This window comes from Paroedura picta, chromosome 9 (assembly GCF_049243985.1).
Source record: "Paroedura picta isolate Pp20150507F chromosome 9, Ppicta_v3.0, whole genome shotgun sequence".
NCBI classification, from domain to species: domain Eukaryota; kingdom Metazoa; phylum Chordata; class Lepidosauria; order Squamata; family Gekkonidae; genus Paroedura; species Paroedura picta.
In genome coordinates, this window is record NC_135377.1 from 67,683,009 (window position 1) to 68,259,724 (window position 576,716).

The 576,716-nt window shown below is 44.8% G+C and overlaps 4 protein-coding genes and 2 long non-coding RNA genes across 22 annotated transcripts in view; 3 read left to right on the forward strand and 3 right to left on the reverse strand.

The window, feature by feature from the left end:
• EDN1 (endothelin 1) overlaps nucleotides 1-2,497 on the forward strand; it is a 7,843-nt gene extending 5,346 nt beyond the window's left edge. The window contains exon 5 of the mRNA XM_077353216.1: nucleotides 736-2,497. Within this exon, the coding sequence (XP_077209331.1) occupies nucleotides 736-877 (142 nt within the window). The 3' untranslated portion in view covers nucleotides 878-2,497. The remainder of the gene's footprint in view (nucleotides 1-735) is intronic.
• Nucleotides 2,498-146,867: 144,370 nt separating this feature from the next.
• LOC143845128 (uncharacterized) lies at nucleotides 146,868-152,377 on the reverse strand. The gene is made up of 4 exons (XR_013234289.1): nucleotides 152,320-152,377; nucleotides 152,038-152,118; nucleotides 149,296-149,436; nucleotides 146,868-147,166 (listed from the first exon to the last, which is right to left on the reverse strand). It is a non-coding gene; the product is annotated as an uncharacterized LOC143845128 (long non-coding RNA).
• On the forward strand, nucleotides 152,201-464,323 carry PHACTR1 (phosphatase and actin regulator 1). 13 transcript variants are annotated; one of them, XM_077353220.1, is made up of 16 exons: nucleotides 152,201-152,474; nucleotides 154,677-154,813; nucleotides 174,928-175,074; nucleotides 357,656-357,820; nucleotides 395,878-395,958; nucleotides 411,816-411,983; nucleotides 413,835-414,041; nucleotides 418,436-418,498; nucleotides 424,885-425,209; nucleotides 430,118-430,326; nucleotides 433,503-433,659; nucleotides 447,738-447,793; nucleotides 449,756-449,817; nucleotides 452,954-453,094; nucleotides 460,137-460,213; nucleotides 462,424-464,323. In XM_077353220.1, exons 2-16 carry the CDS (start codon nucleotides 154,735-154,737, stop codon nucleotides 462,437-462,439), a joined length of 1,953 nt encoding a protein of 650 aa, XP_077209335.1. In that variant the 5' UTR covers nucleotides 152,201-152,474; nucleotides 154,677-154,734; the 3' UTR covers nucleotides 462,440-464,323. The 13 variants fall into 13 exon arrangements, with proteins under 13 accessions (XP_077209335.1, XP_077209334.1, XP_077209337.1 ...); XM_077353219.1 differs by lacking the exon at nucleotides 152,201-152,474 and adding an exon at nucleotides 153,187-153,335; XM_077353221.1 differs by lacking the exon at nucleotides 152,201-152,474 and adding an exon at nucleotides 153,446-153,643.
• Nucleotides 464,324-470,578: 6,255 nt separating this feature from the next.
• LOC143845130 (uncharacterized) lies at nucleotides 470,579-482,352 on the forward strand. 3 transcript variants are annotated; one of them, XR_013234290.1, is made up of 3 exons: nucleotides 470,579-470,876; nucleotides 480,009-480,080; nucleotides 481,743-482,352. It is a non-coding gene; the product is annotated as an uncharacterized LOC143845130 (long non-coding RNA). The 3 variants fall into 3 exon arrangements; XR_013234292.1 differs by having other exon boundaries at nucleotides 470,580-470,876; nucleotides 482,094-482,352; XR_013234291.1 differs by lacking the exon at nucleotides 470,579-470,876 and adding an exon at nucleotides 475,894-476,167.
• Nucleotides 474,288-489,973, reverse strand: TBC1D7 (TBC1 domain family member 7). Of its 3 annotated transcripts, XM_077353232.1 has the most exons (9): nucleotides 489,811-489,899; nucleotides 487,734-487,772; nucleotides 485,900-486,019; nucleotides 484,207-484,287; nucleotides 482,163-482,350; nucleotides 481,230-481,367; nucleotides 479,118-479,263; nucleotides 474,793-474,922; nucleotides 474,288-474,464 (listed from the first exon to the last, which is right to left on the reverse strand). In XM_077353232.1, the coding sequence occupies exons 3-9, from the start codon at nucleotides 486,009-486,011 to the stop codon at nucleotides 474,378-474,380; spliced, it is 882 nt and encodes a 293-aa protein (XP_077209347.1). In that variant the 5' UTR covers nucleotides 486,012-486,019; nucleotides 487,734-487,772; nucleotides 489,811-489,899; the 3' UTR covers nucleotides 474,288-474,377. The 3 variants fall into 3 exon arrangements, with proteins under 3 accessions (XP_077209347.1, XP_077209346.1, XP_077209348.1); XM_077353231.1 differs by lacking the exon at nucleotides 487,734-487,772 and having other exon boundaries at nucleotides 489,811-489,973; XM_077353233.1 differs by lacking the exons at nucleotides 487,734-487,772; nucleotides 489,811-489,899 and adding an exon at nucleotides 488,881-489,739.
• Nucleotides 489,974-496,723: 6,750 nt separating this feature from the next.
• Nucleotides 496,724-555,548, reverse strand: GFOD1 (Gfo/Idh/MocA-like oxidoreductase domain containing 1). The gene is made up of 2 exons (XM_077353235.1): nucleotides 554,479-555,548; nucleotides 496,724-505,847 (listed from the first exon to the last, which is right to left on the reverse strand). The coding sequence occupies exons 1-2, from the start codon at nucleotides 554,729-554,731 to the stop codon at nucleotides 504,928-504,930; spliced, it is 1,173 nt and encodes a 390-aa protein (XP_077209350.1). The 5' UTR covers nucleotides 554,732-555,548; the 3' UTR covers nucleotides 496,724-504,927.
• Between the last annotated feature and the right edge of the window lie 21,168 nt (nucleotides 555,549-576,716).

Genomic DNA, 576,716 nt, shown 5'->3' on the forward strand with positions numbered 1-576,716 from the left:
AGGACACCCACGACATATTCTTATGTACATGGCATTAAGTAGCTTTTAAACAGGTTATGTAAGTTGTGAAACCCCTTTGTGAGAGAGCCCCCCCCCCCATGCACCTGGAATCTGCAGCATCAATTGATGCAGAAGAGTTTAACTTGGAACCAAAGAGAAATGCATCCAGTGTATCAATAACCCCCTTTCTCTAAAAGAACAGGCTATAAGGCTAGGATGGGTTTCAATTCTCTCCTGGTTTTTACTGCTTTATTTTACCTTCTTAAAAAAATTAAAATAAAAGCTCAACTATTACAAGCATCTAATGTAGAGCTGTGTCACGGTATTGAAAGACAACTGCCTTAATTAAAAAGGGGTAAAAATAATTGTTAATTATTTTTTTGCAGAACTGCATGTTTAATGGCATCTTAACACAACCATGTATTATATTTTTTATTACACTTGTCTCCATACCACAAGAAAAACAACAGAATTCACTACAACATTTGCCTAAAGTGATCCATAATGTATAAGCTTCTGAGTGTCACAGAACCTTTTTTGCTGCATTCGGAAAGCAGCCAAATGATACAGATTAATTTGGATTACAAATGACTTAAAATATTCACGTCACTGAAATATCCAGTGAACGAACCGATTACACACGAATTAGCATACCAGAGGGCACATGTTTGATTTAAATGTGTACATACGCACAGATGATCTCTTAATGTATTTGATGATTTCTTGTTTCTGCAGGTTAGAGGCCATCGGCAACCAGATCAAAGCATCCGTCAGTGCCGCCAAACTGGGGAGCCGGCTGCACAAACAGAAACAGCTGAAGCATAACCGAACATATAAAAAGCAAAATGTTTGGGAAAGCCTCAAGGTGACGTCTTAGTGGAAAGATCACCAGCCCTAATCCTTTGAGACATCACCAATTACTGACTAAACACTGCTGAAGTTCTGTTTTGACTTCTTGACATTCCACTCGGGGAGAAGACCGTCAAGGAATGTTGATCCAAATATTAACTCAAAAGGTAAAGGGAGGGCCTAAAGGAATCTCCCATTTGGACAGAAGTCAAGGGGGACTTGGGACCACTGCTCCGGCCCTTCTGGAATTCCTTTGGACAGGTTTGGCAGAAGAATGTCCCTTTAGCAGACTCGTCTCCCATCTCCTCCTGAAACCGCTGGATTCATTTTGAGCCTGGTATTTGAAGAGAAGGGGAAACTGAGGCAGCGTTGTCGTTTGACTTGGGCAGGCTTCAGATACAGAGAAGTCACAGATATGATGCAAACCGTATTGCGATTGGGAGGTCACGGTTTGAAAGAGGGAAGTTTCTGCTTCACAATTCAGTACATTGTATTACGTGGATCAGGTTGCATCTCATACCTAACAGGTCTACCTCACATGCTGTATGTTGCACTCCGGCCAAAATACCGGTTCAACTAATTTTTGGGGGTGGAGAAGGTGCCTTCAAGTATTGCCTGCAACCTCTGGTTTTTATTTTAATAATTCCGAAAAGCCTTTTGCTAATCAGTTAGTTCCTTTTGACTATTCGTGGCTACAGATCACAATTGCCTATACTCCAAATGCTGAAATTGGACTGCCATTGTTGGCCCTGTTCCAAATAGAACAATTTCTTGGAAGGGCTTCCCACAGTTGTGCCATGGATGTCACTTTCAGACACGTGTGTGGATGTCGGGAGGGTGGAAATGTCCACTTGAATACAACAGGGCTGCCAGCCTCCAGGTGGTGGGTGGAGTCTAACTGGGATTACAACTGACCTCCTGATGACAGAGATCAGTTCCCCTGGAGCACATGGCCACTTCGGAACGTGGACTCCAGGGTATTATATCTTATTGAGGTCCTTCCCCTCTCCAAATTCTGCCCTCCTTAAGCTCTACCCCACCCCCCAACCAATAATCTCCAGGTATTTTCCAACCCGGAATGGGCAACCCTAGAACCCATCTCAGTATTTCTCAAGATGTTTCAGGTTTAATAGTACAAGAAGACCTATGGCAGCGGTGGCCAAACTGTGGCTCTTCAGATGTCCATGAACTACAATTCCCATGAGCCCCTGCCAGTACCACGGTCAAAGTCACAGTTTGGCCACCCCTGACCTAGAGCCATTTTGAGTGTTACGTACAGACTTAGCCACTATTTCCATGAGAAAGCATGTTACACGGTCTGATCCTTAAGCAAAAGGGGTGCAGGGAAGGTTTTTTTCTGTTCCTCTGTAGGACAAAGCCAACAGGTGGTTTTCACAATGAGATAACTGACTGTCTGACACCAGCACTGGCTTTATCTGTGTATGGTGTGCTTTTTTTTACCCATGTGTGTTTATTTTTTTATCTATATTTATATTTGCAGAACTATCATTATATTTACTATGTTGAATGCCCATTGAAACAGGCCATATTGGTCGTTGCAGTATGTCTTACGTATTTCTGTATGAAATTGGGGGAATGACTTATGCCTGTTAAGGTAAAACGTATTAGAAATAAATATTCGAAACTACGGGATTGGTCTCTTGATAGTCTTTTCATTGCTGGCAATGGAGTGAGCCAAAGAGGGTTATCCTTGCGAGGGAGGGAAACCATTGCGTACTGAGTGGCACCTTTGTTCTCATTTTCTTCCAATGCCCAAACTTTTGCAATGATGTTTAATCATCTCCCAAGAGAGGCTGCTTACAAGCAAATGCACTATGCGTTGCATTGTTGCTACTGACATGACATTTGGTAGACGTGTAGACAAAGGTCAGATCGAAACTAAATTTTCTGCTAAGGAATGGGATAATTTCCACCAGTTCCCTTTTTCTCCTGCAGACTCCTGATATGCCTCTCATGCTGTTTTTGAGAATTCCTTCCCCCCCACACACCCCGTGAGCAGCATTTTGGGGAGAACAGTGGACTGCATGGGCAAGAGGGAGGCAGGGACATTCTGTTCCACTGACAAAATTGGCTTGCACAAGTGGGAAATTTAATCTGGAAAGGTGGACATTTGGACACCAGTATGTCTCATCCTCAACATGGCCCCATTGGTGGATACTGAAATCCAGAGACTAGAGCCACAAACAGACCAAAGAGATCTTTCTAAAAACCTAAGGAAAGCTCCAGGTTTGCAGAAAAATCTGACATATAAAATACACACACAAAAAAGCTACAGTGGGGGTGGGGGTGGGGTGGGGATGGGGTTAAATCATGCTAAAATACTAGAAGAAAATGCCCTCAGGATTGTCAGCTGCTTCCAGCCTTGGTTTTTGTCAGGGAAAGGCAGAGGGAGAGGGGAAGTCCTATTCCAGGGCTGCTTTGGCTTTTGGAGGAGGGTTTATGGATCCAGGCCAGGCAGCGAACACCAGACTACTTTCTTCTACTTGCCTGACTCCCAAGGTGTGGCTACTTGCTCCTGCATAATGGCAGCCACCCCAAGAAAGCCTGTGTGGTTAGGGCCTGGGAGACCTTGGTTCAAGTCGCACCCTACTATGGAAGCTTACTGGATGACCCTGGACCATCACTCACAGCCAAACCTACCCTACAAGGGTTTTGAGAGATAAGCAGCTTTGGATCCTCACAGTGAAGGTGGGAAATCAATAAAATAAACAATAACTATTATTATGGATGCCTTGGAAGGTGGAATCTTGAGGTTTCCAGTTCCCTTGTCAGGGCTTAGGGATCCCCCAGTTTGGTACCTTCTGGAGTTTTCAGAATCTGGGGGAAATCCCACCCCACCCAAAAGGCAAGAAGACTGAAAAAAAAAACATTTCTACATCACCGGGAAGTGATATCGGGATGGCAGAGATATTGGGGGTGGGGACACTCTTGTTTGGGGGCAAAATTCTCTGGGTAGAAGCTCATTCTACAATGGAGTTTTTGTCCCAAAGCCAGTGTTCCCCCCCCCTCCACATGACATTGCTTCCTGGCGATATCAGCATGTCACGTTAACATGCGGCGTTCCTCCTCCCTCTTGGAATGTCCAAAATCCCCGCCCCCCACCGGCAGCTTTGAGGGACCTGGCAATCCTAGCAAAGCTTCAGTTTACCATGAAGCATTTGAAGGTAGTGCTTTCCAGGAATTTAAGCAGGGCGAGGAAAGGTCAATGAGCAGGAACAGGAGTGACTGGAGCCAAGAGGAAGGCCTGGCGGCAAGCAAACGTAGGATAATGACTAGATGAAGAATAGGCTTGCCGGGACTAAGCAGGCTCCTAGTCCCTTTATCAGATCTGCCAAACAGGCAGTTTAATGTGGTGTGGCATCCCAGTGAAGTAATGGCAGGAGAAGCTGCACCTGGTGACATCTTCCTTCCTGAGCCCATATCTCTTTGGCTTCTTTGCCTGAAAAGGACAAATGCTCTTTCAGGATTCAAACCTGATGCTTACCTTGAAGCCCAAGAATAGGCTCAGATTTAGTTAGAGTACAAGTGAGCACCTGCAAGGGCTTGTGGGAGGTATCTCAGTTCCCCTTCTTCTGGTATTTCCTCTTTCCCCTTCCTAAAGCCCCCACACACTTCCCTTTTCCTGCTTCCTTCTCTCATTCTTGGGTTGCCAACCTCTAGGTGAGGGAGGCACTGGAGATCTCTGAGAATCACAAGGTTTGAAGTGACCTCAGCAGGCTACAATGCCATAAAATCCACCCTCCAAAGTAGCCATTTTTTCTAGGGGAGAGCAGTTGCAATTCCCAAGTCCTCACCTGGAAGTTAGCAACCCCAGTTCCCCTGAAGGAGATGATTGTTTGGAAGACTGAGGGAGTCTGTGGCATTATACCCTTCTGAGGTCCCTCCCCTCCCCAAACCCCACCTTCTCCAGGCTCTCTCCCAAAATTTCAAGGCATTTCCTAACTTTTTTCCTTCCTCTTGGCAATTCCTGCCTCATTCACTCCTTCCCAGCCATTCACCAACTTCACTTTTGTCTGCGCCCCATCTTCACCTATATTTGTTCTTTATTTACATCATTTATACTCCACTTTTTCCACTGTGGAGACCAAAGCAGCTAACATTATTCTCTTTTCTACCTTCTTATCCACATAACAGTCCTTAGGCTGAAAGTTATGTGATGGGTCCAAAACTACCCAGTGAACTTCCACAGCAAGATGGGGATATGAACTTGGGTCTCACAGACCCTATTCTAAAGCTCTAACCAATACACTGACTTTTCATTGGGTGGCTGCTGTTGAACAGTAACAAGCAGCCATAGCTAGACCTTTTCCACACTGAGAACTCACCTAGCTGTCATTTTGCCATGACTCCTGTTTTTTATGTGGAACACATCTTCTGGTGTGCCACCTGGGATGGAAATGAGTACGGATGTGACGTCCATAGTCCCGCCCCAGGAAGTGCACCACAAGAGGTGGGGGCAGCCACAGCATCAGTGTAGGAAGAACCTGGGTTGGCGCTGCCACCATTGGAGGAGGCTGGGGTAGCCATGGTGGTGGTACAAGCGGAGGGCAAACCAGGGAGGAGGTCAAGGAAGCCAGAGGTAAGGGGGGAGAGGGCAGGGAGGAGTGGGGAGGAAGGGTTTTTTGTGTTTGTATGTTTGTGTGTGTATGTGTCAGAGAGAGAGGGAGGGGAGAGGGACATGGGAGGAGGCCATGGAAGCCAGAGGTAAGGGGGGAGAGAGTGGGAGGAGGGAGTTTGTGTCTGCATGTATCTGAGTGAGAAGGAGGGGGCCAGGAACAAGGAGTCACGGAGCAGGTATGTATTCCACATACCCTGTGAGATTATGACTTTTTGGGTGTGGGATCACTCCTCAGACCATTTCTGATTTCCACATTTGAGCTTTCTTCCCCTTGTTGTCCAGGCTGCAATTTGCCATTTGCGTTCCACATTGGGGTTGGAAGCCATAATACTTTCATTCGGGTTTTCATGGCACCCACCATTTTGAGTGTATGGGCACGCCTCTTCCCTTGTCACCATCCTAGTTGAGTCATTCACACTGGCTAATATCAAGTCACCCAGAGATAGTTTCCAGATCTGTGGTTGTCAATCTTCACGGGCAACCTGGAAACATTTCATAATTATAACTGGACTTGAGACAACAGAGATCTTTCTCCCTCAAGATTTTTTAATATAGATTTAACACTTTTCTGTAAGCCTGGCAAGATCCGGCTTGCCCTTTCACAGCTCCAATCACTGGATTTAAATATCCGCAGATACTTGGTGGCTGATCTATAAGATTCAGAATAGTGTTTAAATCAAAAGAATAAATCAAAATGGTGGTGTTGGAGTTAGGTTGTTCAGATGGGCTTAATTTTTTTAGGCACAAATTCTTCTGTCGTATTGTGAGTGGCATGCTAACATGACACATATGTTCTTCTAGCTATTTTGTTTATAGATGGCTCAGTCAGCTTTTTCCCAAACTGGATTTAAGTTTAGTGTCTCAGCACTCTGTTTGTGTATTTACAAGTGTAGTGAATAAGTGTCTCTGGAATGATATCTCGTGTTTAGTTTTCCTGAGGTCAGATAAGTTGCCATTGTGCATATATAAAACCCAAATTAGCTCCCGGTTTGACATCATCGTGACTCGATCGATAATTTTCTCAAGTGGTTTATCTGCTGTTTGACTTTGGAACTGATATCGTGGCCGAATTTAGCCTTCGCTTCCTTCGTGGCTGGAAGAAGGTTTATAAAATAATGCAACCCACATATTTTCCAATGATGAAAAACCTGAGTCATATTTCTGGAAATGCCAAGGTTTATTTCCGTTATTGTTCTTATGATCTGGTTTTTAGAAAATCAGCTTTAATTTTTTTTTAGAAAGATGGCAACTTAAAACCGATTGATATTGCATAGTTAGCAAGTTTGGGATTTATTAGGATGGGAAACTCTAATTTGTTTAGTTGGCAGATCAATCAACATAGTTGATTAAGGCAGCCTTTCTCAACTTTTTTAGTACTGAGAAACTCCTGAAACACTCTTCAGGCTTTGAGAAACTCCAGAAGTGGCCTGATCCTGCAGAATATGGTTGGGAAGCACAGCTGTGCACTGACCCACCTGGGGCCTCTCCCCATCCCACCAGGCTCATCATTGGCCATTTATTATCCAATAAATGTTCAACAAATATTAAAAACTAATTAACTCCCACCCATTTGGAAAATCCTTCCAGGGCTGTCAAGAACGGGATAGTGGCAACTTACACAAAAAGTTAGATTTGGTGGGGGTAGCTCAAATTAGACAAAATGGTGCTGCAAGTTGATCAGGAGTTTTTGCCACATGACGATGATTGACAAGTGACAAAAATGGTGGGAAGTTTTCATTTCCTGTTCCTTGGCTATTGCATGTGGACACATCTCTGGGGGGGGGGGAAGCAGGGAGGGAAGTGGGCCAAGGCTCCCCCATGCAGACATGGGAAAAGATCGGGAGAGCCATCTTGAGGCAAAAAAGCAGGAGATAGTGCACCATGATGGCTGGGCAAGTCCTCTGTGTGGGGACAGTCATGGCCAGTTCTGCAGTGTTAATTTGTAGAGCTGCTTAGTTATCAGATGTGTAAGTACAACTTGTTTGTCAGGGTGTGAGAAATTTTGTAGGCTTTTGGAGGGGTGTAAGGCATCTTGAGCTAGTCTGCGCTATTGTTTCATTTCTGGGATTTTGTTGTTTTCAAATTGTGGGTTGTGTGAGGTTAGAGATTGGACAGCCCTTTCTCTCAGGAAAGGGAGTTATACCAAAACAAACATGACTGGTAAGGCCTAAACTCAATGTTGCAACATAACTATATTGTAAACTTAATCTAGTGTTTCTCAACTTTTTTACCATTGAGAAACCCCTGAAACATTCTTTAGGCTTTGAGAATAATGCAGAATATGGTTGGATAGCATAGCTGTGTGCACACCCACCCAGGGCCCCTCCTCTTCCGAACCCCCCAGGCCCACATTGGCCATTTTGGGAGGGGGTGGTGGATCAATATGACCATATATGGTCATATCACCTGATAAATGCTTAATAAATTTGAAAAATATATAAAGAATTAATTAACTCCCATCCATTCAGGAAACCCTTCCAGGTCCATCAAGAAACCCCCGGATTTTATGGAACTCAGGTTGAGAAAGCCTGACGTAACCTGACAGCTTCTATCCCCTTTCCAAAATACTGTCAAAAGGAGGCAGGGGAAAAAGTGGGGAGGGAGGATAGTTTGCAGTTCTTCCCTCCAGGCTAGGGTTGGTATTCTGGCAATGCTCTGGTATTTAGGGGGAAACTCTATGGTAAATTTGGCATCTATCATAGAGTTTCTGCTCAGATACCAGAGTATTGCCCCAATATCACTGACATGTTGAAATCACTTCTGGTTCACTTCAGAAGTATATGGACACATTGCTGCCACATCAACTGTACCTCGCTCTTTTTCTGGGTAAGTCTCCCCTTCCAGCTAGTTGATTTGTGGCAAGGAGGTGAGGGCTAGTGGTGAGGGGTCCCTCCCTCTACAATGTGTGGGGAGGTCTTCCAGGCTTACTTCTGGCCCACTTGCTTCTGAAATGCCCCCAACCATCCCACTTACTAAAGCATATAAAACTTTATTCGTGTGAGATATTACCACACAAGCACCTGTGTTGACATTTCAGGTTTTGATATCTCAGTGTTTGGATTCCTTACTCTCTCTTAGTGATTTTTTTTAAACATTGCCTTCATTTATATTGGAATTGTTTTTTTTATGGGAGCTCTGTTACAGGCAGATTTGGTTGTAATGAACCCGTCATCCGTGACTGCATTTCAGTGCAGCGTAGCGGTTTCAACAATGAGCGAGTGCAATTTTTAAAATAAAAAGTGTATCTAAATTGGTTGGTAGGATAACCCAAATATTCATGAAGTAGTTTTTCTGTTGATGCATGGCTGAGGTATGATCCACCTGTATGTTGTTTGGTATGTAGGACTGGGCTCTCTGGGCTGAGGAATACCTGGGGATTTTGGGGTGGAGTAAGGGGAGGAGCCTCTTGTGGCACAGAGTGGTAAGGCAGCAGACATGCAGTCTGAAAGCTCTGCCCATGAGGCTGGGAGTTCGATCCCAGCAGCCAGCTCAAGGTTGACTCAGCCTTCCATCCTTCCGAGATCGGTAAAATGAGTACCCAGCTTGCTGGGGGGTAAACGGTAATGACTGGGGAAGGCACTGGCAACCCACCCCGTATTGAGTCTGCCATGAAAATGCTAGAGGGCGTCACCCCAAGGGGATACTTGCACAGGGGATACCTTTACCTTTACCTTTACCTTTACCTTTACCTTTACCTTTACCTTTACCTTTACCTTTACCTTTACCTTTACCTTTACCTTTACCTTTATGGGAGCCAGATCCCCTTGGCCACTGGTGGGGAGTGAAGGGAGTTACGGTTGCCAGATCCAGATTGCAAAACTCCTGGAGATTACGGATGCAGTATGGGGAGGAAACTTATCAGCCTTAATGAAAATCCACTGGGGGACAAACAACTTGCCACGCAAGATTTCTATCCCTCTAATGCAGCCTTTCTCAACTCCAGAAGTGGCATGATGGTTCAGAATATGGTTGGGAAGCCCACCCAGGGCCCCTCCCCTTCCCAGCCTTTCCAGGCCCATCATTGGCCATTGGGGGCAGGGGCAGGTCAACATGACCATATATGGTCATATCACCCGATAAATGTTTAACACATTTTAAAAATATATTAAAACATTAATTAACTCCCACCCAATTGGGAAACCCTTCCAGGGCCGTCAAGAAACCCCGGGGTGACTGAGCCGGATCTGGCACAAACTTCTCTGCTATTTCCAGGTTTGAACAGAAAAGACCCTTCTTATCTTTTAGCATCTCTGGGCGGGAAGATAGACAGTTCACAAACTTAATCTATAATCCACATAGCCCAGCTGTGAAACCTTTTGCTCCCAAAATGTGCAGCTGCCAAGCCAAGAGAGATTTTGTGAGCACCTTTCACCAAGTTTTCATGTTTTCACTCATTCAAAGTCTGAATTCCTAAGGAGGAAATTCTTGATGCCGCTGAACAAACACTTAATTCTTCCCAGTTGCCCCATATTTAACTCTTGTCGTTTCACTTTCAAGAAAATATTTCTGGCATGTTGGGCAATGTGGTAAAATCACCTCCGGCTAACTAAGTTGTCCATCCCTTTAGAAGTATCAGGATCTTTGCTCCTGCCAATTCAGGTGACCAAATGAAAAAGAGGGTTGAGGCATCTGTTGCTCTAACTCCCGGGAACTTTCAGGGGGACAGTTTCTCAGACAGGAATGAAGAACTTCATTCCAAACCCCTGTCTTCCACATAAGAAGAAGAGTTGGTTTTATATGCCGCTTTTCTCTACCTGAAGGAGGCTCAAAGCAGCTCACCAGATTAGAAGTCTGTACTCCTAACCACTCCACCAAACTGTCACAAAACCCTGGCTGAGAAAGCCTATTCTAAACCTATTCCCACTAATAGATTTAGAATGGTTGGGATTGCGCTATTAAAGGGCAGGCTTAAGCAGAAGTAAGCCCCATTTTATTCACTGGAGTTTATTTTGTTGTAATGAATTCCTTAAGGGTAACTACTGCTCAGTCACTCAGTCTGAATGAATTAGTTGTGAGAATCACATAAAGGAGAGGAAAATGAAGAAATCTACTTTGGGTCTCCGCTGGAGAAAAAACTGGGGTATGAATGAAGAACTGGGGTTTTTTTTGTATCTCGTTTTTTACTACCCAAAGGAGTCTCAGTGGCTTATAATTACCTACTCTTCCTCTCCCTACAACAGACACCCTGTGAAGTCGGTGAGGCCGAGAGAGAACTGTGACTGGCCCAAGGTCACCCCGCAGGGCTCATGTGTCTCAAAACAGCTTGAAATTGCCTACCCTTCCTCTTACCACAACAGGCACCCTGCAATGTAGATGAGAGAGCTCTGAGAGAAGTGACTGGCCTAAGGACACCCAGTTGGTTGCATGTGGAGGAGGAACAGGGAATCAAACCGGGTTCTCCAGATCAGAGGCCACCACTCTTAACCATTACGCCAAGCTGAAGTATTTTGCTCAACAAAAGGTAACCCAAAGAATTCGTCTCTTCTCTCCCCCACCCCCACCCCTGGCTGTATTTGTCCCCAGCATTCTTTCCAAAGCCCCTTGTCAACACTAAATCAAACCTCTGGTTGGTCATCCAGCCAGAAGAAGGGCAAGTAGCAAGAAGATATAGGAACTAGGGACTGCCTGTGATATGGTCTGAATCCAGATGAGGCGCTTCTGCAGGGCAAACCTTCCTGCCCTTGGAGTATAGTTTGTCCACCTTTTGTGGGACCCCTGAGATCCTGTTTCTGAGGACCAGGCAAAGGATGTTAGGGGGCGTTTGGGCACCATGATCAGCAGGAAAATGAGACTCTGAGGGCAGAGGTCCAGCCTCCCAGTGGGACCTGGGGATCTCCCAGAATGACTGCTCATCTCCTGTCTCCAGAGATCAGCTTGGGAAGAGTCGCATCTGGGACCTTGCCCCCCACGGAGGCCCCTGACCTCCCCAGGCTCCACCCCCAAATCTCCAGGAGTTTCCTCCCCTGGATCTGGCAACTCTACTCCCCATAACTCATTGGTGGTCAGGGGAGACCTGGCAAACTTTGTGGAAATCCTTGTTCTCTTGGGGGAGGGGAATAAAATAGACCCCAATGGGTCACAAGAGATGGGGGTCCATGTGAGTTGGGCTGGAGTAGCTCTAGAAGTCTCTAATAAACCTTCGGTCTTGAACTGCGAAACCAGGAAATTTGGTGCATGCCCCCTGCAAAATAAAATTGCCAGCTAGGGGGTGGGGTGGGGGCTAGAGATATCTCTGCTGTTCCAACTGACCTCTGGACAATACTGTCCCTCTGGAGGAAATGGCTGCTTTGGAGGGTGGGATCTGTGGCACTGTCCCCCTCTCCCACACCCCAGCCTCCTCAGGATGAGAGCCAGCATGGTGTAGTGGTTAGGCACTGCCACTCCTAATCTGGAGAACTGGGTTTGATACCCTGCCCCTCCTCCATATGCAGCCAGCAATCGTATTGTCACTTTAAGACTGTTACAAGTAGTGAAAAGTGGGGTACAAAACCCCCAGCTCTTCTTCTTCTTCTTCTTCTTCTTCTTCTTCTTCTTCTTCTTCTTCTTCTTCTTCTTCTTCTTCTTCTTCTTCTTCTTCTTCTTCTTCTTCTTCTTCTTCTTCTTCTTCTTCTTCTTCTTTGGTGTCACCCCTATTGTCAGCCCACCAAATGTAGCTTCTGCATCACTTTTATCTTGGTAGTTTGCAGGTTGCAAAGGTATATTTTATATCCAAAAGGCGCTCCCTGCTTTCTGCTACCTTCAGCCATACCAGGGATCACTGCGGATTGAACAAGCAAGACATTGCCAACATTCCTTCCATCATTCCTTATTTATCTGCATGATTCTGAAGGGCAGAAAGCAAAGTCAGCGCAACATCAGGGTTGACAATGCTGATATATCCAGGAATCCGGTTTGCACTCAGGAAAAGTCTCTCTTTTCATAAATCAACAGGCATTTAAGAGCAAGGCTGTCACAATCTGCACATAATTCAGGTCCGAGAAATTTTTTTTTGCAAAGGTTCTATTGAAATATTTATTGGGGCTTGATGGTAAAAACTATTGAGGGCAACACTGGGATTTTGATTTCTATCAATATCTTAGTTGAGAAAAAAAATTAAAATATGATGAAACCTTTTGTGGAAGCTGGTCAATTTACACTAATCTCCCAGTCAGAGTTTGTTCAGTGGAGAAAATTGTATATAAAGTTGTATATAAAAAGCTGCCAGGTGATAACAGCAGGTTCTAAGTTATTTTCTTCTTATTTCAAATAACAAGGTACATCATCTTCTGTAGCAAAACTCACTCACATACTAGAGAAAAGTCAAACACAATCCTTAACAGTAACCTTTTCTTTGAGGTAAAAAAAATCTGGTCTTCAGATATACACTCCCCCCCCCTTGTTCACATAAAGTTAACTATCTAGTTATTACATTGTTTCATTTGATATTCACAATATAGACATAGTAATTGCTTTACATTTTCTGACAGATAAACCTGAACATGAACAGAGAGAGTCTCAGTCAGTTTCTGACTCTCTTTCACTAACAACCAACTGTCAAGGGCAAAGGCTAACTGTCAAATGCATCACTTCAGCCTCAGAGTGTGCCTGCAAGGGGTGCAAAGCGAGAATTCCAACCGTTTTCTTCATCGGCAAATCATGTTTTGTGCTGATTGTTGTTTCCCTCCTGGAATGCCTTGACCAATGCTTGTTTTTTCAGTCCAGAATTCTCCCCTTGGAAAATGAAGCTGAAATACAGACTGCATTTGCACTCTAGGAATCTCTGACCTCTCCTCTCAGGACAAAGACTGGTGCACTATGTCAGTCCACATGTGGGAGAAACCATGGTCTCCACGGAGGCTGAAAATGCTTTTTAAAAACTGTCTGTTGCCACTTTTGATCTCCAGTTCACACCTGTACCTTTGGTTTAGTGGAGTCCATCTCATTTTGGTGATATAAATTGTAGTAGGCCACTGCTTTCTGATGACAACAAATCATATGGCTTTGTAGGAAGGAGTTTGGTTGACTTCAAAGGGTAACAATGTGTGGCTGATGAATTGAGATCTATTAAGAATAGAGATGATTGGGAGAATAAAATATATTGATTTTATATTTAGTTTGGAGGATGGGGGGGGTCATTTGAACCAAAGTCAAAGGCACTTCACAGAGAGAGAGAGACAGAGAGACAGACAGAGACAGAGACAGAGACAGAGACAGAGAGAGCTTTTATAGATTGAAATCTAAGTGCTGAGTCAAAATGTAAGTATCCTGGGTAAAGGAAAAGGATGGGACTTACCCGGGCCGCCCTTTGACGCAGCAGCGGCGGCTGAGGGAGAGCGACGTCCGATTGACTCAGCACGGGCCGCTGCAGCCCATGTCGCGTGCTCGGGGAGTGCGCACGCCTACATAAGGCGGAGCACAGCGTCCAACGGCCTCTTCGCGCCGCAGCCAGGGCAGACAGCCACTCTCCCACCCACCCTTAAGGTTTATGTTAAAATAGTGATAAGTTGTTATGGTTATTATTTGTCACAGCTGCGGTTTTGACCAGGAAGGAGCCTGTTTGTAGGGAGTCCCGTTTGCGTACGGGACTCCCTAGAAAAGGGGTCTCCTTAACGAGGCCGGTCACGATAAGGGTGCGACCTACCCGGCTGGGAGGTCAGGGGCCTGTGACCAGGCGGCCGAGGTAGCCAGTAGAGGTGGACGCCCGCTGGCCCTCAACAAGTCGCCTCCTGGGCAAGTATTTCGTGTCGCGGTGTTACCTGCCCTCCCCGCTGGGAGCGGGACAGGGCCCCCGAGCGACACGAAGTACAATATGCAGGACGGCTGGGGGTAATTTTCAGGCTCACTTACCTGGTCTTGGGTGCCAACCCAAGGGGGCAAATAAAGGCTGCGGCCATTTCACTGCCAGCAGGAGTCGCTTCTTCATTGGTAGCTCGCCGCTTGCTAGTCAAAAGAAATTAGGAATGATGGTGTTAGATCTGTGGGTTCACAGGAAGCACTGGGAGTTCAATCACCTCTTCATTAGGATCTCAGCAAGGTGTTACAAGAGGCAAAACTTAAGTGAGAACTCCCCCACCCCTGAAGGCCCCAACATATTCACAAGCAAACAATGGACCTTCCCACCAGTGCATGCTATTGGTCAGTTCCAGGTTTAAACTGACTGCATCTGGCGTTGGGATCTAGCCATGCATTGGTCATTTCACATTGCCTGCTTTGATCCTGCCTCGAATCTCAAGCTCGATCGTGGGCAGAATCCTGGGATGAGAAACAGTTTAATGAATTCACTGAGAAGGGGTTACAAATGTTCACTCCAAAAGAGAATTCTTAAAAGGGCAGAGAAAATCAGTTAGATCCAAGCCTGTATGTTTTCATTCTCTCACAGTTTCCACCCAAGAATCCCACTGATTGGAAGAGGAAGCAAAGGAAACGCTAATTAGCAGCTCTCATCTCGCAGCCCATGGGCCTCAGGACTATTATACATCCCCTGCCTGATGTCCCTCTGATGGCTCTGAACTCACTTTCCTTGTATGGAATAAATTACCCAGGCAAGGAGAGAGAAAGTGCAGTGGGGTAAGGGTGGCTGAGAGCCCAGCCATGGTGGCTCCAAAGGCTTGGGTGACTTTTTGTTGAAATTAGGAGTGCTTTGGTGGGACCTTGCTTTTTTTGCCCCTTGTTCGAAGCAGGATGAGTCTGGAATCGACTTGTATCTCTAATCAAGAACTTATTGAACACTGTAATTCTTTTCCTCTAAAACTTCATTGAATGAATGAATTAATGAATTTGAATTTGTTGTGAAAAAGAAAAATTGATTTTTATACCCTGCTTTTCACTACCCAAAGGAGTTTCAAAGCGGCTTACAATAGCCTTCCCTTCCTCTCTCCACAACAGACACCTGGACCGTTTCCACACTGGGAACTTTGCTGCCCTGGCTCCTGTGCAGGAGCACAAATCTAGGTGTACCAAGCCAAATGCTCTTCTGCAGGAGCAAGAAGAGGCAGAGCAACCTGTCCTGGCTCAAACTCTAGCCTCCAGCCCAGCACAAAGCCTCTGGTGTAGAAATAATTCTGATAAGGTAGGTGGGGCTGAGAGAGCTCTGTCAGAACTGCTCTGTGAGAATAGCCCTAAGAAAACTGTGACTAAGACAAGTTCACCCAAGAAAGTCTCATAAATTGTTGCAATAAAATGGTGCAGGTGAAACAAGTAAGAAGCCCATGTTTCAATGACGCCAATAGGCCTGTCGTATATTTGTTTCTGAACCTTTTGCTTGCTCAGCTCATAACGTCCTGGCCGTCAGAGCAAAGAATGCTACTCTATTCATTACAAAGGGATCCTCATCAGATAGCAGAAATTAGAGTTTTCCAAGATCTGAGAAAGAGAAGGGGAAAGTTGTCAAAAAATTGGTTCTGGATTCTATGAAAAGAGGGCAGAATAGGACATAATGTTGTATGTCCTCTGAAACTGGGACACCACACAGACAGAGGCATCATTCTTTTGCAAAATCCCACCACTGAGGAAAAACGGGAAAACCGAGCATGAGGTATTTACTGTTTTATTGTCCTTTTATCATATTTTAAACTGAATTTTAATATTTTGTAAACCACCCCAAATCTGTTCACAGAGAGGGGTGTTCTATAAATTTAATTAATTAAATCATCATCATCGTCATCATCTATCACTGAAAGAAAAGCAGCAGAGGGCAGGCAGATTGTTGTGAGTCTTTTTCGCACAAGCCCTATAACCTGGCAATTTTGCAGAGCTGGCCCAGGTTTGGGGGAAAGCCCAGGGAGCTCTTTATCCTGGAGCCGGCCTTGCACAGGTTCCAGCTTGAATCTTTACGGTGCGATTCCTCCTATGACATTTGGGTGTTCTCTGCATGAGCCTGACACCTCGGAGAGACGGAATCCACAAGGAGCAGCCATTCACAATTGTTTGTGTGTGTGTCGTTGTTGCTGTTAGGTGCAAAGTTATGTCCGACCCATCTCGACCCAATGGACAATGATGCATATTCCAACATCTGTGTGTGCTGTTTCCATCCCTCCCTGCCACGGGCTGTGCACAGTAAAGAGAAAGGGCATCTGTAGCTTTTTTCCTGAACGGCTTGGTAAACCTATGTGTCACCATGATGGGAGCACATCTTCTCTATGTGTGTTTTTGGTGTGCTCATTTCCCCTTGTGATTTACATGAGCTCCCTTCTCCCATGCCCTTACTACAACCTAACCTAATGTTGCAGTACTTAGAGCAGATATCATTTTTATTTTGAATTTTGGTAGCCTGTAAAGCTCTGGTTCTGTCTCTTGTTGGTTCAGGTCAGGCTCCCTGAGTGTTCTTTCCTTTAGTGCTTTATCACTGTTTTCTGTACCGGTGGTAAAAGGTTGACAGCTTGGGTTTCTGTAGTTCTCAGTCTGTGGGCTTATTTCTGACATCACATAATATTTTTGTAGTAGGTCAGGAATGAGTAGTAATAGACGTGTGTTTAATGGAATACAGTGGAAATTCCAACCTTCAGTTCTAACCTGGAGAGACCATGGAATTACAGATCATCTCCAGGCTACAGAGATCAGTTCCCCTTGGGAAAATGGATGCTTTGGAAGGGGGGCTCTGTGACCTTGTACCCCTCGATGGTCCCTGTCTTCTCCAGGTTCTATCCCCAGATCTCCAGGAGATTTCCAGCCTGGAACTGGAAACCCTACCCTCACATGCCTGCCAGTGGCTAGGAGGGAACCTGGCCACCCTAGAATGCATACCAAGAAGTGTGTGTTTGTGTGTGGGGGGGAGTATAGCCCAAGAAATCCTGTAAATCTCAGAAGAATTCATATATTTCAACAGGTCAACGTTAAGCAAGAAGAAAAGTATTTTATCTTCAAAATCTTTAATCATCATCATCAAACACAGCCAAGAGTAGTATCCTAAGTCATGTCTAGTTTCATTGTTGGACTTCCTCAGTTGTGTAATAAGAATTTCATGTGGCCAAACAATTCAAGCAGAGCTCAGAGTGTCTCGGGCAACAGAATCCAAGCAGGCTCTAAGAGTGGTCAAAATCAAACAGGGAAAACCAGCCTTTCTAACCCCCGGACCAACATTTCTTTTAGTTTCTGAACATGACCTGAAACAGCCCTTTAATGCCATTTGCCAAGTCAGGAAGCCCGGAATGAAGGGCTGATTCTGATTCGGATCTCGGTTGCAGAACTACTTAGCACTCCTGTCAAATCCCTGGGACACTCGTCAAAATTTTATAAACATAATAAGACAAAGACAGGAACCAAACCGTAGCACACATCAGAGCAGAGAGGCCAAATGTGCCGAAAGTCATGAACGCTTCTTCTGCCTCTGGAAAAGGTTAAGCCAGGGGTAGTAAAACTGCGTCCCTCCAGATGTCCATGGGCTACAATTCCCATGAGCCCCTGCCAGCGAATGCATTTGCTGGCAGGGGCTCATGGGAATTGTAGTCCATGGACATCTGGAGGGCCGCAGTTTGACAACCCTTGGGTTAAGCCATTCACTTCAAGAAGAATATTACATGATCAAGCTAGAGTGTATTTTCTACCCACTGCAGTACTATTGCAGTTATTGGCTTTGGGGGGGGGGGAGTTTAAGATATTGTTTCATTCCATTGAAGCACTTTGGCTGAGATGGGAAGGTCCTCGCTTCAAGGATGAGCTTTGAGCTTTTGATCTCTGTTTTCATCTTGGGCCTGATTAGTTCTCGATTCTTGAAGATGAAACAGCAACTGGTGTTAGGGTTACTGACTCAACTGGCTACTGATTGAAAATGTTGTTACCCGGAGTGGATCCCTTGAGGGGAATTATGGGGAATTTGAATATTTTAGCAAGAGGCAGGACAGCTGCAGGATCTTTTTACCAATGTGTACAGGGTCCTTTTCCCAGGGAGAAACCCTTTTAAAATAAAGATGACAGCTTAGCTTACCCTCAAGAAGATTTATTTTGGGGAAAGATTGGGGGACATTCAAAACACAGACACTCACAAGTCCCTAAGGAATGAAAGAGAGGGAAAAGGTAGAGAAAATGTTGATAAACATTCTTTAGGCTTTGAGAAACCCCAGAAGTGGCAGGATCATGCAGAATCTCTCTCTCTCTCTCTCTCTCTCTCTCTCACACACACACACACACACAGTCTCTCTCTCTCTCTCTCTCACACACACACACACACAGACACACACACACATTTGCATATAGCCCTCCCCTGTGGCTCACAAGGAATATAAAGGAACTAAATATTGAACTTAGTTTTTTTTGTATCAAATAGACCATTTACGCACTGGAGGTTTTATGCTAGGCTGCAGGCTGGAGTTTTAGTTGTGGCAGGTTGCCCCACCTCTTCCTGCACCCACACGGGGGAGCATTTATCCCCATGCACCTTATCTGCTCCCAATTTGTGCTCCTGAATGGGAGCTGGGACAGTAAAGTTCCCAGTGCATAAATGTTCATAGAAATAATAGCAATGGTAATGATAGTACTAATAAAAACAAAATAATAACAAGAATATGGTTGGGAGGCGTAGCTGGGTACATGCCCACCAGGGGCCCCTCCCCTTCCCAACTTCCCATCATTGGTCATTTTGCATGGGTGGGAAGGCTCAACATATATGATCATGTCATCTGATAAATGTGTTAACAATTTTTTAAAAAATATATTTAAAATTAATAAGCTCCCATCCATTTGGGTAACCTTTTCCTGACATACACTTGAATGGCCTGGTGACTGAGAGCAGAGCAAAAGCAGAGAATGGTGGCCTCTGGAAGTGCATATTTTAGAAGGTAGGCTCCAAATCAGATACCTTTACATAAGAAAGACTAGTTGGAGCAGCACCTAACAGATTTTTCTTTGCCACCCAGCAAGCCCTTTGATTTTATACATGAGTGTATTGCTCACTATAATTTGACCACTGAGGAAGGCCCCTCGGAGCTGAAATGCATTTGGTCCATTCTGTGTTGGTTTATTGCAGGGGTAGTCAAACTGCGGCCCTCCAGATGTCCATGGACTACAATTCCCAGGAGCCCCTGCCAGCGAATGCTGGCAGGGGCTCCTGGGAATTGTAGTCCATGGACATCTGGAGGGCCGCAGTTTGACTACCCCTGGTTGCATGTACAGTTAGAAATGTGATGCTTTTAAGTTAAGATGACAATGTTTTTGATATTTATTTATTTAATTTATATTTATATACTGCCACTCTTGAATGTCTCAAAGCAGTTTACAAGATCAATAAAATACACTAATATACCCTAAAATACCCCATTAAAAATATAACACAATAGAATAATAACATAACAAGATGGCAGACAATAAAATACCATTCCCCTGTTGAACTAGTGCACTTCATGCAATAAATATCTGAAAATTTTAAAAATTATTTTTGCAGTTCAGCCTTTGGGTTCCCAGCCTCTCCAGGGCCACCGCAAAACCCCAAGATTTCCCTGGAATTCAGCTGTGGTTTGACAACGCTTTCCTCTTCTTACTAAACTAAATTTATGACATGCTTTGCAGTCATGTCCTCCAAGCCAGAAGATGCTGCATAATTTTTGGAACACTTGAACCCTAATGAACTTATGTAAAAAAAAAAAAAAGGTCTGTCATAATTCTCAGGGATAGCTTCAGGGCTAGTTTAGGACAACCTGACAACTGGGCCATTGGCTGATGTCTCGTTATAAGGATGACTGACAGAACGTTTAGGGAAGAATGCTTTGTGGCTTGAAAATGCTCTCTTAAAAAAACACACATGAATAAAAGATCATTGCTTTCCTAATTATGAGATGATACATTTTGATAGATGAGCAGTCAGATTCTGAATAGATGTCTGGGGCTTTAATCTGGTATGCGGTTAGGTGACCTACATTCCGTTGAAGGCAGTGCAATGTAAGCGGTGTACCCGTACCATGGAGATGAACTTTGAAACCCAACTTTTTTGGGGAAACACCTTAGATTAACAGATCAGGAACGGTTGACAGTATTAGACGGGTGATGTTTTTAGAAAAATGACAGGTGAACGTGGACATCATAAATGCAAATCACAATTGCTTAATATGATAGAATTCTGCCAGCCAAGCTGAGGAGAATGAAGAACATTTGAGTGGATGTAGTGGCTGAAAAGAGAATTTGAACATGCCAAGATAAGTGTGGGAAGACCGAGACTGTTTCCACTATAGGGATAGCGTTTGGATTTGCATTTTTAAAAGGTTGAGTTTTTCATATGTTTCAGTGCTAAAATTCGTCTCTTCAGGTGCAGACCAGAATTGCCTCCTCATGTGCCTCACAGTTAAGGAATCCCCAGAAAACCTATTTTTATTTTTTTTTAAGTGGGATCTAATTTGGGGCTGCCCAATGTGGAAATACATACAATCAGGTTTTCCCCTGAAACTGCCATGCTGAATTGTTTGGGAATGCCCCTTTCTTTGTCCCTGCTGTCCCTCCCCCCTTCTGTTACCAAAAAAGCTACCTTTGTCCTCCAAAAAAGAATGATTGCTTTACAATGCTGTTTCTAAGTTTAAAGAGTCTTGCAGTATTACGCAGCAGTGTTATGATGATAGAATATCAGAATGTTATCATCTAACTTTAAAAAAAATTACATTTGGGACACTTGAAGGGAAGGGGGGGGCGGCAATCAAGGGCTCAGAATGGTGGGAATAAGAGGTGCAATGAAAACAAAGGTGCAAGCAGGCTCTATTTTGCAACCCCCCCCTATTTTGTCATTGTCTGCCTCTGTGTCGTGATCCCTAATGTTCTTTGAAGGAACTACCACCCCAATCCTTGGAGATCTCCCATCCAAATACTAGCTTGGGTCAGCCCTCCTTAGCATCTGAGATCTGATGGAATTGGGATTGTTGGGGCGACCCAAGTCAGGGTTATGAGGGAGAGTTTCACATGCAAGACTTTGAAATTCAGGGCGGAAATTCTCTAGATCTTTCTGCAATAAAATGAGTTTTATCCTGGCTACTTTTGTAAGTGAAAGACAATTCATCCTCCTCCACAGCCAAGTAGAGCCCTGCAAACTCTTAAACTATGATGCTGGGAGTCATGGGTCCCTTGTGGATAGGAAGGTTCAGATACTGGGAGAGTGAAGGTGAAGTTGTGAGATCACCTTCAGCAGAATGCTAGATGGATACAGCCCAACTGTGTTGAGTTCTGCATAGACCATCCTTGAATCAAAATGGGATGGTATATAGATTGTATAGTAGATTGTACAGTATCTAGACAGATTGCAAAACAGTTTCAGTATACTATATTTGGACACCAAGTAAAAGGCATCTTTCATGTAATCCCTTCAGTGGAACTGAGTAATTCTAAAGGAATGTCAATTTAATTGCAGCCACATTATTATCTCATGATGTGGAGTATTTATAATTGGTGTTGCAAACTTTTCATAAATCCAATGAAGATTTTAAGGGAATGTGCATATCGGTAAAGAATTCATATACCTAGAGGAGATTTCTTCCATTTTCTGAGCACAAAGAGAGGTTGGTGAAAATTATACTATTTTTCTTCCTTTTGGAAATCTCTGTTAGCACTGGACTACCTACACCAAGCAAAGTTACTAGCAGCCTGCCTTGACCCACAACAGCTAGCCACAGTCATCCATTCAACAGTCACCTCTAGACTGGACTTCCGTAACTTGCTCTCTGCAGGCCTACTCTTATCCTTGCTCCAAAAACTGTAACTGGCTCAGAATGCAGTGGCCAGGGGTCTAATGGGCACACCCTGAAGGACACATATTCAACCTGTGCTCCAATAGCTGCACTGGCTCCCAGTTGAATTTCAGATCAAGTGTAAGGTTCTGGTACTCACATACAAGGCCATCCATGGCCTGGGTCCTGTGTATCTGAGAAACCGCCTCTCTATCTATACCCCCAAAGAGTGCTTTACTAATATCAACCAGCTGGTGGTCCCTGGCCCAAAAGAGGTATGTCTGGCATCAACCAGGCCCAGGACATTTTCCATCCTGGCCCCTACCTGATGGAATAAGCTCTTGGAACATATCCACAGTTCCACAGGGCTTGTAAGGCAGAGCTTTTCTGCTACACTTTTGGTTGGGGCCAGTGAAGCAGTCCCATATACCAGATCCTCCCTATCAAAAAGAAGCCTCCAGCACACACTCTAGCTCCAGAAGATCAGAAGATAAATTGAGATCTATTTGGTGTTAAGACCAGATGCGGTATTAAATTTTAAATGCATCTGTTTCAGATTTTAAACTAATGTAACGAACTGTTTTATTATGATTGATGTTGATAATGTGATGCACACTGCCCTGAGGCAGCTTTCTGAGTAGGGCAGTGTATAAGTTAAATAAGTTAAGCCAACCTTTGTTGGCACTAAAAAAAAGAACAGTGACATAATATACAATCAACAAGACTGCTACAGAATTCAGAGATAAAAGCATATAATTACAATTTGTCATATCAAATAATTATAGCATCGTGAAGGAACTTTGCTACAATTTTTGTTATTTCTTCATCTGCATTATCAAGAAGAAAAAGAACCTTAAGATAATTGGGAAATTCTGCTAAAAGAATTAAAATAGGGTTTAAACATTGAGAACAAAGCATTTGGTTAAAAAGGGCACTGAAGAAAAGCATGAAAAACAAGTTCATTATGGTCCTTTGCACAAGGAGTAAGATATACCCTTATATCGTCGAGATAATATAGCTGAAGGGAGGACATTGAATCTAACCAAAGAAAAAGCTCTATGCAACTTTGGTACGTGGAGTTGGAAGAAATATGGAGCCATGTGATCCGCTCTTGGTACTAACCCGAGATTCAGCAGGGCTATGTTAAATAGATAGATAGATAGATAGATAGATAGATAGATAGATAGATAGATAGATAGATAGATAGATAGATAGATAGATAGATAGATAGATAGATAGATAGATAGATAGATAGATAGATAGATAGATAGATAGATAGATAGATAAACTAGCAACTCCATTCTACACTTCATCTTGAAAGGGATGAGGATGATGACTAAGCCCTACATTGGCATGGCTGAGTTATGCCAGCACAGACCAGGGCCGCTCCAGGAAAATGGGTAGAGTAGGACTTAGTGAGCTTCCTAAACCCCTCCAGCCACAGCAATGACCCTGGCATAGCCTGAATTGCCCAGCTCCAGCTTGGAAGTTCCTGCACCTTTGTGGAAATATAAAATGTGTGGCTTAAAATAATAATATAGTTTTGTAATGAACAGAAAGAGAGAGGAGGGAGACTTAGCCCTATGAACAGACAATGAGGTCAAAAGAACAGCAACTTGCTCTGTGTGTGTCAGGTCTTTCAATCCAGTTAGTCACGGCCTGCAGGGGAAAGAGTCCAAAACAGGCTTTGATATGACACGTTTCACATTTACGAGAAAGTGGGTGGAACATATTTTCACTGGGTGTGCTACCCTTAGATAAATTAAGATATTAAAAAGACCAAGAGGTATTTTTGTTGAGGGTTTTGTGTGTGTGTTGTATCTGCGTGATAGAACCATCTCCCTTTCTCTTGTGAGTTGTCCTCCAACAATTTTGAGACTGCCCCTTTCCTTACTGATCCTATGACATGTCAAGAATGTGTTGCAAATTAACCTAACATTAGAATTACTGGTTTCTTATTTCTTGTGAAGTCTTTACTCGTTATGAAAACACCTCTTGCATTGGGACAAGACTTCTCATAGCACAGAAAAGCATATCCAATCATGAAATAGATCCATGGGACCCAAACTCTTGAATTTGTGCTTGACTTATAAGAGCTTGTTCTTATGACAATCCGCAAGCTCATTTATGTAGAGACTTGTTCGTACACTGAAAGTTCGCAGAATATGGTATCAGAGCATATGTATTTATGGCGATGTTTCTAGCGATTCTCATAGTTCCTTTTTATTTATGTACTGTGCTCTGTATTTATGTACTGTGCTTTGGTTAGAAGGCTGGTGTTCCAACACATGTATATTCACCACAGGGATACGAGACAGGAAAAAATGTATAAATCTTTTTTTTTTTTTGGTGTGGTTCCATCGTGTTCTTCTCTTACTTGTCATGGCTTACTCAACTGTAACATTAAATAGCCATAAACTCCAATAAAAATATAAGTATAATTCTTCCCACCAAAATAACAATAAATAATGTGACAGCATACTCCAGTAACAAGAAGTGTAGGCCCACAGCATCACCTGGCTATGATAAAGACATAAGGCTGTGTATTGGCCACTGTTTTCAGTTCTTGCAGTTAATGCTTTCCACCAGTTTCTTACAGATTTGCCAGTATCTGGATTTACATTTGCACAGTTTGAATATGCAGAAAGAGCAGAGCACCAGGCTGCTTAAAGAAAAAAAAAACCTGGTTTACGAAGTAGAGAATCAACTATGTATAGAAAGAGAGCCTCTTGTGGCGCAGAGTGGTAAGGCAGCTGCCTAAAAGCTTTGCCCATGAGGCTGGGAGTTCAATCCCAGCAGTCGGCTCAAGGTTGACTCAGCCTTCCATCCTTCTGAGGTCGGTAAAATGAGTACCCAGCTTGCTGGGGAGTAAACGTTAATGACTGGGGAAGGCACTGGCAAACCACCCCGTATTGAGTCTGCCATGAAAACGCTAGAGGGCATCACCCCAAGGGTCAGACATTACTCGGTGCTTGCACAGGGGATACCTTTACCTTTACCTTAGAAAGAGAGAGCTAGAGGCCTAATGATCTAGGGAGCTGCAGTCATTGCTCCGTTGTTCCAACTGCTATTCTGGAGACAAGCAGGGAGGAAAGAAGCAGGAAGCCTCCCATTGAGCCAATCAGGACACTGGAGGAGATTATTTGAAAATCACGAGGAAGTTCCTACTCTAACTATGCTAAAGACATGTCTTCTCTGATGCCCCCTGCAGGACACTCTTTATATGCTGCTTGGTCTTATGCACTGAAGAACTTGCATATTCCAACAATTTAAACCACACAATAGTTGTCAGCCAGAACTGAAGAAGGTGACCTAGGCTAGCCTGGGATGACTGCTAGTAGCGCTCACTTACTATGTATATCTTCTTTGGTAGTTAATGTGATGTGGCTACTACTATATTTGCAGGGATGATATGAGAATAGTGGGGTTTCCACCCTACTCCATGCTCGCTTTCTAATATAGAATAATCCTTAAAAAAAAAACCTTCTGCTGCATCTTCATCAAGGTGGCAGTGGGTGGGAAGAGTCAAATGAAAATGCTTCAGTTTAATGGGCTTAATTGACTTCTGCTGAATTAATGGTTCAATCGTGAGTGATGTTATGGCCTTCCAAGCCCATGGACTTCCATGATCTTAAATAAATCCTTATTTTTTACAGTCCACCCTTCCTGAACATTCAGGAAGAGTAGCAACATGAATTAACAGCCAATAAAAATATAAAATCATATAAAAATTCAATAAAACATTGTATTCTGGTAGCCCCCCCCCCAACTAGTTGAGGTCTGGGGGGGGGGGTCAGATCATTAAAGGGCTGGTCTTCCCACAGTTTGCAGTAGTGAGGCCAGCTCTTTTTGATGGTCCATCAGGACCTTGACCATAGGCCTGGTCAAACAGCTCTGTCTTTCAGGCCCTGTGGAACTGGTCAAGGTCTCAAAGGGCCCTGGTCTCTCTGAAGCACAGCATGCCACCAGGCTGGAGCCAAAGCCAAAAGGGCCACTCTCACTTTCCTTGGTCTGGGGATTTTGAGCATGTTTTGGTCAGATGATCTTAATGACCCTTGGAGGAGTGTAGTGGAAAAAGTAGTCCCGTACGTACTGTTAAATGTTTAGGATTATGAGGGAAGGTTCCCAATGATTCAATTGTACATTTAAAAAACAGAATGAATGAACATAGCACTAATTAGTGCTGAAGTTAAGTCCAGAGTGTGCTGGATTTTTAAAGAAGAGAGTGGAAACGATGGCTTTTCTTTCATTTCAGTGTTTCATAATTTTTGTGGATCTCCCCTGTATTTAATCCCACAATTCCCATTATCCCTTAAAACATTTTGAGTAGGCTCTCTCTCCCTCACCCCTTCCAATTTGTCAGGTTACTATTCCAGAGAGCCAGCCTAGTCTTCCTTGTGAGTTAGCAGGGCAGGAAAATGGAAATCAACTAGAGTATCTGTTCATACTTCCTTGGACATATTGGGGGGACTCTCAATGAAGAACTCATTCTTATGGCCATTGCAACTAGCGGTGGCCGCGGTCATCAGACAGGCTGATTTCTCCTACCTCGGATTATGGCAAGGTTGTCATATGCTTGTCACTTTGACACCTCACAGCTAACTAGCCTTTGGTGTGGCTTACAGGAGTGTGTCAACAGCCATCGATGCGTAGAATAATTGCACAATTGCCTGTCTTATGAGCTGGCATTAGTTAGATCACCATGAAACTAATACCGAGGGACATAGGTCATGTCTGGTTAGGACTCACCCAACACAGTAGCCTACTATGTAAACTAGGAGGAAAATAAAATCAGAGCCCAGTAGCACCTTTAAGAACAACAAAGATTTATTGAAGGCATGAGCTTTCGAGTGCAAGCAACGTTCGTCGAAAGCGCTCAAAAGCTCACGCCTTGACTAAGGGCCTTTTCGCACAGGGATCTTTGTTGCAAATTGTTTGCGGAATGAAAAATCGCCATTTAAAATAGTGGAATTCGTCGTTATGCATACCTGCCTTTGTAGTGGAATCAGTTGCGTTTTTTAGCGTTTCCCACAGGCTTCCGGTCTCGGCAGAAATCGCTAGAAAGGAAGCGCTATTGCCAAGCTCGTCCCGCCCCTGGCCGTCAAGCAGCCAATGGGCAGCCGTTAGCATGCTCCCAAACAGCCCCTTTCCCTTTAAGAAAGGTTTTTTTTTAAAAAAAAACGACCCATAGCAACGAATCTAGGTAGATTCGTTGCTACGGAGAGACCCATCCAGCTGCCTAATGTGAGCTGTCGTTTGATTGTATGATCGTTTGCACGCTGCCTCGAGTGATAAAAAAAAAATCCCCCCCCCCTCTCACGGGCCCGATTTTCGGCTGAATTTATTTGTAAAAAATAAAGGGACTTTATTTCAGCAAACGGGCTTTTCAGTGGTTTGTGCTTAGTGACTAAAGGTGAAGGACTGAAGCCAGGGAAGCCTCTAAACAGAAAGAGGCTCGCCGGTGCGTTTATCCCCGCTCGCTCGGAGAAAAAAAAATGGCGATCGCTTCGCCGGAAGTTTGGAGGAGAGAGCCAGGGGGAGGGACTTTGAAGAACCAGCAACAATGGTAACGCACAGGTCTTTAGCGCTACTGTTGCAGATTGGTTGCAGGAGTGTATCGCTATCCGGAGGGTGAATCCACTTTTCTGGATTCCCCTGAAAGCGCCACAACGAAGCGCTTTTTGCTGATTGGTTTCAGGATTGTTGCAGATTGTCTACGACATCGTGGGTTATGGCAAATTAGTAGCGTTTCCAAATAGCAACCATTCTGCTACTTTGAAGCCGTGCGAAATGGCCCTCAATCTTTGTTGGTCTTAAAGGTGCTACTGGACTCTGATTTTATTGTGCTACTTCAGACCAACACGGCTACCCATTTGAAACTAGGAGGAAAAAACATTCTTTTCTTTTTGTTGGAATACTGATGTGACAAACAAAGTAAGAGGTACAGGCAGGGATGGGTACAAACCAGGGGGGTTCAGTTAGGTCTGTGGTTCATGGCATGCTCTGTTTGTGAACCATGGACCATCATGGATTTTTAGCCACCTCACAAACCGAATCCCTCCCCCCCCCCCCATGAGCTAGAGACACCAAGCTCGCTGTCAAACCATGCTTGTTTTTGCCATTTCACCATATGGCATTCTTCACTGCCAATTTGGTGTAGTGGTTAGGAGTGCGGACTTCTAATCTGGCATGCCGGGTTCGATTCTGCGCTCTCCCACATGCAGCCAGCTGGGTGACCTTGGGCTCACCACGGCACTGTTAAAACTGTTCTGACCGAGCAGTGATATCAGGGCTCTCTCAGCCTCTCCCACCTCACAGGGTGTCTGTGGTGGGGAGAGGAAAGGGAAGGCGACTGTAAGCTGCTTTGAGCCTCCTTCAGGTAGAGAAAAGTGGCATATAAGAACCAACTCTTCTTATTCTATTGTTGGTTCTGTTCTTTGTCATTATAATTGCTTATTAGAAAACCTAGGTGTGATATATCACAGTAACACATTGGTTGCAGGGAAAGGTCTCTGTTTTGCCCAATCTCCATGCCAATGTCATCTCCCACAAGCCCCTGGAAAGTTGTGTCTCCCGGACAATGGAAATTGGCAGTCTGGGACCCTTTGTGCCAAAAAGGGCTAATGGGGGGAGCTGGGGCGTGGGGGTTAAAATGGAGTGGAAGTCTCCCCACCTCAGTCTTAGCAAGAATTGTAGGGTTATTAGCAATATTGTACTTTGCAATAAAGAAACTTTCCTGTGAATAGAGCTTTCTTAGTGAAAGCAATCGGCTGAACCCTCATACTCACAAGGAATCTCCAGCTGACTCTCTATCTGCTTGTCAAGTTTGGTGTCATTTCCCCCAGAAAGCACTTTAATGGGACCTTTTGGGGATCATAACTCAGATGCTGTAAATCCAATCCTCACCAAACTCAGAAGGCAGGGAGAGACAGCCAGAGTTGCCCTGTGAGTTTGATGTCTCTGGCTTGCACAGGGCCCCGAACCTCCTGAACCTGCATCTGTCAAAATGGCAGCTGATATTTCTAGGAAGACCACAACCAAATGTTTCCAGGAAGTGCACAAGTTCGGCATGAAGACAATGGCCCTTCTTTGCTTCCCAACCACCATCAGCAGGTGGCTTGGCTTAAAAGACCAATTTAAATTAATTAAGACTAGGTTATAAAAAGTAAAAATGGAAGTGTGATGTTTAGAATCAGCTGCCTTCTGATTGCTAAATGCAGTAGGCAGCCTTTCTCAACTTTTTTAAAGTTGAGAAACCTCTGACTAAGGATTTGAGAAACTCCAGAAGTGGCACAATTGTGCAGAATATGACAGAGAAGCATAGCTGTGTACATAACCCTCCCCATCACTGGGGGGGGGGGGAGTTTGACATGACCATATATGGTCATATTACCCAACAAATGTTTAACACGTTTTTTTTAAAAAAATATACCCATTCAGGGAACCCTTCCAGGGGTCTCAAGAAATCCCAGGATTTCACAAAACCCTGGCTGAGAAGGCCTGCTGTAGGCAAGCCAAGAAGGGATCTCTATATGATGTGTAGCCTGTGATCTCTCTGCTCAATGTTGTGGGTGACCCCCAATATGTTGGACTAGATGGATGTATGGTTTGATCCATCAAGCTAATTCTTCTGTTTATCTAACCTGTTTGGAAATCCGGCCCTTGTTCATGTTTGACATTTTTCTCTCCCTCTTAAAAAAAAATGGGGGGGATGAAAGCTTAAAAACTGCCCAGACCTCACTGACCTCCTTTCGCTAATCTCTCTCTCTCTCTCTCATCTGTCAGTCGCTTGGTTCTAATGAGCCAAGCAATTACATTGTATATGCAGCACAAGGCAACCAGTGGTGGGTCTCTTTCAGCACAGCTAATGCAGGTCCACTGAACCAGAAATGGACATAAATAGCTGAAAGGTTTTACAGATCCAAACAAACAAACAGGTTTGACAATGGGGAGGCTGAAAGGGGCCTTGCTTGTTAGGAATCCGTAAACGAATTCATTGGACGAATATTCAGCTCGTGTCTAGGCAGACTGGGATTGCTCATCGCCTTAACGCTCTGAACCAACAAAATCATGCTAGCCAGACTGGAGATAATGTGTGATCTATCAATATTTTCTGGGTCAGAACCTCTGTGACTGCGTCCCTGTCACTTTATTTTGAAATAGTTAGATACTACCTTTTTTGGGGGGGGGCAAAGAATGCTTTAAAGGTAGAATCCGCTTGATACACATGCAAATTTTCTTTTGGGTTTATTGCATGAATGAAGGTAGAAGATGACTAGTTTCATTGTTCCAATGACTTGGTGCAGTGCTTAGGAATCTGCCAGGCTGGGTTTGATTCCATGCTCCCCCACATGCAGCCTGCTGGGTGACCTTGGGCTGGCCACAGCCATGATAAAGCTGTTCTGACCGAGCAGTAATATGAGGGCTCTCTCAGCCTCACCTACCAAACAGGGTGTCTTTTGTGGGGAAAGGAAAGGGAAGGTGATTGTAAGCCTACTTTGAGACTCCTTCGGGTAGAGAAAAGTAGCATATAAGAACCAACTCTTCTTCTTCAGTAAAATCAGGGCTCTCTCAGCCTCACCCACCTCACAGGGTGTCTGTTGTGGGAAGAGGAAAGGAAAGGCAAGTGTAAGCCACTTTGAGACTGCTTAGGGTAGAGAAAAGCGGCATATAAGAACCAACTCTTTTTCTTCTTCTTGTACTCTGAACATTTACACTGGTAATCCCGAGTATTGCACCATGACATCCATCAATGGGTTCATTGATGCCTGTTTTTTAATCATTCCCAAAGCACCTCTACCCCACAGCATAGAGTGAGCCCTGACTTTTCTCCACCTGAAGGTACTTCAGGAGCACACAGAGTTAGGTCACATGTTCAGCTCCCAGTGACCAATTGGTAAATACTGTATATATCTGAGTATAAGCCGAGTCTTTCAGCACATTTTTTACACTGAAAAAGCCCCCCTAAGCTTATGCTTAGGGTATGATGTGTAACCTGGGTAATTGAAATAAATTCTTTTAAACCGCCAGCTGAGGCTAGCCAAGCATTGCAATGCATTTACATGTGCAAAATGTATTGCAGTGCTGAGGAAGTTAGCCTAAAGGAAAGCATAAAGGTAAAGGTATCCCCTGTGCAAGCACCGAGTCATGTCTGACCCTTGGGGTGACGCCCTCCAGCGTTTTCATGGCAGACTCAATACGGGGTGGTTTGCCAGTGCCTTCCCCAGTCATTACCGTTTACCCCCCAGCAAGCTGGGTACTCATTTTACCGACCTCGGAAGGATGGAAGGCTGAGTCAACCTTGAGCCGGCTGCTGGGATTGAACTCCCAGCCTCATGGGCAAAGCTTTCAGACGGCTGCCTTACCACTCTGCGCCACAAGAGGCTCTAAAGGAAAGCATATTTGGGGGCAAAAACATTTCCTGGCCAAGCATAGAAGGTTTTTCCTTTTTGAAAATCTTCTGTGTTTGGCCAGGAAAGTACTCCTCTTGCCTTCACTTCCTCCTCTTCTTAATCACTTCTTCCAAACTATTTTTTTGGTTTCTGTGGGTAGAGTGGGGTGGAGTGGGTTTTTGGGGTGCTTTGGGATTCACTGTCTCTTTCTCTTAGTGTTTCTTCTTTTATCTGAAGGGCAGTATTGTATGTCTTTTCTTCTTGGGGTTGTGTTCCTTTTAAAAGTTGTTTTTTACAGTTCTTTCTTTCAGTATTCAGTTTTACTGTTCATTATTTCAATGTTTTCTTCTGGGGGGGCACTGTTGTTCTAGTTAGAGTTGTCCATTCTCCCATTTTGGTAGCTGTTGTATTTGTTGTAGTAGGTTGACAACTTTGGGTACTGTTGTTCTGCTTTGGTTTGCTGGCATGTGGGGCACTGTTTGGTTCTCCTGCCAGAGCTGTTCTCACAGAGAAGTTCTTTCAGAGCTCTTTCAGGGTGTCTGGCATGAGGAGAAGAAGGGAAGGCGATTGTAAGCTGCTTTGAGACTCCTTTGGTTAGTGAAAAGTGGGGTACAAAAACCAGCAGCTAGATAGGGTTTTCAAAATTTAAAAATTGGAGTCTGCTTGGGTCTTTGTGAGAAAAGTGGACTGAACATGACATGCAATAGTTTCCTGCGTTATCTGTAAGCAGTCTGGGAAAGTGCAGGTGAGGAAACAACTGTGGGTTAGAAACTGTCTATAAGCAAGTTCAGAGCAGGTAGCCAGCTGTGAAGAGGTCTTGCACATAATTATAGTCAGGGAGAAAACATAGGAGAAAACACATACAAAACATAGCTTCTGAAAGTGGGTCATGGCCCAGTACCCCCATTGCCCTTCTTGGCTGTTTTAAAGCAAGACCTAACCTTGGGAAAGGTCTCTTCCAAACATTTGCTGGTATATTTTTTCTTCACTGCATATATATGTTGATGCCAAGTATCCCCTTCAGCAGTTTTGGAATACAAAAAACCTCCCCAAAGCAGACAGGCCATTTCCCTGTGGATCAGGGGAGATAGAATCATAGATCTCTATCATTCTGTCTCCCCTATGATTCTATCTCTAGGATTCTGTCTCTTCTATTATTCTAGCTCCCCTAGGATTCTATATGATTCTGACTTTTCTATGGTTCTAGCTCCCCTCTGATTCTGTCTCTTCTATGATTCTATCTCTATGGTTCTATGTCTTTTAGGATTCTATGATTCTATTTCCCGTGATCCACAGGGACACAGCCTGTCTACCTTAGAACCTACGATTCTATGATCAAGTAAAACATGTCCTAATGGTCACTAGGGTGTTTTTCTTAGAATCTGGGATTAGAGTAACAGTGAAGGAGAGGGTGGTCAAAGGCTGGAAGGTATCCACCATATGTAAACGCTGAGTATGTCAGAAGGCCATGTACTTTGGGTTCATAGAGGGGGCAGCTGCATTCTCCATGTGATGCTTGTTGGCTTCTCAAAAACATCTGGCTAGCCACTGTAGATAGTGTAACATTAGGTTAGTGCCAACATCATTTGTCTAGAGCAGGGGTAGTCAAACTGCGGCCCTCCAGATGTCCATGGACTACAATTCCCAGAAGCCCCTGCCAGCATTCGCTGGCAGGGGCTTCTGGGAATTGTAGTCCATGGACATCTGGAGGGCCGCAGTTTGACTACCCCTGGTCTAGAGCCAGCTAAGTGTAGTGGTTAAAAGCAGCAGTCCCAAATCTGGATAAACGGATTTGATTCCCCACTCTACCTCCAGATAAAACCAGTCGGGTAACCTTGGGCCAGTCACAGTTTTCTCAGGGCTCTCTCAGCCTCACCTACTTAACAGGGTATCTGTTGTGGGGAGAGGAAGGAAAGGTGACTATGAGTCACTTGGAGGCACATGAGGCCTGCTGGGTGACCATGGGCCAATCACAGTTCTAGCAGAGCTCTCTCAGCCCCAACTACCTCACATAGTGCCTGCTGTGGAGAGAGGAAGGGTAGGCAATTGTCAGTTGCTTTGAGACTCCACAATATCAGTTCTGCCCCTCTTAATGACTACACCTAAAAGTCTCTCTTGAGCTGCTCTTAACCACTACACCAAACTGAGCAAAACTGCTAGCCATATGCTATTAAAAAACCCTGCAATGTAAAATGTATTCTTCTAGGATGGAAGTCCTACAGAAGTCCATGAAAATCACTTCTGAATAAAATACACAAGTTTGGCTGTTAAAATGTTTTGCCCAGACATCCCTGACCAATGAAAAATGAACAATATCAACCAATCAGGTGCAAAGGGCTTAAATATTCTATACTCTAAAATCTGATTGAACAAAGTTTAAGTCTAGTGGCCCCTTTAAAGCCAACAAAGCTTAATTTCTTGCATACATGCAAAAGCTTATACCTTGATTAAAACTTTGGGGTTCTCAAAGGTGTCACTAGACTTTGATTTGATATGATTCAGACTTTGTTCTGTTGCTTCAGACCAACATGGTTGCCCACCTGAAGCCAAAATTCTGTTGTCGGGAAAACGTCTGTCTGGTTTTTATCCCTCCATGGTCTTTTCTGCATGTTCTCCTCAGTGACCTGTCTTTTGAATCCAGGAGATCTTCCAAAACACAAGCTGGGACTGACGTCAAAAACGGTTTTGGTCACAGGGATAATCACAAGGTACATTCGATTGCTAGCTATCTGAAACTCTCCTGTTAGCGGGGCTAGTTGTTTTATTCCACATTCCCCTTGAAACAAGCCAAGAGAAGATAAAATAAAATGTTTTCCTGTAACATTTTACGCCGCCTATTAATAAAGGTAATGTACTCAGCCAATTGCATAAGGATAAAAGGACAAGGGGAGAAAGAAACGTCTTTGCTGATTTGTTGGCTTAATGTAAACTTTGACCAAAATGTTTATAGTTGGTTAGAAATTAATGTAATTTGCAGCAGGGGGATGCACTAGAGTTTGCCAAGGAAATGTTATAGAACTAATTGAGTTATTGCAGTTTTTTTTCTAACTTTGGGCCTTAAGAGGGCAGGTGTTAGAATGGGCAGGTTCCCCCTGGCCATCAGTTCGGGATAGGTGTAGGGTTGCCAGATTCAGGTGGAGAAATTTTTAGAAATTGGGGGCTGGAGGATGGGGACTTCAGTGGGGTGCAATTAAGGTTATAAAACAAAACAGACCTTTATTTGCTGTGGATAGTTCCAGGTGTGTTGTGTGTGTGGTTCAGCAGAGACCCAGCTGTTCGGTTCTTCAGCTATTCTTAATGCAATCCACAATAAAATACCTCTCTGTTTCTTGGCATTGTGTTGGTATGTTCTAACTTGCAAAGTATCTTAAATCCCTGCCTTTGTAACTAAATTCTTTGACATGTTTCACAAGGGGGTGCTTTTTATTTTCCTTAACCTAATGCAGCTTTTGTGTTCAATTATCCAAGTTAGAATGTCATGTTGTCATACCAATATACATTTTAGGACATGTAATAGCATAAATCACTTTAGCCATGCTGTGATTGAGCAAGGTCTGGTATTATATTTTTGCAGTCACTCACAGGATTCTGAAGAGTTTTAGTTTTCAACCAGCTAATACGAACAGTCCACACAGATAATCATCAGAGATCTCATTTCCACCAGTGGTCCAAAGAACATCCTGTCTTGTTCCCTCTGGTTTACTATGGACTGACAAATCTCTAATGTTCTGTTCCATGTGCATTTGGGGTATCTTCTATTTATCACACTTCTGTGGTGAGCAGTGTATGTATCAAAGAAGAAGTGGGGAGAGGAGAAAGTGAGAGACAGTAATTACTTCTGAGTAATGCGACGGCATGTCCTGGCTGCCAGGGCAACTGAGGTACAATGAGGGATGGAAAATTTATTTTAGGTTATTGATGTGGAAACACATCTACTGCCATGCTTGCTATAAAGGAAATGATAACGGAGGTGATGTCCATTGTCCTGCCCCAGGGAGTGTGCCAGTGCGCCAGTGGTGTGAGCGGCGCTGTTCAAGCCAGCCGGGGAAGACGGCTGGTAGAGGTGGTGATGGTGGCAGCTGGCTGCCAGGACAAAGGAACTGGGGCTGGAACTAGCCTCATAACATGGGCGATGCCTGCCACTGAGCACCATTCGCTGCGCTGCTGCCAGGATAAAAGAGCCAGGGGTGTGGGCAGGGCGGAGGCCACAGTGGTGCCGCTGGCAGAGGCCAAAGTGCCGGTGGTTGTGGAAACTGAAGGGGTGCCAGCAGCAGTGGCATCTATGGCAGAGCTGGCAGAGGCCCAAAGGAGACCAAAAGCAGGTAGCCACGGGGCAGCCAGCTTAGGCAGCAGAGGACCGCAGAAAACAGCTGGCAGTGGAAACACGAGCATTGTTTAGCGTCATGGGATGCCAGCCATCATGATCATTCCCTCTCATAGCCCTCCTGGCACAAGAGGGAAGGAGGGAGAGGGGAGGGGAAGTGGGGGGAGGGAGTATGTGTGTGTGTGCATGTGTGTCTGAGAGGGAGGGAGCGGGGAGTGACCAAGGAGGAGCTCAGACATGAAAGAGGGCAGGAAGGATGCAAGTGCACTAGAGTTTGCCAAGGAAAATTTATAGAACTAATAGACTGCTTATTTTGGGTTTTTAAGGGGTTATATTTAGCAAATCGTATTATACAATAATTACTGTTTCAATTTATATAAAACAGACTAGCAAAAAAGAAATTTCTCTCCAACATCGTCCTTTTCTATAATCTTATTTTAAAAAGCAAGATAAACATTAAGGAAAGAAGGTCTCACCAATTCCTCCTCATCAAACTTTTCTTAACAATAATTAGAAGAAGAGCTAGCTTTTTATCACACGGTTTTATAATTAGAAGAAGAGCTAGCTTTTTATAACACAGTTTTCACTACCCAAAGTGGCTTACAAGGACTGTTCCCCCTCCAGGTGCGCCAACAGGGCTCAAAAGAACTTAAAAGACTGCATTGCATTGCGCTCACTTCTATAGGAGAGAGAGTGTAGAATTTTAGCCAACAAAGGGCATTGCTTTATGCTCCTCCAAGGGGGATCACTTTATGTTCCCTGTTCTCTTGATGCCAACTAGTGCACCAACAAGTCCAAGAGCACTGGTTATCTTGAGCGGTGGGAGGCCCAGAAGCCGAAAGCAGGGCTAGGATTTTCTCCTGCATCTCTGCCAACATGGCTTCCATCCCACGCACAATATGAAGCTTGGCTGTTCCTGCTTGACTCGCGAGATGCATCCCATTGTCTGCTTCCCTTCCATCAGGCGGAGGCGGCTAGATGGTGACATGCAAAGGACAGTCCTCTTCCCCTAGATTTGGCATAGCTGGAAATATTTGTGTCAGCTCCCTGTTCCCTTGGCAACAAGCCTCAGGGTAGGGAGTGGGGGAAACTACCCAGGACCATCTTGCTGAGGCTTGTATCGCTGAAGGGGTCAAGACCTCTTCCAAAGAAAAATCTGAAGATTGTTCTCTTGAGATGGGGGTGGGGGGACCTGGTTTTCTTTGGAAGGAACTAAGCTGCATCCTGCTCATGGAGGGGAAAGCCTTCCCGTTGCCACACAGACCAATTACATCTCATCCAACTTCTATTTCGTACTATACTTTTTTGCCCTGTTAAGTCAAAGCTGACTCCTGGACCTTGTGGAACTTTCAAAGCAAAGGACATCCAGAGGTAATTTGCCATTGCCTGCCTCTATGCAGAGGTCCTGGTCTTCCTCGGTGGTCTCCCATCCAAATACTGACAAGGGCCAACCTGCTTAGCTTGTGAGATCAGGCAACCTGATAAGCCTAACCTGGGCTATTCAGGTCAGGGCTACGACTAGATTTAGCTGCCATTAATTCTGAGTTCTCTTTCAGCTTTTAAACCTGAAGCCGTGCCCTTTTTAGCTCTATGGGTTGTCTTCTGCCTATTCTCTGATGACCTGATAACGGTGTGAGCTATTGGCCCCTCCATTGTAAAGTGCCAGGAACTGAGAAAAGGTTGGAAGGAGAAGCTGCCAAAAATCTGCAAGGGTAGGGGAATTTCTCTGGTGGAGTCAACTGTAGACAATGGCGTCGACAGAATTCTTGCCATGAGGAATGCTGATTCAGACGTTGTGCATGTTTGCTTTACAAACAGCTGATGTTTCACGGCCAGCAAGTCTTGGTAAGGCGGCGGCAGTGGGAGTTGCCCAGACATGTGTCTTGATGATTGTTCTGTTCGGGCTTCAATTGTCTCAGTGACAGTTCTAAAAATGCCGGTGCTTTTCTTGGCTTTTTGTCTCAGGGGAGGTGTGAGAATGAAGTGCATGCCGGACAGTCTCCTTGCTGATCTTGGCCCACTGTGCACGCACATCTATCTGATGGCAGATTTTCAGAGCAGTCAGATACTGTGCCTGACAAACAGAAGAGCTGAGGTTTTGTACCCACCTTTCACTACCCAAAGGAGTCCCAATTGTAAGAGCAGCTTACAATTGCCTTCCCTTCCTCTCCCCACAACAGGCATCCTGTGAGGTAGTTTGGGGTGAGCGAGCTCTAACAGAACTGACCTACAAGAACAGCTCTGTGGCTAACCCAAGGTCACCCAGCTGCCTGCATGTGGATGAGTGTTGAATCGAACCTGATTCTCCGGATCAGAGTCTGCCTCTCTTAACCATTACACCACGCTGGCACCATTCCTTTTCCTGTGGTGTATTTATTCTGCAGCTACAATTATAGATATGGTGCTGCAATTCAGTTTGGCTGGAAGGATTGATTAGACTTGGAAATGACTTTATTTGTGCATTTGAAAGATTGGATTAGAATCAAATATCATAGAATAATAGAGTTGGAAGGGACCTCATGGGCCATCTAATCCAACCTCCTGCACTATGCAGGACACTCACAACCCTATCGCTCATCCACCATAACCTGCCACCCCCTTGAGCCTTCACAGAATCAGCCTCTTTGTCAGATGGCTATCCAGCCTCTGTTTAAAAATGCCCAAAGATGGAGAACCCACCACCTCCCGAGGAAGCCTGTTCCACTGAGAAACCGCTTTAGCTGTCAGGAACTTCTTCTGGATGTTTAAACGGAATTTCTTTTGAATTAATTTCATCCCATTGGTTCTGGTCCGTCCCTCCGGGGCAAGAGGGAACAACTCTGCCCCATCCTTAATATGGCAGCGTTTTAAAAGATGGCTATCAAATCCCCTCTCAGTCGTCTCCTCTCCAGGCTAAACAGACCAAGCTCCCCCAACCTTTCTTCATACGTCTTAATTAATTCAGCATTTAAAGACAGATTTTTTAAATGTGTGTATCCATTTTGGAAATGACCCTGTGCTTTCTGAACACACACTTACAGGATTTAACTTTAAACTGGGTTTGATGTGGGTGTTCCAGTTGGAACAATTATTGTAACGAGATGCAAAATTAGACTCCCACTGGGAAACATTTACTTCTATCAAATGATGCTGTCAGTTGGGTTTGTCAGATGTGATTGATGTTTCTCTCGGTAAAATTATACTATTTGGCATCACTTTAAAAAAAAAAATCTTGATTCTTTCCTGATTTAATTTTTTAATTAGCTATGTCACTTTTAATACATCTTGGACTTCCAAGTCAAGAAAATTTAAAGGGTGCCCCTAAGATTGTAAAGCCCTGATCTGGATAGCACAAGCTAGCGCAAGCTTGTCAGATCTTGGAAGTTATTCAGGATCTGTCATGGTCAGTATTTGGACCACCAAGGATATCAGAGTCATGACCCATGGGGTTGCCATAAGTCGAGCATGACTTGATGGCAATTGGAAATTTTATTTTGTTCCAGGGTAGAAAAGGGACCGATTCTGTAACTGAATCCCCACCCTGTAAATCAGGGGTAGTCAACCTGTGGTCCTCCAGATGTCCATGGACTACAATTCCCATGAGCCCCTGCCAGAGTTTGCTGGCAGGGGCTCATGGGAATTGTAGTCCATGGACATCTGGAGGACCACAGGTTGACTATCCCTGCTGTAAATGATCTCTCACAGTGTAATGACATAGTGAATATGACAAATATCATTAGGAAGTGGAAACAAGTGATTTCAGAAGGATTTTCAGCAAAGCAGGTATTTTAAAGATGGCAGGTATAAGATAACCATAACTAAGCATTTGTTCTGGGGATTTTCTGCATTGATTTTCCTCCCTTCAGTGCTCTGTTCACTTTCCAACCACTTCCCCCCCCCCCCCCGGGATTTTCAGAGTACTTTTGAGCTGATTTCCCCTTATTTCACTTCTGAGCCAAAAGTAATTCAAAAGTATACCGATTAACTCAGCTTCTGCCCCTGCCCCATGCTTGTTTGCTGCCCTTCAAATACCTCTTGCTGCCCATGCTGACGTCACTCCACCCACTCTGTACCTCCCACCCTCCATCAATGTGCAAGCTTCACTGATTACTTTTTCCTCTTGGTTTTAAATGTATTTATTTTTTACAAGTGGCACGAGTCTATCGATGAGTCTATCGCTAGTCTGGGGAAAAGAAATGACAGGGAAAAACATGTTGTATTTGTAGCTGCAGAATAAATATACTGGAGAAAAAAGAAGATTATGTACGGCAGGCCCAGAATCTGAAGCCAAGTATAAAGGCTTGACTGCTCGGATTTCCTGCAGTAAGGTGTGAACGCATAATAGACGTTACTTTAAAAATAAATGAAAGCTGGGAATTCAGAGAACTTGCTAAACTTATCATTACAATGCAGCCATTCTGTTGATAAAAGGATGCACAGAACATTAAAAAGGGGTGATGGTGCACCCTTCCTTGAAATTCCTGATGATTTAAGGCAGGGGTAGTCAAACTGCGTCCCTCCAGATGTCCATGGACTACAATTCCCAGGAGCCCCCTGCCAGCATGGCAGGGGACTCCTGGGAATTGTAGTCCATGGACATCTGGAGGGACGCAGTTTGACTACTCCTGATTTAAGGCATGTGCAAAAAAGAATTAATAAACTGACTCCACAACTGTGAAAATGTAGAAGGAAGACAGATGCGCAGAAGAACTGATCCTAATGCTTGTTAGTCGACTGTCAAGAAAATCAGAAGTAAGTTGAGAATGTGGGAAAACACCTGGTCAAGTATTTCAAGTGACCAGGAAGATTCAGGGATTGTGCTATCCTTTTAAATGAAAACGTCGAGGGAATTAAAAACTGACCAGTCTTACTAGGAGAACATGTATGTGAATTTATTTGAGACATTGCTTGTAGGCACTCATATGCTTGTTGCATATTTTTGTCTAAATAGCTTTCCAGTTTTACAAGGCTCCAACAATTCACTTGATGGTACTCCACTGACCTCATAGCTATCCCTTCTCTGCTCTGGGTTTCCTCTTTCTTTGGAAGACTTGGTAACCGCCAGGGAATCTCTTCCTGAGCTGGGAGGATCCCCTCATAACTCATTTCTCCTTTTACGGTTCTTAAGATCTGCGCGATTTCCTCCCACCTTAAGTTTTTTCATGAACATCTGCCTGACTCATGCAGGACTCAATTTCTCCTAGAGTTCTCCTAGAGCTCTCTCAGCCCCACCGATCTCACAATATGCCTGTTGGGGGAAAGTAAAGGAATGCAATTGTAAGCCACTTTGAGACTTCTTAAGATAGATAAAAGTGGGATATAAAAACCTTCTCATCCCTCTTCCTTTCCTTCTGAGAGTATGCAAGAATGTTTTATATGGTTGGCTTCTGGGTTTATTTAGCCTGAATAATGGGGATACTGTGAAAGGGCACTTTAATCAGCTAGGGGGTTTCCATAAATTGGTTGTGACATGACAGCATATATTATCCTTTGTCATATCCGGAGCCCATCGCTATAAAGTAATAATTTATCTGTATGTCTCTGTAGGCTGAATTACATGGCATGAAATTTATGAGACTCACATCGGCAAGTCATCCTCAGTGCAACCACTAGGAACCAATCCTTATATTTTTGGGGAGAGCAATGAGGTTTTTTAGACATGCACACTTAGCAACATATTGTGTGTAAAAATGTGTATCGTACTGGTGCGCACAAGAGGGAGCCAGCACTGGCTGCTGTTCCCTGTTGACAGTCTACTTGGGTTTGCTGCCACCTAATGTATATCATGACTCTTGGACTGGACAGCAGTTTAGAAGAAACCAGCTGTTATGTCGGCTGTACTTTGCATTTCTCATTTTCAACTGCATTCTGAGGCTATTCACCAAATTGCTTCATTGTGCTGAGGTCATCTTTCGAGAAGACCAGTTAGATTTAAGTGCAATTGCAACAAGAATTTCAGAGTATGATCTTTTGAGAGTCACAGTCCCCTCGGTCAGACTTGAGTAGACTCTCGAAAGCTCATACCCTGAGGCTCGTGTTGGTCTCCAAGGTACTGTTGGATTGGAATCTAACCATTCTACTGCAAGCATGGCCAGCCCTGACACCATCTTCTTAGAGATGTCTGTGTTGCTAGGCAGTTTGACTTCAGCTCATGAAAAAAATGTCTACCCCATCTTATGCTGAAGTGAAATTTTAGTGCAAATCCAAATTCGCCTTTCATACAATATTTCAGGTACTGCTTTTGAAATATTATTTAGAGAGATGTATTAGAAAACATGTAGGCACAGCTCATAACTGGTGGGAAGTTCTAAAACAAATTGTGGACAAATTATGTCTCTGTGGCTCAATAATGAGTTAGAGATTTTAAGGCAACAAACTAGGGACAGAGCTGTGAGAGCACAATAGAGAGTCCAAGTGCTATGAGGAAGCAGTGAAAGGAGGTTATTTAACTGCCTCCATTGTATCCCCTAACTTGCAACCAGCTCTATTATTCAAATTGATTCAACAACTGAAAACAACAACAATTTTGGTGTGTCCTAAAAATGATACTGTGATTCATTTGTGAACATTTTTGCTGATAAAGTCTCTAGGCTTTGGCTGGAGCTGGCCACTAAATCCCAGTAGTGGTAAGGGGGGTCCATTTGCACTGCTTGGTTCTTTTGGGGACTCTTTTGGCCTGCTCATCCTTGCCAATGTTGACAGAATCCTGACAGCTGTGAAACCAACTACCTGCTCCTTGGATCCTTGTGGCTAGTAAAAGCAAGCCTTGAAGGATTAAGAAGGGGCATGCATGGGGGGAAATTGGTATGTTTCAAATTCAAGGTTTCCTGATTTGGTACAACTTGAATCAACTGAATCATTGATTTAGTATATCAACTGGAGTTTGGCCAATTCGAGAACATCTAATCCATTTGGACAAAAGAGCCACCATACATCTGATCTTTGGGATCAGCTGTTTGGCAGCTCTGGAGCTGATTGACTGGGTCTTTTAATGTCTCTCTGCAGACCCCTCCCAGGCTGTGGAGACCAGGCTCTGCACAGCCTGGGAGGGAAAGGAATTTAAAGACCCCACCAAACAGTTGATCCTTGGGATCATCTATTTAGCCTATTTTCTCCCCAACCATTCCCAGGCTATGGAGATCCAGCTCACTGTAATCTGGGAAGGATCTGGGAGGGCCCACGAAACAGCTGAGCCTTAATTTTTTCAACCAGCCAAATCAAGCCTCTCTCCAAAGTTATTAACATCTAGGATCCCCCCCCCCCCCATTACACCCTAGATAAACAATTGTTCAGATCAGGTCAAGAATTATAAGGAAGCCAGCTGCAGTTCTCGGATATTTCAAAACACGTCTATCTTGTTTTATTGTATTATTGGCTTTTAAATTGTTGTACCCTGCCCCAGGACAGATATGCCAAGATGGGCGTTTTTATAAATCTAATAAATCAATCAAGTTGCCTGTTTCCTTATTCCTGTTCCAATGGAAAATGCTGTTGAGTCGTAGCTGTTGAGTCATAGCCAATATATGGCAGCCCATAGGATTTTCAAGGCAGGAGACATTCAGAGGTTGTTTGCCATCACTTAATTTTGCATAGCAACCCATGTTGGTCTCTATCCAAGGACAAGCCAGGGCCAATTTTGCTTTGCTTCTGAGATATATATGATTGGGCTAGCGTAGAGCACCCAGGTCAGGGTTCTTATTCCTATATATATCCCCATTCCTCAAAAGAGTATGGTGATAGAATTGCAAGGAATGTTGTTGGAGAGCCTTGCATGTGAACAGCTCTGTGCCATTGAACACTGAAATGTTACTTGAGTGTTTCCTTTGTTGCTTCTCTATATTCCTAGGTATGATCAATTAACCATTGAGTTTCTTCTTTAACATGTATTAGCACTGTTACTTTTAATTTCAAGATACCATAATAATAATAATAATAAAAGAAATATGGCAAAAAAGTTGAAGAGGCTGAGAGAAGGGAAACTAATACAGAACTGCAGCTGAAAATTTGGTAGTACAGAAGGTGCTTGCCCTCTGTCTCTCTCTCCCTTCCACCAGACCCACCATCTATCCAGCAGATCTTTCTCCCACCTTCGCTTGTGCTACAGCTCACCCAAACACCGCTCAATCCGGGCTAGAACAAAGAACGCAGTGCGATTTCTCATGAACACTGGAAGCATATATAGTTTGTTGCTCCCGTAGGAAAGAATGGGAGGGATCCTATTGGCTGCCACAGATGCTTGTCAAGTAAAAAGAGGAGAGACCGATGTTTCCATGAAGAACACCCACGGAAGAACACCTCAAGCTAACTTCATGATGCCTCAGTGTGTCTGGCGGACGGGAGACACATGTGTTAAAGCAAACTCCACCCCCCACAAACCGCCGAGAGGGAAAAGGACCCATTTGAGCTCATGCACTTGTGGCAGCATGACTGCATGAATGCCGGATTGTGAACAACAATCCAGCAGTTTTTGTGGGTCTTCGAAACTCGTGTTGAGGTCCGTGCCCTCCTCTGCCTATGACTACAGCACTAATGGTGCCAAAACACTCTGCCTTCCAGGAGTATTATACGGAAGATGCCTACTGCAAAGGGTCCAATGAAAGAATTAGTTGAGAAAATGCACACCTGCAAGGTCCATTAGCCATGTGAGTGCCTCTGCATTTGCAATAGCAATGCATGCAACAGAGAACATCCTTGCTGTGTGAAAGAAGGTCTAGTTTCTATGTTTGAGACTACTTGGTTAACTTCCTCACTGCACTGACAATTTTCGCCAGTTGGAACTGAACTGGGAAGAAAAAAAGTCAAAATTCCCCATGAATTACGCAACTCACTGGGGGCCCTTGAGCCAAGCAAAGTGGGGAATCAGACACGGTGTTCTAATTTAACATGATTTCCTCTTGTATTTAAAAATGTCCAAAGATTGGTGTAGTGGTTAAAAGCTGGAAAACCCATTTGGATTTCCCATTCCTCTTTCACATGCAGCCAGCTGGGTGACCTTGAGCCAGTCCCAGTTCTCTCAGAGCTGAACGATGAACACATATTGCCCTGGCCTTGAGTGAAGACGGCTTACAGCCTTTCTCAACTTTTTTACCATTGAGAAACCCCTGAAACATTCTTCAGGCTTTGAGAAGCCCCAGAAGCGGCACAATCATGTAGAATATGGTTGGGAAGCAGAGCTGTGTACATGCCCATATATATATAATATAAAGTAAAGGTATCCCCTGTGCAAGCATCGAGTCATGTCTGACCCTTGGGGTGACGCCCTCTAGCGTTTTCTTGACCATATCAATACGGGGTGGTTTGCCAGTGCCTTCCCCAGTCATTACCGTTTACCCCCCAGCAAGCTGCGTACTCATTTTACCAACCTTGGAAGGATGGAAGGTTGAATCAACCTTGAGCCGGCTGCTGGGATCGAACCCCCAGCCTCATGGGCAGAGCTTCAGACAGCATGTCTGCTGCCTTACCACCCTGTGCCACACATTCAGGAAACCCTTCCAAGGCCATCAAGAAGCCGCTTCATGAAACCTTGGATGAGAAAGCGTGGCTTACAGAAAGGATTTTGTTTAATTGACTGTTTTGTATCTTTAAGCTTATATCGAGTTCTCTCCTGCAAACCAGTTTGCCCAAAGGTGAACTCAGTAGCTTTAGCAACCTTTAACAATCAACACTAAGCACAGTTTTTTTTAAGTAGCTATTGAATGTGTGCATAAGTGGTGATGTGTTCAAAGAAAAACGCTGCGTGCCAAATGAGAAACAATGTTGGTAAGGATTGTGAAGCACAGAAGAGAGACTGCCAGGTCCCGAGTGCCCATGTAGGAAACGGCTGGCAAGAATTTCAAACAAACATTGGCCTCTTCATAAGATGCATGACTCTACGGTTACTGGAAAGATGTGAAACGTGGGGTTTTTTTGTATCTGTTGTGTATTCCCATATTAATTGTTTAGAAACGAAAAGTTGCCCTCCCAGGGAAATGGAGAACATTTCACCATCCTTAAAGCCACTGCAAAAACAGGAAACAAATTTACATCTATGGAACTCACAAGATAAGGAATGGCGTACTGTGTGCTGTTGAGACTAGGGTGAGTGATGAGAATAAATCTGAATTTGCCTGTTCCTTTGCAGAAGGAGACAGAATAAGTAGACCCCACCATGAGATGCTGTGATCATCCAGGATGATCCTGATGGGTTTTAAATAACTATGTATGTCAGGCCCCCCGTTGACTTTGTCAGCACACTTGGCGATAGCCGCAAAAGCAGTTTACTGAGGTGGTGTTATGGAACTCCTGGTTACTTTTTGCTAAAACTAACTCGGTAGGCAACACACTGATCAATATAAACCTCCCCAACTGACAAGAAGCAGTTCTCTCAGAGCTCTCTCAGCCTCCCCTACCTACAGGTTTATTTGTTGCGCTGAGAGGAAGAGAAGGTGGTTGTAAGTTGCTTGGAGACTCCTTCGGGTAATAAAAAATGGGGTACCAAAAACAGCTCTTCTTCTTAAATGGAGGTCCTGAAAGAGAAATGGGCTGAGTCCAAATTCATGCAAACAAAAAAAGTTTGTGGAGGCATGCCCTCTCAGAAGTCCAGAAAGGCCTGGCGCCTCTTCCACCTTTTTGAGTCCCTTTGCCATAATAAAAGTAGAAAATGATGACACACAGAAACAAAATAAGCCACACACATACACAAAGAGCTAAACAAGAAGTAAAACTTACCAAATTCAAAAAGTTAAAATGCGGCTAACTTTGAATTCCCTTTGGAGCTTGGCTCCCAGGGCAAATGTACCTCTGCAGGAATAAGGGAACTGATTCCCCCCCCCCCTCCTCTTTTTTCTGCAGGTCTCTGTGCCTCTTAGCATATTTCTTCAAGACTGGCCTCAGACACAGCAGCAGCTTTGAGTGGGACAAAAAGAGCTGCTTGGGAGGGTGGGAAGTCCATTCCTTTCATTTGTGGGAACCTGGATTCAGCATAATAACTTTAATGGTTTAGATGTTTGGGAGAAGAAGAATATACACTTGAGAATTACTGCTAGCCTTGGTTGCTATCTTTTAAGAGTATGTAGCTTTAACAGTTTTAATAATTTTCAAATGTTAAGTTTAAAGTTCTTCTAGATGTGCAATAATCTGGAGAACCAGGTTCAATTCCCACTCCACATACTGCCAGCTGGGTGACCTTGGGCCTGTCACAGTTCTCTCAGAGCCCTTTCACCCCCCCCCCCCACCTCACACGGGTTCTGTAGTGGGGAGAGGGAGAAAAAAGAGAATATATGATAAAAATAATGAAATGTTGTAGCCTTTATAAATTGCTGTATATTTCAAGCATAATAAAAGTTACATAATACAGAGCCTTTGGGAAGGGCAGTATATAAACAAACAAACAAACAAATAAATAAATATAAAGTTATAACATTCACCCCATAGTTTAAGAGGATAATGGAAAATGGAAATGAATTTTATTTATTTATTTATTTATTTATTTAGTTAGTTAGTTAGTTAGTTAGTTAGTTAGTTAGTTAGTTAGTTAGTTAGTTAGTTAGTTAGTTAGTTAGTTAGTTAGATGTATAGACCAGCACTCCCAGCAAGCTGGGTTGTAGTGGTTCACAGAATTAATATAAAAACAAATCTCCCATAAAAACACCCCAATATTAACATCCTCCATGATCTCCAGCATACAAATGGTGGTATACAATTCAAGATAAGAACTCCTCCCATGCTTCAGCCCTCTGGCATTGGTCCAGATAGTGACCAGTGGTTGATGGTCAAAACCAGGGTGGCAACCGGGTCAGCCATCGACAGTTCTAATGCTGCATCCGAACGCAGGAGGTGGGGATGGGACCAGATCTCATACTCCAGGGTTAAAAAATAGGGCCAAACAACAGAAGCTCCCCACCCCCATCTTATTAATTATGTTATTGTATTTAATCATACACTTCCTAAAACAGAATGAAGAGTGGCAAGTGAGCTGATGTATATCCTTCAGGAAATGTAAAAGAAAGGGGAAGATGCTGGAAAAACAAATGATATATCCTTCTGTAATTTAAATTGAGTCTATGTTACTGCAGAGTCCTAGATTCATTTCGCCCAAAATGGTCTGTGTGTGTTCTGTATATGTGAGATCTTGCCATATATGCAGGTCAATGCCCAAGTGATGCAAATGAGAAGTAATATGCATACTTTGAATACCTGGTAGAACATATGCCAGGGGGGGGCAAGGGGGTTGCCTAAACAGGAAGCTCATAGGCTTGTAAGCTGCCATTTAAATGCCCCCCTCCCCTGTACGTATACACTTGTGACAGCAGAAGTCTCCGCACCTTGATGTTGCACTGGTAATCCAAAAGAACAATATTCGTTTCACTCTTGTCCTCTGCTAATTAGGAAAAATGTTTTACCTAAGTCACAATGTATATAACTCCACCGAAAAGGCCCCGTTGTGTCTTGCGATCCGACGGACTCTCGGACTCTCTGAAAAACCCTGAATAGCATTTTGTTTCTGGATATCAGCTTGACTTTACTGTATCCAAAGAGAGTCCTCCTCCAAAAATTCTTTTCAATTACACGACCGACAAGGTGGTGCCAACACCAACAAACAAGTGCATTTTTGTCATTGCCAAAAGAAAAGTGTTGTTGTAACCGTGATGGAGTAGCTATGCAGAAAATCCTGGTGGGACGGAAGTGTACCGAGCTAGCTTCAGACAACAACAGGTCCCCGGGGAAGGAGAAAATAAGTGCAAATGAGTTGTTTTGAAGGGAAGCATTTAATTTCTCTTCCTGCTTTTAAACATTGGCTGGGTTTTTTTTCGTTAGATGAAAGGACTGAACAGTCACGCTGCTAGTAATGATCCAGGAATGTTTATGGCTTTGATACCACAAGGGCTACTTCCAGGTGTCGCTCTGGTCAGCAGCAGTAACAGCCAAACAGGAAGTGCCTCATTCATAGGAGAAAGACTTCCTGGCCCAGGTGTTTACAGCTGCCATGGCAGGACAGCAGTTCTGCCTTCTGTCCTTGTTTAGGCTAGTGCATCTGGACCAGCAGCAGCTGGTCAAACTCCTCCCCTGACCCAGGGAATGGGTTCTCCCCAAGAGGGAATTGGCCCTCCCCAAGGGCCGGCTGCCCTTGAACCTGTGGTACAGCTGCCATCAGTCACAGTCATGTGTGGATGCAGAGGGCCTCAGCTAGCAATCTGTAGTACTCCTAGGGTTGCCAATCTCCAGGCAGGGGCTGGAAATTTCCTGGGATTACAATTTCCAGACAACAGAGATCAGTTCCCCTGGAGAAAAGGGCTGCTTTGGCAGGTGGACTGTATGGCACCATAGCTTGCTGAGCTCCCCTTTCTAAGTCCTGCCTTCCCTAAGGCTCAACCCTGAAATCTCCAGGAATCTCCTAGCCCAGAGCTAGAAACCAAAAGTACGCCCTTTCTTTGCTCATTAAATGCTTGTTTCTCCTCCCTCCCTTGCTGGGAGCTGCTCCCCAAGTTCAATTTCTGAGATAGTATTCATTCATTCATTCATTCATTCATTCATTCATTCATTCATTCATTCATTCATTCATTCATTCATTATTTGGTTTTTATCCCGCCACTCTCAGGAATGACTCGTGGCAGGTAACAACAATTAATATAAAACTCCCTATTAAAACCCAGATTAAAATTTGTACTTCTGTGTTGGTTGATTCAGTGGTTAAAGAGTGCCAAACTCTCATTGGGAGAGCTGAGTTTGTTTCCCCCCCCCCCCATGCATCCGGCTGGGTGACCTTGAGCCAGTCATAGTTCTTTCAGAGCTCTCTCAGCCCCACCTGCCTCACACGGTGCCTGTTGCTGAAAAACTGCAACCCGCTTTGAGACTCCTTCGGGTAGTGAAAAGCAGGGTATAAAAAACAACTCTTCTTCTTCATCTCTCCTGTTCTGCATAGTTCTTCTTACCCTCAAGTAGTTCTGCAGATGTCTTAAAAAAGAAAACACATAGTTCATTAGCATTTTAACACCACTAAGCAGGAGTGCCAACTCTCAGCTGCCCCATGGTTCCTGGGGCTGCAGAAGAACAATAGAACCTCCCAGTGCCTTAGCCTTCTACACCCGGTTAACGTGGACAGAAGGTCTCACAAAGGGGCACTTGGCAGTGCTTCCATTGCATATCCTTGGGCTTTAGCCATTGCCAGACAGTATTGTCTGCACCAAGCGATACCATTGACGCCAGTCCCACACAAAGGGATACATACAGTAGCCTCTTGCTTCTTCATTTTACTAATGTAGATGTCTCTACTTGGTGTGGAGGGAGGGAGTGAAGTGGACAGAGTTCCCATACTAGTTTTTCATTTTAAAAGGTTAGCCATTCTTTCTCTACTTCTTTGCCCTTGATCCCAAATATGCGTATCTTAATGGACACAAAGTCACGTTGCATTCCCATTTACGCTTAGCATTGCAGTTCTACCTACTCAGAGTTATGTCGGTCTAAGCCTACTGATTTCAAGTAGGCTAAATCAGAGTAACTCTGATCAGGAAGAGACAGTAAAGTCCCACCTCCCTCACAGGGTGTCTATTGTGGGGAGTGAAGGGAGGGCAATCGTGAGCCGTTTTAAGATTCCTTCTGGGACAGAAGGATGTTTCACATGGGTTGCGTCTGTGTCCCCCACTTTCAGTCAGGCGTGAGTTGTGAGTCTCCCTTAGTATGTTTGTATGCAGTCTCCATTTTGGATTGAAACTATGGTGAACGAGGAAGAAGGGGTTTCAGTCTTCTACATGGGGGTCTTTTCCTGATCCACAAGGACCCTGGGAGAGTGCTGTTTATTCCATTGTTGTAATCCAACATGTAATCTATGATGTAATCCACATTTTATTATTAGAAGCAAAATATTTTAAAAGAAGAAAAGTTGGTTTTTATACACCGGTTTTCACTGTCCAAAGGGGTATGAAAGTGGCTCTCAGCCTCACCCACCCCACAGGGTGTCTGTTGTGGGGAGAGGAAAGGGAAGGCGACTGTAAGCCGCTTTGAGCCTCCTTCGGGTAGGGAAAAGTGGCATATAAGAACCAACTCTTCTTCTTCTTCTTCTTACAATTGCCTTCCCTTACTCACCCCATAGCAGGCACCCTGTGAGGTAGGTAAGGCTTGCTGCGTGTTGAGGAAGTGAGGAATCAAACCTGGCTTGCCAGATTAGAGGCCATTGCTTTTATTTATTAGTGTATTGTTTTACCTACCTACCTACCTACCTATCAGCAACCAGGAATGCAATGGGCGCTAGGACCCAGGGGATACCAACAGGCACAGATCTCTCTCTCCCCCGTTGCAGCAGGAGCCATAGGAGGTAATCAGGCCTGATTTGTAGCAGGGAATGAGGGCTCATTTGCAGTTTGCGGTGGCTCTCTCTGTCTCTCTCTCTCTCCCTCCCTCGCAGCAGGAGCCATAGCAGGTAATCAGGGCTCGTTAGCAGTTTGGCAGGGCTCTCTGTGTCTCTGTCTCTCTCTCGCCCTGGCTCCTGCAGTGTCTGAGAGCAAAGTGGCTAGCATTCAGGGAAGAAGGGTGGGAGCTGGAGAGGGAGGGCCAAAACTGGCTGCACCCTGATTGGCTCTATTCCAACTCAGACAACCAGGACACTCTCCTAGGGCTGTTTCACAAATATTAAGAGGAACAATGGATAAGGATAACTAATTTAGTTATATAATTTAGTTTCATAAGAAGAAGAGTTGGTTTTTATACCCCACTTTTCTCTACCAGGAAGAGTGAGAACAGCACTATCAGAGAAGTGATGAACCCATATGCTGACTGCATATGGAGAAGCCGTGGGGAATCAAACCCGGCTCACAGATTAGAAGCCGCCGCTCTTAACCATGACACCACACTGGCCACTAGGCTATAAAGATGCAACTAGGCTATAAGTTGAGGTAGTAGGAAACCTGCATGTTTCAGGGAGGGGCTCACAACATAAAAAGTGCAAAAATATATGGGAAACATCAGGGAGAAAGGTGTTCCATTGCCTTGCTAGTTCCCTGTCTAAAGGGAAATGTAGTTACATAAGTCTCTGCTTGCTTCCTGAAGTGGTAGCATCCAGTCACAGGTCCCATGTCCCATAGAAAAGTAGGTCCAACCAACTTAGGTCCCATTGACTATTTTTAGCTACCTGGTATCTCATGAGTGTAGTTCCATTAAAAAAAAAACTTATTTGGGTACAGTTCAAACCTGGGCCTGTGGCGTGGCATGTGCTAATGTTCTGAAGGCTGTCAGCTAACAAACCAGCATGAAATTTTGTTTAGAGAAGCAGCCAAAGATCAAGAAGCTTCAAAGGATGATAATCTCATTGGTGCTTCTGAATCCATAAATCCGTAAAGAGTCTCAGGAGATGTTACTCATGCTGCCATGATTGGCGTTGTCGGTGCCTGTGAATTCTGAACTCTGCAGTTATAAGAGGGGCCTTGATTCAGTGGAGGAGAGCAATCTGATGCAAGCCTACTCAAAATTCTTACACAGTTCTGCTCAGCAAGATTTCCTCCCAGAAAAGTGCTCTTAACTCTGCACTGAAATCTGACCACTTTGATTTCAGAGGGAGAGTGTTAACTGGGGAGGAGCCCCTGGAATAATATTTCAGGTATCAAAGGGCCCCAGAAGTGTGTCAGCTGGCCACGCATCCCTGTCACGCCCCCAGAAGTGACCTCACCATCTGCATTAAGAGGCAGGCTTGAGGAGGACTGAGTGGGGAGAGACAGGAGGTGATTCGAAGCAGGAGTAGGCATGCAGGCGTCACTCCTCCCAGGCACAGAAACTCACAGAAATGAGGCAGAAATGAGAAAACTCACTCATGCTTGGCAGAAGAGCAATGGGAGCGGCTGGCTTGTGGCCAAGTCCATTAAGGCAGGAGGAGGAATAACGCCATGGACCCCCCTCTGAAGCTCCTGCAGATCCATGAACCCCTGGCTAGCAATCTCTGGGTTCAAAAGTTGAAATCAGTGGGTTTTATTTATTTGTTTACATCATATACACCCCACATCTCTTCGCACTGGGACCTGTGCAATCATATTGGCATATAGGAACTTGATTAACCATAATAGCCTTTTATCAGTTGATAGGTCTACCAGATTCTCCCACAGTATGCTTCACCCTACCGTCTCGAAGACTCCTTTAAAATCCTTAATGGCTACAAAAAGGTCTTCCTGCTAGGACTGGCTGTATATTTTCCTGCTAGAAGAAGAGAATTAAACAGTGATCAATAGACTTCAACATGCATCTAAATGTACCATACTAATAAATTACCATTGTTACTCAAGAGGTCTCCTTAAGGAAGGAAGGAAGGAAGGAGGGAGAGGTTAAATTGTGAGGGGAAAGCTACGTCAAATAGACTGTCACCAAGTAGACACCTGGTATGCAGCTCTGTATCATGTATGTTGACGTCTGAGTTCCATAACAATAAAAAGTGTTTACTTGTAAGTAGGCTGGCCACACTGGGGATACCACTGGGCCTTCTTTGTTCTTCTTTGTTCTCCTTGCCGTTCTCCTCACAACAAACCAGAGTGCCACCCAGCAAGCTTCTACAGTTTTCCTGTTTCTTCTCCAAGCCTCTAGCCACTGCATCTCAGGCTCTTCATATCCTGAACACATTGAATTAGGATTACAGCCTTCAAATTGGCTGGAATGTGCCTAAATTCATTTTCAGACTATTTCACCCGAGGCAGCTCCCTTTGTTTTAAAGGTCTACGTTGCCGCAAATGCATCCCTTTGAACGCACGGCAGCATCTGCTCCAGAGGAAGTGGCAGTCTATTCTTGACCTCTGCCCACATGGTTCCTGCCACATTCTAATGAACGCCGTAGATTTTGTGCCGCTTGTCTGAAGTCTGTGGCCAAATGCTACAGTCCCCTCGGCAGAGTCAGGATGTCACCTTTATGTCTAAGGAGAATGTTTGTCTTGAAAAAGCTTGTTGTAACAGTGCCCACCTTAGCCCCAACAAGAATGCCCTTCCTCAAACATCTCCCAGAACCTTATTGTTCCTTTGTGTTGACCCTTTGTTGTTTATGATTTTTCAAAAGTAGCCACATAATAGTTTTCCTGGTATTAGTCTTTCAGATGAATTTGGTTTACATTAACAGCAGGCATTGATGGAGGAATTTAAACTATTTGCCACAAAAATAGCAACGTCCTGGGGTATAATGAAGACGGCGGGTGTGTTTGGGATTTTAAACAAAACAGTTATTTATAAGAGAGGCAGATGTTGGTAGACTAAAACAGGACTCATGTTGCAGAATAGTATCTGTCATCCAAAAGAGTGGCCGCACACCACCACAACCTGTGGCAATCACACCCATCATTATAAAAAGGCATGAGGGCGGGGAATGTTAAAGTGCAACATTTTACACAGAGACAGAGACCTTTACTGGCATTAAGAAGTAGAGGAACATACAGGATGAAGCCCACAAGAAAACATAGTGGCGAACTAAAAGCAATAATAAATACAATTCAAAAGAGACAACAATACAAGGCCCTCAATAACCATTGATATAAACTCAGCAACCTGCTTGGTGGTTTCCGACATTTTATCTGTTAACAAAAAGCTAATGACCTTGTCATCTGCAACATTAGCAGAAGATAAAAGAGGTCAAATCAAACATTGAGGTAGCTGGTCCTAGTCAATACTTAGTATAATGATACAGTGAATTGATCTAGTTCATTATGACAGTGGCGGCAGGTTCTTTCATTGCGAGGGGGAAAGCTGTATCTGCCCGCAACCTCTGCAGAGGGGAATATATTGAATCTGGCTAACATAAATGCTCTGTGGTAGGATGAAAATTAGAAATGAGAATTAGAAAAGTAGTGTGCCATAAAATTTGGAGAGTAAATGAGGCCAAGAAAGTGTGGAGAGCGTGGCCCATCCGCACCAGCATATATTGACTGAAGTTCAATGTCCCGCATTCTTCTTTGGATTGTCCGAAATATGCATTCTTCTTTGGAGTTAGCCAAAAGGCCCAGATATATCACTGAGATAATGGCTGAATTCAGATGCCTTGAATTTGTTACTGGAGCCATCTGCTTTGGTTTTGTCTAAGAGAGGCCTTCCTTCTCCAGGAAAAGTATTTTAATGCTAAAAGAGATCCGTGGATCACATTTTTGAAATGTACACTTTACTGTCAAAAAAAGTTTGTGGCCAGGAAGTGTTCAAGGGTGCCATCTAATGCTTCTTTTGATACAAGGCACACAAGTGGGCTGGCTTTCTAATCTGGTAGTGGATCTCCCATACCTTGAGCAGAGAACCCTCTGTTTTAGCATGAAAGCCATGAGAGTTCAGATGGAGATGTCAAGAACTGAACCTTTGATTGTCTTCATCAAAGTGAATGCTTTAATTAATTAATTCAATTTCTAACCCACCACTCCCAGCAAAGACGGCTCGTGATGGCTTACAGCAACCTAAAATAACAATATTAAAACCAACATTAAAACCTTAAAATATCCCAGTGCTATAAAATGCATCCCAACAGCATTAATAACAGTCTTCAACCAACTCAATGTTCTCTCTAGCAGCAGAGGGATGTTATAATTAGACATTTCAGATTTCAGATCCTGGAAGAGCTGTGGGCCGTGATGGAGCTATCTGGGTTCCAGCAGGCCTGTAAGATGGAGACAGACGTTTGGTTGAGGCTGGGCAGTAAGATCTGGTCCCTCCTGCAGCCTCCTATAGGTCAGACATCGCCCTGCAGCCTCCTAGGTCAGACATCGCCTGTGACCATCCTCGAGGGCAAAGGTCACTGCTATGGGAGGGTTGAGGAGATGGCACGGGGGATGTCATAGATTGTTGATTGGCCACCACCAATATCAGTTTTGTACTGTGGTCCTATCAGGTTTTTAATGTTTTATGCAAACTGCCATGAGCTGACCGGGCTGTGAGTGGTGGTCAATAAATACAATAATAAGTAAAAATTAAAGTAAATAATGATGCATTAACGGAAAGCTAACCTGGGAAAGCAGCTCTGAGAGACAGTCACTGTGACTAATTTTGAGAGCCTTGTTGAGCTTTTATAGTGGTAGCAATCTAATGCTGTCTCCACTATGGAAATAAACACTCCAAATTATACAGTGCATGTTCGTGCATGTATGTATGAGTGTCTATATCGGTCTCAGACCACCTCCTCCTTCATACCTATGGGACCACCTTTTCTATTATGTCTCCCAAAGAACATTATGTTCTAGTGAACAAAATCTGCTCAGAATCCCTGGCCTTAAGGAAGTAAAATTGGTTTCAACCAGGGGCTGGGCCTTTTGGGTCCCAGTCTGGTGGGACATTCTGCCAAATAAGATTGGAGACCTACAGGACCTCAAACAGGCCTGCAAGAGAGAGCTGTTCTACTGGGCCTATGGGGTATAAATACTGCTATTATCATTATTATTGGTAATGACAATAAAAGTGTATAATTTTATAATAGCACTTTATAGAAAGCTGCGTTGCTTTTCCTGGTCTGATGGCTCTTTGGTGAAGATAATTGCTTTAATAACGGCTGTGTATAAAATATGTACCAGTCCGATAAGATAACATTGTCATTTTTTTGCTGTGTATGTACAGTATGCTGATTCAGTTCCTACACATGGCTTCCATTTGCCCGTAGGGTGGCTGTAAAAATACACTGTCCAGCACTGTGGAATTTAAGTACAAAACTGTGTTATCTCTGTCCAGCAAAACTTAACATTTTAATTTACTTTTCTTATCTGCTCAAGGTCAAACTGGTCTAAATTAAAGACAATGTGCCAGAAGCTATTTATAAAAAGGAAAAAATCCAAAGGGGTAAAAACAATATATCACATTTGTTTCACAGACTGCAGGGAAATCAGTGCCAAATAAATACAAACTGGGCACTGCTAGTAAATTGGGGGTTGAAAGAAAGAAAGAAAGATCAGTTCGTGTACTTAGAATGCTACAATTCTTACAAGAAAAGGGTGATGTAGGCAGAGCAGAGGGACGTATAAAAATGGCTAATAGGTATTGCTCAGTTGTACCATTTTAAAGTATCTAGAAAGCCCCATCCTCATAACTGTACAAGGTATGGGGAGGAGCATAAACCGGTTTATTTGTCTTCAGAGCAATCCATTCGTCAGGTAACACTTCAGAAAATTCTCTGATTTATGTGATAGTATTTATTTATTTATTTATTTATTTAGAATCATAGAATAATAGAGTTGGAAGGGACCTCCTGGGTCATCTAGTCCAACCCCCTGCACTATGCAGGACACTCACAACCCTATCGCTCATCCATTGTAACTTGCCACCACCTTGAATCTTCACAGAATCAGCTTCTGTCAGATGGCTATCCAGCCTCTGTTTAAAAATCTCCATTCATTCATTCATTCATTCATTCATTCATTCATTCATTCATTCATTCATTCATTCATTCAGATCTCACCACTCCCATACAATGGCTCGTGGTGGGTCACAAAGTCCTCATTAAAAACCCATTAAAAACCCTGTTAAAAGGACATACCAATACAATACAGAAAAACCACTGCAAACAAGGCGATAAATAACTCCATCCCTTCACAAAAATGACAGATATATCCACTATCAAGAAGGGAGAGGGGGCCTTGCTGGCAACAACCCAGGTCCTAGCACCAGGCCTAAGGAGGGGGGGTGATCTTCCTCACTGCCCTGGCAAAAGAGCTCTGTTTTGCAGGCCCTGCGGAACATACTAAGCTCTCACAGGGCCCGCAGCTCACCCGGGATCTCATTCTACCAGGTTGGGGCCAGGACCAAGAAGGCCCTGGCCCTGGCCGAGGCCAGGCATACCTCTCTGGGGCTGGGAATCATCAATATGATAGCCAATATGAATTACTCCCCCCCCTCCGAGGTTAAGAGCAGGTACCAAGATTAAAATATCCCAAGTGAATGCTTATCTTTCCTTTACCAATGGCTTGCCATTGCCTGTCTCTGCATGGCAACCTTGTTATTCCTTAGTGATCTCACATCCAAACAGTGATCAAAGCCAATCCTTTAGCTTCTGAGATTTGACGAGGTCAAGCTAGCCTGGGCTATCCAGGTCAGCGTTTACCTATAGAGATAGGCATGAACTGGAAACCTGAGATTTGGTTCATGGCATCACTGGTTCACAAACCATGAACCCATTTAAAATTTCAGTGGCTAAATGAACTGGTTCCATTTGTGAGGTTTGTGACTCTGGCAGGGAATCATGGGAATTGTAGTCCATGGACATCTGGAGGGCCACAGTTTGACTACCTCTGCTTTATAGAATGAATCCTGTGTAAGTTAGAAACACCAAACTCACATGGGATCTCCAGCTAATTCTCCTTTACCTGCCCTCCATGTTTGGTGAGGATTGGATTTATGGCACCTCCCCCCCCCCAAAAAAAAAAAAGAAAAAAAGAAGAAGAAGGTGTTCTCAGGAAAGTGCCTTCTGGGGAAATAACTGCCTGCCAGCTATTCTCTTCTCAGCTAGGATTGCATCCTGATTCAACTCAGTCAAGGCAGAAATCTGACTGAATGTCTCCTCAGGATGCAGTTTAGAAGCTCTCCTCCGTTCAGCTGATGCCATGCAATCAGATTGCCTGGAGCAGCCTGACTGTCATTCAAGGATCACTGTTTCTGTGAAGAATTAACCCTTTAACTCTTTGTTCTAAGCTTTTAAGTCCCTCACACACTTCAAGTTACATCTCCCCCCCCCCCCCCCCGTTGCTTTGAAGCTTCATGAACATTTTGTATGAGTGGAGACAGTCTGTCTGGAAATGTATTCATTCACAAACTGGCATGAACCTCCATGAACAGATTGAAAGTGGGGGAAGTTCATGCCGGTTGACCTGCCATGAACCTCACTTCACGACCAAGAACCAGCCAAAGTTCATCATTAACTTTAGTTCTTGAGCTGGTTTCTGCTCTTCCCTGCTTATTGGCTTAGCCCCAGCTCTTGAACCCAAAGCTGGCAGTTCCAGAAGAGCTTTGGAGAATATGTCCCATCTCTTTTCAGGAGAGAGAACTGATCTGTGTGCTTGAGGAGGTAGGAATTACATAATACTTCATTTTGGAACTGAGATTCATCAGAATGTGGTGATGGGTTGCATATTCACATGCTCTCCTCTGTGGAAATAAAAGCTCCCTGTAGGTGTTCCTGTATGTATTGTTGAAATGAGAGTGTTCTGTAGGAATGCTAAGTTCCTCTTGGCCACTGGTGAGGGTTGCCACTGGTGGAGCTGCCACTTTCGGGTGGATAAACATCTAAACATTGAGGGTTGGAGCCTGGGGATGACAAGGACCTCAATAGGATACAATGCTACAGAGTCCACTCCCCAAAGCATCCATTTTCTCCTGGAAAACTGATCACTGTAGCCTGGAGTTGAGCTGAAATTCCAGGGGAATCATGAGATCCCACCTGGAGGCTGACCTCTCTAGATTCTGGAGCATTACTTTAGTAGGAGAGCTAGAGACATGGCTGTTGTCCCCCCTACAGTAACGGCCATAGTGTGGGTTAAGGGAAAGGGAGAAACATAATTCTGCCGGTCCTCTGTTAGTTCCCTTGCTGACTTTCTCTAAGCTCTCAACTTGTTGTTGCTCTTGAAACCCGTAGGCCCCCCAAAAACATCTCCTATGTACAAGATCCAGAGAACTGATGACAAAACAGTTCCCCCAGCTGTTGTGACAAGCTCCTATAGTTACCTCACTCCTGAAACTTAACACAAAAGACTACAATTTTCCAGATCTCTTCCTTAGAATTTGCATTATCAATAAATTCTTGTGGTATCAGCAAAAGTCGAGACCAAACATCCGGCTCGTATCTTAATTGCAAGAATTCTGTGTCCCAAAGTGCAAATGCAGTGATATTTGTCATACCAGACACCAGCGCTTCCCCCCCTCACACTCTTCCTCACCTTCCAAACCTCCAAGAGCCCGGAAAGTCTTGCAGCATTCCTGCTGAGTTACATAAGACACCAGGAGCAGATAACATTGTATGGTGGGAGCCGAAAATGCAGAGTATTTTGGGCTTCCATGTGGAAAGGCATGAAGGAATGTGGCCTGCGTATCAGCATTACCAAATGGGTCCTCAGGGGTAACACACTCTAGATGTACAGGAGTTTATCATGCAAAAGAGCTTTGGCAGTGCTTCTGTTCTGTTTTCAAAACACAGGGGCTTTATAGCAGGCAGAGAAAACCATAAGTGCGCAGCATTTAATGCAGCTACTGTAGCTAATCTCTTGACCTGGATAGGCCAGGCTAGCCTAATCTTGTGAGATCTCAGAAGTGAAGCAGTGTGGTCCTGGCGAATATTCGGATGGGAGACTTCCCAGGAATATCAGGGTAACAACGCCAAGGCAGACAACGACAAGCCATATCTGAAAATTTCATGCCTTGAAAACCCTATGAGGGTACCATCAGTCAGCTGTGAATTGATGGCAGAGAGAGGGAGACAGAGAAGGAGAGGAGTTAATACAGTGGTTTGTTCATGTCAGCTAAAATGGATTTCTTAGCATCCTTGACTGACTGTAGTCTCAGTGGTCTGTTGTCTGCATTTATACAGTTCTGTCATTTTCTAAACAAAAGTGGACTCAATCCGTTCAAATGTACTGTAATGTGGGTTTTTTTTGGGTGGCCTCAGCTCTCAAGAGGGCAAGTTATATCCAGTGAATTATATCTATGATTGTGATCATGAGGAATGTTGTCTTTAGGCAGCCTATCCCCGGCATAATGTCCAATTGAAGAAGAGGAAGTTTTCATACCCCACTTTTCTGTACCTCTCAAAGCAGCTTACAATCACCTTCCCTTCCCTTCCTCACAACAAAGAGTCCCAAGAGAACAGTGACTTTCCCAAGGTCACCCAGCAGGCCTCATGTGGAGAAGGAATGGGGAATCAAACTTGTTTCCCGAGATTAGAGGCCACTGTTTTTCACTACTATACTATGTTGGGTGACTCGAGGATCCTAAATACCACAACATCTACGCCCAAAGATATTGGCCTGGTGGCAAACCAACCAGGTTGGGGGATGGAGAAAAGAAAATTATATTTAGCTGGATACATTGGAAGCAAGCTGACTCCCAAAGATAGTGCTGGGATCTCAGGTGTTTGCTTCAAACGTGAGGGTGGAAAACTGCCCTTGATTACCAAGTAGAATGTTTTGGAACTTCTTGTGTCAGCAAGAGCTGCCGTGTGCATAACTGAGCAAAATATAAAAGGTGTCCTGCAGGGGGAATCAGAGGAGATGTATATTTAGCACAGATAGGCTAGGAACTTCCTGATGATTTTCAGATCAATGTCCTGATTGGCTCAGCAGAAGACTTCCTGCTTTTTGACCACCCTTCCCCTTGCTTTCCTCCCATATACAGTGGTATATGGGCACAGTAAATGGACACAGACAATAGTTAGCTGGGTCTCTCATCTCCTCTCCTCTTTCTATACAAAGTTTTTTTTTCTGCTTAGTAAAACTATTTATTTTTTAAGTATTCTGCATATTTGAACTCTGCCACCAGAATGGTCAAGGATACCGATGAACATGTACGATGAGCTGCCTACTAGAATAATAAGATAATTTTGTGTGCTGGTGTCAGATGAGGAAGAAACATCCAATAAACCCAGTGATATAACAGCTCTGTGCACAGGGCATGCATGGGGGATGAGGATCTTGGCGACGGGCCTTCCCTACCAATCTCTGTATGTAAATCTCATACTGTTGACTGGACCTTCACACAGACTCTGTCTCAAAACCATAATCTGTACAAAGAAGTCAGGATAGCCCCTGCCCTTGCAATTCTGGTTCACCCATACACACATCTGTCTATCTCAGTTGTGGTTGTTGCAGTGAGAACTTGCACCGCTGTATTGTAACGGATTCTTTTTTCTTACACCGTTATATTGTGAAATTCAGTTTGTGGAGGTGCCTGTGGGAATGGAGAGATGATAGCTGTTACAAATTCAATTCTTCACAGTGTACATTGTTTCCATGGTTATGTGTATCTGCATATGCAGAAAATATAATGTGGATCAGGGTGTGCATCCTCCTCATTGAAATACTCTTTCATGCTGCAGTAAATTTGAGTCTTGTGATAATGAATGCACCCTGAAGTGGATTGCCCAAGCTAGCCTGATCTCATCAGAAGCTAAGTAGGGATGGGAGACCTCCCAGAAATTCCAGGTTTATGATGCAGAGCCAGGCAGTAGCCAATCACCTCCGAACATGACCATTTCTGCACGAGGAATTTGACCCTGCACAGCCTCTCATTGCTTGTGGGTTTTAGTGCTGCTTCCACATGACATCGGTAGCAACCCACAGCTGTGCAGGGGTTGGTGTGAGGTTTCATCTGGTTTGCTCAATGATGAGGGAAATCACGAAAAAAGATTTCCCTTTGTTGTCGTGCTGGAAATCAGGGTGCAAACAGGGGCAAGCCCGTCTGAAGGGAGAAATGTGCAACAGTCTTGGTAGCATGTTGCGTGCTCTTGCAACCGCCATCCCCTCTCCATTTCCGGATCGAAATTTAAGAAACGGTGCAGTCCATGTTGCTATGGGACCACAAAGCGATGTGCCCTCAGTACAAATAAAATGTTCTCTGCATTGTGCATGGTAATATTGGGATTGGGCAGCTAAAACACATTCCTGTTTGTGTTTTCTGGTTTTTCTGGTGGTGGGGTATGAATGGGGAAAGAAGCGGGGGCATGTGATGAAGCAGCTAGCTCCCTATTAGCTAGGCATCCATGCTCTTTGTTTTAAATCTTTATCATTATATTTGTTTATTTGTTTATTTGTTTATTTGTTTGTTTATTTGTTTGTTTATTTGTTTGTTTATTTGTTTATTTGTTTATTTGTTTATTTGTTTATTTGTTTATTTGTTTATTTGTTTATTTGTTTATTTGTTTATTTGTTTATTTGTTTATTTGTTTATTTGTTTATTTGTTTATTTGTTTATTTGTTTATTTGTTCCTTGCCTCTTTCCTGAGGCCTGAGGCGAGTTACAGACATATAAAATCCCAATAAAAACATGCAATAAAACATATAAAACATATCATACATAAATCCCCAAACAGTAGAACAAGATGTGGTAACAACTCAGTTCATATCTACTCTACCCCTTGGTAACCCACTCGAGGGGGAGGGAGGACAGAGGGTGCCAGATGGAGTACGCTACTGCTGCTGTAAGGGGGGGGCAGTTCTTCCATGCGGCCTGGCCTCACCCCACGACCTGGCGGAAGAGCTCAATTTTGCAGGCCCTGCAGAACACTGAGCGCTCCCGCAATCATCAGGGTCCAGTTACCATGGCCAGCCTATCACAAATCTACCCGAACATAAAGAGAGACCATTATTCAAGTATCCCAAAAAGGGATCTAAGGAAATGTTTTATTGTTGTTGTATTATCCCCTAGCAATGTGGAAGTGGGTTTTTTTTAATGGATTTCGGGAAGGGAATTTTGAGTTCCCAAAACAACCGCTGTTGAAGGGATTGGTGGCTTGCGTTGATTAACAACCTGAGGAGTGAGAGAAGTGTGGATTGTCCATGATTCAGGCTTCTCTGCCGCCTCATCGGGAAGGGAAAAGCCGTGACAAGGTGGCAGCATAACGTGGGAGGGATTTCCCATCAGGAAGTGTGAAGACGTGTGGTTTCCTATTGCATGTTTGCAAGCAGGAGATGGGGTGCATTTTATGCCACCATGCGGAAATGCATTCAAAATCCTATGGAGCCACCAAAAATTAGATGTAAATTGAGGACATGCTCCACCAATATGGATGGATGCGGAGAAGAAGAGGCATCACCATTTGAGATCACTGGGGGTATATAGCTAGTTAGAACTCCAGCGGAACTTCATTAGGCCGTCACTGATTTAAATTCCTGCAAATGTCCAAATCTGAACATTTTCATTATCCTAACCTCACGGAGGTGGATTGGACAAACAAAGGGAAGCAGATGAAATGTGCTTACAGAACCACTGAACGCAATTAATTGCTTATGTGGGCCAGCAGCTACAAATGCTGTCTGATGTGCGATGTCAAGTCATGTAATGTCAGAGAAAGGGGATCAAAGAAATCGGGAATAAAAGCAAACAAAGAAGATCTCAAACCAGATCCAAGCCCAAAGATTTTGTCAAAGGATTAGGCAAGATGACTTATTAGTAGCCATTCTCTTATTTGCTCTCCTTTTGAACTCCAGTGTAAAATCAGTTTGGGTGCCATCCTTAGTGCACTTTGAAACATCATTCATCTCAGTAGGAAACTTCTTATCCATTTGGGATATCCTTGGAATGCATTTTTCTACAGGTCCTTTCTTGCAATGGACCACGTGCGTGTGTGGTCCATTCTTCTGACGTCTCTAATTTGGCCGGACAATGAAGCCGGGCAGTGATAGTCCATAAAAGCCATGCTCATTATCTATCCAGCCACCCTTTCTCGCTGACCCTTAACAGGTTTTTTTTGGCTCTAAGAGCTCCATCTTAATCTATCATCAAAGGAGTTAAAGCTGCTCTAGAATGTGGTTGTCTTTTGCTTTCTCTGAATGCTCAAAGCCCTGCCTTGAAAAATGGACAGCTACTCTTTAGTAAATGTTCACATGGTGGTAGCTATGTAAAAACATTGATGGAACAAAATGGGATGTTTGCTATCCCTCAGCATTTGTTTTGGGCTGCCCGGAGAAAATCTGAAGGTTATTGTCAGCAGAAAATCATATTCCATTTCCTTCCAGAATTAAATCATACTGTAATTAAACTGGAGCTAATCCTTGATCTTGGAGTTTTCAAAGATTCTTATCTAGTCACTGAATATGATTGTCATTGTGCCTTTTGAAATATGTTCCTTTACATTGCAATCTCGCTTTGAAGCCACCTTAAACCAAGCCAAGCTGTTTGCAGTTGTCCACAGACAGAGGTGGACATCTTTCCCTACAATGCCAAACGACATCCTCCATTATTTGGGAGGAAACTTCTACATGCAAATCAGCGTCCTGTGGCCCTTCCCTTTGAGGTTTTGCCTTTGCCTGTGTATTTGTGCTTGGGGCAATAATATGGGTAGTCTTCTGAAGCAGGGTCAAAGTTATTTTTGAATTAGAATTTTATGCCCACTTCCCATCCAAGTCAGTTTTCTCCTAGTGTCTGTCTGTCTAGTCCAGGATTTCTCAACTAGGTTTTCATGAGACCTTGGGCTTTCTTGTCAGCTGCGGAAAGGTTGCCCAAATGGGTGGAAGTTAAGTACGTTAATAATATTTTAAAATTTTATCAAGCATTGATTGGGTGATATGACCATATATGTTGACCCCCCATGGCCAATGAGGGGCCTGGAGAGGGTGGGGAGGGGATGGGCCCTGGGTGGGCATGGACACAGCTGTGTTTCCCAACCATATTCTGTGCAATCATGCCACCTCTGGGGCTTCTCAAAGCCTGAAGAATGTTTCAGGGGGTTCTAAACAGTAAAAAGGTTGAGAAAGGCTGATCTAGTCAGTCAGTCAGTAACCTTTAATTAGCATACATATCTACCTGCCTGCTTGCCTGCCTGTCTATATATGTGAAATTTTAACAATTATTTCAAGTTTCAACATGATACAAAAATTATATCAACTCTTGATAGCCTTTCAAGTGATGGTATTCTTCCAAAGACTATCCAGCCAAGACAAGACTTTTTTCTTTCACAAATTTTATCTACGAATGCTCTATGTCAGCCTTTTCAACTTTTTCACTGCTGAGAAAACTTAAAACATTCTTCAGGCTTTTATAATTTAACATTCAACAACTCAACAACTACTAGTAGTAGTAGTTATTATTATTATTCTGAGGTTCAGAACGACTAGGCCTGTTGAACTTCCACCTGCCGTCCTCCAAGTAGTAATATGTACACTCACATAGGCTTGCATTTATCAAACTCCTTGTTTGATAGAACAAAAAAACCCAGAATGCTTGTTACTGTATTTAAATTGTGTGATGAACTGTGTTATTTATCCATTTGGTCACAGTATCTATCTATGCCGGCCTGTTCTCATTGTTTGCAATGAAGCTCATACTATGCAGCCCTGGGAGCAAGTTCTCTTACATCGGAATTAAGAGATGAAAACCTTGGGGGCAATTTATTACAGTAGCTATCCCATGCCTCCAAAATATTATCTATAAGCCAGTTATTGTTCACATAGAATTTCAGCCTCTCTGATCTTCCCAAAATGAGGCAGATCTTAAAACTGAATTATTGCATAGGATGGCTCTATCATGACCATTGTCAGGGGCTACCCGACTGAAATCCTGTCTGGCTTGGAAGAAGAGTCAGATCTATAAGTCTTACCAGGATCAGACATTGCCCACAGTCTCAGAGTCATTAGAGCCTGAACTACAACCAGCATCTTCATCCTTTGGACACCAACCCTGTTGCTGAAGCCTCCGCAACAGCTGGCTCTCTGCCCTCATCTCTTGAACCTAGGGAGCCATGACATAAAAAGTGATGCTTCACTCTGCAGGAAAGGCAGATGAGTGAACTGTTAAGGATGGCAGGACCCCTGCCTCACATGCTGGCACACTGTACTCCATAACCAGTAGTACACCGCAACTGCCTAGGCTTGGGAGCAAGCCAGACACAGGAACTCACTGGACAAGACACACTGCCTCAGCTTGTCCTTTGCTACAGGCTGGAATTTCAGGTGCCTCTGGACTCTGATTAACACCCGCCCCCCCAGTTTTGCTGAAAGCGTGGTCTGGCCAGAACTGGTTTGGCCAGGGGCTCTTGGCCAATTTCTTTGTCTTTGTACATCACTCATTCTTGGCCCTTCTGCTAGGGGAAATCTCTTCCCCAAACTCTACAGCTAGACCCATTGAGATATGATGGCTTTCTTCCTCAGAGCCATTAAAACTTTTGTCCAAACCTATCTAGGCCATCTCCATACTTGGCCAGGCATTGTCCCAGCCTCTGGGGACTCTGGAAACTTCCAGTCTTGTCATGTAGGCCAGCTCCCCCAAACCCAATATAAACAATGGCTTTAGCAAGCCCCCATGTGCATTTCGGATATGGGATTCATCTGAACACCCTGCATGGTCTCCATGCAGCCTGCTTTCTTTTGCCTATCATCTCTACAGGAAATGGTAACTATACTGGACCCTCTTTTTTCCACCCTATTCTTCTCTATCTGACTGCTTGTTAGTGTGTTAGCTATTTTTATGCATTTTATTATTCTTTTCAATAAAGCTTATATTACTATTTACTATTTACTATATTACTATATTACTATTTACTATTACATTTGGCTTGAGTTCCTGCGGGTTCAATAACTCCCGTATACATAGGCAAGATCCAAACACTAGTTACCCACCTCTTGCTATAATTGAGCTATTTTCCCCATGAGCTCTAAGACACGTGTCCATGCAATGTGGGTAACAGATTATGGTGGAGAATGCGGGCAACTGCTGGCTCCTCACCCTCATCTCCTGAACCTAGGGATCAATGACATATAAAGCAATGCTTCACTTTGCAGAGAAGGCTAATTGCTCAAGGAAATTCAGGCTTCCCAGAGTCAGCTGTGGATGATTAGCTGCAAGTCAGGTTTAAAAGTGGTGAGGGAAAAGCCTATTTGTGCTGGCAACATCGTTCCTTCTGGACCTGCACCTCCAGAGCTTGTTCCTGACTTCTTGGACCCTGCTTCCCTGTCTTGACCTTCAGTTTGTGACTTGACTATGGACTTTCTTCTTGCTCTTATTGAACTTGCCATGTGAGTGATGGATTTCTGGCTATTGCCCCTGGTTTCCATTTTGTGACCACATCTTTGCTCACTCCCTTAAATTATCTGCCTGCACATCTCTCCCTGCTGCACTTGGAGACTTCACAACCACATCTTGTTCACTTCCATCAAGCCATGGCACTTGCCAATTTAATATAGTTGCTGCATAATATAATGAGATATTTGGGACCACTAAGCTACCATCATTCCACTATCTCTTGGTACCATGCCAACCCCCCCCCCCTTTTTTTGTCAAATAAAACTGCCAGACAAGTTTTGCCATTCCATTAGCTTTTTGTCTGTTTTGTAAAGAAATTGCTTATTTCCACCTGCAGGATATTTGCTACAAGATGCATCTACAGATTATACCTTTTTCTCTGAAGTTCATCACTGCAGATCTATATGTCATGTGCCACACCTGGTCCATGCCATGCGGGAGTTGAACTGGCCACCCTGAGACCTGTAGCTGCCCATCATCCGAACTCCCAGCTCTCCCTTGTCTTTCACTTCAGAGAGACTTTGTAGTACAAATATCTCAGTTCTTCTTGGTATGCTAAGCAAACTTGTTTCAGTTCTTGCACTTGGATGTGAGAACAACTGGCTATCTCATGTTTCCACACTGCATTGGGGATCAAACACGTTGACTGTGGGAAAGGGAAATTGGCACCCAAATCTGGGTTCAAGGGGTGGAGAGAAAGAGAATATATCTGCCAGTGCTTTCTATTGATCCTTGTCTTCGACAATGCCTATCTGTGATGCTGACTACCTGGAGATGCTGCCTTGCCCTAATAAAGACTACCTTAGGTTTTTCCCAGTCTCCTGCATGTTTGTTGTTGAGTGTCTGATTTGGGACTGCACCCCAGGGTTGTGCCACTATATATGTCTCAAAATCCTTGTTTAGATCAACCATGAAGTCTAGTACAAGCATTACTCAATACTCAAAATCATGCAAGGGCTGCAGTGTAATCAGCATTACCCTATGTGAAATAATGGGTATAGAGGCTGGACAAGAACAGGGATGGCAGCATCCAGGAATCTCCCAGGATTACAGCATGCTGCCCCAGTATGTTTCTGCTTTGCATGTCTTCTAGTTTTGGCCTTGTGGTGCTTCTATATGGAAGTTGCATGGCTGAGCGAACTGATTGGGGCCAACTGAAAGAAGACCCAGCCAGAGAGAGAATGAGGCAGACAGCTAAATGAAAACCCTTCCCAGCACAGCTGATAGATGCTTTCACACACACACTGAATAATATACTTCCAGTGTACTTTGCAAATGGATTTTACTGTGTCAAATGGCAAAACCCACTTGCAAACAGTCACTGAAGTGGATTGGAGCTGCATTATTTAGCATGTGTGAAAGTACCTGTGTCCTGTTGTTTGCTTCCCTCCTGCTTCCCTTACCAGAACTCATGCTGCACAAGGAGGATAATGCACTTCCCATGTGCTTTTGCAGCTGGATTTTCCTGTGCAGAACAGGAAAATCTACTTCTAAGGTGCATTAACCCTTGAGTGCAGAATGGGCCCTGATTTGCTGCAGAATTTTGAAGAAGAAGATTTGGTTCTTATGTGCCGCTTTTTCTCTATCCGAAGGAGTCTCAAAGCAGCTTGCAGTCGCCTTCCCTTCCTCTCCCCACAATAGACACCCTGTGAGGCTGAGAGATCCCTGACATTATTGACGAAGAACAGTTGGTTCTTATATGCTGCTTTTCTTTACCTGAAGGAATCTCAAAGTGGCTTACAGCTGCCTTCCCTTTTGTGAGGTCCACAATTTTCTGCAACACAGTTTTGTTGTCTCAGTTCCTGAAAGATGGAGCTCTTCTGCCAGGCGTATGGTTGAGGCCAGGTGGGGCCAAGAACATCTAGGGGCTCCCTCACAAAGCTGCAGCATCCCCATGGTAAATCAGCTATCTGAGCTATAGAAGTATTGGGTTACTGCTGACTGTTAACAAGTATTATTGTGTATTTTATAATGTTTTAACTGGTTGAATTATATTTTATTGCATTTGTATGAATATTGGAAGCCACCATGAGCCAATAACCCTGGGAGTAGCATCCTATAAATTCAAAGATATAAAATAGGTACAGCTGGCATGTAAGGAGCACCTTTCTAATACTGGGGTCTTCCTGATCAAAGCCCCGCATGCTTCACTTTGGCAATTGGCACTTTTCCTTTCCCTTTAAAACATCCAGCAAAATGTGCCATTCCTGGTGTGAGATGCAAGACCCCATGAAGCATGCTTTTTCTCTACCAATGCAATAGGTAGCCTTTCCAGGAAATATTTCATAACGCTCTGAGGCAGACCACCAGGCATTTCCTAATAGATTGTCTGCTGACGGGATAAATCCCATGTTCATTTAATTAGGTGATTAGTGTCACCTGTCAGATAAAGAAGGGGAGCCTATTAGTAACTCTATTAATTTCTATTGGTGATGGAAATGCCTTGTCAGAAGTATTAGAATGTGGGCTTTGGAAGTGGTCCCTGGTGTAACACACACTACTGGCTACCACTATGTTCTCTATGCTTCTTGCCCTTTTGGCTCTGTGTCCTTTTGATATTAGTTTTAATCAGGAGTTACCAGGTCTACTGGTTCAGGTGGGAGTTCCCCACTTTCCTGCAGTCCCCCCTCCCAAGCTCTTCCTCAAACTCACCCCAACCTGGAAAAATGTCAATTTTTAACACAACATCCTGACATCCCTCACAAATGCTGTTGGCACACCAGGGTCATCTGGTGGGGAGAGTGATGCTCTAGCTTCAGGGCAAAACTCTATGGTATGAAGCAATTTCAACCATAGAGTTTTGCCCTAAAGCCAGAGCATCATCCCTGACATCTTCAATGTGCCTGCATCACTTCTACATAATGCCAGAACTACCCAAATCTCCCAGAAAGTGCCGCACCATACCCCACCGGCAGCACAAACTCCTCTGGCAACCCTAGTCTTAGTAATAGATGATGCCTCCTTTCAATCCCCATTTAAAGTGCTGTGCACATTGACTAATGTGACATAACTACCCAATTAATAATACAGCAAAATATATTGCATATAGGCATGTGTATTTAAAATATGTACAAATGGAATGGAGGGTCAGCAGCAAATCACATTGGGGAAATCTCTTAACAGGGGTAGCATTAAAGGAAGCCCACTGCAGAAAGGATAGGGATTCCCCCCTCCCCCCTTCCAGTTATCAAGGAGAATGTAAGCAAACAAGGACTAAAATTAAGAATGGAAAGAATCTTGGCCAGACATTGGCAGCAGCTGGGGAAGAATTCCTCATCCGTGGAGTGATTAGACTGTGACAGAAGCCCTCAAAGCGGGTCGCCGAGACAATATCTTCCAGGCACAGGAAAAAGATAGAAGAAATAATCGCGGGAAATTGTCGTTGTGCTGTGGAAGAAGGGGCTGTGCCTCATTTCCCTCTTCCCCCCCAGCACGCCATATCTATTAATCCTGTGCATTTGTTTCCTTATTAATGACAATAATTAGGAAAATGGGATGTTTCGTAACCACCATGATTAAGATGAAGATACATTCCCAGGGTAAATGATCTATAAAACACACCCCCTCCTGATTTTCTGTGGTTTTGTTCTGTTCCTTTCATTATGGCATCCCTCCCCACTGTTCCTGGCAACCCCAGCCCTCCCTGGCTCAGCTGGTTTCACTCTTACAGGGCAGCCAGTGTTTTAACTGCATTCCTGAGACTGGGGAGCTTCTGGACATCCTTGGTTTCCAGGTGGAGCCGCTAGGATTATCTAAATTGCAATCCCAAAGGGCATAGAGTGGGACTTGGCAGAAGACCTGGCAGAAGAGCTACATCTTCCAAGCCCTATGGAATTGCACAAGTTCCTTTGGGGCCTTCAGCTGTTCTGGGAACTCCTTCCACCAAGTCAGGTCGAGGACTGAATAGGCCCTGGCCCAGTTTGAGGCCATATGAGCCTCCCTTGGGCCAGGGATCTCCAACAAATTGTACCCACAGAGTGGAATGCTGTGTGGGGGGGGCTTAAGGAGGAAGGTGGTTCCTGTTGCCTTGGCAAAAACCAGGAACCGTGTAACAGCAGATCTTGACAGCTCTCCCCCAGCATCCAAAGGGAGTGCAAGTTGTCATTATCAGCTTCACTCCCTTTAAATGTTCCCCCTACCTTCACAGGCAGCATTACTGCTAGTTTCTTAACCTGAAGGTAGTCTGGCATTATGTGTAAATATATCTCATCCATTTTATTAAGATTTAATAGCCCTAAGCTATCCACGGGGGTGGGGGTGGGGGTGGCCAATGTGTGGCTCTCCAGATGTTCATCGACTACAATCACCATGAGCCCCTTCCATCATAGTGATGACAGGGGCTCATGGTAATTGTAGTCTGTAGTCATCTGGCAAGCCACACTTTGGCCACCCCTGAATTAAAAAAAAAATTAAACTTAAGTCAACTGCCCCAAAACAATTTCGATCTTACAATATCAGAAAAGGCTGAACATTTCAGAATGTGCAAAAAAAAAAAAATTATAGTTGATGTTTATATTGGTGGTTAAAATATAAAAAGAGGATCCCATAATCTAATAGGATATTTGTGACTACAATCTTAATGTACTGCTTTATACATTCGAATGTCAAATACAGATGATCTTTGAAAAGCCCATGCATGTTTTCCCAGTTGATGGGATGGGGGGGGGAGGGGCGGAAGAGATGTTGACATAATGGGTAGGATCCAAAAGGAATTGTCAGCCCCCCCCCCTTCTTGGAAAGGCCTGTGTTTATGGATCCATTTGCAGCAGTACGCGAAACCCACGCCACAAATCCAAAGTCAGTGGTGCTAGAAGCAGTTTTATTAAGCACATCACTCATCCCAGCATTGTTAAGCAAAGCTTATTGCCGAAGACCATGTATTAGTAGCTCCTTCTCCAGCAAGTAAAATAGGAAATAGATGCCTCTTTGACAAAGAGCTAAACGCCTGAAATACATTGGGGCTAGTGGCATACTTAATAAATCTGGTTCCTTCATTCTACTTGCTGTCGACAAGAAAGCTAATTCCTCTGGTTTGGATTTCATGTTTGGAAAACTGTGGACAAAATGGCTGCCCACATGGGGGGGGGGGTCATTTGCTAGGTAGGGGCAGGGAAGCTCCTGTGCTACCATTGCTCAAAGGGGAGGGGGCATCAGGGGGCAGGAATGGCATCCCATGATGCCATGCTGTCTTTTCTGACCATATAACCAAAATTGGTATAACTGCATCAATGGGCACTCTCTCTGCTGCCTCTTCAGAGTTCTGTCTGTGAAGGGCTTTGAATGCCCAGAAATCTCTGCATAAAGGATCAGCATTATTCTGTGCATGATTTATTTCTTTAGTTTATAATTTCCCTTTCTCACTCAGACTCAAGGCAGAATACAAGATTTTGGAAATGCATTTCACCAGTATAATACATGCAATAAATGATTAAATAAACCTGCCCAAAGTGTAAGCTAGCAAAACGACAGTGCTGTTCTATTTATCCAAATGTCCTCTTGAACAATTCCAATTAAAAACAATCTGAGGCCTTATAAGCAGAGTCCTTGATTAGCTTTCTTCTTTTTATACTGTTTTAAAATGTTAACCTAAGCAGTTTTATCTCTGGCCTCCCAGTTGCAAGCATGAAGAGTCTCTCTTGCTCTCGTTTTTTGTTTTTGTTTTGCACAGACTCCGGGCATTTAACCCATAAAGATAACCAAGCCCCTGAGTGCTAACGTCTCTGAGGTTCAAAAATAAAAAAAGGAAGTAGAAATGAATGGGCAGACAATCCACACAATGGCCATATTCTTCGCTCTTTGTCTCAAAGCAATAGCTCATGAGATAAATATGCATGGAATTTGTGGATTTCCCCAAATTCCTTGCGTGGTGCATGACAAACACAGTTGAAAATCTGACCACTTGCTTGGGTATTCATGTGTAGGTAAGCAAGCACTGTCCTTTTATGGACAAACGGTGCTGTTGCAGTATGCAAATAAATGTCAGGCAGCAAGTTTCAGTCTTGGTCTTCGGACAGCAAAAAGTGTAGGTGTGTTTTGCAGCCTGTGGGGCCTCCATTGGTGTAATACATTTTTTTACCTGGTCTCTGGGAGCAATTTATCCCAATATCCCGTTACAAAAAAATTCCTTGATAAAGACATTCACTTTGGTTTGGGAAATAAGTTGCTCTCTTTTTATGACTCATTCTATGGTACATAATTCCAGTTTTATTCTCCACTATACAATTCATTTGTAAAAGGAGCTCATTAAAAATATGCAGACACCGCAAACTTAAATTTCTTGGGGCTTTTTTCCTTAATTAAAAGTAGTAATTCCTCTCTTGGTCACTGGATGGCGGCAACTCGGATTATGAACAAGCTTCTGGGTACCAGCAGGCAGAGTTTTGCAGTGTCCAGAAAGCAGCTCTACTAAATTAAATACTGTTGCGTATCCTTATGATAAATTATGGATTGTACTGTGAGCTGTTTTTATGTCTACTCAAAAAATTCTGCGCATATTTTGTTTTTAAATTTGAATCACTGCTGAAACTAGTTTCAGTCCCTAACATTCTTGGGGAATGTGGGCCATTTACGGTGCTTATAGATTTCACAGAACCAGAGAGAGATAAAAACAAGAAATGCTATTTTTAAAACTATTTAAACATGTTATATGATTTTATTGTGTACGTTTTAATTTGTTAGCCATTTTGGTGGCCCTGGGGAGGGCAGAAAGGCAAGATGCAAAATAAATAAGTCCCAGTGACCTTTTCTGCATGAGGGGAAAAGACCAAGTTGACGCCCACCTGGCAGTGGGGCTAATCCCTGTTTCCAGATAATGTTGGCACAGGCTGAATGGGCTGAATCAGCTGGATCACAGGCTGAATGGGCTGAATCAGCAATGGCCAAATCAGCAGGGCCTAAGAGGGCAGGGGGAGAAAGAGAAGTGCATCAAACAGCTGAAGTGACAACATCAGCTGCTTGGTAGCAGCAGCAGCAACAGAGCTCATTCTCTACCCCAAGAAGTCTCAAACTGGTTTATAATCCTCTTCTTTTCCTATCCCCACAACAGACACCCTGTGAGGTAGGTGAGGTGAGAGCCCTGATTACTGCTCAATCAGAACAGCCTTATCAGTGCTGTGGTGAGCCTAAGGTCACTCAGCTGGCTGCGTGTCGGGGAGCGCAGAATCAGATCGGGCTCATGACACTCCTAACCACTGCAACAAGATGGCAGGCCCTTTAAATGCCTCCCACCCAGCTTTCTGTCTCTAGAGAGGTTCTCTGCTTCCAGAGAAAGAAGCTGGGGAGGCATCTAAAGAGTCCACCAAGCAGCTGATGCTGTCATGTCAGCTGTTTGGTGCACCCTTTAAAAGCCTCTTCCCCCCTGCTTTCTCAGGCAGCGCAGGGGGAATGGGGAGACTGGTACACAAAACAGCTGATTGGGCACACCGCTCTCATCTCAGCTGTTTGACACACCCTTTAAAAATCTCTTCCCTGATTTTTCAGTTGCTGCCTGAAAAACTGGGTGGAGACATTTAAAGGGTGCACCAAACAGCTGATGTGGTAGCATCAGCTGCTAGGCACACTGCTGCCCCCCCCCCCCCGCTTTCAAAGGCAGTGCTAGAAAAGGGGGGGAGAACAGCAGCATGCCAAACAGCTGATGCTATCGCACCCATTGATTGACATGCCCTTTAGTTGCCTCCTCCCCTCCCCACTTTCTCAGGCAGTACCTGAGAAAGCAGGGGAGAGGTATTCAAAAATATGCTAAACAGCTGATGTGACAGCATCTGCTGCTTCAAACACTGTTCTCCCCCCCCCCCCACTTTCTCAGGCTGTGCCCACAAAAGGAAGGAGAGTATCACATCACCTGTTTGGCATACCCTTTGAATGCCTCCCCCCTTTTTCAGGCAAGGAGATATTTAAAGGGCACTACACCAAACAGCTGATAATGACCATTCAGCTGTTTGGCAAATGCTCTTCCACTTCCCAGGCAACGGAGGCACTCTCTGCTGTCTGGAAGGGGGTGCATGTGCACAGCCCCTCAATACTTTTCATATTCAGTTGAGTCATTTCAGCTGAATCTGAAACAATGGAGGGTCATTTGTTTCATTCGAATTTGGTCTGAACCGAAAATGCCACAATTTTGTGTGTGTACATGCTTAGTTGAAACAAAATGAAGAATGTGCAAATACTATTCCTGTGGCCAAAGGAAATAAAAAGCCTCAATGTATGACTGACAAAATTCTTAAAATTGCTAAAGATAGGCTAACAGTAAAAAGAGACAGAAAAGGTAAAAGAAAAAGAAGTCTAAATGTAGTGTCCCAGCAACTTGCAAGTAGAGACAAAAAGAACTATCATAATAGCCAGCGTACAGAAACAGAAGAGAGCAACAAAAAGGAAGAGCAAGGGAAATTTAAAGCATGGATCATCATGCTAAAAGATCAACGTGGAAACACATTAACTGAAGAGGACAGAATAAAGAAAAGACGGGAGCAATCCCCTGAAGAACTTTACAGAGGAAATGAAAGGATAACAGATTTCTTTCAAGAAGGATCTTTTGAAGAACTGGCAGTTTAAGAAAGTGAAGTGAAAGTTGCAACAAATTACTAGGAATAGACAGGAAATCTATGTAGGGTTTTATCTTTTACTGTAACCCACCGCGAGATGAGCTTCAAGAGCAGCGGGTAAGAAATCAAATCAACAACAACAACACCATCAATAGAGCAATTTCAAGCCACAGAAGCAGAGTTCTTAACAAGATGCCAACAAATCTGGAAATAAAATAAATACTGAATCTACATCCCGGTTCCAAAAATCTAGTTCCAAAAAAGTGGCAACTGTCAGGCCATTGCATTAATGTCTCATGCAAGAAAAGTGATGCTCAAAATCTTACAACAGAGACTCACCATATACGGAATAAGAAATGCCAGACTGAGAGCCAGTTTGGTGTAATGGTTAAGAGCGATGGCTTCTAATCTGGTGAGCCAGGCTTGATTCCCTGCTCCCCCACAGGCAGAGCTGGGTGACCTTGTACTCACCACAGCACTGGTAGAGCTATTCTGACCAAGCAGTAATATCAGGGCTCTCTCAGCCTCACCTCCTTCACAGGGTGCCTGTTCTGGGAAGAGGAAGGGAAGGTGAATATAAGCTGCTTTGAGACTCCTTTGGGTAGAGAAAAGCAGTATATAAGAATCAACTCTTCTTCAGTAATATCAGGGCTCTCTCAGCTTCACCTCCCTCACAGGGGAGGCGAATGTAAGCCACTTTGAGGCTCCTTTTGGCAGAGAATAGCGGCATGTAAGAACCAGCTCTTCTTCTTCAGTAATATCAGGGTTCTCATGGTCTCACCTCCTTCACAGGGCATCTGTTGTGGGGAGAGGAAAGGGAAGGTGAGACTCCTCCTAGTAGAGAAAAGTTGCATATAAGAATATTGCATATTTATGTTGGTTGCCAGAGCATATGTGAGAATTTCAGGAGAAAATCTGCTTGTTTCACAGGTTACAGCAAAGCTTTAGACTGTGTTGATCATGAAAAGCTATGGTGAGTTTTAAAAAGAATGGGTGTGCCAGAACATCTGATTTTTTTGATGCACAGCCTGTACTCTGGATTTGAGGCTACTGATTGGACAGAACATGCAGAAATAGAAAGGTTTTCAATGGGCAAAGGCAAGGATGTATCTAAGTTTAAAAGGGATAATCTACTAGAAAGATTATGCAGCATATATATCATATATTGATCTGCTTCAGTCTCCTTAATGAAGCAGTGCACAAAAAACTTAAAGAATATTTACAAAAATAGCACAATGCAAGCCTCTGTGGTTGGGCTGCAAGCAGACTATATACCTATGCAGCAGCAGATGAAGAGAGCTGAGCCTAATGGAGTCTGCTTGCTTCTGCAAAGCACACAGAGCTTCTCTTCCTGAAGGAGGAAGGGAGCAGGAGCACACCATAAACAAAGGAATCACCCAGCCATGTGTTTTGGATTTTTTCCACTGCAAACCCAGAGTGACCATTAGGTGTCACTAGTGAGCACATAGGTACAGTTTAGCAGCCGGACAACTTTACTACAACGTTTTAGAAGTGACTTCACCAAATTATTTGGTGATTGCAATCCCAACAAAGTTGGACAATGGAGAAAACTGACAAAAATTGATTCATTTGAAATGTGGTGGGGGACAAACAGTTTTGCAGATACCATGTACTGCCAAAAAGACAAATAAGTGGATCATATCAAGCCTGAACTTTCCCTAGAAGCCAAAATGGTCAAACTGAAGCTATCATACTTTGGTCACATTATGAGAAGACACTGGAAAAGACAATAATACTAGGAAAAGCTGAAGGAAAAGAGGGAGACCCAGCATGAGATAGGTTGAATCCCTCTAGGAAGCGGAGACCTTCCATTTACAAGACCTGAACATGGCTATTCAGAAAAGACCATTCTAGAGGTCATTAATTTATAAGGTCATCATAAGTGAAAAGCAATTTGACTGTACTCAACACACACACGACATGATGTCACCGTCAACTGGCTCATCAGACAAGGACATTGGTTTCAGTGGTGCTGAATTGATTCGGATTCACCCAAATTGATTTGTTGGAATATGAAAAAAACGGTGTGTGATTTGGATGAATCAGATTTGGCCAGAAGCAATTCGGACTCAATCCAAAATAGTCTGAATTCCCCCCCCCCCCCCACATCTATTCTATTCTATTCAGAATGTGACTGGATGGTGGGGAAAAAGGACAAAAAAAAAAAGCGATCACACTGATCCTTTGCTTAGGAACTTCTCATTTATCTTTAGATGGGCTTTGGGTATGTTTAATTGCAGTTTATTGGCCATAGATATAGAGAACTGGTTGAAAGAGAATCACTAGGGAATGCATGATTCAGTTGAAATGGAAGAAGAGCTGCTTTTTAATGCCCCCTTTCACTAACCAAAGGAGTCTCAAAGTGGCTTACAATCACTTTCCCTTCCTCTCCCACAACAGACACCCTGTGAGGGAGGTGAGGCTGAGTGAGCCCTGACAGAACTGTTCTATGAGAACAGCTCTGAAAGAATTGTGACTGACCTAAGATCCCCCAGTTGTCTGCGTGTGTAGAAATGGGGAATCAAACCTGACTTGCCAGATTAGAGGCTGCCACTCACAACCACAACACCACGCTGGCTAATCAGTTTACTGGGGGGGGGGGGCGGGAGGGGGAGGAGTCCCCGAACAGAGAAAGAGAGACACAGAAGGAGAAGATCCAAGTTGTTACCATCCGGAAAATCCTTGAAAGCTCCGTGCAGGATGGCCTTATCAGAAGTCCCCCCTCTCTTGTTTAGCCAGCACCATGGTAACAAGCCTCGCTGAACGGATGATATTCGCATGCAGGAAACGACGCCAAGAAAACAGGATTCGCATGGCTCCGGCTCTGCTGCCCCAAGAATTCCAGGAAGCGATTATACTTTATGAAACGTCTGTGCTCCGCGAGATTGTCTATAGCTTTTAAGGTCAAGCTGTATCACGCTGCCTTTCAATTGGCCTTTGTGTAACGGAGAATGTTTATGAGCCAGAGTACAGGCTGTATTGTTTTTGCCACAGTTCAGCCCGAAGGTGCTACACCGGAGTCGGTCTTACAGGATGGCAAGAGGAATCTATCATGGGCCTTCTGGCATGAGCTTGGGCCCCTTTCAAAGGAGCCGCGTCCATCATTCCACCGGAGCCGTATCCCTGCATGGAAAAAGTCACGGAGTCGCCCGCTCGATACAAGGCAGGGCTGAGAACGCACATGTTCCCCCCTTGCCCCCCCCCTCCGTTTGTATCTTAAGTATCTTCAGCTTCCTGCTGCAGTTCACATTCAGAGCATGGTGAAGTTTCTACCCCAATGATCTCCATTTCTTTCACCTGGGAAGAAAAAGTATTGAGGGGAGGGAGGGATTTTTAGAAGCAGACTTGGATTTATACCCCACTTTTCCCTAACCAAATGAGTCTCAAAGCCAGTTTGGTGTAGTGGTTAGGAGTGCAGACTTCTAATCTGGCATGCTAGGTTCGATTCTGCACTCCCCCCACATGCACCCAGCTGGGTGACTTTGGGCTCGCCACGGCACTGATAAAACTGTTCTGACCGAGCAGCAATATCAGGGCTCTCTCAGCCTCACCCACGCCACAGGGTGTCTGTTGTGGGGAGAGGAAAGGGAAAGCAACTGTAAGCCACTTTGAGCCTCCTTCGGGTAGGGAAAAGCGGCATATAAGCACCAACTCTTCTTCTTCTTCTTCTTCTTCTTCTTCTTCTTCTTCTTCTTCTTCTTCTTCTTCTTCTTCTTCTTCTTCTTCTTCTTCTTAGCTTACTATTGCTTTCCCTTCCTTTCCCTACAACACACACCCGGTGAGGTAGTGGGGCTGGGAGAGCTCTGAAAGGACTGCTCTTTGAAAACTGCTGTAACAGGACTGTGACCAGCCCATGGTCACCCAGCTGGCTGCATGTGGAGGAGCGAGGAATCAAACCCGGCTCTCCAGATTAGAAAGTGCCGTTCTTAATCATTATGCCAAGCTGGCTGTCTTGTCAGACAGCAACATTCTTGTTATTAAGGAAGAGCTGCAAGGATAGCCGTGCCATCAGGTTGTCCCTGGGCAGAAGCTGAGGTCTTTGAAGAACAGGAAAAGAGGGTGTGGATGCCAACTTGGTCTGTGGAGGTGGAAACTAGCAATGGGTCCCTTTGGAGCTCTAGGTTAATGTGCACAAAACAATTTCTGAACTCTGGTGTGCCTTTCATGATGCACAGTCCAAACAACTAATGCTCATAGATAACTTTATTAAGGGTCACGAGAAAAGAGTCTCACTCATTCTCTTGATGGATTTGATTCCCAACCAAACGAGTGTGATGATGTGTGTTCTTTAAGTTCTTTAAACCGCTTCTCTGCAATGTGCTTCTGACAGCAGACACAAAATTGTCAGACTTTTAAAAAGAGACTCATTAGAAGAAGAGCTGTTGTTTATACCCTGCTTTTCAGTACACGAGGGAGTCCCAAAGAGGACTAAAACACCTTTTCCTTACTTCTTCTCCACCAATAGGCACCCTAGGAGGGAAATTAGAGAGCTCTGACAGAACTGTGACTGCCCCAAGGTCACCCTAGCTGGCTGCATGTGGAGGAGTAAGGAATCCAAGCCGGTTCTCCAGATTAGAGTCCATTGCTCTTTACCTCTACAACACTCTGGCTCTCAAGGACGGCAGAAACAGGAGAGGATCTAATAAAAAGATGCCTCCCCCCTCAGTGTTCATCCATCACTTTTTTAAAACAGTGGTGTGGATGTTAGTTTGGGACCAGGATCTGGGGGGACCCCTGGTTCAAATCCCCTCTCTAAGAGGTAACCTGCTGGGTGGCTCTGGGTGCTCACTGTCTCAGCACAGTGGTCGTATGAAGATAAAATGGATGAGAAGGGGAAACAATGTTGTAATCCATGTGCCTCCCCGTCAGGGCAGAGGAGAGGAGCTGTTCATAGATATCGAGACAAAGAAGCATTGCCACCCTAAGGCAAAGCTAAGAGCAATCTGCAAAACAAGCTATGCTGCAGTATGGGAAATCGAGAAGTTGGAGATGTGATGCTTCTTGTAATCCATCATGTCTGTTCAAATGACTGGCAATCGTGCTGCAAGGTCTGGGATCACGAGGCCAGGATGCTAAGTTGCAAGCCAAGCTAGATAAATCTGTTGATCCCCATTGTTTAATATTTTAAATTTGAAAATTGTATCGAGTTATTGGATTTTATATTGTGTAAACCCGCCCCGAGATGGTGCTACTGGGAGGAGGAGTATAAACATTCCCAAAAATAGAAATAAAGTATGTAGCCAAGTAGGCATGGCAGTTCTGCTGACAGATTGGGCACCCCTCCCCCCAAATATTAGTATCTTTCAATCCACTCAGTCAAAGCTGGGGGGAGAATACATCTCCCTGGCGAGCATGATGCTCACATTCCTCTGACAGGTAGAAAATAATGTGATGGGTTGCCCCACCATCACATTCAGGACTTAAAAAATAGGTCAAGCCAGCTGCCAGAGCCAGGTTCGTATTCTCTGAGCCGTCTTCCATACTTTACAAAGCGAGTCAAGTCCTGTGGGTCTCTTGTCGGTGTTTGATGGACAGGGAGTGAACTGATTTCATCCATGTTTGCAACCATTCGTTTCCTAGATTGAAATGCTGAGATTGCACAATTTGTACCGATCGTATTGCCATTTATACTTTCCACGGAAAAAGAGCTCGTTTTTTATTCCTAACTTTTTACTACCCAAAAGAGTCCCAAAATGACTTACAAATACCCGTCCCTTCCTCTACCCACAACAGGCACCCCTGTGAGGCAGGTGAGACTGGGAGAGCTCTGAGAGAACTGTGACTGGCCTAAGGTCACCCAGTTGGCTTCTCCAGTTTAGAGGTCATCATTCTTAACCACTACACCACACTGACAACTGCGTCCACATTCTTACAATAGCAGATGCAGGAAGGAGACAGCTAATCTGTAAACATCTGTAAACAGCCCGTGGCGCCACGGGCGCCACGGACTGTATAAAGGAGTAAGGGGTAGTGGGGAGGAGTTAGGGCGGGACCGGTCCGGGATAAAAACTTGGAGGGGCCAATCAGGAGCCGCGAAGCGGCTCCTGATTGGCCCCTCCAAGTGTCCATCCCGCCCGAAGAAGGCAATGGGGAGCCGTGCGAAGCGCGGCTTCCCATTCCCTGCTTCACCCGCACAGGCACAGGTGAGCGGTCCGCCGCGCCGCCTTCTCCCGGCCGCCGGAGCGGCTTCGCGGCGTCTATGACGCCACGAGGCCGCTCCGGCGGGCGAGAGAAGGCTTTGGGGAGCTTCGGGGGCGGGTGGGCCTCACCGTCTTCTCTCGCCCGCAGGAGCGGCCGCTCCGGCGGCTGAGAGAAGGCTTGGGGGTGCTTCGGGGGTGGGTGGGCCTCGCCGGGTGGCCCTACATCAAACCGCCGCCTTCGCCTTCGCCTCCGCCGCCGCTCAAGCCTCTCTGCAGAAGATGGACGCCAGCAAGAAGACGCCGCAACAAGTAAGTGATCTTTTACTCTTCCCCAGCCTCCTAGCGCCCATTGTATTCAGGATACAATGGGCTTTTTTACTAGTCAAGTAATAATTCGGCAGAAGGCTAATTTCTATTGGCTGCTCATTGTTGACAGTGAAATTGATGGAGATAGTTGTTCTTTGCGTGAAGGAGTCCAGTAGAGGGGGAGAATATTTTTTGGGAAATACTCGGTTAAGTGGAATGAATGCTCTGGTTGTGCAGTGTGGGCTCTCCCAAGACGACCTGGACTTCTCCAAATCCTTCTGTTGCTACGCCCTTGGTAAAGAGCCCATTAATGGATATTTCTGACCGACAGGATCTAGTCTTTGTTATTCAATCAGCACTTATTTTGCCATCAGTGAAATGCCTTGGAGAATCATTTTAAATAAGAATTATGTAACTCTTCTAATTCATTGTTTGCTGAGTAATGGTTTGTCAGACTTAAAAAAAAATCAGTTATGAACTAAGATTTTGTGTCTGCAGAGCATGATAGACCAGCTTCCTCTGAGGTCAGATGTTCCCTTATATATATCTATCGGTGAACATTGTAAAATGCCAGTGAAAAACAATAAACCCCAGTGCCCATCCCAGTGCATTGCAGTTCCAGAAACAGCAGATGAAGGCATCGGCCTCTGATTCAGGATGCTCCTGTCATAGTAAATGTTTTGAGTACCATCTATAGATTCAACAACAAGTTCTTCTGCGGGTGAAAATGGAAAGAAGGGCTCCCATTGATCTCTACAAAAAGTTAGATTGAAAATCATGGATTGGGGAGGGCCTGCAGCTTGGGTGTTGAGCATCTGCTTGGCCCATAGATGCAACCCAGTTCAATCCTTGGCATCTCCAGGTTAGAAGGAGCAGATAGCAGGTGGTGGGAAATACTTCCACCTGAGACCCTAGAGGGAGGCTGCCAGTCTGAATAGGCAGTGTTGACCTTGATGGACCAACGGTCTAATTCCATATAAGGTTGCTTCGTGGATCCATGTGACTACAGCAGGGAGAGGAACTGAGCAAATGGGACACCTAAGCAGACTGGATCCAACCATTGGTTAGCTGGGCTGCATCAGACGAATGCAAATAACCGTCTGGAATTCATGCACAGAACAAAGTCCTGCTCTGTTTAGAGGAAGCAGGATTTCTTTAGAGGATTTCTTAATCCGTTATGAATGAGAAGTCGTTGCATCTGCAGAGCATGAGATGCCAAAAGGTGTTCCTGGTGCAGCAAACATATTGGCTCTGTGATGTACCACAGGAGGGCTGCACATGCCTCCTATCCCCTCATTCATGCCCACTTCTCAGGGCCAATTCATATGCTACAAAGTCGCAAGCACTTTCAGTTGGGTGTGTGATGGAATTTCCATGCACAGTAACAGTGAGGGAAAACACCCGTGCAGAATAGACCTAAGTTTGAACATGAAAGCATAAGTCTTATTTTTTCACCCGCAAGTGTCCTTCATATATTTTGCATAATGTGCAATTCTGCCTTTCTGGCAGCACTTTATCTATGAATGCTCATGTGTTACAGAAATCTCTCCTGTGTGTAATACAGAGGCCTGCTTCCAGGTGGGACCTGGGGATCACCCAGAATTACAGCTTGTTCAGACTCTGTATCATACTTTAAATATGCCAATAAAGGTACTCTGAATCTACTTTAAATAGCAGTTTATATATTTACCATTGCACATGAGGCTTCGCTTGAAATTGCATATTTTCAAAGTCAGCAAGAACTGTCCCAGATTGGGTGCAAAACTATGACATACCTTGCTATAAGGTATACCTTGTTTTTATCCCATTTCCTGTTACTTTGTCATGGCCTTCGGCTTATGCACTCAACTTGTTTTCCATATCTGTGTCTGTGCACCACATAAGAAGCCTGTCCATGCTTTGTTTGGGTAAACAAGTCATAAATCTATTCATAACTATTTGCTGTCAGTCATTCAGGATGACTGTTCGTGCTCTTATCTCTTGCAAATACATTTTGGTGACGTCATGTGCAGTTGTGACTACTGCCCTCTCTCCCAATAAGTGCAAGAGATGTCTGAGTCATAAACATCGCCCGCAACACAATCATTGTGTAAGTATTTGTTACGGTTGAACCCTGTTGATCAAATGAGCAGTAATGTCATTCCTCCTGAGGCCGAAACCTGAGCTTCCTGCTTTAGGCCAAACCCTGGGCCTCCAAACCAAGGAAGCCTCACCAGATATTTTTGGGCATGTTTGATACTCATTTGCTGCATGGTTCACACGGTTTACTTCATTCCATTGTTTATGCATTGTAACCCATGTCAAGTCTTGGGAAGAATGGTGGACTATCAATACATGAAACAAATAGCTTTAAACCCCCCCAAAGTCAAGGGTCCCCCACCTTTTAGAGCCTGTGGGCACATTTGTAATTCAGACACGGTACGGTGGACAAGGCAACAAAATGGCTGCCATAGGAGGCGGAGCCAGCCACCAAAGGTTTGATGCAGCTTAACTTCAGTGATGTAGCATAGATCAGGGGTGGCCAAACTGTAGCTCTCCAGATGTCCATGGACTTCAATTCCCATGAGCCCCTGGAGCTCATGGGAATTGAAGTCCATGGACATCTGGAGAGCCACAGTTTGGCCATCCCTGCTTTATACTCCGCCTTCCTTCCCAGCTGACTCCATTCTCCCCTCCTCCATAAAAAAAAAGAAACCAGAAGAGCCTAAAATAAAAGGCACAGAGCACTGACTTAACAAAACCAAATGGGTTTTTAAATTATGTAAATGAGTTGAAAACGTGTGTGTGGCGGTGGGTGGAACATGAGCATCCCTTGTGGGGAGTAATATAGTTTTGCATCTAGGCTCCTCTGTGGCAAACAGATCCTGGTAGCAATGTTTTGAAAAGAACAATCACTCCAATGCAGCAGGAGTGAAAGTGGCTTCCTTGACTTTGCATGGAAAGTTTGCATAGCAAGAGAGAGGGGGGGGGGGGTCGGGGAACAAAATGCAAATTGCACCTAAAATAGGCATTTAGATAACATTCTTCTGAGGCCGCACACGCCCAAGGAGGAAGGGCCTTTTTTGTGTGTTTCTGCTCTCTCTGTGTCCCGAGCTAGCATGGAGTGGAATTGGCACTTCAGGTCCCCTCCCAGCCCTCCCCTGCCTTTGCTGGATTAGAGTGAAAAGCCCTAAAGTGTGCCTTGCTGACAGGCCGCCTGTGATGGGAATTACATGGTCTCTTTCCAGGCGTTTCTTCCTGTTCAGAGAATCCTGCCTGCAGACCTCTTGACTGCCCATGAATTCACCACCGCTCTTGCTTGCAGTCGGTCGAGAGTCACAAAAGGCCTGCAGAGCGGCCCATAAAAACAAGCACTGTTTGTTTGGGAGAAGGAAAGAATGTCTTCCCATTTAGATGGCTGCGGGCTCCTTATCGTTCCACATCACTCCACTCGGGGGCCCCTCGATTCCTGTTGTTTCTCCAACCTGCATTCTGGAAGGTGACAGCAGAGCAATTTGTGGCATGTTCTCCCTCCCCCCTAAAAAAAATCCTTTTCTGCTTGCCCTTATCTGCTCTTCTAATGTTTACGTTCACGCAAAGGGAAAGATGGAAAATATTTCATGGGTTAGCGTCGTTGGGAAGCGAAAATGCAAGCGCAGAGACACATCGACTGTGGACAACTATCTGCCACTGGATAAAGGTCTGGGGAATTGCCTGGCCTTCTAACAATGGTTACGCGATCAGGAGCATCTCACTGGCTCATGAGCATGTCACTTAGGGTTGCCAGCCTCCAGGTGGAACCTGGGAAACTCCTGAAATTACAGCTCATCTAAAGACCACAGAGATCAGTTCCCCTTGAGAAAGGGGGTGACTTGGAGGTTGGGCTCTGTGAACTTTTACCCCATTGAGGTCCCTGCCCTCCCCAGGCTCCCTTCCAAATTTCCAGGAGTTTCCCAACCTGGTTCTGGTAACTCTAATGTCACTTCCTCTATTCTCATGCATAACAATTCTCCTGTTCTTCCCTAGAGTTAACCACGTTGTAGTATGTTGCCCATTCTGTTCAAATCCTAGGTTTCCATCCAACCAAGTGTTTCTGTGGGTGGGAGAATCTCTGCTGTGCAGAGCAAGACTTGCTTCCTGGAGATGCTGTTCTGGGGGACGTACCAGCACCGATGGGTGTTTGGGGATGGAGCAGGATTGGGGAAGCCAGAATATCATGGTCCACTGATGCACTGTGATAGTCTCCACTGAATCCAAGCTCTGGTTTCCAAACTGTTTCTCATCAGGATTGCCTAAACATGGTTTGTTGTTGTTGTTAGGTGCGAAGTCGTGTCCGACCCATCGCGACCCCATGGACAATGATCCTCCAGGCCTTCCTGTCCTCTACCATTCCCCGGAGTCCATTTAAGTTTGCACCGACTGCTTCAGTGACTCCATCCAGCCATCTCATTCTCTGTTGTCCCCTTCTTCTTTTGCCCTCAATCGCTCCCAGCCTTAGGCTCTTCTCCAGGGAATCCTTCCTTCCTTTAGCAATCAATAAATGCCTTCAGCAGAGGTAATGCTGTGCTGCGGTTGCCCCCTTCCGAGGCTGAATCACATGCTCAAAAAGTGTAAGTCGTGCTTAGCTAGTAACCTTTTGCCTGTGGGGGATGAGGGTGCACATTCTGAGAGCAGATAAGAGCACTGAAAATTAAGGCAGGGTGCTGGCATCACCCAGAAGTAATGCCACCACATTGATGATGTTGGGGGTGACACTCTGGCTTTTGGGCAAAAACTCTATGATAGAATTAGCTTATTATCATAGAGTTTTGCCCCCAAACCAGAACATCCTGAGCTCCTTGGAGGGAGTATGAGACCAAAAATATGCTAAAATACAAATAAAATATAACATAAACATATAATGCAACCATAGGGACTGGGGGAGGGAGGCACTGTAGTGTTTCTCTGATCCAATAATTCTCATTACTTAAAGATGACAAGGTTCCTTTTGAGCTCTACAAATGACTTCACCAGTGAATCTGGAAAGATAAACCTAGCTATGCAGGGGACGAGGCTGCATTCCAGTTCAAGCACTGTGTGGAAACAGTGATCTCTCTGCAAACGTCAGCCAGGGAAACAGCCGAAAGGAGTCCCAGAAAGACTCCTGGATTTATTATAGCCCAAGCTTTTATGGCCTAAAGAGATGCAATGTGGAGCCTTGGCCAGCAGGGGACAACCACACTCTGTCATGAAGCTGAGTTCTGGCTTCCTTCCCATTTTGTGTGAAGTAGAACCGGCTGCACCATGGTCATGCCTGCTTAGGCTTTGAGGCTTAAATCTCCCATTGTCGTGGCTGCTGTTTTTAAAGATAATGCTGTTCTCATGGGCCCATCCTAAGCCTTGAGGGCCCTGTCTGCAGTCGCCTCGGATCCAGCTGCAACCGGCATTCGGCATTACCAAGCGCCTGGCTGCACCTCTACTATGGCATTGGTTTTCCAGCATCACTAGTTTCAGCAGTGGGTTTTCTGTAGTCCTGCTCACGGGGTCTTCAAAGCACCTGATGCTTCTTATAGCCATAAAATGATTCTTACAGAAGCTAACATTTGACGCTGATGGAGGGAACAGAAGAAAGGGGGAGGAGGAAAAGGTGAGAGTTGTGAGGGATGAATAGGAGTAAAAGCAGTTGCAGGCAGGCCTTGGTTGCATCAGGGGGGAAGAGGAGTAAAGGGTTAAGCCAACAGCTTTAAGAATAGGTGTTTTGAGAAAAGAGATGGAAAACTGACTTAAGCATTAGATCAGGGGTAGTCAACCTGTGGTCTTCCAGATGTCCATGGACTACAATTCCCATGAGCCCCTGACAGCGAATGCTGTCTAATTTTGAGTCCGATGGCACCTCAAAGACCAACAAAGTCTTATGCAAGGCATGAAGCGAGGCTGAGAGAGCCCTGATATCACGGCTCAGTCAGAACAGCTTTATCAGTGCTGTGGCGATTTTGACGTCATGCCTCTGTTGAAACAGCCTAAGACTGCATTTGCCTTTTCCATTGTCGCATCACACTTTCTGCACACATTTAGCTTACAGTCCACAAGTACCCCAAGATCACATTCACACACACTGCTACCCAGAAGTGTATTTCCCATCCAGAATGCATGCTTCTCGTTTTTGTGACCCAGATGTAGAACTCCGCAATTATTGAATTGCATCTTTTTCTCATTTGCCCGCATTTGATGTCCTGTCAAGACTCGTCAGCAACTGTAATGTAAAAGTGTCCGTGATTTATTGTTTGGGGGCCTATTAGGATTGGTCAAATGATGCTTTTCTCTGTGTCCCACATTTCATGATATAAACGAGAGACCCTGACTACAAATATTCTGTGTGTGTGCTGGGAGGGAGACTGAGCTTTGAAATATCGACCCTCACATTCCACAGCTGCAGATTTTAGAATTATGTCAGTGGATATAGAAACACGCATCAGTCATATATTCATCTAGCTGCTGTAGTTTCAACCAAAGAACCCCAGGATGTATATTTTGATGAGGGGACTGGAAATTTTGTGCCAACCAAGCCTTCCGGGGTTCCATGAGACTGCTGAATGAGGATCGCTTTGCAACTTCATAGTCATTAGTGGTGTGCATTCAGTTAATATGAGCCAAACGTTTTATTTCAGCTGGTTATAGATCTTGATATTTTTCAGCTATCCCAAATGGCTGACCCCCCCCCCAAAAAAAAAATCACAAAGATATTCAGGATTTTGGGATTCTGGAATATTGGGAAATACCAGTATTTTCCAGGTTCAATACACCCATACCTGAAACATTCTGGGGTGGAGTGAGGGATTGCACATCCCTTGTAGCCGTTTCCTGTAAATATCCATGATGTGGTTTGTAGTTCAGAAAATTCTCTTCTCTCTGTCTCCTATCCTTGTAGCTTGTTTTAGTCTGTTCCTTCCTTCTTTTATCCTGTCAATCATCCCCTTGCAGTGTCACTCTTAAATTTTAACCCTTACCTGTCCTGCCCCCTCTTTCCCTGTGTGGTTTTAGGAGAGTCTTCAGAAGGAAGTTGCCTTCAAACAAAATGCAATTAGGTAAGAAATATATAATAAAAAACCTGTGTGAATCCCATACTTCCTGAACATCTTGTCCTATAGTGACTTACAAACCCCCTTCCCTTCCTGTCCCCAAAACAGATACCCTGTGAGGTACGAGGGCTGAGAGAGCTCTAAGAGAACAGCTCTGTGAAAACAACTCTAAGAAAACTGTGATTGACCCAAGATCACCCAGCTGGCTGCATGTGGGGGAGTGCGGAATGCCTTGCCACTCTTAACCACTACACCAAGCTGGCTCTCACCATATTTTAGAATTAATAATAAAAAATATATAAAAGGATAAAAATTCCAGGTTATAAAATTACATCCTTTCTAAACTTAGTTTAAGTCTCTGTTAAAGGGACAGGACTCCCCCCCCCCCATTCTGATTGTTAGCAGCCCTACATGTGACACATTAAACGATGACAGATTTATTTTGGCACCAGCTTTCCATGACTTGAGGCTGCTGTGTCGGATGCAGACCCAAAGTGACAAGGATGGAGCCCATGCTCTAGTTCACAAAAGCTTGTGAATTGCTAATCTTTAAGATGTGGCCATAAATCCTGCTGCTTCTCTGAGTTGCAACAGATGAGTTCCTTTTTTCTTCTTTTTCTCCTCTCTTCTTGTTCTTTTGCTTTGACAGTTTTTATTTTATGTAGTTTGGTCAGTGTGCACATTTAAAAATCAGTATTAAATGTATTTTTTTAAAGGTATGGGAGTTAAACTCGTTGAATGCTTGGAGTTATTAATGGTGTAATTGCTTTAAAGTATTTTCATACCTGATATTAAAATTGCCTTAAAGTTTCTCTCATGCTATGTATCAGACTGCATCTGAAGTACTGTTTGCAGTTCTGGGAGCCTCACTTCAAAAAGGATATGGACAAAATGGAGAGGCAATGGAGGAGAGTGACGAGAATGATCTGGGGCCTGGGGACCAAGCCCTAGGAGGAAAGGCTGAGGGACTTGGCAAGCCTGAAGAAGAGACTGAAGAGGGGGACAAGATAAATTCCATCTAAACATCCTGAAGAAGATCCTGACAGTTAGAGCGGTTTCTCAGTGGAACAGGCTTCCTCTGGAGGTGGTGGGTTCTCCATCTTTGGAGATTTTTAAACAGAGGCTGGATAGCCTTCTGACAGAGAGGCTGATTCTGTGAAGGCAAAGGGTTACACTAGATGAGCGATTGGGATGTGAGTGTCCTGCATAGTGCAGGGGGTTGGACTAGATGACCCAGGAGGTCCCTTCCAAATCTATGATTCTAAGATTGCTCTCTTTAAATATTTGAAAGGTTGTCACTTGGAGGAGGGCAGGGAGTGGTTCCTGTCAGCAGCGGAGGATAGGGCATGCAGGAATGGGTTTAAACTAGGTGTTGAACTTTACTGGCTAGATATCAGGGGGGAAATTCCACAATCAGAGTAGTTCAGCAGTGGAATTGGCTGCTTAAGGAGGTGAAGAGCTCCCCCTCACTGCTGGTCTTCAAGCAGCACATGGGCAGATACGTACCCAAGATATTTTAGGTTGATGCTGCACTGAGCAGGGGGTTGGACTGGATGGCCCCTTCCAACTCTATGATTCTGTGATGAAGTCCAAACAGGAAGGAAAACAGAACCCAGACTATTTCGAATTGGATAATCATTCAATGCCCTGTAGGCTTAACATTCTAATTCAAGACTCAGGACAGGAAAAGACATTTTAGAGCCCTGTGTGTGAAATGACCCTTCCCTCCATCCACAAGGTCTTTCTACCACAAGTGTTCTGTTTGTTCAAGAAGTTTATTTTTTTTAAATCTGTCAAAAGGTTGACCTAAATCCTTTTAATGCCTAATAGCCTCCTTCTCTCCCGAACCACGGTCTCTCTCTCTCTCTGAAAGATTTGCCTGTTCTGTTATCAGGGGGAAATAAAGGAATGTTATCCTGGTTCCCTCAACTATTTGTTATGCAACCATTAAGCCGCTCTCCAACTTACCAACCATGTGAAATTACCTGATGTTCCCATCGAGCAAGTCAATAGCTTTAGAATAACAATTTCTTTGGGAGCTGCTGGTACAAAAAGACCACATGATGTTTCAGACATAACAAGACTGAAAAGGCCAAGATGTTACAGCAGCCTCTCAAATTCCATAACCTCTTAGATCTCAGGAGATACTCATAGGAAATACAGAGGAGGAGGGAATATTTTCTGAGAACTTATATACGGGGCTACTGAGAAGTTGCCCAGGACAAAATATAGCCTTGTGGCATTTCTTCTCAAATGTTTACATATATGGAACATCAGCTTCACAGGTTGGATGCAGCACAAAAATTCTGCCTGTGCTAGAACTCTTGCAAGAAAAAGAACATGCCATCTACTTGCAGGTCAAAAAAACTATTGCATTCCTGCTGCAGTAGGAGTTTGGGAGGGGGGGAAGAGACATGGGGTGTCATGGAGCATTAGCATGACGTTGCTTCAGTTCAGGAAAAAACCTGGAAATGATCTAATGCCTGTCTAGGGATTGCTGGGAACTTTGTTCCTAGAGTGGACTGATTCATTTGAGGCTGACTTCTCACTGTGATGTCACTTCCTGATAGTTGGTGGTGGTTGTTGTTGGTTGCGTTCTTCTTCTTCGGGAGCAGTAGAAAGAATGGAGGATCCCAGCCAATGCATGTAGTCTTTTGTTTAGGAAGTAGCATTTAATGGTGATAGAATCAGGTGGGTCGTTGTGTTGCTCTGGAGCAGCATAGCAAAAGCTTGAATCCGGGGCACCTTGAAGACCGATGGAGTTTTATTGGAGGCGTAAGCTTTCCTGTGCAGGCTCACTTCATCGGATACCGAGTAACAGAATTTCCTTAATTCTTACATTTATTATTGTTGTTGTTATCATTACTATTTCTATACTGCCCTCCACAAACCGGATCAGGGTGTTTTAGGTGGAAAGACGTTGTATGGATTGGAGGGGGGGGATTAACTGCCAGGAAGGGCCAGCTGAAGTTAAGATGCATAAGAAACTGGGCAGTTATAACTGAGATTGGATTAAGGCAGTTGTCAGGATCAATGAATGGCTGTGAATCAGCAGGCAAATACAAGAATTAACTAAAAAATATGAGAACCAAGTTTGAGACCAGTGGCAACTGCAAGACTAACAAAGGTCAGCTCTGGGTACAAAAAAGAACGGAGAGGTTTGGTGTCCGCAGATTCACTCTCCTTCGGTTACATTGAAACAGACACACGTAAATGTTCCATAGAGATGAGAAGGGAAAGGGGCTACATGATTTTTCTCCTGCTGCCAAAGGAGAATTCATGAATGGCCATGGAAGTTGATTCCCTAAGTGAGCTAATTCCTATCTGACTTTGTATGTCATGGCTTTGAATGGCTACGATCTTATCTGGTAACTTTTAGGCAATATGAACCAATCTGTCAGAATCCCTTGAACTTGTTAGCAACTGGGGAGTCTTCTTCCCTTGCTTTCTCCTGCTGCATTCTTCCTGTAGATGCACTTTCTCATTCGGCACATGTTGGATAATGCACTTTTAAGGCACTTCAGATGTTGATTTTCCTGTTTTGCACAGGAAAATCTAGATGCAAAAACACATTGAAAGTTCATTATCCAACGTGTGTGGAATGAGCCTAGGTAGAAGAATTTGAAGGACATCTTCTAGACCAGTGGTCCCCAACCTTTTTATCACCGGGGACCACTCAACGCCGGGGACCACTCACTGGGGACCACTCAATGCCTTTTACTGAGGCCCGGTGGGGGGGTAGTTTACTCCTCTACTCTCAACCACTGCCCTAGCGCTCTCTGATTGCTATGGTAATGTTTAAATGTCCCTTCAAAATAAGATACAGACACGCCACAACAATGAAGTGTGTTGTAAAGGGCTGGGGGGGGGGAGAGAAAGCGTCCTTCGGGGCCCACCTCCAATTAGTCGAAGGACCACATGTGGTCCGCAGCCCACAGGTTGGGGATCGCTATTCTAGACACTCTCAGGCTTAGCCCAGAAGAGGCCAGGTAATGCAAGCCAAGAATTCTCTGACTGACTGACTGAGATCATCTCAATGGTTCAGTGAAAGTGAAAATGGAAGCACTCTTGAGGCAGTGGGCCTTGGCTGAAGTGTCAGCAGATTCCCTGGAACTGACCTTTCTAGACCCAAACTATAAACAGAAGGATGCATCAAGGAAAAGAGTCCTTGGCGCATTGAGCAACATCTGCTCCTGGATTTCTCTGCAGCATTTCAGCAGAAAGGCAGATGGTGTAACCAAGTGCAAGGAAACAAAAGGAACCTCCTTGGCACAGTTTTGGTCCATCTTTACATTTCTATCGATTGGCAAGACAGGCTGATGGATCAGCCCCATGTTTGTGTCCCTGATGATCCCTCCACAGGACAATTGGTACTGTCAAGTTCCAGCCAATTTATGATGACCCTGAAGGGTTTTCAAGGGAAGGGATTAACAGAAGGGGCAGGCAAGCAGTGGGGTGTTCTGGTACTAATGGCGGGCCTGCACCGTACCCATGTGTGCCCACACAATGGCAACTCAATGAGCAGCAGTTACAGGTAAATGTAACACTGTTTCCCTCCTCATAATCAAACTTTTCTGCACTTCAGAATAATGAGAATTTTTCCCCCAGCATGAAAGGATGAAAGACATGCTAAAATACTGTTTTGGGGGACTTGGATAAGCACACCATCAACACTATTTCTTAAGTTCCATCTTTTCCCAAAGGAGACATCAGAGATTTGACTTTTCCTAAAATGGACTTTGGGTGGTTACCAAATGTTTTGTTTCTTTCCAGTCTTGTATATTTAACCAGGGCCTTAAATGTTTTACTGCTTTGTGTAACAGTCACTTATTTTAGGTGCGTTAGAAGTTTTAAATATGATCATTACAATGGCTATGAAACACACAAGCCACTTGTAGCGCTGAAGCTCCATGGACCAGAACTGTTCATATCCAAAGCTTTCTTCTGCAGATGTGTCCATAGAGCATGGAACATCACAGAACAAGCTGTCTTCTGTTCATAGAAGGGCCTGTTCATAGTAGCAGCATCAAGTGGCAGAGGTTTGTCCTAGATTATTAATTCATGTTACGCATAGTGAGCTCTCCTATCCAGGAAACAGAAACCAATCTCTGATTTTCCTTTGTGGACTGTTTTCTTCCATGGGCAAGCATTCATTCATGCATTCCCTCCTCCCTGACCTGCTGCTTGTTATATCAGGAGTAGCTTACCCCTCTTGGTCATGCTGATTGCACATAAAATAGGAGCTAGACCATCAGGTATATAAGAAATCATGTTAGCGCTGTGCAAATGCCTAATCTGAGGTCATCAGCATGAAAGGGAGAGTGGAAATATGCATGCAAATCCATCCCTGGCCCCTGCATGAGGCCCAGCTACTGTGCATATTTCTCTTGGGGTAATAGATTGAATAGATTGATCATAGTGGGAAAAGATGTTTGATGTGTAGTGGGGTTGGGGGTGGAATCAGTGGGTCGGAAACTGCCTCCCTCTTTCTCCATAGGATAGCTCCAGGTTAGTTGAGTACACAATACATAATGGAGTAATTACAATGAGGAATGAGGTAAAGAACACTGAATATGTTCCCCTGAGAGCTCTTTGACTGAGCACTGTGAGTCAGCTGAGGATCCCTGGCCCTAAGGAAATCTGCCTGGCCTCAATCACTGCCAGGGCCTTCTCTGCCTTTGCTCCTGCCTGGTGGAATGAGCTCCCAAGGGAGATCGGGGCCCTGTCGGAACTCTTCTGCTGGGCCTATGGTTGAGGCCAGCTGGATACAAATCTTGGACCTCCCTCCTGCCCCCTCCTGCCCTCCTTTTTCCCTTTGATTCCTCCAATTTAATATCTAACTGCCTACGAGTCATTACAGTTTATTGATGCGGCGATGGTAATTATGGTTTTAAAATGTTTTAAACTGGTTTCGTATTTTAATTTTGATTGTTAATTGCATTGGTTTCTGGCATTGTATACCATGTAAACCACCAGAGACAATACCACTGAGAGGGGCGGTATAGAAATCCCTAAATAAAATAAATAAAGAAACTTGGGCAAAACATATTCCCATCTACTCCTATCGGCAAGCGTCCCTCTTTTACCATTCAAGAAAATAAGCACTGATTCTTCTCCTGGCAGCTTCCGTTCCTGTCTGTATCTTGTGTTCTTCCTTGCCCCCCCTTCGCCCCCCCCCAAGTATTTTCCATTCATTGGTTTTCAGTGAACCTGAGCTTTTGCTAATTTACAAGGCTTATGCTATGGTTCGTTTCCCCTTGCAGCTCGGCAGTTATTACTGATATTATAGTAATAAGAACACAGATGCAGATATCTCCCCCTATTACCTCTGAACACGGCTAATCTCGTATTGGAGAAGGAATAATAGAACACGGAATTCTAATTTCCAGACTAAAGTGTTGCCGCCCTCTAGTGGTCATGCACTACTCCCACCTGTACATTCCCTCTCAATTACGGTTCAGGGATTCCTATAGCACCTCCTACCTTTCTGTTACAGAACGACATTTTCTGTGGAATATAGCCAATTCATACTATTAAACTAGCTAAAATAAAAATGTTATAGGTCCCACAGGTAGTGCTTCCATTGCACCCTATGTTGTTGTTATGTGCGAAGTCGTGTCCAACCCATCGCGACCCCATGGACAATGATCCTCCAGGCCTTCCTGTTCTCTACCATTCCCTGGAGTCCATTTAAGTTTGCACCTATAAACTAGTGTTAATAAACTCCCGATAACACTACCGTAAATTTCCACACCGATTCAAATGGAAGCTGATTAGGATGGCCCAAGCAAACTTGTCAGATCTCAGAAGAAAATGGAGACAATGGCCAGTTTGGAAGGTGGATTCTGTGGCATTATATCCTCTCCTGTCCCCAAACCCTGCCCAGGAACTTCCCAACCTGGAGGTGGCCAACCTAGTCAGGCCGAGCTCTGATGAGTCCTCCCTCAAAGGCCAAAATCAGCCTTGAAAGGGTACTTCTCCCTCTGCCTTTTGACTCGCAGAAAGGCCAGCCTGGAATACTGAGGTTGCTTAGCAACAACCACTGAGGGAATCTGTTGCTTAAAGCTACAAGCACTCCTTTTAATAATTTCTGGTGTATTTAAAGCCCCTCGTGTGTTCTGTTTTTTAGAGTTCACATTTTCCTGCAAGCCTGGGGCCCTTTTCAGGTTTGCAAAAAGATCTCTCTTGCCCGTTCACAGCTCCATCAATTAGCCAAAGATCGGCTGACTTTGCTGGTAGAATATAACATAATCTTTTTTAAAAAATGGTTAATTAATTTAACAAAAGAAGCAAAACAGTGATGTAAAATTGACACAAGGATTATGTACTAAAGATAAACATATATATAGGGTAGGTCCAAGCAGGTGCTTGTGGATACAGATCTTCTTCATCTTCCCCTACCCCATCAATTCCCTTTGAGCCCTGACTTGGTTCCAAAGATCATGGGAAGCAAGGGGCAACAGAACACAAGCAAAAGCAGCCAATACAGACAAAATTGCCCCTCCTACCTCATCCCACCACTGCTGGCATCGGTGAACATTCTGTTGGCAGATGAAGAAGAGTTGGTTTTTATACCCCACTTTTCACTACCCAAAGGAGTCTCAAAGGGGCTTACAATACCTTCCTCTCCCCACAACAGAAACTCTGTGAGGTGGGTGGGACTGTGAGAATTCTAAGAGAACTGTGACTGTCCCAAGGTCACCCAGCAGGCCTCATGTGGAGAAGGAATGGGGAATCAAACTTGTTTCCCCAGATTAGAGGCCACTGTTTTTCACTACTATACCATGTTGGCTCTCTAGCTAGGGGTATCAAACCCAGCTCTCCAGATCAGTCTGGTGTTCTTAACTACTATGCTATACTGGCAATGTCACCTAATTCCCCTCCTCACTCCACCCCCCTAAGAAGTTCCCTGAATAATTTCTTGGGTTGCTCAAAGGGGCTGCTGGGGAGAATGAAGCTGGGAGAGATCTGTACCTTTGTCCTTGCCCTTTCAGTTTGTAGGACTCCCCCCAAATAATCCCAATCAGAATGTGAATTGAAGCGGGCATTTGATGCCTAGTTAACCACAGAATTTTAAGCTTCCAGCAGTTTTTTTATATTATAGCTAACCTGGGCCATCTGATACTTAAGAATTTTTAAACTTTCAAATGTCTCATATTCTGATCATACATATTTTCCATTCAGTTTTCCCTTCCAATAAGACAGCAAATTTCGAATAACTTTGTATTTCCCATAAATGATAATGGGTTGAATTGTCTACGAATTTTGATTTAGGGCATTAGATACATATTTAGAAATACTGAGAAAGGAAGCTGGGGGTTTCATACCCATAAGGTAAAGGTAAAGGTATCCCCTGTGCAAGTACCAAGTCATGTCTGACCCTTGGGGTGATGCCCTCTAGCGTTTTCATGGCAGACTCAATATGGGGTGGTTTTCCAGTGTCTTCCCCAGTCATTACCGTTTACCCCCCAGCAAGCTGGGTACTCATTTTACCGACCTCGGAAGGATGGAAGGCTGAGTCAACCTTGAGCAGGCTGCTGGGATTGAACTCCCAGCCTCATGGGCAAAGCTTTCATACGGCTGCCTTACCACTCTGCGCCACAAGAGGCTTCATACCCATAGCATCAACCATAACATTAAACATGTTTAAAAAACATGCTAGCAGCCTTAACTCACTAGCACTATGATCCTAAACAGAGTAACACCCTTCTGGAAGTCAGTGGATTAGAAAGCATAAGCATATTTAGGATTTCACTGTAAATGACCATCTAGATCAGTGGTTCTCAACCTTCTTAATGCCGCGACCCTTTAATGCAGTTCCTCATGTTGTGGTGACCCCCAACCATAAAATGATGCAAGTGATCTTTCACAGAAAATGAGCAATGCATGAAGATCCATTGTTCATGATTGTATATAAATTGTTTTTTTTCTGGGGTTTCTCATATCAGCTCTGCCTCTTGTCCCACCATGCCAATCTCGCTATTTTCTGCTGTTCCACACAGACGAAGGCACTGTCTCGATCTACCCCGGCCAAGCTGCTTGTCCTGCTGTGGCCCCTGTGAAATGATCGTTCGTGTTAGCATAGCAGAGATGTTTCATTGATATGCAGACGCTGTTTAGCTTAGAAAAGAAAGTTTTATTTACAGAAGGACATTCCAGATAGGAAAGGTGAGGCAGAGGATAGAGCTCCTACATCTAGCTGGCTCAAGAGAAGAAGGCAGACTGAGAAGCATCCGGGAAGAAAGAGGAAATTGCCCTAAGAGTAGCAATCTAGGGACAGACAAAAGGCACATTTAAAAGACAGAAAGGTCCTGAACTCTCTGATCTATCTAACAGCCTTCTTGCTGCCCCCTTCAGGGTCTTCCTCTTCCTGGTTAACTTTGTACATCAGACATTGCATACTCCAACAGTTTGACCCCCAAAGGGGTCCCGACCCCCAGGTTGAGAACCACTGATCTACATTAACAGCTCTTAACATATATGTGAAGCAATAGAAGATAGCCATAATTTGTTCCTAAATTAATCTTCCAAGAAGATGTTGATGATACTTTTATCTTTTGAAAGTTGTATCTTTGGAAATAAATATTTTGAATGTTGAATTTTTTTTTGCTGATCCATAAGAGTAATTTTTTTTGAGCCTCTTGTGGCACAGGGGATACCTTTACCTTTACCTTTTAAGAGTAATTTTAATGGCACTCCTGAACTAACTTGTTCTGTAGGTTAAAAAAAAATCCATCTTTCATCTCCAGCCATCGTAACCACCCAAACTGATAAGCGAGCAAGAGCTGAAGAAGGTGAGGCTTACTGGAGAGGGAAACATATGCCAGTTAGAGGTGCCATAGCAACAGAGCCAGTTAAAAATTTGCAGAGACCTAGCAGAGCACAACTGGCACTGTTAGTTGTGCTGCACAAGGGACAGGGGGGCACCCCTCCGAGGGACAGTTGGAACTTTGGAAGCAACTGACATCTTCACTTTGCTGAAAAAATTTCTCAAACCCTGCTGGGACACACAAGTGCAATATCTAGTAGGACCTTCACATGTTTGCAGCTTGTAGAAGAAGAACTGATTCTCATATCCTGCTTTGAGACCCTACCAGAAGGAGTCTCAAAGTGGCTTACAATTGCCTTCCTCTCCTCTCCCTACAACAAAAGCCCTGTGAGGCAGGTGGAGCTGAGAGAGCCCTGATATTATGAAGAAAAAGAAGAGTTGATTCTTATATGACGCTTTTCTCTACCTAAAGGAGCCTCAAAGCGGCTTCCATTCACCTTCCCTTTCCTCTCCCCACAACAGGCGAGGCTGAGAGAGCCCTGATATTACTGCTCTGTGAGAGCAGCACTATTAGGACTGTGATGAGCCCAAGATCACCCAGCTGGTTGCATGCAGGGGAGCGGGGAATCAAACCTGGCTCTCCAGATTAGAAGCCACCTCTCTTAACCACTACACCACACTGTGACCCACACACATGCTCAATGAGTGATGCACATGCTCATTTACTAACAGAGCATGTGTATCATCCTTTTACTGCTCTTGTGATCCACAAGCCGCATAAATATGAAGACCCCTTAACAATCACATTGCAAAGACCCCTAACTGTACAGCACTGTGGGGCCCCTAGAAACATGGGGCCCGTCGCACATGTTACATGTGCTACTAGCATAAACTGCTTCTGGTCAGGGGGGAAGGTGAGAGTCAGAAAATTTGTCTATGAATATCGTGCAGGTTCTCCTGCAACTAATAGCTTAATCCTCCCCACACAACCACATGTTAATTTCAAGTTACCAGACCTGAAACAGCATTTTGAGCACCAACTATGTAAAATAATGACCACTCTGTGCCAAATCTTTCTGCTCAGCAGCCAAGCCAATGGCTATATCATTCTCCAGATTTCCTCTCCTGCTGAGCTCTAATGTTCAGCCGCGGTTCATTAAATTCTGACAGTTGCAAAGACATCGGAAATAATATGCAGGAACACTTCTTCTGATTCAGTCCCACTACTGCTAATAGCGTAGATCAGGACTCCTTTCTGGTAATGAAGTCTCCTTACATAAAAGCCTGATTGATGTGACATAGAGGTGGGCTGGGGGGGGGGGGGAGGGAGGGAGGGAGGACAGACAATGTTTGTCAAAACTTGACATCAGCAGTTAGGAAGTAGTTTTCTTTAAAGCAGTGGGAGGTCATCAAGGCCAGCAAGGAAAATGGAAGAGGTCCCCCTGCAAAAGTCAGAGCTTGAAACCAGATTCTGGGAGAGGGGCGGGTGAGGTATGGGGTGCGCAACTGGAGTTTTTTGGGGGAAATTTGCACTGATGACCTGAAAACTTACCCTTGCCCAAGCCTTGCCCAGAAGTGATGTCACCAGCCCATTGCACACCCCTCTTCCTTTACATGCACCAGGGCTGTCTTAGCGCATAGCGCATAGCCACACTGGGCAGTTACGCAGGGGCCCCACGAGCACAGGGGTCCCATTGCTTATCTAGGTATGCATTGATAGTCTGTGATAATTGTGTGGTGTTGAACACTTGATTAATAATAAAGAATTCACGGTGGTTTCTGTATGATTCGCCAATGGAGTACCATTTATGTGTTGAAATTTATGTTTTTCAAGTTCACGGCTTATGTTCCTTTGTCAAAACATTTGTGCTGATTAATCTTTGCTGTGCAGCATGTTTTTTTTAATGCTTAAAAAAATTTATTGGAGGCATCAATACATAGAAACTTCATTTTATCAAAAAATTATGTTTTTATTCTTGTGAGTGGTTGTGTAGATCGGGCCCCAGGGAGCTGCTTTGCCCAGGAGCCTATAATGCTATTAAGATGGCACAACATGCACCTTCTCCTAGAGCTTCTAAGATTCCCAGGTGCAGGTCTGACAAACCAAGATTGGGGCTGATACAACCATCTAGCTTCCCTTTGCCACTGGGCATTGTTCTCTTCTTGCCCTCTGTGGGTATCCAGCCTATCATACTTCTAGAGGTGCCAGTCTCCAAGTGGGACCTTGGGATCCCCCAGAATCACAGTTCATCTGCACACTACAGAGACAGGAAGCGGATCTGTAATCTGGTCTCTAAATCTTTGTTCAGATTAAACATGGCCTCTTGTTGTTGTTAGTTGCTAAGTCATTTCCAACCCATCACGACCCCATGGACAATGATCCTCCAGGCCTTCCTGTCCTCTACCATTCCCCAGAGTCCATTTAAGTTCTCACCGACTGCTTCAGTGACTCCATCCAGCCACCTCATTCTCTGTTGTCCCCTTCTTCTTTTGCCCTCGATCGCTCCCAGCGTTAGGCTCTTCTCCTCTAGTACATGGCCTCTAGGACAGGCAATACTCAATACTCAAGCTCATGCAAGCTACAGTGTTCTTAACATTACCCTGTGACAGGGGTGGCCATAATGTGGCTCTCCAGAGGTCCATGGACTACAATTGCCAAAAGCCTCTTCCAGCACCATGCTTTATGTGAAAGGATGGTTGAGGAGGGCTGGTCAATCATAGGGAAGTCAGCCTTCAGGTAGGACCTGGGAATCCCCTAGAATTACAGCTGATCTCCAGGCTACAGAGGTCAGTTCCCCTGGAGAGAACAGGGGTTTCGGAAGGTGGATTTCATGGCATTGCACTCCACTGAAGTTCCTGCCGTCCCCAAGCTCCACCCCCAAGTTTTTCAATCTGGAACTGGCAATGCTACCTCCTCCACCCCTGCCAGCAACCAGGGAACACCTGATAAACCTACACATTTTACAAATCCATATAGTCTCTAAAAGCCCTTTCCCAATTTAGGGAAGATTCAAATTGTTCGCCAGAGGAAAATGTGCTTCGTTCTGTTGATTAGGCCGCTCTTAAAAATTCGTTAGGCCCAATCTCCTAAATTCTACTCTAATAGTAAGCTACTTAATCAGACAGCAAATGGTGTGAAAAAAGGATAAGAGGGATAAGCCGATGCATACAAAGTATGCTCTGCAGTGTGAAAAGATCCATGTGTAGATAAAGCTAGGAAAGCTGCATTGTTAACCCTTTAGTGTCCTCATCATGTTGCCTGTCAGTGAGTAAACATGGCTCAGCAAAATGATAATATTTGAGATTTATAGAGAGGACATTTCATTGATTTTCCAAGAAACTTGCCTTCAAATAAACATGTTCAGAATAGCAATTGACTATCCTCCTTCCCTAACCCAAAGGTGTGTGCGTATATAAGAATTTGCTTTCATGTGGCTATATGATTTGATAACTGTAAATCTGTAGTGAAAGTCAGGATAAGAGACTGGTCAAAGAGTACAGTTTGCCATTTGGCCGCTGATAGTAGGCAATTCCTTGCCTTCAATGATTTAAGGCATGGGGAGAAAAACTGGGGGGGAGGGGATTTTATTGATAGTGAAGCTATAGTAATGTATCCTAGTCTCTATGATCTTTACCACAGAGTTGGGGGGAAATTCCTAGAGCGATAACATGTCCTCCTGAGACACTGCCTCCAAAAATCTCTCAGTATTTGCTGATTCAGGGATGGAAATCCTGATGCAAAGACAAAAGCCTGTTCCCTTCAAAGGAGACAGGGAGTGCTATAGCCCGACAAGAGTGAGGAAGCGCACAAGTTTCAAGTTTCAATGCTTTCATTGTTTAAACCAGGGGTAGTCAAACTGCGGCCCTCCAGATGTCCATGGACTACAATTCCCATGAGCCCCTGCCAGCAAATGCTGGCAGGGGCTCATGGGAATTGTAGTTCATGGACATCTGGGGGGGGGCGCAGTTTGACTACCCCTGGGCCATTCACTTAGCTTGAGTGCTAGCTGTGCGTTCTTGCAAAAGTGGCAGAGCAGTTTCTAACTGAAGATGGGCCTTAACAGTGGCAAGCCTGAGGAAAATCAGTCTTTGTGTGGGAGGATGTTGAAAAACAGTTCTTCACACGGCAGTTTCTGGGTGTTTCCCCCAGCCCCCCAACATTGGAACAGAATAAAGATTTGGTGGGAAGTTTGTTGTAATGGCCCTGCTAAGAATTGTAACACTAGAAGGCCGAAAGAGGCCCAAAATGTACTGGAACCAGCTTGTCATGCCTTGAAAATGTTTTCTTCCACATGGCTACAAGTGCTGGGGGGGGGGGGAGGCAGGGTTGCCATCCCCCCCCAGGGTGTCATGGAGAGCTTTCAGAATTAGAACTAGCCCCCAGGAGGGAGATCAGTTCCCCTGGGTAAAATGGCTGCTTTGGATGATGGGCTTTCTGGAGTTATGCCCCACTGAGGTCCTGTCTCATCAAATCTGTACATGAGGCTTGGGAATTTCTAATTCTCTCTTCAGCTGTTGTTCATTCCTGCCTTTCTTAGTACTTCCTGCTCCATTACTCAGTTGGTAGCTTTAAGGAGCGCCACAATAGCTCTGCTCACACCTTTGTGTGTTGTTTGTTGAATCCTCCCTTCCTCTGTTCAGAAGCAAATCCTCCAGCACTGCCTTCTGAATCTCAAACCTTCCCACTGTCAGCAGGAGGTGGGCACAAGGCTCTATGCATTGTAAATATACAGATAAACTCTAAGCATGCATACAATGCGAGGGGGAAGCTGGCCTGTCTCAGTGCTCCTGGTGGTGTGGAAAAGCCTCCACGGGTATTGTGGAATGCACATAGGATGTTGTTTGTGCCTCCTGCTGAACATGGGAGGAGCTGGTCATGGGCAGTGGGCACAAATCCATGTGAAGGAGGGGAACAATTAATTGAACACTGTTGGAAGGAACAGCAGAGAGAGCTAAGGTTTGTCTTTTGTAATGGCAGGCATCCTACTGCCGTCCAGTTGTAGTTTACAAAAACACAAGGAGAAACTACAACTACAACTGAATTCCAGGGGATTGATTGGCTATTTTGACAAAACATTGTCATTGGCTCTATTTGGTTGTGTGACACAGTCTACTGATGTAACAGAATTAATTTTTGCTACATATTCCCTGTCATGTATGGAGTTCATAGTCTGACAAAGAGTGCTTGCACTCAAAAGCTCACGCCTTGAATAAATCTTTGTTGGTCTTAAAGGTGCTACTGGACTCTGGTTTTATTGTGCTACTTCAGACCAACACGGCTACCCATTTGAATCTCTGAGTTATTTTCCAGTTTTAGATTCTTTGTTAAAGGCTTTTTAGATGTTCATAGGCTTTTCTTTCAGATTTTAAGATTTCTTTTAAACTGGGAGGTTTCGTTACTGTGTTTATCCATTTTTCTTTCTTTTATCTTTGTTTGTTTTTTCATTTCCTAGAACTCCCCTGGCTCTTAGAAAGCAGGTACTCTTAGCTACTACCACCACTTTTCCTTTCCTAGATGAGCCAGTATCCCAGTGTCTACTGAGGAGTCTGGAGCCCTTTCTCTCATACACAAGTCTGAGGAAATACCCACTGCAAGCACCCCTTTCTGACTAGGCAGTGTTCAGAAGGATTCCAATTTCCTAATTGTAGTTAATATCTCACTGCCCAAAAGCCTCTTGTGGCGCAAGGTGGTAAAGCAGCCAACATGATATCTGAAGCTGTGACCATGAGGCTGGGAGTTTGATCCCAGCAGCCAGCTCAAGGTTGACTCAGCCTTCCATCCTTCCGAGGTCGGTAAAATGACTACCCAGCTTGCTGGGGGGTAAACGGTAATGATTGGGGAAGGGAATGACAAACCACCCTGCATTGAGTCTGCCAAGAAAATGCTAGAGGGCGTCACCCCAAGGGTCAGACCTGACTTAGTGCTTACGCAGGATATCTTTACCTTTATCTCACTGCCCAAAATCTGCCCTAGTTGTCCAGACATTGTGTGAATTAGCTGTCAGCAGAAACTTCAGTTCTCCAAGTAGAGTTTCTGCTTGGTGTGGGTGATCAGCTAAAATTTTGTCAGACTCAGACTAGAATCAGAATGAATCTCTGTCTCTTATATCAGTTCCCTCTCAGCTGCCACTGGTCAAACATAGCCCTCAGAGCAGCCTGTCACTCTAGCTCTATCTGCCTAGTGAAGATTTTTAACCCTTCATTCTCTTGATATTTTTACATCAGCACTTAGAACTTTATAATTTTTAGTACTGTCTGCCACAGTGGGAGATCTCCAGATGCCCTTTGCAGGTTGACAACCCCAGCTGGAAGGAGGCCTTAGAAGCTGATCAGGAATTTCCACTCAGAAGGCCAATAATAGTTGAGAGCCTTCCCAGACCTTGTCCTCTATAGCACAGCCCTTTGAGAAATGCAAGGTTTCAGCGATTCAGGACATGTGAGTGGTGTGGCCTGGCCCATTTGACCTGCATACTGTGAATGAGCACCCTTCCCAGGAACTGATGGGAATGCCAGAACAAATGACTATGGAGATGAGGCTCTGAAGATAGAGAATCTGAAAATCACTGGCAGGTAATGAATATAGCAAAATTCAATCATTTCAGAAGAGGCTATGAGCATGGTAGTTGCTTAGGGTAGGGATCTCATATTATATACCTGCAGACCCACCTCTCAAAGCCAAATACAGGAGTAACCCTATGAATATTAAACATTCATTTTCATGCTTCCTGATCCATTTCAGAAATGCACTACATTCCACAGGGTGCCAGATTATGGATGTGGGGGGGGGGTTATATCAGGCATCTCACTGGCCCCGGGTCTTCATCATCCCTGCCAGTTATAATTCTACAGCGCACCTTAATCTCTCAGATATTTATTACGTGGCAAAGGATGGAGCTGGGGCAGTGCGACCTTATTCAAAAGCATAAATGGTTTCTCTGGCAACCAGCAACAAATTGCCTAGCATTCCACACATGGCAACTAAAGTGTAAAAGAGGCTATATTTAGATTGCTGTGTGGCTGTTGCTGTATAATGCACTGCAGTCAGTTCTCACAAGGTAACTCGAGGATATCTCAGCTGGCCCTAGGTGCAGTGAGGTGCTTAAGTTGGGACCCAAGCTCTATACCCCCACTCCTCTGCTCATGATCGGCACAGAAGAAAGAGAGGGAACAAGGAGATCGTTTTTAGAAACCGCACAGCATTGGCTTTCCCAAGGGCCAATGATCATACCAGCATTTCCAATTTATGGCTAACCTATGAATTTATTACTTCCAAAGCATCCGATTGAGAACTTGGCCAGGGCTTTCGAACCAAGGCTTCCTTGACTGAGGCTTCCTTGACTGAGGGTATATTCAAACTGTCTTTATATTCTGTTTTAGTAACTAGTTAATAATGGATTTTTTCTGCCATTTCAGACAGACTAATTTCAATAACCGACTGCAAGTGGAATTTATTGACCAGTTATTTACCGTTTTCATCAGGTTAGCTAAGTGTGGTTGAGCCACTATTGAGCAAAACAATTTTCTTCCATGTTCTACCCCTTTGTTCTGCTTCTGAATCATTGTGTTTTGGTGTTTAAAATGTCCATAGCTGTTCCTACAATGCCACTTCCTCCCACACTCTTTTTTGCTATGCAATCTTTTGTGGACATTTTTTTTTAAAGTTCTAAGTTGAGGGCTATAGCGCTAAACTCATGTAGCATTTAAGTGCTATGCCAGTTTTAGCTCTATAGCGCTCAATTTAGAATGTTTTAAAAAAAGCACAGGAAGATCGCACAGCATAAAAGGGCAGGGGATACTGATCATACTACCCCACTGATCATACTACTTCAGAGACAGCCTGTTAATGGAAGGAAATTCAATATGTGAAACCCCTGCCTCTGTATTGCTTTACTTGAATTTGGGCCAACAACAAACCAGAAGTCTTCTCACCAACCTCCAGGTGGGGTCTGTAACTCTTTCAGAGCAAAAACTGATCTCAAGACTAAAGAAATCAATTCCCTTAGAGAAAACGGAGATCTTGAAGGGTGGACCCTATGGGATGTCATCTCAGCTGGGCTCTTCCCCTTCCTCAAATTCTGTCCCCTCTACCTTCCACCCCCCAAATCTCCAGGAATTTCTCAATCTGGAGTTTGCAACCTTACTTCTAATCAAATGCAGTTTCGTAAATAACATACAGCATTATTGCCAGTTCTCCCTGGGAATATTCTAGATTGCTGCAGTTACCTGACGAGTGTTGGAGGTGATTAGAGAATAGGTTCAGCTCCCCTTCCCCCATCTCAACCCCTGGTATTCAAAAACTGCTTTATAGTCTGTGGTAGCAATTATTGTTCCTCCTCCTTCCCTCAAACATGAAAGGCTTTTCTTCCTCCACTTACTTGGTGTTAATTAGTTTAATTATTGCAATTCTGAAAACTACTACTGTTTGCCTTTTGTGTGCATGTACAAGAACTTGAGAGAAAAACTGATCGCTTATCAAGGGAGTGGGCATGAAAGTTTTTCAGTCTGGAGGGTGAGAAGTGATTTCCTGACATTCCCCAGGGATTGAGGTTAGGGATGTCCCCCCCCCCAGTTTTACAGCTCATCTCCTCCCTATTGGGATGCTGACAGGGGGGCCCCCAAACCATCCAGCATGGCTGAGGGTGAGTGAGCCAAACTTCATTTGGCATTCTGGAACCCACTCGATTTAGACAGATTCTCCTGTTGTTCTTGATTATCCACCTTGGCTTTCACCATTTCTATATGTCAGGTCTGCTTTGCAATAGCCTTATAGAAATCTTATAGGTGTATCTTTTGCTCTCACTTTGAGGAGAGGACTGGGTGCATGTTCAGTTAAACCCAGATTTTGATGCATGACAATTGAGCTGGGATTTTCTAAAGTTAAGAGCCTTTTTCGGGAGCAGGGGGTAGAGTTCAGTAAACTTCTGGGACAGTGGACCACTATGTAGCACCTGAATGGTGTGAATCGTCATATGTGCGTCAGCAGCTGAGATGTTCCGTGTTAGTCCCGTAATGTTTTACCTGCGTCGAGTGCTGAAGCGGAAGCTCATCTATTCTTGTTTTCCATCTGTTTACTAAAATAAAAATTAGATAACTGATAAATGTGAATTGTCATTTGTCATTGGGATCAACATGCCTGGGGGGGGAACCACTAGATTTTGTCACCTTGCCATTCCTATTGTTATCCAAGCAGCGCCTCATCCTTGCTGTCGGGCATGTGTTGCTAATAAAAAGCCAAGCTGACGCTATGCTGTTACAATGCACGCCAAACTGCAATTTGGAAAGCCATTGAACAAATCTATAGCAAACTCAACGCTAAAAATAAATCTGCATTCATAACTCCAAATTAATGTCATCTGCTTCCTTCCCCACTCCCTCTCAGAACCTCTGATTTTCTCATAAAATCTTAGACTAAGATAAATTAGTAAATAGAGGAACAGATGGCTGGGGGACTGGTGACAGTAATACAACACACAAGTTGCTATGTTCCTTCAAAAATGATGGCCCGGCTAGGTCCTGATTGTGGCCAGTAGTAGAAGAAGAAGAGGTAGGGTTTTTATACCCCCCTTTTCACTACCCGTAGGAGTCCCAAAGTGGTTTACAAACATGTTTTCCTTCCACTCCCCACAACAGGCACCTTGCGACATAGGTGGGGCGGAGAGACCCCTAAGAGAACCGCTCTGCAAGAACAGCTCTAAGAGAATTGTGACTAGCCCAAGGTCACCCAGCTGGCTGCATGTAGAAGAGTAGGGAATCAACCCCATTTCTCCAGATTAGAGTCTGCCACTTTTTAAATACTACACCACACTTGGCAGATGCTTTAGAGAAAAGTGCAAGATTCTAACAGATGTAGGTTAAGGAGGAAAACTTGCAAAGGTATTGTCAGAAACTCCATGTATTTCTGCCACGATTATAATTTGCTGCATGTTAGAATATTTATCTAGCCAGGCCTTTGTGCCATGATGTAACCCAGATGCCTTAGCTTGACACCCAAGATTGATTTTCTGCCACTATATTTTATGCTTACCATCCTCCCCGGACATCCCTCATTTCCCCCTCCAAAGTGCCCTGTAGTTTCCCACACCTTCCCATCCCTTGAAGGCCAAATGGTTATCTCTTTCTTTTGACTCCTTTGAACTGTACCTGGCTCAAGTTCCCCAGGGAGGGGGAAGTTCCTATATTGCTTACTCTATGCTTTGTGAATCAGTTCTAACTATGTCTCCAATGTGTTAGGTACTTGCAATTCTCTAATAAAGAAACTTTCTTCAAAAGGTTTACTTATTTAGAATTTGAATACTCTCACAAATATTGAATTAATATCCAGCTTCCATCTTAGATAGGAATAGTACCAGGGAAGGGATGGAGCTTGTGGACACTTGTGAAATTTTGAGACTGGGGAATGGCCACCCTGACAAAATGGCTAGCATGAGGACAATATGTCTGCCTTTGTGTGCTGGGGCCAATCAAAAAATATTGGGACATTTCAGTCCTAACAGGTGCCAGGAAACCCATTGGCGGGCACCATGATGTCCAAGTGGGGATCTGGTATATGAATGCATTCAACTGTTACAGGGACAGGGCTTCAGAGGTCACATTCTATAGACCTGGAATTTAGCCCTGTGAACTGTTTGGATCATGGGCCTCTCTTCAGACATGGAAGGGAATTTGATTAGGCCTCGCTGTGTTCAGTTTTGGGCACCACAATTGAAGAAGGTTGCAGACAAACTGAAACATGTCCAGAGGAGGACAACAAAAATGGTGAGGGATCTGGATACCAAGATGTATGAAGGGAGCTTGGTCTGTTTAGCCTAGAGAGAATCACAGAATCACAGAATCATAAAGTTGGGAGGGGCCATACAGGCCATCTAGTCCAACCCCCTGCTCAACGCAGGATCAGCCCAAAGCATCCTAAAGCATCCAGAAGATGACTAAGAGGTGATATGCTAGCTATCTTCAAATACTTGATGGGCTGTCACAGAGAGAATGGAACACAGTTCTTTTCAGTTATCCCAGAGGGTTGGATCAGAACAAAGAAGCTAATTCAAAACAATTTTCACCTAAACTTCCGGAAGAAGTTCCTGACATTGTGGTTCCTCAGTGGAACAGGTTTCCTTGGTAGGTGGTGGGTTCTCCCTTGGAAGCTTTTAGGCAGAGGCGAGATAGCCATCTGAGAGAAATGCTGATTCTGTAAACTTAGGCAGATTGTGAATAGGTGGCAGAAGGGATGGTGTTGGTGCTTGGCTCTTGTGGCCCTTTCTTGCATGGCCAGGATATCCAAGGATTGTCTGGCAGCCAGGCATGGGACGTTCGAAGGTGGTTAGCCATTTCTTGTTTCAGTGTCATTACCCTTAGTGTTTCTTGCAGGAAGCACCATCCAAATCCTTGGAAGTCTTCCATAGTTGGCCCTGCTTAATACTATCCATGGTTGGCCCTGCTTAACCTCTGAGTTCTGTCAGGAGTGGGCTTGCCTGAGCTGTCCAGTTCAAGGCTTCTGCCCCTGTGATTAGCAGTTACTAGGATACATCTATATTTGCTAGAACTTGTATACGTTTGAGGCATTTGCCTTTAACTGGCAGGTCTGTGTAGAGAATTGATTAGGTGGACAAAGTTTTGGGGGTCTTGGTCATTGTGGTAGCTCTAGAAACTATCCAGATCATAAAATTGTCTTTTGTATAATACTTAGAACTGGTTTAGATAGTATGAAGGAGGCCCAAAGAGAATTTTTATCTGGAGGCCCGTGGTGGCCCTCATCAGCCCTGCTTTTGGTTGTTAGAAATACCACCATACATAATGTAACTGAGGGATCTGTGGAAGAGTAGAAACAAGGCACCACTTAGGTTTAATCATGTTCTTCCTTCTGTGTCTCTTCCTCTCCCCCTGCATGCCAATTCTTATATTGAAGAGGTTATTTATTTATCATATGGCATGTATAATGCAACCAAAAGATCTGAAGATTGTCTAGCAGCCAGGCAAGGGATATTTGAAGGTAGTTTACCTTTCCTTTCCTTTCTTTTTAAGTTTTATTAGACACATAAACAAGAATCACACCAGAAAAACACCACAGGACAAAACTATCTGATTACACATATGGAAATAAGCAATCATAACACATTTTTCTTCTGACCAATGGAAGACACAAGTGGTATAAATATATATATATATAAGACAAAACCAGAAACTAAACCAAAAACAAAAGGATTGTGGGGGGGGGGGGAAGCTTCGTTCCTAATTGGCATTCCTTCTACATAAAATTATTTAATCCAATTCGAAACAATATTATATATATCAACTTAATTCAATATAAAGACCAACAACAGCAACAGGCCTCCATCCGATTGAAGAATATTCTTAAATGAGATGTATTTGAGAAATTCCATCAGATATTTTACAAAACCATTCCAAATGATCGTGGTCATCTTTCTTTGTTCTCCCCTGAAATAATCTAGTTTTTATTTATGAGTTTCTCAAGTGCTTCTATATTCCTATATTCTTTATTTCCTCCATGTTATGACCCCTCGTGTTCCTTGGAGGCACTACCACATCAGTTCTTGGAGGTCTCCCCTCCAAAGACTAGCTAGAGTCAGGCTCTATTTAGATTCTGAGATCTGACAGGATAGGGCTTGTCTGGGTTATCCAGGTCAGGACATTGAAGAGATGCCTGTAGTCCACCTGGCTGAAAACAAGCAGTGGTGCAAATAACTGGAGCCAGCAACAACTGGGAAAGTGTCTGCCATTAATTAATAACATGGACAGTTTTATTTCTCCAATGTTTTTGTGAACTGCAGCTGAACTCATTGGCTGATTGATTGGCTGTTTTGGCAAAGAATTATCATATGGTATCTTATGGCTGACTTTGGATATTGTGACACAGTTTACTAATTTGCCATAATTTGCTTTTGCCTTATATCTCCACAGTTATGATGTTTGTTCATTTAGTCTGAGAGAGCATGCATGCACTCGAAAGCTCATGCCTTGAATACATTTTTGTTGGTCTTCAAGGTGCTATTGGACTCTATTTTTGTTGTGCTACTTCAGACCAATGTAGCTACCCACTTGAATCTGGAACTGTCCAAGGTACTGACGCTACCAAAGATATTCCCTTGAGCGTGATGGGTCTTTGAAAGGGTAGAGCCATTTCTTGGCTGTTTGTTGAACTAGATATGTTAAACTAGAGTCCTATGGTTGCTGATATCTATACATACTTGATTGCCCCTCACATAAATGTACCTAGTTTGTTCTGCAGAAAAAGCTGATGAATCATTCCACCCAGGTCCGTCTGCCCAATTCAGCTTAAACATATCTGAATGAAATTTGAAAAACAAATTGTATGGCGATATTATGTAATCCTTTGGGAACATTGAAATGTAGTGGCTGGTATACAAATGTTCTACAAGGTTAACCATTGAGATCCGTGCATCTTATCACATAAAGCTAGCAATACTGTGATCATAACAGGGGGCTGAAATGATTCCATTTTACATTTCATTGTTTTGAGGTATTTAAAGTATCCTACTCATAACCTTCATTCTCCATTGAATAGAAGTTCTTTTCTTTAAATGTAGTGGTTGATAAGCGTAACCATCCTGACTATCAACTCTGACAAGGTAGATTTAAATGTTGCCATGGGTCTCTGTAGTCTTGATGCATTGCCAGGAAGGGCCAAAAGGATGAGTCACTTTTCTTTCCTTTGCCTTGGTAATATACAAAAAAGTCTGCATATCTCCCATGCCTGTGAGGCTGATGCAGAAAATAGTTCACATTCCTCCTGTAGCAGAGATGTGCCAGTTCTCTTCATCCTTCTTGCAGCCATGGGAATGAGCCGCCCTGACTAGAATCATTGCCACATATGCCACATATGCCACATATGACTAACAGCGTGTGACAGACCAGGGATTCTGGGTTTTTAAGGGGGGTATCATCTAGGCATGGAATTGAGGGGCTCTGTGGTGGGCATTCTGCAGGGGGTTGGACTAGATGACCCCGGAGGTCCCTTCCAACTCTATGATTCTATGATTCTAATCTGTATCTTTGGCGATGCTTACATAGTCCCATCTTCAGCAGCATTTACGCAGTCCAGTGCTTTTGCCCCAGGCACTTTATTTCAAGAGCATTTCCCAGTGAAACTGGTACTCTTTTTTGGGTGGCATCTTGCTTCTGCTTTCAACAGAAAGCCTTATGGCCACTATACAGGGTTTTGTGTGTATGTGTGTGTATGTTGTTTTTGTTTCACAGAATAATGGAGGATGTGGGCACCTTCTTTGAGAGCCCATAGAATTAGACTCCTTGGTCTAAACTTTTTGAAATTGAGGGAGGGGGGGAATAAAGGAGAGGCACTATCAGATATTCTGCCTCTACCTCAAAAAACAGCCCTCCCCAGAAACCCCCAGACTGATTCTCCATTATATGCTATAGGGACTATTGATTATCATGATCGCCAAAGGGCCTACAAGATGCAGCTCTTCCATCAGGCTTATTGTTGAGGTAAGACTGGACAAGTCAATTTTGAGAACATCAATGGGTCTCTCCTGCTACAACATACCCAGTTCCCCACTCTCACTTGCCTCCTCCAAAGGAGAATGATAATAAACACTCCAAAACATCTCTATAGTTTTGATACTACTAATAATAATGCATTGCTGATTTTAAACTATTTTAATTGTATTTTATGGTAGTCATAAATCACCTTGAGATGACAGGTTTGATAGGGGTGGTCTAGAGAGAGAGAGAGAGAGAGAATGAAGCCCTCAAAGCTTGGGTTTCCCAAATATTTACCAAATTTTGGGTTGCTTCTATGCAGTGGTGACCAAACTGTAGCTCTCCAGATATCCATGGACTACAATTCCCATAAGCCCCTTCTAGCTTATGGAAATTGTAGTCCATGGATATCTAGAGAGCCAAAGTTTAGTCAACCCTCCTCTATAGCATTTTATTCCACAAAGGTCTCTTCCTTCTCTAAATCCCATCTTCCCCAGGATTTACAACCAAAATGTCCAGGTCTTTCCCAACCCAGAGCTGGCAACCCTAAGGACAAGTGAAGGGTTTGCTATTTTAAAATAATTTCCAATGTATACAATAAAAGAAATGGGGAAATACAGTCAATATAGAGTAATTTCTGCCAAATTTCTGCCGAATAAGACTTCTTTGCTGACTGTTTCCTAAGGGGAAAACAAAGAATTTCCATCGCTGAAGCTTCTGGTTAGAAATAAAATGTGTTGGGCACAAGTAGAACATGTTGAGCTGAGCTTTTCTAATGAATAAATATTTCCAAATATTAGTAAGGGAGCTGTGAGTTTGTTTGGTTGTCACCACCCACCATCCAGCTGACACGCTGCCTCATTAGCCATTCCATGACACTGTTTCCAAAGAAGTCTTCCACTTGTGAAGGATCAAAAAGCGTTGGCCTAAGTTCTCTGCCAGGTTCTTAGGACAGGATTCTAGCTTTTTTGTCTTTGAGCAAGCCCATTAACATCAGCAGGGAATGGGAGTAGGATTGCCAGATCTGGTTGAAGAACTCCTAGAAATTTGTGGATAGAGCCTGAGGAGGACAAGGTCATCAGGGGAGTACCATGCTACAGAGTCTATCCTCCAAAGCAGGGGTAGTCAACCTGTGGTCCTCCAGATGTCCATAGACTACAATTCCAATGAGCCCCTGCCAGTATTTGCGGGCAGGGGCTCATGGGAATTGTAGTCCATAGACATCTGGAGGACCACAGGTTGACTACCCCCGCTCCAAAGCACCCATTTTCTCCAGGGGAACTGACTTCTGTAGTTTAGAGATGAGCTGTAATTCTGAGGGATCCTCAAGTCCCACCTGAAAGCTGACATCCCTACAAGTACCCCAATACTGCCACATTCTTACTGCATGATCTCACTCCACTGTGGATATAATTTTCATATAATGATTTCTACCATGTCGGTGTCTACTAGAATTACTCCCAAAAATGCAACGGTTGAGGTACATTTCTATATGAAGGACTGTCTCCCAAACAGTATTGCTGCCACCATGACACAGGTGAGCCAACAATCATTTTACCTTTTGTTTCTTTAGAAATGTTACATTACATCTTTGCACCAAACCATCTCAATGTGATCCCTATATTCATAAATGAAGGCTGCATAGATATGGCAGATATTGATTTAAAATAAATCAATAAATAGCCTACAGCAGAGGTGCATAGAAAAGAGCAAGAGCCCAGTATCACCTTAAAGACTAACCAAATTTGTGGCAGGGCAGGAGCTGCTTGCTAGATGTGAGAGACAAATGCGGCCACCCATCTTGATCTATCTCCAAAGAAGTGTAGAAAGAGAATTTGTGAGTTGCATGGCACGCCTTCCTCTTTTGACCCTGAGCTCTTTTCCTTAATCATAAGTGATGTACAAGCCAACTCTGTATCCAGAGCACATATCTTGTTCCATAAAGAAATTATATACATTATTCCACTTCGGGCATGTCTAAACTTGTTGCTCACCAAGTCTTAGGATATCAGGGCAAAATCATAACAGAAAGATGTCGTCACCAGCATCAAATCAGCTACATGTTCTTATTAACACTATTTGCCCATCAAGCTTAGGCCACGGGGAAAGATGGTTTTAATGGCTGCTGTTTATTTAGAGGAGCTTATTTCTGTAAGGTGCTCCCAAACAAATAAATAACCGAATGAGCTATTTGAAGCCAGATTGCCTTTCAGTTTATTTCCCACACTTTAGGGATGGCTGAGAAAATCCAAATAGACTAATTTCTCCATCCACTCCTTGGCAGCGGTAGAAAGTGTCATCGAGTCACAGCCTATTTATGGGGACCCCATTGGGTTTTCAAGGCCAGAGATGTTCAGAGGTGGTTTGCCATTGCCTGCCTCTGAGTCTTCTTTGTTTGCCATTGCCTGCCTCTGAGTCTTCTTTGTTTGCCATTGCCTGCCCTTGTCTTCTTTGGTGGTCTCCTATCCAAATACTAGCTAGGAAGGTCCCTGCGTAGCTTCCAAGATCTGATGGAGAAGGAAAAAATGGATGCTTTGGAGGGTGGGCTCTCTGGCACTGTACCCCACTGGGGTCCCTGTCCTCCCCAGGCTCCACCCCAAATCTCCAGGGGTATCCCAACCTGGATCTGGCAGCCCTACCCCCATCCCCTACCAGTGACTAGAGGGGACCTGCCAACCCTAGGCAGATCCATGGGTGGCCACCTTGGTCCTATGAGGAGGAGAAGGAAACGTCACACAGGGTTGCTTATTGCCGGTTGCTGTCATCAAAGTGGTAAGCAGAAGCCTTTGCCAGTTATTGCATCATCAGTCTTGCTCATCCTTCATACTGTGAAAAGTGACTGGTTTGCTTCCACTTTTGGTTCCCACCTGACTTCATTCCATGATTAATTTCCCTATAATTGTGCAGACAGGCACAATCTGCCAGCACACACCTTTCAGTGGTCCTAAATTCTGTTTGGACAATGATGAAAGCCAATGGGAAGAAAGATGATTCATTTGAAATTCCAGCACAACCCTGTGTATGTTCTCCTGCTGCTCTGGGGATTCGATTAAATCGAGGGGAAATTGTTAATTATTTTTATAATCTTACTAGTCCAGCCCTTTGTAGAGTTTTCATGCTGGCCAGAATGAGTTGTCTTCCCTCAAGCGTCCTTGCAGGAAGATACCAGCATGTCCCAAGGAGGGAAAGATTGTGCCCATGTTCTGCGAACTGTCCCGATTCAACCTCACATACTATTTTAGATTGAGAATTTCATGTGAGTCTTCGCAGAAAACTTCTGGATCTTCTACTTCGTCCCAGAGGTCTAGTAAATGATGAAGCTACACTCCAGTTTCTGCTTAATGATCTTTCTGCAGAGACCACATTGTGTGTAGCTGAATTTTTAATGGCTGTTTATCGAGCTAGAATTAAGATGTTTTAATCAGCTGATTTTACGGTATTTTAGTCTATAATATTAGCTTATTTTACTCATAATAGAGTAAAATAATAATTTTATCCTGCTTGGCTGTACTTGCCTCTTATTGTTATGCCAATAAAGGTTTATATATATATATATTCATTTGAAAACTTGATGTTGGAGGGGCGAGTATTACAGATTTGCATACCACCCAAGAGAAAAATAAGTGGGTTCTCGATCAAATCGAGCCTGAACTCTCCCTAGAAGCTAAAATGACTAAACTAGGGATATTGTACTTTGGCCACATTATGAGAAGACAGGAGCCACTGGAAATAACAATAATGCTAGGAAAAGTTGAAGGTAGCAGGGAAAGAGAAAGAGCCAACATGAGATGGATGGATTCTATCAAGGAAGCCGTGGTCCTCAGTTTGCAAGACCCAAGTAAGGTGGTTAATGATAGGACATTTTGGAGGACATTAATTCAGGGGTAGAAGAGACTTGATGGCACTTAACACACACACACACACACACACACACACAAACTCTTCTGGTACAGAGCTACAAATACAAATGAAGGCACAATTTGACTTTCTGCACTCTCCCCTTGAATGCATAAATATACACAGCAGCATCACCTACTAATAGATACTTGTGTACTTTCAACAGATAGCAGTTTTAAAAAATAAATTGTTTAGCTGGTTGGTATATATTGGATGATACATGGCTGATATGCTTTAGTAAAACACTCTTTAGAGGAATGATGAAGGGAGGGAAAGAGACTAGTTTTATTTGGGGGGGGCAGGGTCAATAGTTGGCATGGGGTCCAGGTTACGAATGCTATTACCCTAAAAAAAAGCCCTCCAATCAGAAGCCTGTGGGCCAATCTTGAATGAATTTTATTTTCCATGAAAATAGAAGGAAGCCTGGGTCTGCAATTTGCTATTATTGGTTGTTGTAGCCCAGGAACATTTTCAACAGGCATCTATCTGAAATCTAATAGACATCATAAAGTAAGTGAACATTTACTAATATATTTTAAATATACAAAAAAACCCCACGTTTTAAAATATTTAATAATCATATACAGACCTCCCCTGGGTGGAAGTAGATTGTGTGTCTCTTTGTGTGCAAGATCAGGAGTTAGATGTTGAAACTTTCACCCACCCTTGGGCTATTAAGGAGGGGGGGGGGAAGCTGGTTTCCAAGATAATCCCATTTTGGGCCTGCTAGGCTGTGATATTCGGCAACTGGAAGGAGAGAGTTTCATTTCAACATTTGTGTTGGTAGTTATTTTAGCAATATTTGTACTCTGCTAATATGCTTAACAGCCGGAGGATGGAGATAAATAGCTTCTGAGAAAGATTAGCCACTGAGATCCTAAGCTAGCTTTCCCCAAAATCTCCTGGGTTTTGATTAGGTTTATGGAAGACGTTCCTTATAAAAAAGCCTAAGGAGCTAAATCATCAAATGTGAAAGTGTGCCACAAGGTAGAAGTTATGTTGCAGAAATCACAGGGATAAATACATAATATATTTATTTATCTTAGTTATTTCTATACTATAAAACATTCCTGAAAATATGGCTGAGCATAGGTGAGAATCATAATAAAAATACTGTCTCAAACCAGGGCCCATTCTGTACACATTAGTTAATGTACTTTCAATGCACTTTAGATGTTGATTTTCCTGTTCTGCACAGGAAAATCCAGCTGCAAAAGTACACTGAAAGTGCATTATCCTACACATGTGGAATGGGCTGTGGATGAATTTAAAACATACATACTCATTCTTCTTGCCTGTAAGTCTTATGATTTGCTTGTGCACTTGGTGTAGCCAGCGTGGTGTTGTGGTTAAGAGCAGCAGCCTCTCATCTGGAGAACTGGCTTTGATTCCTCAGTCCTCCAAAGGCAGCCAGCAGGGTGATCTTGGGCCGCTCACAGTCCTGTTGGAGCTGTTCTCCTAGAGCAGTCCTGTGAGAGCTCTCTCAGCCCCATCTACCTCACAGGAACTCTGTTATGGGGAAAGAAAGGGAAGGCAATGGCAACCTGCTTGGAGACTTCTTTGGGAAGTGAGAAGTCTTTTATTTCACTGGTGTCTTAAGGGAAACCACATCTCAGGGTAGCTAGTTTCAACTGACCAAACTGTATCAGAGGTTGAAAGAATAATAATAACTAATAACAATAACTATTTTTTTTATCCTGCCCTTCCCTGTGGTCTCAGGGCAGGTAACAACAAACTTTGAAACAATCCTACAATATCTGATTATTAAAACATTCTAAAACATTTAAAACCACCTACTCTTTACATAGGAGTCAATCAGAGCTTAGAGGGTTCCCTCTGCCCCGTCCCGGGCAGATGGGCTCTTGGGTGGGGGGGGGGGGGTCTGTTGGCAGTGTTCCCTGGCCTCAGCCCCAGGCCTTGCAGAACAGCTATGGCTTGCAGGATCTCTGGAACTTCTCTCATATGAAACAATTACTGTGCAATCCTACGTGTTGGATATCGCGCTGCTAGAAAAACAGGACAGGTGCTATAAAAAGACAAAGGCTGCAATATCATGCCTACTTATCTTCAGGTAAGCCTCTTGAAAAACTGTTTTCCAACAAACTTAATGGTGCTTCCGTCTTCTGGTTAGGACCAAGGCTCATATTTCCTTCTCCATCTGTAGCTTGTGAGTCATCCTTGTTTGCTGCCTCAGGATGAAGCCTTGGCTTGTAATTGAGTCATTCTTGTCACCTGAGGCCCACACAGTCGCACTCCATTCATCATGTCTTGAGTTTCCATCTCTATGTACAACATTTTTTCCCTTTTCTTTGCCATAATTAGTACCTTTCTGACCCTCTCTCCGAAAGAAACTACAAGGCTCAGATACAATACCTCTCTGCTGTATTGATTTCTAGCCTGCATCTTTCCACTTCCTGTCAAGCAGTGGACTAACAAATACAGCTCTGGATTTTACTGGCCTCCATGCATATCTCAGCTGTTAAATCCGTGGGTTCAGCAACAGGGACGCTGCCAGCTCATCTCAGCTCTTTATTGACCCCAGCTCAGAGGTGCGAGTAAACTTCAACTGATCTGAGAAAAACTCCCTGAAACATCAAAATATATATAACCCAGAACAACAGGAAGTTCCCACCATTGTGGTCTATATGTCACTTCCACTTTAATCTGATTGGATCCCACAGTTGGGATCTGGCTGCACACCAGCCAATTGTAGTTATGGAATTATGATCCTGCCTTGGACCTCAAGACCGGTGCTTGGCAGATCCACATACAAAACATCATCAGTCCTCCTGTCCCTAGCTTCACTGTTGGACAATGACAGATTCATCACAGAAGTGATGAACTCTTACTATGCAACCACAAGTACACATGAGAAGTGTTTGAATGGGCCCTGCTTCTGAGACACATGTTGACATCCATCAAATGAAATTCATCTGGGAAATGGAAGCTAGATATCGCACCATGACAAATTTTACATACATGGCAGTGGCCACACAGGTCTGCTTGCAGCAAAGCAGCATGCCCCACCTCTTCCCATGTATTCCCCGGCCCACATAGTCCACCCCAGATTTGTGCATGCACACCCACGACTCTGGGGCTGGAGCGGCCTGCCAAACCTCATGGCGGCAGCGGCAGCAGAAGGGGGAGGGGCATGGGAGCCCCACCACAGGATGGTAGGATAGTGTCATGCCGCTATGCTGCTATCCTGCTATCTTGGGGGGTCTAGAAATGCCCCGGTCGGCTCCACAACACCACAAAGTCAAAAAGGGTTTTTTGTGTCCCTACATGGACACCGTATGCAAGGGCTTGGCCCAGATGGGCCTCTGATGGCCACCACGGAAAGGAAGGGAATGCAGAAGTACCTGTGCTCCCTTGCTGTGGGCCATCAGGGTCGGGAGGGAGACCAGACATCATGCATAAGTGAGGATTAGTTCTGTTGTTATGCAGGTGCCAGCCTGCCCTTCCCTGTCCATCCTTTGTTCATAAGCTCCCCTAGATATAAAATCTATGGATCATAATGGATTAGATGTATTCATTAGATAAAGATTAAATTTAAGTATAGATATTAGGAGTCTGTATGGCTAAGCATTCACTTTTTCAAAGAACAATGCTGGGAAAATCCTGTCCCTCTGCACTTTCTCCCTCCAATATAAAATCTGCCCACCACTGTTATTGGATTGCAGTAGGAAAATGTAGGTATGCTGATTGACCACTTAATATGTTTATTAGTCCCTTTTCCCTTTGCGTGCATCGTGCCGGTATTTTACCCCTACAGAGTTAATTGCAGCTTAGGTATATCACAGGGAGGGGAAGGCTGGGAGGGCATCTTTGTCAGTTATGTAACTTCTGAGCTGGTCTTTGGCTTCCAGTGAAACTTTTCTGTTTCTAGAGGCACATGTCCAAGGGTTTCCCAACTGTGGCTCTGGCTATGGCCTTGGGTGCACAGTCCCACCAGATCAAAGTATGGCCCAAGATATAGTTGTGTGTGTGTGTGTGTGGGGGGTTATTACATTGTATTTTTGTCCTGGTGACAGCTGCTTTTGGGTATGGAGTGGTGTATGGTGGACCAGCCTTTTTCAGTCTTTTGGCCATGGAGGTACCACTGAAATATTTTTCAGGCTTTGGGGTACCAGGAAGTGACATCAGCTGGCCACACCTCCCTGCCATGCCCTCTGGAAGTAAGAGGAGTCATGAGCAGCAAAGGCTTCCCACCCCCTCTAGGTCCATCATTGACCACGTTGGGAGGTGATGGATCAACCTGGCCAAGTAAGGGTAGAATTTTAAAATCTTTGCTCAGAGCCAGAAACAGCAGGCACAGGTGGGAGTGCTCTTCCCAACTGCCATTTTGAAACACCCCATATAAACACCAGGGTACCATTGAGGGGCCTTTGTGGTACTGCACAGCACCTCAGTACTGTGGTTGGGAAACCCTGCTGTAGACTAATCTCATCAGATCTCAGAAGCTCAGTGTGGCCAGTACTTGGATGGGAGACCGTTAAGGATGACTTGAGACAGGCAGTGGCCTCTTTGGGGTTGCCATAAGTGGACTTGATAGCACTTTACACCCACCAGCTGCTTTAGGAAGAGGGTAGGAAAGTACAAATAAGCAAAAGAATAAGGTAAAGGGAGACTGACTGTATCTAAGAAAACAGCATGGATTAAAAGGTTCTACAGCCTCAGGACTGCCACTCTGATCAAACTGCAATCCTCTGTGCCTGCTTTAAACCTAAATTGGGACCTCAGATCTGTGCTGTAATAACAAGGGGGCACGGAATCCAAGGTGTTCCTCTGACGTTGCCTCCTGGCTCAAGGTTTTAGTGCCTCTGAATGCGGAGGTTCCTCCCAGTCACCATGACAAGGAACCATTGATAGGCCTCCAAGTACTGGAGTGCTGAATGCTGTAATGTGAGGTGTGGAGGACAAGCTGGTGTGTCAATCGTCCACCATATGTAGCAGCAGTACAATGCCACAGCTAAGAGTGGCATACCTAGGACTATTTCTGCACTAGAGATGTAGTTCAGATTTGCATTTTTGAAGGGTCGGGTTTTTTGTCCATTTCCACACTGAAATTCACCTCTTTGTGTGCAGACCCAAATTGCTCCCTCACTTGCCCCACAGCAAAGGAATCCCCAGAAAACTGGTTTTCATTTTTTTAAAAGCAGGGATTACCGGATCGAATTCAGGACTGTCATATGCAGAAATGCATGAAATCAGGTTTTTTCTTGTACCTGCTATTCTGAGTAGTTTGGAAACACCTCTTTCCTCATCATTCTGCACCATTATAATGCTATAACTCGGGGGAGGGTTATTACATTCAGGATACTTTTGGGGGAAACAGGGGAGGTGACCAGTGGTGCAGAATGGAGGGATTGAGGGGAAAAAAGAAAACAAAGGTGCAAGCAGTTTTGCAAAAAAAAAAAAATACATTTTTGGAAAAGGGGAGGGAGCAAAGCATGATGGGAAGCTGTTTCCATCGGACTCAGTGTGGAAAGCATGTCATGAATTTTAGCCTGGATAATGAGGGGAGGAAAACCGAAATGCGGAAACACTGTAGTCATCTCAGAGTATCCAAAGGAAATCCAGAGTAAGGCTAAAACAAGGTATTTCTCCTAATGCAGAAATGGTCTAGGTTCAAATCTCCCCCTTTCCCCCCAAAAAAGGAAAGAAGCGGAGTGTGACCTTGGCTTAGTCGATCTCTCTCAGTCTAATCTACCTTAGGGGTCCTGTGAGGACAAAATGGCACAGGGGAGACAGAAATAAGCTGCATTCTCTCCCCACTGGGAGGTGGGAATCTAGGTTTGAATATCTAAATACATGTCTCATGTCACACACGCACACATACACATGAACAAACTTGTTCCTTGGCTGACTATTCGATGTGTTCGGGAACTGAGCATCATTTAAGATTGACACCCACGAGATGGAGCAATGCGTGGGAGCAGAGCATGGAACCAAACTAAAGAGCAGTCTACAACTGCTAAGTAATGATGGGATTCGTGCTTTTTCTTTTCCCTCACCTTCTCCCTCCCCCCCTCCCCACCATGGAACCTCAGATTTCAACAGGATGTCAAAGAAAAGTTTGCCTAAAGTAAGATGACAATAACTCTGATGTAACACCTGAGGGATTCAAGCTAGTCAAGGCTGCATCTTTCAGGTTCTTACTAGGGTAGTTGCAAACATTTATAATCTCTACAATATGAAAGTGAATATAAGGAGGTTTATTGTGGAATCCCATACCAACCAAATAAATTAAAACACTGAAATCCACATCGCGCTGAGTGACAAGTTACCAAAGGCAAACAATACATGGCAAAAAATAAAGTAAAATCAGTAAACAAGTTACAAAACATAGCTTAAAAATCACTGTCACAAAGTGACAAATGAAATAAAATAAAAGGAATTAAGGATTATGAATAAGCAACAATGAGGATTCCCCAACCATACTAGAGACAAACCTTTTACTGATAATTATTGATGAGGAGATGAACATGGCAACCATCAACGTGACGGGATGGAATACATCTGCCAAAAGAAATTATTTTATCTTCATCCGAACCGGAAGCTGTAGTCAATATTGTGTTCCATTTCCAATATGCATTTTTAAAGGGAGGAGTCCATGCCTATGTAGAGATTATGTTGTTGAATCTGAATCTGATGTATACCCCGCTATGATTCTCTGTGAGGATTTCCCAGGACTGGCACATCAGCAGAGCTGCCCATTAAGGGGAGGTCCAACTCCTTTCTTGATGAACAGCATACTGCAGTGACTTGGGGTGAGAGCAATTCACACTCAAATTTGCCTTGTCTGCAATGCTCAGTCAAAAACCTTACATGTACACCTCAGCACAAACAACTTTTCCAAGTATTTTTTCCATCTGTGCGCTTCCATTCAGAGTTACTGGCTTGCTTAGATTACATAGCCCCCTGGTTCATCATTTTACAGGCCCTGCAGAACTGTTGAAGTTCTGACAGGACCTGATGTCACTTGGGAGTTCATTCCACCAAGTTGGGGCCAGGACCAAAAATGCCCTGGCACTGGGTGAAGGTGTGGTTATGTGCTGCTAGCATTTATTTGCTGCTTTCCTGCATGTATGGTTGGTAGCATTCGTTATCCACATCATATATTATTATTATTTATCATATGGTGTGTGTGTTGAATAGCCAGGAGATCCTAAGATTGACTGGCAGCCAGGCAAGAGACGTTCAGAGATAGTTTGTCCCCATGTCATGATCCTGGTATTCCTTGCAGGTCGCCCTTCCAAGTGTTAGCCAGGGCCAACCGTGTTTAGCTTCCAGGATCTGAAAACAAGAGGACCCGTCAGTCGCAAAAGCCAGTCGAGAAAAAAACATCTCATGCTGACGATGGCAAATGTATTAAATATCCACAGGTGTTAAAAGTAGCTCCAAGATTTATATCCATTTTCACAAACTTCTTCAGTGACACTGTGTCAATTTTCTATGTACTTGTTTTTCAATATCCAATTAGTTTTGAAACAATAACCATCTTATAAAAATAAAGTATGCTCTCTCTTCTATGGTTTCTGTCTTACAAAACATATTTTCCAAATATTCTCTCTCTACTAGGTCTACCAATATCCAGTTCACTGTAGTGTAATCCAGTTTAAATTTGATTACACTATGATGTAAATTTGATTGCACTACGGTGAACTAGATATTAGTAGATGTAGTAGAGAGAGGATATTAGGAAAATATATGTTTTGTAAGAAGGAAACCATAGACTAGAATCATAGAGTCGGAAGGGGCCATACAGGCCATCTAGTCCAACCCCCTGCTCAATGGAGTAATAATCCTCTCTTCCAAGCCCCTAATCCTTTCCTCCAAAAGTCTTACCAGCTTACACTTGGGGCAGATGTAGTCCATCTTATCTTCAGGGAGGAAGGCAATTATATCACACTCACTGCAGATGATGGGATGAGTGTCCTGGAGGTCCATTGTAATTTCTAGGCAGAGCAACTATTAGGGTAATATAATCCACTGATTCTAATTGCTAGGCCAAGAACCCCAAACTAAGAGCCACAGGCCAAGAGCCCTTTGTCTCTCACGCCTCTGGCGAGGAGCAGCCCTTTTTAATCCTCCCAGCAATCACCTCACTCAGCACCACAATAGCCTCACCTGGTCAGCAGCAGCAGTAGCACTCCCCAGCAGCTCTCTCCACGTGCTCTCAGTTGTCTGAGCATATAGAGAGTATACTTCATTGGGCTGCCCAAAGGCTTATAGGAGTGATTCCTGGTGAAACAGTTAAGAGAAGGGTGTATAGGTTTGTACATACGTATGTATGGGGACACCCATAATTGCCTGGTTGTACCCATGCTGGCTTCAACCAAAGACGTGGTGGAAGAGTTCCATTTTACAGGCCCTGCAGAACTGTTGAAGTTCTGACAGGACCTGATGTCACTTGGGAGTTCGTTCCACCAAGTTGGGGCCAGGACCAAAATTGCCCTGGTGCTGAGTGAAGCCAGAAACATTTCTTTGGGGACCACCAGCCTGTTGGGATTGACTGAGCATTAAGCCCCTCAGGGGACATACTCAGATAGGCGCCCCCTAAGATACGATGGACAAGCATCTCATATGGCCTTAAAAGTTAATACAAGCACCTTAAACTTGATCTGGAATTCAACTGGGGGCCAGTGCAGTTGCCGAAGAACCTGTGTTTTATGGGTCCTCCATGGTGTTTGAGTGAAGACCCGGGCAGCCTCATTCTGGACCATTTGCAGTTTCCAGAGCAGGGACAAGGGAAGGCCTGCATAGAGCAAGTTACAGTAGTCCCTCCTAGAGTTGACCATTGCATGGATCACAGTGGAAAGGTGATCTGGGGCCAGATAGGGCACTAGCAGCTTAGCTTGGCAAAGATGGTAAAATGCCATCTGAGCTACTTTTGTGACTTGGGCCTCCATAGCCAAGAGGCATCCAGGGTCAATCCCAAACTCCTGGATGACTGAGCTGTTGAAAGCTGTGTACTGCTCAGGTTGGGAAGATGTGCTTCCTGGTCTGGTCGTTTCTCACCCAACCAGAGGACCTCCAAGGGTCTTGTGACTCCACAGAAGCCATTCCACCATGGCCTCCACTGTCAGTCTGGGAAACTACTTAAGGAGAGAAGCTCTTCTGACTAGCAGCTCTGTAACAAAAACAAAATAATAATTAGGATTAAACTCCACGCATCCTCCTTGTTCCTGCACAGGATTCAGGGTTGCTGCAGTGGGATCTGAACAATACGGGCTTTGGGGGTGAGGTGGCAGAATGGACCCTGGCATGGGAGGATTAAATCAGTTACAAGAAGCCAGCGCAGATTAAGCAAATGACGATAATGCGCTTTCCCAGGAGAAAGGCAATCCAGTTAAGAGGCTGCGGCATAAAGGAGATTCTTGTCAATTTGATTCATATACCGGACAGCTGTCTCCCAACTAGGAACGATGCTCCCACCCCCACCCCCCTTACTTGTGTTTTTCCCCTGCTTGCATGGTAACTCCGAACATGAAAACATCCAGTGCTGGTGTAAGAGTTCATGGATATGTCAACTCCCCCCCCCCTCAAAAAAAAGAAAAATGGTTACAGGACTGAAGAGGCAAGCCTTGTGAGGGCCACAGCCTCATTACACAGGCACTAGGCAATCAGTTGCTCCAGTCAGTAGCTTATTTTGGAAGGAGGCCTTCTCAGCACTGAGAGGCTGCTCATGAGTAAAGTCCTGCTCAAGACTAAGGGCCAAGCTAAGCCATAGCATAATTGGGTGTGGTTAGAAAGATGTAGAAGACAAAGAGGAAGGGGTTTCTGCGGGTTTTCTCTCGTCAAACAAACAAACAAGCAAACAATAACTACCTGCAAGGAAAAAGAAGAAAAGGTGAGCAGCTCCTTTGTATTTGATTGTGGCTAAAGGGCCTGAAGATCATCTCATCTTCTTTCACTCAAAAGTTCTGGGCTTGAGTGACGTATGATGTGCTGTGGCAGGTGTTAATTACTTTTAGGATATTTATTGCTTCTGTTATCATTAGGGCTGCCTATCTGCTAAAGGTAGTCGGCCTTTTCCTGGAATCACAACTGATTTTCATGGAGCACGGATGAGTTCCCCTGGATAAAATGGCTGCTTTGGAAGGTGGATTCTGCAGCATCACACCCCACAAGATCCTTCCCTTCCCCAAACCCTGCCCTGCCCAGCCTCCATCCCCGAAATGTCCAGATATTTCCCAGCCCAGAGCTGGTAACCCTAGTGATAATGTCAATAAGCTTTTTTACAGCTTAAATTCCATGTTAAAATAAGGCCGAGACTCACCTGGGCCGCCTATTGACGGGCGGTGAAGCGGGCATCAGGAGGACGCAGGGGAATGACGTGCAACTGCACGTCGTGGACGGCAAGCCGCAGAGCGTGCGGCGCGTGGCTGATGAGGCGGGCTATAAGTAGCGCCACGTGCGCCAGCCCGCCTCATTAGCCCCTGGGAGCAGCAAGAGACGGACGGTTCCTCCGTCTCTCGCAGCGGATCAGCGGCTGAGGCGTGGGGAGCGGTGCTTGCAGCGGGTCCTTCACGCCTCACTTCACCTGCGTTGTGCCCTCGCGGATCAGGTCGGCGGGGGCCTGCGCGGGGGCGTCGGCGGCCTCCATCGTTTTCGCGCGGGCTTGGGCCTTCCAAGCCAAGCCGCGCAAGGCAGCGCAGGCCAGGGCAGTGGGGACGGGCTGTGAGCCCCTGCGGTGAGCCCGGGTCGGCTGGGTGGTGCGCTATGGCACCGAAGAAGAGGTCCAGGGTGGAGGGAGGCCGGGGAGCCGTGCCGGGGGCAGGAACACGGGAGGCGGCGCAGGCGACGAGCGCCGGCGCGGGGGAGGCGGAGCCCAGGCCCGGGCCCTCTCGACGGGCGAGCGCGTTGCGCGCCAGGGAGGCCTGGGCGACGGCGGTACCGGCAAGGAGGCCAAGCGGGACGCCCGGGGCTGCGGCTGGGGCGAGGGGCGGGGCCCCTCGGCGGGAACGAGGCCGCAGAGCGGACCGGGGCAATGGCTCGGCTAGGAGGGGAGGAGAAGGGGAGTCCAGGGCGGCTAGCCCCGCATCCCCCAGGCGACAACCTAGAGCCTCAGGCTCGCGGGCTAGTGGCTGCTCGGCCCAATCCTCCACGCCCGATGGGGCACGGGGACGAGCCCCACAGGGAAGGGGCGAGGAGCGCAGCCCGGGGGAGGGGCCCTCTGCCAGGGGGGCATCTGGGGGGACCCCCTCCCGTGGGCATCGACCGAGGCCGCACAGCAGGGGTGCCAGAGCGCCGATGAGGGGTTCCAGCACCCGGTCATCCAGCCAGGGGAGCAGTGCGGGACAGGGACCGGGACCTGGGGGTGACCCTGCTGCATATTGGCAAGGGTACGCCAGGGCCATGGCGCAGCAGCCGGGTGCAAAACGTGGCAGGGCTTCACAGCCACTGACCAGCTCCACAGAAGGGAGCGGCAGGGACGCCAGCTCTGGGAGGAGGAGCGCCAGCACGTCTGCCACTCAAGCTCGAGCGAGGCACCGGCCAAGACGGGCACGATGTTGCCATGGGCGGGAGTGCTCAGGGCATGGCACATCTTCCTCTGGTGAGTTTTCATCTGAGGAGTCTGGCCATGAATCTCATAAGGAGGGCTGGTTCTGGCTGGAGGGGGCGTTCGCCCCAGGCCTTCCCTCTTGGCTGCACAAACGCAGGGCGGCCGCCAGTCGGCTGCTTGACGCCAAGGGGATCCACGGGGCTGCCAGGGAGCCTCCTAGGTATTATCCAGACGTAGAAGCACCCCCGGGCATACATCTGCCGCGCAAGCTGCGAGAGCGTGCACTGGGTGGGTATTTCGTGGACATCTTTGCCTTCATCAGGCAACCGAACAAAAAAGGTGACACGGGAAGACGCAGGGATGCCAGGAAGAGGGATGGGCCACGGTGTGAGCGGTCTTTTTCCAACTGGCTGAGGGGGTTCACCGAATACTTTTCCCTGATTTGTGCTGCGTATCCGGAGCGCGGTTGGCACCTGGGCAGGTACCTGGCACACGTGCTTGAGGCTCGGGAGCTGGGTGGCGATGAGGCAGCCCTGGAGTACGATAGGTGCTTCAGGGAAATGGCCTCTCACAACCCTCGTGCCAGGTGGGACCTGAAGCATCAAGACACATGGCTGGTGCGGGTGGGTCCCAACATGCGCCCACAGCGCGAGAGGGAGTGGAGAGCTGGCCCCACACGGCGGGACAGGGGCTTGGTGTGCTGGGATTTTAATCGCACCTCGTGCACCCGCAAGCCATGTCGCTATGCACACGCGTGTGAGAAGTGTGGAGGGCCCCACGCAGGTCTCGGTTGCTCCAGGGACGGTGGCGCCAGCCAGCCCTTTCGAGGGGCCCGATCCTCCGCGAGGAAGGAGGGAGGGTCGGGAGCCCCTGGACCTTCGTCCCAAGCCAAGACTGCTTGATCCTGCTGCAGCGGATAGTTTTGCTATGGCCCCCACCCCAGTGAGGAGAGAGGCTTTGCGGCCCTGGTTGCTGCAGTACCCAGACCGGGAAGCGGCGGGATACCTGCTGACGGGATTTGAGGTAGGTTTCCGCATCCCCTTCACAGGTGAAAGGGTGGCACGTGACAGCGGAAATCTGAAGTCGGCTACCACCATGTCGCATAGAGTAGCAGACAAGTTAAGGAAGGAATGCGAAGCGGGCCGGATCGCGGGCCCCTTTGCTGCTCCTCCGTTGGGTAACCTCAGGGTCTCCCCCATAGGGGTGGTACCCAAGAAAGCGGTGGGCCAATACCGGCTCATACACCACTTGTCGTATCCCTAGGGGGGACTCAGTCAATGATCACATTGATCCGGGGCTCTGTACAGTACGGTACGCCACCTTTGACCATGCAGTGGAGATGGTGCGATCCTGCGGGAAGGGAGCCTTGATGGCGAAGTGCGACGTGCAGTCGGCCTTCCGCCTCTTACCCGTGCATCCGGAGGATTTCTGCCTGTTGGGCATGAAGTTTCAGGGTGCGTGGTACGTGGACAAGGCCATGCCGATGGGTTGTGCCATCGCATGCGCCGCCTTTGAGTCTTTCAGCACCTTCCTGGAGTGGGCGGTCACGGTACGGGGGGGCTTTACTGAAGTGACCCACTACCTCGATGACTTCCTCTTTGCAGGGCCGCGGGACTCCATGGCATGTGCGGAGCGGCTGCAGGCTTTCCAGGCGCTGGCGGGGGAGCTGGGGGTGCCACTGGCCGCAGAAAAAACGGAAGGGCCGGCCACGCGCCTCACCTTCCTGGGCATCTTGCTAGATTCGGAACGGGGGACATCTTGTCTGCCGCAAGACAAGTTGGCCACCCTATCCCGTCTGCTGGGAGAGATGGCTGGGCGCCGCAAGTGCACACTAAGGGACATGCAGGTGTTACTGGGACACCTGAACTTCGCGTGCAAGGTGGTGGCGCCGGGCAGGGCCTTCTGTGCGCGCATGGCCAGGTCCATGGCGGGTGTACAGGCCAGGCATCATTATATTCGGATCACCTCTGGGATCAGAGCTGATCTGCAGGTCTGGAGAGAGTTCTTGGAGCGCTTCAATGGTGTGGCCATATGGCAAACCCCTCTACCACTGGGTGATGGGTTGCAGGTACAATCAGATGCGGCGGGGAGCATAGGCTTTGGGGTTCTCCATGGGCGACGGTGGTGCGCAGGTAAGTGGCCAGGGGCTTGGGGGGAGGAGGTGAGGCGTGACCTCACCGTCCTGGAGATGTTCCCGATCCTTGTGGCGGTGACTCTGTGGCGGGAGCTCTTCGCAAATCACAAGGTGACATTTTGGTGCGACAACCTGGCGGTGGTGCGCATCGTCAATAAGCAAACCTCTAAATCTGAACGTGTCATGAGGCTGGTGAGGAGGTTGGTGCTCACTTGCCTCGAGGCAAACATCACGTTTGTAGCTAAGCACGTAGCAGGGGTTCGGAATGACGCCACAGACGCTTTATCTCGTTCACAGATCTCCCGATTTCGGCAGGTAGCCCCCTGGGCGGACCCGGAGCCGGAAGAGTTTCCCACAGGGCTCTGGAACCTTGGCAGCGAATGATTCTGCAGGGGGTCCTTGGCTCGCTGGCAGAGACGACCCGACGGGCCTACTTGGGGGCGGGCGAGTCCTTTTTGCTATTCGCCAGCCACAACGGGGCGAGGTCCCCTTGGCCAATGGAGGAGCGGATGGTCCTGCGCTACCTGGCTAGCCAGAGGGCGAGAGGCCTGGCGCCCAGGACACTGAGGGCGCAGCTGGCCGGCCTGTCATTCATTAGCAAAACCCTAGGCGGGTGGGATCCGGGGACCTCTTTCCTGGCCCATCGGGCGATCAGGGGTTGGCTGAGGGGGAACCCACCACCCCAGGACGCAAGGCGTCCCATCACCAGGCGGCTGCTGGGGCGTCTGGTGGGGGCATTGGGGGAGGTTTGCAATTCCCCCTACGAAGAATGCATGGCCAAGGCGGCGTTTACACTGGCTTATCACGGGGCTTTCCGATGTGGGGAACTCCTGGCCCCTTCAAAAGCCGGGTCAGGGGGCACGGCTCTCAGGCGTGCAGATGTCAGGCTACGGGGGGATTACGCGCAGATAAAACTGCGGCGGTCCAAGATGGACCGGATGGGGAAGGGGACCTGGGTCATGGTGCGGTCGGTCCTCCCAGGGGGGATATGTCCAGTCGCCAACGTGGCAGCATACATGGCTCTGCGGCCAGAGGTCCCAGGGGTATTTTTCATACACGAGAATGGGACGTGCCTCTCTAGGTATCAGTTCGCCGCCATTCTTAAGTTGTGCCTCCGGCGGCTGGGCCTGCGGCCAGAGTGCTATGGGACACACTCCTTCCGCATTGGGGCAGCAACACAGGCCCACCAAGATGGGGCGGCACCGGAGGACATCATGGGGCTGGGGCGATGGAAATCCACGGCTTATCGTTTGTATATCCGTCCCTCCTTGCGGAGCTAACATGTGCATTGTTCCAGGGTACTTGCCACCGGTGGCAGAAGTCCTCTTCGTGGGCCACAGCTATGTCTACCGGGCCGGACTGTATGCTGCAGGTTCAGGCTGGGGACCACATCTGGGCTTGGAGGACCGCATCCGCCTTCGCTGGACCGGCTGTCGGGGGATGAAGTGGAGAGCGCTTCTGGAGGTGGTAGCTGCACAGGTTTACCAGTTCGGGGCACCGGCGGCACTAATAATTCATCTCGGGGGGAATGATATCCCTAGGTTTAAAAGTTTGCAGTTAATCAACGTTATAACGGCGGACCTGACGGTACTGCGGCAACGTATGCCCGGTACGAAGATATTTTGGTCAGCCATGGTTGAGCGCCGCAGCTGGCGGCGTGCGTTGGCACTCAACAGAGTGAATTTGTCAGTTCGGAAGGTCAACAAGTTGGTTTCCAGGTTCGTGGAAAGTTGGGGCGGTACAGTCATCTGGCACACGGACCTGGATCGGAGCCTGGCTGCTCTATATCACCGGGACGGAGTGCACCTGTCAAATTGGGGCACAGATCTCTGGCTGCAGGGCATTCGAGCGGCCCTCAGTGAATGGTTGAGGTGTGGGAGTGTTGGGCGAGTACAAGGCCTGGGTAGACCTTGTGCTAGTGGCGGGGTGGCATAGGGAGAGCCAGAGTTTTTGGGGGAGTACGGAGTGTGCCCGTCTCCCAGGTGGGGCCTCTTAAGAGGTGGCTGGGCGTGAACACCCGACCCTGGGGTTAAAGGGCTGGTGGTTCATGCGGCCGGGTGGCCCGAGGTTGGACCAAAGGAGGTGTGCGCCCCCTGCGGTACCTCGGGTGGGTAACACTTCCCAGATAAGGAACCTAGTGGCGTGGAATCCTCGCTCCCGGCTGGGAGAAGGGGATGGATTCCTGGATGCCACTAGGAGGACTGGGGATGGGGTGTGGTCGGCTGACCACAGGAAAGGCTCTACCCTATGCCCCACCAACACTCCAGGTTAATAAAGCTGTGGCCGGTTATGCCAATAAACGTGGTGTGCGCGTCATTACTGGTGCCCAAATGCCCACCTGCCTGTCAAAATAAGGCCGAGACTCACCTGGGCCGCCTATTGACGGGCGGTGAAGCGGGCATCAGGAGGACGCAGGGGAATGACGTGCAACTGCACGTCGTGGACGGCAAGCCGCAGAGCGTGCGGCGCGTGGCTGATGAGGCGGGCTATAAGTAGCGCCACGTGCGCCAGCCCGCCTCATTAGCCCCTGGGAGCAGCAAGAGACGGACGGTTTCCCTCCCACCCTCCCTTTGCGAAAGTAATAATAATAATAACAAAAAGTTATCCATGTTTGGTTGGTTGCCTGTTATATATACTGGGTTTGGGAATTATCACAATGTCACAGCTGGCGGGGTGGCATAGGGAGAGCCAGAGTTTTTGGGGGAGTACGGAGTGTGCCCGTCTCCCAGGTGGGGCCTCTTAAGAGGTGGCTGGGCGTGAACACCCGACCCTGGGGTTAAAGGGCTGGTGGTTCACGCGGCCGGGTGGCCCGAGGTTGGACCAAAGGAGGTGTGCGCCCCCTGCGGTACCTCGGGTGGGTAACACTTCCCAGATAAGGACCCTAGTGGCGTGGAATCCTCGCTCCCGGCTGGGAGAAGGGGATGGATTCCTGGATGCCACTAGGAGGACTGGGGATGGGGTGTGGTCGGCTGACCACAGGAAAGGCTCTACCCTATGCCCCACCAACACTCCAGGTTAATAAAGCTGTGGCCGGTTATGCCAATAAACGTGGTGTGCGCGTCATTACTGGTGCCCAAATGCCCACCTGCCTGTCAATATTTACAGAATACATTATATCTAAAGCACGAGAAACTTGGAGACCAAATTGCCATTTAGCCACATCTTGTATGTCACAGCATTGAACATGGTGTGCTGGTGTGTGGGTGGTTGGGGGGGGGGGCGGGGGGAGGTGTGTGTATCAGAAGAAGAAGAGTTGGTTTTTATACCCCACTTTTCACTACCCAAAGGGTAGTGATTGTAGGAGGCCACAACAGGCACCCTGTGAGGTGGGTGAGACAGAAAGAGCTCTGAGGGAACTGCTATGTGAGAAGAGCTCTAATAGGACTGGGACTAGCCCAAGGTCACCCAGCTGGCTGCATTAGGAGGAGTGGGGAAGCAAACTTAGAATCATAGAGTTGGATGGGAGTACAGGGTCATTTAGTCCAACCCCCTGCACAATGCAGGAACTTACAACTACCTACCCACCCACTCACAATCTGCCTAAATTCAACCTGGCTCTCCAGATTAGAGTCTGCCACTCTTGAGAGCCCAGTTTGTTGTAGTAGTTAGGAGTGTGGACTTCTAATCTGGTGAACCGGGTTTGAATCTGTGCTCCCCCACATGCAGCCAACTGGGTGACCTTGGGCTTGGACTGATAAAACTGTTCCAACCAAGCAGGAATATCAGGGCTCTCTCAGCCTCACCCACCTCACAGGGTGTCTGTTGTGGGGAGAGGAATGGAAAGGTGACTGTAAGCCGCTTTGAGCCTCCTTTGGGTAGATAAAAGGGGCATATAAGAACCAACTCTTCTTCTTCTTCTTCTTCTTCTTCTTCTTCTTCTTCTTCTTCTTCTTCTTCTTCTTCTTCTTCTTCTATGGCAGTGCACCAAGGACTGCTCCCCTTTCTTGAAATGAGTGAAAGCTGATGCCATAGGTCTGCCAGGGCTTATAAATAGTGAAGACTCAGAGGAAGGGGGGCCCTGCATAGCCAGCTCAGAGTCAACAGACATGACCCAGGAGGAAAATGAGATACAGGCCATTTCACTTGCATATGGATTGTCTGTAGAAAGGAGGAGAGGGGGGAAATGAACGGGCCTGTCTTGGTGTAGTGTTTAAGAGTGACAACCTCTAATCTGGAGAGCTGAGCTTGATTCCTCATGCCTCTAAATGCAGCCAGCTGGGTGACCATGGGCTCATCACAGTCCTTTTAGAGCTGTTCTCACATAGCAGTTCTGTCAGAGCTCTCACAGCCTCACCTCTCTCACAAGATGTCTGTTGGGGAAAAAAGAAGGGAAGGTTATTGTACACCACTTTAAGACTCCTTGGGGTTGTGAAAAGCGGGGTATAACAACCAACTCCTCCTCTTCCTCCTCTTTCTTCTTCTTCTACTTCTTCTTCTTCTTCCTGCTGCTGCTGAATTTATTTATTCTCCGATGCTTCTGAATCTTGCCATTGCCTCAAGTATTTTAAAATAGAACTTGCATGAATAATGCTGAGTTAATAATGGGATAGAGGAGCCTGGTGCTTGTTGGGAGAACGCTTCTGTGCTTTCAGGAAGGTGACACAGTTCATCCCAGACTGTTGAAGTTTGACAGTGTAGGCTGTGGAAGCAACGGAGAGTCCAGAAATAATGTGACATCCCAAAAACAGTGCAGCAGAGTCTGAAACCTGAAACTGGTATTTCAGATTACTTGTCTTGGAGGCTATTTAATTGCATTGATTTTGACCATACAGAAGTATGGTCAAACAGTACAGCAGAGTCGGAATTGGTGTGGAGACCATGAATATTTGGCTTAACTGGGTTGTCAATGAGGCCATTAACGAGATGAGTGCGGGGGGTGGGGGGGCAACAGAATCCCTGCCTGGCCTCCTTTATAGTAATTTCACCTCTTTTGTGTTTTGTTTAAGCAAGATCAATTTACAAGGCACCTTCCTTTGTCTCTTATTTAGTAAACCATTTTTATACCACCCCTTCCTGGAACCTGCCTGTGGCCGCATAGAAACCAAAACATTAATAGATATTAATTAGAATCTACAAAACATAGTCCAGCATAAAGCATGGATCATGAAAACAGACTATAGGCCACTTATAATAATAGTTTACAGACAAATGTTGTGTGAAAAATCAAACTCAGCAACCTGTTTCTTGCCCCTCGTTCTGAAGAAGCTTTCCTGGCTCCCACATCAGCAACTAAGCCATTGCCTGTGGCAAATTCTACTGCTCCTGTGGGACCCTTGTCACCCCTTGCCTCTGCTGCTGGCCCTGGGGACTGGCTGCTGTCCAGCGCTTGGCCTCCCTAGCACCTCTATGTGTCTCAGCATGCTGGACAGTTCCCTTGGCATGGTCTGGAGGCCTCTGTCTCCTTTGAGGTAAGTGAAGGGAGGGGCAGGAGGTCTGACCCTGGGCATTAAGGTAGGCCCCAAGATAGCCCAATATGAGGAAGGATGGTGGCTCAGTAGGTAGAGTGCCTGCATTGCATGCAGAAGGTCCCAAGTTCAACCCCCAGCACCTCTGTCTAAAAGGCTCAGGTAATAATAGGAGATGTGAATGACCCTGGTCGAAGTACCTGGAGAGCTGCTACCAGTCAGTGTGGACAATACTCACCTGGATATACCAAGAGTCTGACATGGTATAAGGCAGCTTCATGTGTGATCCGTGCTGCTGTTACACAGCCCTCATAGTCCAGGCAAGCCCGATCCTATCAGATCTCAGAAGCTAAGCAGGGCTCATCTGGGCTAGTTCTTGGATGGGAGACCAAGAAGGATGTGGATGAAGTTCCTTCATGGAGCACTAGGGGTCATGATTAGAGTTGGGCACTTCAGCATCTGAAGCAGCCAGCACTGCGACGTGAGCAGGGAGGGGAGGCGTGGGTGTCGGTGCACCAGTGGGCGCACACCTGTGCCCCCCCTTCCCCTCCTGCAACGCAGCGCTGGCTGCTTCAGGCACGAATGGCTGCTTCAGACGCCAAAGCACCCGACCCTAGTCATGATGCAGAGGCAGGCAATGACAAGCCATCTCTGAATGTCCCTTGCCTGGCTGCTAGACAGTCCTCAGATCTCTCCGGTACACAAAAATAACCAAAAAGGGAAACAAAAACCCAACCTGACAATCTGTGTTTTTTCCTGCTTAACACATGAGCATGCCCTGTCAGTGAGAGTCAAGCAACACTGAGAGTGATGGACTTTGAACCATCTTCCAAAATGTGAGCTCCATATTAGACAATCTTATACACAGCCCATATTAGGTGAAGGCTTACTATCACCTAGTGAGTCTTAATGTTATATTTTTATACTGTTCATAAGGGCATTTTTACTTACTTGACCACTGAGGAAGACCCTTAGGGGTCAAAACACATCTGGCCTTTGTTCCTCCTATGTTTCATGTGTTATTGACAATTGTATTACACAGTATGTTTAAATGAAATTTTATTGTTTTTAACTTATTATGCGCATGTAATTATACTAAGTATTTGTATATTAAGGCAAAAAATTGCAGCTCTCCCACCTACTCATGACATATGCCATGCCAAATGATAAATAATACTGCTACCCAGAGAACAGAGCTTGGCAGCAAAGGCTGCAACTAAGAAGAAGAAGAGGAGGAGGAGGAGGAGGAATTTATATCCTGCTTTTCACCTTCTGAAGGAGTCTCAAAGACGCTTACAATCACCTTCTCTTCCTCTCCCCACAACAGGCGTCCTGTGAGGTAGGTGAGGCTGACAGGACTGATTGGTCAAAACAGCATCATCAGGACTGTGACCAATCCAAGGCCATCCAGCTGGCTGCATGTGGAGGAGCGGGGAATCAAACCCGGCTTGCTAGATTAGAAGCCGCCAACTCTTAACCACTACATCACGTTGAGTTCACGGGGCACTCACATCCTTACAGCTGCTTGCTTTGTGCTAACCCTTTGCATTGTAACCCCCCTCCTCATCCCCAAGTTTCAAGTCCCTGAATTCACCACCAGACAGACATGCGTTTGAGCTCCACTACCAATACCTTGAACCTTATTTGCAAAGCCACTCTAGATCAAATTCCACTCTGCAGTTATGGCACAAACACCTGAGGTCTCTTGAGGTTACTGCAAAGCGTCTGATTTCCAGTTCCGTCCTTAGACTAGAAATATGCTGAGCTTTGGACTTTGAAGAAGACTTTGTCACATATATGGAGAAAAAGATTTTTTTAATGACCAGTGAATATGAACTCTGATCTAGCCCAATCTCAATTTAGTGGATGTACCTGTTACTGTCTCAATGCACAGTTATCAGAGTGTATTACCAATCGTGGGCAGAAATCTTTTATTCGTTAATCGTTTGAATAATTTATGGTTTACTCTTTCAAAATAATATTAACCTTTCATCTGTGTTCATAAGGGAAAAGGCAGAAGACTAAAGAAAGATATTTTCCATTAAGGGAGCAAAAAAAGCCCCTCAAATGTGCCAAATGATATGCACAGAGTTTGCTGCATGGTTAATATGAAATCCTCTTTAGGAGTCTTTACGAACCAAATTCAATATGATCTCCTTTAGGCCAGTGGTCCCCAACCTTTTTATCGCCGGGGACTGGGCAACGCTTGACAATTTTACTGAGGCCCGGGAGTGGGTAGTCTTTTGCTGAGGAACGCCAACCATCACCGCCTGAGCCCCTGCTCCGCTTGCTTTCCCGCTGGCGCCCCTGACTTCCCGCCACCCGCTGGGGGGCGCTGCCAGCAGCAGCTGCACAGTGCCATGCCGAGGGGGAGCCCCTGCAATGGCGGCCGCTGGAGAGCACCAAAGGTAGCAGAGTGGCAGGGCAGCCCCCGAGGCAGCAGCTGGGGAGAAGGGCGAGGAGGAGCTGCGGTCTGGTACCGACTGATCCACAGACCAGTCCCGGTCCCTGGACCGGGGGTTGGTGACCACTACTTTAAGCTACTCCTTCCTGATGTTACATTTGTCCACTCTGTTTCTGATAATGTGTGCATGGAAGCTGCCAGTGAGACATTAGGCAATAATGTATGTCTTCTTTATGCCGACACAGGTAAACCAGGGAGTCTTGTATATTCACTGGCTACAAAGTTCCAGGGACATTTATTAAGAAAATGTATGTGCCAATTATTCAAAGACCCACTTCACTTTTAATATTCCTTATGCAAACACTTAACTGCATAATCATGCAAAACAAGAGTCAGAACATTTAACTACAATCCTTTTCTAGCTGTTTTTTAACTACATATCCTGGGGTTCCAGAAACCATGTGTGCTGGAAGTACATGCTAGCCCATAAGTCCCCTCTCCACGGTGTCCAGACAGAGAGACTGTGCATATTACTATTGGAAGTGAAGAACATTGCGCTGTCTCACCTGTGGTCCCACCTGAAGGCTGCCATCCCTGCTTCCCAGACAGAATCTGGGGATCAGTTCACACATGCAAGTACATGATGACTTTCCAACGACAACAGGTACGCATGAGTCACACTGTAGTTTTCAAATGACAACTTGGATGCATGAATCATGCCACAGAGCCCTTGTTATCTGCCTTATGTCAACTCGAGCCCTATGCTTTTCGATTCACACATGATGATGCCCATCTGTTGCACAACATAAAGAAATCAAGAGCATTTGTGAACTAGCTTTTGGTTCCTGGCAGCTGCCTATGTGATGGCTCCAGCTAACAGTGCAATGCTGGGAGGATATATAGGTGTAGCGGTCCTCAGAGATGAACGAACCATATGAGAATGAGAATGAGAATGAGAAAGCTTTGCCTTCATGAAATTGGTCTTTTTAAACGAGTTTTGATTCATTCGCCAAATGACAAATTGGCATGGCACCTCCTCTTCACATACCTCTGTGATGGACATCACAGTTCGTTGGTAAAAATGCCCCAGTGCCATTTTGACCAAGCATTTTTCTTAAAGAAAGGATGGTTCTACATGCTCCAGAAAGGTTCCAGGGCTGAATAAAGCCAAGAAGGTCTAACAGGGTGGGTGAATTTCTACTTCGTTAAGAAAACCACAATAAAAAGCCAGCTCAGATTCTAAGGGAACATCATCACTTGTTGACTTATAACATTAAAATATAGACACAATATTTGGTTTTGGCTCAATTTTTTTCTCTATGTGTATGAATGTATGGTTCCCTTAGCTGTCCCTTAGCAAAAAATAAATTGATATACATTCTGTTGCTAGTGGACTACTGTCTTCCCAAATAACTGACTCCTTCTTCTTCTTCTTCTTCTTCTTCTTCTTCTTCTTCTTCTTCTTCTTGTCAGTGGTTTTGAAGCTGTTCATATTATCTTTTTGCAAAAAACCAGTTGCTATGCATTATCAGTCTTCTTAAGGTTGATTGGTATTTGCTACACAAATGTAGGCTGTTTATTTCACTACACAAGGTTAAGAATTTGAGGTCTGCTTTCCTGTGGCATTTCATTGTATTGATTGTATCTTAGCAAGATGCCACTCATGCCATACCATGCAAAATTCAGGTAGCCTTTAAAGACTGCTTTCCACTGATCACAAAGGGGGCTGTGGCAACCAATGGAGATCCTCTAAATTTGAGTTTCCTGTGCTGATCAGGAGGACTTAGATGGTCCCTTTCTACTGCCATCTTCCACCAGCATATGATAGAGTTGTCCCAGCCACTAACAAGGGATGGGGGCAATTAGTTGGGGGCAATTAGATCTAGATTAATATATATATATATTTTTAAAGATGTATGTTTTTATGAATCTTGTTACCCATCCTGAGTAATTTGGAAGGGAGGGCAAAAAATAACGTTTATTACTATTAGTATTCAGTGACCAAAAGAATTGGATCCACTGGTGCAGTTCCTTGGAGACCTGAGGTTCTTTAGTGCAGGGGTAGTCAACCTGTGGTCCTCCAGCTGTTCATGGACTACAATTCCCATGGTCTCATGGAAATTGTAGTCCATGAACAACTGGAGGACCAAGGCTGACTACCCCTGCTTTTGTGGACAGGCAGCACTACTTCTGCTGCAATTTTGGTGTCTTTGAGTTGAAAAACAGATACTCAAGCCCCCTATTCAAAAGTCCCTCATATGGAATAATGGCAAAGTTGAGCTTGTTGCTCACTGCTTCTTCCCTCCCTCCTTCCTTTGTTGGGTGGAACCCCTTTTTCTTTGCAAGTGGAATAGCTGAGAAGTACCTTGTTCAGGGGCATATAGAATTGGACCCCTTGGTCCAATTCCCTTGAAACTTGGAGAGTATTTATATTAGAGAGAGGACTATGTTCTGTGCCAATTTGGTGATGTTAACTTTACAAACAGCTACCCCAGATCCTCCAATGGATTGCCATTGAAATTAATTGTCTTGAAGACCATAACCCAAAAAATCATTTGGATTTGAATCCTGAAATGGTAATGTCTTACATAAACATAAGCAATTATGGGGGGAGATTTCCCCCAAACCCCAGATACCAGGGGGGGGGGGCTTGGTGCACACCTTTTACATATAATGTTTTGTATCCTTAATTTTAAATGTTGTTCATTAATTATAAAATTTCTTGTTGTTGTTCGTTGCGAAGTTGTGTCCGACCCATCGCGACCCCATGGACAATGATCCTCCAGGCCTTCCTGTCCTCTACCATTCCTCAGAGTCCATTTAAGTTCGCACCCACTGCTTCAGTGACTCCATCCAGCCACCTCATTCTCTGTCATCCCCTTCTTCTTTTGCCCTCAATCACTCCCAGCATTAGGCTCCTCTCCAAGGAGTCCTTCCTTCTCATGAGGTGGCCAAAGTATTTGAGTTTCACCTTCAGGATCTGGCCTTCTAAGGAGCAGTCAGGGCTGATCTCCTCTAGGACTGACCAGTTTGTTCGCCTTGCAGTCCAAGGGACTCGCAAGAGTCTTCTCCAGCACCAGAGTTCAAAAGCCTCAATTCTTTGACACTCAGCCTTCCTTATGGTCCGACTTTCACAACCATGCATTGCAACTGGGAAGACCATAGTCTTGACTAGATGCACTTTTGTTAGCAGGGTGATGTTTCTGCTTTTTAGGATGCTGTCTAGATTTGCCATAGCTTTCCTCCCCAGGAGCAAGCGTCTTTTAATTTCTTTGCTGCAGTCCCCCTCTGCAGTGATCTTGGAGCCCAGGAAAATAAAATCTGTCACTACCTCCATTTCTTCTTCTGTAGCTATTTATGTGCAATTAATTTTAATAAAATTAATTGCACATAAATAGCTACATATCTGAAGATACCTACTTCTTTCATGATCCTAAATCCCAGGACTTCAGTGGACAACCAAGCAAAAACTCTTTAGCCAGGTGCTTGATAGATCAAATGGCTTTGCTGCTTGGCTGGGAGGGATTATAAAACAGGAGAGATCAGAGGTGTCAAGGACCCAGAAGTCCATTATAGGTGGCTGTTGCATTGCATTGGACGTGTCGATTTGCAACTCACACGGACATGGGATATGCATAAGGCAGGAAACTGTATTCCGTGGTTAAGGCATCATTTTGTGATGTCAACGCACCTCTTGATGTATTTCAGCTTTGTTGCAATCTCACAATTGCGTAGGTGGCACTGAGGGATTTTAGCATAAAACGAAAAGTGCAGCGGGGGAGCACATTACATTTTTTTTCGGTGTATATATAGACAGCATTAAATGTTTCCATTAGTTGCCATAGGGATGGGCTGAAGTTCAGCTTGGAATGACAGCTTTTTGATGCTTTCCGATAGCGGGCGGGCGGGGGGGGGGGGGTTGCTGTTCTTGAAGACATTTTAAATTATGAGAAGGGTAGCTGCTAATGCATGTTACTCTTGAAAAGTCTTCCGACCCCTCAATCAAAAACATATAAACACGTATCTGTTCACTGGTATCCCATGTTACCATTTCTGCTCCCATTTTCTCTACTCTCTGATTTCTTTATTTTGGGGGGAGGGGTTGCCTTTGCCTCTGACTTCTCTTGCCTCTCTTCCTCCATTGTGTCCCCTCCCCAATTTATATTTAGACTGTAGGCTTTTTCAAACAGAGATCCTTCCTTGTCCAATGATGCTACTCTTCATGTACAATGATGCTGTTATATAAGTAAATAATATCAGTACAAGAACAGCCATCACCTTTGTAATGCCTGGGAGGCAATGAGCTTTTCCAGTCACTTCTCTCTGACAGTCTGAAAGCTCCCAATACAACATGTTTACTCTGCATTTTGCCACCTCCAAATTCCATTTTCGGTGTGTTGTTGCCTGCAGCACTCTCACAGGATGCACAGGTGGGGTGAATTCCTTTTTAGACAGCCTTTCTCAACTTTTTTACCATTGAGAAACCCCAGAAACATTCTTCAGGCTGCAAGAAATCCCAGAAGTGACACAATTATGCAGAATAGGATTGGGAAGCAGAGCTGTGTACCTGCCCACCCAGGGCCCATCCCCTTCACCCCCCTCCAGGCCCATCATTGGCCATTGGTGGTGGTGGGGGGTTGACATGACCATATATGGTCATATCACCCACCTGGGGGCCCTCCCCTTTTCACCCCTTCCAGGCTCATCATTAGCCATTTTGGGAGGTGGGTCAACGTGACCATGTCATGTCACCCGATTAAATGTTTAAGATTAAATAACTCCTACCCATTGAGGAAACCTTTCCAAGGCTGCCAAGAAACCCCAAGGTTTCACAAAACCCTGGTTGAGAAGGCCTGTTTGAAGACCTCTGAAGTCACATATATGTTTAGTATCTCTTTGAAAAATAGCCCTCCATCCTGAAGTCACATATATGCTTGTATCTATGGTATATCCTTGTCATGCATCTGATAAAATGGGCTCTAGCCCTTGAAATATAGCCCTTAAGGCAGCTGTCCCCAATCCCCAGTCCGGGGACCGGGACCGGTCCTTGGATCAGTCGGTACCGGGCCGCGACTCCTTCTTGTCCTCCTTCCCAATTGCTGCCTTGGGGGGCTGCCCTGCCACTCTGCCACCAGCTTACCTTTGGTGCTCCCCAGTGGCTGCCATGGCTGGTTCTCCCCCTTGGCGTGGCACTGCATAGCTGCTGCTGGCAGCGCCCCCCAGCGGGCAGCGGGAAGTCAAGGGTGCTGGCAGGAAACCAAGTGGAGCAGGTGCTCAAGCAGCGGCAGTGACGTCCCTCGGCAAAAGACTCCCCCCCCCCCCCGGGCCTCAGTAAAATTGTCAAGCATTGACAGGTCCCTGGTGATAAAAAGGTTGGGGACCACTGCTTTAAGGTACCAAAAAGATCCTTTTTGTCACTGCTGCAGCAGACTAACATGGCTAATGTACTAACTATTCCATCAGCATCATCTCCACCCATACGCACACCCATCCATTCCGAGCTTCCTCTTCGACTTCCTTTTGAAATCTGAAGTCTAACTTAAAATTAGCAAGTTGCTTGCAGCTATCCCACTGCATGGATGATTAATCATACTTGAATTAGCAAATTAGAACATATATGCCTGGCATTTTCAGGAGAGAACTTGGTGTTTTGTTTTTCAATAAATCCTGTTAGCAAAAATATCAAATCAACGTAAAATGGGTGTATGTCTCACCATCGCTTCAGCCAAGACAATTATCGAAAGAACATTTCAAAAGCTCTAAGCATTTAGCCCAGGAGATATTCTGCACGGAGCCAAATAAAACAGTTTAAAAAACAACCAGTTTAGAACGCTTTATTATATTACAATAATTGATCTGCATTCAATATAGTCTGTTGAAAAACTAAGTTGCAATGCTCTCTGCATGAAACAATTCAAAGCCCTGCCCCCTGTAGGTTTGCCAACTCCGCTTTGTTCTCTAATGCAGTCACTAATCTGCATAACTAAGGAGCTTCTCTGTATGACTAATAGACCATCTTAGGCAGGCAGGAGAGAAATGAATCGTTGAAAAGCGTCTTTAAAAAACAACGCTTAAAAGACACTTAAAGCACCTAAGAGGCAGTTCACCATGCAGAGCAAAATCAGTTTTGTGGAGTAAATTCATTCTTCTGTGCAGAGATCAGAAAAACAACAATGTATTTAGTGAGTTTTCACCAGCTTATCCATCATACAGAAGAGGTGAGGATCTTTATGTCTGTTATGCAGATAAAAACGAAAGGAAACAGCAACTTTGGCTTGGAAAGACTGGCATTTTGGACCACTTGACGATTCTCCTATTTAAAAAAATATATATCCTGTTGATGAATGATGACCACTCTATATACAAATTAGGAAAATAATTTTGAGTTATGACTGTGTTTTCTCATTGCATTAAAGTGTAGCAGGAATGTCTAGTAGAAGCTCTTCAGGTCTGATGCAATACTTTTTTATCAGCAAAAGAATCATGCCCATTGCAGTAGACTAGAGATCAATTATTTCATCAAAACCATTTAAAATGATGATTCAAATGAATGTTTTGCATTTTTATCCTTCTTTTCTTCCAAGGAGGTTGGCGGTTGCCCCTACTGCATTTTATCCTTGCAGCAACTATGCAAGGGAGGATACACTGGGTGTGCTTGACTGGCCCAGGATCACCAAGTAAGATTTGGGGCAGGAGGATATATGTCTACTTTCAAACTGCCTTTGTATTCCATGTTAATGACTCTTTGCTAATGGATTTTTCTGTCATTTCAAAAGGACTCATTTTAGTAACTGGCTGCTAGCAGAATTTATTTACCTGTTCATGCAAACCTGCTTGCATAGGGCTATCAAAGTGTGGCTGAGATGCATGTGGAGGAAATTGCTTTCCTCCATTTTCTATCCCTTTGTTGCAATTCTGGCTTGTTGTAGTGTGCTGTTCAAATTGTCCATAGTGTATCCTAGATTGCCACTATCCCCCTGTGCAATCTTCTACAGACTTTTAAAAACTGTTCTAAGTTGAGTGCTATAGCACTAAACCGATATAGTACTGAAGTGTTATAGCAGTCTTTCTCGACTTTTTTACCATTGAGTAACATACCATTGAGAAACATTCTGTACATTCCCATCCAGGACCCCTACCTGTCCCACTTCATCCAGGTTCATCATTGACCAGTTTGCGGGGTGAGGTGGGCAGTTCAACATGACTGCATGTGATCAAAGCACCTGATAAATGTTTAACACATTTTAAAATAGATTAAAATTAATTAACTCCCACCCATTCAGGACATCCTTCTGAGGCCCAGGGTTTCTAGAGCAACACCTTTGAGATTTCAATGATGCCACTATAGCACTGAAGTGCTACATTAGTTTAGTGCTATAGCACTCATCTTAGAATGTTTAAAAAAAACCCCCAACTTCCAAGGAAGATTGTGCAGCAAAAAAAGGATGGAGAGCAGTGGGAAGCAGCACTGTTTGAAAGGACCATAGCAATTCAGAAATGGTTCACTAATGGAGGAAATTTGCTGTATGGAACTCCCATCCCTGAATTGCTTTATTCACAATTGGCCCAACGACAAACAACACCCAGTTCAGAATGGTAGTGTGAAAGCTGCAAGCTGACAGGTTGTGAGCCGCACCCCATAAGTATAATAATTAAGAATAATTAATTAATTAATTAAATCTTCTATGGAACCTGAGTCTCCCCAGATTTACAGTGCAAACCCATGCAGAGTCGTTCCAGTCTAAGCCCACTGATTTCTATGGGCTGGAGCAATTCTGCATAGGATGGCATCATCAGTATTCCATCTATGTATCTGAGCCTTCGGAGAGGGTGGTATATAAATGTGAAAAATAAATAAATAAATCCCCTACCCACACCAAAGATATCAAGACAAGGTAGTGTGAACCATCAAAAGATCTATTGTTATGCTTTTATAAACCACAAATAGATGGTGGCAGATACTTGGCTGGATTTTTTTTCTTCCTCCAGTTGTTATGCCAAAAATCTCCAGCTGATTTATTTAATCATCAAATCATCTGTTTATGTTCAATAGCTGCCTTGTTAGTGACCCTCTGTATTTGAGACGTTTTGTCACAATCCAGTCTTCAGATGCCACCTGTGAACATAATTATTAGCCTTAAACATGCATTGTTCACACAGACTTACTTACCATGTTTATACCTCCTCAGTTCTCATGGAAAGGAATATGTCCAATGAGCTCATGTAAGGTTACTCTCTGCTTTATTTTCTGGTGAGAATAGTGAGGTTTGGAGTTGAGTTCAAAAATAAATAAATAAATAATTCTCAGATTGAAAGAAGCCATCATCTATCCAATGTAATTCACTGATGCCAAGGAGATCAATGTTCAACCTGACCATTTCTCTTTTAACAATTTCCAGTTTTCCTTGAGTCATTCCTGTAGCATTCCAAGTTGCTATTTTGTGCATCTTCATAAAGTGTAGACCCTTGCTTTCACCACTGGCAGCATCAGCACCTGGGGTTCCCGCTGGATTTTCCCCAGGCTCATCAGAAAATCCAGGGCTACTTGCTGCAGGTCCTTGCCCCCTACCCAGTCACTTGTGGGGTACCTTCTGGCCTGAGGGGCTCACCACTGGGTGCCAAATAGTCTCCTCCTATGTCCTGGTTGGCTCAGTTGGAAACTTCCTCCTCCTTTGAGCACACTTTCTCCCTGCTTACCTCCAAGACAACAGACAGAGTGAACTACAGAACAGGGCAGTTAGACAGTTAGGAATCTCTCTCTCTCTCTCTCTCTCTCTCTCTCTCTCTCTCTCTCTCTCTGTGTGTGTGTGTGTGTGTCTGTCTCTGTCTCTTTCTTTGCAAAGTTGTTGCTCTTTTAAATAAAACTATTTTCTTTAAGCAGTCTGGTGCTTTGCATCTCTTGCATATTTAAGCTCTGCCAGAAACAGCATCCCAGTCAAATAGAGAGGATGACTAGCCCAAGGGCACCTAGCAAGCTCCATGCAGAATGGGAATCTGAACCCACACTGTAGTCTGCGACTCTAACTAGTACACCACATTGACCTGATTGAGGTCCCTGAACTCCAAACTGTGCTCTGTTTGTGGTTTCCAATAGTGATTTGTGGGTAAACTGTTTTGGGTGCAATCACAATCTGATTGCTGCAAACCCGAAAGTATGAAAGGGAATTGAAAGGAAAGGGAATCATCCCAAACCAGGATTCATTCATGTAATGCCGGGCAAGAGTTTCACTTTGCATTTGGACATGTCAATTATGTATACAATATAATACAATATTATGTATACCATATTATGTATGCTATACATAATAGTATTAAACTGATAATATAATGTATAAAATGCATACAATGTATAATGTCATATGTTTTTAGTTTGGTTTGTTGACCACCCCTCTCTAGAAATAGGCTTGGAGTGATTAAAAAATATCTCTGGTCAGGATAGCCCAGGTTAACCTGAGCTCTTCAGATCCAGAAGCTAAGCAGGGTCGGCCCTGGCTAGTATTTGGATGAGAGACTTCCAAGGAGCACCAGGATCATGAGGCAGAGACAAGCAATGGAAACTATGTCTGAATGTCTCTTGCCTTAGAAACAAGATGGGGTTGCCATAATTCCACCATTGTGTATTAAATACATCACCAGGAGACAATCTGACTTGGACAACATATGTACAATAAAGATTGGCAAGGGAATCCGTGACTTCTGTGGTCAAGGTGTATGAAGAAGAAGAAGAAGAAGAGTTGGTTCTTATATGCCACTTTTCTCTACCCCAAGGAGTCTCAAAGCAGCTTACAGTCGCCTTTCCTTTCCTCTCCCCACAACTGACACCCTGTGAGGGAGATAAGGCTGAGAGAGCCCTGATATCACTGCTTGATCAGAACAGCTTCATCAGGTCACCCAGCTGGCTGCACGGGTGGAGCGCAGAATTGAACCCGACTCACCGGATTATAAGTCCGCAATCCTAACCACTATACCAAACTGGCACTACTCCATATGACTCTTTTTTGTTTGACACAGCCAGACCAGAGACAGAGACGAGAAAATATACATCCCCCCTAGAGCGTATGTATTCTGGCCTACATTCCCTGAGATGGGAAGTATAGTTTATCAAATCATACAGCTTTGATAAACAGGAGAGGACCGAAGGTCAGGCTAGTCAAAGGCTGCATGGAAGTGAGACTGCACCCCTATTCTGTGCCAGAAGAACGATCTTGAAGCCTGAATACACACATGTTAGCTCTTGGAACTCACCTCAGGCGCATGATAACCATAACCTTCGGTTCAAGTTTGAGACCATGAGATGCAGGTGTGTCTTCTTCACACTGTTGTGCTTGTCAGTCTTTGTTCAAGCTATTGTCTGGCTGTATTTGCGTCATTTTAATTGTACGAGTTCTGAAACGTTTCAGGTGTGAGGGGATCAAACAAATACAGAACAAGTCTTTTACCTTTCATCCCTTAAGCATGAGAGTAATAATTACTACTGCCTATAAGGCTATTCTTGACATCTAAGTGGCTTAAAACTTTGATTCCCCCCCCCCTCTCTTTTCCCTTTCTTTTGAACATGTCCCTAAGGAAAAATCTCTTCATAATGATCACCTTGCCTCCCCTTTTCTTTAGCCACCCAATCCGCGCTCTCTCTCACACACACACACACAAACACTTTCTTTTGAGCTAATATTAGTGTTTGTCAGCAGTAAGTTTCTTTCCCTTTTCTTTCTAGCCTCTGAGTCATTAGTGTCACTGTTTTGTTCGCAATAAAGAATTCAGAATAAGGAAGGGGGGGGGAGAGAGATTCAGTTGCCAATATCTAAGCGTGTGCTAAAAAACCACAAGGCCATTCTCTTGGAAATGCCAGGTGACCAATTATTGTCCTTCCGGAATCGCTACAAAACAAATCAAACAAGGGATTATTAAATTTAACATTTCGCATCCGGGATCTCTTCGCGTGTATTTTATGCATCTAAATCAAAGCGTTTCCTTGATAGACAGTTCTATGTGAGGTGAAAGAAAGCTGGATTCAAATATGGAACCCGTAGAACTCATCCAGAAATTTAAGACTTTTGTTTTTAACCCGCCGCTACATTCCATCCCAACACTACATGTTCACCTGACTTAAACAGAGATTTGCATTTTCTCACTCACTACAATTTCTAGTAGACCCACTTTCTAGACATTTCAAGTAGTTGTTCTTAGTGGAGGGGGCGGGCGTGTTTCAGACTACAGCCTTGAAGTTATTGGTTAGTTTGCATTCAAAGAATGCAATCTACTTCATCACTTTGCTTATCTGTTCATATTTAGGGCCTCTCTCAAAATCCATTATGTGCAATGGCATACCCAGGGTGGAGGGGGGGGGTGCACTCTGCCCGGGATGCAGCTTGAACAAGGCCCCTGAAGCCCGACGTTGTGCTGCGTCCAGATAAATGTTTTCCCTTTTATTTTATAAAAATGCAGTTCGGGCGGCAGTCACAGGGTCACAGGGAAGTCTGAACATTGGGAAAAAGCACTCTCGGACTAGCAAGACTTCCCTTTCTCCAAAAAGGAGTAAACATGCATAAATTGGTACAACCAAGCCAGCCCATTGGTAGCTACTGCAGTAATGCCCAGCCTGCAGGTCATTTTCTCCAAGAGTCTAGCCTTTCTCTCCTCCTTTCCTTGCATACAGCCCAGCGGTCTGCCCAGAACTTGGGGGAGAGACCAATAGTTAATTAGAGAACCACAGAATTTGAAGATGCCTGCAAGATGCAGCTCTTCTGCCAGGCTTATGGCTGGGGCCAGTGAAATGCCAACATCTACTGGACCTCCCCTCCCCCCCAATACTAAAGATGCTCCCTGACCATAGTCTAGCTCTGAGAGATCTGATCACATCCCAGCCCAGGACTGTTGATGCTGGTGCTGACACTAGCTTCAATTGTCACTTCACTTTCATTTTAAATGTTCAGTTATTCAAAATGTTAATTCATTGCTAAATATTTTATGTTGTTATTATGGTGTTTTAATATGATGTACATTGCCCTGAGCCAGCCTGCTAGGTGGGTAATATAGAAATGTAATAAAATTAAATTAAATTAAATTTTTAAAAGGAAATCAAAAGAAACAGGGTAGGATATGGACTGAGAAATGAGGAATTAAATGGAAGGTTGCTTAGGTCATAGGCATCAAGGTAAGGAGTTGGTGGAAGAAAGCGAGGCCACAGCGCAGTGGAAGCTCTGCTTTGCATGCAGAGGGTCCCAGGTTCAGTCCCTGGCATCTCCAGTCAAAAGGGCCAGGCAGTCGGTGATGGGAAAGACACACACCTGAGACCCTGGCCTCTGCCAGTCTGGTAGAATATACTGACCCTGATGGACAGTAAAAGCTTAGTCCAGTAGCACCTCTAAGACCAACAAAAATTTATTCAGGGCATGAGCTTTCGAGTGCAAGTACTCGAAAGCTCACGCCCTGAATAAATCTTTGTTGGCGTTAAATGTGCTACTAGACTAGGCTTTTATTGTGCTACTTCAGACCAACACGGCTACCCATTTGAATCTATCCTTGATGGACAGATTCAGTGTAAGGCAGCTTCATGGGTGTGTTCAAGAAGGAGGCCAATGGGTAAAAACCTCACATCAGACCAGGTATCAGGAAGGGCTGTCTACTGTGCTGGCAAGACAGTGGTGGGCTGTTAGCCAAAGAAGAACTTGGACAAAAAGCTGGGGATGGTTTCTAACCAGACAAGTGATTGGTTAGATTCCCTCAGAGTGTAAATGATGGTAACAAGGTGATCAGAAACAGCACCATTGGTTTGGATTCTCCCACCGCCCCCTCCCTGTACTACCACCACCACCGCACACACCCTCTACTTTGCCTGGGCAGTTGGGTTGCCATGCATTTCCAAACGGAGGGGAATTAAATCAGAAACTGCATGAGAGAGAGAGAGAGAGAGAGAGAGAGAGAGAGAGAGAGAGAGAGAACTCTGCCTTTCATTCTAGAAAATAACTACCAATTATAATTACTCACCATGTTTCCTGGCTCAGAAGAGAAGTTGGGTTGTTTCAAGCCACCCAACGCATTTTGTCGTGATTAGAAAATGTTCCACACCTTTAAAAAAAAAACCCACAGCAGTGAAAAGACATAAGAATAATTTCAAATGCAAATGAAATTGAGGAGGTAGCAGGAAAGGAACAGATAAGCCAGTTAAATAAAGCTTCTTCCGTGTTCTTAATGCAGGAGGCTTATGTTTTTTTTTGGGGGGGGAGCAGTTCCCCTCTCATCTCTGCCAAGGGGGAGGGGTCAGTTCACCTTCGTGTGTAAGAACAACTACTTTTTTCTTCACAGTTCTTTATTTTGAGCTTTGAAACGACAATTAGAAGCGGCTTGCTGGGATTTAGAGGCTTTAAAAAAAAAACACCCTGCTTTGCTTCACTGTGTACAAGGGGCAGAAGGCCGTCAAACTGGTAAGTACCTTTCCTCTTTAAATACAGCCCCCTCCCCATCTTAAAAAAAAATCTGTATTAGATTGCTCTAATCCTTGTTTGAATGCCTCTACTTGCACAGCGGCATGCTACATATTCCGTCCCGGAGAGATTCTGTTGTAAATACTCTGAACCTCTTAATGGCTTTATTTCTAAATTCTAGAAGGAGGATTTTGTGATGTGAAGAACTTAACCTTTGTGTTCACCGGGTACGACTTAAAACACTCCACATTTTTTTTCTGTGATAAGAACAAACTTGAGCACTGAAGCATCTCATTGTATTATTCATGACATTGCATTTACTGAAAGATAACTTTATAGCCCCATTACTCTTGTGGTAAAGAGTCAAGGGTGGGAGGGGGATACAGGCTGGTAAAAGTAAATTATTAGACAAGACGAAGTGGATTAAGTTAATCATTGCAGCATGGTTTCAGCAACTCTTGAGTACCAACAAAGGCAACGAAAAAGAAAAAACAAGGGAGAGATCAGGCTAGGAGCAGATGGAGTACATTCGTAAAGCAATTGTATATATTTGTATTCCTCAGGAAAGTTTGATGATTGGGGGGTCTGTCAATCCAGAGGAGAGGGTGGGTGGGCGTGCGGAAGAGGGTAGTGTCACCTTCTGTTGCTTAGTAACAACTCCTGGCCATTCGGGTATCAGATAAAAGAAATCCACCCGGTGTTGTACATTATTCATCCGAGTTCCAATCAAACAATCAAAATTATTTGCTTCCACTGGTGGCGGCGTGGGGAGGGGGGAGACGTTGAGTCATTGCCAAAGCCTTCTCCCTGGAAACGGCCGGACTCTCTGCCACTGAGGAGCAAACGCCTGCTGCCTTTGCAGTAAGTATCGCTGGGTGCTCTGTGGGTTCTTAGGAAACCAGCCCTGAAAGCCTGCAGGAAGTTTTTTGATAAGCTTGTTAATATCGATATAGTTTGATGACCGATAGGGAGCGGATTATACGCTTTTTTAGGAAGCGGTAATGAATAAAGCAAGGCAGGGACTTCGTGGAGGAGACTCTGAAGGGAATCTAAAAAGTGGGGAAACCGTCCCTTTAAAAATCAAGACTGTTTAGAGGGGAGTTATTAGCTTGTTCCCTCCTCGGTGCTATGGAACATGCTGTGAAATGTAAGGATGCCTATAATGTGGGGTGAGTGTTGAATTCTACATATACAGCTTAACTGTCTGAGGGGAAGGAAATTTGGGAAACCGTGGAGGGTAAGCTAGATCGCCACCACTGGTAACGCACATTACAAATGTATGCATTGTATTGGATATCTGTGTGTGTGTGTTCGTGTGAGTGTGTGTTTGTGTGATCCTTGCATTTTATGAATTTGGGAGAATGCTGGCACAAAAAGCTGGCACCATAGAGCGTCAACTTTTGGCATCTTGCTGCTGGTGCTAACCTTCTTCGCAGAGAGAACTTGTGTCCATGGCCCCATCAAATAGTCCTTTTCTTTGACAGCCAGCTGACTCACCTCTAGCACAATGTGATCTAATACTGCCTCTCCATGAAAAAGAAATCATTGTATTTTCCCATACAACTGTCATTTATTAGCATTTGTGTCTAGGGATTGCCAGACTGCTTACAAATCGGGTGTGATATGCGTACCCAAGCCGAAATATGAAAAGGAAAGTAGGGTGCAACAGTTGTCTAAAGGTCTGTTGAGAGGGGCAAAAAGCAAGATCTTCCATATTCAAAGGGTTTAGTGAGTGGGAAAATACTAAACCAGGGGAAAGAGCCAGCTTGGTGTAGTGGTTAGGAGTGTGGACTTCAACCTGGCTCTCCAGATTAGAGTCTGCCACTCTTGAGAGCCCAGTTTGTTGTAGTAGTTAGGAGTGTGGACTTCTAATCTGGTGAGCCGGGTTTGAATCTATGCTCCCCCACATGCAGCCAGCTGGGTGACCTTGGGCTTGGACTGATAAAACTGTTCTAACCAAGCAGGAATATCAGGGCTCTCTCAGCCTCACCCACCTCACAGGATGTCTATTGTGGGGAGAGGAAAGGGAAGGCGACCGTAAGTCTCTTTCAGCCTCCTTCGGGTAGAGAAAAGCAGCATATAAGAACCAACTCTTCTTCTTTATAAGAGTTACATACAAGATTTCTGCACAATTAGGATGTCTTAGTACTATGTGTAAATTTTAAGCCATTTAATATGTAGGTTTTCTCTCCTTTTTCTCAGGGAATTGACTGCACCAACTTGAGGAAAACAGAGGTGTTAGCAACAAAATTCCTCCAAGATGGACAGTCCTTTCAAGATGGACTACCTGTTAGATGTCGACTCTGCATATCGACTGTTTTACAGTCAAGGAGCTCAAGGTAATGACGATAGCAACTGGGGGAGAGCATCTTGACCCATGCAAGGGGAAGTGAAGGAAAGATAAATGGAAACTTCTTTCTGTCATCAGAGCTATAGGCTGTTAGGTGATATGCAGCATTATAAATCATTTTCCCCCTCAAAGCAATGGAATGTGGTGACATGTTACATGGGCATAGAAGAGTAATTGCTCTTCATATGAATTCCAAACATGAAAGTCAATTTTGCAGGGGCTGTGATGCAGCAGCAGAGCATTGCTGTGTATTCAGGAGGTCCCACATTCAACCCCCAGCATTTCTAGTTAAAAGGTCCAGGCAGTAGGTGATGTGAAAGACCTCTCTGCTGGAGATCCTTGACCACTAATGCCAACTTGAGTTGCAGCAAGAGAACGTGGATGCTTCTGCATTCCCTTCCTTGCCACGGGCATCACTGGGGCCTATGTTAGCCAGGTCCATCTCCTCCCCACCTGCAGTAGAGTATAGCATCCCAGAAGGGACAAAAAATGCCCAGGGGACTTTGCTGCACTGTACAGTGCAGCGGAGCTACTGGCATTGGAACACAATCACACTTTCTTAAAAATAAAAATAAATGTCCCCGGCAGCTCTGCCATGTGGCGGAACCTTGCCACCCCAGCTGCCTCTTCCAGAGGGACAAATCCAGGGCAGACCGGGTGCAGTGGGGGAAATGCTCCCTCATACAAACCCATGAAGAGGTAGGGCAACCTGCCCCAGCCCAAACACCCGGCAGCAGCCCGGTGCATTGGCCCAGGTGTAGAAAGGGTACTGGAGACCCACAGTTCCCGGCCATACACCATAATTTAAGAATTAAAAATAAAACCAAAGCTAAAGTTAGCCACCATGACAGTAAATGTTTTGCCGTGACCTCTCAGAAGTAATCTTAGCTTATGTGTCAACTATGAATCTTCAAACAGAGGAGAACTAAGATAGCTTCAGCTGCTGAGTAGCCACCCTCATCCTGTCCGGGATGAGGAAGGGTGCCGATAGGCCCCTTCCCAAGGACTGACCAGCGGAGGGCCCAATCGGGAGGCGCGAAGCACCTCCTGATTGGCCCCTCCACTGGTCAGTCCACCCCCAAGCTGCCAATCAGCAGCCGCGCGCATTGGATCATTGTCCATGGGGTCGCGATGGGTCGAACACGACTTCACACCCAACAACAACAATAACAATGTGAACCAAGGACGAGGATAGATAAGGGAGAGCTCTTCCCGGGGGGGGGGGATGGAGGAGGGGAGGAATGGTTCAGAAAAACAACAGGAATGTGGGATGGGTGAAGGACCTGCAGGCCCGCTGAACCTCTGCGTTAACACTCCCGAGGAGATTGGGAGAACGTTTATAACAGAGAGAGAATGTGAAAGAGTATGTCACCTGTAATAACACTGATAATTTGTATGTCAAAAATGGCAGGTTTATCACTAGAGATAGAACGAACATAAGATTTTCTTCAGGAGAACTGAATCTTTATAGGAGGGGAAAGATTTCAGACATGCTGGGCTGTTGGCCGTTGTTGTAGAAAGATCCTTTGTATGGATGTTCTTGTACTTCAGGCAGAAAAACAAACAAACAACAAAGCCACAGCCTCTCCTTGGACACCTTGTTTTATTGTTCAGTAGCTTAAAACATTTATTTCCTCCCCTCATTAGTAAAACTCCCAAGGCAGCTTCTAGGATCAATCTTACATTATCTATCAAATGGTTTCTCACAGCTAATAATCTACTCCGTGCTCCTCTAGCCACTCTATGAGCACTTCCCAGATATCGGGAGTTACAGATTCAAAGGGCAGCCTTCATTGCCAAAGGAATTATCTTGCAGCGCTAAAAATGGTTGGGCCAGTATTCTATCAGATCTCTGTACATCAGAGATAATGGTGTACAACAGATAGGAAGCTCCCGAGACCTTCACCTCCATCTGGCAAGATTTCTTGTATCTCCTTGGGCACCAATGCCTCGCATTCTCCACTTCTTGTTTAGCTAGATCCATATTGGTATCTTCCACACATCCTTGCCCCATTCTCACCCCCCCTTTTCTCTTGCATTTTTAAAATTTCTATTCTGAACTGCATCTATGCGCAGCTCTTACTTTCTTCTTGTGCTGAGGGGCTATATTGAGGATAAGAGCAGGGAAGAATGGATGGCAGTGGTTTGTTTATCATTGTATTTACTATCCTTTGTAGAAAACAAAAAAAAAACTCTTAATGGGGGAAAAACTAACAAAAAAGCCTTCATAAAAATCCAATTAAAAGACTGCAAGGCCAGAAACCTAACCAATATACAAGCCAATTGTTGAAACGATATTTGAGAACCAGTATCATAGCAACACTCAAAATGACAACAAATAAGAAAACCCTCCAAACCACCGCAGGGCATAGAGTTGCCAACTAGTGAGGGAACTAGTGAGAGACTGACCTCTGGGGAGGGGGAGCTTGCTAGCAATGTAATGACATCACTTCCACGGCAATCAGAAGTGATGTCACCATGCTGTTGACAAGTTGGCAGCAATTCATCATTCAGCCCAAACTTTGTGGTTTTGACTCAATGCTACAGCATTGAAAGTGACATCATGATATCACTTCCAGTCATGGTGGAAGTGACATCATTGCATCAGGACACTGGCAATTACCTTCCCCCTCATTTTTGTCCCACTCCCCACTAGAGACAGTAAGTGCCAGCCAGGGACAAGAAATGCACTGGCCAAATTGGAAAACTGGCAATCCTAAATAGCCGTCGGAATTTTAAGTGGACCAAATATCAAAGAGCTGCCCAACTGTAGAAACATTTTGGGGTGCAATGACATCTGGATTTGAGAGGGATAGTGAATGTGCTGGGTATAACAGAATTGTATCACTTTATTGAAAGGTTATTCTTAATAAATGGTTTCTACTGAAAAGAAAATCAGATTACACATTTAAAACATCCCTGTAGAACCCGATGTCCATTTGGTGCAGTTGTGAGCTGGCTGAATTTTAAGATAAGGAGATGAAAGGAAAGATTTTTTTCCCTCAAGACTTCATGACCCCCAGAGTCTTGCCTCACCATGTGCTCCTCATCTTCCATTATTTCCTATCCCGCCACCCCACCCCCACTATTTGCTCCAAAGTCCTTTTGAAAAATGGGCCAATACCAACCTGTGTGGATACGAAAGAGGTGGAGGAAAGAATAGCTACCTGGGCTTATGTCACTGAAATCTCTTCTAGTTGCGTTTTTTCTTAAGCTTCAGAGGAAACTATGTGGTTCTTTCCCAGTTGTGCAAAATCATAGAATCATAGAATCATAGAGTTGGAAGGGGCCATACAGGCCATCTAGTCCAACCCCCTGCTCAACGCAGGATTAGCCCTAAGCATCCTAAAGCAAAATGATATTGGGGATTCCATTTTAGAGCTTAGGAAGGGAAGAGGACCATTCACTCATGGAGGCTGCAGTTTATGTTTATTTGGTCTATCAGATTATATTTTAGGCTTTTATTATTATGGTGAAGCATTTTGTTGTAATATTGATCCATTTCAAAGAAGAAACTGCAATGTGACATTCTTCCCCCAAATTTGAATAATCTGCATTATTTCTTTCTTTATTAATTGATTTATTACTCACTGCTCCCAGAGAGCTGGCTCCTGGTAAGTTACAATAATAAGATCCCACAATAAAATAGTAAAACAAGAACCCCCTGAAAACCGTTTCTTCCCAAGGGGTGAAAAACTAAACCTCATTCCTCCCCCCCCCCAGCTCAACAGCTTCCCACAGTGCCTCAGAGGAGATGTTCATGAGGGAGCCTGCTGTCATGGCTAAGCTGAGAAGGGGCCTCTGATCTCAACTATCCTGGCCTGAACCAAATGCCTGGTGGCAGAGCTCTATCTTGCAGGTCCTGCAGAACTGTGAAAGCTCCATCAGGGCCCTCAGCTCTTCCAGGAACTCATTCCACCAGGTTGAGGCCAGGCCTGAAAAAACCCTGGCCCTGGTCGAGGCCAGGCATATCTCATGTGGGCTGGGGACCACAAATAGATTTGCTTACCATTCAAACTCCAAGCCTGAGAAAAAAATTAATTTGTACATAAAGCAAGTTAAAATGTAAAAAAAAAAAAAACTTGCATTACTATACAGATAGCTATGTTGATCTTGTGAAGCAACTCCTGGTCTTTTTGACAGATATATTTAGAAAGGAATGAGTTGATCCCGGTAGCCTCAGCTCTTTGCCTGACCCTTTCAATCTTTCCTTTATCATTATGCGCCCCTGAAGGTCACAGTGAAAGTCAATACCAACACAATATAAAAAACAAAATGCTAAACATTAAAACCACAAGACAATGTGTTAGCTAATACAGGAGTATGGAATCCCATTTTTTTTGCAGATAAGGAATTATATTGCTCCCATAAAGATTAAACAATAGATTTTAACATGTTGTATGAGAGAGAGAGATGACCAGAGAGCTTGCCTGTCTGACCAACCATGGATCTGTGCAGTTGAATTCTGATACAGTTTATAAACTAACCAAAGAAGTCTTCTGCCAAAAGAAGTCCTTTATCCAAAACTGTTTTAGCTATTTTTGCCCAGAAGCATTCTTGTGGGACTTAATCAAATATGGCATGAAAGTCCATAAATGCTGCGTGAAGATGGCCATTAGGGGGAGAAGAATATTTGTCTAGTAGATTATACAAGATAATGGTCAGGACTGACACCCCTAAATATCGATTGTACAGGATATAGTATAGATTCTGATTCTATCCAGTTCAAAACTTGAGATAGAGGAAAGTGGCATATACTTTACCTATTGTTAAGATTAAGCTTATGGGCCAGTCATTTGCAGGACTAGTCTTGGCCCCTTGTTATGTATTTGTTGCATGTATCCAAATTGCCAAAATTATCCCTGAAGCAGTGATTTGTGTGACAAGGGGACCCAACTACTTTCTCCACTGTGAAAGATTAACCTTCAGAAAATCAACTGATATTTGGTCTGGCCCAGATGTCTTACCTGAATATGTCTCTTTGATTAAGAAACCTATTGCTTCCAGAGAAATCAGGGACCATAGATTAGTTTCCAGAGGTTCTAGAATTCCCTCTGCACATCTAATCCATACGTTTCCCCCCCCAAAAAATAGTAAGAGATCATTCCCAAATTGCTGTTATCCAAGGTCATGCACAAGGAGGAGGGGGTTAACCTCTGCAAAAAAGATTAAATAAAACAAATCATACAAAAATTACTCATTGCATCAATTGTATGCACCTGCTAACAATTGTATGAGATAGAAAAATTAATAGAAGAGTTTAAAAATTCAAGAACAAGTGAGAATGAACTAATTAAGGAGTTTTGAAAATCCTACGTACAGGCCTGGCAGGAGCAATATATGATGGGACAATAGAACGCCATTCTTAACCAGATTCCAGAATGTATGCATCTCATCGTTATTAATAGCAGAGAAAAGAAGCATCCATCCCTGACATAGAACATACCACATTTTATCAGAAGCCTGAAAATACATTTCAATGAAATATAGTCTGCCAAGTGAGTACATTAATTGGTAATTTTAAAAGGGCACAGTTTAGCTCTAATTTTCCTAGCATACTCGCTCTGCTTTTGTCCTGGACAACTTTGCTGGTACAAACTGGCTTAAAGACCTCTAATCTATGAGATAGTATTTCTCTCAGAGGTACATCACCTTGCCAACCTGAAAATTCCACAAGCAGGCCTCTAAAGTCCTCTGACTGCATAACATTTATTGAGGTTGAGATCAGCATGGGGACCATCTAAGTGGTTTCATGTTTTTCTCTCCTTGCAAGAGATTGGGTGAACACCCAGGTGGCAGCATGGTACAGAGGTTAAAAGCAGCAGACTCTAATCTGGAGAACTAGGTTTGATTCCCCACTCATTCTCCCCGTGAACCCTGCTGGGTAACCTTGGACCAGTCACAGTTCTCCCAGAACTCCTCCCTCACAAGATGCCTGTTGGGGAGAGAGGAAGGGAAGCTGATTGTAAGCTTCTTTGAGAGACATGAGGCCTGCTGGGTGATGTGGGGCCAGTCACAGTTCTCTATGAGCTCTCTCAGCCTCACCTGCCTCACAAGGTGTTGCTGTGGGGAAAGGAAGGGAAGGGGATTGTAAACCACTTTGAGGCTCCTTACAGGAGATAAATGCGGGATATAAAAACTTACCCTTCCTCTTCATACAGTCTGATAGGAATTAAATGATCAGCTCCATAATAATTGCCTATCGTAAGCTGTTGATTTCAGGTAGTAAACCAGGACTCATTATGCATGTGTAGGATAATGCACTTTCAGTCTACTTTTGCAGCTGGATTTTTCTGTGCAGAACAGGAAAATCTTCTAAAGTGCACTGAAATTGCATAAACCAATTTGTGCGGAATGGGCCCTGGAAAACTAGTACATAGTTGGTTAGACTACTAGTACCTTTGTATGTAGCACTAGTCCTCAGCAAGATCCACTTCTCTATAAATGTTAAAAATCATCCCCTTTTACTGCAAAATTGTACAGCTGTTTGCTGGCAAATTTTATCTCAGCATCTTTAGCAGTCCTATCCTATTAGATCTAGCACCTAACTCAAAGCTCACACAGTCCTGAAGATAAGTGCTTCCCCAGAAGACCCGATATGAGCATTTGAGGCTCCAACTAGAAGTATCGATGTCCTAGGATGCTGTCCCATAAATGCCTGCTGTTCAGTCCAGTGAACCCAAATAGCCCTACAGGATGTTGACAGAGGCAAAATAAACTCCTAGCTCCTTCTGGCAGATACATTTAGAAAGGAAGGAGCTGACCCATACATTCTTAGCTTCTGGACTGACCATCCTAGTCAAAAAGCTCAAGCATAATATCATTTCGATTTTATTCCTCCTCTGCAGTCCAAATAGGAACCAGGATTTTTCCACTTGGTTCATTATTTTTTTAGATCGGTGTTGGTTGCAAGAGGGATGGATTTAAGGAAGGCATGTCACTCTATTTTACTTAATTTCATTTCTCACGGAGTCTTTGGTGAACTACAAAAATTATAAAAGTGTAATAAATCTCAACATAATACATATAAACAGTGCAATAAAACTGGATTATATAGTTAAACAGCAAAGAAATAGAAGCTCTCTAATGTATCAAATATATGCCATTACATACAGTTCAGTTTGCAAAAGTTTGGTTTTTCAGGAGATGCTTCAGAAAATGCTGAATCCAAAGACAATTTGGCACTGCTGCATTCATATTCAATAAACAGTCAGTATGCCCCTTTGTCAACTGACAAATATCTCGGTGACTCCAGATTCAAAGCCAACGTCGTGCTCATTTCTCATTTCCCTGACTTTTCTCCCTGGTATATTGGGTCAGTTAAATTTCCCTTTGCACCAGCAGGGGGCACAGCGAATAGAACGCTTTCAGTCTGTATAAATATGGACTAACCTGAGGATTAAAGTGATTTTAATCAATTTAACATCAAGTGTTAAATTCAGTCAGTTGATTCAAATGGATAATTTGAGGATGTTTGCCCCAATTAAAATGAGAGTCTGCCACTTGCATTATACAGACGTCACTTATTTTCATATGAATGCCACAGCTCGGCTATTATTGGGAGCTAGATGGAGCAAGCATATTACTCCCATTCTGCAGCTACTCCATTGGTTGCTTGTCAGTTACTGGGCTCAATTTAAGGCATCATTGATCACATACAAAAACCTTCTCAACCTTGGACCCTCATGGGTGAGAGACCGTGGCCCACCTCCAATGTTCCACCACAAGAGATTCCCTCATCTGTATACAGCCTTCTGCAGGTACCAACCTGCAAATGGGCAAAACCAACAACTCCCAGTACATGTGCCTTCTCCCTCGTGGACCCCACCTTGTGGAACTGCCTGCCTGAGGAGGCCAGGATCCCAATCTCCTGGCTTTCAGGAAACTATACAATTTACTGCCCACACTCTACCTATATGTATGGACTGGTAACTCCCATTTCATTGTATCTGAGGAAGTGTGTGTGCAAATATCTCGGTGACTCCAGATTCAAAGCCAATGTGTTGGCATATACCTTGACTAAAATTAGGCTGGTCATAAAGGTGCACTGAACTCTAAATTTGTCTTGCTGCTTCAGACCAACACGGCAACCCACTAGGATCTATACAAAACTGAATGCTTCAAAAGGACTTCTCTATGCAGGCTACAGGATAGTGCTGTACAATGCGATTCACAGTTACCTGACCAAATTATTAGGGACTGTGTTCTGTACTACTGTTTTGTTGCAAATTGGATCCCACTAAGTAATGTTGCATCACTGCAGGTATCATGTTAACACTTATGCTTTGCTTCAGTTCTGTTTTTTAGATTGCTGGTTGGTTCTACAACCCATTTTCTGTTTCATTGTTTACTGAATTCCCATCCTGTTGATTGTATTGACTTGCTTTGTAATCCGCCTCGAGTCCCAGTGAGAAAGGCAATAGAGAACAAAAATGAAAGAATCACTCCATGTAGAACAATAAACACAAGAGCAGAAAACAACACTGTCTTGGGCAAATGCAAATGCTTCTGTGTGAGGAGCTGTCATGCCACATAATAATATGCTAGAGTTGTAAAACATTCCCCAAATTGCATTTGACATGATTGCAATGAGACAATTGACTCCTCAGAGTTCCACTGACAAAATACTGGGTTGCTGCATAAATAGATAAGGAATGGCATCCAAATAACAAGAGTTCAAAACAACAGCATTCTGCATAAAAGTGTGTTTCAATTATTCTTCTTCAGTCTGCCAAATCTGCCAATTGTTTTTCCCACTTACCTTCTTTGAAGGAAGTAATCCAAGCATCGTTATCTGTTCCACTTAATATTTCTGGTAAGGCCTAGGAGGAGGAGCTGGTCTCATGGCTTAAGTGCCACTCAGCGCTTAACACACACTCAGGGCAGCTGTCCCACCCCTGAGTGCCTCCTCCTCCAATCAGCTTGCCTGTCTGTCTAGTAGGCAGCCAATCACCTTCCATCCCCCACCCCTGACCACCCCCTCCTCCTTCCACTTCCCTCCGAGGCTCAGAGGCTGCAGATCCCTGCTGCATGAGAATTGCCCCTGCCAGTGAGTTCCCTGCCCGGGAGCCTCCAGCCTGCAGCCTTTCCAGGTCCTGGGGAGAGGGAGAGGCCAGCTGCAGAATTCTTCCACCCCACCCCACCCCAATCTAGTGCTTGTTGTATTCCTGAATGCAACAGGCTTTGTCCCTAGTCTACTAGAATATGAAAAAAACACCAGTAATGACAACCTAGGCACAATGCTGTGAACAATCAGCTTCACACTAACAAAATAAGTTTTTGCCTAATATAGATGTATTTGTATTTGCCCAACACACTGTTTTCTGCTTTTGTATTTGACATTTTTTACATGTTGTACCTTTCTTGTTGCTTTCCCCATGTAGAATAATGGCAATGTTTTTGGGTGTGTCATTGCACAACAGAAAGCCAGAAGGTTCTACTCCAATAGCCGTGCGTGGAAGGGTCTGGAAGGGAATCCAAAGATGAAGGAAACTTGCATGCTGTTATGTATTCCAAGATTACAAATAAAAAGAAAACAATTGAAGTCACGCCCTCTTGGCACATGCTTGGCACAGAAACTGTGGGCTCACTGAAGATGCCATTCAATGGCAGGCTGAACTTTTAATGATGTTCTTCTCTTGCCATGTTTGCCACCGGAATCAGTTTTTCTTTCTAAACATATAACCCTTTAGTAAGTGGGCAAACCACTGGGCTACCCATGCCGGTTATTGATTGATCCACAGTGAACAGTCTCGGTTGGGTGGCTGCAACACCAGCCCTCTCCTGCAGCTTCATTTCACAATTATCGTGTCATACCTTTTTTTGTGGAACATAAATGGAGCTAATCTGTCTCTGTGCCTAATGATGTTTCTCTCAAGTCATTTGAATGTAGCCCTTCATTCAAGGGACCCCTTTTTCATAGAATCATAGAACCATAGAGTTGGAAGGGGCCATACAGGCCATCTAGTCCAACCCCCTGCTCAACGCAGGATCAGCCCTAAGCATCCTAAAGCATCCAAGAAAAGTGTGTCTCCAACCTTTGCTTGAAGACTGCCAGTGAGGGGGAGCTCACCACCTCCTTAGGCAGCCTATTCCACTGCTGAACTACTCTGACTGTGAAAATATTTTTCCTGATATCTAGCCTATATCGTTGTACTTGTAGTTTAAACCCATTACTGTGCATAATTTGGCCCATAATTTGGCCCTTTCTGAGGTGATATTTTTTTATTGGTGCCACCTTAGCAATGTCATGTTCATGCAAGACCTACAGAAATCCAGCAGACCCCCATCACAATGATCACACTTGCTGGTCCCACCCGGACACTTGAAGAGAGTCCTGTGAGTGGCAAACAATGAAAAGGAATGGAAATGAAATAGTTTGTTCTGGTCAAAAATCTTAACAGAAAAGCTTCAAGTATGTTCAGATTAATGGATCCTTCCCAAATAATGCTTTGAATAGCTATCGATTAGAGCTATTTTCAGGAAATTATTCCTTTCCTTGGAAATATTTCATCGTGCTTGAAGAGTTGAATTAGAGTCAATGCTTTTCCTCCCTCTAAGAGGAGAACATACCTGAAGCTTTTCTGTTAAGACTTTTTGGTCAGAATAAACTATTTCATGTACATTCCTTTTCATTGTTTGCTTCTCATGGGACTCTCTTCAAGCCTCATTACCATGTGGCCATTCCCCTTGTACCCACCTGGAGACTGACATTCCTACATAGGATACAAAGCAACAGAAATAAAACCAGTAGGAAAATAGCACCGTGAACTATTTACAGCAACAGGGATTTTAAAAAACAACAACACTAAATCAGCACATAAAATGGGAGAAAATCATAAAAGTGCAGAATCTAAAATAATCAATAAAATAACAGCACTGTTCAATTTATTTATTTAGTATATTTATATACTACCCTCCCTGGAGGCTCAGGGCACTTTACATAGAATGTAGAAAACGTAGAAATCCATAGGTTCAGAAGTGGGACACCCATAGTGATTTGAGCTCTTGATTAGGACTCCAGCATGGTACAAGAAGTACTGAACTGAACCAAAACTGAACAAGAAAACCCCGATTTATATACACAAGCAAACAATGGATCTCCCCACCAGCATGCATTGTAGGTCAGTTTCAATTTAAACTGATTGGATCTGGCAGACAGGCTCTAGCTGCACATCGGTCAATTACATAGTAAGCAACAATCCTGCCAAGGACCTCAAGTTCGGTCCTCAGCAGATCCACAGACACAACATGCACAGTAGAAATACACCACAATTGCAAGACCGAAAGCACAAGAACCTAATGGTCTGGGAAACTGTTTTCTGTGGGCCAAAAAAGCAAAAAAACAAAACAAAAGAGGTTTAGATTCAGGCAAATTGGTGTGGAGACAATGTTTCAGAGCATCTTGGAAGCCCAACCAGATAAGGCCCTGTCCTTATTGCACACCCATCTTGCTTCTGTAAGTAAACATGGTGGCACCGCTGAGGATGACCTTAACCAATTGTATGGGAGGAGTGGCAAGGTCTCAGGCCTTAAAGTGGCAAGGTCTCAGGCCATCAAGAGCTTCATAGGGAGCAACCAGTTCTTTGAATAGTGCCCAGGAGCAAATCAGCAGCCAATTAAATTCTTTCAGAACTGGCAAAATATGAAGCACACCTGCAACCGCTCTTGGTGCTTCATTTTAAACCAATTGAAGCTTCTGGGCAGCCTTCAGGTCTACAGGATATTCTTCTCCATTCACAGCATATTGCAGTAGGCCTACTTGGATGCAGTGCATAGATAACTGTAGCCAGATCAGAGTTTGGTGCCTCCATCCAAGGCCTGTCAATGACAGCCCAATCCCAAATAAGCTTATGGGTACCAGTCACCGGGTGGGACCTGGGAACCCCCTGGAATTACAAGTCATCTCCAGACTAAAGAGACCAGTTCTCCTGAAGAAAATGGCTGCTTTGGAGGGTGGACTCCATAAACTTACACTGCACTGAGACCCCGCATCTTAGTAAGCCTTGCTGAAATAACTTGAACTAAAGATTGTCCCATTGTTAGTAACAGTTCCTTTGTACAGACTGATAAATCTCAGATGACCTTAGAAATCTCAAATGTTTCTATGGCAGATTTTGAGAATAAGTTGCTTCTGAGTCTAAATGTCTACGGGCCCTGCTGTATGTTGTCAATATATTGACAGTGTTTTGACAATAGTGGTGGCAAATGAAGAGGAGATGGAATCCACGTCTGGGTCAATTCTAAACATGCTATTCTTTGGATTCTGTAAAAAGAAAATGTTCCATAAACTTGTTTGTGTGCATTTCTGCTTGTAGACCCTTTTCGTTTTGTATTTCTGTGTGTGGTAGCCATTCCTGTTTATATTATTTACATCCATCCATTTTCGTTCCATACACAGGTCATTGTCTCAGCTGAGCTCTTAATGGCTTGGCTCCAGTGAGGCACAACAAGAAAGAAAAAGAGACTTAGGGCGGTTCCGTTTGTACGGGATTTGCAGCAACGCTTAGTACGTCAACACAATTTTAATAAAATGATTATATGCATCTCGTACAATGGAACATGCAGCAGACAGTCACATGATGATGTTTTGTTTGGATCTGTGATTTGTAACAGAAGGGAGGTTTTTTTTTTTTTTTTGCCATCAAGCCACAGCCTATTTATGACAACCAAAGAAGGGCTGCAACGCAAGAGACATTCAGAAGTGATATTTCATTGCTTGTGGCCCTGTGGAGCCACCCTGGTATTCCGTGGTGACCTCACATCAAATAGTGATGAGGGCAGACCCTGCTTAGCTTCTGAGACCTGGTCTATTTATTTATTTATTAGATTTGTAGGCTGCTGCTCTCTGACAGCAGCCTCGGAGTGTCTAACAACATTTAAATCTCATATATAAAATCTAACACCATTCACAATTAAAGCTACGCTCCTATTTAGAGGAATGCTCCTGCTGCTACCGCCAAGAAACCTGGGATTGGTGTAAGCCTGGTTTAATTTATTTCCCAGGTTCAGATGTAGAGGTGGTGAGGGGGAGTGGGGGGGGCCCATTCTGATGATGCTAAGTGCTGGCCTTGGTCTCAACCATATCCCTGGCGGGAGAGCGTAGTTTTACAGGCCCTTTGGAACTCTGGCAGTTCCAAAAAGGCCCTGGCTCTGGTTGAGGCCAAATGAACTTCTTTGGGGCCAGAGACCACCAAAAGGTTGGAATTTGCTGAGCGTAATGCTCTTCTCTAGTCTGGGATATCTACATTAGGACATCCAAAGTAATAAGAAGAAAAAGAGTTGGTTCTTATATGCTGCTTTTCTCTACCAGGAGTCTCAAAGTGGCTTATATTTGCTTCCCTTTCCTCTCCCCACAACAGACACCCTGTGAGGGAGGTGAGTTTGAGAGAGCCCTGGTATTACTGAAGAAGAGTTGGTTCTAATATGCTGCTTTTCTCTACCAGAAGGAGCCTCAAAGCAGCTTACGATCACCTTTCCTTTCCTGAGGGAGCTCTGATAGGACTGAACGGTCAGAACAGCTTTATCAGTGTCATGGCAAGCCCAAGGTGACCCAGCTGGCTGCATGTGGAAGAGATCAAACCTATCTTGCCAGATTAGAAGTCGGCACTCCTAACTACTACACCAAGCTGGCTCTCTTACATTATATCCTGTGCCGATCAACCAGATAGTAGAGATGCAGCTGCTTTTCACTTAGACAATTGTAATTACTCTTAGCGATTGCACAAGAATTATTTGGCACACAAAACTTTTTCATGGGATCCAATGAGAGCTGCTAGCTCTGGGTTGGGAACTACCTGGAGATTTTGAGGGTGGAACCTGAGGAAGGCAGTGTTTGGGGAGGGGAGGGGCTTCAATGGGGTCTAATGCCTTAGAGTCCCCCTTCCACAGCAGCTTTTTCTCCAGGGGAACTGACCTCTGCCAAGACGACCCAAAAGGGGACAGTGTAACAGAAAACAGCAAGTAGTTAGGACCAAAAGGTTGGGCGTCCGTATAATATAAACATTCAATTTATATTAATATTTATTGTGTACAACTTATGAAGTTAAAAAGATAGACACAGCCTGTAGGGGAATCATTGAAATCACAAAATATGCACCGTACAATGCTAGACCTACAATGCGCCTTTCAACCCCCAAATGGAGTCCCGGACACACATATGATGCAGTAGAGAATGCAGCCAGAGATATTTTAAAAATTCAGTTTATTCTCTATATAAATAACAAGATCAATAATAAGGGAACTGATAGAAGATGCCCATTGGTCAAATGCAAGTCTCCTTCTCCATGGCTGCTAAAAAGTTCTAGGGTGTGTCAGTAGCTTATGTGCTTGAATGTTCCGGTTTTACAGAAGTAGTTTCTTAAACTGAGAGTGAGAACATTTTGCCGAAGACCACCAAGGGGCTATAGGGCTGAGCATTTATTTTCTGCTCAATGGGCTTGATCACAGCAGCTTTGCCAAACAAGCATAAGGTTCTTTCCACTCCACGTATTTATTTATTCCCGAAGAACACCACAAAACATTATGCAAAAAAAGAAGATCCTCCCCTCCCCCATAATATTCATATAAGCATTTTTCTCCCCTCCTTCTCCATTTTATGAGTTCCATTTAATTTCATCTCTCTAATACCCTGTTTATATATTCCTTGTAATTTGAATGATATAGTGCATACACCATAAATGCAAAATAAGAAAAAAGAATTTACCAGCTTGATTTTTTTTTTTTTGACAATATAAACAGCAGCATCTAATGAACCCACAATTTACAAATATGAACACTGGAGAGTAGTGATTTAAACTTGAATTGGGGGGGATGGTCTATGAATGTGCACAGATATCTGATCTTTAATAAAGACTCTCCTACAAAACAAATGGTGATTTATTCACCTGCATTTAGAAAATTGAAAACGAGAGAAAGAGGAGCTGGAAACAGATTCATGGTGCGAATGTGGACAGTTACTTTTTGAGCCCTTTTTCTGACATCATGAAAATAAAAAGGTAGAGGATGAAAAGAAATGGCTTTTTAATTAGCATCATTGGTGCACCAATTAAAATTCATCCACCAGCGTGCCCCAGAGAATAGCTTGTTCAAAATATGCCCGAAGAAATCTGTCTTCTCTGAAACTCAGAGGGTATTTTTAACACAAAAGAGATGCACACTTCTTTATGGGTGTTGCCAGGTGGCTCCAGTTTCTATCATCGAGAGACATCTAAAGCAGCTTCTTCTAGGTATCCTCCCAGTTCAAGGTTTTGGTTTGTGGATTCACAACACAAGAAATCCTGCCAGTAGGAAATGGAAGGAGCTGCCACATTTTGCAAACCCAATGTTTTGTTGGGCTTGAAATCCATGTTATAATTTCAATACTGCAATTTGGGAAGGAGGAGCACTTCCACAAATGACCCCAAAGCTTAATTTATATCTCCCCACCCCCACCCCCACTGAAGTGATCAGAGAAGGCATACCCTGGTCAGCTATACTGAGCTATCTGTATTGTAATGCACTGAGGGACCTGGTGGCATCTATTTTTTTTTTCTGCCTGGATTGGTTCTTTGCTTTACGAAAGAAACACTCTAAGGAAGAAGCAAGGGGGATGCCAGGAAATACACTGCCGGGCTGTGGAATCACTGGTTTAAAACATATCAATGGGGGGGAAAAGGCAGATGAAGAGTAGGGGGTCAGTTCGGTCACCTGCTTGCCTCCAGTTTTTAGTTTCTTTAGGTTCTTTGTTTTATACGTGAACAGAAGGACACTTCGATAATAGTATGGGAGTGGGGATTCAAACCCGGGTCTCCAGATTAGAAGTCACCACTCTTAACCACTACACTAAACCAGTTCTCTGGATCTGGCAACCCAATCCCCCAATCCCCTGCCGGTGGCCAGAGGCATCCTGGCAACCCTAGGCCCTCCCCTAAGACCTTGCTGGGGAAGAAAGGAACCCCGGAAGGTGCTATAACTTTGGTCTTTGCCCCTGCACAGTGTACTGGGCATTTTTGTTTTCCAAGAAAGCAAACACAATAGCACAACAACAACAAAGAATCAAAATAAAATCACTGTTGCAAAACTTTGTAAAATTTGAATAAAGCGGATAAAATTATAACATTCATACAGGTCAAAACAGGCAGGGAAACTTGACTCTTGTTCTTTTCTAATCTTATAAGAAAGACAAGTCAGTATTTGGACTTTCTCCCGCCAGTCTTCATCCTGTTAGCTGAAGAAGCTCTCTGGTTTGTGTCATCCATAAATATGCCATCTTTGGACATTTGCTTCTTTTTCTCAACAGCACAGTTCAGAGAGGTGTAGCCTGCCTGGAAGTTTTGCATCTGCTCAAGGTCATTCAGCACCTTACCAGAAAGGGGCTAGTCACAGATGCTGCCTCCAAATGTGGAATCTCCCAGGGCTAGATTGAGCACTGTGCTGCACATTTAATAAATTGCCCTGTGCAGTTAATAACAGACCAGTGTCTTACTCATTAAATGATAGGAGAGCAATGGTTCATATTCACAAACACAGGGAATTATGGCGATACAAGTTTGGGGAAAATATTTGGTGGCAGGTATGGATACATTTCTGTAATGGATTAATATAAGCTTACCCAGTTATAAATCCCATTCCTTTTTTCACCCAAAGCAGCTATTCACAACATTACCTGCATTGTCCTTTATTTTGCACAGAAATACATTTACATCCAGAAAGTTTGTCAACAGATTAATTCTGACGCTGGTCATTCTTTGCCTGAATTTTAATATTTGCGAAAGCTGGGTTCTAAACGCTGTAGAAATAGACACATATATGGGGGTAAGTCAAAAAGTATTGCTACAGAATCTTAGAAAAAAAATCTCAAAATGTGATACTATTGTTTCTTATTTCTATATGCCTCTGAAGGCAGTGTTTCCATCTCTCTTAGCCCTTCCCCAAAAAATTCTGCGTGCTTCAATTTACACCATATCAAAATGGCATTTTTGGCATATTCTGGAGATGCAAATCGTGTTCCTTTAAAGTTTTATTTGAGTTTTAGGAACAAGAAGAAGCCTGAAGGGGCAAGATCAGGGCTGTAGGGGGATGAGGGAAGGTTTCCCAAAGAAATTACCACAGAACAGCCCTTGCTAAGCACAAAGAATGAGCAGGTTCATTTTGTGATGGGAAAAAATCCTCAGTGTAACTTGTGGGGGGGAGAGATTTCAATGAGATGAAATGCCACCTTCCCAAGGAGCCATTTTCTCCAGCTGAACTGATCTCTGTCACCTGGAGATCAGCCGTAGTAGCATCCCCAGCTACCATCTGGGGGTTGGCATCCTTATGTATATGTATTTATGAGAGCCTGTGTGATGTACTGTTTAAGAGCAGCATCTGGGAGACCGAGGTTCCATCTCCATGGGCCAGTCACACACTCACAGACTAATCTACCTTTCAGAGTGGTTGTGAGGATAAAAGAAAGACTTTGGATCCCCACTGGGGACAGAAGCAGGGTACCAATGAATACAATAAAATAAATAAAACAATACGGAGCACCATCATCATTTATAATTTGCCCTTCCTGCCAGGCCCCAAGGTATCTTTTCATTTTAAAAGTTTTCAGTCTATTAGTAGACCAGACTTTCTCGACTATTTCACCATTGAGAAAGCCCTGAAACATTCTTCAGGCTTCGAGAAACCCCAGAAGTGGTGCGATTGTGCAGAATAGGGTTGGGAAACATGGCTGTGGACACACCCACCCGGGGCCCCTCCCCTTCTCAGGTCCATCATGGGCCATTTTGGGAAGGGGGCCAACATGACCAAATATGGTCATATCATCTGATAAATGTTTAACAATTTTAAAAATATATATTTAAAAATTAATTAATTCCCATCCATTCAGGAAACCCTTCCAGAGCTATGAAGAAACCCCAGGGTTTCACGAAACCCTGATTGAGAAAGTCTGTAGTAGGCAAATGAAATGAAAGTAAGTCAAGTGTCATGAACAGGTTAGAAGACTGCAGTGTCCCCTGGAAGTTCCACTTTCGTTTAGTTTCCATCTTCTCTCACCCACTTTTCAAGATGGGAAATTTGCTGGCTTTGCAGAGTTTGCTAAAAGGAATTCCAAGAACAACTGAATGGTTTGAATGGTTTAAAACTCTGCAATAACATTCTAAGGCTTTGATAGCTATCCTGAACTCCTTGAGTAGGATGCAAATGTGACAAATGAGTATCTGGATAGGCCAGGCTAGCCCGATCCCCTCGGATCTCAGGAGCTAAGCAGGGTTGCCCCTGGCTAGCACTTGGAAAGGCCACCTCTGGGGAATAGCAGGGTCATGACACAGGGGCAGGCAGGGGTAAACCACCTTCAAACATCTCTTGCTTGGCAGCCGGACAATCTTAGGCTCTCCTGGCTATGCACTATGCACTACGCACATGAGGAATGAATAAACAATGGTAATGCCCAACATTAGGACAAAATGTCCAAGCATTAGTTATTCGTTATATTAGTTATATTGTCAGATTCAAATGAGTAGGCGTGTTGGTCTGAAGTAGTACAATAAAAGCAGAGTCTAGTAGCGCGTTTAAGACCAACAAAGATTTATTCAAGGTGTGAGTTTTCGAGTGCTTGCAATCAAAAGCTCATGCCTTGAATAAATCTTTGTTGGTCTTAAATGTGCTACTGGACTCTGATTTTATTGTTAATGTATTGTCAGGCATGCTTTATTTTTAAGCACTATTCTCAGCTGCTCATATTTTAAACAGAGAAGTTTGGCTCAAACTAGAGAGGCCTGGATTCAAACAATAATTTCTTTTCTTCTTGTCTTTTGCCCTCAAGTCACAGCCGTTTAAAGATGATTCCACGGGGTTTTCAAGGAAAGAGACGTTCAGAAGTGGCTTGCCTATTGCTTGACGCCACGACCCTAGCCTGGACTTCCCTGTGGGTCTCCTCTCCAAACACTGAAAGGGCCAACCCTGCTTTGCTTCAAGATCTGACCAGTTCAAGAAGGCTTCCACACACACTAAATAACGCAAATTCCATGTGCTTCAGCGTCCCTTTGCAGGTGGATTTTGCCACTTTGCACAGTGAAATCCAGTTGCAAAGTGGACTGAAAGTGTGTTATTGTGTGAGTGTGAATTTCCCTAGGTTAGCTTGGTATTTGGTATCCTCCTGCCATTGGCCCAGTCAACCAGTAAGCTTCCCCAAGCAGAGGAAGAATCTGCTCTTCCAGAGCCCAGCTCCATACTTTAGCCAAGAAGAAGAGTTGGTTTTTATACCCACCCTTTTTTTCTCTACCTGAAGGAGTCTCAAAGCAGGGCACAGTCACCGCCCTTTCCTCTCCCCACACCCTTTGAGATAGGTGGGGTAGAGACCCCTAAGAGAACTGCTGTGCAAGAACCGCCCAAGATCACCCATCCGGTTGCATGTGGTGGAGTGGGAAATCCAACCTGATTCTTCAAGGAGAGTCTGCCGCTCTTAACCACTACACCACCCTACCCTAAACAAGAACCATATCTCCAGAAAAGGGGGGGGGGGCAGAGAGCCTAGCAAGTTCACTTTCCCTGAATAGCCAGTCATTCCCTTGCTTCCTCCGTTTGGAAATGTGCTTTTTAGGAAGCAGAATAGCCCACTCTCGAATGGTCAACCTTGGAGTAAAACGAAGCTTTGTGAGTGCCTTGGGCTGGAGGGGTCCAGTCCTCTTATTCCGGCTCCAGGGATGATGAAGGTGTTTTAAAATAATAATAATAATAATAATAATAATAATAATAATAATAATAATAATAATAATAATAATAATAATAATAATAATAATAATAATTCCTTGTTCTTCTCCGCAGGATCTCACGAGGGCACCCTCCTGGGCTGCAGGGAGGGAGGGAGGGAGGGAGGGAGGGAGGGAGAGTTTCCAGAGCGGCTCTGCTCCAGTCCACAGATCCTTAACGGGTTTTCCTTTTCTCCCCCCTCTTTCCTCCCTCCCCCCCCTCGCCCGGTCTCTCTGTCTGATTCCTCCTCTCTCCCCTTCCCCTCCCCTCCCCTCCTCTCCTCTCCTCTCCCCCTCCCTCCTGCGACGCGTGTGCGCCCTCTCCTCTGCTCCGCTCTCCCCGGCCCCCCTGCCCTGCCTGTGCCTGTGCCTCCCTCTCCCTCCGCAGCTCGCCGGGCGACCCTGCTCACCGTCCCCACCTTAATGGCGGCCTCTTCCGAGGAGGACATCGACCGGAGACCCATCCGGCGAGTGCGCTCCAAGAGCGACACCCCCTACCTCGCCGAGGCCAGGATCTCCTTCAACCTCGAGGCAGGTGAGTGGCGCCCGCCCCGCCCGCCCCGCCCGCCCCGCCCGGGAGCCCCCGGCTGCCTCTGGCCGCATCCCCCCCACGCCCCCCCCCCGTCTTTGTGTCTGCCGGCCGCGGGGGGCTCCTGCCGCAGGAATGCCAAGCCCGGACCGGTCCTGCGGGGCTCTACAAAGCCGCTGCCGAGGGGGCGGGGGGGGCGGGGCGCCTGCAGAGCGGAGGGAGGGGAGGGGAGGGGTGTGTGCATATGGGGGAGGGGGGTGCAAAGTTGGCCAGGGGAGAAGACGTCCCCCGCCCCGCATGCCAAGTCTGCGTGCGCCCTGGCACCTGGAGGCCGGACAGGTGTGCGTGGTGGGCTTCTTCTCCTGGCACTGGCACAGGCCACCTCCCCCTGGCATCTCCCCTCTGCTCCCATGGGAAAGGGGCGTGTGTGGCAATTCTGCGCCCTGCTGGCTGGGAGGGAAAGACACGCTCCACTCCCCCTTGGGGGACCTGGCATGCCTTGACACCCTGGCGGGGCTGGGAGGACTCCGAGCTGGCAGCCCACCCCGGTTCCCCTGTGCTTCAAGGAGGGGCCCCCTTTTGAGGGGACTTCCTCCCCTCTCATATCCCAGTCCCTTATCCCCCCCAGGGGTAGCCAACGCTGGCAGGGGCTGATGGGAATTGTAGTCCATGCACATCTGGAGGACCACAGGTTGACTACCCCTGCCCTACACCTTGCCAGGAGTGGTTGAAGGATTCGTGGGGCCATAACACCAGAGCCCATTTGAGGAGTCACAGGGCCCTAGCAGAGGACAAATGTGGCAGGAGGAGCCAGACTTGGGGGGCAGAGGGGGCTCCCGCAGTGGAAAGGGTTGTGGCTCTGAGTGTCTCAAAGAGCGAAATGGGGAGAGGAGAGAGGGGAGTACAGTAGGGGAGGCACCGTGTGGGGACCCTGAAAGAACAGGGCTCACCCGCGCTACATAGGTTCTGTGGATAAATAGAGCCTCTTTCTGCCTCTTCCCCAAGAAGAAATGTCAGAAACCTTCCTTCCTTCCAAGGGGTCATTTCCTCAGCCTCAACCTCTCCTCCAAAGAGCTGCTTTCTAGTGCTGCCTCCTGCTCCTGGGCCTTTGAGCACTGCCTGAACACAGAGAACTGAAGCTTTTTGCAGCAGGGAGAGGAGAGTAGGCGGGAAAGTTTCACCGGTTCTCTTTCAGGCTGCTGTTCAGAGCCTAAGCTCAGAGCCAGGAAGGAGGGGGCCGTGGCTTTGTCCAGTGACCACTTTCTGATCAGGCTAACCCCCCCACACACACACACACCCCTTTGCTTCCCCACTTCTTCCTCTCTCTCTCATCCAGCTGGCCTTGTGGTGATGATGTAATTAGTGCATCACCTGAACCTCTAGTGCATTTCCCTTTAGTGTGTTCATCAGGATCCCATCTGCATGCTCAGGGGTTTCCTCCAGCTATTCTCACATGCAGTTTGGTATGGAATTCCCTGTACAATTCATCAATTTCAGTTCTGTTTATCTCAATATTTACCTGTCCTGGCCGGATGCAACTGACCACCATGCCTTAGGCCAGGAATATGGGAGTGACCTTGGATGCCTCGCTATGGAGCACAGGTCAGAAAAATAGCCCACCAGGCATTTTTTAATCTCCACCAGGCGAGGCTACCTGTCCTCTGAGTACCTAGCCATGGTGATCCATGCGACAGTCACGTCCAGACTAGACTTCTGTAACTTGCTCTATGCAAGTTGCCCTTGTCCCTGACCCAGAAATTGCAAGTGGTGCAAAATGCTGCTGTTAGAGTCCTCAAGGCACATCGTGGAGGGCTCATATCCAGCCTGTGCTGAGGCAGCTGCATTGGATGCCAGTTGCAGCCAGGATCAAGTTCAAGGTTCTGTTTTTGACCTTTAAGGCCCTTCGCGGTCTGGGACCCACATATCTGAGGGAATGCCTGTCGCCCTATGTCCCCCGTAGGGCCTTACACTCTGGGGGTTCCAACTTGCTGGTCATTCCCAGCCCCAGGGAAGCTCACCTGGCCTCGACCAGGGCCAGGGCCTTTTCAGTCCTGGCCCCTACCTGATGGAACGAGCTCCCGGAAGACCTGCGAGCGGGAGCTGTCAGCTTTCCACAGGGCCTGTAAGATGGAGCTCCTCCGCCAGGTCTATGGGTGAGGCCAGTGCAGGAAGATCTGGTGCCCCCCCTTTAGGACATGCCATCTCTCAGGATCTGTGGGGGGGTTTTTACTGACAGAGCCCGCTTTACCCCAGAAGCAGATGTGCTGATATGGGGAGCAAGTGATTTTGCCGCCATGTGATGTGATGTTTTTGTAATGTTTTTATTGGGATTTTATTGTTGTGAGTTTTTATGTTGTTACCCGCCATGAGCCGGGTCACCAGGAGTGGCGGGATATAAATTTAATAAATAATGATAATAATAATATAAAACCCACTTTAGAATGTTGCCACGAGCAATACTAAGAGAAAATCGGCCTGAAGGTGTCATTAGAGTCCAGCGTTGTGTAAGGACAATCATCTGTTTACGCGTGCTTTGTACCCTCATACAAAATTTTGCAATGTTGCGAGTTGTTTCTGAAGAAAGATCAGAGGGTAGCAGGAAGGGGGTAGAACTGCTTTGATCTTTCTAGGGAGTTTGCTAGCATTGGTGTGATATACTGTGGGCGAATGCCATTATAGTCGGAGCAGTGCAGTAGCACACGCTATGTCCTCTCAACCTTTCCCATTTGGCAAGAGGCACACCCATTGTGAATGATAAATACCAAGGTATTGGCCCTCCGGAAAGGCTGAGGGCGGGGCATTGAAGCATGCCAAAGTAGGTATTCTTGTGTTTAGGGATTTCTAGTGTTTGAAAGAATCTGCTGTCAAGAAAGGCGTTTTGGAGAGGAATGTTACAGTGGGCTGCAGCTGCAGCCAGGCCCTATCTGACAGAAGGGCTAGGCCTCAAATCCATTGCTTAAGTATTTCTTTGACTTTCTGAACGTCTAGCTGTAACAAGGCTCAAAGGGAGAAGCTGTGCTCTTGCAGTTTTCCTTCAACAGTTCTCAGCCAATTTAGGCAATGATTGTCTTGAAGAATGATTCCTTGATTTCTGCTTTTTCGTTCTGTGATTTCTATATCCCATCCCTGCAACTTTCTTCTCGCCTGCTCCTAAAGGATGATGGGAGGAAGGGAAGGCTGTGGTTTACATCTGTGTGCCAGTTCCAAGCCAGAATTCCAGTGGTGGCCATGATCTTATGCCAATAAGGGGACTGAGTCTGGTGGTGATGAGGAAAATCTGGGGGGTTTTATGTATTATTTATTATTATAGAACTAGTCCAAATTTCTTTCATCATGGAAGTCAGAAGTGGAGCACCAAAAGGGTGTGGAGTTCCCAGAATTCTCCTGTCCAGGCATTGACCACATATGAGTCTGCTTAGCTTCAAGATTACTGTTTCGTGTAGCCTCCCACCATTCCATGCAATCGAGATTAAACAAACAAAACCTCAGCTGCATGTTATATGTGTTCAAGAGGTCCTATATAAGTATCCCCAAATCTGGTATCCTATAGGATTGTGTGGCTCATGTTTCTCTGTCAAAGGCTCCCATTAACTGACTATATTGGAAGTTTACAGAGAAGTGGATGTGTTTCAAAACTGTTGCTCCTTTTGATGGAGTTCCTGTTTCGACACAAGAGCTTGGATCCTATGGATAGAAGGGACTTTCTGACCTGCCTCCCCCCATGCATCTCAAAATACTACTCTTGGGGAATGGGGGACCACAGAAACAACATAATGCAGTATTGGATACCTGCGACAGCAGGGAGAATTGCCCAAAATTCCATGCCCTCTTCCAAGAGCAGAAATGTTCTACTGAATCTAACCCATTAAATGAGTGTTTGGGATGAAGTCAGAGATTTTTCTGGCCCCTCCCCCATTCCTGAAACATGGCTGGCACTTCCATCTTTGCTCACTTAGACCTAGCCATCTCTTTGCACCCAGAGGAATTATCCAGTGTTGCATGTGTGACGTCTGTTGATGATATGGCAGTAATTTTGAGCGATATGTCATGACATCCTACATAAATCATGATGAAGGTGTTTCTTAATGAAGGTGGTTGCAACTGTGGTAGACTTGATGCTGTACCAAAGAGCCAGAGAATGTAGAGCATGTCTATACCATAGGAGGGTGAAGAGTATGAGATATAAATGAAAGAGATCATGCCGCTTTCTGAAGTGGTGAAGTTCCCAATGCGTATTGTCGCAGGTAATGCTCATCAGTCATGCTTCTCAGCTAGCACGGTTGGCTTCCTTCATCTTTTGACCTTGCAGTGGCTTCTCTGAAGAGTTCAAACGGGAGGCTCACAGCCTTCAGCAAACATAGCCAAGGAGTGTAATTGTCCTTTCTTTTCCTTGCTTTTTGACGTGTGTAATAAAGGGGTGTCTCTTCTCCGCTCAATAGTGAGCTTTCCCTTGCTGGGAATCATTGAAAAACAGCTCTTCGTGGAAGTGTAAATAGTCTGCAGAGTGCCGGAGAACGTTTTCTTTAATCCATATGCCATTGGATGGCTTTGGATTTTTTTTTTAAATGGCGAAAATCGGTTGCTAAGCAATGTTTACAAAAATGAGTACTTTTTACTCATCGTGGCACGTGACAAATATTTGGCTACACAAGCTTATTCTAACAAAACGTATTGTACAGCAGAGGATTTCTTTGACTACAATTGATCTAAGAAATCCACCGATGTCATTTACTTTAACCTGTTGTTCTCATTGTCCTTAACAATTGCAAAAATTAAGGGGGCTTTTAAAGAAAAAAAAATACTGACAGATCAGACAAGTGCAGGTCTTTTTGATACCCCTATAGCTTTTCTTAAAAGTCAGTGCAGATGCTGAATGTTATTTCTACATGTACATTGACTCAATAGGCAAACAGAGACCAAGCTTGCTCGGTGCCCTTTCTCGTCTATTTGTCATTACATACCAGTTCTCTACCACACTTTCTCCCATGCAAAGTTTGGTAATTGCCACCGTGTGTCCCTGTAAATAGGAAGGCCGACCACTTAAGCCTGTATGAGTATCAGGTGCTGTTCACCGTGGGGTGGTGCTGAACAGCCATGCCTGTAAGCAGGAAAAAGCAGATCATGTTTTAAGAAACGGCATATATGTTCTACAGGTTAACCTGGGTTAGCCTGTGTGTCTAGGAAGGGCTCTGGAAGGAGCACACAATGACAGCTCTTCAATTCAGCAGTACTAGGGGCACCGGAAAGATCTACCTTGCTGCTCACTTAATGCATTTACAATTACAACTCCTGCTGCTCAGCAGCTGCTTGCATTGCTGTTTTGCCTGCCAGCTGCTTCTTCTGGGCCTCTTTGATCTGGTCATTGTTTTTTCCTAAGACAGCAGCTTGGAGGAGCTGCATCAAGGTAACGGTTTTGCTTCCACGGGCAACTGGGATGGCCGGCTCCATGCAGATGCTCACAACTGTTCTTTGTAAAACAAATGGCTGAGAGCCAGTAGTTTTGTTTACCTCTTTAGCTGTAAATTATAATTATACTATTGCTGCTATCTTTGTTGTCGAAGAGTCAACAGGCTGCATACGCCTAGCCAATTATTCAGTTTGGAAACAGCTTTTCCCCCCATCCCTTTTACTCTGAAGCAATTAAGTAGGACAATCTTTAGTTGCCCTTTTAATCAAATTAAATTAATAATTTGCCCGCCCCCCTCCATTTTGAATTGTGTTGTCTTGTTAGATTTCCACCCAATATTTATTTTATTATCTCAGTGTGTAAATAATCTGCTTGCTGTTGACACTTTGGTGTCCCATGAGCTCAGAATTCTTTTAATTGCCACAGCCTCTGTGCAATAGAGAGTCCCCGTTTACCACTTGAAAGCATTTTTATCACATGGTTTCTTGGTTGTCTTCTGTATTACTAAAATATGATTTAATTTCCCCAAGCATTCTTGCATATAGGTCTTGCAGTGGGATCTTTCCCAATGAGGAGAATTCCTCCTGTTTGTTATATGGATGGTCATCTAGCTAAGAAATCCATGGTTTGTGATGCTGTTTTCCCCCATGATTCCCCAGTCCTCCACATGCAGCCAGCTGGGTGACCTTGGGCTACTCATAGTCCTGCTAGAGTTGATCTTACAGAGCTGTTCTCTCAGAGCTCTCTCAGCTTCACCCGCTTCACAGAGTTTCTGTTGTGAGCAGTGGAAGGTTAGGTGATTGTAATCTGTTTCCAGACTCCTTTGGGTAGTGAAAGGTGTGTTATAAAAACCAAATCTTCTTCTTGCTTTAAGCCATTCCTAATTCTGGTAATTTTTTTCCTGCAATGAGCCATTGTGGTGTAGTGGTTAGGAGCAGCGGCTTCTAATCTGGCAAGGTTTGATTCCCCGCTCCTCCACATGCAGCCAGCTGGGTGATCTTGGGCTTGTCACAGCCCTGATAGTGCTGTTCTCACAGTCCCACCTACCTCACAGGATGCCTCACAATGGCCCATTATGCACGGAGGGGAAGGTCCGCATTCGGGGTGGAATGGCGTCGCCTAAGATCACCGATAACGCATGGAGCCGGCTGCAACCGGCCACAGATTCGGTGCAGGCCACCGAAAAAGCTGCGTTAGCGAAATGCGGAAGAAAGCAGAATTTCTGGGCGACCAGGGTGCAACCAGAAGCAGTGCTGGAGTTGCAGCGTGCATAATCGGTTACTCTGGGTTTTGCCGCTGTTGCGTCCCGTCCCGTGCGTAAGCGGTTTGCTTCACTTCTTCCCCCTCCGCGTTTTCCATGTGACCCGAAATCGCCGTTTCTGTGGCCATGCATAATGGGCCAATGGGAGAGGAACGGAAGGTGATTGTAAACTGCTTTGATACTCTGTCTGGCAGTGAAAAGCAAGGTATAAAAACCAACTCTTCTTCTTTACTTTAAGAGTGAAAAAGTAGTTTTGGTGAGATTAGTGGTTAGTAGATTGATGTTTTAATGGGAATTTTAATGGGGTTAGTTGTTGTGACCCACCTTGAGCCTGTCGGGAGAGGCGGGAAATAAATAAATATTATTATTATTATTATTATTATTATTATTATTATTATTAATAATAATAATAATAATAATAATAATAATAATAATAATAATAATAATAAATATGGTTTTCATCTGTTTTAAAAATGGTTTAAAAGCTTTAATTTTCTTTACCAAGAAACTGCATTGTAAGGTCACCGAATTGATGTGTGCTTTAACGCTCTTTGATTAGAGGGTTGAATTTGAATATGTAGAATGATTCATTTGCAGAGATGGAACACTCATGCTTATAGTTTGTCATGAAACTCATGTCGTAGTTGCCCCAGCCCTAGGGGGGGGAGGGTCGTGAGCTCTAGGTTGGGAAACTCCTGGAGTTTTCAGGGTGATGCCTGGGGAGGAAAAGGATCTTCAGTGGACATGGCATGCCTATGGTGTTGCCAAGAATATCCTGGAAAATTGGGTGTGGAGTCTAGGGACGGGAGGGACCTTAGCAAGGTACAATGTACGGCTGCCAGGTCCTTCAACACCGCTGGTGGGGTATGCAGGAGCTTTCTGGGAGTGACACAAGTCGACATCATCCGGAAGTGACATCAGAGACATCAAGGGGAGATGCTCTGACTTTGGGGCAAAAGTCTATGGTAGAATCTATCAAAAACTAGAGAATCAACTCCCTGATGTCAGCACACTGCATTAAAATGGGGTGTTTTTATGGGTTGGAATAAGTTTGAGATGTAGTTTGGGGGGGATTGAGGTGCATCTGGAAAGTGGGGGACCCCCACCCAAATGGGTGGACTGGGCAATCAGGGGATCCCCAGGTCCTAACTCGAGTCTGGCATCCGTATGTGCATAATGGAGATCCCATTAAAACACTAAAACAAAAACTTGAGTCAATAATGGACGGGTAAACCACAACAGGAGCTCATTTTAACCTCTTTGGGTTTGCTACTTCTGTGAACCAAGAACGAGGAAGCAGTCGCAAAATGTTGCTGCAATATATATAAATGGCTCAGTAGCGCTCCTGTCTGCATCCCATAGCAATCTGCAGCAATTCGGAAGCTTGGGGTCGAATTGCATCTGCCCCAGTGTTGCCCCACTAGCCATACGCAACCGTATTGCTGTCCTTTGGCACCCGTTTGGGAAGCAAGCCAACCTCTGCCCCTTTCCTCCCTGCAAATGCGGATTTCATGGGGGAAAGAGGAATTCTCCTATTGAAACGAGACCGTCTTTCCTAGCAAATCATGTCTATGTGCTGTTAAGTTTATTTCTGCCATAAACCAAACAGCTGTGCATCTCCCCAGGTGAAATCACAATACATAACTATGGGCATATTCAGCATGATGCTTCTTTTTTATTGTTTCATGACTTTATGGCATATGGTAACGGCAAGAGGAACATGTTCCAATGGCAAATTGGCCGGCATAAGCCACACCGGGGTAGGTGGGAGGTACATCGGAACATATCCAAAGAGCTGCCTGGTGAATTGTACCCTTCATGAAAAAGGCTTTCCTTATTAATCACACAGCCTGTTATTACCAAGTAAACTCCATAAACTTCAGTGGGGGATGTCCAAGTGTGTCTATGATTGCAGCCGATACAGAAATATTCTGACATGAGAGGCTGTTTAAAGGTATCCCCTGCGCAAGCACCGGGTCATGTCTGACTCTTGGGGTGACGCCCTCTAGCGTTTTCATGGCAGACTCACTACGGGGTGGTTTGCCAGTGCCTTCCCTAGTCATTACCGTTTACCCCCCAGCAAGCTGGGTACTCATTTTACCGACCTCGGAAGGATGGAAGGCTGAGTCAACCTTGAGCCGGCTGCTGGGATTGAATTCCCAGCCTCATGGGCAGAGCTTTCAGACGGCTGCCTTACCACTTCACACCACAAGAGGCTCTAAACAATGGAGAGGCTGTTTAAACAATGCTAAAGGGTAACATGAACCTCTTGTGGTGCAGAGTGGTAAGGCAGCAGTCATGCTGTCTGAAGCTGTCTGCTCATGAGGCTGGGAGTTCAATCCCAGTAGCTGGCTCAAGGTTGACTCAGCCTTCCATCCTTCTGAGGTCGGTAAAATGAGTACCCAGCTTGCTGGGGGGTAAATGGTAATGACTGGGGAAGGCACTGGCAAACCACCCTGTATTGAGTCTGCCATGAAAATGCTGGAGGGCGTCACCCCAAGGGTCAGACATGACTCGGTGCTTGCACAGAGAATACCTTTAAAGGGTAACCCACTATTGTGAAACACCCTAAAAGCTTCATTTTACATTATGTTCTTCTAATTTGTACGGACCCTTTAAACATCCACATTGAGAGGTGTCAAGCGCCAGTAAATCAGTAGGCCAAGTGTAGCTACATAGGGTGTTTGTGGGCCATGAGTACGGCTCTAGTGGGGAGTTGGATCCAAATGCTGTGGTTAAATGCAAAACTATCCTTCCATGACCAGAAGGATTCATTTGGATTTAATCTGTTTGCAGCTGGGCGCCAGGGGAAAATAAGATCTTATGCAAGATTTTGAAAGTCAGAACGCACCCGACATAATAGCAGGACCTGAAGGAGGCTGTTCTGCAGTCTGCTTAGTCGCATCTAGAGTTGCCAAGTGCCACCAGCAGGGGTTGAGGGGGAGTGTTACCCAAACCAGGATGGGAAACTCCTGGAGATCTGGGGATGGAACCTGGGAGGAGAGAGACCTCAGTGGATCATAATGCTATAGAGCAGGAGTGTCAAACATAAGGTCCAGGGGCCATCCAAGCTCTTATCCAGCCGTGAACAACTGGTGTGAGGGAGGGAACAGGAGACTGCTGAAGGGAGTGGGAGGAGCCACTCTGGATGTGGCTTCAGCGTGGTAGAACAACCTTGTCTGCAGCTATCAAGTAGAACCCTTTCACATCCATGGCAGCCTCATTGGTAAACTGAGAGTCACTGCAGCTGCATTCATGCTAACTCAGGCTTCCAAGGCAAGGTGTCATGCCTATCTGCTTGGCCTGCAGCTCCAGGGATGATGTCCTGGATAGCCACAGGGATCAATGTTTGCATGTAGGGGTGGTACACATGATCCTCTGCTGGGGTATGCTGATGTCCAGCACTGTCACCACGTTCATGCCCTCCGATTGATGTCTGTGATTTGGCTCATTCCAGGGTACTCTTCAGGAGTTCCTTCCACATGTCAGGGGCCTAGTTCTGCCACTGAGCACCCAATTGGACCACCCAGCAGCCATAGGTGGCTGCTGCACCCTGGAGTGGGGTGGTGCCAGTGATCTCCAGTTATACTGGTCGCTGAGTGGTCATCCTGGGGTCCTAGCCACTTGCACAGCCTTGTGCACGGGCTGCCCCATCAGATTATCCGAAGGCCTGTGGCTTGGGGCGGCTGCTGTTGCAGGTGGGTGATGCAGCCTGCTGAAGATCACTGGCTTGAACTTTTACCATGGATCATCTGGTGGTGTTGGTTGTTGGTGGCTGCTGCCACACAGGTGTCTCCAGCATTGCCAATATCCATGTCCTTGGATCTTCCCTCCCTTTCATGATGGTTTGGGTGAGAGGGTTGCAACACCCAGCTACTTCATAGGTTCATAGGATTGGGAGCAAGAGGAGGCTGGGGGAAGGGTTTGCCCCTCTGCAGGCCATGGAGACACATCTGCCAAGTGGTGCACCGCTGGCCCTCGGGGTCACTGAAGTGGGTTTTCCTCTGCACCCACCCCCAGCCCATGGGGCCTTGCAGTGAGAAGAGACCAACTTGAAGCTCACCAGATGCTGTCCTTTATAAAGTTTATTTCTCTAGTGCAACATATATGTCCCTGTGTAACAAAATCACATTTATGTCATATCTAGCCCTCATAACAAATGAGATTGACACTTCTGCCTTAGCATCCACCCTCCAAAGCATCCATTTTCTCCAAAATAACTGAGCTCTTTAGTCCGGGGGTGAACTGTAATTCGAGGGGATCCCCAGTTCCCACCTGGAGGCTGCCATGCCTACTGCCATCTTCTGACACAGTCATTTCGTATCAAAACACAGCATGTCCAGTTGCATCCATCTGAAACTTCCCTGCCATTTCAGCACAATCAAGATTTCACTCTGCAGTTAGGGAAGGAAATAAGAGCAACCAGCTCTCCGTCAAAGTCATTTTCACTTGCTGATAATGCAAGTGGAAGGGACACACGTAAGTGCTTGCTCCACAAATAAAAAGGAAGCCTTAAAGCTGGGTATCAGTACAAATGCTGCAGTGAAATCTAATGGTCCTTTCCCCTGTATCCAAAAACTGTGTATTGCTATGGTGTCTCCTATGGAGCTAGCAAAGAGAGATGAATCAGGCAAGTGTTTTCCAATGTGGATGACAGTTTCCCAGAGCAGGAACAGCAACCGGGAAAGGATGGTTCTTATGGCTCTACTCTGCCATAGCTCAGGAAACCTGGACATCCAGTGTTAGACCTGTCCTTTGCAAGGCTATCAGAGACGTAAGACCATGCGGAAGGGCTAAGAGGCACCATGGAAGAGATATCCCGCCATTATAAACCTAGAGCTTGCTTTTAACTACTGGCAAAGACATTTATTTTCCCTCTTTCATAAAGATATAATGGTGGTTCTGTGGTAACACAACTGGGATGCCATTTGGCTGTGTAACCTTTTGTACTAGGCCAACAGAGGACAAGGGATGTTGCATAGAGACCTACTTCTATGGCATGGCTACTGCAGCTGGAGCCAAATTCCTGGAATAAATGTTGGGTTTCAGCCACCCGGCCTATTATCTACGAGCCAGCTGGACTCTGACAAGTTGAAGAAGCAGTCTCTGTGCCAGGATGTGCCTAAGGTTTTTGTTTTTTTTTCAAGTTAGAAAAAGATGTCCTTTTGAGCTACGTTGTCAAGTTGTTACTGCAAATAATGCAAAAATGCCCATAATTAGACCTGGTGGGAAACACTGTCCAGTTTAATGAGTGCCAGGACCACCTCAAGACAGAATATTTACCCTTTATAGCAATTATATGGCTGGAAAAAATATAGCTAGTTATCACTTAAATTAAACTGCTAATTTGAGTTTTAGCTGGAGCAAATCTGATGGACACAGAATAATACACAGCTGTGCAGATTTGTAATGGAGTCACACTTTAAGAGTGGAGCAAGCCGTTAGTGTGTCTGTGCTACTCAGATTGGAGGCAAGTACTTAAGGCATTTCAGGGTTGCAAAACTCTTTGCAACCCTGGTGGGTCCCAGTAACTGTGCTACATTCAGGTATACGGAATATGAGCACTAATGGAGGAACAAACCCCAAAGGGTAGGGGGTGGGGAGCTTGCAAATAGTAATTGGTATCCGCAAACCCTTTTAGTGCTCACCGGTCAATGAATAAGAGTTCACTGGTTCCAGGCCCTTCTTCCCAGGGCTTGCCTAACACCATCCAACAACAATCTTTCTACCTGTTCCAGTCCTTAATTCCCTTTCTCGAGTTTTCCATCTGCTTGTGTTGCTGCTTGTTGGAAACAAATGGACCCGCCAGTTGCATGAAGATAAACCTAGGGAAAAAAAAAAAAAAACAGGCATAGCCTAAATACTTTTTTCTTCTTTTATTCCAATTGAGTCAGAACAGAGTTTGAATACACAAGCCGTTTTCAAACTAAAAGATTCATCAGTGGCTCACAAATGAATTCTTAACATATATTCAAATGTTATTTTCTGGAAGTATCTCTGGTGTGTGTGTTATTTTAGCTTTGTTAAACTTCCAAATATCAAAGAGGCCCTGGCCCACAGTCAAACAATGGGGGAAGCACTGTCTGTCAATTTCATAGACTGAGCAGAAATTGACACTTTCCCCATTGCTTGACTGTGAAAGCCCAGGGCCACTTTGATATTTGGAAGTTTAATAAACAAAGCTCCTGCCTGAGGAGGCCACCAGCCCCCTCCCTTCTCCCCCATGGAAAGAGGAAGGCCAGGCTCTACAGAGCCAGGACTGCTGGGAGAGATAGTTCCCCTGAAATTCTACTACAGTTTGTTGCAGTGGTTAGGAGAGTCAGTTTGGTGTAGTAGTTAGGAGTGCAGACTTCTAATCTGGCATGCTGGGTTCGATTCTGCGCTCCCCCACATGCAGCCAGCTGGGTGACCTTGGGCTCGCCACAACACTGATAAAACTGTTCTGACTGAGCAGCAATATCAGGGCTCTCTCAGCCTCACCCACCCCACAGGGTGTCTGTTGTGGGGAGAGGAAAGGGAAGGCGACTGTAAGCCGCTTTGAGACTCCTTTGGTTAGAGAAAAGCGACATATAAGAACCAACTCTTCTTCTTCAGTAATCTCAGGGCTCTCTCAGCCTCACCTCCCTCACAGGGAGTCTGTTGTGGGGAGAGGAAAGGGAAGGCGACTGTAAGCCGCTTTGAGACTCCTTTGGTTAGAGAAAAGCGACATATAAGAACCAACTCTTCTTCTTCTTCTACGCTGCTCCCCCTCTTTAAAAAAAGGAAGCCTTGCATTCAAATGACTCAAAGTGGTAGTCATTATGCCAGCAGGGAAGGCTTTGATCTTTTGTGATCTTCTGGGTTCATTTGCCTCAACCGCTTAATTTCCTGGACCACCAGGTTCTTGTCTTCTCTTCTTTCCTCAGATGAAACAGAATCTCCCACCAGTGGAACATATACCCCTGGCTCATTGGCCACATGCAGTGTCATTTTGTCTTTAGAATCAGTTTTCTCTGTAATCAGTTTCCTCTGTTCTTGTATATGAATGTCTACCACCCCAACTCCTGATGCACTCTGAGTCTTGAATTTGTTGACCTAGCACAGAAACAGAGAGCTTTGAGTGACTGGCTGCTCCAAGCAATCTGATTGGTTAGCATCAACTGAATAGAGAAAGACTTCTGAATTGGGTAGAGTGGAGAATGGGGTGCGACAGTGAAAGTTCTTCAGGGAAGAAGAAAGCAGACCACTAGGGTCGCTTAGTCAGCAAGGGAAAGAAAAACTGAGGGAAAGTCTGGTCTCTGAGGAAGAGAAGTAGACAAGGGCTGTCATTGCTCCATTAAGCAGTTCCACTTGAAAGCTGATCTTTCCATCAAACATTATCATATATGGGTCAATCTTGTGGACTGTATCTGCACACTGTATCTGTAGGCCATCATAACATACCGAAGTAAATTCTGAGTTTCCACAAAGGATAACAAGTGAGTTGTCAGCATGCCGTTCAAGTGCGCTGTGAGCCCATTAGACTGTGTGTGGTAGGGTGCAGTACGGGTCTTATTTATTTCAAGTAAATTACAGATCTTGTGAAAGATTTGTGACTCCAACTTTTTGCCCTTAATCAGTGTGAAAGGAACGGATGTGCTATACCAGCAAACAAACTTTTCTACAAATACCTGAGCAACTGTTTGTGCTTCTCGGTCCACAACTGGATATGCTTCTGCCCCCTTGGGGAAATAATCTGCTATCTCAAGGATATATTTATTACCCTTTTCTGTCAGAGGTAGCGGCCCCACAATATCCATAGCTATGGGTAACTTGTTTGTGTTGTCACCCTAGAAGCCCAGAGCTTAGCAGAGGCTGCTTTGTGAGTCTCACAGGTATAGCCTGACTTTACCCAGTTCTTACCAGATATCGATCACCCTGGCTTTCAACTTTTTGAGGCAACGTCTTTATTCCCATTGTCAGAATGGCACTGAGGCATTTTTTTTCAAACAAACGAGGTAAAGGTGTTATTTACAAAGAGGACTCACACTTCTTTTTACAAATCAGCTAATTTTTAGTTTCCAGTTCTTAATTGTAGGCTTTGTAGACGTTCATAGACTTATCTTTCAGATGTTAATGAATTCTTTTTAGCAGTTTTGCCCCTGTGTTTGTCCCAAAACATGTTAGTTTTTCATTAACCTTGGTCGCTTGGAGTTCCCCTGAACACTCTCAGCTTGTGCCACAGCTTTCTACCTTCCTGGATGAACCAGAAGTCCAGTACCTTCTGAGGGGACTAGGACTCTGCCTCACACAAACATGTATCTTAGGAAATACACTCCTGATTTCCCCTAACACCTAGTCACGGTCCTCCCTCTCTTCCTTGGAAGGATTCTCCTGCCAATTTGGCTTAATTTGGGAGTAAGCAACTGCCGGCCCAGACTCTCTCTGCCAAATCACTGCCCTGGTTGACCAATGTCTGGATGAGCTGTCAGTTGAAAATTATTCTCTCACTGGAGTTTCTCCTCAGAGGAGTTTATCAGCTAAGGATCTGTCAGGCCTGTCTCTGACTCAGACACTGAATGAACTCAACAGTCCTGCCTTTTGTTGCAGCACACAGCCAGGAATCTCCACTCTCAGCAGCTGCTGGGTCAGTCTCAGGACTCAGAGCAGGTTATAGTCCTTGCTGTGCCTGGCTAGTGAGGATTTTACCCACTCACTCATGAATGCTGCTGTTACGGCACTCAGAACTTCCTTTTCCCAGGTGCCACCCACCACAGTCCCTTTTTAAGGTTGTTGGTTCATCTTCTTGTATTGCAATGTTCCTTCGGTTTGGGAAGATACAAGCAGCTTGTTGTCCCACAGTCTCAAAGTCCTTGTGAACACCACCTGTAGGTGGTCCAACCCATAGGTGGTCTCTGGGACAGAACATCAGCATTTTGGTGCTGTTTTCCTGGGAAATTGATAGTATGTTGCCCCTATGGCTCATGGAAGCTTCATACCTATCAGAGGGAATTATGATCTTCCTTTAACAGGACTTCTTTGCCCAGAAGAAAATGACAAAATTGCTTTCTTTGTTGTGAGGTTATTCCTTTCTGATTTGTTCTGGGCTCTGCTAACATAGACAACCACTGTTTCTTTGGTGGCACGTTGTGGTGCTTGGACTGCTCCAGTACTGCTATATCTCTAGCATCAGCATCCAGGATGGAGGTCAGCTGGGGATCCAGGTAGGCAAGTAGAGGTGCAGATCTTAGCCTTCACTTTAGCTCTAGAAATGCTTCTAGGCAGACTGCAGTCCACTGGAATCTTTGTCCCTTTCCAATTAATTGATGTAACAGTTGAGCAATTGCATTAAAATTAGGAATTCAAGTCCTGTAATATGAAGCCAGGTTTACAAGAGTGCCTCCCCAACTCACAGTATTCTGCTTGGCTTCTACGGCCCTTGCATCTAAAAAAAACAAAGACCCTGGTTGGATTACCTTGTGTGAGATTAGTTGGTTCTGTGTGTTGGGTCATTGCACTGGTGCCCCATTGCAATGGGTTGTTCTGCTGGTGGCCTGGGTGGGCACCGGGCACTACTGCGTTGGTGGTTCTGCCATCCTCTCTAGCCCCCTCCCCTTTCTGGTATTATGATTCTGTGCTGCAGCCCTATGTCGAACTGGCATTTGCCCTGATGACGCACTGGGTTTTGCTGATGGGCACTGCACCAGTCCATTGACATTGAGCTCTAGTAAATTGTACTGATTCTGCTGTCCTCGCTAATAGTCCCTCCCCCTCTCTGGATTTGTGTTTCCGTATTGCAGCCCTGTGCTGGACTGGCATTCACCATGATGGGGCAATATATCGGTCCGCTTCAGTTGTTTGGTGGACACTAGCAGGTTGGATTGGTTCTGGGTTCTGCTGCCGAACTGGGCACTCTTAGGGTGGCACAGGGCTCTGCTGCAAAAAACATCCCCCACTCCTTTCAATTTTACTACAGAGATTCTCTGTGCTTGTGTTGCCTAACCCTTCTTTCTCACCCCATGAAAAAATGGAGGTCAGATGGGGTCACCTTCGTTGGGTGCCTGTAGAATTAGAACCTCTGGTCCAATCTTTTTGAAACTGGGGGGTTCTATTGAGGAGAGGCTCCAGCAGACATGCAAACTTTCCCGTTGACTTTAATAGGCCCATAGGTTGTAATAAGCTTTTTAAAAAGCATTTCTCCTCAGCTTGGTTCTCATTATATGGATTGGATGGGCCTTGTTCCAGATTATTAATATTTTATGAATTCATATATGAAAGTGAAGTTTGTTTTCATGAGATATTGGGAGATGGCTATGTTTTTTTGATTTCCAACTATAGGAAGTATTTTTCATATTTATTTCTCAGAAGACTTAATCTTGTGCAAATTTACTGGAGAATAAGCCCTTTCAGAGACAGCAGGCCTTGCCTTGGGGTGAGGTGGGGAGAAAGGCTGCATAAGATCAGGCGGAGAAAGGCAGTAAGTCTTTATAACATTTACGCTGATGTCGATCCTCAAACTAGTTACTTTAGAACTGGGTGGCCAAACTGTGGTTCTCCAGATGTCCATGGACTACAATTCCCATGAGCCCCAGGGCTCATGAGAATTGTAGTCCATGGACATCTGGAGAACCAGTTTGGCCACCCCTGCTTTAGAATCATGCTATGACGCTCACATGGGTATCTGAGGGCAATAAATGCGGGAGGGGAAGGGTGTCAAGTGATTGAATCCAGAAATTATTTTGAGGTGAGTAGTTTGAAGATGACAGCTGTCGTTACTCCTCAGTAGCATCACAAGACAGCAGCTTATTGAGAATTTTTATGATGTCCCTCTGGAGGATTGCCTGAGGGAGCTCGCAAGTAGAAATAATACTATAAAATCATAAAAATCAACCGTATAAATCATCTCTATTAAAAACAAGCTAGGAACATAAACGGCAGCATAAATGTGATTTTTAGATGGTGGGGTGTTGCAGCTGAAAGGCTAGATAAGAGGAACGCAGATAGGATCAGCAATGCAGTCCTAAGTAGTGTTACACCCTTCTAAAGTCGTTGATTTCAGTTGACTTAGAATGGTGGACATCTGCTTAGAAATGCACTAACATTTTTCTGATGAATAAATTGTGCTGGGGTGGATTCATAGGTAGTAATTCTGTTATGGGACAGAAAAAGGTGCAAGTGATCCTTCTGATTAAAGTGCATGGAGTTGCTCTGTCATGGTTTGCCTCGTGAAAGGATTGGCACACGTGCTTCCAGGACAAGAACAAAAAGCATAACTGAAAAACATTTAGAGCCCTAATGGTTGGATAACTGTACAATATATATGATTAATAAAATTATATAACTAATAACATGATAAAATTAAAAATATACACAAAGTCCATACGGCATTCTTAGAAAAACAATATGCACTATACCAGAGGTGGCCAAACTGTAGCTTTCCAGACATCCATGGACTACATTTCCCATGAGGCCCTGCCAGCACGTGCTGGCAGGGGCCCATGGGAACTGTAGTCCATGGATGTCTGGAAAGCTACAGTTTGGTCACCCATGCACTATACAATAGTAAACTTTAGACCTATCATGTTTCTACTCAGATTTGGGTCTTCTTCAGATGGCCAGTTATGGACACACATAATGATTCAGTGGTAAGTACATAAAGCAGACTACTGCAGAGTTTTAAAACTAATTTTTTTTGGATCACAAAATCAATGGAGATGGAGCTGATAGAAAATGCCCTATTCTCAAGCTACTTTAAAGTTCTAGTGAGTTCCCATGAAGCCAGTGCGTTTGTGAAGGTGATTTTTTTTGCATTTTCTTTGTTGGTAGATGGTATCTTAAAATAAGATTATAAATCCAATTTGTGATCAGATCTCAGGCAGCATTTACTATGTTAATTTTTTTTTGATATTTGGGTGCATTGATTCCCCGGGCGCAGTTACTTTCACATGCTGCACATCAGTCCCATGTTTTAAATCTGTATGCACAGGATTCTTCCAATCCATTTTTGGCATACGGAACTTATGACTCAGCAAGGTGCAATGAACCGTGTATTAGCAGCCTGGCTAAAGTTTCTGACAGCCAGAGAGAGTAATAAAAAAATGTCCTGTCCCTTTAAAGAGGATTAAAGCAATGTTTTTAATTTATTTTTATTCATTTAGTCATTAATATACCGCCCCTCACTGTGATGTCTTGGGGCGGTGTGCATAGAACAGAGAGAACAAGAAAATACATTGAACATTTGTAACCATTCGAAACAAAGAAATATAACAGCCCTAAATAACTGATGAATATCCTATATAACAATGAACAGCATATAACAGATGAATAGGGACAGATAGAGCATCGGTGTTAAAGTTTCCTGGCTATTGGGTCAGTTATGGGGGAGTGGGCAGGATTGGAGCTTGGGAGTGGGCAGGATTTAGGGCCAGGAGGGACCTCAGTGGTGCATAATGCTGTGGAGTCCATCCTCCCAAGCAGCCGTTCTCTCCAGGGGAACTGACCTCTGTTGCCTGGAGAGGAGCTATAATTCCGGGGGATCTCCAAGTCCCACTTGGAGCCTTGGCATCCTTAGGATGGCGCCTGGAGATGGTGTGGTTTGGAGAGAGAGGGAGTTCCATTAGGGTACAATGCCATAGAGTCCTTTTCTTCAGGGGAACTGATGTCTCTTGCTTATGGGATATCTCCAAGCTCCACACTCTGAGTTATGTACAACCTGCCACATCTCCCTGGGAAGAGCTACCTAATCCTTTCTTGACAACAGTGTAAAATTATAAACTATGAAGTATAAAATGGCCTAATCTTTAGGATTCTAGTAACACAAATAATAAATCAGGGGAACAAACCCTATTTAAGCTGCCATCTCTGAAAGAGGAAGTTATTTGAATTTCTGTTATTGGCTACAGTGTAAGATGACAAGCCAAAGATCAGAGGCACTTGTGGCTCTAAACCGTGGCCTTGATGTACACTATCAAAGAGCAGACCAGCGAGAATTGTTGTAACATTTACAACTTGGACACAGGAGGCTAGTCACTGAAGAAGATATTTCCTTCAAACAAGGCCAAACCATCCTTTTCGGAGGTGCGCCTCTGCAATAAAGTCTAGGCAAGCTTGATTTCAACATTTGTTTTGTAATGAATATGCATGACTGAAAATGTATTTGGGCATAAATGGCAAAACCTAGAACAAATGTACCTCTCCTTTGTTAATAGCATTGGTTCTAAGTACATTGCTCACCCTTTTAGAAGCATTTAAATATGCTCATAAGCATATTCATAATTTATAAGCGTTTAAGTCATTTTACCTTAGTTAACCCCATATTCTCCATACTTTTATCGCAGAGAAGAAGCTGTAGATACCTGATGAATTAGGAAATGAGTCCGTAAATACAGATCTGCATTGCACTAGATTTACTTCAGCCCCATAGCCACAATAATCAGTAAAGAAAACAGCAAAAGAAAAGCCATTTTATTTGCCTAAAATAACATTTTGCCGTTTGAAATCACATTGTCATTCATTTGGAATGAAATAATGGAATAATTCCATTATACAGCTTTATCAGATGACAGGCAAGTTTAATGAGTAGTTGAGAAAGCCCATTTGATATCTAAATTGACTTCAGGTTGAACGGTGTTGCTTGTCCTAACCACAGTAATTTTTTAATTATTTGCTGGGGATGCAGTGTCACTGTGGCTGTCAATTGTGTCCTATTGCAGGGTGGCCAAACTGTGGCTCTCCAGATGTCCATGGACTATAATTCCCATGAGCCCCTGCCAGCACATGCATGGGAACTGTAGTCCGTAGACATCCAGAGAGCCACAGTTTGGCCATCCCTGTCATACTAGTTGACTAAAGAGACATACACTATCATACACATGTATGTTAGATGGCAAGCATGATGGATGGATGTCAATGTGGTTGGCAAGTTTAAATATGAAAGAGAAGCAGAGCACAAGAATGCTTATAAGAATAAAATTCTTTTATTAAGAAAGGAAACAACTTTGTATGGAAAGAAGAGAGAGTCCTGTCTAATTGTCTGTTGCCTTAATTTAGTCAGTTGCAGAGGCAAGCGGGGAGGAAGTGTGCACAGAGGAGCAGCAAGTCTCCTGTTGAGCCAATCAGGATTCTGGAGGGAAAATAGTAGGAACTATGCTAAATATACATCTCCTCCGATGCCCTCTATGGCAGTGGTCCCCAACCTTTTTATCACCGGGGACCACTCAACACCTTTTACTGAGGCCCGGCGGGGGGGGGGGGGTAGTTTACTCTTCTACTCTCAACCACTGCCCTAACGCTCTCTGATCGCTATGGTAATGTTTAAACATCCCTTCAAAATAAGATACAGACACGCCACAACAATGAAGTGTGTTGTAAAGGGCCGGGGGGGGGGAGAAGGCGTCCTCCGGGGCCCATCTCCAATTAGTCGAAGGACCACATGTGGTCCGCGGCCCACAGGTTGGGGATCGCTACTCTATGGGACATTCTTCATATCTTTCTGAAACCTGCACTCTGCAGATCTTGCATATTCTGGCAGATGTAGCGCACAAATGGTAAGTACATTAATTTTGGACCTTCTGGGAGGCATAATTACAATATGTTCTGTATGACAGTGTTAATAAAGTTAAACATTAAGACATCTTACAGTTGGGATTTTGATGTTTGCTTGCCTTTGAAAAGACTTGCCTTTGGAAAACTAGGCAGGGAAGGTTGCGCAAGCAGTTCTTTTAGCCACTGGGGATGTGATCTGACTACTTTTGTAAAGACCGTTGTGCATTGCTACATTTTTGTGGGCTTATTTTCAAAACCGTATAAGAGCCCGATAAGCATTAAGTACCTGTTAAAGTATTAAGATCGCTCCTGGCAAAGTCTGGTTGCATTTCAAGCAGCTTGCCCATTTCTTTGATAGCAAAAGACGTGCCCAATACATCTTAGCAAAGCTAAAAATAAAGGCTACGTTTGTCTTAATAGAGCCTGGAAGCCATCGATTGATTTAGAAACAAACAGTATTCATCATTTAAGGCCCAATGCTGTGAAGTGAGCAGAGCCTTTCAACTCGCTTTGACTGCCACGGCCCAGGATATTTGGCATCTTGTTCCACTAGGCCCTTGCTGAAAAATGTTTACAGCAGGGGTAGTCAAACTGCGGCCCTCCAGATGTCCATGGACTACAATTCCCAGGAGCCCCTGCCAGCGAATGCTGGCAGGGGCTCCTGGGAATTGTAGTCCATGGACATCTGGAGGGCCGCAGTTTGACTACCCCTGGTTTACAGTAAATAAGTCAGAGTTTCACGACAGCAATGGCATCTGCATAGAAATATGCCTATTTTTTCTTAATTGAAAAGCCATTCCAGTTCTCTTTGCAACCACCCCAAATCTTGGCTCCCTGAATGCCTTTAATTATAATTAAATAGGGGAGATTCTGCTTCAGACATATATAAATGCAGAAGGACTTGCACCGGTTCGGTTGGAGATGATACAGTCAGGGAAGTGGGGGTGGCTGATCTCCTGATCAGGCACACCAATCAATACCCTCTTGTACAATTAGGCAGCCTGAACTAGCGGCTGGAATTCTGCCCGTCAGCCCTTGGAGAAGACAAAAAGAGGGCATGGCCACTGGTGGGGAGGGGTGGATCGGGAGACAAAGTGACCAGGGTTCTGTCCCTCTGGTATTGTTTGGAGCCAGCTTGGTGCAGTGGTTAAGAGCGGCGGCCTCTAATCTGGAAAGCCGAGATTGATTCCCCACTCCTTCACGTACAGCCATCTGGCTGAGCTTGGGTTAGTCACAGTCCCGGTAGTGCTGTTCTCACAGAATTCTGTTAGAGCTCTTCCAGCCCCACCTACTTCACAGGGTGTCTGTTGTGGGGAGAGAAAGGGAAGATTAGAAACTGCTTTGAGACTCCTTTGGGGAATGAAAAACAGAGTATAAAAACCAACTACTACTCCTCTTCTTTTCCTTGGAGCTGGGCAAGCCATGTGGTTTGTTTTGTGGGAAGTTTGGTTTTGGTTTTAGGAGAAGTGCAGAAACCAGAAGAAATCTCTTTTGCAGCTCTTGGTAGCTCTGGGGGAGGTGCTGCATTCAAACCACAAAAAAAAATGATTGGCAGGGGGGAGAAACACTTGTTCATTGATACATTCTGAGCCGCTATATCTTATCTCTGGCTCGTTTTGAGTGAGATTCAGGTGGGTGGCCGTGTTGGTCTGAAGCAACAGAACAAAGTCGGAGTCCAGTGGCACCTTTAAGACCAGCTAAGTTTTATTCAAGAAGTAAGCTTTCATGTGCACAGCACACTTCATCAGAAATGGGAGTTACAAGACCAGCATGGTGTAATGGTTAGGAGCACGACTTAGATTCCCCAGTCCTCCTCCACATGCAGCAAGAACTATTGTTTGGGTGGATGAAAATGGACTGCAGTGACAGGCTCTCTTTTAATTACTCTTAGGTTCCACAATTGAGAATGTGTCTGTCCATTCATTTTTAACCTTGGCATTTTTATTTCCTTTACTGTGTTTTCCCCAAGACTTGAACCCAAACACATCATGACCTAATCAACTTAGCTTGTTATTTTTGTAATACCCTTGAATCTGGTAAACATCTTCATTATGCTGACCCATGACCCACTTCCTAATTATATATGTAGAAGAAGAGTTGGTTTTTCTACCCTGCTTTTCCCTGCCCAAAGGAGTCTCAAAGCAGCTTACAATTGCTTTCCCTTCCTCTCCTCACAACAGACACCCTGTGAGGTAGGTGGGGCTGAGAGAGTTCTGACAGAGCTGGTCGGTCAGAACAGCACCATCAGGACTGTGATGAGCCCAAGGTCACCCAGTAGGCTGCATGTGGAGGAGTGGGGAATCAAGTCCATCTTGCCAGATTAGAGACTACTGCTCTTAACCACTAAGCCATGCTGGGCCCCTCAGTGAGCTCCAACAGTGAGCCCTGATGTTTTGGGGAGTTCATTCCACCAGGTAGGAGCCACTGCCAAAAAGGCCCTGGCCCTGTTCGAGGCCAGTTAAATTTCTCTGTGGAGAGCATTTTATTATCTTGATCTTGCTTGGCTGATGTAGTAATTCAGCCAGTCAGCCGTTTATTACGGTCCTCAACCAATACCAAAACAATGTGCAGTAACAATCGTGGTTCAAAGTATAAAATATACAGTCCAAATTTCAAACACGTGCATATAAACCGTTTAAAAATTAATAAAAGTTTATATAAGAGAATTAAAAAATCCAGATTATAAAATTTCATCTATCTTGTCCTCAATTGCCATGGGTAGAGTTTCTGATCTTACAAACCTGAGCGCAGAACTAGATACCTGGCATGTCCTCTGATGGTTCCTGTCTAAGAGGAGATAATTTAGCTCAATTGTGTTTGACTGCCCAGGAAACCCATCTAATAAGGGCTAATAATTTCCTTGTGTATTTTACTGTAAAATAGACAGTTGAAAAAAATATGTTTGATTGATTCAGTCTCCTCTTGCAATCACTTACAAAGCCTCTGTTCATAGGGTATTTTCTTGTATTTCCCTTCCAAGGCATGGCAGAAGGCTAGGCCTTATTTCTCAATAAGGTGAGTGTCCTTCTTGACCTATTGGAATGAATGGAGTATAGATAAGCAGCAGGTACAGCAAGGTATTTTGTGTGGTCAGAAGAAATAAAACTCTGGTGATCTCAGCAGGCCTGTTTGTCTTTCTGAATCTATTATTCTCTGCTTCACAGCTAATTTTGCCCCTTCCATCCCCAAATTTAAATGTTCATGTGGAGAGAAGCCCAGTTTTTGAAGAGCGTTTAGGACCATCTTTTGCCAGCTAGATTGGAATTGGTCATGCAATATTAAGGGAAACAGACCTTGAAGCTTTAAACAACCTGACAGCCACTTAAAAATTGACAGCATACAGATTCTGGCCTTTACCCTTAACATGCCACTTGGCTGATGTATTTTCTTAGGAATGCATGCAGCGTGTAGAAGAAGAAGAAGAGTTGGTTCTTATATGCTGCTTTTCTCTGTCTGAAGGAGTCTCAAGGCTTACAATCGCCTTCCCTTTCCTCTCCCCACAACAGACACCCTGTGAGGTGGGTGAGGCTGAGAGATCCCTGATATTACTGCTTGGTCAGAACAGCCTTATTAGTACTGTGGCGAGCCGAAGGTCACCCAGCTGACTGAATGCGGGGGAGTGTAGATTCAAACCCGGCTCTCCAGATTAGAAGTCCACACTCCTAACCACTACACCAAGCTGGCACCAAGTAGTCTGCTATGGGTGCGAAGTTACTTATCCCGGATGCTTTAGGCTGATTCTGCATTGAGCACGGGGTTGACCTAGATCAGCGGTTCTCAACCACCCTAATACCGCAACCTATACAGCAGGGGCGGCAGTGCATGCGCACATGTGCGCATGCGCGCACACTGCTGCCACTCCTACAGCACTGGTGAGCTGCAAGGCAGCGATGTGGAGGTCAGCGCCATGCCACCTCCATGACCCCTGGGAAAGGGCTGAAGGTCCCCTTGAGGGGTCATGACCCCCACCTTGAGAACCACTGGACTAGATGGTCTGTATGGCCCCTTCAAACTCTATGATTCTATGATTCTAAGACCAATCTAGGAAATATAAATGCGGGTAAGTCAAAAAGTATTGCTACTAGGGTATTAGGGTATTGTAAACCTCTACGAGCCGGACTGGGAGTGGTGGAGGATAAATCCAATTAATAATAACAACAACAACAACAACAACAAGAATAATAATTTTTAAAGACCAGTTCTTCCATGCAGAGGTTTATTCCAAACAGAATGTTCTTTAAATATGTATCTGCAATCAGTGAATGGCTGAAGACAAGTTCTCTCTGTAATACACTTCTCTTAGTCTTGTTAAGGTGCCTAAAGCTGCATTGGTGAGAAAAAGGCCAGAAGAAGGTTGTGCCAAGGAAATTCACCCAGGCTCATTCTTTGAGGGTAGCAAGGGCTGTACTATGAGAATTTCATTGAGAAACCTTCCCCCATCCACCCAGAGCCCGAATCTTGCCCCTTCAGACGTCTTTTTGTTCCCAAAACTCAAAGGAACATGATTTGAGTCCCTCAAGAATGCCAAAGCTGCCGTTCTGATATAATGAAAATTGAAGAGCACAGAATTCTTCTGGGAAAGATTTGAGAGATGGAAGCACTACCTTCAGAAATGTTCAGACCTAGATGGGGGATATGTCAGGAAACAATAGTTTCATATATTGATAGTTTTGTTTAATAGAAGTTTCTATGATTTTATAGCAGTACTTTTTGACTGACCCCTCATACATAATAAGCTTTCTAAGTCATACTCTGGTTTTATTCTGGGATAATACCCTGCTGACCCCAAAAACAGTGGATCAAGTTTAAAGTTCTGCTTTTCAGAGAACAGAGGGCTGCTCTTGCCTTATTATATCATTGTTGTATAATTGCTTGCAGTTCGTATTTCATTGTACCACGAATCTAAGAAAACTGAAAGAGCTTTGAGCAGACTTTAGAGCAAGAAAGCCCAGAGAAATGCTATAATTAAAAGGCACATGTAGAAATATTCATGTTTATTGGCGTCTAAAAGTTGAGAGTGTTGCCACAAATGAAATTCCAGACTCCAGCAGAGAATGCTGAATACTAAATATCAGTCCTATGTTTCTGCTTAAGATTTATACTCCATCCTTTCAGCCTTGCATTGTGTAAAGCCACTGAGTCATACCCTCTGAACCAGGAAAAATGTTACAATGAGAGTTTGTGTTTAGGAATGGTCCACCCATAGAACCCTCTCCTTTTTTACCGTTTGTCAAAGGGCAGTGTAATCTGTTGACAAAGTTTGAATATGCCAAGAGAGAGGGGCACGAGGCTGTTTAAAGAATAAAATAGTTTTTATTCAGAAGAGAAACAACTATGCATTGAGAGAGAGCAATAGATAACTATAGTCACTGTGGTCTACAGTCACTTACATTGCTCAATACATGTTATGTTGGCAAGTAGGGAAGAAGTGTTCTCAAAAAGGCAGGATGTCTCGTGTTGAGCCAGCCACAGCACTGGTGATAATTTGAAAAAACATCAGGAAGTTCCTATCCTATCTATGCTAAAGGTACATTTCCTCCTGCAGGACACCCTTTATATTCTGCTCAATTATGCACACTACGTATCTTGCATATTCCAACATAATCAGTCCTAGGCAGAGTTACACCATTTTGAGCCAGACTGCAAAGGACTTAGATCAAAGTTTGGGTCCAACAAAGTTTAATTCTGGGTAAAAGCTTTTTTGTGGGCATGCACATTTTCTTCAGAAAAGCTTATGATCCAAAGTAAACTTTGTTGGTCTTAAAGTTGCCACTGGACTCACAAGTTGTCCTGTTGCTTCAAGCCAACACCTCTACTCCCCTCTGTAATTCTACTTAGGATTAGTCCAGGGGTGGCAAACTGTGGCTCTCTAGATGTCCTTGCTGGAAGGGCCCCACAGAGGAAAGCAATGGCAGCCCACCTCTACTTGTCACTTGCCTTGGAAGTCAGTTGCAACTTCAAACATACCAATGTTTGCAGAGGACCTAGGATTGGCTGCGACCAGTGTAGATAGATGGCAACCTTGGTCTTGTGAATGGAAGAGTCTTAAGAGGCTTAGGAAGAGTCTTAAGAGGCTTAGGAAAAACTGAGCTTTATTTAAGGGTGGAGACATCAGAATTAAGCTGCTCTTAGCAAGTGGGATTTCATGCTAGTATGAAATAGTTCAGAACCAGCATGGTGGTTTAAAACAGTGTTCTCCAATGGCTCATAGCTGTCCTCTCCCAGCTGTGCTAGCTCTGGATTGAAGACTGGATTGAGTTCAAGGTTTTAATGCTCAACACCCTAAACGGTCTTGGACCATCGTATCTATAGGAATACCTTTCTCACTATGTCCCCCAAAGAGCATTAAGATCTAGTCAACAGGGCCTGCTCAGGATACCCAGCCCTAAAGAGATCAAATTGGTCTCAACCAGAGCCAAGGATTTTTCAGCCCCAACCTCGGCCTGGTAGAATGCTCTGCCAACTGAAATCAGAGCCCTGCAGGTTCCACAAGGCCCTGCAGTAACCGCGGACAGTTCCACAAGGCCATGCAGGACCTAGAACAGTTTCACAAGGCCCTTCAGGACCTTGGACAGCTCCACGAGGGCTGGAGCACCTTGGACAGTTCCACAAGGCCCTGCAGGACCAGGAACAGTTCCACGAGGCCCTGCAGGACCTAGAACAGTTTCACAAGGCCCTTCAGGACCTCGGACAGCTCCACAAGGGACTGGAGCACCTCGGACAGTTCCACAAGGTCCTGCAGGACCAAGAACAGTTCCACAAGGCCCTGCAGGACCTCGGACAGCTCCACAAGGCCATATTTTGCCAGGCTATGGTTGAGGCCTAAAACCAACAAATCACCTGACTGGCCTCCTTTGTCAGAATCCACCAACCAACTCAAATGACCCCCTCTGCGATCACCCCCCCCCTTCCCAATGATAGAAAGAGTGGGCAATTAGTTCTAATAATTTGCTTTAACGTTTATTTACCTTGAATCTCTATTTTTGTTTTACATTTTTATATGTATTTATCTGTACTGTAATCCACTCTCAGTGTCACATAACAGGGCAGAAATTAGTCATCATGATCTGAAGAACTGGGTTTGATTCCCCTGCTCCTTCCCATTGGCTAGTCACAGCTCTCTCTTCAATCCAGAGCTCTCTCATCCTCTCCTACCTCACAGGGTGTCTGTTGTCTGGAGAGGAAGATTGTAAGAATCTTTGAGACTTCTCAAGATAGAGAAACTCTTCTGCTGTTGCTATACAGGCAGGTGGGTGTGTCCCTGCTTTAGATGAGCAGAATTATCCTCATATCTACATGGGCTTGGAAGGGTCATCTTGGTTGTGAAGGGCAAAGTCATATTTGGAAGCTGTGTGGTTCATTATTCTAGTTGCAAGTAGGTGTTGAGTTACCTCCTTGCAACTAGCATGACTTCCATGGGCTTTGTATAATGATCTTCTCTAAAGCCCGTTGCTTTCCATGGCTCTTCCAGGGATGAATGTGCTTAGCTGTCTGTGAAAGGGGGTGGGTGGTTGTACAGAACATTATAGGATGACTGAGTGAAGGCACTCACGAAAGGTGCTAATAAAAGCAGAAAGGGAGAAATGGTGGGTTCAGCAATAGCTGGAGAGATCAGATAACCTAAACCCCTGAATGGGATGTGTTATGGCCCATCTTAGATTTATGGTTGGTTGATGCTGGTTGCTGATGTGGATACCCTTATGTTTTGCCAAAGCCTGCTAGTTTGGACCATACACTTTTCTTTCTTGTGGCTACCTTCAAATAGATTAGTTATGAATTATGAGTCTTTCCCTTGTGCCCAGGGCCAAATGACATTTAGCACCGGAGTTCTTGATAGAAATGTCAAAGTAAGTTGCCCAGAACCAAGCAGCTGTGAGAATGGGGGGATCTGAATGGGGGCCATAAAACTGGGGTGGGAGAAGTGTACTATTTCCCCCACCTAGGCTGCTACCCCTGAGCAAGAAGTAAAAATGGATTCACACCTTGAAGCATTCAGAAAGTAATTTATGTATATGAGAATAGTGCTGGGAGAAGAGATAAACTTCAGGTTACAGCAGAACAGGGGAGACTGAGGTTCAAATCTCTGTTGGACCATAATGCTTCCCATGTACCCTTAAGCCAGTCATGCACTCTTAGCCTAACCTTCCTCACTGAGTTATTGTAAGGATAAAATGGGGAAGACACAATCATGCATACTGCTCAGAGCTCCTCTGAAGATCCAAAGGTGGGCCATCAACCCTTCCAGCCATGAAGCAGATTTCAGACTCTCCCAGAGACAGTTTTAAAGAGTAGAGTTCTAGTCACAGAACTTCAGCATTGTATTTAGTTTCACCCTCAGTTCCACGCACAAAAAGAGTGGGCAGACAAATGAATAGCTGCATGGTCATGTTCCTCTCCTCTCCCTGCTTCAGCCTGTTCCAGCACACTTGGGTGGCAGATTGAACTGTTTGTGTTTCAGATGGACATTTGGGCATGGAAATATGGGTGGGTCACAGTTTTGGCTATTTTTTAGTTTTTATTCATTTTGTTTTATTGTGTGGCATGTGTGTAACATAGGAACCAAAGAAGCTGAGGAGTGTAAACATTCTTATCACAAAAACATATTAAAGACACATTTTATTGTACAGTGCTGGAGGTCAATTTAGAACAGAAAATATACTATGAGTGACACAAAACATGCCCAGATAACAAAATGACCTGTAACAAAATGACCTAATGTGTTTCAATCCAAAATGGATCTTCTTCAGAGGTCAATTACAGATCAACACGTACGTAAATATCCCTAAACAAAACCCCCCACTTTTTTCCAGTCAGAAAGGTTGAATAAAAGTAAACAACAGAAATAATGGAATATTACCAAAAGTATTACAGTTAAATGAAGAAATGGATTCCGTATCATAATAATAATCCTTACAATACTATTTATTTGTTTGTTTGTTTGTTTGTTTGGATTTTTATACCGCCCTTCCATATGGCTCTGGGCGGTTTACATAGAACATTGTAAAAATAGTTACATAGAACATTATAACAACCTGTCAGATAACAATCATGAGATATATAGAGGTGCCAATAAATGTCTTGGGTCTATATTGTGATGGACAGAATTCACGATTACCAGATAGACACCTTTCTGTAAATCTAATAAATAGCACATTTTAGGTAGACACAATTCCCCTCACCCGAAATTAACTTTTATTATATTTTTAGGATATTAATGTTTATCCTTCTCAATCTCTTTGATTCCTGGTTCGTTTTACAGGCTGGGTTTGTCTCCTTTCCCTTCCCTCTTCTGTTTTCCTGTGTGTTGTGTAGCCAGGAGATCCTAGGATTGTCTGGCAGCCAGGCAAGAGACATTCTTTGCCATTGCCTGCCTCCTTGACATCACCCCTAGTGTCCCTTGCAGGCCTCCATCCACATACTAGCCAGAGTTGACTCTGCTTAGCTTCTGAGATCTGACAAGATTATGCTTGCCTGGACTCTCGGGTCAGGGATACAATTCTGACATACTGTATGGAAAGGCCTATCCAGAGCCCTCGGTATAAGATCTTGCCTGACCTATTTGTTGTGGATTTGCATTCCATTTCCTCCATCTTAAAAAAATAATGGCCTGCTGCTTGACAGGTTGCTGATCAGCATCCTTCTTGCCCCGACCTAGATAGACCAGGCTGGACGAATCTCATCAGATATCAGAATTTGGCCCTAACTAGTATTTCAATAGGAGGCCTCCAAGGAATACCAGGGTCATGGTTCAGAGGTAAGCATCGGCAAACTATCTCTGAACATCTCTTGCCTTGGAAACCCTTTTTCAACCTTTTGACTATGGAGGAGCACCTGAAATATTTTTCACGCTTTGAGGAACCCCAGTAGTGGCAACATCCCCCTTTGGAGAAGTGGACAATGCGGGAGCCAGCCAATTAATTGATTGATCATTTACCATTTCCATTGTGGAGAAAGAGACTCGGCCTGTAGAGCAACATGGGAAAAGGGCTACAGTGAAGACCTAGTAATGTCAGTGGCCATCTGAACTTCTGGGAAAGGCCACGTAACCCCTGGGGAGCTCTCATGGAACCCCAGGGTTCTCCAGAACCCTCGTTGAGGATCCCTGCCCTATGGGGTTCCCATAAATCAGCTGTGACGTGATTTCACAAAATAAAGCAAAAGCAAAGTAATTGTCAGCAGGGCTTTTAGGGGCAATTTGTTGCCGTCGTTGTTTTTCCGTACCTTGTTAACCTGCCCGCTGCATATTCCAGGAAAGTAACTCCTGCTATGAATCTGTGACCCACCTACCCCACTGTTTTAAGTCATCATTTTTTATTTTTGATATTTTGTCCGTTCTTTCAGAGCAACTGTGTGGAGATTTATATGCATCCATAAAGACAGTTATTTCCATCTCTAAACTGAAACTACCCTGTTATCGGGGAATAACTGTTTTCCTCTGAGCTGTGCTCCTTTTACAGCTCACTGGGAGCTGTCTTTTCTGCTGTGATCTGTTTCTGCAGCAGATCCATTTCTTCCCGATGGGTGCCTGGAAATTCAGCCTTCGCTTCTTTCACCGTAGCAGGATAGAGACTAGCTCAGCTCACAAGTTACAGAGAACCCACAAACACTCCGTTTACAGGGTATGCTTGGTTTTCCTGCATACATTCATTGAATCATTCTCATGCTGATATACACTGAGGGTTGGCAACCTCGAGGGGGTGGGGCTTGGGAAGAGGATCCCTCAGCAGGATATAATAATGCCACACCTTCCCACACAGCCATTTTCACCAGGGGGAACTTATTTTGGGTGTCTGGAGAGCAATTATAATAGCGGGAGATCTCCAGGTACCCCCTGGAGATTGGCAAGCCTACTAATCACTGGCAGTCTTCAAGCAAAGGTTGGATACACACTTTTCTTGGATGCTTTAGGATGCTTAGGGCTGATCCTGCGTTGAGCAGGGGGTTGGACTAGATGGCCTGTATGGCCCCTTCCAACTCTATGATTCTATGATTCTATGATTCTATGATTCTAATAAACAGAGGACAGAGCTGAAATTTTACAATATTTTACGACTCTTGCCAGTTTCAAAGTTTCTAACGATACTATGGAACTTCTAATAGTTCCCGGCCCCAGGGAGATTCGCCTGGCCTTGACTAGAGCCAGGGCCTTTTCAGTACTGGCCCCAATCTGGTGTTACATACATGGCCCTTGTTTCTATTAAAGATACAGAAGTAAGATGTGGAGTTGGAGCATGGAGGAAGCATCTAGGCAAGAAAATCTCTGCATGATTTGCGCTGTCCCTGTAAGTGCTATCCTGCAAAATTACTGTGTGGCAAGGAACCATGTGGGGAATCGTACCTGGCAAGAGAATGACAGTATGTGATGGGGAACCAAGGCTTCAACTCAGATAATAACAGCATTCTCCACAGTTTGGAGGAGGCCAGAGCTTTAACGTGAAGTAACTCTACTTAGCTGGCCGGTCTGGAGGCTTCATACCCCTTCCCTTCAACCGTGTTTGATGCATCTCTGTCTCGCCTCTGTGCTTGAACAGGGCTCTGAAGTCTGGCTACACAGAGTTTCTCTCTATCTTGGTTCCAGCCTTAGATTACAGTGTTCCTACTGTAAGCCCCAGATCCCTTGTCAGGTCAAGTACAACAGTATGGAGCTGACATGTGGTAATAACCTTTGGAATTGCAACTGAGAGCAAATCTGCTTGCCAGAGGTATGGCGTTTCAGAGGCACCATGGCACATGATTCTCTCCTCTTGCTGCTGTTCATTGTAATGTTGTTTCTTTGCTCCCGTGGATCCGTGCTTTAAGTGTCAATAAATCTAAGTGTGAATAAATCTAGTACTCTGCTTTAGCACAACAGTAGGTCTTGCAATCACAGCATTAATCTTGTTTTGCCAATGCTAATTTGTGTTTTGGATAAACAACTCTGATTTTTAGGATTCCAGCCATGAAACTGAGGTTTGTCTTGGAGATCTTGAGTTCTGGGCAGGATCAAGAAACAAACCTTTCTTTACTATGTACGTATCAATTAGAAGTAATGTGCGCTTAGAGCCAGCATTGCTCTGTAAGCAATTTTAGTCTCACCATCTGTTGGAAATGAGGCAAACACAGTTTTAATGAAAACACATTCCACAATTCAGTTAACTAATGAATCTGATGTAATGGATATAATGTTATATATGCGTTAAGCCGCATGTCAGCCTTTAAGTGTTTTGATTGATTGATTGATTCCTGAAATGACAATTCTAATAAATAGCATAATAATATTAGAAGAAGAAGAAGAAGAAGAAGAAGAAGAAGAAGAAGAAGAAGAAGAAGAAGAAGAAGAAGAAGAAGAAGAAGAAGCAACAGTTAGTTAGTTCTTATATGCTACTTTTCTCTACCAGGAGCTTCAAAGCGGCTTACAATTGCCTTCCCTTTCCTCTCCCCAAAACAGACATCCTTTGAGGGAGGTGAGGCTGCATTGATTCCCTCCTCTCCACACTGCGGTGCTGGCTGCCTCAGGCTTCGGTGATCGCTGAGGCGGCTAAACCAAGCCAAAGCGCACAACCCTACACAGAATACATACATACACACATTATTGATGTTTATTTGTTTACTGGAACTACTGGCATAATATTTAGCCATGCTACTAAATATGACCGAAAGAGGGGATAGTGGAAATACAGAGCTGAATATGACCTATGGGAGTCATGACGTATGGGTATTTATTTATTTATTTATTTATTTATTTATTTATTTGTCATATTTCTATACCGCCCTCCCCAGAGGTATCATATGAGATCTGGGGGTGGGCCCATTCAGGTTTCTGCAAGTGAAGGAGGGGTCTGGAGGGATTAACTCCCTTCTTTCCCAGCTGCCCTGTGCCCCAGCCACCCCAGCTACCCCTTCACAGGCAGCTATCTGGCACCAAGCATTAGCTCTTGTGGCCTTGGGAGATTTTGGTGTACTTCCTGCAGGATATACTAAAATGGACGACAGGATTGGCTACTGGGAGCAATGGGAGAGGCTTGAAGGCCCATATGGAACCAGGAATGCCCCTTCGCCCCATACTGCAGAAATTTCCCAAGCTGGAGTTGGCAGCCTTGAAATCTAGCAGCAGAGCATGTTAAGAGGATTACTGTTCAGTTAACTGCTTGGCATGCTCCTTCTAAAAGGCATGTCTCTAAATCATTTGACCTGTATATTTTTTGCAAATTGTTGATTGACGAAAGGAGATGTGGGAACTGGAATAGAAGTCTTTACCAGATTCAGAAATGTTTATTTTTTGATGTAGTGGCTTGATGAATCTACATCCTATCTGGATTGCTCAATACATTCCCCCACCCTCAAGAATTCTTTTTTTGGGAATCACTATACAGATCTCTCTCTCTCTCTCTCTCTCTCTCTCTCTCTCTCTCTCTCTCTCTCTCTCTCTCTCTCTGTATGTATGTATGTATGTATGTATGTATGTATGTATGTATGTATGTATGTATGTATGTGTAAACACACAGGCTCTTATTATACCTTTAATAACATAGGAAATGTTTCAGTGTAGTTCAATTTTAAAAGAGATAAGATACTGCTTTAAGAATTTTGTCTTTCAATTTTTCCTTAGCTGTTGTTCCTTGATCCTCACATGTTAATTTTTTTTTTAAAAAAGCAATGCAGATGTATACCTTTCCCATGGAACTGCTAATGATCAAATGCTCATTAACATTCCCGGGAGTTTCCATTGTTCAGTCACTGCAAATTACACAGAAATTACAGTGCATTAATCTGTCTCGTGCCTCTTCTAATAATAAACACACATACGCACAATATTTCAAATACGGGGTTTGCTTCAGATCTGTATGTTTTAACCCTCAACAAATCAGATGTGTTCCCTCAAGGGGATTGTCTTTCAGTTGTCAAATGCGTTTATTTTTTCCTTGGAGCAATACTGTAGAAAACATGAATAATTTCAGAAAGAATATCTTGCCTCACTTAGTGGCCAGTAGAAATTAGATTCGCTTTCTCTTTCTTTTCAAAGGACTTGTAAGTCTTCTCCATTTTGAAAAAAATATCCCAGCTTTCCTATTCATCTTGGTTTTGTTGATGTATTTCTGTCTTTCTGTCATAGAAAAGGATGGCTATCATCCAAGGATGCTTGAAAAGAAACCTCAAAGTAGCTTTCAGCGCAACAGACAAAAAGGATCTAGCAGATTTCCTGGTGGCTTCACATGTTACATGATAAGCCAACACTGATGGCTACTTAATTTTTTCTTCTATCAAATGACAGCTAACTTCAAGTGACCTCAGAGGGTCTTAAAGGCAAGAAACATTCAGAGGCAGTTCTCCCTTGCCTGGCTCTGTTTATGACTGTGGTATTTCTTGGTGACTTCTCTTTCCAATACTGACCAGGGCTGACCTGTTTGGCTTGAGATCAGGATAGCCAGGTCAAGACAACTACTTAATACAGTATGAGTCCAGTGGTACCTTTAAGACCAACAAAGTATTATTCTGGGTATAAGCACACTTCTTCAGAAACACTGAACCATTACATATTGGTAGAGGGTGTTACCAGAAAGAGACAATTAGAACCAAGTTGCCTAAGTAATTGAGCAGTAAATATAGCTAAGACTAGATGAAGGTGATTGGTAAGACCTATGAATAACAGCAAATTAGTATACTGCATAATAAAGGAGTTTACAGCAGATGCGAGAATTGAATGATGTTAGCATGTGCAGTTAGATAACCAATATCTCTGTTAAGTCCTGGAGGTTCCATTGTCCTGAGTGCTGTAATAACTTGTAACAGTAGTCTCCTTTGAGATCCTGTAAGTTTGAAATATTCTCAGAAAACAAAAATACTCTGTTTTCTGATTCTTAATGTCAGATTTATGTCCATTTATCTATCGGTGTAGGGTTTGAACTGTTTGTCTTATGTAGAGAACTGAAGTGCATTGTTGGCATTTAATGGTATATATCATGTTAGAAGATGTGCAAGTGAATGAACCTGAAATGATGTAGTTGATTTAGTTAGGTCCAGTGATTGTGCTGTCAGGGTGTAAATGGTAGCAAAAGTGGCACCTGGGTTTAATGTAAACTCTGGTAAGTGTCCACATTCAAATTTGGTGTTGTATTATTGTTTGAGATTGTTTAAGATAGAGGACTGTCTGTGGGCAAGAAAAGGTTTGCTCCCCCCAGTACTTGTGAAAGAGAACTGTGATTTTCCAGAAGAGGCTGTAAATTGCTGCTGATGCATTGAAACTGTTTTAAGTTGATAGTCGTATGTGACCACTAGTGGAATCTCCAGGGCTTAACAAAGATATCGGTTTCTTATCTCACCACACATGCTAACGTAATTCAGTTCTCATGTCTGTTGTAGTTTCCTTTACTATAGTATATGCTAAGGCTAATTTGCTGTTATTAACAGGTCTTACCAATTGCCTTCGTCCAGTCTTAGCTGCATTTTTTGCTCCTTACTTCTGAAGATTGAGCCTAATTAGCTCTTCCTGGCAGCACCTTCTTCACCCTCTACCTATATGTAACTACCTATATGGTGACTTCTGTTTCAGTTAATCTGAAGAAGTGTGCATGCACAGGAAAGCTTAGACCCAGAATTAAACTCTGTTGGTCTTAAAGGTGCCAAAACTTTGTTTGCTGCCACCCACCTGAATACTTACTACAGCATACTTGAAAACTCATATATCATACAGATAGCCACTTTTGACTGAAGCCAGGATCATCAAACGTACCTCCAGTGTGATCCTAGACAGAGTTACGCTATTAAAAATTAGTGGGCTTTAAAAGGGTGTAGGTATGTTTAGGATTTCACGATAAGAGGCTCAGTTTGGATTTCTGCAACATAATGCATGATGGCACCTAGGAGGGAGTAGCCAATCACCCTTGTTATATCCATAAGTTTATTTTGTATGTAAAAATTCTGGCCTTTATTTTGGAGAGGAAGGAACAAGTTGTCAGACTATGCTGTGATTTATCAGGCATAAGTATTCAGAGCTCCACACACACACACACACACACAAGCTTACTGATTTTGTTCGTATCTTATCTGTCTCCATGCTGGTTGCTCCAGAAAAATCCATATTAATTGAATCACAGACTGATTAGCATAGCTGTGACTCATGACGCAAGTGTCTTTTTTAGGAACCGTAAAGCGAGAAAACAAATGTAGCCAAACTAATGTAATAATTATTGAATTAAGATGAGTTTACTCCGTCACTGGCTCATTTTCATCAGCTGGTGCTTTGGGTTTGGGTTCAGACGGCTGTCTAAAGGGACCACAATACAAACAAACAAAGAGCTCACTTCTCATGCAGTCCCTCTCTGACCGCTTGGATGTATTTTAAAATGCTCTGGTATAATGCTTGTAATTTATGGCCAGGTTTCAATAGACCACAAGTGAACAATAAAGCATTAGGAAATATGAAAGTAGGGAGATCCCTCCGAAGCAGAAGATGTTTCTTTAGAACATGGGTTCCCAGCTAGGACTCCTTGGCCTTTCTTCTATATTCTGCCTTAATGAACTTGGCCACAAGCTATTTCCAGCTTTGCTGTAAAAGCAGGGAACTGGACGCTTCCATTGACTTGGGATTGGCATTCGTGCATGGTTTACCACACCTGGGAAAGGGGGGTGAAACCTACTTCCAAATGCCTATTTTCTCTCCACCCTCAGTCCTCCTCATGTGTGGCAGGGAGGCATGGCCAGCTGACGTCACTTCTGGCCCGGTTGCAGGGATCCTTGAAGCCTGAAAAATATTTTTCCATGGTCAAAAACTTGCAGATGACAACTCTAGAGCAGGGGTAGTCAACCTGTGGTCCTCCAGATGTCCATGGACTACAATTCCCATGAGCCTCTGGGGCTCATGGGAATTGTAGCCCATGGACATCTGGAGGACCACAGGTTGACTACCCCTGCTCTAGAGCATCAGAATTACAATCAGAAAGGAAAACAGCTGGTTCATAAGTACATGTTAGTCTCTTATTGTTGGCAGCACAGAAAAATTCCATTTACTTAAAATATTTATAACCTGACTTACCTCCTTGGACTCAAAGTAGCTTTCACATTAGTTCACACTAGAGCTTCTGGCCCATAGCATGATGTCACTTCCGGCAGATGCCCGGAAGTGATATCATCATGCTGGTGCGACACTCTAGGATTCACCCAAACCCTGTGATAGCTAAAGTGTTTGGGGTGAATACTAGAATATCATGCTGGTGTGGCGATGACACTCCCAGGTGTTTGCCAGAAGTGACATGGCACCATCAGCACAATGCTGCTTTTCCTGGACATTTTTATCTCACTACCCAGTGGAAGAAGAAAAAGAGCTGTTTTTTGAACCCTGCTTTTCACTACCAGGAGGAGTCTCAAAGTAGCTTACAATCACCTATTCTTCTACTCCCCACAACAGGCAACCTGTGAGGTAGTTGGGGCTGAGAGAGTTCTGAGAGACCTGTGTGACCCAAGGTCACCCAGCTGGCTGCATGTGGAGTAGGACTGAGGAATCAAACTCAGTTCTCCAGATGAGAGTTCGCTGTTCTTAACCACTGCACCATACAGGCTCTCAGTTGCAGAGCAGGCAGAGCCCTGGTCTCATTTGTAAAGAAATTAGCACAACCTTTCAGCAGCCTTTCCTCAAATACAGGAATTTCCAGTCAGGGGTCCATGGCCCCTGGGGGTCCACGGGAGCTCCAGAGGATGTCTGCGGCCTTTCTCTTCCTACCTTAATGCACTTGGCCACAAACTATAGAACTGGCTGCCACTACCCAGAGGGCTCGGTGGGTAGGCCGTGGGTGTAAAAATCAAGGAGGGTGGAGTTGGTTGTGGCGTGGTATGGGGGGGGGGATCTGGGCTATCTTAGCTTCTGCCCTTCTTTGCAACCTACATGAGGCGGAGCTGCCATAGCAGTAGTCAAGGCAGGAGGAGGTAGTGACAGGAGGATGAAGGGTGCAGGTGGTGATATCACTTCAGGTGCATGTCCGGGGCCATGGCAGGGAGGCGTGGCCAGCTGACATCCCTTCCAGGGGTCCTTGAAGCCTGAAAATTTATTTCAGGGGCTCTTCCACGGTAGAAAGATTGAAAAGGGCTGATCAAATATGTAGCAAAGACAAACAGACAAGGCACATGGGATGCACACACAGGAGTGACTCTGCCCACCAGATGCATGACCATGGTCTTTTGGGTCTTTGCTTGCAGCTTGCAAGGACAATTAAGGGAAAATAATTTTAAAAGATGTGACCAAAAGTCTGAACTTTCCCTAGAAGCTAAAGCAACTAAGCTGAGGCTAAACAACTAAACTTGGGCTGTATGTCTCTAGGTATTAATTTTAAGTAATTCCAGTTCCGTTCCCCTCCCCCCCCCCTATAAAAGAGCATCGTCAACAGGAAGATTAAAATCTTTTTTTTTTTCTGCGCAAAGCTGGACTCTGGGAAGAAGAAATCCGATAACACCTTGGGGAAATCAGTCGGTGAACAGATCCTATTTGTAGCCTTCATCATGTCATTAGGCATGCTTAAAAGATACTTGGTGAAGGCATCGGGATCCTCTGTTCTTTCTTCACACCTATCGATCCCCTCCTCCCTTCGCCCCCTCTGGCACTTTTGCGTGTTGTTGTTATTTTGCTTCTTCCGCTTTTAATATCCAGTGGCATTTGGGTGTAATTAGCCCGCCTCCTTTCACTAGATAAAACCCTAAGCTTTCCCGTCAAGGCCGCGTTCATTGATTGATTGGAATTTGGAGGGTGCAATAAGCACATACGTTCCTTTGAATCCATTGACCTGCAACTGGAGATGGCAAATGTGAGCTGCTTTGTGATAGTCTACTGATTGTTAGTTGCCAACCTCCAAGGGTGCAGTTGATTCCCCCTGGAGAAAATCTCTGCTTTGGAGAGATTCTATGGCTTTATACCTTGCTGAGGTCCCTTCCTTCCCCTCTCCAAGCTCCAAAATCTCTTTTTAACCTCTTTTAGCATCAAGTATAGAGTACTCATTAATTTGTAGCAAGGGCTTCTAGTTCCACCACATTTTAATGGTGTCACAATTGGTGTTCTTCCTTGTTAAAAAGAGTTTTGTAGCACCTCAAAGAGTCATTTTACTGCACATTTAGTGTCACAAGGATAACTGCTGGCTTAGAATTTAACAAATAGCATTGACTCAAACAGGGCTTAAATACACACTACCCATATATACATGCAATATTTGTATATGACTAGCCTGCTAGGGATGCCAGCCTCCAGGTGAGACCTGGGGATCCCTGGAATTACAGCGGCAGAGATCAGTTCCCCTGGATAAATGGATGCTTTCGACGGTGGAAGAACCCCTGAAATATTTTTCAGGCTTCAAGGAACCCTGGAAGTGGTGCAAAACCAAAGGAAAACCAAAACCCAACCTAACCAGAAAAATTAGGAACCAAAAAGCTGAGCTGCAAAAATATTTTTTAAAATGTTCAGATAATCTGTACACCGCCCGTGGCGCCGCGGGCGCCACGGACTAAATAATTCCTTAAGGGGCCTTGAGGTGGGCTTTGTCCGTGATGAGGAAGGGTCCGGATTGGACCCTTCCTCACGACAGACAATCGGAGGGACCAATCGGCAGGTGCGAAGCGCCTGCCGATTGGTCCCTCCGATTCCCAGCCCCAGCAACTGCGAGCCGCGCGCAGCGCGCCTCGCAGTTGCTCCCGGCCTGACGCGGCGAGAGGCGCAAAGCGCCTCTCACCGCGTCAGGCCGGACCCCAAGGGAGCCGCCGATGCAAACACAAGACTCCAGCCGCCGAGAAGCTGGAGAGAAAAAAAAAACACCCCCAGAGGAGCCTTTCGCAGCTCCAAGCCGGCGCCCACGAGAGCCAGCAGACAAAAACAAACTCCTGTAGGAGCCCTTCGCAGCTCCAAGCCGGCGCCCAGGAGAGCCAGCAGAAAAAAAAACTCCTGTAGGAGCCCTTCGCAGCTCCAAGCCGGCACGCCCACGAGAGCCAGCAGAAAAACATTAACCCTGTAGGAGCCTTTTGCAGCTCCAAGCCGGCACGCCCACGAGAGCCAGCAGAAAAACATTAACCCTGTAGGAGCCTTTCGCAGCTCCAAGCCGGCACGCCCACGAGAGCCAGCAGAAAAAAAAACTCCTGTAAGAGCCCTTCGCAGCTCTAAGCCGCCGCCCACGAGAGCCAGCAGAAAAACATTAACCCTATAGGAGCCTTTCGCAGCTCCAAGCCGGCACGCCCACGAGAGCCAGCAGAAAAAAAAACTCCTGTAAGAGCCCTTCGCAGCTCTAAGCCGCCGCCCACGAGAGCCAGCAGAAAAACATTAACCCTATAGGAGCCTTTCGCAGCTCCAAGCCGGCACGCCCACGAGAGCCAGCAGAAAAAAAAACTCCTGTAAGAGCCCTTCGCAGCTCTAAGCCGCCGCCCACGAGAGCCAGCAGAAAAACATTAACCCTATAGGAGCCTTTCGCAGCTCCAAGCCGGCACGCCCACGAGAGCCAGCAGAAAAAAAAATCCCCTGGAGGAGCCTTTCGCCGCTTCAAGCCGGCGCCCTGGGAGCCCCGGCAGCCGCCCACAGCGCAGCTGCTGGGTGCTCCCTGCCCTCATGGCCCCAGAACACAATGGAGCCGCCGGGAAAGCCGCAGAAGAACAAAAAAATGCAGAGGAGACGCCGCCCGCCTCCTCTTTCAGGTAGCCTGTCCCTCGCCTGCCGCTCGCTCTGGTCCCCACCTGCTAGCGCCCATTGTCTTCTTCAAACAATGGGCTTTTTTACTAGTGATTACATAAAGTGCACTAATTGAACATATTATAAACCTAGTCATCTTAGTTTAAAAACGTCACATTTCTAACTGCACGTGGAATAGGCCAACACAAATGCATTTTGAACCCGAGGGGTCCTCCTCAGTGGTCAAATGATTGTGAGGGATGCACTCGTGTATAAAAATCAACATCAAAAAGGGTTGCTCGGTGACAAAGAAAAATCCTGGGGAAAAAATATTTTCAAAACATACTAGAATGAGCATATATTTAAGAAGCATCTAATGCAATATATATTTTTTTCCTTTTATATATTTCCTTTTATATATTTAATTTATATAAACATGGTGGTAACTCACTGTTAGGTGCTGCTCCAATTAGTCTTTCTCATGTAAAGGAATCTGTTTTGAAGCCCACCTTCTAAAACATGCAGTGCCAGAAGCCACCACTCTGTAAATTAGATGGAGATTAAATTATGCCACTCAAAAACAAAATGCCCATATTTCGGTCAAAATAGCTCCATACGTACCTGTGCTTTTGCCCAGCTCTCAATCACCAGGGCATTCCCACGTGTGTCAGAAAAAGCTGTGCCATTACAAAGGGGGAGGGGGACTTTTTATGCCTACCTCAGGGGTAGTCAAACTGCGGCCCTCCAGATGTCCATGGACTACAATTCCCAGGAGCCCCCTGCCAGCGAATGCTGGCAGGGGGCTCCTGGGAATTGTAGTCCATGGACATCTGGAGGGCCGCAGTTTGACTACCCCTGTGCTAGGCTGATGCAAGACGGCAGACATTTTCTACAGGCTGTTATTGAAGGTCTAGTGAAGGAATGTGAGTGTGAGGAAGCCATTTAATGATGATTTTATAAACGAGTGCATCCCTCACAATTTGACCACTAAGGAAGACCCCGTGGGTTCAAAACGCATTTGGTCCATTCTGTGTTGGTCTATTCCATGTGCAATTAGAAATGACTCTGTTTTTTAATAGGCTGAATTAGTGCACTTTATGTAATAAATACATGAAAATCTAAAAAAAACATTTTTGCAGTGCTGTAAGTGATGACCTGCCCCTCCAGAGAAGTGTGCGCAGAAGCAAGATGAAGAAGCCAGCCAATCAATCAATCTTTTACCGCTTCCAGGGTGGAGAAGAGACTAGGCTTGGAGAGCAATAGGGGAAGTGGCTGCAGTGACAGCTGATGATGTCAGAGGCCAACAGAACATCTGGGGAAAGGTGTGTAACCCCTGGGGAGCTCTTGAATAACCCTGGGGCTCCCCAGAATCCTAGTTCAGAATCCCTGCTTTAGAGTCTGGAATCTATGGCATTGTAATCCACTGAGATCCCTGTTCTCCCCAGGCTTCATCTTGAAATCTCCATGAGTTTCCCAACCTATCCCAGAAAAGGCTATCATGTAGACTCAAGCCATGCTATTTATTTATGTTATTTATGTATGTTATTTATAGCCTGCTTTTCTCACAGGGCCATGAGGTGGATTTCACAGAGTGAGTCAGTACAGTCTCAAAAACGGGATGTTGGATAACCATTGTGTGAGGATTGTAGAAGCCCAGAGTCGCCAGAAAGAACGGAAACATTGCATGAGCCCGATGCTGGGAGCAAAAATTATACCTTGCTTGGGAGTGACAAAATACCTTGAAGTGGCCTTACCTTTCCAGAGCGAGCTGAAAGATGAGCATGTGAGAAGCTGTTGGAAGTGGCACATCTCTTCCCTTCCGTTCCCATGTCACCTTGGCAACCCACTTTCCTCTGGATGCGATGTGAGCACGAGACTGATGGCTATGGTGAGATTGCTTCTGATTTAGACAGCTGCTCCAGCAAATTAAACCAGTTTGGCCCGTTTCCACCTGTGTTCCCAGAGCACGGCCTTTCCCACCAACATAAGAGCACCCTAAGATGCAGCTAAAAGAGCCTCTTATGGCACAGAGTGGTAAGGCAGCAGAAATGCTGTCTGAAGCTGTCTGCCCATGAGGTTGGGAGTTCAATCCCAGCAGCCGGCTCAAGGTTGACTCAGCCTTCCATCCTTCCGAGGTCGGTAAAATGAGTACCCAGCTTGCTGGGGGGTAAACGGTAATGACTGGGGAAGGCACTGGCAAACCACCCCGTATTGAGTCTGCCATGAAAACGCTGGAGGGTGTCACCCCAAGGGTCAGACATGACCCGGTGCTTGCACAGGGGATACCTTTACCTTTAAGATGCAGCTATACCTCTGGCCAGCTGCTTTCGCAGCTTTGATCCCGTCAGTCTAGACACTGGTATAAATTTGGTTGCTGCTTGCCAGAAACATCAGTGATAGTTTGTGAATAGCTTTAGTAACACTTTTTAACATTTTTTTTATTTTTTGTCAATGTTCTGAAAACAGCAAGGTGTATTTGGGAGTCCGATTGGCCCTGGAAGAATATGTGATATTCAAAAGAGTAAATATGCCCTGGAGTTCTGTTGGACTTTATTTGTTTAGAAGAGAAGATGAAGAAGAGTTCATTTTTATACCTCTCCTTTTGCTATCTGAAGGAGTCTCAAAGCAGCTGACAATTGCCTTCCCTTCCTCTCCACATAACAGGCACCTTGTGAGGGAGGTGGGTCTGAGAGAGCCCTGATGTCACTGCTGTGTGAGAACCGCTCTATCAGTACTGTGACTAGCACAAGGTCACCCAGCTGGCTATGTGTGGGGGAGCGGGGAATCAAACCTGGCTCGCCAGATTGGATGCCGCTGCTCTTAACCACTACACCATCCTGGCTCTTACCCTTTGGGTGTTTGTTTCAGCAGCCAGTGATTATGACTGCTTGAACATTTTTACCAGGCAAGAAAAGATAACCTGCAAAGAAAGAATCTTACAGAAGCTTTTCGTGCAGTTTGCAGTCTAAGTGCTGGCAGGGGCTTATGGTAATTGTAGTCCATGAACATTTGGAGAGCCACAGTTTGGCCACTCATGTTCTAACATGTGAAGCTCTATGGTTTTACCATAGAGGTTCAGTTGCATGCTAGACTCTTGCCCTGACACCTTGATACCAATTTCAGTTTGCTCCAGAAGTGGCTTCATAACCCTGGAGAACTGATAGGTCGCTGGCCCTCCAAATCCCCATCCGTTGGCAGACTCCACATGCTAGTGGCAAAGCTTAATTATCACTGGAATGAAGCCTGTCTCTCTCTACCTGTCTTAACTCAAATTGAGGAGCCATTGTAAGGATAAAATGGAGGAGCTCCATGGAGGAAAGAGAAGGACAAAAAGCCCCAAATAAACCCATCCAACTGGTCAAGGAAGGATTGTAGAAATCTGCTGACAGATTGAGGTTTCGTTGAATGCATCGAGTGGGGCGGGCTTTGGACACAGCTTCATATTATTTCCTTTACTGCCCCCAAATGTTTTTAGCCCTGTTTCCCAGTCAGAAGGAACTTGCTGAGCCTGGGACTTAAGAGGCCTGAAGAGAGGAAAGTAGCTGCTGGCTGTGAGTGGCTGTATTGGCTGTATTGAATTCAAAAGGGAAAAAGAGCACGTATCAAGTGGTCTGAGTGAGTCACAAGGATCTGGATGACTCAGTTCAGATCTTTGAAATTCCGCAGGATGTGTAAGTGACGAGCCCCCGCAGGGAACGGCTCTGCAGAGTTCTTGGTGGCGAGAAAGGCGCAGAAAGACCCATGCGATGAGGTGACATTTAAAATGGCATTAGCTGCCTCGGGAACAATGCGTGAAGCCTCTGCCAGCTTCCCTGATCTGCATCTAGCTTTGCCAATGGCTGCACTTAAGTAATAATCTAGGGTTGCCAACTCTGGGTCGGGAAATTACTGGAGGTTTGGAGGTGGAGCCTGGGGGAAAGCAGGGTTTGATGGGTGGGGGGGGAGATCTTAGCAAGGGATTGAATCTCTCTTTCTCACCGGGGCTCAAGGCTAGAGCTGGCAGTCTCCAGTTAGGGCCTGGAGTTCCCCCAATTTGGCCCTTTCCCCCCACCTCATGGGTTTAAGAAACCAGGGAACCCCCCCCCCCAAAAAAAAAAATAAACAGGCAAGGAGTCTGAAAACAACTGCATTGTTTCTATGTTACCGGGAAGTGAGGTAGGGACCTCAGTGACATGGGGGGGATGCTCTGGTTTGAGGGCAAAATTCTGTGATAAGAAGCCAGTTCTACCATAGAGTTTTGCCCCAAAAAACAGAGCATCCCTTCCCAACTTCACTGACATTCCTGCGACGCTTCCAGGTAAGGTCGAAAAATTGCTTTTTTTTTTCAGGTGACATAGAAATGCTTCTTGCCTCCCTGTTCCCAGTAAGTTTTCCCCCATCCCCTACATATTGGTCCCTTGGACTTTGCAATCCTACTCAAGGTAGATTACATAAAGTTATCGGGATGGGGCTGTGGCTTAGTGGAGGAGCCTCTGTTTTGCATGCCGAGGGTCTGTGGTTCAATCCCTGGCATCCCCAGTTGATTTGACCAGGTAGAAGGTTATGTGAAAGCCTCATCCTGAGACCCTGGGGAGGTCCTGTCTGTTTGAGTAGATTAACCTTTCTCAATTTTAAGGGCTCTCCAAGCCTCAGGGGAAGGTTGGCAACTCTGTCTTCCCCATTCAGGGGTTTTGTGCTTGGATAAGAACAGCAGTCTGTGGTCATGTTTTGAAATTAGAAGTTTATTATTAAGCCATCTCTGTTAAAACCAAGTATGGAATGGAGTGCTAAGAGAGGAAACTTTGACAGGTAGCTCAGCTTTAATTATTTTGCTGCCCCCTACAGCATATCTACTGATCCGCACCTGTATTTTTCTAATCATTGTCATCAAATAATCCTAAGTGAAAGAAGAAAGTAGGTGGGTTGTTCCAGCCATGAAAGTAGCAGAAATGGGACACCTATTTGTTTTTGCAAATTCATTAAAGAAAAAGCAAGAGGGACCCCAAGTGAAAACTGAGGTGCCTCCAGGAGGAAATGAATGTATAGAGAATCAGAGACCTTTAAAACATGGGCTCTGTTCCAACATTGGGACCAGCGTGAGACAATCCAGGGCAGGAACAGTGAAGGTGATCCCCCTTTCCCTATGTTTGATTCTACATGCAGTTATTGTGTGCAAAAAAAGTATCTTGTAGATATCTATTTACTTTATTTATATCTCCAACTGTATCCCCAATGGGGACTCAAAGTGGCTTACACCATTTTCCTCTTGTCCGTATATCTCCATAGGTTGAGATCACCCAACAAGCTTCCACTTGGGGGGTGGGGGAAGGATGCGGTTTGAGGTGGGCATAGGCATCCAGGCTCTGCGCTCTTACCCAGGTATGATAATCTTGCAAGAACACCACCCCCAGGTCAATTGAAGCAGCTGGTTCACTGCTTCCACAGCAATGCCAGGAATAACCTGTGGCCAAGTCCACTAAGGCAGGATATAGGGGAAAGGCCAGGAATTTTCGGTTAAATGTCCAGAAGAAGTTCGTGATAGTTGAAGCGGTTCCTCAGTGGAACAGGCTTCCTCAGGAGGTGGTGAGTTCTCCTTCTTTGGAAGTTTTTATGCAGAATGTTTCAGGGGTTTCTTATTGTTAAAAAACTTGAGAAAGACTGTCCTAGATAATTGATTTGTATTGTCAGCTTTCACCACTGACCCATGCCTTCCTGGAATACAAGCCCATTAGCCCTTTGAAGCAGCAGAGAAGATGTGGATGACAGACCTTCGGGTCTTTGAAGAGCATCAACCTATGTCCCCTCCATTAGCAGCAGAAGAGAAGTGGATGGCAGACCTTCAAGTCTTCGAAGAGCGTCATCCTATGTCCCCACCATTTTCTCTGGGCTGCATATACCTAGTTCTTTCCATTTATTTTCACGAGAGTGAGAAACACATCGCTTTGTAGACCCTTGTGTTTTAGCATGTGGCATGGAACTGACAAGGTGGCTGTCTTTCCAACAAAGCACGCCCCACTTAGAGTGACTCGGGAGCTTTTAAATACCAAGGACGTCAACCAGCCGAGCTCTTGGATTCCTTGCCGCTCCCCCCCCCCCCATGACTGACAGCAAGAAGTAGTCAGCCTCTGGAAGACTCCTTACCAAAGCATATCAGAAACTTTCAGCCTCAGCTACTCCTACTCACTTGCTATTCTTGGTGAGCCCTATTCTGCCGTCAAGGCTCTAGCGTCAAACTTTTGTATTCTCCTACGTGCGGTGAAATTTCACTCGCTGTCTTTTGTCTAACTTTTAGAGAACTATTTTCTAGCTATTATCACATTCTTCTTTCCTTCTGTTCTGGCAGCTTTGATGGCTTCTGAGTGCAGCAAGAGTTTCGTTTATTCCATTTGTTGTTGAAGTTGTTCACGTACCTGTATCAACCTCATTCTCTTGTTCTTGTATTGTAGATACCAGGGTAAGGGTGGCAGAAAAATTTGCCTAAATTCAGCCTTAGAGCTGGTTATCCTTTTTTTTTCCTTTTCCTTTTTTGAAAAATTGGAGCTGGTTACAGAAGATACAGAAGAAGAGCCTCTTGTGGCGCAGAGTGGTAAGGCAGCAGAAATGTTGTCTGAAAGCTCTGCCCATGAGGCTGGGAGTTCAATCCCAGCAGCCGGCTCAATGTTGACTCAGCCTTCCATCCTTCCGAGGTCGGTAAAATGAGCACCCAGCTTGCTGGGGGGTAAACGGTAATGACTGGGGAAGGCACTGGCAAACCACCCTGTATTGAGTTTGCCATGAAAACGCTGGAGGGCGTCACCCCAAGGGTCAGACATGACACAGTGCTTGCACAGGGGATACCTTTACCTTACAGAAGATATTCAGGCGGAAAAGAGGAACCCTGCTATCCTTATTGTTGAGCACACTGGACTGTTGTTGACCAAGGAAGACCTACCTGTTTCAGTTCAAAGATACCTGGTCTGAAAAAGTTCTTCATATAAACAGTGCAGTAATGATAGATGCTTCGTTTCTCCATACATACAAGAGTGCCTTGATTTTACTGTTGGGGGTCAAATCCTTGTCTGCTCATATGACTGAGAGTTTCAAAGAGTTGTGTCTCCTTGACTTGATCTGTCAACCTTAGTCTAGTTCTGTCAACCTTAGTCTAGTTCTCACTTGGAGTGTTAGATGTGACATTATTGCACCTTCACACTCCAAGTTGAAGGCTTGTGTGACTGACTTAATCTTTCATAGAAGCCCAAAGTATCTGGCAGCTTTCCCACATTCTCATTTTCCTCACTTGTGTGTTCCCATTGCTTGGGGGTGGGGTGGGGTCTATTCCATGCATGGTTTGCTCTGTATGGTGTTCGATTCAATATTACATCGATTTGTGCCCAGCATAAAATCCTGTAGTTTAAATCTGCAGGGAGATATTCATTTTTATCTATTTATTTCCATTTCTAGTCTGCCACATCCTGGCAAATGCCGGCTCATGGCAGCTTATAACGATTTAAAATACAGATTACAATATAACACAATTTTAAAATAACAATCCAATATCAGTAATATTAAAACATTAATCATTAATCAACAGCATTAAAACCCAATCCGCAACCAGATAAGTGTTTTTTGGTGGTCATGAAATGAATTAGATGTAAATCTCCAAGTTTCCAAGCTTCGAGGTTTCAAGGAGGGGCCCAAGATGACCTGAGTAGCTATCCTGGCCTCAACCAAATGCCTGGTGGAAGAGCCCCATCTTACAGGCCCTGTGGAACTGAGTCAGTTCCATCAAGGCTCTGAAATCTTCCAGGAGCTCATCCCACCAGGCGGGGGCCAGGACTGAGAAGGACCTAAGCTGGACATAAACCAATGTAATATCAACTCAATTCATGTGGAACAGGAAAAAAAACCTGAAAGCAACAGGGACTTACAAGTAAGGAAAATGGGAATATAGCAATGTCCGAATCCCAGGTAGATAACTAGACTAGGCTCTTTCTCTATAACGTCTTAAGTTTTTCACGCAGAGGGAATGTGGCTATTTAAACTCCTTTGTTAAAGAATGCAATGAATATTTATTTTGCCTGCTGCTGTGAGTTTTCAGTTAGGCAGCCTCTGCCAGCAGTTATGTTATAGGCCAGGCACACGAGAGCTAAGCCTTCAATGGAATTCTCAACAGCCACTCTCTGAAATCATTTGAGCGCACTACGGATGCATATTCTGAAAGACACCCGTGACATTTCACTTAGACGCATCATGAAATCCTAAATTTTGGCTGGACTAGTGATCCTTTAAACAGCCACTTTTTTGGGTGTTATCTGTACAGAGAGGAAGACAAGGTCAAGACATTTCACATTCGGATACACACATGCCTTTTATTTACAAGGTTCTTTTGTCTTTACTGTTTTTAAGAAGTTAAAACTGCTCTTTGTTGCTCCGGTAAAAATGAGCTTTTATTCCCTGGGAAACATGAATAAGTTCCGTGAAGGCGTTAATATTTCCCTGTTTAAAACTCTTCCATTCTGTTCAATCATCTGTTCTGTTCTTTTGCAGGGGATTAGATCAGTTTTATGACTGAATAAAACAATCAAGAAGACATAAAAATAAAACTGTGAGAAATGTTAACATATGTAGTTTACTAGATTGTATACTGACTGTATCTCTGCTTGTTTGTAATATGATTTTGGGGAAAGATTGATACGACATATCTCAACAAAACTCAAAAACAACTAGGCAATCAGCATTTCATCTTATGCCTCATTTAGAACTTGGTCTGCAAATGTGTAGCAGAAATAGTTATTGGTTCTGATGCCTCTCAGCTCGTTGCAAGGCATTCTGCAACTTGTCTTTCGGCTGCGCTGGCTTTCTTAAAGGGCATCCTGACCTAGATAGCCTAGGCAAGCCTGACCCCATCAGAAGCTAAGCAGGAGCCAGTTTGGTGTAGTGGTTAGGAGTGCAGACTTCTAATCTGGCAAGCTGGGTTCGATTCTGCTCTCCTCCACATGCAGTCAGCTGAGTGACCTTGGGCTCGCCACGGCACTGATAAAGCTGCTCTGACTGAGCAGTGATATCAGGACTCTGTCAGCCTCACCCACCTCACAGGGGGTCTGTTGTGGGGAGAGGAATGGGAAGGCAATTGTGAGCCACTTTGAGACTCCTTCAGGTAGAGGAAAGTGGCATATAAGAACCAACTCTTCTTCTTCTTCTTCCAACCCTGATTAGAATTTGGATGGGAGACCTCCAAGGATTTGGGTCATGAGCCAGGAACTGGCAAACCACCTCTGATTGTCCCTTGCCTTGTTGCCAGACAATCCTCAGATCTGGCTGCATTACACAAGCCTTATGATAAATGATATTATAATGTTTTAAAGGGCTTTTTAAAAGGTGAAACTTAAATATTCATCTATTTTAAAAGAAGTGATGGCCAAGTGATTGCCCATATTATCCGACACATTTAGACATAAGATGGTGGTGGAAAATGACAAAATCAAGTTGTACCCGACTTATGGCAACCCCATGGGGAGAGAGAGGTTCAGAGGTGGTTTGTCATTGCCTGCCTCTGTGTAACACCCCTGCATTTTTTCTTGGTGGTCCCCCATGCAAATGCTAGCCAGGGCCAAACTTGACTTCTGAGATTTAAACAGATCAGGCTTCCCTGGGCTCTCCAGGACAGTTCCCGCATGGAGGATTCACCCAGCTGTTATGTTGTGCTGTCCCCTATTTTTTTGCATAAGGTTGGCTCTCCCAATCTTTTCTCATATCTGCATGGGGAGCCTTTGTACCTCCCCACTGTTTGCCCCCAGGTTTGTGTCCCCAAATGATAGTCAAGTGAAAAATTCCTGCTGTTTTTTTTTTCACTTGACAACCATCTTCACATGGCGAAAACTCCCAATCATCTTCCAGCCCCATTTTGTCACATTTGAGCCCCCCTTCCAAGTTCGAAATCTTTTTAAAAATGTAGTACCACAATTTATTTGTTTATTAATTATTTGTTGACTGACACTTCTGGCCCAGCCAGCTCGTGGCAGTTTACAATAAGATGTTCTTGCCGCCTTGTCACAAGTTTTCCGCCACACTCACTCTAGCCAACTCACTTCCCTCTTCCTCTCCCAAAGCTCTGGGGAGTACCACGGAGCCTGCTTGAGGTGAGGGCAGAGAGGGCACTGAAGAGCAGCCATTAGGCAGGACTGCCAGTCCTCCACCAAAGCCACCAATGAGTCGCCAGAGGGCATAGGGTCTAGTCAAGGGTATGGCCAGCCTGATGGGTGGGACTGGCAACAAATTGCGAGAACCCTAGTGTCACCATGGCCAACACCAGGTCCGAGCCAAGTCGCATTATAAAATAAACGAGAACAATACAAACTAGGGAATGCAAAAGGTGGGCTGTTTTGCCTCCCCCCCCTGCACGCACACAAACTGTTTCCTATCTCACTAAAACCAAGTATGAATCCTAAAGAAAAAAGAGAAAGAAGGAAAGTTGCTGACCAAATATGGCAGGGTGGGGTGGGTTTTGCTATTTCATTATATTGGAATAGCGTTGTAACACAATCAGACTTTTTAAAGAAAAAGGCTGGGGAAGGTTGCAAAGGGTAGATGATGGAAGCGATACTTGCGGGGGGGGGGAGCTATGGCTGGGAATGCCTAACTGGGGACGGCCTGAGTTATCCCACTTCTGCATGGCCACCCCATTGGATCTTTCATCAAAAAATGGAACATGGATTTCTGATTGTTCCCTTTACACGGGTCAACTGAGGGATAGCCCTGGGACCGTCCCTGAAAGGGACCGATTCCATGCAGAATGGTGGGGAGGGGGGAACAATGCAAACAAGTGGAAATCAGAGTCTAATCAGTCATGCAGAAACAGTCCAGGTCAGAGCACTATGTAAGATACATATGCACTTCCTATTTGAGTATCCAGACTGAATATAAAATGTGTTCCCCCCCACAAAGCTGTGTTTAGCCTCTGTACTCTGGGTGTGAACTCTCCCCATGGAACGGATGCGGGGGGAGGGGTTGCCAGTTCTGAAATGGAAATCTTTGACATGAGCATCAATGGTTTGTCTCCCAAGAATCAGTTGTTTGACTCCCTCTAGTGGTTGACTCAATAGTACACTGGCAGTCACCCGGTCTAAGACAGAACACGATCTAGAAACGACTGTTCTTTGTTAGATTCAGGAGGGTTGCCCTGTTGTTCTGAAGCAAGAAAACAAAGTTTGAGTCCAGTGGTGCCTTTCAGACTAACAAAATTTAATTCTGGGTATAAGCTATTGTGTGTACTAAACAAACTATTTGCTAAACTCACAGGAAAGTATTCTGTTTGAGGGATGCAAGTAAATACGGGCTACTTTTTCTGAAGGGTCCCTTTGACAAGAGAGCAGGTTGTGGAGGGGCCAAGCCTCCACCTCGCTTCCAGAATTATCTACAGCCAAGTGCCAGTGCCACCGATGCTGTCCATACACACTGCGAAAATTTGCCACTCTAGTTCCTCAAGCTGTTCTATTACTACTGAACACTGTTCGTGTAAACCCAGCTCCAATAAATAGGTCAGGGGTAGTCAAACTGCAGCCCTCCAGATGTCCATGAACTACAATTCCCATGAGCCCCTGCCAGCCCCTGTCCATGGACATCTGGAGGGCTGCAGTTTGACAACCCCTGAAATAGGTCATGCAGATGCCCAGATCAGCAAGTGTCTTGTCCGTCCATTGGCTCCAAGAGCTGGAGTAAGTGTCCAATGGAAGTGAACCCACCATAGTTGAGAGGGAATTTAAAAGCGGGTGGAACTTGAAGCCCTGTTTCCAAAACTAGCTAGTGCCAGGAATGTTGAGCTTATTTTTATAATAAAGAGTTCACAGAAAGAGTCCATTGTTACTTTGGCCTGGGTTAGCTGCATTATGTGTAAAATCTCCACTTTTACAGCACAATGCAGCTCTCTGTAGTTTCTCTCTTAAACTGCCAATTGCAGTAATTCAGAAGGAAAAGAAGTGAATGCCCACATGTTTTTGACAACTTTTGGTAATTGTAATTTTAATAAGCATCCCAGTACAAAAATAAACAGAAATATTAAAATTAAGCAACGGTTTTAAAAATTATAAGAATTGGATTGTCGTGCAAGATGCATGTGAAACATTAAACATTAACAAGATTACTTGCTGAAAAGATCATGTATACTAAATGAAATAGTTGGAGTACTATGAAGCTCATGGTCTTTTTGAGACAATGGGTACTGGCCTGCTTAATATTATGCCCCAAGTTGCAGAAGTGCTGCTAAATCAAAGTCTTAAGATTTAATATGGAGGCATACTTATAAAGAGTTGTATCAGTTGCACAGTATGAGAACAGATGCCACCATTGATCAAATTGCCCTAAAAAGCCCTAATTCTGAAAACTTACGGATGAAAAACCAACAAGGCAGGCAATGTCACTGGACAAGAACTTTTCACTTTCCCATGATCTTTTTCTACTAACGAGAGGTGTTTTATTTTTTTTTCACATGAAGGAGCATTCAAAATTGGAATCACCCACTACCAGTCCAGTCTCTTGAGACCCAGCAGGGTGTAGTGACTTTTAATCTGGCGAGACAGGTTTGATTCCTTGCTCCTCCACATTCAGCCATGACCTTGGGCTCATTGCAGCACTGATAGAGCTATTTTGACTGAGCAGTAATATCAGGGCTCTCTCAGCCTCACCTACCTCACAGGGTATCTGTTCTGGGGAAGGTGATTGTAAGCCACTTTGAGAATCCTTCAGGCAGTGAAAAGCAGGGTATAAAAACCAACTCTCCTTCTTCAAAGTATTTCAGTCTGCTTTATCACCTCCAGATCCTGCCACTGGTTCCCATTTGGTTCTCTTTCATGTGTGTAAACCAGGCCTTTCTAATTGAACACGAAACTATATGATAGAAATTCACAGTGGGATTACAGAAAAGAGAATAATCAAGCTTCATGGTGCCTAAGACTTCCCAAACAGATCTAAAGGAGTGCCACAAACAAATATTTGTTTCTAATTCTGTGTCATCATTGGTCTGTACCTCAACTTTATTAAATTATTTCTGTTTTATATCCAATCCGTGTCCCTGTGAGTCATCAGCGGTCTGGTTCAGATGCAGTGCCTGAATAATAAATAAACAGGCTGTTATAAAGAACAGTTGCATGGAGATGTTTTCTTAATCATCCAGAGAACCTGACAAGTTTGACTTTTAAATTCAATGCTGTAAATTCAATGCTGGGCTCCCTCAGTGTTCAACTATAACAAGCCCTTGGCTGTAGTTGCTGGTGAGTTCTTTTTAAACCCCTGTATAAAAACTTGACTTTTCATTAAACTGTGCAGTGGTGATACGTGATAGGTTTTGGTGTGATATTAAGTCCACCTTTTGATTCGGGAGCAGAAACCCAGAAACATGATTCCTTAGGCTTTGGGTCAATTTGGGTAAAATAGTGCTCTTTCTCAGTCCAGCAATTATTAGGTGACTAAGGGCAGAAACGCCTCCTACCACAGCCAACATCCCCTCTGTTCTCTTTGGAGACAAACATAGGTTTGGTCATGAAATGTGTAGGTCACTCCTCAACACCTGGAGGAGAAGTTGCATGAGAAGTTGCATGGTTCTGCCTCATTCCCCTCCTCACAGAGAACTTGGAAGGCAACTTCAGCTACTGCAAGGCATGGATTCAGGAGAGCACACTCCCTTATCATCTGCATGACAGTCTGCTGCTATTTACATGTCTTACCAAATGGGCTATTCCAGTTTAGCTGTATTTATTGCTCAGTTATTGGTGCATCTTTGTTCTATTTAGCCCCTCCTGGCAACTAACCCCACCCCCTACCTATTTGTAACATTTAAGGAAACCTGAAGGAGTATGCATCTGGACATACCTAGTCTCTCAGTTCCTGCTGATGAGTTGAACTTTGTTGACCTTTGGGCTGATGCTGGACTCAAATGTCTTCTCATGTCTCTTTGTTAACTCTCGGATCTGTATGCTTATTTATAGTAAGTTGCTGGTCTTGATTACTGCCTTGATCTAATCTCAGCTATGGACACACAATCTCAGGTATTACCTCTTATGCATCTTCACTCTAGCCAGCCCATCCTGGCAATTAAACCCCTGCCCTCTCTCTACCTATATGTGAGGACTGAGGATATTCTGTTTCACTGTATCTGACAAAATGTGCATGCACATGGAAGCTTCTACCTTGAATAAAACTCTGTTGGTCTTAAAAGAGCCACCGGACTCAAACTTTGTTCTAGAAGAAGAAGAATAGCTGGATTCTTATACCCTGGTTTTCACCACCTGAAGGAGTCCCAAAGTGGCTTACAAGTATCATTCCCCTTCCCCTCCCCATAACATACGCCCTGTGAGATAGGTGCAGCTGAGAAAGCTCTAACAGAAGTGTTCTGTGAGAACTGTGACTGGTCCAAGGTCACCAAACTGGCTACATGTGGAGGGGTGGGGAATCAAACCTGGTTCTCCAAATTAGAGGTCACTGCTGTTGATCACTGCGCCACGCTGGCTCTCAAGGCAGGTTGGGAAACGCAGAGCATTTAATGTCAAGGTGGCAACGATATTTCTGAGCGGCTTCTCCTTTACGCCTTTTGAAATACAAATTAGCATCTGTAAATTGAAGCGTGTTTCTGATGAGTAATAATATATGGTGTGTGAATTTAATTGCCGATTAAATGGAGAAGGGTTGACACTGCGGAGGCATCCTCTGCTAGAGACACTGATGAGAGCAGAAGATCAGGCACGCAAAAGCCATTCATCTGGTGGCATTAGTAGGCCTTGTACTTCATTGAAGGCTGGCTATAAACTCAAATGTGATTAGACACAACTGAATGCGTGTGTAGAGATTGCACCTTTATGGGAAAGCAGTGGCTATTAGAAAAGAGAGAAAGTCTGCACATGGTCTGTCATTGCCGGTGATATTCTGGCCATCCTTGAGGTATCCACTTTGGGTGGGCCTGGAGCTCTCCTGGAATTTCCAGACCACAAGAGTCAGTTCCCCTGAAAAAAAATGGCTGCTTTGGAGTCATTGACATCATGCCCTGCCGAGGTGCTTCCCCTTCCCAAACCCTGCCCTTCTCAGGTTCCATGCCCCCCCCCTAATTTCCCATCCCAGAGCTGGCTGCTTGAGTGTTGTCTTGTGTGTGTGCTGACCATTTTATACAGGGCTAGATTAAGTCTTTTAGAGACCCTGACGTAGGTTAACTGAAAGAGGCTCCATAGCATCTGCAAAATGTGCAAGGCTTGAAATATTCAGAGATTCTTCCTAAGCAGTAGCTTACTTAGCTTGGGTGCAAATCCAGCTCTGTTTTTATGCATGCTGATAGAATACCCAGTTGCTTTTGGAAAGGAAATTGCTGTACATTTCCCAGTGCGGTTTTTACTTCCTTTCATACAGAGCCAGGGATGTGCTGGCGCAGTTCTTACTCACGTCCAGACTTCATACTGTACTGGGGGCTTCTCTTCTGCCAAGTTTCTGTTAGTGTCAATGAGATGCCAGCAGCCACTGGCCGACAGCTGTTTCTGAATGGGCTTAGAACAGGCAGTGTGGCTTTAGAAAGACTATGATCACAGGTGCACAAGTACATGGTGCTTTGTGTTTTGACTGCTAAGCGTGCCTTGATAATAGTCTTTCTACTAGCCCCAGATAGACTCAATGGGCTTAGTCCCATTGAGTTTATCAGTGTTTCTGTATTTACCTCCCTCCTGCTTTCCAGCCATCCTAGCCTTAGGCCTATTATGCCCGGGTGTTTTCCCTTGTTTTCTCCATGCATTCCCATCGGGTTTTCCTTTTCATTCTGCCTTGATTCCTGTCAGTTTGATCACCCGGGAGAATTTCTATGTAGCTGTGGTCTCTTGGACTTTTGGCTCTTTCTCATTTGTCACCATTCCTTGGACTGATGGTATCCTTTGAACCTGATGATGGCCCCTAGACCAGATGTTGACACATGCTCCATCATGCTTACAAGCAGCCAGGTGGTTAATGGTAGGGATAACATCCCACTTTCTGGCCTCTGTCAACAACTTCTTTTTTTCTAACAGTTCTATGACGTCTCTCAAAGAACGAGCTGAATAAAAATTGTAAAATATATATTGAATAAAACCACTATGTTTCTTAAAGAAGATGTAGGATTGTAGTGTACATAAAATAAGAAAATTCAATACACGGCATATGTGGTTAAATGTACTGCATATGCAGGTCCCATGAAAAATGTCCCTGGTTGTTAAGCTGAAAAGAGCAATTCTTTTGCACATGCAAAGAAGCAAAAGTATACCTGTAATGAGAGCTGGCCAGGGGCTTAGAATGAAATGGCAGTGCAGATTTTTTTATGGGATGTAGAAGTTCTTCATCTAGATAGCCCAGAAGGGCCCGATCTAATCAGATCTTAGAAGTGAGGTCGACCCTGTTCTTTGTTTGGATGAGAGACCAAGGAAGTCCAGGGTCACTAAGTCCGTGATGCTCTGTGTTCTTTGTGCTTGGGAGGCAACAGTGAGAGGCCTGCTGGAATTGTGCCATTTTCTCAACAAAATGTTTATAAGAATGAATACTGGAATATACACAAATGAAGCATAACAATGGGATGAAATACTTCCCTTCAGTTTTAACTGGAAAAATCTCTGTGCAAGAGCTTTTTGTGGTTTTTCCTGGGGAATGAGCCTAGCTTTTCCATTTTCTTATGTATTCAGTGAAATAATTTTTGACTGTGTGTTCACGCACACTCAAAAAATCCCACTATGAAAATATTACATTAATGCCCAGCCCCCATGAACCAGGTCTTTCCTCTCTCCCAGCCCAATTAATATGCAGACTTCTGATATGCAGATCAGCAGATTAGAAATCAGAAGAAAAATGGCATTCCTCAACATTAATATTGCCAGCCTTTTCCCTCCCCCAGGTGATCTCTCTGACTCCCCTAACAAACAAAATGAATTTTTGTTTTTGTTTTAAGTTATATTTTAGATAAAGGCTACATCATTAAACATATACATCAGATCTTACTATAAACCTGCTCTGCTTCTCATTTCTTTTCTTTCTCAACCTCACATTTTGGAAACTAGCTTAAATATTAAATTTCTGTACAGCTCATTTTTTAAGCTTATAATTATGGATGCAGATGATAGTGGAAAGCTGAAGCTGGAAGAATATTTACTTCTTGTTGTACTGTCAACGTGGGAGTTATTCACAATAAATTAGAATAAGGAGACTTCAGTTACAATTTATGCATATGTGTATGTGTGTTTATATACATGCATCTTTTCCTTACTTTTCCTTTTTAACAATAAATTAATCATTAATAATAATCAGTTTTCGATCCTGGCCCCCACCTGGTGGAACGAGCTCCCTGAAGAGATCAAGGCCCTGCCCGAACTCCCAAAATTCCGCAGGGCCTGCAAAAGGGAGCTCCTCCACCAGGCATTTGTTTGAGGCCGACCTACTACAGGACTGTCCCTCCCCTCAGACGGAAAAATCAAACCTACCCAGGAATTGTCAATGTTATTGTTCTGTTAAAATGCTGTTCTGGATGGCATGTTATATCATGATTATTATATTGTTATCTGTTCTATGTAAATGTTCTACGTTTTATGTAAACTGCCCAGAGCCATATGAAAGGGCGGTATAAAAATCTAAATAAATAAATAATGAATTATATCAGATAACGTATGCTGAACATTTGATTTATATTCATAGAATTCCCATCGAGATCATAAAACAGAAAAAGAACAGCTAATGCTCTCAAATTACAGCTAATGCCCTCTCTCTATTGGATGCATATTCCCCACTGAGGGCCAATCAGGGTGGGTTTTACTGAGTGTGTCCTAGCATTATTATGGCTCCAGATTTATTTATATTCCCGTCTTTGTCACCCTTCCTTCAAAGTACAGTCACGTTCCCTTTATAAAAATGCGCTCTTGTTTTATGCCATCTGTGCAATGATGGGGGTGCAAGGTCTTTCCTGCAAGCATACTCCTACCTGAAAACCTTTCCCTTCCTGAAAGCTTTACCCGACCCCATTTCACTAATCCTCCCACCCAGCTGAATTCAGGAAAGAACAGGAGAGTTCAGAAACTGGAGAGGCCATTGTGGGTCATTTCTATGTATTTAAGAATGCCAATGAATGAATGAGATTTTATTAACAGATGCTACAAAACCTCAGATGGGATATAAGGAGAGCTTGCTCATGACAGCACATGGTATTTTAAGAACTCTGGAACAATCTAACACTTTATAGTATCCACTGTGTCATATATTGAATGTAAGATCTTTGTTGTATCCAGTAGAATCTCAGATTCAGGAGAAAATCTTTTTTGCTGGTGCTTGAGGGGCTTCTGCTGTTCCAAAGGAATAGTTTCTCTGTGGTTCTTGCTATGTTCAGAATGAACGTGGTGGTAGCCGTTTTGCAGTTTGAATGAACAGATCGCCCCAGATAAATTTAAAACTCATCTCTACCAGATCAGCCTTTTCAACCTTTTGGCCCATTAATTCTTCAGGCTTTGAGTAACTTCAGAAGTGATTTCAGCTGGCCACACCCCCTGGAAGTCACATGTTTACAGTGTGCATGGCATCACTAATAAAATAAATGCTAGTTAAATAAGAAGTTAGTTTCATTTTTGTGGGTGCAGCATGCCAAACAGCAAATCTTGCCTGAGCAAAACAAAGGTGCATTGGGAGGAGCCCATGGAGGGGTAGGGAGTGCAGCAGATTCAGCTCTTTCAACCCGGAAGTGCAAAGAAATATTTTTTTTAATTCACAGGCAATAATGAATTATGTGTTCCTGGAGGCAATGTTTTTAGGGCAGGCATTTGTCTATTGTTTGGCAGCAGAAGATCCACATTCCATTTATCATAGTGCTGCTCACCCCCAGGTAGCACCTGGAGGTCTCTCAGCCCCATCTATCTCACAGGGTGTGTACTGAAGGGAGAGGAAGGGAAGGTGATTGTAAGTCACTTTAAGACTTCTTAGGGAAGTGATAAGTGGGGTACACAAAAACACTTATTCTCTTTCCTTTGTTCCGTTCTTTGTTTTATGGTGATAGCCATGTTGGTCTGGAGTAGAGGAGCAAGGTTTGGGTCCAGTGGCCTCTTAAAAAACAACAAGATTTCCAGAGTATAGGTTTTCATGTGTCAAAGCCCCCTTTGTCAAGAATCTGACTAAGGGAGCTTTGACTGTTGGAAGCTTAAAACTTGGGCATGTTTGTTGGTCTTTTAAGTGCAACTGGACTCCAAATGTATTGCTTTCTTAGTGTCTTATCCTAATGTTAAGTTGTAGTTGGGTGCGAAGTCATGTCCGACCCATCACGACCCCATGGACAATGATCCTCCAGGCCTTCCTGTCCTCTAAGCTTGGAGTCCATTTAAGCTCGCACCGACTGCTTCAGTGACTCCATCGAGCCACCTCATTCTCTGTCGTCCCCTTCTTCTTTTGCCCTCGATCGCTCCCAGCATTAGGCTCTTCTCCAGGGAGTCCTTCCTTCTCATGAGGTGGCCAAAGTATTTGAGTTTCATCTTCAGGATCTGGCCTTCTGTTAAGTAACATTCACAAAATGGGATCAGCATCATCTTACAGCAGGCTTTCTCAACCAGGGTTTCATGAAACCCTGGGGTTTCTTGAAGGCCCTGGAAGGGTTTCACAAATGGATGGGAGTTAATTAATTGTAATATATATTTTAATTTGTTAAACATTTATTGGGTGATACGACCATATATGGTCATATCAACATCCCCCCACCCCCAAATGGCCAATGATGGGCCTCGAAGTGGTGGGATGGGATGGGTCCCAGGTGGGCATAAACACAGCTCTGCTTCCCAACCATATTCTGCATGATTGTATCCATTCTGGGGTTTCCTGAAGCCTGAAGAATGTTTTAGAGGTTTCTCAATGGTAAAATAGTTCAGAAAGACTGTCTTACAACAACTGGAATTCTGTGCACAGATCACACAATTGTTCTGCGGGATTCTCCCCACCACAAACACCCTGTGGGGCAGGTGGGACTCTAAGAGAACTGCTCTGCATGAACAGCTCTCAGAGAACTGTGACTAGCCCAAGGTCACCCAGCTCACAGCATGTGAAGGAGTGGAGACTCAACCTGGTTCTCCAGATTAGAGGCTAACACTCTTAACCACTACATCAGGGGTAGTCAAACTGCGGCATTCGCTGGCAGGGGCTCCTGGGAAATGTAGTCCATGGACATCTGGAGGGCCGCAGTTTGACTACCCCTGCACTACATTATGCTGGCCCTCACAACTGCATTGTATCTGCTCTGGCATGGATAACCCAGGCAAGCCCAATCCCGTCAGATCTCGGAAGTTAAGCATGGCCAACCCTGGCTAATATTTGGATGGGAAGCCTATGCATGCCATACAATAGAAATGCCATACAATAAAAATAACATCATATCTGTTGAGGACAGTGAGTCAGCATTTCACTCAACTTGCCCCCATCCTGAGGGAACTGTTTAACTGCAGCAGTGAAATGCAAGCTGACAGGATGCTGCAGGTAAATCAGTGTCCTAAGTTTGTGGTTTATGTCTTGGGGTTGCAGACACACTAGTTCAGTATAGTGGTAGTGTGGGTTTGGGTGCCTATGCCACCACAAAACTTGTTGGGTGATCTTGGTCTAGTCACACTCATGCGGCCTGATCTAGCTCCAGTGGGTGGGGGTTGGGATTATTGCGAGACTGAAACGGACAGGAAGACCACAAATCCTGTACTGTACTTCTTGGAGAAAGGGCAGGATAAAAAATTTATATGAGAGACAAACATTTATTAAGTAAACGTGATGTCAAAGTCTGAGAAATTAAACCCTTAAGATTAGTTTCTTTTCAAGGAGGGGAAATGGAACTTTGGGTAGTCCTACAAATTTTAAGTGAAAGCAACTGATAAAATGTGATGCAATTAATTTAAAATGGGTTATTTATAGCACAAATTGGCATATTCTTTGTCAAAAGTACAATACTTCTTTACAGTATACCCTTCTGAATGGTTAAAATGGAATGATGGGAGGGGTTTCAAAGGCAGGTTAGCCTTTTAGCAATTAAAGCTGATGGAACAGTTAACAGGGCTCATCCACAATAATTTAAAAGCCATATACTCCAAGAATGTATAAAATGGCTCAGTTAATGAAGTGTCATTTCTATCTGATATTTCAAACTCCTTCCGTGTGGTGGGTGGGGGCTGTAATTTTTCTTCAAGTCTTTTTCACTCTCCGCATGAAGGACAACTCTTACACTTACAAATATGTACAGCTGTTGTAATTTTAATGTAAGTTTGGTGTAACAAAAATAGGCCTGATACATTGTGTCCATTTTTAAAAAAATCTTAGTTAGGAAGCTGTTAATGCCAAATTAAGATGGCAGAAGTCTTGGATGATCATGACTTCTGAAAAAAGTATGACCTTAGATACCTGTTTGCAGATGTGGCATTAGGTGTTAGTCAATGGTTTGTTATGCCTGAAGTGGTAGTGAGCCTAGATGTTCTGAATCGGGATATGGCTGCTTCCTTATATGGGCTGTATGGCATTCTATCTTGCTGAAGTCCCTCCCCCCAAACCCCGTCCTTCTGAGGCTCCACCCCCAGGAATTTCCCAGCCTACAGCTTGCAAACCTCAATAACTTGATGACTGTATAATGGCATGAATCAACAAACTTGAGGTTTTCCTACAAAACCAACAAATATAATCTCTGGTTTCAAAAATCTTTTTTAAACTGTTAGGGCAGGGATTCCCAACCAAGGGTCTATGGGCCCCCAAGAGTCTACAGGAGCTCTGGAGGGGGTCTGTGACCGTTGCCTCCCTTAATGGACTCAGCCACAAGCTGCTCCCCCTCCCCACTTGTCAGGCACAATGAAACAAATTCCTTCAACCATTACATATTGGTAGAGAGAGGAGGGCATGTGGGGGCGGGGGGTTATTGCCAGGATGAGCTAGTTGCATGCATAAGAAACCGGATAACTACAGATGAGATTGGATTAAACCACTTAAGATCTGTGAATGGCAGTGAATTAATATATAGACAAAGAATTAACAAACTAGCATAGAAATGGTTTGAATTCGGTGGCATCCCAAACACCTGCGTAGTTCAGTTCTGGGTATAAGTAGGGCCTTAGAGACAACACTGGATTCAAACTGTGTTTGGCTGCTTCAGATCAACACAGCTACCCCCCTGTACCAACAGTTGATGGTTAAAAGTGTAAAACCAAGCAATTAAGTCATGAGAGAGATTTTTACATCCCAACTCTTGGTGAGAGCATAGTTAATTTTTTAATCAGAGGTTACCTAGTGATAATAACATTATATTGATTCAAGTGACAAATGCTACATCAGGTATTGCTGTTCCATAGGTGAAAGATATTTGGAAAACTGCAGAAGTGTTCATATTATTGACAAGTTCTTGTTACTAAGATTCTATGAAGAGCTTTTTGCAAAGTCGTGATGGGATGAGTGTGATTCAGAAATAATTTGATCAGGTGCGTACTTCTGGGAGTTCTGAAATAAGTAACTCCTACACAGTTTGGTGATTGACAATATGTGACTACCTTAGATAATAACTTGATGAGCTGCAATCAGAAAGTTTCACATGAGGATCCAAAGTACCGCAAATTTAATTATTTGATTTTTTTCCTTTGACTTTTGTATATTTTCTCCTGAAGTGTCTAAAAGGGGTGGCTTGAACATATGGACTCCCCTGAGTTGCAGGCCACCTGTGTTTTGTCACTAAAAAGGACTACTGATAGCAGATGTCCCATTTACGTAAGGATGCCAGTCCCCAGGTGGGACCTGGAGATCCCCTGAAATTACAGGTCATCTCCAAACTAAAGAGAACAATTCCCCTGCAGAATATGGGTGCTTTGGAAGGTGGACTCCATAGCATTATACAACACTGGCATCCCTCCTGGCCCCAAATCCCACCCTCCTCATTCTACCCCCAAAGTCTTCAGTATATGTTAATTTTGGGGGAAATGCAAACTTTGGAAAAAAGTGTGTGTACTAACTAAGGTGATACAAAAGAACAAGAAATGAATTGTCAAAGGCCAACCTTTATGTTTATTTTTTCTTCATATAGCAGCTCAGAAATACGTAATATGTGGTATGTCTCTTTTTTCCAAATAAATTGTTTCTTGTTTTTAAAAAAATCTTGGCAAATGCCAGGAGATTTTAGGGCTGGTGCCTGGGGAGGGTGGATCTTGGAAAGGATGTGATGTCACTTGTGGGTGACTTTTGAGGCTGACTCCTTAGCTCTGAATGTTTACCAAACAGTCAAAGGGAAATTCTTAAGAGTGTCACTAACTGGACGACTATTTTTCTTCCACTCCTTAGATCCTTGGATATCGGAAACTGAGACTAAAGGCAGATGGTTCTCTGCCCCCAATCAGGGAAACAGGATTTCTAATCCCAATACAGAAACTATGGATATTTTTGAACTCAACTGAGTTCAAACTGCTGTCAGAACTAGTTGCTAGTACAGGGGTGAAAACTGTCAAAAGGCAAAATTCTTGCATTGTGCTGCTCAGTTATCCTGTAATTTTCTCATAAGCCAGTTGCCAATTAATTGGCTTATAATTATTCAAAATTTGAGACACTACTGTCTGAGTTGAAAAAAGACACATTCAGGTCTATTCGGAGAGTGAACTTTATGTCATTACTAGATTTAAAACATGTAACAAACATGATTTTTATGGGAGTACTACAGAGCAATAGACAGAACAAAAGGGCATCGACTGATACATGGATTCAAAATGCGTATTAATACAGGATTGACCTCAGGGGTTTTTGTTTTGGTTTGGGTTTTTTTGCAGAACAAAGGTGCTACCCCACTCCCTTCCCCCATTTCTCTGATTCAGATTTCCCCCTCTTGCCATGCGACATTTACTCACTTGGGTTCATGTTTGCTTTGTTGTGAACCTTGAAGAAGGAAAAGCTAGCTTATGAGTGCTGAAAAAGCATATCCATATTTTATGCTTCTCATCACCCTCCACTGAAGTTTTTCTTTAACAAAAGAGACAAACTCAGTTATTTAACATTTATGGGTAAATATCTAGTTAGCTCCTTAGCCAACGCTTTATATATTGAAGCATCAGCTAAAGGGCAGTGGGAACCTCAAGTAGCTTATATTGTTCTCTTCTCCATTTTATTCTAACAACAACTCTGTGAGGTAGGTTAGATTGAGAAGGATGCATCTAGAAGGATGCATCTAGGCCAAGGATGCATCTAGGCCATTGTAAACCCTGGAATTCAACCCTATCCCCTGGGGGGCGGGGGGGGGGGGGATGGCAACAGAGACTGGGTAAATAATGGTGTGCATAAAGCCCATGAGTTAGTTTCTAACTGAAGTGATATTTGAACCTGGCACTTTCCAATGCTCACCTGGCACTCCCACAAGGGAGTGGCGGGATATAAATATAATAATAATAATAATAATAATAATAATAATAATAATAATAATAATAATAATAATAATAATAATAATAATAATAATAATAATAATAAATGCCCTTCATGCTCTTGAAGTGGTCACCCTTGATGGAGAACACATTTGAAAGTCATGTTTGCTTGGGTGAGAACTGCAATAGATGAGAACATCTGAAAGTGGTGTGAATCTTTTTATGTTCTTTCTGTTATATTGACACCCAGATAGTTATTTGTTGCGAAGCCTGCATCAATAATATAGAAAGGGCTTAATTCCTGGAGCCTTGCCTTTGAGAGCCAGCATGGTATAATGGTTAAAGAGCAGCAACCTCTAATCTGGAGAACAGGGTTTGATTCACCACTCCTCCTCCACAAGCAGCAAGCTGGTGACCTTGAACTTGTCACAGTTCTCTCAGAGCTCTCTCAGCCTTACCTCCCTCACGGTGCCTACCTGTTGTGGGGAGAGCAATGGAAAGGTGTTTGTAAGCTGCTTCAGGACTTCTTCAGTTAGTGAAAAGTGGAGGATAAAGAACTAGCTCTTCTTTCTGACTTCCACTGTGCTCTTCGTAACAAATGAAGACCAAACCATTGGGTTTGTCTTCAATTAGGATTTTATTGCCAGCTAATGAAAGTCTCATTAATATCTGGAAGTGCTTGCTCTGAAGAGTGGCCGTAATTTTAGAAAAATGCCTTATTAATTTAAAAAAAAATCCTGAAACTCTTATATAGGAACTGGTTGGGTCTGTGGCATTTGACAAATGACACTACTCAGCTCAGTTTTTGCATATGCATAATTCAACTCATTCATTAATATCCCTTGAAAGCTTTCACAAGCTTAATAGATACTATTTCTGTAGAAAAGTGCTCACTTCACAATTTTGCTATGCTGCTCTTCCATTTTAGAATTGGCAATTAGGCCTCCCAGAGTGACTGTGGCTGGCTCCTTCTAGGTTTGCAAATATCCTTTTTGCCCATCATAAGAAGACGAAATCGTCCAACAAAAACAATGTCCTCCTTTAATGCTGCTATTGCCAGGAATGATGCTAACATCAAAGAACTGCAGTGCTCTGGAAACAGGAAGTCACAAAATAAAAGCCATATCCACACATTGTGTTAATGATGTAGCGATTTGGCTTATTAATTGCTAAATTAATATCTGTTCAACAGAATGTGGGAAATTACTTGCCTCAGTTACACTGCAGTGAGCTGCCACAGAGCATTTCTTCTTTTCAACTCAGGCAGATAACCTGACAAGGTGCTTTAGATGGGAAGAGAGGCAGAGATGCTGGATGGCGTGTGCCAGTGGCTCCCATGGATGAGGGTTACACAAAGGGCAATCCCCAAAGCAACGTAAGGAACATCTTGTGAATGTTGATGCAGAATAGAACGAGAGACAGGTTAAAATCAAATGCCATCTGGGCATTCTGATTATGGGGAAGGACCAAATTTCTTTAAATCTAATTTGAGGTGAAATCCAGTTTGGTGTAGTGGTTAGGAGTGCGGACTTCTAATCTGGCATGCCAGGTTCCATTCTGCCCTCCCCCACAGGAAGCCAGCTGGGTGACCTTGTGCTCGCTACAGCACTGATAAAACTGTTCTGACCGAGCAGTGATATCAGGGCTCTCTCAGCCTCACCCACCCCACAGGGTGTCTGTTGTGGGGAGAGGAAAGGGAAGGCAGCCGTAAGCTGCTTTGAGCCTCCTTCGGGTAGAGAAAAGCAGCATATAAGAACCAACTCCCTCTTCTTGCCTTCAAAAAGGCACAATTTTTGAGTCTACACGGAGCAACCCTTCCAAAACAGCAACCTCCATTATTGAAGGCTGCTTGGCATGGAACCCCAATATTCTTGCTGCAGAACCCCCTATTAACCCAACTGTGTTCTCAATGCTACCGAATTGCCCACAGGCTCAATAAAGTTGGGGACCCTTGAGTACATAATTCTCTCCTTGTGTAGTCTGGCACGGGATAATCCTATGGGAGGATGAGATGGCATCTCTCAACAGGCTCTTGAATGGGTTAGATATCCAGTAGCTTAAGCTTGGGAGATACCTGTAGATTTTGGGGGTGGAGCCTGAGGAGGGCAAGGTTTGGGAAGAAGAGGGGTTTTAGGAGGGTATAATGACATAGTTCACTCTCCGAAGCAGCCATTTTCTCCAGGGGAACTGATCTTGATCAGGGACATGATTGCTCTCTTTGAAGTATTTGAAAAGTTGTCGCTTGGAGGAGGGCAGGGAGTAGTTCCTGTCGGCAGCAGAGGATAAGACCTGCCATTATGGGTTTAAGCTACGTGTAAAATGGTGGCTACATATCAGGGAAAAATTCAGCTAGAGTAGTTCTGCAATGGACTGAGCTGCCTAAAGAGGAGGTGAGTTTCCCCTTACTGGTGATCTTTAAGCAGCAGCTGGACAGATCCTTATCCTGGAAGCTTTAGGCCAGGAGTAGTCAAACTGCGGCCCTCCAGCATTCGCTGGCAGGGGCTCCTGGGAATTGTAGACCATGGACATCTGGAGGGCCGCAGTTTGACTACCCCTGCTTTAGGCTGATCCTGCATGAAGCAGGGGTTGGACTAGATGGCTTGGATGGCCCCTTCCAACTCTAGGATTCTATTTGGAGACCCCTTGTAATAGTAGGAGATTTCTAGATGCCATCTGGAGATTGGCAACCCTGCTGTATATGGATGCGTTAACAGTAGATTGAAACAGACAAGAAAGTGGGACTCCTATCATTTTAGAGGTGCTTATTATTGCAGCTTGCTTCTAGTTGCCATGTACACTCTAGGATCAACGTTCACAGTGAGTTAAAGGGACATTCCTCCCCAATTGTGTGTGTGAATGGGTGTGAGAGAAACCAGTATCTGCAGCTCTTCTAACTTCTCATCTCAAAAGCTTGGTGCTAAAAATTGGGGAATGATCAACTACAGTTTCAGTAGCTTCTCTTTTCAAATCGCAAACGTAGGTAGCTGGCCTCAAGATGTGGCTGAGAGAAAATAGCCCCATGCATGGCATGGCAATACCTGTTCCACATAATATATTTCTGGTAAGGCCTTGGAGGAGGAGCATGTCTCATGGCTTAAGTGCCACTTAACATCCACACAGAGCTGCTGTCCCATCCCTGAGTGCTTCCTCCTCCAACCAGCTTGCCTCTCTGTCCAGCAGCCAGCCAATCACCTTCTGTCCCCCTGACCATCCCCTCCTCCTTCCACTTCCCACTGAGGCTTGGAGGCTGCATATTCCTGCTGTGTGTGTGTGTGTGTAAAATAAGACACTTACTGGCATGAAAGCAAGTGCTTTCCACTTCTGCAGAATTTCTTTGCGGGATTTACAGTGAAAGGAATCATTGTTTGATGCCCATATTTAATGGACCCAAATTTATACATTAGTGGGAGATGGTGTTTCAAGCTGTTGAATCTTGTTAGCTTGACCGGCTGTGTCTCCAGAGCAGCTGTAACAACACAGGTTTGGCAATGAATGGGCACCTGCAATGACATCCAAACAAGATGACCTTGAAGGGCCACCTCTTAGAGCAAGGGCGTAATTTAGGGCCTAGGCTTCTGTTTGGCTTTTTAAAAACCTTAATTGCCTGTCTTTGTAGGAACTGCCCACTCAGGAACAGAGGCACATAATTGGGCATTAAATTTGTGGACAGTGAGGGGTGCTTTAATTACTGCGTTGCATGCAAATCTGAGGAAGCAGTGTTAGAAATTGTTATTGACTTCAGTCAAGCTTTTGATCTTTGCAACATTACAAAGATGAGATTAAATTAATGGACACCATGCAGTAAATTTTTTTTGCGTGTGTTTTCCAGATTTAGCAGCCAAAGCTTTATTTCCAGTGTTGTTCAAAATCACTTTTTTAATTTAGTCATCTCCATTTTCCCTGGGAAAAGTTACTGGACTGGAGGGGAAATTAAAATAAGATTGCAACCTCCTCCCTCTATTTTAAATAGTTTGGAATTGCCTTTACTGACCTGTTATGGTATTAGCTTAAGCAGATTCACATTGCAATCCTAAATAGAGTTACACTCTTCTGAGTCTATTGAAATCAATAGATGTAGAAGGATTTAACTCTGTTTAGGACTGTCTTGTCCATGGTGTAGCAAGTGTGGTATGGCGGCTAAAGGTGGTGAACTGTAATCTGGAGAACAGGGTTTGATTCCTCATTCCTCCCCTTGAAGCCTGCTGGGTGATCTTGGGCCAATCAGAAGTCTCTCAGAACTCCCTCATCCTAAGGGTGCCAATCTCCAGGGGAGACCTGGGGATCCCGAGGAATCACAGTTTATTTCAAATAGAAATCAATTCCCCTAGAGAAAATAGATGCTTTTGAGGGGGCATTCTATGGGATTCTTCCACATCCTTTATTATGGTCATATGGGGAGTGTCAGTCAAGTGTGCCAAAAATCAAGGAGGGAGGGGTTGGGATGATTTAAAATAAAAGAATTAACCTGTTATCAGATTGTGTTTTAGAGATGGAAGGTGTTTTTTTTTTAGATGGTTCCATGGGTAATCTGAAGCATTCCAACCTGTTGGAAGTTGATCTGATGCTAGTAGTTGCTAGGCAACCACTGATTCTCCCCTTCTGCCTATATGAATGAAAACTCACAAGGCTTATAGATGCAGAAAGCAATTTAAAATCTTTCCCAAGACTTCAAGGTCTCTCTGTATAAATGAGCTTTAGCACCTGAATATACCTAGTAGAATTCCCTCCCTGAACATAGTAGTTTTGAGTCATTGGTTGACCTTCCTTCTATTAGCATTTTTTTTCTTTTAAAGAACCCCTAGCTTTAAACTTAAAATACAAATGAATAACTAAACCAGCTAAAAGAAGTAAATCGGTGGTGGTGGGTAGGGGAGATGCCTAGTAATAGGATAACCAAGAAGTGACAAAAAAAATTAAACAAGGCTTCTCCGTGAAATGGGATTGGGCAAAACAACAGTGATACTAATCCTTTATAAAGAAGTATTTGGAAATGAAAGAGCCATCTTTGATCCTGATGTAATTTCAAAGAGAGCGGAGGGAATTCAGACACAACTAATGAGTTTTATTAGGAGGAGGAAGAGGGAAAGAAGGAGGGCTGAACTCTGGGTACCTCATATTACACTTCCATACCCATGGCAAAATTCATAGATTATACTACTTAAATTAATCATACAAGATTCAGGACAGCTTATCGAATCTTTAATGCATAAAAGAATTAACTTCTCCTTTCCCAGGTATTATATGAACCGTTAAATTTGATTCCACATTTATTTCCATTAACCAAGGTCAACGTATGGGAAGTATAATTAAGACTTAAATACTTCTCCTGTCTTATGAAAAGGCAGTGAATACGTTCTGGACACGGGTGTGAATTGGTGTCACTCCTGGCTGCAGCTGGAGGCGGGGGGAGGGGACAGGACAGGAGGGGGGTGGGCTAAACAGGAGCTGTTCTAGCATGAATTTTTCAGAAGTAGGGACATGATGCAGTGTTTCCATTTTAGTTCTTTGAACTGAGGTATGTCTGGGCAAGGGCTCACAGGATTTAATGTTTTTTAATAACCTCTTCATATAGAAAACCAGCATCTCATGATGCTGGCTAAACTAGAACCTTTCACCCTGTTATCCAGTTTTCCTTTGTGTGCAAGAGGAGTTAGCAGTGTGAATGCCTACATGCCATCCGCTGGGTCCGGGGACTGGGAGAACCCCGACTTTGGTGTCAGTCCAGGGAAACTAGCCTAGCTAGGCTACTAGCACCCTACCTGTCCCCAGAACACTTGGTCACAGTGATCCATGCAACAGTCACTTCCAGACTAGACTTCTGTAACGCGTTCTACGTGGGCCTTCCCTTGTCTTTGACCTGGAAATTGCAGTTGGTGCAAAATGTGGCTCCTAGGGTCCTCTCAAGGTCACCTTGGAGAGCCCATATCCTGCCTGTGCTGAGACAGCTGCATTGGCTACCAATTAGCTTTCAGATTAGGTTCAAGGTTTTGTTTCTTTTAAGGCCATCCACGGCCTGGGTCCCACATATCTGAGGGACCACCTATCTCCCTATGTCCCTGCAGGGCACTTCGCTATATGGGTTTGAATCAGCTAGTTGTTCTCCGGTCCCCAGAAGATGTGCCTGGCCTCAACCAGGGCCAGGGCCTTTTTGGTCCTGGCCCTGACCTGGTGGAATGAACTCCTGGAAGAGTTGAGGGCCCTGGTGGAGTTTTCACAGTTCTGCCGGGTCTGCAAGACAGAACTCTTCTATTTGGTTAAGGCCAGGCCAAGGAAGATCGGGTCCCTCCCTGCAGAAGCCCCATATGCTAGACATCCGGGCAGAGGCTACTTCTTCCAAGGGCAGTGGTGGTGTGTTGCTGTTATCGGGCATGGAGAGGGTGGGGGAAGGTTATAGAATTGGATTGTGCTATCATTATTGCTGTAATTTTATTTATTTTATGGATTTTACTGTAAACTGTCAGAAGCTGGCAGGTTCTGGGTGTGGTGGTTAATAAAAGCTAATATAAATAAAAATAAATAAACTGATCTCCGTATTCTGGATATGATCTATAATCCCCAAGTCCCACTTGGAGGCTGACATCCCTACTGAGGATGGCAGGAATTAGGGAGGGGAATGAGCTCAGTGGAATATAATGCCAAAACAGCTCTTTTCTCCAAGTGAGCTGATCTCTGTTGCCTGGAGATTAGTTGTAATCCTTGGAAATCTCCAGCCACTGCTTGGAGGCTGGCAACCGGAGGCCTATTCTGCACACAATAGATAATGCACTTTCAATGCACTTTAGAAGCAGATTTTCTTGTTCCGCACAGGAAAATCCAGCTGCCAAAGCACATTGAAAGTGCATTATCCTACGTGTGCCGAATGGGCCCTAGTCTTAATGTGGTCACTGTGGTGGGGGAAAGGTTCTTCCTGATATAAAATTAAATTTTGGACTGGGTGATTTAAATCAATATCCTTGTTGAATATGAGAATACATCTGTATGATAGCCTTTAGACTTCACAAAATCTCAGGCAGAATAAGCAGAGAAGTTTTGTTTTAATGTTGTTGTATCAATTAAGATCAGCTTATTTGTCACTTGGACCATTTCCACACTGGGAACTTCACGGCACTGGCTCCCGTTCAGGAGCACAAATCCGGGGTGGATGAGGTGTACTAGGCCAAATGCTTTCTCATGCGGGAGCAGGGAGAGGTGGGGCAACCTGCCCTGTGTCAAACTCCAGCCTGCAGCCTGGAGTAGAGTCTCCAATGAGGAAAAGGTCTTGGTCAGTTATTCTTTTTCTTGAAATAGTCATTCAGTATTCTTCGAGTCGCTGTTCAGCATGTGTACTTATATATATCCACAGTTAATGAACAGGAAGATTATTTCTTGTATAGCTGACAGGCTTTTCTCTTTTCTTCTCAATTGATAAAATTGTAATAACAAACAGATTCAATCTCATATGTTCTTACTGAGGAAAGCATGGTTCATAACACACTTCTTTTTGTTACAGTTACTTATTGAGACTCTGTCTCAAACGCACAAATACATAGAAGCAGAGACACACACTGACTGACTGACTGACTGACAAAGATTGCTAACTGACACTAACTGACAAAATAGAACAGTTAGAATCCTCCCAGCATGCACTACAATATGCAGAGAGCCTCTATGCAAAGATGCAAAAACCCCAACCACTCTAACTGAGCCAGGAGGGGACTTGGGAGGATGGGGTTATCTGGCTGCACATTTTGCCTATGTGGGTCATGGTTGACTCCCAGTTCACAGCCTTTTGCCCAGCTGTCGTCCTTTGTTATGGACCACAAGCTACGTTGTCAGATCGTTTCACCCAGCCTCATTAGTTATCTAGGATGTCATGTCATTCTCCCACAGCAAAAGCCATCTATTGTATCAAAAACAAATGACAACAAAATTCACTTCGGGCTTTTTTGTCTCCCTTTGTTTCTACAGGCTGATCACAACTGGGCATGTCTTTCATGTCAGTGACTTCTCTGTTACATTTTTTCTAGTAATAGAGAATTGTTGCTGTGGAGCCCTGCCAAATTCTGTTTAGCATCCTAGCCTAATTAAACTTGGTTGGTCTCAGTGGCTGTGGTTTCATTACAATGATAAAGGAAATCTCGTAAAAGCGTTACATTTATTTTACGGTTGTAGTCAGAGCTCCTGTAGGAATTGACTGAAGTGTATTTTAATAACACCTGTAGCCCAATCTGGTTAATATCTTCTCAGAAGTAAATCTCGCTGAGAGACCCTGGTAGGGACGCCGGCCTCCAGGTGAGACCTGAGGATCCCCTGGGATTACAACTCATCTCCAGACTACAGAGATAAGTTCCCCTGAGGAAAATAGCACCTTTAGAGCATGGACTCTATAGCATTGAACCCCACTGAGGTCCCTGTCCTCCCCAGCTCCATCCCAACCTGAAATCTAGCAATCCTATCCCTTGATCCCCTGCTGTGGGCTGGGGGAACCTGACAAGCCTACTTTCTGATAAATGGACATTGATGTTTTGCTTTAAAGCCACTTTTCTATTTCTGTAGCATGATTACCAAATACTGGGGGTTTCTTTGATTGGCCTAAGATGACATTTCTGTACATTAAAAAGAATGCTGTGGTAATAATATTTTTTTTAATAAGGAAGAACTGCAGTTTTTTTTTAGTATTAAGTCCCATCTTGCAGTGTTTTCATACATTTCTCTGGTAGCACTAGAATCATATAATCTTTAATCGCTCCTGTGGAGCGGAATAAATAAAAGAGTAAACCCTAAGGGGGAGGAGAAAGGACGGGCTCTGTCTGGGATAAAAACTCAGAGGGCCCAATCAGGAGCTGCAAAGCAGCTCCTGATTGGGCTCTCTGAATATCACCCCAGGGCCAAGTGGCCAATGGGGAGCCGCACAAAGCCCGGTTCCCCATTGGCCGCTTGGCCCAGCCTCGCCTTGCCCAGCGGAGGACTCACCACACAAAAGGAGAAGAAGCCTTCCCCGATGGTGAGTCGCCCCCTGCTGGCTTCCGCTCGCCCAGACACAAACACACACACACACAAACATATACACACAACCCCCCTGGCCGCCGCCCCCATCGCGCTGCTGCTGCTTCCCCTCGCCCAGAGACACACACACACTCACCAGCCAAACCCCCCTGGCCGCCCCTCCACGATCGCCCCCACAGCTTCCCTGCCCCCACAGAGACACACACACACACAAAAACCCCCTGGCCGCCCCCTCCATCACACTGCCGCCGCTTCCCCGCCCCCACAGATACACACACATGCCAGCCAAACCCCCCTGGCCACCCCCCCGCGATTGCCCACGCAGCTTCCCCGCAGCTTCCCCACCCCCACCCCCACAGACACGCACACACACTCACCAGCAACCTCACCTGGCCACCCCCCGCAATCGCCCCCCCCCCCCCGCAGCTTCTCCGCCCCGCAACTTTTTACCATTTAACACAGAAATATCCAGTTGCAGAAAGGTGATTGAAATTCACTGAAAGGTGATTGAAGAGTATTATTGAGCAGGTGTGTGAAAGTGTTACTTCTGCTCTTTCCCAGAATGCCCAACCTTTTCTTATTGATGTATTCACTTTTGCTTATATACACCGTCCTTCCCTGGAGGCTCAGAGTGGCTTACAAAAGAACTAAATACAGAAGGATTAATATTAAATACTAGATTTAAGGCCCGCTGTAGCCAAATACAGCGGGCGCTAGCGGGCAGGAGCCTGGGTGCGGGGGGTCCCCCTCACCCCCCTCCTCCCGGGCCCCCTCCCTGCCGGGCTGGGCGCCTCCTCCCTCCGGCCCCTTCCTCCCCCACCCTCCTCCCCCAGCTTTCCCTGTTGAAACTCAGCTCTGTAGAATTGAAATGTCAGTTAATAGTGGTGAGAGACAATTGGCTTCCCAGCCCTCTAAGTGATGCCAGCCTCCAGGTGGGACTTGGGGATCCCCTGGAGTTACAGCTCATCTCTAGACTGTGGATATCAATTCCCCTGCAGAAGATGGATGTTTTGGAGGGTGGGGTCTATGACATCGAAACCTTCTGAGGTCCCTGTCCTCTCCAGGCTCTCCAAATCTCCCAGAATTTCCCCAACCTGAATCTGGCAAATTTACCCTCCGTCCCCCACCATTGATGGGGGGTCCTGGCAACCCTAGCCTGACTTTCCATTTTCCAATTTTATAACAATGCCACTGCAACCAGGGATCTATTAAGAGCCTTCTTAAATTACTCCTCATGCCTTGACTCTGCTGTGTTAAATACATTTGGCACAACTTTTCGCAAGGAAAATTAATGGCACCCAGACATGGCCATGTTTCCATGCCAGGCCCCTGTGGGAATAAATGGGATTTTTTCTGATCTACTATTTTATTGGATCTTTCCATGAAAAACATTTCAGCAGTGTAGCCAGGGGGGTTTCAGTTGTCCTGGAAAAAAATCAATTGTTAGTGAAGAGAAGAAGGTTTGCTTAGCAAAACAGGTTTTGTAAGGGGAGGGATGACACCAGCAATGCAAGCACATCTGTTTCCCCATCAATACTGGATTATTTAACAGAAATATTACTCTCCACTGAGCACGTGGAGTTGATTATGGGCTCTGTGGCCATGTTTCAGAGCTTGCTGGCTGTCAGCATCCTTTTGATGTTTTAGATTGTGTTCATTTGCTTTCCAGTTAATCCAGTTAGATATAATCCCGTTTTAAGATTGTTTACAGACTGAATTCTAATCCCATTTTTAAAAATCTGTTATTAAAAGCTCTGCTGTGTTGTTTCCTGGATTTTTTTAAAAATTAGATGGTTGCAACACAGCTGTCTCTAATTAAAACAGAAGTTCTTCTTTGTAATAATTAACTTTTTTTCACAAGTTTATTTGCATTTTTCACTGAGGAATAAAATGGGCCTCACTCTTCTTCCCCAGCGTACAGAGAATAGTAATTGCACCTGCATGCTACTGAGACATGGCATGGATAATTAAATACTGTTAAGGAGCTCCAATTTTATAATTATAATTTCCCAAAGTACACTTGGAGACCAAAGACAGCAGAAGTTTTTACATGAGAGACTAGCTTGTGTAACAGTGTGCAGTAACAGACCAGTAAGACATATCCTCACTATGCATGAAAAAGAAAGTCCAAGGGGAACTGATATTGTGATGGAAGCAATACCAATAAAGCCTTGAACAATGTTGATTGCACAAGATACATTTCACATTTTGTGTCTGGCTGGACCCAATCTCCTGAGGCACCTATTTTGGGGCAGCCATTTTGGGACTGCACCCACCATGCTGTGTCAGAATTTGAAAGGTGCCCACAGGCTCAGAAAGGGTGGAAACCTTTGAAGTAGACTGTGACCCATCAATGAACAGTTTCAATGGTGCCAAATCCATTTGGACTCAGTCGAAGTGATTCAACTGAATCCAGAAAACCTATGGGTGAATTGGATGAATCAGATTCAGAATGAATCTAATTCTCTTCCTTTGCACATCCCCAGTATACAGTTCTAGTCACCACACTTCAAAAAGAAAATCGTCGCAATTTCAAAATCTGAGGAAAGACAAAGAGTTTATTATGGAAGCAAAAGATAAATTTAAAATGAGAAACAATTTAAACAATTTAAAATGGTTCATAATTTTATAAAGAATTGGAAATTGAGTCATAAGAATGTTTACTTTTTATCATCTTCTCTTTAATATGTGATATACAATGAATTCCTCGTTTGGATTTTGGCATAATATTAATGATCATAGTTAGAATGTCAATACACTAAGCTGGAAATATAGAGAAGACATGTATTATGGAACAAGTAGTAATAATGAAAATTAACAATATGGTGGTAAAATATATTAGTTGAAACATCTGAAGTAAGTATTGGCTATTAAGTACTGTTAAATATTAATTGTTAAGATTTCACTAAGGAGGAGAGGGGAGAACTCTTACGTATTGCTTATTTAATATCTGTAAACCGCTCTACGGGAGCGGTAAGAATAAAGCCATAAAGGCTAAGTGGGCGGAGAAAGGGGCAGGGCGAGTCCGGGATAAAAACTCGAAGGGGCCAATCGGGAGCTGCAAAGTGGCTCCCGATTGGCCCCTCCAAATGTCAGTTTGGGGCCAAGAGGCCAATTGGGAGCCTACTCCTTTCCCCACGCCGAAGCTGGGGCCTCAGGCTGGAGGGGCACGGGTGGAAAGACTTTGATGTAGGGAAAGGAGCAAGCCAGCCGCGGGCGGGCTGGCAGGAGGGCTAGGGGGGCTGGCAGGAGGGCTAGGGGGGCTGGCAGGAGGGCTGCTCTTCCGGGAGCTCATTCCATCAGGTCGGGGCCAGGACAGAGAAGGCCCTGGCCCTGTTTGAGGCCAAACGTACATCTTTCAGGCCAGGGATCGCCAGCCTGTATTGGCAAAGCAAAGCACTCTTCAGGGGGTATAATCAGTGATGGCAGCTACATGTGGAATTCACTGCTGCAGGAAGTGGTGGAGGCTAAAAGCATAGGCAGCTTCAAGATGGGATAAATATACGGAGCAAAGGTCCATCAGTGACTATTAGCCTTAAGGTATAGATGGAAAAATATGTCTAGGGCAGTGATGCTCTGTATTTTTGGTGCTAGAGGTGGCAACAGAAGGGGGCTTCTGGAGTTCTGGCCCCACTGGTGGACCTCCTGGTGGCCTCTGGGTTTTGGCCACTGTGTTACACAGAATACTGGACTGGATGGGCCATTGGCCTGATCCAACATGGCTTCCTCATGCTCTTGACAAAATGTTACTGTACCTTGGAGCTCTTTATAAAGAAAAAACAGACTGAGCTAGAGTGAAATCAACTAGGATAATGACATTGTCATGGTGCCTAGGACACTGGGCAGAAGGTGAAGGATAGTGCTTACCTGAACCCTGAAATCTCAGGACCCTGAATCAAAACCCAGAGCCGATCTTTCTGAGTAACCAAAGACACCTGGGCCAGTCCTTGTAGAAAATAAAAGGAACAGAGCTACTACATAAAAACTTTAAATGTTTCCCCGAGGCCCAAATCTAAAAGCTACCATTGTCCAGCAAAAGAAAAACGTTAAAGGAAGACTTCAGCTTGAAAGAGCTAAATTAGAAATTTATCAACAATTCTGATGGTATTTCCCAACACCTTAACAAGAATTTGTGGTTGCTTATCTGTTAGATGTGTTAACAAGTTTATCTAAACTTGAGAGACCGCCAGTTACTGCTATTTTGAACAATCTTTGTCCTTTCCTTGATGGCATTTTACTTTAACCTAATTATGTCTCACTCTACCTCCCACATTTCATGGCCCTTTAGCTCCGATGTTTACAGTCCCCCCTCATCATCTCATATCTATGTCTGCCAAGTAAGGGCCCACTTTATACAATGAAATGGGATCTTGTCCAAGATAACGTAAGCTAGAATAAAAACATGTCAGCCTCTAAAACCTCCTTATTTTTCCTGCCAAGAAGCTACTCTTTCCACAAGTCACAGGAGACAAAGACACCCCAGGGCTCCTCTCACGTGCCACAAAACTCTTTGTTATTTTGGGAGTATTGGACTGACACAGCTATACCTCTGGAATATTAGAGAGACCACTTCTGTGGTGAAAATGGAGGGGATGCCCAGGTTGGGAAAGAACTGGAGAATTTGCAGGTGGAGCTTGTAGAGGGTGAGGTCTGAATCCACCCTGGAGACTGTGTCACCTGGAGATCACCAGCCAACAACTGGAAGCTAAGCAAAAAAAAAGGAAATCTGTCAGCTGGTTAATAAATATTTTTTCACAATCCAAAACATTCTTTGTGTAGTTTATTAATCCAAAATACTTGAAGATATTGAAAAATAATGAGAAGTAATCAAAATGGGGTCTGAGGTAAAGTTCCCGTTTTCGACAGGAATCCTTCCTCAGCGATAACTTCCTTGGTATGGTGATAGTTTTACACAATTGAATAATGCATCATTATCTGTCTCAAAGTATCCCTTCGGCTACAGCTCACATGTGCTCATAATTACGCATCGTTCTTTTGACCAACTGGAAGCTGGAAGAAGCTCCATTTGAATATGATATGGTTTTCCCAGATTCTTCTATAGTTAAGCACAAGTGAATAGCTCTGAAAAGCCTAGAAGTCTTTCTCTTGACAATTAAGAGACTATTCTTGCATATTGAACCACATTCACTCTTGGACCACATCCTGTGCTATTAACCTGGGTATGCACAAAATGAAGATTTTTTTTCTTTTCTGCAGCAACAGGCCACGGCAAGTAAGTGAGGATTTGCATATAGTACTGGAAGACCGGGGGGGGGGGGGGATTTAAAATCAGTTCCAAAACTGTAACATGGTCATGCTCATTTTGAAATGGTAGTATATTTCCCCCATTAAATTCATTTGCCCTATATGGATAGGCATTGATTTTTTTTAAAATGCTACAATTAAACCTGGTGGTCTCCTGGAGGGGGTAAATAAATGCCAATGCTTAAAGGTACATTGCCATTATTGAAAGCTATAAATCGTTTTTATGCCTGCCGTGCAAGCATAACAAAGGCAGTCTTGTGAGGCTGATCAAACAATTTGTGTGATGAATGGCAGGGAAGTCATTGTATTAATTGCACGCAATAAGCAAGGGTGAAGCTGGTTAGTTCTGTGCCACTGTCACAGGCATAATCCCATTGTTCCAGACATTTGTCTAGTACTCTTCATACGATCAAAGAAGGGCATGTGAGAATAACTGAACAGGTTGCACCCTGGGGGTTCATTCCTCTAACTGTGGGGCTTTGGTCAGGCCCCAGGAATCTTCTGCTGAACAAGGAGCTTGATGTTGGTGGGAGCAGAAGAAGAGCTTGTTTTTTTTGTGCCCCGCTTTTCACTACCCGAAGAAGTTCCAAAGCGGCTTACAACCTCTTTTTCCTTCCTCTCCCCACAACAAATACCTTGTGAGATCGGTGTGACTGAGAGAGCTCTGAGAGGACTGCTTTGCAGGAACAGCTCTGTGAGAAGTGGGACTGGCCCACAGTCACCCAGCTGGCTGCATGTGTAGTCTCTTCCCCCCCACCCTGCTGCTCAGACATTCCATGCCATTCCACACTTGCCCGGGACTCCTTCCCTCCCTCCCCAGTACCTCTTAAGCCGGGCGCTGCCTACATACCTTCACACCGTCCGGGTAGCCTCCACACCGCCTGCGTAGAGCTTGGCTTAAGAGGTGCTGGGGAGGAAGGGGGAGGGAAGGAAGGAGCCCTGGATGCCAGGCGGTGTCCAGGCAATGCCCAGTGGCGTGAAGGCAACACCTGGCTTAATGCAGGATTAGCCTAAAGAATCCATGGTAAGCATTTGGCCAGCTGCTGCTTGAGGACTGCCAGTGAGGGGGAGTGTACCATCTCACTGCTGAACGACCATTCTGCACATACAGAGGTCCTATCCTCTGCTGCCAACAGATACCACCCCCTGCCCTCCTCCAAGTGACAACCTTTCAAATACTTAAAGAGAGCAATATTTAAAGAGAGCAATCCTGTCCCCTCTCAACCTCCTCCAGGCTGAACATTCCCAAGTCCCTCAGCCTTTCCTCATAGGGCTTGGTCCCCAGGCCCCGGATCATCCTTGTCACTCTCCTCTGCACCCTCTCCATTATGTCCACACCCTTTTTGAAGTGAGGCCTCCAGAGCTGCACACAGTATTCCAGCTGCAGTCTTTCTTACAGCTTTGATTGAACAGTGATCATACATAGCTTGCAAGATAGGATCTTTGTGAGCGGACAACGGGTGAGCATGCAGACAAGAGGGAGTCATGCAGTTGGGTGGGAGAAGGGGGCATGATTGCCTGGTGGGGGGGGGGGCAAAGGAGGGGAGGGAGACCCTGGGAACTATCTGCACAGGGACCCTGAGTTAGTGTCTGGTATCGGCTCTGCCTGAGCTGGTGTCTCTCTGGGTACTTAGGAGTAGATCACCTTAGATTTCCAACTTCACTCACAGTTGTCACTTCTTTTAAGAGCAGCTCCCACTGATTTTGCTCCAGGCCTTAGATTAACTAACATGCAGGGTCTTCACTTGTGTCATAGCAAGATGAAGCGCTGCTGGAAATGACAGAGCATTTGAGACGCAACCAGCTGAAATGAACCTTCATCGAGAACTAGGTAAACACACGCTTCCTCTGGGAGAAGGGAAGCAGTCACCAAAAAGAAATCAAAGATGACTTACTGTATTGCTAGAAGTATACTTGTCACCGTAATTGAAAACAACCGATTTCGTGCAGGAAAAGTGTCTTGCTTTTATAAGTGCTTGCCTTTGACAGCCTTCCAAAAGAAAAGCATAGGTAATTTTACTGCGGGGAAAATTTGTGAATGAATGAATCCATAGTTTACACTGAATGCTAAGTGCCGAGCAGGCAGAGGAGAAATTTGAGTAACCAGACAGTGAAGAACAACATGTGGATCTTGTTTTAAAGTCCAATCATGCTTGCTCAGGAAATGTACCATGAACCAGATAGAAAAAGAAAGGGGGCCTTTATGTAGCAATGTGTGTTTGGAAGATACAAGGACAGGGGCGTTGCATTCTCAGAGCCAGAACACCACAAAGGCAAGGTGCAGTGTAAGAATTATGGAGACTTTTAAAAACTGGTACACCTTTCCTGGACGGAAACGGATGAGCTAGGGAATGTAGCAAGGTGCTCCAGGCAGTTATCGTATGTCCAAGAATCTATTGCATTGATCTGGATAACCCAGGCAAGTATGATCTCGTTAGATCTTGGAAGCTAAGCAGGGTCAACCCTGACTGATATTTGGATGGGAGACCTCCAAGGAACATGAGGTTCATGACACAAAGGCAAACCACCTTCCAGTGTAATAATAAAATCAGAGTCCAGTAGCGCCTTTAAGACCAACAAAGATTTATTCAAGGCGTGAGCTTTCGAGCGCTTCCAGTGTATTTTGCCTGGCTCTCAAAAAATCCTGGGATCTCCTGGCTGTAGTACCCATGTCATATGATAAATATAAATATATAAATGTTGTATTGGAACTGGAAAATAAAGTCAGCTTGCCAGTCTCCAGGTGAAGCCTGGAGGTTTCCTGGAATTACTGCTGATCTCTGTGTGCAGTTCTGGAGGCCTCACCTCAAGAAGGACGTAGATAAAACTGAAAGGGTACAGAGGAGAGTGACGAGGATGATCTGGGGCCAAGGGACCAAGCCCTATGAAGATAGGTTGAGGGACTTGGGAATGTTCAGCCTGGAGAACAGGAGGTTGAGAGGGAACATGATAGCCCTCTTTAAGTATTTGAAAGGTTGTCACTTGGAGGAGGGCAGGATGCTGTTTCTGTTGGCTGCAGAGGAGAGGACACGCAGTAATGGGTTTAAACTTCAAGTACAACGATATAGGCTAGATATCAGGAAAAAGTATTTCACAGTCAGAGTAGTTCAGCAGTGGAATAGGCTGCCTAGGGAGGTGGTGAGCTCCCCCTCACTGGAAGTCTTCAAGCAAAGGCTGGATACACACTTTCCTTGGATGCTTTAGGATGCTTAGGGCTAATCCTGTGTTGAGCAGGGGGTTGGACTAGATGGCCTGTATGGCCCCTTCCAACTCTATGATTCTATGATTCTACTAGCTTTAGAGGCCGCTGTTAAAAAAAATACAGTGGGTTCTAGGGGACGGGTTGTTACCCCCCCCCCCCATGTAGCAAAACGCTCCCCAGATCCCGGGGTCTGGGGTGCGTTTTTCAGTGGCGTACAAGATTTGAAAACGCTCCCCAGGCCCCGGGGAAGGTGATCTGCAGCTCCCGGAGCCACGGATCGCCTTCCCCGGGGCCTGGGGAACGTTTTTCGGTGGCATGCGAGGTCGGAAAACGCTCCCCAGGCCCCAGGGAGGGCGCTGGGTGGCTCAGCGAGCTGGCCAGCGGTCTCCCTGGGGTCTGGGGAGCCATTGTCGTGGCGGGGGCCAGGGAGCCTACCTTCGCTCTCGGCGGCCAGCAAAGTAATGGCCGCCGTGGAGCGAAGGAAAGCTCTGGTGGGGGGTGGGGCATTATGACTCATGGTCACAGTTCGGTAACGGGTGCTGAGAATTCAGAGGACCTTTGCAAGATATGGCAGGACATTTTTGGTAGTGGATTCACTCCTGCAGGATTATTCATCCAAAGAGACCCACTGGATCCCAAACTCAATTATTTGTTAAAATGACATTTGTTTCAAAGCTGGAACATTAGTTTGTATATTCCTTTCCAGTTTTTCCCATTGTACACGTTCTGGTCTTTTTCTCTTGCCCAATTATTTTACGGTATAAAAATTGTTATATAATTTAATGTGAAGTGTATGTCATTTTAGTGGGTGTCATTGTCTGGCCAGGCAGATGAAGTGTATATTTTAATGTCATAAGTTTCTCATGCCCTGTCAGGATAGAGATAAAACAGGTGACAGTAATCATTACTGCAATATGAAACAGCAGAAACTGTAGCTAGCTTAGGAGGGTCTGTACTTATTGAATTAGACCGTGTTCATATAACAATAAAGCAACAATTACTGGTGAAGGTAGAATTATTGGGAGATGTATTTAAAATGCTGACTATCTAGGAAAACAGTTTCAGCAGCCAAGGAAGCTGGGGTCCTTGCAAAATTGTTTTTTTCTCACATTTCCATTTCTTCCTTCAGTAAAAAGGCAAACTGCATCTGGTGCCCAGGAAACAGAGAGGGAGTGGCAATGGGGAAAGTTAATTGTTACCTATTCATCTGGCAGACATCCAAGTCATGCCTGCATACATCTGCTTCATTAATATTTTCTGTGGAGTTTAGGGCTGGTCTGATCCACAAGGCAGCTGTCTGCAATGGAGGCAGATTTTAGAAACAGCTAGCACAGGTCCTGCTAGTGGAGTCAAGGAAACAATCTGCTCCATCCTCAAGGTAGAAAGAGAGCAGGGACCTTGTCAGTGCTGAGTCTGACCTTTCAGAATACTGGTGACATTAACAGCCTGACTTGGATGGCCCACGCTAAGTCGATCTTGTCAGATCTCAGAAGGGAAGCAGTGACACAAAATCAGAAAGCCAGTAGTCTTCCAATTGCTAGCTTTGGGCCTTTGTATGGGCAAATCCAAGTGTGCAACAAGAACGGATGCCAGCCTCCAGGTGGGTCCTGGAGATCCCCTGGAATGACAGCTCTTCTCCAGACTACGTTCCCCAGGACAAAATGTATGCTTTGAAAGGTGAACTCTGTGGCACTGTATGTCACTTTTTAAAGATGACATTTGTTTCAGAAAGCCAGAATATTATTTTGAATAATGGAGCCTCCCCAAGCTCCATCTCCAGATCTCCAAGAGTTTCTGAACCTGAATTTGGCAACCTTAACCCCACCCCCACTCCCATTCCCTGCCTGTGGTTTGTGGGACCTGGCAATCCTAGCCATAAGTGAAGGTGACCTTCATGGCATATAACCACCTGCCACGTGGGAGATGTCATGGCCTGGATACCTCAGGCTAGCCTAATCTCATCAGATCTCAGAAGCTAAGCAGGGTCAGCCCTGGTAAGTATTTGGATGGGAGACCTCCAAGGAATTCCAGGGTCACTAGGCAGTGGAAGGCAATGGAAAACCTCATCTTTGAACATCTCTTGCCTTGAAAGCATTATAAGGTTGCCATGAGTTGGCTGTGGCTTGATGGCTCTTTCTACCTCCACGTAGCGTTAGCCAGTGAATTGGACAGGACAGTCTGACAGCCATTTGTTCTATGTCAAGGGAAACAACAGAAGCAATCCTAAACTAGTGCAGTCCAAAACTAGTTGCAACTTTCCAAGACTGTTGAAGTTGAGGGGTTTCAAAGGGTATCTACCATGACATGTCACCAGCCAGTTTGGTGTAGTGGTTAGGAGTGCGGGCTTCTAATCTGGCATGCCGGGTTCAATTCTGCACTCCCCCACATGCAGCCAGCTGAGTGACCTTGGGTTTGCCACGACACTGATAAAGCTATTCTGACTGAGCAGTGATATCAGGGCTCTCTCAGACTCACCCACCTCACAGGGTGTCTGTTGTGGGGAGAGGAAAGGGAAGGCGACTGTAAGCCACTTTGAGACTCCTTCGGGTAGAGAAAAGCGGCATATAAGGACCAACTCTTCTTCTCTTCTTGATGGCCCAGCAATCTCAAGCAACATCTGTCCACCAGTGCTAAAACCCAGAGTCGGATGATGAGAACTTTAGAGAGATGCATTTGGGAACAAAGAAGAGGTTTTCTTTTTTCTTTTTTAGGATTCCTGTTGCCTGTTTTTTTTTTAAATGAATCTTTGTTTGTTTATGTTTTCCAACATGACTGGGTTACCTTGAAGACTGGCCACCATCCTATGAGTGACTTTCATAGGTGAGGAAGTCTCTAGTTTAAACTGCTTGCAATAAACCCTTTCAGTGGGAGGCAAAGTTGTAAGTTATTTATACAATTAGTTGCCCATTGGTGTTGCCTCCATCTTTCATATGTCTACTGCAAATTATTAATAGCCCCTGACAAGCCAATTAATGAAGACCTCATAAGGTTTTTAAGGCAAGAGATACTCAGAAACAGCTTGTCATTGCTTTGCTCCACATCACGGCCCTGATATTCTTTGGGGGTCTCCCATCTAGATACTGACCAGAGCTGACTCTGTTTGCTTCTGAGATCTGATAAGATTGGGCTAGCCTGGGCCATCCAGGTCAGAACTGCAAAAGCTCTCAAAATCAACCAATTCAGCAAGCCTCACTGTCTTGTTCCGGAATGGTTAAGACTGTGAGCGGTGTTCAGGATTCATATGATTGTCATTTTTTTTTCCAGGGACAAGAAAAATAATTAAATGTTGCATATTTTATAAATACTGACAATACACATGCACGAGGGCCTGAAGATTTAGAAGGGATGTTGGAAACTGAACAAAGGAAACAATAGAAGTTGGAGAACCAGCTTGGTGTCGTGGTTAAGAGCAGTGTCCTCTAAACTGGAGAACCAGGTTTGGTTCCCCACTCCTCCTCCACATGCAGCCAGTTAGGTGACTTTGGGCTGGTCACAGTTCTCTCAGAGCTCTTTCAACCCTGCCTCCCTCACAGGGTGTCTGTAGTGGGGAGATGAAGAATAGGCAATTGTAAACCACTTTCAGACTCCTTCAGGTAGTAAAAAGTGGGGTACAAAAGACTAGCTATTGCTGTTGTTATTGTAATAGTAGCAATAAGCATGGTAGGTAATACAGGAAAATGGGCACTAAGGGCAGAAGTTCTGGAATGGGAGTGAGGCTATTTTTGAAGTCATTGGTATTTGTTTTTGTTGGAGACTGGGCAGCATGAAAAATGGATTTCTGGGGCAAAGCAGTCTGTTGCATTTTGCATTTGTGACTCTGGATCAGTTCTTCAGCCATCACATTCATTCTGTTTACACAAATAAATTGTGTGAAGATAAAACAAAGCCTTCAGTTGTAGCCTGTAGCTGCTGGGTAAAATTCTCCCTAGAGAAAGATATTAACAAACGCATACTACATAATTAGTTTGCAGTTATTCATATTTTATGAACACTTGAATTGGCATGCAGAAAATTACAAAGAGGGCAACGCTTAATTAAGAGTACTCTGCCAGGATGACTTGAGTTCTTAGCGTTGTAGGATCATTGTGGGATATTCCACAAGAGCGAAAAATTTCAATGCCCTCCCTCAGTAGGAAGCAGGGGCACCAGTCAAAATTTAACACCTTCAAGTGTCTTGGCTGCTTATGGCAAAAGTTAAGTGTATGCCTAATTCTCTCTTTTAGAAATTAATGGGAATTGAAAGGGCTTCACTTGGACTGTATCGTGCCCAAGAATTTTTGTTCACCTGCCTTCCATGTTAGATTAGCTACACATTCTTTAGCATTATTCCGGTATGTCCGGACTCACCTGGATCTCCCCAGGAGGCACTCGGAGGCCTGCAGGAAGGAAGAGGCCCAGGTGAACACAAACAGCCTTGACAGTCCCCACGATGCCAGGAGCAATGAGCAGCACCAGCTGGCCCCCAGCACAGAAGAAAACCGCAGTCCCCTTGCCCCCAGCACTTCACAGACCTGCAGGAACAGCATGGCTAAGTAAAGCCAGGGTGGGCTCAGGGATACTGGCAAAGCTTCCAGTGGATTCCCTGGTGGCTGAGAGAGGAGCAGGGAGGGTGTGGGGCAGAGAAGCTGGCCTGACACAGAAGCCAGGCCACGGCTCCTGGTCGTGTGCCTGGGAAGGCTGACGGCCATCGTCCTGCAATCAGGATGCTGGGGTGTGCGGGATGCGGCTCTTGAAGCCACAGGTGATCAGGGAAGAGAGGTGGGACAAGGAGAAAGGTGGTGGTGAGTAGAATTAAGTGTTGCTGAATTAAGAAATGAGTGCAAGGAAGTGAGGCTCTCCTTGTAGTGGATCTACCGCTTCTTTTTCTTGCTCTGAACATAACCAAAGAACCCATTTTTGTTGTCTCTCATTAGCCTAAGCTCATACTGAGCCTTAACACTCTTTCCCCAGGAACTTAAATTCCAAAATTACATGGCCACTACTGCCCACCTCATGCACCAATCCTTCCCTGCTGGTGAGAGTCAAGTCCAAACTAACTATCATCAAGTCTCTTAATAAAATCAGAGTCCAGTAGCATCTTTAAGACCAACAAAGAGTTGTTCAAGGCGTGAGCTTGTTTCCTTCTGTATCTTCTGGAGAATGAAGTTGTCAACAAGACACCTTTCATTTTTAGCAGATTTTGACTTCCAACAGATATCAGGGTGATTGAAATTTCCTATTTATTTATTTGTTTGTTTGTTTGTTTCCTGCCCTTCCATATGGCTCAGGACGGTTTACATATAACATCACAGGGGGATACGTGGAATGGCCTAACATAGAGTCAATACATCAACAATAATACAACAATAGTTCTGAATAACACAATTTCACAATGTCCCGTGTCTTTGAACTTTTGTAATCAGGTAAACATTTGGTTCTGTGATCAATCAAAGTGGTGGATGCAGCCGTGAAATCAAACGGCAAATAACACTGGGCTGGAACGCAATGTTAGGCATGAACCAAATATGGAAGAGTAAGGATCTCAGCCTTAATACAAAGTGCCGGCTAGTCCACACTGTTGTCTTCCCCATAACAACCTATGGATGCGAAAGCTGGACCCTGAAGAAGGAAGACAGGAGGAGAATAGATGCTTTCGAATTATGGTGTTGGAGACGAATGCTGCAAATACCGCGGACAGCCAAAGTTACCAACAAGATAGTTTTAGAGAGCAGCAAACCAACTATGTCATTAGAAGGCAAGATATTATGGCTAAATCTCACTTCCTTTGGACACATCATGCGATCAAACTCGCTAGTAAAATCATTGATGCTCAGCATGGTCAGCAGCAAAAAGAAACGTGGTCGCCAAAGTATCTGCTGGCTCGACACAATCAAAGACGATACAGGGATGACCATGAACCAACTGAAAGAAGCAGTCAGAGACAGGGGTGCGTGGCAAAGACTTTCCTATAGAATTGCCGAGGGTCAGACACGACTGAATGGATATCATCATCATCAATCAGGTAAAGTAGTGTCAGTCAGTCAAGTTTATAGTATCTAGCCATTGACCATTACAAGTGAAGCAGTAATACAATAATGAATATACAAAGCTGAACAAACTTTAGACAATATGTTAAAAGATGCTATTACAGCCATAAACTAAACAATTAGTTACTTCAGTTGAATCTTGGACCTAACCTGTTGGAAGTTGGCCTGATGTTCCTAGTTGCTAGGCAACCACTTGTACTCCGGCTGTGAGACTCCTTTGGGTAGGGAAAAGCAGGGTATAGAAAACAACTCTTCTTCTAATTTGGTTGAAGGCAACAGAAAAGACACTGAGCCAGGCTCATTTTTCTTCCTTAGAAATGTTACATTAGTTTATTCGCCGCTGTTATACAAAATCTGTTGGATCAGTACAGAAAATATCCTTTCTAAATTCTGGGTTATTGTCCAAAACTATAGGATCAGCTTTATTATTCCCTAGCATGAACAAGTTTCAGTTATTTCATGCCGCTTTTCTGTGGTCCTTGTAGTATTGTTTTGTAGTATGTCCTAGCATACATTTACAGAACCCCCCGGTGTGGGCTGCAACTATTATTTTAATTACAGACTGCTTCTTTCATGTTCTAGGCCTGCAAGAAAGGTGATAAATATTTTTCACATAAGGAGGATTTGAAAAAGGACACTTAGTCATCTGTTCTGTCTACTTCAGCATGCACACGTTTCCCCTCTGGGACATTAATTATTCCCTGAGCAGAAGACTGTTAATTTAATTCCAGACCTTACACTGTGTGGCATGCTCAACCAATTGGATTTATTTCTAGTGGATTGTCACTCATGAGAACTCAGGCTCCTGAAAAAAGACACATGTTTCTATTACATTGATTAAGTGGTGAGGTTCATCACTCTGAAATAGTGTTTCTTATCCTTCAGGGAGGGGAAGGAAGTGAGAGAGAGAGAAGCAAGACAGACAAATGATCTTATTTACATTTCACGATTAAAGAATTTTTCACATTGTGCTCATATAAACATTGAGTTCCTAGGCTGTAGATCAGGGGTAGTCAACCTGCGGTCCTCCAGATGTCCATGGGCTACAATTCCCAGGAGCCCCTGCCAGCATTTGAATAGTGGAATTTCGTCATTCCGCATACCTTATTTTTTCATGGAATATAGAAGTCCCAGTAGCGTTTCATTCATTGCCCACAGGTTTGCGGTCTCGCTGGAATCGCAACAAAGGAAGCGATTTTTTTCCGCGCTTCTTCCTGCCCCTGGCCGTCAATCAAACAGAACAGCCAATGGGCTGTTGTGTTCATGCTCCACAAAAGCCCCTTTCCCTTTAAGAACTGTTTTTTAAAAAACCAAACACACCCGTCGCAACGAATCTGTGTTCAATCGTTGCATCGGAAAGACCTTTTTGCTGGTGTAGGAGCTGGTGATTAATCGTTTACATGCCCCTCAAGTAGACCCCCCCCCATGGGCACGATTTGTGGCTGAAATTACAGGCAGCGCTGAACAGGGGGCTGTGTTGTGCTTGGGAACTTTAAAGACACTTACAGTAGGGTGCTTTGTTTTACTGTGGTAATCACTTCTGTGGAGGGACTTTAGCCGGAGAAGCCTCTGAGAAGCCTCGTTCGTTCGTTGCTTTCCCCAGTCTAAGGGGGGGGAAATGGCGATCGCTTCTCCGGAAGTTCGGGGGTGAGAGCGGGGGAGGGACTTTCTTTATATCACCACATCGAGAACACACATGTCTTTTGCTGCTGTGTTGCAGCTTGTGCTCAGAAGTGTAGCGATTTTTTCAGGGGTAATCCACTTATCCCGATTTCCCGAAAAGCGTTACAACGAAGCACTTTTTTGCGGGAGAGTTGCAGGAGTGTTGCAGATTGTGTGCGATGTCATGCGGAACCTTGAATTTGTAGTGTTTACCAAAGGTAAGACTTCTGCTATATTTAAGTTGTGTGGAATGGCCCCTGCACTGGTTGCCAATTTGTTTCTGGATCACGTTCAAGGTTTTGGTTTTAACCTTTAAGGCTACACATGGCCTGGGTCCTGCCTACCTAAGGGATCGCTTGGTTGCTTATGCCCCACGCAGGGCTCTTCGCTCTGCGGGTGCAAACCTACTGGTGGTTCCGGGCCCTTGGGATGTTTGCCTGGCCTTGACTCAGGCCAGGGCTTTTTTGGCCCTGGCCCCAACCTGGTGGAATGAGCTCCCGGAAAAGCTCAGAGTTAACAGCTTTCTGCAGGGCCTGCAAGATGGAGCTCTTCTGCCAGGCATATGGCTGAGGCCAGGGCGGGTGATCCCGATATTCAATCTGGGCTCCCTGGGTCCATCTGAATAATCTGACTGCCTAGAAGATCAGCAGCTTGGTGTCCGTCGGCTAACGTGGGAGGGGGGTATTGGGGTTAGTTAGTGTTTCACCTGTTGCCTAAGAATGTTGTTATTGTTAATTGATCGGTTTTAATGGGTTTTAACTATGGGTTTTACTGTAACATTTTTACCGTGAGGCTAAGGGAACGGCAGTATAAAAGTTAAATGAATGAATGAATGAATGAATGAATGAATGAATGAATGAATGAATGAATAAATAAATAAATAAATAAATAAATAAATAAAATTATAAAATTATCATGGTTATGGAGAATGTTAAAGCCTGTTCAGGAGGGGCAGTTTATAAATCTAATAAATAATAATAATATTAGAAGAATGGGTTCCTTTGGCCTTTTCTTCGCATTTCTGGTTGTGCAAGAAGTTTAAAGCAAGTAAAAGCTCTCACTGGATACAACACATAGACTTGCATGACTTCCGGATCACTTGCTTCTCCAAAAGCGTGAGATGATACTCAGCTTGCATGTGGTGGGAAGGACATGGAACATGCCTCGCTTCTCTACCCACCTACTTGACATGACTGCCTTTCCCCCAGTGTTACTGGCCATTGGGAAGCAGCATAAAGTTCAAATTGGGCCAAGTTTAGAAGGCCATTGGCTCAATTCGCATGGTTGATTTTGCAGATAAAATTCAGGAAATCAACCACATCATCTTGAGTGTGCATGTGTTGGATTTGGACTCAATCATGAAGTGTACTGCAGTAGGGATATATAGCAAAGTCAACCATGAGTATGCATGGATATAAAATTCCTTTTTGTCTTCCTACCTCATTTTGTGCTGGACATGGCACCATCTTGTTAAGGGGTTTTACTCCAGATCTTTTAAGTTAGTTCAAGTATAGCGGTCTTGGTAAATAAAACTTTCCCCTCAGCACCATATACCAAAGTTTTACAAATTCCATGTATGGTAAGTGGAAGAAATGCTATCTGAAGCTGTCTGCCCATGAGGTTGAGAGTTCAATCCCAGCAGCTGGCTCAAGGTCAACTCAGCCTTCCATTCTTCCGAGGTCGGTAAAATGAGTACCCAGCTTGCTGGGGGGTAAAATGGTAATGACTGGGGAAGGCACTGGCAAGGCCACCCTGTATTGAGTCTGCCATGAAAACGCTGGAGGGCATCACCCCAAGGGTTAGACATGACTTGGTGCTTGCACAGGGGATACCTTTACCTTTATATCTTTTAAGTTCAATTGTTTATGGTTGTCATAGCCACTGTTCTCATTTTGAAAGCAATAGATAACAATGTTGAATTAACAAGTTGTGGAGATTTCTTATCATGTTGTTAATACAGTTGTCAAGGTCATAAGCCTATTATGCACAGGTGTTTTCCCTCGCTTTCACTGTGCATGTCCGTCAGGTTTTCTTTGTCTTTCTGCATTGATTTTCCTGCCTTCAGCACTCAATTCGCTTTCTGGTGACTGTTCCCCTGAGTTTCCTGAGAGTGCTTTTGTGGCAATTATCTTGTGGGCACTGTTGCTTGGCAATATCCTTTCATTTGACAAACGTGCATAGAAAGGTCCCATAGACACCCTTCTGCCTTATACTCAATGATTTTCAAAGAACTCAGATATGAGATCATGGATTTTCTTACCACTCTGTAACTTGTCACTAAGTAACTTGCTGGATAGAATCCAAGAAATTATAGACCAGTTGGCCTAATGTTGGCTGATGGTAAATTAGCAGAAACTTCTATTGAAGACAGAACTATTAAACACATAAATAAGCACAACCTGTCAAGGGAAAGTCATCATGGCTTCTGCAAAAGAAACTCCTTCTTCACCATCCTTTTGGATTTCTTTAATACCAAATTATTCAGGATAACGAACACCACATTGTAAAGAGTTCTGAGAGCATCTCTCCAAATTGGGTAAGTGGGTAACAGCGTGACAACTACTGTTCACCACAGGTGCGAATACCAATGCACAACAGAACACAATCCTTCACTTTAAATATATGTTGATGGAGTGGAAAAGAGTAATGAATGCATTTGCCCTTCCTTTGGCAGCAGAAGCAATTTCACCTCCTTCCTCATCACTGCATCCCACTGACCCATTTGGCTGTTACACCACATGGATCTCACAATCCCAGGAATCAAGTTTCCTGAGGTCAAAGATGTCAGTTGAATTTGTTTCCTTTTTTAACAACATGGATCCCAACTGCTATAGGGCCACGCATCTTGAACAGTCAGCTCTCCAAAGGCATTTACTTTTTTTCCCAGTCTTCCTAATCATCATCATTCACATTGCTAGAATTGTTTGTGTCTACGTTTAGGGCCTAAATACTGTATCACATGAAAGAATGTCTGATGAAATTCAAGCAGCAATTTTAGTAAAGCTGTCCTCTTGAGCTGAAAATTAGTGATCCCTCCCACCCACCAGTATCATGTTCAACATTCTTTAGAAAAATCTGAACAGCTCATTTATTAGCTTCGAGTTTTCTCACAAGTTAATCATGGAGATCATTTTTATTTGAAAGGTTTTCATATTTGGATGACTGCCTAGTTTGCAAAAGCTACTGGGGCACATTTGGAGAATTAAGCTTCCTGGTCCATGTGTGAGTTGGTGAGCACATGCAACATGATTCATAGTTTGTGGGCTAAATCACAAGAACAAGATCACTTCTGAGCACCAAGAGGCCACTAGGATCGTGGAAGACCAGAAGGCCCATTTCAATGAGACTAAATCTGATATTTACCAGTATTCCATTTACTACCTTTGGACTCTGTACCAACAAATCCAAGTGTGCCATAAGTGGAGGTGATGCATCTTGATGATGCATAATCACCTGCCGTACGCAAGACACCCTTGATCTGGGGGGCCCAGGCTAGCCTGATCTTGTCAGAGATCACTTTACACACATACACATGCAGAAAATGGTATGGCAGGGCTGTCACTCCACTAATAATATTTGCAGGGAACCTTTGTGTGAGATGGGGGCAACAACGTGTTTATTCCCCCTGCCAGCATTGCCTCTCCCTGCATTCTGTTATGTGAATGCTTTCCCATGTTCACTAATTCCTTACACATTCCACATGAGCACATCAAGTTGGTAAACCTAAGCTTGTTCACTCTCTAATGCCATGTAAGGAAGTTTTATAGAGGGAAACAAAAACATTTGTTTTCTGAACTGCAGTCTGGAATGAAGTGGGGAGGGGGTATGGTTCAGTAGCTGAGCATATGTGCTGCAGGCTTCCAAAGTTCCACTCGCTCCTGTTTTTCACCACTACTCCTGTAGCTGGCGGGGGGGGGGGGGGATGTCACAAACAACACCCTGTCAGTGACATGATATTACTTCCGGGTTTCTCTTGGAGGTGGGAGTGTACCGTTGCCTGACATCGCACCCCATGTCCCTGCCTTCCCATCCTGACTCCCACTAGTTTTCAAGCCATGCCTAGTAATCATATTCCAGGTTCAATCTTCAGCTTCTCCAGGTAAAAGTCTCAGGTAGTAGGTGATGTTGCTGCCTCTCAGAAAAGAGGTAGAGGTAGGAGGTAAGTAGATCTTCATACTGAGGAGTAGGAAGAGGAGGAAAAAAGTTGATTTTTATGCCCTAATTTTTACTACTACTCAAAGGAGTCTTAAAGTGGCTTACAATCACCTTCCTTTCCTCTCCCCACAACAGAACAAATGTTGAGTCTAGGGTCACCTTTGAGACCAACAAAGTTTTATTCAAGGTATGAGCTTTCATGTGCATGTGCACTTCTTCAGATACAGTGTCATGGAATGGATCAATGGAAGGATCTTCATACTTATAGGCAACGTGTAAGTGTAAAGTTACATACAGTAACACATTCCAGAGATAAATATGAAAAACCAGCAATTTGGATTTATTTGTATTCACTTGAGATTAAACTGCATGGGAAAACATTGTGTACAATAAAGATGTCCACATTAAGAAAACAGTGAGCAAATATGAATAACTTAATGTGAACAATTAATGTTCAGCATAGGAAAGCAAACACTAATGCTCAGTGGAACAAAATGACTTTCACAGGCGATAGAGTGCCTAATTAATTCATCAATTACTGTGGCCATAACAAGGATGCTAGGAAGTGTGCAGTCTTACAAGCATCACTTTTACAGGTATCACCTCCATCTCTCTCCATTTTAAAAAACTGGGCATAAGGCAGATGTAGTTCCCTCTAAGCCAGTTTGGTGTAGTGGTTAGGAGTGTGGACTTCTAATCTGGTGAGCCAGGTTCGATTCTGCTTTCCCCCACATGCAGCCAGCTGGGAGACCTTGGGGTTGCCACAGCGCTGATAAAACTGTTCTGAGCAAACAGTAATATCAGGGCTCTCTCAGCCTCACCCACCTCACAGGGTGTCTGTTGTGGGGAGAGGAAAGGGAAGGCAAATGAAAGCCACTATGAGACTCCTTCGGGTACAGAAAAGCAGCATATAAAAACCAACTCTACTTCTTGTGCTTCTGCTTCTGCTTCTGCTTCTTCTAAGCTGGGTGAGTGAATGGCCACTCATTAACACAGGAGGCCCTGCTGAGCAGCCTTTTTAAAGACAACAGCACTAATATTCTGCTCAGGATATGAATTGCTCTTCTGAGTAAGGAAAAAAATTAGAGGGAACGTTGATCTCATTGATCTCATGGAAGTGCGCTAATTATATAGTGACATGAGCAGTGCTCCAGCGTGGTTTCATGGCTGCTAAAATGATTGGGAAATGGCAGTTGAATTCCAGGGCATCCCTCATTTTGGCAAGAGTTTTGTTTTTAAATTCAACCAGAAAGTATTGGGCAGTTAGACAGCGAACAAAGAGATTGCGTTTTCTGTGCAAGTGTAAAAACTCTCCACTAAAAAGCATCAGAAGGGGATCACAAGCTTCTCTTGCAGGGACATAACACAATTTTAATTTTAAAGGGTCTCGCTGACAGCACACCCATGGGAGTGCATGCGATCTTCCTCAGAGAGACCTTTGTTGTTGTTAGGTGCGAAGTCGTGTCCGACCCATCGCAACCCCATGGACAATGATCCTCCAGCCCTTCCTGTCTTCTACCATTCCCCGGAGTCCATTAGAAGGGCTTTATTCTTTCTCCTTATGGTCAAAGCATTATTGCTATACCAACAAAACAGAAGAGACAGGAATAACAAGATTGCTGTCAGAGCATAATGCATTTAATGCTCCAACATGTTTTTAGAAATTGAATTAGTAGTAGTAGTAGTAGTAGTAGTAGTAGTAGTAGTAGTAGTAGTAGTAGTAGTAGTAGTATTTTGCCCGGATGTTCTATATCATTTATTCTGTAGTTGGGTGTTTTTGACACTGTTTTCCCTGATATGGGTCAAGTCAATTGGGGCACAGGGTCAAATTTGCTTGATTTTGGCTGCAGCAAAATAATATTAGAGCAGGTCTTCCTCCAACAGATCCATTGGCAGAAAGCAGCCACCAGTTCCACACTCTGCTTTAACCTGCAGTGCCTCAAAAGCCATTCATCAGAGCTCTCACAATATACTGGAATATTGTTTACACTAGCCAAGGCTTATGTTCATTCTGTGACACACAAACCTCCTGTGTGTAAGTACCATCAAGTTGCAATCGAATCATCTGTAGCATCTGCCAGCATCTGTACAAGAAAGAAAGACAGACCAACCAACTGACTGACTACAGCATCTCCAGTTTCTACAATCCTGGGGAGTTTTATTTTCTTTCATCATCTTTGGCCAGTGTTGGTTGAACTGCCCACTAGGCACTTGTAGAACTTGGAAGTGGTAGGAGTCCTGGCCAGAAAGGTCATCATCTCCTGCTGCTAGATACGACAGTATTGGTGGGGGTCAGTGGGTAGTGGGGGAGGAAGAAGCAAGACCACAAAAGAATTTGGCCATGACTCAGTGGCTACAGAATCCAAACGTCTTGAGATAAAATGCTTTAGGGTGCTTTGGGCTGATCATGCGTTGAGCAGGGGGTTGGACTAGATGGCCTGTATGGCCCTTTCCAACTCTATGATTCTATTCTGTGTAGTGGTTAAGAGCGGTGGCTTCTAAGCTGGAGAAACAGATTTGATTCCTCTCTCCTCCTTTACATGCAGTCTGTTGAGTGACCTTGAGCCAATCACATTTCTCTCAGAGCTCTCTCTCACTGGGTGTCTGTTGTGTGGAGAGAAAGTGAGGGTGACTGTAAATCTCTTTGGGACTCCTTTGGCTAGTAAAAAGCAGAGTCCAAAAAACAGCTCTTCTTCTTCAACGTGGCCTAGTTGCTGCAGAGGAGCCAGCCGTTTTCCCGTCAAGGTGGCATTTTTATTGCCATCCAGCTGCAAAGTTCATTGTTCCCCTCCCTCAGTGAGCTCTTGGGAACATAGTTGTGAGTCATCTGTGGACGATTACTTGGCAACCTATGACACTGCACTCATGAGAGTACTAGTTGTGATGAATGCCACTGTGCTTTCCCTCTGTACTGGAGTCCTCTTCTGTGCAATGCAATTTCTCTACGCCCCCACCCCAGATCTCCAGATGCCGGGCATTCCACTAGACCCATCAGGGGAGCAGAAGGAATCTCAAGCGTATGAAAACAGCACCCGCTCTGCACGACACCTCAGTTATTGGATCTGAAGCTGTGCTCCCTGAATGCTAAAAGAAACACGTTGGTTTCACTTACCAGACTATGACAGGGCACAATAAACTGGCCCAGACTACAGCAAGGCATTTCATTGCCCAGCCCCTTCCCTGAATATTGCTTCATTCAGCTCCTGCATGGATTAGATCAGGGGTAGTCAAACTGCAGCCTTCCAGATGTCCCTCCAGATGTTCGCTGGCAGGGGCTCATGGGAATTGTAGTCCATGGACATCTGGAGGGCCACAGTTTGACTACACCTGGATTAGATGTAGCTTTAGGTTAGGGAACTGCACCGAGGCCATTGGGAAAGGCTTACTCTGACAGGGACTAGGGAACAGGTTGATATCCTTTTAAATGACGTGTTTATAAAGTAAACAGTAAAAAGGAGCCAGCTTGGTGTAGCAGCTAAGAGCAGCGGCCTCTGACCTGGACAGCCAGGTTTGATTACACATGCAGCCACCTGGGTGACCTTGGGCTGGTCACAGTTCTCTTAGCCTCACCTACCTTGCAGGGTGTCTGTTGTGGGGAGAGGAAGGGAAGGTTATAGTCAGATGCTTTAAGACACATTAGGCCTGCTGGGAGAAAGTTGCTACTGGACTCTGATTTAAGTGTAGATAATCAGGAACAATTTTAGGTCATCTTGCATGGTGCAGGGAGTTGTGCTAGATGGTCTTCAGTTCCCTTCCAAGTTTTTAATACTGTGATTCTAGGAAAGGCGAAAAGGCTTTATAAGTTTTCTATGATGATTATCCTTGATCATCTGCATGCATGACCCCTTTCCCACATCCCCAAATGGCAATGCATTAATTTGCTTAGGATGGAAATCCGTACAATATTCTTTTTCCCAAAAAAAAAAACAGCTAGCCTAGTCCTTTGTTCAGAATCTGTAGATTGCCTTTGATCAAAAAGAAATATCCTTATCTGAAAATAGAATATTCATGCATTCTTTCTTTGTCTTTGAACTTTTAAATTACTCATCCTTTTTTGTTCCTGTAAATGCTCATTTCCCCCTCTGTAATACATGTCCCATTGTAGCCTGCCATAAAGATTAGTAATACGTAGGCGGCCCCTAAACTCCCAGGGGGAAACCTGATAAGGTTGGAGGTTTGTGACTGGATGTCCAACTTCTTTACATTTCCATTTTAGCGACTGTAGGATAGAGCAAATTGGGGGCATGCAATGGGTAATCACGTTAATCCTTTCCCTGTGTTCCCATGTAAATCCTTCCCTAAGCTGCTGTTGGTCCAGAGAGGGAAATTAGAAGGGTAACAATACATTTTTTCTACAACGGCAAAGGGCAGCTTCCAAGAAGGGGGAGTCATTTATATAGGTTAACAGTGCAGGAGTGTGGGGGGTGGGGGAATTAAACTTTCCTCAGACATTACAATTCTAATCCACGCAGCATGGCCTTGAAACAACTATTGAAAGATATTTAAAGGCACCGAAGATACAGGTCTTTTCCACAATCTCGTTTCCCTCACTTGTAAATTCCTCTTTCTTTGGGGGTAGCTGGTCTTCTTCCTCTAGAGCAGGGGTGTCCAAAATGTGGCTTTCCAGGTGCTCATGGACTACACATGCACTTGCTGGCAGGGGCTTGTGGGAATTATAGTCCATGGACATCTGGAGAGCCAAAGTTTGGCCACCCCTGCTCTAGAGGCTGATTGAATATTATATTTTGCTCCCTCTTGTGCTTGTTTATGTCTGGCATATCTCCAAGCAGATTTAAACTGCATATTTTTATGCCGGACATAGACCAGGCTAATATAGAATCTGCCACTAGAGGGAGCAAAATACCTCTGGGACAGAAATCCCCCGCCCCCCAAATAAACAGCAACTTACAAATACGGGTGTGTACCAAATAAAAATTCAGCATTGTTAGGATTTGGCTCGAATAGCACTCTGCAGGCGCTAATCCGTTGGAGGTTCCTGGCCCTAAAGAAAAGTATGCCTGGCCTCGAACAGGGCCAGGGCCTTTTCGGTCCAGGCCTGGCCCTAGTGGATTGAGCCCCCAGGAGAGCCGAGGACCCTGCCAGACCTGTGACAATTCCACATGGCCTGTAAAATGGAGCTCTTCCACCAGGTCTTTGGTTGAGGCTAGTGCTAAGAACAACATGGCCCCTCCTCAGGCTTGGTTTGATGTTACATCTACAACCCCCACCTCTAGAGAGGTCTGCTCGGGATACTAGGCAAGTTTAGTCACCAATCTTGTTGCTTGTAGGGGGTTTATGATCTCAGGGCTAAGTGGGGTTTCATATAGGGTTTTTTATTGGTGAGCAAGCGCGAGCCATTGGTGAGCAACCAGCAAGCAACCAGGGCAAAGTATGGAGGGGGAAAGGCGTGATAGACTCAGTAGCTTTGACCTGCTTTCACTCCCGCCCTCCATTTCCTGCCCAGAGAGGGAGGCAGGTGCCCACCCCCGTGTCAGTTCACCCTCCATTAAGTCTCTCTGCAGTGGTTTTTTACTAAGTACCTCCTTCCCTTCCTCCTCCCAGTTGTCAGACCCCCGTCCCTTCTTCTCCTCTCTTCCCCCCCCCCACCCCACTGGTCCGCCCACCTGCTGCTCAGCCAGTCACCTAGGACTCCTGCCCTCCCTCTTCCTCCCTGAGCACTTCTTAAGGAGGGCACTGTCTCCATGCTGCCCGTGCTGCCACTGCTCTCTGTTTTGCTTTTTGTGCAGCATGTGAGAAGGGAGAAAGGCAAGACAAGGTGGCAGGAAGGTTTTTAAGTGTGGAGGGGAGAAATAGCAGGATTTAATATTGGGTAGGAGTCATCGCGTGATTTGACCCTCTGTGCGGAAATGGCCTACTTAGTGTACAGACTACCACCGAGATTTGCTACTAAAAGAAATCTATAAAGATGGATCCTACAGTCACCAGTCTCCAACTTCTATTCTATTCTGGTCCTTCTAGTCCGACTTGGTACAAACGTACGCAAAAGCAAATCTCACCCACTTTGGCAGGGAACTAACTCCCCACAAAGTGTGCATGGGATTACAACTTTACTCTTGGTTTATAATACGCTGCCTAGGTGTTAATAAAATCCCAGAATATTAATTCCTGTCAATATTAACCTTTGCTGATATTTACTTCCCTACCATCAGCAAAAACCCCATGATAGATTGCAACATGTTTATTCATACATTGCAAAATGCCATTACCCTCACAGTGCATTCTGTTAACATAGTTGGCAAGCTAACCTCTGCATCCTTAAAATAGTTCCAGGCCAATCAAAAGCACACTGAATTCAGGCATTTTTCCCCAGAGAGAGTCACAAGCAAAGCAAGATTTTTGTATGCAGGATCTCACTGTTATTTCAGCAGCTGTGAAGGAATTTTGCCATAAGTGAAACTGGCTGGGGGCCTAAGTTTCCTACAAAGTGTGAACAGGTGGTTTTGGAACTTTCTAGGTAAACATTATTTGTATCAAAGTGTCCTTCAAGCCTAGTTCTTAGAGTTGTAAACCTCAGCTTTGGGGGTGTTTCCGCACAAGGACCAATGTTGCCAATTGGTCCCACAAAGCGGAAACGCTATTTTTAAAACTGCTATCTTGGCGTTACGCATACTTGCTTTTTTAGTGGAATCCAGTAGCGTTTCATTCGTTTCCCACAGGTTTCCGGTCTTGCAAAAATCGCTAGACAGAAAGCGATTTTTCCTGTGCTTTGTCCCGCCCCTGGCCGTCAGTCAAACGAAGAGCCAATGGGCGGTTGTTATCATGCTCCGGGAAAGCCCCTTTCCCTTTAAGAAAAGTAAAAAAAAAAAACACGTTGCAACGAATATGCGTTAATTCGTTGCAATGGAGAGACCCATCTAGCTGGCAGCTGGCATGTGAGCTGGCGATTCATCGTTGCCATGCTCTCCCAAGTGAAAAGAAAAATCCCCCCCCCTGCATGGGCACGATTTTCAGCCGAAAATAAAGGGAACTTGAAAATGGAGCTGTATTGTGCTTGGGGACTTAGGGGAGCTATAAAGCACTTCTTTGGAGGGACTGCAGCCGGAGAAGCCTCGCTGGCTGAATGAAGGCTCGCCGGTTCGTTGCTTTCTGCTCGCTCCAAGAAAAAAAAATGGCGATCACTTCGCCGGAAGTTCGGAGGAGAGAGCCAGAGGGAGGGACTTTGCTGGAACTGCAACAATGGGAACGCACAGGTCTTTTTCGCTAGTGTTGCAGATTGTTTGCAAGAGTGTAGCACTTTTCTGAGGGTGAATCCACTTTTCATGATTTCCCTTTAAGCGCTACAATGAATTGCTTTTTGCGGAACTGTTTCCGGAGTGTGGCAGATTGTGTGTGCCGTCTTGCAGAACTGCAAATTAGTAGCATTTACAATTTGCAAGCCTTCTGCTACATTGAAGTCGTGCGGAATGGACCTGGGTATTCCTGGAGATCTGGGGGCAGTTCCTGGGGAGGGCAGAATCTGGGGAGAGGAGGGGGCTCAATGGGGTATATTTCCATACCTAGCCCACCCTACAAAGTCATTGTTTTCTTGGAAACTGATTTCTGTAGTCTGGAGGTCAAATATAATTCTGGGAGAAGTGCATGCACACGAAAGCTTATACCTTGAATAAAACTTTGTTGGTCTTTAAGGTGACAATGGACTCAGACTTGGTTCTGGTGCTTCAGAACAACACAGCGACCCACCTGAATCTAGTCTGTTATGTATAAAACTCCACCCCACACACACAGGTAAGCTTTTCAGTTGCACAAATCTCCACACACACACACATCCAGGACACATTTTACTATCTCAACTGCAGTGTGTGTTTGGTGTCTACTAGTTGTTTCCTATGTTGCATTTTGGATTCTGTAAGCATTCTGCTTCCTTTTGCAGAAAAAGGAATTAGGGATAGATCTCTCTCAACCTAATCAACCAGGGCAGTGGCAAATAGAATAGTTGGAATAGTTGGTGGTGGGAGGTCCCATAATTAGACTGCCACTAGCCAGTGTGGTGTAGTGCAGGTGCAGTCAACCTGTGGTCCTCCAGATGTTCATGGACTACAATTCCCATGAGCCCCTGCCATCAAACGCTGCATGGGCTCATGGGATTTGTAGTCCATAAACATCTGGCGGACCACAGGTTGACTACCCTTGGTGTAGTGGTTACAAAGGGTGGCCTGTGCTACTAAGAGCTGTGTTTAATTTCCTACTCTTTCACATACAGCCAACTGGGTGACCTTGGATCAGTCACAGTTCTTTCAATGTTCTCTCAGCCCCACCTACCTCACAGAGTGTCTGTTGTGGGAAGAGGAAGTGAAAGTGATTGTAAGCTGTTTTGAGGCTAGGTAGTGAAAATTGGAGTATAAAAAACCAACTCTTCTTCTTCTACCTTATAACCTACCAAGCTGAACACATCCGGGTGGCTCTCCAGATACTTGATAAAGCCCCCATTATAGTCAGCCACAAAGGGCAGCAAACATTCTAGTTCTGCCAAGCTCCATCTGGGCTACCGTCACATCGAGTGGGCTGTGTTGTTGCTTGGAGTGCTTTCCTTCAGTTGCTTGTGAGATAGCAATTTAGCTTCTCATTTAGAATCTGGTGACCTATCAGTACTGACTGAAACTATTGTATCCTCCAGATTGGACTCCTGGAAGACTCAGGAAAGGTGGGGGAGCTTCTTTTGAAGATGATTTGGAATCTTCCATTACTGCAGAATATGGCAAGGAGACTCCCTCTCTGGGGTCAGCTGCTTAGAACATGTCTCAATTGCTGATTTGCCTTCAGACACAATTCAAAGTGCTGGTTATCACCTTTAAAGCCTTTCCTGGCTTGGAACCCAACGACTAGTCCTGTATCCTCCCATGTTCTAGCTGTATTACTCAGGTAACCTTCTCTTGGTGGTACCTTGGTGGTCATGGGCATTCTCAAGTGACACTGCTCCTCAACCCTTTTGAGCCCACAGAAACATTTGAAATTCTGACATGGCCACAAACCCCACTCTTTTTCAAATTGTGGGGAAGTTTACTTAAGGGCAAGCAGGGCTCAGGAAGTTTGCGGGGCAGGGGCAGGTAATACACAATGACTCACAAGGCCCCAACGTCACTTCCAGCTGCATTAACCAGAGGTTGCATCACACGTTGCTGTGGCGAAACCATATTGTTTGAGCAGGTTGCTATGTGTTTTATTCTATTTTATTTATCTTTCCATTTGTACCCAGCCTCTTCCTGGCAAGTCGGCTTGGGGCGGCTTCTAACATTCAATATTACAGGGTCATGCTGATATATGACATCACTTCTGGTTATATGACCTAATTCATGGGGGGTCACTCCCGTTTTCACCCCAAAGCAGCACAGGACTGGGGGGGGGGGAGTGAGGAGGCTAGATTGGGAAACCTGGCCCCCTAGTTTACTTGTTGCTTAAATGAGTGTAAAAATTCTGCAGTACATACAAAGAACTGTGGGTAGTGTTGAAATAGTCCGTGACGGTTGTAGCTTCATAGCCTTAGTTACAGACTTGTTCTGTTGCCATGGAAGGAAAATGTGAGTTCTGTATTTCCCTTCATGCATTGCTATAGCCCCGTGTCATGACTTCCTGGTTCTTTGTTTCTAGAAATAGCTGGTTTGCTATGGTGTCTTCTGTGTTGTGCGCTATTTACATTGTTCACGCACAATCTTCTCAAGCACTTTTGCTTTGCGCTTCCTTCACAAATATGTGCTTACCCGACAAAATGAAAAAAAGGATGTGGGAAAACGTTCCCCAGAAGCCAAAGTTAAGCAGCCATATCCATGCCGTCACCCAACCTCATCATACACAACAAAAATATGTGTAATATCAGAGAGGCTTTTGGGTAGCTTCGCCAGCTCCAGTTTGGGAAAATCCAAGGTTTTAGGGGTGGAGCCTAAGGAGGAATGGGTTTGGGGAAAGAGGGTTTTCAGTGGGGTGCGTGCCATACATTCCACCCTCCTAAGGAGCCATTTTCTGCAGGTGGACTGACCTCTGTCATCTGGAGATCAGTTGTAATTCCAGAAGACCTCCAGGCACTACCTGGAAATTGACAACTGTTTGTGAAGCAAAAAAAAAAAAAAAGCCTCCAACATACTAATGCATTCCGACATTTAAAAAAAGAAATCCTTCTTAGAGAGACCCTGAAATGTTTCAGTATACGTATACGACACTTCATACTGTAAAATCTGACAATAATGGGGGGTGGGGATATAAATGCCTTCCCTCTCAGCTGAACCATTTGCACATGACCAATCTTGTTGAACATCCACCCTGACAAGAATTGCTGAGAAACCGTACCATTTGTTAAAGATCCTACACTTTTGTTGTGCATAAGGCTGCACGCAGAAAAGAACTATACCATATTTGTAGTGGCATAGAGGCAAAACAACCGTGATGCAGAAAATCCCACACTGTGCTAGGCTTGTGATCTGTATTCACCCACAGACGCCTTGGCTTTTGATTCTTCATAAACATGCCACAGAAAGATTAAGGGTTGTCACAAAGCAACATGCTCTTCTCTTGTGACAGACAAGGGGAAAATACTTTTTCTTCAGTTTTGTTGCACAACTTTTTCTTGTCAAATTTTCCCTTTCTCTCTATACAACAGTTATAGCCCAACGGTATTTATGTTTAGACTGGCTGAGAAATTTAATTATGGTAGTTTTCTTTCCCACATCACTGTGCACTGAATAAACTTCCTTTAGGAGTAATCCACATCATGATTAAGTTTAGAAATCCACAATCAATAGCCATAGGAACATAAGAAGAGCCTTGTGGGATCAGACAAATAGTTCATTCGTCCAGCATCCTGTTTCATGCAGTGCCCAACTAGTTCCTCTGCATGGCCAACAACAGGGCATAGAGGCCAAGGTCTTCCTTGATAAGAACATCAGAAGAGTCCTGTGGGTCAGACCAGTGGTCAATCTAGCCCAGTATCCTATCTTACACATTGGCCAAGCCATTCCTCTGGACGGCCAACAACAGGGCATAGAGGCCAAGGTCTCCCTTGATAAGAACATCAGAAGAGTCCTGTGGGATCAGACCAGTGGTCAATCTAATCCAATATCCTATCTTACACAGTGGCCAATCCATTCCCCTGGATGGCCAACAACAGGGCATAGGGGCCAAGACCTTCATAAGAACATCAGAAGATCCCTACAGGATCAGACCAGTTATCCATCTAGTCAAGCATCCTGTCTCACACAGTGGCCAACAACAGAGCATAGAAGCCGAGGCCTTCCCCGATGCTGCCTCCAAGCTCTAGGATTTGGAGGCCTTAGTGCTTCTGAAAGTGGAGGCTCCCTTCAGTCACGATGGCTATTAGTCATTGATAGAATAATGAATAGCCTTAGAATAATTCCTCAAGTGAAGTCTATGTAGACTGCTTTTATAACTTATCAGAGAAGATAACGAGTTATTGTACCATATATATATCATCTTGTAAAAATGATGATTGCAAAATCACTTCATGCACTATACGAGCAAACTCAAATATGGAGAACCAGGTTTGATTCCCCACTTCTGCAGTGAAGCACGCTGGGTGACCTTGGGCCAGTCACAATTCTCTCAGAATTCTCCCAGCTCCACCTGCCTCACAAGGGAAAGGAAGGGAAAGGAAATGGTAAGCCACTTGGAAACTCCTTAAGACAGAGCGCAGCAGAGTGTATAAACCTTCTTTTCTTCTTCATGTCCATTAGAAATGTTGACATGGAGCATATATATAGTTGCAAACTGTAGACCTAAAAGTTGGTAAATGAGAGGAAAGAAAGGCAGAAGTCATTGAGAGAGAAAGAATTCTCAACATTTCAGTTATTTTTTTAAAGTGTGGTATTTTAGTTTAGCTGTGAAAAAGGAAGTGGACCTCTTTGATTTCATGGTTTACATTTATCATCTGTTTAGAGCTGTCAAGGCTTAATCTTCGGTTGGGTCAAAATCAGCTAGGATTTTAACAGAATGTCACCATGTGGGGTTACCGCTACAGACTGGAATAGATGTTGAGTCCTTGGGAAATTTCTTATGGCTCGTGAATAAGTTCATAGATGGAAGGGATGAGCAAGGGCAAACAGAATGCGTCAGAACACAGTCCAAGGACTTACTCTCTTATAGGGCAGGGTCACTGCTATAACACTCCCTTTGCAGCACATCCACTAGTTTTATTGAGAAGAGAAACAATTTTGTATAGAAAGGAAGGAAAGAGGGAGTTCTACAGGCTTCTGTTGTTTATTCTGTCCGTTCTAGAGGCAAGCAGAGAGGAAGTATGCTCAAAGGAGCAGGAAGTCTGCATAGTAGTATATAGTTTGATTGGGGGGAAAGGTTGGTTTTTATGCCCTGCTTTTCTCTACTCTAGGAGCCTCTTGTGGCGCAGAGTGGTAAGGCAGCAGTCATGCAATCTGAAAGCTCTGCCCATGAGGCTGGGAGTTCGATCCTAGCAGCTGGCTCAAGGTCGACTCAGCCTTCCATCCTTCCGAGTTCGGTAAAATGAGTACCCAGCTTGCTGGGGGGTAAAGGGTAATGACTGGGGAAAGCACTAGCAAACCACCCCATATTGAGTCTGCCAAGAAAACGCTAGAGGGCGTCACCCCAAGGGTCAGACATGACCCGGTGCTTGCACAGAGGATACCTTTTTTTCTCTACTCTAAGGAGTCTCCAAGCGGCTTATAATTACCCTTCCCTTCCACTCCCCATAACAGAGACCTTGTAAAGCAGGTGAGATTACCAATCAGGCTCCGGGGGGGGGGGATTGAATCCAGTTCTCCAGACTGGACTGACTTATGCCAGTAAACGTACTATGGCTATGACTGAAATTAGGAAGTGCATTTCTTTTCCATCCCGTGGGGAAATCCCAGACAAGAGAGGAATGTGATGCATTACACACACCTCTCCCAAGAAGTAAATAAATGCCCAACAACTCCACACCTTGTCATGGAGAGATTCCCATCTTGCCGTGGCCTACCTCTGAAGATGCCAGCCACAGTTACTGGCAAACGTCAGGGACTAAAACTCTCAGACCACATTGGCCATACCACCTGGAAGAGCCACAACAACCAAAATCAAGTCTCTTTTATTGTGCCTTGTCAATTTGTCATTGTTCAAAGTATCCCTGCACTTCAACATGTTTTTGGTTTTTGGGGGGTTTTTTGGTGCTACCTTGATGTACCCTTTCTACTTATCTATTCAAGCATTGGATCCCATACGGCGATCTGATTCCATGCTGGCTAATTCAGTGAAAAGTTCTACGCTGACAGTTTTAGCCATGTTGGACTAGGAATTAGATTTCCCCCCTTCTCATCTTCCAGTTAATTATGTCAACACTAATCATCCCCCTGAGCAAAGAGAAAGGTCACTGTGCATGGCTTGTTATTCCTTTAGTGGCCCAGAATCAAAGATGAATGCTCCCGACACAGAGGACGGATCCTTTCTTCCACCAGAGAAGCGGGGTCTCCCAGTGACACGTGAAACCACATTTACTTTATGCCAATGGCGTCTCAGATGGCTGATCAGAGAGAGGAGCTAAGAAATCCCCATCCTGCAGATTATGTTTCTATCAATTAGCCTCTACTAACAGTGATTGTACATTCATACCCTCAATTAAATCTATTTCACTGTTGAGATATTAGCACCATCTCGTGGCTGTACTAAAACTAAACACTGCCATAGGGATCCTGAAGCGATCTTGGATGCTCCAACCAATAGAAATGCTGCTCCGGTTGTTTGGTTGGGGGAGGAGAAGTTGTACAGAACGGCTCTTCCAGCTTTGAGCAGAAATTAAAACTACAGCACATTTTGAGATTGTACCTGCCAAAATCAAAGAGCAAGGGTGATGTTAACCTGAGTCCTTGACCCTTTAGGCAGAAAAAGTGGTTTGTATAACATCAAATGACCCAGTCGTGGTTTGATGACTTTAAACCAAGACCTCAGAAGTCACATCATGTTATGGGAGGGAAGAGATGGAAGGGAGTGTGGGAGGCTGTATCTCAATGCACCTTGCGCCAGTTATATTATGAGTACACTCAGGGAGGTGAGGCTGAGAGAGCCCTGATATTACTGAGGAAGAAGAAGAGTTGGTTCTTATATGCTGCTTTTCTCTACCAGAAGGAACCTCAAAGTGGCTTACAGTCCGCTTCCCTTTCCTCTCCCCACAACAGACCCCCTGTGAGGTAGGTGAGGCTGAGAGAGCCTTGTTCTTACTGAAGAAGAGTTGGTTCTTATATGCCGCTTTTCTCTACCAGGAGGAGTCTCAAAGTGGCTTACAATCGCCTTTCCTTTCTCCACAACAGACACCCTGTGGGGTAGTTGAGGCTGAGAGAGCCCTGAGATCACTGCTCGGTCAGAACAGCGTTATCAGTGCTGTGATGGGCTCAAGGTCACACAGTTAGCTACCTGTGGAGGAGCAGGGAACCAAACCTGGCTCACCAAATAAGGAGTCACTGCTTCTAACCACTATGCCACTCTGGCTCTCAAGGATGGTTGTCCTGTCTACCAACCTGAGTTTGTATTAAGCTTGTAAAAAACAGTGAGTTTTGAAAGGTAATCATCCATTTAGGGCCACACTGTTAATCTATCCCAACATTCTGGGAATGGTCCAATACATTTTCCATTATACACAAGTAAGAATATCCATTTAGATGAACAAATATTTGTGTGATATTCTCCCTAATACAACCTACCTGTTTCTTGTCTAATATATAGAATCCAGCGTGCTTACGACACAATCCAGAATTTGATTTCTGTTTTGGCTTTGAAGATGCAGTGCATTCCTAAAACACAAGATGGCAATGGAACATTAGAAAATACGCATCTAATACGGAACATGTATTTAGAGACTATTTCCTTTCCCTGGGGCTGGAGAGATGCTATATCCAGTTGAGAAGAAATTGGTACCATTTGCTAAGGGTAATTTGGGAGCTTTTAAAAGCACTTGTTAGGAGAGCTGAAAGTTGCTGAGAACATGAATAAATAAAAATAAATAAATCATTAGCAATCAATTAATCGAACAAACATTCTCATTTTCACACAATTGTATTGATTCATTAACTTTTTGTATGCGCCGTCTTTCTCTCCAATGGGGACCAAACACAGTTTACGTTATTCTCCTCTGCTGCATTTTATCCTCCCAACACCCTTGTGAAGTAGGTTAGGCTAAGAGAGTACTATTGGCTGAGTTTCCCAAGACAGGAGAATCAACCACAGATGTATATCATTTTCACTTTTAGATTACCAGCCATTTGGATTTTGTTGTCTACTGTGATTTAAGATTTCTTTTTTCCTAGGATATTAATAAACAGAAGCTTTGTGGTACCACAGAGACAAGTTTTCATTTTAGCATACGCCTTCGTGAACTTCATGAACATCCACTCTGTCACATGTTCCAATAAGACTGTTTATGCACTGGAGGTTTCATGCTGGGCTGCAGGCTGGAGGTTTAGTCATGGCACGTTGCCCCACCTCTTCCTGCACCCAGACGGGGGAGCTTTTGGCCCGGTGTGCCTCATCCGCTTCTGAATTGTGCTCCTGCACGGGAGCTAGAACAGTAAAGTTCCCAGTGCATAAACGGTCTAAGATGTGTTTGTTTTTAAAGTAATGTAAGATCCCCATTTCTTTATGTAGGGCATGCATCTATGTCTTTTACACCATCTTGGTGTAGTGGTTAAGAGCAGCAGCATCTGGCGAGTTAGGTTGGATTCCCCTCTCCTCCACATGCAGCCAGCTGGGTATTCTTGGGCCAGCTACAGTCCTGATAGTGCTGTTCTCACAGAGCAGAAATTTCAGGACTCTCTCCGCCCCAGCCACCTAATAGGTTATCTATTGTGGGGAAAAGAAGAGAAGGCAATCATAAGCCACATTGAGACTCCTTTGGGTATTGAAAAACAGACTCCTCTTTTCATCCTGGTCAATTTGGAAATAGAAGAGGGTAGGGTTCTAAAGGTATGACCCAACTCACTTCTGTTAATAACTTTCTAGGTTCTAGACAACATATCAAAAAGTATTCTTCAATATATATTTCACAATATCACCAGAATATCTAGCTCACGTATTCCTACAAATTTCAGTCCCAGAGCTTAACAGGAGGGAAGATTTTCTGCACAACACATTTAAGTGATCAAGAGATTATATCACACCTTGTAGTTCTGACAGAAATGTTGGTTGTCTCCTAGAAACTGTGGTCTGAATTTCCAAGATGGCTCTTCTATGCCTCTGAGTGTGGTGTAGTGGTTAAGAGTAATATGTTTGTTTCCCCACTCCTCCTCCCTATGATGCCTGTTGGGTGGGTGACCTTGGACCTGTTGCAGTTCTCTTAGATCTGTTCGTGCAGAACAGAGCTAGCTCAGCCCCACCTACCTCCCAGGGTGCCTGATGTGTGGAGAGGAAGGGAAAGATGTTTGTACGCTGCTTTGGGAATCCATCAGGTAGTGAATAGCAGATATAAAACATCGCTTTTCTTCTTGGACCAGCCTGAGTTCTCTCAGAACTCAGCCTCAGTTCCACCTACCTCTGAATGTGAATATGAAATTTTCTACGCCTACGCCTATGAATATGAAATCTTGACTCTCTCTCTTATGTAGAAAGCTCATTCCAGCTGAGTTTTAACGGTAGGCAAAACAGTTTCTAGAACCTTTTAAAAATATTTGTATACTTAACAAATTGCATAACGCCTATGAAATTGCCCCAACTGTGCGTCTATGTGAGTTTTTTTTAAATCAGTATAGAAATTACTTATGACTTGCAGAGTTTAAATTTCATGGCATCACTTAAAATTAATTTGCATTTTAATCAGAACTTACAGCAAAGTTTTAAAACGACCAATAAATCGCTTTTCACTCCATGGGCAGTATTTTAGATGAGCTAATATTCAATTTCTTTGGGTTATAAATTATCCCCCCAGCTCCTTTCGCAAGGCAGGTTATCATAATTAGTCATTTTGGAAGAAGCAAAGGACTTACGAGAGACTTCCTCCCCCTCCCCACCAGCAAGTATGAGAAGGCATTCGTGCACCGTTGCTTTAATGGACCAGAAAAATATCATTCAGAGTTGCTTCATGGTCTGGATGCCACACGACAGCAGGACGTGGGTACTTTGCCATCAATACCAGGGATTGTTGAATTGATCCATGTTCTAAAAAAGGGGATTTGTGGCTGGGTAATCATTTTAACACCATCCATGCCATCCATGTCATGTTACACTGGTGTGACTGTCGGCCCGCCAGTCAAAAATGAGAACCTTTTTTGATTTCCCTTCAATTGTGGAATCACAGAATCATAGAGTTGGAAGGGGCCAGACAGGCCATCTAGGCCAACCCCTGCTTAGAGCGGGATGAGCCTCCAGCATCCTTGACAAGTGTTTGTCCAGCTGCTGTGTGAAACCTGCCCATGATGGTCTAAATGTCAGTAGCACTGCACTGCCATTACTGGTAGGATCAAGGTATCAGTCTAGACCCACGGGCTGTTCTCTAGCCTAGTCTTCATGGGTGTGGCTCGTATCACTTCAGGCTGAAGCTGGGAGCTCATAGGACTTAATGTTTCTCCGTGTTAAAAACAAACATACTTGTACACACACAAAGTCCTTCACCCCAGTGCAGCCTTTGTCTTTTGACCATGGAGGAACCCCATCAAATATTTTTCAGGCTTTGAGGAACTCCAAAAGTGGTGACAGTCCCCTTCAGAGAAGTGGGCACGGAAGTAAAATGTGGGAGCCCGCCATTCAAGCAATTGGTCATTTACCATTTTTCTATTGTGGAGAAAGAGACTAGGCCTGTTGAGCAACAGAGGAAGTGGGCTCCAGTGACATCCACTGATGTTGGCAGCCATTTGACCTTCTGGGAAAGGCTACACAACCCCCGGGGATCTCTTGCCTAACTCCAGGTTTCACCGGAACCCTGGTTGGGAATCCCTGCATTACAGGTAAGGGAAAAGAGTCTTGTCTGACCTTCTTGCTAACACACTGATTTCTTATGTGGAGAAAATTGTGTGTTTGTGTGTATTCCTTCCTTCCTTCCTTCCTTCCTTCCTTCCTTCATTCATTCATTCATTTGTTTTTTATGCCATCCATCCCAGTGACCTGGCTCTGGGCAGTGTACAACACAGTATACTAATACATTTTAAAGTTAGTTTTGATTAAAACAATTTGAATGCAATTAAAACAGTTAAAATAACAGAAAACTTCACGTTAAAAATCTGGCATTGACTATCTGAAATCTGGAATCTCTCATCATTTTTCAACCAGACTGGTAAAGGTCTAGATCTCCCGTATTGATAGTTGATGGTAACGTGTGAGTTAGAACTTAGGCAGATTGTGAGTGGGTGAGCAGGAAGGGGTGTGCCAGTGTTTGTCTCTTGTGGCTCTTCCTTGCATACCCAGGGAATTGCTAATTCCTGCTGTGGGATGGTAGGTGAATTTCCCCCAAGCCAGGCTGGATTCTGGAGATTCTTGATGGGGCATGAAGTTGGGGTCAGAGCGGGTGGGCAGGGGCTTGACTAGATGATCCTGGAGGTCCCTTCGAACTCTATGATTCTATGATTGAGTAGGGCCTGATAGAAGTTAGATGTTCATTTTCACCATTTTTAAGTGGGATGGAGTCCCCAAACTTTTTGAGCCTGTAGGTACCTTTGGGATTCTAACACAGGAGAGTGGGCACAATTACAAAATGGCTGCCACAGGAGGCGGAGCAAGTCACAACATGGCCATTACAGAAGATACAGCAAGCCATGGGGCCTATGAAGAAAGATAGGGAGGCTACAAAAACTGGAAATCTTACACCACCCATCAAAATGTCTCCCCTCCAAGATTCTGTAAGCTGTCAGCATTTGGAGATTGATATCTCCTCTTCGCATCTTTTTCCCAATTTACTCGGTAATCTCAACATTCCATTCCTTTTGGAGCATAGTATTTGGATAGGAGACGACCAAGAAAATCCCAGGTTGCTGTGTCGAGGCAGGTCATGGCAATCTACCTCTGCATGCCTCTTGCCTTGAAAACTTTACCAAGTTGCCATGAATCAGCCGTGACTTGATTTTCCTGCATGCCTGGAGTGACTCTTGGGCCATCTTGTCAGTGACATTACTTAACATGCAGTTCTAGCTCATTCGTGCAATCACAAAACCTCATGTCATCCTTAGTTGGGTCCTCAGTCAGTGGCGATGCCTGTGTGCATTGGGTAAAGGATAGATTGTCTTTCAAAGAGTTCTGATAAACACCGAGAGGCCGGCAGGATTTGACTTGCACATAAAGTATGGAAGATGGCAATTGATTGATTGTGCGGTGCCTGCAGTACAGCTGGGAGATCTGAGGTTTGTCTGGCATCCAGGCAAGGTGATTTGCCAAAGCCTGCCTCCACGTCATGACCCCTAATGTTCTTTCCACCCAAATCCTTGGAGGTCTCCCATCCAAATACTAGCCGTGGTTAGTTCTGCTTAGCTTCTGAGATCTGACCAGAATGGGTGTTCCTGTGCTATCCAGATGAGAGTTGGATGATGGTTAATAGAATACGAATAGGCTTTGGAAGTTGTACAGACCTGTTGTTTAAGGGGGCACAATACCAGGAACCAAATGCAATTGTGGTGCAGCCCACAAAATTATGTTCCATCTGTCATAGGAATAGGGTGTTGTGCTTCCCAGGGAGATGTGACAAAGCTCTTTGTATATCCCCAACTGTGATGGAATGTTCAGAAAACTTAGATATTAGTTTTGGGGGCCTTTCGGTCTGCATAACCATTGTACCTTCATGGCTACATACTTGATATTATTATACTAGCAGAAAAGCCTGTTGTACAACAAATACAGGCTCTAGCCTTCCCCCCTATCTGGGCAGCTCCGCCAAGGCCTAAAGAGGCCACAGTATGGCTGTTCAGGGCTGGCACAAGCTCTGACGGGAGCTCCCTGCCTCCCTCACCCACCCACCCAGGCAGCTCCACCAAGGCTGCAGCGGGGCTGCTTGGGGCAGGGGCCACCTTACCTTGCAGCTGGCAGGCGGGAGGCAGTTGAGGATGGGGCATCCCCTACCTGATTGGTCCTCTAGGGTTCGAGTGACCTCCCAAGGGCCAGTCAGGGAGGTGGAGACAGTTAGGGGTGGGGCATCCCCTGCCTGATTGGTGCTCCAGGGAGAATGATTCCCCAGGGGCCCGATCAGGTAACCGATGAGTCCCAACTCCTCCCACCATCCCTGTCCAGCTTTATTTATGGTACAGATATTTCCAATGTGTAACTCTGTCGTACAATAAATAAATAATAAATGTTTCTATTTAATGGCCACATCAAACTCAAACGTTTTTTCATAACTAGCACACTTCTTTCTCTTGCATAATAATTATTTCCATAGGCATACTGCGTTATACTGTTAAATCACAACGTTGTTCAGTTAATATAATTATAGAAAAAGGCCTCTAAGACTGATGATTCTTACCTTTTATAATTACAGATTATACAGCTCAGCAAATGCAAATAAAAGAAAGCAAAACCATACTTATTATGACAACATGTATTCTAATAGTCAAGCGCTACAAACTTAATTGCAGACATGGGTAGACGGTATAATTCCATAATTAGCACCACAACTGTGCTTTCCAGATGATTAAGTCATTGCTGAGGCCTTGGAGATAGAAGATGCTTTTTTGGCAAATGAGGCCAAAGATGTTCCAGGAATGTGAAGGGTCTGATGAGGTTATCATACAAGAATTCCATCTGACACAACTGTAGGGCTAGAAACATCTTCAGGAGCTTTCTGCTCTTTAGTAGCAGTAAAAGTGTCATTGACCAAAAAAACATACACCTCTACTATTGCAAATAGAACGAAGGCAAACTTTTAGAGCTCTGCTAGCAATGTGCATCAAAGAGCATATTCAGCTGACTTTAGTGGGCACAATGTTGCCAACATACAGAGAAAGGCACCTTCCCTAATCTCAACATAGAGTCATCCATCAATTTTAACAAAAAGGAACTGTATATCTAGGGTTGCTGGAAATTTCCTGGGATTTTGACGAGGGATTAGCCAATTTTTGTGGTTCTGCTAGTGGTTTGTGGCTGAACTACGAATGGAACCCAAACCTATGTGAATGAATATGCCAGTTCACTAACTGAACCTGTTTGTGCAGCTTTATGAGCCATTTAAAGTTTGCTTTCTGCTCTCCATGAAAGCCATTTAAGCCCTCCAGTTCTGCTGCCCACCTTTTCTAAACAGCTGAAAGCAAAGCCAGAGGGTTAAAAGTCTGGGAGCCATTTAAACCTAATAGCTAAGGCACGGAATTCACCACTCAGATATCAGGTTAAATGGCACCTAGCCATTTAAATCTCTTGTATTGCTCCTTCCCCCACCCACTTCAAAGCAGCAGGGGAAAAAACCAGAGGGCTAAAAATGGAGTGAAGGGTCTGTGTTCATGCATGGTGTACTTCTTATGAACGGTGTATCAGTTGTGGGGAGAAGAAGGGAAGGTGATTGTAAGCTGTTTTGAGACTCCTTTGAGTAGTGAAAAGCAAGGTATAAAAACCAACTCTTCTTCATTTCACCCCCTCCTTTATGCTGGCCTTGATTTTCCCTGACCTGTCCATGGCATTCCCCAGACAGCAGAGAGCCGAGGGGGCAAGTTCCCCCAGAAGGCATTTCACTTCCAAATATCTGGTGGCTCAGTGCCATATAGACCCTTTGGATTTGCTCCCTGCTGCTTTGAAGGGGAGGGAGCAGAACCAGGAGGCTAAAGGAGCCATTTAACTCTGGTTTGGCTCTGCAGAGACAAGAACTGGAAAGTTTAAATGGCTCTGAGCTATTCAAATCTAACAACTGAGTAGCAGGGCGCTTCCGTGATGCAGCTGGTTTTTGTGAAGAGCAGAAAATGGGAGATTAAATACATCACCACGAAGTGCACCAAAGTTTGTAGACATTTGTGGTGGTTCTAATATTTGCAAACATGATTTACGAACCAGCCAAAGTTCATCATGTTTTAACCCACTATCTTGTCCCTCATAACTATGATAGCAAAAGCTGCAAAACTGGGCCATCCACAGACGTTAGGGACTGTATATCCCTGGTTTTGATTTTGTAAATTGACCAAAAACAAAAGGGGGAAAGAAGCACCTTCAACAAACCATACCTGTGAGCAGTTCACTTTGAAGAGTAAAATGGGATCTCCTAACAGTTTTTACCCCATTGACCCCTTACAGGACCCCAGCTCATTTAGTCCTAAAAGGTGTGGCCTCCCCCTCCCTGGCCCAGCTGCTTTTTAGGGTCAGTAACAGATTAGGACTTCCAGTCACGAAGTCCCAATGCCCCATTTGGCCCTCAGCGGTCCTCTTGCGTGGTGTCAGACTGCACAACGAATGGCTGTTGTTTCCCCTCAGAAGGTGTGTTTAGCCCTGTGTGCCGGCCATTTAAATTCATGACGGGTGAACTGTCCTCTGCTTGAATTGTAATTCGGTCGTAAATCACAAGTGGCTAATAAATTGTGAGCAGTGCCTTTGAATACTCATTAAAAGGGCCAAGTTGCCCTGTTGGGTGGGGGGGTGGGCGGGTGAAGGCAGGCAGCTGCCAGGCAGCCATGTGACACTCTGTGTGTACCTCTCCCCCCACCCCCACCCCCATCTCTCTGTCTGGGAGTTAGGATGGCCACAAAGGTTATGGAAGTCGGTTCTCCCTGCCCCAGAGCCTTACAACAAGTAAAACCAAGGACCAACCAATCACGTTGCGCCTGTTTAAAGTTTCTCCTGGCAAAGATGCTCAAAAGGCATTTATGAGTCCTGATTAACTCCCCATTGCTCCTCCCGGCCTTTGCTAATTAAAGAAGAGAAGAGCTGTATTTTGTACCAACCAAAGGAGTCTCAAAGCGACTTACAATCACCTACTCTTCTTCCCACAATGTTGGGCTGAGAGAGCTCTGAGAGAACTGTGACTGGCCCAAGGCCATTCCGCAGGGCTTTTGTGTGTCAAAGTAGCTTACAATCGCCTTCCCTTCCTCTCCCAACAACATACACTCTGTGTGGAAGGTGAGGCTGAGAGAATACTGAGAGAACTGTGACTGGCTGCATGTGGAGGAGTGAGGAATCAAGCTCAGTTCTCCAGATTAGAGGCCAGTGCTCTTAACCACTAAATCAAGCTGGCTCTCTTAGCAGTTCCAAAGGCCCTCCTTATTTCATCACCCTGATCTTATTTGCATGTGTCTTTGTGCTCTGCCCTAGCCAAGTTACCTAAACACTCATCCAAGATACTTCTAGGTACAAAGCTATTGCAGGATAGCAACAAAAAATAAAAATAAAATAAAATTAGGATCATTTCAGACTTGACCCAAAACAGGCTGAATCTGAAGCACCCTTCCCTAGCTTGGATTTGGCCAAATTGATTCGGCTGAATCCAAAGTGATTTGACATCATTAAAATAAATGACTCTATTAAAGTCAATGGGAACTTCTCCCTTTCAATCTATTCCATGGTTGGGGAGTGGGGGTGGTGGAGGTTTGAGGTAGAGGCACCAAATTTGCAGCATAGCTGTGGGAGCCTCTCCTCAACAGAACCCCCAAATTTCAAAAAGATTGGAGCAGGGGGTTCAATTCTACAGGCACCAAAGAGGGTACCCATCCAACCTCCATTGTTTCCAATGGCGAGGCAAAACGAGAGAATCTCCCCCCTTTTTTCCATCTATTTCAGATTCCTTCTATTATCCTACAGTCCCTAGTGCAGCATTGTATCAGTGCATTTAAATATCTGACCAGTGAGGAAACCCCAAGAGGGGTCCATTGTATTAGGTCATTTTTGGATTACATCACTATTAGCTCTGTGTAAGTGTATCATTCATATTGATATTTTAAAATTTTTAAATGTACCCAAAGCAGCATTTTAATTGGTATATTCTGTTGCTCATCTTCTAAGTCAGGGGTAGTCAAACTACAGCCCTCCAGATGCCCATGGACTACAATACCCATGAGCCCTGCCAGCGAATGCATTCGCTGGCAGGGGCTCATGGGTATTGTAGTCCATGGACATCTGGAGAGTCGCAGTTTGACTACCCCTGCTCTAAGTTCTCTAGCTTGTATATACAGGCTGGGATATTTTGTTCCCTTTTTCGTTGTTGAGTTTGGGGGTGGAGTTAAGGTTGAGTGTTCCAGTGCTGCCTCAATTGTCGGTGCTCACCGAAGCGGCCGGAGCATGCTGGAGCGCTCAATCCTAGGTGGAGTTGGGAGTGGGTGGGATTGGGGGCAGGGAGGGACCTCAGTGGACTAAAATGTTATGAAGCCCACCCTCCAAAGCAGCCATCTTCTCCAGTGGAACTGATGTCTGTAGTCTGGAGATGAGCTGTGATTCCAGGGGATCTCCAGGTCCCACCTGGAGGCTGGCATCCCTAGTTAAGAGTATCGAAGTGGCTACTTTTGTGGGCAAAGAACATCCCAGAGGAGAGAACACATCGGCCTTCACTCTCTGGATGTGGTAGGAAAGAAACTTGGGGAGCCTTTTTCAGCCAGGCACTTTAGTGCTGATTAAGAAAATTCAGATTTGCCGTTGGCATAAAGCTGCACCCAAAAGTCTGGCAAGAAAAGACCATGGAGCAGAAAGGCCTAATTGCCTACTCAGTTAATGAAGTCAATCCGCACCTATTCCAAATAATGTACAAGAGTGACCTCTGGTGGTGAGAGACGACATGCCAAAATCTCAAGACTCAAGGCTCTTGAGATGGGGTCCCAAACATTGTTTTTCTATAACAATCATGCTTTTGTGACGGTTCATACTGCACACCTGATATCAACTGTAATGTCATTTCTATGCCAATGTAATTCCCTGAGGATCTACATGTTGTATGTCTCTTATTATTTGGCAACGTGACTTTTGCCATCACCCCTACCCTATCGAAATCTTAAATCGTAACCTGCTCCGTAAGTGTGAACACTTATGCCCCTGTATAAAAATAAGAGCTGGGTTTTTGTACCCCACTTTTTACTACCAAAAGGAATCTCAAAGCAACTTAAATCACCCACTCCTCTACTTCCAACAACAGACACCCAGTGACGTAGGTGAGGCTGAGAGAGCTCTGAAAGAACTGTGAGTGGCCCAAGGTCACTTGCTTGTAGAGGAGGAGTGGGGAGTCAAACCTGGTCTTCCAGATTAGAGGCTGCTTCTCTTAACCTCTACACCAGGGGTAGTCAAACTGCGGCCCTCCAGATGTCCATGGACTACAATTCCCAGGAGCCCCCTGCCAGCATTCGCTGGCAGGGGGATCCTGGGAATTCTTGTCCATGGACATCTGGAGGGCCGCAGTTTGACTACCCCTGCTCTACACCAAGCTGTGTCTCAAATTATAGTTAAAAATTATAGTGACTGGGGCAGGTCCAGTTACAGTAACTTGAGTAGCCACTGCAGAAAATGAACAACAGCCACTCTTCTCCTTTAAAAAATTTAAGATTTTGACACAGATAAGAGACATGAAAGAAAGAATGAACAAAGTCAAAGTAAAAGGAAAAAGAACAATCATCATCATTTCTAGGGGTAAAGCCCATTGTATCCAGGAATACAATGGGTGCTAGACCCTGGGAGTGGGAAGTGGAAGGCGAGGGTAGGCTCACACGTGGGTGCATGGGGATGAAGGGTTAGGGGCGAGAAATCTAACCTGATTGGGCAGCCAGTGGTTGGACAGCCAATCAGAGGCATACAGAGGCCAATGATGGACCTGACTGGCCCATAACCCTTAACACCAACTCCTCCCAGGACCCCTTACCCCCTTTATTTAGATGCTCATGGTTACACAGATTGTTGTTGTTGTTGTTTAGGTTTATTGCCAACTCCTCCCTAGGACAGACACCTTGAGACACAGATGGGGCTGAGAGAGCTCTGAGGGAACCATGACTGGGCGAAGATCCCCAGCTGGCAGCATGTGGAGGAGGAGTGGGGAATCAAACCTGATTCTCCAGATTAGAGGATGCAGTTCTTAACTACTACACCATGCTGGCTCTCATGAGACCAAAAAGAAGAGAAGGTTGTTTTTCCTATAACACATTAACTTGGAAGATCTGGCTGAGCAGTCAAAACTGGGTGCACCGTCCAGGGACCAGCTTATAGGATCAGATAGCTCTTTCTCAACTTCTGGCGGGGTAAAGCAGCGCCTTCAGGCCAGAGCACATTTATTTTGTTAAGAAAATTACAGTGCAGGCTTTAAAACACCCTAACGTTCAAGCCTTTTCTATAAATAATATTAATGCATCTTCTGGAGCTGGAGCTTCACTGCCATAAATCTCTTACCCTCCTCTGACTCTTTTGGCTAATTTAACTAATTGAATGTTTCCAGTTAGGGCTGGTGCCCAGGAATAGCGGCAGCCAGCTGTCCTCTCCCTTCTCTGCACCTCTGCAGTTTGGTTTCTGTGGGAGCCTTTGGAAGGCTGACACGGTTACAGAAGGGGACTGTATTTGCCTGGGGGGTATGATATAGCTGTAGATCCCCATCTCAGCCCATGCAGTAAATAATGTTGGGGGTGAGGATAAGGACACCTCTTTTGCAAAGGCCATTATTCAAGCACATGCCAGCCCCATAGGCTGTAACAGATGTGCCAAGGACCAGGACATTATCACTTCCTGGTAGCCTATATGATTGATTATCTATCCGTCTGTCTAGGGAGTAATATGCCACCACTCTCGGACAGACCATCTTGGGGTGGTTTACGCAATCTAACCTAAAAACTCAATAAACAATAAAATTAACAAATATAAGATATAAAGTTTTTAAAAACCACACTTAAGTACCGTTGCATCAGCTAAAAAGCTATAATAATTCATAGCCTGCCAGATTTTAAAGTTAGAAGGAATTAGATGAGAAAAGGAGGATCGGGAAAGTAAGCGGGAGGGAGGCCCATGTTTTAGAAGTAATTTTTGTTGTCCAGCTGGTCCCAACCAAAGACCCAGTAGAAGAGCTCTGTCTTGCAGGCTCTGCAGAATAAAGTGTGTGTGTGTGTGTGTGTGTGTGTGTGTGTGTGTGTGTGGTGGGGGAGTGTTCACAGGGGACATGTCGTTTGACGGAAATCTCAGCAACCTGTATTGGTGTTAGGGATGTTGAAACGCAAAGAGAAATAACAAGACTCACAAACACAGACTCACAGGCCGCTTACTATATCCCGGCACCTCATGCCTTGTTAGATCCTGTTACCATGATCTCACTCTTTACCTGTTTATAATGTTTCCACTTTCCCCCTGCCTACTCTCCAGGCCAGGTGCCCATCCTCTATTGGTGGATACTGCTCTTTTAGGATCCTCCATGGGCAGGAGGAAGGCTTCAAATGTGGCTGAGTATGACAGAGTATAGAAAATGGATAGGGTTAGCATGAAGTTTCTAGCTTGTCCATGTATGCTTCACCATAGCCCTTGGAATCTCTCACACAGAGACGTCTCCCTCTATGTTTAAAATACCTTACTGTTCCTAGCGATCACCATGCATTTACGCTAGGTAGACTGGAAACTTTGCTCATAACCAAATGGAAGCAGAGATTTGCTAATATTCCATTCTCTGGTGCCTCAAGCGTTTTGCCTCGGGAGGGGCACGAGTCACATTTTTGTGGTTGGCAAACAACAAACCAAACCATGAACCAGCAGGTTGGCTCGTGAACCAAATCAGTTCATGCCAGTTTGTGACCGCCCTGCTTTCTGCTCCTGGCAGAAACGAGGTCCGGATTCACTCTCGTTTCCAATCCAAGCCACTTTCATCACTAACTTGCTCCTAAATATAATCATACAAAATCATATACATTATTTAATGGCTCATAGCCATTTAACCCCTGCTTGCTGCACTTGACGAACCTAGTGTGCTGCAATTGTTCGGGTGAGAGATTTTGCAATCCTATCTTCTTGATAAATATAACTGCAGTAGTTTATCTCATGAACCTCTTGTTTTGAAAAGGGATGTTCTGTCCAAGTCTGCTACTGTTACATCCACACATTCCAGCAAGCCTTTCTTAACTCCTTCTTGACATCCTGTTGATGAATGGTTCCAATTGGGGTTCCCCCCCTCCTCCTCCCTTGGAAGAATAAAGTTTTTGTGAAGAAAGCATTTAAAGAGATACAACTGCATTGCTCCCCTCTTCTCCAACCTGCGGGTTGCCTCGGGCTCTTGCTGTGCCCAGAGGGGAGGGATATTTTATAAGTGAAGTGGTGTTTTATTTGCAAGGAAAGAGAAATTATCATCATAAAACCGGCAAGAGAGATAACTAATGGAAATGATTTTATTTCTCTTATTAAAGAGCATCTATCACTGCACTCTGTTTTTTTTTAGAAAAACAAACTATATCTGTATTGAAAATAGCAGGCAAGGAGGCACTTAATGGAGGGGGGGGTAAATGTAACCAACTTATACTGTCTCTCTTTTATATTTCTATCTTTATGAAAATTATATATATATATATATATATATATATATATATATATATATATATATATATATATATATATATATATATATAATTATATATAGTATGAATATATATATATAATTATATATAGTATGAATATATATATATATATATATATATATATATATATATATATATTTATATATAGTATGAATATATATATATAATTATATATAGTATGAATATATATATATAATTATATATAGTATGAATATATATATATATATATATATATATATATATATATATATATATAATTATATATAGTATGAATATATATATATATATATATATATATATATATATATATATATATAAATAAAAATAAATAAAAGAAAATAGCAGGCAAAACACTCCAGAGAAGGTTCTACAGCAACTTCTAAATGATCTGGCTTTTTTTTTAAGGGACCCAAAAACAACTAATCATTTGAAGCAATTAATCTTTTGAATTATACCTTGCATTCAAGCTTAGTGGTACGGTATTTATTTTAAAACACAAAAAAAAACCCCTTTAAAATGAGGTTGGAGCAGCTGGCATTTAACTATAAAACATCTTGACGGACACTGGGATGTCATGTAGCCATTTGTCATTCATGTGCCTGCAAACATTGATTTCTGGACTCTTGAACCTTGGATTGGGATGACCTTGCATCCTGAAATCTCCTTTGCCTTTGTTTGCTTGGAAGACAGGTGGAAGACACTGCAACTCATATCAGCACCTAGGCAACTGGAAAGGATCTAAAGAATCTTTAATATGACATATAATTCACGGGTAGAATCCAGTGGTTGCTATCTACCTGCAGAAGAGTGGGGGAAGAGAAATTTAATGATTTCTCATCCTCCCATTTGAGAACCTCACTTTGTCTTCCCTGCTGTTTCTGAGGGCCCTTCACCTGTGAGAAATGATATTTTAGAAACCTCAGTTGGTTGGAGTTAGCAGGAATCACTGGCAAGAACATATCCCCTTCCAGCTGGTAAGAATGAGTTACATTAGCAAGGGCCAATCTTTGAATTCAACTTCATATCCTTGGAAGTTCCTTGGTGGGCCAGTTCTTATCTGTGGTAAAGAGCGGACTTGGGGGGGGGGCACCTATCAATTATTAGCCTTCAGGAATACAGATGATGGCTCTGGGGAAGGACTTTTGTCCTGGCTTTAGTCAAAAAGATATGAAAGCAGCAGTCGGCTCATGAAAGTCTACATAAAACCAAGAAACCACTTTACTTCTGTTTCTAGAGAAATGAAGTGTTCTAAATTTAGGCTTCTATTGAATCATCTATACTTTATTGTATTCTATATTTTATTTATCTGAAACTGTTAAGAACCTTGCCATTTTTATTACCAACAAAATGATCTTTTTATGGCCTTAATATAGAATGGGAAATCTGTATGTCAAAACTGATATAGGGGAACTATCAACCTTCCAAATTGAACCATTTAAAAGAGAAAATGGTGGGGCCTCCCGTGGGAAGGAGTGACCTCTCTCACCTTAAAGCAGAGCAACCTTGCAAGGGGAAGGAACAGGCCAACTACGAAGGTAATATATGAGCGGAAAAGTTCCCTGTGACACGGTGGGTAGCAGGTAAACAGGTAGGCCACATTTTGGAAGGTAAATTAAATTCATGAGGTGTTTCTCGGTGTGTTCAGAGGAGGCTGGCTGAAGCAGAACTAATGAAAGATTTCTTTTCTTGATTGAGGGCATGGTTCCTCAACAGAGTCATACCACAAGAGCAATTTTGTGTCTTATGAGGCAATGAATAGTGTTTTGGTTGCTTTAATAACATTCACTTGTATAGTGATGTCTGTGTGTGTTTGTGTGTGTGTATATATATGTATATGTATATCTTTTAGAGATGTTTGGAAGCCCATTGTGCCCCCATCCCCCCTTGAAATATGGCAGTTCAGTGTTTTAAGGCAGTGGTCCCCAACCTTTTTATCACTGGGGACCACTCAACGCCGGGGACCACTCACCAGGGACCACTCAACGCCTTTTACTGAGGCCCGGTGGGGGAGGTAATTTACTCCTCTACTCTCAACCACTGCCCTAACGCTCTCTGATCGCTATGGTAATGTTTAAACATCCCTTCAAAATAAGATACAGACACGCCACAACAATGAAGTGTGTTATAAAGGGCTGGGGGGGATGAAGTAAAGGGCCGAGGGAGGGGGGAGAAGGTGTCCTGCGGGGCCCACCTCCAATTAGTCGAAGGACTACATGTGGTCCACGGCCCACAGGTTGGGGATCGCTATTTTAAGGGATGTAAAGAAATAGCAGGGCAAGGAGAGAAGCTTAACTACATATTTAAAGATCAACTCTTGGATATGTTCCGAGATGTTAAAAATAGTGGATTTCTACAGCATTTGTCTTAGAGATGCCAGCCTCCAGGTGTGCCCTGGGAATTCCCTGGAATTACAACTTATCTCTGGAGTACAGAGATCAGTTTCCCTGGGAAAGGGGGATGTTTTGGAGGGTGAACTTTGTGGCATTGCATCTCGCTAAGGTCACTGTCCTCCATGATCTCCACCCCCAAATCTCTAGGCAACCCTACTAAGTTACTAGTTCTCTATGTCAGAACAGCTCCTTGAGGCCATGCTGAATTCTGGAGATTTTTGTTGGGGGGCATGAAATTGGCATCACTGTGGGTGAGCAGGTAGTGAGTTCTTGCATTGTGCCAGGAGTTGGACTAGATGACCCTGGAGATCCCTTCCAACTCTATGATTCTATAGATTGCTGATGTAATGAAAGACGTATAAAGGTCTACACAGCATTTCAGTCACATGTGCAAGCATCATTGATATGTGTCTAGCTGCGGTCGCAGCTGGCTTGGGATCTATGTAAAAATCTTTTAAACATAAATTGTTGATAAGCTCTCTTTGGGTGGGAGGTGAGTTATTTGGTGAGATTCGTCTCTGCTATATGCAAGACCAGATGGACAAAATGAGACGGGAACATTCCGGCTTCCAGCAGAACTCCACCCACATATCCGCAGCGTGCCGTCTGACAATGAGGACCGGACCCAGCCCTGAAATTAGAGCTTGCTTCCAAGCCAAGCCTTCATAAGGCAGGCTCAGTTCTAGCCGTGTCTCGTCAGGTCAAGATCTTATTTGGAATAATGAATTCTATCAGCAAAATGAAATGCTATGCAGGAGCTGGAGCCAGAGGACAAAATACACCCGTGGAAGCTAACTGCTCATTTAATGTGGGGGAAATCTCTTATTCTATATGTATTGCAGGGATGAGTGGGACAGTAGTTTGTTAATGGGAGAAATTGCTGTACGCTCATGGCCCGGAGAATTGCCTGGGGGCCATGAAGTTAAAGAGGGCTGCCAGCTCTGGGTTAGGAAATATCTGTAGATTTGAAGGGTAGATCCTGGCTGGGCGGGGGGGGGGGGGTGTTGAGGGGTAAGGCCCCCTGGAATCCACCCTTCAAAGTGGCTATTTTGTTCAAAGGACCAGATCTCATGGGATAAGTTCTAATTCTGGGAGCTCTCCAGACCCTGAACTGGAAGTTGGCAAATTGAACTGCTTTTTTCAAATACTGACCTATACAGAGAAAGAAGAGTTGAGTTTTATACCCTGCTGTTCTCTACTCTTGAGGACTCTCAATGCAGCCTATTCGTCCTCGCCTCACAACTGTGAAGTAGGTGGGACTGAGAGAGCTCTGAGAGAACAGTGACTGGCCCACAGTGTCTGGCCCACAGTGTCTGGCCCACAGCTGGCTGCATGTGGAGGTGTGAGAAATCATACCTGGTTCTCCGGATTAGAGGCTACCACTCTTGACCACTACACCACACTGGTGGTGACGGTGAGTTTTTCAGGGACAGAATGCGTTGATAGCTAACATATTGGGTTTGCTTCTAGCGGCATATAAGAACCAATTCTTCTTCTTCTTCTTCTTCTTCTTCTTCTTCTTCTTCTTCTTCTTCTTCTTCTTCTTCTTCTTCTTCTTCTTCTTCTTCTTCTTCTTCTTCAAAGGTGTAGAAGTATGTACAATCATGTGGATTGGCAGAAGTGTGTGCTTACTCACACCTGTTGCCAGGGTGCAATCAGCGTGTTTGGGAACAGCCAGTGCATGCACACACAGTAAAAGTATACAGTCTGGAGGACCAGGGTGGGGAACAGGGTAGTGTAATAGTCAGCAGCCTGCTGGACAAAGGCCAGGAAAACCTGAAGTCAAATCCCAGCTCTGACATGAAGCTCTCTGGGTCACCCAGCGTGGTGTGGTGGTGAAGAGCAGCATCTGAAGAACCATGTTCGATTCCCCACTCCTCCTCTTGATGAAGCCTGCCATGAGCCAGTCACAGTTCTCTCAGAGCTCTTTTGGCCCCACCTGCCTCACAAGGTGCCTGTTGTGGGAAGAGAAAGGGAAGGCGATTGAGAGCTGCTTTGAGACTCCTAAAGGTAGAGAAAAGAAGGATATAAAAACCAATTCTTCTTTGTTCTAAGCCTAATTTGCTCACAGGGCTCCTGTACTGAAGGGAGGGAAGGACTATGGATGCCAACCCATCAGCTGGGATTACAGCTCTTTACTAGGTGACAGCTTTGTCGAGAACGACTAGTTTGGGCAGCGCGGGGGGTCCGGAGAAGGAGCGTGCTGACAGGAGCGGAAACCTAAGAAAGGAAGATACAGAGGAAGAGATCCCGACAGACCCTCTTTGGATACGAAACTTACATAAAGGGATGTGGGGAATCAGTTCACCAGGGGTGGGGGAAACGGTAGCACAGGGGCAGTAAGTACAAGTGGGGAGAGCAAGGGAGAAACCCAGGGCGGGGCGGTGGCGGAGAGACGCGGAGTCCCGGAAGGGCGAGGTCCGCCGGAGAAGCCCGGAGGGTGGAGACAGGGGCTAGAGAGGCTACTTAAGGAAGCGTCAATGAGGAGACAGGGTTGGAGGCGTAGTGAAGGAACTACCCTGAACCCAGGAGCGGGAGAGAGAATACCGACTCCATTCTGAGATGCTGTTTCCTACAGATAAAGCCTTCTAGTCCCGGGTCTCCCTCACCGAACAACGTGGCGGACCCGAAGCGTGGCAAAGACCCGGCGGACCCTGACAAGCTTATTACTAGGTGACAGTTCACCTGAAGAAAATGGCTACTTTGCAAGGCGGACTGCATGGCATTATAACTCCTTCTGAGCCCATAGAGGTTATTAAAGTCTTGGGAGGGGGGGGGGTATTTTCTGCCGCTCCCTACTTAACACGTATCACTCTTGTTAAATTCTGATGGGTTTTTTCAAAAGATTGTTTCAACGCTTTTCCATTGTTTCAACGCGGCTGCGCCACGTCGGGGCTGTTCCTTTGGCGCCCTGGCAGCTTGACGGGCCCTGCAGGCTACAGGCCGGGCCCGGAGCTTCCTGCGCGGCAAAGGAACAGCCCCGACGTGGAAGCTTCTGGGATCACCATTAAGTTGCTCAGCTCTGTCTACTGACTTAAGGAAAACCGCAAGGGTAACAAGATGCGCATTTGGGTGTTCAATATTTGCAAGTTATTTATTCAAGCATTTCCAGTTTTCTTTTCCTCCCACTGCTGGCAGGGTGGGTGGGGAGACTTAAAGCAGTCTACCAGCAAACAAGCAGGAGAAACATGTACAATGCACCAACATCCTGAGCCGGTCCTGCTGGGTCCTGCCGCCTGACTCACTAAGAGCTCTGTGGCTCCTGCCCTTAACTCTTGCCAGAAGCTGCCTGCCTAGGCCCTCAGGAACATGCAGGGGCAGTTATGTTAGACACCGGCACTCTAGGAACAGCATGAGCGATGATGATGATGATGATGATGATGAGTTAGTTCTTATATGCTGCTTTTCTCTACCCAAACGAGTTTCAAAGCAGCTTACATTCGCCTTCCCTTTCCTCTCCCCACAACAGACACCCTGTGAGGGAGGTGAGGCTGAGGGAGGCCTGATATCACTGCTCGGTCAGAACAGCTTTATCAGTGTTGTGGCGAGCCCAAGGTCACCCAGCTGGTTGTATGTGGGGGAGAAGCAGGGGATCAAACCTGGCTCACCAGATTAGAAGTCTGGCATTACACCAAGCTGGCTCTGGCACCACTGCATGATCCTGGATATGAGTGAGAATACAGAGCATTTGCTAATTGTATCTCATTTCGTCCATTGATGGTTATAGTATAGGCTGATGAAGCAAATCGAAACAAGATTAATTCACCGGAACTTGTTTGTTGGAAGTCATGTTGGAAATTAGCACTGTCCTGTTAGGAGGTTCCCTCCTTAAACTGTTTATTGAACCTGCCCAGATTCATTTGTTTACTTGCCACATTCCGCGTACTCCGTTTATTGGCTGGATTCCTCCTAAATGACAAGAGACGCTACAGATGGCACTTTCACACTTGCTAAATAATACGTTTTCAGTCCACTCCAGTGACCGTTTGCAGGTGGATCTTGACATTTCACACAATAAATTCCAAAGTGCATTGAAAATGGATCAAACGTACAGTTCTTCGGGGTGTGAGAAAGCGCCAGCAAGAAGTCAGCTCCCCAAAGAATGCTAACATGACAATTAATCGTTCTCACCTTTGTGGAGGAAAACAAACAAGAGTCTTATGTTATCTTGGAGGTGAACAAGTTTTTATTCTAGATTTAGGTGTCATAGAGGCTTGTAGTGAGTCTTTGTTTATAGCAGGCTTTCTCAACCAGGGTTTCACGGAACCCTGGGATTTGTTGACCACCCTGGAAGAGTTTCCTGAATGAGAGAGAGTTAATTAAATGTTTATATATTTTTTACAAACAAAATGTTAACCATTTATCAGGTGACGTGACCACAAATGGTTATGATGATCCACCTCCCCTTCCCAAATGGCCAATGATGGTCCTGGAGGGAATGGGAAGGGGAGGGGCCCCAGGTGGGCATGTACACAGCTATGCTTCCCAACCATATTCTGCATTATCACGCCACTCCTGGAGTTTCTCGAAGCCTCAATAAGTTTTCAGGGGTTTCTCACTGGTAAAAAAGTTAAGAAAGTCTGGCTTTAATACAAGGCTGTGGAGATAAAAGTTGGGAACGTCATGATTAAAGGGCCATGAAATTCTGGAAGGACATGATGATTTAGATATTAAGATTTAAGATTTAGATATATTGATGAAAAGTCAGAGAAAGTTCACGATAGCAGTAACTGGCAATAATGTAATTTCCCTAGTTTTACTAAGACGGTTAACCCCTGTAATGGCCAAGAAACCCCAGATTCTTGTTAAGTCCTTGGGATAGGATGTCAAACGTCTAGAGGAATCCTTAGCAGTTTCATACCTGATTTTCTCTGAGAATTTCTTTAAGCTGGAGAATGATGATTTTTTGAGTGCTCTCATAGCTGGAAATGTTCGTCCCCTGGTTTCTAGATATTGGGTTTATAGTGCCAGCTTTGTGTCCATCTGTTCTTAGGCACAGGAGAGATTTGGAGGCGGAAGGAGTGGCTGTGTGAGAAAGATACCTGAGAGATGTCACATGTGATAACAGTATGAGGGTGCCCTCTGTGCAGATGGGGCTTTGGAAAGGTGCAGGTTCCTTAGAAGTAACTTTAATATTTGTTTGCAGTTACATTTTATCTTGGGGGATGAGCCATAAGGGTTGGGTTTCTTGCTGTGGAGTTTAAGAATCCCACTTAAATAAATGTGAGCAATTTACTGGGCAGATCCATGACTCCCTTCTGTTTCTCGGTGGTGACAGGAGCATCAAGGAGAAGAAGGAGATTATGGATGTTTCATAGTACCATTGCACATAGAGTTGAATGTTAGGAGGTTGGCAACCTCCAGGTGGTGGCTGGAGACCTCTTTGGGATTACAACTGATCTTCAAGTGACAGAGATCAGTTCTCCTGGAGAAAATGGTCACTTTGGAAGGTGGACTCAATGGCAATATGTTTTATTGAAGTCCCTCCCCTCCCCAACAGTTCTTCTTCTAAGCCCCCCCCCCCAAAAAATCTTCCCATATTTCCCAACCCAGAGCAGGAAATCCGGGGGAGGGGGGGGAGAACAGAGCTGATATGGCCCTTGAATTATTCCAGGTGTTCCTTGCCACCAGCCCAGACATATCAACGTATCTCTACCAGATGAGTGGTTTGTGTGTCCTCAGGAAAGAATATGAAGAGGAGGAATAATTAATTTAAGTGGAGAAACCATTAAGCCAATTGAATGGAGAAATCCATTAGCCTGATCAAAGGGATAAAAGGGCACTAATTAATAAGAGAGGTATAATATAAATAAGAAAGGACTGACAGGTAGAAGCCTCAAAAATGTGCTGCAGTCAGGCAGCTGAAATAGGCCCAGATGGGCCTCTTCTGTGGAATCCAATGGAGGTTTAGCCGCTTTCTCTAGAACATTTGTGTAAGCAAAGACATTGTCGTGGTCCTTAAAATCATACAGAGCAGGAAGAGACCACAGAGGGCCATCCAGTCCAGCCCCCCACCTTCTCAGAGATTTAAAAATCACACCCTCCTGACAGGTGCTCATCCAATCTCCTAAAAACTTCCAAAGAAGGAGACTCCATCACCCTCCAAGGCAGCATATTCCATCTACGAACAACCCTCAACATCAGAAAATGCTTTCTAATATTTAAGTGGAACCTCCTTTCCCGTAATTTAAACCCATTGCTCCTAGTCCTTGCCTCTCAAGCTGCAGTCAGCAAGTTGGGCCTCTCTTCAACATGTCTACCTTTTACGTAGTTAAGCCCAGCCATCCTATCACCCCCTGCCCTCCTCCAAGCTACCCATACCCAACTGTCTCAACCTCTCCTCATAAGGTCTGGATCCCAACCCCTCGACCATCCTAGTCATCCTTCTCTGAACACGTTCCAGCTTGTCAATAGCCTTATTGACCTGTGTCACCCAGAACTAGACACCACAATATCCTACTATCAGGCCAGGTCTCCCCCATCTTTTATTCATGTAATGCTTTACACTTCTCCCTATTAAAATTTGTTTTGTTGCCAATGGCCCGAGAAGGTACGGCTTACAATCGTTGGCTATGGCCTAATTTTTCAATCTATCCAGATCTGCTTGAATAGTCATCGTTTCCTCTGGGACGTTAGCCACCCCACCCAATCTTTGACACATCAAGATCAATGGAAGTTCCCTTTCTCTCACAGACTGTATAGGTTTGGTATGTTTCGTAAGGGGCTCATTGCATCCTTGACTGGTCTGACCACTAGGGTTGCCAGCCCAAGGTTCGGAGATATTTGGAGATTTGGGAGGCAGAGCCTGGAGAGAATGGGGTGTGGGGGGATCTCAGTGGGATACATTGCCGTAGAGTCCACCCTCCAAATCAGCCATTTTCTCCAGGGGAACTGATGAATCATAAAAGCAGGAGATCTCCAGATCCCACCTGGAGGCTGGCAACCAGCTAAGGCACCACTGCAGGCCTGAGTCTGGGAAGGAGGTGGGGTTCCAGTACCTACTTCCTCCCCAGAAAGGAAGGTTTTTGCCCTGCCCTGTGTGGCCAGCCCTGATTTCCTCCCTGGCCTGGGTTGAGCTTCTGCTTTCGTATGACCCCTTCCTGGGCCTGGGCCTAATTTGGCCAGCAGCGATAAGAGGAAGGAAGCCGGGCTTCTCAGCTGCAAAACATACTGGATCACTTTGGATAAATAACGTTTCCTCTCAGGGACATCTACCTCACAGGGTTGTCGTGATTATAAAGTGAGCCACACCTCATGCCCCTGTGAGAGGCCTCTGTGCTTGGACATGCTCAGCGAGGGGTGAAACGTTTTCCCCCTGAAGTCAGACTCTGCTCGCGAAACCTGCATAAAGAAAGTTGGCTGCACTGCCCAGCGGGATTTTCCGCAGGACTTCCGGTGGATCTTGGGAGCAGGCCCAGTTAAGGGCGGAAGAGCTTTCTCCTGGCAAGAACAAGCCATGAAAATAAGCGCTGCCTTCGGACACAAAGCATCTGCTCTGTTGAAACGTAACTTTTCTGCACAGTGTTGCTGGGATGTTGAATCCCTCTCTTTGGTGTGGTTTCCCACCCCTACCCCCACCCCTCTCCCCCCCACAACAGCCTTAGCATAGTTCTGAATTATATAATTGTGCTGTTTGGAGTCATGTGACGGGCTGAGTAATTCCCTGCAGAAGGGGACAAACTGCACATTTAAAAAGCCGAACAAATAGTGTTGCAAGCAACAAGGTCCTTGCAGCCGCACGCACCCGCTGCAAACAAAAAAGTCGCTTGCTCTTTCCAAGGGAGTGAAAGAGCCAGTTGCTGCAGCCAGCAGCATGGAGATTTGATTTATAGCGGAGAGAGCCTGGCAATTCGATGGGGAAGGAGTGAGCGGGGAAGGGGAACCGTCTGGACCGGGTGTCTTTGCCTCCTTTCCTGGGTGAGCCGCAGCAACTGGCGTCTGAAACCGGTTGCATCTCGTCTCAGGCACGATGAACTGCTCCACGGAGACCTCGGCCAGGAGCTAGGAATCGTTGCCCGGCGGAGGTGAGCACCTCCCTCCTTTCCCTTTGCCGCTTCTGCCCTTGAAATGCATGATTCCTTTTCCGAGGAAGGAGAGAAAGGGGGGATAAGCTGCCCATCCGTCTGGAAACCTCCCGGTGTTTTCTGAAGGTATTTATGATTGAACAGCCGGCAAGGGAGGGAGGGGGGAGGCTGGAGTTGAAACCCAACCATCCCTCTCGGTTTTGTCTCCGGTGCCTCTGCCACGGCTGCTAACTAGTGCGGGGATGCTCTGCTTTGTCTGCCTCTGCCTCTCCTGTGAGGCTGCGGGTGAAGAACCAGGACTCTCGCCGAAAACCCGCACACCTCGCTAAATCCAAAAGACAGCCGGCTGTCTGACACTAGGAGTCAGTGGTGATGGTCTAGAGTTATCTTCACGGGTAGTCAAACTGCGGCCCTCCAGATGTCCATGGACTACAGTTCCCATGAGCCCCTGCCAGCGTTTGCTGGCAGGGGCTCGTGGGAACTGTAGTCCATGGACATCTGGAGGGCTGCAGTTTGACTGCCCCTGGACTGTAGATTGTCAGCCAGGGATATGTGCTCAGTTTCAGAAGGCACAGGTGTGGTAAAGTGAGGAGCAAAAGGAACTTTGTAGTCTCCGGTCAGGTAGGGAAGTTGATCGGCCTACATTTTTGTGGCTCTGGCCTCGGATTCCTCCTCCCCTCCCCCTTCTCCACCCTCCAAGTCCGTCAGCCGTATCCATTTTTGCTTCGAGTTAGCAAAATCTTCCTTGTCAGGTTGTGTCGGTCAGACGAGGCTGTTGACGAGAGCAATTTGGCTCTCCGAACCCAGAGATTGGGAGCTGTTCTGACAAGCAGAGACGCTGCTGGGATTTGAAGATGGGGGTATTCTCCTGCGGTTCTGACCGCAAAAAAGGGCCTGCGGTAATGGATGGAATCCAGGGGATGTGACCCTCTGCGAAATCTCAGAGAGGTATTTGGAAAATAGATCAAGCAGCTTCAGATTACCTTCCGGGGTAGCCAATGCTGCAGTCAAGAGTGACAAAAATAGGAAAGGGAAGGAAAGGGACACCTGTTCTTGATGGTACATTTAATGCCATTTGGGCATTAAACAGGGCCTCACTGCAGCACAATTGACATATTACTGATTCTGTTGTGTGTGCTCAAATGGAGTGTTTTATGGAGTTTGTTCATACTATCAAAAGAGGCTCTGGACTAGAAACACCACATTTTGAATTCTTAGGAGTACAGTGAAATGCAAATGGATGCAAGAAATCTCCACAGGCTGTGCAGCCATATTGGAAAGTTTGGGGAGGGAGGGGTTTCTCAGCATTAAAAAAAAAAAAACCCTGGTTTCGTAAACAGTGTTTGCTTTAGAATTACAGCTCAACTCCAGGTAACAGAGATCAGTTCCCCTGGGGATCGTGGCCACTTAGAAGGTGAACGGTATGGCATTCTTCCCCACTGAAGTCCCGCCCTTCCCCAGGCCCCGCCCTCTGCAGGCTCCACCCCCAAAGCCTCCAGGTTTTTCCTACCCCAGAGCTGGCAACCCTAGTTTGCTTTCAGTTTGGAATGTTATAGATTTCAGTAAATATAAGTAACATTAACCCTGAGATGGACAGCCCAAGCTAGCCTGATATGATTGGATCCTGATAGCTAAACAGGGTGGCTGTACTCAGCGTTGGGAAGGGAGAGCTCCAAGGGATGCCAGGGTCATGTTGTGGAGGCAAGCAACGCCAAACCACCTCTGCATGCCTTCTGCCTTGAAAACCCTACCGGGGCCACCATAAGTCAGCTTTGACTGGTCAGCAAAAGATTAGCATTGAAGATATGAAGAATTAAGCTTTTGATTCAAAAAAGGGAGGGCAGTGTCCAGGCCCACAGGTTCATGACCTCTGATAGGGAGGGTGTGTGGAATGAACAAAAAAGTAAGGAGCTGAAGTTCTTCATCATGAATTTTATTTGTGACTCCCATAAAAGTAGAAGAAGAAGAAGAGCTGGATTTTTTATACCCCACTTTTTCTTACATGGAGGAGTCTCAAAGGGGCTTACAATCACCTTCTCTTCCCACAACAGGAACCCTGTGAGGTAGGTGAGGCAGAGAGAGCTCTGAGAGAACGGTGGATGGCCCAAGGTAACCCAGGTGGCTGCCTGTGGAGGAGAAATGGGGAATCCAACTCAGTTCTCCAGATGAGAGGCTGCTACTCTCAACCACTGCACCAAGCTGGCTCACTATACCAAGTAGCATTCCAATTAGCTAAACCTTCAACTGAGCAAATGTTTTGATTTTGCCAAGGTGGGTTATGCATGTAAAGGTTTTCATCGAAGACAGCATGCTGACCCTTTTAAATTATCGTTGATTTTTTTTAATGGTTGTGTTTTTCTACAAGGATTATGCACTAGAAAGACAGAAAGACAGAATTACGATGGCAAATTCTGTGTGGGGGAAGGAATTCCTCCATTGTGCTAGATGCTCATTGGTAGGCCATGGTCAGCTGCAAAGTCACTGGCATGGCCTTATGGGAGTTGTAGGTCATAGACACGGGGACCTCAACAAGAAATTTCCATGGGGGCACATTGTCTTTTGAAAATACTACAACCTTTCCCCCTCAGATGTATGCTGTTCCTTGTAGCAAGTGGTTTGAAATGCTTGCAATTGTCTCTGAGGGAATGAATCAATTAATTTCTGCTGGAGTAATGTTGTCATAGCAGAGGTGGGAGGATCTACACCGAACAAGAGGTGCCTCAAGCTCCCATTGATGGGTGAGAGACTAGAGGCTGTCCATTTCTCTCATTGCTGTATGGTGGCAAAAACACGCTAGAGTTTATGCATGCAAAAACAGACATCTTCATGAGCATTGTACAAAAAAGGTCATTTTAAAGCTAGTTTTAAATACTGCACTGAAAAGACTGCTCTGAGGGGGGAATGCTGTGCATAATCAAAAATACAGTGATGGCTTTTCCCTGGCGAAACCAGCTCCACATGCAGAAATAAGGACACTAACATTTTGGAGGGCAGATTTTTTGTGAGGTTTCCTGCCATGCATAATGCACCCAGGTCACTTCAAGCGTACCCAAGGTATCAAAAGGATGTGAACCGTTTCCTGACTACTGCTCACTGATTCCAAAACATAGGCAGCAAATTACTCATTTGTGTATATTTTGGCTATCACTTTTAAAACCAAGGGAGTCTGAGGATTCTTCAAAATGTTTAAATAAAATTTGACCAGCATGAGGCAGCTCCTGAAAACATAATAGTGGCACATACAGATTTGGGAGTCATGAGACCTGGAAAATATTTGGCATTTGTTCTTCTTCTGTTGCCTGCATTTCTGTTTGCAGTACTTTGATTTGCAAGCACTTTTCCCAAAGGATCTCTAGAGACTAGAGGGCTAAAAGTATATATTTAATATAAAGAAGGCAACACTGAGACTTCTTAACAGAAGCCTGGCCTGCCTTTCTTGTAACATAATACTTGGCCGTGCCTCCTGCATAATAGAGTGCTAACAATTTGTTGCATTCAAGCATTGCAGAATTTCCTCAAATCTTGTTTTATAAGCTATTTTTTTAAAACTGAGGTGTCTAAGTCCAGCTGAGCAAGTTCAATTGAGCCATTAAGTACTACAACCGACTTGCAGAGTATCTCTGCCTCATCTACCTTTCAGAGAGAAGCTGGCAGGAAGTTTCAATAGGCAGAGCAATGGAAACCTGCCACAGACCATCACAGAGTGAGATCCCCGCCTCTAGCTCCAACTCATCTCCAGACTGCAGAGATCCATTCCCTGGAGAAAGTGGATGTTTTGGAGGATGACCTTTTTATCACCGGGGACCAGTCAACACTTGACAATTTTACTGAAGCCCAGGGGGGTTAGTCTTTTGCCGAGGGATGTTGTCACCGCCTCCTGAGCCCCTATTCCACTTGCTTTCTCGCCGGCGCCCCTGACTTCCCGCTGGGGGGCGCTGCCAGGTGTGCTGTGCCACACCGAGGGGGAGCCCCAGCCATGACGGCCGCTGGAGAGCACCAAAGGTGAGCCGGCGGCAGAGTGGCAGGGCAGCCCCCGAGGCAGCAGCCGGGGAGGAAGACAAGGAGGAGTCGCGGCCTGGTACCGACTGATCAACGGACTGGTACTGGTCCCCGGACCGGGGGTTGGGGACCCCTGCTCTAAGGCATTAGACCCCTGCCCTCCAAATCTTCAGGAGTTTCCCAACCTGGGTTTGGCAGCCTTAACCCTCATCCCCCACGGGTGGCAACCCTATCACAAAGTTTCTGGAAGGGAGCTGGGGGGGGATTTGGGGGGCATGGTCAGGAGCTTCCTGACATGCTGATGTCACACAGACGTCAGCACATCGGAGACAACCCCCTGGCTTTTGGACAAGCCTCGATGGCAGAGTTTTACCCCAAAACCAGAGCAGGCGCTGTGCCTCATGCCTGCTTTGCATCACCTGAGATTTGCAGGGCCGGCTGTTGTGACTCCGCCGCAGACACCACCCACCACCCACCACCATCACGCATTGTCACTCAGCAGCCACATTTGCAAATTTCGGCTGGGGGAAGGAAGCATTGCCAGCGGTCAAGCCACAAACGTCCCTCTGCAAGTTTGGGGTGAGGGGATTGTGGGGATTCCCCTGATTTACTAAAGACCTAAAATGGAGGGAGGTGCCAAAGCAGGGGGGGTTCCCCAGCGGGAGATCTGGTATCCCTAGTTTCTGCCAATGTTATCCCAGGCAGAATTACAACCTTCTCAGCTCATTGACTTAAAGCATGGGTAGTCAAACTGCGGCCCTCCAGATGTCCATGGACTACAATTCCCATGAACCCCTGCCAGCGAATGCTGGCAGGGGTTCATGGGAGTTGTAGTCCATGGACATCTGGAGGGCTGCAGTTTGACTACCCCTGACTTAAAGGAATGAAAAGAGGGGAGGTCTTCTTACAATAGCATGGAATTTAGGCAAGTTCTGCAGATGCAGGTGGAAGACTGTCTGAGCCCCCCACGCCCTGCCTGAGGCAGAGACACAGTCCGATTCTCCAGAGTCACTTTCCAAAGGCTCTCTTTCGGACCGCAGCTCAAGCAAACCCAGAGGCATGATTCCCCTCTTGCTGACCCACATCCCTTCGGCCTCCTCAACACTGCTGCCTGAGATCTGGGATGGGAGTTTTGACATGCTAGTCATGGGGAGGGGCTGCATTTGCTTCCCCTCCCCACAAGAAGCAATTGGTGCCAGCAAGGCTGACAGGGCCTATCATGCATTCAAGGGTGAAAAGACATTTCCCAACGAGAACCCATTTGCACGTTCAGGTCCTGGCCCGGCCATCGCCTACAGCAGCCGAAAATCGGTTTTATTTTAATCTCAAGGAAAAGCGGCTTCTCTGTCAAGAAATGCCCTCCTTACTAATGGAAGTGGGTCCCTCGCTGTCCCTGCAGTGCTGCCCACCCGCTTCATTCAGTCCGCAGGGCCTTCTTCCATGGCGTCGCCTTGCCTTTCCATATAATCTTTGCAGAATCACCGATCGGATGGTGATGAGTATTCAGTTCAGATTAATGTATTATGCAAAACCAACACAATTCAATGCATCGCAAGAGTTGGCTGGGGGGAGGGAGTGTTTACAGTCTTTGGGCTTGCAGCTCCACGTGAAGGAGTCTGGATAGCAGGTGCTAGAAAAGACTCTTCTCTGACTGAGTTCTGGAAAACCACTGTCATATATAATGGATGGGTGGACAGACGGACAAATGGAGGGAGGGAGGAATGGACAGGTGGGTGGGTGGAGGGAGGGAGGGAGGGAGGGAGGGACGGACGGACGGAGGGAGGGAGGGAGGGAGGGAGGGAGGGAGGGATGGATGGATGGATGGATGGATGGATGGATGGATGGATGGATGGATGGATGGACGGAGGGATGGATGGACGGAGGGATGGAGGCAGGGAGGGGGAGGGGGGATGAACAGATGGTTGGAGGGATGGTTGGATCCATGAATTTATGGAGCGATGGTTGAATGGACAGACAGATGAATGGATAAATAGATAGACTGGTGATATTAAGGAGTTATAACTTGCCTTTTGATCTAGCTTCAGATAATGCAACTTCATATGATCATAGGGGTTTTTATGTGATTTTACTGTACGTGACCTGCTGCGAGGCTTGCAGGAGCAGCAGGCTATAAGTCCAATAAATCATAATCATAATCATATTTTAAAAATCTTTTAAATAGGATTTCCCAGCCAGTATGACTAGAGTTCCCCCCCCCAGTTGTTTTGGTCCATTGTGTTATTATTTCTGTTGTAGATTATTTCAAAGATCTTTATTGGAAACTGTAAGAATAGCTATTGTTCATTTTTTAATTGTGAAACATTTCATTTAATTTCTACCCCACCTTAACTTCACAGTAACCATAGTGTGACATCAAGAATATCAAGAGAGCTAGAGGGGCCAGAGTATGGGACTGGGATCTAGGGGAACCAGGTCCAAATTCCTCCTCTCCCACGGAAGGTTTCTGAGTCCCACCCTTAGCCTCAACCATGTTAGTGCGAGGATAAGATGGGACAGAACTATGTGAGCTGCTTTGGGTACCCACTGCAGAGTAGAGGCAAGGTCTGAATGATGTAAATAAACCTAAAAATTCTGAAAAGCACACATTTCAAATTATGCTAGATTCAGGTGGTGAATTATGCTAAATTATGCTAGCTGTGTTGGTCTAAACCAGCAGAAGTTTGAGTCTAATGGCACCTTTAGAACCAACAAAATTTTATTCTTCCATGAGGAAGTGTACATGCACACAAATGCCCAGAAAAGGCTAGCCAGCAGGAGATGAGGGGATGGAGTGGCTAGCTGCAGGTTTGGATACTCCCAGACATTTGGAGGTGCAATCGGGAGAAGACTGGGACCTCAGTTGGGTATAATGGTATAGAGTCCACCCTCTACCTTCCAGGGGAAGTGATCTCAGTCACCAGCAGATCGATTTTCATAGCAAGGGATCTCCAGGTGCCACCTGGATGTTGGCAACCCTACTCCCCAGGAGAGCAGTGCACATTGTTGAACTCCAGTAGGGCAATGGACAGGAGAGGGCTTGGAGGTTTCCATCAGGGACTAGTCACTTGGGACTGGAGGGACTGAGCCGGAAGAAACGCTGAGACCTATCACAACTCCTAGCTTTGTGGAGTCAAGAGCAAGGGATGCCAGCCTCCGGGTGGGGTCTAGGGATCCCCTGGAATTATAGCTCATAGCCAGACGGAAGAGCTCAATTCCCCAGGAGAAAATGGCCGCCTTGGAGGGTGGACTCTACTGAGGTCCCTCCCTGTCCCAGATCCCACCCGCTCCTGGCTCCACCCCCCAAATCTTCTGGCATTTCCCCACCAGGAGCTGGCAACCCTACCCCATCTGTTCACCCTTTGCATATTTGACGCCCTCAGGAAGCAAAGAACAAGCCTTGAACAAGCTTAGCCCACCTCCAGGTTTCCCCATCAAAACCACACTTCAATTCAACATGAAAGCAGGCGACTGTAGTAGACTGTCTTGGAGTGTTAAAAGCCAGAGCCCTGCAGAAATATGAATGCAGTTCCCTTTGTATCAACCTAACACAGAACAGAACTATAGGAAAATGTTTGCACAACCCCCCGTGCAGCAGCACTTCTGGCCTTCTTGATGCTCTGTTCCCTCAAAGGACATGCCACGCCATCAAAGGACCCTTTGATTTCGATATATCAATGGTTTTGCTTGTATTTTGCTGGCTGTCAGAACAGGAAAGGCCTGAGCGTCTTGCTTTCGCTCTGTTCCAAGGGAAATGCGGTGGCTTCTGAGATCCCGTTGTAATTTACGGCCATGGTTGGCATCTAAGCCCAGGAGCGGGATCCAGACAACTTGCTTTTACATGGCCAAAGTTTAAAAAATCAGTCCTCCCATCACGCTGGCAACAGGATCCAGACAGCACGGGTCCCTTGTAAGCTTCTTTGAGACACAAAAGACTTGTTGGGGATCTAGGGCCAGTCACAGTTCCCTCAGAGCTCTCTCAGCCCCACTGACCTCACAGAGTATCTTGTGAAGACAGGAAGGGAAGGTGATTGTGAGTTGCTTTGAGGTTTCTTTGGGCAGGAAACCAGCTCCTCTTCTACTTTCCAGCCATGTTTTTCCCTCCTATAGGTTTAAGTATTCACTTATGCAGCCAGGATTTTAGGTAGCATTTTAGCTCCAGAATCTATTTGTGTCATTATATTTTCATTTCTCCTTTTTTGTCTGGAATAAGTAACACTGTACTGATCTTGAATACGCATCTTGCAGCCAGGGAAGGCATGAACAGTGCAATCCTGAGAACCTTTTCCTAGGAGAACCTTTTCCTTTAGGATGCTTAGGGCTGATCCTGCGTTGAGCAGGGGGTTGGACTAGATGGCCTGTATGGCCCCTTCCAACTCTATGATTCTATGATTCTATGATTCTATGAGCAAGTCCATTGAATATACCTGAAAAGGATTCGGAGGAGAGCTGTTTAGGCTTGCTTTGTGACTGCATTTTATTGGGCTTTATTTGGTGTTGAAGGAGTGTGATGGTTTCCTGCTTTGTGTGTTGCCAGCTGTCTGGATCCATGGAGAAAGAGGGGCTAAAAATGCTTTCATAAATAAAACTAGTAGTGCTGATAACAAGCTGAGCATGCTGGTGAGTAAGAAAAAAAATGGACTTCCTAAAGCCATAGTTTATATATTTTTTAAAACCCTTTTTTGTGTAGATGGCAGATGTTTGCTATTTAAAAAAAACTGCTTAAAGAAAGGTGAAAAAGTGACAGGGAGAAAATACAACTGAATTTCTCAGTGTATTTTAGCAAGTGACATTGCTAGATTTTATTTCGTTTGGGGGGTGGAAATAGCTACTAAAGGAAAACAGAAGAACAAAGAAAATGAGACATTGCAAAATTACCATAAATTCAAAGACAATACACAGTTATCCTACACTGTGCAGAGCAGCGTAATATAAACATATTATGAGCTGAGAAGGCAGATCATAATAGATCGGAGAGGGCAGCCGTGCTGGTCTGGAGCAGCAGAACAAAGTTTGAGTCGACTGGCGCCTTTTGAAAAAAACAAAGTTTATTTGTGTGCATTTTTGGGTACGCACACATCTCTGAAGAAGTTTGCATGCACATAAAAGCTTTTACCTTGTATAAAAGCCAGGAACGAAGACCTGGGAAACTATGCAAGAATTTTATTTAACTGTCTAAGGAAACATAAGTAGCCAACGTAGTTTATTGGTTAAGAGTGGCGGCTTCAAATCTGGCAAGTTGGGTTGGATGCTCCACATGCAGCCAGCTGGGTGACCTTGGGCTAGTCACAGCTTTGATAGTATTGTTCTAACCAAGCAGTAATATCAGGGCTCTCTCAGCCTCACCTCCCTCACAGGGTATCTGTTGCAGGGAGAGGGAGGGAAGGTGATTGTGAGCCGCTTTGAGACTCCTTCTGGTAAAGAATAGCGGCATATAAGAACAAACTTTTCTTCTTCTTCAGTAATATCAAGTCTCTCTCAGCCTCACCTCCCTCAAAGGGTGCCTGTTATGGGGAGAGGAAAGGGAAGGCGATTGTAAGCCACTTTAAGACTCCTGGTAGAGAAAAGTGGCATATAAGAACCAACTCTTCTTCTTCAGTAATATCAGGGCTCTCTCAGCCTCATCTCTCTCACAACTGTCAGTTGTGGGGAGAGGAAAGGGATGGCAATTGTGAGCCTCTTTGAGACTCCTTCGGGCAGTGAAAAGCAGCATATAAGAACCAACTCTTATTCTGCTTCAAAACAGTCAATGTAGGCAAAGTGTTATTGATTTGCGTTTGAAAGGCAGTGATACATGTAACAAAATAGTAATGAAATACCACCCCTATAGATGCAGCCTCCTAAGCTGATCTCCAATACCATAGTTCTTGGAGAGCAAATTTGATGTCGTGGTTAAGAATGACAGTCTCCATATGCAGCCTGCTGGGTGACTTTGGGCCAATCACGGTTCTCTCAGGGCTCTCTTAGCCTCACCTGCCTCACAGGGTGTCTGTTGTGGGGAGAGGAAAGGAAGGCACCTGGGGGCACCTTCAGGTAGTGAAAAGCAGGGTGCCAAAATCCAGCTCTTCTTCATACTCCTGAAGATGTATGTTTTGCACATTTTACAGAACAGCAGGCATGTTTGTGAGCCCCCTTTGGCCAGGGCACCAGGCAGGAACCGCCGTGAAGAATACGGGTGAATAGGGCAGCTGCTGAATTTACCTCTTTGGAGGGCTGTGCCAAAGAAAGATTTGCTTCAATGAGTGCTGTTTCTGCAGCAGGATCAGTATCGGTAGAGGAGAGATGGAAACCGAGCACTGTTAGCAGAAGCTTTACATCAGGGGTAGTCAAACTGCGGCCCTCCAGATGTCCATGGACCACAATTCCCAGAAGCCCCTGCTAGCGAATGCTGGCAGGGGCTTCTGGGAATTGTAGTCCATGGACATCTGGAGTGCCGCAGTTTGACTACCCCTGCTTTACATGATTGTGAATAATTAATAAATAATCAGTGCCATTAAACAAAGCGCAAGTTATATAATGCAGGCAGGTTTGGAATAAGGTACCCATTCGTCATGCGTCTCGCAGGACAATCTCGTGTTCAAAAGAAATGTCCTGCGTACCGGAACTTTGAAAAAAAATGTCCCGCCTGGCCTGGACAGTGCAGGCAGCCTCACAAGCCCCTCCAACCAGCCTGGCTTTGGGCGGCGGCAGCAAGCGGGACCTGCGGGTTCTTTCCCTGCCGGGCGGGCAGCTCAGCATGTTGCCGAGCAGGATGGCCGCTGTGCAGCAACAACAACAGCACCCCAGATAAGGCAAGCCACATGCAGGAGCTGCCACCGCCACCCACCCCTCACCGCTGCCCTCCCACCGCAGGCGCCGCCCCTGCCACCCTCGGTGTCCCGCTTTAACTCACCAACCATCTGGTCACTTTGGTTTAGAAGTTCCCAGTTGGTTATCTAAAATGAAAGTTAAAGCTGCAGGATCAATTCACACTCTGGGCCACGACCAACCCTCCCTGGTCGCCCTCGGTTTTATGTATTTTAATGGATATGCAAAAAGCATTGCAATACAGAATTATTTCCTTTGATTAAAACTTACCACTTGCAAGTTCCCCGCAATTAAACGATGCTTCATTGGAGTTTTAATCGGCACAGCATGGCCACTAGTTAATGGGTGTCTGCTGTAGCTGCTACAGAACATTTTACGTCGCCATCTTTCTCCTCCTTCCTGATGCCCAGAGATTTCGGGCCAAATTCAGGCAACCATTTTAATCAACTAATGTCTGGGGTGGTCAAACTGTGGCTCTCCAGATATCCATGGACTACAATTTCCATGAGCCCCTGCCAGCATATGCTAGCAGGGGCTCATGGGGATTGTAGTTTATGGACACGAACCACAGTTTGACCACCCCTGAATTCTAGAGTCTAGCTGCCCCCCCCCCACATACCTCTAGCCATTTATCACTTTGGCCCCAATGCAGCCATGCTGTGTTATGCAGCCCCTACCCCAAAGAAGAGGAGATTTCTATTCCCCACTTTTCTCTGCCCGAAGGAGTCTCAAAGTGGCTTACAATCACCTTCCCTTCCCCTCCCCACAACAGGAATCTTGTGAGGTAGTTGGGGCTCAGAGAGTTCTGGGGGAACTGTGCCTGGACCAAGGTCTCCCGGTAGGCTTCAGGTAGAGGAGAAGTGGAGAATCAAACCAACTTGTCAAAAAAATTAAAAATGTAGAACAAGGGGGAAATGATAAATGAAGCTTGTACCTTGTACAGAGTGGACAGGGAGATGGGCTTTGAGAGGAACTTACAGTTATGCTAGTCTGATGGCCAGGTTTTGTAATGAAGACAGCGGAATTCATAACATTCATCTTGAAAATACAGGACTGAGTCCAGGGCCTAGTCTGCACACAATAGATAATGCACTTTCAATGCACTTTAGAAGTAGATTTTCCTGTTCTGCACAGGAAAATCCAGCTGCCAAAGCACATTGAAAGTGCAGTATCCTATGTGTCAAGACTAGGCCCAGGAAACAATGCAATTCCTGTTCGGCCATTGTTCATTGCAAATGAAGCTGGGATGCACACCGGTTGTGCCACACCTACCCTTGGGAGTTTTAGGTTGTCCGACCTTCAATTCACTATTTACTTATTTTGAATGACATTAGATTGGGGGAACGGGGCAGGGAGAAAGCCACGCAGGGGGAAAGAGGGAATTAATCACAACCCTCTGGCTCCATTAGCAGCAAACTCTTTTGAAATCTTTCTTTCCATTACACATTCTATAAAAGGCAAACTTCAGTCCGACTCAGTCCCAGAGGTTAGGCATGGTGATGCACACAAGGAAAGGAAGGAGAAACCGTGTCGCTCGGTCTACAAGCTCATGCAGCCAAATATTATTAGCTATATCACGCATGACAATTCTTTGGCTGCTTTTTGTGCAGGGTTATTTATAATGGGCTCCTTTTGCATCTCTCCTCTCTCCAAGAAGCGTTTGCCTTTTGTCTGTAACTGTGTGATGCCTTGTGTGGGTGTCCCTGCTTGCTGAAATACACAAGTGGGGGCCAAGCCCTCTGCTGAGCTGACAACAGCAGCATACTTTGTAATTGCCAAATCACTTGAGAACAGCAGGGAACTAATTACAGCTGCCGTTGAAAGATGCCATTGTGGATCCCATGAATCAGAAGTTCAGATCCACACTGTCTATCGCACTGGCAAGCACTGACGCCGTCTTCTCCCGTCCCCACCTGCTAGTATTGTTTATCCTGTAGCATGTGGAGCTAGCCAAGAGATGCAAGGGTTGTCTGGCAGCCAGGCAAGGGATGTTCAGAGGAGGTTTGCCATTTTTCTGCCTCTGTGTCATGATGTATAGTGCTCCTTGGAAGAACTCCATCAAAATCCTTGGAGGTCTCCCATTCAAATATTAGCCAGGGTCGACCTGGCTTAGATCTGATGGGATCGGGGCTTTGGCATCACACAGAAGTGGAAGAGACCATCTATCCAGCCCCCCCACCAACACCACCAACACCTTCTTGGGAACTTAAAGACCATACCATCCTGACAAGTGTCTCTCTCCTCTTAAAAACTTCCAACAAGGAAGACTCCACCACTCTCCAAGGTCTCGGAACAGCCCTCGCCATCAGAAAATGCTTTCTAATATTTAAGTGGAACCTTCTTTCCCGTAATTTGGATCCATTGCTCCTAGTCTTTGCCTCTGAAGCTGGGCCCCTCTTCAGCCTTTTACATTTTTTAAAAAATAAAAAATATCTTCTGCTAGCCATTCCAGTGCTGGAAGAAGAAGAGCTGTTTTTTTTTTATACCCTGCTTTTCACTACCAGAAGGAGTCCCAAAGCGGCTTGCAATCACCTTTCCTTTTCTCTCCCCATAACAGACACCCTATTTGGTAGGTAGGGCAGAGAGAGCTCTGAGAGAACTGCCCTGTGAGAACTGTGACTAGCCCAAGGTCACCCAGCTGGCTGCATGTGGAAGAGTGGGGAATCAAACCCAGTTCTGGCTCTGTTAGTGGGAGGTCTCCCTCCCCCAGAAGGCCTGTGATGACCTTAGAGCTGACAAGGGCTGCGAGGCAGAATCAATTGGCTAACCTTTTCAAAGTCTGCTGGGAGGCTGGTGCAAATCAGGACAGCCGGGTTACTCCCAGATGTGCTTTGTTTCAGATCAGCAGGGCAAAATCTGCGTCACTTGACCCAAGGCTGGTAGGATCATTTGGAAACAATGCCTGGGGACAGGAACAGGGAACCAAGCTTGCCGATGTAGCCCCTGCTTGGGAATCATTCCAAGGAAGGCAGTGGGGAGGAAAGGTGAAAAGGAGACGGCAGAAAGGAAGCCAGCGAAGGAACTGCTGAAGCCGCTGTTTGCCGAATGTGCTCATCTTCGGTATTGAAAGGCGGCTTTAAGGCAGTGAACTGAAAATCTCAGCCAAAAATTTGCAAAGAAAAAAAAATACTTAGCAATGCTCCAGATGTTTTGCTTAGAATGAGCTTCATTGACCTGGAATATCAAAGTGCAGCCAGAGCCTCACTGAAGCATACTTAATGCTTTTGATAGGGTTTATTTCAGGGTATTTGGTTTGCATTTCAATGTCTTTCACGTCGCCCTCAGAGACATGACGGGAGAGCATTTAAAGAGGAAAACGTGGTATGAAACACGCGCTGCTGTCTCCCTATCCGTGAGACATATTCTTAGGGCTGTTCCATGTTGCGCTTAACCTTGTCTGGTTCTGGAAAAAGCCCATTTTGGTAAAATCATCAGAGTTCCCTTCCTTGTAGCTCTCAAGGAACCTCATAGAGATGGGTGGAATTGTTGGCATTCCTTGCAAATGGGACCAAAACTCAGGTTCATTTTGTTTTCCTGGGCTCTGTTGTTTTATCACTTCTCGGCTGGAGAACTCAAAACCAGAAAGCTGTGGATGTATTGTGACTAAAACTTGCTTTGGAGTGATTAAGTTTCATGCAGCTGTATTTTAATTCCCCCCTTCCCCCGGCCCATGCATTTCCCAGCCTCTAGGGAGGTATAACACAGTCTTCCATGTGGGAAGGTGACTGAAACAGGGAGCCATTAATATACAGATATATACCCCACTGATTTCTTCTGTGGGAGACAGTGTTGGTGGTATATTACAACCGTAAAGCAAGGCAGGTGGTGAATGATGCTTTTTATATTATCTTTATTATTACATTGTTCATATGCTGGTCAATAATTTTCCAAGAGTGCCATAAGTCTGATGAAGCTGTAGTTTATGGGCATCGGAGTTTGCAACTTGCTTTGAATCAAATCTGAAATTTAAATTTTTAAAAAACTTTTGTTTGAAACCATGGCAGCTGATTCATCAATGGCCACAAAGTTGCCAGCTGATCCAATATAGCCTTGTCTAAGTGTAGACGGCATATCTGGGATTTCTGATCATTGTTTTTCTTGGCACAAATAGTGCTTAGAAAAATCAACTTTATATATTTATTTATTTATTTTATTTTATTTTATTTTATTTTATTTTATTTTATTTTATTTTATTTTATTTTATTTTATTTTATTTATATTTATATTTATATTTATTTATATTTATATTTTTATACCGCCCTTCCCTACGGCTCTGGGCGGTTTACATAAAACATTTTTCAACATTCACATAGAACACTATCAAAATCAATATCAAAATCAATATAACAATAACAACAACATATAAACTGGAACAATTAGAACGGCACTTCAACAATAACTTGACAATCCCTCAGTCGGTTCATTCCCTCAGTCTGGGGGGCACCTGTAGGTGTTATGGCTCAGTCGGCCCCACCAAATGCCTGGAGGAAGAGCTCCCTCTTGCAGGCCCCTCGGAATTGTGGAAGTTCCGGCAGGGCCCTGATCTCTTCGGGGAGCTCATTCCGCCAGGTGGGGGCCAAAACCGAGAAGGCTCTGGCCCTTGTTGAGGCCCGACGTGCCTCTTTAGGGCCAGGGATCCATAGCCAGTTGGAGGTGGCGGAGCGTAGAGCTCTTCTGGGGGTATAGGCAGGGAGGCGGTCTCTCAGATACACTGGGCCCAGACCGTGTATGGCCTTAAAGGTGATTACCAAAACCTTAAGCTTAATCCGGAATTCAACTGGGATCCAACCAAGTTCTTGAAGTACTGGCCGGATATGTGATCTCCATGATGTTTTAGTGAGAATCCTGGCTGCGGCATTCTGCACCAGTTGTAGTTTCCGGATCAAGGATAAGGGTAGGCCTGCATAGAGCGAGTTGCAGAAGTCCAGTCTGGAGGTGACCATCGCATGGATCACTGTGGCTAGGTGCTCTGGTTCCAGGTAGGGCGCTAGTAGTTTGGCTTGGCGGAGGTGGTAGAATGCCAGCCGTGCTACCTTCGTGACCTGGGCTTCCATTGTAAGGGAAGCATCCAGGATCACGCTCAGGTTCCTGGTGGAGTGAGTCGCTAGGAGCTGCACACCATCCAGGATGGGCAGGCGCGCTTCCTCCCATGGTCCCTTCCTACCCAAACACAGGACCTCCGTCTTTGCAGGATTGATCTTCAGACGACTCTGCTTGATCCATTTTGTCACTGCTTCCAGGCATCTGGCTAAAGATTCTGGGGGGGAGTCAGGGCAGTCATCCATCAGGAGGAAGAGCTGGGTGTCATCTGCGTATTGGTGGCAACCCAGCCCAAACCTCCGCACCAGCTGAGCAAGAGGGCGCATGAAGATATTAAATAGGATAGGAGAGAGCACTGCTCCTTGTGGGACTCCACATGTGAGCTGGTGATGGCTAGAAACTCTCTCTCCTATTGCTACCCTCTGTCCGCGACCCTGGAGGAAGGAGATCAGCCATTTTAGGGCTGTCCCCCGTATCCCAGCGTCGGCAAGGCGGTGAGCTAGGAGCTCATGATCGACTGTGTCAAACGCTGCCGACAGGTCTAATAGTATCAGCAGCGCTGACCCGCCTTGGTCCAGTTGGTGGCGGAGGTCATCCGTCAGGGCAACTAGCGCTGTCTCCACCCCATGGCCAGGCCGGAAGCCCGACTGAAATGGATCAAGGGCTGAAGTTTCTTCCAGGAATGCTGATATTTGGCCCGCAGCAGCCCTTTCAACCAACTTCCCTAGAAACGCCAGATGCGAGACGGGGCGGTAGTTGTCAGGCTCCTGCGGAGCCAAGGATGGTTTTTTGAGCAACGGGCGTACCACTGCCTCTTTTAATCCCTCCGGGAATTCTCCCGTTGAAAGGGAGAGGTTGATTATTTCCCAGAGGGGAGCTCCTATTCTTAGGTCTGTTGTTTTTAGGAGCCACGATGGACATGGATCTAGAGGGGAAGTGGTTGGCCTTGTTGTTGCTAGCATCCTGTCCACTTCATCTAATGAGAGTCGTCTGAAGTAACTCATTGTTCTCTCCAAAGACGGCCAAGGAGCCTCCAGTTCACTTTCTGTGTCCAAAGTTGGAGGGGTCATGACGAAGAGTCGAGATTTTGTCTTCGAAGTGACTCGCAAATGCCTCACAGCTAATGTCCAATTGGCTATTGTTTTGGCGCCCTTCATCAAGGGCGGTGAGAGATCGGACTACCCTAAGTAGTTGTGCTGGGCGTGAGTGCGCAGACGCGATGCTAGTCGAGTAAAAGTTGCATTTCACTGACTTCACCGCCATCTCATAGGCTCTTAACTGCATTCTGTAAGATGCTCTCGATTCTTCGTCGCGGGTCTTCCTCCAAACTCGCTCTAGTCGTCTCAGTTCCGTTTCTTCTCGCGGAGCTCCTCGGTGTACCATGGAGCCCGCTTGAGACGGGGACGGAGAGGACGTCTGGGAGCTATCTCATCAATGGCGGCCAGCAATCTGTCATGCCAGTCACTGACCAGTCCATCTAGAGAAGTGCCGGGAGGCATTGGGTCCCGCAGAGCATTCAGGAATCCCAAGGCCAACATATTCAATTCCTGGAATTTTCGGCGCAGAGAGAGTCCTGAAGGAGATGTTGTCACGGATCAGGATTGCCACACCCCCTCCCCGCCCCACAGTCTGTGACTGATGGTGGACGGAGAACCCAGCCGGGGTTAGCTCTTTAAGGGCGACTGTTTCGCCGTCCCTGGTCCAGGTTTCCGTCAGGCACGCCAGGTCTACCCCCTGCTCTGCGAAATACGCTTGCAGGGTGGAAGCTTTGTTGTTGATGGACCTGGCGTTGCACAGCATCAGTGTCGGAGGTGGGTTGTTCACCTTTGCTTTAGAAGAATGATGTGAAACAGGCTAAATTCGCCAGTTGCTCCATCACTAAATAACGATTTTACAGGGAAGACCTCCAATTAGGCTGCCTCTTTTAAAATCCAGACTGCAGTTTGCGTCTTTTGACTGTGGCAAGATTGACTTTTGCAAAGATTTGGAAATCAGATTGCAGGTCAAACAAATTAAAACAAGTCAAACGAGGTCAAACGAGGTCAAAACAATGTTTATTAAGTTCACGTCAGCAAAAAGACCAAAATATAATGGCAAAAAAAGAGATCAAAAATTCTAAAAGAAGTGTAATTAATCTAATATATATAGAGAGATTCATCAGGTAACATATTATTTGGCTTGATCCCATAAAAACAATCACTAAATTGTAAGTCTAATATTCCTTTTTCACTTTGTCTGCTTTGTCAGACCATTTAATTGTTGCATAATATTAAATTTAAAGAAATTAAAAATGGGGGGGCAAAATCCACATTTATTATTTGATCAATGAATAAATTAAATGGGTCATTGAATTGAGTAACATTCTGGCGCATTGAATCCTATTATGGCCTAGAACAAAGTTAATTTATATCCACTTTAAAATGTCTCTACACCATTCTTTATAAAGCTTTCCAGTGGTGGGAGGGAAGTTGAATAGAAGGTTTAAAAAAAAAATAACCATGCCATAGAAATCGTGCAGAACCAATTTCGTTATTATTTCTTAAACTATTAGTTTACTCCAGCTTTGTTTTGTGATTGCTGCACATCCTTAGAGAGAGATTATTTCCCATTTATTGGAAAGTGCCTCTGATGGCACACGCATTGTTCTGAGTGTTAATGAATCTGAACTCTGAATATGGCGTTAAAATAATGATATGTGGCAGAACAAGAATGAAGTCTCTTCTTTTATATGACTTGTCCTCTGTACCAGTCCTTGGTAGAAAACCGTATCACAGTGAAAAATACGGAACAGGGGATGGACTGATCAAGCTCTCTTTTCTTGCTTTAACCACACACAAAAAACCTCTCTTCAGCTGTTAGGTCTGCATGCACTACAGCAGCCTTTATCGACTTTTGTACTGTTGAGTAATCCCTGAAATGTTCTTCAGGCTTCGAGAAACCCCAGAAGTGACGGGACTGGCCAGAATAGGGATGGGAAGCACAGCTGTGTACATCTCTATCCAGGGCCCCTCCCCTTCCCACCCCCTTCAGGCCCATCATTGGGCATTGGGGGACAGTTCAACATGACCTTATATGGTCATATCACTGGGTATTTAACAAATTATATAAATATATTAAAAATCAGTTAAGTTGGGGAAACCATTTGGGAAACCGTTCCAAGGCCGTCAAGAAACCCTAGTCCAGGGGTAGTCAACCTGTGGTCCTCCAGATGTTCATGGACTACAATTCCCATGAGCCCCTGCCAGTAAACGCAGGCAGGGGCTCATGGGAATTGTAGTCCATGGACATCTGGAGGACCACAGGTTGACTACCCCTGCCCTAGGCCATCGAGAAACTCTTGTTGAGACAGCCTGCACTACAAGCTCTCTGACCAGACCTATTGAGAGCTCATCATCCCCCAAATTGCACAAATCATTCCCCAAACTGCTTTACATGACATGGTCAATACATGGATTTTCCATGTACATACCGCTCCCATAATAAAGTTTGAGTCCAGGGGCTCCTTTAAGACCAACAAAGTTGTATTCAAGGCATAAGCTTTTGGGTGCAGGCACACTTCTTCAAATACAGGGGGCAGCATCTCTCATCATCCCAGGACAATATGACTTCCTGACGAAAGTATCATTCGTAGTACTACTTGTATGTTTTTCTCAGTCAATTTCATGGATTCCCCCCACCACCACCACCACCACCACCAACACCACGCTGTCATTAGGACCGTTTATGTACTGGAGGTTTTATGCCAAGCTGCAGGCTGAAGTTTTAGTTGTGGCAGGTTGCCCCACCTCTTCCTGCACCTGCACGGGGGAGCATTTGGCCTGGTGTGCATCATCCGCCCCAGAGTTGTATTCCTGTATGGGAGCTGCTGTAGTGAAGTTCCCAGTGCATAAACGGTCCATGAGAGCAAATCTTATTGAATATGGAGCACTGTGTGACCTATTCAGGTTCACAATTTGATCCTTAGCTAGCTGGCACCACCCACCTTTCTCATCTTGAAAGAAGAATGTAGCACATCAAGAGGAAAAACAGGGGTGACTCAATAGACACTGAGCAGAGTTTTCACAAAATTAAAAAGCTGGGGGTGGGTGGAATGATTCTGTGCCCAGGACATCTCCAGAAATCGCTGTCGGGATCCCTAAAATAAAAAGTAGAGATTCTTCTACGCAGCCCTAATTAGGTCCAAAGAACAATGGAAAGAATTCCCAAGCTCCAGTCTTTCTCTTACCTCTTAGCAGCAATATTCAGGTCAGTTGGAAGGAAGGATTTTCCAATTGTCACATCATTTGTGAAAAGACTACCTGAAATAGACACTTTCAAAGCCACTATCCTATCCTGCAACACTGCTCTGTCAGGTTTCATGGAAGACATTCATACCTTTTCTGTACTGTGGGGGTCGTGCCGGGCTGCCGGCGGTTCCGTGCAAAGGGGCAATTAGCCCTGCTGTTTCCAGGATCCTCATGGGGGAAGGTTTCCCCTGACGGACCCAGTCCACCCTGGATTTCTGCCTTCGCACAGAGGCACCCAGAGCAGGAAGTTTCCGCTGCACTTCGCAGCCGGGAGGCGGTATTTGCATGAAAATAAAAAAATGGTCAGACCTACAGTGCTGCAAAGCACCATGGAGCTGAGTGGGGCATTCTCTGTCCCCTCCGGGACACTGTAGGAAGGGGAGGACCTCTGCCTGAATAGGGCCCGTTGACCCCTGTGGCAGACCAGGGAATATGGAAATATCTGCATTCCCTTGCCACAGGGCAGCAGAGGATCTAACATGCACCAGGCCCAGGATGGGAATGGGATGGCACCAACATCGTGTGAAAGTGAGGATTAGCCCTTCTGCCATCCGAGTGCCGGCCTGGCAGAAGTTAGCTGAGGCTGAGGCCAATAGCTTCCCCCAAGGACCTAAATTTCTGCCAAAGAAACAAGATATGATTCCCTCATCTTTCATATGAAGTTATGAAATTGCCTTCTCCTGAGTCCAATAGCTGATCTTTTGCCAGTATTGTCTACCCTGACTGGCAATAGCTCTTCAGAGACTCAAGCCACATTCTTTCACATCACCTATGACCTGCTCATTTTGCTAGCGATGCCAGGGCTTGACCCGAGGGCCTTCTGCAGTGCCAGGTTGGCTCCCTGCCACACAACCACAGCCCCTCGGCATCCTCCCACCTCCCGGTCTTCTGGCACAACAGAAGATTTCCATGTTGGAATTTATATTGGTCCAGAAGGGGAATCAGATCCGGAGGAGACATTAATTATATTGTCAAAAATGTCTTGCTTCATTTTAGTGTTTTGACTTTGTAACCCTCCAGAAGGTTACATATAGAAATGGTGTTCTATTCATGGAACAGAAACCGACTTGCCTTTTTTTGGGTTCCTGCTCATAGGAGGGAGATTTCACTGCTGTATGAACGCAGGATTGGCAATTGGAGCTAAGTCAAACACAGTGTAGGCTGCAAGCGCTTCCACTCCCAGCTGCTCAGAGCTTCTTCTGCAGCAGCCTCCCCAACCCACATTGCCTCATTTTCTGTTATTCTGGTCTTCTTCCATTGTTTTTTTTGGTTAAAATGCAGGAGAAGCATGGAACTCTCTCTGCACGTTTTTATTGATTTCCTGTGGACTATTGCTTAGTAAGAGCCTCTTGTGGCGCAGAGTGGTAAGGCAGCAGACATGCAGTCTGAAAGCTCTACCCATGAGGCTGGGAGTTTGATCCCAGCAGCCGGGTCAAGGTCGACTCAGCCTTCCATCCTTCCAAGGTTGGTAAAATGAGTACCCAGCTTGCTGGGGGGTAAACGGTAATGACTGGGGAAGGCACTGGCAAACCACCCCGTATTGAGTCTGCCATGAAAACGCTGGAGGGCGTCACCCCAAGGGTCAGACATGACACAGTGTTTGCACAGGGGATACCTTTACCTTTAACTATGTGTGTAGAGCCTCTTGTGGCACAGAGTGGTAAGGCAGCAGACATGCTGTCTGAAGCTCTGTCCATGAGGAGTTCAATCCCAGCAGCCGGCTCAAGGTTGACTCAGCCTTCCATCCTTCCGAGGTCGGTAAAATGAGTACCCAGCTTGCTGGGGGGTAAACGGTAATGACTGGGGAAGGCACTGGCAAACCACCCCGTATTGAGTCTGCCATGAAAACACTAGACGCCTCACCCCAAGGGTCAGACATGACCTGGTGCTTGCACAGGGGATACCTTTTCCTTTATTGCTTAGTAAGTGTTAACTGCTAAAATTGACATTTTAATGATCCTTTATTGAAGTTGTTTTACAACATGCATTGATATTATAGGCCACATCAAAAACTGTTTTGGGCTAAAAGGTGGGATAAATAAACAGCGTTCCACACAACCTTTTCATTGCAATTCTGGCAGCCATGTTTCTTCCCTCCCTGTAAGACGTAGGAACCCTCTGTCCTCTCTCAGCTGCCCAGGGGGAGAGAATAGGAGGCCAACGGGGTCATCGAGGAGGCCCCACTATTACAGCTGATCTCCATATGATTTTAATCAGTTCCCCGGAAGAGTGGACTTGCTGGCATCATACCTGCTGATGTCTCTCCCCAGGCTGTACTTCCCCAATTTCCAGGTGTTTCCCAAACCAGAGCTAGCAATTCTAAGATCCATGGAGCTTGTTTCACTGTGACATCTGGGGTTTGGGGGGGAAGGTATTGGCCATGGGGGCTCTCAGTCCAAGGCCTACCATGCAGCAACAAGTAGGATTGCTAATCTCATTGTGGAAACTATGAGCAGGTTCCTGAAAGTAGTTTTGGAATGAGTAAGGGCTAACTGAAATGTATTCTTGACAATTGTCCCAAGGTCACCCAGAAGGTCACCCATGTGGAGGAGTGGAGGATCATGCCTGGTTCTCCAGATTAGAGCCCACACTTTTTAACCACAACACCACGCAGGCTCCCTAACAGTAATTGGAGTGCGGGATTATCATCTACATACTTTCCATGCCATAGTACTTGCCCTAAACTCTTGATATAGGTTAACAATTCAGAGGATCCAGTGACATGCATCCAAGCAGGGGTGACAAAAAGGTAAACTTGCATAAGGAAAACTCTGGGGGGGGGACACCTGAATCAGCCCTGAGTCATCTGGAATGACTCAGCATTTTTGGTCACAGGCACGGAACAGTGAAGGAAAAGTTTGCTGTCATATCCTTCAGCGCAATATTGAGTCTCATCTGTTTGTTACATGTTCAGAAGCGATAAGACTTCCTCTTCTAGGCAATGGACTTTTCAACCGTCTTTTAAAATATTTAACTGGTTTTGCTGACTGCTTTAAACGGTAGAGAATCGCTGGTGCAATGTGCCCTGTTAATCCTGCAGAGTGCAGACTGTGTAGACGAGGGATGCAATGTAGGTAATGGAATGTGGAATGTAAGGAAAGGGCAATGTAAGGGACCGTGTCTGCCCAGGATTTTTCCAGGCATCTTCCTGCATTGCCTATTCCACAGAGTTCTTTGGTGGGCAACATTCTAAAGATCACCTTAGACCTTTGGGGGAAGAAAAAGAAGAGTTGGCTTTTATACCCCACTTTTGGCTCCCCAAAGGAGACTCCGGGTGGCTTACAATTACCTTCCCTCCCTCTCAACACAACAGACACTCTGTGAGGTAGGTGAGGCTAAGAGAGCTCTGAGAGAACTATGACAGGCCCAAAGTCACCCAGCTGGCTACATGTGGAGAACAGGGGAATCAAGCCCAGTTCACCAGATCACAGGCCATCCCTCTTAACCACTACACCACACTGGCTTTTTTAACATCTCTTAAGCTGCTCTTAACCACTGCACCAATAAGGGCAGGATAAAAATCTAATAATAAATGAAATGTCTTTAAAGAAGACAAATTTGCTTCCTCTTAAGAGGCAGGTTGTTGGTGGCCTTAGCTTGGTTCCTGGTCTTCTCTACTTATGGAATTTTACTGGATATTTTACATGACTCTGTACCATCTTTCTGCCATATCAGGCATTAAAATTCATTCATTCATTCATTCATTCATTCATTCATTCATTCATAAGATTTTTATACCACGCTCCTATATGGCTCAGGGCAGTTCACAAAAGCATTGCAGGGGTAATACATAGAACAGTCTAAACATATAACACGGTCATAACAGCATATCAAGAATTATCCAACAATGACTTCAAATAGAATGACAACTTAAACAAAACCCCCAAGGAGGTCAGGCTGCTTCAGGTCACGGAGGGGGTGTCTGAGGGGGAACCAGTGGGTGTTGTTGGGTCAGTTAGACTCAAGCGAATGCCTGGTGGAGGAGCCCCCTTTTGCAGAATTGTGGGAGTTCAGGCAGGGCCCAGATCTTAAAGTTGATCCTGATACTGCATAGGTTATTTTTGGTGTAAGGGGGCCACAGGAGAGAGTGAATAGAAGGAGTCTTGGCAAGCCGTAGCAGTTCCCTGATTCCATTAACAGCCATGATTTTTCTCATCTCTTCCCCACCCCATGCAATGTTGCTTTCCCCAGAAAATGAAAGGTCCACAATCCACCTGCATCTATTCTGTGCTCCGTATCGTCCCTTAAGCCCAGGGCCAGATTTACATGAAAAGAGGCCCTAGGCTATTCCACTTATATGGCCCTTTCAACCACCCATTTTTAAGTTTGTAAATTACATGAGAGATAATAAAATACATAATTACTGTGATATATATATCAATATGTTAAATGAAACATGTTGTGATCAGTACTAACCTTTATAAAAAATGTGGAATATAGGACCCTCTTGATTTTGAGGCCCTAGGCTGAAGCCTAGTTAGCCTATAGGAAAATCCGGCTCTGCTTGCCCTAAACTCCATCTTCTAAACAGTATGTGGTATCTCTTGGTTACTGAAGAAGACAAGGTTTTTCAGTGGGCCAGATGTATAGTGAAGGTTTGGTCTCAGTTCAAGGCTCTGTTTAGATACTGTAGCCCGGGTGCGGAGAGATAAAAACCCTGCCTTGCTTATTAGTATGCAAGGGTGATAGCTGTAGCTCTCTGGGTCAAAGAGAAGTGAGGGAAACAAAGGGACGGCATTCCCCCTGAGATTGTGGATGTGTTTGCCCTGGTATCACCACTCCCTGCTAGCCAGTATCTATGGTGTCTCTGTCAAGCAGAGGACAGATATAGTATCCCTGTGTTTTAAAGCAGGGGTAGTCAACCTGTGGTCCTCCAGATGTCCATGGACTACAATTCCCATGAGCCCCTGCCAGCGTTTGGAAATTGTAGTCCATGGACATCTAGAGCAGGGGTTGTCAACCTGTGGTCCTCCAGATGTCCATGGACTACAATTCCCATGGGCTCATGGGAATTGTAGTCTATAGACATCTGGAGGACCACAGGTTGACTACCCCTGATCTCTAGGACCACAGGTTGACTACCCCTGCTTTAAAGAAGAGGCACCAACAGAGAATACAAGAGGAGGAGAAGTCTTACAGCCTATAACGGGAAACTGTTTCCACTGCAAGTTCCTTCCCGCAATTTCAGTTGAAACTTTGGCATCATCTCTACTTAGGGTTGCCAGGCCCCACCATTCCAGATCCTCACTCAGATGTCTCTGGCATGATGACATCGCTACAGAGGCCTTCTCCTTTCTCCTCCTCATAAGCTCCTCCATCCTCCACTCGCAACCAGAAGGGACTTGGCAGGCCTAGCTCTACTTTTGATATTCCACAGACGTTTTCTCCAAAGCTGGTCATGACACAGTCAAAATTCTCTGTTAATGCCCTCCTCTTCACTTCCATGAACAACAAGAGATGCTTTGGCAAAGCCTTCCCTTAGGATGTATCACTTTAGCCTCCTTTTCTATGAGTGTACAGCAACAGTCAGAGCAACAGCTGAGGTACACAGGGGAGAACACTGTTGCTCTCTCTGTATCTGTGGATACGGTGAGAAGGTATTAAAATCCTTTGCCTCTCTCTCGCCTTTATGGTAAGGGGCCCTGGACAGACTTAGTATTTATTTCTTATTAAAGATATTTATACCCCCCTTTTCTTCCCCAAAGGGACTCAAAGTAACTATTTACAGTGTGGTTCTTCGCTCTGCTTTGTCTTCACAGCAAAAGTCCTGTGAGTTAGGTTAGACCGAGAGAGGGTGGTGGGTCAAGTTGCCAACTTCCAGGTGGTGGCCAAAGATTTCCTGGGGTTATAACTGCTCTTCAGGCAACAGAGATGCATTCCCCTGGAGAAAATGGCCACTTTAGAAGGCATTATCCCCATTGAAGTCCCTCCCTTACTTAAGCCCCGCCTTCCTCAGGCTCCTCCCTCAAAATCTCCAAGCATTTCCAACTCAAAGCTGACAAACCACATGACTGACATAACTCTGCAAATCTCCATGATAGAGAGTGTAATTGAACCTGGGCCTCCCACATCCCAGTCAGATATTCCAGCCACTATGCCATCCTGCCTTTCATGCACAGCTCAGTTCAATAGAGGGCTTCTTTTAACATGGTGGAAGTAGAGCCAACTTGGTTCGTTTAGGTATAAGATGGATTTCCCTTTGTGAGTGTGTGCGGATGTGCACATGGCAGTGATTGTTACATAGGAAGGTTCAGATACTGCCCAAGTTCGTTGACTGTCTTGTTGGATGAAGTGAGATGGAGACCAGTCAAGATTGTCAGCCAGACTCATCTCCAGACTACAAAGAACACTTTTCACTTCTAAAAGGGTGTGGACAAAATTGAGAAGGTTCAGAGGAGTGACAAGAATGATCCAAGCCCTAGGAGGAAAGGCTGAGGGACTTGGGAATGTTCAGCCTGGAGAAGAGGAGGTTGAGAGGGGACAGGATTGCTCTCTTTAAGCTTCTGAAAGGTTGTCACTTAGAGGAGGGCAAGGAAGGGTTCCTGTTGGCAGCAGAGGATAGAACCCAGAGTAATGGGTTTAAACTGCGTGTAGAATGATATCGGCTAGATATCAGAAAAATAGTTTCATAGTCAGAGTAGTTCAGCATTGGAATCTGCTGCCTAAGGAGGTGGTGAGCTCCCCCTCACAGGCAGTCTTCAAGCAGCGGCTGGACAGATCCTTCTCCTGGGTGCTTGAGGCTGATCCTGCACTGAGCAGGGGGTGGGACTAGATGGGCTGGATGGCCCCTTCCAACTCTAGGATTCTGTGTTTCTATTCTATGAAGAAAACGGATACTTTGGAAGGGAGACTCTGTGGCCTTGTACCCCACCAAGGCCCCTGGCCTCCCCAGGCTCCATCCCCAAATCTCCAGGAGTTTCTCAGTGCAAATCTGGCAACCCTCCACCTCCCCCGCTGGGGAACATGGCAAGCCTATGACCAATGCTGGGGGGGTGGGGGGAAGCAGAACGTTGCCATTTGCAGGCAGAGGTTTATGACGCCGAAGGGAGAAAGAATGACCCTCTGCTGGGCCCCTGCACAAGGCGGGTGTCTGTGTTTGCAAGGTGAGATGAGGCGAAACAGATCTGGCTGCCGAGGTTCCCATCGTCCAGCCCGGCACATCTTTGCAGCTCCGGTCCTTTGAATCGGTTTAGGCAGCTGGTTCACAGAGGTCACCCAGGGTTCGGGCTCTGATTCTCCCTGCTTGTTCTCTTCCCCCCCCCCTACCTTTCCCCAAGGCTCCCTCCCTCCCTTTTAATCCCTCTGTGCATGTGTGTGTGTGTGAGAGAGAGAGCAGAGAGGGGTGTGAGTGTGCGAGGAGGCAGAGGCGGATGCTCAGGCGTGAGCGAGGGGATGGCGGATTCCACGCAGACCCAGCCGCTCGGCTGGCTCTCTTTCCCGTCCTCCGTGGGCTGCAGGGGTGGCTCCGGTCCAGGCGAGGGCGAGGAGAAGCCTAAGAAAAGAGCCTTCTACCTGGTGAGGATGAAACCCCTGAAGGAGCCCTTGGCGAACCACAACAACAACGTGTCTTTCGTGCTCCACTGCCACATAGGCAAGGAGATCAAGCACATATGCAGCAACTGCAGTCGCGGGGAAGAAGCCCGTGAGGGTGAGTTCGGGGCTCTCCGGTGTGCGTGAGAGAGAGAGAGAGGAAGGAGATGCTTGCTGGTGGGGCTCGTGGTGGGGACTTGTGTGCCTTGCTCCTGGCTTTGCTCGCTACTTTGGGGACTGCGGGAGGAGAGGAAGAGGGGGCAGGGAATGATTGGGGGGTGTTGGCAGCTCTTGGGCAAAAGGAGCATCGGCGGTCCATGAGAACTCTCCTCGGTAGCTGCTATAACTGTGTTGCGCCTTGTTTGCTTTCGGTGGCGTCGCCACAATGGCCGGAGGAGATGAGCCTTCCCCCTGTGGGCAGGTCAACTTTCCCCCCTCGCCTCTGCCAGGGAGCTGTGGCCGGAGTTCGCCTGACTTAAATCCTTCAGCCTGGCGAGGGGCTGTTTTGCGTGGAATCCATCTGGAGGGCAGTCCTGCTCTCCCTTCCTGGGCTGTGTGCAAAGTTCTCGGAGGATGGCTGATTGGGATGAAAGGGGTGCTTTGGGCCAGAGCCTTGTCAACAGCCTGGCTGTCCACACTCTGGCTGATGCTGAATGTAACGGTCCAAAAGAGAGGAGATCCCACGGAACCTCAGGGGTGGGGTGGGGTGGGGTTGGACAGGTGAGTGGCTTCCTTCTGCACCTTGGGCACAGCAAGTGAATAGTTCTGGGCGAACGGGAACGGATTATTTTGCCGGAGTCAGCAACTCACCGAGGCTGCGAGTGACAAGGGGCATAAAACCAGGCGAGCAGAAATGTCTTCGGAGACACTGCCAGCGATCGCCTCTCCTCTTCCCAGTTCTCCTCTCGCTTGTTCGGCCCTGGTCTGTCACGTTTGACTCCAGATCTAAAGGCTCCGGTGTTAGGAGGAGCGGCTCCAGCAGACGTGTCAGGGCTCATTTCCTGAAGGTCAGTGAGAAGGGTTTTGACTGCAAATCCGAGCAGGAGGACACAGCAACGCTGTGAGCTGTTTGCCGTCGGCCTCGGCTGCTGTTTGATTCCACTGTTTTTTTGACACGTGCGATGAATCCCGAACGGTTAAGAACTCCATGCGTTCGTTCGGCTCAGAAGTATGAAATATTGTTTGGCCTGTGGCAACTCTGTGCCATCCCGAGCCAATGTTAAGAAATAGCTGTTTTTTAATAATAATAATAATAATAATAATAATAATAATAATAATAATAATAATAATAATAATAATAATAAGTGGTCTTTCATAAATTTAGTAAAAGAAGACTCACTAGTGAAATTGCAGCTTGTTTCTATCACACTGCAGGCAAACAGTGGACTACTCAGGGGTAATCAAACTGCGGCCCTCCAGATGTCCATGGACTACAATTCCCAGGAGCCCCTGCCAGCAAACGCTGGCAGGGGCTCCTGGGAATTGTAGTCCATGGACATCTGGAGGGCCACAGTTTGACTACCTCTGGACTAGATTGTTGTGAAGCAAGACAAAGGGATGTCTTTCGGGTAAACAAGAATCCAAAACGTCCCTTCTAGTTGTACCACAGTAGCCAAGAATAACGTTTGGCCCATGTTCCAGGGGACAGCTCCCCCCCCCCACCCCTCTCCACTCATTACTGGTGGCAGCTAAACATCACTGGGAATGACACCTAGAGATTTGCACAGCAGGTTTCGCAAGTGACTTTCAGCCTTGCCTGGTTCACGTCTCCCCAAAAGCACATGTTGAAAATGAGCACTGCCTGTTTTAATTGAATTCGGCTGTAAAAGCACTGCACTCGCTCCCATTTTCCACATCCCTAGACTCAAATTTCTGAATGGTGGCACTGAGGGTAAGGATGGCTGTAATATTCAAAGTCATGTAAACCTTACAGCAGAAAACGCCAGCTCCAAGAGCACGGCAGCCGTGTGCTGCGGTCCTGAGCGATACTCAGGGTCAAGGAAGAGAGTTCTGAACCTGTGAAAAGTAGAAGCACCTTAACCCTCCTTTCTAGTTCATTTTTGTCCTGCTCTGCCTCCGAGGAGCCCAGGCTGGCCCCGTCCCCTGAGAAAGGAGAGTGGGAAAGGATTGACCCAAGGTCTCCCAGCAAACATCACAGATAATGAGGATTTGAACCTGGATGGCCTGGGTCTTAGTTTTAATTCCCACGCCATGCCAGCGCTGCCGAACCCCTTTCCGTTCCCTATGCCCCAGAGTAACCAGGGGCCGTCTCAGAGAGAATTGTTGATTCAGGATCTGTTGGCTGTTTCTTCTTATATCTACAAGTGCAGCAGCGATACAAATGAATCTTCTTATTTGTGTGTAAATTAAGGAAGATCCAGCCAGCTTGGTTGTAGTGGTTAAGAGCAGTAGCCTCTAATCCAGAGAGCTGGGTTTGATTCCCCACTCCTCCTCCTTCACATGTGGCCAACTGGGTGACCTTGGGCTAGTCACAGTCCTGTTGGAGCTGTTTTCACACAGCAATTCAGTCAGAGCTCTCTCAGCCCCACCTACCCTACAGGGTGTCTGTTGCGGCGAAGGGACATTGATTGTAAACTGCTTGGAGTCTCCTTCGGAAAGTGAAAAGCGGGGTATAAAAACCAACTCTTCTAAACAAAGACGCTGTGTTGTGTATGCAAGGGGAACTCACCTTGATTTTACCCACCTTACTGTTTTCTCCCCTTCATTTGCAATGCCTCAGTGTATGCATCATGTTTTCTCCCAACCAACCTCTGATTATGGAGGTGAGCTGGGGGGATATGGAAATGCAAAAGGAAATGTAGTACAGAGAGGTATGGTGAGGGAGAAAACTGGATTTTCCACCCTCTCACTGGCTAATTCCACTTTTGTATTTTAAAGAAACCTCCCCCTACCCCATTTGAAGACCCCGGAAAAAGAGCTAGAATACTTTCTGCAAATGACAGATAATGCACTTTTACAGCTGGATCTTCCTGTGCGAAACAAGAAAATCAGCTTCTAAAGTGCACTATCCAATCTGTGCAGAATAGGGGTTCTCTGCACTTGCTGTCCAAATAGGAATTCTAACCGTCAGCTGTTGGGGAGACTTTCTGTCTGAAATTTTGGAGACCCTTGCTCCATCAAGATCAGTATTGTCAACTCAGACTGGCAGCAACAGGCAGAGGTCTTTCATATCACCTACCACAGGATCTTTTGTGCTGGAGATGCCGGAGATTGAATCTGGGACTTTCTGATGCTCTCCCACAGAGCCTGTGCAATCCCTGTAGAGTTCAACCATGTTTCCCTCTGAAACCAACTGATTGCCTATTCCAGGGATTCACAACTAGGAATCCACAGGAGCTCCAGACATGGTCCGCAACCTTTCCCTTCCCTTCCATTGCTCCCTCTCCCTGCTCTCAAGCATGTGTGAGTTCTCCTGTGGTTTCTGTGCATGGGAGACAGCAGAGTCTGTAAGCCTATGTCTCTCCCCACTCATTTCTCCTAGAACCTGCCTGCTAATGCAGATGGTGATTTCACTTCCGGGGGAATGGCAGGGAGGCATGGCCAACTGACATCACTTCTGGGGCTCATCAAAGCCTGAAAAATTATTTTCTGGCTCCTCGATGGTCAAAAGGTTGCAAAAGGCTGTCCTGTTCTCTTAATTACTATGTTTTAAAATATCAACCATTTTAAATGAAAGAAGAACCGATCATGAGCAATGACCATTTGATTACACAGCCCTAGAAGTCATCCAGTAGGCAGGCAGCATTGTTTAAAGAAGAGGGGCTCTTGTAACATGCTTTATGAGGACAGGGATGGTCCCAGAGAAGAGGAGAAGTTGATTATGTGGTAGGGAAGAGGAACAATGACATGGGAGCTGGCCCTTTGCAGCTCAGAGGGTCTAGTACTGGGGTGGCCAAACTGTGGCTCTCCCAATGTCCATGCTGGCAGCGGCTCATGGTAACTGTAGTCCATGGACATCAGGAGAGCCACAGTTTGGCCACCTCTGGTCTAGTATTTACTCACAGATTCAGATGTTTGTAGCAGTATACATAAGAGTACAAAGCAACTATCTGCAGAATCTCCATGCCACTTAAGGATGAGAATTGTGCCTCAGTTTGGTGTAGGTTAGGATTGCGGACTTCTAATCTGGCGAGCCGGGTTTGATTCTGCGCTCCCCCACATGCAGCCAGCTGGGTGACCTTGGGCTCACCACAGCACTGATAAAGCCGCTCTGACTCAGCAGTGCTATCAGGGCCCTCTCAGCCTCACCCACCTCACAGGGTGTCTCTTGTGGGGAGAGGAAGGGAAGGTGATTAGAAGCCGCTTTGAGCCTCCTTTTTTTTTAGAGAAAAGCGGCATATAAGAACCAACTCTTCTTCTTAGTCCTGCGTCCTTCTGCTAGATCAGACTTTCTCAACCAGGGTTTCATGATATCCTGGGGTTTCTTGACAGCCCTGGAAGGGTTTCCTGAATGGGTGGGAATCAATTAATTTGTATATATTATTTAAATTTGTTAAATATTTTATCAGGTGATATGACCATATATTTTCATGTTGAACCCCCCCTCCCCAAATGGCCAGTGATGAGCCTGGAGGGGATGAGAAGGGGAAGGGCCCCAGGTGGGCATGTCCATAGCTATGCTCCCCAACCATATCCGGCACGATTGCTCCACTTCTGGGGCTTCTCAAAGCCCGAAGAATGTTTCAGGGGTTTCTCAAGGTAAAAAAGTTGAGAAAGACTGTGCTCGAGCATGAATTTCCTTAATTATATACAGGTGAATCTACTAGGCGATTTATCACGCTTTTTCTGTTTATACACATGTACCAGATGGGTCCAAGGTAGAAGAAAACATGAAAATTGCAAAGCTCGGGAGAATTGGCATCCAAGCAGTTAAGCAACGCTTCGAGTGCTTCACAAATACTCCTTGGGGAAGGGCTCCTTCAGAAAGCTCCAAGCACAGAGCTGTGTTTGAGCAAACAATCCAGCCCATCCGTATCTCTCACCTGGTCCTCTAAGATCTTCAGGTGTTTCAAAAATAAATGAAATTGGAGATGGAATTGGCAACTGCTTTACAGGATCTGCCAAAAGATCCTTGTTTACCATTTTCCTGCTGCTTATCCAAAAGCAGAGAGATATTGGCCAAACAAAGGCGAGTCATATTTAAAAAGCATCAAACTTTTGCAGTCGAAAAGTTTTTTTTATTGTGATTATTATGCAAAATTCTTGGCTAGTTTTAGTAACAACAACAACAACTTTATTTTTTTAACCCACCCTTCCTGTGAGACTCAGGGCGGGTAACGTCAAATAATCAAACGGAATGATAAACAAGGTTAAAAGCACAATTTAAGTTAATTAAAACAACTCAACAGTTTTTTCCCATATGTCTGCCCGATTAGATTTAAATCTCTGAGCAGGTTTCATTCTTTAGCTGATGGATCTTCCCTCAATATTCCCACAGATGTTTCTTCAGGGAAGCTAGCCAATTTCATGTTATAGGTGTTGTGTTCCTATGTAGTTCCATACTACAGGCCCTGTGACACTGATTAAGGTCCCTGATCTCAGTTGACAGAGTATTCCACCAAGTTGGGGCCAGGGCCAAAAAAGGCCCTGATTTTGGTTGAGGCTGGTCTCACCTCTCTGGGGCCAGAGACACTGAGCAGATTTTGGTCTGCTGTTGGGGGGGGGGGCATCCCTGGAGAGGTAGTCCTGCAGATAAGTTGGTCCCAGATCATTTACGGTTTTGAAAGTCAGTTTTACTGAGGTGGCAAAGCTGGGTCTAGGGCAGGGGTAGCCAACCTGTGGTCCTCCAGATGTCCATGGACTACAATTCCCATGAGCCCCTGCCAGCAAATCATAGAATAGAATCATAGAATCATAGAGTTGGAAGGGGCCATACAGGCCATCTAGTCCAACCCCCTGCTCAACGCAGGATCAGCCCAAAGCATCCTAAAGCATCCAAGAAAAGTGTATATCCAACCTTTGCTTGAAGACTGCCAGTGAGGGGGAGCTCAACACTTCCTTAGGCAGCCTATTCCACTGCTGAACTACTCTGACTATATCGTTGTACTTGTAGTTTAAACCCATGAACTGGCAGGGCTCATGGGTATTGTAGTCCATGGACATCTGGAGGACCACAGGTTGACTACCCCTGGTCTAGGGTTTACCATTTCAGACTGCAAGTAGAGTTCTACACAAAATCCTGTCCACTACATGTCAAGGCAAATGTGGGTTTCTAACCAGGCCTTCTCCCTGTAGGGATGCTACTTCTGGGTTGGGAAATTCTTGGAGATTTGGGGGGGGGGGTAGAGCATGGGGAGAACATGGTTTGGGAGAGGGAGGAAACTTAGCAAGGTATAATGCCACAGAGTTCACCCTCCAAAGAAAACATTTTCTCCAAGGGATTTCTGTCATATGGAGATCAGTTGTACTTCAAGAAGGTTTTAATTGGGGTTTTTAATGAGGTCATACTGGATTTTATGTTGTTACCCGCCACGAGCCACTTGCGGGAGTGGTGGGCTATAAATTTAAGAATAAGTAACACAAAAATAAATAAATAAAGATCTCCAGGCCAAACCTGGAGGTTGACAACCATATCCCCCTGATATGCTAGATTTCTACATGAACAGAACTTTTTTGCATATTAAAGAGGAAGCCTCAGTGCTCTCGTGATTGTAACAGACACAAATTTAACCTCAGGGTTTAATCAGAAATGATAAGTAGCTTCGCCATTGCTGGTTTGGGAAATACCTAGAGATTTGGGAGGGGGGACTTTGGGGAGGGGAAGGTCTTGTGGGGTATGATGCCACAGAATCCACCTTACCGAGAAGCGGCCATTTTCTTCACATGAATGGATTTGCCTTGAGATTAGTTGGAGTAGAGGGAGATCTTCAGCCACTGTTTGCAGCCTGTAAGTTTCCTAAGAATTTGTTTCAACTGCAGTCACCACAGAAAAGAGGTCTGTTAATCAAGAGACTTTGAGCTCTGCCTGAGTTTATTTTGTCACTTGCAATGAACATACAACTGAGGAAGTCCAACACAACTAATTTCTACCTAGTATACTAGTCTTGGTTGTGAATGATGGTTACTGTTACAGCTATCGAAGACAAGATACCTATCTTCTTGTTCAACTTAATTTTGACCTCCCGTTGAAATATATTTTACGGCAGGGGTAGTCAACCTGTGGTCCTCCAGATGTTCATAGATTACAATTCCCATGAGCCCCTGCCACTGTTTGCTGGCAGGGGCTCCTGGGAATTGTAGTCTATGAACATCTGGAGGACCACAGGTTGACTACCCCTGTTTTACGGTACTACTGCAGTCAAAACGAATTCTTCTGAAACTTACAGGATTTATTGAGCCACTCTGGTTTTTCCTTGTCTGGGCATCACCAGGACATCCATGACTCCAGCAAAGGAGATTTATAACTGGACCTCACAAATTAGTTTGCGGGGAAGAAAAATTAGAAAATTTTGCAGCAGCTGCACCAGAAGAGGGGAGCAAATCTAAGAGGGCAGGCTAAGAAGAAGAGCTGTATTTTTGTACCGCACTTTTTACTACCAGGAGGAGTCTCAGAGCAGCTTACAATCACCTTCCCTGCCTCTCCTCACAACAGACATCCTGTGAGGTAGGTGGGGTTGAGAGAGCTCTGAGAGAATTGGACTAGCCCAAGGTCATCCAGATAGCTGCATGTGGAGGAGTGGGGAATCAAATCCAGTTCTCCAGATTAACCACTGTACCAAGAGGGAGACCACAAACCTCTCTGCTATATAATTGCACCATTTGAAACTGCTCCCTTATTAGATCTGCAGCAGGAAGTGGAGTGGGGGGAGACTGCTTGAATCAAAGATCCTGTCTTTTTTCTGCTGCAGGCCTAAGAAGCATCTTCAAGGGATAAGCTATGTTGCCTCCTCGCCCCTGCAGCAACTTTGACGTTAAAAACCGGTTTGGTCATCTCAGTGAAGGTCTCCCACTTTGCATCTTATTTCAGTATTCAGCTCGTGGCCTGCAAACCCAGGATGGAAACTGGAGCTAGACATACACCCTTTGTGTTGTTTTCAGCCCCCCCAACCCAACCACCGCCCCTCGAATTACCACTGAGGAGGTGGAGACCTTCTGCAATTCTTCTGCCTTGTGCTCTCTCTGCAGTTGTGTCTCCTTCCATTGTTTGGAACACCCTTCGACAGGATTAGGACTGTTCCGAATAGGTGTGCTCATAAACAGCGGCAATTAGGGGCAGCCCCTGTTATCTTCATTGTAGAGCTGTTGAAGCCCCTGAACCGTACGTGAATTAGTAATGGAAAAAACAGATCCACGGAGGGAAAACCGCTGGCTTTACAGCTTTCCTGGAAGATAGCAATTTGATGCAATAATTACTTTTTGCTGGTAGCCAAATAATCACCTTGTTTTACTTAATAGCTAATGTTTCGTTTAACGCCGGAGCAAATTTTTCTACCCGGCTGTTTGAACAGCTGAACCCAGAGTCCTAAAACCTAGGTGGGAATTGCAGTCACATGTTTGCTGCCCTAGAGCAGGGGTGGTCAACCTGTGGTCCTCCAGATGTTCATGGACTACAATTCCCATGAGCCCCTGCCAGCGTTTGCTGGCAGGGGCTCATGGGAATTGTAGTCCATGAACATCTGGAGGACCACAGGTTGACTACCCCTGCCCTAGAGGATGAAGGCACGGCTGGTTTATGGCTAGCTAGAGCTCCAACTTCTGCACCTCGGTGTGAATTTGTAACCAGATCAGCTTGCTGTGATAATGTATCAGGAGACCACATGATGAGCAAAAATAAGACACAGTCCCTGGATAAAAGGAGGGATGTCCGTCCCCAGGTGGAACCTGTCTTATGGTTCATCTCCAGGCAACAGAAATCAGTTCCCCTGGAGAAATATTCATTGCTCATTCAGGTGGGATGAGGAGGAGAAGATGCTAAAAAAAAAAAAAGGAGTTGGTAGACTGCAGAGTCATTTTGGGTGGGGAGGGGGGGGAGCCAAACAGGTCCACTGCCCTGATGAGGGTTGCCAGCTCCAGGTGGTCATACAAATGAACCAAAGCCACCATGTCAAGACAACACAAAAAGAATTTGGCACAATGTGATGAAAAGCTTTTTATCAAATGCTTTGAAAGCGCAAGCAATACATAAAAATGTTAACAAGCAGCAGGAATGCCCTTGGACATTCCAAGATCCAAACGAGGAACCGGTCAGTCCTGCGTTCCACTCGTAAATGCTTGCTCAGTGGACCCTAACCAGCATAATGTGGATTTAGAAATACAATCAGTACAAAATGACAACAAACAAGTCTGCATGCTCAGTGTTAAACACATAAGGATGAAGCTTACCCAACAGAAACTTGGCTGTCTGAACACTTGCACCAGCCTTTCTCAACTCTTCTCAACTCTTTTACCATTGAGAAACCCCCAAAACATTTATTCAGGCTTTAAGAAACCTGATTCAGGTGCAATCATGCAAAATATGGTTGGGAAGCATAGCTGTGTACATGCCCATCCATGGCCCCTTCCCTTCCCACCCCCTCCAGGCCCTTCACTGGCCATTTTGGGAGGGGGGGCTCACATCACCAGAAAAATGTTTAATAAATTTTTGAATGTTTAAAAAATCAATGAACTCCCACCCATTCAGGAAACCCTCACAGAGCCTTCAAGAAACCCGAGCATTTCATGAAACCCTGATTGAGAAAGCCTGGCTTACATGCTGACTCTCTCTAGCCTTGCAGACTGGTTGTTGGCTTCACCCATTGCTAAGTTTATAAACGTACAAATGCCATGGGATTTATACAGGAACTAGGGGCCAGGCCCATTGCATTCAGGAATACACCGGGTGCTAGATTAGGGGGATGGAGTGGAAGAACTCTGCAGACAGCTTCCCCCTCCCCCCAGGACCTGGAAAGGCTGCAGGCAGCTGTTAGAGAACTCATTGGCAATGGCAGCTCTCACACAGCAGGGATCTGCAGCCTTCAAGCCTCAGATGGAAGTGGAAGGAGGAGGGGGTTGTCAGGGGTGGGGGACGGAAGGCGATTGGTTGGCTGCTGGACAGACAGGCAAGCTGGTTGGAGGAGGAGGCACTCAGGGGTGGGACAGCCGCCCTGAGTGGGTGTCAAGCACTGAGTGGAACTTAAGCCATGAGACCAGCTCTTCCTCCAAGGCCTTACCAGAAATATATAGCGGAACAGATAATAAGCAGATAATATTCTATCCCAGGGATTGTTCCAGATTTTAAGGGGCCCTGGGCAGACAGTGACCACGGACCCTCTTCTCACCACCACCAGGCTCCCCTTCAAACTTTCCTGTCCACCCCACTTACCTGTATGTCCTTATTCCATTTGCAAGTTCCCTAACACCCATGCTCAGTTGGCTGCACCACCCATACATCATTTCCCTGTCAGCACTGTGCAGTGCATGCAGCTGCCATGGCCCTCCTCCCTGGTTCTGGTATTGTTTGCATTTTTATTGCATCATTTTATAATTTTAAATACTTCTGTTTTGGTGTTTACTGCCTCAGGGACCTTATTTGGGTGGGAAGGCATGATAAGAAAAGGTTTGAATAAATTTGTGTGTGTGTGTGTGTCTGTGTCTAGAATCCCGTTGGACAGAAAGGAAGAAAATGTAGAGAAATTGATGCTTTTGGAGGTTTCTTTGCATTTGATAGGAGTTGTTAATACACATCTCAGCCTCTGCATGAATAGCACATGAATAGAGTTTCAGAGCACAGCAATTACCAAGTGTAAAAAAAAAAAGATCCCATTTCCTCTATTAAATGTCTATTAAAAGCCTCCAGGATCTTTTCAAGGGCATACGGATTTGGAGACTCTTCCAAAGCAAAATAGCACATTTACCTTTCATTGAGAGACTTTAAAGGCCAGGAAAGCGGCAGGACTCTCTGTGGTCTCCGTTCACCACAGACCGTTACAATAGTGCTCTCCAAGAAACGACCTTATAAATCCATCACCTGCCTGACCTTAAATGTATTTACCATTAAGCCCTTCAGCATACACAGACCGCACACGTGGACACCCACACCCAATTACTTTCCTGATTACTCCAGGATTTGGGGACACTTTCGCTGACCTGCAGTTGCTTCTTAGTGGAATTAGCTGTCAGGTGCTTCCTGCGATCACGTCAAGCTGCATCTTATTCTGTCCCCTTGAAGCCGCTGGTACAATTGTCTCGGTAGAGATTTTTCAATGCCTTCCAAATGACCTAAAGAGATCCAGCATGGTGTAGCAGTTGAGAGCAGCAGACTCTAATCTGGAGAACCAGGTTTGATTCCCCACTCCTCTGCACGCAGCCAGCTGAGTGACCCTAGGCCAGTCGCAATTTTTTTAAAGCTGTTCTCACAGAGCAGTTCTCTCAGAGTTCTCTCAGCCCCATCGACCTCACAGGGTGTCTGTTGTGGGGGGATGAAGGGAAAGGTGTTTGTAAGCTGCTTTGGGACTCCAGAGGATTGATTGTTTTAAACAGGGGTAGTCAAACTGTGGCCCTCCAGATGTCCATGGACATCTGGAGGGCCGCAGTTTGACTACCCCTGGTTTTAAACATCTTGTTACCTGCCCTGAACCTACTAGGAAGGGCAGGATACAAAAATAAAGTAGTAGTAGTAGTAGTAGTAGTAGTAGTAGTAGTAGTAGTAGTAGTAGTAGTTGTTGTTGTTGTTGTTGTTGTTGTTGTTGTTGTTGTTGATGTTGTTATCTGATCTGAATATTATTAGTTAGGACAGAGAAGCCATTTTGGCAGCTTTATCAAGGCACCTTGCACCATCTATGAGACATACCAAGACACTTGAGTATACTCTCTAAGTTCTTGTTGCAATCTGATGTAGGCGTTAAATGCTAACTTCCACTGCTGCTTTGCTGAAGCAGGTTTGCACACCATTCTGGCTCTTAATTCCCTTGTACAGCATCATTTTTCAGTTCCTGTGCATCCAGGGCAGAATCTACACTTACTTTTTTTATTCCATTGTCAATCCTGTTGAATTCAGATCGATTTGAACTCGGGTCTTCCTCTTCCCCCCCCCATTGAAACAGAAAAGTATTCTGCACATGGTTAGGGTAGTTCAGAAAGGGGGGGAGCCAAGCCTCTTTCTTTTTTTCCTTGAAGGTGGGGGGAGGAGAGGATCCAAGCAGGGAGCCTCTTTCTTTTCTTGGAGGGGGGAGGGGAGAGGATCGAAGAAGGCAGAGGAGAGAGAAAAAAATCCAAAACCGACAGAAGTTGAGAGAAATTAGGGGCTTCTCCTTTAAGGCAAGTTTGTCACATGAGCAGCTTTGGCCAATCAGGGATTCTCTACCATGGAGGAAAGCCCAGATTCAAAACAGCCTGTTATCTCAATTCGATTCTTAAAATATTGAGGTTTAAAAGCACTCTAAGATATCGCACAATAAAGGTAGGGTCACTCCAGATCAATCCTTCTTGTTGCAGAAGGAAAATTTAAATCGCCCAAAATCAAAACGGAAATCGCATTCTATATAGACTGAATCAACCTGGGATTGGAATAAAAGCTCCATGCAGTTTGCAGCTAGGAGCCAGAAAATCCCCGAAGGAATGTGGATTAAGAGATTGTGGAGTTTCCACTACACCTAGGGAGCACGTGGCAAGGTCAAGATGTGAGCAATAAAAGGAGTACACATAGAATGTAGCAAGTAAACAAATGAATCCGCGCATGAGCAGTTGCCACTACACATGCACGGAGATGGAGAGAACACAGAGCATTTGCTAATTGTATCTCATTTTGTCCATCAATCCTTATATTATACACTGACAAAACATATCGAAACAAGGGTAATTCACCGGGACTTCTTTGTTGGAAACCAGCAGTCTCCTGTTAGGAGGTTCTCTCATTAAACTGTTTATTGAGCCCGCACAAATTAATTTGTTTAAAGTCTGGATGTGAACCAGGGATCCTCAGGTCCAAGTTCAATGTCCTGCCACCACGCTACGATGCCACCAGGATTTACGGGGGAGTCATTTGTGGCACTTTTTTTCTCAAGTTGCACCTTTTCGCCTTGAATTAAGAGGTAGCTTTGCTCTCCTATTGTCTGCTTAATTGCTCTTACAGATAGTTGAGACCTTAATAGATTTAGTAACCAGTGATGAGTTAAGAGTTAAGGCAGGGATACCCAGCCTGTTTGAGCCTGCGGTACCTTTGGAATTGTGATACCATGTGGTGGGCACAGCCGCACACTGGCTGAGACTGACCGTAGTGTTGTCATGGCAGCCACTTCCAAAGCAACCTATCTACAAATCTGCAGAGCTCATCAAATCTCCAACACTTAATCAGAAGCAAAAACCCACTTGGCTCCGCCTACTTAGCCAACATAGAAAAGGTACCCAAGGACCCCTGGATAAGGGGCTCAGCTAGAACGAGAGACTGGGCCTCAGAGTGTTCTGTGCTGGAGCAAAAGGGAAGGTTTTCATTAGACAAACCAGGCAGGGGAAAAGGCTGATCTCACTTTCAACTAGCGTTGTGGCTATTAATCCAAATCTAACTTCCTACTGCTTTTCAACAATTTTGAGCTTTAGTGCAATAGAAAAATCTGTACCATAAATAAAATGGGAAAGGGGTGGTGGGAGGAGTTGAGACTTGTCGCCTATCTGATTGGCCGTCTGTCCAACAAACAGCCAGTCAGGTAGGTTGTCCCGCCCCTGGCTACATCCCCTTTCAACTTCTTCCACATAGAAGAAGTGCCAGCCTGCTGTACTGAACTGACGCCGAGAGATCAGCCAGCCAGTGAGCTGGGAAGGAGGGATGGGGGATCTGGGACCTTGGCACCGCAGTTGGGCTGGTCACCACAGAAAGCCTAGGAGGGGGGCTGCAACGTGAACCCTCGCTGCCTGCCCACCCACCAGCACTTGGGCCATGCCTGCTCTTGAGTTACATGCATGGCCAATTGTGCAGCCTGGACAGGTGTTAGACTGCTGCTGGGAGGGTGGCCAGCTGGTGTGCAGGAGCTAGGAGCTGGGCCAGGTTCTGTGGGATGGTCTGGCTGCCACTGAAAGGTGGGGAAGAAGACCCGGGGTTGCAGTGCTGGCCCTCGCCCCCACCTGTCCACCTGTGGGCCACATCTGCCTCTTAGCCATGCGTTCAGCTACCTGCGTGGCCTGGGCAGGTGCTGGCCGGCCACCGGGAGGGCAGTCAGCTGGCGGGTGGGATTGGGGAGATAAGGCCTGGTCTTGGCACCATGGGAGGGCCCACCTGCCATGGGGAGGTGGGGAGGGGGACCTGGAGGGTGTAAGCCAATGTGTAACCAATCAAGAATGACACATCCATTCAGTGATGTATCTAACCTCTGGTGGCAGCTGTGGGCAGGAGGGATTTCTTCCAGCTTCAACAGGTTAGCCAGCTGCAGTCCCTCCTGGGCAACAAAGCTCGGGCCACCATAATGCATAGAGTTTTTAGCTATGGGTGGAGAAGTACCTGGAGGTTTGGGAACCATCATAGAATGGCCCCTCCAAAGCAGCCATTTTCGTCAGGGGAACTGATTTTGATCTTCTAGAGACAAATTGTAATACTAGGAGATGTCCAGGTACCACCTGGAGTTTGGCAACCGAAAAGTGCATGCCCTGGTGACATCTACATTGTTTGTTTGTTTGTTTGTTTGTTTGTTTGTTTGTTTGTTTATTGTTGGATTTATAACCTGCCCTTATTGGACTTGCCATCTTGGGGCTGTTTACAACATTCAAAAATACAGCAGTCCAACTTTCAATGATGGTAGTCTATAAGAATCCTTCTAGCCAATATAACAGGAATGGAAAGGAGTGTGATTTCCTGAATGCTTCTTCAATGTATTCTATGTAGATTCAGGTGGGTCTGAAGCAGCGGGACAAAGTTTGAGTCCAGTGGCACCTTTAAGACCCACACCGTTTTCTTCGAGATGTAAGCTTTCGTGTGCAAGCACACTTCTTCACCTACAGAAGTGTGCTTGCACACGAAAGCTTATGTCTTGGATAAAACACTATTTAACGTGTAACACTGGCTACCACCTTATCTTCTGCTATAGAGGCTGATGTTAGAGTTGTTACATTTCTTAATTGCCCTGGCCTGGATACTCTAGGCCAGGGGTAGTCAAACTGCGGCCCTCCAGATGTCCGTGGACTACAATTCCCAGGAGCCCCTGCCAGCGAATGCTGGCAGGGGCTCCTGGGAATTGTAGTCCACGGACATCTGGAGGGCTGCAGTTTGACTACCCCTGCTCTAGGCTAATCTGATCTTGTCAGATCCTGGATACAAAGCAAGTTTGACCCTGGTCACTGTTGGATGGGAGACCACCAAGAAAGACCAGAGTTGCTAAACAGAGACAGACAATGACAAATTACCTCCAAACTAGGGTTGGGTGCTCCTGACGCAGCCAGTGCTGCACCGCACCACGGGAGGGAAGGGAGGCCCCAGCATGCCGGAGGGTGCACACATGCAGGCGTTGAGCTTCACACCTGTTTATGTGCGCCCGCCGGTGCGCCGATGCCTGCGCCTCCCCTTCCCCCCTGAGGCACGGGGCTTCCTGCGTTGGGAGTGAACGGCCGCTTCGGGCACCGTTCACCCAACCCTACTCTGAACATCTCTTGCCTGGAACATCCCATGGGACTTGATGGAGTTTGATCGATCAATTGATCTGTCTATCTACTGAGTTAAGAAAAGGATGCGAAGCTGTACATTTGAGCACTGAGGTGAGCGGCATCCGGTTGTTATTTTTTTCTGAAGGTCAGTATTGACATGGAAGGTTGATTGTGTTGTGCTGCACAGATGTGATCTCTAAAACAGACATTTCTGCATTTCATTTCTGCAAAAGAGGGACGGCAAGGCTGAAGCCCGCTCAAGCGTCTTTTCCACCTTTGCAAATGTCATTGGCCATGCGGGCAACCGCTCTGGAAAGTAGGTCAATATGACGCCAAATAGATCTTAATTTCCGCAGAAAGTCAGAAAGGCCGAGCTTGTTAAGATAAAGGAAGTCACCGAGAAAAGTGTCCGCATTATTATCACAATTGTTTTCACCTCCCGCCTCTGATGGCATGTGTTAAAAACAAATGGTGCACAAGAAATTCCATGTCCTTGATAAGTTCTAGTAAACAGAAAACAGAAGCCTCCCCCGGCTGCCCCCCTCCCCGGTGACTGCCCTGCTTCGCCACGGCGCTTGGAGCAGGACCGCTGCGTCGCAGGCCCGCGCCAAAGCCTCCCCTCAGCAGCCGCCTACCTGGCGTGTCCCATTGAGGAATGGCAGAGGGGCTTCGCACCTTCCGATTGGCCCCTCTGTCATCAGTTCTAGGGCAAGGGGCTAATCCGGTATTTCAATACCGGACTCGGCCCACAAAAACACTGGAGAAATAAAGCTGTCCACATTAGTAATTAATGGCAGACGCTTTCCCAGTTGTTGCTGGTCCCATCCATCCCCAGCCAAGTGTGAAAACATCCCTGCAAGTGACAAGCTATGCTGGCAACTATCTATTCCTCCCTTTCTTTTTGGCTCAGGAGTGTTCCACCTTACAGGGTTGTTTCTAGATGGCTCCGTTCTTTCTGAGGTATCCCAATAGAGACTGGTGCGGTCATTCTCCTATCTCTAAAAGACCTATCCCCTTTCTTTGGCCTGATTGGGAGTCTCTATATAGGCCCTCAGTTCTCCTGTATGTGTTAAACTGCTCTCAGTCAGGGCTGAATGCTGAAGGAATTCTCTCTCTCAGCATTCAGCTCTAAAGTCTCTCTCTGCTCAGCTGATGCTAAGGAATCAGATTTCTTTGAACAGTCCTTTAGTTGTTTGTACAGTACTTCAAAGCTTTTAAAAGTGAAGTCCATCATAGCTGCCTTGAGAAAATTCTCTGGAAAGGGGGCATAGAATTTTTTAAATAAATAATAAATCACTAGTTCAAAGCTCCCTTCAGTCTCAAGATCACTAGAAGGCATGAGTAGTTCACTGCCCTTTTCAATTTCAGCCCCCTGTCTGTAAATATGGGCATAGTAATTCTGATCTACTTTAGAGATTTGTTATAAGGACATTAGAGATAAAATATGTGGAATGATTTGAACACTAGACATTTATCATAAACATACAAGAAAGCCCATTGCAACCAGCCCTCTCGCTGCATGTCTCTTGGTGTGCCTCGCAGCAGAAGGCATTGCAGGTAATGAGGGCTAGTTTGTAGGAGGGAAGCAGGGCTGGTGTGCAGTTTGGGGCAGCTCTCTGTCTCTGTCTCTCTCTCCCTCTATCGCAGCGGGGGCGGCTCTCTCTGTGTCTCTCTCTCCGTTGCAGCAGGAGCCATAGCATGTAATGAGGGCTTGTGCTTAGGAGGGACGCAGGTCAGGTCAGCAGTTTGGGGCAGCTCTCTCTATGTCTCTCTCTGCCTTCCTCACAGCAGGAGCAATAGGAGGGAATGAGGGCTCGAGTTCGGTCTGGCAGGGCTCTGTGTGTCTCTCCCTGTTTCTGGCGCGTCTGAGAGGAACATTGCTGGCTGCACCCTGTTTGGCCCTATTCCAACTCGGACAGCCGGACACGTTCCACTCCCCCCAGACTGTTTCACAAATATATAGAGGAACCATGGATAAGGATAAGGTTGTAATACAAGTATGATTAGTGTCCAGTTTTCCATGTAAAGCAGGTGACCACCCCTCCCACTGTGTGGGAGGCTGTCTGGCATCCCTATGCAGGTTATTTGGGTGCCCTCTCCCTTCAGTGGTCTCAGAGCAATGAGGAGACTTTGGCTTCAATAGGCCTAAGTCAGGGGTAGTCAAACTGCGGCCCTCCAGATGTCCATAGACTACAATTCCCAAGAGCCCCCTGCCAGCAAATGCTGGCAGGGGGCTCTTGGGAATTGTAGTCCATGGACAACTGGAGAGCCGCAGTTTGACTACCCCTGGCCTAAGTCCTTACCTCTCGGAATGCTCTTTGCCTAAATGGATCTTTCTCCAGGCAAGTTGCCAGAGCAAGTGTTTTTTTCTGCTCGCTCTTAAAATTATGAAAGGAAAAAAAACCTCACCAAGTGTTTCCTAATTCCCAAAGGAACAGAATAGATATTTGCTTGTTCTATTTTTGCACGCCTTGAGCAGCATGAACGACAATTTTCTCCCCATTCAGCCTTTAGTTATAACAGCCGGACTTCATAATACAAAACAGATGTTCTATACTCCCCCCCCCCCCCAAAATGAGGCGAAATTATACAAAAATTAGTGGTTTAAGATTTTAAGGCAAGCTAAGAAATCTTTCAAGGAGGGGAAAATAGGTCTCATGCTGTATAAACCTGATCAAAGTTACACCCTTTTTCAATGGGATATCATTCAATGGGATACTTCAATGGGAAATAATTGAAGGCAGTGGGTTTAGAAGAGCGTAACTCTGTTTAGGATTGCACTGTTTGGCACAGGGAGAAAGAGAGAGGTTTTAGGGGATTCTGTAACCCTTGCAATTTAGTGCTGAGAATGTGCAACCTTATTTTAAGTTCATGAGCCATATATTCCTGTCCTCTGCATAGTTGCGGTTTTATGCTTCACCACTCGTTCAATTCAATGCAACGGTTTATTTGTAGCACGCTCGTTTTAGTGGGTCGAGGGAAAGGAAAGGAACAGAAAGAGTAAGACGGAGGAGAAAACACCGAACCTGCTAAAATAGGATGTGTCTGTAGCTACTTAGGTTTCTTTGCATTCATTTTGATGTTTCTCTGTTCCTCAGTCATCCCGCACATATTGGATAATGTTCTTTCAATGCATGTTATAGAGTCCACCTTCTAAAATGGCTGTTTTCTCCAGATGAATTGATCCTTGTCACCTCCAGATCAGTTGTAATCTTGGGAGATCTCCAGCTACTACCTGGAGATTGGCAACCCTAGGTGTAGGGCACAGAGCTCTTCTGATATATCTTGGCAATGCTTACAACAAACCCATTAGGTGATTCTGAATATTACCGTAAAATCATTGAGTGTGGGTGGGTGGGTGTTTCTGTCGAAGAGATTAAAGGCTTGGATCTTTCCTATAATAAATAAAAGGGGGTCAAAAAAGCAAGTTGTAGAACTACTCACAATGCTTCTTCTCAAAATTGTGACTCTCTACTGAACACATGTTTTTAGCATCTGAATCATGGTTTTGAAAACAATCTTGCATCTGAAAAGTTATGGCTTGTTCCAGGAATCTTAAGTACTCTGAAAAATTTTGTCATTTACCGGATGTTCTAGAACAGACTTTCTCAACTTCTTCATCATTGAGAAACTCCTGAAACATCCTTCATGCTTCAAGAAACCCCAGAAATGGTGTGATGATTCAGAATATGGTTGGGAAGCATAACTGTGTGCATGCCCATCCCTTGTGCAGGCCTCCCCTTTCCACCCAGTCCAGGCCCATCATTGGCCATGGGGGGGGGGGCAAGTCAACAGGACCGTATATGGTCATGTCACTCAAGAAATGTTTGTATAAACAATTAACTTCCACCCATTCAAGAAACACTTCCAGGGCTGTGAAGACATCCTGGTAGTGAAAGCCTGGTCTAGAATGAGGATGAGGATGAGGATTATGTTATCCCTTCAGTCGTGTCTGACCTTCAGTGATTCTATAGAAGTCTTCACCACGCGTCCCTGTCTCTGACTGCTTCTTTTAATTGGTTCATGATCATTCCTGTATCGTCTTTGATCGTGTCAAGCCAGCGGATCCTTTGGCGACCCCGTTTCCTTTTGCCACTGACCATCCCGAGCATTAATGATTTTTCTAGTAAGTTTGATTGCATGATATGTCCAAAGTAAGTGAGCCTTAGCCGCAATATCTTCTCTTCTAATGACATACTTGGTTTGCTCCTCTCTTGTTGGTAACTTTGGCTGTCCATGGTAGAATGAGGAAAATATGTCTAAGTGCAAGCTCAACCATGTTGCATGGAGTTGCCATATTTGGGTTGGGAGGTTTAAGAGTGGAGCTGGTGGAGGGAAGACTCTTGAGAAAGGACGGAGCTCAGCAATGCCACAGTGTCCACCTGCCATCGCTGTCATTTTATCCTGGGCAACTGTTCTCTGAGTCCTGGAGACTCGTCATAATTCTGGTAGGAATACAGGCCCTGTGTAGAGGTTGGTCGCTTTAGGAGACCATGCATTTAGAAGTGGATTCTCAGGTAGCGTATGGTGACTTCACTGGGCTAGCTGTCTAAAACAGGAGGTGCCCAGAGCTAAAGTGTGCTTGGAAGTCATGCTCTTTGGCCTTCAAGCTTTCTCTCATTAATCACAGGGGATTTGTGAGGCACGCTGGTGGTTACTCAGTGGGGAGAAAAAGGCTGAACTCCGCCTGCCGTGTTCTACTGCTGAGCAGCTTAACAGGGGACAAAGGAAACAAAGCTCCACAGCCTCTAACTTTTTCTCTTTCCCCTTCCCCCATGTCAAAGGTATGTGTGGGCTCTTTCTCCCCCTCAAAATGGCTGCTTGAAAGGCAGATGAAGGGACATGATCTTTCTTGGCAGCTCCTAAAACATTTAAGGCAATTTTCCTGGTCTCCCCCTTTCCCTTCTCTTATTCCTCCAGGGCCTATGTATCGTTTCTTCTATTGTTTATAAAACTCCAAGGAGAAAATACCTTTTTGGATTTGCAGAATCACCTTCCCAGATTATCTTTGAATTTCTGTTGGAAGGTGCAATGCAAAGGGCATGTGTCACTATTAATACTTCAGTGGTAACCAGTGCAAGGTGAACCTGGGTTAAAAAAGAAGAAACCTCTGTCTTCTCCGGCAAGGTGAAACGCTATGCTTCCTTTTAACTTATTCTTTCCCTTCCCTGTCTCTTTCATTTGGTGGCCCCATAGCTGAAGAAGTGGAGAGGCTGGCTGCCATGCGCTCGGACTCCCTGGTTCCGGGGACCCACACCCCTCCAATCCGGAGGAGGAGTAAGTTTGCCACGTTAGGAAGACTTTTCAAGCCGTGGAAGTGGAGGAAGAAGAAAAGCGAGAAATTCAAGCACACGTCTGCAGGTAATGAGAACAACTGCTGTTTGCTTTATTTCAACAGGCAAGCGAGGGAAATCAGAATTTGCCGGTACAGCTATGTTGTGCTGCACAACACAATGATGACAGCATGTCCATAGGGAGGCCTGCATCCTGCGCTCAAAGCCCAGAATGCAGCATTTTCCCATAGTCCTCTCTGCCCCTCCTGACTACCGGAAGATTGCTATCATGGTTGTGGGCTGTGGTGGAGGAACAGCTGCTCAGGTCAAGGGGCTGCTTACTTCATGCAGCCTTTTTCAACCTTTTGACCACAGAGGAACCCCTGAAATATTGTTGAGGCTTCGAGGAACCCCCAAAGTGGTGACGTGCCCCTTCAAAGAAGTGGACATGGAAGTAAGATGCGGGAGCCAGCCAATTAACTGATTGATCATTTACCATTATTTAATTGTGGAGAAAGAGACTAGGCCTATACAGCAACAGGGGGAGCAAGCTCCAGAATGTCTAGTGATGTCAGCAGCCAGCTGAGCTTCAGGGAACTAGTGGGAATGGCCGTGTAAGTCCTGGGTTTCCCAGAACCCTGGTTGGGAATCCCTAACTTAATGTATACACTGTCTTTCTCCTTAGCAGTGGTCCAAAGAAGCCTAAGCTACTTACACAATTCTCTTTTGCTTCCTTAGCTTTGGCTGAGAATGTGTGGGTCACCCAAGGTCACCTAACCAGGTTCCATGGCAGAGTGAGGATTCGAACAGGGGCTCTCCCACATCCTAGACTAGCACTAAGACTGCAGGCAGTTCTGTGACAGGAAGCCTCCTGCAGGCAGTTCTGTTTGCCTGCTGCCTTTCTGAGCTGCGAGGGAAGAAAATTTGTTTCAAAAACACGGTGACAGTGTTTGCCCCGTTATGTAAGGGTCACCCAATTGTCTTTATTTATTACTTTAAATTGTGACCCCTGGGTTTCATTGCTACGCCCCTCCCTAGAATTCTTGCTTAGTCTCACTAGGAAGGAGAAAACGCATGCCAAGCAAATTCCAGGAAACGAAAAGCTTACTTAGTTTGCGTTGATAATTGGATCTACTCCAACAATTTTCATTTTGCATTGGAGACTTCATTAGCCTGGAGCCTTTTGCATTTAATTGTTCCAAGCCCACCCTTGTATAGTCATGTGGTGTTTTGACTGTGTGTTTGCATGTTCAGTGCCATCCAGTCATTCCTGACTTATGGTGATGCTATAAATGAATGACCTCCAAAACATCCTATTGTTAACAGCCTTGCTCAGGTCTCACAGACTGTGTGACATGGCTTCCTTGACTGAGTCAACCCATCTCATGTTGGATCTTTCTCTTTTCCTTCTGCCTTCAACATTTCCTAGCATGATTGCCATTTCCAGTGATTCTCCTCTTCTCATAATGTGACCAAAAGTATAATAGTCTCAGTCATTTTAACCTCTAGAGAGAGTTCTGGCTTGATTTGATCTAGAACCCACTGATTTGTCCTTTGGCAGTCCATGAGATCAGTAAAACTCTCCTCCAATACAACATTTCAAGTGAATCAACTTCATGTTTTTTTTTAAAAGGTGATCGCGTTACAACATTGTTCCTAACTTTTTTAAAAAAGCAGTCTTGCAGTCTTGCACAGCAGTGTTACAGTGTTATAATGTTATAACTATTTTTTTTTAATTACATTTGGGACACTTTGGAAAAAGGGGGGATACGATCAATGGCGCAGAATTAAGGAGCACAATGAAAACAAAGGTGCAGGCAGGCACTATTCTGCAATAAAAATCTTTTTTGGAAAAGGGGAAGGAAGAAAAGCATGCTGGGAGGCTGCCTCCATCAGACTCATGTTGTGAATTTCAGCCTGGGAAACAAGGGGAAGAAACCACAAATGTGGAAAACCTAGAGTCAACTCACAGCATCCAAAGGAAATCCGAGGTGAGGCTAAATCAAAGTATGTCTCCTAATGCGGAAACGCTCCAAGAGATCAGTTCGTGGTCTCCAATATGGAACTAAATCAATTTCCAATAACGGTGTGATCATTTAGAAAGTTATAATCATTTCCTTTATCACCATTCCATCAATACCACTAACTTTCCTGCAGGACCGTTTTATTGAGATTCATAGAGCTTTTCACAGTCTTTTTGGTGGACACATACAGAACAAAGGCACTATGAATGAGCTACACGGCTTCCTTAGCGAACATGGAAAAAGAAATGGAGTGCTGTTTTCAGCTTGGCGTGATAACAGATTTGAATGGAATTGGTATCTGATATCTTGAATCTCAGTGAGGTTAGCACTTTAATTTCCCAAGCAAATCACAAGCAACCCCTAGGGAATGCTGTAATGAGAACCAGCTCGCTTAATCTTTTAGCGTTCCGATAAACGTCTTCAGAAAATATAATTTCCATTTAGGAAAACATAATTTCCGTCCGCCTCCTGAGGAAATGCACTCAATTTTGCCCACTTTGGAGAGGATTAGAAATTAGCGAGGAGGAGAGAGAAACACAGCCTTGAACATTCAGTGACAGGTCCAAGTGTACAGATGACAAACGACGTCCACGGCACCTTATGCCCCAATAAATGTGTTGATTTGCAAGGTCCACAGTATTGCCATGGCTTTGACTGCTATCTCTGTCAACTGAATACATGCAGCTAGTTTATGTTGAGTTAGAAGTCAGTATTGTTTTTGTCCATGGATATCTGGAGGGCCGCAGTTTGACTACCCCTGCTTTAAGTAAAACGTCTGCAGCCCTTGGTGTCCCTCATGCTGGATAATGCACTTTCAATGCACTTTAGAAGTAGATTTCCCCTTGTTTCGCACAGGATGTTGAAGTTGGTCCCATCACTGATGTAGAGGCATCAACAAGGAATCTAGCATCAGTAGGATCTTCTATGAACAAATTATTTGTTTTACTTCTTGGAGTTTACAGCTAGGTGCTGAGAGCAAGCTTGGTGTCATGGTTAGGGTCAGCAGCCTCTAATCTGGAGCACTGGATTTGATTCCCCACTTCTTTTCCACATGCAGCCTGCTGGGTGACCTTGGACCAGTCACAGTTCTCTAAGAGTTCTGGGGAGGGCAAAGTGCCTCCTTCTTTTTATCCCCACAACAAAACAGTCCTGAGAGTCTGTAGCTACCCCGAGATCACCCTGAACGTTTCCACGGCCGATCAGGGATTCGATCCTGGATCCCCCAGTTCCTCATCAAGCACTCTAACCACTACACCAGGGGTAGTCAACCTGTGGTCCTCCAGATGTCCATGGACTACAATTCCCATGAGCCCCTGCCAGCTGGGAATTGTAGTCCATGGACATCTGGAGGGCCACAGGTTGACTACCCCTGCACTACACCACGCTGGCTGTCATAGTCTGCTGTGAATAGTTGACATTTCCCTACAAAGAAGGCTGGTGGCTCAACAGGCAGGACATCCCATCTGTGAATCCCAGAACTGACCGGCATCCAAGATGACACCTGGGCTTTTCACGACACACACTGATCCTTGAATGAGAAAGCAAATAACATCTGGAACAGCTGCCCTTAGTAGTCTCTTAAAGGATTTCTCAACTGCCCATTCACTTTCAGACAAGCAATGCTTGTCGCTGTTGTCTATTTTTGTCCATGAAAAGGGATGTTGATGCTGCTTAGTGGCTGAATCTTTTGTGCCCCCTTGAAAAACTGCTGCATCGCATATTTCCAGCCATTAAGAGACACACTCTCCCTTGCTGGATTGAAAAGGCCTTTTTAAGAATGTACGAACCCACATGACATTGCTTTAATGGCGCATTTGTAAGAAGAAGAAGATCCTTAAAGGCGTCCGAGCTTACAGGAAAGGAATGTTTAATGAGGCTATTTAGATTTTATGCTAATCACAGCTCCAGATGCTCTAAAGATTATCTGCAACTACACCAAACTGCAATTCCACAGTGCCGTTCAGCAATAATTTATTGCTGCAAAAATGAGAGGTTGCAGTTAACCTATTGGGAAGAGTGTGTGTAAGGCAAGTTTCAGAAATGGAATAGGCAGAATGACACTATCTAGGATTTCTTGTTCTCCTTGATCTTCTTTGTGACTGGTGAGTTGCACTGCATGTCCAAAGGGAAATTTAGCATGTCCAAAGGGACATTTAGCTGGTCTCATGGCTTAAGTGCCACTCAGCACAACACCCACTCAGGATGGTTGTCCCACCCCTGTGTGCCTCCTCCTCCAACTGGCTTGCCTGTCTGTCCAGCAGCCAGCCAATTGCCTTCCGTCCCCCATCTTTGACCACTCCCTCCTCCTTCCACTTCCCTCGGAGGCTCAGCATCTGCAAATCCCTGCTGCATGAGAGCTGCCCCTGTCAATGAGCTCCATGAAGCCTGCATCCTTTCCAGGTCCTGGGGGGAGGGAGAGGCCATCCACAGAGTTCTTCCACTCCCCCTCCCCCAATCTAGCACCCGTTGTATTCCTGAATGCAACGGGCTGTGCCTCTAGTCAGTAATAATGCAATTCTTACTTCTGAACCTACAGAGCAGGGATTCCCAACCTGAGTTCCATGGAACCCGGGGGTTACACAAGAGGTTCCCAGGCATTATACAGCCTTTCCCAGAAGTTCAGATGGCTGCTGACATCACTAGACATCGCTGGAGGCCAGTTCCCTAGTTGCTCTACAGGCCTAGGCAGAGTCTGCACTTCCTTTGTTTATTCCATTGTCAATCCTGTTGAATTCAGATCTCTTTGAACTCGAGTCTTCCTCTCCCCCCCCCCCCATTGAAACAGGAAAGTCTTCTGCACGTGGTTAAGGAGGCTCAGAAGGGGGGGGGAGGCAAATGGAGACTCTTTCTTTGTTTTCTTGAAGGGGGGATAGGATCAAAGAAGTCAGAGGAGGGAGGAAAAAATCCTTTCTTTTCTTGAAGGTGGGGGGGAACGAAGAAGGCACAAAAAAAATCCAAGGCCAACAGAAGTTGAGAGAAATTAGGGCTTCTGCTTTAAGGCAGGCTTGTCACATGACTACTTGTAGCCAATCACGGGTCCTCTACCACGGAGGAGAGTCCAGATTCAAAACAATGTGATTTTATAATATATTCAGCTTTAAAAGCACTCCAAGATATCGCACAATAAAGGTAGGGTCACTCCGGATCAATCCTTCTTGCTGCAGAAGGAAATTTTAAATCGCCCCAAATCCAAACAGAAATCGCATTCTGTGTAGAGGGCAGGGACTGAATCGATCTGGGGTTGGAATAAAAGCTCCGTGCAGTTTACACCCTAGTCTCTTTCTCCACCATGGAAACAGTAAATGATCAATCAATTGCTTGATTGGCTGGGACATGTCACCACTCCCAATGTTCATTGAAGCCTGGAAAACATCTCTGGGGTTCCTTTACAGTGAAGAGGTTGAGAAGGGCTGCTGCGGAGCTCATTGCCTTCTGCCTGCACTTTATATTTGATGGATGGATTGATTTGATTTATATGCCACCTTCCCAGTAAGCCAGCTCAGGGCGATGCACATCATTTTACTCAACAGCATGTAATAAAGTTCAAATGAATTGAACAAAATATCATCATCAACAGCCTTCTTATAAAGTGCTTCAGTTCTTCCGGGACTAGACTATGTAGACTATGTAGTCACCAAAAAATGGAAACAAAGTTTTTAGTATTAACTGTTTTAGTGTTTAATGCTTGTTAAATTTTAGTGTGGAAATATTTTGAATCTGTTATTACAAATGTTGGAAGCCACCCTGTGACCTTCGGGAAGGGCGGCATATAAATTGGACAAATAAATAAATATTCATGAGTCAGATTTTAATTCCCTCTCTTGACTTGTAGCGACACAGTGAGAAACTGGCTGGAGAACAGAAGGGCTCATTTTGAGGAAGAGGGTCATTTGAGGTCTTGTCAAGAAGAAATATAAAATGTTGGAAATTAAAGCAGCAGTGTTGGCTAATCTGCTTTTATATAGCATTGAGTTGGGTTGAACTTTAACAAGTAACAACATTAAGGTTCCAAGTTCTGGGTCGAGGAATACCTGGAGATTTTGGGGGTGGATCCTGGGGAGGGTGGGGTATGGGGAGGGGAGGGGCCTCAGCAGGATAACATGCCCTAGAGCAGAGGTCTTCAACCCCCGGTCTGCGGCCCAGTACCGGGCCGTTAAGGCCATGGTACCGGGCCGCCAGCTGCCGCGCCTGCCTTCCCTTCCCCCCTGCAGCGAGAGGGGGGAAGAGGCAGGCGCGGCCACTGGCACGCCAATGACGCAAACGTGCACGCGCGGAGCTGCCGCACATGCGTGTTTGTGTCCCCTGCTGGCGAAAACGCGCATGTGTGGCTGTTTTGCGCATGCGCGTTAGCGCCACCTAGTGGCGAAAACGCGCATGCGCAGCAGCTGCTGTGGCCGGGCCACCGGCTCTCTCCCACCCTCGCAGGCGGTCCCCAACTACAAGAAGTTTGGGGACCACTGCCCTAGAGTCCACCCTCTAAAGCAGCCATTTTATCCGGGGGAACTGATCTTAGCCGTCTGGAGATCAATTGGAATAGAAGAACTCCAGGTGCTACCTGGAAGGTGGCAACCCTACACTGCATCCTGAATCATAGCTAGGGAAAATCGTTGTGTCCTGAGATAATTTTGCAAGTTTCTGCTTTGATGCTTCCAAGCTGGTGACGGAGGCCTTGATTCTACGAAATCCAGAACCATACTAAGTATAAATATTCCTGTGGGTTTCATTTGTGGCTTATTCGTTGAAAATTGAAGTTAAAGAACATTGATACTTCTGCAAATATTCATCTTTTAATCAGCATTGCCAGCAATGAAATAACTGAAGCTGGCATTCCCTCGGGCAAGAGCAGAGCAGTACATCGATTGAACTGAGCTGTTCCACTGACCTCCTGCCTGCCTGACCCATATTAGACTTAGCTCTTTCTTATCATAGCAATATGAGCCTTGTCATGCAATAACTTTTCATCGCCGGCATGTTTATGATCCTGGTAGCCATCAGTAAGTCAGGAGCACAAAATCCTAACTCGGAGGCATCATAAATACGAGCAGAGGGCTATAGAGGACTATAGAAAATTGTCCTGAAAATTATTTATTTATTTATTTATCATACTTATATACCGCCCTCCCCGGAGGCTCAATTACAATTATAACCTTGTTTCCCTGGATCCAAGTGATTTCTCTTTTTTCATGGAGGACCAGGATCTCCTCTGTAGTTGTCTGTCACGACCACTATCTCACTGGACAAGGAGAGGCTTGGTCTTGTACTATATACAGCTCAAAATACAATGGAGGCTCTGTATCAGACTTTCACGAAACCCTGGGGTTGCTTGATGGACCTGTAAGGGTTTCCTGAATGGGCGGGAGTTGGATAGTTGGGCATGGATGTTCCAAACATCTTCCCTCCCTCTGTATTGTCCCAGTTGTGGATGTAGCAGGGGAGGAGGGTCGAGAGAGATAGATTTGCTCACCACAGTCCGATAATCGAATAGCGGACTAGGTGTGGTTGGGAGAGGGAGAGACAAAGAAAAACGACAGACACCCGACGCACAAGGAAAAAGCTAAGTCAGAATCAGCTTACAAAAAAACATTGAGGTAAAAGTGGTCTCAAAAGAACTGGGCAAGGGAATTCGGGGAGGGGAACGGGACAAAAATCCCAGAATAAAAACTAAAGGCACAATAAAATGAGTGCAGAAATCAGGGGATGACCACAACTGTATGGGGCCAGAACTCATGGAAGGAAAAGAAACATGGAAAAGGTCTTTATTAGGACATGGTAATTCAGCCAAGGTGAATTTTCCTTTTTTGTTTGTTTCTTTGTTTGTTTGTTTTCATCTTGGGATTGTATCATGTATGACAATTCAACCGGTCTCTCTCTATTTTACATTCAGACCAGCACATAGGTGATTTAATTAAACAAGAAGGTGGCATGTACTGGAAGAGATAAGCCCACACACATTATAGATATATGTAGAGAAAGATCAGTAGACTTGACTTGTTACTTTCAGATCCATACTTGTTTCATCATTTATGGGGGGTGTGGAGGGGGATCAGTCTGATATACAGATGGTTTCTGTTGCTGGCCTGATAATTAAAAGATTTGGGAAATGACAGGATTTTTTACAAAACCCGGATAAATCTAATGCTATCCTTATTTAATCTCACCAAGCTTTTCCCTACAGCTGTTCATCTGCTTTGGAGGAAGGTAATTAGATAGAACTAGGAGAACATGCTTAGAACTAAAAAGAGAGTCCGGTCCGGAACGCTTCCCTTTTGCCATCTTGTTATACCATAAAAATCTTGCAAATAATTCCATTTCTAAAAACATGGTGTTCAGATATTTAATTATATGCCACTTGGTCATGAACAAGGGGTGTCTCAGAGGTCTTCTTTCCACATGGGTTCAGAATTTTATTTATTTATCTTTTTTCCCAGCCTCCCTTGAATCAGCATGTTGCAACCATTTGCACACTGTGTTAGTGGGCAGTGGGTAGGTGTGGCTTGTCCCCCCCTCCGGCTCAGCGCGGGGAGATAAAGGGATGGGTGGATGGGTGGATAGTAGGAAGGAAGGAAGGAAGGAAGGAAGGTAGAAAGTGAGCAGGTGAGAGGGCGAGAAGAGGCAGAGAGAGAGAGGCAGAAAGTAGAGAGAGAAATGGAGGAACTAAGGAAGGAAGGAAGGAACAGGTACAGGGGGAAGGAAGGAAGGAAGGAAGGAAGGAAGGAAGGAAGGAAGGAAGGAAGGAAGGAAGGAAGGAAGGAAGGAAGGAAGGAAGGAAGGAAGGAAGGAAGGTGAAAGGGGGGAGAGGGGTGAAGGGTTTTCAAAAAAAACAACTATAAAGTTTTGCCCAAACAACAGAGCATCACTCCCGATGTCCCTGACATGCCCAAGCCCAAGCAATAGAACAAGATAGTAACTCAAACTGCTAAGTGAACTCAAGATGAAAGCCAGGTTGGTGTGCTGGCTAAGAGCGGCAGCATGTAATCTGGAGAACTAGGGTTGCCAGGTGTACTGGCCCAGGTAAGGGTCCCCCAGTTTCTGGATGCACCACCCCCCTCCCTGAACACACCCCAGCCTGAAAGAAAATTGCCTTTTTACACGATGTGTTGAAATCACCCAGAAAAGTTTGAGTCAACATACCGGGGTCCTTGGGGGATGATGTGCTGGTTTGTAGGCAAAACTCTATAATTAGAAGCAAATTCTACCATAATGTTTTGACCCAAAGCCACAGTGTTGTCTCCTAACATGCCAACGACACTTCCGGGTCATGTCAATAAGCTCCAGAAAGTACACCCCATTCCCCGTCAGCTGTGCAGATGGACTTGGCAACCTTATGGAGAACTGTGTTTGATCCCCCCCTTCCCATGAGGCCTGCTGGGTGACTTTGGGCTAGTCATGGTTCTCTCAGGCTCTCCCATCTCACAGGGTCTGTTGAGGGAAGAGGAAGGGAGGTGATTGTGAGCTGCTTGGAGACCTCTTTGGGTAGTGAAAATCAGGGTGCCCAAAAACCCAACTCTCTTCTCTAAATGTCTTTAGTGTAGTGCAATCAGGTTGGGCTTCAACTGTAACCGGAGGAGTTCAAGCCCGTAAGAGTCCAGAAATTGGATCAGTGTCCCTGTAGAACACACTGAGTTCTTCTGGAACAAGCGTTACTAATTTGTTAGAGCCAAGTATCAAGTATAGCCCGTAAGTAGTTCAAAGCATATCTGAAATAATCTTGATGGGAACATTCAGCAGTACATTTGGAACCTGTGTAAACTTCACTGTTAAATCAGCAGGTCTTTGTTCCCTGTTAAATCAGCAGTTTCCCTCCCCTACCCCCACCCCAAGGAACAAGGGTTCCTCCCTAGACCAACACAAAACATATACAAATGCTCTCCGATATTAGTTTCACATGATTTCATTCACTAGGGAAAAGGCTAGATGAGGCATGAGTTAAACCAGGGTAGTCAACCTGTGGTTCTCCAGATGGGCTCATGGGAATTGTAGTCCATGAACATCTGGAGGACCACAGGTTGACTACCCCGGAGTTAAACCCTTAAATTGGACCAGTAACTTCAGTTTGAGGGTTCTTTTCCAGTTCAACCCAACTTTCTAATAAGGGCCTAGACAAAGAGAGGAGCAAGCATCAGTGGCAGAGCATATGCTTGGCATGCTGAAGGTCTTGGGTTGCCAGATCCAGGTTGAATACAATCTGGAGACTTTGGGGGTGGAGCCTGCAGAGGGCGGGGTTTGGGGAGTGGTATATAATGTCAGACAATCCACCTTCGAAGGGGCCATGTTCTCCTGGGGAACCGATCTCTGTTGCCTGCAGATGAGCAGTGATTCTGAGGGATCCTCAGGTCCCACCTGGAAGCTGGTATCCACATGACAGTCCCAGATTCCATCCTCTGCATCTCCAGTTTAAAGGATGAGGTGGAAGGTGATGAGAAAGACCCCTGCTTGAGACCCAGGAGAGCTGCTGCCAGTCTTGGTGTAGTGGTTAGGAGTGCGGACTTCTCATCTGGTAAGCCGGGTTTGATTCCCCGCTCCCCCACATGCAGCCAGCTACGTGACCTTGGGCTTGCCACAGCACTGATAAAGCTGTTCTGACTGAGCAGTAATATCAGGGCTCTCTCAGCCTCACCTACCTCACAGGTGTCTGTTATGGGGAGAGGAAAGGGAAGGCGACTGTAAGCCGCTTTGAGACTCATTTGGGTAGAGAAAAGTGGCATATAAGAACCAACTCTTCTTCTTCTGAGTAGTCAACATTGACGTTGATGGACCAAGAGCCTGATTCAGTATAAGGCAGCTTCATGTGCACATTAATGTTGCTCAGGTTTAAGGAGGTAAAGAAAGGTTCAGTTAAGGTTTTGAATTAGATTTACATTGACTTCCTAAAAGCAATTGAGAGGAATTGAGATTTAACTGAGATGACCATTCCTGTTCCTACAGACAGCAAAGTTTTCTATCAAGATGAAAGGGTGTCAATAAAATCGCATCCATCTCATACAAATGCATTAAGAATGATGATACCAGCTGGTCTCGTCTGCTATGTTCTTGGAAGAGCCAAGCTCCATTTCCCCTCACAAAAATCAGCTTTCTATCCTCAACAAGACAAGGACGTGTTAGAATATTTCTGACAGATGCTGGCCCCACGGGAACCGAGGGACAGATGTTTCCTACTCCATGTGGTCTTTTACCACGTCCTGAATGAAGCAGGCATCAACAAAAAGCCATCCAGAAGCTGAAACATGCCATATGACAAGCCTTTTACTTTAACAAGGAGACTTCCAGGGAGTATCAGGCAGGCAACAAAAGTCTCCCGTAAAGTTTTGCAGGCTTATAAACGGAATGGCATTATATGAACGATGTCCCAAAAAGTTGCCATGCCCTTTTCATGCATAAGAAATAGTACTCTCTCTTTATGAATATTAAGATGGTGAATTGAACTGGTTTGAACTGGTTTAAGCAGAAAGCTGCATGTGACCACCAATGGTGATCTGTTGTTGTTTTGTTTGGGCCTGTCTTGTAGCAGGTTATCCCTTGATGTCATTCTGGCTTTCCTTACAACATCAGGTGGGAACTGTAATTTCAAGAGTGTCTATTGCAGATCCTGCAGGTGAGACTCTCCGCCTGAAGGACTAGAACAACTGGGTTGTAACACAGAGGTTAGTGAGTTTAGGATGGTGACTCGAAGAAGAAGAGCTGAGGATTGTGTACCCCACATTTTATTACCCAAAGAAGTCTCAAAGCAACTTACACTCTCCTACCCTTCTTCTCCCCACAAGAGACACCCTGTGAGGAAGGTGAGGCTGAGGGAGCCCTAAGAGAACTGTGACTGGCCCAAGGTCACTCAGCTGGCTGCATGTGGAAGAGAATGGGAATCAAACCCAGTTCTTCAGATTAGAGGCTGCTATTCTTAAACACTGCACCGAGCTGGCTCTGAAGGCATGTAGATATGTTTGGTGATCAGTAGGCTTCCAGGTTAAGGTGGATTTTATGCTATTTGTACAGTAGTGTCTAGAAATGTTGCTGCCATAACTGGGTTATTGTTATTTTATAAGTAATATTTTATTGTATTTAATTGTTTTATCATAAACCGCCATGAGCTGGCTAGTCCAGACGTGGCAGTAAACAAGTCAGATTAAATAATAAATCTTTTGTCACAAATGACATCATTAATTGCTAGAAAGTTTGACCTTTGTCAAGGGAAAGAAAATGAAATTGTATAATCCATTCCCTTGTATAAGCATGCATTAATCCATTGAAGAGGGGGAAATGCTTCTCTTGGTCAAATATTCTAGAGATCTCTCTCGTGTATATATAAGACAAGGTATATTGAGTATAGTTAGTTCACTCTTAGCTTAGGCCTTTTTCAGCCCAGCTCATTGCGCAAGCGGCCAGCCTCCTGCAAGGGCCCTGGAACCTGAAAAGAGCCCCTGCAGGCTCATAGGAATGTGGTGAGTGTGTGCATGTTGCTAATACTGATTATTTAGGAGTGGAGCCTGCAGATGACCATTTGGGGAAAGGAGAGAACTTAGCAGAGCTGAGATCCCAAAGAGTCCCCCTCTGAAGCTGCCACTTCCTCCAATGGCACTGCTCTTCATAGGCTGAAGATCAGCAGTAATTCCCAGAGAACCCCAGCCCCTACCTGGAGGTTGGCAACCAAGGCACCTCGGATCAGAACTCTGGAGGCTGTGCGCTTGTGAGTGGAAGAATCAGTTGCTTTGAATTTAGAGGTGCAAGGAGAGTTTCCAGCTGGCACAGTATGAAACTGTGGTTGGTGCAACCCAAATTGCTCCTGGGGGGGATCGGTGGCCTAGTACAAGAATGCCTGTTTGCTTCCACTGAGCAATGTTGGCATGCGTTTGTTAGTTACGGGGCATGCACAGGCCAAGGGACCTCAATTGATAGTTATATTCCTGCTTGCTGTCCAGCTGCTTTCATTAAAATGGACCAGCTTATAATAAAAACCCTCTGAAAGATGCTTTTTAAAAAAAAAGTCTATCCACAGATCTGTCTTACAATAGTGTCCCATTCTCTGTGCAACTTAATGAGTCCAAAACCTCACGGTCTAATGCTAAATCACATACAGTTTCCTTAACACAATGCGTGCTGCAGGCAAAAACGTACAATGGAACCATTTGTACGACTTGTGGCAGCCAAAGGGGCACATTCTTTGCCCTCTGTTGTAATTTTAGCAGTGCGCAGAGACTGTTATCTGCCACCTACTCCAGCAGTTCTTATAAGGCTTCTTAAATCTGATATACAGACTCCTTCGTTTTCTACAGTCTTAGAACAGATGAGTAAACTGTACAGTGAATGAATGCTTGTACAGTTTACCTAGGAAAAAGCAATGAAAGCATCTTTCAAAGAAGAGCTCCCAGTGAGAAATGGAACAAGCAGGCACGTGGATTAGGCCCTAGCTGCAGCAGGGTAAATGCTTGTAGACACAAGCCAATCACTTGGCCTCGTGAGATTAGCAGCAAGAATCTCCTTTTTTATCAAAAGGAAAATTTTGAGATTAAAGATTTCAGCTGCGTCAGAGGACTTGTCTAAACTGTGTCATTGTTAAAGCACTTAAACAAGAGAACTTATTTAATTTGCTATGGGCTACTCTTTGAAGAAGCAGAAATATTTTGATGCCCGGCTGCCTGAAAAATTTCATCAGATTTAGATTATTATTTTCAGTATCCCTCTGAGACCATAGCCTTTTCCACATTCTTGTTTTTCTTTTTGTTGCCATTTCTCCAGATATTCTCCCTTTGTTCCACCTAGGGTTGCCAGCTCTGGGATGAGCAATATCTGGAGATTTGGGAGGTGGGGTTCTCAGCATGGTTCAATGTTTTGAAACAGCCATTTTCTCCATGGGAATTTATCTGTGTCGTCTGGAGATCAGTTGTAATAGTGGGAGATCTCCAGGCCCCACCTGGTAGCTCTCATCCCACATGCGTTTTGCTCCCTCTAGATTTAAACTGCAGAGAGATAAACAGGAAATAAAGCTATTCCATATTGAATCGACCACTAGAGGGAGCCAAACATACATGGAATAGGGGAGAAACCCCAAAGAAAGGGGAATTTGACAGTGAGTAAAATGAGAATGTGGGAAAATCCACTGTATTCTGGGAAAGGCTCTTCATGAGTTTGTGAACCACAATACTGACCATTTACACTAAGGATGCCCTAGAATTATAGCTCATCTCCAGACTAAAGAGATCAGTTCCCCTGGAGAAAATGGCTGCTTTGGAAGGGGGGACTCAGTAGCATTATACTGCACTGAGGTCCTCTCCACCTCAAATCTCTCCCACTACCAGCTCCACTGGGAGTCTCCAGGTATTTCAACCATGCTAAATATACATGTACTGCAATGCCCCCTGCAGGACACTCTTTATGTTCTGCTCAATTTGCAGCCTGCAAGCCTTGCATATTCCACCAGAGACAAAGGAATATTTTCCAGGAGAGCAGTTGGGTTAGTCCACTGCAGCAGAAACAAAAGTGCTGGGCACCTGAAAGACTAGCAGATTTGATGCCCCGTAAGCATTATGTGGGCTTGAGATTGCTCTGTTGGAAGCATGTGTACTATCTTGTTTCCCAGGACTTCCAACATACTGATCGGTATGCCACATCTCAGCTGATCATGAGGAAAACTGGTTTCTATTTAAGGATCAGTTGGTTTGAAGACTCTGGACCCCACTTAAATTAGGGATGCCAGCTCCAAATTGGGAAATACCTGGAGATTTGGGATTCTGAGCATGAGGAGGGCATGGTTTGGGGACAGGAGGGTCTTCAATGAGGTATAATGCTATAGAATCCACATTCCAAAAGTGGCCACTTTCTCCCAGTGGACTGATCTCTGTCTCCTGGAGATCAGCTGTCATTCCAGAAGACCTCCAGTTACCACCTGGAGGCTGGTAACCCTAATTTAAAATGGAGCTGGCCCAATTGGCAGATCTTCTGCAGCCTTCATTGCAAGGCATAGAAAAGGAGTCTATCCTTGAAAGGGGTGGTCCATACTATGGAGCTGACAAATTTGTAGGAGTTGTAGTCGAGTAGACTTGCTAGCAGCACAGGCTCCAATTGAAGCAGGAGTCTTCTGATTTAGCACATGGCCTCATGAGTAAGTGGCCCAAGTTTGGTGGAACTTCCGTACTGAGGCAGCAGAATGTTCTGGGTCGAGAAGAAACAAGAAAGGACTGAGCTTTTCTTTTCCCAGAAAACATCAGTGTAGTGTGTGCTGAAAACCTTGGGTTGCCAACTTCCCGGTGGTGGCTGAAGATCTCTTGGGAATACAATTAATCTCCGGGCGACAGAGATATGTTCCCCCGGAGGAAATGGCTGCTTGGGAAGGTGGGCCAAAGGGCGTTAAACCCCACTGAAGTCCCTCTCCTTCCCAAACCCCATTCTCCTTAGGCTCCACCCCCAAAACCTCCAGGTATTTCCCAACCCAGAGCTGGCCACCGTAGTAGAACCACATAAGCTTCTTTCTTCAGACAGTCATACTGTTAATTCTCATTTAAGGCAATCAGCAGTCTTAATTTTTTTACCTCATTATCTTTCTGTGCCGTTTTTGAAAATCCTTGATTTTTTAATTTTTGCTGTATTAAGAGGCATCGTGGAAGAAGCTGAAGAGGCTGTGATAATTAGCAAAATCGGGCCTAGTCTTGACTCCACGTTATGTGGTTTCTACGTGGTTTGAAGGGAGAGTAAGGACCCCAAGGGAGTAGCGTGCTCAGGAAAAATGCAGGCAGCAACTGGGTCAAGTGTGGCTCCGTTGCATTTTCCAAATGGGCCACGATTTCCCCTTTGGTTTGGGCTGTTTTCCTTCCTCGGTGTTTCCTTCCCCTCTCCCTGCTTGCTGCCTTTCTTACTGTTTCGTTTCCACTGTTCCTTTTCAAGCCCGCGTTTTGGGAGGCAGCGACGTATCACTCCGTTTAGCTTGAACATTTCCGCTCCTGTTTCCTCCCGAGTAAACGTTATATTTATCCTGACGTGAGCGCGGCTCATTCTGTTGTGTTCCTGCGAGGCTTGTTCCAAATTAGCGAGTCTCGCAGCCCGGAATGTGCTGCTTTGATATGTGGGGTAATAATAACATAATGAACCTCAAGCGAGTGGAATTCAGTTGCAGTATATACCAAATTGTCACCGTCAAACGGCTTCGGGAAGTGTTTGTAGGCACAACATCCCAGACCGGGGAGGGTCCTAACCATCTAATGCGAGTCCCCTAGCTACCGAAACTGTGGGTTTCCCCCGTCCTGGAAAAAGGTGTGAGGAGCAGAAACTAAAATCACAGATAATAAATGGCAGCTGTAGTACTGGAGGTCCTTGTCACATTTTGTTCTTCAAACCAGCGGTTAAGATCCTTAGTAAGACTTAAGGACTGTTTTTGGATTTACTGGAGGTCATTGGAACAAAGCCGCAACATCAAGGACCCTGAGGACTGCTAGGGGGGTCTTCCACATGGAGCTCTTGCCTTGACTCCCAAATTGTTAAAGTTGCCAAACTCCAGGAGTGTCCCAAAGATCTCTCAGAATTACAATTGATCTCCAGATGGCAGAGATCATTCCTCCAGAGAAAGTGGTTGTTTAGGTCTCCGTGGTACCCGCTGACGTCCCTCTCCTCCCCACATTCCGCCCTCCTCAGACACCACCCCAAAATCTCCAGGAATTGCCTAACCAGTGAGGGAAAAGAACAGGGGTTCTTTTGGGAACTTTTGCACAAGACCATTGTCTAGTTGTCTCTTTTCTGAGTTTTCCCTGGTTCTGTTCCAACTTTTCCCAACCTTGCTTTGGTATGAGGTTTTCTTAAAGGATCCTAGACAAACTGAGCTTGGGTGGAAAAGTGCAGTTTTCTGCGCCTCCCTGCCAACCTCCAGCATAGGGTGCCAGCTCCAGGTAGGGAAATAATCTGGAGGTGTTAAGGGTGGAGCCTCAGGCAGGTGGGAGGGATTTCCATTTGGGTATAATGCTGTAGAGTCCATCTTATTTGCAACTGGGTGTTCCTGTACATGCAAGACAACCTAGTTGTGGATGGCTGCTGTAACAGGTCACACGGGAGCCAAAATCATTGCCAGGTGGGAGAGGGAAAAGGGTGCATCCTGTAAGTATCATCAAGGCAATTGAGAAAATATCCAAGCGGCAGGACCTTGTCATCATGGGTGACCTCAATTTCCCAGATGTGTGCTGGGAAACAAAGTCTGCGAAGCGTCCTCAGTCATGCAACTTTCTGACCTGCCTGGATGACAATTTCATCTAGATAAACCCACAAGAGGTTCAGCCATACTGGACTTAATACTGACCAACAGGCAAGAGTTGGTGGATGAGGTGAAGGAGGTGGGGACCCTAGGGGGAAGTGACCATGTCCTCATAGAATTCCTTTTGAGATGGGGAGCCAAGGAAGCTTGTAGCCAGACGCAGATGTTGGAGTTAAGTGGATAGGGAATTGGTTAGAGAACTGCACTCAAAGAGTTGTTGTCAATGGTGTTTCATCAGACTGGAGAGAGGTGAGTAGTGGGGTACCTCAGGGCTCGGTGCTTGGCCCGATACTTTTTAACATATTTATTAATGATCTAGATGAGGAGGTGGAGGGACTCCTTATCAAGTTTGCAGATGACACCAAATTGGGAGGACTGGCAAATACTCCGGAAGATAGAGACAGAGTTCAACGAGATCTGAACACAATGGAAAAATGGGCAAATGAGAACAAGATGCAATTTAATAAAGATAAGTGTAAAGTTCTGCATCTGGGTCAGAAAAATGAAAAGCATGCCTACTGGATGGGGGATATGCTTCTAGGTAACACTGTGTGTAAACGAGACCTTGGGGTACTTGTGGATTGTAAACTAAACATGAGCAGGCAGTGTGATACTGCGGTAAAAAAGGCAAATGCCATGTTGTGCTGTATCAACAGGGGCATCACATCAAAATCACAAGATGTCATAGTCCCATTGTATACGGCACTGGTCAGACCACACCTGGTGTGCAGTTCTGGAGGCCTCATTTCAAGAAGGACATAGATGAAATTGAAAGGGTACAGAGGAGAGCGATGAAGATGATCTGGGGCCAAGGGACCAAGCCCTATGAAGATAGGTTGAGGGACTTGGGAATGTTCAGCCTGGAGAAAAGGAGGTTGAGAGGGGACATGATAGCCCTCTTTAAGTATTTGAAAGGTTGTCACTTGGAGGAGGGCAGGATGCTGTTTCTGTTGGCTGCAGAGGAGAGGACATGCAGTAATGGGTTTAAACTTCAAGTACAACTATATAGGCTAGATATCAGGAAAAAATTTTTCACAGTCAGAGTAGTTCAGCAGTGGAATAGGCTGCCTAAGGAGGTGGTGAGCTCCCCCTCACTGGCAGTCTTCAAGCAAAGGTTGGATGCACACTTTTCTTGGATGCTTTAGGATGCTTAGGGCTGATTCTGCATTGAGCAGGGGGCTGGACTAGATGGCCTGTATGGCCCCTTCCAACTCTTTGATTCTATGATTCTGTTATTCTATGATTTCCAGAGAGTCAACTTGGTGTAGTGGAGCAGCAGCTTCTAATCTGGTGAGCCGGGTTTAAATCCCCGCTCCTCCACATGCAGCCAGCTGGGTGACCTTGGACTAGCCACAGCCCTGATAGTACTGTTCTCACAGAACAGTCCCATCAGAGTTCTCTCAGCCTCACCTCCATCTGTCTGTTTTGGAAGGGAAAGTGATTGTCAGCCACTTTGAGACTTCTTCGGGCTGTGAAAAGTGGGGTATAAAACCCAACATCATGTGGAAGTGAGAATTCGCTCCGCAACCAGACAAGTGGTGAATTGGGCTGAATTCCGGGTGTGGAAAAGGTCTCAGTCTGGCAATCCAGCTGCTGCTACTGAATTCCCCCTTTGTAAGTCATTCCCCATTAAGGTGTGCTCTAATTGGAGGTTCAAATAATGAGGCCCTTCAGATAGCTCAACAAATGAATGGGCTTTCAGTGAGCAAATGCATTCACCCTTATTCTCAGCATCTTTTTAAATTCTCTTACTGCTACAGCAGGGTGGATTTAAACTATCTCCACAGAAGAAATACGTTAGGTGACACCTATCACTGTAAAAGAAAACAAAATACATGCATACATAGAGAGAGAGACTGTGCATACATGTTTCTTCCCAAGTTCCAAACGGGGAATTTTTCCCCCCGTTATCTTTAATTAGGATTGCATAACCTTGCAAGAAAACTGCTGACAATTGGAATTGGCAGACACATCCAGCTCCTTCTGGCTCTAATTAGAGTAAGCTCCTCATTGCCAGAAGTAAGAGATTGCGCATGAAAGCTCTTTTAACATTTAATCGGGAGGATGTTATATAATTGTCTTTAATACGGGCAGGCAAAAATTGGAGGGAGCAGGGGACGGGGAACCAATTCTTTTCTTCCAAAGCCATTTGCAACATGTTAAAAACGTTAGGAAGCCACTAAGCCAAGGAAGACCACAGACTAAATTCTCCTGACTGTTTCTCAGCTCTCAGGCATCTCTTTGGCACTAGCCACAGTCATGAACAGATGTCCTCCGAAGGCGTCCAGCCGAGCTGTTCCTCTGCCTTGTCTTGCCTTCCAAGCATTTTAACCCAGTTTCCCTTGGAAAGAGTCACAGTGCCTCCGAAACCGAATGAACATTCTGCTGTCACCTTCAGGCTCCAGTGAACTATTGGAACAAGTTGTAAAATCTGGGCCAATTAGGACGTAACAAGAAGAGATGAGAGATGCCAGCTTCAGGCATAGTCCTGAACCCTTGGAGCTACGAAACGAAAATACACAAATTTTGCAGCCTCTTTTCGTGCAGCGAAACAAAAAGACACACATTTTTCACCCTCTTTTTATGTCCAAACGGTAAATTGTCATAGAATATCAAGATAGGATGACGTGTGAGATTTTGTCAGTTATTACTCCTGACATCAAGAGTCCAGCCTCCAAATCAGCCATGTCCTCCAGGGGAGCTGACCTTGTCATCTGGAGCTCAGGAGGTCTCGAGGCCCCATCCGGGAACTGTCAACCCTCCCAAACATCCAGGGTTAACTGAGGCCCACAGACCAAGGAGGGAGATCACTACCAGTTGGGGATGCTGGAGGAAGACAGGGGTCATGAGAGCCATCTTTCTTCTCCCAATGGAGTAGGGTTGCCAGCTCTGGGATGAGAAATGTCTGAAGACTTTGGGGGTTGGAGCCAGGAGTGGACGAGAATGAAGGTGAGGAGGGACCTCAGGGTTGTATATTGCTATGGAGTCCACACTCCAGAGCAGCCATTTTCTCCAGGGGAACTGATCTCTGTAGTACAGAGATGAGCTATAATTCCAGGGGTTCCCCAGGTCCCATCTGGGTACAGGAAGGAAGGAAGGAAGGAAGGAAGGAGGGAGGGAGGGAGGGAGGGAGGGAGGGAGGGAGGGAGGGAGGAAGGAAGGAAGGAAGGAAGGAAGGAAGGAAGGAAGGAAGGAAGGAAGGAAGGAAGGAAGGAAGGGCCTGTGTGCTACAAGGTTCCCCCCAAGCCAATAGGGCAGCATCTTCTCCTTTGTTCTTCCTTTAATTTCCATCCACAGTGCTAAAATGCTTCCATCAAAGCAAGCAATATAAATACAGTATACAATGCCCAGTGTTCCACCTAAGCTGTGGAGGTGAGCAACCCATTAACTCAGGAAGGCCCCGCTCGGCCCAGTCTTTCCCTGCCCCTTGCCCACTTCCAGATGAGAACAGCAGTCATATTCTGCTCCGGATATGAACAGCTCCACTCAGCAGGTAGAAAAATTAAGTGCTGCCTAGTCTGCATTCCCAGTGTCTGTAATTATATCCCATCTCCTGAACTGCCTTCCCTCCCCAGTTGCCAGTGGAGATGTTCTCCTCAGCATCCTTCCCCAGGAGTTCCTGAGTTGCCTTGCTGGCACAGCATGAATTACGATTCTGCTCTCAGGTCGCAGCTCCGTTCCACCTCCAGGTAGCGTAATTTGTTGACGGAATCCACTGCCGAGCTCTTTATTCTCCAGGAGGAGCCGCAGTCCAGAATGTATATTGTCCATGCTTTCCTTTGTCATTCTAACTATTTTTGTTGAGACATACCAAAAGCAATTTTTAATATGACAACTGATAGGAGGATTTGAGAAGTGAAAGGGTTGTCTGCACAGTTCTCAACGCCTGCATTGATTTGTTTTTCCCCCCTGTGTCATATGTCAGGCTTGAGTGGGAGTGTAATGCCTGGTGCTTAATCTCTCATTGACAATAATCTTTTGCAGAGAAAAATTCTGAACGTTCTATCGCAAAGTCGATTTGCATTTGCATGCCATGCTCAGCTTTTCTACAAATTCCTTGAGTGGATGTATGAAAGGTTTCCCCACTCCATTTGATAAATTGTACAAAAAGGTTAAACAGAAACAGGTCTCCATATGCAATTTGAAGTATGAAGCAACAAGAAGAAGAGCTGGTTTTTTTATATCCTGCTTTTCACTCTGCAGAGGAGTTCCAAAGTGGCTTACAATCACCATTCCCTTCCTCTCCCTATAATGAAGAAGAAGAAGAAGAAGAAGAAGAAGAAGAAGAAGAAGAAGAAGAAGAAGAAGAAGAAGAGTTGGTTTTTATATGTCGCTTTTCTCTACCCGAAGGAGGCTCAACGCCGCTTACTGTCACCTTCCTTTTCCTCTCCCCACAACAGACACCCTGTGGGGTGGGTGAGGATGAGAGAGCCCTGATATCACTGCTCAGTCAGAACAGTTTTATCAGTACTGTGGTGAGCTTAAGGTCACCCAGCTGGCTGCACATGGGGGAGTGCAAAATCGAACCCGGCATGTCAGATTAGAAATCCTCACTCCTAACCATTACACCAAACTGGCTCTCCATGCTGTGAGGTGGATGGGGCTGAGATTAGGCTTGTGCACAGCAGTCCCGATTTGGAAGGCTTCAGCCAAGGCTGTCTTGGACGGCTTCGCCTCAGCCAATGCAGCTGAGGCACTTCAGCCGAGGCACCAAAGGAGAAAGGTGGCACACCGCATCAGCGCACTGTGGGGGGAGGCAGGGGGGAGACATTTGTGCCAGTGTTGTGCGTCAGTGGTGCACTGCGACAGCGTGGTAGGGTGGATGGTGTGGGGTGAAGGCCCAGATCTCTAGGAGTTTATGTCAGTGTGCCCACTGAAGGCCCAGATCTCTAGGAGCTTCCCACCCTGGATCTGGTAATTCATCCACACACACTGTTTCCCCACTGGTGGTCCATGGGGGACCTGACAACCCTACAGAAGCCTGACTGTAGAGTTTTTAAGGAAAGCAGTCAGAGGAGATCCTGGAAACAACAGGTCTGTTTTTAAGCACATACCTAAAAGCCAGCTTTGGGAACCCAGCAAAATTTTGCAAAGTGGAAACCCTACCTCAGCAACTTTGGGGAGTGGAAGAGTAACTAAACTGTGGAATTTGCAGTCAGCGGGCAACTAGCAGAGGAAGCTTCAGTTGGATTCACAGAAGATAGGGTCATCAATGACAACATTAGTAGAATTAGCAGTCTTACAGCTACAAAGTGAGGGGAGAGGAAGCTGTAAATGTTTACTCGGGCCTCTCCTCTGAGGCTTCCCGCCAGGAAGGCCTCCTTACACTTGCGTTATAAGTGACTGAGTGACTGAGTCTGCATTGCATTGTGAATGACATATTGTGAGAGACGCATTAGGAGTGACATATTTTGCTCAATGTTGCACTGAATTAGATCATAATTTATTGTTTTGTAGGGCAACTGTTATCTGTTTCCTTTCGTTTTTGCTGATCTTTTCATACTCCTGGCACTGAATGAATGGAGTAGAGGTGATCTTGAGAGCAATTTCACAGTTTTAATGCAATTTTGTTTGTGAAATTGGGCACCGTCGCTGGAAATAGTTTGACACAATTGAAAATATCATGATGGACCAGCAGTTCAGAAGGAACCCTGTGACATACAGAGAACCAATTAAGCTGTTTTGAAATGGGAATTACATGGTGACGATTCCAGGCTCTAGGGACTGGATGTGCAGGTTATTTTGTTCCAGATGAGGCGTCCAGATCACCTGTGTAGGATGCAGGGTTACAGAAGTGTAGAGGGACACTGCTATGTTGACAAGAGTTCAAGAAGGGAGACACTTTCCACGCAAGCCTTCTGCACAACTGCATTCATCTGTCCGTAAAGTGTGATCTAGTACAAATCTCTCCATTCTTCACTATGTCAGTCCAGGTCACCCCTCCATTCCAACTTCCAGGAAGCACCCAGAGATCCCTTGCTACTGCAGTTGATCTCCAGTTATCCAAGAGCAGTTCCTCTGGTGGAAAATGACTTCTTCAGAGGGTAGGCTGTATGACACCACGCCCTGCTGAGGTCCCCCAAAACTGCACATGCCCCAGGCTCCACCAACAAAACCTTCAGGTATTTCCCATCCTAGAGCTGGCAAACCTAAAAGAATGGCTTCCAAGCACTGGCTCAGGACAGAGCAACTTTTACTAGCTTATTTGAAGAAACATAGATCTGGGTGTCATCCACACTAATGCGGGACAGGGCAGAAGTTCATGAAATTACACTCAATATGGAGAAAATGGGAGGGGGGAATTTCCTCCCTTTGCTAGGGATGGCAGTTGCCAGGTGGGACATGGGGATCCCCCTGGAATCACAGCTCATCTCCACACTAAAGAGATCAGTTCCCCTGGAGAAAATGGCTGATTTGGAGGGTGGGCTCTATACTTCACTCTCTCCCTGCCCAAATCCCACCCATTCCTGGCTCCACCCACAAATCCTCCAGATACTTCCCAACCCAGAACTGGTGACCTTATCCTTCTCTCATGACTCAGGAGTATGGAATTGGTGATCAAAATTAATTGGCAGTTGATTCAGGACATGCAAATAGAAGACAAATATACATTTTGTTGCAAGAAATCACATGTGACTAAGTTTTACCAAACTGTTGTCCTGGGTCCATTCGTTTATTGATTTATTAGAAGCCCAGCAAATTCTTTAATTTCTGCACAATTTATGTTCTGTATAACTCAGAACAGCAGATGGTTCTGAGATTGTACAAATTAGCTATCTAAAAATATATTGCACGTAAAGTGCTAGAGTGCTTCATTGCATTGCATTCTGGAGGAAAACTCTCTCTCTCTCTCTCTCTCTCCAGCGAATAAAGAGATACATAATAAAAGTTTGTGCTTAATCTTATCTGGTGGTTTCATGAAGTTGTTTCCTGAAAGGTCTGAATCCTTTTGAGATTGCCTCATTTCACTTGGATGGCGGAGAAATCTGTTACGACGACAGCACTGATGGAAATGTCAGATACTTTCTGGCTTCTTAAATGGGAGATGAAAAGGCATTTCATCTCCAGGACCATAACAACATAACCCAAAACTGCTCTGTGGGCTGCTTTGGGGGCGGGGGCACAGTATTTTGCATTATCGAGTTTGTTATGTGGCCGTTGTGTTGTACCCTGCCTAAAGGTATGAGGTCCTTTCAAACTGATTTCTTTAGTGAATTAGATAACACGGATGGATTCATCCTTTTAAATCCATTGCCCCTTTCCTCAGGAAAGCATTCACCTAGATTAGGTTTTCACAACTACGGTACCGGGGTACCATAGGTGCCATAAAGGCCCCGCAGTCGTACTGCAGCATGGGGGTTTTAAAATGGCAGCTTGTGAGAGCCCACCCACCTTTTAAAAAAATAATTATTACATTCTATACTTATTTTGGCATGTTGGTCCCCCCCCAAGTGACAAATGATGGGCCTGGAGGGGTGGGGAGGGGAGGGGCCCTGGCGATTTAAACCTTTGCTGCCTGAGGCTGCTCTTACTTCTGGGGGGACCTGGCAGGGAGTCATGGGCAGGTACCTTGGAGCCTGAAGAATATTTAAGCGGTACCTGGATACCATGATTTAAAAGCTGGAAAAGGCTGACCAGGTGATATGTAAATATGCATGTTTCTGAGTATGGCCTGTTGTTCAGATTCCATGGCGAGCTTTTAGAAAATCCACACGGAACCCCCTATTGAAGCACGGTTGTATTGGTAGTCCTCATGAGCATTAATGATAACAAAAGGTGTGTGATTTCCCCACTGAAGATTCCCAGACAGCTCATCAGTCTGCAGGAACAAGCTGTTGCTCAAGAGCACTTGGTATAAATACATGCCTCTGTCCTTCAATTGAGCTAAAAGATTGCCCGTGAACCTAAAAATACCAGTTTCCCTGTTGTTACGAAGTCACTAATTGCAGGACCTGTGACATTAGAGCAGGGGAGCAAATGACTGGCAGAGGATAATTGGGTAGCTGACTCACCTGCAGAAATAGCAGACCTTCGATGTAACCTCAGAAGGTTAGCAGCAGAGCCCAGTGGAGTCCCTTAATCTATCTGAAAGGTTTCTGTCCCACGCTTATATCTTTGCTTGTCCTGTGGCTCAAGCCAGCTTAGAGAACATACATAAAACATGCAACAATAAAATCCCATATTCCACTCCAAGTCCCAAATGAATTAAGCCTAATAAAGCTTAACAATAAGCCAAGACATGAAGCAAAATGCCTGAGGTTGCCAATTTCCAGGTAATGGCTGGAGATCTCTTGCCATTACACTGAGCTCCAGTGAAAAGAGAAAATAGCCACTTTGGAAGGTCAATTCTTTGGAATTATACCCCATTGAAGTCTCTCTCCTCCCCAAACCCTGCCCACTTCAGGCTCAGACCCCCCCCCCCCCCCCGTCTGTTGAATCTCCCTCTTTGGGGAGATAAATTCCCTCCTGCTGGCCAGCTGCTCAGGGGCAGGAAGGTGGGACCTGGCAGCAGGGCATCCCTGCCTCTACCTGGGCGTGTAGCAACCTCACGCACATCCATCTAATCATATTTTTATTTATTATTTGATTTATAGACCACCCCTCTTCACAAGTGGGCCTGGGGGGGATTACATCAATCTGACTTCGTTAAGAACCAAACATGTGTTTTGGTTTATGTCAGTTACTTAATTTTGAAGGTAATCATTTTGGTTGTCACAAAAAAAACCCTGCCAGTATATGTGCTTTCTCCTTTGTGGCTCCCAGCTTGTGGAACAGTTTGCCCAAGGAAATTGGGAAAGTTCCCACTCTCCTGGCTCTCCACAAATCCTGCAAAGCTGAACTATTCAAGAGGGCTTTTCTGCATGGGTAATAGAATGTGTTTTTATACATTTGTTTGGATAAATGATTCGGGACTGCGGTCTATGCTGCTGGGTCTAGCTCAGGGGTAGTTAAACTGCGGCCCTCCAGATGTCCATGGATTACAATTCCCAGGAGCCCCCTGCCAGCGAATGCTGGCAGGGGGCTCCTGGGAATCGTAGTCCATGGACATCTGGAGGGCCGCAGTTTGACTACCCCTGGTCTAGCTTATTGCAGGTGGGGTCCTATCCGGTTATCTTGTTGTCAACTGAAGTTGTGTTGTTTAGAACCCCTGTGGGATTGTTGTTGTTGGAATTGACTGAAGGGCAGTATAGAAATCAAATAAATATATGTCATTTCTGTACTGCGTAATGTGTCACGTGAATACTTCTGCTATGTTTCAGGTCCTTCTGGTGGTTCCAGAATTCTAAAGTCCTAATGCATTGATTACTGAAAGTCTCAGGTTTTCTTTCTTCTTGGATGATTGCACTGGCCAATAGTGTGCAACCTGCCTTGAGTCCCTGCGAGAAAAGCTGTCAATAACATTAATAAATAAAGATTGTCAAAAGCAATCCCAGTTAATAGTAATAATTCCTGGGGTCTGATTGAAATATTTTAGATCTTAATGAGATGGAGACTATGCTCTAAAATATTCTTAACCCATGAAGATATGAAACTCTGGTGACATTTTTGGATTTTTTGATCAGTCAGTAGCCTTCAATTACATGTACGGCAATACAGCTACAACAACAAAAAGGTGGAAATTTTTACTCTGTCAACTGCCTTAAGCAACCTCTAAAAAATGAAATTCTCAGATCTATAAAGCAATCTGTGAAGATTATGTCGACTCCCTCAGAACATGAGCTTTTAATGCAAAGTGTGGGTTTATTACATCCACTCCGTATTTCATTAACAGCTGCGAAACCACTTCTGAATTACTCTAAAATTAGTAATAAAGGGTTTAAGTCAATAAATTTGCTCATCAATCCAAAAACCATTTGATTGACTCAATAATGCCATAGACCAGCCTTTCTCAACTTTTTAACCTTTATTTATTGATTGATTGATTTATAGATTTATAGATTTATATACCGCCACTCCCCAACAGGTCTCGCGGAGGTTTACATAATAAAATATTAAAAATACAATAAACCCTCCAGGGTTTAACTGGCAGCAGTGAACATCCTCTATAATCTATTCTCATCCCATCTTGTTCAGCCTGAGGCCCTACCATCCCTTCAGTGAGAGAGGGAGCTGGTCCGATAGACCCTGGGATCCAAGTTGGAAACCTGGGACTCTGCCCTGGCCTCAACCGTACGCCTGGCGGAAGAGCTCCATCTTGCATGCCCTGTGGAAAGCTAGTAACTCCGGCAGGGCCCTCAGCTCTTCCGGGAGCTCATTCCACCAGGCTGGGGCCAGGACCGAAAAGACCCTGGCCCTGGTTGAGAACATCCTGAAACATTCTTCAGGCTTTAAGAAACCCCAGAAGTGGTGCGATCATCCAGAATAAGGTTGGAAGGCATAGCTGTGTGTGCACCCGCCCGAGAGATCCTCCGCTATTATAATTGCTGGCAGGGGCTCATGGGAATTGTAGTCCATGGACATCTGGAGGGCCACAGTTTGACTACCGCTGGTCCAGAGCATGCTGGAGTGCGCAACCCTAATCTCTTTTGTCTGGCGATCAATTATAATTACGCCGGAGCATGCAACCCTAAAAGAGATAATTTCCCTTGAGAAAATGGCTGCTTGAGAGGGCATTATACCCTGCTGAGGCCCCTCCCCTCCCCCAAACCCTGCCCTTCATGAGCTCCCAAAATCTCCAGATTTCCCAACAGAGAGCTAGCAGCCATAACAGGGCTATTGTGTGTCTTCCATGTGCAGATGGTTGAACGCATGCCAATAAGTTTAGGACTGGGGCGTTAAGATTTCCTGCTGCTTTAGGGGTCTCCCCACCACTACTTTTGTCTTCCTGTGAGAATGCTGTTTTACATGAGTGTTATTTACTACCTATATCTTCCTCAGGCTTTCCTGGAGTCGTTCCCCAATACTAGTGCTTCTCAGTTTCAGTAATCACTTCATTTTCAATTATGAATGATCCCTTCTGACAAAAACCTTCAATATATCTTTGTATTCTTCCTCCCCCCCCCTTGCATCTGACAGGATTAAACTCTACACTAATCACTTCATGCATTTGTGAATACTTACTTTAAAAAAAACAAAACCCTGAGCTGATGGCTTTATAATCACCTCATTAGATAGTTTGTTACACTGCCTGATTTCACTTTCTGTTAAAACATTAAAATGTTGTTCCTACACGTGAGATGAAAGCAATGATTTCGTTTTGAAGATCTGAATGAAGAGGAATCGCTGGTGCCTCTTCGCTAAATGTGCTATCGAATGTTAAATGAGAATTTTGATTTGGTCCCAAGTCTGCCTGGCTGCTGCTATACAACTAGAAGCCAAAAGGAAACCTACTTAAGATCAATGGTTTGGACCAGGGGTAGTCAAACTGTGGCCTCCAGATGTCCATGGACTACAATTCCCAGAAGCCCCTGCCAGCATTTGCTGGCAGGGGCTCCTGGGAATTGTAGTCCATGGACATCTGGAGGGCCACAGTTTGACTACCCCTGGTTTAGTCCATGTGGGAAATCTCTACTGATAAAAAGGATTTCAATTGGAAGAGTGGATAGGAGGAATTGGATAAGATGACCCCCCCTGGCCACCAGCAGAGGATGAGGGGCAGGGGGAGGATTGCCAGATCCAGGTTCAGAAACCCCTGAAGATTTGGGGGATGGAGCCTGGGGAGGACAAGGACCTATGGGATACAATGCCATAGAGCCCACCCTTCAGAGGAGCTCCACTTCTCCATGGGGAACTGATCTCTGTAGTCTGGAGATTCACTGTAATTCCAGAGATCTTCCTGTCCCACCTGGAGTCTGGTAGCCCTACCTCCTGTTCTCTTATGACCCAAAGGGCCTATTCAAAAGCTGAGGAAAAGCATAAGGAGGGAGTTGGAGGTCCACAGTGGGAACGGGAAGACAACAAAAGTAATCTCCCCAATATTTCCCCAACTTTTTCGGGCTGTCGCCCCCTTGACTCCCAGGCCACCTTCCTAGTAGTCCCCAGACACCCATGAACACACATTTCTTTCCTAGTGTTAAGTCTACTGCAATTTCAAAACATACTGGATTGCCTACCCTTCTTTTTTGTGGAGTTGTTATGCAATAGCCTTTTTTTAGTCTGGAAAATGTATATAAGTTCTTCATAAAAGTCATTCGTAAAAGCCACTTTGGGTCCTCATTGGAGAGAAGGACAGATGGGGAAGGAAAGAAAGGGGCAGATTCCATGTGTGGAAACGGTCCATTAATATTTTGGTAGTTTTAAGTACCTTTCACAAAAAGTATTCTATTCCAGTTACCTGGAACTGGCAGCATTATATTAGCAAATCTTCTGGAGCATATGTGCACCTCAAACATGAACATTAGTCAAAATCTACAAACCACCTGCTCTTCCTTCTGTCTGCTTGGAAAAATGGGCAAAACTTCAACTTCTAATTCTACTTCTTTTTTTAGCATTTCAAGGACTCCAGTTTTATTCATACACCAATTAATAATTAGAAATTGCCTGAAGTAAAATACAGTACACTATTATGTTTCTTGCAGACTGAGGTATAAGGGGGTAGTTCTGAGTTAAAGTGAAATCAGTTAACAGCGCAACTATGAAGGCTGCAAAATCTATGCGGGAAAGATGTGAAACACAAATAGAAAACAAAATGTCAGGATTCAATAGACAGAGTAATCTGTGACGAAATTAGAGTCCTTTTCTAAATTAAAATTAAAACTAGGTGATCAGGCACTTCATGGGCCAGTCCTGAAAACAGTAATTGCCAGAGATTTGTTTGTAGCTATGGTATGTTTATCAGGTCTGGTCAAAGAGGAAGTACGTTCTAAGTTGGACTACCTGAGCTGGGTGTTTGATTTTTGAAAACCCCCGAATGGCCCAGTGTTCCCCTTGAAACAATCATCTATCCGCAAAGCTGTGAGGCATTTTAAATAATTAAGAGAATGTATCATATTCTGGAATATATCACATTCATACTATTTCATATAAAGATTTGTTGTGAATTGAATTATTACCTTTTCGGCGGAGGGGCAGACTAACTGGATAAATAACCCAGATAGCTAGTTAGTTGTACATTGTAGTCTATTTGTATACATATAGGTTCTCCTGTTTTCTATGATCAGCTGTTTTTTTCTTGTCCTTTTGCCTCTTGTTTCTGGTAAAGAAATCAAACCACTTTTACTTTAAATTTGAAGTTGGCATGGATGGGACTGATAAGATAATATTCTATTTAACACATCTTTTCTCAACTATTTTATCATTGAGAAACCCCTGAAATATTCTTCAGACTTCAAGAAACACCAGAAGTGGCATGACTGTACAGAATATGGTCGGGAAGCATAGCTGTGTACATACCCTCCTGGGGTACCTCCCCTTCCCACCCCCTCCAGGCCCATCATTGGCCATTTTAGGCGGGGAGGGGGGAATAGGTTGATATGGTCATATATGATCATATCATCTATTAAATGTTTACCAAATTTAAAAAAATATGTACAAAAATGAATTAACTCCCACCCATTTGGGAAACCCCTCCAGGGCTCCCAGAGCCATTATGAAACCCTAGTTGGGGCAGCCTGGTTTAACACTTCAATTGTAACAGAAATGTGTCACAGTGCAAGTACATGGAGCTGCATGCACTAGCACAGTGGTCCCCAACCGGTCCATGGATCAGTCAGTACTGGGCCGCAGCTCCTCCTCGTCCTCCTCCCTGGCTGCTGCCTCAGGGGCTGCCCTGCCACTCTGCTGCTGGCTCGACTTTGGTGCTTACCAGCGACCACCATGGCTGGGGCTTCCTCTTGGCGTGGCACTGGGCAGCTGCTGCTGGCAGCGCCCCCCATCGGGCGGCGGGAAGTCAGGGACACCAGCAGGAAAGCAAGCAGAGCAGGGGCTCAGGCAGCGGCAACATTCCTCGGCAAAAGACTACCCCCCCCCCCGGGCCTCAGTAAAATGGTCAAGCGTTGACCAGTCCCCGGTGATAAAAAGGTTGGGGATCAATGCACTAGCACAACCAAACAGGCTTTCTGTGAAAATCTGGTTACATATGTGGAGGCCCCCCACTGCACAAGCCCCAGAGGGGGCAGCTGGACCAACAGCTCTTCCTCTTCTTTCCTCCTCCATCAGGAATGTTTGGCTACGGGTAGTTGAAGACCTATGCTGCCTGGGATAGTTGCTCCAGAAGCCTTATAGTTCCCCCCTCCCCCTGGTTAACTTCTTGTGTGCCACTGTGACTGCGATGCTTTCAACATTTGGTATGTAGAGTAGTCAGGTCCTTCCTGGCCACAACCAGGGAAGGCAGAGATGGGGTTGCCAGCTCCAGATTAGGAAAGTCTTGGAGATTTGGGGATCAAACCGAGGGATGACAGAGACCTCAGGGGGCTACAATGACCTACAGTCCACCCGCCAAAGTATCCATTTTCTCCAGGGGAACTGATCTCTGTAGTCTGGAGATCAGATGCAATTCTGGGAGATCCCCAGACTCCACCGGGAGGCTGACATCTCTATTATAGGGCTGTGAGATAAAGGCAAGATTGTTTACAATGAAGGTAATTTTATTAAATACCAACTCAAGTGACTTTGTGAACAACCTATTTTATCACTCAGTGGATTACGGAGTAGAGAGAGAGAGAGAGAGAAAGCATCTCTTTACATTGGCATGTGGTATTTTCTGTATCAAAATGTTGTCTATATATTTTCCTAGGACAGATGACGGCATCGATCCATACTGTAGAGCCATCTGCTTGTGTATTTTTTCATAGCTAAAGATGTACACTTTGGTGGGCTACATCCCACATAGCAGATTAACAGAAACAGAAAGATAAATGTTCCTTGTGTGGGGTTTTAGTCTCAAAGAGATTTTAAAGCATTCTTTTTAAAGACTGACACAGAGGATTGCTCGGTATATGCATCATCTGGCCTACGTTAGTTCTTCTGGTGATATGATTTTCATCGGCTGTGTCTTGCAGAGAAGTATCTATGGAAAACAGTGCCTATGTCAAGATTTCATGAAATCCTGGGGTTTCTTGACAGCCCTGGAAGGGTTTCCTGAATGGGTGGGAGTTAATTAATTTAATTTATTTTAATTGTAGAACATTTATTAGGTGTTTTCTGTTCCACATAATATTTTGGGTACAGGTTTGGAGGAGGAGCATGTCTCATGGCTTAAGTGCCACTCGGTGTTTAGCACCCACTCAGGGCGGTTGCCTCACCCCTGAGTGCCTCCTCCTCCAACCGGCTTGCCTGTCTGTATAGCAGCCAGCCAATGGCCTTCTGTCCCCCACCACAGACCAACCTCCTCCTTTCACTTCCCTCTGAGGCTCAGAGGCTGCAGATCCCTGCTGCATGAGAGCTGCCCCTGCTGTTGAGTTCCCTGCTCAGGGCCTGAAGCCTGCAGCTTTTTCAAGTCCTGGTGGGAGGGAGGCCATCCACAGAGTTCTTCCACCCCACCCCACCTCCCATTTAGCACCCATTGTCTTCCTGAATGCAACGGGCCATATATGTTCATTTTGGTCCCTAAATGGCCAATGTTGGTCCGTTAATGGCCAATGTTGGGCTGGAGGAGGTGGGAAGGGGAGGGACCCTGGGTGGTCATGTACACAGCTATGCTTCCCAACCAGTTAATCTTTTTGGCTTGAAATTTTGATTTCAAATGGTTAATGTTTCTGATGTGTGTAACTTATTACCCCTTTATAACAGGCTAGATTTTAACTTCCAGCTTTTCTGTGTTGTCATTTTTGTCATTTGTCTGTCCCTATTAATTTGGGAGGGAGTCTTTTCCACACACATGTTGCTCCCTCTAGTGGTCAATTCTATATTACATTCCAGTATGTCTGACATATCTCCATACAGATGGAGGCTTTCACATTGGACACACAGCAATGTAATATTAGATCAACCACAAGAAGGAGGAAAACATGTACAGACCAAAAAAGAGAACAATAGGGACACTCAAGCAAAAAAATGAGAATGTGGAAGAGCCCTAACTGGTTCTGAAATGGTGGCCTGGTGCCCAAAAATGAATCATGAATCTCCCTCAGATGAGGAGCAGAAAGGTGAAGAGGGAGGCAGAAGAACAGGGTGATCTGGGAGTGGAGGTTCTGAGGGGGAGCATCTGGGGGGACAAGATCTTCCCACCTTGGTCTCATCATATGCCAAATGGCCGTGAAATACAGTTCTTGCTGAGTGATGCTATACATTAATATGGAATATAAACTTGTTTAGAGTCAAATGCTGGGAGATCCCGGCATTTCATGTTGGGCAGAAGGAAAGGAGTATGAAGTTCCATGATAAGTCAGTCCCAAATATTAAAAGATAGGGGACCCAATCAATAAGTCTGCAAATCGCTGCTTTAACTCCATTTATCAACACATTACTAGAAAGAGCAGCGTGATTCTCTAAAACAGTTATGCTTTTGCCATTGTTTAGCATTGCTATTTTTAATTTTTGTTATTTTCCCTTTCACCATTTACTTACTGCCATATTTTCGCCCATTCTTTTTGTGCCAACCTCCTCCTATCAGTCTGTGAAATCCAGCATGACATGCGGCTTGCAAATTGCAAACGGGCTGGAAACCTTAGCCTTTCCTCCGGATGGATCCTTCTAAGCTTGCTTTTCAGTCCTCCTACATGGAAACTTGTTACAAACAATGGCGTTGGTTTTCTTTTGTGCAATTCCTTCCATGAATGAAGACTGCCAAGTTTGTTCATGTGTTACCTATCAGGATTTCTTTGGGCTTTTAAAACTAAGCTAATTGTTTTTTATTATTTATATATGTATAGCTTGCTTTTCTATCCAATGGGGCTCCAACATGTCCTGCAACATTCTCCCCTTTTCCATTCTATCTTTACAACAAGGACTTGGTGGGACAGGCTAGGCTGAGAGTATGTGAATGGACCAAGCTTACCCTTCCAGAAGCCTTTTTGTGCATGTGTGTACAATCATCACGAGTCCATCTCTGGCCTTTTAAAATGTGGTTCTAGGGATGTCATCCTCCAAGTGGGATCTGGGGATCCCTTGGAATTACAGCTCATCTCCAAGCAACAGAGATCAATTCCCCTGGAGAAAATAGCTGCTTAGGTTGATTTTGCACAGGTGTAAAAGGCAGAAAGGCGGCTCATATGGACATGGGGCTAGTCCCCACATCCACATGATATTGCCATCACTCCAGTGCCCTCCCAGGCCTGGCACGGATTGGGCCCTCAGTATCCCCTTTTTGCACTGCAGGGGCCAACAGGACCTGTCCCATGGCAGGCCCATGTGGACAGGAAGAGCCCCAGTCTGCTTTGCCACACTTCATCAGACTGTGGGGCAAACCAGTTCTTTTAAAACAAAGTTTGCAGGAAGGTGGGATCATGTTCTCAGGCAATCCCACCTTCCTGCAGAATAACAAACCTACACCCCTGCTGTGTATGGCAGAACCTGTCCACTGCAGCTCTATCCCCGGAGGACATATTTTGCGGCGGACCAGGTGCCCCGTTGAAATGTGTCCCCCGTGGGGACACAGAAAGCTGTGGAGCATGCAGCTCATAGCACTGTACCAACAGCGCCCTGCAGTAGTACTGCCTGTGCAGAATCAGCCTTTGAAGGCAGACTATATGGGATTATGCCCCATTGAAGTACCTCCTCTCCCCAAACCCTTCCCTCTGCAGGCTCCATCCCCAAAGGTTTTTCCCAGTCCTGAGCTAGCAGTCCTATGTCATTCTAGTTCGTTTTTTTGGCTGATAAATTTCTGTATTAATCTAGAAGAGTCTTCTTTGGAGGGGCTGCTTTGACAGTTTCCAAGTGTGAGGGTCATGTAAACTCTGGGTCTGCAGCTCTTCAAGTATAACATAAGGACCCCTAAGAGAAAGGCTTTAGCAGAAGACACCAAGAAAAGCAGAAGCAGGAGGGAAATGGCCTCTGGGGGTGGGGAGTGTAGACCTTTCAGAATTGCGACTGATTTCCAGATGACGTGGGTTGTTTCCCCTAGAGAAAATGGCTGCTTTGGAGGATGAACTCTATGACATTATACCCCACTGAGGTCCCATCCTCCCCAGGTTTCATTCCCAAATTCACTGAACAGCTAAATATGTGTGGGGATGAGAGAAGAGGATGTTAGTTCTCAAAATAACTATGCCTGATAATTCCACCCAAGTGCTGCACCTGCATCTCTGTGGGAACTGGCATTGACATCCCGGGAGGTGTGCTTGATACGGCACGTGTCATTATCTTTTGCGATTAACAGGAAATAAGAGAGATGCAAACTTCCTGAATAATTCTTGGTTGGAAACGGGCACCGCTGAAATCAGACTCCAGCATCTGGACTTAGATGTTGTTGTTATGCATTTAAGCCCACTGTCAAACCAGCCAGCAAACTGGGAGAAAAATTATAGTGGTGGAGAAATAAACCGTTTCTCTGGTGTCATTTGAGTATCACAGGAAAATCAAAGAACAGAGGAAGCCGCTCATATATTCTACTTGCTACCAGCATAACAGCACCTGTACGGAGCTCAAAGTTTTCAGGCCGGTTTGAATTTCTGACTTCATTATGTAGTTAGAAGGTGTATGAAGTGCCATAAAGATGTTTCTGACTAACGATGACTCTATAAATTGACATCTTCCCAAAGGTCCTCTTGATAGCAGCCTAGCTCAGGTCCTGTAAACCAGAGATAGTCAACCTGTGGTCCTCCAGATGTTCATGGACTACAATTCCCATGAGCCCCTGCCAGCGTCTGCTGGCAGGGGCTCATGGGAGTTGTAGTCCATGAAAATCTGGAGGGACACAGGTTGACTACCCCTGCTGTAAACTGAGGACTGCAGCTACTTCGATAGAAGGGTTTCCCAACCATGGTACCATGAAGGCCCCTCAATGGTACCACATCATGGAGGGTTTCAAAATGGCAGCTGGGGAGAACCCTCCCATCCTATACTGGCCAGTTCTGACTCCGTGCAAAGAGGAAATAAAAAGGGTTTTATTTTGGCAGGTTGACCTCCCAAGGTAGCCAGTGGTGGACCTGGTGGAGGTAGGAATGGAGGGGGGGGCAGCCATTTAAACCTTTGTTGCCTTTGGCTCCTCTCAGTTCTGAGGGGGCATGGCTGGGAGGAGTGGCTAGCTGACATCACTTCCTGGTACCTTGAAGCCTGAAAAATATTTCAACAGTACCTCCATGGTGAAAAGGTTGGAAAAGTCAGCTTTATGGAGTCCATCCATCTCCTGTTGGCTCTTCCGCTTTTCCTGCTGCCTCCAACTTTTCCGAGCATGATTGCTTTTCCCAGTGACTCTTCTGAGCATGATTGCCTTTTCCAGTGACTCTGGTCTTCTCATAATGTGACCAAAGTACGATAACCCCAGTTCTACTGGTAGCATCATCTAATATGCTACCAGCCTTCAGACGTTATCTGCTCATCCAGCAGAGGAGTTCAGGGAAAAGTTAACTAAGAGCATCAGAAGACTGCAAGTTCAGTTTAGTGGCCCATCTAATCCAGCACTCTCTGCCGATTATTGTTGTTGTTCTTGTTGTTGTTGTTAGATTTATTTCCCGCCACTCCCCGTAGGCTCGTGGCAGGTAACAGTAGTCTTCATCCCATTAAAATACCCATTTAAAGACTTTACAACAATCCCAACATGGCAGAAAAAAAATCTCATTGTTCCCCACCTCCTGCTATCAGAGCGGCAGGGAAGGATGGGGAGGAGATATTGCCTGCTAGGCCCAAGAGGGGGGAATGATGGCTCTCATTCGCTGGCCCCGGCCTCAACCAAAAACCTGGCGGAAGAGCTCCGTCTTGCAGGCCCTGCGGAAATGCTTCTGTATGGATGAGAGGCAGCTTGGTATCGTGGCTACGAGTGGTGACCTCTAATCTGGAGAACTGGGTTTGATTCCTCACTCTTCCATATGCAGCTAACTTTTGCAACTACGTAAATTTTGTGCTTGGCACAGGCTAATTGACAGCTCAAACTTAATGGCAATCAAGGTCTTCTGAATCTGACAGCCTAAATATCAGCTCTTTTCATGCAGCTCTCGTCAGTCAAATTATCGAAGAGGGACAGGTGATTCATACGCAGGGTTGCTAACCTCCAGGTGGCACCTGGAAATCTCCCACTATTACTGTAGATCTCCAGGTAACAGAGATCAATTCCCCTGGAGAAAATGGCTGCTTTGGAGGGTGGGCCCTATGACATTTTACCCCACTGAAGTCCCTCCCCTGCCCAAACTCCATCCTCCTGAGGCTCTACCCCACCCCCACCCCCCAAAAAAACTTCCAGGTATTTTCTAACCCTATTCATACCAAGCCTCGCGGGAGCTGTTGAGGGGTAACTTCAACTCAAACTGACCAATGGTCACTTTCAAAACTAATTACACCACCAGCATCACCACATCCTGTGGCTGAGAATTCCATGCGCCATTTATGTGTCAGGAAGCTCTTTCACCTGTCTTTAATGTATTCCCAATCCATTTTGAAGAAAAAAATAAACTTTTCTCTATTGCAGACTGCTGGCTAATTACCTATCACAGAACAAAAGGTTACTGGTTATTAACAGCCCAGCCCGATCGATACGTTTACCAGCAGCTGCTGCTGCATAGGGTCGGGCCAACTGAGTCACTTGCATTTTAAATTAAGACTGGAGGAACAGATTTCTCCCATTTTGGAGAGGGGAGGTTTAGAGATCTCAAGATTAATAAAAGAGAGAGAGAGAGAGAGAGAGAGAGAGAGAGAGAGAGAGAGAGAGAGAGAAAGAGAGAAAGAAAGAAAGAAAGAAAGAAAGAAAGAAAGAAAGAAAGAAAGAAAGAAAGAAAGAAAGAAAGAAAGAAAGAAAGAAAGAAAATAGGTAGTCACTGGTGATGTACAAGTGTGCCTAAAAAAGAATTAACAGAAAAAGCATTGAAATGAAACCCTTGTACTGAACCTCTGAAAATTTTCCTGTTGTTATTGTTTTTATTTTTGTAGCACTTGAAAGAAAAATATCGATGAGGCAAAGCAGAGAAGAACTTATCAAACGGGGAGTGCTGAAGGAAATTTTTGATAAAGGTAAGAGCCGGTCCCTCTCCAGTACTGAAGGCATAAAGCCGCCTGCCCTTTATTTCAAGTAACCTGTTGCTTATTTCAAAAATATTCCTGGAAATAGGGTTACCGGATCTATTAGTTCGGGCTGGGGTCCCCCACTTTCTGGATGCATCTGGCCCCCCCAAACTACATCCCCAACATGGAAGAACATTGCTTTTTAATGCAATGTGTTGATACCACTTTAGAGAGGTGATGGTCTATTTTGGGGGCAAAACTATATGCTTTGAAGGCAATTCAATTCTGGGTGACGTCAGTACATCACAAAGTTCTCAGAAAGCACCCTCCATCCCCTTCTAGCAGCAACAATGCAACTGGGCATCCTACCTGGGCATCAAAGAGACCATTTGCTATGTTCTTTATATTGGATGACTACAGGTAGCAATACTAAACAGGTGGTTTTGTAGTAGCAGACAGCTTTGCGATAGATAAATTTCAGGGCTCCTCGGGATGGATTTGATCGATTCCATATTGTAGATCTAATTTTGAAGTAGATTTTAAAAAAAATTTAAGGGGCAGTTTTCATATAAACGTCAAAGGCTTTCCTGCGGAAAGTATCATTTTTCCAGTTCAGTGATGCAGTTGGGGAAACAGTTTAAGGCTTTTGTGATCACAGAACAAAGCAGAGAAACAAAACCTACAACTGTTCAAAAAAGAGTGGGGGGGACTGTTAAGAATAGAAGCAATACCACTGAATTTACTTTCTTATTTACATATATATGTTCACTATCTCAGGGGTAGTCAACCTGTGGTCCTCCAGATGTTCATGGACTACAATTCCCATGAGCCCCTGCCAGTGTTTGCTGGCAGGGGCTCATGGGAATTGTAGTCCATGAACATCTGGAGGACCACAGGTTGACTACCCCTGCACTATCTGATATCAGGTTTCAAATCCGGTAGGGGAGGTTTCAGACTGCAGATGCCTTGAGCATTTTTGCATGGGTTATGCTGTTTCTGATGCCCACCCTAACCTTAACTTTAGCCCTTGCTGAGACCATTTCCACAGAATAGCCAACCCCTACATTGGTTTTCTTTACGTATCGAAGAATGCAAAAACTTCAACACAGAACTTTGCCTCCTTGGGAGTAGATCTGAATTCCATACCCCCTTACTCCACGTTTTCTGAATCCTCCCTTACAACAACACCCCTCCCTTCTAATCTTCACTCGCAGTTTCCAAGTGAGGAATTCCCAAATGTGAATTTATTTTCCTGCCACACCACAATTTGGTCTTGTTGTTCTGGTGTTGATATTGTCCTGCATTAACCCCGCCTTGCTACACCACTGCCCCCGTCACAGCTGTCCGTGAACCATCCACTTTTTTGAAAAAAATCATATTGCTGATTACATGAAGATGTAATTTTGAATACTAGTATTAAAAACAAGTAACTGATCTGTCAAGCAGAGCCTGTGAAGGACCTGATCTGGCAGGAAGTGTCTTGTAAGGAGATCTAACAAAAAAAAATAATGTTCGGTATAAACCCATTAGGAAGAAGAAATAGTCTTCTTTCCAAGGTGCATTGACTTCCAGATAAGATGATGAATCAGAAGCTGCACTCGGAACTCCTCCTGACTTTCCATCTAACATTTCAACCTGAACGATTTTACAGACCGTGTATTTGCCGTTTCAGATGATCCTCGTGAGATGCCGCCAGGAAATTCTAATACGTCTGCTCAGTAGCTAGAAACAGGACTATCACAGATATCAAACCACCAAATGGCTTTATCTCTGGTGCTCTTTACCTGTACAATGCCACAGGGCAATTGGAATTATTTTCCTCCAATGCAACCGTGGAAATGACACTTGTCTCAAATGTAGACTTTGGGGTCTTTAATGTTATTATTCATGCACTGAAGCTGCCTTATATTGAATTGGACCATTGGTCCATCAAGAACAGTTTTGCGCACTTAGGCAGAAGTCTTTCACATTACCTTCTGCCTGGTCCTTTTAACTAGAGATGCCGGGGATTAAACCTGGGACCTTCTGCATGCAAAATAGAGTCTCTTCCCCTTAGGCACAGCCCCTCAGTAGGTTCCCTCGCCACCAAGACAGCTCTTTCTCCATTCAGGCCTTGTGCATCTCATTCTCCTCATCTCATATCATAAAGTTGCTCAGACGTCACACTTCCACTTCAAGGTCACTTTCAGCCAACATTGCTGGGTAGATCTTGTTTCCTTCCTTCCATTTCTTTAACAGCCATGACAGGGAAGAATAGATTGTCCTGTTATGTTAATGGAGTACCACACTTGGGAGGGGGAAGGGAAGAAATAAGGGTATGAGGATGAGCACAGAATTTTGAGCATCTACAATGCAGTTTGAGGGTGCCCCTAACCTTTATGAACCTGCAGGCACAGAGTCCCGACACAACATAGAGGTTGCATATAAATGGCTACCACAAAATGGTTGTCAAAGTCACACAGTGAAGATCCTTTTGCTCTGATGGCAGCTTGATATAGTGGGTAGGAGTGCCAGCTTGATGTAGTGGTTAGGAGTAAAGGTATCCCTGTGCAAGCACCAAGTAATGTCTGACCTTTGGGGAGACGCCCTCCAGCGTTTTCATGGCAGACTCAATACGGGGTGGTTTGCCAATACCTTCCCCAGTCATTACTGTTTTACCCCCCAGCAAGCTGGGTACTCATTTCACTGACCTTAGAAAGATGGAAGGCTGAGTCAACATTGAGCCTGCTGCTGGGATTGAACTCTCAACCTCATGGGAAGGTTTTTTATGAACCTGCAGGCACTGTTAGAGTTCCAATATAACATAGCGGTTGCAGTCAAAAATGGCTACCACAAAATGTTTGTCAAAGTCACACAGTGAAGATCCTTTTGCTCTGATGGCAGCTTGGTATAGTGGTTAGGAGTGCCAGCTTGATATAGTGATTAGGAGTATGGATTTATAATCTGGCGAGCCGGGCTCGATTCTGCACTCCCCCACAAGCAGCCAGCTGAGTGATCTTGGGCTCACCACAGCACTTAGAAAGCTGTTCTGACCGAGCAGGAATATGAGGGCTCTCTCAGCCTAACCTCCCTCACAGGGTGTCTGTTGTGGGGAAAGGAAAGGGAAGGCAACTGTAAGCCGCTTTGAGACTCTTTCAGGTGAGAAAAGTGGCATATAAGAACCAACTCTTCTTCAGTAATATCTGGGCTCTCTCAGCCTCATCTCCCTTAAAGGGTGTCTGTTATGGGTAGAGGAAAGGGAAGGAGAATGTAAGCCACTTTGAGATTCCTTTGGGTAGAGAAAATCAGCATATAAGAACCAACTCTACTTCTTCTATCCCTGCCAAAGCAACTTTTTAAAATGATTTCCAGTTTCCACATCATCCCACCCACAACACTGTGTCAGAAGAGGGCCATGCCAAACTTAACTAATGATCATCCTTCCCCAGGGATGACTCTCCAGGGTATGGCTTCATCTCCTCACTAACTGCCCCACGTGGCCCTTGCTGCCCTTTCCACCAGCCCTTCCAAGGACAGAGCATTCCAGACTCCCAGAGGCCAGTACATGGTCTAGCCCAAGGGCAGCCAAACTGTGGCTCTCCAGATGTCCCTGGACCACAGGCCCTGTCGGCAGGCCTCATGGGAATTGTAGTCCATGGGTATCTGGAAGCCCAAAGTTTGGCCATTCTAGGCTAGACCAACACCAGCATCTCACACGGTCCATTCAGAACTGTTACCCATCACTCTGTATTATGGCACATATTTAGTATAGCTGAACAAACCACGTTACCCTCCATTAAAAAGCCATGTAATACTTTTAAAAATGAAAATCAACTGAAATGACACAAAACAGTGTGCAAGTTTTCAAGTTCTGCAGAACTATTCCTCTGGCTGAATGTTAAAAACAAGAAGAAGAGCTGGTTTTTGTGTACCCCGCTTTTTACTACCTGGACGAGTAGTAAAGGGCTTACAGTTACCTACCCTTTCTCTTCCCATATTGGACACCCTGCGAGGTGGGTGAGGATGAGAGAGCACTGAGAGAACCATGAATGGCCCAAGATCACCCAACAGGCCTCACGTGTCTCAAAGTGACCGGCAATCGCTTTCCCTTCTTCGCCCCACAACAGACACCCTGCGAGTTAGGTGGGGCTGAGAAAACGATGACAGAACTGCTCTGCAAGAACAGCTCTAACACGACTGTGACTAGCCCTGAGTCACCCAGCTAGCTGCATGTGGAGGCAGAGTGCGGAATACAACCCGGCTCTTCAGGTCAAAGGCCACTGCTCCTAACCACTGCACCAAGTTGCCTCTCGAGAGAGAGGTGAGGCTCCATCCTGCCTGATGAATAGGGCTCTCAACCTCCAGGTAGCACTGGAATTCTCCCACTATTACAATTGCTCTTCAGGCCATCAAAACTCATTCCCCTGAAAGAAATGGCTGCTTTGGAGGGTGGGCTGAATGGCATTGTACCCTGCTAAGGCCCTCCCCTCCCCAGTCAGTTGATATTTCGGGAGATCTTCAGGCTCCACTTTAGGGTTGCCAGCTGTGGGTTGGGAAACATCTGGAGACTTTGAGGGTGAAGACAAGAGTGGACAGGATTTGGGACAGGGAGGGACATCAGTGGACTATATTGTTATGGAGTCTATCGTGTCTGTAGCCTTGAGGTCCAAGGCAAGATCAGAACTTTGCTGTTGCAGCAGCCAACGTATGGTGACATCCTGACCACAGGATCCAGTCAGTTTAAACCAAAACTGACCTATAGTGCAGGGGTAGTCTACCTGTGGTCCTCCAGATGTTCATGGACTACAATTCCCATGACTACAATTCTCTTGGGAATTGTAGTCCATGAACATCTGGAGGACCACAGGCTGACTACCCCTGCTATAGTACATTTGGGTGGGAAGGTCCTGTTGTTTGTACGTGTATATCAGTTGGGGTTGGATGGGGTTCCTTGGTCCAGTTTTGCCTCTTGGTACTATCATGCTAGGGTTGCAATAAAGAGCTGAAATGTCCTGGAATTGGAACCCTTATATTTAACAGAGCCCACCCTCCAGAGCAGCCATTTTCTCCATGGGAACTGATCTTTATCAGCTGGAGATGAGCTGTAAAATCAGGGGGATCCCCAGGTCCCCCCTGGGAATTTGCATCCCTACCGTATCAGGAAGTTGGAACCCTAGTTCATGCTCATTCCAAACAAACCTTTGTTCAGAACCTCAAGAGTCCATCTCCTCCGGTGTCTTCTTCTCAAGTAAGACTAGATGGATGTCACTGAGGAGTTCCCAAGCAGGGCATGAAAGCAAGCTTATGGCCATCTTGTTTGCCCCATCAACTGGTATTTTGCCACATGCTGCTGTCATGGCTAATAGCCATTGATAGAGCTACCATAGGCTGTGAAATGACATAATCTTCTTTAACAGCGACCTAATACTTTAATAGCGTTTATGCTATATAGTTTTACTGCAGTGTCTTGAATTTTTAAAAGATGGTCTGCATTGATCATAATTCACAGGTTCTGTAGCTCCTATTTCTCCATAGATCTGTGTTTGCCAGCGAACAATTAGCCTTAAGTACTTCTGCTCAATGCATGGAGATTTATTAATTTAAGTAATGAAGCGATGCGCCACGTAAATGGTTATGCAACCTTTTTAAGCGTACAGAGCCAGTGCTCTGCACATGAAATTTCATTTTCCTTAGCTCTACTCAGTTGTGAGATTTTACAGCTTTACCTATAATGTTCTGGAAATGGGGGATTATTGTTTAATTATCTCTAGCTGTGAAAACAGATTTGGTGAAATCTCTCATTTTCTTAAAGAGTCGCATTGGCTAGAGGCCGTACATTGCAGGGGTGGCCAAACTGTAGCTATCCAGCTGTCCATGGAGTACAATTGCCATGAGCCCCTGCCAGCATGTTGCTGCTAGGGGCTCATGGTAATTGTAGTTCATGGACATCTGCTTGCTTTAGAACACAGTGACCTTTTCCGCATGGGGAATTAGGCCCCGGCCAGTGCTCCTCCAGTTGCAGGGATAATCCCCATGTCCAGATGACGTCAGTGCCAGCCCAAGCCTTCCCTGTCCTGTCCTAATTCAGGCTGTCCATTGTCCCACAGCACAGGAATGCGGATATCTCCGCATTCCCTTTTTTGTCCCAGGCACCAGAGGGTCTAGGCTGGGTCAGGCCTGTGTGTAAGTGCCATTTAGGCCCAGTCAGGCCATTTAAGCCCAGCTCTCCCAACCTGACAACGGCACCCCAGAAAGGGCAAAAAATGCTCCAGTCAACTCGATGAGCCCCTGCCAGCATGGTAATTGTAGTCCGTAGACATTTCCCTAATCCACCCCTGGATTAGGGAAAGATGTACTCTGTATGTTCAAATCCTTGCACCTGTGGAAATGCTAGTCTGGATCCAGACTGATATTTTAATAGTAGACTATGGGCTTTTTGGCATACTCATAAAAGAGAAAAGAAACAGCATAGAGCATTATGACAGGTTCTCTTTTCATTACTTTCTTATTCTACAGTTGGGAATGCATCTTTCCATACATCTTTAATCTTGACATTTGTATTTCCTTTACTGTGTTTCCCCTCCAGAGTTGAACCCAAATGAATGATGACCTGATAACACTTAGCTTGTTATTTCTGTAAGACTCTTGTATCTGGAAAACATCTTCATTATGCTATGTGCTAATCCATTGTCCCACTCTTGACGAGACATCACAGTGAGGAGCAGTATATAAAATGAATGAATGATGTGATCTTGTCACTCCCATTTCATTATCTGAAAAAGTGTGCTCTGCCCACAAAGGTTTACACCTCAAAAAAAAACTTAGTTAGTCTTCAGGGTGCCTCTGGACTCAAACTTTGTTCTGCTGCTTCAGACCAACACAGCGATCCATTTAAATGTATCTTCATGGGAGGCTGCATGAGGAGTAGCAAATCAATGTGTAGCTTGGTGTAGTAGTTAGGAGTGCGGAGTTCTAATCTGGTGAGCCGGGTTTGATTCCCCAGTCCCCCACATGCTGAGTGACCTTGGGCTCGCCACAGCACTGATAAAGCTGTTCTGACCAAGCAGTAATATCAGGGCTCTCGCAGCCTCACCCACCTCAAAGGTTGACTGTTGTGGGAAGAAGAAAGGGAAGGCGATTGTAAGCCGCTTTGAGTCTCCTTCTGGTAGAGAAAAGTGGTATATAAGAACCAAATTTTCTTCATCATCAGTAATATCAGGGCTCTCTCAGCCACACCTTCCTCTCAGGATGTCTATTGTGGGGAGAGGAAAGGGAAAGTGATTGTAAGCCGCTTTGAGTCTCCTTCTGGTAGAGAAAAGCAGCATGTAAGAACAAACTCTTCTTCTTAGAATCATAGAGTTGGAAGGTACCTCATGAGTCATCTAGTCCAACCCCCTGCACTATGCAGGACACTCACATCCCAATCGCTCATCTACTGTAACCTGCCACCCCTTTGCCTTCACAGAATCAGCCTCTCCATCAGATGGCTATCCAGCCTCTGTTTAATAATTTCCAAAGGTGGAGAACCCACCACTTTCCGAGGAAGCCTGTTCCACTGAGAAACCGTTCTAACTGTCAGGAACTTCTTCCGGATGTTTAGATGGAATTTCTTTTGAATTAATTTAATCCCATTCATTCTGGACTGTCCCTCTGGGGCAAGAGAGAACAATTCTGCTCCATCCTCCATATGGCACCCTATTAAATACTTGAAGATGGTTATCAGGTCCCCTCTCAGTCGTCTCCTCTCTAGGCTAAACAGACCAAGCTCCCCCAACCTTTCTTCATATGTCTTGGTCTCCAAACCCCTCACCATCTTTGTTGCCCTCCTCTGGACATGTTCCAGTTTTTCAACATCCCTCTTCAATTGGGGTGCCCAAAACTGAACACAGTACTCCAAGTGAGTCCGAACCAGAGCAGAGTAAAGCGGTACCATCACCTCCCGTGATCTGGACAAGATACTCTACTTGATACAGCCCAAAATCCCACCTTTTTAGCCACTGAGTCACACTGCTGACCCATGTTCAGTGTATGGTCTACTAAGACTCCTAGATCCTTTTCACACATGCTACAAGACAAGTCTCCCCCATCTTATATTGGTGTATTTGATTTTTCCTACCTAAACGCAGAACTTTACATTTGTCCCTATTGAACTTCATTTTATTCAGTTTAGCCCACTTCTCGAGCCTATCAAGATCATCCTGTATTCTGTTGCTGTCTTCAGTTGTGTTTGCTGCCCCTCCCAGTTTAGTATCATCTGCAAATTTAATTAGTATCCCCTCTAATCCCTCATCCAAATCATTTGTAAATATGTTGAATAACACAGGCCCCAGGACAGATCCTTGGGGTACTCCACTTGTCACTCTTTTCCAAGAAGATGTTGAACCATTATCAAGTACCCTCTGGGTACGATTTGCCAACCAGTTATTGATCCACCTGACAGAATTAGGATCCATACTGCATTTTACCAACTTGTGAACAAGAATATCATGTGGAACCTTATCAAAAGCTTTACTGAAATCCAGATAAACTATGTTCACGGCATTCCCCCGATCCAGCAAGGTAGTCACTTTCTCAAAAAAAGAGATAAGGTTGGTCTGACATAACTTGTTCTTGTGAAACCCATGCTGAGTCTTAGAAATCACAGCTTTCAGTTCCAGCTGCTCAAGGACTGAGTGTTTGATTATTTGTTCCAAAATTTTGCCAGTTACAGATGTCAAGTGATATCACAGCTCTCTCAGCCCCACCTTCCTCACATGTCCAGCCCATTCTTTGCACGAGCAGAAAGTCATCTGTTCCCACAAAATGTCTGCGGATTCAACTTGCACTTGGACTGCTTCATGAGAGTAATAAAACAGGAACTGTCTCATTTTACTGGTTTGGATCAGTTGCCAAAGCCCTCTGAAATGGATACTAGGGGATTTCAAAAGAATAATTTGCACACGTCAGTATTAGCAAAATAATAGCTACAGACAAAAAAAGCGTAGCAAAAATTAGCAATTGCAGTATCTATTTTAACAGCTAAGTTAATGCATTCTCTAACAGAAACAAGCTTTCCCAGAAAATTATTTTCCGCATCAAGTCAGCAGGAGCTGTTAATCCTTAAATGGAAGGAAAAGGTATTCACTAGATTTACACCCCACTGGATATTGTGCAGCTATAATCATTCAATTCATTTCGAACTCTGGATAGGACACTCCAAGAAGTGAATGAGTGTATTGATCCAACTACAGTATTTCCAAATACTTTCTGTCCGGAATAGCCCGCATTTGGACCATCATGCCCATCGTAGTCATTTTGGTCAAAATGTGGTTTCATGTGATATCTGAACCAAGCACATGTGTGACTTTTAGAACAGATTCAGGTGGGAATCCATGTTGGTCTGAAGTGGCAGAGCAAAACTGGAGTCCAGCTTGGAGTCCTTGCTTGGGTGGAGGCGGATGAGGCCAGCAACAGGTCTCTTTTAATTACTTCTACTGGGAGAGCATCTGCTATTAACCATTAACCTTAACAGTTTTATTTCCCTTATGTCTTTGTGAATAGGAATTGAACCCAAAGGACTGATAAAATCAGTTTCTTATCCTAGCAAGGCATTTGTTCTGTTAAACATCTTCATTACACTGCATATTTGTTGCGTATTTTCATAATGTTCTTTACTAATTTACTGCTACTATATTCTCTCCTTATATAGGTGCCCTGATGATTTCTATTTCATTGTCTGAGGAAGTGTGCATGCACACAAAAGCTCACACCTTGAGTAAAACTTTGTTGGTCTTGAAGGAATCAAACTTTGCTCTGTATCTTGAAACAGTTGTGGGCGATGATAGCCGTAACACTCTTCCTGTCCAAATGCTGCCCTTTTCTTGCGTGGTCCCACCTTGGCCACTCCAGTTTGGTGTAGTGGTTAGGAGTGCGGACTTCTAATCTGGCATACCAGGTTCGATTCTGCACTCGCCCACATGCAACCAGCTGGGTGACCTTGGGCTCGCCACAGCACTGGTAAAACTCTTCTGACCGAGCAGTGATATCAGGGCTCTCTCAGCCTCACCCACCCCACAGGGTGTCTGTTGTGGGGAGAGGAATGGGAAGATGACTGTAAGCTGCTTTGAGCCTCCTTCGGGTAGGGAAAAGCGGCATATAAGAACCAACTCTTTTTCTTCTTCTTCTTCCAAATGTTATTAAATCAGTGAGGGAGAAATAGTTCCCACACCGCTATAGTAACATATGGTTTTGATTTCTAACTAATGGTAATCAATTCACGTTGAACTATTTGTAGCTGAATTTGACAATATTTCACTTGGCTTGAAGTTATTCCCAATGGCTTTTGATACTCTTTTAGATTTTATTGGGGGGGGGGGGAAGTGTGTCAAAAGCATCAATGGTTAATTCAAACCAAGCTGTTTTTCACTGTTCCTGACCTGGATAGCTCAGGTATGCCCAATCTAATCAGATCTTGGAAGCTAAGCAGCATTGGCCTTGGTTACAGGCATGCAACAGCAAACCCCCTCTGAACGTCTCTTTCCTGGCTGCCAAACAATCCCACAACCGTACCATCTTCCAGCCACACTACACACATGCCATACAAGGTAGAGATAGACAAACAGATAGATACACTTGACCTCACAAATGCTCCATTGTGGCTAAACTATAATTTGTTGTGGTGGTATTAATTTGCATATTTTGGGTAGGATCCAGAAATCTGTTAGCAGAAGACTGATGATTGCAGATCTTTCCTGCTTTCCCTTCATCTCAGCATCTTCAACCTCAGGGGAATGGATTCCCACCTACCCCGCTTTTCTTTAATACCCCTGCCAGAGACTTCAAATTCTAAATAAGTTTCTTTATTAGAGAATTGCAAGTACCTAACACTTCGGAGAAATAGTTAGAGCTGATTCACAAAGCATAGGGTAAGCAATATAGGAACTTCCCCCTCCCTTGGGAACCTGAACCGGGTGCAGTTCAAAGGAGTCAAAAGAAAGAGATAACCATTTGGGCTTCAAGGGATGGGAAGGTGTGAGAAACTACAGAGCACTAAGGAGAGGAAAATGAGGGGTGTCCAGGGCAAACAGGAGACTAGGAGTCCTTCTCTCCTCAGTCCTACTAAGAATCTATAGAACCAAGAGCTATAAAAATAACTTGGTAAAGAGTGGCAGCCTCTGATCTGAAGAACCATGTTTGATTCCCCACTCCTCCATATGAAGCCTGCTTGGGCCGATCATGGTGCTCTCAGAGCTCTCTTAACCTCACCTACCTCACAAGATGCCTATTATATGGAAAAGAAGGGATGGTAATTGTAAGTCACTTTCAGACAAATGAGGCTACTGAGTGGACTCCTTGAATTCCACAGGGCCTGCAGAACGGAGCTCTTCTTCCAGGCATTTGGTTAAGGCCGGGTAGTAATCCTCGGGTGTACGATCTGGTCCCCCCTTCCCCCTTTTGGTCCCTGTGCGCAGTATTTGGCAGCATTCAGGATCCTGTGTCCTCTATTTGTATTGCCTGTCAATGTTACCATTAGCACCGGCCCAAAGGTCCAATATATGAAAAGAGGTTTTATTAGTATATCGATTATACTGCCTTTTATGATGTTGAGGATTATTTTAAAGATTTTTGGGGATTGTTTTAGGATTGTTTTAGGTTATGTTTTAGATGTGACTTGGTGTACATTGTCTCTTTTTTGTGAACCGTCACAAACCAGCTTGCTGGGAGCAGCAGTATACAAGTCAAATAAATAAATAAATAAATAAATAAATAAATAAATAAATAAATAAATAAATAAATAAATAAATAAATAAATAAAAGTTAGCGTCACCCATTTTCTATCTGGAGTAGAGAGCCCTTTGTGGAGCTGAGAGAGACAAGCAAGTCTGGCATTTTGGAAGACATCTTTGGGGGGCTTCAACTTCTGGAAAAAGAGGAAGTGGTCTTTAAAAGTGCCTGCCTGAAGGTTACCAGGTCCTCCCTGGCTGGTAGGAATGCCAGAGCCAGGTTGGGAAACTCCTGGGGGCTTGACAGTCAATGCCTGGAGAGGGCAAGGACCTCAGTGGGGTGCAATTGCACATATACTGCCCTCCAAAGCATCTGTTTTTCTCAGTGGAACCGTTCAGGTTGCCAAGGATGGTTGTAGGGTTTCTAGATTCATGGAGCCTGGGGAGGACAGGAACTTTAGTGGGATACAATGCCATAGAGTCCAACCTCCAAAGCATCATTTTCTCCAGGGGAATTGATCTCTGTAGTCTGGAGATGAGCTGTAATTCCAGAGAGCCTACTGGACGCCAGCATCACCATGGCCAAGACCGAGGAGCCTCTTGGACACTAGCAGCAGGATGCAGAGAACCTCTCTGATGACAGTGCTGCCAACAGCTTTGAGGGGAAAGGAAAGTTCATGGTCTGCAGAGAAAACCTTTTATTTGGGGGATGAATTTAAACTCCCCAGTGTATTTATTTTTAATGTCAGGCTTTTCTACAAACCTGGGGGTGGTCCACCAAGTTTGCAGGGAAATATGCTTGATGTCAGAATGGCCCCAATCCACAGATTTAGAGATCTGCAAGTTGAGGCCATGCTTGAGAAATAGATGCATAGATAATGGTGATAATTATAATGATAATTCTTCCTCATTCCCATCATCTATCCTAACCCGCTCTTTCTGTAATTCCCTTATAACCATTTGCATTTAAATCTCTTCATTATTTTGAGGATGCATAATACATCTCAAGCATCAGATGGTGGCGATGATATTATCTAAATTAAATTGCTCCAATAAAATCACATTTTAAAAGCCTTGGTGTTTTGTGTGTGTGTGTGTGTGTGTTTTTTTTATATATACAAGTTTTTTTTATTTTCATAAAGATAGAAATATGGGATGCAATACGAGTTATTAATACAAAGAACAGTAAAATATAAAATATAATCATCATTTGAAAATGTACGACCCCACATTAACTACACAATGATATAAACTTTTGCCCAAAACTGAGTCTAAGAGCCATCCACATTTCCACTACATTTTTAAAAAAGGCCTATTTAGATATACAAAAGAGAAGTTGTTAATAATCAACCTACTTGAGAGATCGTAGACCTCACGTTAACTGCTTGATACAATCTAAGAGCTATCCTGACAGATATTTCTAGGTTTAAGTTAGATGCTTAACATTAAACATTTCTTGTAGAACAGTATGAGTTTTGGCCCTGTATCAATACTCTAATGAAGGGAAAAGAAAGTAGGGCTTTGCCTTAAAGATGTACAAAAAAAAATAAATTACAAGAGGATTTCATAGCTTCTCCTTATTCTCAATACAGATACATCTACAAAACAATTTATACTTGACCCATTCTAAGAGCCATCCTGACAGGTATATTTTCAGATTTAAGTTGAGAGCTTAACATTAAACGTTTTCTACAGATCAGTGTGAGCTTTGGCCCTATAACAATACACTAATAAAGAAAAAATAAAAAATAAGGGGGGGAAAACCCCGTTTTATATTTCCAACACTAACAATTATATTACCTATATGCCTACAAAAGAAAAGAAACAAGAGAGAAAAAAAACACTGCTTCCCCTTTTTCATAAAAATAGAAATATAGAATACAGTATATGTTATTAATACAGAGAATAGTAAGTTTCCAGGTTTAGATTAAATGCTTAACATTAAACATAGAACAATATGAGCTTTCAGTCTTCTTAAGGGGGTCTCATCTCGAGGCTTGCTACCTCTTGTCCTTCCCGTAGACTTATATTCTGTCCCATTGGCCTTTGGTGTAGAAAGTGCAGTTGTACTCTTTCCCGCAGAATATGCATCGATAAATCTTGAGGCCGTTGCACCTCCTGGACTCCAGTATCAATACAATTTTTTTCCCAAAGAGCTCCTTTAAATCGGTTACTTTCACTACAGATCCATATGTCTTTTGATTGATTTTTGTACGCTGTTGCTTTGAGATGGCTGTATGTCTTTTTTAAAAGGGTGTCCTTATCTGGGCTGCAGAACTCCGACATCCCCTTTTCCGTCTCCAGAAGATTTGTCTTCTACTGTTGGTTATCCACCTTGCTTAGAGCTGTCATCAGCCACTATTATTGATCCATCATTCCCGTTGGAGACTTCTTCCTTGCCATCTTGGATCTCCTTGAAGATATTTTTGACCAATCCTTCTGTAAATGCTTTGAAATCTTGGGTTTGTTTCTCTATTAGATGAGCCAATCTTTTTAAACATAGACATGTTTTTGACTTTAAAAACAACAGCCAGCCTCAAACAATTTTACAAGTGGCCAGTAGAGGTCCTCTGTTTTATCCTCTAACGTTCCGGCACAGGAATGTGATGTATTGAAGTCAGTAAGGCAGATATTCTCATGCTGGAACAGAGTTCTCATGAGATCTTCCCATTCACAGCTCTTATCTCTTATCTCCGAAAACCAAAACAATTGCAGTAAGAGCTTTTGCCAATTAATTTGAGTTGATTTGAGTCCTTCTTCTGCTTAGTTAGGAGAATTAGCCTGCCTCATAACGAGGTGGCTTCGGGCAGAGCAGAGTAAAAGGAGGGGGGAAACAAAGGGCTTTGATGCAGGAAGAGAGACGGAAAAAAAAAAGAGAGATACTTGCAGTAAATGATGTTTTGGAACTCAGCCGATGTCCTCCCCTCAGTTCACAACGTTCATTTGCAGTAAATCGTCGTGTAGGGTTGAAGCAGATGCTTTAAGATTAAAGAGAGAAAAGAAAGTCCAAGATAGAATATGGCAGTCATCCTCTGGACCTGGAATGCTGACAGCCTATAATCCAGGGAGATATACTCCCTAAAGGATTGGAGACGGCCCCAAGAACTTCCTGGGTAGAAAGGTGAGGTGGGGTTTCTTCTTTTCTGCCAATTGCTTGCGCAATTGACCCCTGTCAGGCTTCAGAGATAGCAGAGCAGATGCCCTGCAACCCTCTCAGAACGACATCTTAGCCGGAAGTCCTTGTGTGTGTGTTTTTAATACCATTTTAACATTTCATTTCTATCCCTGAAATAATACAAACATTTAAAAAAATGTTGTTGTTGTTGTCAGGCATTCAGTCATGTCTGACTCTTGGTGCTCCCAGCGGGTTGCTATGATCCCTGATCCTGCACTACCTTCTTCAGCCATACAATATTCTGGCAAGTGTACATTCCGATTGTGTCCAGCCACCACGTCCTTTGTCAGCCTGGTTTCCTTTTTCCACTGACCAATCCTAATTGCTTTCTCCATTGAGTTGGGTTGCATAATATGGCCAAAGTGTTTTAAAAAAATACAAAAATACCAAAACTTGCTTTAGAACTGTGAAATATTTTAAGTGTCCCAAAGCACTCTAAAGATGGATTCTTTATTTTCCCACAAATTTCAGGTTTGGCCCATTCTTTTATATACAAAATTAGCTTTATTGTTGCGTGCCTGCTTAATTCTTCCAGCCAAAAGTAAATGTGTGATAATGACAACATATTGTTTGATGGTCCTGTGTCAAAAAACTTGATACCATGTACAGCTGTCATTCTGAACAACAGAAGATTAGTTCTGCCAGATTCTCGCTGGAAAAAAAAGTAGGTGTTACTTGTTGGAACCCTGCTTCTAAGGTGTCTGGCTGCAATTAAGGTATTGAGTGATACAAGAAAGACACAGAATGGGTGAGAGAGAGAGAGAGAGAGAGAGAGAGAGAGAGAGAGAGAGAGACGCAAAAATCACTTTTCTCCCCCAGGTAGCCTTTTTGTAGAGAGTGCTTGATTTTAAAACCTTGCGATGATGTTGTTTCCTTCGTAACAACGTCTGAGTCCAGGGGCACCTTTATGACCTACAAAGTTTTACTCAAGGTATAAGCTTCCGGATGCATGCACACTCCTTCAGATACATACACACTTCTTTATTTCATGTTATTTGTCTTTCTTCTAGATGGTGAGCTCCCCACACAAAATGAAGAAGGATCGCTGGAAAACGGACAGACACTCAGTCCCAGCCAAGCATCGCTTCCTGCCCTGTCTGACCTGGAGCCATGTTCCTCTTCTGGAGATCCCTGTACATACGATATGCACTCAGCTCCAGAGGTTATGGATGGAACAGGTAGCTTTCTTTGAGGTTCATTTCAGGACAGGACAGGACAGTGTTTATTACACAAAACAGAATAGTGCTTCATTCTGATTATTTTGACAGGATGAAGTTCAGAAATAACAAATTAAGTTTCCTGGCAGAGATTTTGAATTGTTAATTTATGAATGTGTATTTCTCACCTCTCCAGATTGCTGCTCAAACTGGCCAACAAAAAAAAAAAACAATATGCAATTAAAATAAGACATCCACAAAATATTTAAAGCCATTCCGAAAAGTAATCCCTAGCAACAAATCCATCTCGATTTTATAGCACCTCCTTTCAATCAAACCAGCTGTATCAATCAGTCTTTGGCACATACAAGCAGTCTATAAGATCCTCAGACTCTTGAAGCCGCCTTATACAGGATCAGACCGTTAATTCATCAGAATGAGTATTGTCTACAGCCCTCCAGCATCTCAGGCAGAGGTCTTCCCCTTCATCTCCTGCTGACTTCTTTAACTGGAAATGTCTGGGATTGAACCTGCGCCATTCTGCAAGTCAAACAGATACTCTGCCACTGAGCCACAAACCCTTCCCAACGCCTTTCCCACACTGCTGCTGGCCTCCCCTGAAGGAGTATGCAGTCATTCTCAACAGGGGCTATATGGCGCCCAGAGTGGCCTTGGCACACTTGAAGGGGGCCACAGATGGAAAATGTGAGAAGGGGAGCCCAGAGAGTTTGCGGGAAGGGCTGGTAACTTAACCAATGAAGTACCCTTTTGGTCACGCATGTCATTAGTTGCTTGAAAGTTTGACCTTCATCAGGAGAAAGAAAAAGAAATCATGTCATCCGTTCCTATGCGTGTGCATTTAAGTAAAATGAAAAACATTGAACTCACGTGCTTCTCTTGGTCAAATCTTCTCGAAATCTGTCTCATGTATATATAAGGCAAGGTGTGTCAAGTATAATAATCTCACTCTTAGCTTAGGCCTTTGCGCAAGGAGCCAGCCCACTGCAGGGGGTCCTGGAACCTGAGAAAAGTTCCTAAAAGGGTCATGGTAAAAAAAAAAAAAAGACTGAGAATGGTTGTTTTAGGACAGGGGTAGTCAAACTGCGGCCCTCCAGATGTCCATGGACTACAATTCTTATGAGCCCCTGCCAGCATTTGCACATGGGAATTGTAGTCCATGGACATCTGGAGGGCTGCAGTTTGACTACCCCTGTTCTAGGACGTGCTTTCAGGCCCAGCATGTCTAGTCAATACAGTTGAACTTATGCTCCAGAATCCTGTGCAGCCTACAGGGCCTAAAGGCAGCCATGCAGCAGCAGACAGGTCAAGATGGAAAATGTTCAAGGTTTTCTGGGATCTTGTCAGAACAGCCAGTTATCCCCATGTTCCTGTGCAGCATAGTGAGGGCCCTGGGCTACAGGCAGATTGATACCAATGGACCCATTGTCTAGAGATGGAATTATACACTGGTCTGGAAAGTTATGGAGATACTTATACATGTTAGGATGTTGCAATCTGAACTGGTTTCAGCAAAACTATCTTGAAGTGGCCTGAGAATTCATCCCTGAATTCTCGACTGCGCCTTCAAATGGAAGCAATAAATATGTCCTTGGTGTACAGACAAAGTTTACTGTGAAAACCCCAAAAGTTTGTTTTCAGCCTATGTGTGGAGACTAGAGCTTCTCTCTTTTTCTTTGTTGTTCTCACTCTTTCTTTGTGTATATATAAATATATTCCAGTGTCTGAGTTAGTGCCGCTATTAGTTACGTGTCTCTGTTTACAACCCTGACATTGCTCTGCTGCTTCTCTCGTCTTTCTGCTCCCACTTTGCTTGTAACGTTGTTGCGTCTCTGATGTCGTTGTGTCCTTCAGCATCCAAAGAGAGCCCCACGTCCAGTGAATCTGGAGTCCACCTATCTCAAGAGCCTTCATCTAAACCTGTCTTGCTCCTTCCCCCTAAAAAATCCGCTGCTTTCTCTGGAGACCATGAGGACACCCCAGTGAAACAGCTCTCCCTCCACAAACAGCCCCCCGCCCTGCCTCCTAAACCCATTGCCAGGATTACCAACCACTTAGCTGGTAAGTAAGCGTTCCGGAACGGTTTGGGGTACCTCCTTCCGTAAGAATGCCCTCCTTCCTGTGCCTTTCCTGTGGGAAGGAGCGCCTGTTGTCCATAAGGCTATAGGACGCGGCATTTGTTTTTGCATCTCTGGTTAGCACTGGTGTGTCACGGATAGCACTGTTAAGAGAAGATCTCTTAGCTCTACTTCACCCAATTGCTCCCTAAAATTCAGACATCTGTTCTGTCTCCTCTCTTTAGGAATTTGAAATCCCCTTCTGACCAGTTCCATTTTGATCAATGAGAATTTCGAGGAGAGGAAGGCCAGGAAGGAAAGTTTCCTGAAATTTCACTCTGCGAATGCTCAGCAAATGGGTAGAGGCAGCCAGTGTCTTCCAAAATCTTCCTGTTCTCCTGCTAGAGCGCCATACTGTGGCGGGCAGCAGAAAACAGTGGCAAGGGTTGAATTGACAGAAGGGGGGAATTGATTTCTCTTCAAAGTAGGGTTGCCAGCTCTGGCTTGGGAAATACCCAGAGACTTTGTGGGTGGAGCCAGGAGTGGGTGGAATTGGAGGTAGGGAGTATAGAGTTCACCCTCCAGAGCAGCCATTTTCTCCAGGGGAACGCATCTCTGTCACTTGCAGATAAGCTATAAAACCAAAAGATCCGCAGGCCCCACCTGGGGGCTGGCATCCCTACTTCAAAGAGAAATGGATGGATGGGAAATCTCTCTTTTAAAAAGAATCAACAAGAAGAATCAGTTCCTCTATCTAAAAGAGTTAATTTAAGAAAAATAAATTCCCCTCCCAATCACAATGCTAGTCACTGGCTTTCAAACAGTCCCAAAATGGGACTCAGAGTGTATATAGAGGATAGATTGGCAGACTCCTTGGGCCAATCCAGAGTGCAATTTTTTGTTGCCTGTATCGGAGGCAGCCAATCTTTTTGCCCCCAGTCTTCCCCCCCCCCCAAAATGCAACATCGATCTATGCAACCAACAAAACAGGAGGAAAGGGAGATGAGGCTTGTACATGGCCCAAGCAGTATTTGCCTTGGACTCAGCTGGTTGCTCCGCATGTGCTCTGCAAGCCATGCCTGTGGCCTTCTCCCACACTGCAGCCCATAGTAGCTCAGGCCAAAATCTGGCCCAGAGTACTGAGCAAAATGGGATTGGTGTGCTACTATCAACACATGTGCTAGGCATAGCTTACCCCACCCCAAGCCTATATAGTAGTTTTCAGCACTGTGCCTTGTCTCAAAGCATGCTGGGAACTGTGCTAAGATTCTCTGAAAGATTCCTGACCTTGTGGAGCTACAATTCTCAGTATTGTGTTATGAGGGGAAACGTCTACTGAACTGAGTTTAAATTCCCTTATCTCACTCTGATCCACTCATAATTACTTATGCTCATTTTAGCTTCAACAATTTCTCCTTTACTTGTATCTTTCTGTTTGGTACTTGGTTATTTTCTGAGAGGTGGGGGAAGTTCATCACTACTGTCCTTATTCCTCATTTTCCTTCTTCAGCATTCATTTGATCTGTGGCTTGACTTGTCCCATTGCAGAGATATTTTTGGTCCTTGTTCTTTCATGGATTTTTGCTCCACTGTGCAGTCTTAGGTTGCCCACTCTGCAATTATTTGGTCTTTTGTTCCAGGGTTGATAAACGGTGCTATAGGTCCTAAAACAAACTTATCCCATAGTAACAGCATAGTATCTGATTCAGAGAGTTGCAGCCCTGTTAATGGGCTGGTAGCTTGTCTCAACGCTTCCTTCACACCAAGGCTCTTTGTCTGCACTTCCTTAGACAGTGATCTTCTGCTTCTGGGTCGTTGTGGGGAATTTGGGAATTCAAAGTCCTGCTTACATAAATTAAGGGATGTTCCTATTTTGTCTTTTCTTTAAACCTTTCTTTACTCTATTAAAATGCCAAAATCACGGGGAACTTTATTTCACTTAGCAGGGTTATGGGCCCAGTCTAAACCATGACTGTACACATGCAGTTTACCTCATTGATAGATGTCCATGATACCAATTACATCTATTCAAGCCATAAAATACCAAGGGGTTTGAAGCAGAGGCTTTGGTGGCTGAGCTCTGATTCTTCATTCCCTGTGCCAGATGGACAATATACAGACACAGCACTGCAGATCTGCCCATTTTGCATAATGCACTTTCAGTGCAGTTTAGAAGCAGATTTTCTACACTCATTCAGTAGCCTTTATTAGCAGAAAAGTTCAAAATATTACAGTTATTTCCCCCCCAATTGATCCATTAAGTTATAACAATTGTAATTACATTTCTTTTGACACAATGGTTTCACATCACCTCATTGCTAACAATAGAAATCTTGCTACAGTTTCCATTATGTCAGAGTTTTGCTTAGACATTAAAAAGACTTCTTTCTGATCCTCTAAGTAGCGTTTACTGAGCAGTGGATTAAGGTATTCAAAATTGATTCCAATTTAAAGTGGGCAAGATAAAAACACGTGCACTAAAGAGTCTATCTTTTGTAGACCACAAGGACAAGGTCTCTATACATAAGGGGGTTTATGGAATCTCCCATATAAAAAGGCAGGGGGTATTACATTGGCCATTTCCGCACGTGCAATATGTAGCTGGACAGCCTCCGCATGTTGGTGGCATATTCAGCCCCCTCCACATGATGTCACCAACATCCTGAGGCTGTCCAGTAGGCAGCTTGCAATTTCACTATTTGTAATCCCAAAAGATCTCCACCCACCACAACACTAAGACACCATCCTTTATTTAGTTCTCCCAGTGAAAGTTGCTGCAGACAAGTTGCTTTTACCCCCTCTGGACCCACAGATGCAAGTGCAGCCACTTCACCATTGCAAAATGTCCTGGTGATGGGGGTGCTTTGCAGTGCAGAAATGGTGACACAGTGGGTGAAACTCCCAATACAAATCCAGCGTGTTTACTTCTATTGGGATTCCAGACTTGCAAATCCAGTTATAGAGCCTTAGAGAGAACAGTGGCTAGGTAGAAGGAGCTGGAGGGAGGAAAGGGCAGGTAGGAATGGCTTGAGCATAGGAATGGACATGAACTGGTTGATTAAACAAAAGTAAGTCCCAAATTCAGCCTGTTCAGGGCTTGCCAAATAGAGTTCATGAACTGAAAAACTTGAATGAACTATCATGAATTTCGGTGCAGTTCATAGAGACTCATGACATTTTATGATAAGCTGAAAGCAGGTGCTTTTCGGGGCAAACAGCAGAGTGGCTAGGAGCTCCCAACCACTCAGCTGTTTAGTTTAAATGGTCAGTTTAGCTTTAAACTCACTGGGCTCTGCAGTCAGGTTCTAGCCTCGCATTGGCTAATTGCAGTGCAGGCTTACGATCCTGCTTCAGACCTCAAGCTCAGTCCTCAGCAGGTTTGCAGACACAACGTTGGGCTTGATTTCCCACTCCTCTACATGCAGCCAGCTGGGTGACCTTGGGCCAGTCACAGTTCTTTCAGAGGTCTCTCAGCCTCACCTACCTCACATGTGTCTGTTGTGGGGAGAGGAGGGATAGGCCCCTTTGGGACTCCTTTGGGTAGTAAAGGGCAGGGTACAAAAAACAGCTCTTCTCTTTGGAAATGGAAACCAAATGATTTATTTTCCCTAGAACAAAGAATCATTCCCAGCTTTCCCACTTCTGCTTGATGCAAGAGGAGATTAAAAAAAAAACAATAGGTACTACCTTTGTATCTGCAGACAGCACCCATTCAAACATTCAGCTTGGAGTCTCCCAGTATGCTGTGATTGGCCCTATTCATGGCAGCCATTTTGTGTCCACTGTCCTTTATCAAAGTTCAAAGAATGCCCACAGTAGGGAGACCCATTGTTAGGCTAATATTACCCGGGATTCCACTGTAACATGTAGTTTGGCCCCAGTGAAATTAAAAAGACATATTTCTAAGAAGGCAGGCATAGAATTGGAATGGAGGGGCTGAGAGACATATTTCTAAGATACTTTATATTGTTCTCCCGGGGTTTAATTCGATTTTGCATAGTCTCTGGAAATGAGCAATTGGTTCTAATGAATTATCCTTCCAAGGCTGGAAGTAAATTAACCTTATTCCATTACTAATTTCTCCAGAGGCAGTCTCAGGCACTTTTTGAAGGAATTCCTATAATGAGAATTCTCATAATCAAAATGAAGAGAGTTCAAGTTTCCTACATCATTTCAAAGTCTGGTTTGGATTTCTTTTCTTCTTTTTTTTCCCTGAGTATTTTTGTGAAGATCCAAATTAAAACACTCTGGGCATGACTAATGGAGAGTGAAGGTGGATAATAATTTGCTTTGCAGAGGCAACAGGACGAGGGGCGTGTTCGCAGAAAGCGTTTCGACCTGGAATTCTTCTGAGATTGCATCTAATTCTTAAACGTGTGTGTGTGTGTTTTTAAATAGGTTCCAGTGCAAAAATAGACTTTACTACGGGATATCTCAGCCCATGGCAAGATCAGTGTCAAAGTGAGTTTTGTGCAGAATGCATTCAGCTTTAGGAATGTTTATATTTGGCAGCCTTGTGGGAACTAGGACGCCAGTGAGACTTATCCAAAGTCCCAGTAAAGCCTGGTTTTACATGTGTGGTGAATTTTTTTTTAATCAAGAAATCAATTGAATATGTGCAAGGTGACCTGATCTGAATGCTTGGTGGTGCATCTCAATTCCCAGCACATCATGATCAAACAAAGTGTCTTGAGAAAAATATTCATGATGACAAACTGGGACTGGGTGCATAGAGGAGCACCCAGATAATCTCTCCATTATGTACACAACTAAGCTAGACAAATGGACAGAGAGAAGAAACAAGGGTGTAGACCAAGAAGGTGGCAGGAGAGACAGTAAAAGAGAGACTTGGAAATGGTAAAAGCTACATGGGAGTGATGGCCTACCTCATTTGACTGTAGGTTGTGTCCTGCTAAGATCTTACTGAAATGTATAAAAGTATTACAGGAGGGTTTTTTCCAAAGTCCATCTCAATTGTTTAGCTACAAAAAGGCAGATGAAATCCAGAGGTTTTCTAAAGGCCCATGGGTTGGCACTCTCAGAGCCCCTACTGCTGGATAAGAAGCCAAGCCCCCATAACATTGGTAGTCATAGTCATACTTGATTTGCATGTATCATTGGCTATTACCAAATAGATTAAAATTTTAAAACATTTCAAAACTGAGTAATAAAATAAGCAATAAGATTGCATTTACTGATCAAATTCAAAACTAGTCCAGATTGTCAAAGTCCACCTGTGGTTATTTTAGGTCAGCCTTTCTCAACATTTTTAACCATTGAGAAACCCCTGAAACCCCAGAAGTGGCATGATCATGCAGAATATGGTTGGGAAGCATCGTTGTGTACACACCCAGCTGGGGCCACCTCCCCTTTCCACCCCCTTCAGGCCCATCATTGGCCATTTTTGGAGGCGTGGGTGGGTCAACGTGACCATATATGGTCATATCATCCAATGAATGTTTAATAAATGTTTTAACAAATTAAAAAAATTATCTCCCACCCATTTGGGAAGCCCTTCCAGGACTGTCAAGAAACTCCATCAAGCCTGTCTTAGATAGTTGCTCCCTTTGGAACCTTGGTGGAGTTTAGCTCTTATTTTCTTGGCTGCAAGGGCAAACAATGACATTCTGTTAGTAACAAAAGAACTAGTCTCTGATAAACAGAGAAAATTGATTTTTCATGATTGGATTGACCATTTGACCATTCAGTAAATTAGCAAGAAATTTTGCCCTCAGCTCTCTATATAACGGGCAAGTTAAAATGTAATGTGAAAGCTTCTCCCCAACTAAGGCTCCACAGATACAGAAGCGTTGGTCATTTGGAATTTGATGGCAGCGTCCAATCAACAGAGCCGATGCCATTGTTTGGAAGCATCGAGAAGCATCGAGACTTAGTGCTGAGAGCTGGTCTAAATAAGAGGATCTAAAATGATCCATTTTAAATAGCTTATACTAAGGGGAACTTTTGGATTGCAGGACTGATGATCTGTCAGTCATGGTATCAGAGATAAACACCCAGTCTCTGAGCTGGTTATTATACACTGAGTTGTCTAAGTGGCCGTCCATAGCATTGGTATTTTTTCCTGTCCTTTCGAAGGACTGTTGATTAAAGTGTATAGGTGCTGAGCCTCCTCTACCGAAACAGTGAGAGGAGAGGATTCCTCGGGCGCTTTGACTCTTGGGGTGTTCCTTTTGACACTGCATTTCCTACTGCTCAGCTATGTTCCTGCCCTCAGTTTTTTAGAGCACAGCCTCTGGTTTTGGCCTTTGAGGCCATAACTCTGATTCCCACTCTTTCCATCACATGATCCTTATGTCACATTTCTTCTCATGTGCTTGCCTCTCATTGGCTCCCAGAAGGTCATCAAGTCTTGGGTCTAGATATGTTGAAGAAGACCACTATTCTAGAAGACACTGAAACCATCATCTGAGTAGGCTGCTAGCTCTGCTGGTATGTTGTCTGGTCCCCAAGCCCCAGATGATCTATGCAACAAGCTACTTCTGGATAATGTTCACTGAAATAGGGCAAATCAAACAAACATTAACATCTTGGGTTCAGATTCATGTCTACAGTAGTAAGAAGATGCAAATCAGAAAGGGAACAAAAGCCCAACCTGAGAAAACAAGTCAGGAACTGAACCTGAATCAGGATACAAATATTTATTATTTAGGGCACATTAAGAAAATTAACAAGAGCCTCTTGTGGCGCAGAGTGGTAAGGCAGCCGTCTGAAAGCTTTGCCCATAAGGCTGGGAGTTCAATCCCAGCAGCCGGCTCAAGGTTGACTCAGCCTTCCATCCTTCCGAGGTTGGTAAAATGAGTACCCAGCTTGCTGGGGGGTAAACGGTCATTACTGGGGAAGGCACTGGCAAACCACCCCGTATTGAGTCTGCCATGAAAACGCTAGAGGGCGTCACCCCAAGGGTCAGACATGACTCGGTGCTTGCACAGGGGATACCTTTACCTTTACCTTAAGAAAATTAAAAACAGCATTAAAATATAAAAATCAGAATCTGTGCAATATGGCATGTACAGTCTTAACGGTTGCACATAGTATGACCATCGAACAAGGATCTTCATCAGTGGTCAAATTATAATATAGGCACATGTATAATATTATACTATTGCAACAAGACCTGGTTGGTGGCATAAGAATCACAAAATGTGAAGCTCCCAATAATGTATAATAATGATGCCAAATGCACTGCTCACAATAAAGAATGAAAATTGTCAAGAACCACCACTCTGTCCAAGGACAAGGTTCAGTCCTGAGTGTGCATCTTCCTTTTGGTTCGCATGTGAGGATGCACACACAGGATTGAATCTTGGTTATTCTTTGTGATTCTTCTGCCACCAACCAGGCTTTCTCGCAATATTATAATTTATTTGACCACTGATGAAGATCCTTTAGGGCCGGAATGTGTTTGGTGTAACCATTAAGTTTGTATGTGCAATATTGTAGATTCTGATTTTTATATTTCAATGCTGTTTTTACCTTAATTTGCAATAAATAATAAATGTTTGTATTCTAATTCTAATATTTTTTGTTCAACCTACAGCAGTTGGAAGGACAGACTGTAGAAATTAAGTACTGTGAGCAGTGAACCTGCAAGGACGTGGGGGGTTCACTTCATTTCCCCCTGTATCCCCTCCCCCACATTATTTCTTTGTTACCTTCTGGCAACCCACCCACTCACCCATCCTCTTACCTTTCCCTGCTTCTTTCACTCCTTCCAATTCCCCAACCAATCTTTCTTTTATCTGCCTCTGTCTTCAAATTTTATCATCATCATTATTATTAGCTTCATTTATTCCACTATTCTCCTCAGTGGGCATCATTCCCCTCACCTCGATTTTAGGCTCACAGCTCTATGAGGTTGAGGGTGACTGACTCTCAGTTCCCACCCCCACTCCCCAGCAGCTCTTGCTGCGTAGAGTCTAGCCAAATTGCACAAAGTCATGTGACAGCAAGCCATTCAGGTGAGTTGCGTGGTGACCACCTGTGAGCCCAGCCAAGTTGTACACAGGCTATTCTGGGTTTAGCCGATTTATGTGGCATCAAGCTATCTGGTGCCACAGCCACACCTTGGTGAGTTGCATGGAACTAAGCTGCCCAGTGGTTGCTGCTAGGCCTAGGCTTAATAAGTCCTTCCTGCAGCAGAGGGGTGGTGCATTCTTGAATGGGAGCCAAAACAGCCCTAAAAAGGACGCCCACCCAGTCTTTATTTATCTATTTATTTATTTGGTTTATTGGCCACACTTCTTTGACAGCAGTCTTGGGGCAGTAAAACCATTTACTGACAAAAACCAAGTTTTGAAGGTTGAGAATATTGTTGTGCTTGTTTAGGAACCACCACAATGCCCCCCTGAGATTTCCTATCTTAAAGGTAGAGGTGCTACTCCTATTAATTTCAGTTTGTTTTACCCCACTTTTTAATATTTTAGATTTTTATGCAAATTGGGGACTTTTCTTAGATTTGTAAAAAAGATCTGTCTTGTCTGTTCATGGCTCCAATCTCTGGATTTAAGTATTCACAGATGGGGCATGTTAAGAATTAGATATATTGATAACATGTTGATACTGCAAATCTTGTAGGGTTTTTGTTTTAATGCTTTCAATGTAGGCTATGGCTCAAACATGTTCAAGTGGTGTGACTGAATCGTTATATGCGATACAAAAACACAACATCTGTTTCTGTCATTTGAATAAGCATACAAAAACCATTTAGCCACTAGGATAGGGGTAGCCAAACAGTATCTCTCCAGATGTCCTTAGACTACAATTCCCATGAGCCCCTACCAGCTGGAAAGCCACAGTTTGGCCACCCCTGAAGTGAGAAGCAATAGATAACAGCAGTGAATTCTATATGGTAAATCTGCTCATTAATAGAAATGGGTGGGAAGTAGCATACATTTCCACAGTTTGTCTCAGTGTACAGTGGGTTGGATCCCATGGATATATACCATAAGCAGGGGAGCTTTCTTCCAACCGAAGGCTTCTTGCATTGATGGAGACTGATTTTAACATTTGTGAGATCCAACTCATTGCTTTGAATTCATGGAATGGCAATTGAGAAGCTGTACTCTCATTGGTTAGCATATGATTTCATCCATGTAATTTCCCTCAGGAACACCTGACAATCTATAACAATACCAAGTCTTCTAGGGCCATGCCATGACTAACATGTTCCAGGTAACGGATGGCCACAAAGAGAGAAAAAATTGTTATCTCAAAGAGCCAGAACCTGGTTGATTGTTAGATCAATGTTCAATCTTTGTTTTGGAACCTTGAGCAAATCCTCTCTATGCTGTCTTTTAGTTTTATCCTTCAGTTGCTATCATCTGTTTTGATTTTCCACGGAATGTTGCTTTTCTAAGCAGCTTAGCCCACTTTACTTGAGCATGCCAATACAGGGAGATGGGTTTTTTTCATAATTAACATCCAGCTATGCTAACACAGTGGTACTAAGGATGCTAGTCCCCAGGTGGGACCCGGGAATCCCCTGGAAGAATAGCTCATTTCCAGGCGACAGGGAACAGTTCCCCTTGAGAAAATGGCTGCTTTGAAGAGTGGACTCCATAGCATGATACCCCACTGAGTTCCCTCCTTGCCCCAAATCCCACCCACTCATGGTTCCACCCCCAAAGTCTCCAGATATTTCCCAACCAAGAGCTGGCAACCTTAAGTGGTACAGCCTCAGACAGCATTGTATCAGTAGTTCTTTCCTTCACCTTTACCTTCCAACCACCCTTTATGTTTCCCATTTCCAATCACTTCCCCATGGAAGTCAGGTCTAAAGAAATAGCCGAGAGCACTCCTCTACCAAATAAAAGCTTTTCTACCTCTGGAAAGAAAAATAATACCAGTTTGCTATCTCAATAGCTGATTGGTTGCATTGTAGTGAGTTTCATTCTTGAAGAACCAAAGGTGGAGTTCTCATGGCCATAAAGCTCTCTCATCTCTGTAGAAAAATACCCTGCATCAGCATTGCTTTAAGTAACAATGGGCCTCTCGTGCCTTTTTTTACCATTTTTCTTTGCTTCGTTCTTTGTCCACATTTTTCTAAAGACATCAGGGCTGGCAGTGCCCACAGTGTTGCCCTCTTGTGTCTTGAGACAATGACCCTGGGAAATAGGATAGGCTGAGAGATAGGGGTAGCCCCCTGGCCACCCAGTAAGCTTCATGACTGAGCAGAGATCAGAACCGAGATCTCTCCAGTCCAGCACTTTATCTCCTGCACAGGCTCTTTAAACTCTGCTTATTTGACTAACTCACAGAGATATGGACAGGATCCTTGGGCCGCTCAAAAACTGGCTTGGAGAAGGGGAGGAATATCCTTGGAAGCCTAGTCCACCGTTTTTATATGTAGGTTTTTTAGCACAGCCTTTCAGAGCAGAAGAGTCGGCCCATTCTGCACATGTTGGCTAACGCAAAACAAGAAAATCTAGTTCTGAAGTGCATTGAAAGTGCATTAGTCAATGTATGCGGAATAGGCAAGGTAGCACAGCTGGGATGTCATGAATGCACACGTTTCAGATATGACGTTTGCAGTTCCTGAACCAGAACTGGTTTCTAATGGCTTCTAGTGTGATCTTTATCAAGACTGGTGATCTCATCTCTTCGTCAGGCACAGCAAGAATACTGCAGCTGTGTGGACAGATCTGATTAGGCGGGTTTCCCCCCCATTCATCTGGTCCACATTGTTGTAGTGCTCTCACTCCTGTTGCAGTATAGGAGAAGGTCCCATGAGGAGGACGGGGAGGAGGAGTCTCTCGGGGGGCTTGTGCACATGCATGTTCCCAATGCTAAGGGCTTACGTCTGAATTCCTCAAACTTTTGTGTTCTAGATGCTGGCGCTCCTGTGAAACTGCCTTGTATGCCCGTCAAGCTGTCTCCTCCGCTACCTCCAAAGAAAGTCATGATTTGCATGCCTTTAGGGGGGCATGACCTCTCCCTCACGCCCTACTCCTCTCAGAAGGGTTCCCAGCAACCGATGGCCCCACATCACCACACGGTCCTGCCGTCACAGCTAGCGGCGCACCAGCTCCAGTACGGCAGCCACAGCCCTCACTTGCCTTCTGGATCCAGCACGTTACCTATTCACCCGCCAGGGTGCCGGATGATCGAGGAATTGAACAAGACGCTGGCCATGACTATGCAGAGGCTAGAAAGGTATTGGAGAACTTTGTGTTGGAATTTCCCCCCATTCCATTAATAGCAAGAGTGGATGCTCTGAGAGAACTCCTCGTGTGCAGCATATTCAGGGCCTTTCTCAGCTTGATGATTCCAGCCCCAGGGGAGGAGGCTGGATGCATCTCTGCATGAGTCAGTGCTCTGGCCAGCGTGATGTCATCATTAAGAGTGGCAGCCGCTAATATGGAGCCGCTAATATCAAACTGGGGTTTGATTCCCCAGTCCTCCACATGCAGCCTGTTGGGTGACCTGGGGCCAGTCACAGTTCTCTCAGAGTTCCCTCAGCCTCACCTACCTCACAGGACATCTGTTGTGGGGAGAGGAAAAGTAGGTGATTGTAAGCCGCTTTGAGACGTCTTTGTGTAGTAAAAAGTGGGGTGCAAAAATCCTGCTCTTCTTCTTCCTTCCATTCAGCATTTGTGGGGGAAATTAATTCTGCCATGTGATGTTTGGGTACAAGTAAGTGCGATTCCAAGCTACACAATAACACAGGTGTAGATTCTTTGAAGGATGTGGAATTACTATTACTATCCAGCACTACAAAAGTAACCCTCTCAGGTCTAAGAGTGAAGCATCCATTCCGATGTAATTAATTTTAAAAAATCAACCTCAGCTACCAGGAGTTTGGGAAATTCTGTTCTATCCTGTCATGGATTGCAGTTTATAATGTCAATGATGCGGTTCTTATTATTTTCATCTTATTTGCCAGAATAAATAGCCAGTAAAATCTTCTTCATGAAAAAAAAGCAAAGATGCGAACACTGTAGGCTGTACAAATAAGACGATGCATTCTATGTCTGAGGTAATAACTTTGGATATATGATAAGCATATCATCATTTTGGTACCAATTTCTTTCTTCGAAAACCCTTTTGACTTTAATCCTGTATGCGGCAGCTTAAGTGGAATCATTTCGGCTTCATGTAAATAGGACGCCATTTCATTTCCCAGGTTCGCTCATTTTTAATGGACTAGACATAATGATTAGGGAAGATACTACTGTAGCTATTACCATGTTCATTTTGTTTTCCTGTATGAATTTGTTTTTGCTTCTGGGGGTGAAGATGATGGTAGCGTCTGAGTGCAGTTGGATCAGATTTTGGGAAATCCTTCATCTAACTAGTTTCTACAACACTTTGGAAAGACGGCCCATGGTAAAGCTCTGTTGCCGGACAGATTTCAGATGCTCTAGATCAGACAGAGGTGGATTATAAATACCAAAAGGAGCCTCTTTGGTATTTAGACCTCTTAGTGTTTTTTCCATTTGTGGGTCATAGTTGCATGAGGACTTCCCCAAGCAGTGAATTCTTGGTGATGGTTCTGTCATAGTGTTTGGTGGTTGGTTTTCTGAATGGCTCTCTAGAAATGTAACTGGCTGGCAAGTCCACATAGGGATCATATTATTGCTTTTTCCTCAACGCGTGACGCTTTCCTCTTGGGTGGAAACTGGAGTTTAAGGCAAACCACCGAGGGAAGGCAGGCTCGTCTTCCATTCCTGTGAGGTAAATTAGACTGAGAACTGGTGTTTTGTCCAAGAACACACAAGGAGCTTAGTGGCTAGATGAGACTGTGAGCCAAGATTTTCAGTAGGTGAATCTCCATTTCTGTATCCTTTGTGTCATCCTGACCCTTCCTCATAGGCACAGTGGTTTTGTGAATCAGCCAGTGAAGTGAAATTTTGAAATGGGGACTAACTGGCTCATAGATCAACCTCTTAACAGTAGATAAACTTCTCTTAAGTGTACTTGCCCTCAAGATGCAGATACAAAAAAAAGATTGAGTATTTTTGTAGAAAATTAGACAGTCTTGGGTGTTTTGTATAGCCTATGTCATCCTAATCGAGCTAGATGACACACACTTCTGGGGACCCCCACATGCAGGTCCCTGCTTGTTATCGTCCCGTGGCAGAAAACTGGATGGGTCTTTGGTCTAATGCAGAAAATCATTAGAAATACCTCAGAGGGTCAGGATAAGGTTCTGTCGAGTAGGATACTTTTGTTTTCAGAAGTGAGTGACCAGTCAGATGTTCCTGGAAAGCATACTGGGAGGGTTGTTCTTATGTTACGTTACATCATGGATTAGCTTGACTCATGTCTGAGTAGGTCTATCAGCCGCTTATACATTATTTGAAAGTGTTTTTCCTTCCCTTCCCTGAAAGCATAAGTCTGCTGAAGTCAAGACAGGAGTTTAATATAAGCAACTATCCCTCTGTTCCTCTGTCATGTATATGGGCCTACACTAATTGCACAGTCTGGTTCATTGCACATGAAACGTGCGCTTTCTTTTATGTACAGCAATATTTCTCTCTGTACTATTTCACAGTGGCATCTGTTCCCCCATAGCACTAGATGCTCCCAAGTCTAAGCTTCTATCAAGTCTGCTACCGGTAGCATTGGCAGAGTTTAACTATGCAAAAGGGGTAGAGAACCTGGCTGCTTAAAAGTATAAAATAGTTTTATTTAAAAGAGAAGCAACTTTGTAAGAGAGGAGAGAGATAGTCCTACCTATCTGATTAACTGTTGTTCTGCATTCATTCTGTCTGTTCTCGAAGCAAGCAGGGAGGAAATATTTATTTGTTTGTTTGCTTGTTTATTATATTTCTAAACGCCGCTCTCAGCATTTGCCAGCTCGCAGCAGTTCACAGACATATTATTAAAACAATATCCCTCCAGCCATAAAATTATGCAAGGGTTCTTTCACAGAAATTAAACCGTAACTGACCAATAGTGGGAAGATCCATTGTTCATGATTGTATATAAATTGTTTTTTTCCGGGGTTTCTCAGTTCAGTTCTGCCTCTTGTCCTGCCGAGTTGCATCACCTCCTGGAGCGCCTGGCAGGAGACTGCGCTGTGCTGGAGGCGCTGCTGGAGCGGCTGGTGACCAAGCACAAACATCTGCAGAAGGCGTGGCAACAGTTGCAGCACCCCCCCCCCCGGCTAAACTCCTTGCCCTGCCACGACCCCTGTGAAAGTGTCGTTTGACTCCCAAAGGGGTCCCAACCCCCAGGTTGAGAACCACTGCTTTATAATGTGACTTTTTTTTCAGGACCTGAAGTTATAAAACAGCATGCAAAAATGCAGTCTTGGTGACCGCATGCAAATGCACTTCATGTGTTCAGTTCTTATTGCAGAATGTAGATTTGCAGAATGTCCAGCACTGGAGATGGGGGGAGGGAGAGAAAAATGCACACAACCATTTCTCACAGACCTGATGCAATAGATGTCGTATCCGAATAATAGTCCACTTGCTTTGGTTGCACTCACTGTCAGAATGAAGCTCGTTAGCTTCCGCAGGGCTCAAGGAATTAAAAAGCCACTGGCTGTTGCCTCCCAGAAAAATCAGCTGCTGTTTTCATAATGCCTGTGGACAAGTGTCTACAAAGCCAACGTGCTCTGATACATTTCTAACTAATCTGTCTGAGACATTTTCTATTTTGGCAAATGTGTGAATGTCTCCAAGGAGATCAGTGCAGATTTTTGGAAATGATGTGCTTTATTTCAAGAGGTTAGTTACAGCAGGCACTGCGGCTTCTAGACTTGACAGCAGTTCTCCCCCCTCCTGTCATTGTCTCAAAAGAAAAAAAATTAAACCGAAATGAAATCCATTACACCCGTGGCCCCCAACCTTTTTAAGGCTGGGGACCGGCCTGCAGGGGTGGGGGGAGAGCGAGGCCCGGGCGCCAAGCATGTGCGGCAGCTCCACACAAAAGTGCATGCGTGGAGCTGCCGCACATGCATGTTTGCGCCCGCTGGTCCCGCAGTGTTTTGCGAAAAGCGATGTGCCATATGGGCGCAATGTGAAGAAGATGGTCTCTGCCCCCAAACTCTCCTAGGGGGTTGTCAGTGTCAACTAGGAGGCAGCACCGGGGGAAGGCCTTGGCTTCTAGATCTATTTGTTTACCACTTCACTTTGCCACCGTGCAAAACTGGAATGAACTATCTGGACCTGGTCTGCTCTGGCAGGACTCTTTGTATGTTTTAGATTTTAACAGGAGAATGTAGTAACTTAGCTCCTGAAAAACCTTGAGTGAAACTTGTTGGCCTTAAAGGTTCCACTGGACTCTAAATCTGTTCTGCTGCTCCAGACCAACACCGCTACCCACTTGAATCTTAGTTCCAGAAAGCTAGTAGGAATCTTTTGTTTAGTATTGCTTATTTATAGCTTAGGATTTCTTAGGGGTGATTTGGGGGTTTTTTTATCCTCTGTTCATTCACTTCCTTTACATCAGGGGTAGTCAACCTGTGGTCCTCCAGATGTCCATGGACTACAATTTCCATGAGCCCCTGCCAGCGTTTGCTGGCAGGGGCTCATGGGAATTGTAGTCCATGGACATCTGGAGGACCACAGGTTGACTACCCCTGCTTTGCATCACATCACTATGCATGTGAAGACAGAGAACTTGGAGAGTAAATGTGATGGGATCTTCTATGCTCTGGAACCATTTTCACAGGGTGCACGAAATGTACTCATAGCAGCAAAGCAGACCCTACTACAGCCATCAGTCCTGTCCTTCCCCTGAAGCTTCTGATGGCTGGCCACATTTGGGGGGTTGCTTTGAAATGAAGTACATGCATAGTACATGCATACCAATCAATCAATACCTTTAATGGCATATAAGATACGTAAAAGTACATGCGTATGTACATGGACCCCTTTTGGTAATGTCATGGGTGCTACCCTATCAAAGGCCCTGGGAGGGAAAGCATCTTTGTTCTGAATGCTGTGAAGATGCTGCTTTGAAGCTAGCTCCGTTGCTTTAAATGTAGTCTGCCTGAGAGGTGTCAGCATGACCTTTGAATCCTAGGAAACCCAGCATTCTTTCTGACAAAGCCAAGTAATTTCAGCCTTCTTCCCTCTCTCCCCCTCCCTGCCCAATTTCCCCCCAAAGCTCTGGTTTACATACAGGGGACAGTGTCACCAAAACAGGACCTGGGGGCCTTTCAGACATGAGACAAGTGCCAACCGTTGTGATCGAATGCGATGACAATAAAGAAAATGTGCCTCACGAATCCGACTATGAAGATTCTTCCTGCCTCTACACAAGAGAAGAAGAGGACGAGGATGAAGAGGAAGATGATGATAGTTCATTATTTACAAGTAAGGCATTGCTTACACTTTGGTCTTTTGCACATTTTTTTGCATTCGTTGCAAAAGAAAGAATACGATTTAAGAAAACAAGAGAGTCCTATCTGGATCAGTCTGGTAATCCATCTAGGTGAGGCTTCTGTTTCCCACAGTGACTGAGGTGATGAATCAGAAGTCCCACAGGAGGGAAACAGAGGCCATCGGTTGACTGTGCTGAACGAACACACAGAGGTGTCCGGTCCTCCAACATGCAGGTCACTATCAGCCATCATGGCTAATAGCCATTTATGAATCCATTGAATTCTCCATGATCCTGTTGTTCTCTTTTAAATCCAATTTAGCAGCCATCACCAGATCCCAAGGCAGTTTTCCAGTCAACATGTTGAGTGAAGAAGTTCTGAATCTACTGCTGATCTATTGAATTGGGTGTACCCACATTCTAGTGTTTTGGAAGAGAGAGAGAAATGCCCCTCTATTTATTTTCCCCTTACCAGGTATAATTCTGGGAGTTCTGTTCCATATATATAACCACTAAAACAGATTAATGTTCCATTACCATGCATGGAATGTGTGGAGGAAGAAGGAAGCATCTTTTGACTAATTGGTTAAATCATGGGGCAATTTTAACTCCTCTCTCCATCTGTTCATAATATTAACACATGTTTGCTACTGGGCTACTCCAAGCAGGCTAAGGATGAGAAGGACTTGAAACCAAGAACTGAAAATTAAGGCAGTGGGGGAAATGGGAAAAAAATAAATGGAGGAAGGGAGATATAAAGTGTGGAAAAGAGGAAGAAGAATTAAGGAAGAGAGGGAAATATTGTTCTTTCTTGCTGCAACCCACTAAATACTGGTGAGCTGGTTACAAGGAAAGGATGAGAAAGGCTAAGTAGGTAGAAGCTCTAGGCAGCTGATTATTGTAGCAGCTATCAGTGTGCTGCCTTGACTTGCAGCAATACTGGTTTGGCTGATGATCATGTTGGCATGATCTGTTAGGGAAGTTGGCTTCAGCCTTGGAGAAAGGCAAGTGTAGCCCATACATTTTACATTGCTCAGGATTACCTGTGCCCCTAGTGGCTACCACCAGAACTGCATGTTTAAAATAAATTGAAATGCCTTGGGTGCAGGATGATGCTGGCTTCAAGGGCCCTCCAGCTGACTTGGCTCCCGAACTTTGTCCCCACCCCATTCCCCCTCTGTTGGTGACCATATCTCCTGGAATTACCGATCTCCAGGCAATAATGGTACGTTCACAAAAATCAAAAAGGGAAGGGAAAAGAAACAAACTGGATCTGTGAAACAAGCTAGGACACAAAAAGTTTGAGAAATCTAAAAATTATTATTAAAATCTATTATGCAAAATTTATTGCACAGTCGATATATTGCACAAGGTCAATTAGAAACATGAAAATCTCAGAAGAAAATATGCAATAATCCTTTGAGTCACAGGTACAGTGCCAAAAAATATGCCACAGATGTCAAAATGACCTGATGTCTTTTGCTCCAATTAGATCTTCTTCAGAGGTCAATTATCAACCAACACATACATAAGTAGAATATCCATATGCAAAAGAAAAATTTTACAGGCAGGGAGATTTTATCACCGGGGACCTCAATGCTTGACAATTTTACTATGGCTTGACAATTTTACTGTGGGGAGTAGTCTTTTGCCAAGGGATGTTGCCACCGCCACCTGAGCTCCTGCTCCACTTTCTTTCCCACTGGCGCCCCTGACTTTCCGCCACCCGCTTTGGGGTGCTGCCAGCAGCAGCTGTGCAGTGCCACACCGAGGGGAAGCCCCAGCCATGGCGGCCGCTGGAGAGCACCAAAGTCGAGCCAGCGGTAGAGTGGCAGGGCAGCCCCCCGAGGCAGCAGCCAGGGAGGAGGATGAGGAGGAACCGTGGCCTGGGTTGGGGACAGCTGTATATAATATAATAAAATAAATATATAAAAGAAATATATTATATGTATATAATAAAATAAAATAAAATAAAAATGAGTCCAGTGGCAAATTTAAGACCAACACAGATTTATTCAAGGTGTGAGCTTTCAAGTGCAAGCACTCTTCCTCACTCGAAAGCGCACGCCTTGAATAAATCTTTGTTGGTCTTAAAGGTGCTGCTGGACTCTGATTTCGTTTTATTGTGCTGCTTCAGACCAACACGGCTACCCACCTGAATCTAAAATAAAAATGGTAATTCTTTATTGTACTACAATAAGGTGGGTCTGTATTATGGATGTAAAGGCTTCACAATCACCAGGTTGATTTTCACCTAGAAGGGGAACATTGTGACATTATATCCTACTGAGGTCCCTCAGGCCAATTACACACAGGCAGAAAAGGCTGAGAGGGAGCTCATATGGAAGCAGGGCTAAACTCCACTACCACTGCATTTCCGGGGGGGGGAGGGGTCAGAAAACTGTGGAGCATAAAGCGCCTCAGCACTGCACCATCAATGGCGCAGCATGGCTACCATGTGGAATCGGCCCTTTCCATGTTCCATTTCCAGAATCACCAGGTATTTCCCAACCTGGAGCTGGTAACTCAAACCATAACCATTCAGTTTACTCAGAAGTATTCACAGAGGAACTTTGTCTAAAGTTTTTGGAAGTCCAAGTATAAAATATCTTCTTCTCCCTTATCCACATATTTGTTCACTTCCTTGACACCAGGTGAACTGGACTTCCCTTTGAAGAAGCCATGCTGATTTTTCTTCAGCAAGGCTTGCTCCACTAAGTATTTAACAATTCTCTTTTCTATGCTGCATCTTACTGGCTTTTATTTTTATGCAATCACTTGTTTCTTGCATTGAGATGAAGATAGCAAAAGGGGAAAGGTAGGCTATAAATACATAAATAAAGGTCTCGGCTGAGAAAAAGGAAGTCCTACAAGCTTGTGTCTTCCAACTTCAGCCGTTCCACCTGTCTGAAGTTCCTGTACAAAGATGACCATCTCTGAAGCAGCCCTCATCTAAGGGATTTTCCCTTACAGGAAAACTTTGGCCTTAGTTTGTGAGGGTGGAAGAGGTTTTAAATTAAGCTTTTTGTCTATGGTAAAGATTTTTTCTTCCTTAAGCAGGGAGGATTTATGGAGAAAAACACCCATACTATGTGTTGCCATGATCCCGTTGATGCCGAGGGTCCCAAATGAGAATTCAGTTCTCCAAAGCCTCTTCTTTCTATTCTAGGTTCCCTGGCAATGAAAGTCTGCAGGAAAGATTCTTTAGCCATCAAACTTAGCAACAGGCCTTCCAAACGAGAACTAGAGGAGAAGAATATCCTCCCCATGCAGACCGATGAAGAGCGGTTTGAGCTGAGGCAGCAGATTGGGACCAAGCTGACCAGGTAAGAACCAAGCAATTTCTTCCTCTTCCCATATAGTAAATGATGGAGGAAGAGTCCTAAGCAAGTTGCCTTTGTTTACTCCTCTCATAATGGGCATGACCCAGCCACAGGAAATACCCATTATTTTCGAAGGAAACATTAAGCAGATGCCCCTATTCCCCCCAAAGAGCACTAAGATCTAGTGACCAGAACTTGCCTAGGGCCTCAAAGAAATGAAACTGTCCTCAACCAGGACCAGGGCTTTTTCAGCTCTGGCCCCAGCCTGCTGAAATGCCCTGCCTACTGAGGTCAGGGTCCTGCAGTTCCACAGGGCCTGTAAGATGGAGCTGTTCCTCCAGACCTAGACCGTTTATGCACTGGGAACTTCACTGCCCCAGCTCCCATGCAGGAGCGCAAATCGGGGGCGGTTGAGACACACGGGGCCAAGTGCTCCCCATGTGGGTGCAGGAAGAGGTGGGGCAGCCTGCCACGACTAAACCTCCAGCTTGCAGCCCAGCATGAAACGGTCCTATGGTTGAGGCCGAGAATAACACCTCAGGTGCTAGTCTCCCTCCTTTTGTCATGCCTTAGAGAAAATTTCTTAAGGACTCCATATGCTACTCTTAAGTTCAGTAACTAGCTTAAAGTTTGTCATAAAATAAGAGGTGGCCATAGGCTTTGAATTAATTGGGTTGATTATTAATTTTATTTACTAATTTTAGAATTTTAAAACTCAAATTCGTATCTGATTTACTGTGCAATTTCAACCTTCTGTAAGCTTCCCTGAGCCTCTGGGGAAGGGTGGGTAATACCCATTAATAAGCTAATTAATCATCAACCCGATTAATTCAAAGTCAATTAATTAATTAACCTTTTCCTGTTCAAATCAGTGCTTCCTTTTGGCTGGATTTTACTCTGTGGAACTTAGTTGCTTGTGAATCCATCTGGAAAAAAACTGAAGAGAGACCAAAGCTTTGTCTTCAGTTTGTGTTCCAGTCTCACTTCCCTTTCATCATCATAGCAAATTTAAAGTGGTCATCTTCTACAGTGATGCGTCAAAGCGCAACAAAAAAACACTTTTCTGGTCTTCTTCGTATCTGTATTCATTGACGAATAAAATTCAGGCTTGCTTCTGACATAACAACATTTTGGCAAGAGGAATCAATGCGCACCTCTTAATTATTTCCTTTTGAAGGTAAAGACTTGCAGTATTTCTCCAGCTATAATCTTTACTGCTTCAGGGATGGATTTTTTAAACAACTTTTCAAAGTTGTGTGGTTAAATATTTAGGTTTTCCCAACTGCTCTGTCAATTCATACAAAATGTATTTTTTTTTCTTTTTATGACTTTGATATCGGATAGCCACATAGGCCTCGACTATCTTTGACATGCTATTTTCAAAGGAGTGCCAGGGGGAAGGCAGTCAGGTGGCATGGCTATTCCTCCAGGGACACAGATAACTATCCTCATGGTGACCAGGCACAGGCAGCAGGAGACACAGGTGGACCTGGAAGGAGTGGGAAGGGAAGAGGCTCTGGCCAAACATATCATTGCTGGCCTGGTGATGTCACATCCAGTGGGAATATCTGGATGATGTCACTTCTGGTGACATGTGACTTCTGGGGGCGTGACACGAAGGTATGGCCTGCTGACATCACTTCTGGAGTTCCTCAATGCCTGAAGAATGTTTCAGGGGTTTCTTAATGGTAAAAGGGTTGGGAAAGGCTGCCACACCTTTTGGAGTGAGCAGGGTGGAATAGGGCCTGAAGGCTGGAGCAGGCCCATTCCTCTGCAGACTCTATTCCATGAAAGCTTATGCTGTTTTGTTGTGGTAGTGGTTGTTGCTGCTGCAACAGACTAACACAACTTCCACTCTGTACTGATTGATACTGAAGGAAAATTCTCTGAGTGCAAAAATCAGAACCGTATTGTGCAAATCTGGTCCAGAGACATATTTATAGCCCCATATCCTTCCCTCCTGATTACTCTTTTCAGAAAAGAGGCACTACGAAAACAGGAAGAGGTAAAAGGGCCCTCTCTTTAGCACTTCGCTTCTATAGCAACCGATATACTCAGCAGCGTTGAATAGAGAGCTTGATTCAGATTTGAAAGGGCAGTGCACACTGAATATAGAAAACCGCCAATTCAGATGAATTCCGACTCTTGGTTCAATATCCGCTTCCCTGCCTGGCAGGATCTATCAAGGACTTGAGACAGAGCCTCAGTACCACACTTTCTTTAATCCAGACCCTGCATCCTGGGACCTTTAGTGTGCTCTCTAATAATATTTCCAGAACTTCATTATCACATCTGTCTTTCCCTGTTCCTCAGGAATGGTCATATAATGATTCAGATCTCAAGCTAAATTAGTAAACTGGACCTTGGGGAAGACGTGAAAGACACATTATGATTGCGGGTGGCAATGTTAATTTCGTTTTTTAAGCATTTGTGCCATTCTAACAAAAATCCCTGCAGTCTTGGAACTGCCAGCTGATTAAATTGCCTGGATTATTTGCAGAAAGATTAAAGAACACAGACCCCCGAAAAATGTATATAGAAGATTCCTTAGGAAACATTTATTATTTGTCAGCACAGAACTAGTTGTTTTTTTCAAATCCTGCGGAGGTGGGAGATTTAAATATTTTAGCATTCATGCCAATCTATGTTAGCTCAGTGGCATTATTGTAGGTATTTGGCAGATCCAAATTAGACACCATGAAAAAGAGAAGTTGCTAGGATCAAAAGAATAAAGCAATGTATTAAAGTCTGCATGCCTGACATATTGCAAGGACAGGGATAATTTGCTGTTGTCAAAAGGACCAAGAAAGGAATCTGAACAAGGGTTGCCAACTCCGATTTGGGAAATTCAAGGCAACTCCCCAAAATTCAATTTGGGGGAGTAGTTTGGGGAGGCCCCTCAGCAAAGTATGCCATAGAATCCACCCTCCAAAGTATCCATTTTCTCCAGGGAAATTAATCTGTCATCTGGTGATCAGATGAGATTCCAAAGGTCTCTAGGCTCCATCTGGAGATTGGCAAACTTCACTCCCAGGGGGAAATTGTAGGGTTTTCTTTTAACCATTTGCCAGCTGGCTGGGGGTGTGTGTGGAAGAATACGGTAAAGGAAAGGGGGAAGGGTGTAGCAGTGAAAAGGGAGAGGAAAGGAACTGTTAGTCTGCTCTCAGTGGAACAGGCTTCCTCAGGAGGTGGTGGGTTCTCCATCTTTGGAAATTTTTAAACAGAGGCTGGTTAGCCATCTGATGAGGAGGCTGATTCTGTGAAGGTTCAAGGGGGTGACAGTGGATGAGTGATAGGGATGTGAGCATCCTGCATAGTGCAGGGGGTTTGACTAGATGACCCAGGGGATTCCTTCCAACTCTATGATTCTACTAGTAATCAAGCCCGCTGTACCTGAAATACAGCGGGCGCTAGCGGGGCAGTGTGCAGCCCCCGAGTGGCCCCCTGTGCGCGGCTGGCAATTGCCGGCGGCCTGACGCGTCGGAGGCGCTTCGTGCCTCTCGACGCATCAGGCCGCCAGCAAGGGAGCAACTGCGAGCCGCGCCTTGCCGGTGGGTGGCCAAAGCGCCTGCTGATTGGGCCCTCCGATTGTCAGTCCGAGGAAGGGGCCAATCAGCACCCTTCCTCATCACAGACAGAGCCTGCCCTAACTCCTCCCCCCCAGCCCTTAGCGCATTATTTAGTCCGCGGCGCCCGCAGCACTGTGGGCGGGGTTAAGATGATTCTATGATCTGGCGTCTCCCAGCTGGAGCCAAGGGTGCAGGTTCAGTGCTAGTTTTACATTCAGAGCCCTGGCACTATTTTTAAATAGCTGTGCCAGTCCTTATGACAGATCTGTGAGAATTTTTACAATCCACATATTTGATAATAGTAAATACTTGGCATTATTTTATTCGGTTTATTTTCTTTATTTTACTTAGAACTGCGGCCAGATATGTTAACAGAGAGTCAGTTTTGTCTATCTGTCTCTATATCTCTTACAATTTCTGGGAATACTTCAGTTTCATAGACCTGGGGCAGTCAAACTGCGGCCCTCCAGATGTCCATGGACTACAATTCCCAGAAGCCCCTGCCGGCATTTGCTGGCAGGGGCTCCTGGGAATTGTAGTCCATGGACATCTGGAGGGCCGCAGTTTGATTACCCCTGTCATAGACTAACCTGCTCTGCAAGTAGAGCCAATTTATCCATGTAGCACATGCTACAGGCCCCACCCTCCAGGGTTCTTGTGCAGTGCCTTCCCCCCTGTGGATCAGGGCTGTAGCCTCTCTCCTCCCGCCTTTTCCCTCTCTAAGGACACTTGGGGTCCCACCACCTCCAGCCTTGCTGCTCCCAGCACTGAAAATAACCCTTGCGAGTTGTGTAAATTATTGTTATTTGTTTATTATTTGGCTTTCAGACCACCCCTCCATATGAGCGGGCTGGGGGTGATTTACATAATACACGATAAGACATAGAATTAAAAATCAATAAATATAGTAAAATTCAGTACAAACTCTCCCTCCTGTTCCCACCTGCAGCACCACTCCTACCCACCCATTTATACCCCCATAGAAGAAGAAGGGAAAGGGGGGGAACATGGGGAGAAGACGGGGGAGGCCCACAGCATTTCGACCACCATTGGCCTGGCAGAAGAGCACCATTTTGCAGGCGGAGCTTTGATAGTTCTGTCATGGCCCAGGCCTCATCTGGCAGCTCATTCCACCTGGCTCTGGTTGAGGCCATGCAGACATCTTTGGGGCCAGGGGTCACCAATAGGTATTCACTGAGCATAATGCTCTCATTGGATCTAAACACTGATTCCTGTATGCCCAAGACATAACAGGAGGCCTATTTTGATTGGGCTAACACCTCAGTGGATGCTATTATTATTATTATTATTATTATTATTATTATTATTATTATTATTATTATTATTATTATTATTATTATTATTATTATTATTATTATTAAATTTTTAGACCACCATTCTCCAATTAGGTCTCAGGGTGGTTTACAGCATAAAACAGTTAAAAACACAATGGAATCCCCATAAAACCCGAAATTACAATTTACAAATTACATCATACAACATATAGCATATATACTCAGCAGCGGTCACAATTCTAATCACAATGACCCACTTCCCCCGCGTTCAGCCTGGTGGGAAATAATATTCAGAAGAGGGTGGGAGTCAATCCAGTAGATCTAACAAATGATCGCAACATTGGAGATCTCAATATTTGTCCTATTGGTTGTGCTAGTGGACATGCGCTATGTACTTCATCCTTTGCACTCACACGTTTCTGGACCCAACCCATTACTTCCACTTAAGCTACCTCACAGGATATATGATAAAAATTGGGGGGAGGGGAAGCCATGAATGCTGCCTCAGAGTGCTTAGAGGAAGGATGGGAAGCGATTATGAAGACTGCATATTGCCAATGATCTTGGTTTAGTCCCTAGAGGGAAGTTTCTTCCTAATTATTTCGGAAATGCTAGCATTTTATTGGTAGTTATTACTAACGAGTGGGAAGATGGCTCCCAGAAGAGACATCCATCCCATCAATAATATTTTCAAGACACTGAAAAATCAGACGGGTAGTCTTCAGTCGCACTGAATTTACATATTGCTGTCATATTTTATCCCACTATACTCCCAAAACGCTCAGAGCAATGTGTGTCATTCTCTCCTCCATTTTATCTTCACACAGCCCTGTGGGGTCAGCTAGGTGTCACGATCCCAGGCTACTGTTTCATAGGAGCCAAGACAACTGAGACGTTCTTCATAAAAAAAGAGTTCAGAGTGGTTTATTAGGTCCAAGAGGGTACATCTGGAAGTATCCTGACAGATGTCTATTGCTAAGAATTACTAGCTTGGCCAGACTTAGTGCACAACTCTCCTCCCCCACCCACACAGCTTTCTTCCCACCATAAGCTATTCTCATAGCAGAAGGACTTTTATCTTCACAGGACAACTAGAAAAATGCAAACGTTATATTTTTACACCTTGTGGCCAAAAGGCAGACAGAACTGCCCTGGATCCTGCCGGCACCCTCTTATCTAGAAAAGTGCAAGTATTATGTGATTATTTTTATGCCTGTCCTATTTTTTTTTAATGAATACTACTGTTTCAGTAACCACCAGTGGCAATACTACTAGAAGTAGCAACCTTAAATCACTTGATGCATGCCGGGGCGTGTAGGTATCTATCCTAGTTGTAAGTCACAAGAACCTGGAGAAAATTCAAGACTGTTATCATACATGGGAGAGTTATTAATCTTGAACTCAAACTGGCACACAAATACAGAGGCATTCTGACATTTACCTACAGCAATTTCTGTAACAATAATTCAGTTCTGACTCGGCTTCTGGGCCTCAGCCAAATAAACAATCATTCTAGCACAAATCTCAAAAGATATTTGTTTTCCCAAAGTGTCATGCTTTCAGAGATGAAACAAATGGTATTTTACCGTTTCTAGTAACATTCTCCTATGACAATTCCTAGTCAAGAATTTAATTTATAAACTCCTATGAGTATTAGGGAGAAGCATATTTTAACATCTATTGGCAGACTCTTTAGCACAGTCAAATCCAATGCTATGGATCTAAAGCTTCTCCTGCCAGATTCCAGATGCAAATGTGCACACCCCACAAGCCATGGAAGGAAAGCCACACACCACACCAGTTTGTGTACAAGCGTCTCAGGAATGAACTCTATTGTTTCTTATTCTGGAATCTCTCTAAATATTCTGCCTTTTGTGAGGGAAGGCCAATGGCATAGAGTAAATGAGCAGATCTTACTAGTTTGCAATTGGGAAAATTCAGAAATGGCCACCATTTGATGAGTTATAGTCATCTTCCTAAAACTCATCAAATAGTGGCCATGACTGAATATTCCCCATTTATTCTACCTGACCTGGATAGCTCAGGCAAGCCAAATCCCACCAGATCTCAGAAGCTAGGCTGGGTCGGCCTTGGCTAGCACTTGGAAGGGAATACCAGTGTTGTGGCATGGGGGCAGGCAATGGCAGGCCACTTCTTGCATGGCAGCCGGACAATCTGAGGCTCTCCTGGCTATTACACACATGTCACATGATGAATAATAAATAATAGTCATCTTCTAGTGGACCTATTACATAGCAGCTTGATTTCCACTAGGCAGTGTCTTAAACCATACTTTCAAGAAATAAAAGGTAAAGGTATCTCCTGTGCAAGCACCAAATCATGTCTGACCCTTGGGGTGACGCTCTCTAGTGTTTTCATGGCAGACTCAATACGGGGTGGTTTGCCAGTGCCTTCCCCAGTCATTACTGTTTATCCCCCCAGCAAGCTGGGTACTCATTTAACCAGCCTCGGAAGGATGGAAGGCTGAGTCAACCTTGAGCCGGCTGCTGGGATTGAACTCCCAGCCTCATGGGCAGAGCTTCAGACAGCATGTCTGCTGCCTTACCACTATGCGCCATAATTGCATCAATTATGCCTGTTATTATGGCTCCTCAGAGGGACATTTCACCAAGGAAGGCGGTGAGCACCCTTGGCATACTGGTGGGCCATTGAAAGCAAAAATGCTCCTGTGACATTCAATAGACTAAGGAAAAGTAAAAACAGATTTTCATAGGTTTTGAGAAATCCTTAGGATTGCTCTAATTCTCCAATAAAATACCCCCTGCCTGCTTAATAAAAGAAATTTCTTCATTCATAACCTCTCTGTGGTTGCGTTGAGGAAAACTATCCCTGATGAAGCTTTAGACCAGGGGTCCCCATGTGGCGCCCACTAAGGGTTTTAGAAAGAGTTTGGGGGTCTAGTGGGGCTTTTGCCCAGCAAGCTTTCTGGTTGGCCACTGGGGATTCAAGCAGCCATGCAGATTTTTTAAAACATTGCTCTGCAAGCCACAGCACAAGGAGCTTCAGCTGTGTGACAGAAGGTCAGCTGGGACAGCTATTTTGTGGTTGGATTCGCCTCTGGGGCTGCACCTGCTATCCTATGTCATAATTCCAAAAGTGCCCATGGGCTCAAAAGGTTAGGGGATCCCTGCATTAGACAATTACAACCCTGCATAGGTTATAGAAGTGTCAGGTCACTGAGTGATAAAGGCTAGATCACGGTGTAGATGTTCTAATTATTATTTCTTAACATCACACAGGGTATATCCTTTTAGTTAACACAGCTTTATTTGCCCTAGGCAAAATGATTTTTTTTTCTAAGCCTCGTAAGTTAAGCCAATTAACCTGTTCTATAACTCAGGACTGTTTCCTGCTGAATTGCCAGAGCAGTCTGACACAGCATAAAGATAGTGACAGTGCTTTCCATTTTCTCAGCACAAGGTGAAAAAACAGAGTTGCATAAATGATTGTGAATAATTAACCACATGCTAAACATTTGCATAAGTTTATCTTTTCCTTTATTAACAATAAACTCCTTCAACCAGAAATCTTGAGCCATATAAACTTATCCAAAGAAGAAAGAATGCAGTCCTGTACATGGGGCATTAGTTTGCAATACGGCGGTTACTGCTTTAAATTCTACAACTATAACTTGATGCACATTTCAGAGGCTCGATTTTCCAGTGAAATTTTAAAAAAAAGGTTTCCTCTGCAAATGATGAACTAATCAGAAGCAGAGTAATACCGTTCTAAACCCATTGAGTTTGAAAGGGTTAACTGCCTAGGATGCACACAACAAATCAAAACTGGGCCTAATGCAAAAGAGGAATATGGCTCTCTCTCCCCCCCCCCACACACACACACACCCCTTCTCTGTGATGCACATCCAACACAGCAAAACTATTAAAGTCTCTTTTTGATTGTATATTATTGGGAGCATTCTGCTAAAGTTTATTTTTTTGTCAAAAGAAAAAGTTTCTATTTCCGTCTGTCCTAGAATATATTACCACTGTCATTTCTGGCCAGAGAGTTTTGTATTGAGGTAGGTTAGTCAAGCTTTTGCAGTGTGTGAGGTTCTGTTTTTGAAGGATTTGTGTTCTTTCCGTTCAGCCAAAATGCCCTATCCAAGAACATAGTGGGAGACCCTTGCCAAACTCTTCACCTTTATAAACACTGAACTCAGCACAAGATGGGGACTTCCATGACTAGATCACCCGTAATTCCAAGCTGCAGCGAGAAACCTAGAATTGGAACAAGGAAATGGTGCATGAGGAGAGGCTGCCTAAACCTTTTCCCCCAAGACAGTTGTGTTTTTAAATCTACATCAAACTCTCAAAGCGGTTATTAGCCCTGCAGTGCAAAAACACAGGCATGACTCAGCTACTTATATATTATCTCTTGAGAGTAAAATATCAACTTCAGGAGAACTATTTAAATCAGGACATCAGCATGTGGGGGAAAGAGATAAAGTGCTAGTTTTGCCAAAAGGAAATACTGCTTTATGCAGAGTGATTAAAATGTGGAATTCTCTGCCAGAGAATATAGTGATGGCCACAGGAATGAGCAGGTTTAAAAGGGGATTAGATAGATCCCTAGAGGCACTCAGCCTCTGAATCCAAAGAGCCAGAAGTCAAAAGCAGGGAAGACCCTGACCTCTGTGCCCTGTTGTTGGCCATCCGAAGAACTGATGGATCGCTGTGTGGGACAGGATGCTGGATTAGATAGACTATTGGTCTGATCCGGCAAGACGCTTTTTATGTTCTTACTCGCAAGGAAGCCCATTGCAACCAGGAATGCAGTGGGCGCTAGGAATCAGGGGAAACCGGCAGGCGCAACTCTCTCTCTCTCTCTCTCTCTCTCTCTCTCTCTCTCTCTCTCTCTCTCTCTCAGCAGGAGCCATAGCAGGTAATTAGGGCTGGTTTGCAATTTGGCAGGGCTCTCTGTGTCTCTGTGTCTCTCACACGCTGGCTCCTGCAGTGACTGAAAGCGAAGTGGCGGGAGCTGTAGGTGCAGGGCCAATCAGCTTTGCTGGCCGCACCCTGATTGGCCCTATTCCAATTCAGACAGCTAGGACACTCTCCGCCCCCAGGGCTGTTTCACAAATATTAAGAGGAACAATGGATGAGGATGAGAAAGTTTATGCCCTGTTTTTAGTTGTCCAGAGAAACTGGTTGTCCAATGGATAGGATGCTGGATAGGTGGATTTTGGTCTGATCCAGCAGGACTTTTCTTATGTTCTTATGTACAACTGCCTTTAATGATTGAAAAGCTGTGAGTTCACATGGCTCTCTCAGCCTTCTGCCTATGTATCTCTGAATATAGCAAACAGAAATCCCTGCCTTACTTGAGCATCCTTAGTCCACAGGTGTGTTTACAGCAGAACCATCATAATCTCTATAGCTGGAAAAGAGGTTTGAAGCAATCCAGAATTTAGAATTTAGAATGTTATGCAAAGGGCTACGCACACAGGTGTTTGAGCAGCATGATAAAGCTGAGAGCTATTAATTATATTTGTTTCTAGATAATTTCACTCTCGTTACATTTCAATCTGATTTATTTGGCTGCAGTCTTTCTAAGTGGTAGGAGCCAGTTTGTTTCCTGATGTCAGTTTGGTTCTGTAAAATTGTTGTGGTTCCAATGTGTATCATTCCACCCACCTCCTGCTTTATTCTGCATATAGTTACTACTACAGGTCTTTCAGGATTAAACAACTGATGTGTTAATTGCCATGCCTTCCTATGGAGAACTGCTTTTGTGTTGTAAATCTTGTTGGGATCATTGATGCATTGGACTGTGATAGCTTTGAAATCTCCAATTCTTGCCTGGATCTTCCCATGTCTGGACACTATCACAAACCCTTTGGAATGTTTATTTTTTCAGTTTATTGTTGTTAGAAGTGTAGATTGACTCTAGGAAATGTATTACTCTTTCCTCCTTTATTCGCACCTTCCCTAACCCCTCACTCTTCCCCGCCCTCTCTGTCCTTTGGCTCCCCGTTATCTCCCAGCTGTCCAGTTTGTTTTCCCATTGAAGCTTCCTGTGTTATTTGGATTCTCATGGGTGGGGGTAGAAAGGGATATATGCTGTGTTTAATTTCCTGAACCCTAGTTCCGACAAAGTATAGGTTGAGTTCTCTTACTTGCTTTTGAATAAACCTATCTTTGTGCCAAGTCTAAGACTGTGTTTTCTGGGTAACTGAAGAAACCTGACATCATGAGGACTAGGAGATGGAGAAAAGGGTTTGTAAGTCTACTCTTCTCTGAGCAGAAGAAAGTTTCAGGAGCAGCCATTAGGGATGCCAGCCTCCAGATTGGCCCTGGGGATCCCCAAGAACTACAGGTCATCTTTAGACTAAAGAGATGAGTTCCCTAGGAGAAAATGGCTGCATTTGATGGTGTACTCCATAGCATTATACTCCACACTATATAACAAATAGTTATTTTATTTTATTCATTGGAGCTTGACCCTCTTGACAAAATGGGAATATTTGGGGTTGAGTTCTTTTTTCCTCTTTTGTTGTTTGCGTATTGTGACAATCTTGTGCTGTAGTGGCAGCTGCTGCTAACCTTTTAAAAATCTGCCCAGGCAATCAGGTCTCCAATGGACAATCAGAAGACTTGGTGTCCATTTTCTAAAACATGCGGTGGATTCCAGGAAAGGTGCTGGTGTGCACCATTGGGGACCTTTGTTCTAGAAAACTCAAACCACAATTGTATCTCCCAAATGTGTCCCCCTCTCCCATATGAGCCAGCATGCTGCATTCTTGCACAATGGCTTCTGCTCATCAATACGTAGTGAGGAAATGTCTGGCCATCAAAAATTGCTCAGCAAACATCTTCATCGAGCTAGGGAAACTGTTAGCTGAGCATCAGGGCTCATTATCAAGACATCTCTTCACTTAGCAAACTACAACAGCCATTGTTGTTTTTGCCAATAAAGGTACTCTGAATCTGAATCTGAACAGCCATTGTATTTTTTAAAATCATAATATCATTTCCAGTCTCCAATATTTTATGAACTTCCCTAGATTTACATCATTGATTAGAGAAAAATCAACAGCTGCCATTCTGACTAGTTGGAAACACCTGATAGACCTCTTGCAGTACAGAGATAAAAATGATTTGATGATTTGGTGTTTCGGAATTAAAAATAATTGTTGTGATAAGAATTTTAAAGTTACATGGATATAAATGATAAATGTGAGTTAGGGTATGGACAACTGGAAACTGGAAACTCAAAACATTTACTGCAACAAGACTGATACGTATGTTCTTTGTTATTTCGTTTTCTTTTTTTCTTCTTCTGTTATTTCCCCCCTATTTTTTTCTCTTTTTTATCTGTATTGAAACTATTAATAAAAATGAACTTCACTTTTAAAAAACAATAAGTTGTAGCATATTAGCAACCAACAGGTTGGAACAGGTTCACTTTCAGCATGAAAATATGCCCATCATGATTCTTGGCACTGAGTTGTTATTGGTGCTTCAGAAGATAATCTCTTAGCCAGTTGTGCTGGGACTTGTTGAGGATGGCAGCGGGGGAGCAAAGAGCAGTGCAGGATTTATTATCTTTACTGCTCCATAAAACGAATGCTCAATTCTGAACTCTGCTGCTCCACCATGCAAGTGTCCCAAGTAGGGATGCCAGACCCCAGGGAATCCCCAGGAATCTCTAGGTGACCAAGATCAATTCCCATGAAGAAAATGGCTGCTTCAGAGGGTAGATTCCATAGCATTATACTCCACTGACATCCCTCCCTGGATCAAATCCCACCTATTCTTGGCTGTACCCCCAAAGTCTCCAGGTATTTCCCATCCCAAAGCTGGCAGCCTTACTCTTAAGAATGTAGCAGTATTTAACTGGAACAACTGTCTTCCTCTCATTTTATATTCTCCTTGACCTCGCCAATAGCTGCTGCTTCAAAAAAAAATTGGTTTTTTAGCCCATCTTTAGTCCAAGGAAGATAAGGTGGTTTTCCAATTTCTTTTCCCAAATGCCCTGTGAGGTAGGTTATGTTGAGAGACAGTGACCAGGCCAAAAAAAGGACCAGCATGCTGCAGTGGACAGTCTCAGAGGAGCATCCTGGGAGACCCAGGTTGGAATCCCAAACTACCATGGAAGCTTCCTGGGCTACTTTGGGCCAGTCATTCTTTCTTAGCCCAATGTACTTCACAGAAGTGTTGTTGGGAGAAAACATAGGAAAGAAGAATGATTTCCATGTCACTATAAGTCTGCATTGCAGAGAAAAGTGGCATATAAATGTAAAATGCATGCAAAATAATCCATTGGGCTTCTTGTTAAATAACCAAATGTCATTTCTGTCCTTAAATATAATCTTTATCCATACACTTTCTAAGCCAATTCAGTGAGTCAGGACAAACCACCCTTTCTATTTCTGTTCACAACACATTTGTCCTATACCCCATAATTTGATCACTTCCTAGACCTTAAGTAAACAGATCCTACTGAGTTTCAAGGAAGAAGTAAGGACTTAGGGAGGCTAAGAAGAGTCAGTATTGTTCTGAGCAAGATCACCATGCCTAGCTGCCCTTGTTTTCACAGCCTAGGGCTGCCAGGTCCCCACTGGCCACTAGCAGGGATAGGGGAGTCGCCATATCCAGGTGGGGAAATTCCTAGAGATTTGGGAATGGATCCTGGGGAGGACATGGACCTCAGTGGGGTACGATGCTGTAGAGTCCACCTTCAAAAACAGCCATTTTCTCCAGGGGAACTGATCTCTGAAGTCTAGAGATGATCTGTAATTTATTATTTATTTATTATTATATTTATATACCGCCCTCCCCGGGGGCTCAGGGGATCTCCTCCCTATCACAGTCTCTTTGGACAAGTAGGGTAAAGTACATAGGCTGTACCAGGCATAGAGAAAGAAGATGCAGAGCTAAGCTTGTCATTCTTATATAAGCTAGGAAGCAGGGAGAAAATTAATCAAAGACATCTGCATCACCAAACTCTCAGCTGATTAGCCCGAGGTGGTGATGGAAGAGGCATGTCTAATTACGATACAGCATGTTTGGTTTCCCCTTGATTGGGAATAGACTATTAGTGCAAATTATGCTCTTGGTTATTGGGACATGCTGCATACACAGGAACAATGTCACCGTCTCCATTCTAGCACCACGGGGCAAAAAGTAACTTTCTGAGCATACATTGGAGGACATGCTATGGTCCAAAAATTAATCGTAGGCTTTTTCCGCAGACGGCTGAGCCAGAGGCCAACTGCTGAAGAACTGGAGCAGAGGAACATTCTGAAACGTAAGTAACTACAAGCTAGAACTAGAAAGCCATGAATACACGGAAGAAGGGACATTCCTGAAATGCCCAATTTCCAGGGAAGTCAGACCAGGGCAATTCCGTTCAGCCTCTTTTTATGTCCTGTTGTTGTCTGCAGCTGATCTGTACTTCCACATTCATAACAAATATTAGCACTTTTATCACAGTGCTTTGATAGAACATATTTGGATCGCAAGTAACGTTCAATTAAGGCTTTTCAATTCTTCTTTGCTTTTAATTTTGAAGCACGGTTAGTGAGCTGTTTCCACATGTAGTTTCCCCACTGCTGCTGCAGCAGTTCCCCACAGTATCCCTGCTCTGGGCCCCCAGCAGTGGCAGTCCACACCCGTACACCCATGTTAGCCAGTTTTGGGTGGGGAAATGCCTGGAGACTTTAGGGATGGAGCCAAGAGTGGATGGGATTTGGGGTCGGGAGGGACCTCAGTGGAATATAAGGCTACGGGGTCTACCCTCCAAGAGCCATTTTCTTTAGGGGGATCTCCAAGTCCCACCTGGGGACATGTCCCCCACACCACCAATTGGCAATTAAATATTGTTATCGGGAGCCAGGTTTACATTAGTAAAGAGCAGTAACCTCAAATCTGGAGAGCCGGATTTGATTCCCCACTCCTCCTCCTCCTCCACTTAACTGGGTGACCTTGGGTGAGCCACAGTTCTTTTAGACCCTACCTCACAGAGTGTCTGTTGTGGGGAGAGGGAGGGAAAGGTGTTTGTCGCCATATTAGCTTGTTTGTAGCAGTAAAAAGGAAGAAGAAGTTCAGAAACACCTTAATGACTAACAAAAATTGCAGCAGGGTGGGAGCTTTTGTGAATCACCATCCACTTCTTCAGGTACGGCTAGAATGTTTGTCCATCAGTCCGTACATATTAGAAAGTGGAGTGATTTCAGATGCCGAATGGCATTAGCAGGCAAATGGTAATGCCACGATATTCACCTGCTATTTTCATTTGCCAGCTAACGTCATGTATAGTGAACAATGTGATGTCATGGACAAGCTTTCAAGCCCTCCAGAATTCTTCGTCAGGCTTTATTTAAAAAATAAATAAAAGAAAGAAGGAAGGAAGGAAGGAAAGGGGGAAAGGAATCTCTCAGATCCTAATCTTAACTAAATAATAAATAAATATTTTATTTCTATACCACCCCTTCCTATCAGCTTGGAGCGTTTAACAATAGTATAAAATCATACATAATAAAATCATACAATCTTACAGTTGAAACTCACCTCATAGGATCTCTCAGAGTTTGGAGGGGGGGGTCCATGTCTCAGAGTTCGTTGGGGTCTCCATTTCATGGGGGGAGGCCAGCATTTCTTGGTGTTATTGCCTGGCCTTAACCGTAGGTGTAGCGGAACAACTCAGTTTTGCAGGCCCTCCAAAATTGTGCAAGATCCTGGAAGGATCTTACAGCTGATAATGGAACACTGGAGATCATGGGATCAAGTGCCATCATATTGCATGAATGGCCCATTTCCACTAAATATCTTCTATACAGAATACCTCCAGGGACTCATACCAAGAACCATATCATAAAAGCAAATCTTTATCTCAGAACGCAATCGAACAGTTTGCTCTGTTTCTGCTAGCAGTTATCATGCCTCTCTTTCCCCACACCAAACAGGCCCTTAGGCACAGCAGCATGGAGGGAGGCTTTCTGCCTGATCATTGGTATAAACTAAAGTATGCAGAGGAATAAAATTCGAGCTGACACTTGGCTTGACTAGAAGGGATTTGGATGGGGTTTTTTTTGGTACAGTTTACTAAGAAAGGCATTTCCTTTGGGATGGCCAAAGTTCATTTTTCCCCAGGGCACTTTCTCTGTATCAGGCCTGAAATACTGATAGCCTCGACCCAACGAAAGCCAGCTTCTGTATATTCTGCATCTCTTATCAGTCTAACCAGTCTAAAACCTTATAAATTTTCCAGCCCGTAATGAACAAGAGGAGCAGGAAGAGAAACGGGAGATAAAGAGAAGATTAACACGTAAGGTGAGAGGCTGCTGTTATCTGTTTGTTTGTTTGTTTTTTGGGAGGGGGGGGCTTTTTGGAGCTTTCAGCTGACACTTTAATTCCCTGCCATGTTCATGGTTGGTGTGTGTGTTGCAGTTTGGTTTCTTCCTTCTACTAGAGCTCAATTTTATAAGGATACGGGATTTTAATTGGGGGTTTTATTGTATTGGACTGTTATGTAACCTGCCACAAGTTGGCATGCTGAGAGTGACAGGCAATAATTGTCTAGATAAATCCAGTGACCAAGTATTATCAGGGTTCCCCAGCCTTTCAGAGCCAGCAGGCACCTTAGGGATTTTGATACAGGGCTGTAGGCGAAATCACAAAATGGCTGCCACAGGAGGTGGAGCCCATCACAGAAGGTCAGGGATCAAGGTTACGTGCAACTCTAATAGTATCTCTTCAACATTTCAGACACAAGCTCTTTTTAACGTGATGCCTTTTAATCTGCCCAGCCAGTCAAAAGCCCTGTAATGCAAAGTTGTAACTAAACCTTTTTGCTTTTTAAAAGGATTTAGTGGATCCTGACTAACATGTTTAGCAGTGGAGAGGGTAAAATTTTTATACATTCTATGGGTGTTCAGATTAACATTGTCAATAGGACTAGAGAGAAAAAGTGTCCCATACCTTTAATAGGGGCTTAATTGGACGTTGTTTACCAAGTGGTATTATTTTCGTCTATGCCCTTAAAAGTTTCAACTGGTCCTTTCCACACTTAAGCCCTTTATAAAAGGGGCAGAACTTTTTCTCCATAGTTAGAGTACTCTAGACTTTGAGAGTAGATTTTGTTCCAAAAAAAGACAGGATAGAATTATTCTTTTTTTAAAAGAAAAATGAAGTTTCCCCCATTTTCTGCTTGCCTGAAACAGAGATTGTGTTGGTAGCAGAGAAAATTGACTTCACTGTGAAGTTTATATTATGTATTTGAGTCTATATTTAGTCTATATTGGCTTATACGGTTTCCTACTTTGATCGCTTGTCATAGTAAAAATATAAATAGAGCATTCAAAAAACGCTGCATTTAAATAGCATCCAGAATATATAACAAACAGTCAAAAGCTTTGAATTTCAGTGACAACACCTCATCCTTAATTTATGCTGCTTTTTCAGGCTGCATTATTATGAGCAAAGGACAGAACATTCACTTTACCTTTGAATTCCCTGGTTTTTAATCCCACTTTGATATTTAATGTCAGGTTTCAAGAGGATATGCTGTTTATTTGGTTTCAGGCTGCAGAGAATATAAATAGTCATCTTAGACTGCTGTGGGAGCAGTGGCAAACATAAAAATGTGCACTTTTTTTGTACAGCCATATCTGGATTTCAAAGGTAATGAGCCCTGTATGAGTGGCATCCTTACTGAATACATACAAGGTACATTTACAAGTGGACTCATAATTAAGAACATAAGAAAAGCTATGCTGGATCAGGCCAGTGGCCCGTCTAGTTCAACACTCTATATCTCACCATGGCCAAAGCCCAGGTGGCATCAGGATGTCCACCAAAGGGGCCAGAACTCTAGAAGCCCTCTCAGTGTTGCCCCCAAGTACCAAGAATACAGAGCATCACTGCGCCAGACAGAGTGTTCCATCTATACCTTGTGGCTAATGGCCACTCATGGATCTCTGCTCCATATGTTAATCTATCCCCTCTTGAAGCTGTCTATGCTTATAGCCCCTACCACTTCCTGCATCAGTGAATTCCCGTTGATAATTACTGGAGTTCAAAGATTTTCATAGGTTCAGTACTTCCCAGTATGCATGCCAGTATACATCAAGGTTTAAACCAGGATCGAAATTTTTAAACCTTCCTGGCAATGCATGAGGTTCTAACACACTATACACACTACAGAGAGAACTGTAAATGTCAGCCTCTGTCCTAAGGGAGAAGCTAATGTAGGTGGTTGACTCTGTGGAAAGGGAGAAGGGGCTCTTCACATCTAGTCCAGCCTCCTGTCTCACACAATGGCCAACCAATTCCTCTGGACAGCCAAAAACAGGGCACAGAGGTCAAGGCCTTCCCCTGCTTTTACCTCCTGGCTCTGGGATTCAGAGGCTTGGTGATTTGGACACGTGGATGGGAGTCCACCAAAGAACAGTTGGCTATATCAAACCACCTCCACTAATTTGTGGCCTTAAAAACTCATGGTCTTGGGGCCACCATGAGTCAGTTGTGACTTGCCAGCAAAGTTATTTTTTCATGTAACAGACGTGAAAATAAGGGGCTGTACTACCTTTTTGCCAAAATAAAACCTTCTGAAAGGACTGCTCAGTCTTTAATAGCTCATCTTTAGCCCATTAATCTTACATAGAGTTGCGGCCATGTTTTGTACATTTCTTGCTCAAACATGCACTGGAATACATGCACTGGTTTGCTTCAACCTGCAATTGTTTTGGTGTGTGTCATGGGCATCACTGAACATAGAAAAGCCTCATTGCCCTGGCAAATCACTCCGTTGTGTGTTTCTAAACGATGCCAAAGAGACTGCAGACAGGCCACCAAGTCAGACTATTGGAATGATGCCGTTTATTAATTTTTATTGTTGATGCATCCCTTCTCTGCCCGTAGTGGCTGTTTTAAAAAAATGCACGCAAAAGCATACCTTAAAAAAGCAACACAAACACTCACAACAGAATCGGATAAATGCACAGCAAAGATGAAAAACAAACCCCACCCCAAGCCTAGCAAAGGGAGTAGGTTTTCCCATTTCTAAAGCTGAATGCTTAGGAAGATGTGTGCATCTCTATGACATGCCAATGTGAAGGCACTACCATGTGCACTTTCTGATATCATTCACCCTTCAATTGCTTTTATTCCACACAGCATTAGGTGCCGTGGAATAAAAATTGCCCCTTCTATTCTGTGGTGCTCTGGTCTGTTCAGTGAATGCCTTGTCACAGAGGGGAATCCCTCATTGGCTGTACATCACATGATCTGTCTTCCATCAAATATTAAGACAGATGCAGTTGTTCATCTTGCACCTACTGGATACCTAAATGTAACTAGTGAATTATGTTGCATTTCTTCTTTAAATGTTTTCCACAATGTGAGAAATTGGCAAAGAGCTTTCGGGAAGGGTGATGTTTTGGTACATTTTCCAACCTTTATGCTGCAGCTGAGCCAAAGGCCAACAGTGGAAGAGCTGCGTGAGAGGAAGATCCTCATCCGCTTCAGCGATTACGTGGAGGTGGCAGATGCTCAGGACTACGACAGGCGGGCAGACAAACCGTGGACGCGGCTCACAGCTGCGGATAAGGTAAGCTTGAAGAGTCTAGGAAGATAGCTCAGGCCTGCTTGTCAGCCTAGCACAGGGGTCACCACCCATCAGCCTGAGGGCACCTCTGTAACTTTGACACAGGGCGATGGGCACAATCACAAAATGGCTGCCATGGGAGGCGGAGCCAAATAAAATGTCAGGGAGTAATGTTATACTTCACTTCCATAGCAGGTTTTCCAATATTTCAGACCGAAGCTAAGTTTTAGTAACATTGTCAGGGCTGCAGGGACCGATCGGCTTGAAGTTTTCGGCAGTAATAACAATCAGAGTCAGCTTACCAGGTGCCTCCTGCAGTGCTGCCTACATGCAAAAGGAGGCAACAGGTGAACCAGTGCCCACTATTGGTGCCTAATACTTCTGGGGCCATTCAGCTTGGCTTTTTCCACAGACACTTGATCTTCCCAGCTGCCCCTGAGACCAGCGACCCAAGAACTAGACAGTAGGCTGTGTACAAGCTTAGAGTGCATAGCTACATGGCCAGTCTTGTACTTCCTTTACTTCTTTTTCTGTTGAGTTCCTTTATTTTGCTGTCATAAACATTTGCTTGCCCTTGCGTAAATTTGCATTAATTCCACTAAAAATCAATGAGATATTTTGTAGGTCACTGAGCTTGGCAGGAAGGAAATTAGGCCTATAACTCTCTGGAAAATACCTTGCTGACAACACTGTTTGCTATTTCTGCTGAGCAATTCCACCACAGGCTCACACTTTGCAAGCTATTCTGCTTATCATACCAAGATACAGAACGCATTTTTAAGTATTCAGACTTTACTACTGACTTTAAAAGATCAGTCCTGCATATTTTTTTCCATTAAGGCAATGGGTCAGACAATGTCTTTTGTGTCCATCTTCTTCTTTCATTCTAAATGACTCTTGAACTGTTATGTTATGTATCAAATATCTTGGGATAGCCAAGAGGGCTTGTCACTGCTTCATGCCTCTCTTCTCTGAAAGTCTGGCCATAACTGACTTGTTTCCCCTTGAGAACTGAAGGCTGCTTATGATAGAAGCCATGATGCTTATGACCCTCCTGCTTTGGCATCTGTTCTTCTGCAGGGTCTTCAAGACCTGTTTGACATGAGAGGAATTAGAGGGCACAACTGTGTGTTACACCGTGGGAAGTGCTGCTTCTCACCCTTGTCTGTCTCCAGTCTGAGCTGAGTGTAGTACAATGGAGATTTCCAAGGCTCCTTGATTTCAGTGGAAAGATATAGTACATGCTGAACTCTCTTGAAACTTGGCTTGCCAGGTGTTGTCCCTCTCCCCCCCCCCCCCGGGCCACTGGTGGGGGATGGGGGGATAGGGTTGCCAGTTTCAGAATGTGAAACTCTTGGAGATTTGGGGATGGAGGCTGGGGAGGACAGGGGGGTACAATGCCATAGAGTCCATCCTCCACATCCTCCATTTTCTCCAGGGGAACTGCTCTGTAGTCTGAAAATGAGCTGTAATTCTGGGGGGGGTCCCCAGGCCCCACCAGGAGAATGGCATTTCTACATGAAACTGCTTGAGTCAGACTTCATCTATCAAGGGTAGTAGCTCTCCAGGGTCTCAGAGCATAGGAGGCCTTTCACATCACCTTTTAACTGGAAATGCCTGGGATCTTCTGCATGCAAAGCAGATGGTCTACCACAAAGACATGGCATTCTTCCATTGAAACCAATGCTGAACTTTGGCTGGATAAACCTCTTGACTGTCCTGCCTGCCATCGCAAAAAAGCAATATTAGAGCTTATTCAAGAGAATGCTGGAAGGTTCACCTTTGTTACTTCATTGCCCTACTGCGGTCAGGGGCATGTCTGTTCCTATTTGTAAGTGTAGGTTTATCACTTCCCGAGGAAAAGTCAAATGGACAGTATTCATAAAACGAGACATTGAATGCAATTTCGTCTTTGCCTGTGTTCAGGGCAGGTAAGAGTGTTGGTCCTGATAAATGTAAGAAAGAATGACTTTCTGCCCAGTGGATTGGGGAAGAGGTTCTTAGCATAAACTGAAGACATCTGGAACAGGGGACTGAAGGAATGAAGAATTCCATTGACATCGCTAGGGAATCATCAGGCGATGATTAAGGATAGATGGATAGATGGATAAACTGATTGATTCGTGGCCTTGAACAACCATTGTCTTTAAAGTTTGTTTCAAAGTTTGTTAAGCGTTAAAAACAGAGATCAAAGAAAAAAGGATTCATGTCAGGATGCCAGCCTCCAGGTGGGGCCTGGGGTTCCCCCAGAATTAGAACTCATCTCCAGACAACAGAGATCAGTTCCCCTGGAGAAAACTGATGCTTTAGAATAGGGCTGACCAAACTGTGGCTTTCCAGATGTCTATAGGCTATAATTACCAATAGCACTATGCTGGCAGGGACTCATAGTAATTGCAGTCCATCTGGAGAGCCACAGATTGGCTGTGCCTGCTTTAGAAGGTAGATTCTATGGTATTGTGCCCCACTGAGATCCTTGTCCTCCTCAGGCTCTGTTCCCACATTTTCAGAGGTTTCTCTGCACACCAAACAGAATCAAAACAAATAGCAAACAGACAGCATTCTGACCGGCCTCCATGAGTCCTGCAGCTGCAGACCTAAACTGAAACCCTGACTAAGTCATGCGGCCCCTGGGCATTGCTGGGGGCTTGCACTGGTACCCTGGCAGTAGCGCTAGATGAGCCCTTTGGCGCACCTTAAGAGGAAGCCTATTCCTCGTGTGCTCTTTCGGGAGGGCTTCTTTGCCCGGCTAGACCTCTTGGCCCATGGTCTCACACCTCCATGAATAGCCCTGTATAGCCCCATCTTCCATGGCCAGTCAGAGAAGGTGGGCATGTGGCAAAGAAACAGCCAGAAAGGAAAGAGCAGAATGCAGGGAAAGACCAAAGGACTCTAGGACCCATTGTGTTGCTGAAGCCCCACCATGTTGCCATCCAGAAGTGTAGAGGAGAGGGGCCTCATAAACTGGGAAGTTTTCCATTGGGAGCGAGGGGGGACGGGACAAATAGGCACTGGAGACAGGATCCACTGCTGAATTAATTCCTCTCCAAACAAAGAAACAAAAGAGCTTGTTGTATTTGTGGGTCTGCTGTGGACAGAGCTTGAGGGCCAAGGCAGGATCCAAGCAGGCAATGAAACTGACCAATGCATTGCTAGATCCTGTCTTGCAGGATCCAGTCACTTTAAACTGAAACTGACCAATAGCATGCACTGGTGGGAAGATCCAATGTTTGTGTACATAAGCTGGGGTTTTTTAGGGGGTTCTCAGCAGTTTTGCTTCTCGTAACATCATGCTGAGGTCACAATAAAGAGCTGATGGGACATCCAGTGGTCCTGGCTTCCTTTGAACCCAGGGATTTAACAGAGCTGAATAGCTAGTAAAGACACACTGCTAGGAATGGGGAAGTGGCATTACAGGCAGGGACAAACACTCCTCTAAACTAAGACAAGCATCAAAGGGAGAACAAACAAAACCCTGTAAACATAGGCAAAGGAATGGCGAAGAAGCACAAGAAACATGAGTTATGAGTCAATTGCCCAGCCCTCCAGCTTTGATATAGCTGGAAGCCTGGCAAGTTTAGACATTTTTTTAGTATGTTTTCTCTATTTTCTGCTGCTTGAAGCTGCATGTTGAATGTCAGATAAGGGACGGCACAAAGGAATAAATTTTGCAACCTTGCAGGAGAATCAACAGTGTGCATAACCTCTTTCACCATCTCTGAGGCTGCGGAGTCAGCTGGCTGCAAGCCGCCTAGCTATAAAACATTTCAGCCGTCTTGTCGGTTGCCAGATCCAAAGTAAATATAACAAAACTTGAGTTGAAAGACAGTACAAGGGAGGGATTAATAGCTTTATGCTGTGTAATCTGTCCTGTCCCTGACCCCATAAAATATTGGAAGCTCTGGTTAGTATTTGGAAGGACGACCACCAAGGAAGTCCAGGCGCACTATATTACAATGCCCTAACTTCATCTGCACTTTCAGTGTGTTTTTGCAGCTGTATTTTCTTGTGTGGAACAAGAAAATCTACTTCTAAAGTCCACTGAAAATGCATTATCCAATGTGTGCAGAATGAATAAGCAGGTTTGGCCTTGGTCGGCATTTGGAAGGGAGGACCTATCGGTGAACTTCATTTTATAACAAAGAAATCGCGCTACAAGGACAGCTCATTCTGTGAGGGAACATTTCATCTTGGAGGGGAAAATTTATCTCACAGAGGGGAAGTGTGTGTGAGTCTGCCATACTGGGAAAACTGCTCGTGACCCAATGCAAGATTTTAACTTTGGACTTTCCAACTTATGGACCTGTAATAGAATGTAATAGAATACCGAGACAGTCGAATGGACTGTATTTCAGATGGTGGTAAGGAAGAGATTGTGGTGGGTCACATTCTGGAATCCTTCCTGTATTTCATCCCCCTCCCTACTACAGTTCCTATCCCACATGGCTTTCTTGAGGTACCATGACCCCCAGGGTAACCTTTTTGGGGTGGTCATAGGGTACCCCTCTTTCCTTTTTCATGAACACGTATGTGGTTAAAGTTGAGTGTCTGAGAATATAGAATGTAGTGAATATAGAATGTAAGTTAATGCTTTTCTGCTATTGCCACTTTTCAATTTCTATGGATTTTTTAAAAAGTTCTAGCCCCTCATGCTCTGGTATGTGTAAACCAGGCCTTAGTAATATTGTTTAGAAGGGCTTGTACCATTCTCTTTGACCATCTGCTTCCAAAACTGCTTCCCAAATACCAATTGGCTCGGTGTTGTTTATCCAACAGAGGACTATCCCATGCCAAGACGGCTGCCCCCTAGTTTCATTATAGACTTGGGGCAAAGTCCATTGCATTCAGGAATACAACAGGTGCTAGGTTGGTGTGGTGGGGTGGAAGAACTCTGTGGATAGCCTCTCTCTTCCCCATGGACCTGGAAAGGCTACAGGCTGGAGGCTCCCTGGCAGGGAACTCACCAGCAGGGGTAGCTCTCACATGGCAGGGATCTGCAGCCTCCAAGCCTCAGAGGGAAGTGGAAAGAGGAGGGGGTGGTCAGGGGTGAGGGACGGAAGGCGATTGGCTGGCTGCTGGACAGACAAGCAAGCCGGTTGGAGGAAGAGGGTGGGTGTTAAGCACTGAGTGGCCTTACCAGAAAATCCAAGGCCTTACCAGAAATATTAAGTGGAACAGATGCTTCCTTTGTCACTGGCGAGGATGGTAGCTTGTCCAGAAACATCACACAAAACTTATATTTCTTTCCAACTTTTTCCAAACATCTTTCAAAGCTTCACAAAAACTCAAAAGAGACGTTTCTAACAGATGAAATGTCCTGCAACCTCTCACTGGCATTGTCAAGGAGCCTAGAGGAAAAGTGCGGTTTGATTTGCTGACTATCCCAAGGGGAAGGGTTGAAAGACACAAGGTGATCATGTTTGGGTTTCACTGAGATCTCAGATTTTGAAAACATTTGGAGATGTGGAAGCAACAGTTCTGTCAGGCTCTGTGATTTTCTTTCCTCATAAGGCCTGTTGAATTAATTAACAAAAGCTGCAGGGCATTTGTTTCAGCACTTTCCCACGTGATCTTCTAGAGCTGAACTCTGGCACTTTTTCCAAGTACAGTTTTAAAAAATCAAGTCTTCCATCTGTTTGTTTTTCTGGGGTCATTTACAAGGGACCCATAACAAGACATATTTCCTCACTGAATTCAAAGCAGCCATCTTCCAAGTCTCATGCCTTACAGACTCATGCCTTCTGTCCTCTTGGTGGTTAAGGGTGGTAGCTTCTAATATGGAGGTTTGATTCCCCACTTCTCCATATGCAGCCAGCTGGGTGACCTTGGTCCAGTCACAGTTCTCTCAAAGCTCTCTCAGCCTGAAAGGTGTCTGTTGTCGGGGGAGGAGGAAAGTGATCGTAAGCCACTCTGAGACACATGAGGCCTGATGGGTGACCTTGGACCTTGTAGTGGTTAGGAGTACAGACTTCTAATCTGGCAAATTCAGTGCAAAGGAGCTGTGCTATTGATTTCCCAATGTTATAGATAAGCCAAAAATGAAATCAAAAGGCCAAAATAATGAGCCTCTCATCCACTTATTAGGTATAATAAGAGTGGATGAGAGACTAATTATTTTGGCCTTTTTAATTTTGTCTTTGGCTTTTCTAATCTGGTGAGCCAGGTTTGATTCTGCATTCCCCCACATGCAACCAGCTGGGTGACCTTGGGCTCGCCACATTACTGATAAAGCTGTTCTGACTGAGCAGTAATATCAGGGCTGTAAGCCACTTTGAGGCTCCTTCTGGAGCATATGAGAACCAACTCCTCTTCAGTAATATCAGGGCTCTCTCAGCCTCACCCACCTCACAGGGTGTCTGTTGTGGGGAGAGGAAAAAGAAGGCGATTATAAGCTACTTTGAGACTCCTTCGGGTAGAGAAAAGCAGCATATAAGAACCAACTCTTCTTCTTCAATCACAGTACTCTCACAATTCTCTCAGCCCCACCTACCTCATTGGGTGTTGTGGGGAGAGGAAGTGTAGGTGATCGTTAGCCACTTTTGAGTCACTTGAGGCCTGCTGGGTGACCTTGGGCTAATCACAGTTTTCTTAGAGCGCTCTCAGCCCCACCTACCCCACAGGGTGTCTGTTATGGGGAGAGGAAGGGAAGGCAATTGGAAGCCACTATGGGACTCCTTTGGGTAATAAAAAGCAGGGTACAAAGAAACAGCTCTTCTTCTTCTCTACTTATTTAAGATCTGAGTATTTGAATACAAGGGAAACTGATATTTCTAGTATTGGCCAGATACAGGTAAGAGAAAAAACCCTAGTGAACACCAAAGCTCACTGCTATGTAAACATACATGGGATTCAGGCATGCTTATCCATCTCTGTTTCTGGCAAGTTCCTTGTGTAGACAGCAGTGGGGCAGAAACTGTCCTAAGACCCTTTTTCTCTCATACGGGCACCACGTCTTTCCTTTCACAGATTGTTTATGAAAGCTATTATTTTGAACTTTAACGTTTTCAAAAGCTAATGCAAGTTTACACTTTTTTGTCATTTGCAGGCTGCAATTCGCAAAGAGCTCAATGAATTTAAAAGCACTGAAATGGAAGTTCATGAATTAAGTAGGCATCTAACAAGGTAAGATTGGAGGTTGTGTTTTTTTTCCTTTCAAGACCCCCAGTAAATAATGGTTGCAAATATAAGCCTAGACGATGTAAGCATCACTTGTAGCTCTGTTTGTTTCCAGGCTACAATGTCAACCCACATTCAGAGTTTTGAGTCCAGCGGCACCTTTAAGACCCACAAAGTTTAATTCTGGCTATAAGCTTATACGGGCCAACACTTGACACCGACTATGAGTGCAGTTGTGAGATTTTCAACCATGTTTTTGAGCCTGCTGGGCTTCAGTTAAGACACAGGCCAGCATCCCACTCTTTCATTTCCTACCTGTAAGGACTGTTTTTTTCACAAGCTCACCTGTAATTTAATAATCTTAAAAGATAAAAGGACGGTAAACATCACAGGGGTGACCATGGTTTGGTGCCCCATTGGCCACTGGCACAGGGTAGAGGAATAGGGGTGGCAGCTTCAGCTTGGGAAACTTTTAGAGATTTGGGAACAGAGCCTGAGAAGGTCAGGGAACTCAGTGGGTACAATGCTATACTGTCCACCTTCCAAGGCATCCAGTTTCTCCAGAGGAACAGATCTCTGTAGTGTGGAGATAAGGTATAATTCCAGGGATCCCCAGGTCCCACCTGGAGGCTGCCATCCCTGCGATGTTTTCAAGGGGTTGGTTTAACCCCAAGCTTTAGCTCTGTATGCCCTTCTGATTCCTGCAGCTGACCCTCTTGACTGTGGCTGATCCTCCTTGACCCCCCACCCCCTGTTCATAGCTGGTGGCCTAGAATGAGCCACTTTTGACTGTATTTCACTTTTCAACCCAATTTTTAGCGCACTTGAGACATCAAGGTGGCTGGCTGATCAGCTTTTGTCTCTTCATGGAGACCTGCATTAAAAAAAAGACCCAACTTTTTTTTTTTTGTAGGGGGGGGAGCAGTCCTTTCAAATCAGTCCTGAAGAAGAGAGTGAGCTCTTTGTGTTACTATGGTAATGAGTCGCCTGCACAGCAAGAGTCACCTGTGTTGCTTTTCTGGTGCGGCTGAAAAAATGATTCCTCAGAAAGTTAAACAAGGGCTCTTCCGCCTGTCAGAGACACAAAACACCTTTTGCCATGTTGCCATACAGCTTTCACGCAAATTGTGAGGATGTGCTCAGAAATGACTGTCATGGATTGTTATAATTGGAATTCTTAGCATTTGGGTCACCTGGGTAGATCAAGGTGACTTTGGATGTCACTGTGTGAGCTTCATTCTTGCCAAGAACGGGGCATGGAAACCCTACTCCTCCAATGCCCCGCCAGATACAAATTGTTGTGACAATAGCTTATGACTTAAGCTTGGTATAGTGGTGAAGAGCAGCGGCTTGCGAGCCAGGTTTGATTCCCCACTCCTCCTTCACATGCAGCCAGCTGGGTGACTAGCTTGGGCTAGTCACAGTCCTGTTAGAAGCTGTTCTCACAGAGCAGATCTATCAGAGCTCCTTCAGCCCCACCTACCTCACAGGGTGTCTGTTGTGGGGAAAGGAAGGGAAGGTGATTGTGAGCTGCTTTGAGACTCCATCTAGTAATGAAAAGTGGGGTATAAAAACCAACTACTACTCCTCATTATTATTATTATTATTATCCTCAGTTTTCTTGCCTCTCATTGTTATTTGGTGATTAGCTTCTTATTGAATATTTCAAATGCAAGGGCTGTTGAATCAGGTCCATCTTCTCCAGAATAATTCCAGACCACTGTGTGGATCTCACCAGCACACACGCACTCCCTTTCACTCACAAGTCATAAAGGAGACCCCCCAAAAAACCATTGGTCCTGCATCTTCCTGTGAGGGAAAATGTAGATCCCAGTTGTGAGGAAAAGTCATGTTTCCCCTCTGCAGCGTTGCATCATATGAAGTGGCCTATATCAGCTGACGCATGCCTGGACCATCTGGCAGATTCGTATGAGCAGCACAAGAACCTTTTCCCGTGAATGGGGGATAGGTTCATATTCTTGTACCCCAGAATCCAAACCGCAGGCCAATTATTTGAAATATTTGTACCAGAACTGTAACCTCATTGGGTTTTGTGAAGCCCACAAGTATTATTTAGATGGTTACTAAGAAAGCACAATGAGGGCTGTGGCTTTTGTTGGTCTTATTCTGCCACACCTCCGATAGTCGTCTTCTTCTTCTATGTGAAAAACCAGCAGATTATTTAACATTTAATCTCTTTCTTTGTTTCCCCTTAGGTTTCACAGACCATAGTTTACTTCTGTGCGAGTACTACGCCAGCGTTAAAACGTAACTGAAAAGAGCCATAAGTGCTGGTATTGTTCTCTTCTCTGTTACGTACAATGTAAATCTTCTGAACTGCCTTTTTAAAATAAAATTAAGAAAATCAAGAAGGAAAAAAAAAGGGGCGGGGAAGCAATCACAAGATCTGTGGGCACAACCTTCAGTAACTGAAACCAACCATAGCAAGAATTAGGCCAAGAGTTGGCATCTATATTTACAACTCTGCTGTGTGGATTTGCCATTAAGACCGGCCTTTCATACAAACAGTCTTTCTTCAGTCCCCCCTTTCCTCCAAGCAACTGTCTTCTGACTCCAAAGAAACCTGAGGCATTTGGTGTTGACCCCGGATATGAAAATGGGCACAAGCATCTGGACACAATCTTCAACCGGATCTGCCATCTTTTGGGTCAGCACCTTTCTACCAAACACTTCTTTCTGTTTGAGAGCACCTTAGAAAGATGAGAAGGGCAAAGACCTACTCTGATGACCTACCTACTTTGACACTTTGTGAAAACCATCTCTGGAGGACCTTTGGCGGGTTGGCTGTCACCCTTTTGTTTTATGAGGGAAACACAAGGAGAATTCTTCACTGTACATCTCTTTAATTCAGTTGACTTTTTTGCTGGGAGCGGGGTGGGGGACGACAAACCTTGGAATAATTAGAGATACAGGGATGTCAGGTGACAAGCTAAGCTTTGCAAACAGAATCAATTTGGCTGCCTTCCATCCTAGGTAACACTTCTTAGAATCATAGAGTTGGAAGGTACCTCCAGGGTCATCTAGTCCAACCCCCTGCAGAATGCAGGAAATTCATCACTACGAGCATGTTCTTACACGCATCTGTGTATAGATTAGACAGCAAAGCAGCTGTGCTGAGTAACCTCTTCCACAGGAAAATCTGCTTCTGAAGCACATTGAAAGTGCATTATCCAACATCTGAAAAATGAGCTCAATATGTTGTGTTAATTTGGCATAGATGCAAATGATTGTACGCACTGCAAAGCAGAGAAGTGAGCTGAAGATCTGTGTAGGGCTGTTTTCCTCTGTATGCATGGGATTTCTTAAAGAGCAGGAGTTTCTGTTACAGAGAATAATGTCTGTTACTTTCAAATGGGTCCAGTAGCACCTTTAAGATCAACAAAGATTTATTCTATCTGTTACTGGTATAAAGAACAAAATGTACTGTTGTGAGTTCAGCAAGGTGTGTGGTACTGGGAACCAAATTATTCAGCAAAAAGCAAAAAGATGGGGAAGGATGTTTTAAAGTATTGACTCTTTTCTTTTAACTTGGGGGCAGGTCCCTTGCATCCTTTAATGCATTATCAGCCTAGACCATTAAAGCCCCCTGGCTAAGCTCGCCAGCATTCAAATAGTTACTTAATCTGAATTAAACTCGTGATTCCCTCTAGACTGAAACCTTTTTCTCCTTCAGCAACCAAGCCTTGGCCTGTGCCCATCCCAAACAAAGTGTTACTGAGAAGGTAACTATCAATTCTCAGATTTAATCCCTGTTGTAAAAAGGATGTCGTAAAAACGAATATTAAAGAAAGTTCACTTACTTTGGAAACTTTATAGAAAAGACATGGTCTCTCTCTTACAGCACAACATCTGCCCTTCCGAATCCTCTCCTCACCCATGAAAATTGTCCCTAGTTCCACTCAGAGATTGTAAGACTCTTGAAACCAGGATATCTTTTCTTTTAGTTTGCATAAAACCCTCCCCCAGAAGAACAAGAATAAAATTATCCTGGGTAGTGACATTTGTGTTAATCCTGAGCATGAGAGAAGAAACAGAACAGCAGATATGTATGAGATCCTAGGAAGCAGACAGCATGTTCTATTTCTGCTAAAAGAACCATACCAGGAAAATACCTGTGAAAAATAAATGGATTACCCTTCCACTATTGATCAGTTCATCAAATGGGCTGACAGAAGCAGGGCTACTTTTAATGGGTTAGATACTGCGATCTGTCAGTAGAAGGCACTGACAGTAGACAATCTTCCCATCTTCCCCTTTTCTCCATCACCCAGGAAAATTTATTCCCAGATTCTTTGCACCCGGATGGGTCAGGCAACTGTGAGCAGGGAGAAAGGGGGTGAAATTGCTGCCTCCAGCCTCTCCCATGAGCTGAGCTCTGCTAATAGAAGAGGAAGAAGGGAACAATTTCACCATGGGTTTGCGAGTTCCCTCCCCAGCCACCAGCTATTTCCATGCTGATTTAAACTGCAGGTTTTTATGCCAGGCATAAATGCGTACAAATACTAATATTAAAATTTTATTTCTAACCTTCCCCAAAGGCTTAGGATGGGTATCAACATATATCAAAACACTAATAAATTAACAACAGTTTAAAACATTCTACATACAGTTGGTTCAGACCACCTCTAATTTTCCAGTGGAGGATATATCGATGTCAATTTGGTGAAATTTGGTTGATGTTTGGGACTGGGAGGCCAGAATTTTGTTGTAATACTGTAATGCTGAATTGACCACTAGAGGGAGATACACATGTGTGGACTAGACACACACCCAAAGGGAAGCACCAAGAACATGCAAGTAAGGACAGTGAAAAGGTGGGTAAGCGCTAGTCTCAGCCACAGGAGAATTGGAAGTATTTCATAGGAAGGACTTTAGGGAAGGTGCTATAGCTGTTCTGCTGGCTGGGCTGGTGATGCCATTAGTTTACACAAATATTCCCTCTCCCTCATATTTCTGACAATATTGCTTTCCAGTTGGGATGGCCAAATAATTAGCTTTTGGCTTTGTTCCTCACATTAGATTTTTGCAGTGCATGCTCTCTGGGGATATAGTCACCGTATTATTTTGTCTATGGTCATAACACAGGGCTCAATCGAGCAATATCCCCATGCATTGGTGTCTGCATTTATATGTGGGCATGCATTTCCCCCTACTTTAAGATGCGGATTTGGGAGTGATTCTGTGCATTATCTCACCCTTGGTGCTCACCACCAAGGGAAGAAAACATAATGCACTGGGTCTTATTTTCTGTACCCAGCTGGTTCATTGATGGGTTGCATGTTCAGAGAAGCTGGTCAGTGAAGTCTCTTCTACACACATGCAAGCCAATCTGAGCAAAACACGTTACCCACTACCAGAATGAACTAACAATATGTCCCTTACATAAAAATGGGTTGAAATTACGTAATTTTTCTGGAGCAGCCTTGTTCAACCTTCCGAACATGGAGGAATCCTCGAAATATTTTTCAGGCTCCAAGGAACCTCAAAAGTGGTGCCACGCCCCTTCAGAAAAGTGGGCATGGAAGATGTGGGAGCCAACCAGTCAACTGATCATTTACCATTTCCATTGGGGAGAAATCAACTCGGCCTTTGAGCAACAGGACGTCGGCTCTGGTGATGTCTAGTGATGTCAGTGGCCATCCCAACTTCTGGGAAAGGCTGTGTAACCCCTGAGGGGCTCTCGTGTTGGGAATCCCTGCTCTAGAGAATGGCTAAATCTATCTTGGTCCCATGGCTGGAAATCGTTAGTGGACTTCTCTATTGATTCCTATGCAACTCCCTTCCCCCATGAAATGTATGGAGATTAGCAAAATCAGACTTTCCTTTGGCCCAGTTCTCATTTATTTCACCATGACCTGCGTGGGAGAAATTCATTAGTTTCCCATAGAAGAGGCCCCCTTTCCAGCACAAGCTGCGGGGAACTCTTGTATTTTGCTCCAGCAGGCCTCTATTCAAATGCAGACGGGGTTATCGCACACAGACCTGCAATTGCCTTTATTCTGTGAACAAAACATTTCCCCCCCCTCCCACTATTCATGCAAGGATAGTGATAAAAAGGGCACCCAAGTGGCCCTTGCAAATGGCAAACAGGGTCGAATCCCCCCCCCCTCCAACCTGCTCAGCCAGCACCACCTTAATAATTGTATAAAGAGGAAAACAAGGAATGGCCGTATGGCCTGTTCACACACACACACACACACACACTCCGCCTCGTCATTTATTCCAGACCCCACGCATTTGTCTGGTTCCTCTCCAAGTCAAGTGTATGTACATAGTTTTGTCTTTGTATAGGAGTGGATGTGGTGACAGTCAAGCCTGTGCTCTTCCAGTATTGTAATTTAAAAAATTATGGCTGTATGAGGGGGGGAGGGGAATCCAGAAAAAAAAATGTAAATACCTAGAGGAAACTAAAACTGGAGCCCTGTGTCTTAGGGTTTTGTACATATTGAAACTGCATGGTGTTTAAATTGTCTCCGATGTATGCAGTTTCTTTAAAAAAAAATTGTTTTAAAAGAAAAAAAAAGTGCTCTTGTCTGCATTTCTTTTCTGACTCCTGTCCATCTCGGTTGTTACTTCATGCTGCCGTGCAAAGGGCGGGGTATGGGCAAGGAGTATCCCAGTCTAGGCTGCATACATGCCCTCTGGCTAAAATTTCCAGGAGTTCTTTTCACCATTCTGCAGAATGGGCTCCTGTCAGGCACAGGGTGTGTCGCGGGGAGGATGGACCATGTCAAGGCAGCAGCACTGGGTCAAAATGCAAAGGTGATCCTTCTCGTTTTGCATATTTGGTAAAGCTGAACAGGGGATGGCCCAGATTAGCCTAGATGGCCCAGACTAGCCTGATTTTACTAGATCTCAGCAGCGCTGGCCCCAGTTAGTACTTTGATGGGAGACCAGCAGACGCCCAGGGTTGCTGAACAGAGGCAGGAAACAGCAAACCATCTCTGTCCATTTCTTGTTCTGAAAACCTCAGTGGGTCACCTTAACTCGGCTGCAGCTTGAAGGCGCTTTCCACAACATGTACTCTCTGTTTCTCCCTGCCAGGATAATGTGGTGGAGAGCAGCGTGGTGCAGTGGTCAAGAGTGACAGTCTCTAATCTGGAGAACCAGGTTCGAGTCCCCACTTTTCCACATGAAGCCAAATGGGTGACCTTGGGCCATTCACAGCTCTCTAAGAGCTCTCTCAGCCCCACCTGCCTCTCCAGGTGTCTGTTGTGGGGGTGGAAGGAGAGGACATTGTAAGTCTCTTTGAGACTCCTTAGGGAAGAGAAAAGCAACTCTCTACTTCTAGCGAGAAAACCTTGATCTAGTCCAATAAAATCTGTTCCAGCCTGATAGCAGACCTCACTCTTTAGATGAGTCTGTGCCTTTTCATAAAGTCCTTGGCCTCAGCTGCTTGCCTAGGAAATGTCATATGATCTTTAAAAAAATCAAGACACTGCCAGCCTTTTCACCAATGGGGGGAGACCACGAAAGCCGAGTCTGCTCCTCTCTTTACACTTCAGCAAAGAGCAAAACTATTGACTACAGAGCATGCTCTAGAATGGCTAAATAAGAAACCACCTTTACAATCTCATTCTTTCTATGTACAACTGGCCAAGCAGGGATGAACTTTCCACTGACATTTAAATGTTAGTTTGATGGACTTCTGGAGGCTTCTCTCTGTGACTGAAACACTGATCTAAAACAGCTATTTTTCCCCTGTGAAAATTTCAGCACGGCAGCCCCCTCTAGGAGTGACAGCCTCCCAGGGGAGACCTGTTTTAGTCGTCTGACACTTTGGCTTTGAGCCATGAATCAGGCAGCACTATGAGTCAGAACACATGCGCTAATTGGAACTGTGGATCGGAAGTCCATTTTCTTCCACTCAAGCTGTCAGAACCAGGTATGGATTCAGTCCCGCGGGACCCTCTGTCTGAATTTCAATCAGCAAGTAATCCACAGTGTCATGCCTGCAGAAGCCCCACCCCATGCACAGATAGACGGAGAATGCAAACCCTCCCCCCAAAAAAAACCCTAAAAGACCACTATTTTATAATTTTGCTAGTTTTCCTAAATGCCGGAGTAAATTGTTGAAAATATTCAGATTTATTTTTAAAACGTACATCTCATGTTCTCATCTGCATTCCCGAGAACAAACTGTGGGAGGATGATAATACTCTGCAAATATCAGGTGGTCGGTACCTTGGAATAACATGCCCTTTAAGAGAAGAAGAAAAGTTGGGTTTTTTATACCCCACGTTGCATGTGCAAATTTAAAAAAAAAAAGGGGGGGCATTTCAGATTTAGTCCAAAGCACCTTCCCTGGCTCAGATTCAGCTGAATCAATTTAACTGAACAGGGAGAGATTTGGCACCATTAAAGTCAATGGGAAATTTTCCCTTTCTGTCCATTCTGTGCTCAGGGGGAGGTAGGGGGTTGAGGTAGGGCACCAAATTTCCTGGATAGCTGCAGGAGACTCTCCTCAAAAGAACTCCCTAAGTTTCAAAAATATTGGACCATGGGGTCCAGTTCCACAGGGACCCAAAGAGGGCCCCCCCCTATCTGACCTCCATTGTTTCCAATGGCAAAGAAAGACTGTTCTTGTCTCATCACTGAAAACAATGGTAGTTGAATGGGGGCACCTCTTTTGGACCCTGTGGAATTGGACCCCCTGGTCCAATCTTTTTGAAATTTTAGAGGAGAGGCGCCTGCAGCTACAATACAAATATGGTCGTCCCCCCCTGGAATAAATGTAAAAGGAAAATTTTGGTCCCTTTAAATTTTTAACTGCCCAAACTCATGGATGAATCACACACATGAATCACAGTTCAGCAATTCAGCCAAGGCTGATTCAGCTACTTTTCAGACTATTCAAACCAAATTGCATATGCCTATACCTTAAGGTGACCAGATTTCAACATTGGGAAAGCGAGACACCATTGACCGGGGGGGTTCTTAATTAAAAATTTGGTCTATATGGAGCAACAAAGTTTCATAGAACGCATAAAACGCAAAAATGGCATTATCTGTAAACAGCCCGTGGCGCCACGGGCGCCACGGACTGAATAAAAGAGTAAGGGGTAGTGGGGAGGAGTTAGGGCGGGACCGGTCCGGGATAAAAACTCGGAGGGGCCAATCAGGAGCCGCAAAGCGGCTCCTGATTGGCCCCTCCGAGTGTCAATCCCGCCCCAAGCAGCCCAGGGAATATGGCGGAGCGGCCTCGCAGCGTCGGCCGGCAGAAGGCTCCAGAGAGCCTCGGCTGGGGGGTGGTCCGGGAAGCCTTCTCTCGGCCGGCGGAGCGGCCTCGCAGCCCCTTCCCCGGGTCTCGGGGAGCATTTTAAAACTGTGCTGCCGCCTTACAAACCTCTCCGAGACCCAGGGAAGCCAAGCCGCGCCTTCCCCGGGTCTCGGGGAGCATTTTAAAACTGTGCTGCCGCCTTACAAACCTCTCCGAGACCCAGGGAAGCCAAGCCGTGCCTTCCCCGGGTCTCGGGGAGCATTTTAGAACTGTGCTGCCGCCTTAAAAACCTCTCCGAGACCCGGGGAAGCCAAGCCGCGCCTTCCCCGGGTCTCGGGGAGCATTTTAAAACTGTGCTGCCGCCTTACAAACCTCTCCGAGACCCAGGGAAGCCAAGCCGCGCCTTCCCCGGGTCTCGGGGAGCATTTTAAAACTGTGCTGCCGCCTTACAAACCTCTCCGAGACCCAGGGAAGCCAAGCCGCGCCTTCCCCGGGTCTCGGGGAGCATTTTAGAACTGTGCTGCCGCCTTAAAAACCTCTCCGAGACCCGGGGAAGCCGAGCCGCGCCTTCCCCGGGTCTCGGAGAGCATTTTAAAACTTTGCTGCCGCCTTAAAAACCTCTCCGAGACCCAGGGAAGCCGAGCCGCGCCTTCCCCAGGTCTCGGAGAGCATTTTAGAACTGTGCTGCCGCCTTAAAAACCTCTCCGAGACCCGGGGAAGCCGAGCCGCGCCTTCCCCGGGTCTCGGAGAGCATTTTAAAACTGTCCTGCCGCCTTAAAAACCTCTCCGAGACCCAGGGAAGCCGAGCCGCGCCTTCCCCGGGTCTCGGAGAGCATTTTAGAACTGTGCTGCCGCCTTAAAAACCTCTCCGAGACCCGGGGAAGCCGAGCCGCGCCTTCCCCGGGTCTCGGAGAGCATTTTAGAACTGTGCTGCCGCCTTAAAAACCTCTCCGAGACCCAGGGAAGCCGAGCCGCGCCTTCCCCGGGTCTCGGAGAGCATTTTAGAACTGTGCTGCCGCCTTAAAAACCTCTCCGAGACCCGGGGAAGCCGAGCCACGCCTTCCCCGGGTCTCGGAGAGCATTTTAAAACTGTGCTGCCGCCTTAAAAACCTCTCCGAGACCCGGGGAAGGCGTGGATCACCTTCCCCGGGGCTCGGAGACCTTCTTAAAACTGCGCTGCCACTTTAAAAAGCTCTTCGAGCCCTGGGGAGGGCATGGATCAGCTTCCCCGGGCCTCGGAGACGTTCTTAAAACGGCTCTCTGCAAGGCAGCGTGACTCCAGCAACTTCTGATGAGGCATTTGACCAGATTGCCCACCAAGTAGCAGGGAGCTGTTGTCGTTGTTCCTTATTTGTTCTGCAATCACCTCTTTAGCATTGCCTGCTTTCCCAGCTGCACACAAACACAGTGGATGCCAGAAAGAACAAGGTAAGAAGAGAATTGGGACAGGGATTTCTTTGTTTCCTTTGGCAAAAATAAAAATACAAAATACCCCCTAACCCAGTGAGGCATTTCCATGGGGTGAATGAGACACAGCAGCTGCTCTTTATGCCCTGTTAAGCTCAGTTAACACCAATATAGAGTTCGTGTTGAAGTACTGAATGACGAGTAGGATAACTTTCAATTTGATTAACAACACGTATCACTCATTGTTTGGATAAAAGGCAATTACCACGATATCTAATACAACAGTAGTTGCTTTTTTTGTGGATTACTAAAGCTGTATAATGGAGCTACCCACATATGGCTTTGTGGATAGATCAAAGGGTGGGGGGAGCCTTGAAAATAGCTTGATAAGTACTGAAAATGTTTGTGGAATGTTGAGAACAATTCAGTGTCCATTAAAACAAAAGAGAGAGTGGAAAAATTTCCATATGAAGCCTCAGAAAGAATTCAACTTCCCTACCACCTTCATGATTCTTCATCACTATATATCTGATAATTACGTGGCTGGTCCTTATGATAAGAAAGCCACCCACAAACCAGATGAAGATTTCTACTTATTAGGAGATTTCAATGTTTCAAAAACAGGCACAGTTTCATTATGTCATATTTCCCCCCCCCCTTTAGTTAATTTTACAAGGCATATTCTCAGAAATTTTCAAGTCATACTCTTACATATAAAGTGAAATTCAGCCTTCATACATAACAACCAGACTCAAACGTCAGGCCGCCGCCGCCAAAAGCCCAGGACTCCAGCAAGGACTGCAGGTAGTCCCCCCCCCCCCAATACCCACTCTCACTCCTGGGGGCTGCTAGCGCCCATTGCATTTCAGACTGCAATGGGCTATATTTCTAGTAATATATATTTTAAAAATTTCAACGTAAGTACAATTTGCCAGGTAGCCCCAGATGTCCCTCCAAAAGTGGGACAATCTGGTCACCTTACCCGAAGCGGCTTACAAATACCTTTCCCTTCTTCTCCCCACGGCAGACACCCTGGGAGGCAGTTGGGGCTGAGAGAGCTCATAGAACTGTGACTGGTCCAATGCGGAGCAGTTGGGAATCAAACCTGGCTCTCCAGAATAGAGTCTACAACTCTTTAATCACTGAACCGTTCTGGCTAACAGGTGAAGGTCTTCATGGCAGGCAGGTGAACAGTATCACCTGGGGAAAAACATCCCCTCAAACCTCTGTTAAGGGGACAGAACGTTTTTTTTGGGGGGGGGGGGGGGTTGTCAGGTTTTTGGCAGTTTCGGCACACTTCAAAAAAAAATCCACCACCTTGGCTAAGGAAGGATTTGACACTTTGTGACATTATACCAGTGTTAAAAGTAGCAGCCTCTAATCTGGAGAGCCAGGTTTGATTCCCTGCTCCTCCACATGCAGCCAGCTTGGTGATCTTGGGCCAGTCACAGCTCTAATAGAGCTGTTCTCACCGAGCTGTCCCACCAGAGTTCTCTGCCTCATCTCCCTCACAGGGTGTCTGTTCTGGGGAAACTCCTTCAGTTAGTGAAAAGCAGGGTATAAAAAGCAGTTCCTCCTCCTACCTCTGTAGGAGAAAAGTCCTCTAGTTCTGATGCAGATCCAAACAGGTAAGAAGAGAGAGGACTGCAAAGGGAGACTCTCAAAAACCATACGGCCCAGCCAAGGTAAGAGTACGATGACCCAAGACACGTTTTGCATGGGTGGGACAGGGCTGGGAGAATTGGCTTGGACACTTGGAACTGCAAAATCCTGGGTTGGGCCACTGGTCTAGCATGATCAGTCTTGTCTTTTCCGACTGCAGCTCTTCAGAGATCTTTCACGGTGCCTGCTCCCTAATCATTTTACTGGAGATGCTGGGTATTGAACCTGAGACTTCCCTTTCCTGTAATTTTTACCCATTGCTCCTAGTCCTTGGCCCATTCCGCACACGATAATACACATTCAATGCACTTTAGAAGTAGATTTTCCTGTTCCGCACAGGAAAATCCGGTTGCCAAATCACATTGAAAGTGCATTATCCTATGTGTGTGGAATGGGCCCTTGTCTCTAAAGCTGCAGTATGCTATCTGGCCCCCTCTTTAACATGTCTGTCTTTTACACAGTTAAATACGGCTATCGTGTCACCCTTGGTTACCAAGTGGATAGGCATGTGGGTTTGAAGCAGCAGAACAAAATTTGAGACCACTGCCAACAAAACCATATACCCAGCATGAAACTTGGTTGGTCTTAAAGGTGCCACTGACTCCGTAATACTGGTTACTGTCATTGTTTTGTAGCTTGAAGGGCAACTACAGCTGTGGATACAGCCTGTCAGTGTATGGCCCAACAATGCAAGAGCCAGGCCTAGAGTGGCTTCCTAGAATTACAACTGGATTCCAGACACAGATCTATCCCTCTGGAGAAAATAACTGCTCTGGAATGTAGAGTCCGACATGTTATATTCAGCTGAGCCCTCTCCCATCCCCAAAGCCTGCCCTCCTCACACTCCACCACAAAACCTCCAGGAATTCTCCAGCCTGGAGCTGGCAACCTGAGCTCAAGTCCTGGCCCCAATGAGTCCTCCTTCAAAGGCCCCAGTAGGACCTTGCCCTCCCCCGGGGCTTGCACATCTCCAATGGTGACTGGAGAGTTTCTTCCCCATCCTTTTGATGTGAACGCTATCAAAGGGTCAGTTTGTCATTTCCAAGGCTTCCTTTGAATATTTCTTTCTGCTTGAGTCAGTGTCGTATTTCTTACCAGCAAGAGGCAATGTATAAAAAATGCATTCCCAAAGAGTGAATGAGCAATGCGAGCTTCCTTTCTTCAGACACTTCTGTGCCACTAATTGCAAGCAGGTAATGATCAAAAATCCGAACCTGTGAAGCAAAAGCAATGGGAGGCTCGCCTGGGCTTTGCAAAAAAGGTGCAGGTGGATTCAAAGGCCAAAAAGCTATCCCACCTTTACAGTCACAGTTGTGTCTTATAGCAATGCCTCCCGCTGAATTCCAACACATATTTAAGTGTCCACAGATTCGGCCCATTTCGGTATTGGAATATATTACAATGTTATATAGCCCTCTAGCAATCCCCAACATTAAAGATTAGAAGAAATGCAGTTCAGGTTTCAATAGTTAATATGTAGAATCATAGAATAATAGAGTTGGGAAGGACCTCATGGGTCATCTAGTCCAACCCCCTGCACTATGCAGGACACTCACAACCCTATCGCTCATCTACTGTAACCTGCCACACCTTTACCTTCACAGAATACGTGAAGGCATATCTGTACAGGTCACAAATTTGAGATAATTGGGACATTTTAAGCTACATGTACTTATAATCACAATGCAGCCCAACTTTTGACTAGGCTTATACACTGCAAGCCATTCCGACAGTGGAAGCAAGAAAACGAGATAAATTATAACACATCCCCATTTTTAAATAATTTTAATCACACATTTCCAGGGAAAGGAATGCAACCCCCCCCCCTCCAAAACCCTAAGCCATGGGGTCGGCGGGGGCTCAGGCTGAATGAGCAGGGGTCCCGCAATGTTTCTGCCACAGCTCAATGGCTTTGCTCACAATTGCATCGGTGTTATCTTGAGGTACCTACAAAAGACAAGAGACAGGCATCTTTGTTTTCTTGACCTAATCAGTGGGACAGGGCTTCTGTCGTACACCACAGGCCATCCGCAGCACACAACTTTCATGAGATGTTTGGTACAGACACTAAACAATCTAAAATATTACATAGTTACTAACATAGAGATCATAAAACGCCCCAACCTATGATCATAAACTTTAACAGAATAAATATTAAATTATTTGTGATCATTCACAACCAGTCTATGGAGCCTCATAATGGATCCCTAAAAATCTGACAAAGAAATATAATCTCCTGGATTTTGTTCAGTATGCACTAGAAAAGTGTGCTTACGTTTTCCAAAAACTGGGCAATCTTCTCAGCGCTGTTCAGTACCATCAACTTCATTTTGAACGTTAACAAAATCTCAACAGCCACAAAGACAAGGATTTTGCAGGAACCACTGATAACTTTGTCCCAAACCCTGGAAAAGTCAACCAGAGTTAAAATTTTAAAAGCTTTCACACAGGATTTATATTCAGTAATGCAGTTTTATTTTCCCTGACCAGAATGGAATCTCAAAGTATACTAAGCTTTCTGCGGGGGGGGCGGGGGGGGGGGGTAGGATGACCAAAAGTGCAGATGTCCATGAAGTATGAAAATGTTTAAAGCCAGATCTGGTCCAAAGACAGTATGCTTCCTCTCAGTTTCCTTCTCAGCACAATTAAGACACTCCATTCAGAATGAGATTTCAGGAAGGCAGGCTAAGAGAACATGGAGAAATTCCTTTTTAAAATGTTAATCATTTGCCTAAATTGAAATGACGCTTGGCAGCCCCAACTTGCCCAGAGTGGGATAGTGATGTGTAGGCCAGGAGTCCCTATTCCTTTCTGACCCTGTGGGGGCCTTGGAATTCTTGTATGGGACAAGGGAAAAAGCCTGGCTGAGGAAGCGTCCATGCGCACAAAAGCTCACACCTTGAAATCACGCATGCGTAGTTAACCTGGGTTTCACCTGGGGTTATGCCATGTTTTTGCAACCAATCCAGAGAGACAGGGTGATAAGGAATGGAATGGAAGGTATAAAAGATTATCATCGCTGCCTTGAAGAAAATGTGTGAAAAGGGAATGTGAGAAGACACCTGGCGATGCCACTATCCCCTCCTTCATACCATGAAGCCAGAGCCTCCTGGACTGCAGGAGAGAGCTCTCGAGGAGATGCAGGATCAGGACTTGGGGAATTGGTAGGCCCAACCAGGGAGAGGGGGCTGGCTCGGGATGCTTGGGACCATTCCACGGGGCCTGCCCTTCAAAACGGATTGGTTCTCCAGGGACACTTATCTCTGCTGCCTGAGAGCAGTTGGAATGCTAGGAGCTCTCCAGGCTGCCCACGAAGGCTGGCAACCAAGAAGTGTCTCCCAGGCAGAGGGAACAAATCCCTTCCGAATTCCCCTAACTCACGCCTAACTCCTTCTCTCCCCCCACTCCGCTCCTCTCTCAGGCTAACGGTTCCTGGTTGGTAACTCCTTCCGCCTGCCCTGAGGACCTCTCCTGTCCTCAGCACAGGCCTCCAAAGCTCCTTCCTGCCTCTGCCTCATTGGCTGCAGGGTTGTCATGGGGATGGCCAGAACCAGTCTCGCATCACAATCCATCAGGAGGGACATCCTGCCTCCCAACACTGGTGGGGGCATTTGCACCAGAAACCTGGAGCAGAACAATACAGACAAACGGTGAGTCCAGGTTGGAAGATTTCTGAATCAAAGAACCATAGAATTGTAGAATCAGAGAGTTGGAAGGGACCTCCTGGGTCATCTAGTCCAACCCCCTGCAGTATGCAGGACACTCACAACCCTCTTGCTCATCCACTGTCACCTGCCACCCCCTCAAACCTTCACAGAATCAGCCTCTCTGTCAGATGGCTATCCAGCCTCTGTTTAAAAATTTCCAAAGATGGAAAACCAACCACCACCTAGCCTGTTCCCTTGAGAAACCACTCTGTCAGGAACTTCTTCCAGATGTTTAGACGGAATTTATTTTGAATTAATGTCATCCATTGGTTCCAGTACATCCCTCAGGGACAAGAGAGAACAACTCTGTTCCACCCTCTATATGACAGCCTTTTAAATACTTGGTTATCAAATCCCCTTTCAGTTGTCTCCTCTCCAGGCTAAACAGACCAAGCTCCCCCAGCCTTTATTCATATGTCTTGGTCTCCAAACCCCTCACCATCTTTGTTGCCTCTAAGTGAGGCTGAACCAGAGCAGAGTACAGCGGTACCATCACTTCCCGTGATCTGGACACGATACTCCGTTTGATACAGCTCCCCCATGCTATATTGGTTTAGATGGCTTTTCCTACCTAAATGCAGAACTTTACATTTACATTGAAGGCTACGACCACATTTACAATTCATGTAAGACCAGTCAAAAGCTCCATCTCAGTTAATTCCTTGTTTAGAGTCTCTCAGGTCAGGAAACACCTCTTCCCTCTCCTCCTCTCTGAGAAGCCAGCCTCCGAGGGAAGCTTAGAATGGATGTTTCAGGGTCAGTCCCAGGAACTCAATCCTTTGGAGCACCCTTGGAAGGAACTTCAGCCTCAGCGCAAGTCCCAACGAGGAAAAGGTTCAGGGGCATGGAGAGATGGTCACCTGAGCCCAACCTCCAGCAGGGAAAACCCCTTTCTGTCCCTGATTCTCTCATTCCCTGACTGAGGAACCCGGAGGGGAATCCTGCAGTGTTTCAGAATCTGAGTCGTTCCGCGAAGCGGTCTGTGGAGGTCAGGTCTGGGAAGATGTCTCTCCTTCTGAGTAACCTGCTCAGGGGACGGGCAGCCTTGTGTTGCGTACTCTGGCCACGGGCAAACTCCGATCCTGGGGAGGCCAGATGTTGAGGGGCAGGTTTCTCCTCTGACTGAGGCCTGGAGGAAGGAGCAGCTCAACTGGGGAGGAAGGCTGACAAGGGAGGGTTTCCAGCCGTAGCTCAAGGCCACCCATCCGAAGGGCTTCCTGAGAGTAGCCTGTCTTTCTTCTGGAGAGCCAAGAGACAGAGGGAGTTTGGCAGTTAGCCACGCCCATTTCTCCCTCAGGATTCCACTAACCTCTTGGCTACGGAGGTCAGAATTTCCCACAGGTGTTTTTGGTTTAGAATTCCTGTCACCCCCCACAACTTCCTCCTGGATGCTGTCTGGAGTTTCCTCCAAGTGAGCAATATGATTTGGAGCGGTCCTCTGAAGTCGAGAGGGTTGCCTGGGACAAAGGCCTCAGCTGCTGTAGTCTGCTTTCTGGCAGGAGAGGATGCATTATCCTCTTCCTCCTCCTCCTCCTCCTCCTCCTCCTCCTCACCTCACCTCACCTTTCTGGCAGGAGAGGATGCATTATCCTCTTCCTCCTCCTCCTCCTCCTCCTCCTCCTCTTCCTCACCTCACAGCCAACTTCCAGGTCTCACTGGGGAGACTCCTCTGATGAGCCTCCTTGGAAAATAAGCAAGCTCCTCGGCCGGCAGTTGTAGGGGAGGTTGAGGGACTGGAAGGAACAAGGGAACTCTCTAGCTGAGGAAGAAGGTGGACTCCGAGAGGGAGATCTCACCCTAGCCAGTGTGTGATCCTGGATCATTAGCAAGCTCAGTTCTCCTTCAACTCCACTCTTTTTCCAGAAAATGTCCAGTTCCTTGTTGAAGGAAAGAAAATATACATCTACGGTGTCAATACCCCCCCAGACGGAGCACCTGGTCGCCTGCTCCTGATTTTGAAAACCAACAGTAAGAGTTTCCAGCTGCCAGAGAAACACCAGGATCCCCATGCACTGGGGAGTGAACTTTTCAGAGTTCAGAGCTGCCCCAGCACAAGAACCCCCCCCCATGGGCCCATGATGGATTATGACCTAGGATGGACCCCCTAAGAAAGAAGAGGAGGGTTCAGTTGAGGACTGAAAGAGAAAACAGGCTTAGCTTGACATGCTTAGAGCCAATAGACACCAGCAGCAAAAGACCCACATGGTCTCCCTGTAGAGATGACCTCTCAAGAGCCTACCCGGCTAGGCCCTAGGAAAGGGGCCAGCCCGTGGCCAGGACAGAAACCCAACTGGTATGGATCAAGCACTAAGCTTCATCTAAGTATGCCAGGAGCTGGTCCACCGCAACCCTTTCAACTACTTTACCCAGAAACACAGAGTGCGAGACCGGGTGGTAGCTGGCTGGGTCCTGCAGGTCTAGCGAAGTTTTTTTCAGCAAAGAGTGATCCACAACCTCCTTAAGCACCTCCAGGAACTCCCCTAAAGACAGGGAGAGGTTGACAATCTCTCTCAAAGGGCCTCCTACGACAAAGAATATACCAGTCTTGCTTGTCGGTTTGTACTTCTAAAATCCAATATCAATAAAATGCTGCTCTTTCATTTTCCATTAAGGATAATAAAATTGGAGTAAAACCAAGTTGGTCCAGGCTCTGGTCAACCAACTTTTTCCTTGAAAGGAACAGTCTTTTAATCTAAGTAGGAGTTTAAATATGTTGTTAAAGAGAATCTTGAGTTTTAGTCTAAAAATGTCTAGCCAAACTGCTGATTCTCATGAAGTAATTGCCAATTCTTGAGGGATGGCTATACCAGATACACACTTGGGTGATCTAGTTATTTTCCTCAAAAATCTTAAAACAAATGAATTGGTGATTTTGCTACAAAAAGTGACTTACCTTTGTAGGCTTGATTCAGGTAGACACCCAGAAAAACACTTCCTAAACCAGAGGTTGTAAGGAAGTTGGCTCATCGCTGAACATGATTTCAGATGTGTTAGGAGCCTGCTGTCTTCAAGGCTCAAAGCTTGTTCCAGATATTTTGGCTGCAGGAGAAACAGGCAGAGAAGTGACAAAACGGACCAAGTCATAATCAGAGCAAGAAAACAAATTTCATCGTAAGAATAAATTCAATCTGACACATGCAGCAAATATGTCATGTTAACTATTGTGGTTAAAAGGTTAGATTGGACTGTAAGGGTTGCTAGAATTTTCAGTGTTTTTTGGTTGTGCTAAAAAAAATGTGAAAGAAAAAAACAAGACAAAACAGTGATTCAGTGGGAGCTCAACCCAGTGTGACTCCTCTTCAATGGCATCTTACTGTAAACAGTCTTTCACCTGCATACTTGGCACATATAGAGCGCACTGAAACAGCAGACTCTGATCATGACACATGTGACACTACAAGAAGAGCTGGTTTAAAGCCCACTGTTCACGATCCAAAGGAGTAACAAAGTGACTTACAAACATCTTTCCCTTCCTCTCCCCACAACATACACCCTGTGAAGTAGGTGGGGCTGAGAGAGAAGAGAACTGCTCTAAGAGAATGTTACTGGCCCAAGGTCACCCAACTGGCTGCATGTGGAGGAGTGGGCACTCAAACCTGGTTTTCCAGATTAGAGTTGACTGCTCTTCACTACACCACGCTGGCTCTCACACAGTTTTCCTCCGGACCCAAGACTTACATAGCAGAATGAAATGGCAGAATCCTGATTTCAGAGTGAGTTGTCCCAGGTGGGAGCACATACAACGGACAACATTTTGAAGGGCCCTCCATGTTTTTCTTTGCAGGTAAATTTTAGCAGGAAAGCACTGGAATATATGTGATTTATTCTACTACTTCTTTGAAGAGCAGATGTTAAGGTACGTTTCAGAAAGCAGATGCTCAGCATGAGGGCCTAAAGCCAAAGTACTCTGGTCTTTTAAAAAACCCTATTTTCCCCCAATATCGTCAACTCAAGAGGCCATGCTTCAGAGAGGGCCTATCACCTCACTTGAGAGAGGTGGCAACTTAAGATAGTGGTTGTGGCACCAATCTGTGAAATTCCTTCCACAAGGAGATCATAGAATCTGAGATTAGCCATGTAGTCCAGCCCCCTGTTCAATGCCGGATCAGTCTAAATCATCCATGATATGTATCTGTCCAGCCACTGCTTGAAGACTGCCAGTGAGGGGGAGCTTACCATCTCCTTAGGCAGCCCATTCCACTGCTGAACTACACTGGCTGTGAACATGTTTTTCCTCCTATCTAGCCAATAACATTCTACACCTAGTTTAAACCTATTTCTGTGGGCCCTATCCTCAGTTGCCAACAGGTATGACTCCCTGCCCTCCTCCCTTTCATCTATTCCCCTCTATGATTGCCTTTTGCCAGGCAAAAGTGAAGACTTTTCTGTTTTGGCTGCCATTCCCTTACGGACCCTAATTCCTGTTTATATTTTTACTTATATCCTGTGAGTAGGATTTTATTAATACGGTCAAAAACCAGCAAACATTTGATTATTTGCTTATTAACATATATCAGATAAAAATGGAAACATCAGCGATCATCAATGACAGAATATAAAAATACAGCAACAGTGAAATTACCCATTCTGTTTAAATAAAGCTTTCCATCTTCTTCATGCTAAGCAAAATTTTGCGAATGTATTGGTAACTGCCTTTGTTCTGTCATCCAGAAGGAATTTACTTATATGTTTTTATATTGTTTTAAAAATTAATGCATTTAACTGTCTACTGCCTTGAGTGAAAATGTGGGACAAAAACACTTTTAGCTCTACAAATACATCATGCAGCTGAAAAATAATTTATTCCTCATGCCCAAAAGGGAAAGAGAAAAAAGTTGCCATTCTGCCTCACAGCATTTCCCCTATCAAGACCACCCATGCCGTTCTCAGACCCCCAATGAGTTATTTGTAGATTAGCTTTGTCTAAGCGCAGCATGCAAAAGAACCTGCACACCCATCATTTTATTAATTCTCTTCTCACCGTGGGGGACAAATACATTCTTACCAGTTGGGGTAAAGCGTCCTTATATTTATTGTTCAACAGGTTCACAAAACTACTGACGAGCCAGTAGCAGTCGATGCTGTCTTCGACCATCTCCTTCATAGCCTTAGCAATAGCAAGAAATACTTCGTCTTCAGGTTCCTGGAAACAAAAAACAGACTTCACTGCACTCCAGGCACTGACAAATTTTCTTTGGCTTTAGGAGCCACTCCCTAAACCTGGACAGTTTTGAGGCTTTATGTTTTAACAACCATACTTTCTAACCATTGCAACCACAACAGCTGATCCTAAACTCTTCACGGGAGCTTGTTGTTTTTTAAAACTATATTGTCATTAATAAAATAAATATTAAAGTCATTCAAGGGGAACCCAAAGCACGAGGGTTCCAGTAACCTTTGGGTCAATCTGGTAAATGATTTAAAGACGTTTTCAGATTGCAATGTATGGGAAATGATAATGTAATTGGAGACTTGAGACATGAGTAATGGATTTGTAACAGAAATGATTTTTAAATAGGTATCAGAACAACAGAGCATTCCACCAGGCCGGGACCAAGGAAACAAGGAGATACAGTAGGTGTGTGCATTCAGGTGTGTCCCCCCCCCAGCCAAAAATAAAAACATATCTGAGAAATACCTTATTGGTATTTTTCAGGGATATTTTGGCTTCCTGAATGTATCCAAGTTTTCTCAGGAGAAAATCCTAGATACATTCAGAAATTACAGGTAAACTCGAAAACAGAAGAAAGAGCAGCATGCCATCTCCGTTCTCTCCCCACCCCCCAAAGGTTCCATGCACAGGTCCTCTATGGAGACACAATAGCTCTAGGAGGACAGCATTCACCATTGTGTATTTCCTTTAATACAGAACTACAGGGAGAAAGACCTGGACGTGTATACCAAAGTCTTGTTGACAATCACATAAAAGATGACTGACCAATGGGAAAGATGGATTTCGAGGCAGCTTTCCTGATTCCAGCTGATACATCCGGAGGAAAACCTCAACTTGTGGGGTTGACTCATTGATAAAGCGAATTACTTGGAGGGCATGGTGTACATCTTTATACTGCTCTTTTCGGTCCTTCATCACAATCGTATGAGATTCATGATGGGGAGGAAGAATACCTTTAAAGGAGAAAAACAGAGGAAAATATATATTATTTGATACAGAAGCAAACATTTAGATATTCCTCTTACAGTTTTCCTGTCCAATGGGCTCAATACCAGGCCTAGATTACAGTACTGTGCAGGGACTTGGACCTGACCAATTCATACAGGGACCAAAGAAATGTTAGGGTACTTCCCAAAACAACAATAAAACTTGTGGCGTGCATTGGCAAGTATGTACTGAGGCAGCGACAGAGGCAGCAACAGGCCTTTGCGGCCCACAGGTACCCTCCTGCCGGGAGAGAGCTGGAGGGGGGGGGGAGTTTGGAGCCTCCCTGTGGGCCGCAAAACCCTGTTACTGCCGCCGTTGGAGGGGGGCCTTTCCACTCCCTTTAGCCCAGGAAGCACTGCAGCGACAGCACTTCCCAGGCCCAAGGGAGCCTCCCGTGGCAGCACAGCCGGCAAGGGGGGGAGGCTTTCCATTCCCTTTAGCTCACTTAGCGGGCTAAAGGGAGCCGTGGCCACCCTCTCACACCCTCCTGCCTGCCGCCCCTTTTTAAAATGGGCTTTGATACAAGTGCAGTCAATAAAACTGAAGTTTGGGATACACATAGTTAAAGAGTCTTTCCATACTAGTGATGTTTTAAAAGGACATGTTTTGAACGTATGAAATAAGTGAGCCAGAATATCGACCCATCTAACCTAACTTGTAGGGACACTCCGGGGTCCTGCTATCTGATATTGTTTTAACTGATGACTGAAGCTAGAACCTTCAGCATGCAAGGAAGCTGCAGCCTTTGCTCTGGATAACATCTGGCACAAAAAGGTTTGACTCAACCCACTAAAGTAGCAAATATTCCATCACAACATATCAAGACACACATGTATGCCACTGGAAGCAGGAATGGGCATGAACTTGGGCACAAACCAAAAAATGCCGCTAAATTGCCCTGGTTCAAGCTCCCTGAACCTTTCATGGACTTTTGTCCAGTTTGGTTCAGGGTCCAGCTGGCAGCCATTTTAGGCTAACCAGAGACAGGCACGAATGCTCTACTGTCAGCCTAAAACAGGGGTAGTCAAACTGCGGCCCTCCAGATGTCCATGAACTACAATTCCCAGAACTACAATTCTGGGAATTCTGGGAATTGTAGTCCATGGACATCTGGAGGGCTGCAGTTTGATTACCCCTGGCCTAAAATAACCAAAAGCCATTTCAGTGCTGTAGTTCATTTCCCTCACATTTTCAAAGAGAGGGAAGGGAACTGGCATGTCGGAATGATTGCCGTGAGGCAGCCAGCAGACCACCAAGCTGCTTATTCAGGGAGTTCGTTTTCTGTGCAATCAGCTGTTCGGCAGGAAGCCATTTTAACCTGCTGTTTGGCTTCTCCCTGCTTTTAAGCTCCCTGATTTTAAATTTAGCTTCTCCCTTTTAAGCAGGGAGAAGCTAAACAGATTGGAATGAATCAGACCAGTTCATGTTAGGGGCTTGGGTCATCTGAGGTCAAGAACAGCCTGAACCTTGAACTGGAATTTTCTAGTCCAGGCCTAACTCTAACTGGAAGTTCCATGTTTTTATAGCAACTTTTTATCTTCTGTGTCTGCTGTTTCTCTCACTAACAGGGCATCCAAAGCTTACAATAAAAACAGAAGTACAAGAATTAAGCTAATGATTAAAAACAATAGCAGACATAATAACCCAGCTTTGAATACAAAACTCTAGAATATCAGTTCTTGGTTGACTTGTCATCTGAGTACCCGTGGAAGGTAAGACCTCCATTCCAAGGTTTCTCCAGAATCTCACAATGATTCTGAGACTACGTCTCACGCGCCAATGAAACCCAAGAATGCAGCCTTTGGGGATTAATCAGCCATACCTAAAAGCACCTTCCACACCAGGATTCGATACATGGACGGGAGGGGAAATCTTTGACTAAATGTGCACAGCTTCTCGATATCTGTAAGAAAGTTTTTTTAAATAAAATTAAAGCCTGTTATGAACCATCTCATTTTCAAACTACCTTTGTATTCTGTTTTACCAACTGATTGATAATGGATTTTTTCCCCGTCATTTCAGCCAAACCCGTTTTATCAACTGGTTGCTAGCGGAATTTACCTGTTCATCCAAATTTGCTTGCATTGGGTTAGCAAAGTGTAGTTTTTTGAAACACTGAAGGTATATTTCCCAAACCATGTCTTCTGCTTAGAATAATATTTTTCTTTTTTTCTCCCCAAGTAATTAATTGAAATAGCGTTATAAAACAAAGTGTTTCAAGTTCGACACATACAATCTAAGGGCCAATAGGAAAACCCCATGGGGTGTGTCTGGCTCCCCACTCTGCCAGTCAATTTGCATATTATACGGGAACAAGTAAATGCAGATGGTGCAATCTGCAAAATCGAGTTCCAGATAACTGCAGTTTTTCCTCTTCAAGATGCATCAGCATCAAATGATCATGGAGCACATATAGCTCTCCGAAGAGCACTTGCACATTTTTATTTATTATATTTCTTTATTATATTTCTTTATTATATTTCTATACCGCCCTCCCCGGAGGCTCAGGGCGGTTTACATTAAACTTATAAACAATACATGAAACAGCCTTCATTAATCATACAATAATAACAGTGGTTGTAACAGTATACCAGTATAGTAAACAGTATAACAATAATATAACAGTACAACAATGCAACCGTGCAATGGCACAACAGGTCCAGAGCACTCTGGTGGAGTTCTGGGAGGAAGGGGGGGGAGCGGTGGCCCTTCATTCGTTGTTGATTACGTCTGGTCTCAACCAAATGCCTGGCGGAAGAGCTCCTTTTTGCAGGCCCTGCGGAACTGTTTAAGTTCCGTCAGGGCCCTGATCTCCCTGATTTTGCACAAGATCAAGTGGGTGGCAGGCACAGTGGATGAGCAATAGGTTTGTGAGTGTCCTGCGTTGTGCAGGGGGTTGGACTAGATGACCCAGGCAGTCCCTTCCAACTCTCTGATTCTATGATTCTATGATTCTGTCTTCAAACATTATACTGAAAGTGAGGAGGTGATATACTGTGGGCAAAGGTCTTCACCGAGCCCAAGTCTCTCCTGTTTTTCACTACAGCCCAAAGTGGGAGGCAAAGGGAAACAATGGCATTCCACTTTTCATGAGGAACACACCAACAGACTAAGGAGCAGAACGAAACGAAATGAACACCAATACCACCATTGTGCACTGATCACAGCTTCTGAAAGCAAGCTAAGGAGCTGAGTGGATCCCCAAACAAAAATTCTTTGTACAGAATTCTCTCCAGCCTCGTGGAAACAGGAGAAGCCAGTTCACACTACACCACAGGTTAATTGGAAATCAAAAGTTTTAAGAGTCTCTGTTATCTCTTTTATTTAGACTTGGACTCTGCCAGAACGGTCTCTAGATTGTATTCCATTTTCAATGTTTTCGACAGTGGCAACAAGTCCGTTCTTGTTAATCATTTGAAAATATAATAAGGCTAACACTCTTCTGTTATGGAGAGTCAAGGCTGTAAGCAAATGCCTGGTGGAGGAGCTCCCTTTTTAAACAGACGCACACATACCCAAACGATCATCTTTCAGAAGGATTTCCAGCGACTTCTTTTCTTCCACACCCCGAAAGCCCACTTTTTCATAATAGACCGATCGGAAATTTCTCTGCGGGTCCTCAGTCATGTTTCATTCTGAAAGGGAATGTGATTTAAAAGGATGACTTTCTGGTTATTAAAGACTATTATCAAAAGCAGGGGTAGTCAACCTGTGGTCCTCCAGATGTGTATGGACTATGATTCCCATGAGCCCCTGCCAGTGTTTGCCAGTGTCAGGAAAAAATTTTTCACAGTCAGAGTAGTTCAGCAGTCAGAGTAGTTCAGCAGTGGAATAGGCTGCCTAAGGAGGTGGTGAGCTCCCCCTCATTGGCAGTCTTCAAGCAAAGGTTAGATACACACTTTTCTTGGATGCTTTAGGATGCTTAGGGCTAATCCTGCGTTGAGCAGGGGGTTGGACTAGATGGCCTGTATGGACCCTTCCAACTCTATGATTCTATGATCAAGAGTACTGATAGGCATACCATCAGTTGGGACCTGAATAAAAAACATCTAAGAAAGGCCCTGTTAAATCTGTGGGTTCAGGGGTGACACGAACCCTGAAAGAGATCTGAGCTCTTTATTGAGATCCCAGCGTGGTACAAGAAGAACTGAACTTTACCAAACCGACGACCACCACTCCGCCGAAAAAAACCCATCTTATATACACAAACAAAAATAAACAATGGATCTTCCCACCAGTGCACACCATCGGTCAGTTTCGGTTTAAATTTACTGGATCTGGCAGATGGGATCCAGCCACACATTGGTCAATTACATTGTAAGCTACAATCCTGCCAAGGACCTCAAAACTCAATCCTTTGCAGGTCTACAGACAGAATAAGTATGCAGCCTTCTTGAACCTTTGGGGCACCTGACCCACGATGGCAGGCACAACCCTAAAATGGCTGCCACAGGAGGCTGAAACTACAACAAAATGGCTGCCACACACACTGAGGAAGCAGGGGAGAATGGATGTAATTTATGAAATACATTGGGAAAGAGGACTGAGAGAGAATAAAACCAATATGATAGTAGCAGCTGTCACTGAAACAATATTATTTTCATCTGTCAGATCTCCAGTGGCCAATCAGAAGCTCTGCTGGGCAACCCCTGCGTATAAATGTCTGTAGTTATTCTTTCCCTACCTAGAGACAATATCTCGAGTTAAACTGCAAATCTAAATCTACCATGATACAGTGTTTAGAAATTATTCATGGAAAGTACTATATATTCAACCTTTCAACTTGATCATCCAATTAGCTTGGTAAAAATATCAACAAAAGGGAAGACAGGTTTCCGTATTTTACTACACAATAGGAATATTAAAAGCTGTAATCATTTCCTTGCAGGAAATAAAAGCAGGGCCTTTTTGTAGGACATGACAGAAAAAGCATCTGATACAAGCATTTTGCTGAAAAGTCCCTCTAGAAAGCAAAACTTGAAGAGACTAGAAATTTTATATACCATGCAGCAAAAAATCAGCATGCTGTTTCATTAGCAGGAAGAAGACACGGCTATGATAGCAATTTAACCAGACTTGGGTAGAAGATGCTCTATTCCCTATGTAGTATTTGAATACAACTCAATGCAAAGAAACTGCACCGTTGATTTCCCAATGTCATAGATAAACCAGAAACGAAATCAAAAGGCCAAAATAATGAGTCACTCATCCACTCTTATTAATGGATCTGGTTGGGTTTGTATTACTTTGTACACATTATGATATTTTGTTAATTATCATGAAACTATCTATTTGTAGATTTTGGAGTGGCAATCATTGAGGAAGAATCAGAAAATGGGAGAAATGTACCTGGGAGCCTGTTCTGATTGCCAAGAAGTTGACAATAATCTGTTTCAGAGAAAAACAAAAAAGCCCTCTAGTATTAACTAACAAATATATAATGGCATATAATGGCATATAATGGCATAACAAATATATAAAGGCATACATTTGTTCCTACTTCCTCAGAAATGTAACATTCACTATTTAAATTTGTCTACTTGGACAGTTAACAAATGTCCAAATGCTTCAACTAGATTTTAGCTAATGCTAACATTAAAACTGTAATATAAATAATTATCAGTTACAATCCTGTAAAGAATTGCTCCATTCTGAATCCACTGAGATTAACTGTGCAATCCTAAAAATCCTATCCAGAGAGTAAGAAGAGTTCATTTTTATACCCCACTTTTCTCTGTGAGAACAGCTCTAACAGGACTGTGACTAGGCCAAGGTCACCCAGCTGGCTGCATGTGGAGGAGTGGGAATGAAACCTGGAGCCAGTTTGGTGTACTGGTTAGGAGTGCGGACTTCTAATCTGGCATGCCGGGTTCGATTCTGCGCTCCCCCACATGCAGCCAGCTGGGTGACCTTGGGCTCGCCATGGCACTGATAAAACTGTTCTGACCGGGCAGTGATATCAGGGCTCTCTCAGCCTCACCCACCCCACAGGGTGTCTGTTGTGGGGAGAGGAATGGGAAGGCGACTGTAAGCCGCTTTGAGCCTCCTTCGGGTAGGGGAAAGCGGCATATAAGAACCAACTCTTCTTCTTCTTCTTCTTTCCAGACTAGAAGCTGCCACTCTTAACCACTACACCATTGAGTAGCAGTGTTGGTCTGAAGTAGCACATTAACTCACTGTTTTGGCAGGGAGTTATCATCTGGCTGTATGTGGATGCTGTGACACCGTTTACTAATGTAACAAGATTAACTTTTGCTTTTATATTCCTACTGTTATGATGGTCAGTTCTTAGTCCGACGAAGAGTGCTTGCACTTGAAAGCTCACACCTTGAATAAATCTTTGTTGGTCGTAAAGGTGCTACTGGACTCTGATTTTACCACTGAATAAAATAAGCTTAGCCTGGAGTAAGATCTTGCTCTCCTCACTGATCAGCACAAAATCATTTAGCTTGTGTTTGTCTGGGATTTTTTCAATTAACTAGTCAGCATCAGTCACCTGCTAAAAGACGGAGAAGCTACTGTTCATAAAGTGTGAGGAGGTCACGAGAACATCGGGGCATCAGCAAATGAGAAAGAGGTGGAACAATGATGAGGTACAGGCCAGCAAACAGCAACAAAATGTTTTTGTGTGGTTCATTGAAAAGAACAGTCCAAGTTCAGACTGCAACTATCATAGACCAGGGTTGAGTGAGTGACATGGGGGGGGGGACTTAAGTAATGGGGCCCAAAGGATATCTAAACTGGAATGAGGGTTAAGCAGGAAGCAGGAGGGACCTCAGTGGGGTGCAGTACTACACAGTCCCCCCTCCCGAGCCTCCTTTTTCTCCAGGGGAACTGATCTCTGTAGTCTGGAGGCCAGCTGCAATTCCAGAAGAACCCCAGGCCCCACCGGGAGGCTGGCATCCTTTACAGTACAAGCTTCCCTAAACTATGCCGTACCACCATCAAATACAGGAATAGGTGCCAGCCCCCCCCCTCCTTCCAGGCCACGAGCGGGGGGGGGGTTACCAAACCCAGGCTGGGAAGCCCCTGGAGATTTGGGGGTGACGCCTGGGACGACAGGGACTTCATTGGAACACAAGACCACAGAGGCCACCCTCCAGAGCATCCTTTTTGTCCAGGAGGGCTTATCTGTGTAGTCGGGAGACTACAATTCCAGGGGATCCCCAGGCGCCACCGGGTGGCTGGCATGCCCGTGCAGCAGGAATAAAATGTGCAGTATTCTACAGGCCCCGCGCAGATTTCCTCTTCTTTGTATTGCTGCTGCTGCCCGTTCGGAACGAGGAGGAGAAGGAGGAGAGGCAGGGGCGCCAGCGGCCGAGGGCGCCGGGAGATGCGCAAGGCAGAGCCGGGGAAGGGGCTGGCCGGGGGCGGCGCGGAAGCGGTCGGGGAGCAGCTCCTCTGCAGGCGGCCGCGCAAAACAGACCTCGTGGGTTCCGGCCAAGGTCTCCTCGGCGGGGAAGCAGCAGGGACTCCGCACGAGCAAGCCACCTCCTCCAGGCCCGGCCGCGCAGCCGCCGGCCCGCCCAGCCAGGGGGTGGGAAGGGAGGAAGCCGCCGCCGCCGCCGCCGCCGCCTCTTGGAAGGCCCTAGAGCCCGGCCGTCCGGAATGCTGCTTCGCCCGCCTTGCAAGCGCGATGCCTTCGCTCCGACCGCCGGGCAGCGCCAGCCTTGCGTTAGCGTGGCCAGCCTCCCGGCGGCGGCTGGAGAACTCCTGGGATCAGCTCCCCGGGAGAGAACGGCTCCTTTGGAGGGAGGGCCGTGGCTTTATGCCTAGGGATGCCAGCCTCCAGGTCGGACCTGAGGATTCCCTGGAATTACAGCTCATCTCCAGAATGCAGTGATCAGTTCCTCTGGCGAAAAGGGATTACTTGGAGAGTGAGCTCTGATGAATTGCTCCCCACTGTCCTCCGCAGCGTCCAAATCTCCAGGCATTTCCCAACCTGGATCTGGCAACTCCAGTTATGCCCCACTGCAGTCCCTCCTCTAGCTCCCTCTAGCCTTTCTCAGCCCAACGCTGGCAACCCTAGATTGCATGTCCACTCAAAAGTAAGCCCCACTGAGTTCTGAGGCATCATTTAGTCCCTAAAAGCCAGAGATTTGTGGCATTCCTTTAAAAAACTGGTTTTTGGACCAGAAGAAGCAGTAGTGTTGGGTTTTATACCTTGTTTCACTACCCAAAGGAGTCTCAAAGAGGCTCACAATCACCTTCCCTTTCCCCACAACAGACACCTTGTTAGGTGGGGTGGGGAAAGTTCTGAGAGAACTGTGACTGAACCCAGGTCAAACAGTTGGCTGCATGTAGAGGAGTGGGGAATCAAACTCAACTCTCCAGATTAGAAGCTGCTGTTCTTAACCACTACACCACACTGGCTGTCCAAATAACTAGTCCAAGTGACCTGAGTGGTTCCTGCTAGTCCTGTCTTTTCAGATCTTAGGGACCAAGCAGGGTTGCCCATGATTACTATTTTGATGGGAGACCACGAAGGAAGTCCAGGTTGCTACGTAGAGGCAGGAAACGGCAAACGACCTCTGGACGTCATTTGCCTTGAAAACCCTACAGGGTCACCATACATCAGCTGCAGCTTGAGGACACTTCCACCATGAAATGAAAAGAGGTCCCTTAAAACCTGGGCCCTGACGGAACTATTCAAAGTGGCAGTATTCCACCAAGCATATGGTTGAGGCCTGAACAAGCAAATAAAATAATATAGGCCTTAAAAACTCATCACAGAATACTGAATATATGGGAAAGTAGTAGGCATATCAGAACATTCAGGGTACTTATTGTTTTAATGTATTTCAAACTGATTTTAACATGCTGCAAGTTGCCCTCAAGCTTGGCTTCAGAGAGGGACAGTGTAAATGTAATAGTAAACAAACCTTTGCTATGGGTATGTCTCATTCAGATGCATGCAATATGAAATAAGAACAAAACAAAATGTAAATAATATAAATACCTCAATATTTGCTTGAATAGTCAGGTTCTGAATCATCAGATCTCAGAACCTAAACAGGGTCAGCCTTGGTTAGTACTTGAATGGGAGACTGCCAAGTTAAGTCCGGGGTTGCTATGCAGAGGCAGGCAATCCAAAGACTGCCAGGGTCAGCCCTGCTGAGCTTTTGAGATCTCATGGGATGGGATTGCCTGGGCTATCCAGGTTAGGACAGAACAGCACAGATGACATGGAACAAGAAAACAACAATCCTAAATAAATATACTGTGGTCAGTATTTACACTAGATTTAGGTAGCAGAATCTGACAGGTCATAATCTCAGGCGGTTGCCCTATCCAAAAACCATTCCCCACCTGATTCTGCTACCATTCTTGGTCAGCAGCAATGCAAAAAGGTGACGTTCTTCACCCAAAGAGCAAAAAGTGGTGGCGGCTACAAGCATAGACAGCCTCAAGAGGGGATTGTATTGATATATGGAGCAGAGGTCCATCAGTGGCTATTAGCCACAAGGCATAGATGTTTGTCTGGGGCAGTGATGCTCTGTATTCTTGGTGCTTGAGTGGCAACAGTGCCAGGGTTTCTGGAATTCTGGCCGCACTCGTAGGGCTCTTGATGGCACTTGGGTTTTGGCCACAGTGTGACTAAGAGTGTTGAACTATATGGGCCACTGGCCTGATCCAACTTGGTTTCTCTTATGTTCTTATGAGATGGCTCATGCCAACTACATTCCACAGAGCTTACGGGCTCCTTTAACACCAACAAAGTTCCACTGTGATTTGGTGAATGCTTGAAGTAGGCCGTATTAAAGGAGGCTACTTTTGAGTAGGCATGGCTTCATTCAGACGCAAAGTACAATTTTATCTGAACAGACAAAAGGCAAAAGTATTAATGTTTTCAGCTATTACAGACATGTTTCAGTGTGACAGATTATTCATTTTTGCAGAGTACACATCTTTAAGAGTCTTGGCAGCAGTTTTATCCTGTTGGCAGTAGGTGGCAAACTTAGCCAAGTTTCTTCTTTATTAGAATACGTCAGTAGGTGGCTGTTTTCTCTTTGTGCCTTTAAAGAAACGAATTTTTGGGGGTTGCAACTTGCAAGATTCACAGGACAGGGTCCCAAGATCTGCTGTGGACACACTAAGAGATTCTGTACACCCAATGATTTTTAAAAAATATTTAGAGAAACATAAATTTCCTAGGCTGAATATAAAAAAGCACAGATTCTGCATAGATGCATAGGTTCCTGCACATTTTACTTGCAATGTTCCTCAGATCCTGTTGTCTCATACAACCCAGTCAACATCATACTCTTTAGGTGGCCCCAACACCTTTGGGCATATCAGCATTCTTTATGGTCTGCTGTTTCCACAATTCTATGAATCTAGGATTTAACAAATGTAATGTGGATTAATATAAACAACTGTGAGCAACTGCCTATTTATTAGATGCATTATGTGATCATATAATGTATATAACACATAAGGTATATATCTGTCTATCTATCAGTCTATCTAGATCTTGAGATTTCTAGAAGCCTTCGTTATCATCCATAAATTCAGTTAAGTGGTAGAATTTTCTTTTTATTAATTCCAGAGGAGTAGCCACACATTTTCAGTTGTGGTCCGAGTTCTATGTCAGGCAGGGTGTTAACATCTCAGCAACATCGTGGTGTTTGTTTGCTTTTATTACCCCAATATATGAGTATTTGTGCAATATCCAAGATTACATATTGTTTCTGGATGGGATCCTAGGTATTTAGCATCTGTTCCAGGGGTCCCCAATGTGGGGTCAAATGTTTTAGAAAGTGTGTGGGGCTTCCAACCGAGCAAAGCTTCTAATTGGCCACTGGAGATTCAGTTGGCAGATATTTCTAAATGTTGCTTTAGTAGGAGTTGCCACTGCAGCACCAGGATCATCACTGTAACTGAAGGTAAGCTGTGGCAGCCATTTTGTATCTAGTTCTGCCATCTACAGCAGCCATTTTATGGCAGCAGCCATTTTGAATGAAAATTACAAGGGTATCCAGGGAACCCTGATCTGTTTTAACATGCAGAAACTGAGTGGGTTAAGCTTTTCCATCACTGAGCATGCAAGCAGGACCTTTACTGCAAAACATAAATGTTAATGGAAATTAATTTCAAAGATCAGGACTGCAGGCTTAATATACAAATACATGTGATGGTGGGAGATCTGCCTAAAAGGCAGCTATGGAAAGATTCTGTAGGGATCAGGCCCATAGCACTGGCAAAGGTAGGTGCCCCCCCCCCATTATCCCAATAAATCTTTTTCCCTCGAGGATGCCTTTAGTCAGGGTTTCCCAGTCATGGTACTGAGATAACATATGGTACTGCAGCATGGAGGTTTTCCTAATAGTAGCTGGAGAGAGCACTCACCAGTGAAAGAAACATATAATAATGATAATGATAATGATAATAATGATGATGATAATAATAATAATAATAATAATAATAATAATAATAATAATACATTATTTGGGCAGGTTGACCTGCCCTCTCCCAAAGTGGGAGGGGCCTGAAGGAGTGGGAAGGGGAGGGGTCCCATCCATTTAAACCTCTGCCACCTGAGGTTCCTCTCACTTCCAGGGGGCATGGCCAGCTGACATCACTTCCCAGTACCTTGAAGCCTGAAAAATATTTCAGCGGTACCTCCATGGTCAAAAGGTTGAAAAAGGCTGCCTTTCGGTGTATCAAGGGAGGAGGGGAAAAAGAAGAAGAAGAGTTGGTTCTTATATGCCGCTTTTCCCTACCCGAAGGAGGCTCAAAGCGGCTTACAGTCGCCTTCCCATTCCTCTCCCCACAACAGACACCCTGTGAGGGAGGTGAGGCTGAGAGAGTCCTGATATCACTGCTAGGTGAGAACAGTTTTATCAGTGCCGTGGCGAGCCCAAGGTCACCCAGCTGGTTGCATGTGGGGGGAGCGCAGAATCGAACCCGGCTTGCCAGATTAGAAGTCCGCACTCCTAACCACTACACCAAACAAGACACAGGACAAGTTCCCATCCTTTTTGGGCGTATTGTCAAACAGTGTCATGAGGGGGTACAGTTTAAACTCAATGTACTCCTTTCAGAATAACGCTTATTTCTAGCCAATGTTCTCCAGATAATTAGTTCTTAATCAGATCATTGGATGTAATTGCAGTGCCCTTTTAGTGGCTCTCTCTTGGATGAAACCGCCTCTTCCTCTGTTAATTTAGGGCATTTGTACTGGTCTACAGTCTATGTTTAATTTCGGGGAGTTTTTAATTTAAATGTTGGGTGTTTCACGATGCTAGAAGTGCTTTTTTGCATTCCCCACATTCAATTGAATTAGCAAGATATAAATGAACACCTATATAGGCTGGAATATCACTGTTCACACATAGATACAACCAACATCAGGAAGGTTCAAAGGTGCTTTTTGTGTCATGAGAGTCATGGAGATACCCTAGAGATACCCTGCAATGACATCACCTGACTAAAGATATCAGTTTCCCTGGAGAAAACAGATGCTTTGGAGGGTGGATTCCATGACATTATATCCCACTGAAGTCCGCATTCCCCAATCTCCAGGAGTTTCCCAACTTGGATCTGTCAGCCCTATTCCCCACCCCAACCAGGGGCCACGGACGATTTGGCAACACTAGGAGGTTGTTTGAAAAGCTGAGAGAAAAAATGAGGTAATAAGTATTTGGGGAACTTCTTTGTTACCTTTGCAGCAATTCTATCCATCTCCAATCTTCTCTTGGACCTCCTGGTATGCCCAACAAAAATCATCTCATCTCACTCTAAACAAATATCCTAAGGATAACAATCAGCAGCCAATGATCAAAACTTGAATTTCCTAAATCTTTGATACCTAGAACATTTTTTTCTGCATTAATATTGTGCATACACAAATATCAGCCCAAATGGGCAGACATTGAACCTCCAAATGTGATAGCCCATTCAATTTTTTGATTGATTTGTCACTCCTACCCCAACAATAGAGTCATACACAGGTGAGCAACAATTAGCATACCAACTCTACCCTTTAGTTGATACTTTGCTAGTCATTTCCTAAAAATAGTATGTTGTCCTTCACCACTATCTTTTGTCTTTCATTTAACCAGAGAAGGGATTCTTTGGTGTTTATATGGGAAGTAATAGCTCCTGACCTTGTGAAAACAAAAGAGATACACAGCTAGAGACCCAGAGCTTAGAGGTATAGGCAAAGTGGCAAGTTTCCAGTGACATGGTAAGAAGGAAATACTCAGCACTAGAAAGGGAATTAACAAATAACTCTGATGGTAGAACAAAGTATGAATCCAGGGTTGAGCCTGCACGGTGCTTTTTCTCCACTCCCAGCCCAAATAAATCCCTCCAGTCTTCACTGAATTTGATTTCCATTTTGATTTTGGGCGCTTTGAATTTTCCCTCTGCAACATGCATGATTGATCTGCAGTGACCCTACCTTTCCCACGCAATATCCAGGAGTGGATATAAGCATTGAAAAACTGCCACCAGTATAAGTGTAGATTTCTGGGTTTTGCCATTAACTTCCTGCTCCAAAGCAGGAAGTGTTTGAACTGACGCCCTGGCCAATCAGGGAACACTACGACTTCCTGGTCCTCGGTTGCAAGGCTTCCCTCCCTGTTTTTAAGTGACTGTGCTCCAGAAGCCCACACTTCTCTCAGCAGAGATTTGCCTCGCTCTCTGAGAGGCTGCTGCTGGCTCAGGAGTCAAAAGAGAAGGAATAAAGTAGCGATCCCCAACCTGTGGGCTGCGGACCACATGTGGTCCTTCGACTAATTGGAAGTGGGCACCGAAGGACACCTTCTCCCCCCCCCCCCGGCCCTTTACTTCATCCCCCCCAGACCTTTACAACACACTTTGGGTGTCATTGTCTCCCATCACTCCCAGATGGGACTATCTCATTGCAGAGAAACAAGCTCAGGGTTCCCATTGATTTGTCATGAAAATAAAATGTTCCTTATGTTCATTGTTGTGGCGTGTCTGTACCTTATTTTGAAGGGATGTTTAAACATTACCATAGCGATCAGAGAGCGTTAGGGCAGTGGTTGAGAGTAGAGGAGTAAACTACCACCCCCCACCGGGCCTCAGTAAAAGGCATTGAGTGGTCCCCGGTGATTAAAAGGTTGGGGACCACTGGAATAAAGCACTAACTCGACCCCCCCCCCCCCGCCGCAGGTTCAGGAAAGGTAGTTCAGCTTCATGACTACCAATCCTCTTCCCCCTCTGAGTTTCCCCAATCAGGTGCAGAAGGCTTTCTGTTCCAATTGGGGCGGGGAGGGGGAGAAAGACCCGGGTTCAAATTGATCTGAATTCAGCAAGATCGACAGCGGAGGAGTGGGGGGAAGTAAATGCAGAATCAGCCCAGTAACACCTTTAAGACCAACAACATTTTATTCAAGGTGTAAGCTTTCATGTGCATGCACACTTCCTCAGACACAATGAAATGGGATCAGAAGTCCACATGTATTGGCAGAGGGTGGGCCACAAAGTATTACACAGCATAATAAAGATGTTTAACAGAGACAAGGGCCTAACAGAAATAACAAGCTGAGTTTATCAGGTCATCATTTGGGTTTAACTCTGGAGGGGGGGAACATGGTCAAGGAAATAAAATTTCACGATTAGAGACTAATGGACAGCCTCATTCCCGATTGTGGAACAATGAGAGTAATTAACACCAGATTCAAACTTTGTCCTGCTGCTTCAGACCAACATGGCAACCCACCTGAATCTATCAACCCTGGTAGTAGCTCATATTTTAAGTCCAATTACTGTGGGTTTATGGCATATAAGCCGAATATTTATCATTTTTAAAGACTAAAGAATAGGTAGATGGAATTAACTTGAGACCTGAATATTGTCATGAGTGCCTTGGTGCAGAAGCAGCTGGTGCCAGCAATCAGCTGAGAACTGTGCTCCTGATAAATAAGGCAGGAGCCTGTTTACCATTTCTTATGGTATTACAGGTGGAGTATGCCATCAAAACGCTGAGCAGACAGACTGGCAGCTAGCCTAGCTGCACTCCTAAGTAATTCCTTCTCCAAAGTTCCAGTATTCAGAGAAGGAACTATGCAGATTACCCAAGCAGACATTCAAGCTCTTCTAGTACAGTTGCAAGGGCTACTGAATGGATTGCCCCTGAGGTGTATCATTTGGAACTGATGTAGGCTATTATTCAAGGGATTTCTCTTGAGGGCAGAAGAAAAATTCCAGAATAAAGGGTATTTTCATTACTGTAATGTCTGAAAATAAGGGGGTGTACGCTTGGCGGTGGTGTGAAAATAAGGAGAAGCCTTAAACTCTTCAAAATAAGTAATGTCTGACACAAACCTGATTTGTTTAGAGGGCGGTACTGATGTAGTGAAGCCACTGGCTCTTGGGTGTGCGTTTTGTGTGTGATGACAAGTTGCTGGATTAATTTGACATGTAACAAGTAGAACTTAAATTGGAATTTTAAAAAGACTTCTGTACCTTTGGCTACCATCTCAAAATGATCAACAAAACCAATCAAAACTCTTTTCTTCTAACCACCACTCTCCCCATTCGTTTAAAAAAAAACCCCTGAGCAGAAAGATTAGTGATTTTATTCAGGTATATCGCGTCAAATCACATTGTTTAGCAGGAAGAAATGAAAAAGAAAAGAAAACACAACAAAGGACCAGTTGACGCCTGGAATCCTATCTCCTTTATTTACCGTTTCTGTTCCTTTTATTTTTTCGACGCACATTTGGAAAGAACAGCGGGAAACCATGTCTTAAGCTGCACATATGCTTGTGACTATGACTAACTACATTCTCCAAGCACTGTGAAAGTAACAAATGAACATCGCCCTTCCAATCAGTGGAAACCGGAGGTCAGAATTTGCTGCATCTGACAGGCCATGCTGTAGCCGGAGGGAGGGGGCATGGGATGGGGGACGGAGGGGGGCACAGCCAGGCCACCTCCGTTCAGAGTAGCTGGGCTGTTAAAATGCTACAGACAAACTCAGCTTCCCTGCTCCTGCTCTTAAAAACAATCCCCAAATCATCTTGTTATAATTTAGACACCGTTTCATTCTGCTACTCACATTATTATTATAGATATATAAAATATAGACTCTGTTTATCACACACTTTTGTTTGATAAATAGCTTTTTAAAATATCTACTGTACATCAAATGCCCATGCATTGACATCATTATATAGTCTGCATCTTACATATATAAATATATGCTTGTAAAACACAATAAATATATATGTATTTAATTCAGCAAACACTTAATAAAACAGTTGGGGAGGTTATTAATGTTCAAAATATCAGAGCCCTGACGTGGATGGCCCAAGATACTCTGGTCTCATCAAATGTAAGAAGCTAAACAGGGTCAGTCCTGTTTAGTATTTGGATGGGAGACCTCCAAGGAATATGATGGTCAAGATGCAGAGACAGGCAACGGCAAAACACATCTGAACTCCCATGCCTTGAAAGCTCTATGGGGTTGCCACCATAAGTTAGCTGCAATTTGACAGCACTTTCCACCCTCACCAAAAACATCAACACAGATAGGACAAAAAGGCATCATTCAAGAATCAGTCAGAAAAGATGCTAATTCTACGAGAAGAGCCCTAACCTTGAGAACCAGCTTGGTGTAGTGGTTAAGAGTGGAGAACCAGGTTTGAGTCCTCACTCCTCAGCTGGGTGACCTTGGGTCAGTCACAGTTCTCTCAGAGCTCTCAGCCTCACCTCCCTCATAAGGTGTCTCTTGTGGGGAGAGGAAGGGAAGGCGGTTGCAGGCCGCTTTGAGACTTCTTCAGGTAGTAAATGTAGGGTACAAAACCCCAGCTGTTCTTCTTCTGACCTGGATAGCCCAGGCAAACCCAATCTTGTGAGATCTTGAAAGCTAAGGAGGGTCGACCCTGGCTTGGGTTTGGGTGGGACACCTCCAAAGAACAACTAGGGGTCATGATGCAGAGGCAGGCAATGGAAAAACACCTCCAAACTCCTCCTGCCTGGCTGTCAAACAATCCTATGATCTCCTAGCTATATTACACACATGCCATACAATGAATAAAAATCTACGGAAGGAGATTTGCAGGTCTGAATTATCAGGGTTCAGGTGGGGTTGCTCTTTGTTGTTTTCTGGGTGGGATCCAACCAGTCAGGGGAGAACAGTGGCTGCAGTAAGGAGAAGAATTCAGCGAGACTGTTCCTTCTGCACACGCTGGATAATGTGCAAAACAGGAAAATCTACTTCCAATGTGTATTGAAAATGCATGATCCAACATGCGCAGAATGGGCCCTGTTTTGCAAAGGAAAATCCAGCTAACAAAGCACATTGAAAGTGTGTGCGAGGTGTCCAAGGTGTGCGAAATGAAAGCCTGTGGAAAAAGCTGGCTGGAGGCAACCCAAGGTCCTTAGTGCACCACGCAGGTTGATGAACACACAGTGGAAGAAAATAAAGACAGAAATTTAACCAGATCTGGTCCCACCGCACCACAAGGCTGGGCCCACACAACAATCTAATGCCTGAGTTCAGTTCTGAAAAAGCATCAGGACGCATAACATCTAGTTTAGCCTTCAGTTACCAAAGATGCAAAGAAATAATGAGATATTTATTACTAGTCAGGTGGTTTTGAAGTCTGGAACCCATGAAAAGGGAAGATCTATGGGGCGCCACCTCTGCACACTCCCTAAGGCGTCAGGCCTGCTGGGGTGGGTGCCTGTTGACTTGGGTTATTGGGGTATTGGGAGGGTTATTAGATTGTTTTTACTGTATGATTTTATTGTGATTTTTATTGTTGTACACCACTGCAAGCTGGCTGGCGGAGAGCAGCAGTAAACAAATAGAATTAATTATATCATAATATTAATAAAAGGAAGGGCACATTGATCCCCGCATGACAGTTCTGGTATAAAAACTCAAGTAACAATTTTTTTTAGTGCAAATTTCATCAGAGGTTATGTATCAGATTTTGGAACGTATTTCTGGCTGGCTGTAATTCCAGAGGGTTAGGCATGTTAGCCTGCTATAGCAAAACAAAACAGAATTGCAGTGGACACCTTAAAGACTACATATATTAGAGCATGAGTCTTCGTGAATCAGAGCTCACGTCTTTAAATGCAATAGCAATTTTCTTTCTTTCAATTGCATTTCAAATGCATCTGATGGCATTTGAAGAAGGGATCTCTGACTCCAGAAAGCTCCTGCTGGAAGGTCCACACCAAGTCCACACACATTTGAAAATGCATTATCCATGTGCCCTTGCAGCTCTCCCTCTAAAGTGCATTGAAAGTGCATTATCCAACACATGCAGAATGGGTCTCTTTCTGTTTTGTTTTGTAATATCTTCAACCGTTTGAAAACAGAATTCCATAATTTCTACGATTGCATGTTCTGCAAATGTAATGAGGATTTTCCTTTTAGGTTCTTTTATGTAGAGAACATTGTAAAAAACAAACAGAAGAACACCAATGCCATACAAGTTGGATGTTGGGACCACAAAACTGCCTGCACAGGAAGAGACCTGGGTCAGCTTCTCATCTAATCGAGTTAGGGAGGAAGTTCAAAGACTTCTCTGCTAAAAGGCTCCCCTTATAATCTCCATGCTCAGGTATGGTCTACCTGTGTACAAAATATGCTGCCAAAGAAATGCAGCCACCAAGGGAAAACAGGTTTAAAACAGCATTTAGCATTATGCCTTGAAGTCTCTGTTCTTCAGCAGAGGGCCATATGCTCTGGAAGGAACACCCTGAACATAGCAGATTCTTTCTTAATGGAACAAACCAAGAACATAACACTCAGATAACTGGTACAGCCCAACACCTGAGGTGCTTGGTACTGGATTGACTACAGTTGTGCATGGATGAATAAGGGGGCAACAGGAGGTCAAAGAAATGTCATGTATTTCCCCATCAAACTCTCTGCTTCCTTCTGGAAGCTGTGAGAGACTTTGTGTCCCATTAGGTTTTGGAGCAGGTTTTATATGCTGATCTTGGATCGTAATAAACCACTGATTAAATTACTGATTGAAATTGATTGATTGGAGCAGGCTGACTGGGTTCTTAGTAAACCTTCCATACCCTTGGCATCAGGCCACATTTGGTTAACATCTTATGCACGTGAATGATGACTGACCCAACACAAGGCAACAGGGTTTAAAGTCATGTCAACGTTATACATTCAAACCCAGTTTGGACTCTCAACATTCTACTTTTCCTAGAATGCTGTGAATTACAGATTTGTGAGGAAGTCAGGGATCGGTGAAGAAAGAATTGTCAGGAAATTGCAGTAAGGTGGAAAATGGCCATCTAGGAAGGCCTTACTGCCCCCTCGACAGCTTCTGCACACGTTGGATAATGCACTTTCAATGGGATTTTTGCAGCTCAATTTTCCTATGCAAACCAGGGCTGAATCTGCATGGAGCTTTTATTCCAACCACAGGTTGATTCAGTCCCTGATATCTCCACTGAATGTGATTTCCTTTTTGATTTTGTCCGATTTAAAATTTCCCTCTGCAACAAGCAAGATTGATCCGGGGTGACCCTCACTATTTGAAAAATCGGCATGAGAAAGCATGCAGATCTCTGCCTGTTCTGAATTTACTGCTGAGCCTCCATGGTAGAGAAGCCCTGACTAGCCAAGGCTTCAGTTCAAAGGCTTCCTCGTTCACAGGCTGCAGGCTTGCCTTAAAGGGAAAGCCCTAACTTCTCTCAGCAGAAGCTCCAGAAGCCCTAACTTCTCTTGGTAGAGATTTGCCTCTTGGTTTTTTTTCTCTCTCCTCTGCTGCCTCCAATACTCTTCCCCACACTTCAAGAAAAGAAAGAGGCTCCTGCTGCACTTGGCTTCCCCCCCCCCCCTTCTGAGCTTTCCTAACCATGTGTAGAATACTTTTCTGTTTCAATGAGGAGGGGGGGGGGGAAGAGGAAGACCTGAGTTCAAATCAGTCTGGATTCAGCAGTATCCACAATGGAATAAACAAAGTAAGTACAGATTCAGCCCAGGAAAATCTACTTCTAAAGTGCATTGAAAGTCCATTATCCGACGTGTGTGGCATAGGCCGCGATGTTGGAAACGTATCCAGGGGCCTGAGGATATGCAATGGGATGGGTAGTGGGGACAAGGCCAGTCACAGATGGCAGTTTCCCCAACTTGCAGCTGCAGAGCTGTCAAAGAGACTGGAGGACTCTTAGGGATGCCACATGGCGATGCTATTTCTAATGGCAAAACCATGGTAATTAATAGGATTAAACCACAGCTTAGCTGTAGGCCGATGTGCCCTATCTTCAGCACTACATAGAAACAGAAGTCTATGAATCTAGCAAGCAAACACAGCTTTTGCTCTAACACCTGCCATTTGAAAACGAGATCTACACCCACCTTTAGCAGTAAAAAAAAACAAAACATCTAAATCCTCCAGCACCAGAATTTCAGTAATACTACATTTGCAATTTGTTCCTTGAACTGGCACAGCCTCCTTTTATCAAGAGGTGATAGTTTTCTTTGAGTGCTCATGTAACATTTTTAATCTGATGTCTTCTCCTAGGTAACAGGCCGCACGAGAATCTCTCTGTGGTTTCAACAGGTAAACTCAGAGTCCGTGTGGCTGTTATTCCCGGAACGGGGATTGCCGCTTCAACGGTATCTCAACATAGTTGTACCAGTCTCCTGATGTGATAGTCAAAGAAATCACCCTCATGAAAAGAGATGGGTGTCAAGTCTGGGGAGAGGGGGTACATTCATAACCTCTGTGTTTCCTTTGGTCAAGTCATGTTTTGTTTTGTACAACTCCCACTTACGAAATTACATTTTGGATGTGGTTGAAACCCATGCTCTGTTCAATATCACCTCAATTTGGGTTCCAAAGACAAACAGCAACATCGGAAACAACAAATCATCCCGTGGCACCTTAAAAACAAACACGTTTATTGCACCATATGTTTTAATGGAAGCTTGACTTTGTCAGATGGATTACTATTATCTTGATGAATTGGGCTCTACGTTTTGAGTTTTGTCCTAACTTGCGGCCCAATAAACTTACCAGCATTTCATCTGCTCCTGGATTCTTTGTTGGTTTTGCTGCAGTTGGCTAATTGGGCTATCTGTCTGAAATCTGCCAAAACTCAGTGCACCACAGAACACCAAGTGACCCCCGGTGCAGCCAATTTTTGTACATCCTTACTTGTCCACAGATTTTTGTGCTTAAGAGTACAAGAACCCAAGGTGTGCAATTCCCAGAGCACAATAAACTTTGATTTGTTCCAGCTGGAGTTTATGCAACAAACTCTGGTTGATCTACCAAATAGCAAATCCTAGTTTATGTGTAAACCCCAGTTTGTCTCCTTCCTGAATCCCAGCGAGAAAGGTATTTTCCCTGCACTGCACTGTGCCCTAGTAGACATTACTCAACAAATTGTGATGTGAATTCAGACATCATAATGAATAGATACAGTTAGTATCTATCGTTGGTAACAAGCCAGCTACAAGCACTTAATCCTACTTTCATTCTTACCAACAACCCCCAGTTTCTTGAGTCACTTGTTTGGACTGGGCCCTTGACTCAATGGAAGAGCACCTGTTTTGCATGCAGAAGGTCCCGGGTTCAATCCCTGACATCTCTAGTTGAAAGGATTGGGTAGTAGGTGGTGTGCAAGACCTCCATTTGAGACTTTGGAGAGCGACCAATTACAATAAGACAGTACTGACCTTGATAGGCTAATGGCCTGGATCAGTAGTGTTAATCTATAACAGAGAACTCCTACGTAAGGGGACCAGATTAACAGGTATAAGACAGCTTAATGTTTTCAAATGTTAACAACTAACGGGGGTTGGATCAAACCATAGTTTAATATGATCGGAGTGCAGCCCATGTGGAATGTGCCACTATTTTTTATCAGCCTGTATATTTAAAACTATACTGTTTTCTTTTCAATGCATATTGCAGGGAGGTGGGGAAAGGGAAAATGTTCCTGAACATCAAAAGACCTTCTGAGTTATATGCAACAAGCCAAGCATCTGAATTTTTGTAGGTGACACATTCATGCCAAGTACTCTTAGGCTTATGAACTGACTGTAGGTGCTTGGAGTTACCAAATGTAACAGCAATACATTAGCATGCTCTTACCAGTGGAGCTGCTACAAAAGTATTGATGTCAGAAGCCATTTTGTCCACCACAAGGGACTTCATGACATTTCTCCATCTTCACAGACTACTGGTTGGCAAGGAAAGCCATCACTGGACCTTTCCAAACTTTTTTGTTTTTCTCCTACGGTAAACACGACTCAATCAGCTATGCACTTCCAGATTATACACCGGTCCCGTTTCACCTTCCTATTAATGCTACTTTGTAAACACTTTTATCAGGCTCTCGAATAAGTCTTTGTTCGGTCTGGTGTAGGACGGCAATATGCCACGTACAAGCAGCTACTACCTCAGCACCAACCAGGCAATGTGGCTTACATTTCCAGGACTGATTCCTCGGATTGTCTCCCTCATCCAAAGCATGATGCTCGAGGTATCTTCTGTCAGGAAAGAACCGTGCTGAGTCACTTCCTTCCCCCTCGCTCCCCCCCCCAACCTGCCCTCCTAGACCCCGCTAGAAGCTAGCAGTACAAAGACATTCTACTCCTGCGCATAGCTTCGCTGATCAAGTACGCAGGGCTTAATTCGGGTTCCTCAGTCATAATCACAATATTCTGCCATTCCCCCAGTTGGTTTGATTTTTTAATGGTGTCCACCACACACAAAGCATAGAGGCAGTCGTCGAACGTGGCAGCCATGGTGAGCGGCCGGCCATCCCAGGTTCTTCTGTCATCCTGATCTTCGAAGGCCTGCCGGACAGCCTGCACCATCTTTATTGTTCCTCGGAGGTATGGGGACGGAATGTCACTGAAGGCCTTCTCAGGCAGCAAGGAGTTGCTGACGGGAGTGGAGTCCTTCAGAAGAAGCTCCTTCTGGGATGAGCTATTGCTTTGTCCATACAAGTCCGTTCCTACTACAATCAGCCGCCCGCTGGAGCCCACCACAATAATGTCCTGTTTGAATTCCCCGGGGATGTTGAAGTTGAGCGTCACAGTGCAACACACTCCCCCTTCCAAGACCATCTGAAACGTACAGAAGTCGTCGCTCGTGATCTGCCGTATTCCCTTGATGTGGTCCGTCTGCTTCACGAAAGTCTTCAGCAGCCCGTGGACCTTCACCGCTTTCTGACTGGTGAGGAAGGTCAGGAGGTCAATGATGTACGTGCCGACGGAGTGCAGGCCCCCGCCTCCCATCAAGTCGTCACAGCTCCAGTTGTATTTCTTCCCCAGCAGGCTGCCGCTGTGAACCTGCACCTCGCACACCAGCAGCTCCCCCACGTAGCCTTCTTGGATCAGCTGTTTCATCTTCACAAAGGCGGGAAGGAAACGGAGAACGTTGCCCATGATGCTCATGAGTTTGGGGTAGTAGTGAGCAGCTGACATCATTCGAAAAGCATCAAGAGGCGTGGCTGTTCGGTCACAAATGACATTCTTCCCAATCCCTGCCAGGAATTAAAAACAAAGAAGTTAGGCTATCTCCTGGTCCGGAAGAAGAAGAGTAGTAGAAAAGTTAAGCTTTTATATACCACTTTTCTCTACTGTAAGGAATCTCCAAACGGCATACACTTGAAATTGCTTAATTTATAATATTCCTGAGAACAAATTTCTCACAATTTAAATATTTGGTATATCTGTTCTCTGCCATTTGTGTAATTTATTTAGTAACTGCTACTAATTTACTGCTAATTTACTCTTATACAGCCGGGTGGCCAATCTGTGGCTCTGCAGATGTCCATGGACTACAATTCCCATGAGCCCCTGCCAGTTATGCAGGATGGCTAGAATGGCTAGAATGGAGCCAGGGGTAGGAAAATGGTAGCCATTAGTATTGGACTGGGACTGGCAGGGGCTCATAGTAATTGTAGTCCATGGACATCTGCAGAGCCACAGTTTGGTCGTACGTAGTATACTATACACCAGGGGTAGTCAAACTGCGGCCCTCCAGATGTCCATGGACTACAATTCCCAGGAGCCCCCCGCCAGCATTCGCTGGCAGGGGGCTCCTGGGAATTGTAGTCCATGGACATCTGGAGGGCCGCAGTTTGACTACCCCTGCTATACACTTATATACCCACTCCTTACATAAGTAGTCTAGCGATTTCCATTTTATTGTCTGGAGAAATGCGCATGTACACAAATGCCTTGAATAAAACTTTGCTGGTCTTAGAGGTGCCCTTGGGCTCAACGTTTTGCTTCATCCTCTTCTGCTGAGCTTCTTCCTATGAAGGGGTGACTCTGAGCCTTTGTCTTGAAGAAAAAAAAAAACAGCCGTCTCCCACAACTTCTACTTGATCTATACAAAATAAGGCTTGTCTGATTTTGGAAAACGAATTTAGGTCGCTGACCTTAAGCTCCAGCCCCAATTCTGGTTGCACAGCTACCCTTTTAAAAGCAGTGCTATATTTAACAAGTCTTTCACAACTAAAAATATCAGTTCTGTGGAACTACTAGTAGATGAGCCACGGGAAATGCGGGAAGAGGACTTTTAAAATGGATACGTAACGGGACAAGATTTTCTGTGCCCCCAAAGGGTACACAGCAAAATCTACATGTGCTGTGCATCGCTGGGCACATGGCAGTTATGAAGGCTGCTTTTTTGAGGCTCTTCTTAGGCGTGGTCTGGAAAAGGGGGGAATCTGGAGGGTGCAACAACCCCAAATTCTGCCTCCACACCAGCAGTGACTGACAGTTTACATCAGGGGTAGTCAAACTGCGGCCCTCCAGATGTCCGTGGACTGCAATTCCCATGAGCCCCTGCCAGCGAATGCTGGCAGGGGCTCCTGGGAATTGTAGTCCATGGACATCTGGAGGGCCGCAGTTTGTCTACCCCTGGTTTACATGAATGGCTCTAGCAGGGTGCTGCGGCACAGAGCTGCTGAGCTTCCAAACTGCAGCCCATTATTTGATCTAGTCAGACCTGAATTTTCAATCCCCGCTGGCAAAAAGTCACATGAATTTTATATGGGTGACCTACTTTTATTTTCAGAGGTAAAGTTCAGCTGCCGCTTGGGTAGCAGAACTATCAATTAAAGCGAGTGAAACTGGGGCTTAAACCTTTGCTGCAGAACTTAAGGATGAGGTTCCTTAAGGGCTCTTCTGCATGCTCAGCTTTCTCTTGATTTTCTGGGCAATCTACAAACCTTGGAACTAGAAAGGGTCCTCCTGCTAATCTGCCTCCAGGGGCATTTTCTGCACATGCCTCAAATAATGGGGATTTTCAAGGGAGGATTCTGTTGTCATGAGTGGCATCTTCAATGACATCCCATCGCAGCATCCCTGTTTTTATTGATTTTGCATGCTCGTATCAATGCATCAATATAGCATTGTAATGATAGGTTGAGCAGGTTTTGTGAATTCCCAGTAGTCTGGGTTTTTTTTATGTATGTCTTTTGCCTCTTCCTTCACAGAGATATAATGAAAAGGGTGGATCTCCAAAATGGAAGGGGATAGACCAGTCTTTCTCAACTTTTTTATCCTTGAGAAACCCCTGAAATACTCTTCAGGCTTTGAGAAACGCCAGTAGTGGCGCAGTTGTGCAGAATATGGTTGGGTAGCATAGTTGTGTACATGCCCACTGGGGCCCCTTCCCTTCCTACCCCTCCAGGCCCATCCTTGGCCATTGAGGGGGGTAGGTTGACATAACCACATATGGTCATATCACCCAATAAATATATAACAAATATATAGAAATGAATTCCCACCCATTCCAGGGCCATGAAGAAACCCTAGGGTTTCATGAAACCCTGGTTGAAAAAGCCTGTGATAGACACCTGCACTTTTTAAAAAGTGAAAGCTGGGAAATCATTCAACCTATCCTTACAATGCTATAGCACGATATCAATATTTCAGGACCTTAAGAAAAATGAAACCACTTATCTTCAGGGTGGGGAAAGGAGAGGGGGTAACCTGACAATGCCAATGGTCCAATAATCAAAAAATGGGGTTGAGGGTGGGTGGTGGTCAGCAAGACAAAAAAAACAACAGAAACACTATGTACAAGGAAAAGGCAACTCAAAATTGGCTTCTGGGAGAAAAGATCAGGGTGAAAGTGGTCTCAAAAGAACTCAACATGACTTGGAGGGAAAAACAAAAGGCTAAAACTAAAGGCACAGAAAACGGTGTGAAAATCACAGGATGAACCAAAACAGTATGGGGCCAGAACCGATTGGGGGCCGGGGGCGGAAATGAGGAAAAGTGACAGTTCTCAAAACAGTATCTGAAAGCAACTCAGGAAAAAAAAACGTTATCCTCAAGTTGACAGGACCGGGATACAAGACACAGACTTCTACTTTGTTGGGAAACAAATGTTTCTGTCACCAAAATTTCATGTCTCTAGTAGTTCAGCCCCTGTAAAGACCTTGGCTGATACTTCAAATGCCATCTGATCAAAACTATGGCTTTGTCACATCTCAGTTATATGATCATCTGCCAAGTGGTAGCAATGCTACAGTTGAGTCAGTCTGGTTTTACAAACATTTGGCATTATGTAATTCAGGAACAATGACTTCTCTATCTTTATAGGATGAAATGGTTGTCACTTGCTCTTTTCACCCAACTGAACAAGATAACTGTTGAGGAAGGGCATTAATAGACAAAGAAAAGGGGGAGAATAAACTTAACCCAAATATTGAATTAAGAACCAGAAGGCTATAAAAATCCGAATTAACAGGCCTAGTAATGCTGTATCTCAGCATATTATGTGTTGACAAATAAAGGAACATAAATTTGTTATAAATTAAATTAAATGATTAAAAACACTTATAGGCCCAACTAATAGCCCCAATCAGAACAGAATTATATAATTTTATCAAATATAGACCTAATGTGATCTTGACCATATACACATCTCAGCCAAAGTGGTCAAGCATAGTAATTACATAATGGCTCCAGATATTGCTATAGTAATACGATAATTCCCCCAAAATGGACCAAGTTGAAATTGGTATAATCAGTATCTGTGATACAATGCAGATATATAATTTCATTTCATAGGCCTCAAATAGATAAACTTCTGCTCTGGTTAAGTGTATAGGCACCATGCATGGCCCCTGCTCTGGACATACCTTATGCTTGAACAAGAAGAGAGAATAATTTCTGGGGGATTCCGCACAAGAATAAGGGGATCTAAGGCTGGTGCCCTGTAGCATCCTATTACCATGGTGTAAATTCCCATGGGAAGAAGGACAAACTTTAGCTTAGCAAAGAAAAAAGAAAAAAAGGCTACATGGCAGCTTCAAGCTTTCATCTTTTTTATTGTAACCACTCACAAAACTAAGATCTGATTTTTCTCACCTATTGTATTTGACACAATAGGAAACACAATAAAATACAAAGGCAGCAGGTGCACTTGCTGTACAAATGACCTAGCCCTAGGAAAGGTCCTCTAGTTATATTTGGAGAGCCAGGCATGGAAATACATTATTTTGTGATATAAGAATAGCTGTGCAAGTGTCTTTATTTTTGATTTGGCACACACACCCATCAAAGATGAAGAGATGTAAAGAGAAAGACTTGCCATGGACCCAGAGAGGTAAGGTGCTTTGAAGATCTCCAGAATGTTCCTGAGACTTAGGAAACAGCTTGTTTTCCCAGGAGAGCCCTGAAATGTGCAAAGCGTCAGCAAGAATGGAGGCACGTTTCCACAAAGAGATGACCATTGGCTTCTCTAGAGCAATGGTGGGTTGTGGACATTAAACATGAGCTGGTTATTGAGGTGTGCTGGAAGTGTGCTTTTTAATGACTGGGAGATGGGGATTCACCATCTTGTGATGGAGAAGACTCCCTAAATCTGGACTGGGTAAGGAACTTCAAGCTAGCTACGGTAGGAATGGTTAAAAGGCTTGAACAACCAGATAACATTGTTCAAATGTTAGCTGGTTGTCCCCCTGCATGGAACAAACAGAGAGTCAGAATCAGTGCTAGAACAGTCTTTTCCAGCCTTTTGCCTATGAAATGATATCAGATGGCCACACCTCCCTTCAACACCCTGCAGAAATCAAAGGAGCCTCAGCTGGCAAAGGTTCACACAGCCAGGGCCCCTCCTGTTCCCACCCCCTCCAGGCCCATCATTGGCCATTTGGGGAGGGGGTCAGGTATTCAGAGATTTGCTTCCTCTGCATATCTAGGCTCCCTTCTGTTGCTTGTAGCCATTAATGGATCTTACCCCCATAACTGTCTAATCCTCTTCTAAAGCTATTTACATTGTGGCCATCTCTACCTTCACTGTCAGTGAATCCCACTATTCACAGTGCTAGCCTCAGCAGATCTGCTCATAATCTTACTCAGGTGTACTGAATAGGGCTTTCACCCAGGATACCATTCTTAGGACTACACAGTCAAGAGTAAAGAAATGTTTCCTTGGATTTGTCCTGAATCTAATGCCCATCAATTTAACTGCACATTCCTGAGTTCTAGCATTACGGGAAAGGAGGGTGGAATTCTCTCTGTCCACTGTACCATTGATATTGTACAACTATACCACCGAATCTAGCTATAAATGCTTCTACTCATGGTTGGATATTGTACTAGCGCTGTACAACAAAAATACAATTCCATTGTTTGGTCTGCACTGGAAAATCCAGTTGTGAATTACTGCTATTTCACAAAGACAGCAAAATACCTGGCAACGTGAATGCAGTTTATGTGCTGATAAGGCATTATTGTAGACATAGCACAAGGTACGGCTTCAGATTCTGTCTTTCATGAAGGACGGCCTGCAGGTATCTGATGCAGCTAAACCGCTGTCCAAATCCCTAAGGCTAGGAACTGAACACTGTGCTGAAGTAGGTAGTTTTCAAGCAAGGTTTCTGGCTCTGGGAAACTGAAAGGGAGGGAAAACCGATAACCCTAAAACGAAATCCAATTGGGCAGCCACGAGGGATATACTATAAATTTATTCCCAAAAGACCAGGCTTTCCAACGTGAACTGTCATGATACTGCTTTATTCTCTAGCTGCTTGCGGCTTAAACTTGTTGTTTTTCCTCTCTGCATTATCCACAGGCATCCTCTGTGGAGCAAGAACCAGCAAAACAGAGACATCTGGTTGTGATATTTTGTGGACTCTGGGGATGTCAACTCCAACTAATTGCTTTCTCTGCTGCCTCCATTTCAGACAGGAATCAACTACCTCCCTTTCTCTAATGGAAAGCAAACATTCTCCGTGTGTGCTCACTACATTATTAAAGGGGGGGGGGGTTGTTGGTCTTCTTCTACCATCAGCTCTTAAGAGCACAGGGAGCCCTTGAACATTATATGGGACAAGGTGCCAATGAACACCGGGCTCATAATCTAAGATGGCAAAACAAAAAGTGGTAGGAAAAACCAATCCTGAAAAAAACAGGTAACCAAGAAGGCTGACGATAGATAGTAATGGGTTTACATATTTTAAATTAACAAACCTTTAGTACATTAATAGTAAAACGTTCCATTAAAACCAAATAAGTTTCAGCCACGAGGCCCTCCTCAGAGGTGCAATATATTAAAATACCGTATTTGCCGGCGTATAAGACGACTGGGCATATAAGACGGCCCCCCAACATTTCCACTCAAAATATAGAGTTTGTTACATTACATTACATTACAGTACTATGGGCCACTGTGGGCAACTATGTCTATCCCAATTGAAGTGCACCCGGCGTATAGGACGACCCCCCCCCCCACTTGGAGGCATGTTTTTCAGGGGGGGGAAGTAGTCTTATACGCCAGCAAATACTGTATACGCCATAAAGTAAAATTATTCGCAATTATGAAATGCAGCATTTCTGACCCAAGCTTTAAAACACTGGCAAGAAGTAGGGCCAATTAATAAACTAGATAAGTCCATCAAAAGCCATTTTTGAGATTTCGATAGTTCATGGTCCAACGACCTCTGTAAGCAAGAGCGGAGTAACTGTAAAGCAACTTTTTTCAACCTTTTGACTATGGAGCTACCGCTGAAATATTTTTCAGGCTTTGAGGTTCCAGGAAATTATGTCAGCTGGCCACACCTCACTGCTGTGCCCCCCCACCCAAAATAAGAGGAGCCTCAGTTGGCAAAGGTTTAAATGGACAGGGCCCTTCCCCCTGCCCACCCACTCCAGGCCCATCATTGGCCACTTGAGGAGTGACCTGGCCAACCTGCCCAAATAAGGGTAGAATTTAAAAAAAAAAACGTTTACTTTCCTTATCATTCAGAGCTGGAAACGGCAGGCACAAGATGGGCTCTCCACAACCGACATTTTGAAAAAACCCACTCCACAATACCATTGAGGGGCCTTTACAGTACTGTAGTGGTCCCCAACCTTTTTATCACTGGGGACCACTCAACGCCTTTTACTGAGGCCCAGTGGGGGGGGTAGTTTACTCCTCTACTCTCAACCACTGATCGCTCTGATCGCTATGGTAATGTTTAAACATCCCTTCAAAATAAGATACAGACATGCCACAATAATGAAGTGTGTTGTAAAGGGCTGGGGGGGGGATGAAGTAAAGGGCCGGGGGGGTGGGGAGAAGGCGTCCTTCAGGGCCCACCTCCAATTAGTCGAAGGACCACATGTGGTCCGCAGCCCACAGGTTGGGGATCGCTACTGTACAGTACGGTGGTAGGGAAACCCTGTTCTATGGTGTGTATATCCACGTGCATGAAACAAAATGCCGAAGACGCCACCTCCCAATATCATTTCTACAATCGGTTTCAAAACAGACACAAGCAAGGACTAGAGCTGCCATCTCTAGATTGGGAAATACCTGCGGATTCTGAGGGTGGAGCCTAAGGAGGGATGATTTGGCAAAAGGAGGGGCTTCAACGGCCATACATTTCACCCGTTCCAGGTGAACTGATCTTTGCTGCTTGGAGATCTACTGACACTATCTGGAGGCCTGCAACCCTACACCAGGCCCAGATGGCACTGCCACAATTATGCAATGCAGCTAAAGCTGTGTCCCATTTCATCCTCCCGAAGCAAGCCAGCCCTTCTTAGCATGCATATGCAAACAGCTTCCCTGATTTTCACCTGATTCCTATCAACTTGGGTATTTATTACGATGAGGACAAAGCACTTTCTTGCTCCCCTTTTTAAAAAATCAGTCAAAGACCAAGAGGCAAAAAATGCGGTTTGCCCAAAGCCTGTCAAGAGAGTTCATGGCTCATTAAAGGACAGATCTTACAGCCCAACTCAAACCACTGTTTACTTGGATAGAAGCCTAATTAATTTCAGTGGGATTTGCATTGGAAGAAAGTCTGCTTGGGACTGCAGTCTGACAGTGCAATCCTAAGTAGCTTTAGACCTTTTAAACTCACTGGTTTTAATGGACTGAGAAGGGGGTAGCTGTTCTTAGGACAGTACTACATGCCTCCCAGGTACTAATTATTTCATGGCAAATTTCACCTGGTCTCTGTAGCACTGGCTATACTCCAGGAGTATCAAATGATTTTCCACCCCATGTTAAGATGACCAGATTGTCCCACTTTTGGCGGGACATCTGGGGGCACCTGGCAAATTGTACTCATGTTGAAATTTAAAAAATCTATATTGCAATACTATTTTTGCGTTCTATGCGTTCTATGAAAAATTTTGATGCTCCATATAGACCAAATTTTTAATCAAGAACCCCCCAGTCAATGGTTTCCCATTTTACCAATGTTAAAATCTGGTCACCTTACCCCATGTCGATTACCCTTAGCCTGCCTCATTACATTTCACAGAAACGCCGAAATATAGGTTTCTGGCTCACACCAAAGAAGCCCAAAGGTTTATAAAATGAAAATGAAGTTTGGTCTTTTACCAGGGATTTTTTCATGTGATCTTCATTATAAACCACATTTAGCCTTCATTAGAAAGGTAACACTTCAATATATTTTGAAGTTATGCATAAAGAACCAGGGTGGCAAACCACCTCTGAAAGCATCTTGACTTGAAAACCCTTGATAGTGACTTGATAGCCACAACTAAATCGGTAAATGCACAGGTGTCTTGGTTTCTGCCACCTGAGAGAAGAGAAAAAGGTAACAATACTACACATTTTGTAGGAAACAAGTGTATTAAACAGTCCCATATAGTCATAATAGGGGCAGCAACATGTTTGGATATCAAGCTGAATTTTATAATATTGAAAACACTTTACAACTTTGTTCTTTGACTAGCTGAAGGAGTCTCAAAGCGGCTTACAATCCCCTTCCCTTACTCATTCCACAACAGACACCCTATGAGACAGGTGGGGTTGAGAGAGCTCTGAGAGAACTGTGATTGACCCAAGATCACCTAGTGGGCTGCATGTGGAGAAGGAGGCTGCCACTCTTAAGTGCTACACCATGCTGGCTCCAAAAAAAGAAAGAAAAGGTTCAAAGCACACTGGACAGAAACAAAGGCAATGGCGTTAAGTTATAATTGACTCCAGCCTCCCTTTCCTCTTATTATTACACCAAACCTTTTTTGCTGTAAATAAAAAGATCGTACTTATATAAGCGAGCAGTGCTCAGTCCAGGACAGACTGGCTCCCTTGGGTGTGGCATCCAAGTTGTAAGGCTGAAAGGAAGCACAGGGCAAGGAGATTAAGTCAGAAGCAATCTTTTCCCACCTCAGAAAGGGTCTTTTGTTAAACAAAGCGGGTTTTGCATAGTAGTTTTGAGAGCATTTGATGCTGTTTCTTCATAACAAATACAGGGAAGCCACCTCTCTCTCTCTCTCTCTCTCTCTCTCTCTCTCTCTCTCTCTCTCTCTCTCTCTCTTCTAAGCAAAGCAATATGGTTCTTCAAGAGCCAGATCAACCTCATAATGCTCACTCGTTTAGAATGATAAGGTGTAATCTAGGGTTGCCAACTTCCAGGTGGTGCCTGGAGATCCCAGAGCTGGCAGCTCTACCCATGTGACTCCTGATAATGCAAATTACAGGATCTGTTTCGAGCCCCACAGGGTATGGTGTGGAGTGAGGAACAAATTGGATGAGTCAACCTTCCTCCCTATTGCACTGTTGGATATGCTGGTAGAATCCAACCCAAGATTATTGCGGATTTATAGTGATCCTAGTGTTTCCTAGGCAAAAAGACATTCAAAGCTGGAGAGCCAACATAGTGTAGTGATTAAGGACGGCAGCCTCGAATCTGGAGAACCGGGTTTGATTCCCCACTCCTCCTCCGCATGGAGCCAGCTCAGTGACCTTGGGCTAGTCACAGCTGAGCAATACTCTTCAAGCCCCACCTACCTCTCAGGTTGTCTGTTGTGGGGAGAGGAGGAGAAAGGTATTTGCAAACTGATTTGAGTCTCCTTCAGTAGTGAAATGCAGGGTGTAAGAAACCAGCTCTTCTCTTCTTCTCTCCATTGCCTGATTCTCCATGGTGACCCTAATGTTCCTTGGTGGTCGCATTTCCAAATGCTGACCAAGGCCAACTCGGCTTATTCAAGAGATGAGCTTTCATATGCACACATCTGCGGAAGTGTGCTTGCACATGAAAGCTCAAACCTTGAATAAAGCTTTGTTGGTCTTAAAGGTGCCCCTAGACTCTAAATTTCAAAACATACTGAGTGTTGGGAAGGGGAGAAAGGAACAGCAATTTTTACAGCTCTGCACAATAGTGATATATTGCATGCATTCAGTCCTCTGCTGCCCAGATAAACAAATAATATTATGCAGAGAACAAGATGTGATTTATTAGCCACGTGCAAGCTCTGCAAAACAATTATATTTGCTCCTGTCTTTCTGACAGAGACCAGTACCTGCAAGATTTACATCACTCTTGACACTCCGGCTCTCACCCAGTGAAGCGAAGAAACAAGGCCAGATGCAAAACTGACTGCCCTGGTCCTGGTCGGGGCACCTGCCTATTTCCCCAAAGGGGCGCAAAGAAAAAAGAATGGTTGAAATCTTCTCACTGAAATAGGAGGCAATTTTTAAAATCGTTTTTAATTCACCTGTTTAATTGTTTATGATAAGTGCATTAATGTATGGATTGTTTTAAACTTCTTGTAAGCTGCCCTGAGCCGGACAGGGAAGTGCAGCATACAAAAATAAAATTATTTTTATTATATTGGTATAGTGCAAGGACAGTGCAGGAGCAGAGGCAGAAATGCCAACTGGGTGGCTATCCCAGCCCCCGGGAAGTTAGTGGAATTGTGAATTTACTGTTCCTGTTCTACATCTAATTGCATTCATATGAAAATGGTTTAGAGCCAATTTGGTCATTTTGAAATGCTCTGTGCTCAAGATTAATATCATAAACTTGTAATTCCACTGCTGACCATGTGACCTCTTTAACATGAAAACAAGGATTATTCCGTTCAATTTCCAAAAAACTGGATATGATTAGTCCTATAACAGCATCTGAAGAGACTTTTCTTTAACACGATTCCAAACTTTTTTCACGGAGCTTATTTGTGTGTGTCAGCAGGCACCAGTATGGCATACTAGCACCTATTTGGGCTAGGCCTTGATCAGAAACCACCTTGGCAAAGTGGCTAAGAGCAGTGGACTCTAATCTGGAAAAACCAGCCTTGATTATCCACTCCTCTGCCCCATAGATTTGATTTGATTTTATTACTTTCAAGAAGCTCCTAATGTTTTAAAAACAGACGTTGATGACCAATGCATTTTTTATTAAAGCTCATTCTAGGAGTAAAACTTCAATGGTTTCAAAGGTGCCACTGGACTCAAGACTTTGTTTAGGTACTTAGCAGTGAGTCACAAAGGGTCATCCCCTGCCACAAATGTTGTTAGTCTTTAAGGTGCTGCTGGATTCCACTCCCAGATATGTGGGGGGAGGGGAGTTAAGTGATTCCTCCATGGTCAATCCGGAGCAGTGCAGATTGGGAGGGAAAGCGATCAGCATTGGAATGGACACCCTACCCAGGTGCAGATTGATTTATTTTTACTGGAGTTGAGTTAGCTTCAAAAGTCCAGTGCATAATCGACCCAGATCCCATCAATTAAACACTGAAGCAGAAGAAACGACTGCCAGGAAATATCTTTGGCTTGGATCATAGCTGCAATGTCACCAATAATTAGGCCTCATATTTCTACTTCTTGCCCATCACTTACAGTGTTACAGTCTTGTGGCCATGTCAAACAAAATGAAACTGAATTTTAAAAGTGTATCTGCAACAGCATAAGGCAGCAGGAATTTCCACTAAGCGCAGACAAGAATCTTCGAGTCAAAGCAGCCCCCCTCATTACAGCAAAGGATTGCTTCCAAACCCACAGAGGAAATGTATGAAGTTAAAGCAAGAACATTAAAAATTACACCCACGTATCCTAACTAGAAACTTGAAGCCTCAAATTATTATCACTCAACACACACATACATACACCTGCAGCACTCCTTACTGCCTGGGACTGCTACTTCCCTGTACTGCAGTGACAACAGAAGAACGCCACCCCTCCCCTGCATTTTCTCTACCCCTTAAAAAGTAGAACACCCTTCCCAGGGACTGGACGCCAGCTGAGCAACCATATCTCCCCCTCAACTCCTTAGTGGGCTGTCCCGTCCTACAAAGCTTCCTTGCCTAACTTCCAGCAGTACTTCCGTTATTACTTCCAGTATTTAGATTCCCCTTCTCCACAGTCCTACTTTCTCTTCCTGCATTCCTCTTCCTCTTTCCTGCATTCTGCAGGGGGATGGACTAGATGGCCCCGAAGGTACCTTCCAACTCTATGATTCTATGATTCTTCTGTTTTTCACCTCCATGTCTGCAGTAGTTCTTCTTTTCTCAGCTCTCCACTGCTTTAGGCCACGGCCTACCTTGTCTCACTTCTCTTAAGACATCTTTTCCCTCCCATCAGATTCTCTAACACGGTTGTGTCACCTTTTACATCCCTGTAACATCAGCACCTCCTGGCCACAAGCACTGTAATAATAATAATTATTATTATTTTATTATAATATAATAATAATTATTATTGTTTTATTTTTGTATGCTGCCCTCCCTAACCGACTAAGAATGTCTCACAAGTTTACAAACAACCCAAGACCATTGTATCAGAGGAAGTGTGCATGTACACAAAAGCTCATACCTTGAATTAAAATGTGTTGGCCTTAAAGGAGCCCCTGGACACTAAATTTGTTCTGCTGCTTCAGACCAACACGGCTACCTGCTTGAATCCAATAATAAGTTACACCTATCTATAATCTATAATATTGATCAGGCAAATTAGGTAGTAAAAGCCATCAAAAAGCCGCTGCCTCTTTTCAATATGTACCCTTATAAAGGGGGGCCAACCAGTGTTGAGAGGGTTTTGTGGATTGGATGGATTCCCAGGTAGCAAGACCAGTATTTCAGATGTTATTTTCCTGACCTCACCTCTAGGCCTGGCAGAACAGCTCAGTCTTACAGGCCCTGTAGAACTCTTTTTAAATACCACAGAGCCCTGATCTCATTAGGTAGAGCATTCAGCCGGGCCCTGGTTGAGGCCAGTTTTACCTCTTTGGGGTTGGGGACTCAGAGCAGGTTTTGGTCGCTCAACCTTAATGCTCTCTGAAGGACACAGCAGGTTCTTTAGAGAACCCATCTATAATTAACCCAGCCTTTCTCAACTTTTTTTACCGTTGAGAACCCCTGAATCATTCTTTAACCTTCAAGGAATCCCAGAAGTGGTACAATCATGTAGAATATGGTTGGGAAGCATAGCTGTGGGGCCCCTCCCCTTCCTGCCTTCTCCAGGCCTACCACTGGCCATTGGGGGTGGGGACAGGTCAACATATATGGTCATCTCACCTGAAAAATGTTAAACAAATTTTTAAAATATGTTAAAAATAATTAACTCCCACCCATTCAGGAAACCCTTCCAGGACTATCAAGAAACCCCAGGGTTTCACCAAACCCTGGTTGACAAAACTTGAATTAACCCCCTTACCCCCCAGCGACTGTCGCAAGACTTCATCACAATAATACGATCAGTTGCTTTTGGCTGCAACCATGCTCTGCAGGACTGTAGCCTTTGGGTATGCTTTTCTCAAGAGGCTACATCCTCTTGGCGAATCCAAGAATAATTTTTAAAAACAACCCACAGTTCCAGCATCCCTTTCTTGCTCCCTGAAATTAACATGGAACTACATCTAAGACATTCTTAGGGAAGTAGCTGTTTTCAACAATTAACCTTTCTAGACTATAAATGACTTCACACATCATCCCCAACCCTCCAGCAGCTTGTAGACACCAGTTATTTCAGTTACCTCATTTTAAAAATATTAAATGCTGAAACATAGCCATGATAATCTCCTTAACATGGTTCTCCTCTCCTGAATCCTGAGGTTTTCCCACCACAAACAGGGAAATGGAACTGCACTCAGGAACACGCCTGGAGTCAGGACGTAAATCTACCAGCTGCTTATGATACGTTGATACGAATATGTGACACGAAAAACATCCATAGTGCAGAACAACTTAATTCTAGCAGACGGACTTCATCAGTGATATAACATTTCTCTGCTGTGGCCACTTATTTGTGTAAATATCCTGCTGCAGGACTTCTATTGCCCATGTTGGATTACACTATTATTTATTTATCGTGTGGCATGTAAAGTATAGCCAAGAGATTCAAGAATTGTCTGGCAGCCAGGCAAGAGACGTTTGCAGGTGGTTTGCCATTGCCTGCCTGCACATCATGACCCAAGTGTTTCTTGGAGGTCTCCCATCCAAATACTACCCAGGGTCAACCCTGCTTAGCTTCCCAGATCTGATGAGATTGGGCTTGCCTGGGCTATTCAGGTCATTGCTATGTCATCTGGTGGTAATGTCTGTGGCCTTGGTCAAGATTACAGATCTTGAGTTTTAAAATTAGCTTCTTTGGGTTGGATCCTCTCAGAAATTCAGCTCAATATTACCTGATTCCCGCCCGCACTGATGCCACCATCCATGTAGCTTTTGCCCACGTGCATCCCACCATCCCCAGCCCAGGCTCTTCTCTGTCTTGCACCAGAAGAAAAACTGGAAGGATCCAACCCATTGCATTTAATGACAGGCACAAGGCACAGGTTGTTCTACAACTTCAGCAAAACAAAGGGAGGCTTCCTTCAAGGAAACTTTAAATGTATGAGGTTTTAAGGAGTCTTAAAATGGCATATAATGGTCTTCTCCGACTCTCTCCGCAACAGACACCCTGTGAAGTGTGTGGGGCTGAAAGAGCTCTAAGAAAACTGCTCTGCAAGAACAATCCTAGAAGAACTGTGACTAGCCCAAGGTCATCCAGCTGGCTGCATGTGGAGGAGCAGGGAATCAAACCTGGTTCTCCAGATTAGAGTCTGCCTCTCTTAACCACTACACCACACTGGCTCAGTAAACAGTAGTGTCGAAGAAACAACTCAAGAACCTGCAAAGAGGTTGACACAACCTGAGTTATTGCTCTGATTCAGGGGTGGCCAAACTGTGGCTCTCCAGGTGTCCATGGACTACTGTTATCAGCTGACAGGGGCTCATGGTAACTGTTGTCCATGGACATCTGGAGAAGCACAGATTGACCACCCCTGTTCTGATTCATTCTAAAGCAGATCTCCATATCCCAATGTTCCTTTCTCGACATCTGGGAGTAAAACACCAGAATGCTCTGGGAGTAAAACACAGCCAAGCCTAAACTTGCACATACTGGCTCAACAAGATGCTGCAAATTACCAGGGTTGTAAACACGGAGGTATGCATTAGTACTCTACAAACACACTATGGTGCAGCTGCTGATTCCCCCCAATAAAAGTCTTCATCTCCAGCAGTGCTTGACAAACCACCTTTGGAAATGGGGTGGGGGAAGAGAACAAGAAGCCTTATCTTGCCCAGACAAGCACATAAAAATAGACCAGAGGATGGGTAACAAAAGGTGCAGAGGCTGAGATACTACTACCAACCTCTTGCTGACTGGCAAGAGATGCTAAATTTGCATGCCTAAGGAGTTATTATTTCATCCTTCCCAACTCAGCAAACAGAAAGGTTCTTTGACATGTGCAAAACATTTTGGGTGCGGCAATTTATGCTACGGACTCATCTTCATCTATCACATTTGGAGAAGAGAAGATGATACTATGAAGTGTGGAGGAAAGAATAATTCCAGTGCTGTTGTTGGCTGAGTGGTGATCCCAAAATTCACACTTGAATATTTCATTATTGGCCTGGTGTGTGTGTGTGTGTGTGTGTGTGTGTGTGTGTAAAAATATTCATCTAAAGGGGCTTTCCTGGGTTTCTAATCTTAACAATAGCTAAAATCAATTAAGGGCATTAAAATAGGATTCAGATTCAGAGTACCTTTATTGGAATAAAATGGGATATCCCTTGCCAGGGGGATGCTATGATGGGAACTAGACACAAAAATGAACCGTGGGTCGCTGAAGGAATTAAAGGGGCAGAATCAGTGCGGTAGGCCTCCTCTTCACGCTTTATTTAATATAAATAAAGGCTTTGATTCAGCCAAAACAATGATTAAGCAAAGAATCCAAGGCACTGAATGGCAAGCGGACCTCACCAGCTCTCCAAATTTCAGGTTATCGCCTAGCAAGAGATATATTCTTTCTCCTGACTCATATCTCTTCACCCTGGAAAGTAATAACCATTGAAGAGCTTTTACTTTGGCAAGGTATATGGCATTATCCCCTGTGGTACTGGCTAGAAGGTATAAGCAGATACCCTTTCATGACAGACTATATCCTTGTAACTTTGGACAAGTGGAAGATTTAGAGCAGTGGTCCCCAACCTTTTTATCACCGGGGACGGGTTAACACTTGACCATTTTACTGAGGCACGGAGCGGGGGGGAGGGTAGTCTTTTGCTGAGGGACGTTGCCACTGCCTGAGTTCCTGCTCCGCTTGCTTTCCCACCGGAGCCCCTGACTTCCCGCCGCCCACTGGGGGGGCACTGCTAGCAGCAACTGTGCAGTGCCACGCTGAGGGGAAGCCCCAGTCATGGCGGCCGCTGGAGAGCACCAAAGGTGAGCCAGCGGCAGAGTGGCAGGGAAGCCCCCGAGGCAGCAGCCGGGGAGGAAGACAAGGAGGAGCTGCGGCCCGGTACCAACTGATCCAAGGTCTGGTACCGGTCTCCAGACCGAGGGTTGGGGACCACTGATTTAGAGCACACCCTTTTGAGTTGCCCCTTCTATATTACAGCCCATCCCCAAGTTTATCCTTCCTTTGGTGACACTAATGCCGGGCCTATAGCTGCAAACAACGTAGCCATAGATAACAAACTACTGTCAGACAAATCACCAGGAATTACTAAATCAGTAGCCACTTTCTGTCTTATAGTTCTTAGAGTTCATGGAACTAGTTGGGTACATCTTGTGAACCAAGAATCCATTTTTATCCATCTAAAGTCCTATTAAATTGGGCAAGATCGATTTTTAGATATTTTCCAGATTAATTTAGATGTTTAACTCGCTTTCTTACATTTCTACTGCTAAACTATTAATCAATTATTAAACAATTAATTTTTCCTTTGTATTATGTGGTAAGTTATACCAGGCATTCGTTGTATCGTACTTCCCCTGTATTACTTTGGTGTGAACAGGTATATTTTGTATTTTATTTGTCTTACTACTTCTACAGTGTGGTATAGTGGTTAGGGTACTGGGCTAGGCTCTGGGAGACCCAGGTTCGAATCCCAGACCTGCCATGGACACCTGCTCCTTGGTCTTGGGACAGTCCTACGCTCTCGACCTAAGCTACCTCACAGGGTTGTTGTGAGGACAACACAAAGATTGTTGCAAGTCATCTGAACCCCCCACTGAAGAGAAAAAGTAGGATATAAATAAATAACTGGCCCTGCATTTTTAGAGGTGCTGCTACTGTTTTCAATAAAGCAAACATTGTTTAAATGTGACTAGTTTTGTCCACAATTAGCACACTATAATGCAGTGATAAATAAATATTGGCCAAGCGCATGGGGAAAGTACATAAGGATGTGAGAAGGCAGGGAACTTCAAAGGGGACCATCAGATCTAGCTCTAACTCCAAATTTACAACTATCATCTTCATGTGTGTGCTTTATTTATACATGAAACACATCCAGGTCCTGAAACAGATTTACAGAGTTCTCATTTTAATAGTGACAGCAACTCAAATGGTCAGGCAAAAACCAGAAGCAATGCGCAGAAACATTAAATAAATAGCACAATTCAATATTGAAGCAAAGAAGTTGTTTCGTAGCTCCACAATGATTCGGCTAGAGGCATTTTCCATTATTTGTTGTCAGTCAGTAGATTGTTAGGGTACAGGGAACGAGGTTTTCTTTGGGGCTGATAAAAACCAAGCAAGGACAAGTCTAGGGCAGATGGAAAGCAAAGAATTTCACGCCTTTCTAAGCACTAGCTATCCACACACGGAAAGGATGGAGAAGTGTGCCAGCAATTATTCGGCATTGTGTTAGAAAGTGCAACAAAACGTTTATGGGGGCCTTGCAAATTGGCAGGTGAGCTGTGAGCCATTTAATGCAGAAGCAGCTACAGTTGAATCCTCCCACACACACCCTAAACAGCTCTAATGAGCATAGTAACCAATGGATTCTGCTTGATACTGGGATGCTGAGATACACACACACATACACACACACACCCCGGATGGGAAAGCTTTCAGAATCAGATAGTCTGAAAGTAATACATACAGATTATCAGTAGAAGGAACCAAAACTTGGCATTCAAAATACATACAGAAATTAATCTTTGAACACCATAGCAGCCACTAGCAGCCACCATTCCCCCCCACCTATCCATTTACTATTTAGGGATCCTTCCCACCCCCCTCCATTGTCTCCACATTGCCATCATACTGAATGTAAGTTTCTTGGGGCAGAAACCAATAAACCAAAGCCTGGCCAATTAAGAGGGCTAATCTATGGCGTTATGGGAGTTATAGTTCAAGCCACAGAATCCCCCAAATTATGGTCAGTATTAAACAACTTTAATCACTGGACCATCAGGGCACTCCCAAAGTGCATTGCTAAAAGTAAATTGATGTGCGGAAGGAAATAAGGTTGCCAGTCCATATTGGGAAATTCCTGGGGATTTGGGGGTACAGTCTGCGGAGGATGGGGGTTTGAGAAGGGGAAGGTCTTCAGTGGGATGTAATATCACAGAGTCCACCCACTAAAGCAGCCGTTTCCTCCAGGGGACCCGATATCTGCCGTCTGGAGATCTGTTAAAATTCTGGGAGATCTCCAGGCCCCGCCTGGATGTTAGCAACCCTTGCATAAGTGTTATGTATGTGGACATTCTGTACAATAAGCCAACATGCAAATGGAGGTTTGAACTCTAGCTAATTGCTAACTGACTTGAGATTCTGGGAATGGACCATCTGCGGGTCCCATTAAGGGCCAATCAGGTTCCTTGCAGGCCATCTGAAATGTACATAAGTTCTATGAGTTCTAATGTTTGTTCTTTGGTGTTTGGATTCAATAAAAGAGCTGTGTTTTCGAAGGACTTGTATTCTGTGTCTACCGCACCCGCAGACTTATTACTAAGAGGGGCTTCTAGTTTGTGATTGGGTCACTGAACAGATGAGCCTATAGTGGTTGTGTTTTCCAGCCGCTGCCATTTTGATTCTGGCTTTAGTTTCCATGGTGACAAAAGGCAGTTTTTAATTAGTGCAACTTTGCATCAATCTTTATTCAAACAATCAGACAAGAGGTTCCTCCTTTCATCTAATCAGTCTACTAAAAAACAAAACCGGGGAATAATATGCATGGAATTGAAACTCAAGTCTTTTCTTAAACACACTCATCACAATTCACTAGTCAAACTGTGGCCCTCCAGATGTCCACAGACTACAATTCCCATGATCCCCTGCCAGTATTCGCTCATGGGAATTGTAGTCCATGGACATCTGGAGGGCCGCAGTTTGACTACCCCTGCACTAGAGAGAGACAGCAGACTGGACCTTCTAAAACCCAGGGGCATGCTCCAGACAAAGTTAAATAGATTGGGGGTTGGCTGTCGCCATGTCCAAGGTCCCTGGTTCAATCTCTGAGATCTAGACGCCATATGTGCACTGAGACATTGCACATAGAGGGGGGGGGGGGATACAGGCCCTGACTTCACTGGCTCTGGGTCAGAGTCAATCCAGTATATTATGAACATAAATACTTTATTGGAAGAGTTGAATATATAATCCAACTGAACCACAGAATTTGCGAGTGCCGAAATCTGGATGAACCAGGTTGAGTTTCCAGGCTATTGCAAAGGCTCAGTCGCTAGACTCCTTGGCAACAGAATGTATCATAACTTAATTTTACTCCGGCATGCCCTTTAAAAGCACGGCTGCTCATAAGCTCTTAGGATCACTGTTTCCCCATGTGTACTGGCTTAGCGCAAAGAACTCCATATCACAGTTCAATGAGCACAAAGTAAAACAAAGCTAATAGCACAGAAAATGTTCGGGAATTGAGCAGCGTCCAACATTTCCTCCGGTTCATCAAGGCATAGACTAGAGTACATTGAGATAGAACAAAGAGTTTCCTTCAAAGCCTCTTCAAAAACAAACCAGGGCTGTTGTTTTTTTACCATATTAAAATGAAACGCAGAATTAAGAGAATTTTTTTTTTCCTGCAAGAAGGATCACAAAAGTTTTGCTTCTCTGAAGCGTGTTCATTTTAAACAGCCAACCTTTTCCCGTTCAAAATCTTTATTTGGGGTCCTTTTGCTCATATCACAACAAAACAAAAAAGGTAGTGGGGTGCAGGGGTCCATTTTAAGACTCACTCCATTGCCGTGTTCAAACCACGCTTGCAACGGTCGGTATTCACGCCGAGCCTATCCTCTTCAAGGTATAACCCTCTTCTGAATCCCCCATCAAGCCTTGATCCCGATATTAATCTGCTATTCAAAACATTTTGAAGGCATTCTGATCGGACATCCCTTCTTTTTTTTTTTTTTGCACCAGCCGTGCAGATACTTTGCTTAATGAGAACAGGAAAAATTCCCGATCGGCAGGAATTCATTAGCATAATGAAGAGGTCAGAGCTAAAAATTCACACACTGCAGTTGCTGATCACATGTTTCATTTGCCGATGGGAAGGGTGGGGCTGGCCTAGCCTGAAAATGAGCTGGGGAAGAAGGCAGGGCCCAGACCTTCCATACCATCCCGGGAGGGTGCATGGGTGTGTGGAGAGGACAGGTACATGTGGGTGGGTGACTCTATCGCAACTCTATGAATTGACATTCTCCAAAACATCCTGCTGCTAACAGCCTTGCTCAGGTCTTGAGAAATGAAGGCTGTGGTTCCTCGACAGAGTCAATCCATCCAATGTTGGATCTTCCTCTTTTCCTGCTGCCTTCAATTTTTCCTGGCATTATTGTCTTTTCCATTGAGTCTCATCTTCTCAGAATGTGACCAAAGTACGATAGCCCCAGTTTAGTCATTTAAACTTCTAGGGAGAGTTTCAGGTTTGACTTGGCCTAGAACTCTACTTATTTGTCTTTTTGGTGGCCCACGGGATCTGTAAAACTCTCCTCTGATTTCAAACAAATCAGCTTTCTTCGATTCTTCATTCCTGTCAGCCTTGTTCACCCCCAAATTAGCAGGATCTACCCAAAACCAGCTGGGTCCGAGATGCCAATCCAAGTTTCTTGGACTTCGGTCAACTAGGAAATGCTATGCCTGCCATCTTTGTCATTTTTTAAACTGTGTTTATTGTATTGTAATATCGGCGAGGTGGTAATCTTGCCGTCCTATGTTTTTACACTTTTACTCTGCTGTGAACCGCCACGAGCCGGCTGGTCCGGGAGTTAGCGGTATAGAAATTGAACAATAAAATAAATAAAATAAATGTGAAATCACAGGACGCTTCACTGACAGCCCTGTAAACCTCAGCTTCTCAAACAACCAGATTTACCTGCATGAATTCTGTTTGTTGCACAGCTCCTAAAAGCACAGGAGCCCTGCCAGGCAAAATGTTGTCATTCTTTGTAATGCCCTGAACCACTGAATTGTTCACAGATTGGGGCAAAAGCACAGAATGAGTCAAAATCTTAACAAGTGTCCCTGCATCCAAATGAATGCACTATTCTCTATCCCAAGCCAAGACAGCTTGCTCAGAGACAAGTGTGCTGCCCAAAATTAGGTCATGTTTCGGAGTCTGCCAAGCCTATTGTTTCACAAAGTAAATGCCTATTATCCTTAAGAGGCAATTCTTCTTGAAATCAATGGTTCTAAGACTGTGAGGGGAAAGACTTAGTCTGACTGAAGGCCTCTGAAGGAAAGGGGAGCTAGCCCTTGTGTGCTTCTGTTTCTGGCAGGACTTGTGTATGGATGATAATCCTCAGTCATTGTGATTAGTAACTTTTAAATGTTGTTGAAAAGTGCCATTGTGCCATAGCTTGACTATCCTGTTGGGTTTTCAAGGCAAGAGATTTTCAGAGGTGGTTTGTTATTGCCCACTTCTATGGAACAACACTGGAGCACATGAAGCTGCTAGGACGCCCTCACCCACTTCTATCCCTCAGAGGCAAGATTTTCCCTCTGTTTTTCTCTCCCTTTCTGACTGAGCAGCCCTATTTATCAATTTTCTTCTTTTCTAAAGAACTATGGCTGTTCCACCCTGTCACAGTGCAGGCCAGGAATCTGAGGGAAGGGTTAAGATTCCATTTAAACTTACTAAAGTGGCACTTCAGGCTTTTGAAAATTCAAAAATAAAAAAATATTTTATTCAACGTAGAAGGGAAACGTTAGGTAAAATCAGCAGTAAAATTTCTAAGGTAAATCAATATAGGCACAGTTTATAGTTCATATGTTTCAAGTAACTGAGAGTTTTTAAAGCTTTTAACACTAATTTGGAATCTTTGATGAGAAGCTTTTGTTTCAGTATTTCCCAAACATTCTAGTATACATTCCTGAACATATTTGGCTCTTTTGGTTTTCAAAAGGCAGAGATATTCTGTCCAGTACTCAAATTCCTTTGCTATACACAACAGTATACTTAAATTTTTTACTGACCCGTCAGGATTTAAAAGGCAGTTTCTAAACACACCAGACCTGTAAGGATCTCCCCACTCTTCAGAGCTGTTTCTCTGTTTTAACTTGATAAGGAAATTCTACTCTCACAAGAAGATCTATCCCCTTTTCTGGCCTGCTTGGGAGTCTTCACCTAATTACCCACTCCTCCAAGGCACATGCATGTCTATTTTGGTGCCCTGGACAAGGGGCAGGGCTTGGTGATAGAGTGTCCAAACCCCATAGCTGGCCCATCCTGTCGCCTGACATCCCATCGCCATCCTCATGGGCAGTAGCAGTGGGGCCAGCCAGCTGTGGTTACGAGTCCCTTGCCCCTGCCTTGGGGCTGCAGTGTCTGGATGGGCACCATGTATTGCTGTCCTCCACCTGCAGGGGTGCATGCCACCATCCTTTGCCTGCAGAAGCAGGCAACACGGGTGCAAGTGGGAGGGCACCCAGAGCTTCTGGCAGACCCCCACCAGCAGTGAGCAGGACTGCCTTCAGGTACCACCCCTTAGATACGCCTCTGATTCCTCTTGCCAACCTTTCCAGTTCTCCACCGTTAAACTGCTCTCAGTCAGTACTAAACCCTTCTCTGCCAGGGCTAGACTGTGACCCATTAATACTAGACCAGGGGTAATCAAACTGCGGCCCTCCAGATGTCCATGTACTACTATTCCCAGGAGCCCCTGCCAGCAAATGCTGGCAGGGGCTTCTGGGAATTGTAGTCCATGGACATCTGGAGGGCCACAGTTTGACTACCCCTGTACTAGACTCTTCCCAGTCCGGGCTGAATTCAAAGCCACTTTGGGAGTTGCAAGCCATGTTAGGACTCCTTCGGTTAGTGAAAAGCAGGGTATTAAAACCAACTCTTCTTCACTCTTAACCATTACACCACACTGGCTCTTGCAGCATCTTAAAAACATCCAGATTTCCTACAAGCATAAATAAATGCAAATGTGGTACCTATAAACAACCTATAAACAAAAAGATATTGTGCCTACAAGCACCCTAATAGAGCAAGGTCCTCCTGGCATCACCAAGTCAATCTGTTAAATTGGTGAGGACTACCTGCATTCCCAGTGGAATTTCTGGTACCTGGCGTATTTTCAGCGCATGCCACTTAGCATTCTGTAATGTCAAGGGCTCGCTAATCAGACAGCTGTATGCAGACATCTGTCCCTCAGGGCTCCTTCAACGTGACTAACTACACAGGCTCCCTCTAAACAGAACCCAGAGGCAGAGAGAATGTGACTGTTATCTGAATGAGCTTAGCTCTCCCATCTCCCATTAGGCCAGCCTGGCCTCAGCGTTGCTGTCCTGAAGAGAGAACGGTTCATTTTGAAAGCGTTTCCTAATATTAAACCAGGTACCTCTGAGAAGCCACAGTTCCTCGGCTCCTCAGGCACCGCCAAATGTACCGCTCGCTTCAGAGGCATGAAGGAGTGTGCCAGTCCTGAAAGTGACAGAACGTGCCGTTTTGTGAAGATTGTTCCGTCACGGCTACGGCTATTGTCTCCCTTCCAAACATGGCTACAATCGACGGACATAGTTCACCCCAGCTGCGTCCTGCAGGCCTGCTAGGAACACAGTACAAGGAGAAGCGAAAGCCAAGCCGCCTTCCCTGTCTTTAGAAAGATCAGATTAGGTCATTTCAAATTCCTCCCCCATTCTTTCTTAACAAATTCCAAGGGAACAGGCTCACTTATTTCAGCGCTAGGGCTGATGAAATTAATTGGATAATTCTTGGCATGGCTTTACTCCCTTGTTTATTACACTGGAAAATTTCAGAACTAAAGCAAGAGGAGGTGAAGAGATCCCATATATTAAGACAGACAAAAACCTCAACTAAATATATCTGAACTATGTAATGTCTCACGGAAGTGTTTCGTGTAGAAGGGCATTTACACACTCAGAAGAGTAGAGCTTGTTTTTCATACCTTGCCTTTTACTGCCTGAAGGAATCTCAAAGTGACTTACAAACACCTTTCCCTTCCTCTCCCCACAACAGACACCCTATGAGGTTGGTGGGGCTGAGAGAGCTCTAAGAGAACTGCTCTGAGAGAACTGTGACTAGCTCAAAGCCACCTCAGCTGGCTGCATGTGGAGGAGTGGGGAATCAAACCTGGTTCTCCAGATTAAAGGCCACCGATCTTAACTGCTACACGGTGCCGGCTCAGACACATTTTGGCAAAAAGAGCCAAAAAGGATAGGAGTGTGTTTATTGTTCCTTTTAGAACTGGACATTTCATAAGCTTGCTGAAGGAAGGAGACAACTGATAGAAAAGACTCTTTTAATACTTGATGAGAGATTTCCTGGAGACTGCAGTATTTCATGCTTGAAGCAAGACACTCTCTGACTTTTCCCCTCTGAATTAATTTTGCTTTCTAGACAGCTGTGAATGGATTACTCTTCGTTCAGCCATACAAAGACAGTGCTATTACTATGGTACTGGTAATGCCAACCTCCAGATGGGACCTGGAGATCCCCTGGCATTACAGCTGAATTCCAGACTACAGAGATCATTTCCCCCGGAGAAAATTGATGATTTGGAGGGTGGGCATTCTGGTACTGTGATCCACCAGAGTCCCTGTCCTCTCCAGGCTCCAGGCTCCACCCCAAGCCAGATCTGGCAAAAGAAGTAGATCTGACTCCCTCTCAACTCCCACCCTGAAGTCGGAGGGTTGGAAAAAGTATAAGGTTGCAACGACAACTTCACCTACTATGGCATGTTCCACTGAAGTCTGTGGGATTTGATTCTTAATGAACCATGAGAACAGCACTGTGTGTGCACTCGCTGTGGGAATGTTAAGGTCCCTTGGTAATTGCACAGATTCTAGACATGGCTATGATCATTGCTCCCGACAGACAGACACACGGTGTCCTCTTCCCAGTCCTTCATTTCCCTACAGGAGCTTTTCGCCTTTCCTTCCTTGCCTCTCCCCTGCACCATACAGATATGTGTAACTGAATCAAACGGAAGCCCTTATTTCCTTGCAAATTTACAACAATAACGTTTACTATTTCATGAAGCACCCCAAAAACTAAACAAAAACACAAGCATCCTTTGTCTGCATCCTTCATTTGTTGTCTGCATCCTTCATTTTATTTCTCCGATCAGCTCAAAGCTATGCAACAATTTTAAATAATCTTTATAATAATTTTAATATTTTTTAAATTTTAAAATATTGTTAAAGGGTTCACAGGTTTTCTTCTACAGTCAGATCCTAAGCAGAAATCCACCTTTTAGAGGGTGCAGTGTTGCTGGACACTTGTCAACACTTTACCACCCTATTGCCCAGATCTCATGCCTCATCTTGTATTGATTACCTGATTGCTGATTTCAATGGATTTAGAATAACATAATTCATAGAATCAGAGTTGGAAGGGGCCAAACAGGCATCTAATCCAACCCGCTGCTCAATGCAGGATCAGCCTAAAGCAGCCATGGTAAGTATCTGTCCAGCTGTTACTTAAAAACTTCCAGTGCGGGGAGGGGGGAGGCTCAACACCTCCTTAAGCAGCCTATTCCGCTTAGTATCTTACAATGACTGGGAATTGAAGCCACACTTCCTGCAGGTTTACAGTTCATTAAAGTGTTGGGCAAGCATCCAAGACTGACAGCGTTCCACTCCCCCACCCAGAATAACAACAATGGCTATTAGATAATATTGCAGGAGGAAAGAAGGGGAAAGTGAATATATCTGTGTGTGCTCAGGATATGAACTACTCTTTCCATCTTGAGGAACTGAGTCAAGCTTTCATGTGAATGCATACTTCATCCGATACCTGATGCCCAGAACTAAACTTAGTTGGTCTTAAGGATGCCACTGGACTCAAAAATTGGGCTATGGCTTCAGACCAATACCGCTACCCACCTGAATCTTTCCATCTTGGTCTTTTTCTTGTACAGCAGAAACCATACTAAATATCATTTTTATTTTTTTAAAACAAATTTGTTATTTTTTGCAAAATTGCAAACTGCCAGGAGGCAACATTGTGGGAAGGCCTCAACCTCTCTGCCCTGTTGATGGCCATCCAGAGGAACCAGATGGTCACTGTGTGAAACAGGATGCTGGACTAGATGGACCATTGGTCTGATCCAGCAGGCCTCTTCTGATGTTCTTATGAAAGTCTTGTCCCCTATTCCCTGTTAGCTGTCCAGAGGAACTGGATGGCGACTGTGTGAGACAGGATGCTGGACTAGATGGACCACTGGCCTGATCCCCAGCTGGGCTCTTCTGATGTTCTCATGTTCTTAAATATTTCAGCTGAATTTGAAAGGTGTTTTGTCCCAGAGTCTCACTGGAAGATATTTATCATTCTCTCAGGCAACGATCCCTGCTGCAATTATTTGTAGATTCTATATAAATCATTAACAAAGAATATTGTACAATTTCAATGAGACGTTTAAAAACACAATCGATAAATTCAGGTCTTCAGGTTCAAAAATTAACTAATTCTGTAAATGTTTCATGTCAGAAATAACACAGAACCGAGAAGAGAAAATCAGGGACAAGAAGGGGTGATAAAACATCATTAAAATTTGTCTCTCATCCAATAAGGTCTAAGCTGGCACTAAGCCCAGAAATTACTGACCTTCATGGATTCTGGGTCTGTTAGCCAACTTAGTAGTCATAGCTGCTCTAAGAATATATCACCTCTTCCTTGAAAGTCTTATCACAAAATACTGGAGGAGGACTCAGGAAATGAAAGGCTGAAGACAGGGAACCCATCAATATAAAGCACAGCTATGAAAGATGTGCTTAACTGTACAATAAATAAATGACGTTGACCAGCTTTCGGGGGGGGGGGGGCGTCACCTGCTGAAGATGACCCAGGAAAGCTAAACAGGACAAGAATACTGGGGTCCTGGTTAGGGTTGAGAGTCTGAGGAGGGGAGGCTTTGAAGACTCGACACTTCAAAGCTGCCATTTTCTCCAAGGGAACTGATGTCTGTACCAGTAGATCTTCAGCCACCCCTGTGGGTTGGCAATCTTACTTCTGGTCCCTGTTTGGTCATCAACTAACACAGTCTATGACAGCCTTTCTCAACTTTTTTTTACCACTGACAAACCCCTGAAGCATTTTTCAGGCTTTAAGAAGCCCCAGAAGTGGCACGATTGAGCAGAATATGGTTGGGAAGCATAGCTGTGCACATACCCACCTGGGGCCTCTCCCCTTCCCACCCACTCCAGGCCCATCATTAGCCATTTTGGGAGGGGTGGGAGGGTAGACATGACCTATATGGTCATATCATCCAATAAATGTTTAATCAGTTATAAAAACGTACTTAAAATCCCATCCATTTGGGAAACCCTCCCAGGGCCATCAAGAGTTTTTATGAAACCCTGGTTGAGAAAGCATTGTCTATTGCAATATTGTTTGATATTGTTCCCCATCCATAAAACCGCCATGTTAATAATGACTACTAGATTGCTCTGAAGCAGAATGAGATAAGGGCATCCTTTGCATAAAAGTACGCCTTATTAACAATGATCAGCAAGTTTGATCTCCCCATCTCTGTACACTTGAGTATGATTCTTCTGAAGTACAGAGGTGGAAATGAACCTTATACACATCTACGCCTTATCTTTTCCCCCTAGATGCTCTGCAGTTTATTCAACCAAATTCCAAACTGTAGTTTTCAAGGCATGGATCAATTTAAAAATATAAAAGAACACTGATTCTGCTGGTTTTAACCAACATCATGGTTCTAATGTAACATATGTCTCAGTTGTTTTTGATTACTTGCAAAAGCCATTGCCCCTGGTAAATAACTGCCCTGATTTTTGTCTTTGGGGATGTTTTGGTATATTTTAGGCAAAGTGAAGCACCAGTATGGTCATTCTTCAGCTTCTTCTTCCAAATTTCTAAAAATTAAATATTTAATGTCATAAAACAGGAAAGTATGCATGAATACTTATTTATTTATTGTTTCGGTTTATATACTGCCGCATTTCCTAGGAACCCGCAGCGGTTCACAGAATAAAACATTAAAAGACAATAAAACCCCCATAAAACCCCAATCACAATAGATAAGCAAGTGGTCAAAAACATATTTAAACAATCTATCCCATCCCTCCTCGTTCAGACGGAGGCCGAGTCTTCTTCCACTAGGAGTGAATAGGTGCAGATCTAACAAACTCTAATAGACTTTGGGAAGGGGTCCTTGATGGAAACACCGGGAGTCTTCCCTGGCCTCGACCAAATGCCTGGTGGAAGAGCTCTGTCTTGCAGGCCCTGTGGAAAGCTGACAGGGCCCTCAGCTCTTCCAGAAACTCATTCCACCAGGTTGGGGCCCGGACTGAAAAGGCCCTAGCCCAGATCGAGGCCAGGCGAATATCCTGGGGGCCATTTATATTTATCACATGGCATGCGAGTAGTGTAGCCAGGAGACCCTGAGATTGTCTGGCAGCCAAGCAAGAGACGTTCAAAGGTGTTTTGCCATTGCCTGCCTCTACATCATGACCCCTGGTGGTCCTTGGAGGTCACCCACCCAAACACTAGCCAGGTCTGGCCGTCCTTAGCTTCCTAGTCTGATGAGATCCAGGTCCGAACTGCATGAATACATTATCCTAAGTCAGAAAACAAAAGGGAAAAAAGGCCAGGTGATAAGAAACAGATTTATTGCCCCTATGTGTTTTGCTGTGTCAGCTCCATCAGGAGGAATCGATAGAAACACAATTTTATATTTCATATGCACAATAGAAAGACCCCATAGAATATGATAAAATTATTAAAAATGATATTTAAAATGCATGCTTGTCAATATACCATGTAAGATAAACAAACTATACAACGGACATGAAACAGCCATTAAAAATATACGATATACATGAAGTAAAATATTTTATTTATTTTGGGGTTATATACCACCACTCTCAAAGAGACTCACAGCAGTTTACAATAAAACAATGCAACCCCTGATCAGAATATCCTGGCACTAGAACTGCCCACAGCAAATGAAGTCTTTTACAGTACAAAATGACACAGCATTTTTTCCTACTGCATCACCCACTAACTGGTCTTTTTAGTGTCTTCTTGAGAGATGCCAGGGATTGGACATGGGACTTTCTGCAGATAAAGCAGATGTTTGACTTCTAAGCCACAGCCCCGTCTACGCCAGCATCTTCTCCCTAGCATCACATGAACACTAAAACATCATGCAATGCCCATAACCCTGATGCACGTACTGCAGCAGCAGAGAGATATTTTGAACTGCCCACCTGTGAAATGTTAAGAGGTATGGAGGATGCAGCCTCTGCCCCATCAACCAAAACTGTTCTAACCTTGCTCTGTAGTAGATTGTCTTCTCACCACTACAACCAAAGGGCAGCAATAATCAAAGACGGGTATATGCACAGCAGCAACACTTGAACAGTGTGTAACTGGGAAGTCTTGCCCTTATTATGAGAGGTTCCTACAATTAAATAAAAAGGTAGAATGTTCCTTGTGCAAGCTTTTGACTATGGAATCTGACCATAGTTCAGTAACAGGAAGTCAGTTGACAATACTTAACTCAGCCTTTCTCAACTTGGCTACCATTGAGAAACTCCTGGAACATTCTTCAGGCTTCGAGAACCCCCAGAAGTGGTGCAATTGTGCAGAATGTGGCTGGGAAGCATAGCTGTGTACAGAACCACCCAGGGACCCTTTTTTTAAAAGTTTAATTCATTCTCCCCTTCCGATCTCAGGAGTTCAGAAAAACGATATATATGTAATTCTTTTATTATACTATATATATTCACATTTTATTTTGTCTTCACAATAACTCTGGGAAATGTGACAGGCTTCTCCATGGTGCAGTTATGCATGCACATTACAAAGCAAGGAGTGGAATCCTATGGAGCAAAATATCACAGTCAAAGAGAATGAGGAAACCAATGTCGGCCGATATAGAGATAAGGGGAGGAGGAACAGAGACTCCAGCATAAAGACTCCTTTATGCTTGCTTAAAATATCACAGATCTGAACTTCTCTGCAATCAGTTGCCTCTGCACATCTTGACTGGCATGAGTTGAAAATCGGTGCCCTAAACATGTAGGTGACAGCCAGAGTTGCCAGCCTCCAGGTTGGCAAAAAAACCCAGGGGGCTGCACAGTGTGTAGAGAGGACATAATAGACCAAGAATCACTGTGCTAGAGAGCCCTGTAAAATCAACCCATGCACATAAAAAAAATAGTTTGCACAAAAATATTACATTCCAATTTTTTTGAGGATTTTTAAGTCATAATGCACATAAATAAAGTGGATCATAAAAGTGGTCTTGCATCCAATGTCACACTGCAAACCACACAAAGATCCGGCACACTGCATTTTGCCAGACTTCTGCTTCTTCAGGAGACTCAAGAAACCAAATAAGAACAATGTCCAAATAGTGCCCTAAAGAAAGGACCTTGCGACCACAATGGCCCATGTTTCAGAGTTTGTAGCTCAAAAGATCTCCACCTAGATCTGCCTTTTGCAACCTTTTGACCATAGAAGAGCCTCTAAAATAATTTTTCAAGGAGCCCGGGAAGGAGCCCTGCCACACCCCAAGAAATGGCATCACTACCCACGTGCTTAGCCCTCCTGTTGCTCCCTTTCCCCACCTTTACTACTACTATGGTAGCTCTGCCTCATGTAGGCAAGAATGAAAAGTAAGAGCAGAGAAGACAACCCAGACACCCCAAACTCCTATGGACCCCTGTTTGGAAATCCCTATCCTAGATGCTTTGGAATGACTCCAGGTACAGTTTATGTGCATTGTGAATCAAACTCCTAAAAAAATTGAATATAATATTTGTTTTTAAAATTGTTGAATGTTGTATGGGTTATACAGAACTCAGTGATTCCTGGTCTACTGTGTATTCCTCTCCTGCTCTTAAGAATCGATTTTCAGGTGACAGAGATCAGTTCACCTGGATAAAACAGCAGCTTTGGAAGGTATACTCTATGGCAGCCTCTTCACTCCGTGGGTGCTAGACTGTTGGAGATCTCTGGCCCTAAGGAAGTATACCTGGCCTCGACCAGGGCCAGGGCTTTTTCGGTCCTGACCTCAACCTGGTGGAATGAGCTCCTGGGAGAGCTGAGGGCCCTGTCGGACCTATCACAGTTCTGCAGGGCTTGTAAAATGGAGCTCTTCTGCCAGGTCTTTGGTTGAGGCCAGTGCTAAGGTCAATATGGCTCCTCCTCAGGCTACACCACATGCCTAGGTTGGTCTGCATGGAGGTCAGGGGAGATTTGGCCACCAATCTTGGGGTTTTATGGGATTTATTTAACTGTAAGCCAGCACTAGCCCCTCTAGAGTGGCGGGATAAAAGTCTAAGAAAATAAATAAATAAGACAGACATGGGAGTCAGAAGTGTTTAAGGGTCTTATCCAGCCGGTGAGCAATGAGCAACTGCTTCAGGGGAGGGGAGGCAAGAGGGTGTTCAGTCATAGGGTAGTGAGGTGTGTGTGGTCAAAGCTGTCAAGAAATGGAGAGGAAATGGCTAGGGGGCAGGGCTAAGTTAGGAGTGCAGACTTCTATCTGGCATGCCAGGTTCAATTCTGCGCTCCCCCACATGCAACCAGCTGGGTGACCTTGGGCACGCCACAGCACAAAGCTGTTCTGACCGAGCAGTGATATCAGGGCTCTCTCAGCCTCACCCACCAAACAGGGTGTCTGTTGTGGGGAGAGGAAAGGGAAGGCGAATGTAAGCCACTATGAGACTCCTTCGGGTAGGGAAAAGCGGCATATAAGAACCAACTCTTCTTCTTCTTCTAATAGGTAAAGGTAAAGGTATCCCCTGTGCAAGCACCGAGTCATGTCTGACCCTTGGGGTGACGCCCTCTAGCATTTTCATGGCAGACTCAATACAGGGTGGTTTGCCAGTGCCTTCCCCAGTCATGACCGTTTCTTCTTCTAATAGTCTGAGGTAAAATAGTATAGGGGAAAGTCAGTGAAGGCGGCGATAGAGGAGGCTTGGTGTCTTTTCCCCTCCTGGCTCCTCCAGCTGCAGTTCAGCGAGGACTGACAAAGATGCAATACCAGGGAGGGGGTCAAAGCTGAGCAGTGGGTGCTGCCACCGCCACACCAACCAGCTTTGTGTTTAGTCAAACAGCAACTGTGAAAGGGATTGGCAAGGGTGGGCGTGTGGAGCAGCAGTTTGCCAACGAAGGGGCAGGACCAGTGGAGGAGAGAGGAGAAGGGCCGGTGCATGGATTGGGAGGCGACTGGGCTATCTTGTACATGCCACTTTGAGGGCAAAGACATTCCTTCCTCAGAAGCAAGTAGAGAAGTAAAGGGGAAAAGGGTTGCCACTGCATCTCTGAGCAGCGGCAGTGCCAGCAGGCAGAGTGAGTTTTGGGGCAGGTGAGGGACAGCAATTTTCCTTCTGCCTTCCACCTGTTCTCAGCCCATCAGGAGAGAGGGATCATGGGAAGACAAAAAATGCCCCCAGGAAGTTTCTGGGGGAAGACATAGTGAACTATATACCCGGAAACAAATGGTGACCATATACCTAAGCTTGTTATTTCTGTTTGGTCCTTACATCTGTCAAACATCTCCTCCCTTCCTTCCTCCCTCCCTCTCAATTTTTATACCGCCCTTCCCTACTGCTCTGGGCGGTTTACATAAAACATATAGAACATTTACATGGAATATCAATATAGCAATAACAATATAACACATATCAATATGTTGTATTACAATATGTTGCATACAACAATTATGCAGTATGCTTGTTTGCTGTTCATCCTCTAAGTATTTGTATGGACTGGTAACATCCATTTCGAAGTAACTGAAGAAGTGTGCATGCACACGAAAGCTTACACCTTAAATAAAACTTTGCTGGCCACAAAGGTGCCACTGGACTTGAAGTCTGTTCTTAATCTATGTGAAGAACAACCTTTTATTTATGTATTTACTTACTGCCTTTTCTCCCCAATGGGGTTCTAAAGTGGCACAACCTGGCAACCCTCATCCCCGTAGTTGATTTATAGGAGACTGCCACAGTGTACCACTAAGCTTTCTTGTCAGAATGGGATTTCGAACCTGGGTCTTCCAGATCCAAGTCAAACCGCAACTAGCTCTGGTGACAGTTTCCTTCCTGTTGGAGCATGAATGTCTCCAGGATTCCCTACAGAACTACTTGCATGAAAACCTCTCTCTGAAAATCTATTAACTTCCAATAATTAATTCTGCAGCCTTTTAAAAAAAAGATATTCATTCATTATATGCCTACAGTGCACTTTTTCTCAACCAAATCGTTTTAGTCTCAGCCTTCTCTGCATGCTACCCAGCTAGTAAAAGAGCACAGAACAATTGATCAATAGAGAGTCTGTTTCATACAGCTTGTTACTGAAATTACAAGAAATTCTACACTGGGTGGTAAAAAGGGAAAATAAAGCACTGTAGTGGAGCCATTCCAATTGAAGTTGCTTTGGTTGTTCTTTGCCATCTGGCTTTTCGGCCCAGCATCAACAAATGGGGGGACATCGAATGCTTCGCAGACCTGAACTCTGCCCCCTGCACTATGCAGGACACTCACAACCCTATCACTCATCCACTGTAACCTGCCACCCCCTTGAACCTTCACAGAATCAAACGTGATGATGTCACTTCTGGGTAAAACCTAGAAGTAAAGGTGGTAGCCGTTGGAATCGTTGGATATCATAAAACCACAGAGTTTTCTGCAATTCCTAGAGCAACTGCTGTCACTCTCCAGGTTTTTCCTGGAAGTGACATCACATCTGCAGGAAGGACCTTGAAGTTCTCCCAGAATTACAGCTGATCTCCAGAAAACCGAGATCAATACTCTTGGAGGAAACGGCAGCATCAGACTTCAAGCTACAAGGAACAGAAGTTTTAGAGTAACATCACATTCTGCCACGCTGCCTACCTTAGTGCCACCCCCAAATCTCCAGGAACTGCTCAAGCCTTCATGGAACAGGCTGTACTTGTACCACCTGCTGCTGGTGGTGTCATATTTTTAATTGCTACCATCATCCTTCTCACCGGCTGCCACTGCCAGGGACTACCTGAAAAACGTATTGCTTCATCAGGAGTACAAATCCAGAGCCAGGGCCTTGTTGGCACAGAATTTGATATGTAAAAAACAGGAACCACTAGACCAGGGGCGGCCAAACTGTGGCTCTGCAGATGTCCATGGACTACAATTGCCATGAGCCCTGGCCAAGCAGAGACTCTTGCTAACTGTAGTCCATGAACATTTGGAAAGTCACAGTTTGGCCAACCCTGCATTAGACCCTACAGCAGGGATAGTCAACCTGTGTTCCTCCAGATTTTCATGGACGATAATTCCCATGAGCCCCTGCCAGCAAATGCTGGCAGGGGCTCATGAGAATTGTAGTCCATGAACATCTGGAGGACCACAGCTTGACTACCCCTGCCCTCCAGGAAACACACCCTCATCTCTCCCTCCTCTTAGTTTGGAGCCAATTGAGAGGCAAAAAGACAGGTATGAAGTGATTGTGGGAGCAGAATAAAAACAGAAGGTGAGAGAATTGCCTAGACAGTTTTATTGACCCTGAGATCAATATACAGCATCACACTCCTGCGGAGCTCGTTCTCTCAGCCAAATTCATCCGTCCAAAGATCCAGCCCCCAAATATCCTGGAATTTCCCAATGTGGAGTTTGCAACCAGAACAGAAATAAGGAGACGGTCATCTACCTTGGTCGCTTCCTCTTTCCTATATCTCTACACACATGCTCGGCCACGGGGAGTCTTCATTTTAATTTTTGTTGGTTAAGCAACAGCAGAACATCATTTTTGCCTGCATTTTCTTTCCCATAGACCCTTCCATTCAAAATCCTTTAAAGACATCTTCCAGTCTTAGCAGTCAAGGATCTTCCTTATTTACAAGACTCAGACATTTCCCACAAATCCTAGGAAGCATCATTGCTGTGACCCTAATTTTATCTTCCACCAGCTGAGCTGGTCACATAGGTCTTCACAAAATGTAGAAGTACTCTCCAGCATAAAGAGGAACTAGTGGTGTGTCAGCAATACAAGAAGGGTGTTAAAAGTAAATGCCACATCCCATGACTATGGAGCACCCACTCCTAAACAAACTGATGTACTGTCCTCTATTAAGACAGATTTGTGTAAACGTGGCCATCAGAAGGATGCTTGTTGACATATTCTATAGCAGGGGTAGTCAAACTGCGGCCATCCAGATGTCCATGGACTGCAATTCCCATGAGCCCCTGCCAGTGTTCACTGGCAGGGGCTCATAGGAATTGTAGTCCACGGGCATCTGGAGGGCTGCAGTTTGACTACCTCTATTCTATAGCATACACCTTTGGCGCTACGACATTTTAGTGTTACAGTGGTATTTTGTGTATGTGTGCCTACAAACAAGTGTCCTCTCACTCAAGCAGGCAGCCATGTTGGTCTGAAGCAGCAGGACGTAATTTTAGTCCAGTGGCACCTTTTAAGACCAACAAAGATTTATTGAAGGTATCAGTCAAGCCTCCTCAACAGAAGTTTCATAAAACCCTTGGGTTTCTTGTTGGCCCTGGAGGTTTTTCCCTGACTGGGTGGGAGTTAATTTTTAAATAATTATTGGGTGATACGACCCTATATGGTGATGCTGACTTGACTTCCCCTTCAGATATAAAATATTCATGCACATTGAAAGCTCAAACCTTGAATAAAACTTTCCTGGTCGTAAAGGTGCCGCTGGATTCAAACTTTCTTCTGCTGCTTCAGACTAACACGGCTACCACCAGACTGTGGTGGGGAGAGGAAAGGAAAGTGATTGTAAGCCGCTTTGAGATTCCTCCGGGTAGTAAAAAGCAGGATATACAAACCAACTCTTCTTTCATAGTACCACTCCACTTCTGGCTCTGGCATCCTTTGAACAGGAGGCTGAAAGGTTTGCATAAAGCCCTGGGGGGGGGGGGATATGCTGACTCATCTATTGAAACTGAAGGAAAAGCTGACTGTGGTAGGGAAACCCTATAAATGTTGCATAAACTTCATGAGAATCCCAGTTTTTGGAAGGCGAGGAAGCCAGAATTATAGCTCTTAAGGTACAGTAGTTGTCTGTAACATAGAAATAATGGGTTTGGTTCTAGGAGCGTCCAACAAATGTTATTTTATTAACCACAGGCTGGCCTAGCAGCCTTACAGTCTATACCAGGGGTAGTCAAACTGCGGCCCTCCAGATGTCCATGGATTACAATTCCCATGAAACCCTGCCAGCAACTGCTGGCAGGGGCTCATGGAAATTGTAATCCATGGACATCTGGAGGGCCACAGTTTGACTACCCCTGGTCTATACTCTGCCTATCCTGCATTCTACACCCTGTCTATTTCCATGAAGAGCAATAGATCAGCTATTAATCACCATCTTTTACATTACACCTTGATTTTACAAAGGACATTACCAGCTCTAAAGCCATTCATCCTCAAAGCAATCCCGTAGAAACAGGTAATTTGACGGATGGGTAGAACTGGCTGAGAGGAAAGCATACAGAGACACCTAAAAACACAAGTGTTAGAGCGCTGAGCAAGCATTCTGGTCAGATTACAAGATCCCCTTCAGCAGTGGTCTCCAACCCCCGGACTGGAGACCGGTACTGGTCCGTAGATCAGTCGGTACTGGGCCGAGGCTCCTCCTCGTGGGAAAGGGAGGAGCCGCAAGTGGGTGTGTACATAGCTATGCTTCCCAATCATATAGGGCACCATTACTCCACTTCTGGGATTTCTCAAAGCCTGGAGAAAGCTTCAACAGTAAAAAAGTTGAGAAAGGCTGGCCTAAGTATTAACATGACCCATTCAATTATGCAAAATTCTACAGTAGAATCCTAGTTGCAACAGGCTAGTAGCATAGATTACAACCACTAATAACTTTTCTAAGTAACTTTGTGAATTATTTAGTACACTGCAAGTCTATCCTGCCTGCATAGAAAAGCTCTCTTAAATAATTCAGTTTTGAGTAATTTGAGGGAAGTCATGAGGAAAGAGCTCTCCTGACCTCCTCAGGCGTACCATTCCACAATGTGGGGGCCACAACAGAGAAGGCACATGTACAAATATGCATACTCCATTGCACTATTGTATATTAGGTGTCACTGATTGCTCAATGCCAGCCTTTCTCAACTTTTTAACCATTGAGAACCTCCTGAAACATTATTCAGTCTTCAAGAAACCCCAGAAGTGGCATAATCATGCATGATATGGTTGGGAAGTATAGCTGTGTACACACCCACCTGGGGTTCTTCCCCATCACCTTCAGATCTGTCACAGCCCACTGGGAGGGGGGCATCAACATGACCATATATGATCATATCATGAGAAATGTTTAACAAATTTAAATATATGTTAAAAATTAATTAACTCTCACCCATGCAGGAAACCCTTCCTGGGCCACCAAAACCCTGATTGAGAAAGCCTGATCTATACGCATGAATGCTCTATCACAGACTTCTGTTTCCAGGATTCCAGACCAAAGTCTTTGTCATTCAAATGGCAATCATAAATGCATCATCCACAATACATTTTATATTACTTAGTACTCTTTGCTAGCAGATATGAAGCTAAAAAGACATGGATGCAACCAACAGAACCTGAGCTGCAGTTTCTGTGTGGGGACACGAAACACACCATAGGATGTGGTATTAAGTTCACATAGTCTAGATAAAAGCAGAGCTTAATGGTCACGAGTTAACAGTACTAATCACAGAATCATAGAGTTGGAAGGGACCGCATGGGTCATCTAGTCCAACCCCCTGCACTATGCAGGACACTCACAACCCTTTCGGTCATCCACTGTAACCTGCCACCCCCTTGAGCCTTCACAGAATCAGCCTCTCTGTCAGATGGCTATCTAGTCTCTGTTTGAAATTTCCAAAGATGGAGAGCCCACCACCTCCCGAGGAAGCCTGTTCCACTGAGAAACCGCTCTGTCAGGAATTTCTTCCAGATGTTGAGATGGAATTTCTCTTTAATTAATTTCATCCCATTTATTCTGGTCCGTCCCTCCAGGGCAAGAGAGAACACCCCTGCTCCATCTCTATACTTGAAGTATTTCAAAAATACTATTTCCAGAGATCAAAAATACGATTTCCAGAGTCCTTGGGGGAAGCTACACTCACACAACTAATTTACCACATTTGCATGTAAGTCACTTTTTGACCACGGAGGTACTGCTGAAATATTTTTCAGGCTTCAAGGTATCAGGAAGTGACATCAACTGGCCATGTTTCCCTCAACACACACCCTCGAAATGAGAGGAGCCTCGGGTGGCAAAGGTTTAAATAGCCAGGGCCCCTCCCCATATCCCATCCCCCCCCAGGCCCATCATTGGCCACTTGAGAAGGGGTAGGTCAACCTGATCAAAAGGGTAGCATTTAAAAAAAAAGAGAGCCCTTTTTCTTTCACAGGGTGGGAGGGCTCTCCCCAGCCACCCATTTGAAAACCCCCATGCTGCAGTGTCATTCAGGAAACCCTTCCCCATCCTGTCAAGAAACCCCAGGTTTATTTTACTTATTTATTCATTCGTTCACTTTATATACCATGACTCACTGTGACGTCTCAGGGTGGGGTATCACAAAACCCTGGTTGAGAATGCCTGCTTTAAGGGGTTCTTTTCAACTGCTACGTGGAAGGAAGACAACCCTGGATGTAAGATGGTCCTGGCCCAAAAATCTTATATACAGAACTTTCTTCTGTTACTCGGTATAACTCTAATTTACATGCAAAACTACTGTGTTGCATTTGGGTATATACAATAAATCTACTAACACAGAAGGAGGCATAAATAGATTTAAAGCAGACTAAAAGGAGAAAATGTTCAATCATGGCCCCAGGAGAGGGCCTGATGAAAAAGTAGACAGAGCTAAAACAACCTGCTCGTACAGATGTGCAGGGACAAGACACCTTGTTTGACAAAATTGACAAAACTAACAACTGCAGCAGCAGGACCAGGAGGCACCCAGAACAGGCCGTGTGGGGCCACAATAGAGTTCTGCAGCCAATTGGAAGTTACGCCTGTGTGTGTGCGCCTGCTGGCGCCCACACCTCCCTCCCTCCCACCCCGTGGCGCTGGCTGCATCGGGCGCGAACAGCCACTTTGGACATCGAAGCACCCCACCTTCTCAGTGACTTAAAAATCTTATACTTTTGATAGGTGCTCATCCAGTCCAGTTCTAAAAACATCAATGAAGGAGACCCCACCACCCTCCGAGGCAGCATATTCCATCTACGAACAGCACCCACCATAGGAAAATGCTTTCTACTATTTAAGTGGAACTTCCTTTCCCATATTTTGAGCCAATTGCTCCTAGTCCTTTATCTAAAGCTGCAGTAAACAAGCTGACTCCATCTTCAACATGCCTACCTTTCATGAAGTTAAACACAGCTCTCGTACCAGCCCTTGCCCTCCTCTTCTCCAAGCTACCCAGACCCAACTCTCTCAACCTCTCCTCCTAAGGCCTGGATTCCAACCTCTCAACCATCCTGAATTTGATTTCCACTTTGATTTTGGGCACTTTAAATTTTCCCTCTGCAACATGCATGATTGATCCAGAGTGACCCTACCGTTCCCCCACAATATCCAAACATGGATATAACCCTCGATGACTGAAAAATTGGCATCACTAAATGTGCAGATCTCTTTTTTGCGAATTAACTTCCTGCCTCGTGCCTCCAATGCTAACGTAGCAAGGCTGTCTTCCCTGATTGTCCAGGGCGCCAGTTAAAAGACTTCCTGTTTCCTGGTTGTAAGGCTTATCTTAAAGTGACTGCGCTCCAGAAGCCCTAACTTCTCTCAGAAGAGATTTGGCTCTTGGATTTATTCCCCCTCCTCTGCTGTCTCCAATGCTCCCTCCCCTCCCCCCCAATCAAGAAAAGAAAGAGACTTCTTCTGCATTTGGCTCCCCTCCCCGCTCTGAGCTCCCCCAATCAAGTGCAAAACACTTTCTTGTTCAGTGGGGGGGGGGGTTTATAGGAAAACCCAAGTTCAAGTAAGTGGAAGAGATGGGAAGGTGAGGGGCCCCAGGTGGGCATGTACACAGCTATGCTTCCCAACCATACGCTGCATGATTGTGCTATTTCTGGGGTTTCTCAAAGCCTGAAGAATGTTTCGGGGGTTTCTCAACAGTGAAAAAGTTAAGTTAAGAAAGGCTGGGTTAAGAAAGGCAAATTAGTACCTATGCAGGGGAGACCTCTGTAGGGATTAGATATTTTGGATCGCTATCATTTCAGTCACTGTGGCAACTATTTATTTCATATAGCGCCAGCAATGTGTTATAGGAACATTTCATTACAAGGCAACTTTCTTGCCAAGAGATGCAAAGGGAGGTGGTTAAATCAATATGTGCAAATGGTACGTGGGCAATTTAATTAATGTGGGAGTAGTCTGTAGTTAAAACACGGAGCATCAGACACAACTCACTTAAAACTTTTTACACTTCTCCATGGACAGCACAAGTCACAAACAAGGAAATACTAGATCAGGCATAAAGCCCGATCTATCACTGGAAAGCAAAATCACAAAAATCCGGCTCACATTGACAATATAATGTGATCCATTTCAATGGGGAGAGCAATTATGCTAGGATTGGTTGGAGGTAAAAGGAAACCAACCAACAAAGAACACAGTGGTTAGGCACAATCAAAATGGACACTGGCCAGAGCATCATACAAAAGAAGTGGTACAAAATCGGAAGACGCGGAGACAGCTGAGCCACCAGAATCAGACACGACTGAAAGGCTAACATCAACATCATGCTTCTGCACCTCACTTTGCTTTTACAAGATGATTATAAGCTATCTTAGATCCTGGTACCATTTAATTAAGTGCTTGAATAGATTTCCAAAGGAACCGGAAACTTCACTTTCTCAAGGACTGACCCCCTAAAATTAATTAAGATTTACCAGCTCCTGCCTCTAAAGCATGTGTTCCTTTCTTTAACTTTTACACTTGGGCTGTTTTGTTATCGTTTGGAAATCAATTCCCATTCATGAATGGGAATAACATATTAGGCTTCTGTCACCATGCATAGTAGATGTATTATACTATTTCTATTTCATTATTTCTTCCATTGTGTGACCAAGTTTTATTGCTTTGCTTAATGTTTGGATTGTACTGATCTGCATTGCATTGTTTTATAATCCTGTAATCCGCTGAGTCTCAATGAGAAAGACAATCAAAGAAAGAAAAGAAAAATCTTATTTATAAATAACCAAATTGCAGCAATAACTAAGTGGTGAGTATCTACCTTTCTCCAGGTCTTTTTAGTGTTTTCACATATGCTGATCTCACAAATGGACACGATTTATGCATGTTTAAAAATTTCTCTGGATTGCACCCTCCATGGTCTCTTGAATCCCCCGGGGATAATGATAATTGTCTTACAAATGCAATAACCCAACAACATAGGGCCTCTGGATGCAGCCAATCTCTAGGACTTCTGCTGGGATAAACGGAGCTAAAGAAAAGATCAGACATCAAGATTTTCATTTCAAACCAAGGGGCACTTCAGGATGCCATTCTGTTCAAACTGAATAGGCACGGGGGTGAGGAAAGTGAATAGTATATATCCTATATATTATGAGAAGTACCTGACAATAGACAACATATTCCAAAGGCAAAATTTGTTCTTTGCAAGTATTTATTTGAACCAGAAAGATAAATAATTCCTGGCAAAGAGGATCCCACAGCATCCAGAGGGGAGGTTGAACTTCAGACACACATAAATTATTCCCATGTCTGCCTTGATCCTGCCCCTGTGTCTAACAAAGGTATAATCAATGAGAGTGCTACAGCAGCTGTTCAGCAACACACAGTGATACTAAATATGAGTTGATAGAAAGGAAGTGAGGAAAACAGGCCTGTATTCAAGGGAAGAATAAAAAACCTGTACATTTTTTTTGCAGAATATATGTACTGAAAATACCAAATTAAAATACTTAACCAGCTTATTTTGTTTAGTGAACTAAATGATGACACCTGACTTTTGGCATACTAACAGGTAACCCTGCAGGGTCAGCCACTGAACAGTGGTATGGGTTCAAAGTACACCAATGGTGAAATGTTGGAAGACATACATTTAAATATGAGGCGTCTTAGAGCAAATGTGAAGTTCTAGAACTGACAATGTTAAAGAAATTAATGATAGGACTAATTTTGTTTACATTATTTTAACTTATAAATATATTTGTGGGTCTCAGTCCTAAGGACACCACTATGAAGACTCAAAGGAACTCTTTTCCCCTTTTCCTCCCCTTTACCTGCCAACTCTCAGCAGTGGCAAAATCCTTGATAATTACCTGCCCAGGAAAAGACCCATTGATGCTTCCCATATATAGATGGAATGATCCCATTCTCACATAGATTATTCATCCTTTGAACAAGCGTAGAATAATTTCCAAAGTACCTTTGATCAGAATGTTTTAAAATTCTAGGGGATTGTTATTTTTTTTTTGTCCCTGATCTCAACTAAAATCTTGTTCAGTGTATCTCCAAACCATCAATCCCTTTGGGATGTGTATATACCAATCCTACTGACTGGAAATGGTAGTCAGTTTGCCATGAGGTTGGCCATCGTATTCTTCTGGCTGCTGTGGCAGAAACTAAGACTCTTGATGAAAAATCACAGAGTCCAAAGTTGCATCAGCTTTAGGCCAATGGCTGCTGTCTGGAATGAGATACAATATTTCCCTAGTCCAGACTGTGGCAGCCCTAGACACCATAGAAGCAGTGGTGGACTTTGTGCACTATCTTTAATGCAAAGTCAGCCATTTTATCTGGACCAGAGATTCCCAACCTGTGGTCCATGGACTGCTGGGGGTCTGCGGGAGCTCTGGAGGGAGTCCATGGCCTTTCCCCTCCTGCCTTAATGAACCCAGCCACAAGCTAACAAACTCACTACTTCCACTGAGTTCCCTTGTGGATTCTGGGCCAGCAAGGGAGTAGAACCTCCACATCTACTCTGACCTTTAACCTCCTCCTGTCTCTCCCCCCAGTCCTCCTGTTGATGATGTCACTTCCAATGACATGTCACTTCCTGGGGGTATGGCCAGCTGACATCACTTCCAGGGTTCCTCAAAGCCTGGGAAATTATTTCAGGATCTTCTCCATGGTGAAAAGGTTGAAAAGGGCTTATCTAGACTGTCTCTGATGTATCCTTTTCCATCTTTAGACAACCTCGGAGCCTGTAATGTTGCAACCGGTGCATCAACCAGGGATACCTGCAAAAGACTCCTCAGCATAGTATGATAATACATAGAGTTTTAAAATGAAGCCTGTGAACTGCCTGTAAACCATAGGCATCTCCCATCCTACCTTTCATCTGCTTCTCAAAAAAACTCAGGAGAGGGGGGAAAAACCTTCTGATTTGAGCTAACTCGGGAAGGAATTCTTTATTTCCCTTGGGTCTACATTTGGTTTCTGAAACTGCCACCTGAGCTACCACTGGAGAATCATAGGGCCTTGAAAGTTAAGACCAGAACTTTGAAACGGGGTATTAAAAAAACCACTCTTCTCCTTCTTCTCCAGGACTGGCTTGATAGTGTATCCAGGAAAGTTAAGAGCTTTCTGTTGGAGACAGCCATATCCTTTGATTTAAGGCAAAGATCCACTCTGAACAGAGATCCTCTGATTCCAACCTAACAGATGTTTACTCGGAATCAAACTAATTGAAACAAATATTACTTCCTTCTGAGTAAATGTGTTTAGGAGCAAGCGTAAAAATCTCACTACTACTTATGCTTAATAAACCTTTGCCACTACTAGTCTGCCTGACTCTAGTGGGTAACGCAGCTTTACTGTACACTTCAAATACTAATGATGCATTAAGGGAACGTGGCAAGCAGCCAACACCGCTAAAAAGTCCAGATTTGATCAGGGAATCTAAAAATATTTTTGACAGTTACCCACATGACTGGTAATATTCTTTCCCTAATGTTGCTTGCACATACAGAGGTCACTGTCTGGCCTCATTGTGCAGCGGAGTAGAACTCTTGACAGTAAAACTACAGAATTGGGCAGGGGGGAGGGGACCAACATTTTATACTATGAAGATGCAAACAGTCCAAGGATTTCAATTTTAATTACTTTGTTACCCAAAGCAGCTTAGTGTGTGTGTGTGTGTGTGTGTGTGTGTGTGGACATATTTTGAAAGGTAGGAGTCTAATTTTCAATAACGCCTTTGGAATACACCAAGTTCAAGTCACCTTTGCAAATCTTTTCTTTTTCTGTTATTATATTTATGTTCAACTACCCAACTTGTATCTAATAATGATTTTTACTTCTATAAGTAACCTCAGAGAGAATAGATATAAGGAGGGGCACAAGAACCACCAGTACTACTTTCTGTTTCCTGTTCTACTTTCTATTGTTCCAACCTGGGCTTTTGGGGTTTTTTTGTTTTTGTTTTTTTGCTAGGGGTGGGGGACATTAAAGTTTATATATCTCCCCACAGGAGGTTGAAGAAGGAGAAACAAGGTTCTATTTAGAATTACTAATAGAATTACAATAGAATTACTAATTTGTTCATCATCCTCCCTAGCGTTGTCTTGAACTCTGTGATGATAATATTTATCTGTTTTAAAAAGTTTCACTTACTTAACTTTCTTGTTTAGAAGGAATCCTGCTTGGGGGGGGGGGGTAGGGGGCATAAGTCATGTGATAGTATCCCAGCATTCTTCATAGCATTTTCCCATCATTCCTTACACTGTCACAAAGTGCAGAGCGTTATTATAGAGAAAGAAAACTGATGTTTTTTAGAAAGAGAAATTAAATAAGAACACTTTTTTTCCTTTTGTTGGGGGGTATGATGCTGTTTAAAGGCACAGGAATAGGGCCAGGGAAAGCAACCCTTAATGTCAGATGCTGCAAACAAAAAAAAAACCCTTTTTATTAAAAGGAGAGGTAAAAAGTTACCCATTTAATTTCTTTGTAACAGGCTAATATATTAAAGAAATAGGAGCAGGGAACAAGAAAGGGTGGCAAGTTAAGGGGGCTTCCTACTGTCCCTGCTTTTTCTCACTTCCTTTTTCACAGAAACCAGAAACATCGATTGCAAGGTGTTATGGTTTGAAAAACGGAAGTGACGGCAAGAAGAGACACGCTATTTTTAAAAGGGTGTGAAACTATATGCTATATGTAAATCGGAAAAAGTAAAGGAAAATAATTATGGCAATTGAAAAAGCCCAAGAAAACAGAAAATGCCCTTCAGGATTAATGTCTCCCTCAAACACAGATATATCAACTAATTCCTTAGATCCATGACCCTTTGTTTTTAACTAAGTTAATGCTTCTAGAAATTCAGGTTTGTTGCATTTTCCCACAAACTCTCCTCAAAGGCAGATGGAAACGTGCAAAAGGTCACCTAAATCAATACAAACAAAAATGTTTCATAGAAGAAAGACTACATCAGGCATGTAAAAAGATTTTTTTTTCTCCCTGCAGCGAGAGAAGAATTTAACAGCACTCATATTCAGACCTCTTGGGGGAAAGCTATTAAATTTCCCTCAACACTGACCATTCTTCTTGCCTGTATTACAAATCTGTAAAGAGACTGATATTAGAGAGGTCCTTCCTTGTTTATTTACTTCACCTAGACTCCGCTTTTCTCCACCATGGGGACTCTGGGCGACCCCTCTCATCTGTTTTATCCTCACAATAACCCTGTGAGGTGGGATAGGCTGAGAGACTGCGACTGGCCCAAGGGCACTCAACAAGCCCCCACGGCATGAGGAGGGATTCAAACACAGATCTCCCAGATACCATTCCAACAACCTTAATCTTTATTATTATTCAGCTTGTATCATACACCTATCCATCAACGGGCTCAGGGCAGTTCTCAACAGTAAGGTAAAACAATCAATAAAACAATTATTAAAACAGAATAAAATACTAATGACGGTGCATTGGTATGACCTTAAAACAGTCACCATAGAATGTGAATAATATCCTTTATTTAAAAATTAAAGAAAATGATTGGATTGTGTATTCTAAACGTGCACTATGGTAGGTACAGAACTGGGCCAAATTCATATGTGTCTTTTTATGTATTTCTCAACCCGTCTCTCAAAATCGGTGTGCTCGTGTGTGAAGCTTAAGTTTCGCTTCATCAATGGCCATACAGGGAGCTTTTATTTATGCATTCCAGTCTTCCTGTGTTTTACAATACATGTGTCAATTTGGGCCTTAGAATAAGAACCAGAGAAGATAACAGAGTGCAGGTTTCATTTCAGCCACAGGACTCACTGGGTGACCCTAAGCCAGCCTTTCTCAACATTTTTACCATTGAGAAACCCCTGAAACATTCCTCAGGCTCTGAGAAACCCCAGAAGGGGCATGACTATGCAGAACATAGTTGGGAAGCATAAATGTGTACCTGCCCACCTGGGGCCCCTCCCTTTCCCACCCTCTCCAGGCCCATCATTGGACATTTTGAGGGAGGGCAAACAGGACAACATGACCATATATGGTCATCAATAACTATTTAACACATTTTTAAAATATATTAAAAATAATTAATCCCCACTCATTCAAGAAACCCTTCCAGGGTCGTCAAGAAACACCACGGTTTCACGAAACCCTGGTTGGGAAAGTCTACCCTAAGCTGTTCACTTTCCCTCAGGCTAACCTCTTTGACGTGAAGGTAAAATGTGCAAAAGTCTGGACTTCTTAAACCAACTCAAGTGTGCTGTGGCTACAAAAGAATCAACTCAGAACAAGGGACAGACTTGGAAGAAACTTTGGGTGTGTCTGGAATAGAATGGAATTTCCCCCCCTTAAAAAAAAAAAAAAAAAGGCCTGCCCATGGCTATTTTCCATGAAATACAATATCCAAGACCTAAGGAGGAAACAGATACCAGCATCTCCAGGTGGACAGTACTATTTGCAAGGTGACTGCCGGTATATTGTCAATGGATATAATTCCAGAAATAAAACATTTGTAAAAATATAATGACGTATGAGTTGATATTACAAAACGGCTATATTACTAGTTCGGGCCAGATGAATGATTCTTGGTCAATTTCTGGTACCATTTCTTTTGGAAGTTCATCAGGACATAGGCCGGATCCTTTTTCAAATGCCTGGAACCAGGAGTTGAATAGTGTATTTCAGTGGTTCCTCATGTTGTGGTGACCCCCAACCATAGAATTATGCAAGTGCTCTTTCACAGAAATTAAACCGAAACTGACCGATGGCGTGAAGATCCATTGTCCACGATTGCATATAAATTGTTTTTTTTTTCCCCTGGGGTTTCTCAGTTCAGTTCTGCCTCTTGTCCCACCATGCTGATCTTGCTCTTTTCCGCTGCTCCAGACCGCCGAATGTTCAATTTCGATCTACCTTGCAAGGCTGTTGTGTGGATAGTGCCCCCCCTGGCCAAGCCACTTGCCCTGCCGCGATCCCTGTGAGAGGGTTGTTCGACCCCAAAAGAGGTCTTTGACCCCCAGGTTGAGAACCACTGGTGTATTTGAACATATGCAGACGCGCCTTCCCTTCCACCCTAAATGACTGCAAACTGCACATCTTAAGCATGGAGGAAAAGGTTTTTCGGGTACACAGGATGCTTTTGACTACACTGCAAACCATGACATCTTAAACAGAAACCTAACCAAACTCCAAAGAATAGTAGAGCTTTAGGGCTGATTCTCCGAACACATAATTGAATCTCAGGGGCTTAATCTGGGCCTGGGGCACACTGCATCCTTACCCAGAATCAGACCATTGGCCCCTACAAGTAGGCGCTGTTTACTCTGACTGACAGAAGCTCTCCCAGGATCCCGGACCGAAGTTTATCACATCACCTCCTACCTCCTCCTTTTATCCGGGCCCCCTGGGAATTGAACCTGGGCCTTCCTATATGCTGAACCGATACTCTGACCGACCAAAATGGAGAAGGCTTTGCTCCTCTAGGTCTCACTGACAGTCGTGCACACACAGAGCCAGACAGCAATGGCTTGAGCAGTAATCCTGAGAACGGCGGATGTGCCAGTCCATCTTGGTCTTCCAATGAGTAACCAGGGAGCAGCCCATTCACAAGCAGCGATCCTAAACACAGAGCACTTCCGAGAATGACGCCCTCCCGATGAGTAACCAAGGAGTAGACCACCGGTCAGGGGGAAATGCCTGGAAGATGCTGCCGACCAGTCGGCACCTGGCACCTTCCCTCGGAAAGAGGCGTCCCCTCCCCACCGCGCGCCTTCGCGGTCCCCGTCCCCGTCCCCGCCGGCCGGGCGGCCACTCACCCAGCGTCTTGACGGCGATCTGCTTGGTGAGGGGCGGCGGCAGGTTGATGCAGACGAGGTCCACGTCCTGGTGGAGCAGCACCTCGTCGATGCGGCTGGTGTAGAAGGGGACGCTCATCTCCTTGGCCAGCTCCTCCGCCTCCTCGGGCGTGCGCCCCCACAGCGCCTTGACGGCGAAGCCCTCGTCCTTCAGCAGCGGGATGATGACCCGCGCCGTCAGGCTGGTGCCGAACACACCCACCCCGGGCAGCATGGCTGCGGAGACGGCGACGGCGGCGGGACCCCGGGCTCCTCCTGCTGTTGCTGCCGCTGCTGCTGCTTCCTCCTCCTCGCCTGCCTGCCTGCCCCGGCGGTTCACGCGGAGCCGTCAGCAGAGCACTGCGGGCTGCTTGCGACGCCGGAGGCGGCCGGACCCGGCTGAGGGGGGCTGCGGCGGTGGCGGCGCCGGGCGAGCGGCTCCCGATCCCTGCAGCAGCAGCAGCAGGAGCCGCCGCCGCGCCGGTCCCCCCGCCTCAGCAGCACTGCCGTCGCCTCGCCGGCTGCCTCCATGGCCGGGTCATCCCATGCACACGTGCACCCGCGCGCGTGCACTCCCGCAGGTTCTTCCTGCTCCGCCCGCAAGCCCGCTTCCCCCGGGCTGTCACTCCGCGCCCGCGCCACTTGTTGGCTCTCCCGCCGGGGACCTGGTGCGGGCGGCTGGCTGGCTGGCTGGCTTTAATGCCGCTCTGCCATGTTCAGCGGCGCCCCGGAGCCTGGCGCGGGAAGGAGGGGTTTGGGCTGCCCGCTCCTTCCCTCCCCGCCCCGCCGCGCCGCCCTCTTTCGCTCCCCGCCCGCCATTGGCCGCCCAGCCGCGGCCTCTGCTGCGCGCTCGGCCTCCCTTCGCTGGCGGGGAGCGCCGCAGAGCCGCGAGACGGAGGTGCCTCTCCGGCCTGCCTGCCTGCGAGCCTGCGGGAAGGGCGGGGGCGAGGGCAAAAGGCCGGCGTTGCAATGCAGCCTCCGCGGGCGAAGAGAGCGGCCCGGCTGCCCGGCAAGGCGTAGCCGTCGAGCCGCCGCCTCTCCAGGCAGGAGGCGTTCCGCGGTGGCTGCTGGCCGCGGCCCAGCTCTGCGGCGCTGCTTGCAGGACGGCTCCCGTCCAAATACGAGCCACGACCGGACCCTGCTTCGCTTCCCAGAGCGGAGGAAGCTGAGCTGCTCCGGCCGGGGGCTGCGGGGGATTGCGCTGGGGGAGCTCCTGCCCCCCCCCCCAGAACACATCGTGGAAATGCCCTTTGTATCATGCTTGCACATTCTGTATTACTTACTCGTGTATTATTTCTGGTTTTATTCTCCTCTCAAACCAGTGTTTGGAAAACCAGTGAAGTACCATTCTCCCAAGCCATCAGAAGTGAGGTGGGCCAGGGCCTGCCTTTCTCTCGAAAGGTTAGCGCAGCGGTCTGTTAACTGGAAACTTGGTTTGATTCTCTACTCTTCTTCATGCAGCCAGCTGGGTGACCTTGGGCTAGTCCCAGTTCTCAGGGCTCTCTAAGCCCCTCTTCTGTTGTTGGGAGAGGAAAGGAAGATGATTGTAAGCTGCTTTGAGACACATAAGGCCTGCTGGGTGACCTTGGGCCTGCATCTATTCTCTCAGAGCTCTCAGCCCCATCTTCCTCAAAGGGGTCTGTTGTGGGGAGAGGAAGGGAAAGTGATTGTAAGCAGCTTTGAGTCTCCTTCCAGTAGTAAAAAGCAGGGTACAAAAAATCTGCTTGCTCACTCTTTCACATATAAACTGTGGGACACTTTTGCCGGCTGAATCTGTCTGCCGCCTTCCCTTCTGCTACAATTCAATTACTTTTCTGTTCCAAATGTTTGGGAAATCGCAGACCTATTGCACTGTGAATCCAACATTTCAATCTTGTGCTGAAATCCTTCTGAAGTTTTTTTTTAAAATAATTTCTTATGTTTTCTGTGCTGATACTTAAGGATTTGTTGGTTTTCTTTACACTTTACTAGATGACTTGAATGGAACAGAAAGTGTAACAGAATGTCAGTTCTGTAGGGCCTGCAAAAACAGCTCTTCTGCCGGACTTTCAACTCAGATCTGCAACAGGGGCCTTCCTCAACCCGGCCCCTTATCAAGCAGTTCTGATGCTCCACACACCCCAACCTAATGCTGCTCTGATCTACTGCAATCTATTACCCAGTGTGCAAGGTCCCCAGACCTTGCTGTTTGACTGTTCATGATCATTATGCCTCTCTTCATATTGTTATAAAGGTTTTAAATGTACTTTGTTCTATTTTTCCATGTATACCACCCCAAGATGTGTAGAAATGAATGAATGAATGAATGAATGAATGAATGAATGAATCTAGCCATTGGGCTCTCAAAGTGAATATATCACTAAACCAAAGCCACACCTCTGGTGCCTGCTGCACTTAATATTTAATGATCTAAGAAAGCAGGCTATGAACATTGTAAATAAGTTCCAATATGAACATCATCACCAGTGAACTAGCTTGGTATAGAGGTTAAGAGCAGTGGCCTCTAATATGAAGAACCAGGTGTAATTGTCCACTCTTCCACATGGAACCAGCGGGGTGACCTTGGGCCATCAGTTTTCTCAGAGCTCTCTCAGCCTCACCTCACAGAGTGTGTGTTGTGGAAAGAGGAAGGGTAGGCGGTTGTAAGCCCTTTTGAGACTCCTTTAGGCAGTAAAAAGTAGAGTACAAAAAGGCTCATCTTTTCTAAGTCAGGACTCTACATTCTCTTCCCCTACCTCTCAACCCACTGCCTTTCTTCTGTCACGCACCTCAACTCTTTCATTTTTCAAGCTCTTAACACCTTGCCCACGCACACAACTCCTCCTGTCCCTGGGGCCATGTTGTTTTCTTTGTCACTACCAAGGTAAAAGATGGAAACTGTACTTTCCGGATAAAGGTAAAGGTATCCCCTGTGCAAGCACTGGTCTGACCCTTGGGGTGACGCCCTCCAACGTTTTCATGGCAGACTCAATATGGGGCGGTTTGCCAGTGCCTTCCCCAGTCATTACCGTTTACCCCCCAGCAAGCTGGGTACTCATTTTACCGACCTCGGAAGGATGGAAGGCTGAGTCAACCTTGAGCCGACTGCTGGGATTGAACTCCCAGCCTCATGGCCAGAGCTTTCAGGCTGCATGTCTGCTGCCTTACCACTCTGCGCCACAAGAGGCTCTTATTTTCAGGATAGTGGCTGCCAATTGATCAGGCTTCTGTTGCTGGTAATTTCCACCTCAGACTAGAGTATTTCTGAAACATTCCCTAATGTTCCAGCTCAGCCACCGGTGGATAAAACTGGTGGACGAGTCGACATGGTAATCCTCCAGGACCATCTGAAGGACCATCTTGTACCATCTGCTCCTGCCTGCCTGACAATTAAAATCACAGAAAGAATTGGGCACACAGGCCCTTTTTGGTGTTCACCCCACAATTAGGAAACAACTTCCCCAGGGAGGCAGCTGAAAACAGTTTGATTGAAGGCCATTTATTTAGCACTGCTCTTGATTAAATTAGTTTTTATTTATTTGCAGTCCTAATTGAGATTTTAAACTCTGGCCTTTTTAATTTTTTTAAAATAAACATTGTTTTATTTACAGTGTAAGCCACCTTGAGTCCTGCAAGACAGAAAGACAGTAATAAATGTTTTGAATACATAAATACAGATAATTGTTAATTGCAGTGATGTTTATTGTTGTTCTTACTGTTATATTCTTTGAAAAAGTTTCCTTTTTTTTCTTGCTTCTTATGTGATATATACCATGACCACAGCTAGGACCCTCAATGAAGAAGAGTTGGTTTTTATACCCCACTTTTCACTGCCCAAAGGAGTCTCAAAGCAACTTACAATTGCATTCCCTTCCTCATCATACAACAGACACCCTGTGAGGGAAGTGAGGCTGAGAAAGCCATGACGTTACTGCTCTATGAAAGCAGCACTATCAGGGCTGTGATGAGCCCAAGGTCACCCAGCTGGCTGCATGTGGAGGAGTGGGGAATCAAACCTGGTTCACCAGATTAAAAGCCGCTGTTCCTAATCACTATTCTACTCTGGCTCAATATTGCTGTTGTTGGAGGGGGAAGGAGTTAGCAATAATTTGCATGTGTCTTTACAGTTCAGCCATCGTCAGCACAAGATAACTACATGTATAAAACGAAACACCAATAGCTGAGAGCAATAACATTGAAACACAGAAAAATAGCTCCCTGTTGTAAGTGGAAATCATTAACTATGAAATTATAAATCTGAAGATATGTACCAAGCCTACTGAAATAGTGAGCTACATGCCATAAAGCAGAGGTAGTCAAAGTGTGGCCCTCTAGATGTCCATGGACTACAATTCCCATGAGCCCCTGCCAGTGTTTGCTGGCAGGGTCTCATGGGAATTGTAGTCCCTGGACATCTGGAGGGCCACAGTTTGACTACCCCTGCCATAATGTGTCATCTGAGAAGAATAGACTGTTAGTAGAATCGTCATGTCCTGGCTGAGAAATTCCTGGACATTTGGGAGGGAGAGGAGAGAAGGGGAGGGAAGAGACCTCAGTAGGGTATAATATAGAGACCAATCCCTAAAGCAGCCAGGTTCTTAGGTTCTCTGTAGTCTGGAGACCAATTGTAAGTCCAGGAAATTCCAGGCCCCACCTGGAGGTTGGCATCTCTAGTCAGTATGCAAACATTTATATGCTGGGTATAGTCAGGTGAATAATCTAGAAAGGTCACTATGGAAAGGAGAATGGAGGATTATCTTCATAAGGAGTCAGCTTGGTATAGTGGATAGTGGGCTTGCTACAGCACTGATAAAGCTGTCCTGACCAAGCAGTAATATCAGGGCTCTCTCAGCCTCACCCACCTCACAAGGTTTCTGTTGTGGGGAGAGGAGAGGAAGGGAAGGCGACTGTAAGCCACTTTGGGGCTCCTGGTAGAGAAAAGTGGCATATAAGAACCAACTTCTTCAGGCTCTCTCACCTACCTCACAGGGTGTCTGTTGTGTGGAGAGGAAAGGGAAGGTGATTGGAAGCCGCTTTGAGACTCTTAGTAGAGAAAGTAGCATATAAGAAAGAACCAACTCCTCTCTCAGCCTCACCTACTGTCTGTTGTGGGGAGAGGAAAAGGAAGGCAATTGTAAGCTGCTTTGAGACTCCTTTGGGTAGAGAAAAGTGGCATATAAGAACCAACTCTTCATAATGAATGATCAATGAAGAGACGTTGAAAGGGAGATTTCTCAGAGGAGAAAGTAATCAGTCCTCCTAATTGAAATACAAATACGCTGATTTTATTAATTTAAGAGGTGACTCAAAGATTGCTCATAACAATCTTTTCAGGAAGATTGCAGTCATGTAAGAGGATGTTAACTGTAGCAATTTTGTCGCTTGCAAGATGTGTCCAGTGATTATATAACTACAAATGAAATCAAATGATTTCCTAGAAGACAATAAAAGAATAAGCAGCCCATCCAGTGTATCTCTTCTGAGATCAAAATGAGCTTAAACGAAGACACCAAAACTATTGATTTTTCCCCCCTTTTAGAGGATGGCCGCAAAGATTAAGTGTTTAAAAACAAATACTTTTCCCAGTTTGTTTTTCTCTTCAGGTGCTCATGCTCAGCTGATTAAATCATGTTATTATTTTATTATTACATTATTATTATATTATTACAACTTGATTTTCTTTTGCATTTATATACTGCATTGTAAACTCAGACATACTTTCCTATGTTAGTATATTAAGTGTGTGCCATTGAAAGAAGCTGAACAAATAAATAAATAAAATACTTACAGCAACAAAATTTTCCAATACGAGGACATAAAACTCAAGGGAATTCAAAACATACGTTCCCTAAGAGTAGCACATTCTGTTTTGTTTTCTGTCGTCTCTAGAAGAAGCAGACTTTTATAAATTGAAAGAGCTTTCTGACTCATACGTTTTCCCACATACAATTAAATGTAGGGGGCTGGTCATGTCACTTATGTTGGTGAGGGCCTGCTAAATCCTTAGCTTGAGGATCTTGCTTTTCTAATAATTAAAATATTATACAGGCTTACTTCTTAAGTAAAGTGTTTCTTCCTATATGGTTAGACATAGAGTTTAGGGCTGGCCCTTTGTTATTACATGTTCTACATAAGATATGTATCCTAGCCTAGGATACGCTCCCTCTCAAATTCAAAAACCAAATGAGCAAATTCCTACTCTCTCCTGGGGTTCTCTTAGTGTAGCAGCTCAAAGGTGCTACCAAGTCCCTTTTAATACTATTTTGCAGATTTAAGGTTTTGTTGTTGTTTTTTACTGTTCATCACCAAAGTCTCCTGAATAAACTTAGTAGTTATGGGATAGGCTGGTGCCTGGACTGGAAACTGGATATAAAAAACAGAATTCGGAGAGTTTGGAAGGAAATGAACAGTTCTGACAATGGAGAGAAGTGAAAACCGAGGTTCCTCAAGGACTGGCTCTGAAATAGATACAATTTAATTTATTCATATGCGATCAGCCAAGTAGCCAAGAATGCAAATGGGACCAAATTATTCAGAATGGTGAAACCAAAACAGATTGTGATGACTGAAGACGGAATGAGTGAACAACTACATACTAAATGAGAAGGGCGTGAATAAAGTGAATCACAGCAGGATGGGTAGAAATATGCTGATAAAGTCTCGGTTGGCGCTGACTGACAAGGAGAAAGATTGACCGGGATAGTTTAATCTCATCTCAGTGTACATCAGTGGTAAAACAAGCAAGTTCTGTTTTAGGAGTTATTAGAAAAGGACTTGAAAACAAAATATTCAGTATCATATTGCTCTTGAATATATTGTTCCACTATGCCCCCCCCCCAAGGGTCATTAAGATAATTGGACCAAAACTTGGCTAGGATCCCTGCCTCGAAATAGGTGAAATTGGCCTAAATCAGGGTCAGGGCCTTTTCAGCCTTGGCCCCAGTCTGCTGGAACAATTTGCCAGGAGGACTCTGTGGGACTGTAGTCCCTGCAAGACAGAGCTGTTCTACCAAGCAAATGGTCAGAGCCCTGACAAACCTCACTGCCAAGAACTTAAAAGATTAGTCCCCACACCCCAATCAAAACATGAATTTAGTTGGGGGCTATATATAGCAGAATGTTCACTGTGTTTATACTGTTTTTAAGATTCTGTTATTAACTATTGTTACCCATTCTGGGTGTAGGAAGGGCGGGATATGAAAATAGAGATTATTATTATTGTATTATTATCATCATCATCATCATCTATGGCAGTGGTCCCCAACCTTTTTATCATTGAATGGGGACCGGTCAATGCTTGACAATTTTACTGAGGTCCGGAGGAGGAGTCTTTTGCCGAGGGATGCTGCTGCCTCTTGAGCCCCCACTCCACTTGCTTTCCCACCAGTGCCACTGACTTCCTGCCGCCCGCTGGGGGGCGCTGCCAGCAGCAGCTGCACAGTGCCATGCCGAGGGGGAGCCCCTGCAATGGCGGCCGCTGGAGAGCACCAAAGGTGAGCTGGCAGCAGAGTAGCCCCCGAGTCAGCAGCCAGGGAGGCGGACGAGGAGGAACTGCGGCCCGGTACCGACTGATCCATGGACCGGTACCGGTCTCTGGACCGGGGTTTGGGACCACTGATCTATGGCACAGTCACACTGAGAATGCTGCATACAGTTTGGGTTTCTGTATTTCAAAAAGGCCAGTGCTGACATCATCTGAAAGCGGCCGTTAGCTCCACAACCAAACAAGTGCCGTTCCAGGCTGAATTCCCTATGTGGAAAAGTTACTGGTGGCTACAAAAGGTGTTTTTAAAAAAACTAGTTTATCTTCAGAATCTTTTGTCTTTACTAAAAAGAGGGTCTTTTCAGTGGCAGTCCCACAAATATGACACAGGGTTTCCAGGGAGACGCATCTGGCCCACTCACTACTTTAGGAGGCAGCTGAAAAGAGTTTTATTCATGAAGGTGTTTCATTAGTTTTATTTCTTCTGCCTACCGTCAGTTTTAAATTATTCATTTCAGAGTGGCGAGTTTTATGTATCTGATGGTGTCTTCTCGATGTTTCCATTGTAAGCATCCTTGCGTTCCTGAAAGGCAGAAAGGTAGCTAGCAAATGGTTTAAATAAATAATTCTGCTTGGCCACTGTGTGAAACATGATGATGATGCTGGACCAGATGGATCATTGTCGTGAACCAGCACAGCTATATGTATGTACATTACAACCTGTCTTGTGTGTAAGCCTCGTTAAACACAATCAACTTCCTTCTGAGTTAACTTGCATAGGACTGGGCTGAAGATTAACCAAACCACAGGTTGTTGGAAATGATTTCTTTCGTAATTAGCATTTTAGTGTCATAGAGTCATGTGATGCAGTAAAAACGCATCCCTACAAACGACTTGAGCCAGGAACAAGAAAGGAAGCCTGCATTGGTTGCTTAGCAACCACCAGATGGTCCTCAACCACATCCAGACTGTGTACAGATAATTTGCCAAGTCAAAGATATTCCAAATATTTGTTCTTCCGTTTACTTTTCTGCTTCTTGAACTGCAATTAAAACATTCCCCCCTTAAAAAAAAAAAAAGTGGGCAGTGAAACCACAGAGGGAAAAAAGTAAACAATGGGAGATCAATAGGAACCGTGCCTGAATTACTATTTGGTGTAATTTGGTTTCCCCATTCCAGAGGAGAACTAGCCATTCTATAAGCAAACATGAAGAGGAGGTTCCTATGTCAAGTAATTCTGAAATGCAGCCCAGAGCAAAGAGCAGATGATGCCAAAGTTATTAAGTAAAAGGGTGATGAAGTCAGAGGGCACCGTACAACCTTTTACTGGACCATCTTGTCAGTGGCTTTTGCTTAGAATGGACTAAGCTCATGTTGGCAGAGATTAATTAGCTCATCAAAAGCTCTGGGCCAAGAACAATTGAGTATAATGAGAAAGTGAATATTAGTAATTATGAACATCTTCTGGTGCCTTTACATTTGTTAGAGCAGCCATTCTCATCATTTTTGGGGCCTCCGTCCTGTTAGGAGCTCTTCTCTGGTTCCCTGTCATGCAAGGATATAACACAACACAAACAGATAGAAAATAATTTATTTTTGAATACCTAGAAAACCTAAGCATTCCGACATACTGGAAAAAACTTTCTAAAGATTGTATGAAATTAAAGTTTAGAACATTTGACCAAGAGAAACATGTGCATTCATTTTTTTCCCTTAGATGTATTAATTCAGGTACACATAAAGGCATGGATTACATGATTTCTTTTTCCTTCCTTTGACAAAGGTTGAACATTCTAGCAATTAATGACATCGTACATGATAAAAACGGTATTTCATTGGTTCAGTTACCAGGGGTCCCCCGTAAACCCTTTGGGCTCTCCTCATATTTTTTCAGCCTGTGGCCCCCTTCAAATGTGCCAGGACCCGCCAGGGGGCTAAATGTCCCCTGTTGAGAATGGCTATGCTAGAGCACAACTTCCTGTGGCATGTGGCATTTCCCCTTTTCTCACACTTCTTTGGGAATCTCCATTTGTTAAAAGCCCTTGATCACCCCAGAATCTTTTTCAACATCCAGTCATTACATATAGAACGGCCATCCTCCAACTTACTAAAGATAGCAGCTGGTGAGAACATCTGCAAAGCTGGATATAGAAACTCTGCGAAATTAGAGAGAGAGGTTTGTCACACAACCTGAAGGGGAAAAAATGTGGGAAATCAAGAATGTGCTAAATTTCCTGTCTAAGAAGGTTGACATCTTTCAGTACCAAGTGACGGTGGGTGTTGTGCAAACCACTTGCGATTGCATGGGTTTTCAACAATGTCACTGGAAGACCTGACAACAGTAGTTGTTAGGATAATTGTGATTCATAGATAAAGAAACTGGTGATTCAGACTTGTCTGGTTTTCTCACCCAGAGACCTTCTTGAGTCATCTGCAGCTATGACATTTCCTGCAGCTGCAAAGTACCTACAGATTAAGGTTTTAAAGCCTTTTACATAAACGGTAATGACTGGGGAAGGCACTGGCAAACCACCCCGTATTGAGTCTGCCATGAAAACGCTGCAGGGCGTCACTCCAAGGGTCAGACATGACCCGGTGCTTGCACAGGGGATACCTTTACCTTTACCTTTATACATGTTTCGCAGTTTCACATTAATGGGAACTCGTTCCTTTTCAGATTTTCACCATTAAGTTCGACATCTGACTGCATGCCCCACCAAGTTTTTGTTTTTTCTGTTAAAGAAATCCACTGTTGTTACATGCACTATACTAAATGTTTCAGAGTACGAAACACAGTCCTGTTTCAAATAATTCCATATTATGTATATCCCTGCTGTGTGCTTGCCGACTGTTTTATACTGAGTAAATTGTTAGGCATAGCATGTCTAAAAGTGCACATTAATCAAGTGGGTAATAATAGATTTTCATTTGCTCATTAGGGACTTCAATTTTCTCATTAAAAACTTGAATAAAAATGGCTAAAAACTGGGTTTTCGGACTATGTGAAAGCACCAAAGGACTTGACACTCAACATCCCCAACTCAAAAAGGGAAATGAAGATTATACTGTATCTAGACATTAATTATTTGAGTCCCCACATGCTGTATCAGGCAACTGAACTAGTATATACAGTTTTTTAAACCCAAGCCACTTGTATTACAATATTTAAATGTTGTGGCTCAAGTTCTGAAATTATTTTGCTGAGTTTTCCAAATAATCAAAACAAACAACTGGAAATTAGGGGGGAAACTATTAGTAACTGACATTTTTTTCGTGCTAGACAGATAGTAGAATCTGCGACACAGCCATACAGAAACAAAAGAGAATATATTTCACAGCATGTGAAATTTATGTTCCTTCGTATGGATGGGAAGTATTGCAAGAGCTAATGTGGTTAAAAGTGGCAGACTCTAATCTGGAGTACTGAGCTTGATTCCCCATTCCTCCTCCACATCAAGCCGGCTCCCTGACCCTAGCTTTCTTCAAAGCTCTCTCAGCCCAACCTACCTCATAGGATGTCTGCTGTAGGGGCAGGAAGGGAAGGCAGTTATAAGCTACTTTGAGACTTCTTCTGATAGCAAAAGGTGGGGTATAAGAACCAAATCTTCTTCATAATTTTCCATTAGCCTTATCTGGTGGTTTTCAAAAATTTGTCTGAAGGAAGTTCTAACCCTAAGTTCCTTAGAAATTTAACAAGTATTTCTCAATTTACCAAGTGAACTTACCTCACTTTTCTGACCACCACTTACATCACCCTATAGTGGGCGATAAGAGATTGTTCTAAGTCACAGTTTAAGCAGGCCCGTACTGATCTAGTCATTTGTCAACATTAACTGAGCATGTTGTATGGGCAATGATGCCGAAGATATTGTTACGAGGAGTTTAGTAACAGGCTTTGTACTTATATATGTATTTCTTTCATGCTTTTGTTTTGTTTCTCTTGCTGAGACACACTGCTAGGGAAGTAGCATGCTGCTTATTTAGATCTTTTTAAGTTGGGAAAGTTCAAGGACAGTGATAAGAATCCAGATGTTATTTTATAATTAGAGGAAATTCTTTGTAACTGGGAACGGACGTAAGGAGGGAACGGATGGAAGGAGGGTCCTGGGTTGGCTGCGATTCATCCGCCCTGGCCTCCACTAATGAGATAAGAGGCCAGGTGTGACGCCTCCCTAGGATAAGGTGACCAGATTGTCCCACTTTTGGGGGGACATCTGGGGGTACCTGGCAAATTGTACTTACGTTGAAATTTAAATATATATATATATATTACAATACTATTTTTGCGTTCTATGTGTTCTATGAAACTTTTTGTTGCTCCATATAGACCAAATTTTTAATCAAGAACCCCCCCCCCCAGTCAATGGTGTCCCACTTTACCAATGTTAAAATCTGGTCACCTTACCCTAGGATGAGGCGTGAAAGACAGATGTCATCCATCAACCTCATTTACTACTTTATTTTAGGCATTAAAAAGTAGCTGCTAGCTTGATGGGGGAGCTCAGTACAGGCTTGGCCATGCACAGTACACCTTGAGCTGAAGGGTCCAAACTGCAGTCCCCATCCCATGGCCAAGTCGGAAGCCTGACTGGTATGGGTCCAGGGCTGAGGTTTCTACCAAGAGTGCCAGGAGCTGGTCCACAGTGGCCCTCTCAACCACCTTACCCAGAAACACCAAATGCGACACCGGGTGGTAGCTGGCAGGCTCCTGCAGATCCAGCAATGTTCTTTTTTAGAAGAGGACAAACCACTGCCTCCTTCAGGTTTTCAAAGAACTCTCCAAATGATAAGGAGAGGTTGACAATATCCCTTAAAGCAGGGCTAGTCAACCAGTGGTCCTCCAGATGTCCATGGACTACAATTCCCATGAGCCCCTGCCAGTGAATGCTTCAGATTCAGAGATGACATCTGCAAATTCTTTTAATACCCTTGGATGTCATTCACCTGGCCCAGAAGACTTTGTTTCATTTTAAAAAACTAGGTCTTGATGGACTGCCTCCACAGTGATCCTAGGCCACCATTCCCATCTCCTCTGTTGTGATACGTTTTTGCCACAATGAACACTATTTCCCTCACTAGAGAAGACTGAGGCGAAATAGGAATTCAGCCCTCTCGTCATCATCTGTTATAATTTAACTTTCTTGTCCTTGCAGTGGTCCTATGGTGTCCCGATTCTTTTTCTTACTTGAAAGATAACTAAAGAACACTTTTTTGCTATGTTTAGCACTTCTTGCTAGCCTAAGATCATATTGAACTTTAGCTTTACTAACACTCTCTTTACAATCATTGGTTATTTTTTTATACTCATCCCTGCTAATAAGGCCTTCCTTTCTTTTCCTAAATGACTCTTTTTTATTCCTCAAATCATTTGTCACTCAATTGTAATCTAAATTTTAAATCTTACCCTTATTTGAAGTGTTGTATTTTATACCTTAGCTATCTTAGTGTATGATGCATGGTATTGGATGTTGAACTTGTTGGTTCTCATGATTGCTATGGCTTCCACAATAAACCTCTTACTTCAACTGGGTGATGTTGGAGTTGTTGTCAACTTGAACTCTGCAGATCCCTAAGAGTGTGCAAATAACCAGATGTTTTGTACAAATATTTATGAAATTTATTAGAAGAAATTTAGAAATATTAATTTTAGCAAATAAGGTACAGCACAAAACTCTAAAACAAGCAAGACAGAAAATAATAACTTCTAGATATTGAGGGGGAAAGATAGGGTCACTCCAGATCAATCATGCATGTTGCAGAGAGAAAATTTAAAGCGTCCAGAATCAAAATGGAAATTGAATTCAGTGTAGATGGCAGGGATCTATTCAGACTGGAAGTGGGTAAAAAGCCCCGTGCAGACTACACCCGGGTTCACCACTGCGTGTAGATTTATCCAATGCAAACTGAAGGCCTGTCTTGGAAAATAACATGCACTCAGCATCAAATTAGATAATTGTGTTAAAATTAAAAGCTCACTTTCCAAGTTTTTATTGATCCTCTTATCAAATCATCCCACAGGCTTCTTCCAGAACATACAGTATCAGAAATCCGAGTCTTTAGCCAAGAACAATAGGGAAAATATTAGAAGAACAGAGGACAAAGGAAGGTAGATCTCAGGGTCATTAAATTATGATGTGCTGCATATTGATTCCTTCTCTGTATGGTGGCTTGCGACACTGGCTCCACAGACTTCCGCATCTGGGCAAAGTGCCACTGAGTGTCTCTGTCCAGGTCAGCAGCACTGCAGAGCTGAATCTGTTGTGTTTTTCATGTCTGACTCTGAAACGGCCCTTCTTTTCCCTGATCTGCTTTGAGCCATATTGCCTATAGCTGCATAGTGGAAACACTCAGAAATGAAAACACGCCTGTGTTCAACAGCGATGTTAGCAATGTTTAACTTCTCCTTTCAAAGGTGATTTTCTCACAAAGCTGTCTCATCCGCCAGCCTCCAAACACACACTTCTTGAGTATGTGTGAGTTTTCTCCGTTTTTTTATCATTCCTGTTTGTACAGCTGAAAGCATACCCACAGTTCTTTCTGTGTATTTATACCATATACATAGATTAATCTGGGGATTTAGCTGTGTAATCCCCCTATCGCAAGCAATCACTTTACTGTCAGAATGATGTCAGAATAGCTGCTAGCTTAGACAGTTTCATAAGAGGATAAGATGGCGCCTATATGAGTGGATCTACTGGTGGCCCATTAACCATAATGGCAGTGATCTAATCTGTCTGTTTTCAGAAACTATTACGACTGGATGGATGCTGTAGAGCCAGTTAGGGCATTTCCGCACATTGCTAAAAATAACATTACGTCAACTGAATGGCATAGTGCTAAATATTATTCTGTCCCCGGAAGAAGGGAGAATTGAGGCGGGTGCGAGGGTGGGGCGTTGTGGGTGGAGATGGCACATCTTCGCCTCCATACATTTCTTTTGCATGTACTCTGCTGGTTGTACGTTGGGAGAAAGTGCTTTTTACGTTGGTGAATCCACTTTTTGGGATTCACCAACTTGTGCTTTAAAATGGCGGATATTGCAAGTAGTTTGCTGGCCAGATGTGGAAGGTTGGGGACATCATGTGGGACGCCTGGAATATAGTGTCTGCGGGGAGTGAGTATGACACTAAATTTATGGTGTGCAGAAAAGCCCTTAGAGTTGCCAGATCCATGTTGGGAAACTCCTGGAGATTTGGGGATGGAGCCTGAGGAGGCCAGGGACCTCAGTGGAGTACAAGGTCATACAGTCCACCCTCCAAACCATCTGTTTTCTTCAGGGGAACGGCTCTCTGGAGACTGGGGATGAGCTGTAATTCTGGGAGATCCCCAGCTCTCACCTGGAGACTGGCATCTCTTGAATCAGTGTAATAGAGTGTTAGACTAGGAATTAGGAGAACCAGGTTTGAATCCCTACTCTACCTTGGAAATTGGTGGGTGACCTGGGGCTAATTAGTCTTAACCTAATCTACCTTATACAGTTATCGTTGTGAGGATAAAATGGCAGAAGGGAGGGCAATTTTGCAAGCCACTTAGGATCCTCATTTGGATGATGTCCATGGCTTCCATGAATTTGTCTAATGTCCTTTTAAGATACTTTGTTGTAAAACTCTTTGGTTCCCCCTTGGGAAGAGAAGCAGCATAGAAATATTTAGAATAATAAATGTTTATCCTGCCTTTTCTTCAAGAGTTCATGGCAGCCTTTATGAAACCCCTTTCCTTTTATCCTCACAGTGTTGCTGAGAGACCATGACTGGCCCAAGATTACCTGGTGAACTTCAGGCCTGGGTTCAAATTTGAACATGGGTCTCACAGGTCCTCATCCCATTTTTGAGGCACTGCTCCACACTGGCTATCCACAGAAACAAATATCTGGAGATGGAAATCAAGAAAACTATTCCTGGTTTGTGACTCTTCCCAAGGTCTCTATCAATAGACAAAAAACTGAGCTGGATAGATTGCTGGTCTGACACTGTGTGGTCACTTCTTATAATTCCTAATTTAAGTAACTGGATAGAAAGAACAACTGGGCTGCTGCAAGCTGAATAGCTATAAAAGAGGAAATGTTAGCAGATACAGCTTGTCACCCAGCATAGAAAGGTCTAGACTGCCATTCAGGTTATAGAAGCCGTGTCCACTTTGGATGTGGTCACCTAAATACCACTATAGCTTATACCAGCCTTTTTCAACCTTCTGACCATGGAGGAACCCCTGAAATATTTTTCAGGCTTCAAGGACCCCCAAAAGTGGTGACAGGCCCCTTCAGAGACGTGAGCGTGGGAGTAAGATGGCGGAAGCCAATCAATCACTTACCGTTTCCATTGTGGAGAAAGAGACTAGACCTGTAGAGCAACAGGGGAAGGGGGCTCCAGTGACGTCTAGTGATGTCAGTGGCATCTGAGCTTCTGCAAGAGGCGGCATAACCCCAGAACCCTGGTTGGAAATCCCTGGCTTATCCAGAAGATTAATATTTTACTGTCTGTATGTAATCTGAGTTTTAACCTTGATGTTGCCCACACTGAGCCAAACAGGGAAGGATATCATCATCATCGTCGTTGTTGTTGTCATTATTATTATTATTATTATTATTATTATTATTATTATTATATTCATGTTATAAACACACACTTCAGTTAGTATGATTTAGCAAATATCTCGTACATAGCAAAATTGCACTGTATGTATATATACTAAGGTGACCAGATTTTAACATTGGTAAAGCAGGACGGGGGGGGGGGGGGTTCTTAATTAAAAATTTGGTCTATATGAAGAAACAAAAAGTTTCATAGAACGCATAGAACATAAAAATAGTATTGTAATATATATTTTTTAATTTCAACATAAGTACAATTTGCCAGGTACCCTCAGATGTCCCTCCAAAAGTGGGACAATCTGGTCACCTTAGTATATACTCTCCCCCACACTTTACTTCTGCTGTATATCAGATAGTTGCAAAAACAGACTATAAGGGTTATTGATGTAAAAATTAATTTGAATGCCATTAATTTTTCAGTGTTACTGTGCTGTGTTTTCATCCAAGACAGCTATTTGTGTGCTTTGGAGAAGGTTAATTGCAAATAGCCCCATTTAAGCAAGACAATTAAGATTAAATTGACCTCTCTTGGCTCCTTTTGTCTAAGCTTCCCTTGAGCAGGACTGTATTAAGCCTAGAGTAGGAAGAGAATGAATACATGGACATAACTGGGACTTGTTGGGGAAAAAATTGCTTTCCTGTTTTCATCATCCTCATGCATTACATGAATGGCCCAGGATAGTCTGATCTCATCAGATCTTGGAAGCGAAGCCAGGTTGACCCTGGCTAGTATTTCAGTCGGAGCAAACCCTATGGGTTTGCTGTAAGTTGGCTAAGACTTGACAGTGCTTTTCACCACCCTGCATTGCATTGACAGTAACAATTGTGATCAGTCCAGATTAGCACTGAATGTTAAATTACAGGGAAGTGTACTATACAAGCCCTCGGTTGTAGCTGGAAAAATCCTGGCCAGTATTTTGGCTGAGTATCTAAAAATGTGAATCTCACATCTCGAGAATATAAATCAAGTTCTGGGTGACAGTTGTCTGATGTTATTGATGTTCCATGGTGAGTTTTCCAACCAGCATTCCTGCTGCTTAAATAGAAAGAAGAACTGTTTTTTGTACCCCCCATTTTTTTAATACCTGAAGGAGCCTTGGTGTAGTGGTTAGGAGTGCGGACTTCTAATCTGGAGAGCTGGGTTCGATTCTGCATTCCCCCACATGCAGCCAGCTGGGTGACCCTGGGCTTCCCACAGTGCTGATAAAACTGTTCTGACCGAGCAGGAATATCAGGGCTTTCTCAGCCTCACCTCCCTCACAGGGTGTCTGTTTTGGGGAGAGGAAAGGGAAGATGATTGTAAGCCGCTTTGAGACTCCTTCAGGTAGAGAAAAAGCGGCATATAAGAACCAACTCTTCTTCTTCTTCTTCTTCTTCTTCTTCTTCTTCCTCCTCCTCCCAAATCAGGAACCCAGTGAGGTAGGTGGGACTGAGAGAGCTCAGAGAGAAATGTGACTGGTCCAAGGTCACCCAGCTGGTTGCATGTAGGGAAGTGGGGAATAAAACTTGGTTCTCTAGATTAGACCCATCATTTTTAACTGACTTTCAGGAAAGGAGAGGCTACTTTTCACCCCCCCCTCCCCCAGTGCTAATTTGGTGATCAGGGGACCAGCATGTACAGAAACCTTGTGAGATTGGGGGAAGGGATGGGGTAGGGACATGAACCGAGTAAGACTGAATAATAATTTTTAAAAAAAGCTGGATCCAACCCTATATATTTATTGCGTTTGCTTCACAGGGATATTATTATTATTATTATTATTATTATTATTATTATTATTATTATTATTATTATTATTTAGACTTGTTACTCGCCTCTCCCCGGAGGCTTGACCCAAAATTCACAATAATACACAAAATAAAACAACAAAACAGATGCGGCAAAAACAAGTACCCCAGCTCACCCATTCTAGAGGGTTGATGAGTGATGGAAAACAGAGGGTGCTGATTACATTTTGCTACTGCTGCCACACTGCTATAAGGGGGCCAGATCTTCCTTGCGGCCTTACTTATATCAACTACTACATTTGAATTTGTTACACAAAATGTGGCATGCTTGGCTCTGGATTCCAGATACATTTGCAATAATTCTATAAGATAGGTCTAATATATATTGGCCCCTTGCCCCCGAACTGCCCCTTGGCCCCTTGCCCCCGAACTGACAAGCGGAGGGCCCAGTCAGCTGGCACAGATGCGGCGGGACTGTCCTTTGGCCCAGCCCGAAGCCCTACAGTCCAGGGGAGCCAGCCGGGGGTGGGGGCTTCGAGACTGGCCTTCAGTGTGTGGGGGGGGTGTGTGCCCAGGATTTAGCGCAGGGCTCAAAGCCCCGTGCTGAAGCGGGGGGCGCCTGGCCTCCCATGCCCCCCCACTGCCTGCTAGCGACTGCTGTATTTCTTATACAGTGGGCTTAATTTCTAGTATACACAATAATTCTATACGGTAGGTCTATATTCAACATGTATTGTCAAGATGGGTGACAAATTTTGAAGTACAGAATTCTAGGATCTGGGTGGAGCCACAGGGATGAGCCAAATACGTCTCTTGTTGGCTATAGCCATACACATATAAATACATTTATGTTTGCTTCTGAAAAGAATGGAATAAGCCTGCCCTTTGTTTGTAGTCTGAGGCGGAGATGTTCAACAAGGACATGTCTTAGCAGCTTAAGTCTTCTTTGCAGCTGCCACCCATCTCAATACCTCATTATTGGGAGGACTGGTAAATACTCCAGAAGATAGAGACAGAGTTCAACGAGATCTGAACACAATGGAAAAAATGGGCAAATGAGAACAAGATGCAATTTAATAAAGATAAGTGTAAAGTTCTGCATCTGGGTCAGAAAAATGAAAAGCATGCCTACTGGATGGGGCATATGCTTCTAGGTAACACTGTGTGTGAACCAGACCTTGGGGTACTTGTGGATTGTAAACTAAACATGAGCAGGCAGTGTGATGCAGCGGTAAAAAAGGCAAATGCCATTTTGGGCTGTATCAACAGGGGTATCACATCAAAATCACAAGATGTCATAGTCCCATTGTATACAGCACTGGTCAGACCACACCTGGAGTACTGTGTGCAGTTCTGGAGGCCTCACTTCAAGAAGGATGTAGATAACATTGAAAGGGTACAGAGGAGAGCGACGAGGATGATCTGGGGCCAAGGGACCAAGCCCTATGAAGATAGGTTGAGGGATTTGGGAATGTTCAGCCTGGAGAAAAGGAGGTTGAGAGGGGACATGATAGCCCTCTTTAAGTATTTGGAAGGTTGTCACTTGGAGGAGGGCAGGATGCTGTTTCTGCTGACTTTGAGACATTAATGATTTGAGGCAAAAACCCTGTTCCTGTTACAATGAACCCACATACAATCCATGTGCAATATGCATTTGCTTTTTTGCTTAATTCATGTATTAAGTAATTCCCCTGCTATGTTCAATGTATATACAGCTCAACATGAGATGCAACCACATTTATCCAGGTACTGATCTCCAGTTTCATTTGAAAAGTGAATGCTTGTTGGATCTTTCTTACAAACAGATGTATGCACGCACTGGCAGAATGTACATTTGAACACAACTAGGTTCAGGCCTACATAGATGCTACAATCACACAAGAGTGACAAAATACTCTGGGGTTCAGCTTGTTTACATGGCACTTTTATGCATGAATGTAGGCAATGTAATGAAGAAGAGGAGGAGGAAGGTTTTTCAATATCCTGCTTTCCTCTGTTCTAAGGAGTCTCAGAGCAGCTCACAATTGCCTTCCCTTCCTCTCCCCACAACAGACGCCTTGTAAAGTTGGTGAGGCTGAAAGATCTCTGAGGGAACCATGACTGGCCCAAGGTCACCCAGAAGGCTTTGTGTGGAGGAGTGGAGAATCAAACTCGGTTCTCTGCCACTCTTAACCACTACACCATTGTGGCCCTCGGCATAGGAAAATGTTGCTGATTTCACACAAAAAAAATTCTGGAAACATCCTACCTTCTTGGTTCTTACACATTTTTGCCAGTCAGTCTAGAGGTCAAAAAATAAAGGCCTTGGGGGGGGGGGTGATGGTTTGGTAAGGCTAACCACAGTGAAGGGCTAAGGAAACTGATTCACCAGCATCGATACTTGAGTCAAGACTGAATCATGGACTTTCAGGATCACACGCTTGAGAACATGAGCTACTTAAAAGCTCTCTGGATGGAGCACATACAGAAGTTCATGTTTCTAAACACAAATCTAAATGCAGCATGTGAGAAGGCATGATTTAGAATGTAGAATTTCCTGTCATAGCTCTCCCACTGCAAATTTCGATGTTCTTTGGAGTTTCAGAAATGTTTCCTTTCCTGTTTCTGCCCCTTTAACTGATTCTCAGCTGTTTCGGTATTTTATGCCTCATGGAACATACCAAATTATTTTTGTCAGCGGGGTCTAGTTCCCAATAAGTGATAAATTCTGGCACCATGTATATCCTTCCCCAAATGACAAACTCTTGATTTCTGCTTGTCAGCAGCTGCATTGTATGCAGAAAATAGTGTTATAGCACAACAGACTCTGTCTAAATTTCTATTCTGTATGCCAAGTATTGTCAAGAGATCAGAGTGGTCGTGACCATCCAGGTCAGGGCAAATTTCTATTCCATTAATAAAACTTCTGTCATCAACAAGTGTTAACTGTAGCAGCATGGGCATTTCTGCAAACACAAAGCATCAAGCCTCTTCAAAAAGATGAGGCGCTTCCCACATGATCTGTACTTAAAAATTTGAAGATGACATTTATCATTCCCATTTCTTTTGAATTCTGCAACTGCTGATTTTTCAATTCAGTGCCAATTACCAGAATTTGCGTATGAGGCACTGCAGCTTTCTAGCACCCTCTGTTGTCTTATTCTGTTAATGCTACAGTAGATGAAAGTTTACAAAGAAAATATATCCTATTTCTGTTTAGTATCAGTAGCCGAGCCATGACTAGTCCTTGATTTCAGAAGGTTGGTTGGGGTTCCACCTTTCATTCTTCTTTCTCTTCCTGCTCCTTCTCCTTTAACACTTTTGACCTTCGTTTCTTCATATTGCCCAGTTTACTGCTTCGACCATGACTGAAATTTAGAAACTGTGAGATTGAGGAGGGAAGCTTTTTGTCTGGAAACAATTCTGAAAAAACTAATGGCCAATGCTAGAATCCAGGTCTCATGCTAGCATTGCCACAGCTGGATTGAATTCAGTGGATTTATTTTATTCTAGAGTGATGTTTAAAATGTCAATATCCTGACCTGGGCCTAGTCTGCACACAATAGATATTGCACTTTCAATGCACTTTAGAAGTAGATTTTCCTGTTCTGCCCAGGAAAATCCAGCTGCCAAAGCACATTGAAAGTGCAGTATCCTATGTGTGCAGACTGGGCCCTGGTTGGCCTGGGTTAGCCTTGGAAAAAGGGGGATGACCCTGGTTAGTATTTGAATGCTGCTCAGAATTCCAAACCTTTGTCTTTGTTCCCATAATGCTCTGCTCCACTAGTTTTCCCAGCTGCTTGGAGAAAAAATGTCTTGCACCCTCCATGCCATTAAAAACTTCAGCTGCCCATTTCCACACATTAAGCCTCTGCTAAAGGGGCAGGATATATATTTGACAGGTTGTTTGGCAACCTGATTCTATAGAAATTATGTATAATTAAAATAAATATTCAAGGGAATGTGTGCTACAATTCTCACATTACTTTCCAGGTGCAACTGAGGATGGCCTAGTTTATAAGATGCCATTAGGAAACATTTCAGACCCACATTGGCTGCTACAGACCTTTGAACTGTCACAATACTTGTTTTTCTGTCAAGGATCTCAGGGTGGAGTATTTTTTACCCTTACAACCATTCTAAGAAGTAGGTTAAGCCTGCAGCCTCAGTTTGCTTTGGGGCTGTTCAGGAAAGGGAGCTTAACCCTTGTACTTGTTCCACAACCTGAAAACTGCACTTTGTTCTAATGTTAGTACTTTAAAGGACAAAAGATTATTTCTCTCTCCCCACTTCCTATGAAAATACTAGCAGCATAGTAGGGAGCTCAGATTTTCATAGCACATCCCAGGGGAAGATGAAGGGTTAGATCTGGGTCTCCAAATGCTTAGTCTCTAACTACTATCCCATGTTGCCTCTCAAAGGGCCACAAGAAGTGGCAGTGCAACAGATCCATCTAAGGCA

Bases quoted from the DNA above. Each gene is read 5' to 3' on its own strand.
- PHACTR1 (XM_077353217.1), top strand. From the start codon at position 336,758: ATGGCGGATTCCACGCAGACCCAGCCGCTCGGCTGGCTCTCTTTCCCG. The intron at 395,959-411,815 runs GTAAGAGCCGGT...TCTTTCTTCTAG, and splicing joins GAAGGAAATTTTTGATAAAG to ATGGTGAGCTCCCCACACAA. The intron at 433,660-447,737 runs GTAAGAACCAAG...CTTTTTCCGCAG, and splicing joins ATTGGGACCAAGCTGACCAG to ACGGCTGAGCCAGAGGCCAA.
- TBC1D7 (XM_077353231.1), bottom strand. From the start codon at position 486,011: ATGACTGAGGACCCGCAGAGAAATTTCCGATCGGTCTATTATGAAAAA. The intron at 482,351-484,206 runs GTATGGCTGATT...TCTCCTTTAAAG, and splicing joins GGTGTGGAAGGTGCTTTTAG to GTATTCTTCCTCCCCATCAT. The intron at 479,264-481,229 runs GTAAGAATGTAT...TTTCTCCTGCAG, and splicing joins AGGACGCTTTACCCCAACTG to CCAAAATATCTGGAACAAGC.
- GFOD1 (XM_077353235.1), bottom strand. From the start codon at position 554,731: ATGCTGCCCGGGGTGGGTGTGTTCGGCACCAGCCTGACGGCGCGGGTC. The intron at 505,848-554,478 runs GTGAGTGGCCGC...AATTCCTGGCAG, and splicing joins GATCGCCGTCAAGACGCTGG to GGATTGGGAAGAATGTCATT.